General features: G+C 40.5%; 27 protein-coding genes, 1 long non-coding RNA gene and 2 pseudogenes across 65 annotated transcripts; 15 read left to right on the top strand and 15 right to left on the bottom strand.

The window, feature by feature from the left end:
• Positions 1-9378: 9378 nt before the first annotated feature.
• Positions 9379-20080, bottom strand: slc17a9b (solute carrier family 17 member 9b). Its single transcript, XM_026154489.2, has 13 exons — positions 19678-20080; positions 18942-19139; positions 18302-18441; positions 16837-16936; positions 16429-16559; positions 16213-16309; positions 15403-15499; positions 13884-13971; positions 13745-13779; positions 13459-13574; positions 11290-11345; positions 11182-11211; positions 9379-10807 (listed from the first exon to the last, which is right to left on the bottom strand). The coding sequence occupies exons 1-13, from the start codon at positions 19806-19808 to the stop codon at positions 10629-10631; spliced, it is 1398 nt and encodes a 465-aa protein (XP_026010274.1). The 5' UTR covers positions 19809-20080; the 3' UTR covers positions 9379-10628.
• Positions 20081-23982: 3902 nt separating this feature from the next.
• On the bottom strand, positions 23983-26783 carry LOC113013231 (glucose-induced degradation protein 8-B homolog). Its single transcript, XM_026153965.2, has 5 exons — positions 26645-26783; positions 26156-26285; positions 25812-26008; positions 25515-25712; positions 23983-25046 (listed from the first exon to the last, which is right to left on the bottom strand). Exons 2-5 carry the CDS (start codon positions 26271-26273, stop codon positions 24873-24875), a joined length of 687 nt encoding a protein of 228 aa, XP_026009750.1. The 5' UTR covers positions 26274-26285; positions 26645-26783; the 3' UTR covers positions 23983-24872.
• Positions 26784-27458: 675 nt separating this feature from the next.
• On the top strand, positions 27459-53502 carry dnah12 (dynein, axonemal, heavy chain 12). Its single transcript, XM_026154505.2, has 74 exons — positions 27459-27615; positions 27744-27968; positions 28105-28192; positions 28292-28318; positions 28418-28607; positions 29893-29962; positions 30068-30226; positions 30323-30518; positions 30705-30893; positions 30992-31145; positions 31233-31324; positions 31421-31599; positions 31697-31832; positions 31931-32056; positions 32150-32284; positions 33261-33454; positions 33534-33774; positions 33865-34050; positions 34144-34344; positions 34482-34676; positions 34763-34884; positions 34973-35108; positions 35194-35340; positions 35494-35613; positions 35758-35914; positions 36027-36199; positions 36312-36464; positions 36550-36789; positions 36936-37181; positions 37280-37399; positions 37498-37607; positions 37752-37935; positions 38034-38174; positions 38274-38357; positions 38562-38750; positions 38845-38964; positions 39113-39301; positions 39380-39531; positions 39677-39815; positions 40314-40480; positions 40607-40862; positions 40980-41276; positions 41417-41595; positions 41765-41957; positions 42091-42252; positions 42331-42525; positions 42766-42899; positions 42982-43144; positions 43243-43323; positions 43431-43607; positions 43697-43828; positions 44004-44093; positions 44176-44316; positions 44406-44647; positions 45375-45522; positions 45646-45791; positions 45885-46099; positions 46186-46378; positions 46470-46662; positions 46764-46936; positions 47082-47222; positions 47335-47493; positions 47603-47898; positions 48013-48266; positions 48357-48497; positions 48591-48728; positions 48811-49044; positions 49163-49351; positions 51612-51715; positions 51809-52013; positions 52126-52263; positions 52369-52460; positions 52817-52884; positions 53065-53502. The coding sequence occupies exons 2-74, from the start codon at positions 27760-27762 to the stop codon at positions 53256-53258; spliced, it is 11919 nt and encodes a 3972-aa protein (XP_026010290.2). The 5' UTR covers positions 27459-27615; positions 27744-27759; the 3' UTR covers positions 53259-53502.
• A 929-nt stretch (positions 53503-54431) lies between these two features.
• asb14b (ankyrin repeat and SOCS box containing 14b) lies at positions 54432-57738 on the top strand. The gene is made up of 10 exons (XM_026154163.2): positions 54432-54571; positions 55125-55249; positions 55349-55401; positions 55489-55620; positions 55708-55866; positions 55974-56219; positions 56307-56475; positions 56576-57110; positions 57227-57380; positions 57457-57738. The coding sequence occupies exons 2-10, from the start codon at positions 55125-55127 to the stop codon at positions 57630-57632; spliced, it is 1749 nt and encodes a 582-aa protein (XP_026009948.2). The 5' UTR covers positions 54432-54571; the 3' UTR covers positions 57633-57738.
• Positions 57739-59251: 1513 nt separating this feature from the next.
• Positions 59252-73635, top strand: tasorb (transcription activation suppressor b). 2 transcript variants are annotated; one of them, XM_026154098.2, is made up of 23 exons: positions 59252-59678; positions 61030-61175; positions 61298-61390; positions 61502-61574; positions 61869-61960; positions 62054-62188; positions 62415-62539; positions 62672-62703; positions 64039-64144; positions 64373-64476; positions 64714-64823; positions 65234-65306; positions 65427-65501; positions 65662-66525; positions 66888-67198; positions 67313-67415; positions 67514-68466; positions 69853-69975; positions 70672-70831; positions 70935-71043; positions 71158-71336; positions 71475-71609; positions 71875-73635. In XM_026154098.2, the coding sequence occupies exons 1-23, from the start codon at positions 59375-59377 to the stop codon at positions 73110-73112; spliced, it is 5643 nt and encodes a 1880-aa protein (XP_026009883.2). In that variant the 5' UTR covers positions 59252-59374; the 3' UTR covers positions 73113-73635. The 2 variants fall into 2 exon arrangements, with proteins under 2 accessions (XP_026009883.2, XP_026009882.2); XM_026154097.2 differs by having other exon boundaries at positions 71872-73635.
• Positions 73636-82582: 8947 nt separating this feature from the next.
• Positions 82583-86181, bottom strand: LOC113013954 (amphoterin-induced protein 3). 2 transcript variants are annotated; one of them, XM_026155212.2, is made up of 2 exons: positions 86042-86181; positions 82583-84121 (listed from the first exon to the last, which is right to left on the bottom strand). In XM_026155212.2, the coding sequence occupies exon 2, from the start codon at positions 84077-84079 to the stop codon at positions 82718-82720; it is 1362 nt and encodes a 453-aa protein (XP_026010997.2). In that variant the 5' UTR covers positions 84080-84121; positions 86042-86181; the 3' UTR covers positions 82583-82717. The 2 variants fall into 2 exon arrangements, with proteins under 2 accessions (XP_026010997.2, XP_026010996.2); XM_026155211.2 differs by lacking the exon at positions 86042-86181 and adding an exon at positions 85793-85932.
• A 34070-nt stretch (positions 86182-120251) lies between these two features.
• On the top strand, positions 120252-194203 carry LOC113013016 (metabotropic glutamate receptor 7-like). Its single transcript, XM_026153539.2, has 10 exons — positions 120252-121257; positions 148211-148427; positions 155403-155538; positions 156117-156271; positions 161021-161158; positions 162937-163137; positions 169599-169738; positions 174459-175394; positions 187400-187652; positions 193075-194203. Exons 1-10 carry the CDS (start codon positions 120754-120756, stop codon positions 193122-193124), a joined length of 2730 nt encoding a protein of 909 aa, XP_026009324.1. The 5' UTR covers positions 120252-120753; the 3' UTR covers positions 193125-194203.
• An 11083-nt stretch (positions 194204-205286) lies between these two features.
• On the bottom strand, positions 205287-217256 carry LOC113013494 (dystroglycan 1-like). Of its 3 annotated transcripts, none has more exons than XM_026154473.2 (3): positions 217116-217256; positions 210270-210836; positions 205287-209195 (listed from the first exon to the last, which is right to left on the bottom strand). In XM_026154473.2, the coding sequence occupies exons 2-3, from the start codon at positions 210690-210692 to the stop codon at positions 206889-206891; spliced, it is 2730 nt and encodes a 909-aa protein (XP_026010258.1). In that variant the 5' UTR covers positions 210693-210836; positions 217116-217256; the 3' UTR covers positions 205287-206888. The 3 variants fall into 3 exon arrangements, with proteins under 3 accessions (XP_026010258.1, XP_026010257.1, XP_026010259.1); XM_026154472.2 differs by having other exon boundaries at positions 216958-217240; XM_026154474.2 differs by lacking the exon at positions 217116-217256 and adding an exon at positions 216834-216957.
• An 80-nt stretch (positions 217257-217336) lies between these two features.
• LOC145422715 (uncharacterized) lies at positions 217337-218684 on the top strand. Its single transcript, XR_013904000.1, has 2 exons — positions 217337-218030; positions 218239-218684. It is a non-coding gene; the product is annotated as an uncharacterized LOC145422715 (long non-coding RNA).
• A 13745-nt stretch (positions 218685-232429) lies between these two features.
• LOC113013110 (poly(rC)-binding protein 4-like) lies at positions 232430-267051 on the top strand. Of its 2 annotated transcripts, none has more exons than XM_026153735.2 (14): positions 232430-232772; positions 246049-246238; positions 247080-247103; positions 248431-248463; positions 249985-250101; positions 253334-253465; positions 255668-255796; positions 256929-257003; positions 258815-258886; positions 261249-261290; positions 261384-261459; positions 261884-261933; positions 264592-264761; positions 266063-267051. In XM_026153735.2, exons 2-14 carry the CDS (start codon positions 246131-246133, stop codon positions 266406-266408), a joined length of 1374 nt encoding a protein of 457 aa, XP_026009520.1. In that variant the 5' UTR covers positions 232430-232772; positions 246049-246130; the 3' UTR covers positions 266409-267051. The 2 variants fall into 2 exon arrangements, with proteins under 2 accessions (XP_026009520.1, XP_026009521.1); XM_026153736.2 differs by having other exon boundaries at positions 232633-232772; positions 246054-246238.
• Positions 267052-269013: 1962 nt separating this feature from the next.
• On the bottom strand, positions 269014-320711 carry LOC113013052 (dedicator of cytokinesis protein 3-like). Of its 3 annotated transcripts, none has more exons than XM_026153637.2 (54): positions 319830-320711; positions 313189-313272; positions 311913-311953; positions 309962-310017; positions 305348-305444; positions 303783-303931; positions 302337-302421; positions 300964-301005; positions 299955-300109; positions 299693-299774; positions 299555-299615; positions 299318-299465; positions 298218-298306; positions 296665-296790; positions 293493-293617; positions 293252-293414; positions 293015-293121; positions 292211-292382; positions 292036-292133; positions 291573-291656; positions 291370-291470; positions 291177-291258; positions 290602-290772; positions 289772-289964; positions 289487-289614; positions 289230-289376; positions 289023-289121; positions 288836-288930; positions 288567-288642; positions 288341-288441; positions 288188-288246; positions 286359-286507; positions 286161-286246; positions 286024-286050; positions 285836-285931; positions 285686-285746; positions 285487-285580; positions 282264-282412; positions 279907-279993; positions 279544-279648; positions 278127-278268; positions 277540-277706; positions 275308-275394; positions 274997-275176; positions 274805-274888; positions 274580-274696; positions 274335-274477; positions 273910-274045; positions 273584-273665; positions 273260-273375; positions 273064-273148; positions 272855-272977; positions 272621-272703; positions 269014-271945 (listed from the first exon to the last, which is right to left on the bottom strand). In XM_026153637.2, exons 1-54 carry the CDS (start codon positions 319864-319866, stop codon positions 271337-271339), a joined length of 6261 nt encoding a protein of 2086 aa, XP_026009422.1. In that variant the 5' UTR covers positions 319867-320711; the 3' UTR covers positions 269014-271336. The 3 variants fall into 3 exon arrangements, with proteins under 3 accessions (XP_026009422.1, XP_026009423.1, XP_026009424.1); XM_026153638.2 differs by having other exon boundaries at positions 274335-274459; XM_026153639.2 differs by having other exon boundaries at positions 274335-274456.
• A 4311-nt stretch (positions 320712-325022) lies between these two features.
• Positions 325023-348689, bottom strand: dcaf1 (ddb1 and cul4 associated factor 1). The gene is made up of 25 exons (XM_026153987.2): positions 348549-348689; positions 342224-342344; positions 341233-341309; positions 341070-341143; positions 340858-340971; positions 339502-339639; positions 338737-339333; positions 338116-338217; positions 337867-338025; positions 337428-337607; positions 337064-337273; positions 336782-336951; positions 336541-336665; positions 335947-336182; positions 333606-334690; positions 333303-333501; positions 332116-332198; positions 331603-331687; positions 331287-331520; positions 330749-330842; positions 330155-330259; positions 329904-329977; positions 329717-329812; positions 329313-329610; positions 325023-326663 (listed from the first exon to the last, which is right to left on the bottom strand). The coding sequence occupies exons 2-25, from the start codon at positions 342334-342336 to the stop codon at positions 326608-326610; spliced, it is 4704 nt and encodes a 1567-aa protein (XP_026009772.1). The 5' UTR covers positions 342337-342344; positions 348549-348689; the 3' UTR covers positions 325023-326607.
• A 291-nt stretch (positions 348690-348980) lies between these two features.
• On the bottom strand, positions 348981-354558 carry ssuh2rs1 (ssu-2 homolog, related sequence 1). Of its 2 annotated transcripts, XM_026153294.2 has the most exons (13): positions 354197-354558; positions 354005-354069; positions 353367-353468; positions 352630-352705; positions 352322-352451; positions 352100-352160; positions 351772-351893; positions 351615-351677; positions 351443-351525; positions 351243-351335; positions 351013-351118; positions 349667-349774; positions 348981-349547 (listed from the first exon to the last, which is right to left on the bottom strand). In XM_026153294.2, exons 1-13 carry the CDS (start codon positions 354217-354219, stop codon positions 349407-349409), a joined length of 1173 nt encoding a protein of 390 aa, XP_026009079.1. In that variant the 5' UTR covers positions 354220-354558; the 3' UTR covers positions 348981-349406. The 2 variants fall into 2 exon arrangements, with proteins under 2 accessions (XP_026009079.1, XP_026009080.1); XM_026153295.2 differs by lacking the exons at positions 354005-354069; positions 354197-354558 and adding an exon at positions 353722-353907.
• A 216-nt stretch (positions 354559-354774) lies between these two features.
• Positions 354775-357915, top strand: rpl32 (ribosomal protein L32). The gene is made up of 4 exons (XM_026153296.2): positions 354775-354843; positions 355428-355528; positions 355637-355818; positions 357750-357915. Exons 2-4 carry the CDS (start codon positions 355433-355435, stop codon positions 357877-357879), a joined length of 408 nt encoding a protein of 135 aa, XP_026009081.1. The 5' UTR covers positions 354775-354843; positions 355428-355432; the 3' UTR covers positions 357880-357915.
• A 1637-nt stretch (positions 357916-359552) lies between these two features.
• On the top strand, positions 359553-392444 carry LOC113012877 (glutamate receptor-interacting protein 2-like). 7 transcript variants are annotated; one of them, XM_026153289.2, is made up of 24 exons: positions 359568-359982; positions 365160-365240; positions 365895-366033; positions 367765-367910; positions 368769-368852; positions 368961-369036; positions 369721-369866; positions 372411-372558; positions 372655-372824; positions 375879-376007; positions 376246-376371; positions 376914-377100; positions 382628-382773; positions 382862-382942; positions 383296-383359; positions 383776-383921; positions 384840-384984; positions 385298-385437; positions 385766-385948; positions 386036-386195; positions 387177-387291; positions 387606-387830; positions 389308-389454; positions 390505-392444. In XM_026153289.2, the coding sequence occupies exons 1-24, from the start codon at positions 359805-359807 to the stop codon at positions 390700-390702; spliced, it is 3360 nt and encodes a 1119-aa protein (XP_026009074.2). In that variant the 5' UTR covers positions 359568-359804; the 3' UTR covers positions 390703-392444. The 7 variants fall into 7 exon arrangements, with proteins under 7 accessions (XP_026009078.2, XP_026009074.2, XP_026009077.2 ...); XM_026153288.2 differs by having other exon boundaries at positions 359570-359982; positions 365898-366033; positions 376210-376371; XM_026153287.2 differs by having other exon boundaries at positions 359570-359982; positions 376210-376371.
• A 2458-nt stretch (positions 392445-394902) lies between these two features.
• Positions 394903-411426, bottom strand: LOC113013034 (sodium- and chloride-dependent taurine transporter-like). 2 transcript variants are annotated; one of them, XM_026153590.2, is made up of 14 exons: positions 411287-411426; positions 406245-406474; positions 406017-406151; positions 403716-403950; positions 403231-403363; positions 402413-402547; positions 401647-401750; positions 401393-401517; positions 399930-400042; positions 398745-398882; positions 398226-398328; positions 397295-397395; positions 396960-397130; positions 394903-396656 (listed from the first exon to the last, which is right to left on the bottom strand). In XM_026153590.2, exons 2-14 carry the CDS (start codon positions 406471-406473, stop codon positions 396501-396503), a joined length of 1878 nt encoding a protein of 625 aa, XP_026009375.1. In that variant the 5' UTR covers position 406474; positions 411287-411426; the 3' UTR covers positions 394903-396500. The 2 variants fall into 2 exon arrangements, with proteins under 2 accessions (XP_026009375.1, XP_026009374.1); XM_026153589.2 differs by lacking the exon at positions 411287-411426 and adding an exon at positions 408158-408315.
• Positions 411427-426757: 15331 nt separating this feature from the next.
• abtb1 (ankyrin repeat and BTB (POZ) domain containing 1) lies at positions 426758-435090 on the bottom strand. 2 transcript variants are annotated; one of them, XM_080294393.1, is made up of 12 exons: positions 434847-435090; positions 433478-433540; positions 433331-433386; positions 433048-433192; positions 432782-432941; positions 432639-432684; positions 431949-432065; positions 430153-430265; positions 429983-430081; positions 429701-429868; positions 428169-428369; positions 426758-427886 (listed from the first exon to the last, which is right to left on the bottom strand). In XM_080294393.1, exons 1-12 carry the CDS (start codon positions 434900-434902, stop codon positions 427578-427580), a joined length of 1533 nt encoding a protein of 510 aa, XP_080150519.1. In that variant the 5' UTR covers positions 434903-435090; the 3' UTR covers positions 426758-427577. The 2 variants fall into 2 exon arrangements, with proteins under 2 accessions (XP_080150519.1, XP_026010404.1); XM_026154619.2 differs by having other exon boundaries at positions 426758-427784.
• Positions 435091-438021: 2931 nt separating this feature from the next.
• Positions 438022-440386, bottom strand: LOC113013737 (deoxyribonuclease gamma-like; annotated as a pseudogene).
• A 1105-nt stretch (positions 440387-441491) lies between these two features.
• Positions 441492-445832, top strand: LOC113013913 (keratin, type II cytoskeletal 8-like). 2 transcript variants are annotated; one of them, XM_026155148.2, is made up of 10 exons: positions 441492-442050; positions 442262-442473; positions 442637-442697; positions 442795-442890; positions 443005-443169; positions 443363-443488; positions 444118-444338; positions 445178-445224; positions 445336-445404; positions 445502-445832. In XM_026155148.2, exons 1-10 carry the CDS (start codon positions 441805-441807, stop codon positions 445591-445593), a joined length of 1335 nt encoding a protein of 444 aa, XP_026010933.2. In that variant the 5' UTR covers positions 441492-441804; the 3' UTR covers positions 445594-445832. The 2 variants fall into 2 exon arrangements, with proteins under 2 accessions (XP_026010933.2, XP_026010932.2); XM_026155147.2 differs by having other exon boundaries at positions 445333-445404.
• Positions 445833-447282: 1450 nt separating this feature from the next.
• On the top strand, positions 447283-451106 carry LOC113013164 (NACHT, LRR and PYD domains-containing protein 12). 2 transcript variants are annotated; one of them, XM_026153847.2, is made up of 9 exons: positions 447283-447429; positions 447540-449133; positions 449225-449386; positions 449463-449636; positions 449736-449909; positions 450026-450199; positions 450305-450478; positions 450559-450726; positions 450826-451106. In XM_026153847.2, exons 2-9 carry the CDS (start codon positions 447551-447553, stop codon positions 450893-450895), a joined length of 2679 nt encoding a protein of 892 aa, XP_026009632.2. In that variant the 5' UTR covers positions 447283-447429; positions 447540-447550; the 3' UTR covers positions 450896-451106. The 2 variants fall into 2 exon arrangements, with proteins under 2 accessions (XP_026009632.2, XP_080150517.1); XM_080294391.1 differs by lacking the exons at positions 450026-450199; positions 450305-450478.
• Positions 451107-451228: 122 nt separating this feature from the next.
• Positions 451229-458782, bottom strand: LOC113013166 (ceramide synthase 5-like). Of its 2 annotated transcripts, XM_026153854.2 has the most exons (11): positions 458659-458782; positions 458239-458395; positions 456320-456422; positions 455986-456116; positions 455452-455509; positions 455272-455322; positions 455039-455131; positions 452913-453041; positions 452493-452599; positions 452207-452363; positions 451229-451847 (listed from the first exon to the last, which is right to left on the bottom strand). In XM_026153854.2, the coding sequence occupies exons 2-11, from the start codon at positions 458295-458297 to the stop codon at positions 451710-451712; spliced, it is 1026 nt and encodes a 341-aa protein (XP_026009639.2). In that variant the 5' UTR covers positions 458298-458395; positions 458659-458782; the 3' UTR covers positions 451229-451709. The 2 variants fall into 2 exon arrangements, with proteins under 2 accessions (XP_026009639.2, XP_026009638.2); XM_026153853.2 differs by lacking the exon at positions 458659-458782 and having other exon boundaries at positions 458239-458633.
• Positions 458783-460334: 1552 nt separating this feature from the next.
• slmapb (sarcolemma associated protein b) lies at positions 460335-468368 on the top strand. Of its 3 annotated transcripts, XM_026153850.2 has the most exons (10): positions 460335-460475; positions 460786-460845; positions 462683-462811; positions 462936-463010; positions 463108-463410; positions 463731-464001; positions 464168-464339; positions 466223-466357; positions 467184-467271; positions 467671-468368. In XM_026153850.2, exons 2-9 carry the CDS (start codon positions 460794-460796, stop codon positions 467265-467267), a joined length of 1221 nt encoding a protein of 406 aa, XP_026009635.1. In that variant the 5' UTR covers positions 460335-460475; positions 460786-460793; the 3' UTR covers positions 467268-467271; positions 467671-468368. The 3 variants fall into 3 exon arrangements, with proteins under 3 accessions (XP_026009635.1, XP_026009636.1, XP_026009637.1); XM_026153851.2 differs by lacking the exon at positions 467184-467271; XM_026153852.2 differs by lacking the exon at positions 460786-460845 and having other exon boundaries at positions 460350-460475.
• A 1748-nt stretch (positions 468369-470116) lies between these two features.
• Positions 470117-478586, top strand: abhd6b (abhydrolase domain containing 6, acylglycerol lipase b). Its single transcript, XM_026154855.2, has 9 exons — positions 470117-473002; positions 473217-473348; positions 474796-474952; positions 475284-475397; positions 475495-475627; positions 477090-477247; positions 477432-477486; positions 477566-477666; positions 478205-478586. The coding sequence occupies exons 2-9, from the start codon at positions 473224-473226 to the stop codon at positions 478382-478384; spliced, it is 1023 nt and encodes a 340-aa protein (XP_026010640.1). The 5' UTR covers positions 470117-473002; positions 473217-473223; the 3' UTR covers positions 478385-478586.
• A 61-nt stretch (positions 478587-478647) lies between these two features.
• kctd6b (potassium channel tetramerization domain containing 6b) lies at positions 478648-486785 on the top strand. Of its 3 annotated transcripts, none has more exons than XM_026154856.2 (3): positions 478648-478817; positions 482452-482553; positions 484717-486785. In XM_026154856.2, the coding sequence occupies exons 2-3, from the start codon at positions 482527-482529 to the stop codon at positions 485401-485403; spliced, it is 714 nt and encodes a 237-aa protein (XP_026010641.1). In that variant the 5' UTR covers positions 478648-478817; positions 482452-482526; the 3' UTR covers positions 485404-486785. The 3 variants fall into 3 exon arrangements, with proteins under 3 accessions (XP_026010641.1, XP_080150516.1, XP_080150515.1); XM_080294389.1 differs by lacking the exon at positions 478648-478817 and adding an exon at positions 479973-480127; XM_080294390.1 differs by lacking the exon at positions 482452-482553 and having other exon boundaries at positions 478673-478817.
• Positions 486786-491798: 5013 nt separating this feature from the next.
• On the bottom strand, positions 491799-494323 carry ognb (osteoglycin, paralog b). The gene is made up of 6 exons (XM_026155295.2): positions 494174-494323; positions 494003-494081; positions 493464-493628; positions 493177-493379; positions 493001-493093; positions 491799-492881 (listed from the first exon to the last, which is right to left on the bottom strand). The coding sequence occupies exons 1-6, from the start codon at positions 494270-494272 to the stop codon at positions 492711-492713; spliced, it is 810 nt and encodes a 269-aa protein (XP_026011080.1). The 5' UTR covers positions 494273-494323; the 3' UTR covers positions 491799-492710.
• A 2479-nt stretch (positions 494324-496802) lies between these two features.
• Positions 496803-501990, top strand: LOC113014007 (14-3-3 protein beta/alpha-like). Of its 6 annotated transcripts, none has more exons than XM_026155299.2 (7): positions 497433-497528; positions 498449-498508; positions 498600-498901; positions 498996-499119; positions 499603-499766; positions 499931-500026; positions 500115-501990. In XM_026155299.2, exons 3-7 carry the CDS (start codon positions 498608-498610, stop codon positions 500169-500171), a joined length of 735 nt encoding a protein of 244 aa, XP_026011084.1. In that variant the 5' UTR covers positions 497433-497528; positions 498449-498508; positions 498600-498607; the 3' UTR covers positions 500172-501990. The 6 variants fall into 6 exon arrangements, with proteins under 6 accessions (XP_026011082.1, XP_026011087.1, XP_026011084.1 ...); XM_026155301.2 differs by having other exon boundaries at positions 498444-498508; positions 498605-498901; XM_026155298.2 differs by having other exon boundaries at positions 498444-498508.
• Positions 501991-502141: 151 nt separating this feature from the next.
• pabpc1l (poly(A) binding protein, cytoplasmic 1-like) lies at positions 502142-517282 on the top strand. 5 transcript variants are annotated; one of them, XM_026155288.2, is made up of 17 exons: positions 502142-502361; positions 503140-503344; positions 504298-504491; positions 504799-504914; positions 506114-506200; positions 506443-506582; positions 506677-506771; positions 508195-508332; positions 509305-509400; positions 510980-511240; positions 511450-511537; positions 511935-512054; positions 512139-512275; positions 512691-512799; positions 512907-513037; positions 515467-515542; positions 517108-517282. In XM_026155288.2, the coding sequence occupies exons 2-16, from the start codon at positions 503152-503154 to the stop codon at positions 515527-515529; spliced, it is 1968 nt and encodes a 655-aa protein (XP_026011073.1). In that variant the 5' UTR covers positions 502142-502361; positions 503140-503151; the 3' UTR covers positions 515530-515542; positions 517108-517282. The 5 variants fall into 5 exon arrangements, with proteins under 5 accessions (XP_026011073.1, XP_026011070.1, XP_026011072.1 ...); XM_026155285.2 differs by having other exon boundaries at positions 506114-506212; XM_026155287.2 differs by having other exon boundaries at positions 503137-503344; positions 506114-506212.
• A 3155-nt stretch (positions 517283-520437) lies between these two features.
• On the bottom strand, positions 520438-528283 carry rbm39b (RNA binding motif protein 39b). 4 transcript variants are annotated; one of them, XM_026155291.2, is made up of 16 exons: positions 528178-528283; positions 527452-527509; positions 527110-527161; positions 525839-525888; positions 525544-525735; positions 525293-525346; positions 524547-524664; positions 524308-524460; positions 523831-523968; positions 523677-523742; positions 523392-523596; positions 522372-522458; positions 522187-522283; positions 521410-521515; positions 521223-521301; positions 520438-521060 (listed from the first exon to the last, which is right to left on the bottom strand). In XM_026155291.2, the coding sequence occupies exons 1-16, from the start codon at positions 528266-528268 to the stop codon at positions 520960-520962; spliced, it is 1647 nt and encodes a 548-aa protein (XP_026011076.1). In that variant the 5' UTR covers positions 528269-528283; the 3' UTR covers positions 520438-520959. The 4 variants fall into 4 exon arrangements, with proteins under 4 accessions (XP_026011076.1, XP_026011079.1, XP_026011075.1 ...); XM_026155294.2 differs by having other exon boundaries at positions 528038-528252; XM_026155290.2 differs by lacking the exon at positions 527110-527161 and having other exon boundaries at positions 528038-528257.
• A 405-nt stretch (positions 528284-528688) lies between these two features.
• Positions 528689-530717, bottom strand: LOC145422713 (ammonium transporter Rh type B pseudogene; annotated as a pseudogene). The gene has a single exon (XR_013903999.1). The product of XR_013903999.1 is annotated as an ammonium transporter Rh type B pseudogene (transcript).
• A 699-nt stretch (positions 530718-531416) lies between these two features.
• On the bottom strand, positions 531417-572950 carry slc12a5b (solute carrier family 12 member 5b). 2 transcript variants are annotated; one of them, XM_026153907.2, is made up of 26 exons: positions 572623-572948; positions 550321-550424; positions 550061-550201; positions 548360-548506; positions 546794-546848; positions 546577-546707; positions 544589-544836; positions 544287-544498; positions 544016-544183; positions 543295-543393; positions 543120-543177; positions 542452-542626; positions 541933-542051; positions 541736-541834; positions 540963-541082; positions 540724-540828; positions 540483-540651; positions 540186-540381; positions 539852-540021; positions 539585-539716; positions 539328-539435; positions 538965-539081; positions 538563-538765; positions 537002-537016; positions 536778-536911; positions 531417-535326 (listed from the first exon to the last, which is right to left on the bottom strand). In XM_026153907.2, the coding sequence occupies exons 1-26, from the start codon at positions 572675-572677 to the stop codon at positions 535235-535237; spliced, it is 3372 nt and encodes a 1123-aa protein (XP_026009692.2). In that variant the 5' UTR covers positions 572678-572948; the 3' UTR covers positions 531417-535234. The 2 variants fall into 2 exon arrangements, with proteins under 2 accessions (XP_026009692.2, XP_026009693.2); XM_026153908.2 differs by lacking the exon at positions 537002-537016 and having other exon boundaries at positions 572623-572950.
• Between the last annotated feature and the right edge of the window lie 269 nt (positions 572951-573219).

Raw genomic sequence — 573219 nt, 5'->3', positions numbered from 1 at the left:
ACATTAGACAATTCGTTTATTAATATCAGGTTAAATGTTAAATTGCATGTGTGGAAATCCGTTTTATCTTTAACTGAATATTCAGAGAACAACCATAGTGTGATATGATTACCAAAGCATACATTCCACATCTTAATTTCTGTATTCAGAAGAATTTTCCAGTAGACATCAGATTCACAAAATATTATATTTAGATTCTCCTCATTTTCCCGGATTCTGGCCGGCAATAGTGTTATTTACTGTGGCTCTGACTGAGGCACATTTGGGAGCAGTTCAAATTCAAAGCTGTGCCAATCTACTCATTCCTTTTTTTGTCTTTTTTTTCACCCCCTCAGTCTCCCTCTATTTCTCTCACTTACTCTCCACTCATTTCGGTGTACCTCTGTCCCAGTAGATGGAGATGTGAAATATTTAAACACACTTTGTTGTTTGGGGACAATGCACTTCAGCAGATGGGCCATCGCTGCACAGACCCCAATGTATGCAAATCTCCATACAAAGCAGCCCAGGATGTTTTCAATATAACACAAGTGCCTCAGGCCTTGTTTTAATCCCTCTTTACCCGCAGCCAATGCACTGTTTCATCCAGTCAAACGCCTTAAGCGCTGTGTCAACTTGGACATCTGGCCACATAACTGAACCCAACAAAAGTGTGCATGTGTGTTAGGAAGAGAACATGTTTATGCTGGTTTAGAAGTGGAGGAAAAGGTGATATAGTGCATGCTATTGAACTAAAATACCCAGAAATAAAATCATCAGTGGTGTTATTAGAGTCAGAGTACATCAAAGGACCAGTCATTGTAGTTTCTGTGGTGGATTCTTCGCCCTCAACACCAGGGGAAACAGGTGCCAGTGTTGCTTTCTTCATTGTCTCTTAACTTGTTTTGCTGTTTTTCTCACTTGTTTTTCTCACCCCCACCCTCTAGGAACAGGCAACCAGAAGTACACACATGCAAATGCGTGCGCAGATGCACCAACACACATGCACGCACGCTGGTGCTCATGTACACAAATGTGGCAAGGTAACACACGCATGCTGCCTGCAGACTTTCTGGTCAGAACACTGATTTCTGTCGTTGTGACATCTGAAGGGCGCTACAGCACAGCCAGACACCTGGATACACATGGCATCCTTCACTACTGTGTGTCAAAGTCCACGTGTGTGTGCGTGAGGGTTTGTGTGCTAGCTAGGTGTGCATTAGGTGTGGGGGGAAGGTTCCATAGAAGGCAGCATCTCCTGAGGGTAACTCATGAGCTTTTCCTGGATGGACCACAAGTTCAGACGCTTAGAGCAGTGCTGCATGTCCTCACTGACCTACATGATACACATGAACACGTATGTACTGCATATGTACAGTGTGCATACTGCAAGACTCGTGTAGGAGGAGGAAGCCATATTTACTCATACTGTCAATAACTAGGTTAGCACAATTCATTGAGCAAAATTTTTTAAAAAAAATTTAGCTAAACTTTCACTGAATGACAGTTTAGTGTTTGGCTTGGAAAGGTTGGAAAAATACACTTCAGTGTGAAATAATGAAGCATTGTGTGTTTAAAATGTTTTCTGATTTATTTGCATCAGATAGAAATTTTCACTTAAGGAACGCAATCGAAATATTCTCTGTTTTTTTAATTATAAAATGTGCGGGATAAAATGTTCCATTTAATGGAATGAAGCTAACATTGCTACTGACAGCATAAAATCCCTGCACAATGAAACTACATGGATCAAAGTATAGAGCCATGATTAGAAATACTGATTGAAAGTCAGAGTTTAATGGATACATCTCTTGGATTTTAACATCTCTGTTTGCAGATTTTTATCAAATTGTAAAAATGTGTTCAGTGAGCAGCCACTATAAATTGGAGCTCTGTAAGCATATTCCTTTTGCGCCGTGTTTGTAGCTGGCATGAGAGAGACTGCCTGCAGCTTGTGTGATGGTCTGTGGATATGTGTGGATGTGGGGGGGCTTATGTGTGCATGTGTACTTAAACCTCAGGCCATGAAAGTGTGTGCGTGTCTGTGCGTGTCTGTGCGTGTCTGTGTGTGTGTGTGCGCGCGTCTCATTATGTGTATGCGGTTGCATGTGTATGGATCAGTACGTGCGTGTTCAGGGGGAAGAAAGAGTGTAGGTGAGTGCAGGAGACAAACCTGTCAGTTTCACAGCTGGTTTCTCTGGCTGCAGGGCTCAGGCCGGAGCAGGGTGACACTCAGCATCACAGCACCACAGCACAGGGCCTGGGGTAAACACACCATCATATACTGTAGAGGCAAACACATACACACATACACATACCTTGGTTGGCTGCCCTCACCCATAAGACCAAGAGACCAGTGAAACACACCACCTGGGCAAGTCATCATATCTTGTCAAAGATTTTTTTTTTTTCCTTTTTGGCTCGTCGAAGGTGTGAACAACATCACAGACCAGATTGCCTGGCAATGGACTGACCATCATGTTGTAAGGAAGGGGCGGGGGAGGTTGAGAGGAACACAGAGTGAGAGAAATAACAAGAGAAAAGTATAACGTAAGATGAGAATGGATGTGTCTTTAGTAGCTTTACCGAAAGACGGAGTCGCTTGTCTCCCCGCATTATGAGCCCCAGTTGCTCGTTTGCAACTATCACACTCACTCTTGACGCCTTATTGATGATAGGAGTTGGCGTGGACTATTAGCTGGGTTGTCGCTTCCTACGTCAAAAAGAGATGGCGCTTCCATCCTTTGGTCTCATTTCAGGACTTGTTTTATAAGTGCGTTCCCGAGCGGAGTGGACTCTGCGGATGAAAGAGCCTAAGGCAGTCTCCCCCACACCCTCCCCACATCCTCCACCATCACACATTACCATCTCCGAGTAGATGGAAGTGATGGCAATTTCTTTAGGGTATTAGGAGGATGCTGGCCCTTTTTAAAAAAATTTTTAGTTCTCATACCAAGTACAGTTTTGAAGAAAAATGATCATCAAGGTAAGAAATGTGTTACATGAGTTAAGGTGATAATTATAATTCTGTGCAAAGCAGCTGAGCAACAGAACGCAGGTATGTTCAGGAAAATAAACAGCCCCACTGTGAATTCTGTTGACATTTTGCAGAGAAAGAACCCAAAGTGAGTCAATTATAAAAATAAAGTAAACATGTTGACAGGAGAAACGAAACTGTGTTTTGACTGCTCCTGTCGAGGGAGGTTCCCCTGTCTAAAGTTTACATAGTAAATGATTATGCTTCACTGATTTTGCCCTGGATATGTGTGTGTGCGCGTCTCTCTCTGTTTGAATGTGTGCACTCGGCGATCAACTTCTGCTAAATACTAATTACTGAATACTTAGTACGGATGCCCTTTCTATTGGGTCCCTTTAGTATAAACATTCATTATAGTGCTTTTTCTCCTTTGTAGCTCCATCATCATTATTCCACCACATCCCCTGAGGAGTGAGACAGAGCCGAGGCCGAGGCCGGGGCCGGACCAGGCTGGGAGAGAAAACACTAGAACCAGAGCGCCAGGACCTGGGAATGCACACAAGTGATATTTGTGCGAGGAGATCAAAAAGCGTTTACCTTTAGATGTTTCCCTGATATGAATATTCAACATCCTTATTGAAATCTAATTTGGGTCTCCTTGTCTCAGGGGTCTTTTCATCAGTGCCTGTTGCCTGAGGCCACTGCTGATTGACAGCCAAACTTTAGTAAAGAGCAAGCAGGAAAAAAAGGGGAGATCTGGTGGTGTTGGAGATGTGAGCGGTGTGAAGCTGGGGAGAGCTGGAACAGATGAGTGGAGGGGTACTGAGGGGGGGTGGGGGTGGGCGAGAGGGCGGCGGGGGTGATTTATTTAACCTCCTGGTGTGCATGCACAAACAGAATGCAGCAAATTATTGGGAACATAACAAGCAAAACAGAACTATTTCACAATATTTTATGATTTCAGGCTTTTTGTTCTCTAACCATGTTGTCCACATGGACACAGCGGTATGTGAAGAAGGAATCACTATACTGGCATTTCTTTTCTGAAAAATAAGCAATTGGATTAACCACTTAATTGATGGTTAATCAGCAACTAGTTTGAAAAGTGACAATTTTAAACAATTTCATGAAACAGCTTAAAAATGTCTCCTGAAGCCAGATTCTCCAGTCTGAGGAGTTGCTGCTTTTCTCTGATATGTATCAATGCAAATCAAATATCTTTAGGTTTTGGACTGTTGCTCAGACATAACAGTGAATCTGACGATGCTGACCTGGACTCTGTCACTGATGAAATGAAAGTATGTTTATTCAAGCCTCATACTTTACATAAAAAACGTGGAAATTCTTGCTCATTTTGAACCTACTACAGTGATATTGGAGCTTTTTTAAACCTTATACTTTAGGTTTATAATTTTTATACCATTCCTGTCCATCTAAAGCTGTGTATCTCTGAATATGATTATCTTAAATGTGACATTTTTTTCTGATTAGATTAAGTAAAAACTGGAAGTTTGTTCATTTTAAAGAAAAAAGCTAAGCAATGTCTCTAATCTGAATACATGGCTGCTTCTGCGGGCTCATGAAAACTTTAATTTTAAAAACACCAAGGCAATTACAGGAATGGAAAAGGCATATGCGACATTGTAGAATATCATACACTACTGTAGATTAAACAGTATTAAAATCAGCTCAGCCTTAAACATCTACTGCAACAACAAAAAAAATGCAACAAGAATATTAATCCAAAATGCCACACACTGTATCTGCGAGGGACTATTTTATTGTGGAATAATTACCTTTATTTGTCATACTTTAATTACATTCTGCTAAAAATTGTTAAATACTTTTGAATGAAGGTTTTTAACTTGTACTGGAGTAGTCTTAATGTGTGCTGTTATTCTTACTTCGGTAAAGGATCTAAAAGCCTCATTCACCCAATCACATACATCGCCTTGACCAACACTCCCACACACACCATCCAATCAACCCCACTCGGGCCAACTCTAGGTTCAGTAGCAACCGCTTCAGAATGCACAGTGGAGGAGCTGGGGATCAAATCCACCCCCCCAATAAGTGCACAACCCGCTATTCCCTTCTGGGCCACAGCCACCCCCAGAAAGCTAAATCCAAATCCACCTTCCCCTGGACTCCACTTCTGGACTCAATCGGGATAATAAATTTGAGATTAATTAATAACACAAATAAACCGCAACCCTAGATCTGCATACCTGCTACACATAGCAAAGGGGCTGTGTTTATTTGTAATTTACTGCTCCAGTCACCTAATTTATTCACCCCAGTATTCAAGTATTCATTTTTTTCAAGATCATATAGCAAGAGATGCACTGAATGTTGTAATTCAAATTTGCTTGTTTCAGGTGAGATGAGACGGTAAGATAATTCATCCTCAACTGTTTGATATTTCTGATTAATTGATGATTTTATGAGCAGTAGCAGAAAACATTTTGCGATAAGAGCCTCCCATTTTTGGTTAATGATTTTTCTATCTCTTGCATTAGTAAACAGATTTTCTTTGTGTTTTGAATTTTTTAACAAAATGTACAAAACAGATTTTACTGGCAAATGATTTATGAAAAAATAATGAGAACACTGGGAGCTAAAAGAAATACTTTTACTCGTCTTAATATTAAAAATATTAGGAGAAGTAAAGTCATTCTCATTAACAGCAACGCACAGACATTCATGTTTAATAAATATACTTTCATTTGTTATGGGTGAACTGAAAAGGCGTGCTATATTTACCCCATCAGTGTTTTATCTGTTCTGTTCTTGCCTTAAAACCAAGCATCTGACACTCTGTGCCAAAGGCGTAGCACCATATTGTTTTCTAAAATTATATTTCTAAACATTTGTTCAGATATTTGTCTCTGTTTCTGACTAAGGACCTGTGAACTCCATAACCATTCATTTGGCAAAAGAAGAAAAATCTGTACTCTCACTCTGACTGCAGGGGAGAGCTGGTTTGCAGTGATGGAGTGCATTTGTGTCTTTGCTTCTCAGGGTTATATAATAAATATTAGACTCTGAAAACAGCCTGAGCCTCTTTTCTGCTGTTGTGGCTCTGAAAACAGAAAACATATCGCTGCGAAGGATTCAAACCAAACATACCTGTGGGTTCTAGAAACAGACCAAACAATTGCAGGTGAGGCTGAAATGAGATACAGTAGAGCCATGTGCATGTATACACACACACACACACACACACACACACACACACACACACACACACACACACACACACACACACACACAAACCAACACTGTCCTCATCTGGCCAGTGGGCTGAGCATGGTTTAATGTTATTATCACGCAGGTGTGGGTCTTGTCCCTCAGGGTTCCATTAAAATGATGCCCCTCTCAATGGAGGCTCCATTTGCTCTTTAGATTTAACACGGGCCATATGTCTAGCAGGAGGCAAACAGCTGATGGGGTTTTAATTGACAGAAATCAACATATTTGGTTGTGCGCATGTGTGTGTGCGATGGTGCGCTAATGGTGGATGAGCTTGGGCATCAGGGGATCCCTTTAAAGGGTCAATTATCTATCAGAAGAAAGAAAGAAAGAAAGAAAGAAAGAAAGAAAGGGATGGAGAAACGCTGCGGGTCTCGTTTAGCATTGTAGGACATAATCATGCACATCAGTGAGTGATTACAATTTCCTTCATTTTGGAGCTGACATTCATTGTCCATCCCAGGAACACACTGGGTGTACAGAGCACTAACTTCATGTTTCATCCAGCTCCACAGAGATAATGCACCAGGCTGCAGTCAAATCATGTAAAATTACCTCTGTCACAGAGCTGCTTTAAGCTCAGGAGGGGACCCAAAACCAAAGACTGTGTCTGCTGTTGTGTTCAAACTCAATCGCTGCTATAACAAGAGACTGAAATAACAAGACGTAACATACGAAACCATTTTACACTCACTTAAATGGAAATATTTCTTGGATGATTGGTGAAAAATGGTTGAAAGTAGTTCGAAGTCCTGAAGGATAACAAAACGTTAGGCTAACAGGCGCAATGCAATTAGCACATAAAGCCTGTCAATGGCCTTCAGTATCACAGCCCTCTAAGGAGTGGGAGACTTGTAAAGCCTCCTGATCTATTGCCACAAAGTGATTAATCCTCCCTAACAATGACCAGTCTTAAACTGGGCCTCTATATTATTAGGTAGTCCTATATAGCATTTTAGCTTTTCACTAATTAGCATTCAGATCAGGGACCCGAGAGACAACCCCTCCACCACAGAGGAAGGACATAGGATGAGATGGCGACACAGTGAAATGTCATTAACTTGATGTTAATTACTAATTAATGGGGCTATTTCATTTACATGTATCTCTGGCTCTCTGATGGGCCCTGCATTTACTGGGTTACTCCTACCAGCCAACAAGTAGAGAGGAGGTGGGGAGGGTTTATCTCCCCCTCTCTCCTCTACTCTCCCCTCAGTGTTTCATCTCTGCTAATTAAATAGTGGGCCACTCATCATGATTATGTCTGCTTTTACAACACCATTTTGTGTCAGTGAGAGCACTCCAATAAGTGACTGGCCATCTCTTTAACACCGACGTGTTTTCTTTTTTTATATGAACTGTACATCAAAAAGCTAGATTCACTGCCAACCCGCTCCGCTCCTCTGACTTTTATCTGACTTGTTACTTTCACTCACTTGTGACCCCTCCTTTTTTTTTTCTTTTCATCGCCACGCGGCAGCCACAAGCCATCCGTCTCCATAGCAACCCGAGCCATTCGGTCCCATGAGGGGGAGTGACTAGCGTCTGGCCATTCGCACGTGGGTAGTGCCAGCTAGCCAACATGGCACACAGCATCCTGCCATATGGTGCCACCACATAAGTACTGCTGGCCTGGACTCGGGATCCGGGGCTGTAGTGTGGCCGGTAGTGTGAACACGACGAACCTGCGGTGGAACCTGCTTTGGACTGGTCTAAATAATGGAGTCCAAATAAAAGGTTCCCAGGACAAACCTTTATGGTTCCTGAAAAGCTTGAACGCTTTGTGTATGAAAAGGCTCTTTCGTGCAGAAGCTGGCGATATTTGCTGCAAATCGACATTCATGAAAACTTCATGGGTATGCTGTTAAACAGGAGGACCCCTTTATACATAACAGGAACTGTGGAGTATCTGGAGATTGGGAAGCACGCCGTGTGCTCGCCTCATTACTGATGCTGCACTGCCTCTCTGTGGAGATGCAGAGAAAATACACGCAGTATTTTCTCTGTGCAACATATTGAAGAAACTCAAAATAGTTGACAAAAATATATATTTTTTTATTCAAACTCAAGAGCTTTTAAATACAGTATATCTGAAACACATTAGAATACTGCATTTTATTTTATCTAACGTGTACATTACAGGTTATCAAAAACTATTTGACAGAAGGCTTTCAGCAACCTGTAGTAAGATATGTTGGCGAAAACTATTTATAATGTAAAAGGTTTACATTTTCAAGATGTGAACATAACAAAAAAAAGAGGCATGTGGGCATTTTTGAATAGTGCAGTGCAAGCAACTGTGAGATCCAGCATAAGAAAAAAAAAAACTGTTGAAGAGTGATTATTTTGTACAGTAGTCTTATGTAAGACACAAACACAAGCATGATCTGATGTCCCCGCATTTGTGTTGTTGTTGGATCATCAAAACCTATGTTGTGATGTCATCACAAGCTCATAACCATAACTATAGCCAGTAACACTAACCCTAGCCCAAAATCACACCCTAACGAACATTAATTATGATGATCCCGGAACAATACCAATACGTGGATATCGATACACCCAAGCAAAACACACTCTGTGTACGGCCACACTAAAAACATAGTGTTGGAACAGAATTTTAAGAGATTTGGGGAAAGATACTCGATTTTAGATAAGAGTTTTTAAAAAGGTAATCATAATTTATAGCTACTTAGGATTATGTTTTTCTACCAAACACAAAAATAAATAGGTAAAGAAATGTTCTTTTTTTTTTTTTACTCTGAAAGACGGAGAGCTGCGCTTTAAATAAATCCAATGACTTCATTCTTTTTTGTAACAAGTGACAATGCCAACATCAGAAATGCACTTCATGTTACACCTCCAAGTATACATGGAATAAAATCCTAGAAAATATAAGCCAATGTGGAGTTGTATGCCAATAACAGTAACAAAAGACAAAGAGGCAACAAAAATCCAACAAATAAGGCAACTATCAGCAATGTACAGCAATCAGCACTTGACACTTTGTTACCACGAAGGTGCATGTCTTGCAGTTTTCTTGTTGCTCAACTGAGGCACGAAACAATAAATGCATAGATTTAAGGTATCAAATAAGCATCTGGACCTAACATGAAAACAGAACTTGTAAAACTGTGAACGCCAAAGATAAACATTACATTTACCTAAACCTTCAGACGGAGTTATGCAGCTAGTTTTACGTTGCTACATAGGTTTCCAGTTCGATTGTACTGAATCCGATAATTTATCGTTATCTCGCCTGTCCCCTAACATTCATAACGTCACTGTGTAACTTGGAGACTATTTCAAACTGCCTTAGTGACAGCTAGCACTATCTATCATGAAAAGTTAATGGATGCCCTCTCAAATACTGATATCACTTCCTGTCTAGTGCCTAAGTAACAAAGGTATTAAGTGCGATGATAATAATGCAACCTAAAAAGGTTTCTTCTTGAAGAATCGTGTTGTCTGCATGTGTTGTTTTTACATTATTATGATATCACACTGGTGATTATTTAGATATATTTGTTGTCTATTTAACACAATTTAAAAAAAGAAAGTCTTTCAAACTCTATCCATATAAATATAAAATTACTCAAAGCAGTTAGGTGAGGTATTTCTATTCCATGCAATTACAAATAATGAAAATACAATTATTTAAATTAATTAATAACCTTTGGTCTTTCAACTTAAAACAAACCCTTGGAGACAACGATCAGCGAGAGCGCCTAGGCAAAGCCTTGCTGCCATAAAGCTCTTGGTGATTCGAACCACAGAAGGTAAATTGTATAGGACATTAAACCGCCTTTAAAGTAATTAGTGGCTGGGTAATGAGGTGTCACTCAGATCTCTCAGTGACGGCTGAGTGAGGCGTACTAATAAAAGACTTCAGGTATGAGAGGCTGGACTCTCCCTGTGTTATCCACGCCGCCTAACCCATCCCTGCAGGGCAAAAACAAACCACCTCGGTCTGTCACAGCTCTCACTCCGGAGAGTGACACATCCATCACTCTCACAGCTCCTTCGGCACAAACACAGCAGAGCAGTGGGCTATGGCTTTCAGTTAACAATCTGTTTGATTTTCTTGTTCCTAAGTAACACAGTTTGTACACATGTTAAGTGTAAACTATTTTCCATGGAGCCTGGAGGTAGTGTAGTCTTTCCTACTTCCACGTTCTTCTTTAACTAGCACAGCACCCTTTAACACAGTTGTCTTCTTTCCAGGATCCAAGGTTAAAGCCCGACAAGACTTTTCAGTAACATTGTGCAGGCTCTGCTGTGTGCTGCTGTTGCAGTCAAACAACCACAGAGCCAATCAAACTTTTCATAATTGTTGTGTGCAGTTCCATCTATGCGCTGGATAATATCGCAGCTGCTGGTTGCCCGAGGTCACATTCAGGTCCCTCCAATAACTGACGATTTAGATGTGTATGTTGTGGTGGCGGAACTTAGTAGAGTCAATGTCAACCCGGCGTGCCTCAGCGAATGCCAGGAAGGTACAGAGGCCAAGCAAGTTGACCGTGGTGATGAGGGCAAACACAGAAGCCCATGAGCCTGTCGCCTCAATGAGATACCCCGAGAAGTACACCATTAAGACCCCTGCACAGGAACACAGAGTAGCTATAAATAGCAAAGCAGCACAAAGAGGGTAACAACATGTGCAAGTGGCAAAACTATTCAATTTGTCCCACATCTAAATTTCTACAGAGAAAATGTCAATCTTTTCTGTGTCCCTCACAGGACCACTAACTGTCATCTCCTCATCCCTGTATTATTCATCTGACACAAACTTCATCATGGTCCCTTGATGAAATATGAATGGGACAAAGAGACAAGCGGGACTGACATTCAGCACATCACCTCAAAGTTTGAATTTAGAGAAGTGAATCAATGATTTCACTTAAAAGCATGGAAGCAACTACTGGTAAAAGATTAATGACATGTAGATATTTTTTTAATTAATACAAACTCACCTGAGAAAGCACCGCATGTATTCATAACGCCTGGAAAAGAAATGTACAGTAATTACTCGTAAGGTGTGACATTTTGCCATTGTTCTAAAACACATTTTTAGAACTTACCAAATAAAGCGCCAGCACAGGACGGAGCAAGATCTTGAACATTTACAGAAACACCACTGCAACAGAAAAACATGTCATTGTCAATTTGAACTTCAGAAATGACTCTAAATACATCCCAAACCGCAACAGAGTATAAGCCTAACTCTGAATGGCATTTTTTCCCATAAAAAAACAGATGGAGAGAAAATCTGTGTCTGTATGGGCTACTGCTGAATGCATATTTACTGGTTTATTGTAAACATATCTATATCAATTCCACTCTCTTTTAGTCATCAAGGCTGGAACCAGAGTGAAGAATAGATTTTCTTTAGTGAGTTCGAAATATCATTAATGGAGCCACATAAAAACAAAATGAAATACATTTATTGTCCACATCATAATCATTAAATTTACTGATTATTACTACGAGGTAATATATGTATATAACTTATACTTTTTATTTACACCATTCAAATATGTATAAAATGTAGTATTAGGGCCACAGTTAAAAAAAATCTATATTGATGATTGTTTTGAGAATAAAGTTAGAATTTCAAGAAAAAAATCAAAATGTGGAGATTACAGTTGATTCAAGACCAACTGCCACGGTTGCTGTACCTTCTGAGTTAGTGAAATCATACTTCAGAATCAGCTTTAGTAACAAGGAAGGAAAATTTTTTTTCTTTAAGCACATAAACACTATTTTATCAAACAGAAAAACCACATGGCTGGTAAAAGGCTGCTAATGAACAGATGCAAAGTCATTGATGGTTACCATGGTCATTGTTCCTCAAGCTTCCCCTTTCAATATGCAACTGAATACACTAAAAGAAGTGCACTCACAATTTCATTTAAAGGATATCTGATTATTTTTAGATATATTTTTGATAGGGTTAGCACTGTTGCCGCACAGCAAGAAGGTCCTGAGTTCAATTCCAACATCAGGCCGGGGTCTTTCTGTGTGGAGTTTGCATGTTCTCCCCGTGTTTGCGTGGGTTCTCTCCGGGTACTCTGGCTTCCTCCCACCGTCCAAAGACATGCAGCTTGTGAGGATAGGTTACCGGTAATTGGAAAATCCAAATTGCCACTAGGTGTGAATGTGCGAGTGAATGTGAGTGCGAATGGTTGTCTGTCCCTGTGTGTTGGCCCTGCGACAGACTGGCGACCTGTCCAGGGTGTACCCCGCCTCTCGCCCTATGACAGCTGGGATAGGCTCCAGCGCCCCCCCCCCCCCCCGCGACCCTGAAAAGGAGAAGCGAAAGCGAATGGATGGATGGATATTTTTGATATCTTATTGCTTTGAACAAATCCCTTAAAAGCCCCAAACCACCAAAGAACTGATCATTGTTTTCTTATTCTTTTTTATCCTTTTCTTTAGTCACTCTTTTTTAAAATGTTCCTCTGTGCCAAAGAGCTCCAGTGTTGTTCCCAAGTTATTAAATACACATCAATGAATCATACCATTGTAGCGGCTGTACCTTCATTACCATAAACCCAAGTTGGCTTGCATACTTATTAGCACACCAAACATGCATTGATGCATTCTTTAAAAAAAAAGCAGTATTTACTTTGGAAGTTATTTTAACTTATTATAATTAAAGCCGATGTTTATGCCCTGTTAGTAGCTGGGATGACGAATTCCAAGACAAACCAAATGTAATAAGGCACTACTAGGTAAAGTGGTTAAAACATAAATGCTTACAGACACTGATCCGATACAATGACAACTAGACAAACTGCATGCCTAATAAAAGCTGAGATCTGCCAAGTCTTCCTTGGTTATGCCTGAGCCAAGCAGCATGATTTAAGACTTTTTCAAATACAAAGTTGTACACTGGGGGGCGGAGTGGTGAAATATTTAACATTTAATTTCTAAGCAGCTATGCAAATAAGGGTAATATTCTGAAATTGTATCATCAAGTTTGAGTGAACAAAACACAAAACAATCTCTCAGGAAACACCACATTCACATGTAAAGCTAACCTCACATCTGCACAAATACCCACAATGGGGCAAAACATTTCTTACTAAGGAACAAGCAGGTTAAAGACCATTTAATATTTGATCCAGTCACGTGGGATCAATGTGTTCTCATAAGCACCTCTGTCGGGTAATGTTTAGAAAAGTTCAGGGCTGCAGCATAAGTGTGAATACAGCTACAGAGTGTGAGGAAACAATGGGTGGCAGTACCTGTGACTGAAGGTGGTGAGGCCCATGGTGGCAGACACAAATGCTACAGCCCAGGGGAAGGTAGTTGTGCCACACAGAAGAAGGGTAAACACACTGGACACACCCATGGAGAAAAACTAACACAGAGGGATGGACACATTAAAAAACCCCACATCAAACACAATTGTACATAATTCATTACATAAGCAGTGTAAACAGGACAGTCATGCACTTTGTACTGGGAAGAAGAATCACACTAAACATGCAACATACAACAGAATAACTGAACAACTGAGAAATATCGTACCTGCATCAACTTCCTCACTGATGCTGTATCGAAGCCTGAGGGATTCAGAAGAGAGATTAGGGAAGTCCAATGTAACGATATCAGTGCACTAAACATTTAAAATAATACTGATGTACAGTTTATTTCTCCTATTGTTTACCTTGACTGATGAGGTGGTCAGAGAGACAGCCACTAAAGAGGGATGACGGTATGGCCACTAACCAAGGAATGACATTGAACACCCAGCCCTGGAAAGATAAAATATTTTTGGGCTTTATTTGACCACATACAGCAGCCAGCTTCGTGTAGTGTATCAAGGACATGTGCTGTTTTAGTGACCTGTCTCAGTGATGATGATCCTAACAATTAATGACAAACAACTGTGACTTAATGTTGCTTTAAAAAGTCGACGAGTCTTAAAAATTATTTTTAGAAGATGGATGTAGAAACCCAGTGGTTTCTTGACTGCATTTTAAAGCCTAAGCAATAGCATTTTAGTCACTGTCATGCTTTTAAGGAACCAGAGGAACCCATGTTTAGGAAATATGGCAGGGTGCTAAATATACTTGTTCTATACCTGACAAACCAGCTGCCTACATCACCAAATCTGGCAATCAAAGCGGCCACAGCTAAAAATCTTAGAAAAACCACGAGTTAAAACAACAAGAAAACCCACCAACTGTAGAGCTGTTATGAATTTGGGCCATTTTTGTGCTAGGTTGTAAACATGCTTTGCAGTGGTGTTTGTTAATTTGGACATTTTAGCATGCAAATCTATGGAGATTGCCTCTGTTTTGCAGCCAGGCTCAAGTGGCCCCTCCAGGAACTATAGTTCTTGTAATTTTTCCAGCTGCTTGGTCAGACAGATTTTCAAGTTAAAATGCTCAACATTGTACCATAAGTAAACATGTTTGCAGCCTAGTACAAAAAAGGAGGTTTTGGCCAAAAAAACCCCCCACCTAATATCTACTTCCATAACAGTTCTGGGAGGTTGATTTTATTTTTCATCCTTTCTTGTAATCTCCTTCTTAAATTTCATTAAGTCTTAAAAGATGCAGAATAAGATGTCCAAAGCTAGTTCACCTCAGCTAATTTGAGTCACTGAACCAGATGACTCAATTGCACTTGTGTTACTTGTGCCTTTTGGAGCCTGTTTAATGCAACTACCTGACATATATAATATTGCTGGCACCATTTTTGCTGGTTATTTTTTCCTACAGCCTATATGTGAATTCTAAAGAGTCAAACTGTAGTATTTTATTCGTATGTTATTCAGCAGATATCTGTGTCTGTGCAATGCAGTCTATGAATCCTCCACAGTGTCATTTAAGTGGTCACTTCTGGTTCCATGAAACCAGGATGGTGATGGCCAAAATTCTAAAATCAAAGCTTCAAAACAGGAGTTTACAAAAGAGTGCATTTTTCCTTGACTTTTCCTCAAGCGCCACCATTTGGTCAAAATTTTAACCTATTCAGAGTTTTGATTTATATAACTGCAAAACTTAGAACATAGTTCAAAGCGCCTTTATATCTAATTCTACTTTCACAAAGTCACTCACATGGCTGTAGACTCTAAGTCTAGTAAATAAAGGTGCAGTATTTCATATTTTTATCCCTTAAGCCCTTTTTTTATTGATTGGTTTCTCTAATAATCAAAGGAGTCATGAGAAAATAGTTACCTTGGCATCGGGGAATGTGTCTTTAAAGAATGTTGGCAGCCATGACAAAAGAGTAAAGAAGGTGCTCGCCGTGCAGAGGTGCGTCACTATTACAGCACTGGTTATTGAATGAAGAAAAACAAGTCTCAGTGAGCCCATTATAATTACACAACTACTCGCTCTGGGTTTTTTAGCACACAATGACACATTGACTTAGATACTGTTTTTCCTATTAGACAAAGGTTTGTATCTGTGCTATTTGTTATTAACCGATACCTCTATGAAGGTATGATGCATTATGTTAAAGTGAGTCAACAGCATAGTAATACTTACAAGCCTAAACTACCATGTAATATGTGGAGGTGTCAACAGGGATCAGATCAATTAAGACCACACATGTACTCTGTGTCACTGAAAATGGAGCACATCAGGTGTATTACAGTGTATAAATATCTAGGTCATAGGGAGGGACTGGAAGGAAAAGACCTCAGAGACATGATTCAGACAGTTGAGGAACACCAACATAAATCCAATAATAAGATATTTTACATATTTCCACATTCCTCCACCTATTTTTCTTCTTCTAGCTCAACACACATGCAATGGTTACAATTAGTATTCTGAAATTTTGAGGTTGCAGTAAATCAGCCGAAGCATTACATCAGAACCTGAAGGCACACAGGCAAGATTATTGCTGCTTATCCATCTGAATATGAAAACAAGCATGCAGTACTGCACATGTGCACAGAGCATAAAATATGTGTGCAAAAATTATAGGTGCAATTGCACATAAAGTCACACCCTCATAAATAAACACAGGCTTTATCTCACCAGACAGCAGGTTGTTTTAAGAGCCGTAACCAATGTCTTTTGGTCAGTTTGGACTGGGCTCCACTGCTGCCCAGGGACTCCAGGGTGATTATAGGCCCTACAAAACACAGATAAAATACAGGAACATGAGCACAGAAGAAGATGCTGACTCCAGCTGAGCAGGTACAAGATAAGAGACAGCACAGAAACTACTGACACAGCTGAAGCATCACTTGCCTTCTCCTTTGAGTAGATATTTCCACATGCAGTAGGCCCACAGGACTGAAAGGAGTCCAGAAACATAAAAAACACTCTGCCAGCCGTAAAGGTCCAACATGAGGGAGCCTGCCCCCCCAATTACCAGAGTGCTGGGAAATAAAACCACAACAACATGACAAGTTAAAACACAACCCTGTAAAAAGACATTTCCGCATGTGATTAGTATGACAGAATTTTATTGTGAAATTTCCTTATACATTTTTACAGAAACAATAAAATCACCATATGTAATAGTAACTGCTATTAAAATCAATAAAAGCACAAAAAAACTTCTTGTTTTGCAATAAAAACACCCAATAATGAACTAAGAAGGAACACTCAGCCTTTTCTCACTACTACCCAGTTATTGCATAACACTTGACTCACCCCAGATAGGAGCCACTACCCACGGTGCTCATGAGGAAGCCTCTTTCACTTTCCACCACCTTTTGTGAGCACAGACTTGCAAGAGAGGGGTAATGAACTCCTGACATGAAAACACAAAGCATAACCAAATTTTAGAAGGGCTTAAGGTTCAGCGGAAGAACGTTACACATTATTGTCTAATAAGACAAACATAAAAATGTGACAGAAAATAGAAACAGAGTAGTACATATGATACTGTGCTGGGTTATTTGAAATAAAACAATGCAGTCAAATCAATTTAAGGACACTTTTAAATGACTAAACTTAATCGCTGTTCTAAAGCCAAACAAAGCAAAGTACAGATGTCTGTTTGACAAATCGAACATCCCACCAGCAGAGGTAAATATGTCTTGATTGCTCAACAAATATGAGAATTATTATTTGTTTTCTATATAAAAAGTAGCCATGATGAATGTAGGATACTCAAAGATCTTGGATTCCTGGGATCCCACATTTTTAACATTAAAAGACTAGCTAGTGCAAGGGTGTTTTTAGCATTTCTTTGTTGTCTCTGCAGTGGACACGTTCAAGTCACATTCCTTGTAAGTGTGACTGACAAATTGAATCATTAAACACAAGACAAACGTCCGCAAACATGAACCAACAAGGACTTTAACAAGTGTCTGCACGAGTTCATGTGGGTCAGATAGATTATTTCGACTTCCCTGATGCAGACAGTAAGCAGATGCATTGCAAACAGAATTTTGTAAGAAATGCCACAAAAAATAAATGAAAGACCATTTACTGGCAAATGTTCTTGAGGCATTAAAGGCAGCAGCAGTTGTGGTCAGATGAATAATGTCTGATTGCCCATCCCTACTGTTCTTGTGCACAATATCTTTAGAGCACACTGAGAAAATCTCACCAAATCTGGGGCAAACATTCACTTGGACTCAAAGAAAGTCACTCTGACCTCACATCGCTTTGTTGTCTCTTCAGTTGTTGTGAAGATGATATCTCAAGTAACCCTAAAGGAAATTTTGTGTCTTCAGGTTTGGCACGAACGTCTTCTTGGGCTTAAAAATGTTTCAAGGTCACATAAGGCCATAGATAGAATAGAAAATTACAAAAACGTTAAGGGGGGGGGGGGGGGGGGGAGTGGTGACATTTTATATTCAAAAGGTCAAAGATTTGCACATTTGCATGTTAAAGGTCTGAAAAATAATCAAAAAACTTCTGGCCCTCACTCAACACTGTATTTCAGAAGTCTTCACAATGTGAGTCCATTTAAACGGAAGCATGACTTTTTGGCAGGGACATACGACTGAAAAACAGCAATTACAGATGCAAATAAGTCTGGCAGTTATCGGGAACCCGAAACTGCGACCGATGGGAGTACTGTCCGAGACCTTTTTCATTACCTGGATCTTACACCTCACTAATGTAATCTCAAGTGGTGATTCATCTTGCACACCGCTAATCTCACCTTGCAGTAGGCCCATGAGGAAGCGAGCTAGTGTCATAGAGAGGATCGGCTGGGAGCAGAAGTGGGCCAGGATTGGGGTGAAAGCTGTCATTGAACCCCAGGCTGCTGCAGACAGCAGGAGGACCTTCTCACCTCCCACACTGTGAACAGAGCACAGATGGGTTGCATTAGCTTTAACTTTGGCCTACTAAGATATCAACTTTTGACTTCTAAGATATCAGCTTGGAAGAACACATTGAGAGGTTTTAATCTTTTGGATAACTTTGGCTGAAAATATAATCATAGAGAATATTTGTTCTAAATAAGGTGAGCATTTAGATCAAGTATTTTGGACTGTTAACAGTTTCTAGAGTGGGGAAAAAAAATACTGTGCAGACACCCATGCAGCTTATCTGTTAATGACACTGTGACTTAACATGACATTACAGGGCAAACATCTCGCTCTGTAGACTGAGCAAACACCACTGGGCTGCTTACGTCAGTAACAGCACGGTTCAACATAAAGCGACTTGATTTTAATTACAACTCTAAAACTAGAACAGATGCCAACTGAAGACCCGCTTCAGAGTTCTGTAGACTCAAGATGATTTTCAATCATAAACCCAGAGCCTACCAACTTATAGAGCATGCGGTTTCTTACCGGTCACTCACGTAGCCTCCGAACACCTGAGTGAAGCAGTAGCCCCAAAAGAAGCTGCCCAGTACCATGCCGGACTCCCTCTTGCTCCAGCCGAACTGCTCTGCCATGCTGACGGCACAGATGGGCATCGCCACACGGGCGCAGTACAGGAGGCACGTCCCCAGCAGCAGCACCACTGTCCATATCCTTGCCACAGGCCTGCACCGGAGGAGAGCAGAACAATTTGAATTTGGCTGCACATCCCCCAACAGCTGGGGACAAACTTTGGCCTTGTTAGACCAGTTCGTAGGGGCTGTCTTATCTACAGTATGTGGCGGAAGCAAGTCCAACCTGTAGGGCATTCAACAGGGGTTAGTGGTGATGGGTTCTAACATGGTTTGGTTAGATTTATACATAAGATACTAGTATTCAAAATGTACATCATAACTTTATAATAGTTCATGGCAGTCTTTTCATAAAGGCAGCACTGTTATTTCCTTCTTTTTAGCCAAAACAGCACTGCATAAAAACACTGAGCCATGAAAGGCCAGAAAAGATACGTGTCACCACCAGATACAGCACTTCAGAAACCCTGAGAGGACCGGCAAGCATTAAGCGTCATTAACGATTTAAAAGTTAAAAACTCTCCCCCCTCCATATGGCCTCTGTGAGCCTTTTAGGCGGTGGGTTTGATTTAGTAGAGTTGTTAAAACATGGTTAAAACGAGCCCCGATGAGTTGGTGTTACCAACGGTTACCTTGACCAGCTGGTGGTGTGTTCAGGCCACTTCTTATGACACCCGGGGACGATCTTGGCGGGCGGGTGGTTGTCCTTGTGACAGACCAAATCTTGACTATAGGTCTTGCCATGTTTTTGAATAACTGCCATTCAACGTGAGGTGACGGACGGCAGCCTCTTCTCACCGCTCCGGGTATACTGCACTTTCTTCCCTTTCCGGTCGATCAGTGAGAAAAGTAAGCGTTCGGGTGAAAAGGGGAAATCTTCTCCTAAAAGTATGCGCGAAATCACATCATAGGATCCTGACGGTGAATTCCATACCCTGTAAAACTGGACTAACAGAGAGAGAGGAGGTGATCGCCGTATTCGAAACAGAGCTAGAAGGGGGGGCAGTCTGTTTTTCCTGATGCCCTAGGAGGAGTAATCCACGTGTCAGTTTTTCTTCCCTGCCTCCTCCTCCAGCCAGCAGCCACGCAGCAGTTCTTCTTGTCGTCGCTAGGGTTAATCAGGAAGTGGTTTAGCCCGGCTGCTTCATCCGTTACCTTATCATCTGAAACGTCAGAGAGACGCCTGTGACTCCGGGCCCTCGGCGATGATGACGATGCAGTACTGCAAGTAGAAACAGAGCCTCCGCGGAGAACCAGGATGGGCTCTGTCGGTGAGCTGTCCTTGCCGGATGAAGATGTGATTCTCCCCGTGCTGAGATGCAGCTGTCGGGATGGGGCACCAAAATGCGCAGTACCTAGAAGGTTGCTGAAATGCTCCCCCGGCTATACTGAGTTAGCAGGAAATTGTTACATAACACGTCACAGCATGTATGCTGGTTGCCGGTGGGAATTAATGTACGGCAACAGTGTAAAGTAACAAACTTTTTGATAGTAAAATAAGAGGACAAATTAACAGCAGACTTCACCTACACACACACACACACACACACACACACACATACATACATACATACATACATATATATATGTATATATATATATATATATGTATGTATATATATATACATACATACATACATATATATATATATATATATATACATACATACATACATACATACATACATACATACATACATACATACATACATACATACATACATACATATATATATATATATATATATATATATATATATATATATATATATATATATATATATATATATATACATACATACATATACATATATATATATATATATATATATATATATATATATATATATATATATATATATATATATGGTAACATCAGGTAGAAGGAATTCTCAGAAGCTTGAGAAATACCAAGGGCTGAGAGCGGCGATTTGAAGGGTGAAGCCAACAGTGACCCCCAGACTGGTAGAGTGGATAGACTGGTAGATCTCTGTTCAGAACAGTGCAGTTCCAGGAACAGCAAAGACCCAAGCTTGAAGGATAAAGACTGCCCGCAGGGGCAAGTTAAGAATTTAAGATTTTTTTAGTTGCATATTTAGTCACCGTTTAGATATCACCGCAGTGTCTGTCTCTATCTCATCCAATCACAAAACAAATTTCCCACGTGTGGGACTAATAAAGGTTATCTTATCTTATCTTATCTTAGCTTACTCTTCTGTTACACCAATCCTTTGAATATCCTTTGAATTTGAATCCTTTGAATACATCAGTGAATTTTCTCTGTGTTCTTCCTCTTTTTTTCCTGTCTGGCATCTCCATATTCAACATCTTTGTCTGGCACATCCATTTTCCCTCCTCTGCACATGTCTAAACCATTACAACCTTGCCTCTTTATCTTTGTTTCCAAAGCACTTAACCTAAGCTGTCCCTTTGATATGCTCATTTCTAATCCTGTCCATTCTTGTCACTCCCAATACAAATCTTAATAGCTTCAGTCTGCCTCCTGTCTTTTTGTCTGTGCCACTGTCTCCAAACCATGGATCCATACAAACACGCAGAGGCCTCACTGTCATCTTATAAACCTTCCCTTTCACTCTTTCTGCTGTCCTTCTGTCACAAATTCCCCGACAACCATTTTCACCCAGTCTACCCTGCCTGCACTTTCTTCTTCATCTTTCTTGTGCACTGTTAGTTGCTATGGATGACAGACCCCAGGTTTTCAAACTCATGTCATCTCACTAGATCTCCTCCTTGCATGTTCACCTTTCCACTTATCTTTTTCCTATTCATTCACATCAAATCAAATCAAATCAAATCACTTTTATTGTCACATCACATGTGCAGGCACACTGGCACAGCACATGCGAGTGAAATTCTTGTGTGCGAGCCCCACAAGCAACAGAGATGTGCAAACACAACAACACAAACGAGCAAAATACAAGAATGGCCAACCTGAAACTAATAAATATATGTACAATATATAATAGTGTATGCATTTCTGGATGTGTATACTAAATATTTTCCTACGTGTGTGTGTGTGTGTGTGTGTGTGTGTGTGTGTGTGTATACACATTTTTACAAATTAAATAGTAAAAAAAAATAAATAAATAAAATAATAATAATAATAACAATAAAATATATAAAATATACAGAGTTGAATATGTGCAAAACAGTGGCATTACTGTACAGTATGGAGTGCATAATGTTAAAGTTCCAGTAGTGGAGGTGAGGTGTCTATGACGTGTTCAGCAGTCTGATGGCCTGGTGGAAAAAGCTGTCTCTCAGTCTGCTGGTACGGGACCGGATGCTGCAGAACCTCCTTCCTGATGGAAGCAGTCTGAACAGTTTATGGCTGGGGTGACTGGAGTCCTTGATGATCCTCCCCGCTTTCCTCAGGCAGCGCTTCCTGTAGATGTCTTGGAGGGAGGGAAGCTCACCTCCAATTATCCGTTCAGAGCACCGCACTACTCGCTGGAGAGCTTTGCAGTTGTAGGCGGTGCTGTTGCCATACCAGGTGGTGATGCATCCAGTGAGGATGCTCTCAATGGCACAGTGATAGAAGGTCCTGAGGATGCGGGGGCTCATGCCGAATCTTTTCAGTCTCCTGAGAAAGAAGAGGCGCTGCTGCGCCTTCTTCACTGTTTTGTTTGTGTGTACTGACCACGTAAGATCCTCAGCCAGATGTACTCCAAGGAACCGGAAGCTGCTCACTCTCTCCACAGCAGCGCCGTTGATGGTGATGGGGGTGTGTACTTCTCTGCACCTCCGTTAGTCCACTATCAACTCCTTTGTCTTTGCGACGTTGAGGGTGAGATGGTTGTCTTGACACCAGTGGGTCAGGGCGCTGACCTCCTCCCTGTAAGCCGTCTCATCACCGTTGGTGATAAGACCCACCACTGTAGTGTCGTCCGCAAACTTCACAATGATGTTGGAGTTGTTAGTGGCTGTGCAGTCGTAGGTGTAGAGTGAGTACAGGAGAGGGCTCAGTACACACCCCTGTGGAGCACCAGTGTTCAGTGTGATGGGGGATGAGGTGATGCTGCCCAGTCTGACCACCTGGCGTCTGTCAGACAGGAAGCTAAGGATCCAGCTGCAGAGGGAGCTGCTCAGTCCTAGATCCTGCAGTTTCCTGTCCAGCTTCGAGGGAACGATGGTATTGAATGCTGAGCTGTAATCTACAAACAGCATCCTCACATACGTGTCTCTCTTCTCCAGGTGTGACAGGGCAGTGTGTAGTGTCAGGGCTATGGCATCATCAGTGGACCTGTTGTGGCGGTATGCAAACTGTAGAGGGTCCAGTGAGTCGGGTAGTGCAGAGCAGATGAAGTCCCTGACCAGCTTCTCAAAGCATTTGCTTACGATGGGGGTCAGGGCTACAGGTCGCCAGTCGTTCAATGAGGAGATGGTGGAGGATTTGGGTACAGGGACGATGGTGGCCATTTTGAAGCAGGCTGGGACTACAGACAGAGAGAGGGAAAGGTTGAAGATGTGCGTGAACACTCCAGCCAGCTGAGCCGCGCATGACCTGAGGACGCGGCCGGGAATCACATGTACTCCATCTGGCTTCTTATACTCCAGAACATACCTCCACCACTCCAGGCTCTCTTCCATCTCTCCCTACTCTCATTAGAGATCACCTATACATGAATGCATCAGTAATAAGTATGATTCACAGGCAGGACACTTTCTAGAGTTAATAAAGTGAACACTTGTTTCACAGCATGTCATTCATCATTGTGTCTCTTTCAGTGAATTCCTATAAGTGAAAGTATGATATTGTTTGTTTGGTAACAGTCAGTATAACATGGTAATGTTTAATGTAATTGGTAAGCTGTCATATACCAGAATTTTAATGGAATTAAATATACTTGATTGCTCTTTACCTCTACAGTTTGAAGTCTCTAGAATTGAAACACACCAAGTCTTTCAACACTTGCCCAGTTTAAAAATCCCACTTTTATTGCAAAATAATATCCCAGCAAAAAAAGAAAAGCACATTAAATTTTGCAAAACAGCGACTGGTTTCATAAATGTAAATAAATCCATCTGTAAAAGTGCCTCCATGTCTGCGGACACATTATCCATTCACATCTTTAAACATTATCAACAGTATTCAAAACACTGAAACTGAGGCTGCCTTTACACTTGATGGCATTCCGGTAATCTCCTAGATTTTCCCTCTATTGCTAATATTATATTTAGTCTGAAAGTCTTTGTGGGCATCGTTTTTTTAATAATGCCTCAAGCAACAATACAGCATAAAATCTGAAGCAGATTTTAACTTTAAAAGGTAACAGTAGCTTCAAACACCCCAAGTATCAAGTTGTGGCTACTGTCATCACACAAGAGTAGTAGCTGAAAGACCAACAGCTTAGCTGAGCAGACTTTTTTTCTAGGGATGGAATATATGTTTATTTGAAGCAGTGCACACTAAGCCAACCATTTATCCTGATCAAACTTTTCCTCCTCTAAGTGGTTACACACAGAAAGTGATAGCCTAATTTAGGCTTTATTCACACATTCCAATGCCAACAACTTTCCCTGCCAAAAGACAGAAAAACTAGTGTAACTTAAGTATACTAATTTTATATAAACAAATATGTAAATTAGAATACCAAGTGAAATACTTGCACGTCACTTTAGTGTGAGAGGTCATTTTAAAATGCCATCCAGTTTCCTGCACATTCTGAGTTAATAAAGTATCAAAAAGCAACCCTTACAAAAAGAAAAGGTTGTACTCTATATGAGTCAGTTTGTTGCGGGGTATGAATAGATAAAGGAAATGTGTCCATCTTGTGATGCTGTGGTACTTTTTTCACTTTGATCCTTATTTTGGGTCTTCAATGGTTCCCTTGCTGAGGTCAGTCATTTTAGGATACTTCACTTTCTTTTGGTCAAGTTCATTTTGAGCCCACAGCAGCAGCTTCAGGAGCTTGGCCAGCTTCGGGGTTGACTCTCTGTTTTCATAGTCTAGTACACACTGATTTACTTCACTCCACACCTAAAAAAACAGAAAGCAACATATAGAATAATTTCTTGTGTATGAAAATGAGATCACTTCATTTGATGTTCTCAGATTATAAAAATCTGTCTTCAGAACTACAGCAGACGTCACAGGATGAAGGTCACTTCCTGTTGATGGGAGTTTTTATCTCACACCATCACTAGCTGCTGCTCATAAGGGACTGTCTGATTGTTGGAGTTATCTTTGTAATACTGTTGGGTTTAAACCTAATAATATAAAATTCCCTGAATTGACTGTTGTAAATTCGCACAACATAAAAAAAGCTGAATTGAACTGAACTTTACAAACGCTCACTGGGTGAGAGTAGTACTGATAATTTAAATTGGCTTCTTATGTAAAACTGCTAGAATGTTCCCTTCAATCAGTTAAAGGACACTTTGCCTATACAGTAAATCAGTTTAAAATTATAATGTGTGTATAATAATTATAATGTGCTGATTCTACCTTTTGCCTCTGCATCATGTTAAGGAGGTCTCCGAAAGGTGACTCTTCTGGGTTGTCAAATGCCAGCAAGGCCAGCGTCCTCTCCATCTCTGTCAGACATTCTCGGCTTTCTTCCCCCTGTTCTGCTAGCTGAGACTGAGCAAATTCAAGGGCAGCTTCAGTCTCCCTCAAACGAATCAGCTCAATAAGATGCTGCTGCTGCAAAAACCAGAAAGCCATGGATGCAATCAGGTGTTAAAATAGCAAGGCATACATAACAAGAAGCAGTTATTAAAGTACAAAGCTGAGATGTCTCACCTGGAGATGAAAGTAGAGGTAACGATTTGTGTCCAACAGCTCTGGGTGCAGACTGTTGATTAGGGCGATAGCATCCTGGATCTGTCCTTTCAAGATCATTTCTCTGATCTTAATTCTTTCATCTAAGGAGTCCAAGTCCACACTAGGCTCTATCCCAGACTCCATCCTGAACTTCTCTGCTGCCTCCTTAAAACCCTCTGTTGGACAGGAAAAAAATATATATACATAAGAAAAAATCCGCTCCCAAAATCCACACTCACATCTGTACTTGGCTTCAGATGTCTGTAAGAATAGACATCTGAAACCCAACTTTCTGTAACAAAAACCACAAAAAGATACCTCACCTGTCACCAGGTAGTTCATAATGAGTCTGTTCATATCAGCCCTCTGGATGTGGACATTGTTGAGTTTTTCCATCCACTCCTCCCTTGTTATATCCTCCGGCTTCTCTGCATAACTCATTATGATAAGATCCTGCAGGAGTGCATCGGGGTTATGTTTACAATTTAAAAAGATATAATTTTAGACACCGAGAATATTGGCTTATGTAGTATTAACGGTTTATGTAACTAACTGTAATTCCTTCAGTGTGACTGCAACATGACAACATGACATATGAAATTCTACGTAACAATAGTTTGGGCCTTCTCTGAAAAACACAACACTGAAGCCTGACTTTCGTCAACACGAATCAAAACAAAGATAACCCGCACCTTTAAAAGCATATACTTCGGATAAACGCATCAAGGACGAGCCTTAATATATTTAATTATATTCTATTAGTATTTATATACTACATAATGTCCACATAATGGGTAGTTTTATCACAATACCTGAATATTTTGTCGCTACTTTCAAGCAGTAGCTAGGTAGCTAACGGAGAGTAAGCCTCTTCTTCTTCTTCCTTCGTCTTCCTTATTTCCGGTAGCAGAATGTGCCGCAGAGAAAATGCTGCCCCCTAGAATAAACCCGAAGCACAGCAAATGCACACTCTGTGACAAAGTCCATTGTGCATAAAACATACCGTTTTCAGTGCGGTTTGAAGAGGACCACAGGTGTAGAATAGGAGTTAGAACAATCTAAAAATGTCTGTATTCATGTCTCTTCTTCAAAAAAGAGCTTTCTTCAGTAATTACCGCGAAATTAAGTTAGTGTGAATATCCTGATAAATCCTAAACCTGATACTTTACTCTGAAATCTGTTCAAATTATCAACTGACCAGACTTCCCTTTGTATTGTATTACAGCTATTTAAACGATCATTTCACTGGTGAAGAAAATATATTATAAATGCATGAGCCACCCGTATTTCTTTCAATGTTGCTTCCAGGGAACCAGATTTTCTTGTAATTTTGTTAAACTGTTCTTGTATGCTTTTTTTTTTTTTTTTGCAAAAAACCCAAAACATTCTTAGTCAAGTTCATAGCCATTTTCAGAGAAATATATATATTTTGTCTCTTAAGGCACTTAACAGTTACCAATTTATCATTCAAGCATAAAAAAGCACTTAGTTGATGAACCAGTGCTGTGTTTACACATACCAAATAAATTGGCAAAATAAATAAATAAATAAAGATGTAAGTATCTTTATGCACTTTGTTACTAGCGATCTGCCATTTGTTTCAAGGATGGGAACAATAAACTCCGCCTCTTCCTGTGGCCTGTTAACTGTTTCTATGGTAACGACGCCGTTAAAGCTTCACAAGTCGGTTCAGAGACTAAATTGTGATTATTTACGAGTAAACTAAGCAAAGCGTAAATGTATTGGAGGAACAAACAGGTGAATCGACAGATTTTCACTGCAGGTAAATACTGTAATAAATAATGCAACGTAACGTTTGCCTGTTCACGGTGAAATGTTAGCAGAACACTAAAGTTAGTTAACCAAATAGCTTGGAATCTTTCAGCTAGTTTTTCTTCTGGTTCTCTTCAGTTTCTTGCTGTCAGGAATGGCCACCTCTCCCGGAGTGTTCAAAAACACACAGAAAAGGATGTCCAACTTTCCAGTCCTGCCCCCTATTGAAGGGGCACAACAGCTTGGAGAAATTGAGCAAATCATAGCCAAGAAGGAGGAAATAGCGGAGAAGGTAGCGGTCTCCAAGAAGCTGCTGAGACACAAAAGGAGCAAAATGGAAGTAAAGCAACGCCTAAAGATACTGTATGTCCTTTCTTCAGCTATGATTTATTTAATTTTTTTTTTCTGTGTTAAAGTAGTCCATATGTCTGACATATGCAGGTATTTATATTGGTTTCTGTTTCCTGAAGTGTGGCAGTTTGTTGCTTGAATTTTTTAGGGTCTCTAAAGCAGCAGAGGATTTAAGACAGAACAGAGAGAGGGGAGTTGTCCGCAGCTTGTCCCCAGAGCCACAGCTCCCACCTTCTGTATGGCATCTACTTATTTATGCATACATACATACAAGTACTAGCTAAATAAGAAAATATTCCCCAAAATAATGGTATATTTCAATCCTTACTTTACAGATGTTTAGTCAGCAACGGAAACAAATGGTATGTGTACTTTTAAGTATTAAATTTGATATGTGAACAGACAACCTCATTAACATCTATGTTAATCCTTGACTATTTAATGTATTTCCACTTTTACAGATGAATTACAACTTCCTTAAGCAGTGTGTGGAGAGACGCGAATGTCCAGTTATTCAGCAGCAGTGGTTAGACTCGATTGTAGATCGAGTCCCAGCAAGACTAAGAGGCAGCCCCGAGTCAGAAAAACTGCTGCAGGAGCTCTGCAAGGAAGTCAGCGACAATTTCAATAGTGTAATTGTAAAGTACACAGGTATTTCCAGTTATTTATGTTGTATGAATGTACAGTGCAGTGCAAGAGTGTAGGTACTGAAATTAAAAACAGAAAGCTTTCAAAAATATGTTTTACTTTAATTTTTAAATGTAGTAAAAAAACAGTTTTCCAACAGTAAAGAAGAAAGTTGTATTCCTTTTTCAGCAGTAACTTGAAGTAATAGTTTTCTATATGATTTCATCAGTCTCCCACATTGCTGTGTAGGAATCTTGGCCCACTCTTTTTTACAACGTTGATTCGATTGTGGTTTGTGTGTGTTTGTTAATGCACAACTGGGAATCTGCAAAATTTTAATTGTTTTATTTTTGACCAAGTGTTAGCTGTTGGACAGATGGCCTCACATTTGGGTCTTGAATACTTTGGTATTCAATGGTGGACTCAGTAGCTCCAAAACAGTGTCAGATTATTCAGTGCTGTACTTCACAGCTGATATGAGGTGTTTCTGATATGCTGTGTTTGGGTTTCATCCAACAAGACACTGTGTGCCATGGCCAAACATCTCCACTTTGGTCTTGTTTGTCCAAAGGACATTACTCCAGAAGTCTTCGGGTTTGATCAGATGCAACTTTGCAAACCTAAGCTGTGCTGCCATGTTCTTTTTAAAGAGGAGATGCTTTTCTCCTGGAAATCCTTCATAACAAGCCACACTTGTTTAGTTTTCATGGTTCTGGCTTTAAATAGTTAACAGGTTATAGTCTGAGCTGCACCTCTTACTTTTTTTTTGGAGCGTCTCTGAGCATTGCACAGTCAGACCTTGGCGTGGATTTGCTGGGATGTCTACTCCCTGGGAACAGTGTGGCATTGCATTAAAACACACCTGAATCCTCCGGACTAGCAAACTAACAAGATGTTTTCCTTTGATAGAGGTGGTCACACAATCAGTTGATTTGACTGCAAATCAGATCAATCACTTATTAATTTCAATGGAAGCAGAAGGGGTGTGCAATTCAGTGAAAGTTTTCTTTTTCAAATCCATATAAATGTAAACATTTGCATGGTCTTCCAAGCAGCTTAGACACCATACCTTAGTTTTTCTGTGGCTTTATACTTCCCCAAAGTGATTTCTTGTTAAAACTGGGGCTCTGGGGTAGCAGGATTTTGCAGGACTTTTTGTTGCAGGTTTTTTCAACTCACTTTAAGTGTTTTATGGCTATTGTTATGTTGCACAATGACAATATCTGCTGATCATATAGATTAGAGTCTAAACATCTAGATTGTCTTAAACTAACCAGATATGTGTCACTGGTATGTTGATCTCCTATAGTGGGCACAGTGTTAAAGAATCCACAGGCAGATGGATTGAACTCAGAAAAACAGAGCGCTACACAACCAAAGTGAGTCCTTAGTGTGCGTTTAGATCTGTGATTTAGACATAATGACTAATATTCATCAGTCTTTTTATGTTCCCATTTTTAAACTGTATTTTTGATCATTTGCAGAATTCTCAGCTTCTCCCGTCCATGGCATGATAGTTTTATCAGAAGCCGCAAGATGATAAAGGCAAACTTGCATATTCTTAATCCTGTAATGCAGACTCTGTTGGATCTTGGAAACACAACATTCTCTTCACTGGTCCTAATTGAGCTTTCATCATACAGGTGAGGGATGTGGACATAAAGGCAAACAGGCAAATTTGACCTGTCTCAGCAAATATAGACATCTATTTGATTTTACTTTGGCTTCTGTTGATATAGAGCTTCAGGACCCGTGGATTCTAAGAGCCTACAGAACAAAATGGCTGTGGAGTGTAAGAGGACAGAAGATCGCATCATGAACACCTGGTTTCCCAAAGTCATCCACCTTTTAACAAATCAAGAAACTCTCAAGGGAGTTAAAGAGGAAAAAATTGATTCCTTTTACAATTGTGCTTCCACCCTAATTTCCAATCAGGTAAGATGATGCTCACTATATTTTAACCTGAAGAATGTCATAAAGACCATTTCATAATTGGCGGTTGACAGCTAGTAAAATCAGTATTTCACAGTGTTTCATTTAATGAAAAGCTTAAATATATGTAAAATGTGATTCTTAATTGTACAGTTAGTCTCATGCATATGTTTTTCTGTAAATTCGTAGCTGAAATCTCTTCTTCATGGAAGTGTGGAGGAGTTTGTCGGTGTATTTGATCCAAGCAATCACCACCGCTTGCCCATCTTTCGGATGGCTTTAACCTTTGACGATGAAAAGATGGAAATTTATCCCGCCTTACAAGATCTGGAAGCTGCTGTTCTTGACATTCTAAGTGCCATAACAAACACTTTTCAGGTGAAATTATCACTTTATGCCAAATGTGTCAAATTTATGCTAAATTTGCCAAAAATGCATTCAGAGCTGGTAATGATATCTATGACATTGTTCTACAGAAAGTACAAACTGTCCAGTCGTGGCTGGCACAAAACACATCTTTATTTATGGATGCCAAGGTGACTGATCAGATCCATGCTTGGGCTCAGGCCACCGTGAAGAGTGCTGTGCGCAGAAATCTAGAGGAGCCTGACAAATATTTCCAGAACTATGGTAATGTGCCATAATATGGTCATTTGTAATCTGCACTCCAGTAATATTACTTCAGTTTATTGGTGAAATTTGTGGTTTATTTCGTAGTTGACAGTTACGACTGGCTGGTTAATGGAACTGCACAGGCTAAAGTAGAGACGTTTATGGAAGAGGAACACTCTTTTGATGAATACACTAAGGTAGCAAATCATAAAGTTGAATTCAGATTCTTGCCTTATCTTGTTTTATCTTGTTTTCTGGTGACTGTCATTGTGTAATCTCACTGCTTATTAAAGCAAGTGGAGGAGTTTCGTGCTCTGTCAAAGGAGATTATGAGCCTCCCATCAAAAGCCCGCTTCACAATGGTCCATCTGGACTGTGAGGAGCTGAAACAAGGGCTTGCCAACAAAGCCAAAGCTTATGCCGAAATACTTCTGAAGAAATTAGTCTCCAGGCACCATGAACAAAATCTAGAGTAAGTCAGTTCTTATAATACTACCAAACAAATCTGTCCTTCTATGCTTAAATTGGTCACATTTTAATTCTTGTTTGTGTGTGTGTGTCTGTAAAAGGATTTGCTCTGAGTTTGAAAACATCAGAATGAGAGCTTTGAAAGTTCCAGAGAATACAGAGGAAATGGCTCAGATGCTTGACTTTATACATGAAGCTAAGAGTAAAGGTCTTGCAGAGCTTAATGAAAAAATTAAGGTAAATAAACCAGTAATTGCTTCCACCTGTTATAAAAGCATACTAATTTTTGATGTCTTGCATCAATTCTAACCTGGTTTGCTGTCTCGCTTTGACAGGAAGCATGCTGCAGACTAATCTACCTCTTGGAAGTCCACGTCATTGAAGCAGAGGATATGGAGCTTAATTCGACTGTTTTTCTCTGGCCACAAAACATCCTTCATACTTTTGAACTCAGCGATGAGGTAATGCGGTAGCGTGTGCTTAGTTCAATATAACATGAGTGTTTTGTTTTGTTATGAATAATCTTGATTCTGGGCGGCTCTATTGTTTTCCAGTTAATGGAGAAGGCCAAGAAGAAAGGAGAGGATGAGTTGGTTGCTAAAAGAGAAAAATTAATGGTGCAGCTTGAAAAGTTGGGACGCAGGACTGAGGAGTTTAAATTTCTCTCTGAGCTGGAAATGATGCAGCAGGTAGAGCATGGTTTATGTTTCAGAATACCTTTAATGAAAGAGTTTTTTCTTCCTTTCTTTTTTTAGTAAATTCTTTATTTGTATTCTTGCCTGTCCCATCTGTACAGTAAATATGTTTGTTACATTCTTTGAAAGTCCAGTGGATATGGGGAAGCAACAAAGGAGGGTCTAGGTCAGGGGTCTCAAACTCCAGGCCTCGAGAGCTGGTGTTATGCAGGTTTTAGATATCACCTTTTAGATATCATACACCTGAATCAAATGATTAGTTCATTACCAGGCCTCTGAAGAACTTCAAGACATGTTGAGGAGGTAATTTAGCCATTTAAACCAGCTGTCTTGGATCAAAGACACATTTAAAACCTGCAGGACACCGGCCATCGAGGCCTGGAGTTCAAGACCCCTGGTCTAGGTTGAAAAAAGAGACAAGAAAGCAAACTTGGCAATTAAAGTATTTTCATTGATTAAACTGAAGAAGACAGTCAAAACACTGTCACCATTACTATCACCTTAAGTACTCTGGCCTATTGCTGAGTAGAGTCAGCTGCACAGAAGGGTAGCGCCTAAAGCTTGACAGCGAGCAAGACACACCCACAGGATCAAAAATCACAGTAGGCCATGCTAGGGATGTAGCTTAGCTTAAGAGACAGTCTGTCCAATATATGCCATCGCCAAGCTTCAGGACCTATGCCTGGCCGGGTTTGGTTTTTGCATAATAGTGATTTACTTCTGAACAGAGTAGATTATCCGTTGCTCCAGCCTGATGCTAAAAACGTCAATTCTGAAAGAACTGTAAAATTTAGCAAAAAGTGATACAACTTTATACTCCTGGCCTAAATTGCATGTTATTTTGACATATTTATTACACAGCAACAATAAGACTGTATTATTTGTTTTGTTATTTCCAGCTTAGACGCTAATCAATAGCAAAACATGTCAGCAGCATTGCTATAACTGGTATCTCTTTTTTTAAAATCAGTATGTTGCGGATGTCCGAATAGTTCAGAAACTTCTCCACGAGGCTGAGGAGGCTATTACACTCATTAATAAGGAAGAGGCCTTCTACAAGTGGGACCTGACATGTTTCCCAGAAGTTGAGATCATCAACGAGAATATCGAACCATATCAGAAGCTGTTTGGATTTGTCCTGAACTGGCAGCGCACAGAGAGCAGGTCAGATTCCTATTTGATGCATGCTGTTCCTTTTTTAAATTTTTAAATCCTGCTAACCTTTTGTTTCTTTTGTGCCTAGGTGGATGGATGGCTCCTTCCAGGACCTTAATGGTGAGACGATGGAGGTAAAAGTGGATGAATTCTATAGGGAAATCTTCAAGATGCTCAAGTTTTTCCAACAGAAAAAGATTAAGGCTGCGCAAGAGATGGAGAGGATCTCTGAGAAGAGGCGACACCCTACTGAGGATGATGTGACAAAGGAAGAAAGCCCAACTATCAGTTTGTGTTCGGCTGTAATGGAGCAGATTAAAAACTTTAAGGTATTCTACACAACTGATATTTAAAAAGAGTTCATTAACAAAGTGTTGCTTTTTATGGAATGCCATTAAAAGGAATGTGTTTGTGTTTAGAAACATATCCCCCTGGTGTCCATCTTGTGCAACCCTGGCCTCAGATCTCGCCACTGGACCCAGATGTCACAGATAGTTAGCAATGAAATCACCCCCAATGGTGGTACAACACTACGGAAAGTTCTCAAGCAAAATCTGACTCCATACCTGGAAGACTTTGAGTCCATCAGTGCTGCTGCCAGCAAAGTGAGAAGATTTTGAAAGTCTGTGTGTGTTTATACAGGTTGTACTTTATTCTTTGTGTTAAATTATATATGTCCACTCTATTACTCACTACAGGAGTTTTCCCTTGAGAAGGCTATGAAAACCATGGTGGGCATTTGGGATAGTGTCTCCTTTCACCATCAACCTTACAGGGAGACTGGCGTTTCCATCCTGACCGCCTTAGATGACATTCAGACAATGTTAGATGACCAGATTGTGAAGACTCAGACTATGAGGGGCTCACCTTTCATAAAGCCCTTTGAAAATGAAATCAAGGTTAATATGAGTTTTATATTTGCATAACAAATAAATGCTGAATTTGCCTATTAAATTTGTATAATTTGGCACCTGGGAGTATTTTTTTAACCTCCTACATATAGAGAAAGCTTTAACCATTTGTTCTGTGATGTTAGCAATGGGAGGAGCGTCTGCTTCGTATCCAGGAATCCATAGATGAGTGGCTGAAAGTACAAGCCCAGTGGCTTTACCTGGAGCCCATCTTTTCATCCAAGGACATCATGCAGCAGATTCCAGAAGAGGGGCGACTTTTTCAAACTGTTGACAGGAACTATAAAGAGGTTATGAGGCATTGTGTTAAGAACCCTAAGGTAAGAAAAAATGCATTTACATTTACAGAAAGTAAATCTAAAACTATAATTTTTTGGTTGATTAACTGGATAATTTGTTAACATAGATTCTCCCAGCAACCTCGCTACCTGGTTTGCTAGAGAAACTGCAAGATTCCAACACCCTTCTTGATAGCATTATGAAGGGCTTGAATGCATATCTGGAGAAGAAACGTCTGTTTTTTCCTCGGTAAAAATATTGTTTTGCAGATTTTATTTCTGTCCAGATCTTTCATATTATCACAGATTTTAATATGTAATGCTAACCCTGGTGATAGGTTCTTCTTCTTGTCCAACGATGAAATGCTGGAGATTCTGTCTGAGACCAAGGATCCACAGCGAGTGCAGCCACATCTGAAGAAGTGCTTTGAGGGTATTTCCAAACTAGACTTTCTGCCCAATTTGGATATCCAGGCAAGGCAGTCACACATGTTGTTTTCATTACATAATGGTGTGGATGATTAAGCCTTTGACTAAACTGCACAATGTTCTTGTTCAGGCCATGTATAGCAGTGAAGGGGAGCGCGTTCAGCTCATCCAGCACATCTCCACGTCCGAAGCCAAAGGAGCTGTGGAGAAGTGGCTGATTCAGGTGGAAGACGTGATGCTTCGGAGTGTTAGAGATGTAATAGCCCGGTCCAGGGTGGTGAGATCACTGTTCTTCGTACCTAATTTGAAATAGTATTATGGTTTACTTACAATGCTGTCATACTGTGTATGATCCTGTGCATCAATATATATATATATATGCATGTGAGTCAGTGACAAATGAATGGATGTATATGGGTGTCTTTGGCAGGCATACGCTGAGACTCCACGGAGCCAGTGGGTCACGGAGTGGCCTGGGCAGGTGGTACTTTGCACCTCACAGATTTTCTGGACATTGGAGGTTCATGAGGCTATCAGAGCACACCCTAACGTGGGTCCTTTTACATGTTTCTAATAAAGAAGTGATGTTTCTCACTCTTGATCAAGTGACCTGAGTATCTTTTACAATGAACTAGACACCTTAAAAATATCACCTTGGGAAGAAACTAAAATAGTAGCCGGCTGTTCTCTGCAGGGTTTAAAGAAGTACTATCAGAAACTTCAGAGTCAGCTGAATGACATCGTAGAGCTGGTGAGAGGAAAACTGGCCAAGCAAACACGGATTACTTTGGGAGCTCTGGTCACAATTGATGTCCATGCCAGGGATGTAGTCATGGAGCTTATTGAGAAAGGTACTGCAAGAACAAAACAGGTTTATTAGTATTATGCATTATTATATAAAATACCTTTGAACGATAAAGAGAAAATGCACAGCGATTAAAATGTTTTCTGGATTTTTAATAGGTGTATCACAAGAAGCTGACTTTCAGTGGCTGGCCCAGCTTCGTTATTACTGGAGTAGTGATAATGTTCGCGTTCGCATAATCAACTGTGATGTTAAGTATGCCTATGAGTATCTGGGGAACTCGCCACGCCTGGTCATCACTCCTCTGACTGACCGATGCTATCGAACCCTGGTAAGAAAACATTTCTTAAAAATAGTTAATTAAATATGTTTCAGAACTTGCATACTTTTGCTTTTGCTGTAGGAGTGATAACTGACATCATATTTTAACTATTCTTTTTGAGATTGGAGCTTTCTACATGAATTTGGGTGGTGCACCAGAGGGTCCAGCTGGAACAGGAAAGACAGAGACGACTAAGGATCTGGCTAAAGCACTTGCTGTGCAGTGTGTCGTCTTTAACTGTTCAGATGGACTGGATTATCTGGCTATGGGAAAAGTAACATCCACAAGTTGAAAATTTTCCTTTCTAATGCTTTTTCAGACATTCAAAACATGGTTTACTAACTTGTAATTTCATATAGTTTTTTAAAGGTCTTGCTTCATCTGGTGCGTGGGCCTGCTTTGACGAATTCAACCGTATTGAGCTGGAAGTGCTGTCTGTAGTGGCCCAGCAGGTTCTCTGTATTCAAAGGGCCATCGAGCAGAAGCTGGAGTACTTTGACTTTGAAGGGACCATGCTCAAACTCAATCCCAACTGCTTTGTGTCCATAACAATGAACCCTGGCTACGCAGGACGATCAGAACTCCCAGACAACCTCAAGGTCTTTTACCAGTAAAATATTTTATCACACATAGCATACACATTGCTGTTCTGTTTCAAATCACACATGCTGGTGCTCTACACATCCTTAAATAATCTGAAAAATGTATGTTACTGTTCAACGTTTTTTATATTTTCTCTGTGCAGGTTTTGTTCCGAACAGTTGCCATGATGGTGCCCAACTATGCACTTATAGCAGAGATATCTCTGTATTCATATGGCTTCTTAAATGCCAAACCTCTCTCGGTGAAGATTGTGATGACCTACAGGCTTTGCTCAGAGCAGCTCTCCTCTCAGTTCCATTATGATTATGGCATGAGGGCTGTCAAAGCTGTCCTTGTGGCTGCAGGAAACCTCAAGCTCAAGTATCCCAAGGAGAATGAGGACATTCTGGTATTTACTAAACATCGATCTATACTTTGTGTCCTGATTGTGAACTTTATTGCCAGTTTTTGATCCTTTCAATTTCTTATTCATGTTGTAACATTCAGCTCCTGAGATCCATAAAGGATGTTAATGAGCCCAAGTTTCTCTCCCATGATATTCCGCTGTTCAATGGAATCACCAGTGATTTGTTCCCAGGCATTTGCCTTCCCGAGGCTGATTACCAGGTCAGTGTTGATTTGGGTCCATATTGTTTTGCCCAAAATCTAACAAAACCCTTTATTTGTGTGGTTATGTGTGTTAGAATCTGTTTTTTGTTTGTCAGCTGTTTCTAGAGGCTGCTAAAGAATGCTGCAAAAATCACAATGTACAGCCAACAGACGTTTTCATACAGAAGATGATCCAGACCTATGAGATGATGATTGTTAGGCACGGGTATGTTATGTGTTTCAGTTTCCATGCTGGTGTACTATATTATGATTTCCTGCTTGATATTCACATGATTGGAAAATGGCTTGGAGGAAATGATCTAAAATTCAATATGGATTTATAAATATTGTTATAAATACTGTTTTTAAGATTCATGCTGGTGGGAGAGCCTTTTGCTGGAAAGACCAAAGTGCTACATGTTTTAGCTGACACTCTGACTCTCATGAATGAGAGAGGACACGGCCAGGAGGAGAAAGTCATCTTCAGGACGTTAAACCCAAAGTCAATTACTATGGGACAGCTGTTTGGACAGTTTGATCTAGTTTCTCATGAGGTAAACCCGTGCCATCGATCTTTTGTTTTACAGATAAATAAAAGCGTGTTTACAGTATTGACATAGAGGTGGCTTTAATTTTTTATCCTCATTCTTAGTGGACAGATGGGATTGTGGCTAACACGTTTCGGGAGTTTGCATCGGCTGACACTCCTGACCGTAAATGGGTGGTGTTTGATGGTCCAATAGATACACTATGGATTGAGAGCATGAACACGGTGCTGGATGACAACAAAAAGGTACATGTTGCACAGTAAAATAATGTATATAATATATATAATGTAATTATATATATTTTTCTGTTTTTCATACCTTTTTATTTTTTGCTTCCTTGACAGTTGTGCCTGATGAGCGGTGAGATCATCCAGATGTCAAGTCAGATGAGTTTGATTTTTGAAGCTATGGATCTATCACAGGCCTCTGTGAGTTGGATGTTTGCAGTTAATAAAGTTATTTGCTAATCTTATTTTAAAATGTAAAATAATTTCTAGTTAATTTGCAAAATGATAACCTTTCTTTTATGAAGAAAACTGTCTTTCTAAAAGGTGCTTGATAAGACTGTTACTGTAGCATTACTGTAGCTTGAATTGATAGGATGCTTTTTTCTGCATTTTCTCCAAATGAAGCCAGCCACAGTCAGTCGATGTGGTATGATCTACATGGAACCATCTCAGCTGGGCTGGAAGCCCTTGGTGCTCTCCTGGATGAACACTCTTCTTGATGATCTTCAGACTCCAGACAACCGTTCCTTGTTACTGGAGCTTTTCCACTGGCTCCTGCCACCTGCTCTCACAATGCTTCGAAAACATTGCAGAGTAAGTGGCCTCAGAATCCAGGGAGTGTATGTGTTATTCACATTATATCAATACAATAATTATTTGACATGCTAAATTTTGGTTTGGTTTATAGGAAGTCGTTTCCAGGAGCAACAGCAACATTGCGGTGTCTTTGTGTCGACTGTTTGAGATGCTTCTCACTAAACCTGTGAAGACGGGTCAAAGTGATAAAAATATCCGCTGCTGGATAATGGTAAAAGGGCTTATATCTTTTAGAATTTGATATAATATTTGAACTTATTTATTCAAAATACTTGTTAGGATCTGCACCTTGCAAATGTTTTGCAAAAATGTTTTTTGTATATGCACTTTGCACTGCTACTTTTTCTTTTTGCCCGCAGGCAGCATTTGCGTTCTCACTCGTGTGGTCTGTGGGTGGGAGCTGTGATGCAGACAGTAGAGAGAAGTTTAGTAGCTTCTTCAGGTTGATTGTTGCAGGACAAAAAAAAGAACATCCTATCCCTGAAACAGTGGGAAAATGGGAGTGTCCATTTGAGGAGAAGGGGCTAGTGTATGACTATTTCTATGAGGTATTGTGTAATTATGTCACTCAGAAGACTTTAGCTTGTGTTATACCAGAAAATCATAATATATTCTTTCATTTCCAGTTTAAAGGGAAAGGCAAATGGTTTCACTGGAATGAGGCCATTAAAAACATCAACCTGGGCGACAAAACCACCAAAGTGCAAGAGATCATTGTACCCACCATAGACACAGTTCGCTACAACTACTTGATGGATCTTTGCATCAACTACGAAGTGTCAGTATTCTCTGAGGGATTGGTCAAAACTGTTTTTGTTGTTCTTTGCATCTTTAGTACTATGATAATAGTGCATAGCCTGAACTTATATACATTTAATCAAACATAATACACTTAAAAATATATGTTTTGTTTTGCCTTTAAGTCCTTCCCTGTTTGTGGGTCCTACTGGAACTGGAAAATCTGTGTATGTGAAGGAAAAACTCATGAATAATCTGGACAAAGATCAGTACCTACCCTTCTTCATCAACTTTTCAGCCCGCACAAGTTCAAACCAAACTCAGGTTAGTGTGAGAGACATGAGACATACAGTTCTTAACAAATGTATTAGACCACCTGTCATACAAACGAGAAAATAAATATTAACAAATATTTTTTTGAAAATCTGCCTAAAACTTACATAAAAGGAACAAGAAACATTTTATACCCAAATTTGACCTGATGCACTGGTCAAGAGCATAACTTTCAACCAATAATTTTTTTTCTGTTCAGGAATGCAAGTAAATAACTGTAATTTGCCATCTTAATTCAAAAATAATAATGTGCTTCAGTAATTATTAATGTTAGCCTTAAAAATCTGATTTTGATCAAAGAAGTTGCACATACTGCTAAATTAACCATTGGTGGTCTAATAAATTTGTTAAGCACTGTATGTGAAATAATGTCCCTGTAGAGAAACAGCTTTAGTGATCATATATTATGTGAGGTGTTTGTTTGTTTCTAAACAAATAAGAGGTTATAGTTATTTAAATTGTATTTATTCTGTTTATTTCATCATGTAGAATATCATCATGTCCAGGTTAGATAAGAGAAGGAAGGGCGTGTTTGGACCCCCCATGGGAAAAAAGTGTATCATCTTTGTAGATGACATGAACATGCCTGCACTGGAACAGTTTGGAGCACAGCCTCCTGTAGAGCTTCTTCGACAGTACATAGACCACGGAAACTGGTATGAACCACCTATTACAGGACAAATTCATATTCTAACGAGAGAAATATAAATATATGAACAGGACTGAATTCACTAGATTAGAGCACTGTTCTTCAAACAAACAGACCTCATCTACTCTTGCAGGTATGACCTGAAGGATACCTCCAAGATCACTCTTGTTGATCTCCAGATCATCTCAGCTATGGGCCCCCCTGGCGGGGGAAGGAATGCTGTGACTTCACGCTTCTTGCGGCATTTCAACATTTTTAGCATTAATCCCTTCAGCGATGACACCATGGTTCACATTTTCTCCAACATTGTGTCCTTCTATCTTAAAAACAATCAGTTCCCACCTGAATATTTCACTGTTGGCAACCAAATAGTGACAGCAACAATGGAAGTGAGTGCTGTAAAAACAGACATTGGGAACACAAAAACCAGAAAGCTGGATAAATTCATTTTGCAGTTGTATAAAAATCTAAATCATCTTTATGTTTACGTTTTTTATTTTCCATAGGTCTATAAGAAAGCCATGGAGAACCTGCTTCCAACTCCAGCCAAGTCTCACTATACCTTCAACCTGCGGGACTTTTCACGTGTTATCCAAGGTTGCCTGCTGATTAAGAAGGGATCTCTGGAGAGCAAACGCACTATGATACGGCTTTTTGTCCATGAGGTCTTCCGTGTCTATTATGACCGTTTGGTAGACGATGACGATCGAGTGTGGCTCTACACGCTGATGAGCAGCATTGTGAAAGATCACTTTAAGGAATCCTTTCACCAGGTCTTTGATCACCTGAAACAAGGCAGCAAAGTGAGCTGATAGTCCCTTATCCTTACTATTTCATGTGCTTTACTACTTTTAAAATGAAACAATACAGCAAAGAAGATGTGCTTGCAGAATTACATCTTGATGTGCCTGAATCTGTGGCATTTAAATTTGTGAATTTCTAGCTGGTTGAAGAAGACATGCGAAATCTTCTGTTTGGTGACTACATGAAACCTGACCTGGAGGATGATGAGCGTTTGTATGCTGAGGTGCCCTCAGTTGAAAAATTTGCCGTGGTGGTAAAGTCCTGTCTTGAAGAATACAACCAGATGCATAAGAATCGGATGAACCTTGTCATCTTCCGGTAAACAGCTTTCAAAGAGGATATAGTTTTTATAGATTTTCTTTCTTTCTTTAGCAATAACTTTACAAGTTGACTTGACTTTTGTGCAGTAAATGAATGAGATATGTTTTTATCTGTAACTTGTAATTTGTGTTTAAACTTAATTAACTGAAAATAAAATCTTATCTAGCTATGTCCTGGAGCACTTGTCCCGTGTCAGTCGTGTGTTAAAGCAGCCAGGAGGAAATGCCCTCCTTGTGGGAGTGGGAGGAAGTGGACGCCAATCCATCACCCGTCTGGCCACATTCATGGCCCATATGACCATGTTTCAGCCAGAGATCTCCAAGAGCTACGGTATGACTGAGTGGAGAGATGACCTCAAGGTAAGCTGTAAAGGCTTCTGTTACTTCTGTTTAATACAAGTGTGTTTTGGTCGTATTATTCTCATTAGATCCTGTGGCTTTTTAACAGTCCTCGCTGCTGTACTCTGTCTCACTGCTTTCCTTTCAAATAAAGATGTTGCTAAAAAATGCTGGGGTGAAAGGCCAGAAGACAGTGTTCTTGATAACTGATGCTCAGATCAAAGATGAAGCTTTTCTAGAAGACGTGGACAGTGTCTTGAATACAGGAGAGGTTCCCAATCTTTTTGCCATAGATGAGAAACAAGAAATCATAGAGGTAGGATATTATAATCTTATATACATACCTTATGAAATTGTATGCAATAAAATTCTCATTTCATCTGTTTTTCCCCAGGCAGTACGTCCCATTGCCCAAGCTGGTAATAAAAACTTGGAGCTGAGCCCTTTGACTCTGTTTGCCTTCTTTGTGGCACGCTGTAAAGAGAACCTGCACGTTGTTGTGGCATTCAGTCCTATTGGAGATGCCTTTCGAAATCGCCTGCGCCAGTTTCCAGCTCTTATTAACTGCTGTACCATTGACTGGTATCAGGTAGGGCACTATAACATGCGTGCATTGTAATATACTACATATAAAAATGTCTGAATCACTGAAAACTATATAGGTATCTGTTAAGCGTCAGCTGTGCTCTTGGATCTGGAAATAAAACCAAAGAAAGAAAATAGGACATGTAAATTCATTAGCAGACCCTGTTCTGTGTCTTCACTCTTGTCTTTGTATGCCATCTTTGATCCTGCCCTTAGTATCGCTTTCCTCTCTGTACTTTGACAGCCATGGCCTGAGGAAGCTCTTGAGCGAGTAGCCAACTCCTTCCTGGAGTCACTACAAATGAATGAAAATGAGAGGCAGGAGGTCATACCTATCTGCAAGACATTCCACACCTCTGCCAAAGAGCTTTCACAGAGGTATGACAGCTTTATTCATACTTTTCAGAATGAAATGTAAAGTACATTTCTAATCCTTTAATTATGCTGTTTTCACTTGCAGATTCCTTTCTGAGCTTGGTCGCCATAATTATGTGACACCCACATCCTACCTGGAACTAATTGCAGCTTTTCGTCAACTTCTCACTCAGAAAAGAGACACTGTCATGAAGGCAAAACAGAGGTACACCAATGGCCTGGATAAGCTAGCCTTTGCTGAATCTCAGGTATATGAAATACTATTTTCACTGGAGCTGTTTTGTCTATTCTCTATTTCTTGTATTATTCCTATGCAGTAGTTTATTTGAGCAATATATTTCCATAGGTGGGTGAGATGAAGAAGGAACTTGTAGACCTACAGCCTAAACTGGAACAGGCAAAGATAGAGAACACCAAAATGATGAAGGTGAATACATTTCACACAATCGATCAACATCAGTATCCTCCCCAGAGTACATATGTATCAGAACATACATAAATCCGTACTAAATGTACACATGTATTAATTTTCAGGTTATCGAGGTGGAGTCTGTGGAGGTGGAAGCCAAGAGCAAAGTTGTGCGGGTTGATGAGGAGGCAGCAACCATAAAAGCCAATGAGGCCCAGGCTTTGAAGGATGAGTGTGAGAGTGACTTAGCTGAAGCTATCCCTGCCCTGGAGGCTGCTCTATCTGCCTTGGACACTTTGAAGGTGAGCGCCCTTCAGCAAAATATCTTTTTTTCATTACATATCATTGCCGTTAGATAACTGAGCAAGTCAAGCTGTCCATTTCTTTTCAGCCCTCTGATGTCACAATTGTGAAGTCTATGAAAAATCCACCTTCAGGGGTGAAGCTGGTGATGGCAGCTGTGTGTGTGATGAAGGAGATAAAGCCAGATAAGATAGCTGATCCAGCTGGGACTGGAAAAAAGGTTAGACTGAGTACAAAAATTAAAAGAAAAATTAAATCATGTGAAATGATTAAAGTCTGGTACTTATTTTTAGTCTTTTAAAACACAGCTAAACCTCATTCGAATGATATAGTTTTTCATTCTGTTAGAAAAAGGGCATAAACACAGTGAGTGACATGTTTGCTTTATTATCTAGGTTTTTGACTTCTGGGGTCCGAGCAAGAAGTTGCTGGGTGATATGAATTTTTTACGAGATCTTAGAGTATATGACAAGGACAACATTCCTGTGAGTGTCAAAATTATGTCACAGTTAAAAAACATTCAACTTGCACTTACCCCTAACTTACTCGTCTGTCTTTGGGTTGCAGGTCCATGTGATGCAAAAAATCCGAAGTGAGTACATGACTAATCCCGACTTTAACCCCAGTATAGTGGCAAAGGCATCCTCTGCAGCGGAAGGCCTGTGCAAATGGATCCAAGCAATGGAAGTGTATGACAGGGTGGCAAAGGTGCAGTGTGTTTGGATATTCAAACCACTTGTAATTGTACCTGCACACTTACTTTTTCACACATTTCTTGATTTCGTCTTTGGTTTCAGGTTGTGGCTCCTAAGAAGGCCAATCTTGGAGTGGCACAGGAGTCCCTGGCAGCTACCATGGCCCTTCTGGACCAGAAGAGGGCTGAGTTGAAAGAAGTTGAAGATCGCTTAGCAGCTCTTCAGAAAACTTTTCAAGAAAAGACAGAGGAGAAAGCCCAGCTGGAATTTCAGGTGGATTTGTGCGCCAGGAAGTTGGAAAGGGCGGAAAAACTCATCGGTGGTCTGGGTGGAGAGAAGACCAGGTCATGAAGACACTTATAAATATTTCAGTGCCAAGCAGTGAAGCTGAGGAGACTTGTTTATGCGTTTACTTATAGGTCTTCTTCTTCCTCTTTGTTTTATTATTATTCATTGGACTGTAGAGTAAAACATTTGAAGATTTTGTTCACTGACTGGGAGCAGTTTGCCAATTTCTCTAATTAAGACTCACGTCTGAAGTATTATAGCACCACCAATGGGTGGAAGTTGGAAGTATGTCCATGCATGCAGATTTTTAACTGTTAGCCTGCTTCTTTTAAGGATTCCTTGAATCATTCAGAGTTCAAGCTATATTTCAAGAATTTAAGCTATACTTAACTTTCTGAAGCTTTTTCCAGCCTTCACCAAAATTGGCGCAGATGAAAGTTAAATACCAAGCTTGAAAGACCAAGTATCACAAAAGCAAGCAGTTGGCATTTACATTTTCAAAACTGTTAGAACCAATAAAAATTAGCAGTTAAACCACCAGACGGCAAGTAATTTCCTGTAATTATAACCTCTTAAAAGTTTACCTGCGTCACTCGGGTAGCTTCAAAATGAAAATGTGTTTTTACATCTTATAGCTATGCTTTTATCATAGTTACATGAAGTTGTTATGACAACTGTGCCCAGCTGACCTGCTTGGCCTCCTTATTGCCTTGTTCTGTTGCTTGTTTCCTGCAATTTGAAGAATAACTGCATACCAGTGACTGAATGTGACTATTTACTCAGATGGTCTAAAGCAGCAGACGACCTGCAGAACACGTATGACAATTTGACCGGAGATGTTCTTATCTCTGCCGGTGTCATCGCTTATCTGGGGGCTTTCACAGCTGGCTTCAGACAAGAATGCACCAAGTTGTGGACCAAACTTTGCAAAGTACAAAGTTCTTCCTTCTCTCCTCTCATTTTTATGAATCTTTGTCATACATATGTATTTCTATGTCTATATTACTTACCTTAGTAAATAAATATCTGTATTTCCACCTCCCTCTATCTCTAGTCTAAGAACATTCCATCATCAGATGACTTCTCACTCAGTAAAACTCTGGGGGATCCCATTAAGATCAGGGCATGGAACATTGCAGGGCTTCCCAGTGACACTTTCTCTATTGACAACGGCGTCATTGTCAGTAATTCACGCAGATGGTGAGTTTGTGTTTCTGAAATTTGTGAAACTTATGTTGAAATATTTGTGAAAAGATCCTTTTCATTTATTACCTAATGCTAATGTTCTTGTAGGCCCTTGATGATTGACCCTCAGGGTCAAGCCAACAAGTGGGTCAAGAATTCAGAGAAAGATAACAGCCTGAGTGTAATAAAGCTAACAGATGGGGACTATATGAGAACTTTAGAAAACTGTATTCAGTTTGGAACACCACTGCTGCTGGAAAATGTAGGAGAAGAACTGGACCCTTCTCTGGAACCATTGCTGCTCAAACAAACCTTCAAACAAGGTGCTAGAAGTGGATGCCAAAGAATAATTTTGAATTTAGAAAGAGTGACAGTTCTTAGCTCCCAATTTTTTTTTTGTTTCTCTTAGGCGGTGTTGATTGCATCAGGCTCGGGGAGAGTGTGATTGAGTACTCCAATGATTTCCGTTTCTACATCACAACAAAGCTCAGAAACCCCCATTACCTACCAGAGCTGGCCACCAAAGTGTCCCTGCTCAATTTCATGATAACCCCTGAGGGCTTGGAGGACCAGCTGCTCGGGATTGTTGTTGCCAAGGAGAGGTAATACCTGCAAAATGGTTACTTATTTTATTGACCGAAACGTTTTTTTTTATAGCTCTTTTACTCATGTCATCTACTTGTATTTCCACAGGCCAGAACTGGAGGAGGAGAGAAATGCATTAATCCTGCAGTCAGCTGAAAATAAGAGGCAGCTAAAGGAAACTGAAGACAAGATCCTAGAGACACTGCAGTCCTCTGAGGGAAATATCCTGGAAGATGAGAGTGCCATTCAGATTTTAGACTCAGCAAAGATCATGTCCAACACAATTACCAAGAAACAGCAGGTGTGAATTACACATAAAATCAAAGCTGAATTGTGAATTTGATGTCTTTTAAGTTAATTTGATTGTCTCGTAGTCTAACCTAATGTTTACATCTTTCCAAGATTGCAGAGAAGACAGAGATCAAGATAGCAGAGTCCAGAGAGGGTTACAGAGCTATTGCAAAACACTCGTCCATCCTGTTCTTCAGTATTACTGATCTGACCAACATTGACCCGATGTACCAGTACTCTCTCAGCTGGTTTGTTAATCTCTACATTAACTCCATACAAGACAGGTAAGTGATCCAGGCGGAGTAAACCTGGTTAGTGGTATGGTGAAGTAATGAACTATGACACATCTGCCAGAACTACCGTAATAGCTTTTAGTTTGTCTGTGTTATTTGGAAACTTATAAACTGTATTTTGCCTTTTGTTCATCAGTAACAAGTCCAAGATTCTGGAAAGAAGGCTTCAGTTTCTTATTGATCACTTCACCTATAACTTGTACTGCAACATATGTCGTTCTCTGTTTGAGAAAGATAAACTCCTCTTCTCCTTCCTTCTCTGCTGCAAATTACTACTGTAAGTTAAAGTTACAAGCAATTTTGACTCTTACTCTCATGCTTAGTGCAAATCTATGTGGATGTTTACTTTTATATTTGATGCTATTTTTTTATCAATGTTTTCTTCTAAGAGCAAAAGGGGAGATTAAACACACTGACTTTATGTTCCTGCTGACTGGGGGAGTGGGCCTCCAGAACACCACTGCTAATCCCGACCCCACCTGGCTACAGGACAAGAGCTGGGATGAAATCTGCAGAGCAAGTGAACTCCCTGGTTTACGAGGATTGAAGTAACAAGCTTTAATCACTAAAATAAAAATGGCCTCATCATCATCATCATCATCATCATCATCATCATCATCACTGTTTACCCAATGTGGATTGTTATTTATTTTGCAGAGAAGCTTTCATTAAAAATCCAGATGACTTCAAGTCCATTTATGACAGCAAAGATCCATGCACTATTGGTTTGCCTGCTCCGTGGTGTGAACAGCTCAATGATCTGCAAAAGATGATCATCGTTCGCTGTCTCAGGCCTGATAAGATACTGCCAGCTGTGGCTAAATATGTGAAACGCAACCTAGGGAAGAAATTTGTCCAACCACCTCCCTTTGACCTGAGTAAGAGCTACTTGGACTCCAACTCTGCCATCCCACTCGTGTTTGTGCTGTCTACAGGTGCTGATCCCATGGCTAGTAAGTTCTATAAATCTGTTTTACTGATTTTCAAAGGGCCACATAAAGTCAGTGTCAAATCCTGAAACTAGGAAAACTAACTCTTTTAGAAAAACTAAAACTATCCTTCCACAGGCTTGCTGAAGTTTGCCAGTGACAAGAACATGGGTGGTGCCAAGTTCCAGTCTATCTCTCTGGGTCAGGGACAGGGGCCCATTGCTTCTAAAATGATATCCACAGCCATGCAGGATGGGACATGGGTGTGTTTACAAAATTGCCACTTGGCCGTTTCCTGGATGCCCATGCTAGAGAAAATCTGTGAGGACTTTAGTCTTGCAACATGCCACCAAGACTTCCGCCTCTGGCTCACAAGCTACCCTTCAGCCAAGGTAAAACCCATAAATGAACAACTTTAAGGACTAAATAGATATAACTGTCATCTGAAAGAGCCTTCAGTATAGTAAAAAAAAATTAATCAGTTTCCAGTGACCATCCTGCAGAATGGAGTGAAAATGACAAATGAGCCCCCAACAGGACTCCGTCTCAACCTGCTCCAGTCTTATTTGTCAGATCCTATTTCTGATCCAAACTTCTTCAGCAACTGTCCCAATAAAGAGCTGGTGAGTCAGGAGGAAACCTATTTAGAATTTTTTATGCATAATTATGTATTAATTCTATAGGTGTGTGACACAATAAATGAATTTCCTAACTAGATCTGGGAGAAGCTCCTGTATGGACTGTGCTTCTTCCATGCTCTCGTTCAGGAGAGGAAAAAGTTTGGTCCTTTGGGCTGGAATATTCCGTATGGCTTCAATGAGTCTGACCTGCGCATAAGCATCAGACAGCTACAGGTATTTACTCAAAACACTCAGTTGTTGTGTTTCTACCCTGAAAAAAACATCAAAAACTCATTTAATTTCTCTTCCTCTTTAGCTGTTTGTAAATGAATATGACAAGGTGCCCTTGGAGGCCATAACATATCTGACTGGAGAGTGCAATTACGGTGGCCGTGTGACAGATGATTGGGACAGGCGGCTCCTGATGACTATCTTGGCTGACTTCTACAACAAGGACATCATTGAGACTTTTCGCTATCCTTTCTCACCTAGTGGCGATTACTGTGCCCCACCAAAATCTAGCTATCAGGATTACATTCTGTTTATCAAGGTGCAGACACTCCAGAAGCAGTAGTATATATAATTTATATAAAATAACTGCATATAATCCTTAATTTCTTTCAATTTTATGGTATATTACTGACAGCAGTGTCTTTGTTGTACTCTAGGAACTTCCATTCAGCCAGCATCCAGAAGTGTTTGGGATGCACGAAAATGTAGACATTTCCAAAGATTTGCAGCAGACAAAACTACTGTTTGATTCACTGATACTCACCCAGGGTGGAGGCTCCGAGGGCGGAACCCATTCTGAGAGCGACAACATGCTGTACGACATAGCGAATGACATCCTCACCAAGGTACAACTTAATCAAACTTCCTCTTCATTTAGGAGTTTTTAGCCATACCAATGGCATGGTTGGTCCAAACAAAAACATTTCAAATACCAACAGTTGGATTTCCCTAAGTTTTTATGCAGAATAATCCTATTAACATTTGGCAATTACTTAATGTTCCCTTAAGCACCATCACACATCGAGATTTCACTCATTCTGTGAAATACAGCATCTCAGCATTGGCTAAGTTAATTGACACATTTGGATTTTTTTTTTAAACAACATTTTTCAGTTCCCAGACACTACTTTCAATTTTACCGACTTTGGTCTTACTTTGTCTCCTCTGTTTTGACTGAAGCCAAATTTCTCAACATCTGTTCAGTGGATTTCAGTAACTGCAGTGCAGGTGGACATATTCCTGCTTCTCCTGGATGAATTAATTTAGGTTGATAACCTCCCTTTTGATAGAGAATTATTTTTATTCTCTGTCATTAGTCAAATAGTTTGGTTAATGACTAGTTTATATACTGTGTAAAAGTCTTGAAGCACCCCTAGTTTCTTTATAATTGCTCCCAAGGAGCCACAATGTTTTGAAAATTGGTCTTCAGCAATAGTTTTTCAGGTTTTTGGAAAGTAAGTCAGTTTTTCTTTGAATGTTGACTGCTTTTTTGTTTTCGGTTATCTTTCGTTCAGTTCTTAAGCCCGACCATTTTCAGAAGAATGTTTTTTGTTTTTTTAAGCCACACTGACCTATGACTCATTCAAGCATAAAAAGACACCTAACCCAGTGTTGTGTCTACACAAAGCAGACAACTTAGCAAAGAGTCCTTTGGCCCTTTCACAAAAACACAGATTTATTTCCCATCACTTTAGTGGAATTTATAAAAAGTGCCAAAGTCAACAGAGTTTGAGTGCCATAAAATTGCATTTTTGCACCAACAAGGTGATTCCAAGTGAGCTATCCCATATGGAAAAGAAATAGAAAAGACTTGCATCAGATGTGGCCTACTTCATATAGTGAATCATATAAGGCTTATATGATTTACTCATGAAAGTGGCCACTTTCATAGATTGTTTTAGTAAGTATCCAAAACATACAAGTTTCATTTATATAATTTTTCTAGGGATCTTATGTCTGTTTTCACTCTTGTATGCTTTTCATACAAGTTTCACACAAGACAGACACAAACTTTATAAGATTTATATGTATCTTTTCCATATGGGATTATCCAAATTGTTTCACAACTTGGCATAGTGTGCAGTGTGTCCTTAAAACATGTGAGGAAACTGGAGAAGTGGAAGTCAAAAAAGAAGTATCAGACCTAAAGAAAAGCCCTACCAGACACCTGAGAGATACATCTGGCTCCATACATATTGGTTCAAACCAATATTTATGGCCAGTATGTATGGAGGAAATGAGTAGACAGGAGTAAGCATCTGCAACCATCTGAGAAACACAGTGGAGCCTCTGTCATGGGTTGGGGTTGCATTTCAGTCAGTAGTGTTGGGGATCATGTCAAATTTCATGGCATTATGAATGCAGAAAAGTTCTGTCAGATTTTGATCAACCATGCAGTACAAATGGAAAATGTCTGATTGGCAACAGCCTCATTTTTCAGCATGACAATGATCCTACACACACCTTGCCAGTGCATTAAAAGCATACTTGGATAGAAAAACATACAGTAAAACACAATCAGTCATGGATTGTCTTTGCCTGAACTCAGAGGTCAACATTAGTAACAGAACACAAAGCAGCCAACATCCAAAGTGGAGCTCTGAAATGTTCTTTAAGAAGCCTGGAGAACCATTCCTAAAGACTGCGTGCTTATGTCATTTATTTCTATGTATGTTTTCATACTTCAGTATATTTCTGAACCTATATCACATTATCCAAGCAAAAAATAAAGAAATGAGTGATGGCTCAAAACATTTGCACAGCACTGTAAAAAAATAGCATCCCCATTAAACATACATGTGCTTTGTGTTTACTGCTTTGCGTTTCCTCTGGGTATTCCAACTCCCTCTCAGAGACAGTGTAAGGAAGTCCTACTCTCCAGCCATATGGTTTTGGGGGCCAAGTGGTAAAGAAAGTTGATAGATGGATGTATTGTGAGCATGTTAACATATTGTTACTAGCGTATTAGGTACATTTACTTTTTATTGTCCAGATAGCACCAGTATATCTATAACTCTCTACGTTGTACAAACGTTGAGAGTTGTCTGTGCTCTGTGTCCACTTCACCGTGTGTTTATAACTGCCACATTTGCTTATTTCCCTAAGCTCCCAGCTAACTTTGACACAGAAGCAGCTCTCTTGAAGTTTCCTGTGCTCTATGAAGAAAGCATGAACACAGTCCTTGTCCAAGAGATGGAACGCTACAACACGTATGAACAGACAGCTCTCCACCCTGTTTTAAGCTATATAACCATTGCAACCATTTTTCTTTCATGACTTAACTGCTGTCTTTGCTCTCTCAGGTTGTGTAGTTTGATTCGTATCAGCCTGCAGAATTTGCTGAAGGCTATTAAGGGATTGGTGGTGATGGATGCAGAGCTGGAGGCAGTTGCAGGCAGTTTGGTGGTTGGAAAAGTGCCAGAGAAATGGGCCAAGCGCTCTTACCCCAGCCTCAAACCCTTGGGCAGTTACATTAATGACTTTCTGTCAAGGCTCAAGTTTTTGCAGGTAAGACTAGTGAGCAAAAGTGATTTGAATGAGCAGTTTCAACTCGGCATATCAAAGCTTTGTGCACCTTTTCAGTCTCATTATATTTTCACTTTATTTTGTGTGCCTGTAGGTTTGGTTTAACACCAGCAAGCCCAATGTGTTCTGGCTGTCTGGCTTCTTCTTCACCCAGGCCTTTCTAACTGGGGCCATGCAGAACTATGCCAGGAAATACCACATCCCCATTGACCTGCTGAGCTTCGAATTTGAGGTCTGGAGACTCACACTTTTGGATCTCTCTTCACATGTAAAGATCTTATCATAGCCCTTAGACATTACTAATTAGTGGTTTGTCTTTTATGATTTTATCTTACAGGTCCTTCCTTTTGACGAGATACAAACAACGCCTGAAGATGGTGTTTACATTAATGGACTGTTTCTTGATGGAGCTCGGTGGGACAAAGAAAGGTACATGCTCACAGCAGCGTTAGGAATACAATATTGACTATATGCTTATAGCAGTATAGCTTATAAGCTATTACTCTGCAGGAAAAAAGTCATTCACTGTACTTAAGCACACATTTGAGGATTTAATGAAAATATTCTACTTCATGTTGCTTTATATTACATTTCAAAATTAAATATTTATAATACTTTTTATTGGGCTAAATTTATATTTTTTAATATTGGCCCTTTACTTGTAATGGGGATTTTTTTTAATATATATACAGGATTTATATAGGATTTTTTTTACTTTGTTCATCACTAGTGAAATATAGGGAGACCTGATAAGGATGGGTTTGTTTGTCTCTCTCTATTATCAGTGGAGTTCTGGCTGAGCAGTACCCCAAAGTCCTCTTTGACTCAATGCCAATCATCTGGGTAAAACCCAGTAAGTATTGCCTGACTTTGTGCACTTCTAGAGCTGGTGTTTCAGATCTGCAACAATCTGGATGCAATTAATGTTTTCAGATATCTCTTTCAAGTGCATAATTGCTTGTTTCCTTGTATTATTTTATCACCATCTAGCTACCATTTTCTGTGTTCCTTTGCTTTCATTTCTGCCCAACAGCTCAAAAGAACAGCGTCAGTCAGCCTCAGAAGATGTACATTTGTCCTCTATACAAGACCAGCGAAAGGAAAGGCACGCTGTCCACCACAGGCCACTCCACCAATTTTGTCATTTCCATGACGCTGCCCACCAACAAGCGCCCACAGCACTGGATCAAGCGTGGTGTTGCCATGCTCTGCCAGCTTGATGACTGAGATCAGTCAGCACATTGCTTTAAGAATCAAATGCTTTACTGCAGCTATTCTCAATCCTGCTTGGATTAGTTTAAACTCTGTGTTCCTTAATACAATAATAAACACAATGTCTATGGCTGATGTGGAGATCTTAATGTAATATAATGTTGGTATTTTCAATTCACAACTTTGTCCATTAACTACTTACAAAATAAAAAAGCTGCTGTGCTTTCACCAGAAATGTTACAGTGAAAGATTAAGCGCATCAGATGTGCTGTTTTCTTTTTTTGAACAGAAAGACATGGAAACAGGTACGCCTCGGTGCTCAGCTGGTGCTGTGTGAGTCCTGATGGAAAAACCTGTCAAAAATTAATTGCAAACACACTGGTTTCAAAATATTTGGCTCACATTTTAAAAATATATTTCATGTAGGTTCTTATTTTACTTAATACAACGTTTGACTGCAGTACACAAGAATAAGCCAAGAACATTGCAAACATTCTTTGAACGCTTAAAGGATAGTTACACCTATACGGTATATCATTGCAGTTATGCCTTTACAGTTTTTACATTTAGCCATGTGTCTCCTTGGAGTGACTTTTTTCATGTGCTGTAATACTAAGGTGGACACAAGCCCAATAAAATGATCACTCTAAAGATAAAAACATGGATTATACTTAGAAAACCTACTGACGGAGAGCCTCAGCTTCCAAACTAGTTTTGCTGTCTAGACTGATACCTTATTATAAACCTTTTGTCCTTTTTCTCGCTGTTCATTTGCCTTCTTAGTAACCTGTTTGCCTCCTTTTCCCTCAGTGTGAGCTGATACCATCTATAGACTATAAGCTATTAATGTGCAGCAGCAATAACAAGTAGAAAATAAAAGTCTTTTAGGGTGAATCATAAGAGATTAAATATAATTGAATTTAGCAGTGTGCTATGCACAAAGAAAACAATCTTGTTAAATCTGAAAAATTGTATTTTAAAATTGTATTTTATGGAGGGGGTGAACTTCCAAAGTGAACCAACTGTTGGTTTGTGTTTGAATATTAGATTTTGCATTATGAATACAATTGCTTATGAGTTGAATGATGGCAGTTGTTGCAGTTGCTTAGTGGGTCAAACTAGAAACTGGCTGTGAAGACCTTGTGATCTGATATTTATAGTGTGTGTGTGTGTGTGTGTGTGTGTGTGTGTGTGTGTGTGTGTGTGAGAGAGAGAGAGAGAGAGAGAGAGAGGGCAGGATATAAATAGCCCCAGTATGTGTGGCTGCTAAAGAGCCCCCTGGCTATACTGGTGTTAAAACTACACAGAGAGCAGCTTTTTGACTGAAGGTAAACACCACGCGATGAAAAACATTTTTATTTGGTTGAAAACTTGATTAGTGTGGAGCTTGAATGCCACGCTGTCATATTATACAAACTGTTGCAATACATGTGGCATTTGAATTTCCATGCTATAACTTTGTGTCGTGTTGCAGTCTCTGCTCTCGTAACAGCATTTCCTCTGCTGCTTTATATGTTCTTTTTAAGAAATGTCCACTGGAGTCATTTGTGAATCTCCATTTGTTTGTTTTGCCGATGCTGAAAGAAAAAAAAAACCCTGCAGCTTCTCAACTGGAGATTTGCTTTTGACATTGAGAGTTATTAGACTGAAAATTGGGACAATAAGTCCAATTAAAGTCATTAGATCCAATATCCTGCATGTATTATGGTGTCAGTAAAGTAAAAACAATGAGACTGACTGCCACATTTCCTGCTTAGCTGCACTGTGTTGCAGTTGTTATTCAGGACTGTGAGTGGTGTGTGATTTAATGCTCTTGTTTACCTTATAGCTGTGCCTCCTCAGAGTAACCCCTTCTGCACTGGCTCTTTTTACACTTGTCAGATGAGCATGGAAACAGAAGATGACTTTTATCAATCAGAGGAAGACTTGGATGAAGATGAGGCAACGCAATATATTATTGAACAAAGTCTAATTCAGTATAGAAAGCTAAAAGGATTAAATCCAAGGTTTCTATCTACTCACCCAGCATTCACATATAAGTATCTATATTATGAATGTCTTGTTTGTTTAAGTGAATCCTTATTCTGTGCAATAACTTTAAATAGTGATCTGAAACCTTGTGAAGACCCTGATGAGATTTTTAAAGCAATTAAGGAGGGTAAGCTGATGACCTTTAACCTCAGTGCTGATTCAGACAATTCTGAATCTTTCTCAAAGATCTGATACGTCCCGTCTTCATATTCAGGTGATGAGAATGCCCTGAACAGACTTGCAGCCCAACCGGAGACTCTGTCCAGAGTTGATACACGAGGATGGATCCCGCTGCACGAGGCTGCGGCACAGCAGAATAAGAAGGTGCTAGAGATTATCTTTTCAGGTAAATGTAGCTGTAACTTTTGACTGGCACAGGCTTGTTCATTTCAACCCTGAGGTGTTGATCGGTTCCTGGGTGTTTGGGTTCCAGCATCACCCCCGGGTGCAGCCCAGTGTCGCACTCTGAAGGGTGAGACGCCACTGTTTTTAGCTGTGGTCCACGGGCTCAGAGAGAATGCTACATTCCTGTTACAGAATGGTAGCAACCCAGATCTCCAGAATGACGAGCAGGATTCTCCATTAGTGGCAGGTATCTCGCGCTATGTTCGTCTAACTTCAAACACATTTTATTTTAGAGATACCTCAACATGTGTGACACTTTCTCATCCTTTTCTCTCCTGCTCCTTTTGCTCACAGCTCTTCTAAATGATCAGTATGATTTGGCCACGCTGTTGCTTCGTTACAATGCCAAAATAGACCAAACCGGACCACTGGACAGGACAGCTCTACATGAATCCGCGTTTTTAGGCTTGGAGAATTTTGTGTATCTGCTCTTAGAGTCTGGTGCTAATCCAAATGCATGTGACGTTAAAAAGAAAACTCCACTGGCTCTGGCTGCACAGAATGGACATCTAAATGTGGTGGAGGTTCTGTTACAGAAAGGTAAATGTAGTGATTCCATCTCCTTTTGCTTTTACATATGTATATAAGTAAATGCATGTTCTCATAGTGCTTTAATTCATTTTTTAGGTGCACAGGTGTGGTGTGAGTCGGAGTCAGGTACGATTTTGTTTGATGCAGCGGCATCAGGAAATCCTGACATAATCTCCTTGCTGCTGGAACACGGTGCAGATCCAAACGTACCCCTTTATAGTGGGCACCTGCCAATTCATCGAGTGGCATACCATGGACACAGACTGTGAGCATTATCTATACTTATTTTCCTGAATTTTTAAATAGGATTTCAACCAATATCATGTTCTCACATAAAGATTTTTTTTGGGTTGTTTTTTTTACAGAGCACTGGAACATCTCATCCCAGTGACGAAGCTGCATGCTGTAAAGGAAAGTGGGATGAGTCCTCTCCATTCTGCAGCTGCTGGGGGACACGCCCAGTGTGTGGAGATACTGCTCAAAGCTGGCTACGATCCAAACTTCATGCTGCACCCAAGGATCCGCCGCAACTATGATGATGACCGCAAGTCTGCCCTCTTTTTTGCTGTGTCCAACAATGACCTCCAGTGCACCCGCTTACTGTTAGAGGCCGGGGCTCTCGTGAACCAGGATCCCATCAACTGTCTACAGGTGGCTCTGAGACAGGGCAATTATGAACTGATCAACATCTTGCTGAAGTATGGGGCAAATGTCAACTACTACTCCCGTGTCAACACCACTCATTTCCCCTCAGCGCTGCAGTATGCCTTAAAAGATGAGGTTATGCTGAGAATGATCCTGAACCATGGTTATGACGTGAAGCGCTGCTTTGACTGTCCATATGGTGACAGTTCCCATGATTACACTGCTTGGACGACGTCAGTCATTAAAGACATGGTGGTGAGGCCAAGTTTATGCTAAAAAAATTGATAAAGACTGGAACATGTGAAGTGCAATGGAGTAATGCTATTCTACAAAGTTTCAGATTGACTGTCACATCTCTCTTTCCTTTCTAGTTCTGTGAGGTGATAACAGTATCCTGGCTGAAGCACTTATCTGCCCAGGTGGTGCGCATCATGCTTGACTACACTGACCACGTCTCCTTCTGCACCAAACTAAAGGACACACTGCAGGAGCAGAAACAGTGGCCAGAAATCTGCCACATTCAAAGTATGAACTGCTCACTACCTGTTGTCAGCAAAAATGTGCGCTTCATCTGTAGTTGCTGACTTTTTTTGTCTGACAGGAAATGTGCGGAGCCTGAAGCACCTGTGTCGCCTGCGGATAAGGGAGCACCTTAGACACCTGCGTTTGAGAGCACCAGCTTTTATCAACTTCCTTCCTCTTCCTCCCAGGCTGAAAGATTATCTGCGTTACAAGGAGTTTGACATTTACAGCAGGGGCAGTATGATTATCCCCTGATGAAAACATATTTATAGATATCAAAGATGTCACTCTTTTATAGAAAGCTTCCTGCTTTATTATTATTATGTGTGATTAAAATTACATTACTTATACAGTCAAAAAATGTGAACATAAATTGTACTCACCTTTTAAATATCTATCAGAGACATATATATGAGCGCAGCGGGACATTGGTGGGTAACAGTTTGTTTGCAGATGACGTGGCGATCTGCAGTGAGAGGAGGGAGCTGGTGGAAGAGAACCTGCAGAGGTGGACAGAGGATGAATGAAAGTCGGTAGAAGCAAGACGGAGTACATGCGTCTACATGAGAGGGAGATAGGTGAAATGATGAAGATGCCAGAAGTAGAGGTAGTGAAGGTTAGATGAGTTCAACCATCCAAAGCAACAGACAGAGCACAAAAGAGAAGTGTAGGTAGGGTGGAGATGAGTGTCAGGGCTGATTTGTGACAGAAGGATAGCAGCAAGAGTGCAAGATAAATGGTGGAGACAGTGACAAAAACACGGGCCAAATGGAGGTGGCAGTCTAAAATTTTTGATGGGAATGACCAGGATTCGTACAAGATTAGGAATTAGTATATCAGAGGGACAGCTCAGGTCGAGTGGTTTGGAGACAAATTTTCAAAGGCTGACATTGTTTGTACATGTGCAGAGGAAGGATAGTGGATACACTGGACAAAGAAATCTGAATATGTTAGCATCCAGCCAGAAGTCAAAGAGGAAGACTGCAGAGAAGGGTCATGGATGCAGTGAAGGAGGACAAGCAGAGGGTTGGTGTGATCCACTATGGCGACTCCAAAAAGGAGCAGCAAAATAATAATAATAATAATAATAATAATAATAATAATACCCTTTAAATATCGATTTTACTTACTGTAGAGGTTTACGTTTATTGAGTCATGTATGAAGGCAAGTGTATTACCGATACACATATGAAAATCACAGCCTCTCTGCTACCATCTAGTGGTAGAATGGGGTATTACAAGCGTGATTGCTCTGTATTTAGTTCTACACAAGATTTTAATACATTTTTAATACATAGAATAGAATAGAATTAGAATAGAATTCAACTTTATTGTCATTGCACATGCACAGGTACAGGGCAACGAAATGCAGTTTGCATCCATCCAGAAGTGCTTTAGTGATATAGATATATTACAATATATATTGGCAATAACATAGATATGTAAGTATATTACAGAAATGGGTCTATTATGGTATGTTATAATGCACACGGTATGAAGTATGTTGTGAATATTCTATAACTATAAGTATGTACAGGCTGTAGTCTTTAATACGTCTTTAATACGTGCACGGTGCCCGAAAATACATAGCAGAGCCAGTACTAAAAAAAGAAAAGAAAAAAGAAAAGAAAAGAATCGGTTTGCATAAGTCACACTGTCAGGGCTTTCACAGCTCCAAAGCGGTGTTTCACATCCTCTTTCTTTTTCTCTTTTATTTAATGTGAGAAATAGTTTCACTTTTGCCATCCTGTTCCCTCCACACACAGCCAATCAGACGGACGGTCACCGCGTCATGTGTTGCAGTACGCCTATCGGTCGCTGGGTGGCGCGGATTCCCTCGTATGTAAACAGTGACGGCAGCGTTTTGCAGTGGTGGAGAAGACCGTGTACGTCATTTTCACAATGGCGGAGGCTGGGTGAGGAGGAGAGTGTGTGTGTACAGCGGCGCCGTAATCGTCAGAGCTACATTGTCTTTAATACGTGCACGGTGCCCGAAAATGGCCCTGAACCCCAGCGCGGTGGGAAAAAGGGACTCAGACTATACCGAGACGACGGATCTCCACCCGAAAGGTGGCGAACCCCAGAAGAATTCAGCCGCCACCTCGGCCACAGCCAACCAAAATGGCGATCAGCCTGGATGTGGAGACAGTGTAATGCCCGAACAAGAAGCCCCTGAGCGGCGGAGGAGCATGCAGGCGGACGCTCGGAGCTTCAGCAGTTCTCCTCTGCCTGCCCAGAGATCGACCGATGAGCTGCCACGGAGAAATTTCCAAATCCCGAGGAAGATTCGCGAACGGAAAGGTGGTGCCATATCGCAGCTATTTTGAACAGAGCCTGTCCTGTCTTTCATGATTCTGCTGCTGCATGTTGCTAGCCTGCTAGCTAGCTACTTGCTTTCGCCAGTTATATTGGTTTAGCTAAAGGTTTGCGAACATTTCGGTTTCGGGCTAGATTACCATGCTGCAGTTTGAGCATGCGAATAATGTCGGTTGGCGTAGCGTCTGTTTGCAGGCATGCCGCTAGCTGTGATAGTCCAAGTTAACCAGCGGGCAGCAACGGTGCAGCGAAGGCGCCACTTTGAAAGACTGGCCATCTGAAAGCACACCTTGTTCCGTTTCCTCATCCCTACCCGGCACCGTAGTACTGTTTAGTAATACAGCAGGAGTCATGAGTGGTTTGCAGTCATCACCTGACAACATGTGGGTGTCTCTTTGACCTCAGTGAAGGGCACGGATTTATCCACCCCACACGTCCATCCCGGAGTGTTTTCATAGCACCATGGTTCATTTGGTGGGGCTGCCCACCCCTTAACCCAGCTTGATGTCGCTGGCATTTCAGAGCATCAGTTTTGCACTTCACCTGAGTACCCCTGAGAGCATTACTCTGTGCATCCACCTACCTACGTTACACCCGCCCTTCCCCTTCCTTCTTGCAGAAAGGTGGATGGGCACTGTTGGTTACATTTTCCACAACTATGCTGTGGAGCATCTGTTATTTGGATATATGCAAAGTCCTGTTGAAGTGGAATTATTCTAGCACTATAGGTTGCATAAGTAATTTATAAAGTGTGTTAGTTTCCTAACAGCAATGAGGTACACTGGGCTGCCCCAGTACCCCGTCTCCAGCCTTTTTGTCATTTTGACTTACAGTGGAGAGGTTTACTCTTATCACACAGGCTTGAGGATGTTGACATTTCATTCAGGTTGTCTGCTAGTCATGGTTTCACTTCTTTGCATGAGTTTGGATTACTTGATAAACCTTATGTAAATAAATGCAGGTACTAGACTTCATCCACTGTGTCAGTGTAGCTGCCAGGATTGTAAAAAAAAAAAAAGCACTGGTCACTGGTGTTACGTGCACCATCGAATGCCCATGGTTATTTTGTATATTTAATATTTCAAATGATAACACGTGACATTCATATTCAGCTAAAGCCTAAGAAGGAACCGTATGCTTTAGACTTAAAGTCTTACGGCGAGGTTGTCTTTTAATCGAGGGAAATGGTTGGTTATCAGTTTGATGTGGCTGCCTCCTGCAGGTTAAATTTGAGTTTAAAATGTGACTTTTCGAAGGGATCGTCCTCTGCTCATTCGCTCAGTCCTGCAAACTGCAGATGGGAAATGCTAATCCGCTGATTCGCTTCTGTGTGCAGGCTTGTACCAGTTTCTCCCCCCCGAGAGCCGGGAGTTTGAGGACCTCGTGAAGATCATCTCCTCGTTTTACCTGGACGCATCATCGCGAGGAACCTTCACCTACTGCAAGGCCAGGCTAATTCACAATGAGCTGCTGGAGAAGGAGGTCAGTCGTCAAGTTTCTGGATAAAATGGCAGGCAATTTAAATAGCTGTGCTGAAGAAATGTTAAATATTGCGAGGTTGCCCCCGTGTCTAATTTACGGTCTGCTCGCCTTTTCGTCGTCAGTTCATAGAAAAGCGGAGAGAGATGAAGCAAGAGGGGCGGACCGAACAAGAACTCGCTGAGTCGTACTGCTTCCTTTTCCCAGACAAATCCAAGGTTGGCCTGCTGGCAAAACCTCACTCATATATGCAGAAGGATATTGACAAATTGGGAAGGCGCGGAGGTTTTTGACTTGCTTCTGAGCTTTGCCTGTTCTGTGTTTTCCAGCTCCAGTGGATCTGTGAGAAGGGTTTATCAGTTGGACACTGTAAGATTAATACACTAGGAAATCCATCAGTGGGTAAGCCGGGTGCTCCCATGTTGCTGTTATATGAAAATGGGCTTTGCAGAATAATTAGTCGAATTCCTTTTTATTTTACTTATCTGCAAGTTTCACAAGCATTTTACAATTGCCTCTGAAGTCTAAGGTAATGGCTCTTACATATGCAATAATATATTAGTCCAATGTTTATTACATACTTTGTTTTCGGATACATCGTTTCTAAGTAATATTAACAAGCATCAGCAAGTAATTGACATAAACGTAGCCTATTAGAAATGTTTTCCCTTAATTTGTTTTTTGTAATCCTTGTAGGTGTTTACCTCTCCAAATATTCCGATTTGTTACAAATCAATCCTTTTGAAGTGGGCGCGTTTGGAGACATGATCATTTTTAAAGTTATGAGGGTATGAATACCTTATCTGTGTTTTGCATTAGAGCTTTGACAGTTCTCTGTTTCCATTTGGACTTTGAGTCAGTAGTTGCATTTTGTCTCTCAGGGACGAATAAAGCACATCCACGAGAACACGCCGAAGAATGCAATCGAATCTTCACCCAAGTTTGACTGTCACTTGTCCAAAAGTGCCAACAGGGTTACATCTCTGCTGTCTTACAGGGCTTTTGAGCTCACGCAGGTAAGTGCTGGTTCCTCTTTATTACCCTGTTTATTTAATCTGGTGTTCCGTCGCGCGTTAGCCAGGTTCTCTAAAAGGTCCCTTCCTGTTAAAAGAAAGTTCTTCCTCCCCACTCTCAGCAAATGCTTGCTCGTAGTGGGTAGCTGGGTTCTTCCTGTGTAATCTTGCGCAGTTGTTGTTGGGATCTAGTGCTGTGTTTTAATCCATCTTCATTTGTGTGTTGCAGCAATATTTTTTTGAGTTTGCATTTGATGAGATCAAAGCGCGGCCCAGGCACGTGTGCCCCTACGCTGTGGTTTCCTTTCAGTACAAAGGCAAGGAAGCTGCAGCAACTCCTATGGCTGCACACAGGTACGTAATCCCGCAGGAAATGGTAAAACCCAGAAAGCATTTCTAGGCCGTTGAAGTTTTTAAAAAAACAAAACAAAAGTATTACATCTCCGCTGAGTTTGTAAACAGCCTCTATGTTTTGCTCTTTAACAGGTTTAACACTATTTCCTCTGAAGGGAGTAAAGGTAATGGTATTTAAGCTTTTCTTAAATGTAATCAAAGAAATTGGCTTCTTTTGTGTTGTGTTAAAATAGTGCCACGTGTGTGTAAACGTAATAATATATGAAGTGGGTCTGTGCAATAAGAGAAAAATCTATGATGTGCTATTACATGACTTAGGCTAAATAAACAAATACTGAAGTGGGGCTATAAGATACATGGTTCATGTGTCTTGCTGCTAGCTTTTAAGACACCAAATGTGTCTTGAAATGAGGCAGCAGTTACAAAAAGTTATGAAGTATCATGCCTGATGTCTGTGTATGTCTGTGAAGGTTCTCAGTCATCCAGGTCATCGTAGTCAAAGGAGCTTGCAAAGAAAAGCGTCTGGACTTCTTTAAGTTGCTTGAAGACATTTCACCTCTCATCCGAGAAGCTTCTTCAGTTCTAAGGTCAAATGGTGGAGAGTCCCAGATATAAACCTAGTGGGAGTAACCCCCCACAGAGGGACAAAAGGACCCCCTGATGATCCTCTAATCGCCTGAGCCAAGGTGTGAAACTGGGTGTGGGGCCCAATCAGCCAGAGTTTTGGGTGTGCTCATTGAGAGAGTTCAGGAGAGTTTTCTCCAAGCATGACATCCCGGTGCATTTCAGACCCAGCAACACGCTCAGACAAAAACTGGTTCACCCGAAAGACAAAACGCCAAAACACAAACTTAACAATGTGGTGTATGCTGTACAGTGCAGCGAGGAATGCTCAGACCTCTACATTGGAGAGACCAAACAGCCACTTCACAAGCGCATGGCACAACACAGAAGAGCCACCTCCACAGGACAAGACTCAGCAGTCCATCTGCATCTTAAGGATAAAGGACACTCTTTCGAGGATGCCAATGTTCACATTTTGGACAGAGAGGACAGATGGTTTGGCCATCTATAATCCAGTTTTGAGATCCCTCCCCAGACGCCTTAACACCCACTCACATCCTGGGCCATCTGACCTCAGGAATTCGCATGATAAGGTGGGGCCAGGTTTCACAATGAACTCACCCGAAACTCTGGCTGATTGGGACCCACACCCAGTTTCACACCTTGGCTCAGGCGATTAGAGGATCATCAGGGGGTCCTTTTGTCCCTCTTTGGGGGGAAACTCCCACTAGGTTTATATCTGGGACTCTCCACCATTTGACCTTAGAACTGAAGAAGCTTCTCGGATGAGAGGTGAAATGTCTTCAAGCAACTTAAAGAAGTCCAGACGCTTTTCTTTGCAAGCTCCTTTGACTGATGTCTGTGTAGGTTCTCAGTTATCCCGCTCACGTTAGTCTCAGGAAGAATGACTGATGTTTGACCTCTGCCTGTTGCAGGGAAGAGCTGCTACACTGTGTGGAGTGGTCCACTAGTGAACAAGGGCCAGGAGTTGTTCCCCATCTGTTTACGATCCTCCCTGCGTCCTTACCTTCCTTTCAAACTGTGAGTAAACTTTTTCCCCTCTCATGCAAGTCTTAACAAAAGGTCCACAGAGCTACTGAACTTTTCTTTGTTAATCATTAAGGACACTCTTTGCTACACAAGGTTTTTTATGTGCTGAACTTTAACTCTTTGCATAATTTGTAGGAGAGGAGAAAAAGCTACAATGTCCTGTTTTGTTGTTCTTGTTGTTGTATGTTTTTTAATAATGTAACATGTGCCCCGGTGCAGGCCTGAGAAGTTGGAGGTGAATCGGGGCATGCAGCTAGAGCAGGTGAAGCGAAAGATTCCCTCAGTGCTCTTTTCCTGGGACACCTACAGCGTCTCACGGGAAGGTTAGTCCAGAACACACATTTGTTTCTCCCTTTTTTTCCTCTCATAATGATCATAATGGCCCCTGGCATGTGGGCGGTTGTGCATTACTTGAAATTCTGTAAAGCTTTTCTAAAAGCATTCATGCATCATGAAGCCCGGCTGTCTCAGTAAAGTAGCTTTTGTGTGTGTGTGTATCATAAATGATTACATGTTGAGTTCCGAGTAACGCATTCCCGCCTGCTTATTTCTGTCTGCAGTTATGAAGTGTGGGATGTCCTGCAGCCTGTTTGAGGTGGTGGACGGGAAAGGCAAACCAACCAGCGGCAGCTTGGCCGCTCTGGTCAACAAACTGGAGAGAGACCGGATGGTGAGTCACATACCTGCAGTTTATCCAGGTTCTCTCAGCAAAATAAACACAACATTCTCAGGTTGTACAATATTCAGGTAAATAAAATGCTCCTTTCTGTTTTGACAACTTTGCATTTCTGTGCATTTGTTTGATACAATTAAGGAGGATCTCGTTTCATAAACAGTTCCATTTTCTCATTGCTTAGAAAACAGTGTAGGGATGTCATCTGTCAAGCTGCCGTGCTAATCCTGTTCTATTTTGTTCAGTAATTTTAAACAAATGGCATAAACCTGTCAGTTTAGCACTCATTTACACACTGAGCAAATGAAATCCTGTCCAGAAACAGACTGCTAATATGATTGCTCCCATTGTGCGATAATGATCTATTCCCTGATGTTCTGACTGCAGCTTTTGCTTTTCTTCTTCAGGTGCTGGTGAAGTCCTTATTTGATAAAGGCTTTCTCTTCCTGTTGTCCTCGGCTCAGATGGTTGAATCCAAAGGTGCCAGAAAGCTTTATCTGCCACTCTCCTCTTGTAATTCTCTGTTGTGTGAGTTGAACACCTACTTGTTGCCTCCGGTGAGAGTTTGGGTTTTAAAAAGGTTCTCTGTTTGTTTTCTAGAGCGGCGGGGGCGGGTAGAGAAGAACCTGCAAGCATTATTCATCTTTCAGGAGCCAAGGATGATCGTCAAGTACTGTAAGTCGTATTCATTGTCTCTACATGCATTTTCTGACTGATCCCGAGTGCCAGCATCTCCGTGCAACGCTAAAGAATATTTCATTTTTGTTTATCGCTGTTATCTTTGTCATGCCGGTTTTTACACGATTCTGATGCATTTTTTCCCCCTCATTCTTAGCATCGAGGCTGTTCGAGCCAGAGCCGCTGACGGTGGAGCCTCATCCGGCTTTCTTGTCATCCATGGAGTCTTTCATCCCCGCAGTGCACTACGGCCTGTTCAAGTTGCGCCCAAACCCAGGCAAGGACCTGAGCTCTGGGGTGGAGCGTCAGGCCACCGATTACCTAACTCGTATGGATTCGGGCACAGTGCGTCCATTCATCCTACCCGACTACAAATATAATGTAAATGAAAGGACGAACCCCGTCACAGCACCCAGACCCAAATGTAACATGGATGCTGTGCTGCGATCGTACGTTCACAACCCCGCAAACTATATTTTACCTCTGAACAAGGCAAAGGACATCATTGAACGAATACGGAACCCTGCACCCGCACCCGCTCCAGCCCCAGTGGAATACAGCCCTGTTTCTGACTGGGGCGGCTCGGACAGGGGCTCGGACAGAGCAGAGAGACCCTCAGAAAGGCTGTCCCAGGAGAGGGCGCCTACAGAAAGGCCAGCCCAGGAAAAACCGCCGACTGACAGCAGCGGCGGCAGTAGTATTAGTAGCAGTAGTAGACGGAGGCCAGGGGTGGCCCATTCAAACGGAGCCCAGCTGCAACACAAGCCCCACGATGAGTCCCAGCCTCAGCCGCAGAGGTTGCGGCTGTCCCAGAACGAGTACGATAAAGACAAAATGAAACAGCTGCTTAAGCTAATTCAGCTTCATAAGAAGGCACTCGTGAAGGATCCTGGGAAGGATCGGGGGGAGGACGGCGCCTGGGATGCCAACAGTCTGAAAAGGAAATTTGAAGGGGACGAGAGAGGAGGCGCGAACAAACATCAACGCACAGATCAGCTGAGCAACGGAGAACCCAGCAGAGGTGAGGCGCGCTGCGATCACCTGTGGAGCCAGATTTCAGTCGTAGAATTTAAGTCACAGCCAATTGAATGAATGAATATTTTATTCGTTTCACAACAGTCTGATTAGTTCTCAGGAATTGAATAACTTCAATACATTTTTAAACAGGTTCATTTCAAGATGCATGTCTTTTTGTCGCTAACCCAGGGGGCTGTTTGAATATCTGTGCATACTGAGAAGAACATCCTAAAGCTGAAAAATAACCTATGTGATGAAATGATGAGAGGGTTTCCGAATAACCTCAAGTTTATTTTGGCACATCTGTATTGCAGTTTCAAAACGTGCACTACTGCTAACTTATCTGCCTTACTTGTGCCCCACTAGGTGCACAAGGGGACGACCTTGTGGATGAGGGTGGGCAGAACGAAAATCTGACAGCAGTGATGGAGAGCATGGGGATCTATGACACCGACCTAAGGGCCCGTGGCAACACCAATACCTCAGCCGTCAGCGAGACCCAACGCCTTCTCAAGATCCTCCTGGCCACACTCAATAAAGCTGTGGCTCAGGGTTCAGTGTCTGCAGACTCAAACCACGGTGAACCATCAACAGGTTCAGGAAGGGTGGAACCCGTTTACCACGACCCGGACCATAGGAAACAAAACGAGCCTCCGTCACAAACGAACTACGCCGAGGTGAGATGTAAACAGCTGATAGGGTTGTTATTTTGGAATATTTTTTCCTATCCAAAGATGAATAAGTATTTTATTGTACTTAAAAATATCTACTGGTGTGTTCTCTCTGTGCAGGAGGACATGGACTGTAGCCCAGGTAGTCCATTCAGCCCGGGCTCCCCACCAGAGCAAAAATGCACATCAGAAAACACAACCTGGGATATCCCCGCCAACGAAGGTACCTGAAAGCAATGAGTTCACACAGTCATCAATCTTTGAGGCATATTTGTGCTAACAAGGCATCACCGTGACTAATTTCATATCTGGCTTCCTCAGACAAAGCGCAGCCATTTAATGAGCAGAAGCCCGAGCCGAAGCCCGAGCCAAAACTAGAGCTGAAGTCCGAGACGAAGCCTGAGCTGAAGCCTGAATTGAAACCCGAACTGAAGTCCGAGCTGAAGCCTGAGCCAAAGCCTGTGCCAGTGGCTGCGCCAGCGGCAGACGTTGACCCAGAGCCGAAAACGCCTGCCGTTGTGGAAGTAAAAAAGATGCCTAAACCCACGCTACCTGCTGTAGAGGAAGTTCCATTCAGGCCCTCCATCAGCTTGGACACAATACTAAATCAGGAAATCCATAGCCTATCTTCTGACATTAAAAATATCATGCACACACAACACATCAACTATACCTCGCAGCTGCCTCCGCGGTTGCCTCCTCGCCACTGCTGGGTGTCTAGCAGCTGCTTCTCACACTTCGTTGTGCCCTACGTCTCCCCTGTCCCCATTCAGGGGCACGTCAAAGCGCTGTGCGAGAAGATGGACAAGTTGATCCCAGCCCCACCTGCTCCCTCCAAGGTCACTTCTCCACCTCCCCCATTGACACCATCTAATCTTACTACCCCACCCCCTGCCCCCATCCCGACCACCAAAACGAAAGCAGAGCCCTCTCTGTCAAAGAGCACCGTCTCCTCACAGAGCAGTAAAACAAGCGCCATCAAAGAGATGACATCCACTAAGATTAAATCGGAAGCCCCGTCAGCAGAGATGGGGGGAGAGGTCTACTCTCCTTCTCAAGTCACAGCGGAGTCTCCGGAGCAGAACTCACAAAACCCAGGCGCAGCTTCTGGCAGTGGGCCTGGGCTGCTAGCCGGCAGCCTGATTGGTCAATTGAAACCCGAAGTTTTCAGCAGCCTGGTGGAGATTTTTAAGGACGTTACCAAGAATACAGTTAAATTTTACATCTATTCTGGAGACGAGGGGGAGGAGAGCGCTGTCTGCAAGGAGATCAAGGTACAATGCATTATGTCATTATGTTTGTAAAGATTATTGATTAACCACAGGATTCTATAAATAATTCATTGCAGCTGAACCTATTGCAGCTACAATACAGTCAGTCAGTAAAAAGCCAGACAGTAATAAAAATGACGCTGAGGAAATTGAGTTGAAAGATAAAAGCAGAAATAATCTTTTTTTTTTTTTTTTTTTTTTTTTGTGTTTGCATCTGTTTTGGGGGCATCTCAAAATATAAATAAGAGGTGGAAAGAGTCTGTAAATCTGCAAAGGTTTAAAAAAACAAACAAAAAGAAAACAGTGGCATAGTTATTTTCTATACAAGTCTAGGATTTCCAATATTTCACTGCTTAAATGTCACAGTCATCATCATCAGTTATAGTATAAAAAGATGGATGTCATTTCCAGGTCAGCAAACATCAGTGCTTTAAACATGCATTTTCTCTAATAACCAGCAGAGGGCAATTCTTCTGACTGCTAAAAGATTACATGCTGTGTAGAAGTCAATGGGAAAATAGCTCTTGGCTACATTGCTCTGTGACCTCAGATGGGTTTATCTGTTCAGGCATGATTTCCAGGTCACGTCTAATAAACTGTGAAGTTCATTTTATAAATTATGGTCATTATTAGGGTCAGGAAGGAGGATATCCAGGGTTTGCTCATTGGCTAACGACTTGTGAGTAGTCATTAACTAATGAGTGCACACTGTCCTCAATCCTTAACACCCCTAGTTGACATCTAAAGTGCTGCCATTTTGGAAGAACTACTTAACAATGTTACACCGAGCTCCAGCGGTTACGTGATGATTTGATAATGAACAAAAAGTTTAGTTTTTTTACTCAAAAATGCCAAATGGTTTCAGAAAAAGGCATTTGCTGTTTTCATTGTCGTGTGTAATAGTCTTCAGATATCATTAGCTGCTGGAGTGTGAATCAGACATATAACAAGCAAACTGCACGCAGTGTGGGCTCATTAAAAAAGATGGAAAAGCACTTTTTCAGGTTTTTATGGCTAAAACTAATATTTTGGAGAAAATTGTAAGAATTCGGCAATGAAAATCGTAATTGGTTGCGGCAGTAATGGTGTTGTTACTGCCCATTTTACATGTTTTCTTTCACTTTCTTCATTACTTTTTTTTTTCTCCTTTTACTGGAACCAGAGAGCTCATGTTTATTCTTCAGAGGGGATGCATACCATGAGTGCAAATACAGGTCATTGTGGGAATGTGCAAGGCTGCAATAGCTTCTCTTTGTCACTGTGGGTTCATGTCTTAGTGCTCAGCTCTTTCTGTATCTGTCAGTCAGTCAGTACTCGTATGTGTAAAAGAAGAAGACACATTCATCTGTCTGTCTCTAACAATCTCATCCTCTCCTGTCTGTCACAAAGGAGTACTTGAAAAGTCTTGGCAACAGCGAGTGCAGCCCACAGACATTTTTGGAAAACAGCAGCAGTTTGGATAAGCTCCTCATCATCATTCGGAACGAGGACATCGCAGCACATGTGCATAAGGTACAATCGCCGCCCGTTATCCTCCCTCCAGTCGCTCACATCCAGATTGTAGTTCGGATGAATCGGCACCCGCTGAGGCAGGTAGCGATAAAACATAAATAATGGGAAGTTTTACATCTCCCGCAGAGTGCTGTTTTTCGTCTTGTTGCCTGTTATTTACACGTTCTATTTAGTTATAGTGCTGCGGAAAGGTTTTAGCGCCAATAGCAAAGCGAGGATGCTTTTAAAATATTATCATGAATTATTTCTCTTTAATTTACTTCACACATTGCAGTAAACAAAACTACCAAATAACTGAGGATCAGTATTCGCAGTGAGCACCCTTTTCCTTTAAAAGAGCACCAGGTCTCCTACATATACGTATCTATAAAAGTACTTTGCTTTTAAGTTTTGGGTGTTTTTTGTTTTTTTTTGTTTGTTTGTTTTAGCTTTGTTTATTTAGTAGTGTCCCTAAAATCTCAGGCCAGTTACTAACAGATCAACGTAAATAGTTCTTAATAACACTGGCTGTCTGTTGTTTTGGGTCTCAGTGATTCTGAAGAATCAGTTTGGGATTAGTCAGACACTTCCCTGATGCTAAACGATTTAAATGCTGGACCTTATATTTCGAATTAAAAGATGTTTAATCTGGAAACTATAAAAACAACTTAATGTTTGGGGAATTAAAAAAAACTCACTCTTTCCTTTATTATGCAGATCCCGGCTCTGGTGTCTTTGAAAAAGTTGCCTTCAGTGAGCTTTGCTGGAGTGGACAGTCTGGACGATGTCAAGAACCACACTTACAATGAGCTCTTTGTGTCTGGCGGCTTCATGGTGTCTGATGAGTTTGTCCTCAACCCTGATCTTATCACGCAGGGTAAGTCGTGTTTTTCTTTGTGTGGACTGTACAAGGTCCAAACGAATATTACTCGACTAATGCTTGTATTGCGTGTTGAACTTGTATTGTGTGTTTTGTCCAGATCGTTTGCAGGGACTGCTGAAGTTCCTGGAGGAACAGAGCACCCCTGAACACCCCTGGCAGTGGAAGGTTCACTGTAAGTCCCAGAAGAAACTTAAAGAGCTTGGGAGGTCAGTATCTCAGTAAGAGATTAGCCATAATAGCTGTATCCACATCAAAATGTTTGCCCATACTGGTTTTAACTGACCTCTCTATGGAACTGCTTTTGCTGTTGTTTCTTAAAGGTTAAACACTAATGCCATGGGGCTGCTGAATCTTCTGACAGCCTATCAGAAAAAGCATTTAGTGGAGTTCCTCCCGTATCACGAGTGTGACACGCAGTCGCGGCAGGCTCCAGATCTGGACTGCCTCATCAAACTCCAAGCTCAGCACACACAACAGCGACACCTCATCTTCCTCACAGGTAATCTCACTTCACCCCCCCCCCCCCCCCCCCCCAAAAAAAAAAAACAAAACCACCATTTCCACATGCCTCGTTAAGATTGTATTTCTGTTGTGTTAGCAAATGTCTTTTACTCACTGAAAACGCTCATTTTTACAGAGAGACCGTTTGAGATGTTCCTGCAGTACTCCAGAAACGGAATTGTGATAGCGAGCATCGACGATGTTATGAGCGGTTTCCACAGTCTCATCGGATCCATTAATCAGAACGAGCTTCCTACACCTCCTTCTACTGGTGGGTAGCATCAAAAAGGGCGCAGAGCACAGAAACAGCAGAGTTCATGTTTTCTGTATAATCTCATTGTTTTGCTAAATTGCCTTTTTCTCCAGCCATCTCACCAGTTAAAGATTTATGTTCTGCCAGACAGTTTTTTAAAGCACAGTTGTTAATTCAGCCATAACACATTTGTTGATTATATCTTTCTTTCCACTTTTCCATTACTCTCCCACTTTCTCTCTCTCTGTCTCTCTCTCTCTGCCCTCTCCTGGTCTCCCAGTAGTGAATGATGAGTGTGTGGAAGAGGAGGACATGTCATTAGACTCTGATGATGGCGAGCCACCAACCATATTAGATCCTCCAGAGCAAAAGCAGCAAGTTGCAAAGAAGCCTCCGCAGCCACCCCCGCCAGAGAACGAGTTTCGTCCTCCGCTCCCAGACCAGCAGACCACCCCTGAGACGACGCCTACACTGTCTAACTACAGTGCTTTCAAAACAGCCATCTCTCAGTTCAAAGCCACGAACCAGATAGGCATGGGCTCTTCAGACATTGGCAGCTTGTCACCGGGAGGTTTCCCTGTGAATCCCCACCAGAGCTTCCTGTGCCCTTCGGCCTCGTGGTCATCATATACGGGTTCCTCTAGCTACACGGCCTCCCCAGCCTATCCCGCCTCCCCCTGCAGCGGCACACAGGAACCTCCAACCACAGTTTCTTCCGGAGCCCCAACCCCGCCTGTCATGCCCCCAGCAGGACCTCTAGCTAACCTGGCCTCCCTCCCCTTGGAGGTCAAGCCTCCCCCTCCCCCTCACCTCATGATGCTGGGTCATGGATATAGCTCGGATGCTGGAGGAGCAGGAGCTGCTGGGACCTCTCCCCTCACCACCACAGTCCCCCCCTTCACAGACCGTAATGACGCAGCTCAGCCAGGTTTCATTGCTGGGACCCCTAAGAATGCTAGTGGGACCCCCAATCAACCGGACAGGACACTCAGTGGACCTGGGGACGGGGTATGGGGGACTGCAGGGACCACAGCTTGTGACAATGCAAGCAACCCGGGCGTGGTCCCACCTGCCCTGGTGGATCCCAGTGGGCTCGCTAAGACTGGAGAAGCACTTATAGGCAGCACCCCTTGTAGTCAAGGGGTCAGGACTCAGGTGAATTGCGCTGACGGCCTTGGTGCATCTGTGGGTATTCCCACAGTACCCACAAGGGGGGGCTCTGTACTCAGACCTAAGCTGCCTCCACATCCAATGTCTGGTGTGGGCTATGGCAGTATAGGTTGCATGCCTCCACATATGGATCACAGGCCAATGATGGGTGCTATGGGCCCGGGTTCTTTAGGAAGTTATCGAGGGAGAGGAGTCCCACCTGTAGGACTATGGCCTCGGCCTGGGCGAGGGCACGAACGAGGCGGTGGGACTGGAGGTGGACCCTGCTCTTGGGGTTACCCAGCAGGCAGGGGTGGGCCACCAAATTATTACACAGACTATTCATATTCTCACAATTATGCCCCTGAATAGACAATCAACATGATTCAAGAGGCAACACAAACACCATACACCAGAGACTATAAGTGCTGGCTGAATGTATATATTTCCTTGTCATAAATGCATTGATTTAAAGCAGAAAATAAGGATCCTGGTTTTCTACATTAATAAAAATTGATACAGGCAGGGTTGAGTGTCCTACTGTCGTGTAAACTGTCTGTACACTCTTTCCATGTGAGCTATTTGAGACCCTGTTCAAACCACTATATTTATATTTGCCAACAAATGTTAATGGCCTTCCAGCTTCTCCGAATTAATCATGTTCTGTTTGTCCCAGTTTGGAAACGGTTTGTGAACAAGGGGAAAGGCTGATATTTTTTTAAAGAAAAAAAAAGAGTGAATGAAATTTCACTTTTGCTGTTGGTTTTCTTTTCTTTTTTTCTTTTTATTTACACACTTGGTTGTCCAGAATTCTATGAAAAATAAAACATTTCAAATCTTGTGTGTGATGGGTTTGATGACAGTGTCAAACAAACCATTAAAAAGATAAATCCCAGCTGTCTTACTATTTTTTTTTTTCTTTGCCTTGGAACTTCCCACCAACCAAACAGTTCAATTTTCAGCATGGAGGTGGATGATGGAGTTAAAGTGTAATATTGACAGTGTAGAGTACTGTAATGGAATTAAAATACTGACATCAAATGTTATTGCTTGTGCTGGTAGATTTAGAGGCCTTTTTAAAAAAAAATGCAGTAAGGAAACATTTCCTGACATTGACATAACATCAAATAAATCTATATTCTCCAGCACTTACATCCTTTGAGGCTCCATACGGAGTGCGACCACCTCTTCAACTCTGTCACAACCGAAAGACTCATTAAGAGGGTCGATGAGTGAATTGTCTCATCAGCCATCTGATAGAGGGGAACGCCAGGGGGCGCTGTTTGCTTTTAATGTAAGAAATGGGTTAGCAGCACCTTTTTCTACAGAACCTCATTCCAGCTGTGCCATGGAAGCTTAGGGAAATGTGAAAATAAGTTCTTCCTGCTAAATCAATTATGGTTAAGACCCGTCACACAAATGCTGAGCAAGATGTATTTTTATTATTTATTTTAGCAACCTTCTCCACATGGTTATTTATACTTAAAATAACCACTATAAATGCAATATTGAGCGGAGTTCTGAGGCTTGTATGCCTCATACAGGTATGCTTGGTTCTGGAGCATGAAGCACAAACAACAGACTGACTTCTACTGATTTTTAAAGGGACATACACATTACGCAAAATATATAATTTACTATGCAAGTTATGGAAAAAATGCAATTGAATATGCTGCTGCTGCTAGCCTTTGTTAGTTGCTGCTAAGAGTTGTAACGAAAAAAAATCAAAGATGATAGCTGAGGTTTGTAAAAATGATCATTTCAAGCAACTCATAGAGGTTAAAAAATTAAAAGGTTTGAAGTTAGGTTTTTATTTTGAAAATAGGACATTTAAAGCACGGCCTAAAAAGTAGCTTGAGACTTTTATTTTGAAATCCCCACAGAAATAGTTTTTAAAAAATAAAAAAAACCATGACATTTTAAAGCATTAAATTGGATATTTTATTTTAAAACATTTTTCATAATTTTAAGCATCTACTTTTCTTAGAATTGGACACCGTAATAACAAATTTTAAACTGTGCTAAAGCTAACAGTAGCTGCTCGTTCCTGGCTAATCGATTCATGTAAGTCTTTACTCATGTTCCCTCGTTCCCCTTAGCTTGTTTGTTCGAGGAAAAAATATCTTGACTCTTAAGTTATCTGCACAGAGAGCAAGTAGAGTAGGTCTTGGTGCATTTTCTTTCAAAGAATGTGGGCAAAACAATGAATAAACCTGAACAGAAAAAAAAGCTTTTGGCAAAAACAAAAATAACAGGTTAGTTTTCGCTGAAACGTGTTAAAATGCTCTCATCCACTCTGTTTGTCGTATTTTTCATGAGTTTGTCACCAAGAGGCATTTTGGAGCGCAACTATGTGCATTTAGTCCCTAAAGTAGAGCCTGCATACTTGACTGAAGCACTTCCGTTTTATTCTCCTTTATACTTCCAGTCCCTCCACTACATTTGACAACTCTCATTGCTTTTCAGACGAAAACAAAGCCTGGTTTCTACAACCTGTCACATTCAGAAAATCTAGGAGTGAAGTCTCCACCACTCAGAAAAAAGATATTTCCACTCTCAAGCTGTCAGTTGGTTTCCATTTAGATAACTGTTTGAGAGGCAAAGATGTAAGAGGAGTCAAAAAAATGAACATAAACTTGGATAGCAGAACTTTGCTACCCCATTAATCATCTCTCAGCACTTCAGCTTTATCAGATAAAACTACCCAGCCTTGTATAATAAAGTAGCACACTGCAGCAGGTTCAAGAGTAAAATGTTTGGTAAAGCAGTGATGTATCAATATTAAAAGTCATAAATAATAATATTTCTGTCAGAGGAACCATTTTTTTCTGCAGAATCAGGACTTCTGCTTTTTCTACCTTTTGGTGCTTTCAGTATGTCGATTTAGGTACAATTCAGAATGGAAGAACTTTTACTTAGTATTTCTTAAACTGATATTTTATCACCCAGCGCAGGAAGAACATTTCAGATCTTTTATTTAAGCTAAAGTGCCTGTACTGTACTACACTTAATATTATTAATAAAATACTTTACAACTAAAAGTCCTGCATTGTCGTTGTTACAGAAATAAGAAAGTAAAAATAAAAATGGATGTTAAAGTGAGTTAATGATGCATTTTATAATATTGCTTAATATTTTAATTTGAATGTGAAGCCGTTCTGGTGTGTTTGATCATAAGAGAAACTTAACACCTACATCTGGATAAGCAATAGATGGACCTAAAAATAAAGGAACTGCACCAAATCTATGCTAAAATGTAATATTTCTCTCTGAAATGTAGTTAATTTGAAAAATAAGTCATCTTAAATTTGTACATTCTCGAGGAAATGTGCACCTCTGTTGGAATTTCAGCTGAAAATTCTGATCTGAATAGATCTTTTACCACTAAAATGTGATCATTTTGAACATAATACACTTGATTCTTTAAAAGAATTTTCATTGGATTATGGGACACTGTGGAAGAAAGAACCAGGTCAAAAGAAGTATGTATTTCCATTGCTTTAAAATTGGTCCTGTGGGTTCAGTGAGCAGCAGAGATCTCTGGGTTTAGGTGTTACCTTGTAGATGTGCCTTTGCAGGATGTAGGGATTTGGGCCAGAGTCAAACTTGCCTCTGTTCACGAGCAAGTGTAACACCAGTACCCCTTCTCTCATTACCTGACATTATGGAAGACCCATTCCTCCTTACACTGCAGTTTTTCTTGTCTTTAGTTTGCAGCCTAAAGGCAACATTGCAAACATTACATTAGAATGCAGCTTGAGCAGAGAGAAGTAATGTTGCTTAAAGACAGCTTTTTTTTATGAAGCCCTTTGAGGCGATGCACAAAACAATGTAAACAACACAGCAGAGGAAAAAAATGTAATCCAGTGCTCTTCTATGAGTCTCCGTCAATCACATATAGCTACATTAAGATTATAAATGTAGCCAACATGGCGATACCATAACGACAGCCTTGCAGGCAACACTATGAGGCTGCACTTGGACACAGCAGAAGTTCTAGCTACATTCATGTGAAAAAAAAAAAAAGTTTTCACACTATTTTGCGCAGTCCTCTGAAAATCTAAACACACTCTCACTGCATCCTTAGGATCTAAGTGGGTAAATAGCAGAGAGGGGCTGCCAATCAAATTGACTTGTTTAACTGATAGTCAACAAGTGTTGCCACCTGTGTAAAATCAGGTTTTGGTAGGAAAATATTTTGCGCTGCTTTCAAATTGGTCCCAAATAGAGCCCTTTTTCTCACATGACTGTGCATGCTTACAAAGATAATGCTAGCTCGCTGACGTTAATCATTTCAAATTCCAACATCACTCTATTATTTGCTAATTAACAAAATTGAGTGTGACTGTCATTGGTTCTTTAGAAAATTGGTAAGAAACCAAATGAAACATACAGTCGTGCCTGATGAAACATCAGGGGATCAGAAGAGTTATTCCTAAACAGACTTGGATGTGTGCAACATTGTTTTTATGGCCATCCATTCAGTACTTGTTTCTTTCACTCAAAAATCGAATATCTTCAGATTTACTTCTTCGAGGTCTGTACAAAAAGTAATGGGAATCCATTAAATAATAGCTGAGATGTTTCAGAGTTTTAGACTGACCAACACTGCAATCCTCAGAGCCATTGTGTAAGTATGGTAGCAAATAGTATCATAAAGTTATGAGTGTCTGCCACCAGTGACACTGTAATGTATTGCAGATTGGGTAGCGCTAGTGTCTCTGACAGTTAAGGTCTTTTTTTTTAATAGAAATAATAAAGCCAGATTTCATCAAAGTTTATTGTTGTCTTTTAGTGGACAAGTATGACACGTTATAACAAAAGAACCGGTACAGCATGATACAGGTACAATAAAGCCAGTGGGAAAAAAATACAACTGAATGCCAAGGAAGAATAAATAGACAAGACAGTGTTGTAAAAAGGTAGTCATGGGCTGCGGTATAAAACTTGAAACACACTGGGTCATTTTGATTGTCAGATCCTATAATGTCCATCTAAATTCTACTTGGTGAGACACAGTGAGCCAGGAGACTGCTCCAAAATATGCTGCTTAAGAGCATATACTCATTTGTTTGCAATGAAATGTGACGGGCCTGTAGGTCTGATTAAGGAAGTATTCATATGCTATGTACTCCACAGTGCTCTGATTGAGACCAGATCCCTGCTGGAAATCCCGCTGCTTTTCACTGCTTTGAAAACACAGAACGTGGCTTGCATTCGCATTCAGCTCAGAGGTATGATGAACAGCCTGTTGTCTGGTGTAGCAGTGTGCATTTATTTTAGGCTTTTTTTGGAAGCAACTGACCTACCTCCTAAAAAAAGATAATGTAGCCTAGTCAGTAGCTTTTCACAAGCGCATATTCCAAGTTAGGTGCCCAGTTAGAATAAAATAAGGATTGTAGGTGACACAGGGAGTGTGTGTTTGTGGGTGTCACAGCATTTGAAAAATGAGTATGTATCTGACACAGCTGGATGCCTCCACTCTTGCCTGATGACTGTTTTGACAGTTCAGTAATAGCCTGTGTTGACAGTCAAGGCTGCCTTCCACGAATGAAAGCAATTCAACCCGTGCTATTCAGACTAAAACTCCTCTTTCACAGTAATTAGATTCTTGACTAAGATGATTTCGAATCCCTGGGAGCCCAGTCGAACTTGGGAAAACAATTAATCTGGAAAGGGGAAGTACATGCTTTAATTTGGGCCTGATGGAGTGTTTCGCTTTGGAGAAGGACATCTTTTCGAGCATTAAGGAGTTGCTTCCTTTACATCTGGGTAATTTGTCAGAATGCCTCGGGATGATTTGCAGGGAGCAAAAAGACTGAGCTGTACAGAGTTGCATTTTTTTTTGTATGCTGGAAATTAGCTATTTATTTTACAGTGTTATTATCAGGACTTTCCATCAGCGGTTAAATGTTAGTATAAACAAAACATGAAATGCTGGAAGGGTCCTGATTTCGGCAAACCAAATCTGCCTCTTGACTACCTCCTCATGTCTGAAATGAACTGGAAAAAGCACAATAATCATTCATTCCATTTTTGCAACGCAGTGTTGAGGCCTCCCATTATCAGTTAAGTACTTGTTGTCACAAGGTTAAAATAAAATGCTGGATTCCAAATAGCTTTAGGATACCAGCTTCGCTCATCCTGACTCTGACATCCTGCCTACACTGAGGTTTATTTCCTAAAGCTGGAGTGAGCTTGCATAACCAGGATCACCTGTGGACCCTCGGCGAAATGGAAAGCCCTCCATGAAAAGCTCACAACATGTCCTCTTTGTTTTAACCTGTTAATCTAATCTAATCATATGAGAAAAACAATAAATCCCAACCCAGCTGTGTTTGCTGCGTCAGAGAGCGGATTAGAAGGATTTAAAAACAGTGCAATTCACCAAGAACCTGGTTTTTTATCCTTGTGGTAATCTCCTGAAATCTCACTCCAACTCATCGCACCATTTAATGTTTCTAGTGCACTGTGTCTGAAAAACAAGATACAAGACGTTACATCATACAGGCGCACAGCAGCGTCTTATGTAATCTTTGTTGAGAAAGGATGCTTACCACACTGAAAACGTTTGATACTCGATCAGTGATGGTGTCATGAATAGAGTAGTGCATTATAGCACGGTGATCTATCACGGCTCATCGTTTCTGACTAAGGTCCACACAGCATCATCAATAAAGGACCCTTAAAATTCAAACTTCAGGAAACGCTACTGATTTTATTTTATAATTAGAAAAAAACCCCTATAATTTTATAAAGTTCAGGTGCTACTTTGAGAATAAAGTGGTAATGTCAAAAATAAAGTCAGCTCTCATAGATCTAGTAGTTATTACCACACTTTATGTGCTAAAAGTGAAATAATATCCCCATTACTAAGTCTAAAGTATGATTTATCTTAATATATGCAAGGCATTTGGCAGGGGCAATCATGACAAAGTTAGTGAGGCAAGGCTGAGATGGTTTGGACATGCACAGAGGAAAGTTCATGGATATTTTGGGCACAGGATGGTTATTATGGAGCTGCCAGGCAGGATGAAAAGTGAAAGACCACAGATGAGGTCCATGGATGCAGTGAAGAGGGGCATGCAGAGGGTTGGTTGCTAAGGATAAGGTGAATTGGGGGCAGATGATCCACCATTGTGACCCCTAAGAGGAGCAGCTGAAAGAAGAAGACTATTTTGTAGATGTTGCCAATTACTAGCAGGTGTAGTTTGAATCGAAACAACTTTTTTCTAACTTGTTATACTTTATTCTTGAAATGTTACAAAATTTTGACTTCATCCTTATAATAAAAAACCACAAGATAAAAAAGTCCTTTAAATTTAATACTTGTATTATTTTGGCCCTAATTCTCCTAATCCCTCCTAATCCTTCGTAGGTATCTGGGCAGGCAGAAACTTTACGATTACTCTTATTGTAACCTTTTACTGCTTTGTCCATGAACACCATATGCTCGTGTATTACTTTCTACCTCATCATCTGTCAGTTAAAAAAACCTTTCCCTAACTTTTCCCCGCTGTTGTGCATCCTTTTCAGTATTCTTCTCCCAGCACCCAGTCCTCTCCTTCCTGTTTACGCTGATACACACACGCCCATGTTGTGAATGCACGATATTATGTCCATTTACAGCCGTGTTAGTATATTCAGAGATTATTTTGTAAGCTGTTCTAAAACCAAAGTTGTTTTCATTGTTCTAAAACATAACAAAAAAAGTGTTATTATGGATGCAGCCTTAGTCTCACGAATTTTTTTGGGTTAATCCCTGTGAGTTTAATACTGATGAAACTCATCGCTGTCAAAGAGCCAGTCTGTTCCACTTTCATGCACCGTTGGCCATTTGATATCAGATTTCCCACCTCCTTTTGAACTTGAATTTACATATAAGCTGCACAACAATATTAGTCGCCTCTATCTTAAAAGGAGTCATGTTTTAATTAAGGATTTCAAAATAATCAAAGGCCCTAACTCCAATGACAAGCTCTGCTTTGTAATACACGCAGTTACTGATGACTTGTCCCTGACATTATATGAAGGATTACATCTGATCCTTTTCAATCTTGATGCAATCCCTAGTCCCACCCAGTGTTTTTATTAAGATTAAGCTACAATCTTAAAACATTATGGATGCTTAGACTTGAAGAAAATTGATTTGTTTCTTTTGAGGCTGCTGTTTGTCTCGGCAGGGTTCCCTTCATCATCGACCGGCTATATGCTGTCTTAGCTCTTTTATGCAGTCAACCTCAGGGTTTTTTCTAGGCTCTGAAACGGCCTTTGTGGGGTGACTATACGCAGCAATAAAGCCTGATTGATCTACATACGGTAGAGGCCATAAGTCATAAGAAAAATGTGCATTTTCAGGCTTTTTTCCAACCATTTGATAAAATGCGGCCAATATGCTGATGCAGGGTTAAGTAAATGAAATCCAATGAACAAAACTGGTTTGAATGAGTTCTAAAAGATTGTAAAGCTGTGGACTAGAGGGGACCTGACCCCTGGAATTCAAAAGACACGTTGCTTGTTGAGTGGTTGTTTGATAAAGTGTTATTAAGCTCTTTTAGAGAGGATTTAAATTGCTACTTTTATTCTCAGTCCCTTAATCATTTGGTGCTGGTTGATTTTCCTTTGGGGGCTGGCTAAAAACCTCTGCGGGGGGTGTGCCAAAAATGTCTTTATGCAGGGAAAACCCTCTCACCCATGTACTTTGTTCCTTCAGTGCGGAGCATGGGAGTCTTTTCTTTAGCATCTTTCATCTCTGTTGTTGGAGTGTGTAATTCTGTCATTTGAAGCATGTTTTGCTGAATTAAAAAAAAGAACAAACAAACAATATTCAGTCACTTCAGTCGAAAAAAAAAAAAAAAGCACGCACAAAAACACAAAACACCAAACAGTAAGAACAAAGCTATACAAAGTAATGCCACCTTCAGGGTTTGAGTCACAGCTGCTTGAAGAATTTGTCACTTCAGTCAAAATTTAGTGGTTGTGTTTATTCTGCAGTGTTCAAAGTGCTCTGCTGTGTTTGATCAAAAAAAGATGCTGTCTTTGAAGAGCAGGCCAGTTGCTGCTTTTTGTCTGGGTTCTTGACACTCCTGATTTCTACACTTTGCTCTTTGCCAGATAAGCAGCATGCAGATCTTTTTTTTCCCCTGCCAGATTAATGCAACAGGTTTATATGAAACATGTATATTTATGATGGCTCACTGCAGGATGCACCTCTGTTTTGAGCTAGATAAGATTTTTAAATGTTTGCTGTAAGCTATGGCTTCTGAAAAAAAAAGATTACTAAAATAATACAAAATCAGACATAAGCAGTTTAGGAAAATGAGGATATGAAGTTTTCAGGAGCTGGTGCTACATGTTCAAGCTACACATTAGGGGATATAGGGTGTATATTGCATTTCATTTTTAAATTTATCTTTAGTTTATGCAGTGCTAGCACTTATCTGCTCTACACTATCTGTAAAACCTCAATCCAGGTAAGGTGTGCAAACTGATCTTAGTTCCAGCAGTCAGTACAGTCATTCACTTGCATTTTTTTTTTTTGGGAGTGGGGGGAACTAATCCATCTTCAAAACTTTGAAAGGGAAGCCATATTCATTCTCAGATCCCATGAGAAATATTCCCCCTAGTGCTGTAGCTGAGCACGGAGAAATTATTAGCTGATTTTAAGGACTGATAATGGCTCCGCTGTGATTTGGTGGTGCCAGTACGTTGCGGGTATAAAGCAAAGTTGAAACTTTCATTCCGACTACCTGGCCACATGGCAGAAAGAGGAGAATTGAAACAGGAGATATTACTTTTTTTCTCTTTCTTTTTTTTGTTCAGGATGCCTCTTAACTGCATCTGACAGTTGGAAAGGAGACGTGAAGTTCTTTTTTTCCCTTTATAGTATTATTACTCAAATAGCATGTCCTAGCTAGATACAGAGGAGTTTTCAGTTAAGACTTTCAGTTTCCGCCTGGGGGGGTGGAAAAAAAACTTCAGCTTTCCAGAGACCAATCTGTTCCTTCTTCATTCATCACCGGGTCAATGAAGGCTACGTGTTTATTAGTTTGGCTTTTGGTCTGGTCTCTTGTAGAGTGGAAGAGGGTAGAAGATAGACTGCTTGACTCATACTGCTTTGACCGTTTGCAGTAGATGCAGCGACATGGAGTCAGATAAAGGTAGATGAGGATAATCGTTGTAGTCACCATACAGCCGAGCAGCGTTGTGTAGCCAGTGTTGAATAACTCTGCCGTGGGCAGCAGCACCGTCACGTTCACCTCCCGAGTTGCATTCAGTGCCTGTTTAATATCCACAGCTGTGCACACATACAGTCCCGAGTCATTGACCTTGGTTGCTCGGATCTCCAAAGTACCATTAGGAAGCAGGTTAATTAGATTATCATCTATGTTGGCCTTGGTGATGTGCCCCTTGCTTGGGGAGAGCCACGTAAAGGAGAGATCTGTGCTCGTCAGGGATGTTTGGCAGTCTAGACGCATCCTTTCTCCCTCTGAAACCAACACGTTGGAAAGGAGAACTGTTACGGGCTGCAAAACGGGTTTTTCCACAGTGCAGTTGAGGAAGAATCGGTTCTGTTGTAGAAATTGGATGGACGATCGTAGGTCTCCGTTAATGAAGCAGATATGCTCCTCCTTAAAGTCCCTCACTGAGTCATAGCCCCTCAGGTCCCAGTGCCAAAACACGCTGTACATGGAGCAGTCACAGATCAGAGAGTTGTTGTAGAGATACAGGCCCCGCTGCACCAACCTGGGTAAAGCTTTCACATCCTCCCATTGCAGATGGGTCAGTCGGTTGGATGAGAGATCTAACATGCTCAGGAATGGATGAGTGTGATCTTGGATTGAGAAGAAAGGGAAGTCTGTGATTTGGTTGAGGCTGAAATAGACCTTTTTTAAGCTGCTCAGGCCACTCAGTGTGCCGGCCTCCACCCGTGCAATCTTATTATTGAAGAGAAAGAGCTCCTCCAGCCTCCAAAGCCCCTGAAAGTAGTGCTGCTCTACCGCACGAAACTTATTGGAGGACAGGTCAAGGTGCCTGAGACCAGAGACGTTTTGAAAAGTTCCAGGATTCAGGGCTTTGAGTTGATTGTGCGCCATCAGCAGGTTTTCCAGCCTGGACATCCCGTTGAAGCAGCCTGGACTCAGCCAGGAGACATGGTTGTGGCTGAGGTCGAGACTTATTGAGAAAGAGGGCAGGGAGTGAGGTAGCTTGGTAAGTCCGCTGGAGCTACAGCTTACTGCATCGGATATACAGAGGCACACGGAGGGGCAGGTCTCCTCAGTGCTGTGGAGAAAACAGAGCAGCACCAAGAGAAGGCTTGGATTTAGTCCGCAGGTCATGGTTTTTGAATCCTTCAAGGTTTCTAATCCCTCTGGTTCTCCCTGAAAAGATAAGAATCAAATGAGAAACAGGGTGATATATGAGAAGGGTATACTATTTTCAAGTGTTTCAGGCTTTGAGCTGTTCAGCCATACTGGAGCTCTCAGTATCTGTGGTACAGTAGAACATGAAATGGTTCACTTTAGTGACCATGAATCCTTTTAACTCTATATAAAATATTTGGAATGCTTTGGAATAAGAAATCCTCATGCTGGGATATTTTCAAATGTTTCAACAGTCAGATTCATGCAGACTACTTATTCCTCTATTTAGTGATTATGCCTCTGTAGATCAGCAAAAGGCGATTTTAAATGACAAGAACTTCATCTTTAATGCAAAGGCTCTAGCAAAGATATTGCAAATATGAAATCTTTTCCATAGTCATTCTATTTGCACAGACCCCAAAGTCTTTGAATAATTAGACATTTTTAAATACAAAGACTGTTTTTGACTGCCTTAACCTGAAGACATCACCATGCATGTTTGTTCGGTCTTTATTTTGGACAGAAATCATGTTTAGGTGAGTTGAGATCAGGGCTTCTTTCTCAGTATATTTTATTTTTCAGTTGTGAAGTTCCATTCTGCAGCATTTCACTGATCTTGCGCAAAAAGTCCAACCAAGGTCGTTTTAGAAGCAAGTCTCGCCAGCCGTTATCTTAAAACCCCTCTGGGTACCTATTTTGGAATATTTTTAAAATGTATTAAACTTTCAAAATAGAATCAGTCAGTCAGATCAGATAAAAAACATTTAAAATCAATGCTGAGTTTTACCTAAAAGTATATTTTCTTTAAAAAAATATTTTTTACTTGAACCACAGTTTGTATTACTACAGAAATCGACTATAGTTTTCAGCTATTTTATAAAGTCTCTGTTACACCTCTATACACTTACAGTTATATACTCTTATTGTCTTGATAATTTGTTTTGTTTCTGTTTTTCGAGTCTAATGATGACCTCTTATTTTCCATGTTCACATCTTTTCAATAAACGGCTACACAATAAAAATACTTAGCCCAAACCAAACACTTAAAATCAGTTTCTTAATTTGTCATGAATAACGTGTAAACTGACCAACCATGAACTGCTCAGTTGGCTCGCTTAAACCTAATTCTTTGAAAAAGGAGGACTGTGTATAAAATTGGCTGTAATTTCTAAATGGTTAAGGCAATGTTTTTGCTTACACCCTTGAATTAAAGCTGAAAGTGCAGTGCAATCACATCTTGATTGCTTCATTTAAAATCCATTGAGTGTGCACAGTCTAAATTGTGAAAACTGTGTTCTTGTCCAGCTACACGCGGACCTGTATACACAGTAATCACTGTCTCTAAATGACAATTATTTTTATTGTTTCTTGGCACGTCGATTGTTGTGTGTTATTAACTGAGCATTCAGCAGCTAACAAAGAGGCCAAAGCCAAAACTTTAAAAAAGGCAGACATAAACTGAGATTATCCGCAATCACAGCAGAAAAGTGTCTTTCAGCCTGCGACATAAAGCTTTTTTCAGTTCAATACCTCTGAACTCTAACAACTCATCTATACCAAACTTACAGAAAATAAATGCCAACTAATTTCCCTTTAATCACCAAATTCATAAACTGACTAATCACCACAGCTCTATATAATTAAAAACTTTTCAGCACATTGTGAAAGCATAGTGTGGACATACTTTACCTTCAAAAATGTTTTTAAGTCTTTATGAAATTAAAAGCTCAAAAGGAGAAAAGTTCACACTACTCCCAGACAAGTGAGCAATTTTGTTCACTTAGTTAATCTCATTCTCCCTTCCAAAAAAATAAAATGAAGAAAGGAACACACGGCCAAACCACAAATCCAAAATAAACTGCTTAGCGACAATACGAGACTCCAACTTTCTTTCGTTTTCCCGCTTTCAGAGTTGTATCCCCATCAATGAATACCCACAACATAGCTGTCTAATCCTTATCTCCTTTCGGATCCTCCTCCCGAGGCGCTCGAGGAATAATTCAAGGCTCCCGCCGTTCTCCTCAGCTAACTTTAAGGTCCCCCTAGCAGGCTTTTTCTCCTCTTCCCAAATGAGAGTGCCGCTCGAGAAACATCCTGCGGTGCTTTGCAGTGTATAACAAACAGCATAGAGCTCAGTTAATCTCCCACAATCCCCCCTCCTTCTCCGTGTCATTTAGAGACCAGTCTTGTGTCTCCCTCTCTCATCATTAAGTAATCATGCTGGTGGCTGCCCTCCTCGTTCTCTCTGTCTCTCTTTCTCCATTTTTAACCAATATCAGTTTTCCCACACTGATCTGTTAGTGTGCTAGTAGATTTGTATGATTTTGCTTGCTAACATATTAGCAGAGCCCAGGAGCTTTACACATGAATATTGCATGTGTTATCCGGTAACCTTTCACCAGTAATCCCAGGGGCATGAAACTTGGCTGTGCTCGATGTGTTTTTGTTTTTCTTTGAGTATGTGTGACTGTGTCTTAGTGCTGGTTTTCTTAATGCTGTAAATACACCTGTTTTTTCTGTGAGCTTGGAAACCCTCTTCATCTTTTGGTGTATTTGAAGGCTTTCAGGCTCTTCGGGTCTTTTCCTCACCTGTGTGCTCTGCGTCTATTTGAGTGGTTTTAAGTCGATTGACATTAGCTTCCTCCTGCCCCCGAATATGCACACATTCACTCTTCCTCTAAGTGCCTTATGCAGTACATCCTCTGCTTTCTTTCTGAACTCCAACATTGCTCCGTTCCCATCTCTTGGCTGTGGGTTTGACTGGATATATGCTGTCCATGGTGCTTGGTCATGGTGGTCCTGACAGCTCTGGTTTCTGTCACAGTGAATTAGCTTTGCCTCCCAGCAGCCACCTCCTCTCTGCTAGCCCCAACCCACCACCTCCCTCTGTGCAAGTGCTCGGGGCTTTGACTGACTCCCACTCACTCACTCACTCACTCACTCACTCACTTTGCAGAGGCACATAACCTGATTCCCCACGGATTCAAACTCGCTGGATGGGCTTCACTTCTCAGACGGTGGGGTAATGGAGAAAGATGTCGGTGTCCACAGAAATGTGGATGAGAACGACTAAGGAGGAATGTTAAGTTCAACAAGAGATCGATTTAAAAACCTGCTCCTTAGTTTGTTTGGGGTTTTTTTTGTTTTTAAAAATGGGTTGAGCATGAAGAAAACACATTTGGCTGTGTTTGTGCTGAAATGAAAAAGCAATGACACAATCTTGTCCCAGGGCTAGTCATAAGCTTGGCTGCAACATGTAAGAAATACATACACCCACACGTGTACATTTGAGATATGTTAGGAATGGATTCTAAACAGGCCCTTCTTGTAGGTGTTATGTTTATGTGGGCTTGTAATGTGGCTCAAATGGCTCTCTTAGTAATTTGTCTATTTGCCTGCAAATTGAACCTTGTCCTACTATAAAGAAAGCCTTAATCTCGATAGCTTTTTAAATATTCACCTTTCATTGATTGTTTTAAGGTGTTATGTAACACTAGCACCGTTTGCTGAATGGGCTGCTGAATGTACTGCTGTAGTGTTAGTCCCCAAGTCCCTGATTATAAGGGGATCACACATGACCTATAAACCAGAGTGTGCATAAGCTGATAATGATTCATGGTTTTGGCATATGAGGCTTTAAATTAGGTTCATGATTGTGCCAGTGTGATGTCACTGGCAGCATTTGGTTTTAGCTTCGGTGTAACTGTGTGGGGAACGTATTCTTTTGCTCAGGCAGGCCCTTGTTTTGCTGCTCTTGATGTGGTTGAACAATTGTGGTACTTTATTATTTTTGATTTTGACTCCCAAGATCAATTCAATCAAAGCACGAGGAGGTAAACAAAAGAAAAAGAGTTGAGCGTCTATGCAGCTTATTCTCCTAAATTGCAAAACAATTATTTTTGCCCTTTTCTGCTGATTGTCTCTCATCATACAGTAAAAGTCTGTGTACTTTTAACAGAATGAGGTCCCCTGGAATGTCACTTTTAGCACCTTCTTCATCTCTTCCACCTTTTTTCCACTTGAGATTGCCTGCAGATCTTTTTGGGAGTCTCTATTTGTCTCTGCATGTTCCGGTGTGCGTCTGTTGTCAGGCTGGTGTCTGTTGCTTCAGCCCGCTGTTCTGTAAAATCCCTAATCTAATCAGTATCTTTGTATCCAGCTGCTTCGCAAATCCTGCCTCCCTCCTTCTCATATATGTGATTGGACTCAGCCAATGCAAAATACGCTTGTCAAGTCAGCCAGGTTCAGAGTGGACCTCAAAGCTTAAACCCTGACCCTGATGCATCCTGCCCCCAGCAGAAAGTGATTTTTTCTCTTTACCATCTGCTGCAGGGAAGGGGGAAAGGGGGAAAAAAAGAAACGCAGTGGTGCACAGCGAAACGTCTGCTCTTATCTTGCCCTTGAGAAACTGCAAAGCTCGCTAAGAGTCGATAATATAAAGCTTTAAATTCTCAGATGTAAGAAGAATATTTTTGTTGAACATTAAAGACATGCGGGGATGTAGAAAAGACTATTTCAGACTTCTTTTGTTATTATACTTCCTCTTACTTAAAAATAATACCTTGGTTCAGAAAAACCTCGTTGAGATTAAACATCTCTTTCAAGAAAAACCTGACAAAGATAGGCAAAAAGAAAGATGAACACAGGTAAACAACATTACACAAACAACACAAAAATAAAACATCTCTCCGAAGGATATGTCACACTGCAGAGCGAAAAACACTCCAGCGTGAGTCCTAAATGAAAAATATGTTAATATCACAAAACATTTGGTGATGTGATTTGAAAAACAAGCTAAAGTGAAGGAAACTCAGGTGAAACAAGTCATGTCAAACTGAGAGTCAATCACTGAATAAATGACTGACATTGTGACATGTTAGGTTGAGACACAAAAGCAGGTTTGACTCTCACATTATTGCGCAGGAAAGTCCGACATGACCTCCCAAGTCCCGCAGATGAAGTGTTTCCACTACCTCTGTGTGCCAGTTGTGAACCTTTGAACCTGAATAGGTGCACCCTTGTTCAGTGTCTTTCAACAGCTTTTTGTTAGCATGGCTGGCAGCCAGGTTCTCAAATATAAATGAGTCAGTGCCTGGGTAAAGATTTGGAGCGTTGCATTTTATTTCTTTTCTTTCCCCGGGCGAATTTGCAGTCTGGATGAGTTCTTTGCTGAAAAGGAGTTGCAGGCAGTATGAGACTGTTTGCTTGTCACGAGGAGCTGCTCAGATGCTCCATATGTTCTGTGTTCACTGTGATTGCAGTGCATTATTCAAGAATATCTTACTCAAAGCTCCCACAACCTGGTGAGTTTTTTTTTGTTTCACGTTGCATAATCTGAATCACAAACAGCATACTTAGGCACAACATGACTATCTCCACTTTGAAATGTTCTTCATTCATCCAGTCTCTTGCATAAAGTGACTGTAACTGTGAAGAGACAAGCACCCCATCTAGTGGTTTAAGACTTTAACATTCCAGTTACAGTATTTTTGTTATGTTTTCTTATTAGAATTAACACTTCTACAAATTAAATAACATTGATTGAAAGCATTAATCTGTAGCATTTACATGATAACACTGAATAAAACTTGCTAGAAGACACACAGTACTTTAATAATGATGCAGTCAAAGCAGCCTTTATGTATTGGTTCAGTTCTGGATAGTGACTGTCTTGTGTATATTTCGTGCATGTTGCCTGAATCAGCAACAGTTAGCTCAGTTTAATGGTGAAAAATTACTAGCCTTGCCTTGTGGAAACTCACTCATTTAATTCATTTAGCATATTGTTTACTTCATATCCAAGCTGCACATATTAAACGCATGATGGATAACTTGATAAAACAAGGTGGTAATCTAGCCTTGCTGGCTCCCAGTGCTTCCAGCGCTTTTTTTATGCTAAGCTAAATTACTGTGTGCCTGCTTTGGCTCCGTATTTAACAGACAGTTATGAAATTAATATTGATCTTGTTTTAATAGTGCAATTTTGTTGATTGCATTAAAAAAAAAACACTGACAGTTCTGGACATCGTTCGATTTTTAAACCCGCTTGAATCTTGCAAAGCGTGAGGCGGGCGGAAGAGAGAACAAACTTAAATTTGAAAAATTATCCCTCACTGAGGTGAAATCTCACCTCACTGCTTTCATGCTCAGATGTTTGGTGTTTACACGACCGTCGAGTACAAGCGTAACTATCGATTATCATAATAACACGTCTTGATGCGTATCAGTATATGAAGAGCAGACAGAGGGCTCGGGGTGTGAACTGCCCATGTCTCCTCAGCCTCTATTATCTCTGTTGATTGTTAACGGATTTCAATTAGGATTCGCAGGAGTTAATATGATTGCTTGCTGTTTACCCTTTCTTGCTTCCTTCCATGAAAGCCAATTATGCATGAGTAGCAGCGGATGACTACTGGACACTGCTAATAGCTCTGCTTCTCCCTTTGTGTTCACATTACTGAAGGATATGGGTTGTGAAATGAGATCGCTACTGACTACTGTGCTATCAATGATTGTGCTATAAAACATTATGGGCCAGAACATAGTAAATTGTGTGACGTGACTGTGGGGTGGCTGGCTCTCTGCTCATCCTCTGCTCTTTTATCTGTTATCCTCTCATCCCCTTCTTTTTTCCTGTTTCTGTCATCTCTTGTTTCTCTCCTCAGTTTCCATATCTCCGCTTGCCCCCCCTCCGCCCCGCTCTCCTGGCAAACCTTCCTTCTGTTCCATTCCTTCACTTCTTGCCTCATCCCCTCTCATCGTTTATTTCTCGCCTTTCGTTTATCCTCTCAACTTTTATCTCCATACATCAGTTCTTTACACCTTTCCTCTCCGCCTTTCATCTCCAGCCCCTTGGTTATCAACCCAGACAGACAGGACATGAGTCAGGCCTCTAGCCTTTTACCCCTCAATATCACTTATGAGAGATTGACATATCTTAGAAAATCCATTATACCCAAATCAATGAGGATTAACCTACATAATATAGACCTCTCATATAAATCACAGCCATAGAATTAATCATTATCTCATTACTGAGGGAATCCGCTGCCCACTTATCTAAAATGTCTGATTGCATGTATGCGTGTGTTCTCATGCATGACCACTTCTGTTCTGTAATGAATGAGTGAAGTTGAGAAACGCCGGGGCTTCATCAGACCGCAGCTTGTGTTCGCTTATTAAGAAAAGAGATGGCAAGTGGAGAAGTAGAATGTTGCTTCACGTCAGTGAAAGATGGAAACAGCAATGTTTATTTGGAGCAGATTTATCTGACTGCACTCCACAGTTGAGCTAGTGTGATGGATCCTGCGGCCAGCTGTCCGTGCCACCTGAGCCACGCTGCTGATGTCGCCATGTCGCTGCTCTCTGCTCAGACAGACACTGGAGGACATGAAGGGTGATGAGCAGTTAGCAGTTCCATCAAGGCTCTCCGGGGCCATCCGTGGAAAATGAAACCATCTCCGAACAGGTAACTCAATTTAACTCGTGGCCGCCTTCTCTGGAGCTACAAGCACAAATACTTTCCCAGCTGATGAGATGAGGTAACAGAGCATGGCCAGAGTCACTGAGTGCAACAGGAGAGGCCCTCTCCGACCAAATTGCCTGGACATGGTCAAGGTTTTCCACCACTTTTACAGATGGAGAAGTGGAGACTGAAATGTTGAAAGGTTCTGGGGTTTTTTTTCTCCTTCCACTTCAATCGATAAAATGGACTGGCTTTAATCACAGAGCTATTGAGTGCTGAAGCTAGCAGAATAGATAGTTGGTCTTCTGCAACCATTTCCAACTTTGCCCTGGTTCAGAAGTATTTCCGTGCACAGGAGGGAAAATACTGAATTTGGACTTAATTTGTAGCAAAGCAGATGAGGTGTCAAAACTTTAGAAAGGTTCTTTTATTCAGAGTTACTTTGTGCATTTTGCATGGAAATCAATTACTTAAAAAAAAAAAAAAACAAGATGCGAAAAGACAATGAATATGTTATGTGAGTCTGTCTTGTTTTAGGGGTTTGTTTTCAAAAAATACTCACAGAAGGAGAATTAAAAGCACTTATCATGCAGAAAATGGCTCTTAAAACCCACATAATATATGCATGTTAGATGATTATTAGACTGTTTATACAGGGTTTCAGGCTTCTGTAAAGAAATCTACACACCAGTGACAAAAGCACCTGACGGCACTTATTTCTACGGTTTTACAAGCCAAATAGTTTTTTGAACCCACTGGTTAATTTCTAGAAGCATAAACAAGAATTTTTTAAGCACTCACATATTTTAAAATCCAAGGTGTTAATCTGTAAAGAAATAAGCAATATAAAATGGCATTCAATGGAATTAAAAATTCTCTATTTTGGCTTAGTATAAAGAAACAAAACTATAATTGAGTTGCTTTAGCAGTCTCAGTGTAGGTACCACAAACAGCTAAAGGGAGAGTAATCCTGAAATGGATGTTCACATTTTGACAATGAGATAGATTAGCTGCACCGACGAAGGGGTGTCACTCTCACATTGCTCACATCGCTCATTAGAAATCACTCTTATTAGACCATTTCATAATTGTTCTCCAGCTAAATTATATAACGATCACATTGACCTTTCCACAGTCCTGCTTAGTAGTCTGAGTTGGTACATTCAGGGAAGTCAATTTAATGAGTGCAATTTAATGTGTGGCTCAATAATGGTATCTTCTACTCTATTATTAATCACAATAAGAAAGTTAGCTCTGTTAATTATTGCAAATGTGTTACAGTGAAAATGCCAATGTGGCTTGAAAGCCTTCAGGTATTCCAGAGGAAGTGATGCAGGCTTCGTGCTTCTGGAGGAACTGTTAATAAAACGTCTGCTGCGAAAGTGAGCCGCGGCAGCAGATAGATATGACTCTGGATGTAGCCTGCTGTCTTTCGGTAAAGTATGTATGACTCCATTAGAACGCATTTGATGAAAGTTTAATGTTGCCGGTGGGCAAATGGGTCATTACGCCTTCATGTTGGGTGGTGTTGGGTGGAGGGGAGTATATAACCTGTACTGGCATCATACATTTTCTATATTTCTTTTTTCAAGCAGGTGCTACAACAACCAACCTTTCTGGCTGAAGTGACCTTGGGCTGGACAAAGAGCCCTTACCTGCTTCAGTTATGCTGTTCAGCAGCTGAATCAGAGGCACAGTGGAGCCACAGAATAGACATAACGAGAGGACAGACTGGCGTTGATCACCTGCAGTGATTCCCATTGATTATTCACTAAAGCAGACGCTAATTCAAGTTGAAAAACAAAATGTATGGGAAAAATGACGTGCTGCTGTGGGTTCTAAAACGGAGAGATGCAGCCATATATCATGCTTCTCTGTCAGCCGCACGCTGTGAAAGTGAGGCAGAAGATGAAAAAGAGAAGGGGGGATGGGGAGCGGTGGGTACGAAAACAGGATTGAGTGAGACTGATTGTCGCCTGCAGAGGGAAACCATTAAGCTCACCAAATATCATTATCAGATTTTCAATAAGGTTGCAGCCATCAGATAGTGAATACAGACAGTGCTGCTGCTTCTCTTTCCCATTCTTGCTGCACCAGGTGCAACATGTTTTTTGCAATTCAATCTGGCTACAAGGCCACGAGGAAGCTTTACTTATTGCTTAGATCCCAGAACAAATCACACGCCCAGCAAATATCAGGGGCTGGGCTGCCCAGGGAGTGGCTGGAGGCTCGGGGGTCTCAGTGTGTACTGTTGTTTGAGTGATTACACAATGATTACCACCTGCTGCGTACTGTTGTGCTGTGTATACTCTGCTGTACGGGGGCACTTGGGGGATTTACAGTGTTCTTCATTATAAACATTTAAATAGCTTTGCTGATAAAGTCTTTCCAAAATGAAACCATATTTCAATAGATAATCGCTCCCCTGTAAAGCCCCAAAATTCATCACAGGCTAAAGCTAATGAGAGATAAGAAACTGGAGATAAGGGAGTTTGGGCTTGCGGAGTGTTCTTTTGCTTTATTGTGGACTAAGCTCTAAAGTAGCTGAAAGGTTATAAAAGACAAAATATTCTGCAAAAGCCAGCAGATATCAAACACGCATTGGTTGGTTTGGATAAAATAAGAGAGGAGGGTAACCAAAGAATAAAAGTAGGAACCCATCTGTCAGTGCAGTCTGGCTGAAGTAGTCCCTCGCCTCTCTGTTTTGATTATTTCCTTATCTCTCTCTTTTACTGGCTGGCGGTGAGTAACAGTGACCCACTGGATTGCTTCCTAGACAATATTTCCTGGTCTGACTGTGGCATTGCAATTTATTCCTAATGTCAGTAGATTTTTTTTTTCCGAGGCATTTTCTGTAATTAATTCATGATAAAATAAACTTTATGTTGGGCATGTAGCTTACATGCTGCCATGAGGAGGCTGAATGTGACTTGGCGATTAATGGTCGGTGAAAGTGAAATGAAAACAAATAATAGACTATGGGTTAGCTCTAATGAAAAGTCAGACTTCAGATAAATGTCTGCGTGGATTTAAAAGTTTTCTTGTTCTTTACAGTCTTGAGAAAAGTTAGTTTACTCCAACTCTTAGACCAGTTAGGACAGTATTTTAAGCTAAAGAACATGGAAGACTTAGGAATCACATCATATTCCTTATCTCCAGACAATTGAATTTAAAAGTATAACAAAAAAAACTTGACCAGGAAAATTCATGAATAAGGTCAACAAACGTCCAATAACATAAAATTTCAGTGAATTGCAGAGATTCTGCCTATTTGTAATGTTCATGTGGCAAAAGAAACAACAGACAACATCCTTGTTGCTTTCTGAGGGGAGTTTTGCCATCTCTAATGATTTTATTGTTTCCAGGTCTCACTAATAGTTACCATAGAAACAGTCTTTCACAGGTGTGAGTGATTATTATTGTTGAAACACAGCTAGCGTTCCCCCGTGTCACAGAGAGCCTAAAAAACATGGAATTATGTCCATCTAGAAACAGATCTTATCACTCTGGAACCATTTAGGAAATACCTAAATGGCATTTATTTGGGCAATAATTAAAAAACCCAATTGGGGAGCAATCCATCCATCCATCCATCTTCTTCCGCTTTATCCGGGGCCGGGTTGCGGGGCAGCAGCCTAAGCAGAAAAGCCCAGACCTCCCTCTCCCCAGCCACCTCCTCTAGCTTATCCGGGGGAACACCAAGGCGTTCCCAGGCCAGCCGAGAGATATAATCTCTCCAGTGTGTCCTGGGTCTGCCCCGGGGCCTCCTCCCGGTGGGACCTGCCCGGAACACCTCGCCCAGGAGGCATCCTTGTCAGATGGCCGAACCACCTCAGCTGGCTCCTTTCGATGTGGAGGAGCAGCAGCTCTACTCTGAGCCCCTCCCGGATGCCTGGACTTCTCACCCTATCTCTAAGGGAGAGGCCAGCCACCCTTCGGAGGAAGCTAATTTCTGCCGCTTGTATCCGCGATCTCGTTCTTTCGGTCACTACCCACAGCTCGTGACCATAGGTGAGGGTAGGGACGTAGATCGACCGGTAAATTGAGAGCTTTGTTTTTACACTCAGCTCTCTCTTCACCACGACGGACAGGTGCAGCGTCCGCATCACTGCGGCTGCAGCACCAACCCGTCTGTCGATCTCCGGCTCCCTTCTCCCATCACTCGCGAACAAGACCCCGAGATACTTGAACTCCTCCACTTGGGGCAGGAACTCATCCCTGACCCGGAGTGGGGACTCCACCCTTTTCCTATATGGAGCAATCCATAAATTTTATTTCAGTAGTCAAAGACACATGAAAACTGCAGTTTTACAACATAGCAGCTTCATAAATGATGTGCCGACACAATAAACAACACTGAAAAAACCATGTGCATACAGGTAGTCCAGAAAAAAACAGTACACTTACCTATATATTTACCTATATGATTCTTGGTCCAGCTTTTGGTTGGCTTTGGTAGCAGTTTCATATTCAGGATTCACTGACTGCCATGTTTTGTCCTGTCTTTGGTTTCATTAGTGGATGGGAATGAAAGGAAGTGTTTATGAATGGCCTCACCACTGTGGCTTTTTGAGGTTTTGAATAGAGTAGAGATGTTTGAGTTTTGAGAACATTTAGTTTCATTTAATTTCGATAACACACAACTTGTTTCAGGTACGATTAAACAAAATCTGTACTGTGATAGTCATCTTTAAAGTAGACCATTACTATTGATGCGTGAATACATATTTGTCAAAAATTATCATCAGGGAGGCATTTTTTATAGATTTGCTTTGATGTGACATTTTTTTATTGCTTTGTTACAGTTATGTTGTTATTGCATTTTATTGTTAGCATTATTACTGTTATTTGTTTTAAAACTTGTTGGCTGTATTTTTTAAATCATTTTTATCTCTTCTTGTTGCTCTGCTTTGCCCTTAATTTCATGAATTTTGTCTTTATTTTTTTTTTGTTCGTTGTTAAAGGTGATAAATATGTAAATAAGTAATTCGTTATTATTATTATTATACCAATTTTTCTCTTCGAGGCAATTATTATAACCCAGGGTCATGAGAAATATCTTCAGGGACAAGGACAGCAATTAATCCTGCAACCAATGATATTGCTTCTGACCACATGGACAAATAAAAACTTTAAAAAAATATATATTTATGTTTTATATATGCATTGTTAAGTCTCACTAAACTGGTGTCTCCTACTCTGCTTATTATCCTTTTTTAATGTGTTGGGTGAGAAAAATAGGAATGCGGTCTACAAACTTCTAAATACTCTAAAAGTTGTTTTGTGTAATTATGCGCCAGCTGTTCCAACCCCAAGATTTGGAAATCATTAAGAAAATTCTCTAACATAAGAGACATTTTTCCCAGAAAAATCACAATTTATAATTAATATATATTAAAGTTTTTCTTCAACTACTCCATTCAGGAATACTGTCAGCTGTGATGTACTGCATATGAGTTATGTGTAAATAGGTATACTGCACAGCAATGCACGACACTTGCCATTTATCAAGCAATCCTTCTTTGCCTTGTTACTCTGCGGATGATATTTTCCTCACCTGGTTTGTGTCTTGTCCAAGTAAACAGCGTCTTTGAAGTATTCTCCCAATGTTAATAGCCATGGCACCTTTAATGATGAGGCAACAGACAAGGCCTGGGAGAAATATTAGCTCAGCAAGGTCATAGCAGACAAGGTCCCATCTGTCTCTTTGCAGCCTCGGTGGATCCCAGGCCCTTACATTACTGTGGCCCCGGGGCAGGAAAAATGGATCATCAATCTGATTTAGACAGACTCTGGCCAATGCTGTCATTTCCAAGCTGAATAACACTACTTTCTTTTCCCATCACCTTTTGCAGGTAAATTCATAATGGCTAGAGATGTTAAATTGTCTCATATATGGCATCGTTGAGCCCTGGACCTTCAAAGAGCATCACATCACATTACATCACACCAACAAACCTCACCACAGCACGCTGCAGCAGACACGAGTATCTAAGTTTAGTGCAACACCACAGCCAGAGCAGCAAAAAGAAAAATGAAGTAGAAAAAGCGGTGGCCTTAAAGCCTTTTCTTTTTAAATAACACTGAATATACTGCTGCAGTGGATTCACGGGTCATTCCCTACCATTGTCCTGAAATTAAAGTCTGGGTGGTAAACTCAGTGGCTAGTCACTTTGCTCCAACTTTAGAAGTGAGACATGGTGTTAAACTGGATCAGCCATGCCTTTAGTGTAGCCACTTTGTTTAGACTGTGTTCTGTACACACTCACATACACAAAAAAACCCAAAACGCACACCCTTTGATACTCCCCGGCCATGGAATTCAGTGTTGTAGCTGACACAGTGGAAATGTGATTTAAACAACAGGCCTGTGTGGCCACGCAGAGGCCTGTTGATAATGAGTCTGTAATCCATTTGACAGTCAATAAACAGGGTGAGAATCTTATGAACCTCAGCCAGGAAAAAAAAACCTCAGCCAAACAGCACCCTGGGGTGGATATTACCATAAAGAAATAAGCTTGAAGAGGAGCATCAGTCTGTGGACTGGCAGGTTATGACTCCTAAAACCTCAGATGGTTTATGGATCTTTACATAAAGGATGTTTTGAAATGAAAAGGCCTGGAGGAATCCAACCTCTCGGCATCTCTTTTTCATGCTGGTTTTCCAGGCTCTCCAATCCCAGCTGTCATCTTATCAGCTTTGCCCACCTATGATACCTCCTCCTAAGCGCTTCCTGCACCAGCAAAAAGTCACGTTTGTCTGCCAGTGTAAATTTGCTTATCTTATATAGAATGGAGCCCTTGAGAGGGAAGAGGTTGTCTCCTCAATACGAGGCCTTAGGGGATCTTTTGAAACCCAGTTCTTTTTTGCTCAGCAACCCTCTAATGTGACACAAATCCCTCTGATGGAGAAATGGCTCTCCTATCCGTAGGTTTGCTTCAGGTGTATTTACTTGCATATTTGTGCCCTGTGTGTGACGCGTTTCCTACAAGCACAGCTGAGAAGCAGCAGGGGAAGCCTGAATGTCACCCCTGGCTGTGCTCTGAAGAAAGGAGAAAAGAAAAAAAAAAAACCTTGGCCACATCCCAAGACGCAAGTGGGTGGCCTGGCTGTGCTAGCTGTAGTCCCACAGTCTTTGAACCTGATTCCTGCAAATCTAGACATTGTTATTCACCTGGAACTTACTGTTTGGTTGACTTCCAAACCCAAACAGCATTGTAGCGCGGCTGCACTACTCTCTCTAGCATTCATCTCAGCATACCCCAGGTCTTTATTCTCTGCATCACATCATGCTTTCATACTGAGTCCAAACATCCCTGTAGTATCCCCTCCCTCTGCACACTGTGTGAGTGTGCTTTGTTCTCTCTGGCAAGGTGAATATCGTCAAGGGATCATTTAATAAGAGAAGGATTGCTTGGAAAGGACAAGAAAGGGCCTCAGGTGGAGAACCTCACTTTGATGAGGATTAGTTTTTATTCTAAATATGCAAATGACATTGATTAAGCCAAAGAGAGTGCATCCCCTGTTTTAGTGTAGCATTCCTCTCCTGCAGGTAATCTCTTGAGAAAGTACTGCAGTTCAGCTTTGGGAGACAATAGTAATAGCCAAAGATGAACTGACATCATCGTCATCATCATTTGTGACTCACAGACAGAGAGGGGTAGTCGCAAATTACACAGACATGTAATTGAACAACTGGTGTTTGTTTTTCCTGATCTGCATGCTGATTAGCACAATAACATAGTTTTCTATTCGCTAAAATACACTGGATGACTCTCACAGTCCATGACTATACAGTCTTATCGTCTTTCCATGTTGGGACTTTTAACGTCTTAATCCCTCAGCATATTGCAGGAGATTATCTTTCTAAAATTAACTAGCCCCTTGAGACTGCAGAGATAGCAGCTGCTTTTTTGCCACTTGGCGAGTTTTCAACAAACAAAGTGGCTTATTGCATACGGGTGAGCATGCCCACATTAGCTTTTTAAAAGCTATAAGACTATTATGCTTGCTGCTTGAAGCATTCAAATAGAGGAAGTGTTTGAATCAAGGTTGGAGGATTCTTAAGATATTTCGTTGTTGTTGCAAAGGCTTCTTGGCAGCATATGTGCTCTGCATGTTGCTGCTGTGCAGGGAAATGAAAATGAAGGAATTCTAAAAGGCTGCCAATCCTACTTCAATCCCAGTGTGTCTGGCATTTATGAGAGGTAGTCAATCTAGGTTACTCAGAGGGAAACTTTAGCTGTATCCTGTGGATAAAAGCTCACTGGATATTCTCCGAAACAAAATATAGATTAATCATGTTTATGGCCCCAAGTAAACAAAGATTTAATTAACTCACATTGATCATAGCGCTACTTTATATTTTCCCAAAGAGCATCAGATAATCCTCTTTGAAGCCAAGAAAAATAAGCGGCCTCTCAGCACGTCTTTGGTAAATTTCCACTCGTAATTTTGTCATGAACCGTAGAAGACTTGATGGCTTCTCTGAAAAGCAGTGAGTCATTAATACTGTACATTTTCATGAGTTTCTCACTTTATAATTCATCAGGTGTCTGAAGCTAAATGTCCTCTAGTGTACGTCATCCTATCTGGAATTATAAGTGTTTTTTGGTCAGTCATAAATTCTTGGACTTTGCAGGTAATTTAAAACAGAAAATGTTTTTGCAGCCTGTTAACTCAGAGACTGTTTCTTTATTTCTGTTAGGGTTATAATGTGCCCCTCAAAAGTTTAGTCAATATAAAAAATCATTAATATTTCATATTCATATAAATGTAAGCCAAAGCTGTGCTGCTATGTTAAAGTGCCCAGATTAGTTGTGGGGTTTTTAATTTTATTTTTGCGTATATATTGTTTAGATTTCATGCATTTTCAAAGTGGAAAAAAAGGTAAAAACACCCACTTCTCTCCCCCAGAAACTGCCTTAAATGCCTTGATTGTAGTCCAGGCTTTCTCCTGTATTTTCTCTGTATCAACACATAACACATCTGTATCAAGCCTGATTAGCAGCTAGTTATTGGCACGCCTTCGAATGGAGAGCAGCTGCCTTACAATCCATCATTATTCCCTCGCTAGAGCTGCTTCTGCTCTTAAAATTTCTCAGCCATGAGCAAAGAGTGCCAAATATTCTGTTGTTGGTTGCCAATGCAAAGACAAGAGTCTACATGTACTCCAACCGTTTAAGTAACCAAAGTCCAAGTGGATTACTTTCTTTTTTTTATGTCAGTGCACCCCCAATAGTGTTTTAGTGTTAAGATTTTGCAACGCTAAATATAGAATAGAATAGAATTCAACTTTATTGTCATTGCACATGTCACAGGTACAGGGCAACGAAATGCAGTTTGCATCCATCCAGAAGTGCTTTAGCCATGATATAGATATATTACAATATATATTAGCAATAATATAGATATATTACAGAAATGGGTCTATTATGGTATGTTATAATGTACACGGTATGAAGTATGTTATGAATATTCTATAACTATAAGTATGTACAGGCTATAGTGAGTACAAGCTATGTACAGGCTATGAACAAAATATAAATATGAAATAAAAAAACTTTACAGAAATCTGAGATATACAGTTATACAGAAATGGGAACTATGCAGGTTATAAATAATTGTAGGATTTAAAATTATTGTGTATATATATATATATAAATATCATCTTTTGAATAAAATAAACAAAGGCTGGATGCACAGTCATAAAAATAGAGCTCTATTAAGTCATAAAAAATTATACTAATTATTCAGTAGCTTTTAGAACTACTTTTGGCAACAAAAGTGTAAAGTAGTTATTTTCTATATGACATTATCAACCTCTCACATCATTGTGGACTAGTTATAGCTCACTTTCCTTTACAGTGTTGCTTTAGTTTATTAAAGGGTTTGCAGGTTTATGCACAGCTGTCTTCAGGTCCTGCCAAAGTATTTCAGTCAGGTTAAGGTCTGGCCTTTGGACCATTGCTATACAATTAGATTTTTTTTCTTTTTCAGCCATCCTGATGTGCTGACGTGCTAGGGATCATGGTTCTGTTGCAGATGAATTGACTCTAAAATTCTCTCTATATATGGTTATATATAGTTCATGGTCAATTCCACCATGACTACAAGGTGCACACGTCCTGTGGCTTTAAAACCAGCCTAAATCATCACCACTCCGCTACTGTGCATGATAGGCTGTATGTATAAGTTTTTGTGCTGATATGCTGTGCTTGGTTTCTGCCAAATGTGGCGCTGTGCATCACGGGCACACATCTCCGCTTTGGTTTCAAATATCCAAAGGACTCTGGGTTTGTTCACATGCAACTTTGTAAACTAAGTAAACGAAGATTACAGAGAATCCCATTAACGCTTTCTTTTTCACGTGAATGTGTCTCAAAAGGAAACATTTTTATGTTGTTGGTTTTTTTTTGTTTGTTTATCTCTTTAGCATTATCTGATGATATACATGTGAAATATGAATGGCACTACTATGGCATGAAAGCATTGCACACTGTGTACTGTAGTCATTTCTGCAGGAGTCCCTCCTTGTTCTGGGTCTGTTTCAAACATGTATGCTTGCTTGAACTCAATGGTTTTGTGTAAAGCTGACAGCTGCAGGGTTATGCCTAGTCATAATTTTCACATGATGTCACATCTTTATGGAGAGCCCCACCTGCAGGGCAAAACAAGGCTTTCCTTTGCTGCCTCTCAGTTAATTTTATCAGATTCATTTAGCACAAATTCCAGATAGTTTAGGTCTGATGTTTCAACAAGAAGCCACAAAGCACTGGCTCTTATCTAATCTTCTACTAGTGCACAGCCCAAATGGCACCTATGACTCTCTGCTGCAACTTAATTTGTGGGTTCTGTGAACTGCAGGGATTGTTTATCTTGCACTGAAAATACGTTTTTGTTACATTTGTCATGTTGATGCACTTACCTATGGCCACAAACTCGTGTGTAGTCAGCAAACGAATAAGACTGCAGACAAAAGTGGATTGTGACCTAAAGAACATATTAGTGCCTTATCACCATTGCCTTAGAGCACTGACTGCAGTGACCCCTGAAGATTAACAACCCACGGATTGACATTAGGAAGCTAGCAAGAATTTCTTGTCCTTTGTGTCCCAAAAGACAGCATTATTGACTGATCTAGATTGAACAGAACTCATCCTGGCAGCAGTGAGAGAGGAAGAATTCATCACAAGATAGATGTAAGCATTGCCAAAGCGGAGCTCTGTAAGGGGCTTGGCTGTTTTTAGTGATTAAAATACTGTGGTTTAAGCTGCATATGAATTAAGTGTAAATATATCATAATATATGAACTGTGATGTGAAACTACACAAAATTAATTCAATTTCTCTAACTTGTCATCCTGTAGTCAGGGCCTGGGGAGTCTTTTACGCCATTCATTGGAGTAAAGGAAGAAAAACAACCTGGACAGATTTCAGAGTGATCACTGACTCATTTAATAAGCCACACTTAAATCTATGGGTAATTTAGAGTCATTAATCCCCCTGATTTCATTTGCATGTCTTTAGGCTGTGGGAGGAAAGGGACTGTCGGGTCATTTAGAAAAACACTTTTTTAAGATTATAAACTTGACATCCAGGCTTAATCTAACAAATGTTATCCTATCCTATAATTTGCCCACTAATTTTTCCAGTTATATTATTTTTCTTTTTGATTTACAAATGCAAATCTCCTTAACTAAACACCGTGATCACTTCGTTAGTTACACCTTCACCGGACGCCCTTTTGGCTTCGGAAATGCCTTAATTGGCATAGATAATCACAAACATTCGTCAGAGATTTTCGTCCATATTGCTATGATAGCATCACACAGTTGCTGCAGATTTGTTGGCTGCACATTCATAATGACAGTCTCCCATTCCACCACATGCCAAGGAGGCTCTAGTGGATTGAGATCTGGTGACCGTGGAGGCTATTTGAGTACAGGAAACTCATTGTCATGTTCAAGAAACCACTTTGAGCTGATTAGAGCTTGGGACATTATTCTGCTACAAGCAGTACACCGTGATTCTAAAGTAATGGACGTGGCCAGCAACAAACTCAGATAGGCTATGGTGTTTAGAAATGCTCAGTTGGTGCTTGTGACAGTGTGTCACAAAAATATCCCCACACCATTAAACCACCCACCAGCCTCTTGCTGGGGGGTGTAATGGATTCAAGCTTTCGTGTTGTTTAAGCCAAATTCTGGGACCATTCTCTGTAAATCCTAGTTGTTGGTTATTTGGGAAAATCCCAGTAGATCAGCAGTTAGTCAAATACTCAGGTCAACACTTTTGACATCATCAACCGTACCATGTTCAAATAATCTTAAGTCACCTTTCTTCCCCATTCTGATGCTCAGTTTGAACTTCAGCAGGTTATCTTGACCATATCTACATAAATAAAATCATGGAGTCCCTGAGATGTGATTAGCTGATTAGATATTTGTGTTAATGAAGATTTGCTCCAGAAAGTGTATAGATATAATGGCAGGCTGTGCAATGAATCTAATTTTCATTTCTAGTACAATTTTGCCTGTCCAACAATTATTACTCCAAGATAATAAAGTTAAAAATGATTATTATGCTGTTCTAGTTTGCAAGTAACGCTCTCTTAATGCTTCTCCTCCTGTTCTGTAAAAATGTGAAGTTCCTGTGGCAGGTTTAGGTCAGCTTATATTTGCAGGTTTATTTATTTTGCTCATTTCTAAACAAATTCAAGGAAAACCACTCAATTAAAAAACAAAGCCACTCTTTCCCACATCTGATGTCATGTCAAATAATCCCGATTAACAATAGAAATAATAATAATATGATATTATGATTCTGATCTCTCCTGTTCTGAAATTAGCCATATTATAAACAGACCCCATATTACACCTACAGTCTCGCTGTGGACTAGACTTGTATCCTCCATCCACTTCAGTGAACTCCAAAATGAACCTCACCCTAGCTGGTGCACGGGCAGAACTGTGGTGAACACAGGGGAAGGAGAAAGCAACTGAAATCCACACAAAACGACACATTCATAGGAAGAGTAATGAGGTCGTGTATGGCCTTTTACCTGTATCAATGTTTGTTTGTGATTTTGTAAAATTATGGTCATTATTCACTATTTGGTGCAGAACCGTGTTCCGCTTCAGCTCACTCTCTGGTAATATAAGCTATTTCATAGAGTGCATCTATTATCTGTAATCTGATAAAGATTTCACAGCAGTGTATGGTTGCTCTGCTCGTGCCTCCTTTGTGTGCAGTAAAGCTAAGAGTCAGACAAGTGAGTCATGTTGCAACTGACAGCAGATATTTATCACTGCCACTGTTTATGGTGCAGCCTTCATGAACACTTTTCTATTTTTTTTATAATGTCAATCTGGAGCCCTAAGCAGGAAAGTTAAGCACTAATAAGACAGCTTCAGTGTCCATCTCACACACTCCCCTCCCTCCCTCTGTCAGATGAAGAAGGAGATCAGAGCGCATCCTGGAGAGCCTCCCCGGTGATCACTGAATGGAAATAAAGCTCTTTTCTTAAATAAGTAAGAACAACCACATCCAACTGACTGGCTAGTGGTATAGTTTGGCCCCAGGCTGTATTTTAATGTATGAAAATCAAAACCAGTTACAGGTTTTGCATCATGTACACAGAGCATAGGGAATTGGGTTGCTGCTGAATGCTGGCAAGTACTGCTTTTCAAAATTAGGGCTCGCTCCCATATCAGCATGCCGTTTCCCCCCTCAAAACATGATGAATAATTAAATAATAAATAGTGGAAGCAAGGAAAATGGCATCAATGCCTCAACTTGATTTATACGGTATCCCTGAAGTAAGAAAGGGGAAAAAAATAAATTCCACTATTGAGTTTGTACAATTTGTTTGTTCTTTTCGAACTTGAAATATCCCTCTCTAACCTGTTTTTCTTTTATCTACGTCCCCCTCCCAGCCCCTTCCTATTGGTAATTGGGTTTTATAAGCAAAATTTAATAAGGAATGATGATGAATGATGTTTACCTGAATTCCTCTCGGAGCAGCCTTCATGCCAAGAATGTCCTTCCTGCATAATATGTGAGCAACTTGAAGAGGTTAATAAAAAAAACATTTACCGCAAAATGAACTGCACACAAATTCACTGACCCTGAAGGGAATGAATTTCTTGTTTGCTTTTAGTCTCAGTCTGTGATCGTGATATACACACATCCCTGCAGCGGCACTGTGCACTTGCTGAGGTTGTCTACTAATTATTGGCTGTTGGCTTTCTACGCACTTCCAAATCGCCTGTATCACTTTGTAAACTTCAACATGCTTTCTAAAAGCATCGAGGGAGAAGGCTGAAGATGTGGCTTCGCTCAACTCTGCCGGTCCCTTGTGCACTGCCATGTCTCTGAGGCCTTTATCAATTATGTCCTTAAGGCTCAATCTAACAGCATATTTCCGCTTGCAAATGAGTGGAATTCTCTATTTGTTAGCTGCTAATATGGCTCCTGATGGCCCCCGAAGTCTGACTGGATGGTTTTGTGTTTGATGCCTTCCTGCACTCTAGATCAGTGCTGACGTAAAAAGAGGCCTACTCTGGCCACACTGGTCATTTTATCTGTTCTCCTCGTTTCCTGCTAGTTGCATTAGCTTGTCCGTTGGGGTTTCTTTTGGCACATTAAAACAGATTTGGGTTAATAATTGATGCTGCGATTTATGGACTCCAGTGCCCGAGGTTCAATCGTAAGCCTCCACTTAAAAGGAAAGCGTGCCTTTCATTCCTGCCTTTACCTCCGAGTGCCATGATTTATAACGTTGGTTTGATGGTGTTCAATTTATTGTATGGGAGTCTATGAAAGAAAGAACTAGAGGTATCGTTTTTCATTTCAGCAGTCATTTTGATGTGATTATGTTTGAGTTTTGGATTTCTCATTCACACGTCAACTCAAGACAATGAAGAAAAAATATTGATCTATGCACCGCGAGCAGTAAATCTGTTTGTATTTGAGCAGAGCTGGACTGCTGGCCTTTCTTTGATTGAGAAAAGTTGCCTGAAATGAATGTTCGATAACACCGATTTTCTGAGAAGATTTTAAGGATGTTAATCAATAGTGTTACTTAGGTGATCACAGCGTGTGTGACGTGTGTGTAGGTATTAGGCTTAGCTTTAATTAAAATTCAGCAAAGAGGCTGTCAGGAATTACATGAGTCATCATGTTTGCTTGTGATTCGTCTCCACAAAAGCGGGAGTTAGAGTCATGTTGACTATGTCATTCTCAGTTTCTACTAAATGTCTGAGTGTATACCATCTAATATCCTTTCTGGAGGAAAAGCAGAATTATATTTCTCTTAATTGGGCTGTTAAGGCTTCCTTGGATACATTTTTAAACTGCACATTTTATTCATGGCCATATGGCTCTAGGGATCCTAGTATGCAGTATTCAGTATTATTCATTCCAGTAGGCCTGAAATACCGCAACATCTTTAATCTGAATTGTTAGGAACTTATGCCCAAATATTTACGTTCCCCAATGGTTGAACTTGAGTGAATATGACAATTTTCTTTTCCTGTAGCATCACTATGATGTCGACTTTTGTGCTAATAGTTGTCTCATAGTTATCTGATCATTAGAGTGCCTATAGAAGTGTCACCATCAGTTAGATGGACTCAAATATGATTCAGAAAAAACAATCTAGCCTAGCTTAATCTGTAATCGCTTTATTCCTCATGTTAAGTTTTTTTTTTAGTTGTTTTTATTTGTTATTTTATTTTTGTTTAGTGGATGTGGATGCCCAGTGGGGGATTAACCTACAGGCCAGGTGGACACTGGGCTTGTAAAATATTGGCAGAAACCTTTAATGTCAAGTGAAATTTCCAGTGGTTTTCCATCCATTTATTTTATTCTGCTGATCTATTTCAGGGTTAGGGTAGGTGCCAGAGTCTATTCCAACTGCCATAGGTCAGGAGGTGGGGTACAGCCTGGACAGATTGCCAGTCTGTCGCAGGTCTAACACAAAGAGACGGACAACTATTTGCACTCCCGGCCAATTTAGAATCACCCGCTAACCTAACACACTGCTTCTGTGGTCTGTGGTAAGAAGCTGGAGTGCCTGGAGAGAATTCACACAGTTGTTAGGAGAGCATGTCAAGTCCCTAGAGAAGAGCCTCAGCCAGCTAGTAGATTCAAACCCAGGACCTATTTGCTGACAGTGCTAACCACTGCACCACGGTGCTGCATTTTCTGTGCTTATGTTCAGAGATGGTGTAATCCGATTACTTTTTTCAAGTAACGAGTAAAGTAAGGGATTACTATTGCGAAAACGGTAATTAGATTACCGTTACTTTCCCGTAGGAACGCTGCGTTACTGCGTTACTAAAACCGTGATTTTTTTTGCGAGAATGTCTCATGGCAGTGACATAAGCAAGTGCGACGTTCGTGAAAACAGCTGTGTGCAGACCAACAATGGATAATATATCGAGTGCGGGAGAGAGTATGAGCATGCAGCGTTTAAAGCGTGGAAGTACTGACCTTACTTTAAGTTTGATTCCATAAAAAGTGACAAAAACATTCTTTTGAAGAAAACTTCTTTTTACAGCGAAAAAAACCCCTAAACTTCCAAGCAAGCACCGAGTGCGCTACGACGTAATGGGAAATTCACAGAGAAACTCGCGGATTCTTCCACTGACCGCTGCGGCACACCTGCACCAGGATAAACCTCCACCTACCCAACTCTTGCTTTACAGGTGAAAATAGAGCAACAGGACCGCTGAGTATTTGACTTTATTTATTTTCTGCTGTGTTTTACTTGCATCTATTTGAAAGAGTGAGTGTAAACACAAAAAATATTTTATGTGCTGGAATGTGCAGAAAATAGGTTTAAATATTAAACAGATTTCTTCCAGTCAGAGAATGTTGCATATAATAAAATTTTTGCTTGATGCATAAAGTTAAAAGATTAAAACTGATAAAACAAGTTTTAAAAAGGGACTTTTCCCATTTGATTACATTTTGTATGATGGATTATGTAGAAAAAGTAGAATTGGGCTGAAAGATCTATCGCTTTATCACCTATTCAGGTTGTAAATCGTGTTTTTAAAAAGTAACTAAGTAACTAAGTAATTAATTACTTTTGAAAATAAGTAATCAGTAAAGTAACGGGATTACTTTTGGGGGAAGTAATCAGTAATTAGTTACTGATTACTTTTTTCAAGTAACTTGACCAACACTGCTTATGTTTATGCCAAAATGTCAGGTCCATTCTTATCTCATTATTGATTGTGTGGTGTGTAGCAAATGCTCGCATGCTAACCCGCTAAGCTAACATAGTAAACATGTAATCCTTATCTACTCTAGCATTTAACTCAAAGCACTGCTGTTCATAGTGCCACAGATCTTGACAGGCTTGACTGTGGACACCTGTTGGCACAAGTTTGGCCAACGGGTGGTAAATTATGGTCACCTGCTCTTTCAGTCATGAACACAGCCAGTGCTTGTCAAGTGTGAACAAATTTGTTTTTGCAGTGGTGGCTGCACCTTGTCTAATCACAAGCTTTTATGCAAATGAAGTTTACTCTGAAGGTCAGCCAACAACTTTGTTCTGCAGCAATATTTCAATAAAACACACAGCCAGGTGAGCCGACATGGTTATAGGCTATGTTCAACCTGATAACTGACATGATGTAATTTAAGAGAACTTTGAAACTGGCAGCTTTTTTGCACATTAAGCGTGACAGCGTTTTTCGTGACCTCCTCAAATCTTTTTCAGCAAAAAGCATCAGTTATAATTTTTTGACGCGTCTGGCATTTCTCCGAGAATTTAATCATTTCTTTTTGTAATGAATTTAATAAGGGTTGGGAGGCTTCATTCCCAACAGTACTTAATATATACCAGAGAAATGCACCTGGTTTCAATCTCCTAAAAAGAGGGTTTTCTACCATTTCCAGCTTCATTTTAATTTCCTGTTTATTTCACTCTCTGAAGCTTTGGGAACTCTGAAAGGATTTAAATGCCCTTCAGTCCTGATGTCTTTCTCCCATTGCTTTTGATTTATAGATTTGATTTTCAGCTTGAAAGCAAGAAGGGAGAAATTCCAAAAGGAGAAAAAGCACCACCATGACATGTAGGAGCTTAAAACGAGCTGAAAGGTGGGGGAAATAGGAAGGATATAAAACGCCCTTTGCCAGCTGCACGGATGAAATATGAGGAATTGTCGGAAACCATGTAACAAAACGTGATATGCAGCAAATGAACTGGGCTTTATTCAATCCCCGAGCAACCATAAGAAGTCCCATTCTGCTCTGTCGGTATTGTGCTGTGCCCTGTGCCGACAGGACTCGCTTTCACTTGACACTGTCGGGCACCCATTAAATGCTACAATACACAATTATTCCTCCTTCCAAACTCTGTAAACACTGTGCTTGCTGATACTTTCTCTATGTTCGAGCACAGCAGTCACCTCCACATAGGGACCGTGACTTGACCGTGACTCCTCTTATCTCCATAATGTCACCAGTGCGTAGCTTTGTGTAAATATATGCATCTCTCCACCACTTTTCCTCTCATGTGAGACATCAGCTGTGATGGCTACAAAAAAAAGCACCCAGTGTGCCAACAGTAGAACTGCCCTTGGGATAACGCAGCTTTTGTGACCCAAAGTTCCAGCCACAGTGCTCCAATGGGACCACTGGGCCATGGGGGACAGAGCGAGCCTGAGAGACAGGAGGAATACTTGGGACCGTGAAGCACTGAGCTCACTGAACAGATAAACTCAGGGGATTACGGTCAGGCTGCACACTCCTCAGGCTTGCACATGGTCAAAATGGGGAATGGTTTAACTGGAACTTCTTTTAATTGTGTACAGTCTCCAACTAAAAGGAGGCGACAAAAAGTGTATGAGGCAGCAACCATTAGTGTCGACTGAAACACGTGGCTTTTATACATATAGGCAGTGATTTATAGTTCCACCTTATGTGATATCCACATGCAGTAATTTGTTACACTGTTAATTTCCACCTAATGAGTGAGCGAGATTAATTCATGTGCATGATGAATAGCACAATAGCGAGCACTCTTGCAAACTCTTGTTGAAAATGTGTGTGCGTGTGTGTACCTTTTGTGTATGCGCTTCCAATTGCGGTAAAGACTGCAGGGGCACTTATCTGAAATAAGTAGGCCTGCCCTCCACCGCAGTCCTTGCTAGCAGCTCCATATGGTAATGAGCTGTGTAAGATGAAGGAAATATGTTTTTTGCAACACAAACAGCACTGCAGTTAATTCAAGAAGCACGGGTATATAATCCACTCACACGGTTTTAATGACAACAACAGTTTTTAAAATATAAAGTTTGTCTGAAAAATGGAACATTGAGCTCATTTGGGGAATATTACAGTAAGCATTAAAAAATTACATAATTCAGCATCAGACTTGTGCATTGCAAATATGTCAAATGCTAACTCGCTACAGTGACCAGATGCCAAAACATAAATTTAAAAGAATAACAAATTTGCATGCGTGCCTGCCAAAGTGAAAGGGTTGATGAGGGTATGATATCCATCTGCAGTGCAATATGTGTAGTGTCTCAGTATTGTCATCTTTATTAACACGAAGATAGTTTTAATCTGGAATATTTGGCCCATTTAGAAGCACTGCTGTTTAACACTTGTGCACTTCTGAGCCGAAAGAGGAGAAGGGAGAGAGAGAGGGCTTGTAGGTGTCGAGATTGGAAGCAGAGGTCTCCTTTGTGTCACATCACAAGTGCAGTGCTACAATTTATATGGAGCCACAGTCTGCACTTTGCAAAATGCCTTGTACTGCTGGACATTTACCTTGGGGACAGAAATCAATTCAAAACAAGAACAAGCCATTTTTGAATAAAAATGGTAATCGTAGATCAAAACAGTTCAGCTTCACATTGTTTTGAGAAAATGTCCCGATTTTTATCACTGTATGTTTTATCTCTTCTTTTTTTTTCCAGCGCTCTTCACAGTTGTTATAAAGGAACAACTGTGAGTAATGGTAAGGTGATCAATATGTAAAGTGATCTGGTGTGAGTCACCGTTTAAGTGAGAGGGGCAAGAAAATATTGACATTTTTCTAATTAGAATTTATCAGCAGTTATTAGTTTTCAGTTACTCACCAGCCGACTCGGGGTTATTTGCTAAAAGGGCTGATAATATGTTCATTCACAGATATTAGGGAGGTAATCGTTATATAGACCCTCATTAAAGGAATAACTCAACATCTTACACTTAATTGCTTTCTTGCTGGGAGTGAGGGGAGAAGATCAATGTTAAACATTGATGCTTAATTCTGAAAACTAAATTAAAGCTTTTTCTCATACCCATCATTTTGTGTTCCTTTGAACAATCATACAGCAAAAAATCCTGATATTAATCGAGTGCAGTCTGAAACTGGAGATATTTTACCACAGACCTTAAGCCTTGGGGTTTTTTGTTTTTTTTATCTCTGGTACTTATATCGAGTAGATTAAGCAATCCGGTCGTTAAGTCTGACGTCACTAGCTGTGTCTGGACCTAAACTCCACTGCAGGTCCATATATCAAACGATCACTGTGGCATTACTGAGAGTTGAAAAACTGTCTAAAGTCTTTCATCTTTAATAAAATGATCAGCGTTCTGCTCTACCAGGTGTAACAATTGAGTTTAACATCCAGGCATCCATGAAAACGGAATTTATGACATTTAACGGAGTTAGAAGTTAGAAGGAAGTTAGCTCGCTAGCTTCTATCTAAATGCAATATAGCATATCCTGACTGCGGGGTTTTGGAAACAAATTAAAACGTACAGCTCTGTTATCACTTCCAACATAAATGAAGACAGAAAACTAAACAGCAGTGACGTTTGTAGGGTTACTGAAGTTTGGCTAGCTGGTATATAATGATGTGCTACGTGACCGGTAGCGACACAGCTATGTTAGCATAATATAAACAAGCTAAAAATGTTTCCACTCGATAAAAGTTAACGTGAGTGTTCTCGGTGGTCAGGAACAAATGCAATCGCATGGCAGGATGCTGTAAAAGGACCAAACTTCAGCCAGGAGAACAACTGAGATAATCCATCCACAATACGATGTTAGTCATTCATATACTGCTGCATGGGCTGGGCTGTAGTTACATCCTAAGGTTTTAAAACTGAGCTTAAATAAATGATTAGCGGTAATAAAAGCCGAGGGAGGTCAACAGTGATCTCTCCAATGTAGAGGTCTGGGCTGGGCCCAAACAGACCAAACAGCCACTTCACAAGCGCATGGCACAACACAGAAGAGCCACCTCCACAGGACAAGACTCAGCAGTCCATCTGCATCTTAAGGATAAAGGACACTCTTTCGAGGATGCCAATGTTCACATTTTGGACAGAGAGGACAGATGGTTTGAAAGAGGAGTGAAAGAAGCCATCTATGTCCACTGTGAGCGACCATCTTTGAACAGAGGCGGGGGTTTACGACACCAACTCTCTGCCATCTATAATCCAGTTTTGAGATCCCTTCCCAGACACCTTAACGCCCACTCACATCCTGGGCCATCTGATCTCAGGAATTCGCATGATAAGGTTTCACAATGAACTCACCTGAAACTCTGGCTGATTGGGACCCACACCCAGTTTCACACCTTGGCTCAGGCGATTAGAGGATCATCAGGGGGTCCTTTTGTCCCTCTGTGGGGGGATACTCCCACTAGGTTTATATCTGGGACTCTCCACCATTTGACCTTAGAACTGAAGAAGCTTCTCGGATGAGAGGTGAAACGTCTTCAAGTAACTTAAAGAAGTCCAGACGCTTTTCTTTGCAAGCTCCTTTGACAACATTAAACATGTTAACAACACAAAAGCCATATTAAATGCAGACTACTTTTGGCCCGGAAGTAGGATTTGTCACGTCATCACTTAACGACCAGATACGATAAAATCACACGGCTCGTAAACACTGTTTGTGAGCACACATACTCACAAACAGTGATTGTCGTATAATTGTGCTCAAAAGTGTTTTAGAGTGGACAGATGTGGCTGTGGTATTCTTGTGGGAGGCTGTTAGCTAAAGCCCCTTCTGTTTCTGGAAAATCCAAAAACTTTCAGAATATCTATCAGCTTGTGGCGTCTTTTCTTCAGCCATGTTCGCAAGTGTCTGTTTTCTCTCCAGGTAAGCGCTCTTTGTGAGATCCTCTGCCTTCTCATGCTGGGATATCACAAAAAGAACAAACTGAGTGTTTGTAGCTGGAGGGTTTTAAATGTTCAGATCACCATTCTGTGCATGAGCGTCCTTATTCCAGTCAGAGTTACAAAGTATTTGGAGAATTACACGATTTTCGCACAAATCATCGAATAAAGATGCAATTGAAGTGAGACTTTAAGCTTTAATTAATTAAATTAAACACTAATTAATTTAAAAACGACATTAACTGTTTAGCAATTACAGCCATCACTTTTTCTGAGGCTCAGAAGTAATTGGACATATTAACATAATTTTCAATTTAAGCATTGTTTTTCATACTTGGATGAAAATATTCTGCAGTGCTGTGCTAAGCCTTTACTGTAGCCACTGTCAGCTGCTGCTTGTTTGTGGGTCTCTCTGGATTCAGTTTTGTCTTCAGTTATTAAAAAGCATGTTCATTTGGGTTGTGTTCAGAGGAATGACTTGGCCATTGAGGAATATCCTATTTCTATGCCTTGAAAAACTCTTTGTTTGCTTTTGCAGTTTGCTTTGAGTCATTATCCATCTATCCATCCAGTTTTGCAGCATTTACCTGAATCTGAGCAGGGATTCTTGCCCTGCACACTTCAGAGTTCTGATTCTGCTGCTTCTCTGAGCAGTCACATCATCAATAAACACCTGCGAACTGCTTGCATTTGCAGTCATACACACCCATGCCATAACATTACCTCTACCGTGTTTGACAGATGATGTGGCATACTGTGCATCATCTGTTTCTCTCCTTCTCCATATTTTTCTCTTCCCATCATTCTGGTACAGGTAAATCTTGGTTTTCTCTATATATTCTTTTCAGAACTGTACAGACTCTTTTATATTTTTTTGAGCATAACCAGTTGTTTGCACCTTAGTGTAAACCCTTTTCATGAAAGAATCGCTTAATTGTAGACCTTGATAATGATCATCTGACCTCCTCATGTGTTTACTTAACATGGCTAAATGTGATGAGAGGTTTGTTTTCTTAAGTAAAGAAAGAATTCTGAAAGAATTTAGTTTGTTGATTTTGCCACGTAATGTTTTTCATAGGTCTGTTTTCGTTTTTCAGCCTAAAGATGCTAAAGACGGGCCGCTTCACTTGTATTGATGCCTGGAAAGCTTGGAGTGGACTGCAAAACCTTTATTCGCTTAATTTGTCATGAAATGACAAGGGAACCGACCTCACTTTGTAATGAAAATGCTGGATAATCAATTGTTCATTAACCTTTGAACCTCTGAAAATAAGGGACTGTGTATAAAATGTCTGTAATTCCTAAACGGTTAATGAAGTACTTGTGTTAAACTTCTTGAATTAAAGCTGAAAGTCAATCATATCTTGAGAGTTTGATGTGAAATCCACTGTGGTGGTATATAAAATGTGCCATTGCCCAAATACTGGACCTAAATGTTGTTTTACTGTGTTTCTTTTAGTCTTTGGATTAATAAAAACTCACAAGTGACAAACTAATTCTTCATCTGTAACCTTAGGCAAATGCATTAAAGAAATAGCTGCACTATGATAAATCTAAAATCCAGATGTTCTTACCATGATGTCTCTGTGATATTAAACCAAATTTAAAGAGTTTCATTTTCATCAATGTGGTTGCCCAGCAACTATACAGCAACAACAAGACTTTACTAAGCATCGTCCTGACTTTATTATCAACACTAGTCTTTAGAACGCACGCTGTCCGCATCATTTGTTTGCAGCAACAAAGCGAAAACCCAGTCTTAATTGTGCCAGATCTTAGCGATGCATTCATGTGAATACCCATGTGACTACCGTGGTTGCCTTGCAGTATTAGTTGCTAGGGTGCATAAATAACAGCCTGTTGTTCTCTTGCTGATTTTTCACTTCTGATTTGCAGTAACTGTTGATAATAGAAGTAGAAAAGGCATTTTCACTGACATTGAAAGAAGAAAACAGCTATAGTCAGCACAAGAACACACTGACAGTCTAGCAGTACTAGTTTGATAGCTTAACCAGAAAAAGCACTCAACTTGGAGTGTAGTGAGTCAGGCGCCCCGCTTTGAGAAGAAAGTGTAAGGTAAAAGTGGAAAGACCTCAGCAACACAAAGAAAAGCACAAAATTAATCAAACTTGATACAATTCTCCACTGAAAAGGTCAGTACATAGCGGTATAACCGTTGATGGTTTTTGGAAAGCTTCACCTGCTTTCACTGATTTGGTTGATGGGAAAACCGATCAGTGGTACAAACCAATCTTTGGATTGTGTCCAGCAAGAATTGCAACAGCTTCTCAGCAGGTTTAAATAAATCGCTTCTACGGAATCGAAACCTCTCTGTCAACTCCTCATCAAGTGCGCTGTATTTCCATCGCCAATAAGTATATCTAAAATCCTGCAAGCTGTACAGTCGATACCTGGAGCTTGCTATTGTCTTTAGTGTTACAAGCTGTGTAGTCTGAGTAGCAACTATAGGAAAACAAACTAGATTTTGACTTTAAGCCTGGCTATATCATGTTTACACTGACTTTATTTTAACCCGTTTGTGTCTTTGCCCTATAGGCTTTTTGTTTGTTGGGGGGTTTGGTTATTTTTGGACTAACCCAGCCTAAATTTTATCCTTTATCCTTTGGTAAGATGAGCTAAACAAATGCCGGCTGTAGCTTTTTATATTCTTTCACAGGCCTGTCGTATCATCCCCATAAAACAGAAACACAGATGAAGAGGGGCTGTAATGACTCACTGACCGAGACTGAGGATAAAATCTCCTCTTTCACAAGGCCACATAAAAACACTTGAGATGAAAAAAAAAGAAAAATGTCACAGAGTTGCTCAAAGCATTGGCTAATTAACGGATGTACGGCAATAGGCATTTGTTATCACAATCACATTTGTGGCTAAAGTCCTCCTGGCTAACTAACACAGCTGCACCCACTTACCATGTGAGTCCAGTGGAGCATGACGTTAGCCATCAAAACAAAGGCCCAGTTACCCACTAATAGGGTCTCTGGAAAATTCCTGGCCTCTGTGGGTGGAAGGTCAGCACCTTTGGATTCATTATTGTCACATATAACACCTATAGTCATTATCACAACCATGCTGGCTCACAATAAGGAGTAGACACTTGTCTTATATAAGAAAAACAGCTATAGTTTACATTAATATTATACTGGGTTTCCATTTTCTTACTTTATATTTTTGCCAATGTGCACTTATAATGTAAGCAAACTCAAACAGGAGAAAACCAGCTGTCACCAAGCTGCCCACTGCAGTTATGTATTCCAGTGGTCACTTGTGCATTATCTGTCTATCTTTCACATTTCAGAGTGTGAATGGGTACTGAGCTCACAGCAGCAGCTTTACAGAGACATAATTAGAAGGGAGAGGGTATGACAGATGGATTACAATCGTAATTGAGAGTGTGGAGAGTCTATCGTCCTAGCTGCACTGCACCTGCTTTGTCTTTGGCATAAACAGCAGAAGAGGTAAGAATTTGTCTTCTCGTGCAGCACGCCTGTAGAATTACAACATGCTTTTTTTTGTCTCCTTACAGGCACTATTTCTGGTTACAGTGGTACAGAAAAGCTTGGATAGCCCTGATTTTATTATTCCAAAGCAGATGGTACAAAATGAGACAAGGGGGCCCAGCAGCTCAGTGACCTTCATGTTGCTAATCTAACAATGTTCCTACATTGATCTAACATTAACACCTCACCCCTCGCAGAATATGCATGACTCCAAACAGGCTGGTGGCCTGTGTGCTTTCGAACAAATCACCTCGACGTGCAATTACCTCCTGCTCTGGAGTTATTTCTTTCCTGTGGATACCGTCGCCCTTTCATTCGAGTCTGGGAATTAAACAGGTTTCCAGGTTAATTAATTTGACAGACAGAGCCCATTGTGCCTAGTGTCTGCCCAAAAAGAAACCTTATTGCCTCTTGTCCTGGATGTTGACTTTTTATTGTTCTTGGATTCGTCGTTCTTTAGAGGAGCACACAGTGCCAGCCCCTGTAATTGACTTGAAAAAGACCATATCGAGCAGACAAGTTATTGAATGCTTGAAACAAAAGCTCTGGCTTTTTCAAAGGAGACCATAATTTATCTGGCAGGATGCCTGTTAAATATTGTGCGCCCCTGCCATGTGAAAACTATGACTCTATTTGGTTTTTTGGTCAGCTGTGTATTAAACATAAACCTCTCATTCCTCTTTCTTGTTGCTTCCTACTTCATCCCATGATGAAAGTGAAATGGAATTTGTTTGAGTGCGCAGACACGTGACTCTTTGTCTGTATAAAAGCGAGGAAGGGGAGAGAAAGAAAGGATCCAAACCAAAGTGTAATCTCAGTCTAAATCACACAGCCTCCCCGGGGAAAAGGCCCCTCTTCCTGGGGTTAGTCAGTGAATTAAATCACGGTGAGGGCCCCATTTTTCAAAAGTAACCTTTCCATTGACAGTGTAAGTGGGAGTCTCACCGCCGAGTCCGAGCTGGGGAATTAGTGTCGTGCGTTGCGACACCAGTCTCTCCGGGTGTCATTTGTAAAGGCTGTTGCTGCATTTTTCCAGTCCTGCCTTCCTGTCTGTCTCAGTGTGCTCACTGTGGAGGTGGCCATCTGCCTCCCTCCCCTCTCACATCCCTGGTTTCTCTCCTCAGCAGTCTGTTCCCTGCAGTTCCCACACAGTTTCCTTAAATGTATTTTTAGTGCATCTCATGAATTTTGGCCCCAGTGTACAGTATGTACACCCAAAACTACATTGGACATGCACGAGTTGCCTGTTGAAAGATATTCATGTACTCAGCGTGGCTAATGAAGATAAATACACTACATGGCCGGATTAGGCTCGAATTAATCTCAACTTAATTAATTAGAAATTTGTCCATCCAAGCCTGTAATGTCAATAGGACATGTTTCAATTAGAACTACATCGCCTTTTCTAATCTTTTAATTGAACAGAAACTAATGGAATGAACACGTTCATAAAATGGGATTCCATGCCTCATAATCATTTTCACGATAAAACAACTCTCTGAGGCTGCTTATTATTCAATGATAAACCAACTTAAGGGACTTATCCTGTAATCCACTTCCTGTTTCCTGTTTCCCAGAGTGCCACTGTACTTTACTTTTCCACCAACAATGTGGATGCTGTTGCTGCATGTGTGTTGGCTGGCGAGTGGTCAGTTTCTAAGGTTACTTGAAAATGAAGGCTTATGCATGAATTATGTATTAACAGAGTGCTCAGCGGGCACCTCTTCTCTCGCTCCCCTTCTCTCCACGTAACCCACTGAACATGTACTCATTAGCAGAGACTACAATGATTATTGTTGTTATTTTGAATGTGCGATTTACTTTGAATGCAAAGCAGAAACTACCTTTTTAATTAATGCCTCAAATTGCCAAGTGAGTCCCTGGCTAATGCATGCCCACAAAAGCAAATTATCATAATCTTCTTGTTTGTAAAAGTACCATCTGTGCAATTAAATAGTTTGGTGATGATAGTTTTGTTAGGAAGATGTGAGGCCTCCGTTCTCCTAAAGGTGTGGGCAATTTTCACCAGTCTGTGGACCAGTATGTTTATCCAGGATGATGTTGATGATGTGTGTGTGTGTGTGGTAAGGGGGGCGGGGGGGGGGGGGGGTGATGTGCGTGTATTTGTGGGGGCAGGAGGGTTGCACAGGATGAATCAGGAGTCTTCTGAAGAAGGGTTGCCTTGGAGACCAGCCTGGACCCCTCCAAACGTGTCTGCTATGCTCTCTCTCCCTCCCATACCTCCCTCTCTGCTCCGTTTTAAAGGTGCATCAGTAATGAATCCAAAACTATTTCAGGAAAGCCACTTTTTAGTCGGCGGGTGAAGCCCTTCATACCTGCAGCTCTTCTGTGTTTTCATAATGCCACAGATCTCTGTTCCATGCCTGCCACCGTCAACATCAAAAGAAAAGAGGGGGGGAAAAACACTTTTGTGTCTATGTGTGTGTGTGTGTGTGTGTGTTTCAGGGGGATAACGGAGGAAGAGGAAGTAGGGAGACAGAGATTATAATGCTGAGATGCAGCCACTGAAAGGCACTCAGAGGAACAATTGTCTTATTATTCAAGTCTGTAAGTGCATTTGTTTGCCTTGTTTACCTTCTCTTCTGTCTGAAGATAGCGAGCGCTAACTTCCTGGAAACCTTTCCACAAAGTGATGCTAATCTTTTTTCTCCTTTTCCTTTTTCTTTTTTGCTGCCAGCTGAATGACGTCTCGCGTCGAAAGGGGGCTGAAAACTCGGCGCACACAGTGAATCCCTCGCTGTGACTCATTCATTTTGTATAAAGGCGACCGGTTGCGGAGACTGAGAAAGAGTCGGGGATTTAATTAGCTGGTTTTTCTTAGTCCACTGCTTAATGAACGCACGTTTGCGTTCACACTAACCGTTTTTTTTCCTTTTTCTTTTAACCCACCCCCCCTCATTCCCTCCCTCCGTCATTCCCTCCCCTCCTTTGGAGACTGTGGAGATGATATGCACCCCTGGGAGACAAACACCACAGCCGAGCGAGCCATTCCTGCGCTCCCGTGGAGTTGTTCTGGGGAAGGAGAATGTCACCCACTTCTGCCGGTCCTAAGAAGTATTGATTTAAAGCGATAATTCCTACTACACGATACTTAAATTCCGGGCTTTGGGTTGTGAAGATATGCCAGTTCCTCGCAGCGGTTTCATTATGTTTCTATTCGCTCTTTGGATTTAGCATAAATGGACAAAATTAGGCCAGATAATTTGCTGCGGGTTTTCGTCTCCTTTCAGTGATATTCTCTCTAACTAATGGATGTAGCCTCCCTTCCTGAGAGCGCTAAATTTCCGTTAGGGGCTTCACTATTCAACAAGCTTAACCGCTCACTCCTGGCTGTAAAACGATGGGCGCAGTTCGCCTGAGTCTTCTGCTGCCCCTTGGTTCCTCAGCCCAGCTTGTTGAATCTCCTCCCTGGTGACAAGAATGGGTTCGTTTTAGCAAACTTCTTAGCCTCTTCTGGTCTCATCATCGTCGGATCGCAGGCTTCTTCCTTCCTAAAAGTTGATCATGGCTTGTCCCGGTGTACGCGTGAAGCTGAGCTTTATATGGAGGGTGTTTTGGCTTATGAGGACTGTGATAGATTTCGCGCTGCCTCAGGAGACTTATGCACCCCATTCGATACGGACTGAGGGACACCTGACCCTCGGCGGACTCTTCCCGGTGCATGCCAGAGGAATCGATGGTGCGCCGTGCGGGGACCTCAAAAAAGAGAACGGCATCCAGCGGCTTGAGGCCATGATGTACGCTTTGGACCAAATTAACCAGGACGAGCAACTCTTACCCAACATCACCTTAGGCGCACGGGTGCTGGACACTTGTTCGAGGGATACTTATGCGCTGGAGCAATCGTTAACTTTCGTGCAAGCGCTGATCACGAAGGACACCTCCGACGTGCGGTGCACTAACGGGGACCCACCGGTGTTTGTCAAGCCTGAAAAAGTGGTGGGAGTCATCGGAGCCTCGGCGAGTTCAGTATCGATTATGGTTGCCAACATCCTACGCCTCTTCCAGGCAAGTCTGAGCGTGTGCACTAGTTTTGTGGCTTTAAGATAATCGCATTTTTTCCCACTATTGCAGCAGAAGTTTGTTGAATTTGGAGGTAATAATGCGCTTTAGAGAGGGGTAAACACACTTTTTTTGTCGCTCAAAAGCAGCTTGAAAGGACAGCAAAAGTGAAACAGCTGAAAACTGTGTCTGAGAAAGGACACCAACAAAAAAAGAGAGAGAGAATCCATCATGAGCAAGAATCTATTTTCAGATGGTGGTATTGGATTCGATGTGTTCTCACTGATGCCTCTCTCCATCTTAAAACATGGGGCACAAAAGGAAGGTGAAGTGAGTTTGGGTGGTTTTTCAATCCACTAGACTGTGTGCATGAGACAGCTGAGAGTGCTGTTGCTTGTCCCCGGTGGTGCTGAAAGAACAGCTCCCGTCTGTTCCAGTCTCACTCCGGAGTCTGGATGAGTGGGCACTGACAGCCTGACACAATCACACCCAAACTCAACAACCCCCTCCTGAGAATAAAAGGCCTGTTTCATATGATTGCACATGATTATATGAACCTCTTGTACGTCAGACTGCAGGCGGTTTTATGAATTGTTTTGAACCTGAAAGCATTGAGTTATGCTTGAGTTTCCTTTAGCTTTTACCTACGGGGGAAGGGGGTGGCTTCCCTTCTGCAAAATAAGCTTGTTTCCATCGCTTTGCAGCCTGATTGAGCTTGATGGCTGCAAGTAAATGAAAGGAATTCACAAGACTAATTTCCTAATGGCATAGCTTGAGCATATAGGAAAACGTCTCTATTTCTGTTGGCTGAGAGTCAACTGATGATGTTGGCCTACTGCTGGTGCTGCAGTGAAATGGGAAATGCAGCAAGGCACCAGTACAGAAAGATTAATTATTTAAAACACATCTACATAGCAAAGTATTTAATTACTCGAAAAAACATGTGCATGCTTTTGCATAATTCTGTACAGTTTTTCCTGTGCAAGTTTAAAGTGGCGTTTAAACTGGGGAGGAGCTGCATGCAGTGTTGGTGCTAATGATTTGTGGTTGCAGATTGTAACTCAGAGTCTTGTCAGTCATTGTTTTTGTTCCAGCTCAGTTCGACAAATTGTGTAAGTAGCTGGTTAATTCCATCTGTAAGACCGTCAGAGTACTTAACAAGCTTTTAACCCCCACCCAGTCGTCTTCCCTTTCTACTCTACAGACACTTACACATGCCACACATTTGTGTACACACACATATATATATATATATATATATATATATATATATATATATATATATATATATATATATATATATATATATATATATATATATATATATATATATATATATATATATACTCATTTTTTTATATCCAGGGTTTGTGGTTCCTTTTGCCGGACTGATCGTCCCCACCACAACACCACAATCTTCAGCCTAGCTCTAGTTCCTGTTCTCTCTTTGTAGGCTCACTTAATAAATTAAATTTTTATTATTACAAGATTTCAAAACCCTGCAGTTACGCTTTGAAGCATAACTGCACTTGTTATTTTGTTGCACGGCGCGAGGGTTGCAAGAGTTCCTCAGTTTCGTGCAAGCTCTGTAACATGAAAACCTATGCATTTGTGAAACTGAGAGGGTTTAAAGGGAAGCCAGATTAGTCCCTAATTCTCTTTATTCTCTCCTCCTCACACCAGGTGTACCAACACGTCTGCAAGTGTCAAGCTGTCAGAGTGTAGGCATGGTGTTGCTGAAGCTCAGGTGTTGTAATCAAGCTTGTGGATTGACAGCAGTTGTCATGCAGACCCATCCATCACTTTGCATTTGTTCTCATTTCCTCAAAGTGCTGAAAAAAAAAGGCATATTTCTTCGGCGCACTTAAATCCAAATACCTTGAGAAGTTAGATTCAGTCCTCCTTTAAACTTTTTTGCCTCTGAGCACACTTATGTTTTCAGTGGAACCAGAAGCAATGGTATTATGGATAACAAATTAAATTTGAGGCCACACGATACAATATAATCAATACATACCCACTTACTTGCATTAGTCACACTGTGTTTGTTTGGTAGGTGGCAGTAACTTTAAGTTTCTGAGGCTGCTTTGAAATAAAATCTATATACTACTCAGTGAGTCTTGTGAAAAACATCAAATGCCTGAGAAACCCCCATTCAGATGTAATTAAACCAGCAAATGGCGGGGGGGGGGGGGGGGGGGGATTCATATCAAAAAGACCAGACCTCAGTCAGACGGACTCTCTACAAAGCGTTCAGTTTCTTCTCTTAGTCAATTTCAATTAGACCTCATTATTGGTTGAGCTCCATAATCAAGAAATCCTAGTGTAATCTTTATGCTTCAAGACTGTGAATAGTGACAACCGATTCCCCGCATTGTTCTCAGTGAAAATCATCAGGTCATTTTGTATCTCACTCCTGCGATAAATGAATCATCAGGGAAGCTAAATAATGATTGTAGGTTTTATTACTAGATTCTAAATATCATGCCTGTCTATTCAAGACGTGAGTAGCTGCTGAACTGTTAGTGCTGGGAAATTGACATGAGGGATAGATTTTTCTGAGGACCCAGGAGAGGTGATCAATACTGTTGCCATGGTGAGGCCGATTTGCTGCTAAGATGTTTTTATTTCAGTGCCTTTCATGCTGTGTTGGAAATGAGAAGCAACAATGCCACAGGAGGAAAAAAAATCAATCAGCCAAACTTTTGAATTGTTTGCATGTGTGCAGAAAATCGTCGAGTCCTTACTCCATGAACGCGAGCAGAGGCGGGAAGATGATGCTGTTGTTAATTTAAAAAAATTAATAACAGGTAACTTTGTACGTTTTAAAGTTCTGGCCTCTTGAATGAATCATGAAATTGATTTTGATCCTGATGACATTTACATCAGGGATTGCAGCCTGCTATGCTCCGTCGCATCTCTTCTCCCAAAGGCGGTGGCAAAACTTTATATTGAATGCAGGTGAACTCCGTCTTGTCCTCTTCGTCTGGGGAACCGGCCCCTTCAGACTGGCTGTCTAAGTGAGGCATTGACGTCCTCTGCTCTCATAGCCCTGACAGGCTCCGGTCGGCTTTTTATCTCCCCCCTTTTTTTCACAGAATCATCACTGTGACTGATTTGAAGGAGATTGAAGCCTTGCAGTGTGATCTATTTAGCTGACAATGGTAAAGACGGACACCAAAGGAATATGAAGGAGCTGTGTGTGTGTGTGTTTTGGAGTAAGCTCTAAAAGTGACATCGGATGGCACAGGTTTAATATATCTAGTTTTCTAAACATGGTAACGGTTGCCATTTGTACGTGGATGCTTGCAGCAGCTCAGGTCCATTAGTCACATCCCTAGTACTGCATTCAGCCATACGATAAAACACACCGTTGGTATGTTAAGTAGCCAGCATATGAGTAGATATGCACATATATGCCCACAAATTGGCCTATTACCAATGCTGAAGGGATGGAAACACAGCTGTCTTGTGGATATCTAATGATCCACACCAGTGGCTTCGGCTTTTGTATTTCCTCTCCATCACTTACTAATTGGCTTTTATTCAGAGTTTGACATAGAAAGCCAACTCAGTACATTTTAACTTTATAACAAGTGCTTGAAACGTGGATAAAAAAAGAAAATTAATTTCCTAACTTGACAGTTCTTTCTCAACTAAGGTTCAGCATTTAACTCATAAGTAAACGTTTTTAAGATCACAAACAACAGAGTTGGATTTGTTACTGAAGAGGACGGTGAATGAAGTTTTAGTAGTGCACATTTGACTACTGACTATAAAAAGAAAGTCAGCTGTGCCAAAAATAAAATGAAAAATGTTTTTAACAGCATAAAAAACAAGCAGAATTTGTACTGTATACGAGAGATGAGATAAATAGGTTAGATATTTCCAAATGTTCTCTTTTGAGAAATCAGTGGGATTTAGCATGCAGATGGAAATTGAAAACTCGACTGTATATGGATGACTTTAATAAGCCATCAAACCCATCCAATTATATCCACCCTTCTTTGCAGTCGTGACTTATCCACAAAAGAAAAAGGGAATTACTGAATATTAGATTATGAGATCACAAAATGTACCTGTGTGGTTTAGTGAACCTAAGCCACACAGGTACTCTCAAATAGAAAGAAAATCACCGTGCGATGTTAATTTAATGCAGGCAGCATGCAAACATCAATTTTTCCTGATTATCCACCATGGTAGACTCTGGACAGGTCACCAGTCTATCGTGTAGAGGCTGATAGCGATTCACTTAGATACACAGCCAATTTATACTCACCAATAAGTCTAAGAAGCGTGACCGTAGGAGGAAATTCCACACAGAAAACCCTCAGCCTGCTGGTGGATTCAAACTCAGAAAATTTGTGCCGGGGGTGATAGTGCTAACCGCTGCACCACTGTGTGTGCAAAAGTAAACAAACAAAAGAAGCATATTTTAGGACAGAAAAGACATCTTATTCATTCTATTTGGGTACACGACCTTTAGATTAAAATAAGGATGTGAACATGCTTCTATGTATAGATGAGATGTGATGACACATCATCTGTGGATTTAGTCACATTTAAAATAGGGTGATGATCCTAAATTGCAGGTGGCTGTGGCTCAAGATGTAGAGCAGGCTTTCTGCTGAGCGGACAGATGGGGGTTCGATCCCTGGCTGCTCCAGTCTGCATGCCGAATGATTACTTAGACACAGAATAAAGTGTGTGTGTGTGAAGTGGATTTGAGACGCGTTGTAGAAAAGCACTATCTGAGATCCAGGCCATTCTAAATATAAACATTGCTTTAACAAAGTGTAATACTTGAGAGAGAAACGTTGTAATAATGCTGCCATGCACGTGAAGACTGGGGCTAATAGCTTTACGTGATTAACTTAAAAACAAGTGACATGTTGCGGTGGTGGCTGATTTTACAAGTTCTATGGTTTTGTTGTTATGGCAACATTAGATAGTATACTTATTTTAGAGCTGTAAGAAGAAAAAATATAAAAACAAAACCAAAAAAACAAAATAAACATATGCAGAGAGATGCTGTTGAACTTGAAATGAATCTGTTGCACTTTAATTTATGATTCTGAATGCATTGTCTATAGTTCAGTGACATTCACTTCTAGTTGAGACTGCTGGTTTCCATTCCAGTCGTTTAATCAAGTGCTGACTTATGGGCAGTTTAAACCCGAATTGGCACGGTGAAATTTGCTCACACTCTGTGTTAAAACGCATGAAATCCAGGAAATAATGTGGGCAGGGATACAAGTACAGGCTGCAGGTATTAACATCATTAATAGGCTAGCAAGAGTTTCCAGAATTTGACAAATATACACCATTTTTTTATCAGTTTCTATATACCATAGTTTTTTGTACTTGCATCCCTGCCATCCAGGAAGAACCTTCCTAAGCATACAGTTATACAAACAAGGATTCAGACAATCAATACTTACTTAAGAAGAGGTCAATTCCACCGGCTCTTTTAAATTGGCTGGATATTGGCGGGACTTGCCATTTCCCAGGCCAGAGTTCAAACGTGTTGAACTCTGGACGAAGTGAGAAAGACAGGAAGATCAATATACGACGAGAAGCAAATGTATCTCACCTTTCTTGGTGCATCCTCAAACAATGTTATCTGTTCCGAGAGGATTTCAGCGGGACTGAGAACCGCTGATCTTGTTAAGCAATAAATGTGCATGGATTTGATGTGAAAATTGGATTTTTTTGCACACATATTGCAGTGTTTACAAAATGTTTTCAGATAATGAACTGTACTCAAGGAAAATGCATCAAAGAGTCCGCCAAATCCTGGGTTCAGATCTACACAGACAACCGCCGAGACAGACGATGCCTAATGACGATGTCTTTTGAAATTTCCTTCCTTCCTCTCTTTTTAGTTCAAGCAATGTTGTGAAGGAGTGCCGTTGAGCAGACCAGGTATATATTCACACACCCAAACACAACACATGGCGAGCAAGTAATGCAATATTAATAAAATGAATAAAATATCCCTGTTAGACTAGTTGTCATTTCTGTTGACATAAGGCCATTAGGTCAGTAGACTGCCACGGGGAGAATATGAAAATCAATCCAAGCCCTTATATCAAGGTCTTGGTCATTCCCTGCAGGCCTGGGGGGGATGCTGCACCCTATTATTAAGCTACATAATAGCTTGCTACATGAATAAATGTTTCTCAATGAAAACGCAGCCAGTACATTTTTATTCCGTTCTTTGTTTTCAATCATAATGCAGCTTGTTTATTGCATTGTGATTCCATTTATAGCTGGAAAATGTTGATATGGTGTCTTTAATGAGGCGCCATCCCTCATTTCTACATGGGTTTTTGGGTCTCTTCTTGACAATTGCTGCAGTTTGACTTCCCCAGAGGGGCTGTTTCCCCTATTTTATTCCACTGCCCTGGAGGGTGGGGACGAGGCCACCTGCTTAAAAGCTTAGCTCCGCTCACAATGAGGTCACAACCGTATTCCGTCAAAAGTTATTGTTGGAATGACTGTAAAATGTGACAAGAATAGCGCTAAGACTTTGTTGGAAGTTTGCTGCAGTTTATCTGGTGAGCAGAAGGAGCCATGGAAGAGGAAACCCCATTACGTCCAATCTCCTTACGGGGATGAGTGGAAAAGCATGAGGAGGTCTCCGCTGGCTGCAGGCCGGCCTCTCACTCATCCCTCCAAAAGGAAAAATTGTCCCCATTGCCTCAGCAGAAAATGATCCAGCACGGGCTGAAAAGACTTATCAGAGGCCTCATTGTAGTTTCGTTTGCACGCAGGAACAAACTACAGCAAACTACAACAGTACAGCTAAGAGGCTGGACCACTTAGCTACAGTGGACTTAAGTGCTGTAAGGCTAAGCACAGGATATCTGAATGAAATTTGCTTTTTAAATATGATCTGTATTTTATCCGGCACCTGTCTCAATCCTAGTAAATGAATTAAGTGGAACTGTTAAAAGGCTGCTTTTAGTGCTGTCTGTGAGAGCGTGTGCTTCTTCAAAAGGGTGTGCCGTGTGGTCCTCTCAGACCTGGATTGTGTTATTTGTTCTCTTATGTTCTTATCACTTGCTTTCAACACATAAAATATATCCTTTTTTCAAGAAAACGGTGAAACCAGGAGGAAAAAAGAGGAAGACATTACTTTTGTTGTCCTTATTAACATTTATGAGCAGTATAGAAACATTAGTAAATGGTCAGAACATGCTAAAATGTAAATATGCAGCTATGTGTAGTAATGCATTTATTAGCACGTTCCTGTGGACATCCAAAAGTGAAGTAATGTCTGTAAATAGATGAAAATAATAGTAAAAGCCTCTTAAATCTACTTACAAACACATTATGCTCATAAGTAGTGTACGAAATGTTAGCAAATATTTCAGTATGCTAATGTTAGCATGTTCGCTAACAAATACACGTTGCCATTTAGAACTTAAATCTAGCTGAGGTTGATGGAAATGAACCTGAGTTCTGTATGTGTGTGTTTTATGTAAGAAATCATTCAACAGTGAGAACGTTTTGCTTTTTCATTTTAATGGAGAGTAAAGTGAAGCGTTACAACAAATGGTTAAAAGGTCTGAAAACAAGGAGTGTTTGGCTAAGGGTGCAGCAGGAGGTAAACAAGTGTTGAGAACACCAGTCATCCTCTAGAGACCAAGATTTTCTGCACAAAATTTCCACCTGACAGATAAAAACAACAACAAAATTAAATAATTAGAGACCAAAATGGTGGCTCGGCCTGCTGACTGACAGATCTGATCGTCACTGTTGTTTTGAAGTCTCCATCACACACTTCATTTGGTTGAGGGTTAATAAAACAATACACTTAATACACTTCCTGCAGCGTGACTTAAACTTAAAAGTGACAGGAGATGCACTGTTCACATGTCTGTCTTGCCATCCCTGGAGGCTGGTGGCACGAGGCTCTGCATAGACTGCACACCCGTGTGAGGGCTCTGATGTTGGCATGCCGCTGAAGAGCGGCAAGAAGTAGAGGCACGCCACACGGCAGTTAGGACTGCGAGAGAGGAAAGAGAAAACACAATGGCCCTTCTGCTGCAGTGTTTATATTTTCTTAGTTTCCTCTTTAATTTAATGTGCCCCAGATTTGCATTTGCTTGTGAGAAGAGATGTTTGTTTTTGATGATTTTTAAAAGGTATAATTAGTATATTTCAATGTTTAATGCAGTCACTACCATAATTAATATGTCCTCCGCTTCTATGTGTTAATTAGTCAGAACCTTTATTTTAGTTGAACTAATACAAAAAAAGAAAACTGCTGCAGTGCAACAAATGATTGTATAGTCCAGATTTCTTATTGAAGTACAAGCATATAAGCATTATCAGCAAAATGTACTTGGACTGTGATTCGAAATACCCTCATAATTTACTAATCAGAATGAGTGCAGTTTGTATGATCCTTTTACTTATGACAAATATCGGATAATTATCCCGAGGCATTAATTTGTGATTAATTTAAGTAGAACAACTTTTAATTACTTTTTTAAAAATCTGGCATAATAACAAAAATGTACACAGTAAAGGGTTTAGTCTTTTTGTGTGTAAAGTGTAAATTTAAAGTGTAAACATTTAACAATAAAGTTGTATGAAAAAGTTGAGTAAATAAATTGTATACATGAGTACTGCATGTATACAATTTTATTTGAATATGCCTGTTTTAATGTTTACATTCACCGGTCATTGTTGTTAGATACATTTGTTCAACTGCTCATTAACGCAAAACTCAATTTATCAAATTTAGGCATGCAAGCGTAGTCAAGATGACATGCTGAAGTTTAAATTGAGCAACAAAATAGGAAAGAAAGGTGATTTAAATGACTTTGAACGTGGCATGATTGTTGGCGCCGGACAGGTCTATCTGATTATTTTTGGAAACTGCTGATCTGCTGGGATTTTCTCACACAGAGAATGGTCCAAAGCAGAGAAAATATCCAGTGAGTGGCAGTTCTCTGGACGAAAATGTCTTGCTGATGCCAGAGGGCAGTGGAGAATGGCTACACTTCTTTGAGCTGACAGAAAGGCAACAGTAACTCAACCACTTGTTACAACTGAGGCATCTCTAAACACACATCAAACCTTGAAGGCAACAGAAGACCACACCAAGTGCCACTCCTGTCACCTGAAAACAGGAAACTGGGGATATCATTTGAATGTGCTCACCAAACTTAGACGGTAGTAGATTGGAAAAATATTGTCCGGACTGATGGGTCTCGATTTCTGCTGCGATGATTGGATAGCGTGGTCAGAATATGGCATTAAAACGTGAAAGCACAGAGCTATCCTACCTTATATTTGGCAGATCAAGGTGTGGGTGGTGGTGTGCTGGTGTGTGGGATATTATCTTGGCACACTTTGGGCCCCTTAGTACCACTTAAGCATTGTTTAAACAGCACAGGTTACCTGGGTATTGTTGCCGACCACAGTGTATCCATCTTGTGATAACTACTTCCAGCAGGAAAACATGCTGTGTCGCAAAACTCAAATGGCTTCCACAGTCAACAAGTCTCCGTTGGGATATGGTAAATTTACATCGTGGATGTGCACCCGACAAATCTGCAGCAACTGTGTGATGCTATCAGGTCAGTATCTGAAAAAAATCTCTGAGGAATGTATCCAGCATCTTGTTGCATCTGTGCCATGAAGAATTAAAGCAGTTCTGAAGGCAAAACACAGGGTCCAACTCAGTGCTAACAAAGGTGTACCTAACAAAGTGTCCAGTGAGTGTATGAGCACGTTTGCTCTTTGTATCAGAGATGTCGAGGTCCAGTATTCTCTTCTTCACAGTGTACATAATAAACTGTCACTGGGATTCATTCCTTGTCCTTCAGTTGTGTTATTACAGCAGGGCCTCGGGGTGCATCAAAACATTCATTCAGACAACACGCTGTAATATACGGTATAGCCATTATATCAGCCAGCACGCTGTGGCCTTTATTGAGGGACTAAATTATTAGAGTGCAGCATGGGCCCCAGGTAGTTAAGCTAAAATACCTGTTGATTTTACATGTGAAAATATAAGAGCGGAACTCCAGAGTTTCATTAGCTTCAATTTCATTTTGTGTGTATTTCCCTCGAGATAATGTTTGGTGAATGTTTTTTTCCCTCTTCCCTCTCTTTCTCTTTCTTTCCCTCTCTCTGCTGGCTATGCAGTGGAGTGTGAGTGCTGTTTGAACGTGTTTGTGTCCTCTGTTCTTTTGAGCTTGAAAAGTATACTGTGCCTCAGCAGCCAGCATACATAAAAAATCAGTTGACTGGATTACTATTTTCACATGCAAATCCTGTGGGATTTCAAGGGCTCTCTGAAACGCCCGTTTTTGACAGGTACATTGATTTGGGGGAAGACCTCAATCACCATTGACATTTTACAAATTATGGAAGCTCTTTGCCTTCAAATAGAGGATGCTTAAACTGCAATTGTCTCCTGGACAGAAGCTATTGATGACCGAATATAGTGTTTTTTAACTGCCTTATCAGTGCTGAAGCACTTACATGTTACCCTTAATGAGGCTTGGTGGATCAATAGCAACAATGGATTATGCATAGAGGCGTCATGTGCTCACTACCTGGAAGTTTAAGTCCAATGAAATACGATACATGCCAGCATAAATTTGCTCCAGCTTTTGTGTACGATGCATCATCTTGTCAAAGACTATTCTCGCCACTCTTTAGTTTATGAGGCTAATTGTGAAAAATGTATTTAGTACCGAAGAAATCTAACCACACTGTATTTCAGAGTTAGTATTACAGCTTGTGCACTATATGCCTGGCAGCTTATGTTTTAGTATCTATGTCTGCTTGTATTAAGTGTGTTTTTTGCTACTGAAATGCCTATATTCATTCACATTAAAGGGACAGCTCACCTTAAAATCAATTTTTGACTTTTCTCTGGCCTGGAGTGCTATTCATCTATGTAAAATGTTTTGATATGAGATGCCCAGTTTTTGAGATATCCACTGTAAAAAGCTGTTTTTAAAAAAGCTGGATCTCCTTCCAGAAAACTTCCTAAACCTGATGTTAGCACTTTTATTTAGAAGCTGTACTTTTTGTGCTCTGCTTTCTAGACCTGCCATCTGAAGGAAGCATGCACCTAGCTACATGCTGTGCTGAGGGAGGGTGCCATTAATTTTTACATCCTTCCACACTGTCACTAACATGAGCTTCTCGTTAAAAGCTAGATGGGCGCTTTCTTTGGCAGATCGTTACAGTTTGTGGTTATCGGTAGCAGAGCTCATTTGAATTTTAATGACTTGCTGGCTGAGTCTTCACATAATTCTTGATGTGTGGTTTACCACGAGGTTAACCGCTGGTTGGGATGGGGGCTGAGTTTAGGCATGTTCTAGTTATGGCTAAGATTGAGGTACTGTATATCTGCAGGGAGTTCTTGTACTTTAATTTAATGAATTCCTAGATGACAAATACATGTGTGTGTGGGGTTTTTTGGGTGGCAGTAATCCTTCCCTCTCAATGCTCAATTTTCCAGCTCCTGTGCACAGTTGGAAACACATCACACCTTTTTTTATTTGGAGAAACCATGCAAAAAAAGGTTACGGAGCACCCAAGTTAACCACCGACGCTTTGAGGTGTCCTTCTACTATAATGTTAACACTTTACATTTAGGCCATGTGCAATTCACATAATCCTGTCTTTCTTCAATGCCGTATTCATGTGTTTAGCTTCACTAATACCGCTATAGAGGAATTTTCTGTCTCTGAACCCTGTCATCATTTTTATATAGGGATTTGGATTAATGTCTGAGTCTTTAAAAGTTACTGAAAACACAAAAATATATATATATATATAGAAAATCCGTCTTTATGAAACGCATATGAAATTTGTACAAAAATACATCAAGACTTCATACATACTGTATTTTGAATGATCAATGAGCCAAAAAGCTCAATATTCAGCTTTTTAGATCTTTTATACGTTCAAGTTTTTTTGTTTGTGATATTTCAGCTCGTTTGACAGATTGTGTTATTAGCAGGCTTGAGATCCACATGAGCTGTTCTGGGAGAGATGCATGTTCACGCTCGTGTTGAAAATAAAGATAACCTTTCAGTAGTGATGTGTGACAGTTTCATTGTATTTGGCAGGACTCGTTCCTGTTTCGGCTGGTTAACTTGTCTGGGGTTAATTGTCTGATCTGGCGTCTGTTGCGCATCTTTGATTCCGGCTCTGAACTACATGACAGCGTGTAGCCTTCTTACACTGCGAGTAGAAGTTATGTGAAATGTTCATGTCACAAAAACACATCGCACATAAATTTTCTTGGTCCATTAGTTGAGACACTCGCTTTGATGAATCGTGATCTCACTTCGAATGGAGTCTGTTTACACAGAATAGCTTTGCGTGAAAGACCGTGTCCAGTTCTTCCACTATTGGCAGGTTTTCAATAGATCACTGGAAAAAGCTTCTTGGGCTCACTGAATGAACTATTGTCCATTGTTCTGCTTGTGCAGGGATTCTAGTGTGTTGCTGACATGACTGGCAGGTCAGATGTCCTCAGTGATGCATGACACCCGGAGCACAAAGCAGAACAGAGAGCCTCAGGGCCGTCTGGCCATGATTGAACAAAGGGTTGTTCTCATCAGAGTATATTGCAGAATCTACAGTGCTGTGAAAAACTATTTCCCCCATTCTTGATTTCTTTTTTTTCTTTTTGCATAATTGTCAGACTTACATGTTTCTACCCCATGACTCTGACAAGGGTAAGCAGAAGAGAATGGTGGATGGGTGTACAAGTTTCAGATCATCAAAAAAAAATCATATTAGACAAAGATAACCAAAATTAAATACAAAATGGAATTCTGAAGTTATGATTTCATGTATTAAAGGAAAAAGCTATTCACAACTAACACTATGTGAAAAATGATCTGGTTAAGGCTGAGGTTGAGGTACGTTAAATCTGCAGGGATTTCTTGTACTTTGATTTTCTAGATGACAAACACATATGTGTGAGTGGGGCAGTAGTAGCAGTATGGTTCCAAGGCGAAACCCACTGCTGACAAAAAAGAACACAAGGATGATGATCCTTAAGACTTTTGGAGAACATTTTCTGTGGATTTGAAGGTTTTTGGAGTGGCCTAGTCAAATCCAGGCTTAAATCCAGTTTAGATGCTTTGGCATGACCTTCAGGAGGTTGTTGATTCACAAAAACCCTCCAATGTGGCTCAATTAAAACAGTCTTGCAGTGAAATGTGGGCCAGAGACACATTGCAAATTTTCTCAAATGCTTGATTACAGTTCTTGCTGGCAAAGGTAGCACAACCAGTTAATAGATTTAGGGGGCAATTAAATTTTTCACACAGGGCCAGGTAGGTTTGGATATCTTTTTTCTGTTAATAAATTAAATCAGCGTTTAAAAACTGTATTTTGTATTTCCTCTTGTTGTCTTTGTTGTTAAATGTGTTTGATGATCTGAAACATATAAGAGTGACAAATAAATGCAGTGTAAAAAAAAAAAGAAGAAGAAAGAAGTCAGAGCAAATGTTTTTCACACCATTGTTCAGCCAATATAAATTTCATGATCTTTCCTAATGATAAATATATACCAGTAATAGTGGCCTCGGTATTAGCAGTGGTGTAGTTATTTTAAAGACTCATTTATGTGGAATAGATGGATCAAAACATTTCTTTTTATTAACATTTGATATCATAATAATTTAATCCAAACAAGTGATTACAACATGTTCGTCATTGTTGTGGCAGCGATTAGCACTACAGAATGAAGGTTCCTGGTTTGAACCTTCTGGTTGACAGAGGGCCTTTCTGTATAGAGTTTTAATATTTGCATGTTTTCCCATGCCTGCATGACTTTCCTTGAATGATCTAGCTTCCTCCCTCAGTATTTCCTCCCTGCATAATTCTGATACTGTCAAATATCTGCATTTAAATTGGCCACAGGTCTAGATAGAGGGTTCACTCATCTTCTTCTCCAATACCAGCTAGCGCAACCCCAAACTGGATAAATGCTTCAGAAGATGGATGTGTTGATGTTGTTCACTGTGATGGATTACAAACAACTAGGGCAACTTTCAAGAGTATCCCAATGTCATGTTCAGAAAAGATTGTGTACCTGTAATGGTAGAAAAATACATTTTTGAATTTTAAAACAAAACATGATTTAAAGTGTTGGGTGAAGGAAAAGGGACTTTGTAAATGCTTACATTTAGTCAGGTGTAGTTAGCAAAATAAAATTTAAGATTAAGCAGAAAAACAGACAAATATACAACAAGACTTAGTGCCCAAAGCTGTGCTAGAGTCTCTGGAGCCTGTACTTACTATGTTAACCATCTCTTCAATTAGCATTAAACACAGAGTAAAGCTGTGGTTCATTCTGATGTAATTAGTAGTGGGTAAATTACAGTAAAATGTTAACTGGATGCCAGCGCTGGAGGAAAAAGTCATGGATCAACTAAGTGATTATAAATTGTCTTTAGCGGGCCATGAAGCATGTGTGCTGAATCTAATGACAATCCTGCCATTTGTTTTTGAGACATTTCATCAAAAATAGCAAAACTCAGTCTGCTGGTGGGCCTAGAAAAAAAAAGTAACGCAATCACCAGAGGTATTGGATTCAACCTTTGGACGTGATGTGTGCAAGATATCACTGCAACCTATCTAATGGAAATCGACATATTTCAGTCTTGACCAGAGTGGTGGATTACCCAATCTTTGGGTGGGCATAGATTTATAAAACCATGAGAGAAGCACCGCAAAAACCAGCCTGAAAGGAGAACATTTTAAAGCAAAAAACGCAGAAGGATATCAAAAGTAGTCCTCATTTTTTAGAATTTTGTATCAATTTGGTAACCTCTAATGGTATTGTGTATCATGTAGCATTTTTAGAATATGCATCCCTAACAATGGCATCAACTCACTTTCTTACAAGACTTAAAGATAGTAATTTATTGACAGCTCAGTCACATTGAAAGCATATTGCTGTTGTCTGCCTCCCAGCAGAGCTTTTATTTTCTCATGAGTCACGTAAGCTGAGATCTTGAGGCTATTCTGGCTGACCCCTGTCTAGACAGAAGAAGAAAGGTGAATGGGCTTTTGCCGTGAGGACCCAGAAACCGCTGGAGAGAAGAGACTTTATTGACCTGAACTGAACCTCCCGGGGCAGTGCACATCCACCAACAAGTTCTACCAATAAAATGCCTCGTGTGAAAGACAGTTAATGTGAGGGCCAGTTAGTCTGGAAATCCCTGTTAAGATTTTGTACATAAAGGCCCGGGTGGAAGGTCTTGGTGTGCAGCTAAACCCAAAGTAATAAGGGCAGTAAAAACCTCTACAGTGAAGACTTAAAAAAGTGGGGGGGGAAAAAAACCCCAGTTGCCTTTTAAATCACTTTTATTATGGGCTTTATACTCGACAGTTTCTAGTTTTTGTTCACTTTTGTTTTCATGCAGCTCTATTTTAATTGTTTATCCGTTTCGGTATTTGTTTGTTCGTCTATCCCCTCATTTGTTTTTCATTTCAATTTAACTACAATTCTCGTGTTTGTACATTTTTATTGCCTTTTTATAGATTTGAATTTTCATTGTTGTTATGCAAATTTTATAAAGCCGTGGTCGATGACTGTGAATATCTTACTGAGTGGCAGTTTAAGCAGCTAAGTCTGCCTATTTCTTGTAACACGAGGATCTCAGCGCCGTAGAAATTACACTACACACTGTGACTGCAGACAGTCTGTAACCGCTACAGTTACCACAATGCACAGCACGGTGTGTGGACATTACCTCTGTTTTAACTCACCTGTGTGAGGAAAGTGCATTCGTCTCCATGCTCTTTCAACTACTCTCAACATGCAGATCCACGAGGGCTGACAGGGAATTTGGTGTGTGTGTGTTGTGAATGCAGGTGTTGCAGATAATATACTACGATCTCAACTCTGGGAGAGGTTCAAGGCACCACTGCAGGCAATGCCAAGCAAGCAGATAACTGCTTATGAAAATGTTCTGTGCGCCTTCCAAACCAGTACATATGTCTCAAGTGCATGGCATCAAATAAGAGCTCAGAAGTACTAACACAAGGAATAGGATAGCTGTGATATTTTCCACGCCTGTGATCAGTCTGTAATTATATGGCCCTGCTAAAAAATTCTTTGTGAGCAGACAGGGACGATAAGATCGAGGAGGCTCACCCGCATTGTCTGCACTATTAGGGGAGAAATGGGCCTGGTGATGATGCTCTGTCGAGTCTGAAGAGAGCGCTACATAGGGAGAGAAGGTGGGGGGGAGTACAGAGGGATTCATTGGGATGCAGGTCAGAGTGTTGCAGGTGCACGACTGACAATGAATGTGTCAGACCCAGCATGCTCCAGGTGGAGGTGGGAAAAACATGAACCTATGCTCGCTCTTTGGTGAAAAATATGTCAGAGCGATATTAGGACTGGACGAAGCAATGAGGCCGAGCAGGGGTGTCGACGTGTGTCGCACACCCATGATTCCCAAAGCACAAATATGGACATTTGTATTCAGATGTGTCACATGAGGAATAACGACATGTAGATTTCAGCATTATTGAGATTTCCTATTTTTCCAGCCGAAGAAATGTAGTCAGCATGCAGGCTATAAAGAACACAGAGGAAAAAAACGAAACTGCGTCCAGTGCACTTTACAGCTGGGAAAAATCAATACAGCCAACTGTAATGTGAGATCCCGTGGATTTAGAGGAATACATTTGATAACACTTAGTCATAAACCTGCAGGCTGTGTTTTATTCTGTCACACCTGAAGAAAGCGCACAGCACAGCCTCGATGATCAAGGCTGTTCTGTTGAACCGCATTGTTCTCTGCAGGGCCTTGCTTTGTCTGAATCCTAAGTCAAAAGAAGCTTTACGGAATGACTTGAAGAGATACTGTATCTGTACAAAATAACTCTCATGAGTGACAGGATAAAAGCTCGACTGTCATGCTAGCATGAAAGGCAGGATCCTGAACTCACTAGGCTCTATTTGTGACATGTGTTTGTAGCAGCAACAAACACACTACACCTTTACGATGCACTGCATAGATGCTGAGCTTCTGCTCAATACACACTCTTCTCTGATGAGGCTTATAGGCAGCTATTTGGTGTTGGGAAATTATTATTTCTTTGAAATACCGATACAGTTGAAATAGCAGTCTGTTTACCAGATGGAAAGATGGAGGTCGGTCAGGTTCCCTTTGTGAGCTATCCACACTTTCCTCCCACGCCTCAGCTTTACTCTACTGTGTGGCTCTCCTGGTCAAATATCTGATTTGTGAGTCATACCTAGCCTCTATACCCATGGAGAAACATGCTGGTTGTCTTAAAATACACTCTGGCAGGGCAGCCATGCAAGAGCTCAGGCCCGGCACAGAGCACGGGAGCTGCCCAGGGGACTGGCATGGAGTGAGCGGGAGAGACAGAGGGTGAGGGAATCGACTGGGAGAAAGAAAAGTGGGCGGAAAGAAGGAGACGATGGAAGGTCGTGTTAGATAAAGGATTATAAAAGCCTAACTTTCTGTCATGTAACACCGGGGCTAGTTCAACGTGTGGGCAACTCTGAAAGGGTGTTGTGATTTCTCTACAAGAAGAACAAGGCAAAAAACCAGCTGCTGCAACAATAAACATCCCGACTGGTTAAATAGTGTTCAAGTAATATCCTTGTTGAAAAGCTGCCGGGAAAATGGCAAAACGAGCAATATGAGGCTGGCCTTGGAGAGGAGAGAAAAATGAGAGTAAAGACATTAGTGGTGGAGGGATTAAAATAAGTAACCTGTCTCCCAGCCGCTGTTAAAACCTAATTTTCTTTGCCAACTACAGTATCTTTTAATCCAAGACTTGAGACACACACCACACTTAGGAAGGATGTAAATGTGAATAGTTGGGTTTGTGACTGTAAACTGGAAATAACTGCAGGCTGCAAGATGGCTGGCTTCAGCCATGTAAGTCACAGGACCTGTGCTACTCATGCTTCATTTCACAGCTCCATCACCATGTTAGCGTGGTGCAACTTTAATTGTATTCACATTTAATTTCAATTCAGTCTATGTATTGTAATTGTACTTAATTATAATAACCTATAATTACACACTTCACTCTTTCTGTTCAAGGTCAGACGCAGGCAGCAACTAGTAGATAGCGGCACACTTAAGTGCTACGGTGCAGTCACACTAGCGTAAACAGTGATTAGACACGGTCGAAATGATTTCTATTGTGCAACGCACTTGTGATCTCGCTGCATTCGAAATAGTTGCTTTGGAGACAAGGATCAGGTCTGTGACCGCTCGCAGTCAGTTTCCGTCTTCTAAGTGGCTAAAAACAGATGGAGTCAGCAAATCTATTGACTCCATTCAACCCATTCATTTAAAACCCATTCAATTGCTATCAGTTTGCAATTGAATGGGTTCAAGTTTGAAATGACATCATGTTTGTGATAATACAGCAATTATCTACAAAAAACAGGCAAAAATTGCAAATCTGTTCCCGTCTGTTGCAAATCTTTTGACATCTATTTATCAAAATCAGAATCAGAATACTTCATTAATCCCCAGGGAAATTATGTTTAATTTTTTGTTTACACAAAAATTAACTACTTATACTTATAGTCCATCCATAAAATCATAAATATGAATCAGAAATTCATAAATACTTCCACAAATAGTGGCACAGTCGCAGCAGGACAGCAATTGAACTGCAAAATGACATAAATGCTCGGCAACCGTGCTTTTATATAAGAATAAAGTCAGAATGCAATCAGTTCCAAACCAGTTAAATCTCTGTTGCAAAGAGACACAAGTGACTGATCGCAACGTCTTAGCAGTCTGTCTCGTTTATAAATTAGACAGCGGTTTCCAGGCAGCGATTATCAGCAGTCAGTCAGAGTTGGACTGAGACTGTCTAGAGTCCGGTTCACTTTCATCAGATGACTTGACCAGTTGCTTTGTGAAAAGTGGTCACCCAGAGGTTGTGGTTGTTGCCCTCTCAGTCTGAGCAACTATGAGCTTTAAATGTCCTATTTTAACTTTAGTGTGACTGACTCATTAAAGAGGCTTTCTTTGGTACGTAGCAGCATATTTGGTAGAGACCAAAACCAGAGCTAATGGGAGAGTGAATATCAGACTTTGAAACACAATTTCAAATATACACAAATTCTATTTTAATTGTCGATATTTGCTAAATGTATAAACAAACAAATGTTTAATGTGTCAACTTTAATGTCGACACTTGACATTTTATAAACATTATCATTAAAATGTATGTAACTGTATGGAATGATTTTATGAAACGTTGGTGAATGTATATGTTTGAAATAAAAAAGAACTGAACTGAACTGAAAAGAATGATCTCTTTAAGTTGGCACAGCATTTGTTGTCCCAGTGAACCTTCTACATTCTGATTTTGCTTTGGTACTGACAAATTTGCAGATGCATTGTTGATAGAAATTGTAAAGATAAAATCCCAGTAGTTCTATTTGCTTTTGCAAATTAATTGTATGTGGGAGAATTTTGGAGCGAGGGTTAAAATGAAAAAATATGGAAAGAGGAGGACGAAGGACACCACGAAGGGCAAAGTTGGCTGGCATTCGACCAAATGACTGAAGGCAGATTGTCTCGGGTTGGGGGGAAACTGGCAGCCTAAGGACCTCTCTGGGCAGGAAGTGTCTGCTGATCATCTGTATGGGCGTGTCTGCATGCGGACAGCCGACAGGGAGGAAGAGACGCACAGGAAGATGAAACTCACTCGTCTCCCTTCAGCTGGTTTGAAATACACCGAGGGGCGGAGAACAAGGGAGCGAGACTGAGAGTTACAGGTTGTATGGGGGCACATTGATGAGACAGAGCCTTCACAAAAGGAGAGTTTGAGTGAGAATGAGAGACACAGATGGGCAGGAAGAAAGAGGGGGAGAGGGTGACAGATAGAGGGAGGGAAAGCTGTCAGTTCCCCCCACCCTTCCTTCCCTGCCTCTTCGGCTGTGCTGGCAGTGCCACGCTCTGGTAAAGAGAGATTACCAAAGCCCAGCCTGAGGTTGCATGTATGGACACAGTCATTACCTCTGCCCTGCTTACAAATGGCACTGCTGTCTGAATACAAACCCGTGTCTGTGTGTTCCCCTCCCGACCCCGCCCGCCATGCACCACAGCTTTCGAGACTTGATTTAGCGGGAAAGTTGTAAAACTTGATAACAGCTCAATATCTTTACAGGCCTGTTTATAGTGCTGCATTATTTTGTTTATAGAATATCGACCATCGTTGTTTTACAATGCCAGGCAGCGGAGCTACAAATAAATCTAGTGATGTGAGATTTATTTTTTTTTCTGGCAGCAATTATTTGCTCTATTACGGCCAGGGTGTGTAGCTTTTTGGTTGGCCAGTTTGGAGGATCACGCTCAGAGTTTGCATGTGATTGCGCTGGTGTCATGTGGACAATCTGTGTGTTGGCGCTCAGCCTCAGACAGCATGGGGTTAGAGTTCAGTCTGTCAGAACCCGCTGTCATTTCCGCCATCACTGTGGAGAATTGTTACCAACAGCCGAGTGGAGCTGACTGATGTCAAGATATACTTAGAAGCTAATCATGCAGCAAATAGAGGCACAGGGATTCCTGCAACAAGAATTGCCTGGATGCCCTTGCCCCAGTTAGAGCCATCCATGGGAAACATTTCAGCCGTGTCACTCACAGTTTATTTGGAGCTGTGTTTTTGAGAGTTGCTCATGGATTAATGGATAGAAAGCCCAGCCTGGACAATATTCCAGTGTTCTGTGCCTAATTTTTGAGTGATGGAGTCAGAGTCTCGTTTTTTTTTTTAAGAGAAATTCTGACTTTGAAAGATGGCCCTTGTTTTTAGTTTAGAATCCATGGACTGTTATAGCCCTCTGTTTTGTACAGAAGGATATGTGTCCATTCATATCTTCAGGGATAGATGTTTGCCATTACCCTGCCTGAGAGTCGTGCTGTGCCATATGCTGCATATTTCTCTTCAAATAATCACAAATTGTGGCACGAGAGAGAGACCATGCAGCCAGCAGCATCTGCAAGAATTGCTCTCAGCTCATTAGAATTATCACCTTCACATTAGCAGAGCAGGACAGTTTAAGCACAAACATTACAGTCTCTCACCTTTCTTTAGAGCTGCCCATGGTGCTTGTGGGCTGCCGTATGTGAAAATTCAAGCGAAAGGCCACGGTGCTCTAATTAACTTCACCTGGCATTCCCACTAACTGTGAATGCGCCTAACCTTTACACAACCTCGCTTAGTCACCTCTCCACTTAAACACCCAGGTTGAAATTCTCATTTAATGTCAGTAAGCAGATTACCACCCTCCTCCCACCTCCCACCTTCAGTCTCTGCCTTCCTTTTCTGCTTTTTTCCCCCTCTACTTTCGTTAAGCTCCACCAACAGATTTTTATTCAGGGCGGCTACGGCACTTTGTGGTGGTAAATCAATAAAACAGTGTCCCCTATAACAGACCTCTGTGTTTTCCCTCCATCGATCCTGTCAGCCCAGATACATTCAAGAGCAAGCCAACGATTACCCTCAGCAATCCTTCCCTTGATCTATACTGCAGATGACAGGTGCCAGACATCAGCTTTGGGTAATTGTGATACTGAAGGGGGGCATCATTAATCATTCTTTCTTGGCCTGACTTTAGTTGCTCATGATCGGTTCATGGTTATTGTAGTTGTCATCGACACAGACTGCTTTCAGGCATCGGTGTCATCTCTTCACCTTGTTGGCACTGTAGCGTAAAAGACGTCGTTATGAATGTTGTCATCTTTCACATGTAATAGCGTCAAATGTCTTATTGAAACATGCGACTCACAAAAAGTATCAAGTGCAATATAGATAAAAGCAAATTAGATGGAAGGACTGAGGGAAAACAAATCTTTTACTCCAGATTGTCATTTGCGGAAAAACAATTCAAAAGTGTTGATGAAATATCTGTTCTCCTTGCCTGATTATGTCTGCATTATCAGCGTCTCTAAAGACATTCAAATCTGCTGCAATTTGTTGCAACGAGAGCTTATTTGTTTGACGGATTTGAGAATCGGTCACGTAACTGTGACCAAAGTGGAAACGTGAAACTCGGTTTCTTCTAATCTACTGAGAAAGATAATCAAGTTAAGATTTTAATTTAATCCACTTATTTCATACAGGGAGCTAAATTAATAACCGCCAGATAGGAAAATTGAAAGGTGTTACAATCTTGTCAGCATCAGTTTATACTTTCAGCAGGTTTAATCTCGGCAACCGAGCTTTTCCTCAATCAGGGTTTTGCACTTTTGTTACCTGGAGGTCAAAGTGCTAATTAAAAAAGGACCGACTGAACGTGCGAATGTTTGCGCTGCAATTCCTGTGACATAGGGAGTGGAGAAATTATATCAACAGGGTGCAAGCCTGAGACAAAGTAAAAAGACATTGCCATCTTAAATGCTTCCCTGCAGCGAAAAGCTCCTGAGAGCCAAATGTTCAAGAAGCTTTTGGTCCCAGCTGGAGCGGAGATAGGACGTGATTCAACAAACCTATAACACCTTTTTACTCCACGGTATTACTACAGCAGCACTGATAGATAGAACCCTATCAAATGTTCCAAATAGGTGCTTCACTTTCAGGAAGAAGAGCCTTTTTAAATTCAAATCACTGTTGCTTTTGCTTTTCCATTACTTTGTTGTACTTCATCTTTAACCCAGTACACTCAATTTAGGCGGATTTGGTAGTATCTGACTTGTGATGCAACAGCATTCCCTGCTCATACATTGACTTAAATTTGGCATTGGCTGATTTCTTCTTTTTATGTGTTTATTTGTTTATTGCTTGAAACATATTGAGCTACCTTGAGTCTAACCCCCACCTCTGGTCCTCCATTTGTCAGTTTTGTGCAACTGACCCTCTGTGAGTTGTGAGCTATAGCTCACACTGTGTGAATTGAAGCATTCTCATCAGCGAGCTGCAGTGTCCTCATTCTTGTGTTTCCCCAGTGTCCGACTGCTTTTGATCACGCTAACAGAAATGAATGCCATTCACACACTGCTTTTAATGGACTGTGTAATGGGCTACTTCACTGGGTTCAAGAGGACATGCTGTATGTCCCTGCTTGTGCACCCACCTGTCTAATGGAAGCGGAGGGGGAGGGGGGCATTTTTGACCTAAAAGTGACAGCAGATGTGGTTATGGTGGCAAATCCCGAAACACACTGGGTAAACACTAGATCCCTTTGTTGTCTGAGGAGTTTGGATTTTTTAGTAGCTAATACAGCTCATGTGAATAGAAGAGAAGAGAAACACTGTGTTCAGACACAGAAAGCATAGCGTCGCCTCGTGTCATTTGTGCAAATTTAACAGCTGGATTATTTGTGTTTATTCACCCCAAACAGCCAGATGCACAGCTACAGCTAACACTGGGTGCACTGCGTGTGTCTGTGAAAGTTTTTTCTGCTCTCCCATTCTGCCATTCTTTCCCACTCCATTTAAATCCCTGGGTTATGCACAGACTTCCATTATTACACACTGATGTGTCTTGGCATCAATTTGCACCTTTCCAGACAAATTCGTGTACACTCTTGTCCTTGCAGTGACTTTAAAAGTGACTTAATTTTCTGTCTGAACACACATAAAGTAGGGGTGGGTGATATAAACGATATACGATAGAAACGATATAAATTTGGCCAACGATAGAGATTTTGACTATACCGCTCTATCGCTATAGCGCATGTTGATGATGTCATCAAGCTGCGCCTGTTTTGGTCGAAAGCATCGCAGCGGCTAAAACCATTATCATCTGCAAATTATGCCGACAGTCATAGCAAAGAAACTTTTGAAATATGGGGAAAGCCAAAAACTGCGCTTCCTCCACTTTCGTAACATTGATTCATTAATGTTGAATTCTCTCGCAGCTGCTCTATTCCCATGTTGTTGCAGTATATTAATAACTAATCTTGTATTGTGGATGAATGATCAGTTGTTCTCCTGACTGAAGTTTGGCCCTTGTATAGCATCCTGCTATACGATTGCATTTGTCCCTAACCACCAGAATCCCTCACGTTAACTTTTATCGAGTGGAAAAAAAGTTGGCATTCATCCTCCAGCTTCACTACAGCTCGCTAGCAATCACGTAGCACAACGTTATATACCAGCTAGTCCAACTTCAGTAACCCTGCAAACGCCACTGCTGTTTAGTTTTCTGTCTTCATTTATGTCGGAAGTGGTAGCAGAGCTGTACGTTTTAATTAGTTTCAAAAATCTCTCAGTCAGAACATGGTATGTCATGTTTAGGTGGAAACTAGCGAGCTAACGTCCTTCTAACTTCTAACTTTAATAACTTCTGTTTTCATGGATGCCTGGATGTTAAACTTAATTGTTACACCTGGTAAAACAGCAACGCTGATGATTTTATTAAAGATTAAAGAATTTAGACCGTTTTTAACTCTCAGTGATCGTTTGATTTTGGGACCGGAAGTAGACGGAGTTTTGGACCCAGATTACTCCGCAAAGCTCCTCACTAAGGCAGCCGTAATGCTCTGACAATCCATCAAGCAGTGCGGCTTACCAAAGTTGTACTAAAACATTTTTTAACAGATTTCTGCACGCCCAAATCGGTTCGAGGTCAGTAAGCACAACCAGAATTCATACAAAAGGTACACTCTCGATTTTTGAGAAAATTAAAGGATTTTAAGTGTGCCTTGTAGTGTGGAAAATACGTTATACAGAAGAAAAGAATATACCGCGATATATATCGTTACCGCGCATGCTTCGAATTATATCGCGATATGAATTTTAGGCCATATCGCCCAGCCCTAACATAAAGTCTATTCCAGGAATACCGTCAGAATGAAAGTATTTGGTTATAATCAAAGTACTGGACAGTTGAAATGTTTGATGTGTGAACCATGCAGCCTTGTGAAAAGTTTCATGGCATAAAATTGTTTAGTTTTAATAGGTAATTCTGGACCAAAGTGGTGGACTGACAGAATGAGTTTCCATCAAAATCTGAACCACTCAAAGGGTACTCAGAGAACACCTGCAGACTATTAACCTTTTTCTAAACATTAGGAAAAATGACTATCTTGCATCTTTGTAAAGAGCTTGACCTTACTGAATCAGTTTTATGTTCTTCTGAGACACTCTTATTTATCTGCTCATTCACTAAATTGCACAGTAGCTGCGTAGATTGGGGTGATAATTAAGTGTGATTATGTTGCTTTCTTTAACCCATTAAGACCGGATGTAGCACGAGTGCAGAAGGCACCTCGAGTCTTAATGAGGCAGAATGAAAGCACCGTTTGCAAGTTTTAAATAACATGTTTCTTGTCCATTCAGCATAAAAACCTTAATAATGTGAACATTAAAGTCCATTCTTGAATTTGTAAACAGGGCTTTCACAATGAAGGATCCCTTAGACAAGAAAGAAAAGCACCTGATGGATTTATTTTAAAATGTTAAACTCCAGGTGTTTGAGTCATCTTTTTTATTTGTATTTATTTATTTTTTGGTGCATGCTACCTTACTTCCTTCACTGAGAAAGGCCATAGGATGTGATTGAAAGTCTAGAAGGCTCTAGAAATGAAATAAAACTTGTCTTTCTATGTGCATAGATGAGGTCAGTAGCACAGTTATATTGAGTTCTTTAAGTTCTAAATTTGGCTATGCTAAAGGATGATGGAGACAGATTAAGGTCTTATTAAGGGGTAAGTGTTACAGAGTACAATCTGTGCTGCTGTTTTATAAAAAGTGCTGCAAAGGCATTTTCTGCAATAAGTCTTCATTGATATGCTATAAGAGTTGAAAGTGACAGCTCTGCATATGGCCTGTGTAATAGACCCAATATAGGCCTTGTAAAATATTGCAAAATGTGAATATGTACTTGATCAGTTGATGAGGTAATATGAAATATAAGGAAAGTAAAACGCTCATTTATTTTACACCCCAATTTGTCAAAAACATTGATCAACATCTGGCTATGACACAGTGAAAGGAGATGAACAGTGTTTACATTTTCTGCATTAGCCACTGTGTTAGCTAAAGGTTTGCTATTATGTTTTCCTTCATTTTCTATCATAGATATGCTGTTATAATGGTGGAACATATTATTTAACATGACCAAAGTTACAGACAATGAGTTGAGTGTATGCACAAGTAAATCAAACGACCCAAAAACTTCAGACTGCCCCAACCAATCAGTTTAAGGTTTTTCTACTCTTGTATGTAAGCCAGCAGTCCCACCCACCTACTCTTTAAACGTTCTGCTTGCACAGTTAAACCAATCAGAAAACTTAACTTAAGCTGACAACTCAGGTGCTGCCCCAAGGCTCAGTTTAAGATATTTAAAGACAAGTTTGAACCGTTGGAACCAGATATTTTCAGTCCCATTGCTGCAGGTGTACAAAATTTAAGCGGCAGACTCTGCCTTTGCAAACATTTGTGACAGAATGGGTAGTGTTAAAGAACACTAAGAATAAAGATCCCCTTTGGCTTAAAGTAATATTTAAACAAAGTATGCTTTAAACAGATGATGTGTAGTAAGCCTTAGAGATGCTTGTCTTCTTATAGAGCTGTTTCTCCTCCAGTTTTCTTAGTAAGTGTTGCTGCTGGAAGTTGCTTTGTATTTAGTTTTCAAAAACATAAAAGTCTTCTCACACCATCTCGAGGCAGTTTAGCTTCAAAATATGGCTGACCCGGGTAAACACTCTATCAGTCTCTGAGAATGGTAGAAAAACATACTCTTACTGCGTTCCACTGCGGGATTTTTTTTTTCAGAGCGCCGAGCCGAGGGTATATAGCGCATACATTTCACACTTTGAATACTAAATTGAGAGCACTTAAATAAAATGACAGAGAGCAAATGTAGTGCACCGTACAATAAATAGTGCGCAATTTCAAACACAGTCATTCAAAAAATGTGATTTGTCCAAGTAGTCACCACGGAAACTACCTTTTGCTGCTGCACCACAATAACAGCCGCACTTCTTCTCTTTAAGATCCCGCAGATCAGCTACGCGTCAACGGCCCCGGAGCTGAGTGATGACAGACGCTATGACTTTTTCTCTCGGGTGGTTCCGCCAGACTCGTTCCAGGCCCAGGCCATGGTGGACATTATCCTAGCGCTGAACTGGACTTACGTCTCCACCATCGCCTCGGAGGGCAGCTATGGAGAGAAGGGAGTGGAGGCTTTCACACAACTCTCCAAAGAAGCAGGTAAAGAAAGGTGACCCGTCCACAAAGTTAAGTTCTAATTATTTTCTGAAATGTGTATTTACAATTTTTAAAACGCACTTGCACTTGCACCCACCCAGAAGATGATTAGTTTTGCCTTTCCAATTCATTATAAAATCTGTTTTGGGTGGATGAATTATTGATCTGTTTGGCAACTTCTGCTTTCTCTCCCCAGCCAGTTGTGGAGTGTTACTAGAAATGTAGACAGAGAAACATCTTGTAGAGAAGATGCCGCGTCACAGTAATGAGGAAAGCCCGAACACATCTTACTCTTATTTAAATGCAATCATTGAGTATTTTGCTGAAGCAGAAAGGGTATTGTTTGAAAATACATGTCTAACATGTTCACTTTATCCAAAGAGGAGAAAAGAGAATAGTCCGGAAACTGGTCATTTGGGAGAGTTTTGTTTTATATTCTGCCATTGTGGGTTTTTTCTTTTTTTGTTGTTTGTTTTTTACCACTGGAAGTGAGATTGCACGAGTCTGAGCAAAGATGGTCTCTCTGAGTAGTCAGCTCGAATCGCTCTGGTCTGTATGTAGCAGAGAGGTTTAAGATATTTAGTCTGCTTAGTAAATGGAGTCGAGCTTCTTGAACGTTTTTAGGCTGTTCTCACAAAAGCCATATAATTACAAAGAAAATTAATGGTCGATAAAGTTCCCTATTAGAAACAGCTTTGTTTGTTTTGTTCTGATTGTTTAAAGCCACTGTGATCCTTTTGCTGGGTAAACAGGTGATTATGTTTAGACTTGTGTCCAGAGAGGTTAGGATCTTACAGCAGAGCTTTGCATTCACACAGGTGAGGTGGTTTCTGGCTGTAACTGGGCTGAAAATTGTGCACACGCGTGACTCACCAGCTTTTTCCACATTGCTGCTGTTGTTGGCACATAGCGGTCTGTGTGAAACAGCGGTCGTTACTGTCGCCAGGAGATGCTCAGTTGGTATACAGTACAACGGGTCAACTAGCTTTATCAAAAAATTGAGTTTATTGTGCTGCGCTTTACAGGGTCTGCAGAGATTTTCTGCAGTTGCTACTGCAGTTTGTGTGTGAAATTAGGACAAGGGTACATTACTCCACATTTTCAATGCCCTGTGTATTCAAACAAACATACTGAATGATTGCAGAAAGATCTTAATGCACAAGAGGTAACAACAGCTGGGCTTTTTGTAGCTTCTCTGCCTTTTTCTCCTTTGTGCAAAGAAGATGGATGTCACCCAGGTCTGGGAAAAATTACCCTTCATCCATGATAGGACACAGCCATGCCACAGAAGTACTTTGCTGCTTCTCACCTCTATAGATCCCAGTCCATTTCCTGTAATTTTGAAGGGAGTGATCTCTGTCTCTTCTTCTAATAGACTAATGCGCAGAAACCTCTAAAATGAGCGAAGCTAATGATGTCCCACAGGCACCGATCAGAAGTCCAGCATGCATGAATATTTTATCTGTGTGCATTCATGTCCAGTGTGATCACTCATTAAAACTTTAAGAAGCTGTTTGTGCCTGAGTAATATGCATCGACAGATAGACGGGGCAGAGGCAGAAGTAAGAGAGAGAAAGTAGCCTGAATAGGAACAAATAGGGAAAAGACCTGATTTATCCTAAACAGTATCCTGAGATAAACACAGCTTCTTCCCACTAGTTTTCTCATTTCCTACTGATGTCTCCTATATTCTTATGCAAAGAGCAGTAAACACTGTGATATTATTATGACTCTCTAACAGCTACATAAGGGCTATGGAATTATAAGCCATTGTTGTTCAGTCACACTGTTGCAACTGAGCTCCAGTCGCTTTGCACTATTTTGTATTCATACACAAATGGGAATTATTCCCTATGACGGAAAGCTTCCAGTACCCAAGGCATCTTATCTTTAATAAACACATTAATTATGTAATAGCGTGAATGTACAGTCACAGAATTCATTCAGGGGCACCGGTTCTGCACCAGAACTAACCGCAAAGGTATTGAATTAAATAAGAATTATTCTAAATGGCTGACTATATTTCCTAAATAATCACCGGGTTCTTTATTTACCTCAACTTCAGGACGTAACAGGCTTTTGTTAGAGGCAGGCCTTAGTTTGTAATATCCTCCATTTCATCTCTATAAGTAATCATGATTAGGTACTAAGCCTCGTTCCAATCTTCTCCCACTTGCCCTGTTAAAGTTACTGCATTACACTCTTAATACTGTGGCGAGCAGTGACTCAGTCTTAAATTAAATCAACAGGATTGCCTGAGTTTATCTGTTAAACTTTTTATTTTACTTTAACAACAAGTAGAGCATCACTCTGATGCACAGATCCATAAACAATGGGCTGCCATCTTTTTTTTTTTTTTAGAGCTAAAAGTGTTTGTTTTTGGATGGTTAGAAAGCTGTATTTAAGGATGCATTGAACAGATACCTAGCATATAAAAAAAACTACAATGCTTTAATTTTAACTTAACAATAAAATTAACAAAATACTACAGCACAGGCATCGTCAGTGGTCTTTTGGTACAATTAGCCACACAGCAAACAAGATTAGTCAGATAATTGTATTAAAAGTGCTCCAGACAACAGAGCTGAGCTGATGAGCAGCAGACAGCTAGCAGCTATAGCCGCCTGTTTCCCATCTGCCTGTCACTCAAAGCGGAAACGTCTCTAATAATGCATAACTTTGGGCTCTCATAAAATTTACTCTGGTGAGTTATTAAAAATGTACCCCCCGTACAGTTTTCATGAACAGGAAAATTAGCAGTGCCGACTAAAAGCATTTTTTGTAACAGGCTGTCGTGTGCACGTGGGAGTCTTTGGGGGCTGACTTGCATTTGGATCCAGCCTCAAGTGGCTATTTGAGGAACTATAGTCTCTGGCACTTCTGGGTTGGCTTCGCCTTTTAAGCCTGGAGGATCCCGCTTGCCCTCAACACATCAATGTGTGTCAAAACGAGGATGGTGATCAATCCAGCTACCAAATGCACTCGTGCTCTGCTAATTTCACACGGTGTTTAATGATGCACAGCATGAGCACATGAACTGTAAATATAATAGAAGAAAAAAAACTAACAATAGCAGAATATGCATAACATTGTAGCTTTACAGTAACCTTCATATTGCAAACCTGGATCCTCCCTGACACACTCCCTGAGGACACTGAAACGTAACACTTCCTGCAATTGTTTAATTTCTTAGCAGCCTTGTTGCAAAACATTTTCAGGCAGAGGGGATTGTTTCATTTCCTGGCCTGTATTAAGGGGCTATATTTATTTGTTTCTGTGATCCACCCCCCCCCCCCGGCCTTGATCGGAGATAACAAGTGGGTTTTATTTGAAGAAATACAGTTAGTTTTTTTTTTGTTTTTAAGAGCTGCACAACAACAACAACAACAACAGCATTGCTGGGTGGATATTGTTTCAGCATCCGTGCAAGTTGATCTGCGAGGCCTTGAGAAATTTCTTTGTGGCTGCCGTGTTTGGTTGCATTGAAATGTCAGATGCATTAGTAGGATTCTCGCTTCACCACTTCAAGGAGAACTATCTAGCGGACTAATGCAATATGGCTGCCCATTACCCCAAGCTGAGACTAGAGTGATGGCCAGCCTGTATTGATCTCTTCAATTTTTTCCTCTCCGTCTTTTTTTTTGTTTCTTTTTTTTTTTGTTCTACATTCTCTCTCCTCTGCAGGCACTATCTTATTGTGCACCTTCATCCTGGCTTCAGGTGAAGTTGGCAGAGATAACTGTAGTTTGTACTTTCCTGTCTGTCTGGAGTCAAGCCAGAGCGATGGGTTTTAGTTTTCCCATTTGATAAAACGACTTGGATTTCAGGAAAACCTCCCACAAAGTATCACTGTGGAATTGATCGCAGTAAGTTGCCAGCACAATGAGTTTTACATCTAGTCTGAGTTGCGAGGGAGGAGAAATTGGCCTGTTAAGGACAGGACTCATATTTAGCAATAGCAGGAGACCGGGGATGAAACCGGTCATAAAATAGACCACAGTACTTTCGCAGGACTCTCTGACTTTGCCAAGTCCCAGACCCGCAGTGAAAAGGCACGCTGGATTAAGAAGGACACAAAGATGTAGCACGTGAATGTCAGCTGTTTGTCAGTCCATAGTGATTTACTCCCAAGTGTTCAGCCAGAGAGACTGGGGGGAAGAGGGCCTTCCTTTTGACTATCGAGGTGATAAATATAATTGCAGCATTATAGATCCCCTGGAGGTTCAGGTTTGGAGGGTGTTGAGTAGTCACGCGGGGGGTCGAATCCATCAAGAGCCTCTAATTTAAAGGGATTTATATTTCACCAAGCAAAATGGCAATGCTGGATTCCTCACCCTGCCGTGCATTTCCAGAACCGAGGGCAGTGAGGATGAATAATTGAAGCAGTTAATGCAGTGCATGACCTATGGCACTCAAACAGATAAGCGCAGAACTTCCAAGGGCCTGATGAATTTAGCCATCATTATCATTAAGCTGACTTTAACATATTAATCATAGTTGGAGCAGAGGGTACAGGTTCATGGTGTATATAGTCTTATTATGCTGTCGTTGGATCATAGGTAAACGAATAAGTGAATAAGGTAAAGCTTTCAATGTCACAAACCAATTCACCTCGCTTTGACTTCAAGAAATTTCGAGTCTTTTGATATATTTTTGAAAAATCCACTTCCTGTCCTCACTCACCGACTGTAAACGACAGCTTAAAAGACCCCCCATCTCTATCTCTAGTCCTCTTTCTTGAATTGACTTCAATTAGTTGTAATAAGACACTTTCTTCTCTCAGAACTTGACATTTATCTGTCTCACATCACACAGACACACGCTCTCCTCTTGCTTAAATCTTCTCTTTGAGTCGAGGACTCTTTCAAGTCCACACGGCTTCCTGTGACAGGTGAAAACGGCCTGACCCAACGCACAGTACTGTGGAACCACCGATACAACACTTGCTGTTTCATCGCGCCTGCCTTCCAAACTAACTGACTGACCATCTCACTAACTGACAGATGAGGGTTTCTGCAGCCATTCAATAATTTAGCCACTGTTGCACAACTACCAGCCTGCAGCCTTTAGGGTGGTTTCAAGCCTGCAGCACATTCACTTCTGGTGCTCTTTATTTCTGAAAATGGGATCTGCTCCAAATGCTTCTTTATCTTAATCAGTGGCTCCTGTGGTATCTGTCTGTATAATTGACTGTTGTGACCTATAGTACATTGCTGTTGAAGACTGTTAAACCATCATGACTCTTTACACAAGCCCCCAGGTTTCTTTTTTCTTTATTTTTATAATGGAGATAATGGATTTTCAGCAGATGTATGTTCTGTTTTCTTTTGTTTTTTCCCCCTCCCTGCAGTCACTATATGTATCCATGTACCTGCAGCCACACTGCAACTGGGAACTAAGAGCTGCAGCTAATATGAATTTAACCAAATCAGTCACAGCACAGAGCTAGAGCTTCCTGAGGAGAAAAAAAGGAAAGAAAGATAACAAATACAGTGTCATACTGTAGATTCAGGCTGAAATGATCTGAAATCTCTCTGCTGAAACAAAGCTTTAAATGCCGTTCCTTTGAGACCAACAGCGCTGGCTAGTCTGCACAAATGACATCAAGCACGTTTCACTTTAACAGGATACAACAAACCCTTAAGCAACAACCAGTACATTGGCAGTGTCTCCATGTTTAAGTTTAGTCCATGCAGGGAGGATAACAGCAGCTATCCCAGAGGTCCTTTGGCAGATACTCGATTATTTCTTATATCAAGAAAAAAAATCCACAATTTTTTGCTTGCTGATACTAGAAAAATGGAGAGTAAAGAGGAGGTTTAGCTGTTGTCATTTTCTTATCTTCTGCCGTCAGAAATTGCCACAGTAAACCTTGACTGGAGACGTGTGATCTCCCAGCGAAAAGCTGTTTATATTAAAGTAATGAGGCTGAAGAGAGTGGCAATTAAGAGATTCCTTCCACCTCTCTAACTATGCAGAGAAACTCAAACTAAAAGGTTATTCGGACTATTAAAATGCTTGAGTGGGAATAATTTTAATTGTTTCGGTAGACGTTTGCTGTTCACCGGGGGACAAAAGCTGCTTCAGTCTAGGGCCACAGTGGTTAAGATGTTCTCTGGCACAGGCGATCATATTATCTGTTTATCCAAAGTGCTTAAGAGGTTATCTTATCCTCCACACCTGTAATTACCACACCAGAGTAGGCCAAAAATCTTATTTATTTATTTTTAAAGCTATAGTTTTGCTTCTCTACTCAATAACTGGCTGATGAATAACAGAAAGCAATATCTAGTCATGTGCTAAAAGGCAGTTCTGATGATATACTGTGCCAAATAAAGTATTTAGCAACTGCTGTATTTAGTTAGTCTCTAAAGCAATCAGCGCCCTCCATCCAGTACAAACTCATTAGTGATGACCCGTCGGAGAGTGATTTATTGTCTGTATTAATATGCTCTCTGTTTGTTATTGCCAGCTGTGCTATCTGATTGGTTCAGGTTCCAGTAAGAGTTGTTTGATAATGACTTTAAATGAAAATTCAATGACAAGCTGCTGGATTTTCCCAAATCCATAATATAAAATCTGTAGCTTTATGTCCCTGTTGGTGTGGATTATTGGATTTGTTATAGCTGATATGTTTATAATTCCCTCACTCTGAGACTGATGCTCGGTTAGAAGGCGCAGTGTGAGCTTCATATTGCATACTATTGTGGTTTGCAGATTATAGTGAAATGTTACTGTGGGCACAGTAAGAATATACATAATCTAGACTGTGTAGCACGCATGACAGCTTCATTAAAATCAGCAGAGTCTTCAGCTCTGTTTTCATAGATTTTCATAGAGGATAAGAAAACAAAGCAAATATTTTGACCTTGGGCTTTTTCTGTGTGTTTGTGCGCATACATCTCTGTGTAAGAGCGGGTGAATGGGTGAGATCATCCCAGAGGCCTTATCATTTCTTACTTCTCTCCCATTAAAAAGGTGGAATCTGCATCGCCCAGTCTGTAAAAATTCCACACAACCCCAAGCTGGAAGATTACGACAAAACCATCCAACAACTGCTGGAAACGCAGCACTCGCGGGCAGTCATCATCTTTGCCAGCGAAGAAGACATACGGTGAGCAGCGCCGCACATTCTGGCTTCACCCATGTCTGTTCAGGCATGCTGATGATTTGCCATGTCGAGGTCTTTAATCTCTAAGTAGCAGCTCCCGAAGAAAGGCTAGAGGCACAGATTTACCATGTGCACGGGCTGTGTCTGCAACACAAACATACCTGTAACAACACAAACACAAGCATGCCTCTGAGGAGAAGTGGGAATACAGATCACAACAAAGCAACAGAGATATTGTTTCATTTACAATGCCCCATGGGTAGTGTTTACGTAAAGAAACACAGAATCAAACATTTACTGTGGTAACTGCAAATTCAGCTCGAACGACTAAAAAGTGGATGTGAAAGTGAAGGAAAAAGGAAAACAGACAGGAAAAATGTCTGTTTTCTTTAAGTAACAGATAAACACGTACCCACAAAACAGCTGTCGTCTCAGGTTTAATGAGATAAACCGGAGAACTGTGCATGAGATGGCTGTAATGTCCAAACAGCTTCTTAAAGCTGGCTGACGCTCTGTGTAATAGATATTAGATTGCACATGCCTTTTTTGCTTTCTCCTAATAAACATGAATGTTCTTGCAGGGGAGTTCTCAATGCCACCAAGAGAGCCAATCAGGTGGGCCATTTCCTGTGGATTGGATCTGACAGCTGGGGGTCCAAAAGCAGCCCGATCAACCAGTTTGAGGAGGTAGCAGTGGGAGCAATCACTATACTGCCGAAACGCTCGTCCATTAAAGGTGGGCACACAGATATTCACATTACAGTCTTCACCGCATCTTTTGTTACGTTGCTTCGCTCATTAAGGGTGTCGTTCCCCCCCCCCCCCCCCCCCCCCGCTTGATTAATTTGTTCATCAGTTCAAAGTCAACAATGCTAAAAACAAGAAAGTACGATATCAATCTAAATACTGTGAATACAATGCTGTCATTGTTACCTGTTGAGTTTATGACGCATAAATTTGCCAACAGTTGCTCATTTACACAGCAAGCCAATATAAGAAAACAATGGTGTTCACAGGAAGCCTTTATTTTTGGTTATCAAGTAAATTTCAATTCATTCATAAGTTTAGGATTGGAATAAGTACTTTCAGCTTCACCCTTTTTAAAGTGCTCACCAGGAGACGGTGGATTCATGCATTTGATTTTAATTCAATTCTTTATTCAATTCAATTCAATTCTTTATTTATTTGTCACATGTAGTTATAGCTGGTACAACATACAGTGAAATGTTTTTTCCGGCTAAAAAATACTCCCCCCGACTGTGAGAAACATACTAGAAAAACTTTTACCTAAACTAAGAGAAAAAAAAAAACAGGAGTAAGAATCATATATAAAAATGTAAAAGTGTATAATATCCTGTATAATATATATAAAAAAGTGTAACAGGTGTAACAGCCATGTGTTTGTGCTTATAAGTATATCCATAATCGTGCAAAGTATTGCACTGTAATGATTTGAAAAACTATAAAAATATACATATTTAAACGCTTAATCCTCAAATTTTTCAGTTTTATAATAAAAGGATGGATCCATTCTGAAATCTATAAACAAAGACATTTATGTGAGTAAACCACAAACAGAACTCATCATCCTAGCTTCTCAAAAATGACAATAATCAGTCTTCATTTATCAGAACATTTAGAAAAGAAACTAGCAAACAAACTCTGCAGCCAGATGGTAGATACATTAGGTCTCGAGTAGTTCAAATAGGTTTTCCAAATTGGTCTGCTTTTGAATGTGATATGTTTGTGAGATATTCTAATGACACTCTATGCCAACCTTTAATACTTGGTTCTTTCTCACTAATCTACTTCAGTAAGAGGTTCTTCCTTTCAGAATAATACAGTACAATCCTCTCTTTCTCATTGGGATGAATCTACCAGGGAGACCTAAAATAATAGACTTTGGTCCATCTCCATTTTCAGCCCAGTATATATTCTGTCTGATAATACATTAGAATGGTGTTTTTGCAGCTTATGACATGACCAAAGGCCAATTTCTTTCTTGCATTTCAGGCACATTGGTGAAAAATTGGGGAGGAAATTATGTCTACAGTTGGGAGATATATGCATTCTGTATAACATATTGAACTGTACTGCTCTGGCACTATTACACACTGAAATTGATTTAGCATATCCATATATATATTCTCATTCACTATCATTGATTGTGACAGAAAGAGCCCCTTTCCCATTTATCCATAAGGTCTTGGAAAACTAAAGGTGGCGCAGCCTGCACATTTATCCTTGTAGCTGTTTGAAGCAATAGCTTCACAACAGGGCGTATTTCAGGATTTCCAGTTAAGGTTGTGCTGTGCAATATGTAATGTGTTATTTGTTGATGGTGAAAGAAATCCTTTCTGAGGTTCCCATTTTACAGGGGTTTACACTAGCTTGTCACCCTCCCCCCAGTTTGTGTCTGTTCTCAGTCTTGAATCTGGGATCTTTTACATGTGAGGCAAACATGTTGACTGCTATATTACGGAGTAAATGATTATGGTTTGGCAGATTAAAAATATGCATTAGTTACTGACTGAAACATTCTGAAACACATACAGCACTTAACACATTTATTGGACCCGATGTCATAAAAACAAGAAAACACAAATATTTTAGAACTCTGTCAAAAACACTAAAAATTCTATTATTATATATTTGGCAAAAAATAAAGCCAAATTTGAGCCGGCACACTGGACTTCTCTGAGACATCAGAAATTAATCAAGCATAACATTCAAAACTAATTTTTCTATTCAGGAATGGAAGTAAATAACTGTAATTTGGCAACCTAATCAAAACATAATGTGATTTACAAATTTTTTTTACAGAGTTTTTGTTAAACAGGAAATTTGAAAATGAATGGATAACAACAATAATTATATTTCAGCTTTAAAAATATAATTTTGATTAAAGAGCTTGCACATGCTGCAAGATTAACCATCACAGAAACATGAAAAAATGATTTTGGTAATTACCAGTACTGTTAATTTAGGACAACTGTGGTGTAAATCTTACATTTAATGGTGGTCCAAAAATTTTTTTTATTGTTTTAGCACAGTGTATTATACATATTCATATAACATATACATATTCTTTGTGCCATTTAACCAGGTCGTACATTTTTCCCCACTTTCCTGTCTCGTCTTTGCTGTTCTGTCACAAAAACGTGAAACCTTATTAAGTTCAGATGGTGCATATTGCCTTTTTCTAGGATCATGGCTCTAACCAAAGGTTGGTTCAGTGTTCAATCACTAGTTGCTAACGGCTGCACGAGTACTCCCGGGTGCCTCACGGGTAGTGTATTGTTGTTTTTAATGAAAATGAATTCATCTTCAAAGGCAAAAGTCAATATTGAAAATGATAAAACCCAAGTAATGAGCTGAAAAGATCTTAAAATGCTCCAGAATCATAGTTCTTTGTTGTTTCATCAAAGTGAACGATCGCTTTTACGTTTAACCGTCGTGTCATCCAGCAGATTGGACTGCAGTGAAAAAAGTATGCTGTAGAAATCCTGTAGCATCATTGAACATATACTGAGCAAAAATCTGCAATCTTCAAAGACTATTAAGAACAAGGACATATTTTTATTTACTTTCTTTCTACCCACTTCACCTCCCTCTGCATCATGTATTTCTGCTTCAGCAAACAATTTCCTACATCTCTCTGAATGACTTTTGACATCCTGCAGAGAACCAGCGTGTCCTTGTTCCCATCTTTGGCTGTGGATTGCACAAGACCAAACTAAAGTCAGTTAGAATAAAATGACTTATTTTTTCTTTTCTCAAACACAGAAATAAGTGACTGTAAACTTTTTCATCTCTGGAAGTCATCACAGGTATTAAAATTATTACAGAAGCACTGCCTCGTTATCAAAAGCGACGCTTAATGGTGGTTTTGAGAAAAACCTTAATAGTACACAAATTTTTTTTTTGGACTATTTTAACATTTTATATCATTAATGTCTAAATGAAATGTCATTAACGACTCTGTTATTCTTTAAAACTGCAGTTTGAAGAAGTCTGCCCTGAAGAAAATGGAAGCGAACAAGGGAATTATATAGCTTCATTTGCCAGGACATGCAAAATTTACCACAGAAATATTCACAGCATGTGCCATCTATTTTAAGTTCTGTTCAGTGTCACAGGCCTAATAACCACTCATCATTACAATTGAGGAAATTTGAAAGGCTGGGTTTTATGAAGCTTTCCTTAATTAGGGGAGGTCTAGCCAGGACAAATGTACACTCTGGAGGCAGTGAGAAAATTATTAATCCACCATGCATTATTGATGGTCTTTGAAAGGAAAATCAGCTGAGTCATTCAGCTCTGATTAGCCATTATTACCTTTACCCACAACTCAGCCAATGGGACTGGATAACAAAGAGTGGATACACAGTGACATTAAAATGGGGAATTCAGACTCTCCTCCAGTCATTTGGGATGCTATAAAATATATCAGACGACATCAGCCTGTCGGCCAAATATGCTGACATTTAACAGTGGCAATGACTGATATTTATCTGTGGCTTTGCATCAATTTGATTTTAAATGTTCGAATGTGGCATTATGAAGAATTAAAAGACTGAAACAGTGAAAAGCAATATTTTTGGAATGACAATTTCTGGATTTTTCTGGCACAAAAGGGGAAATAACATCCATCCATCTATTTTCTTCCACTTATCCAATGCAGGGTCACAGTGGGGCTGTAGGTTATCGCAGCTGCGACTGAGCGACAGGCGAGGTACAAGTCACCAGTCTATCGCAGGGGAAATGACAAGAAAAGCAAAACTAAGGACGTGACTATGGCCATTAGAGATTATCCAGATTGTTATTTTAAACATAGATATCAGCTCAGAATTCCAGAACTGGTTCAACCCCATTGTAGATAGAGCTGTTTGCTCAGAAACAACAGTAAAAAATGACTGCACCATGGTGCTTGCGGGGGAGTTTTGTCCCAGCTCGCTTCGCTGACCCACATTGGGTGGTAAAGTTTCACAGAAAAGAGAAAAAAATCACCACACAGGCTTTCTTTTTTTGTTTGCAGCAGGTTATTTCTCATAAAGATGATTCTTCATACAGGCACCAAAGCCCTGCTGAAATATGTGTTAAGTTAATATATCACGCCTTCAATCCATCTCCGTTGTAATGGATTTTATGAAGTGAAGAAAACCTGCTCAGCACCTACAGCTCCTCGTAGCCCGAGGAAGCGGGCTTTGGCATCACTTACTATCCCTGCGTTATTTATTCCGCATCCTGGTTTTTAATTAGTGTAATTTCCTAGATGAAAGAAGTGATTAAAGTTCCACGGGGCTTGAGAGGAAGAGGAACCACTAAAGTCAAATTTTGATGAAGTAGTGTTGTTCCTACACCTAGCAACCAGCACTACTGCACCACCACCACCGAGCTTAAAGTTTCAGTACATTTCCTCTAGCCCTGAATTGGTTGGTAATTGGTCCGGAACTGAGCCATTCTCCTCTTTCCTCTCTTCCAGGGTTTGATGAATACTTTACTGCACTCACCCTCGAGAACAATCGCAGGAATGTCTGGTTTGCCGAGTTTTGGGAGGAAAACTTCAACTGCAAGCTGCTGAGCGCCTCAAAGAAAGAGGATACCAGCCGAAAATGCACAGGTACGCGCACCAATTATGAGCATCTCTGCAGTACACTAAAAAGGTGATGCGTAGTTTCACTCTCCCACGTCAGCGCCCGGTTGATTCGAACTTGACCTTTTGCTTGCACTTGAAGCTGCAGGTAAACGATTAGGGTTTCGTTTTTTTTTTGTTTTTTGTCTGCTGTGTATCCAGAAAGTCTAACACCAGGTGTTTCTATCCAGCGGGTGCAGGACAGGCAGAGTTTATTATTAGAAAAATAATGCACCACGTGACTTTCTACAGTTGCAGACTGTCTCCTCTTGTGGCTAATGTCCTGTAACTCTTTAATCCCATATTCCCTCAATTCCCCCCTTAACACAGTCACCTTGGCAGCTCAGCACAGTAACTGAGCCAGAGACTAATTTATTTAGCTTGGAAAGTGACAGAAAACTATGTCTTCTGCTTTAGTACTAGTAGTATTAATGAAAGGCTTGTTTCTTACAGTGATTCATGCTCATTTTACCTAAACTTGCCTGCCAACGGCGTGACAGGCATTGCACTGCATCTATTATCCATGTGGATGATGCCTGTGATGTGGGATGCTCTATTAATCTTGCTTGCATACGTGATGATGGTAATAGCAGCGTGACACAAATTACTGTTTCCTGAAGGATTTTGTTCCCTTTATAATCGCCTGTTTGGTGTCTTTTATCATGTGTCAGAGACAATACTCTTCCACTTAGTGAGCCCCACAAAAGCTCTGTAAAATGACTGTAAATGCCTTTTATGTTTTCTTCAGTTCCCCTGAAAATGGCTGTACAAACGCCTATATATTGGCTCTTTTCAAACTGCAAGCTGAGTTGATATTTATGAATATTAAATACTAACAACAGGCTTTTTTTTCCCTGCAAAGACTGTCCATTGAGCAGCTTGTACCGAGCTCAGAAAATCAAAAAGGTCATGTGTGGGCAGAAATGTATGTTCTTAGAAATGGGCTAGAATGTCAGCGCAGATCGCTTTTGAACTTCGTTATTTTATTGAAATATTCTGCATTCTTTATATACTTATGCTGTATTGCCAATTATCATCACTCAGGTCTCCTGTGAGCAGCTATAACTGAGGAGGAAATCATCGTTCAGTCTCCTTTTTGATGGTGCAGGTTTTTTTTGTGTTGTTTTTTGTTAAGTAGGAGTGTGAATATTTCGATTATGATGATAATGATGATGATGATTATCATCATTAAAAGGAGATGTAGTATTTTTGTTGTTATAATTTCCATAATTTCACCCTTTGAAATACAATTGAGTTTGCAACAACAACAAAAATCCTGTCGAGCTTGTACGTTACATATTCAGTCGGTGTATCGGCAGCAGGACGAGGCAGAACCTTTACAGCAGCCTGCAGTGAAAGGGCAGTCCACCGGGGGAGGGGGGTATCAAAGGGCGGGGGGCCCCTGTAGAAGAGTCTAAAGTTCATGATCTTCATCACCTTTTCGATGGGACAAATGAGGTCAATTATTAGGCGTTTATTACTTTCTAATGCCCTGCAGTAATTAAATGTATTTGCTGTATTTGTCATAAACACTTTCTCATGATCCAGCTTCCACGTGGGAATTAAATGTGTTTTCTTATTTCCTGAGCCACATTGTCGCTTTAGGTGCAATTCCTTCAGAATCAAAACTGAAGTAAGAACAACAAACGGCAAATTGAGGAATGAAAAAAGGAACTGGAGATGACAGGGAGAGCTGCAGGAATGTAACGTCTAATGGTTCATAATGCATTTGGCTCTTAGTCTTCGTCTTCGTCTTCCTCCCTCAGGCCAGGAGCGCATCGGGATCGACTCCAAGTATGAGCAGGAAGGCAAAGTGCAGTTTGTGATTGACGCAGTGTACGCCATGGCCCACGCTCTCCACAAGATGCACCGGGACTTATGTCCTGATCATCCTGGCGTTTGTCCGCGGTTGGAGGCAGCAGAGGGAAAAACTCTGCTGAGCTACATACGCAACACCAGCTTCAACGGTGAGTGACACGCTGTAAAAGTTCGGATGTTTACAGGCTGCGCGGGTAAGAAAAACAAACTCAATTATGGTATCGCTTAAGTGTTTAGAATTTTGGACTGCATTTAAAGCTTGTACGCCTGAGAATAAACCATGTCAAAATTCAATTATCAGCTACTTATCAACATTGCAGCTGTTGTCTTACTTAACAGCACAAGCGGTTTCTGTCCAGCATCTTTCAAGCTCTCTTTTTGAGCGAGTGGATAATAGAATCAGCTGAAAGAGAAGCTGTGCAAACATTTATTCATTAATGGATTAATCATCTTTGAGCATATTGTGGTTTTAAAAAGCCAGGTTCCTCTCAGTGTGTCTTTTTTTTTTGTTACGGTTTTGTGGATTACTGCTGGGCCATGAGGAAAGACTATATAAAGTTTCTGGTAGATAACAAAGCAAAAGCAGGGTCAGCATTGTTGACTTTACAGGTGCTGGTAGGTTTTGGACAAAAACAAAGAAGCTTCCTCTTTTTTCACTCGATATTCCAACCAACTGTCCAGCTACATTCTCACTTTAAAAGTTGTGACACATGAATTTCAGGCAGTGTTGGGAGAATCAAGTCTGATTAGTTTTGGTTTGAGGGGACCTGTCTGGATAGAGAAGGCAGGAGACAAAACACATGGATTATTGCATATTTATCAGTACTGTTCGCACCAGAGTGCAATTAGATAGTTCACTGACTTTATCCAAGGAAACTCAAGACCATTTAGTATCCTATCTGACTCAGTTGGACATTTGCATTTCCAGCATACAGCCAGTATTGAGAAAGCAGTGCATGTGTTAAAGTGGTTATAAAGACAAAAAATAATGTCGGTATTTTATTAGAACTTGTAGCAATAAGAAGACTAATCATATTTAAAATATGAGTGTCAGACTGTTCCTTTAATTAACACTTAATTCCTGAGTATTTTAGTTGCTTTGTGTGCACATCATGTGAGTTAGAAAGAAAAAAACCAACTTAATGGCAATAAAAGCCATTTCAGGCTACCTCCTCTGTTTTTATGTGTCAGATATGTAACATTTTGCATTGATATGATACTTGATGGGCCTACCTGTGCTTGAATAACTACATTATTCATCCCTGTGCAGAAATCAGAGGATCCTTAACAATTAATGCCGAACGGCTTTTAATGACAGCTGTTCTAAAATGCAGAGAGCAAAGGAAGAAGAGAGACTGGGAGACGAATTTAAAACATAGAAACCTTTGTCATTACAAATCTGCTGGCATGCATGTCAGCCTGTGATCATTAAAGGCTCTTTTGAAGTACACGGTGTCTTCACAAAATGTTCTAGATAAGATTCGGCTAGCTTTTAGATCCTAGTGATTCAAGCACGGCTATAATCTTCTCTCAAAACTTTAGAAGTGGACCCAGATAAAAATGACACTTTCCTTAAGTAGTATGACAAAATCCTGCAGTGTAGTATATGTAGGAATAGTGTACCTCTGGCTACGTTACTCAGAAGGCACATTGTACTAAGGATTTACCTGAGATTTCCTTTCCTTTTGGAAGGGCATATCCTCTCCTGTGGATTGTAGGTTCAATTCCACAGGCCATCTAGCTTGTGAGGGGGTTCTCTCAGGGTACTCAGACTTCCTCCCACAGCCCAGAGGCATGGTAGCTTATTTAGTGAATCGAAATTGGCCGGGTGTTAATATGAGCTGGTAACCTGTTTAGGGTGTACCCCACCCTTCACCTCACGACAGGCCCCAGCACCCCAACGACCCTAAACCGATAAGCATACGAAAATGGATAGAGAGATGTATGGATGGATGGAGACCCAGTCTTTTAAACATGTATCTTATAACTGAAAATTAACAGGAACATTCGATTCATTTATTTAAAAGCATGACTCAAACAGTAATATGCGCATATTATTTTACTGCAACATTAAAGTAGATGAAAGTTTCACAAGTCTTTTTTCTTTCAGATGAATGCATTCATTACTCTAAAACAGAGATCAACCCTCTGATTTTCCTTGAACCTGCAGCGCATATTTACTGCTGTTATTAATTCACATGCAGCTCCAGGAATTTGAACAATTAAATTTCTAGCGTGGTAATCAGACTAAATTTCCATTTCATTTCATTATTCGCTCAGAGATCCTGTTGTTCGTGTTAGTTCTATCTATTCAAATAAGGTTGTTCAGTCACATCCCATCCCCCCAATGTCATTTTCAGTCAAAACAGAAGGCGTGTGTTAGGGAAGAGTTAACAGTTTTCACAACAATCCCATAATTATGCAGTGTTTTGTTATTTAAGTAGTAATACACCAAGCAACACAGTTCTTTCTTTTTTTTCTTTCCCACAGAGCTCTGATTTTCTTTGCTTTTTTATCCAGTGCATTTCAGTTCAATTCAGGTTTATTTATGTAGCCCCAAATCACATCAGCTGTCACGTCAGGGTGTGAGTTAAAGACTCTATCTTGTAGAAAACCATATCAATTAAGAAATATAAGAAAGCACTTATAGGTATATTGGGGATATTGGGAAGGAAAAACTACCTTTTAACAGGAAGAAGCCTCTGGCAGAACCAGGGTCAGGGAGGGGCAGCCATCTGCTGTGGCCAGTTGAGGGGGGAGGGAAAGACAAGAGGAAAGAAAAAGAGAGCATAGAGAGAGAGGACAAAACACTAACTAAGGTAGAGCGAAGACAAACATTTAATGACACACTGCAATCATCCAGGCAACAACAGACCAAACTAAATTGCTTTAAAAATTTGTTATTGCAAATATGCATTCATCAAAACTTTGAGAACCAGGTTTAATGAATGAGTGCCAATTTTGGGAGGCAGCATTTGACTGAGGGCTGCACAGGAAAAAGGGAATCGTCAAACAGTTTTTGTTAGCATTTGAAATGCGTCTATTCAGAGGATGGGTTTTTATTTTCTGCTTCTTTATAGTTTTTTAACCATCAGTGAAATGGCTGTTGCAGTTTTCAATACCGGTTGTATTTGACAGTGTTAGGACGATTGAGTGTGCTATAGCTGCTGTATCAGAAGAAATTAGTCCTGTCCTGCATTGCTGTATAAATGTATGACATAAACAGTGGGTGAATAAAGTAGTATGGTCACCAAAAGGACCAACTTTGACCTGTAGGCGTCACGTAAAGAATCTTTTCTGTAAATAATTTTTTGCAAAATGATGAAATGCAAAAATTCAACTCGTAGGATATCACCAAGCTCACTGTTGTCACTGAAAACATGCGATTTTTACAAACTTTTAATGTTTCTAAGAAAATATCTATCTATTACATATATTTCAGGTACTAAAGGACTAGTATTAATTGCAGATGGATGGATGTTTGGTGCTATAGTGAGTATTTACAGCAGCAGGCTGGTGTATATAAGATCAAGGCTCATCATAATGAAGCAACATATTCAGTGCATTAAAAATAGACTTTGGTAAACACTGAGGAACTGAAAAAAATGCAAGGCTCTGGCTGCAGAAGTTGATTTCAGTATGAAAGCTGTGATTTCAGATAATACTTTTTATTAAATCAGTGCTTTATTTTCTTCATATTTCTTGACATTGAAAATTAAATTATATCAGTAGAAATATTAAGGGTAATATGTGATATTATGCACTAAAATTATCCCGATGCATTAAAAGTATGTATATGTGAAACTTGGTTGACACTAAGCATTGCAGTGATGAAATTTAACAAGGTTAATTACACCATATAAATACTTCTATACTAAAAAAGTGTGAAAGCAAACTTGTGTTATTGAGCTAAAGGCTAAAGAGCCGCCTGCCTTTCTTTAACACTGTCGCTATGGCAGCAGTGCAGAGTTCCAGCAGGCAGGAAGCCCTCTGAGTTTAAGGTGGAACTAAAGCAGCAGACTATATGCAAACGACAGAGCAATATAAATATTTCAAGAAGGCCTTAACCAAGTGCAGATTCATGCACTGGATTGACAAGCTGTTGCCCAACCTCGATAACCATCTGGATTCATGCTGCTGACTTTTCTGTCATTTGGCCTTAGAAAACATTTCATTTTGGTAATGACAAATAAAGAAGTTCATGTGAACCAAAAATAAGATTTTCCATTTTCAGTCTCCACAGCCTCTTCCTGCCTTGTTGTATCTCACACCTTTTTATAACTGGTTGTTCTGTTGGTGCTCTGTCAGGCGTATCTCGCTGCCCCTTATTGCATTTAGACTGGAACCATGCACATTATCCTGTGTGTGTGTGCCGCTGCTAACGCGTGTTTGAGAGCCAAGGAGTGTAAACCTCCTTTGTTGATCTCCCCACCGTGCTGGAGTCACAGAGCTGAAGAATGAGAGGCAGAAGGAAAAAAAAAAAGAGGAGAGAATAATGATGCGAGAGAAACACAGCAGTGGATCCCTAGTCCACCCACACTGCTCTGCACCGCACAGCAGCAGTACACTTTTGTCATGTCTTAGTTCAGAGCCACATGCAAATGCATAAATCTTTCATCATAGACAGCATTCTCGCTTAGGATTCTACACAAAGCATTTTGTTCCCTTGAAAATATCAGGCAATAGAATATAAAAATGAATTTCTAATGTCCTTTTATCTGCGCACACAGAAACGCCACTTAATTATTTGCTCTGAAGCCGAAACTGAGCGCCAAGTGCCCAATCATGCGTGTGACTTTACTGAATGACTGTGTGTTTGCGCACGCTATATATTTTTGCTGGGGCGTGCAATAAGAATGTTAACCCTGTGACAGCTTTTGCTCACTGGTGTCAATACCTTGTCAACATCTTTATACACTGTGTCAACAAGTCTACTCTCTGTTTGGTGGAAGCCGAAGTGACAGGACGGTGACTGCCGCCCACCCGGTTTGGGTTTGGTTTTCATATCGACAGAGTTTTCAGTACGCCTTTGACAATACACTTGAATTAATTCTGAACACCCGTCCCACTTCATTTTCTGTGCTGACACACAGATGCCTATGAATTAGTGTTCTACTTTTAAATTGAAACATCAGTGGGTCAAATGGCTCCACTGCTGCTATTTCTGTAGTGGTAATGTGGAATATGGTGCTGTCACTTTGCATAACCGCAAAATGGGAGAGATTCGTGTCTCTGCATCGACACTGTAAGGGCCACAAACTTTCATTTGTAATACACAATCGTGTCACAAAGTCAAAAAGAAAATTTGGGTGCTTGTTCACAGTATTTTATTTAAAAAGCTGGTTATTTTGTTCTCTGAAATTGGATTTTCTCTCGCCTCGTCTGCCTTTCTTGTTTAACAAGAGACTTTTAGCCTGAAACTTTTGTAGAGTGTTCAATGACAAATGTCCTTGGAAAAAAAAAATAAACTGGAGGGAGATGAAATTCCCTTCTGGCTGAAAACTAAGGAGAAGGTGCGGTGGCCTTCCATCCAAAAGCCACAAGCTCTGTTCTAGTTACAAAAAACAACATGTTCCCAAAGTGTTGTGGACATATGCTCGTGGTCCACTTATTATAGCCAGAGCTATTAAAGTACTTAATTCCCATGCCAAGTGTCATCAGGCTCCCCCTGTCCCATTTCAAAAATGGTATCGCCATCCGTGCATGTGAACCACTGTATGCTTTGCCAAGGTGAACAGACTTGTGAAATACAGCAGTTTTTTTTTCATTCCCTCCTGCATTGTGAGGTGGTAGAAATGACCTCATCAACAATGCAGACCTCATGTATGAAATAAAGTACAACCTTTATTCTGCTAATGTCATTCAGCGCTCCCTGCTGTAAAGGAGAACTCACGTTGACTGGCATTTGCATTAAAATGTGCACACATTAACACGTGTACCAGTGTTAAAATAACTGACAGGCTCGAGAGCCTGCAGAAGTTCAAATAAGGAAAACCTTAGATATTTAAATGTTTCAGATGTCCACAGTCATCTGGAAGCTAATTAGTGAAATCTTCAGGGCACCGCTTAAGCCTGGATGCTGCACACTGAGAGCGGATGGGGACTGGAAGATGCTTTGGCTGACCTGTTTGTCCTCCTTACGTCCCCAGTTGTTGACCAGAGTGTGACTGAAATGCAGCACTACTTTTAATCTGCGGAGGTGTGCGCTGTTTTTAAGGAGCAGCAGCCAGTTCTTGATATTAGAGTTGAGAGTCCACATGACTAACCATGTTTTAAATGTGAGAATATATTCTGCCAGTGGGCATTGTGCAGGCGTGATGATGAATAGGAAGCAGGTAAGAAAGTGTTATAGTGGTCAGTAGGGAGCTTAGTAGCTTTCTAGACTTTTTTTGTCTGTTATTATCACAAAGGTTCAAGATATGCGTCTTTGTTTTTGGAGGTTTATATTTGGAGAAAGGCACACAGACTCCTTTGCTTTGTCCTTGTAGGCCACCAAGGAGTCGGGAGAAACGAGGTAAAGGGTTTTTTGTTTTTTGTTTTTCCACACCAACGTCTAACACTTTTTCTTTTTTTTTTTTTTGCATCTTCTCTCTTGCTCTGCTCTGCACAGGCAGTGCCGGCACCTCTGTTGTGTTTAACAAGAATGGCGATGCTCCAGGACGCTATGACCTGTTCCAGTTCCAGATGACCAACTCCTCTACCCCAGAGTATAAAGTGGTAGGGCAGTGGGTGGAGAACCTCCAGCTCAGGGTATGATGATTTACAGCCGCTGATGAAACAGACAAGAGGCATGCGTTTGCAAATGTTGGCATGCGTGATGATAAGGGATATGTGTGTGCCGATTCTACAGCACGAGGACTTTGTGTTTTCCAAAATTGAAATCTCTCAAGGTGTGCATTTTTTTGCATCTCAACTATGGAAACAAATCAGGTGCAGACATTTTTACTTCCACTCTGATTGATGTATTTCAGGTGGAGAAAATGAGCGTTTGCAATTTAACATGCAAAATAAAGTGTTTGCTTTACCCAGCAGACAATATTTCATCATTTTCAGGTCTTATATTTTCCTCCAGCAACAAATAGAGAAACGCACACACATTTCAACTGATGTGTTGCTCTCCAATGTAAGCCAAATGTTAAACATATTCCAAAGTCCTACTCAAAGTTACTTTAGACTTAATAAAAAAATGTTTATAACCATAATTGAAACTTGGTTCTGTTAAAAGTTATCAAATATCCTGAAAGCTGCTTTTTTAATAGGAAAGAAAAAATATGCAGGGAAACCAGACTATTTTAAATCTAGTGCATGAAAAGGGATAAAAGGATTTTAGTTGGTCACATTTAGTATGTTATTAAAAAGATCTGATATGTTTCCACCAGTGAAAGAATGTTTGGGCAAGACTAATACATCAGAAGCAACACGATTTGGGAGTTCAATATTAAAAAAGAAAGAAGGAAATAAAAAGAAAACCAGCTAGCTGAGCTCTCACTGATGTTGCATATCATTATTCTTTCACTGCATCTTCTGGAGGACTGAGGGTGTACAGTGGAAGCTAACTTATGTCAGTCCGTATACTCTGTGTTGTGGCAGCAGAGAGCTACCAAAGATGTCGCTGGAAGGTGACACCTGAAATACACACCTTCCGTGTTCCCACTGCAGCTCGCTAGCTTTCCTGCACTACACGATGAAAGTCTATGATCACATTTTATCAGATGAAATGAAAGTACAAGTTAAACCGTATGACGGCTCTGGGTGCGTTACAGGGAAAGGGAAGGATATTAATCTAAAAATATGTGGATGTGTGAGTTGTTTGACATTTTTGGCACATCCAAATGAAAGCTGAACCCATGGAATAGCAACATGGATTTTGCATTTGGAACTTAAATTCACCTACTGTCTAATATAGGGTTTAGGTGCAAAGCTGGAGGCTGCAGCTGCTTTTTTAAGTGCAGGGAGTTGGTTTCATGCCACTGTAATAGATCTCACTGTCACAACACGAGAAATGGGCTCAGGTGATTCATGTGGGCAATAAAGAAACTGATGAGTTCTTATTTTTTCAAGGCAAACATGGCTCGACATTTACCATATGATAGGATGAAACCTGAGCTGAAATTTCTTTGTAACTCAGATTAGGAAAAAAAAGAAAAGAAAAAAAAGCATGACATTTACATACCGATGAGTCAACATTTGCATAATGGTTCTCGGGGATGACAAGAATTAAACTAAACCAAATGCATTTGATAGAACAGGTGGAACAACGTCTGCTGCTGGAGAGTTCTTCTTCGTTCTGTTTTAGTGTGATTACAAACCAAATGCTGTTACAACACAATTATATCCTAATGCAGAAAAAAAAAGAAAAGAAGGTGTTACTGCGTTCTGTAAGCGCCGTCTAATTTAAAGGTTTCGTTGGAATGAGCACCCTGATACACTCTGCGATGATCAATAAAGAAATTCAATGCGATGCTGTTCCAGCTCGCAGAAACTCAAATTAACTGTAAAAATAACAAATAAAACAAAACCCAAATAGCAGCCTCCATAGCAAGTCCAAGGTGTCAAAAATCTTGTTTCTGGTCTCCATGGCAACAGAGCTGTTGGTCTCATTACTGTTTCCACACTGTGTGTAATCGGGAGGTTTTCCAGAGAGCACCATTCATTGTCCAAATAACAAGTGGCACCTTCATGCCCTCAGATAAATGGCAGATGATAATCTACCCAGACAGCACAGAAACAACACATTCGTCATACAGGTGCACACATCGCAAACACACTGCAGCTGTGTGAGAGTGCGCGTTTGTGTGCGAGTGGGGTGCATATCTGCATGTGCAATTAATGGCAGTTGCCACATGTGGAGGAGGTGATGCTATCACCTGAGGTGATGCCAGACTCATGTCATATGTGATGGTATTTGCACCTGGTGCAATTTTTTAAAACCAATCCATGTTAATCTTAAAGAGTCTGACTGTAAAGCCATAAGTGTTTGAAGTTTGTAACAAGTGTTTTTTGTTTTGTTGATATGTTAAAGCCCATTTGAGTCTACAGAAAGACTGCAACAAACAGTGTATTTTCAAAAATGTCAAAATATTTCCTTAGAAATGTTTGAGCTGCAGGAAGCAAGGACAAAAAAAAAAGATTTCACTAACTGTCTCATTATATCTTGTTTCTCTAAACCTTACAAAAAAAGAAAAGTAATGGTACATTTGATAAATTGATGTTTGCGGATGATGAAGGATTTCTTGTGTTTTCCTTAAGTCTGGCAGTCACATAAGTATTAGATGTGATGTCTCTGGTTTAAGTTAAGATAACAGGCTGCAGGCTCGATCTTCATATTTATTGAGCAGGTGAGCCAAAAATAAATAAGTAAATAAGAAAAAAACAGATAATCTTTTCCTAAATGTTGCTGGTCTTTGATGCTGCCTTGTAGAGATTTTCTGTAAAAACAAACATTCAGTCCGACGGACTAAAACGCACTGTGCGTATCACTGAAGTCTAATAAATGGCACGTCAGTGATAATCACCCTCATTGTAATGCAGATATTATTATCTTATTAAGTCAAGCATGAAACACATTCTTGTTGATCAAATGGTTTAAAAAAACAAACCACAAAAAAAGGAAAATACGTTGAGAGATTTAATTTGACAGCAAAGTGTCGCGAAATTATGGGAAATGACAAGGGCAGCATTTAACTATGACTGTCTCGATAGCGCTCACAAGTTGAACATTTAACCAAACATAGTACTAACTTCTTCTACAGTGAAGAAAACCATTTTAACACCATCAATACCACAACACCAGCAAAGTCAATGCCTAAAAAAAAGTAAAGCTAGTAAATCTTTCATTGTTAGCTCGCGCTGCACTGGCATCAGTACTCACGAGCTTTCTCGGTAAAAGCTGTTGGATGGCCAAGCTGACAGCCATTGAGTGTGAGATGTGTGCAGTTCTACACACTCAAATTTTGACAGTTATGATTGCACGAGCCAGGAAAATGTGATGCACTGCATTTAGCCTTACTTCTCAGTGCGAAAGCACCTAAGCAGTCAAAATTGTGACTCTGGAAGTAATCGCATGATTTCTGGCACAGTTATGGCCAACCCTGAAGCCCCGTAATGGGCCAGGAGAAAAAAGTCTGTAATGTATGTGCATCTCCCTTAAACAACCAATTGTCTTCTTTGCCATCATCTGCACCGGATAAGCGAAACAGTGGGAACACGTCGGCTAAACTACACATGCATATTGGTGTGCGTCTTTATGAGTACACTTGAGACAAACAAAATGAGGACACGCAACAACAAGGAAGTCAGAAACTCGACAGGGAGTCTTTAAGTCATGAATACACTTAACATCAAAGCACGCTACAAAAAATAATCACTAAATTCAATCCCTCTTCATTTTCATGTGATTGTTATGTTGCTCTATACACCTCGACACATTGATGTATTTCAGGCTTAAAACTTGCGCCCCAGAATACGAATGCCTTTTGTTTTTGTTGGACTCGGTTTAGTTCTGTGATACTGCTGATGACTGATATTGCCGCGAAAGCGTGTTGGTGTATCTTTTATCTTCTGCTTCTTTTAAAGTCACGGATCAGTATACTTTCATAATAAATAAAAAGATCAGCTCAGAGTACTTTGAAAGTTTTTCTTTTTTTAACTCCCTAGCAAAATATGTAAGAGTCTTAAAATTCTATTTCTTCTTGGATTTTTTTTTTTAAAGGGCTGGCTTGTACATCGAAGCTATAGTTTGAGCTTAAATCATGAAACACCTTTGGGCCTCTTTGGTTTAGACCTTCAGATAGTGTGTCTGTATACTGCACTTTTCAATCATAACTAGAAATGGCTGTGCAAAGTCTAACCGAAGCATTTTGCAATCCCAAATCCCATTCTCCTTCCTTCTCATCACGTATTTCATACCTCACTGGCTCCTGTATTAAAACATAATGTCTTTTGCATTTCACATCACTTTATTTTTATTTCACTGAACAAAGGTAGGCTCTGTTGCCATGGTGATTTCAATTACTTTCAAGTATTAGAAAAGGCAATCCCTCCAAGAAATTGGCAGGAAAGATGTTGTGCTGTATTAGGTTCATCATTTTTTTTTCTACACATTTTTCCCTCCCTACCGTTTAGACTGCATTGAACTTTGTTTTTGCAATGCAACTTCATAAGCTTGAGAATATAGCAACAAATGAGAAGTTAATATGATGCGATAAGACACCTTATTAACTGTTTCAATACATCAAGGGGGCTTTTAGTTCAGGGGATTACTTGAACAAAAGCTTTCAAACACTTTGGCCGTGTTTATTATGAGTATCCACCCTTGTAGCAGTGTATATGTATGGCAGAAAATAAGGAAAATCATAATTTAATGTTATGTTGCCTCAAAATACAGCTGCTTACCAATACCCACATGGTATCACTTGCTTATCTCACTGTTGCTAACCCCTTATCCTGTGGTGTCTCACATTTTTCCCAGCTGGAGGAGCTTCAGTGGCCAGATGGGGAGCAGGAGGTGCCTATCTCTGTGTGCAGTCTGCCCTGCAAAACTGGAGAGAGGAAGAAGAAAGTAAAGGGCATGCCGTGCTGTTGGCACTGTGAGCTCTGCGATGGCTACCAGTACCAGTACGATGAAACTTCCTGCAGACTGTGTGCCTATGACATGAGGCCGGACTCCAACAGAACAAGCTGCCAACCTATCCCCATTGTCAAGCTGGAGTGGCATTCCCCTTGGGCTATTATCCCCGTCTTCCTGGCCATGCTTGGCATCATCGCCACCATCTTTGTCATGGCAACTTTCATCCGCTACAATGACACGCCTATCGTGCGGGCATCGGGCAGAGAACTGAGCTACGTCTTGCTAACTGGCATCTTCCTGTGTTACATCATCACGTTCCTCATGATCGCCAAGCCTGACGTAGCCGTGTGTGCCTTCAGGAGGATCTTTCTGGGCCTGGGCATGTGCATCAGCTACGCCGCACTGCTTACTAAGACCAACCGTATTTATCGGATCTTCGAGCAGGGGAAGCAGACAGTGACAGCTCCTCGCTTCATCAGCCCCACCTCCCAGATTGCTATCACTTCCAGTCTAATCTGCGTGCAGCTGCTGGGGGTGCTGGTGTGGTTTGCTGTTGACCCTCCAAACACTATCATCGACTACGATGAACAGAAAACCATAAACCCCAGGCTGGCCCGCGGAGTGCTCAAGTGTGACATCACAGACCTACAGATAATCTGCTCCCTGGGTTACAGCATCCTGCTGATGGTGACCTGCACTATCTACGCTATCAAGACGAGGGATGTACCAGAAGACTTCAATGAAGCCAAACCCATTGGTTTTACTATGTACACAACTTGCATCGTCTGGCTGGCCTTCATCCCGATTTTCTTTGGCACAGCACAGTCAGCGGAGAAGGTGAGTCATTTCTCTCTCTCTCTCTTTGTCACCAGACTTCTCTTTTGTCTGTCTCTTTCTCCCTCCTCACACATTTCACTTTCATTTCTTTGGCCCCACTATCCCCAGTAGTGGAGTTAGGTTAATTGGTGAATCTGAATTGCCCATAGATGTGAATGCGAGTGAAAATGGTTATCTGTCTCTCTGTGTTAGCCCTGGCGACCTGTCCAGGATGTACCTTGCCTGTCGCCGTATGATAGCTGGGATAGGCTCCAGCCCCCTGCGTCCCTGATAATGATAAGCAGAAGAGGATGGATGGGTGGTTGGATTTCTTTGGCCCCGTTTTTATCTTGTTCAAACATATTCATGTATGTGCATATTCGTGCAAACACACACATACATTTAGTGACTACGTGATTTATGGATTTCTTTTCTTTTTGAGTTCATATTTACATAGCTTAGACATTCAGGGAATAGACATGTAAAGACAAAGGAAGGGCTGATGGTAAGCACCAGAATCCTTGAATGCCTGAGAGGGATACACAAGGGGATGCTGGCAGCTCCAGATGCTATTTTGGCTCTCATGCCTGGGGCCCAACATATACTATTACGCTTTATTCTGGAGAGGGAGACAAGCAGTTTGGGCAGGTGGAAAGGTGGAAGACGAGAACGATGAGGACCAAGAGGAGAAGGAATGCAGAGAGAAATGAGGGGGTAAATAGAAATTTGATTCAACACATTCCATCTCTTGACAGCTGCACTCTACTCAACAAAGCAGTTGACATTGTGTGCTACTGGAGTTGATTGAGAATATGACACTCCGACCTTCTCTGCTAGTCATTGCTTATCTGGCCAGCGCTGCGCAGAATACAAATACGTTCATCCGCTGGTCGCGCGTGCTTCTCAGCAGGCCCGTGAGTACGAGACGAAGCCAAGGAGAAGTTTTCCACTGACAGAATATCGATGCTGACAGGAAAGTGTTGCTCCTAACCTTTTGAGAGGCACGCCGTTCAATATCCTTCCTGCTAAGCTACCACATGAGATGGATCAGAAGCTGATTTTCCTCATCTCAATTTGCTGCTGATTTCATAGATGAATTACACCCTCAGCAGCGATTAGGAGTTCATTATGTTACTTGCGGCGACTAGCGAAGCAGTAATGTGTTTATCTTTCCCCCTTATGCAGTTAACTCTTTCCTCGCACTGGATCATTGCCTCGCACACACCTCCGGTTCACACTGCAGCAGCTTGGCGTAATGGCCTTTGAGGGTGCATTTCTGCTTACTCCCCAGCCACTGCTAGTGAGAAGTGCCCGAGCATGTCTTGATAAAATCCCTTGCAAAAGCTGCAGTGAAGTCAAGTTGAAGGGATGCTAACTTTTCTGTCTTTTCAGCCGACTTATGCTTAAGTTTTCAGCCCGCTTTCCTCACATCTGTTACTGCTTAAACTGTACTTACTGGCTCAAAGGATGCCTATATGATTACCTCCCTGTAAGTAATGTCAAAATACAGAAATAGTGTAATTAGGGGATTGGATTAGATCGGTGCCATGTGTGTAATTGCTTGTGTTTAGATATGCGTGGAAATATACAATTGGCGGCTAAATGAGTCTCAGCGTGACGCATTTGAGCGCATCCTCACTTTCTAATACCTTGCCCTGTTGTCTTTTCATGTGCAGATGTGGCCACGCAACCAGTCATATATGACTAATCTCTCTTTCAAATATCAAATGCTTTCTAATAATACCAGGCTGACATGACACCAGCTGATAGTGCCTTTGACTCTTTGACCTAATGTTGTTTTGCAGCAGGAGTGGAATTTCTTAAAGCCCACACCATTTAGATACCCTCATTTCCCACACCTGTGACACCCCCTCCCCGTGTTTGCCCATTCAGTCATCGTAGAGAAAAACCACGCAAAAACACTAAAGATCACTGAGCATCTACTGTGCACCTGCATGTGCTCAGACGGATACTCACCACTCTCAAGTTAATTACTATGAAAGTCACCTGCATCCAGATCAAATCAGCATGAAACCTCTCCAGTTTATTATTTCAAAAAAAGTGTATTGCAAATAAGGTTTTAAATATGTAAACGATGCATTATCTATTTACATATCTGTTAATCTGCGGATATTACCATTACAGCTACATGAATATTGGATAAATCCCACTTATTCTTGTGACATTTTGTTGACATATTAGAGTCAAAGGTTTTTACTGAGGGAAAATTAAGTTCACTTTTTATCACGGCATAAATTAGAAAATACTTTCACAGCCAGACTGATTTTTTTTTATCTACACGCAGATCGTATTGGGTTGGACTTCCTTTTGCCTTAAGAACTGCCATAATTCTTTGTGACATAAATTCAATAAGGTGCTGGAATCATTCCCCAGAGAATTTGGTCCATATTGACATGATAGTGTCAGCTGCACATCTATGATGTGTTTCCTCTTCCAAGGTGCTCTATTGGATTGAGATCTGGTAACACTGGAGGTTATTTGAGCACAGTTAACTCATTGTCATGTTCAGTAAACTTGTTTGAGGTTATTTGAGCTTTGGGACATGGGTCAGATGGGCACACTGTGGTCATAAAAACTTGGACGGGGTCAGCAACAATACTCAGGTAGGCTGTGGTGTTTAAACAATGCCCAGTCGGGACTAAGAACCCCAAAGTGTGCCAAGAAAACCTATCCAAACACAACTAGCAACCTGAACTGTTGATGGAAGGCAGGAAGCATCCATGCTTTCATGTTAAAGCAACATTTTTCCAATCTTCTCTTGTCCAGTTTTGGTGAGCTTGTGAAAATTGTAGCCTCCCTTTACCTGTATTTAACTGACAGGAGCAGCACTCATGTGGTCGTCTGCTGCTGTAGCCCATCTGCTTCAAGGTTTGATATGTTGAGCATTCAGAGATGCCCTTCTGCATACTCTGGTTGCAATGAATGGTTATTTGAGTTATAGTTCTCTTCCTATCCATTTAAAGCAGTCCGACTGGTCTCCTCTGAGCTCTGGCACCAACAAAGCATTTTCTCCCTGAGAACTAACGCTCACTGGATATTTTCTCTTTTTCAGACCATTCCCTGTACACCCTAGAGATGGTTGTGTGGGAAAATCACAGTAAATCAGCAGTTTCTGAAATACTCAGACCAGCCTCCCTGGGAACAACAACCTTCCCACATTCAAAGTCACTTAAATCGATTTCTTCCCCCATTCTGGTGTTCTTCAGCAGGTTGTCTTTACCGTGTCTAAATGTCTAAATGCATTTGGTTGTTGTTGTTGGGTTCACTAATTAGATGTTTGCATCATCAAGCTGTTGAACACGTCTAACTAATATAGTGGCTGGTGATTTTATATGTTGTGAAAAGCTATACATTTTTATTTGAAACTGTTATACAGGTATAAACAGTTCAGGTAATAGATATGATCGGACTGATTCTTAAATGGCGCTTTTCTACTCTGCCGCAGCGCCCAAAGCACTTTATACAATATGCCTCATTCACCCATTCACACAAGCTCTATTTTATATGCTTAAGTGCCTCTATCTACCATTCAAACGCATTCATACTCCAGTGAATGCATCGGAGAGCAACTTATGATCTTGGGGTTATGATCTTGCCCAAGGATATTTGGCATGCAGACTGGAGGAGCCAAGGATCGAACCACAAACCTTCAAATAAGTAGATGACCTGCTTTACTTCCTGAGCTACAGACACCAAAAAAAGAAAAAAAAACACTTTTTGCCTGAAGTGCCTCACCATAAATGTTTGCTCTGAGCAAAGGACTGATAAATAGATTTAATGTATTCTGCCAATAAACACGAGGGCTGGTGTTTAAACATAGAACATTTCTTGCAGTTCAGAAGAGTAGGACGATGATATAATGAAACATTTATCCCGAGGCACTGAAACACTCTAATAAAACACCTACAAGACTCAGTCACGCTTAAAAGTGAACTCCATGTACTGGAAGCTTATATGCCTCAGTACATGTGTGGAAACCTCTTAGGCTCTTGTAAGATGTCCCCTGTAATACATAAACTTCATGGGGACGGTTCGTCCTGACAAGCATCATTAACAATGACTAACTATGCTGCGGAAAACTTTTTCACTTCAGCTTTCAGCAGGTAAAATTGCATCTTCTAAAACTCCTGTCTCTCTGCAAACAGCAGCGTTTGACAGGAGTTGGATGTGACACTTAGTGCGGAGATGTGGAGTCTTTTGAAAATAATATGTGAAATTCCCCTGCCTATCACTTGTTTTATGCATGAAACCTTGAGTAGATTGCACCAGAGGCGGACTGCAGGCGAAAAGCTAAATGTGGTCAAGTATAATGGAAAGAAAGAAAGGTTGTAGTTGTGATTTTAACTTTAGTCCATTATTTTTTATCAGGGAGAAGGGAGTGTGACATCAGTTTCACACTCTGTGCGCAGTTAAGATGTGGAGTATTGCCATTACATATTGAAATGGGAAGACACAGAGGTGTGACCGAAGATGAAAGAATCTGCGAACATTACGAGCTAAATGAGACGGAGAGCGGAATTCACTTCATTTTATCTTGTCCTTCATATCATGATTTATGACAACCGTTGTATAAAAAATGTTAATCTTTCAGTTTTAGATGTGAGGCGGAATGAGAATGGAGCTTTAATTAAACGCTTTCTTCATAATGTTTTTGCATTTTCTTAATGCATTTCTAAAGCATGAGAACGCAGGGCAAAAGTGGCATATGGCTATATCAGAGAGTGCGTTATATGGGTTACAGACTGCTAGATATGAACTTGGTCACATTTAAAACATTTGGCACTAATGGATGCAGAAGTAGTGTTTGATTTGTCTGGATTTATTTATGACTTGGGTTTTAATGGGCTGTGCTCATGTGTTTTTATGTTTCCATAGTGAAATATCTCCTTGGGCGTTATATTCGAGGAGCCTTATGCGTATGTTTGTTTGAGCACTTACGTCTAAGTCTGGTTGATCCGGATGTTAGGTGACATTTGGCTTATTGTGTCTGATAATCCCATGAAAGATGGGTCATATAAATGTCCAAACACAGAAATTAAAAATTCATATATTTATTCATTCATGCAACACCGGGAGCTGCAAAGCAGAAGCTGCTCGTAGTTTTCCTGACTGTTGTGATACAAAGAAAAAATCACAAATGGAGAAAATAATGTAGGTTTTATGTATATTACCTTTTACACTTTTAAGGCTGGGCTACTGATTGATTGAAATCTTTGCAAGACTTTGCTTGAAAAAACATGCATGCAAATTCCAATTGAATATTATCTAGAAGAACAGTCTGCCACTACTGCCTTGACATCATCTATATTGTAGGTGGGGAATAATTTATTTTGGTAATGTCAACCAGTCTCAGAGAAGTATCCAAACAATATGAACACATCGTTCATTATTTGTAGTTCCGCTATCATTTGGAATAAATATATAAAACGCTATATTAGATTTTACCTGTTGTAATTCAGTTGAGATACTGTTCATGACAGATGCCATCCAGCCAGAGGCACTTGACTGCATTGCATTGTCACTGAGGAACTGTGTAATGCGCATTATCTCAGAGTATGTGATTAAAGTTTGATTGAATGTTGTCAAAACTGTTGTTGCTGACAGAATCATCGCTCTCAATGTCGAATTTTCTTCATTGTGAGGGAGCATCAGGCCGCGAGGAGCTGTGGAGGATCCTCAGCTTCTCCGCAGGCAGTGTGTGTTCTCCTCTAGTATCTTTTAATAGGCTTGTGATCATCAAACTTTACCAAAACCTGTCTCTCTCACAGATTATCTCTTTCTTTGGAACTCCTCTAAATGTTGGCCAAGGTTGAAATGATTTCCCAAATTCAAAAGTTTAAAAGAGACCTAATACTCTCATTTCCAGCACCATGTTTTTTATTCTTAGACTGCACTAAGGTAGCTTTGCATAATTCACACTAAAAAGTTTCTTATTGGTTTTATCCCGTGCCATTGTGCAGCCTCTTATTAAAGCCTCTTTTTGAAACAAGGCATTTTAGCTGTCCTCCATTCAGGGCCACCCTCCCCTTAAACCAGGGGTCCCCAATCTCAGTCCACGAGGGCTGGTGTCCCTGCAGGTTTTAGATGTGTCCTTGATCCATCACAGCTGATTTAAATGGATAAATTACCTTCTCAACATGTCTTGTAGTTCTCCAGTGGCCTGGTAATGAGCTAATCATGTGATTCAGGTGTGTTGACCCAGGGTGAGATCTAAAACCTGCAGGGACACCGGTCCTCGTGGACTGAGATTAGGGACCCCTGCCTTAAGCCATCTTTATTCCAATTGGCTGCCCCAGACAAACAGAAGGTTGGGTGGAATAGCTGTGGCTGAGGTGACCATATTAAGGATAGCTGCCGCTACTCAAAAAAAAGTAAATTATTACACATTACTAGTACATACCTATGCTAAAATATTGCTATGCCTTTGCTTGCAAAGAAATAGACTTACTTATACTTACTTACCCGCATGGAGAAAATTGAGGGAAATAAAGTGGGTCACTTTAGCCAGTTGCTCTGTGGTTGCTACACATGTATAATTCATCATTTGTGGATATAAATAAGATGTTATTGTCACGAAATTAAAATGATAGGATGCTTTCATAAGGTTTTGTAGGTGTACAAAGACTTTAACTTTATTGCTAGACGGTTGCCAGGCAACATGATGGCATTTTAATATATTGTACATATTTCAGCTTTTAGGGGTATAAATTCGATATCACTGTCATGAAAGAAAAATGATGCGATGTTTTCATAAGGTTTTATGGGTGCATAAATGCTATAAACTGGTGATGTTAGCCTATTGTGTGGTGTTTGCTAGGAAACGTGATGATCTTTAATCTCTGACATGGATAAGAACCTTCAAAACCTACCTGCGTGGCAAGTTTGGTCACTCAAACTCCTGATCATGTAGGAGGAGTTTGCAAACTAACAAACACCTAGAGAGACTTAAATTTTGGGTACTGCATTACATTAATTACTTAATTACTACCTGGAGAAAGTAAGGCACTACATTACTTGTTAGATTAATTTGTCGTTACTTTGTAACATGGCCTGACGTGAATTGTCACATAATAAATAGTAACAATATAAACTTTAGGCTACAGGTTCATACACTGACACAAATCCCTGTCCTAATCACAACACACAAGAGCAGTCCAAATGTAAATAACTACAGGTAGAAATGGAGGCTACAGTCCTTCAAGCCTGTCAGCTCATCACTTTTTGGTTCCATGCTGAAGATCGTCTCTTGCTGCTGGGCTGGGGTAGGCATTCACTCAGCTTTAGCATCACTTTCAGTTCTTCAATACAGGCTTTGTGTTAGCGTGATGTCTATGCAGATGCTTGCAAAGATCAAGTGCTATGTGAGCAGAAGCTGATTATTCCTACTGTCCTGGACACAGTTGTAGCTTTATCATATTTTTGTCCTTTCATGCAATAAAACGTTATAGACCGTCCCACCATTTTCCTCCTCCATTCATATGAAGAGTAGTCAGCTAATTGCAGCAAGTACCTTCTTAATATCCATCCATTGTGCAGAGCACTGAAGAACCTTTGTAATGAAAGTAACAACATGACAAAAACATGGTGGTAACACTTTGTAAAGTGTTAGACACAGTCTCACTGAGAACTGTCTGAAACAGAGCAATTACAGCAGTTTGAAGCATGAGCTTCTGGTTCACAGGGATCACTTGCACATAGATGTTATTGTTTGAAACTTTGCCCTTGTTAAAAACAGTATATATGTGACAGAAAATAGGCAAAACACAATAACTCTGTTTTTTTCAAAGAGTTTTATTCTTAGTCGTGTAGGACTTAAATTATGTCACTTTTTCACAATTTTCCTGCCGACACACGTGATGGATCCTGAACTGTATTTTGACAAATCATGTCAAAGAAACATCAAAAGGGATTTCCTTTTTTTTTTTTTTTTTTGCCTGTCCCGTTTGGCTCTTTTGCCATCAGAATTGTTGTCTAAAGGCAAAGAAAGATGCCCAACGGATTTACTTTACCAAATTGACCATCCCAGCCTTGCCGTAATGGTCCATTTGATTCACCTTTTATTGTTTATTTTATTTTCACTTACTGAATACGGGACAGACTTGACTGGGGGAAAGAAGGGGAGAAAGAAAGAGGGAAAGAGAAACAGCTGAGAAGAGGGACAGGGGAGAAGGGCAAAAGACAAAAACCAACAGAATGGGCAGAGAAAAAAAATGCATATATCGATCACCTGGATCACCTGCTGAGAAAGAAAAAAGAAAACAAGCAGAAGAGAACAAGAGTAATAGAATAAACAACATCACAATGATATATGGGAATATGACAGTAAATACTAAATGTTAAACATTATTGTGCAGCACATAAGATCAACAGAACACAGTGTGCTTTGAGGTAGGAGCCAAAAAGGGTGTAGTTTGTGTGTGTGATCACCCGTGTGTACACCTGTGAGCATGGACGCGCTTGTTTTTTTTAAAAGGTTCCTTCATGTAATGATCTGCTAGAGGGTGTGGGGGGGCCACAGCCCCGTCCTCCAGGGCATGAAGCAGGTATGGAGGAGATCAAAACTCCAGACATCCAGAGGCCCCCAGAACACAAGAGACCAAGGAAGACCAACAGAGGGGCAGCCGCGCCACTGTCCCAGAAAGAGCTGAGGAGAGTCCCAGACGAGGGCTCACTCAGCAGCCGCGGAGCAGAAGCCAGGGGGAGTTGCAGTGACGCACCCGTGAGCTCCGCCGGCAGCCAGCCGTGCCTGAGTGACCGAGCCCCAGGCCGAGAGGCCGGGGGCACCCCACCTCTGAAGTGGCCCGAGCGAGCCCCAGGCTCCAGGCCCCGATAAGCGGCCGCCAAGGAGTGAGCCGGTGTGTACCTGGACGCCCATCCCCGGACACAAAGAACCACCAACGCACCAATGTCTGAGGGAGTCCGCCACTGGCAGGGGAAGTGGTGGTAGGGGGAGATAGGCCTCCAAACCTTGGAGGGCCTGAGATCAAAAAGGATTTCCTCTAATTGTTGTGACAATTACTTACCATCTCTGCCACATGCAGAGTGCATTATCGGTCACAGCTTCTTAATCTGCCAATCATGAATACCAGAAATGGGGATCTCCTGTACAGAGTTGAAAAGAAGCAAAGGCCATCAACATACAGAGCTACAATACAGAATCAGGCTTTGGAGCACAAAGCCAGACAGAGTTATTCATGACACGAGCCAGGATAGAAAGTAGGCCACCCCAAACAACAAGAGACATCCAGGTAGTTGAGGGGAGACTGCAAATCCCCTGGATTCATTATTGAAGGCATTCTCTAACGGGGCAGAGAGCATCCTAATTGTCACTTACTGAATCAAGTTCTTATCACTGTGTGCATTTATAGTACTCATCCATACACAATTAAATTGCCTTTGCAGTAAGTATATCCCTGGTGGGTATAATTATGAGAATTACGCTCAACAGCTTTTTGTCTAAATAGTAGAAACATCGTCTGTTGTGACTGAATGTTGGCATTTGGCTTGTCAGTGAGATGTAAAATTCAAAAGCAACCGTTTGATTCCTGATGAGCGCGTTAATAAATCATTACGGTGGTTATAAATAGTAAGTTGCCAAGCAGTTGTGAAAATGCCTTCATGTATTTATTTATGTTAAAGCAACAGAAGCTAATTATGACTGTTCTGCGACAAGCAAAGCATTTGATTGGCGGGTACGAATTTGGGTCAAGCTCACAGAGATGCACAATGGAAAAACCCTGTCTCTGCGGTTAGAGATGGTTAGAAAAAGGATTTGTTTTGGTGTGCTTATGTGCCTGTGTGTGTGTGTGTGTGTGTGTGTGCGTGCATGTGTATTAGAAAGCATGAAAGCCCACATACCTACACATGCTTTGTGTGTGCGTATGAGCGCACAAAGTGCCTATTACAGCTTATTGTGAGCTTGTTCCCGAATCAGCTCTCCTGCATGGTCAATAAATCAGTTGTGATAGGGTCAGCATTGCAGACTCTTTGGTATCAGAATCTCATTAAAAGCTTATTCCAGGCATCTTTAGTTGCTTGCACCAAACTCTGTAGTGTTGCTATGGATACCAGACAGGTTACCATCTACCAAACATGGAAGCGCAGCAGCACAGGCTGAAGATTCTCTGGCGATTATGTTTGATGCCACGTGTGCTGCCCCACAACGCTTTAACTCGTGGCCCCAAAAAAATCTAGTCATGAGCCCTGCAAATTTGCAGCTGAAACGACATTCCCCCAGCCCAGAGTGACAGAGAACAGAGTGCGCTGAGAGTACTGTGATATTCATACAGTTATTAATGCATGGTGTACCAGCCAGATCGCTGCTTCTGATGCTGCTTCACAGAAAAACTGGAGGGTATGGAGGCAATTGAGTGCATTGGTGTGTTGATGATATCAGGCATCTGAATGATTTTTGGAGATTAGAAGACAAAGGCATGACTAGCATGGAAATGAGTGAAAGAAATTACCGTTTCCGAATATTTACCAAGAAAGATTGTATGCAAATGGTGACATTTCCTCCTCTCACTGATTCACTGAGCATTTTGCTTCTCCACAGACACGCTGTGGTGGATAATGTGTTTACAATGGTACCCTCTCCTAGTGCACATTACCAGTGACTGACTGAATGGCAGTATGTAAGTGACATCTGATACTTTCAAGTGCAGTAGATTAGAGAGGAGGCTATGGTGATCGGCTCTTCAAACAATAATGTCCCCTCTTGAAGTGATTATTTCTCCTCCAAGACCCTTAAATGAAACAAAGAGCTCTTAAATGTCCTCTGATTTACCGACTTCACCACCTCTTAGAAAAATCACTAGATTCTAATGAAGTCAGTGTTTAAAATTTGCAATCCCTACATGATCTGGGTTATGCAAGCTCACAATTACAGGCTGACAGTGTGAAAGGTGTTATGCAACGACTGAAAGGGAATGTCATGTTGGATGCATTTGAGAGAATGTACCTGTGTTCATGTCACGGGAGTCCAATGAATGATCCTAGCACTTACCGCACTGACAGCCTTTCTCGGGCTGCATTCTGCTGTGTGCAGAGCTGCAGAAAGATAAATGTAGACTTTCTGTATGCTGAAAATGTAGTGTTCTTAGTGCATACATGTTCTTTTATTGTACTCTCAGAGGAATATACATTAAAGTGGGCCTGGTAATAGAATTTGCTAGTGGGAGAAGTAGGGCTCGGATTGCTTGAGCGGTGAAATAAAACAGCTCGTATAAAAGGAAAAGAAAGGTGGCTTCAATATGTCATGGACAGCTTGTCATCTGACAGTGTGGTCCATCAATCTAGAGTGAAAAAAGTCAACAGGCTGGCAGGAAGGAGGGCAAGTAAGGATATTTGTTGGTGATTCTTCTGCTGTTGTCATTAATACACTTGAACCATCTTTGACTTGAGTGAGTAGCTGCAGGTCAAGCTTTAATAAATGCTTCTAGATCATGTACTAAACGCATGAGTGCTCTTTTGCTCATAGCAACACATAGCAAATGCCGGGATCACCTACTTATCTCTTAATAATAGTAGGTTATCAAACCAAGAATTGTATAATTGAATAATCCATTAAATTATGTGGGAATTCAGTATTAAAAATATGTTCCTATAAAACTATAAAAGTTTTTAATGACTAACATCATGGCTCCTTCTGCAGAAAGGTTAACCACATTGCAAGACTCAGAAAATGGCAACAAACAATGTAATGTATCTTCTGGATGCTGAGATTTTGTTATTGGGCAGTGGCTATTATTAGGTTTTGCCTCATCACTTCGCTCAGCAGTGTGACTGCTCTTTAATTGGCAACAGACGTTTAGCCATCATCGCTGTCTTGTTTCTAATTTTTCTTTATAAGTGTTTAAATGCTACTCCTAACATATTTATCTGCCTCATAGAGCAGCCAAATCAAAGCTGATACCACACACAAAGGAGCTACCCATTTTGATTATGTCTGCTGCTATTCTAGTCTTTATTAAAATCACTCTTCACCTGTCTCTGCTTACTTACAGCTGTACATTCAGACAACCACCCTGACCATCTCTATGAACCTCAGTGCCTCAGTAGCACTGGGCATGCTCTACATGCCCAAGGTGTACATCATTATCTTCCACCCTGAGATGAACGTCCAGAAGAGGAAGCGCAGCTTCAAGGCTGTAGTCACAGCTGCCACAATGTCATCACGTCTGTCCCAGAAGCCCAACGAGAGGCCCAATGGAGAGGCAAAGACTGAGCTGTGTGAGAACCCCGCTGCTGACCCCATGAGTAAGTAATCTGGTGTGGCGTTTTTAGCCAACATGCAATAAAACAGAGAAGCTTGCACAGTTTTTAACATTTGTAAGCAGGATGCAGACTATTAATAAACAGTTTACTGCACTCTATAATCATGAATACGTACACAAACCTTTTTTAAGTGTTAATGTCCAGGACTTACTCTGTGGACATCCTGCAAAACTCAGACTCTCTGAGATTAAAATTTTTAATTCATGACTAAAGTCATGTGATATTCTCTGAGGCTAAACTTGTAAAACTTTAAAACATTACATGAGAAAAAATATATATAAATAAAAAAACAGCCCTCACTTTCACTAGGTTGAACCAACTGCATCACACCTCAGAGGCCAGCACAGAGGGAATGCCCAAAGTGCAGAGTAGTAAGAGACACGCAGCAGTAACTCTTTCACAAAAACGTGTGTGGTGTTCTCCTGGCAGTGTCTCTTCAAAGCATAAATGCTTCCAATCATGTAGCAATTCTGTCCTGACCTAAGTATTTCCTGATTGCAGAGTATAATTTGATAAGGTCTACCACTGCAGGCACAATGCATGGCAACCAGTAATTGGAATTTCTTTTTTCTTGCTCATATATGACTTTAATCTGGAAAAAAATAAGATTTTACCTTTGAATATAAAACCCTTGCCTAAGCTCTGTTTTGTACTTTTGTAAGCTACAATAATGCTAATATTGTTTTTCTATACAGGCTGAATGTGGACGTAGAGTATTACCAAAGGACTGCTAGAAATACACATTTGAATTTTTATTTTCACAGTTTTAAAGACCAATACATTGTAAAAAGAAATGCTTGTACTTTAGTACAACACTTTAGTTAGACATAAGCTTAACCTATGAACGGTCCACAATCTACAAACACATTTGTGTCCACAGTGAGCCTTTAATATTAAAAAATAGTCCCTTTATAGCCATGAGAAATGATACAGACCATAAAGATGACCCAGGAGCTGAGATCTACATCTGTATAATAGATGTAAATTTTCCCAAGACACATAAATGAGATCTTTTTAGTCTTTTTTAGATCTTTTTTCCTTTCTTGTACTAGAAAGCCCATTCCACTGGTTTAATAGGATGGTGACTTGGTTAAAATGATGTATAATGTCCCTTAAAAAGGACCCAGTTATCTTGTATCCTGATTAATAGTTCGACCTTTAGGCCAGCTGCATGGCAGGGAACATGAGAGATGGGGGCACTTGCTCTCTGAAGAGATTTCAAGCAGCAGGGCTTTGTCGACGGGCATGGAAGGAGATTATCTGTCCCTGTTGCTGTGTGTTACTCATACCACCCTTCATCTAAAACAGTAAGCGTGATCCTGTTAGCAGAGAGAAAGCTGGGTATTAGTACGTGAGTGGGGAGGCCTACATATTTCCGTAGTTAGGTGATATGGTGTTTGTTGTGGGTGAGAAACATCAACATGAGAAAGAGTTTTTTAAGCCCTTTAAAGAAGAAAGACTGCAAAGGCAGAATTCTAGGCCAGCGTTGCCATGGAAGCTTTATGCTCATCTCTAGTTGTCAGGACAAAGACAGTGAAGATTGACAGCTCATGCAAATCACACATCACAGCTTCCAAAGACCTCTTCTCCCACAACACTTCTAATCACACAGAGTGATCATGGCACCCACAGGTGCACCAGCCCCACAACCCCTCTCTGGATTATGCCTCTGAGATCACAGATTTTCCTGGGAATTTCTCCAAACAGCCAACAGTTGTCACACTCATCTGTCATGAGCAGAATGAGTGTGTGGGTCTGTGACTGAGTGTGCTTCTCAATGTGTGTATCATTGTGTGAGTCGAAAGTGTGAGTTATGCGCATAAGTCAGAGTGCTGATGCAAGCGTATCAGGGGATGGGGAGCACATCTTTGCCTGTCACACATGTGGCTCTTTGAGTAAATAGGGGTGAAACCTTGGCATCTGTTGTAGCAGCACATCAAAAGTCCCCAAGCAGGGCATGCGGTCTCTGTAAGACCCTCCCAAAAGTGCCCCCTATCTTCTGCTCGGTGTGTCTCTCACCTTCTGTCTCTCCAACATGAATATCTTCTCGCCTTTTCTCCCCTCGCTGCATGCACTCTCCTCCTCTTGCCCTTCTTTTTTTAGCAACATTGGAACTGACATTTATTAATGGCGAATTTATGTGCATGACCGCCCTGAAACCTGAACTGCGCCTCGAACATCCCGGGAGAATGTCCGTCAATTCCTGTAACCATCGGAGTGCCAAATTCCTTCTTTTCAGGGGCCCCCTTATGGAATGACTCAAACTGATTTATAGGATTAAGAGCATTAGCAGTTCTGCAGATTTACATTGATATTGATACGGTGTAATATCATCATGATTACACCTCTCGGAGAAGAGGCTTCGCCCTGAGATGTCGCATTGATTCACTGTCCCGTTACATTTTTCCCAACAGGCATGTGCGCGACTGCCTTAATGCTTCTCTGACTGATTTCATTTAATTAACAATGAAATCTGTAGTCGGAAAACACAACTTAACAAATGGAAGAACCAAAAGGAAGAAGAGTTATGGGAGGCTTTAATATTAAAAATTAGGATGATAGAGAGGATTTGTCTGAGCCAATTTCTATTACAACTAACTAGAATCACAGACGTTAGAAGATTCATGCTCTGGATTTTTTTTTAAATACTTCTTTATATGGAAATAAAATGTATATTAGTTAATCAATTTAGCTCTCTTTTCCATTAAGCCAACTTTCTTCTGATTGGCTGCCGCTCACAAACAGAAAGTTTGAATAGCAGGCGAATGTGACTTTTATCATATCTCATAGAAGACGTTATTATTTGAAACTCTGGCTATATCTAATATGAGAATTCAGCATTTTAACTGTATATATGTGACAGCAATTAAGGAAAAGCATAATACTTTAGGTCCCCTTAAAGGAAAATGAGCTTTGAGGATATGGCAGCCACAGATGGATGACTTGCTCACATAACTAATGTTACTGTCACACTACAATGCAACCAAAATTACTGCAGTGAACTTGCGATCTTGTTTTCTTTAAACTGGTTGCTTCAAGGATGGGAACCAGGTCTGCAACCGTTTGGAGTCAGCTGTAGTCTTCAAAACAACTTTGGTGCATCAAGATAAAACACAATCAATCAGCTTTCAGTTTGCAAATGAATGTGGTCAGGTTGGTAATTACATGCAATCTGTTTTATGGAAAAAACTGTGATAAATCATTCAATTCTGTTGCCATCTGTATAGACAGAAATTCACATTAACTACTTACTTCAGGTCCAGACATAACTGCAAGATGATACAGGTGCTATGGGGATATAGCTAGAATACAACCAATTGCAGAGGGACACATCGCATGCAAGTTGTACAGACTAGCTCAGATTGTTTGTGCTAGCTAGATGTGATGGTCTAATAAGTCTACGTTTATAAATTAGACGGCAGTAGTTTGCAACACTTCATCAGTCCGTCTGAGAGTGACAGGAATCAGTCCGAGGCAGGTTGACAGGTTGCTTTCACCCCGAGGCGGCCTGTGCAGTCGAAAACGGTCACAAAGAGGCTGACGCCGTTGCACGCTTAATCTTTGGGGTACCAGCTGCACCGGGCAACCACCAGTTTTTCCTAGTCACATGGAGGTCGCTGTCCTATTTTTACTCTAGTGTGACTGAACCAAAAACAATGTCATCAAGAAGTGGAAAGGCAGCTTGGATTTGAAAGCTCCAGGGTCAGTTGCTTGTACACAGCAGAAACCAAAATACAAGCCTTTAAAAGAGTTACATAATTTTTCTTCATCTATAAATTTGCATACATTTGTACTGATCTGATTTTAATTCAGCTTTTTGGTTTAGTTTTTAGCTTACTGCAGTTGCTGTGTGTGTGTGTGTGGGGGGGGGGGGGGGGGGGGGGGATACGGGTTGGTGGAAGTAAAACTTTTTTTAATCAGATTTGAACAGTTATTCTACACATGCAGTTTTTTTTTCTGTCCCAGTGACCAGTGAAATTAAAGTTAATTTACATAATCCTTCAAATGGCCCACTTAAATGAGGCGTTTCAGGAGGACTGCAGAATGGCGAGACTTGCTTCTGGAAGGGCTTTGTTAGAGTTAGGTGCCTAAACCCTGAGCTGACCGCTCCCCATAAATATGATACATAGAAATTGGGAAGTGATTAGTTATTATCCCCGGCGGAACCTTCCCAGGGATGCTGGGGTCGCGGAGGGGTTAGGCAACAGGCGGTGATGGAGGGCAGCGGCGGTGGCACTGATGTGTAAGAGGCAGAGGGAGCGAGGGGGAATTTGCAGCTTAAATAGACTATCAAATTGGGAGGGTGTGACTGGTACTGTATGAGCTATGTGTTGGATGTTTAAAGATGTTACATGTGAATGATGCAGCGCAGCTTGAGCTGCCTCCATTTATGTTAACCCCTTAGATCAGGTCATGATTAATGCACACAATGTATGCGCTACTCTGGCGCAGATCATAAACAGAGAAGTCGGATTCTTAAAAAATGCATGCGGTTCAAAATGTTTTAGTATCAAACCTGAAAACGCACACAAAAACATCTTACTTAAAAAAAAAATTTAAAAAAAAAATCCTCCTGACTATGTTTACCAGCAAGATTCTGTTGTACATTTACTAATGTTTTATTCATCATACTTCCCGGCCAAGACTACAAAATGCAGCTGTAAAGAAATGGTGCGACTTTAATTGCATAGCCCATGGGAGATGGTCGCCATAGCAACATTAAAGTAGTAGAATAGCAATGACTGTGATTAAGAAATGCACAAACAGGACAACAAGCCTGCAGATACACATATCCTCCTACTTGTCATTGCTCTACGGACTACATCCACATTACCCTAGCCCATTCTTCATAGTATGACACCCTGCTTAAATGTCACTGCAAGCCAAAGACTAACCACAACTCCACATTTTATTCCTACCATAAAACAGACAAGCCAGGATGACCTCAGTTTGCAAAAAAACTTTCACTTTGAAGGTCTGAAGCTCAAAGTGGTTCTCGATATACAGCAGGACACACAAACAGAAACTGCACACAGGCACGCAGCCACATTCTGATACGTTTCCATGGCAATCCAGACTGGGATCGCGTTGCATGCCCCAGCATTTGTTCGGTGCCCACTTGTGTGGTGTTTGTGTTTTTTATCACTAGTTAACATCTGAAAATAGAATCTAAGGCTTTGCATGGGGGCATTGTGAGTTGAAATGATACACAAGGCCTGGAATTTGTTTCTACTGATTGCACACAGCTGGCGATAAGAATGCACAGCACAGCAGGAAGGAGGATGACGATGTGTATTTACCTTTGAAAACATGCTTTCTTTTCCATTCTTCTGTTTATGTTTTAGCTGTGCTTAAAGTAAATCTTTATCTTTTTTTCTCTCTTCATATTTCACTGTGATTTCAGGTCAAGCAACAAAGAAAACATATGTGAGTTACAACAACCTCAGGATCTGATCTGCTTGGAAACGAATACTGTATGTCCTTTATCTGTGATTGAAAAGAGAGCTGTAGAGAAGCAGAGAAAGACAGACAGAGGCATCCCAGCACCACCTGCAGTACCTATGCACTCCAGGACTATGGATTGCATCCAACTTTCATCCAGACATGATGCATGAGTCCTGACAGAGACTAGCACGGCTTTAGGCCTGTGTGGCTGGGTCAAGCCTCCAGAACCAAACTGTAGGTTTTTGGGGTTTTTTAAACTTGTGTCATGGCCCCACCCCCACCCCTTCTCTTGCTGACGGAGATCAACATGCCTGCTAAACAGGGGGCCACCGTGAATAAGGACAAATGCAGAAAAAGACACTGGATCTGCTTTCAAGATATTTTCTTTTAAAATGTCATTAAAGCCATATTCTCTTGGGGTTCCCATTATTGGATTTCTGTTTGTATTGTTTCTAAGTGATTTCTTTTTCTCCTGTGCCTCTTATTTCTTGAAATTGATTTAATAACCTTAAACAGCAAGCTCTGCCACATACAGTAATTTATTTTAATTAATTCAAATCAGTTCCAGATGATTCTTATGTTAGAGTGATGGGCATTGTAAGTATATATTTTTTTTTTTTGTAAATATCTGAGAGTATTTTCATGTTTGGAGTAAAACAATAGATATCCAGTCTTTGTTCTGTTGGATTTGAATGGTTATGAAAAGCACCACAAAGTGTTCACTTTGCATGTGCCAATGTATGTTTGTTCTATTTGATGTAAACTTGAAGAAAAAAAAGGGGAAAAAAAATAAAAAATAAACATAAATTCTGAAAATGATAATAAGCTTCAGCATCCTTCTGCTGCTCGTTTTCTTTACCAGAAGTGAACTTCACTGAGGGACAGAATATGGCTTTAATCTGTTGTTGAACTGACCTTCCCTGTATCTGCAAAAGCATGTTTGTTTTATTTAGTTTCACACTGGGTATATTATGCCTAATTATGGTGTGGGAAACATTAATATCAGAGCAATCTTGCAAGTATGTTGTGATGTCTGTCAAATTATGGACGTGTAATAAAATCATTTTGTTATCTTTTATACAACGAAACCAGACGGCATATCATAGTTATTTCTGTGCGTGCGGAAATGTGTGAGTTTGCACGAGAGACTCGGAGAGACTAAAGTCCAAAAGTGGCGTACAAGTGCAATCAGGCGTCGTGTTGTTTATACTGTAGGCTTGCGTAGCTGATGGAAATGTTTGGTGCTCGTACACCGAGGAGCTGTGACCTCTGCGAGAGAAAACGATGCCCACTTGCTGACTTCCTTACTCGCCCGTTTGCTCCTCTTCCCGCACCAACACCCCTCCCGAGTCTCACCGCCAATCCCCTACATGAATAATGTAACATGTCAGATCAATTTGTCCTGCTGATGACCAAGTCTTTACAAGCTAACCGCTCTTTATTCCCGTGCCTGCCTACAAGCATAATGTTACTATTTTCAATATTGATTATTGCATCAAAACATGAATAGGCCACGCATGAGAGACTTCTGCTTCTTCACCCTCTAGGCTGTTACTTGGCAAATGATATATGACCAAGAAATGCCGATTCCTCTTGTCTGTGCGTGTGTGTGTGTTTGTGCGAGAGGGGGAATGATACACACAGGTTTTCAGTTGTTTCTCTTTCCATTTGTCTGGCTTCTCGCTCCACTCCTGTGGGACCAGATGGTCTTTACTTCTCATACGCACAGTCTGTCATTTTCTGTTGCACACAGCCAAGAAAAATCCCACTTATACCCAATTAAGACTAGCCTCTCCCCCACCAAATTAATTGCCTGCGTCAGTGCCTATGTGCAAGCAATCAGTAGGGGCTGTACAGAGTTTAGATTTGCAGCTCAGCAAAAAAAAAAGAACCGAAACAATAAATAACTTAAGCAAAATCTTTTTGGATCGTGATGCAAAGAAAAGAAAAACTTTAAAATGCAGAAAATGTGTAAAAAAAAAAACAAAGCAGGTCCTGGAATCTCTTTTATAAACCTGCCTGAAATAGTATGGGATATGAACTACTCCATCACGAGGCTCTCGGGGCTCCTACGTAAGGACCCACCTGCTTAGTATGCACCTGTTCTGTAGGCAGCACATTCCAGGGAGACTCAAATGGGAGAAAGAATCATCAAAGGAAGGAAACTAATCATGGTGGACTAAGAGTAAGGCACATTCCACCAGGAGGGCTTAAATGTTTGAAACTTTTAAGGGATGCCAGTCACAGATTATAAGACATGGAGTATTTGATGCAGAACAATAGGTTTTATGGGCTTTTTAAAAATGTACACCAGCTTGAAAAGAGTTCTGGCTCTTAAGAGCTGTCTAGTTACAAAAATTGTCAAAACTGTCTTCTCTGTCTACGAATTACAAGCCTGCGCGACCCAATTTGGATGACAAGGTGATGGCGCTGCGCTGTGAAATGTGCGTTTTAGCGCGCACATCATGTGACTTGTAAAAGTCCTGGCACCGAAGGCTCAGGCTTTCTTCTATCTGAGTTTTCATGTCAGTTTGGTCCAGCTCCGCCTTTGAGGAAAGCCTTCTTTATCTTGTCAGAACTCCTGATGCGCTCTTTCACAGACAATTTACTGATGCTGGGTCTAGATTAGCTCTGTTTCATGGCTCCTGGGCTCTGGGCTCTCCTATCTCTCCATAAATGTCCAATTATCCAACTCCAGCCAGACTGAAACCTTATCTGCTTCCCATCAGTGACCAACTGAAGCCTGATATAACAGGGGGTGGATAAAGACACTCTTCACTCCACTTATTTCTTCCCCGCTGCATCTTGTACTGGAAACCTCCTTCTGATGCTTTTTGTTTACCAGCATCTTTTCCTTCCACTGCATTCCTTCTGTTCTCCAGAAACCAGGCCAGTTACCATTACCAGTACACAGTGACGTCAAGATTTCATAAGTACAGTAAGCTAGCCACTGGCTAGGCATGAGTCATAACATCCACCATCTTCTCATTGACTCTAATTATCATATGAAGAAAGATCACTTGTAAATTTTGTTGCTCCACCAGTGAAATGCTGTTCATTCATTCGCTCCTTTGTTTGTTTTTCTTGAAGTGATACATGAAAATATACAATGCCTTTCACTCCAAGTGAATAATTAGTCCGGGGTGCCATTCCTTATCTGTCGGTCCACAGAGCAACACCTTGGCCATGCTTTGGCTGCACATCGTGTGTATGCATGTGTGTGTTTGTCACAGTGTTATTGCATTTTTAATCAGCGGAAGAGACTAGGCCTCATTCTCATCACATTAGTGTCTCCTGGTATTTATTTCTCTCTCTCTCTCTCTCTCTCTCTCTCTCTCAGTGCCTGGGGGGGGGGGGGGGGGGTGTCGGTGGGTGGAGAGAATAGATTTGAAATTTGCTTGTTTGACAGTCGTTAGAGATATGGATTCTGACAGTACACAATTAGCTCAGTCACCTCCTTTATCTTCACTCATCTTCGGCTGAGGGATTTAGTATATGTCGCTTCTAATGTAATGATGGTTATACGTCTCTCACCGCCTCTCTCTACGTCTTCCTTTCCCATCTCTTCAATAGCCAAACTTCTAATTCTAGTTAATGATTATTCGAAAATTACATATCTGACTTCATGGATTTAATTGACTGCTGTGTTATTAGCATGGCTGAGTGAGACGAATGCTCTTCAGAATTTGCAGCTGAGTAGGTGCGCTAATCTGCCACTTTCCCCCAATTTCCCCTGTCACAAAAATGCATTCATGGAGAAAAGACGTACGCGAGCTGGCATAGATCTTATGAATATGTTGCATATTTGTTTCCCGCCTTGGCTGCGTGGAAGATGTAGCACACTCTCAGGAGCGTGTACTTGTATAGAATAAAGTAGTACATTTCTACCACTGAATCACAGCTCAGGTTCAGGACACAAACAAAAGCCAACAGCATTTAAAACAAGGCAGATCATCTGTGGCTCAAACAGGAGCTGACAGAGATAAGTGCTGGCTGAGTGTGAAATTTAACTAGAGAGCTAAGCCCTTGATTTCAGGGAGCATGGCATAAACAATGCATTTCCACATCCCACACAGATCACTGTTATTTCAAAGAAAAGTAAATGCCTAAAGAGAATCAAAATACCAAGATGGAAATGAATAGTTGGGGAAGAGTGATAGAAAATCCACATCAAACAAAAATGAAATGAAAGTGAAAACCAAAACGGTGCTCCTTTTTGTTTGGGAGTAGATTAGTAAAATCAGCTGTCTGGCTGTTATACTTTCATTTTTATACACTTTCTGCTGATCCTGTCTCGGGCACATAAATACACACGAATCCAACTTTAAAAGCTTATACCCACATGTTTTGCTTTGGGCATTGTGCAGGACGTGTACAGTGCAATGATTATAAATCAATTCAAAGTGTGACTTATACTCTTACCTCACGCACTACATCACTGAGGATCGTGTGTCTCATTTTTCAGTTGGCGGTGGAGTGCGGAGAACTCTCCATTTGATTAAACTCTACCCAAAGGCTGCATCAATTATGTATCTTCACAATGGAGTTAATGGACTGCAATAGCAGTTGAAGATGACTTGACTAAATTTCCACATGACATGACCAGAAAAATATCACTTTGGCAATCTAACCCTCCTGAACAGCTTGCCTTGAATGATAAAAGATCAGGTCTGCTTCTGGCTTATTAAATAAAATCACATTTTCTTTAGTTAATTTTTCTGTTTCTCTGGGTAAAACATTCTGTCCTCTGACAGATCTGTCTCATCGTGGGAGATCCTTATACACGCCATACACGTGTAAGCATATGTTCACGTAGCCGCTCTGCTACTCAGGAGACAGTGCATATTCCTTATTGTAACTGTGTGGGGTTATGTGTGTGCACTGCATGTCTCAGCTCAGCTTGCAATCCATTTACCTTGTGATCCAGTTTCTAGAATTCTGGTCTCGGGGGTTTTGATCCCATGAGTGGACCCTCACAGCGAACAGAAGGGGCCCGCCAAGCTCCGACCACACTGTCACTGACCCATCTGGCCATCAAGCCAGCAGGGAGTAAGACCAAAGCTGTGCACAAACATCCTGTGCTTACATGAGCCTTGCAGACTGCACAATGCCTGTAAAAGGTAGAAATGGTGTACAGCAGCAACCACACACTGAGAAACCCTCATGTTTTATTTTGATGTGCTGTGTGTTGTCCGGACCATGTATAATGACACAGGGCAGAGAGTTTCCAGCTAAATGCATACCACAAAGAGCAAGATGCGGCACGGTGCATAAACTGACAGTGATCCTGCTGCTGTGTTGTGTATAATTTAGAGCCGAAACAACATGTTGCTTCAGCTGTGATCTTTTCAAGTGAAGCGGAGGTTGGCTCGACATGACATTACAGAGCAAAGGGTTATTTAACCTGACCTCAATGCTGTTGTTTCTCCTTTACTTTGGAATGCAACGCCGCATAAATGGTTCAAGTGACCTCTCACACGACAAGTGTCTGCCGCGCGCCCTCAGCTGCCGCAGTAAGCCTCAGCTTAAAAGGTTGCGCTCACCATTAACGCCGGTGCAAGGCGAATTCTGTCATGTTTCATCCCCGAGTCGATTGTGAAAGTCTCCCAACTTCTTAGCTTTGTCATGCCTCTGAAAATCCACAGCCTCGACGCAAATGGGCTCCTTCCATGACTGAAGACGAGGATTTCCATCCCCAGCTCTGGAATGGATCCAATTTATGAGATAAGGAGCAAAATGCAATTACTCTACACTTTCTAAATCTGTGACTGAATGATGGAGTCTCACAGTTGTCTCAACTTATCTCATTTTCTAATTATAAGTGTGACTCAAGAGAGAGCCGGCACGTTTTATTATCACCGGGAACTGACCGAGGATCACTTCTTTGCTGATGCACTGTTTAATACATAGCATCACATGCATCGATGATACCTTCATTGTTGAGCATGTGATGCCATGGTAACCCTTCTGGAAGGTAATGAATTGAAATAAACACAAATATCTTGTAATAGGATCTTGCTGTCTATACATGCAGAAACTGATTAATGATAATTGCACTTTTGTGTTTAGTTGGCCACAGCTTGAGGCTACCTTTTATTACTCTACAAAAGATGTGATGATCTCATGCAAAGGGCATTAATCAGTATCTTTGCCATGATGTGATGCTACTGCCATCTATTGATACTGCAGCATCTAGCTTTGCTTTCCCCCCGTGCCTTAAAAGCCTTCAGATATCTCACATCACATCTCTAAATGTAAGACCTGTGCAACCAGTACTGACAAATGACAAAATGCAGTAGTTCTGAAGAGACTTCCTGTTCAGTGCTAAGGGCAAAGAAGCTCATTGTGTCTCTGTTAAAAAGCATTTAAATTGACTTACCTAATTCTTTCACAAGATGGTGCTGGAGTCATTGCTGATGGGAGAGCAAGCTGTGGCCTGAGATGAAGAATTCATCACGATCATTTTCAGTGCCATACTTAGGTGCATATTTAGTTTTCAATTTTATTACGAATATACAATCTGTCTAACCCCAATCTTCCTCCTCATTACTTTAATGTGCCGCTAAAAGAGAAAAATTTCTAGAAAATGTGATGCAAAATACCAAAAACAATATACAAAAACCTAAAAATACCACAGTGGTATACAGCAATGCTCATTTGTGAGAGCAAAAATGAAAAACAGTCCTTTTATGTGCAGTTAACCAATTCATAGGCCTATGTGCAATTTAGTTATGGCTTAAAAACAAAAGAAAGTAAAAATATGCTTCTCTGGGTGATTGGGTCCTGGCAATATACTATGATATATGCATACAATAATACATTCTGTGTATAAAGTTGAAAATGGTGTTGAACTACCCAAATGCATGCTCTGTTAGACTTATTTGTAGCACAGATTCAACAAGGTGCTGGAAACATTGCTCAGAGGTTTGGGGGCATATTGGCACGATAGCATCGCACAGTTTCTGCAGATTTGTTGGTTGCACATCAATGAAGAAAATTTCTTGTTCTGCCACATTCCAAAGGTGCTCTATTGGATTGAGATCTGGTTGCTGTGGACGCCATTTGAGTACAGGGAACTCCTTCAAGTTCAAGAAACTGCTTTTCTGATGACTGCTTCCAGCAAGATACTGCACCATATCAGCTCAGATCATTACAGATGGGTACACTGTGGTCACTGTGGTCGTAAAGGGATGAACATGGTTAGCAACGATGCTCAGTAAAGATGCTCAGTCGGTACTAAGGGGCCCATAGTGTGCCAAGAAAAAATATGGGATTAACCTTGTTAAATAAAGGTTAACGAAAAGGAAGATGTTTGGTTTGAACTTCAGAAGGTCATCTTGTCCATGTCTGCGACATGAGTTCCTACCATGTAAATAACTGATTAGAGATCTCCATTAAGAAGAAGTATGTTTTATTCATATTTACCATAAAAGCTCCCATCTATGATGAAAAAGAAAAAGGAAAAAAAATGCTCATATGAGGAGATAATAACCAAAGTGACCTACTAGCAGTAAAAAAAGCCAGTGTTGACATGAGTTAGCAAATTAGCACTCAGGCTAGCAGGATGCCCGTGTATTTACACCACAAAACCAAAGGTAAAAAGAAGTCTCTTCTTCTGTTGTACAAAGTTTATAGTGAATTATTTTATCAAATAAACTTCCTAGTTACTCGTGTACTTACAAGTTTCTGTAAAAAATGTGTTTATTTTGCTAATGATGCTACACAATTTAAGCTAGCAGTATCATTTAAAATTTAAATGCATTTAATGTTTTATTTTTATTTCTAGCATTGATTTTGTTTTTATGTCCTTTGAATGATAAACACATTCTGGCTTTAGCAGATCTGGCTTTGGTTCAGTTTAGTTTTGCTTGGCAGCATTTTTAATATTTTAGTACCTTGAATGCTGAGGTTAAAGTCTACCTCTCCTTATAGATACTCTCCAACCGCAGCACATTCTGCATGATTTAATATGGCCATATGCAAGACATTTTTATGGATTGCTAATAATAACATTTGAAATATATAACTTGTGTTTCGCTGACAATTATCCTTCATCGTTATTATGTTTTTTATTATGGTGCTTTCTTCCTAATGGGAAACAGAGTGCCACATTTCTTGGGCTTTGGGCATCTAATGAGGCCTATTACTAAGCCGTCCATATCACATGGTGCTGCCCACCATCATACCCTCTCTGCTACTTCCAGTGCTTAGTAGCAGATCGCCTTACCGCCCCCTCAACACTAAGGTACATACAATGACTGATTAGTTTTTCCTTTTTAATCAAGAGAAAAGTTTGTGTCAATAATACAGGGCAATGGAAATAATTACCCTCCTGAGCATAATAACAGCCTGGCTTGGCATGGCTACCGGTGTAATTAGAAATTGTTATGACGGTAGGAATTATAAACACACTTACAAAACAGTATTTCTGATTAGCGGATACAGCTTGAGTTGCATAAACATCTAATGTGGGTACGTCGATACCCGTGAAAGAATTTCAATAACTAAACGCATAAAGTCAAGTATTTGTATTGATCTCTATCTACAGCTGCAGGCTCTCTCATTTTAGAAATGAAAAGTTCAGAAATAAATGAGATTAGTGGCTTTGTGTGAAGAGCTGCAAAGCAACCGCAACAGCAGGTTTTCGAGTAAAGTGCATCAGACACATCAACAACTGAAAGGTCAGTTCAGTTTTCACGAGCTTATACATTTTTCATCACATACATTAACTTTCATTCCAGGTACATTATTAATGAGTGCAGTGGGGGAGGCTGATGAAGTGAGAGATTGGCAGGGTATAAAATAGCCTCAACTCAAATTCTGATGTACCCTACTATTACATCTATTTATTGATCAGCTCAGCTCCATTTCTAGAATCAAATCACTCAGCTGTAGCAATTAGGTAAGTCTTCACCTGGAGTATAAATAGAAAGCAAACGTGCTATCCCTTTGTTTCAAGTCCTTCACCATGTTTAGCAAATTTGTTCATTTTACCAAACAAGGTCCAGCTTGAGTTCTTTCTTTTTAAGAAAAAGAAAAGATACAAACAGTTCTTGTCCTCTGTGCCTTTCCTCGACTCCAGAGCTGCTGATATTAGAAACTGTGACTCTTACTGCTCAGCAACACAGTGGTGTGTTATCATAACGGCATATCTAGACGCGACATATCTTTGGTCGTGTTGAACAAAGCAAGCCAGAGGCGATCCTGCAGGTGTTAATGGTTTGGTAAACAGTTTTTAAAATTCCCATCATTAGAAAGTCATTAAAAATATCCGAGCAATCTTTAAGACATAATGCCAAAATGAATAATAGGGGAAAATTCACCCAAGTGAATTGATTTTCTTAATACATTCAGATAAAACTAAATACTACAAAGTGAAGAAGATTAGTGTCACTGAATATATATATATATTTCGGGGTCATGACTTTCTTCTCAAAACTATTAGAAAAAAAAGTCAGATAAATTAAAGTGTACTGAAGACCTTCTGGTGACACTTAACGGCCTAAAACCTCTTTTTTTTGGTCAATCTAATGATCCATACGGTGTACAAATGCTCTTAAGTTAATAAAAATCTGGCTAATATTACTGCAAGAGGAGGTGCCATGTCTTCATATTTAAACAAGACACCCCCGACATTAAAAATCACCTGCCTAATACTGTGTAGGTCTCCCCTCATCCACGAAAACGTCGGGCTTGCTGAGGTGCATGCTGTAGGAGCTTGTTTCGATTAGAATCTGGGGATTTTGGACTTCTTGGGCTCTCTGTCATGATCCTTCAGCAGTTTTCGATTTAGCGCTGTGAGGTGCAGTGTCTGGCCATCAGGCAGTGGTTTTGCCTTGTAGGAGAGCTCTTGGCAAGCAACAGTATTTAGGTGGGTGGTAGGTAAGTAGCGTCCACTGTGCTAGTGCCAGAAGCCAAGTTTCTAACAAAACATTTCATTGAAATAAGTTAATCAGTGTTACACACTTCACCTGTCAGGGCTGTGGTTAATCTGTGCAGTGTTCAATCACACAGTTAGTGCTTGGAGGAAACAGAGCTTTTAAGTGCTGGCCACTAATATCTCCTGTAAATGAATCAGTCGCCCACAGTTAGATGGTTGTTGGCTAACTGATAAATGATTATTACCTTCAATTTGTAACATAATTCACCTCATAATGATCAATTATGTGTAATAGAGACTGGTGAGACTGAGCAAATGAGAGCATAATTACAGAACTGCCAAAGAAATTTATAATGTAATTTTTGAAATTCATGGACATTTTCTGCATAAACCTTCACCTGCTACAGTATAACAAGTTATGGGAATAAGTCCTTTCTAAAAAAAATAAAAGCGGTCTTTCTTTCTATGTAATGCTATCTAAAGAAATAGCAGAATATAAAGTACATCAAATAGGTCCTGAAGTGTACACCACTGCCATGATGTTTCACAGCAATTCACAGTTTAATGATTTTTCTCGGACTACGCAAAAACCAATCAAAATGTCATGTATTGTAATTTGAAAATATACGTTTTCCAAAGCAGCATGGGTCGGCAGCATGTCAACTGTTTTTGACCTTTTTTGAATAAGCCATTGTAACAAAGAATTTGAAAGCAGATATTAGTCATTGTTATTGATATTTCTCCAAGAGACGTAGGAGCATGGAGCCTAAAAAAAGGAAAACTGCCCACCGAAATGCCACAGAAAGGGAGCCCTTTTCTTAAAATATCACACCGTCTCGCAGGGGCTGCTTGCTGTGTGCTTGGTTTATTACAACAAAGAGCATAGCTCATGCTGCAAACCCAGCCAACTACAGGAGCCAAATGTAGCATGCTTGTGTAAACGCTGTCAAGAATGTGGCAACATTTTAAGACTGTACCATTATCTACTCCGCTGACTCAAATTCAAGCTCGACTTTGCACAGATGCCCGATTTGCAGAAAAGTTGTCACTGATTACGTGCAAATCAATGACAGTTTGAACAGTTTGAATATACCTGTTCAACTGCTCATTAGCATAACTGATCAACTGATCATGACAACAACTCAATGCATTCAGTCATGTAGACATATTCAGAACAACCTGAACACTTTTTCAGCTGTTGTTGAAAGACAGAATAATACCCTAATACACACACATACAGAAATTGCTGATCTACTATGATTTTCCTGCACAAACACCTCTGGGGTTTACAGAAAATGCCTTGTTGATGCCAGAGGTCAGGGGAGAATGCCCAGACTGTGTTGAGCTGACAGGAAGGCAAACCATTTGTTGCAAGGTACGCAGAAGAGTATCTCTGAACACAGGAGATGGGCTAAACACTGGGCGCCACTCCTGTCAGCTAAGAACAGGAAACTGAAGGAACATTTTAAAGTAAGCTGGACAATAAAAGATTGGAAAAATGTCGCCTGGTCTAATGAGTCCCAATTTATGCCGAGACATTTGGATGGTGGGTCAGAATTTGGCATAAACAACATAAACGCATGGAACCATCACACCTTGTATGAACGATTCAGGCTGCAGTTGGTGTAATGATGTGAGGGTTTTCGTCGCATACTGTGGGCCCCTTAGCACCAATTGAGCATCGTTTAAATGCCTACCTGAGTATTGTTGCTGAGCATCTCCATCCCTTTATGGCCACAGTGTACCCATCTTTTGATTGCTGCTTCTAGCAGCATAACACACTATGTCACAAAGCTCAATCATCATCAGACAGTGAGTTCTCTGTACTCAAAAGGTCTCCAGAGCCACCAGATCGCAATCCAATAGTGTAGCTTTGGAATGCGGTGGAAAGGGAAATTTAACATCATGGATGTGCAGCTGACAAAACTGCAGTAACTGTTTTATGCCATTATGTCAATAATAAAATAATGCTGAATACCTAGTAGAGAGGTGTAATAATAAAGTACATATAAACAATTGATCTACTAATCGGAAGGTTGGTGCATTCTAAATATCCTTGGTCAAGATCCTAATCCAGAGTTGCTCTCTGATGAATCCATCGGAGTATGAATATTCGACAGAAAGCACTTAAGCATGGAAAGAAAAAAAGTGCTTGTATGAATAGGGGTGAATGAGGCATATTGTATCATGCTCTCAGAGTACTCAGATATAGAAAGCACTATATAAGAACTAGTCTTTAGTTTCTGTCACGAGTTGTGTTTATCTCCCCTGTAATACACACAGACACATCATCATTGAAAACATGTTTAATGCTGCACCATGTTCTCAAATAAATGGGACTTTACACCATCTTTGAGGCTTTACAAATAGTATTACATTTTATTAATATATTTTCATAAAACAAGTTTAAGACTGTATCAAAAACTCAGTAAAAACATTAGATTTTTAACCATTTTTTCTTATGGTGATATCAGATATGAAATGTACATAATTCACATATTATAGTGGTTTCTTTGATCCCCCATCATATTGAGAATTTCTTTTGTGATGGGCAGGTAAACATTTTATACCCTCACAAACTATAAAGTCTTTTTTTTATGATTGTGATCATAAATCTAGACATACAATTAAAAAATAAAATAATTTCCCAATCTGCCCCCTCCCCCCGACTAGGTTTACTGATAAAACACTGACATTATGGAGTGGTTTAATTTCACAGGCACACAATTATGTACATCCCCTTGTCCCCATGCCTCATCTGAACTGACAACAGGCAGTGCACTAAGCATAACAGTGCAACACCTAGAGGCAGAGCAGTGATAATACAGTACTCTTACACCCACCCGCCCCCACACCAACAAAACCAACTGAATATAAGACAGTGGATCCAACTCATCGGGTACGTCTCCATTTCTCATACTGTTCGAAAGCACAGCATTCCTATGGCCCCTTTGTTATCTTTCCAGCATCCCTACAAGGTTTGCCTCGTGACCGCAGACATCTCACAGGCAGATTCAGTGGCACAGATGAACAAAAATAAAATCATTTGTTTTGTAACTTAATTAGGCTACAGCTACAACAGGCGTGATCAGTGTAATGTTCTTTTGTGATCTAGTACCAGAGGAATTTCAGTCATGTAATGAGTTCAAGGATACATTTTTTTTTCCCCTCTCCTCCTCATTCGACCACCACGTAATGCTTTCGGTTCTGCGCAAGACACATAGTGCAAGGTTTAACAAGAATTTGCATAAGTGCAACATTTGCATGTTATTGTCGAGAGGGAGGCAAAAAGCATAGAAGAGAACAGGGAAAGACTCATGTCTAAGAAACAAACTAATTTTTTGTGTAAATAAAATATTTCATGCTTTCAGTTTGGCATTATGAATTTCATTCCCCTCTAGAAATAACAGGTGCAAAATCTTAGTAAACCTAGCCGAAAAGACAGATAAGAGTGATATAGAACTCATAAAGATTAACATTGTGAGGAAGAGCCTCAAGTCTGTTGTCATGGTGACATCTGCTCAATGGCCCTGTGGGCTTCATTTTTTCCTGCTTCTTTATTATTTTCTATACAATAGAAATAGTACATCATTGAAGATAAAATTGACTCCTCTTGGCAAGAACAGACAAAAAAAAAAAAAATATGCAAGAAGTCAAAAGCAGATCTGAAGGACAAAGAAAAATTAAACAGTTTTTCATCCATTCGCCCTGTGCCTGTAGTTGAATTGTATGATGTATTGTCTTATCCATGTTGGTGAGATATATGATTATGGTTGCCTGCTTCTCTATAAAGTCAAAGCCATTTCATTAAACATGTAAAATTACTCCTGTAGTAATTCGACAAGCATCCCTAGATTGCACCTGCTTTCAAAACTCAAAGCCCCTGGTGTGCGTTAGGGAGGCACATAGGGAGGAGGTGACCTGTACGCGGTCATGTTCTTAGGGCGGGAGCCTTTGCCCTCTATGGGCACAGTAAATGGTGGGGGAGGCTGGTAAGGTGGGGCATTAGGATCATCATCTTGATAAACTGAATATTCCTCCAACAGATCCTGGTTTAGCAGGGTGCTGTGAGGGCCAGACATGTTTGGGTATTCTGGAGGAGGAAGTGGGGGCTTTTCCTCCTGGAGGATAAGAGGAATGCTGGAGGACGGTGGTGACTTTGAATCATCCAACTCATCTGCAAATATTATTGGAACGCCCTTCTTGATGAAAGTTGCTTGCTCCTCTATGGTCATCTTCCCCTTACGCTTCTTGCGGTAACAAACCATAGCAATGATTCCAGCGATGAGCAGCAGGGCAGCTACTACTACAGCAGGAATGACAGTGTGCAGGTAAACGTCATCGGGGCCCTTAATTGGATCAGGTGAAGGCGTAGCTGTAGGAAGCTCAGGCATTGGCACCTCTCCTGGTGGAATGAATGTGTAATGTTGGCATTTATTGGTGCCACGAACTGAGATGTTAATGGGTTTGAATTCAGGCTCCATGGCTTTGATAAAGACCACTTTAGGGGTTCCTTGGGGATCAGCAATCCTGTTGCTGAGAATTGTGATCTGGTCCTTTGGACAAGGACTCTGCTGGAGACTGTTATTGGTCCATTCCACAACAATTGAGCCCCTAGTGATGCTTCTTAAGGTCACTGTGCTGCTGTTCCGATCTCCCAGGGCATAAGCCAACTTCTTAGTCAAAAGAATCTTTTTATGCACATCATTGCTTAAAGTGTTGGGGTCACCATGAAAACGAGCAGCAAACATTACTGAAGGTTTGTTATTATTAGACCAGCGATGGACTCTAACCTCAAACGCATCCATGATACTCTTCCCCCCTTTGTCAGTGGCTAACATGAAATACTCATGATTCCCCTCATGTTGCTCCTCTGGAAGGCCATACAAAAGCTGGATAGTGCTGTTGAACTGGATCCAAGATGTTTCAGTTACTGGTTCTTTGGGTGTCTTCTTTAAAGTCAAACGCAGCTTATCAGTAGTACCATCCTCTCGGTCATAAAATGCATCAGCAGCAATCTTAACCTCGAAGTATGTTCCCACCCATGCAGTCACCTGATCAATGGGGTTGCGGATCTCTGGAGTTGTATTAGAGTCCGGAGCAAGAGAGAGAGCTGTTGTGCGCCTAGGTGGTTTAGGAGTTGTGGACTTCGGTTCTCGGGGAGGTGGAGTCGAGGTTTTGGGTTTCTTAGGTTTTTTTGTGGAAGAGGGCTTGGGTTTTTTAGTGGTGCTTGGTGGTGTTGGCACTGCAGTAGCTTCCACAAAAGTAGGCCGGGTCATGGTAGGTTGAATGGGGATAGTGCTTGTAGTTCCTAGTATTCTGGTGGGTTGGGGAGGTCCAAAGACAGGTGTGTGAGCTATCTGATCCCTGACCCTCATGGTAGGCTTGACTGGAAGGGGCAAAGGGCCTCTGACAGGTGGAGCAGAATTATCAGTTGCTGGGGCAATAGAGGGTGATGTTGGAGTGGGAATAACACGTGAATATGGCTCTTGGTTAATAGTTGGAGGAAGCAGGGAGGGCACTGGAGTAGGAGTATTGTACAACTGCCGCCTGACCCGTCTGACTCCCTGGGGCTTTTTATTAACAATGTGCCAGCCAACCACTGGATAGCCCAGCCTAGCTGACATAGTCCCATCCTTTGCTGAGGATTGGACACTGCTAATGTCAGGAACGCTGCCCTGGTCAAGAGCACATCCAACTTTCCATGACAGTAGGGCGCCGTTTTCCACCACTTTCTTTGCATTTCCTGGTCCAGCCATGAAAGCAGACATGTCAAATAAGCGGTTGTTGACAACAGGGACCACCCTCATGTGTTCCAGTGGCACATGAGAGAATTTCCTCATATTGCCCAGTAAGCTGGCCCTCTGTTCAGCAACCATCTTTGTCAAGTCAGCATCCAAGATGACAGTAAGGACAGTGACAGGCTCCTCAGAACCACAGGTGAAAGGCTGCAGGCCACCAATATCAGACTGAAGTGTGATTAGGGGTGGCTCAGTATCAGCTCGTTCTTCTGGGTATACTTCAATAGAGAAGACTGTACTGGGGAATACTTGGCTACTAGTCTTCTGACTTTGCTCCTCACCTGACACCATGATATGATATACACCTTTATCTTGCTCCAGAGCCAAACCTCTGAGAATGCAGCTCTCTCTGTCCCAGTATAGCCAGGAGGGTAAAGTCTCCCTTCCCATCTCGGTGAGCTTCAAGAGGGAAACAGGAAAAAACAAAACACGTCATTACCATTTTTTTTTTTTACAACAAAGATAATTTTGAGATAAAAATTGAGCACATTCATTGACTGCTCCATATCAGAAGTAGCTGCAAATGACTTTGAAAATGTACAAGGATTCAAGTAATATCAAAATTACCTGGTCTGACTAGCAGATTAAATTCTATGACACAGAACAAAGACAGACAAGTATATTTGAAGTAGTAATTCGAAGATTCATAGTCTTGTCTGGAAACATGTGAATCTTTTTTTTTTTATATTTCACATTGAACGAGCTGCCAGTAAACGGGACCGTCATTCAGTTCAGTTTATCAAATCCTTCCAAACATGAACAGGAAGCCGAGTGAGCGTCTATTCATAATAAGAACTGTGAGTCATCACTCATCATTTTGAGTTATTACTGTATGACAGGATATCATTCTGCATCACCACTTGGGCCAATAATAATCTCATCTCATTCGTAAGTCTGACTTGAACAAATTGCAACAAAGTCAGCTTCAATCAGCAGTGATACAGTGATCAAATCTGAAGGGTAAATGGGATAAGACAAATCTCCACACCAACTGAAATTCAAGGCGAAAAAAAGAGAGACAAGACTCAGAACAACAAAAAATAGGTAATGTGTTAAATTTTGTTTCCTCAACCACACTTAAGTTCAGTTATACTTTCATTAGAGGCCCAGAAAAAAACAAAAATTTAACACACTTTTCTATATAGCTTTCATTTAGTTTAGTATAAGAATGAATTTTAACCTTGGGGGGGGGGGGGGGGGGGGGGGGGACCCTTAACATTCAGTTGTCTTTTTTTCTCCTACACTACATCCACACTGAAGAGGAATATGGTTGTATTTTCCAACAAATAAAAGGAGCTCAAATCTACTATGCAAACTTTATTAGTATAGACCATTTTTGTTACCATTTGTACAGCAACATTGTTCTTTTCTTCACAGAGAAAGATTTTTTTTTAAATGTTAATTTATAATTAATAAATTGCCACATATATCACCATTAGATTCATCTCAATGATTTTGCTGGGTTTTTTTTACCTGCACACTGCAGCCTGCATGGGCACGTCCTGGTGGTACCTTCAACTGGAACACCTGGCCCACAGTTGCTGAGGAGTCAGGGATACTGGTGTGCACTCCCTCATTCTTTGCAGAGGAATCTGGGACAGCTGTGGGCGGCCCTTCACCAACTAAGGATGCTGCAGCGTTGAGCTCAGAGAGCACAGAGGACTGCATGGATGCCTCTAGTTCCACAGATATCATCTCCACAAGTGTCTCTTGCTGTTCTGGTACTGTGCCCTGAGTCAGGGTCGCCAGAAGCCCCATTATCAGAGGGATAGTCCTGCACGAAATAAGCCTGCTCCCCCCAGCATCCCCACAGCTCACGTCTCTCCGTTTATAGTGCATAGCAATAGGCCTTTGGGCTGCCCAACAGATGTCTATGAACAACTGAAGAGGCCACATGCACTGAAGTCAAACTGATGATATGCTTGACAGTCAGATTCCTTAGTGATTGGCTATGCTTGAAAATGCAACGGTTTCTCTTTGTTGTCCTCTGTGATCCATGAAGAGATCTTTGGCAGCCTGCTAGACAGCCATGACATCTGGCTATATAGAAAAGAAAAAAAAAATGAGGGCAACAAAGTGGAAACATACATAAAAACATCAGTGTAAACATACATCTATTATTACAGGTTGCGTGGTAGTTTCTGCAGACATCTATTATGGTGGGGGTTTTTTGGCACTTGTTTACCAATTAATATTAATGTCCATAATTCTTGGTGTAAATATATGTACTACACAGTAGAGGGTCCTGAAAAATTGCTCAGTGGAAAATAAAAAGGATCTGCTATGACACTTCATTTTTCCATTTATTTAGAATGCTAAATCAGCAACAGAAAAAAAACCTCAATGTCTCACTCTGTCACTGGTCCATAGCCCAGCTTCTAAGAAGGAACCCAGAATTAATACATAATGACAAACCACCACAAATGCCCATTACATTACACATCTGCCAATCCAAAAAAAATTCACTTTCTGCCAAGAACCCTCAAAACACTATTTGTCTTATTTTATTGATATGCAAATTGCAGCTATGCAACTTTAAATCTGTGGTTTATGGTGTAAAATGGCAACAATTTTTAAGTTATTAAATTGTTTTTTGATATATTAAATGACTGACATCTTAATTTACAGCTCACCATGGAGTCAAGTACTGTCAAGTATTATGCATGGCCTAGTGAATGAAAAGGATTTGAAACGGTATTAAGCTTTCTCACTGTAATCTAAAGCCACAACATTATTCAGGTAAGTTCCCAAATGCATTCTTCTTTAAAAAAAAAAAAAAAAAAAGTTCAATAACAATGTAACATAATGTTAATACATTTTAAATACATTATTAGAAAAAGAAAAAAAAAAGTTGATCACCTAATGATCTTTACTTCTATGCCACGCCATTTTGAGTTATAATGAGTCTCATGAGATGATGGAGTGTCAAAGGTTGTTTGTCTTTGTTGTAAATTTTAATTAGATGCCCTGGGGTTGGAATTAGAGTCTCCATTGCGCTGACCTAGCCAACCCCAATCCTGTAACACTCAAATGGGCACAGGAGGGTCAGCCGTTTGCCCAGAATCCTAATGCTTAACTCGCACAACGTATGACGTCAACAGACACACTCCAATATATTGTCAAATAGTGGCTACACTTGTCCCTCACTAGAATCCCTTTATGTATAATCTAAGCCATAGAAAAACAAAACAGTTAATACACAAATTGCTCATTTATCAATGCTTTATGCTGTCTGGAAAAAAAACTAACAATAAAAACAATATTACCGGGATGATTCATACAAGAAAGCGCATAAAAACTAAAAAGGGCAGCCGTGCAATGAAAGGAAATGAATGAAAGGAAACTCACAGGAAGCAAGACATCACAAAATATATACACAAGTATTTACTTTACATTGGTGGGAGCACAGGCTGTGCATTATTGTTTTGCAATAAGCCATTAAATTTAATGAACATAATGAAAAGTAATCATTACTGAAATCATCCATGCATGAAACTCTGGTGTACCTGTAAACTGAAATGCAGCAGCAATAACTCTAATGTTCAGATTTGATTGTGTCCCTTACTCGCTCTCCTTTAAAAAGCATTAAGACAATCTATAACATATTTAAACTTGAATCTCTTTGGAAAAGAAAAAAAGAAAAGAAAAAGAAATTATAGTTGCACGGTGGTTAGCACTGTTGCCTCACAGCAAGAAGGTCCTGAGTTCAATTCCACCATCAGGCTGGCGTCTTTCAGTGTGGAGTTTGCATGTTCTCCCTGTGTTTGCGTGGGATCTCTCCGGCTACCTCCCACAGTTCAAAGGCATGCAGTTAGTGGGGTTAGTTTAATCGGTAATTCTAAATTGCCCATAGGTGTGAATGAGTGCGAATTGTTGTCTGTGGCTGTGTGTTAGACAGATTGGCGACCTGCCCAGGTGTACCCTGCCTCTTGCCCTAAGAAAGCAAGGATAGGCTCACCCCCCACCCCGAAAAGGATAAGTGGAAGAGAATGGATGGATGGATAGTTCCTAAGAATAACTGTTACTTGCTACTACATCACTGACACTCAAACACCTGGTTGATCAATTTTATGCAAATAAGACAACCTTTAAAATTTGTACCCATTCTTAGTTCCTACTGTTATCCCCCCCCTGCCCCCCAAACTCCTTACACCCATTTAGTAAGCCTTATTTGCAATTTGTGTATTCTAACTCAGCTGATTAAACAGCTGAATGGATGCATTTTCTCTACTGGAAGGTTTTCAATAGAAAGCAATGTTGCAGGTGGGAGTGATCAGAATCTCAGAGGGAATCTGAAACGGCAAATCCTGCACATTATTTGCAGACCTCTATCAATTTGCTCATTTCACTGCTTTAAAAAAAAAAAAAAAAAAAAAAAAAAAGGAAAAAGAGGAGAAAATTGGAACATCCCTAAGCCAACACCTCTTTTTAAGGTGTTAATAACGTTTATAATATATATACACATATATAATAACCTTTATAATATCACACTGCAACTAAGAAGGCATTTGGATGGGATATTTACTTGACTAAAGATACCATGTTGCCTTTGTGATCTAAATTATTCTAAACACATTAAATGTTTTAATTTTAGTGATTTGCTTTAAGTAACTAAAACATGTTCTTCAGAAAAGCCAATTACGAAAATAACAGTTTACATTACTGTAAAATTTGTAGCTCGAAATATTGTCATTACTTTTGTGGCAAATTAATACCCTTTTCCTGTTAACCCGTCAAAATGGTACAACCAACAACTACTGTTCCACGTTTTAAATATAGATCGTTCAAGTTCTTTTTACAACAAGTGCACATTACAGTAGTTTTCAAGTCAACCAATGCCCCAATGAGACTAAGAGAGGACAACCCTCAATTTATACAGATATATAGATACATATAAGACTATTTTTGTTTGCTTGTTTTGAGCTAATACCATGTGACAACTAATCAGGACACTAAACAGCCACACATGAACAACTCCAAGTACATATACTACAATTACCAGAAAGCTTTAGGTTTATATATGGAACAAAAAACAACACAACAAAACTCCAAACCTAAATGTAATAAATTTACTGACATGTAAATTTGGTCACATTTGAGGTTGCTGAACTTGCATGTTACAAGCATCACTGCCCTGTCTCCCAAATGCGGTTGGATGAATGTCTAAGATAAGATGACCCAAAAAAAAAAAAAAAAGAAAAAAAAAAAAACACAACCCCAAAACAAAACAAAATCACAGATCAAAATCCACTGCAGGTATGTTGTATCTCACTCTGATTTGGACTGTTACGACTACACTGCCAGATGGGCAAATGATGATATACAAGAAAAATTCACATTCTGTATCCCCCACCAGCTTGCTGAAGAGACATATCAGAGGAGGAGCATTTTATATACAAAATATATTTACACAAAGGCACTTTAAAACACTAGTTTAAAAAAAAGAAAAAAAAAAAAAAAGAACACAATGGATTTGTTCTTCAAATATGAAGTTTGACGCCTACTCCGCAAAAGAGTACTGAGTCACACCACACCTAACACATAAACCAGGTTGAAACATGTTGCTTATCTGGGATTTTTATCTGAGTCACTTCAGTGGGATTTCAATCCCCTGTCCCTCTCCCCCAGTTCTCTTCTGACTCCAAACCCAGGCAGTCTCTTTAACACACATACATCTTGAATTGACTGCAACATGCAGGCTGAGTGTAAAGACAAAAGGTACTGCTTGAGCCGTGTATCCATCTGTGTTCAAAATGTAAAACACAAACATTACCATGAAAACAGTTTACACCCATAAGCCTTATTTAGACTGAGCACCACACCTCAGGCTGCTGCCACACACAAATGGGGGGGGGGGGGGGGGGGGGGGGGGTAGGCAACATCTGAGCATCAAAGTAAGCTCTCCACAGTGTGACCTAGATTTTAATCACGTTCAGTATGTAGGAAGTTTTAAACAAAAGTCAAACGACATCTCATTAAGAAACATTAAACGTTTCAAATCAATGTGCATTTGTAGTGTTCCAACACGCTGTTCAAATGAACAACTAAACGGCTTTAAAATTCAAACGTCTGCATAACAGGGTGTGTTTAAGATGAATAATCCTCAGGACTAATTAGGATGTGTCATTTCAGGAAAAGCCCAGCAATCTAAACATTGTTTTATAAAGAGATTACTCATGAAGTCTGGGTCTCTGGTGTTCAAATCATTAAATATATCAAAAATAAACTAAAGTGTTCTTCATCAAAGCACTCATTCAAAAAGAAAATAAAACCTATTCTGGCTTAATTACCTTTCCCATTGCACATAAAAGAGTATAATTATGCACCATTGTTACTGTCATATTTTCTTTGTAGCAGCACTGAGGCCGAGTTACATAGCACTCCTTAAAATATTTAAAGGATACTTTCAAAACCCCAGCATTAACCCAAACCTCATTAAATTGTTCTGTTTTATACACATAGTGGAGCCAAATACATATGCTACAACAAATCATGTTCCTATGACAACTGTATAAATGCTTGAAAACATCAAAACCTCCCCATTTCTATGATAAAGCCTTTTTTTAAAAAAAATCTATGGTAAACAAAGCAATGACACAGACTTGAGCGTGGGTGATTTCTGCCCATTTCACATTGAGGCCCACACTAGTGGGGCGACGACACCGTTTAACAGCCGTGGTATCCATGCAGTCTGCAGTTCAACAGTAGTTAAAACTTGAAAACCATCAAAAATAATTAGGGCTCCGATGCACAGTGGCACTCTGGGCCAATTGAATTGACGTACCACATCCAGCAGCCTCTAGATAGTGCATGAGCTGAATAACAAACATATCCACAAGACAAGCTTGCTTTGCAGTTGGATGTTTCCCTTGTGTTGCCCTCCACTCTGTTCAACAAAGTAATGAAATAATGTGGAAAGAAAACACAAAATCGGCCTTGACTGAGTCAAAGTGTAACCTGCCGTGGTGACCTGCGAGCAGCTCGTTTAACGCTACAGGAAAAACTACTGTATGCTGTCAAACGCAGGAAGTCAAATCACACTTCTTTTTTTTCTGTAAATGAATTCACAGCTCTGTAATGCACAAAGACGCAGTGGAGTTTCAGGAGAAAAACAGCAACTAGCCAAATATATTTTAATCTGGAAATTGGTCCTTGTTCAGATCTAGGTTACTGATTAATTTTCCTTCAGTCGTGAGAATTCATTTATGGCCGAGACTACTGATGTTTGTGAGGTTACAACCCGCAAAGCAAGGTTAAAGCGAAGCTAACGAGCTGGTATAACGTCAAAATTCGATATTCACCCAGCTTTAATAGAAAGAAAAAGAAGAGGAAAAAAACCACTCAGGCTAAAAGGAAATTAGCGATGTAACAGATGCATATACTGCGGTCGTTTATTTTTTATTTGTGTGTGTGTGTTTAGTTAAAAACACCTAATTTACATGTTTATAGGATTGTTAGTAATTTTGGGTAGCCAGTTATTGCCCTGGAGGTAGTGTCAGCTAAGTAACTAAACGTTGGCTACCGGGCCCCGTTTCCTTTGCCCCGTTTCCGTCGGGCTCGGTAGACGAGGCCTTTGTAAATGACAACGCCGCCTACGACGTTCAACCTTGATAAACCATTTGGCAACCCGCAGTAAATAAACTCCACCTTGACTGCAATACAAGCCTCTAAAACTGCAGTAAACGTATAATCGAGGAGCCGCGATGCGTGCCATCCCGAGCCCGTCCATCGCTAGCTCAGGGATGCACCTGTTCTATTCTAGGCGGACCAGAGCAGCGAGCTGCTGCTGGGGCATTCACCACAGATGCCCGACTCTCGCTCTCGGAAAATATAAAATAAAATAAACGCCGCTAATCTCAAACTCATACACGACAAAAACTAGGCTGCATGGCAGCACGCTCCATAAGCCACCGTCCGAATACATCAACTCACAAACACTAAAATCGAAGAACCGGACCGAGGTTTGGTAGCCACCGAACGGGCTAACTAACAAGCTAACAGCAGTAGAGTATAGTGGTGACAAATATAGCTCTTTACCTGCCTCGTCGGCCGAGAGGAGTTCGTGCCACAAAATGCGCCCATTTAAGTAAAGACGAAGAGGCAGACGTTTTTCTTAGTGCCACTCGTGAAAAAGCAACGGAACCCCAAAATTCAAACTGACCTTGTTAGCGAGCTAACGTTAGCTAACTCGCGCCGTAATGTCTCCTCTTCTACCCTGAGAGCGCAGCGAAGACTTCTCAAATGCCATAAAACATGCGCTTCCCTTTGAGCGCCACGGGAGGAAAAAATAAAAAGTCTAGTATCGTGTGAATAGGGTACCTGGGCACAGTCAAGGTAACATATGTCTCCCCTCTGGGTTGGTAAGTCTACAGACACTTCACAGCTCTGTGTTGTAATTATGTCGGTTACTACCCCTCCCCGGCTGCCTCGCTCTATCCTTCTCTTACACAGGTCTACAGGTTGAGGCCGATCGTGTGTACCAGCGTGACTCCACCTCCCTTTTATTTGGAGACGTGCAGGTGAACGCAGAATAAAGTGATGCAGGACAGTATGCAGCAAAACACAAGTTCCCCAGTAACCTAACCTCACAGTGTTGCTTGCGATGCAAACTTCAGTGAGGGCAAGTATTTCCCTGCAGAGCTTTGTTTTATTTTTATGACAATGTGCCTCTCTGATGATGATTAAAAAGGCAAGTGCAGGTATTCCCACTTGTACTTTTGTTCTGCCGTGAATGTACCCTTTTAACTAACACTCTTGAAGTGATATATTTGACTTTCTTTCTGTGCTTTATAGCAAATATGATGGGGTCATTGCAACGAGTTGGCAAAGATATCTAAGCTGTTGCGGCAACAGTTTAGATTGTGCTTGTTTTTCGCTGGAAACTGGTCAGATATTTTAAGGGTCACTCGTGGTCTGGAGGTTATATTTGTTCAAAGAAGGGTTTTGAAATGATTAACAGCTGAACTGATTTTCTGTTTGTGCTGGTAGAAATACAGTCCGTGTTTGCACATTCTTATCGTCAAAACAAACTAAAAGCTGGAAGTGGGGTATTGTGTGTGCGTGCACGGTTTTCACCAATGTGCATTTGCAAGAGTGATTTTTTTGTTCTCAGACTCCTGAGTGAGGGCAGCTGTAATATTAGTCACAGGGTGCACGCATGTGGTTGTTTATGAGTCCAAGGTTTAAAGGAATTAGGTGTTTCTAGGTTAACATTTCATTGCTAAAGCATCCTTGGTAAGTTTCTGATACATTATGTAACGTGTGACGTTTTCAAATGTCAAATATATAAAATCCTGTACCAGTTAGAGCTATGAGGAAAAAGGTCAGTATTGGTTCGTGGATTTGTTTAGCAATGGTTTGAGCTGCTGCCTGATTGCATTGCATAAAATTCCTTAAAATCCCCTTTCTTCACCTTGACAACTTCTTACCTTTCCTCTTATAGGTGGAACACAAAGATGGTGGCAATCCTTTGTGAAGATCTTTGAGCCTGTACGAATGACTGGTTGCATTAAGCCTGCATTATTATGGTTTTAAATAGGGCATGAGCTCTTTTGGGAAAAATACTTAAAAGACGAAAGGAAAGTTTAAAGAAAATGGAACATTTTCCAGACTGACAGTCGGTGTTGAAAAAGAGGCAAGCAGCACAGTGAAAACCTTCAAATGAAACAACAATTATAGATGTCATTATACTGCCAAATAAAGCTGCCAAATAAAACTGCCAGATAAAATGGTAAAAATGGGCATTCTTACTCACTTTGCCAACAAATGATTAGATGTCTTTTACCCTGCAGAAAATATTTGCCTGAAATATGTGGTTCCATTTACATGATGTCATCATCATAAATAATCATAAACAATAAATTGCACAAATATCTTGGAGCAAAAAAATTGACTCTGTGTTTATGGCAACAAAGAAAGGACTTTCATATACTAATAAAACCCTTGGCAGCCATGAGGAGAATTTTAAGATGGAAAAACAGTAGCTGTCTGTAATAGTTCACAGACATGTCAGTCATCCGAATCGCTTTGACTCTTTGTTCACCCCTGAAAGGCAACATGTATATACAGCTGCAAGAACATGTTAAAAAAAACCATTTAGCATTAACATGATTTATTAGATATATTCACAAATACAGGCGAAAAACAAAATGCGATGAAGCACTTTTCACATCTTTAGTAAACCTGCTACCAGCTGTGCAGGCTGCAGAAAAAAATGTACTTTTCAGTTAAGTAACTTAACTTTACCAGGTTTTTCCTTTACCAGGAAAAACCTCACATGTTTACTGATTCCTCCTTTACCTCATCAGATGAGACTTTTGGATCATTGCTCAATATAGACATATTTCAGTTCCTCAGCATTTTTGTGATTTTGTTTTTTAATTGTGCAACTATCTTTTGATGAAACTGCATCACCAGTGGGTTGTATTTCCTGTTTTTTCCAACCACTTTTGTTTAATTTTTCTTTCTGTGGTTTCGGATATTGCAATGTCACTTCTCCTGAGCGTCATGGACTGCTTGCCCCGTGATTCTATGTTAAACTTAGTTTAAACAAGTTTTGAATACATACGTTTTTTCACTGATCTCATGGCGTTTTGGCCCTGAGGTAGCAAAGCAGCTCCCAACTACGACGCTTCCTCCTCCGTGCTTTACCTTTGAGATTTCTGTAGTCCTTTCCGCCTGAGCTGTTTTGTTTTTACCACTGGTTTCTTTTTTTTACCTCTTTAATGCAATCGTTGCAAGGTGTCAACTCCTAGGTAAATTTTCTCAGTTTGCGGACAGATTTATTATTATACCATTTTATATATAGACCTTTTCCAGCTTCATGGATCTCTACAGTGCTAAGTCTTAGGTTGCGGTGACTGAGACTTGCTCTGCACTAACCAATCTTTCTTGAGAATAGCATACTTTGTCAGAAGAATATGCTAAATGAATGCCTAACTCTGAGTAGCCTTTGGAAAAGTTGTTGAAGCTCAGATGACATTTTATGAGTAATCGATACAATAAAACATTATCATACTATATAAAGTGCTCTGACGTGGCCATTGTATATTAGCAGAATAGATAACACTGCAAGAAACTGAACTGAATTGAAACGAATTGAAAATGTGATGGATTTAATTAAAGGCTTTCTCTTGCAGCTGCCTAACTGCATATCTAATTGAGAGTACATGTAGCATATTGAGTATTTTAAAACAATATTTTATCTAATGCACATTGTAATGAATGTGCATCTGTGCTTTAATTCTTTCGGAGTTAGCACTGAAATATGTGCATAAAGAATTCATCATCACGTAGCAAATTTGTGGGACAATTTGCTTAAATCACAGATTACAATTTGCACATCACACCACATACTACAGTCATTGTAATCAGAATCTATTTTTTATAGGCATGTTGCACCTAATTGTCTCAAAATTGAATTAATACGCCATCTGCACAGACAATAATTAATAAATTATATCATTTTCAGGTGAGAGGAATGCAAGCGTTTACTAATAGTTGCTGTTCTCTCATCTTATTGTTTACACTCAAGACAGAAGAGGGATTTTCACTGCAAATGCATCGCCCGGCTCTCATTTTGTCTCAACTCACATACACAACAATACTTGCAAGTCTACTAGACCATGATAGGCCCACCGCAGAGGGGCTTTCATGTGATTTCACATATCAGTCTGACTCTTGATGTGTGAGCACAGAGAAAGAGAGAGGATTAAGAATCAGCTGACTCCCCACATTTTCTTCCAAGTGACTTATTAGAAGGGTTATTCTGAGCGGTCTGCTGGACCGCTGAGGGGGTTGGCTGAGTAGTGAGACCCTCAATGAAGCCAATTTCTCTCACAATGGTAGATTACTTTAGACAACCTTCTCGGCTTTACCCAAAAACAAACGGAAGGAGCCTTTTGTACTTTTTCTCTGTTGTGCTCACAGATCTCTCTCGTTCGCCCACAATTTTTTCTCACACATCATAATTTAGTGTATCTGCAAAAGTGTTTTGGACTCACATGATGAGGCACAGGGCTACAGTAATTTGCTGGGCCATTTCATCAGGGTCAGCAGTGAAACACTTTTAAAAATGTTCTGGGAACATGTCATTTACCTGTAACAAGCTTTTGTTTCTGGTCTACTGTGGACACTTGTTTACTCTGTCACTTGTCATGTCGTTCCAGCAATAAAACAGGAAGAAAGATGATTTCCTTTCACTGCAGCATCTAGACCAGACTACCATTTCCTTTTCCATCCACGTGCCCCTGGCTATCTGTTCTTGCTGCTCAGCACAAATAAGATTTCCAAAGAGGTACCATTATCACTTGTGCATGTTTACGCTGAAACACGCTGCTAACAAGCTAACACACTGTGAAAACCTCCTATTGATGTAAAAGAAAAACTAATTATTTGCCAAATACTTTGTCTTGTTGAAAAGTAATTTGGGACTTGTGATTTCAGCTTGTCATATTTACATGCATCTCAGAGCAAATTAATCCCTTTTTGGTCTTGCTGCGGTGAGTTAGCTGATAATTTGCAAATTAGATGCATAATTAATCCACAATCAGACGCCCTAAAGGCAATTAGAGGCGATGGGACGCTTCTGTACTTCGACCAGTGGCAGGTCAGGCTGCTCCATTACAGGGTAAACACAAAGCTCTTAAGGAGACTTCATGCTAAATGGAAGTGTGAGGAAAGGCCCCTAATGACCGTTGTGACTGGGGCAATATTTTGGTTATCAGAGACACACACGCCTAATGACTTTGAAACACATCAAGAAGACATCAGCAAATACAGAAATCATCAAAGGGAATGGCCACAGGATGACCCCAATGAAAAGCTGTAATCAAATCCCAACCTGGCGACTGAACAGGCCCTCAATGGCCCCTTAATGTGTTGTGTAACTTTAGCAGTTACCTGAAATACCCTAAACACAATCCAACACTGCACGATTACACAGCCATAAACAAGAGTCCAAATGAACCTGAACCTAATTATGATAGTAGCCTTCCACAAGTTCTCATCAATACCTTATTTTCCATTATAAAGAAGTCTCTGACCGAGCGATGACCTTAGAAATGTCTTATTTTAGCTCCCCCCCCCCCCCCCCCCCTTTTTTTTTTAATGGTAGCATTATTTTTTCAGTGGAATTGTTTGCCAAGGTATTGGCTGTGTGGTTTTCCCATCTCTTTTGGACTAGATTAAAAAAAAATCACAGCAGCTTCTTGAAAATTCCCATAAAATTTATTGATTCACAATAAAGCAGACATTTGTCACTCTGCTTGGTAACATTTGGATGAATCACATTGATTTTACTTGAAAATCAGTTGTTTTTTGGATAAATTCTCCCCAAACTAATGACTTTCTTCAGCCTCAACAGTACTTAGTGTTTTGGAGCAAATAGCAAACATTCACATGTAAACATCCAGTGTGTATAACTAAAGTGGTGAGGATGGTAAAAGCTTGTACAGTACTTTGTATAAACAGTCTGTATTGCTCATAGCACAACTGTGCCAAGCAGAGTTTCACAGAGCTATCAGCGTGGCCATAGACCCTTAGTCTTGTTATTTCATGTAGACCTTCCAGGTAACCTTAGATGTCAAACCTACCTGCAGAGTATGACTTATATATCTGGGAGAGTCCAATCCCTGTGAGAGTGACAAGCCTGTTCAGTGTAACCTGACTCCGTGTCCTCTGCTGTTACCTCTCTGGTCTAGATAATCATCACCTCCCTATGTTTTCTGTCCTAGGCAGGATTAGAGATTTATTAACTAGCAAGACTGTGTCTCAGGAATGTGCTCCAGTTTTGTCCATTGGACCTGACGGTGACTGGCATTCACGCCTAACGTGGCAGGCAGCTCAGTCTCAGTAAGTCTATGCGGGCTGCCAAGTGTGTGGCGCACCACTCCTGCTTAATATCTGTCTGAGGCCCTGGGCATAGGGAGGATGAAAATGGGGAGAAAGCGAAAAGACCCAACTCTGGGTCCCAGGTGTGCACTTAACGCTACCTATCAATTCCGGCCTGGGGTGAGGCAGACTGCAAGCCAGATCAAATCATGAGTCAGAGTTGGGGGATGCATTTCAGCCTGCCTTATTGCCTGGTCAGTCACATGGTAACGGTTCAGACTGAGATGGAATGAGTCAACTGCCACAAGAATCCATCCAGGTGATACGGTATGTACAAGAGTGTGAACTGAATATAGACTCAGTCATGAAGTATTACTCTAAATCTTACACTGAATGTATGCATACAGTTGTTGCACCTCGGAGCAAGTGACACATTTTGATGTTATTTAAAGTGAAAAGAAGTCAAAACAAGCCCTGCAGCTGCAGCGAACGCTCATTAAAAGCACTTTTTCTACAAACATCTTTGAATTTTTACTTCTTGTTTCATAAACTTAAACAAAAATGAAAGCTAATACAGACATTTGGAGAAGTTTTCGTATTCTAAGTCAGAACTTAGTAAGTCCCCCTTAGCAAATATCACAGCTTCACAGGCTTTCTGTTCTGGCTTTATTTAATTTTCACCTACTCTTCTATGCACAGCGCTTCAGCAGATATATTAAGGCTGTCTCACTGGATGTTTAAGATCCACCCACAGCTTTTCAGTGATTTTAAAGTCAGGTGACTATTCCAAAAGCTTCGGATTTTGTTTCTCCAGTTAATTACCTTGTGAGAAAAGCTAGCTTTTTTCTCAGTAGCAAATTCTTCACCGACTGCATGATATTTGAACACATCTGCTGATTTTTAAATGAATCTATTTTTTTCTCTCTCCTTGTGCAATTCTTTCCTGTGTCACTGGCTGTAAAATAAATAAAAAGCCAAATATTACCATCACGTTATGATTTAAACGCAGTAGTAGTGGTGGAGGCTGCTAGCTTGACATGTCTATAGCATGTCCTAAATCACTCCATCCTAGCTACATGTTGCTTTGCGTGCATCGTGTGTTGACCTTTGTACTGAGAATGCGGGTGTGGTTAACCTGTGACGATGGAGTGCATGCAAACCGAGCTGTATGTACTGTATAGTGTTGCACCACCGCTCTTATAATGTAGGTGTATTGCAGTGTTTCTGAAGCAGATGTTTAGTTTTTTCTCTCCAGCAGACATTTGGTTCCATTTAGTTTTTTGATCATGTTAAAAAGTGGATATTACAGCCTAAAGAGAGCATTGATGTCCTTTTCATAGCATCCCCCTACACCGAGGCTTTCATTTTTAGAACCTCACGAGTTATTCAGTCGACCCCATGGATTTTCTTTTTCTTTTTTGGTCTTGAACCATCACCGGCTCAGAATCAGCTCCCAGTTTTTAATGACTAGTTTTAATGAGTCAATTAAAAGCCCAACAAGTTAATAGTGAAGGGTGTATTTGCACCTGCCCCAGTTATAGTTTTATTATCTTTAATTCATTTTTAATATCCATGAAATAAGAATAAATCATGAAGTTACATATGAAGATTTTATGAATTTTTTTTTATTAATTTGTTGCACTGCTTTTATTATCTTCTTTTCACATATAAATCAGCAAAGTATGTAATTTGCCCAGGGGTGGCCAAAAATTTGCTGCATCTATGATAAGAGCCGACAGGACAAAAAAAAAAAAAAGAAAGCACCAGCAGTGTTCAAGGAGCAGGAATGCCAGCATCTGAAGCTGCCTATTATATGTCTCCCCATATCCACCCACTGCTTGGTCCAAGGCTGTCTCTGCTGCTTAACTCTTGCACAGGGACTCTCTGTGATCCAGCAGAGCTCTCAGTGCAGGGAGCATGGTGCTGATGCCAAATTCCTGTTATCCAAATCCGTCGGCACTGTCTCATTTAAGAGATAAGAGGCTAATCTACAGGGTGGGCAGGAGATAGACCTAGAAATACAAGGCCCCTCTTGTCACTTGCTCGCCATTCACCACATAACTGGAATGTGTATAGGCACGTGCAGACAAACAAAACCTTGAGGATCTTTTCTCTTTATCCCCTTAGGCTTAGATGTGATTTTAAAGGATATAAATCTCAGTGTGTTTGTTCTATTTATCCACCTGAATTGCTCTTATTTTCTTTTTCAGATGTGAATCATAGCCAGCAATGTACTTCTTTTTTTGTTTCCAATATATTACTGAATAAAGAATCATAGCTCCGAGCAGTCAAACAAATCTGCTGCAAAGATTAAATTTAATATGACCCACATATGAGTAAAGACTTCAGAACTCAGTTGCTGATGAAAAAATAATCTGTGTTTCAGTGGACTAGTCAACCGGTCTTTCACAGTCAGTGTGCTTTTGAGCAAGGTTTTTAAATCCTAACTAGTACTGATTTTTAGAACTGTTTTGTGCTTTTGATGAGAAAGATGATTTAATCAATAAACAACAAAACATTTTACCAACTTTAAGTTAATAAAAAAGATATATCTTCTTGATAGATTCTTGTTAGAGCTGGAAAAAAGTTGCCAAAGTTTTCAAGCTTTAAAACATAAACCATTGCACAAGAAAACTGTCTAGAATGGTGCCTGGTAGACAAGTAAGTAATTACCTTGGCCTTACTTGAGGTTGAGATTTAATATTTAGCCCTAACATCAGTTAAGCCTTTCAGTTGCCAAACCCCGAACACTGCTTGCATTGCTAGAAAGTAATGCAAGCAATTGGAAGTGTGCCTGGAAAAATAGTGAATGGAAGAGCAAAGGGTTAAAGCTGGTGAATAAACAATTGTTTCAATAATTAAATCCCAAGGGGACAAAAACAGGCACAAAGTGCCACACAAACCCACTCTCTATAATAGTGTTTCTTGTGGATTGTATTTTCCCCCTTGTTAGGTACCTATTACAAACATTTTGGCCTTTATCCTTTTTGTCACTGCTGTAAGCCCAGCGTGGGACAAAGTTTGTCCCTATTTGACGGTAAGTGTTACACAAACAGGCAGGAGATTGCTATTAACTGAGCCACATTTGCTTCTATGCGTATTTCTTGTGTCAGCAAACACAGGCTATTTAACAGTTCAACTGCCAACTTTGAGTACCTGTCAAAGTTACAAAAAACAACCAAACTTCACAATAACTGATGTTGCCACACTGTTGCGGTGTTGTGTACAGTAAGGTATTGTGTCCTAGCACTGATCTCATTACCTGTTTCCCTAACGCAGTCTCTCACTATCAAGATCAAAAGCTGTTTGAAGGTTCACTTCATACCTGACGCAACACAGTCAGCATATAGCTCTCTCTCTCTGAAGTTATAATCAAGCGCCTGGAGGTGTCCTGAGATAGGAAAAATGCAAAGTAAAGTTTCAAGATTTAATAAATGTAATCTGCTTCATCTTTTGTTTACAGTAATTAGAGAGTTTCAGAATTCATAACATTTGTTATTTCTTTTCTACTTATGCAGTTTTGAGTGTTGCTCCCTCTTTTACACATCTTTGAAATGAATGCTAGAACTCCCTCCCCCTTCGACATACTTATAAGATTGAGTTCCTGCCTACAGGCTGTTTCCAGCCACAACACTTGAAACTATCCCGTCATAATAATGCCTACATTGCACATTTGTGCACCTGCGGATGATACATTATCTTTTGCCCTGTTCGAGACATAGCCTGAAGGAGCACTTCCTCTCACAGCTGCCATGATGTCATCTCCATTTGGGGGTTTTTTTTTCACCTCCTTGAGACCTACAACCCACAGCCTTGACTGTGGTCTTGTTTTTGAGACATTAAAAGCAGAAAAGACGACCTGCATGAAACCTTCCTTTTAAAAAATGGTTTTATTAAAATCAGAACACAGCTTTGGATAAAGCTTCATTTATCTTGGTGCAAGAGGAGACTCATTATTATTAAATGAAAGGAAATATGGTAATGACCTGATTCTTTTGTAAAACTGCGGAGGGATAGTCTTGCATCCACAAAGCTCCAAAACAGTGCTTTTAAAGTTCTGCTTTTGGGTTCAGATAAAAGACGTTTTAGCGCTAAGTGGTGTCGTAGTGTGTCACACTGTTTTACATCTAAGGATAAACATTTTTTCTGCCATTACATCTAAAACAATGCCAACTCAGAACTTTAAGCTGTAATTAAGCAGGAAACACTTTGAGATATGTCCATTGTAATACTGATAAGGAGAAATGTCCCTTTGAGATACTCTTGTATCTTGAAAACGTCACTTTTCCCCTGGTAAATATGTACACGTAACTTTCTGAACGCTTACCATGGAAAATGTGGTATTTGAGGCGTTCCCTCTGTCAAGCCGCACCGCTTTGGTTTCCTGTTACCTTGTGATTTGAGCCGATAATATGTTTGCAATGATTTCACAATGCTGAGAGTTGTATATACACCTTTAAGCTGTGTTTATGCAGTTTTGTGCAGTGATGGGAAAGCAAGCTTTGTAAGCTTTGCTCAAGGACAGCTTCGACTGCGCTGTCTGTGAAACCACCGAGCCATCAGTGTTGCTTAGAAATGAGATGATTCAAAGACTTACGTAAAATAAATTATGCTGATTTAGTTAATTTTTTTTACATTTATCACATTATTGAATCTTTTTTTTTTTTTTAAATTGCATGACTGTTATCAGATGGACATAAAGGGAATGCATCAGGGAACTAAACATATTGGTGTGATCACTTAGTAGTGATCAAGTGCTTTAGGAATGCGTCATCAATTCAATATTGCACCAATCAGAAGACCATTGCACCGATAAACAACAGCTTAAATCATGGCACTTGCAGTATGCTTGACTAACTCTCATGATGGAGAATTTAAACCTGCAATGACTGATTTCTTTGGCAGCCGTGACAGCTTTTAAACAGAACATTGACGTATTCTCACCTTTTTAAATAGCACAGTTGCTTATTTAACCTCCTCCACAGTTACAGTGCATTGGGTATTATCATTCATTTGGAGATATGTTTCTTTCCACCTGACAATGTACTGTAAGCTCAAAATCAATTCTCTTTCACCCTATTCTTTCCTTTAAAAAACAAAAAACTAGCATCTCATGAGGAAAATAATTAGCTCTTTATCTCTGCGGTGCCAGGCAGATAGTCTACTATGGATTTCTAGAGGACAATGAAGTTGTTGGCCTGACAACGAAACAATGAGCTGAAACTTGGAGCTACAAAGCTCTTATTTAAAAAAAGGAGCTACAGATTTGAGTGATAATTCTCCGTAGGTTCATCTTTATCAGCAACCCCTTTCACTATGTTGTTGTTTAATATAAATATTTATTAGAGCCGTAACTGGCCAAGCGGAGAACTTCATTACAAATGACAGATCGAAAACACTGAGAGCTGTGAGGCATGTGTGATGCTCCCCTTCAATCTTAGCTTTGATAGAAATGTTTTAAAAAAGGGCTGAAAAGTCTCTTTAATAAGTTGGAACAGCTTTCTGTGGATCTGAGGAAAACTCATCCAGTGGATTTCTTTAAATGCTGCTCAGAAATGTTCCTGGTTTGACCTTTTTTTGTTTTTTTACTTCGCCTGGAAAAAAAAAGGTGCTTTTTTAAAACACATTTTCCCTCTTTGAAGTATGCATGTATATTTTTGTGCACTTGTGTTTATACTTGTTATATATTTATATTTATGCTAGACTTGTCTTCATGAGACTTCAAGGTAATTGATGAAATGGATTATCTCACGCCTCGTGACATGAATATAAAGTGAATCACAATATGTAAATGATCCCTGTTCTCTTACAGGGATGAGATTTTTTTTTATTGTGTATTGACAAGCAAAACAGAAAGCACTTATGGATCAAAGACAGTTATAACTATTGTGATATGTTTTTGTAAATAAGCATTAAACATTTAAATACAAACAGGATTTAATTGTGCATGTCGAAGTTGTGTTTTCTCATTTGCCCGTGTTTACTGGAAATTTAAAACCTGTTGTTTCTGTAGTCTTAGAACATAAATTAAAAAGGAAGTTGGTTTTTCAAGCTTCTACAAAAAAAAAAAATTCCTCATGTTTTATAAGTAAACATTAAAAAAAAAAAGATATGTCAAAGCATTGCTCCTTGCTTGAGAGAGAATCAAAGATGAATTTGGCTTTCAAGAAGATCAAACTACTGCAGAAGTAACTTTAATGAAAGGAAAACCTACTGTGAGCTCTGGCATGTGGAAGCACACAAAAGCAGACTATGTTCAGTCCTCCCTCCCGTACATTTTCACTCACCATTAGTCAGGACAAAGTAAGAAATGGCCCAAAGATTCAATGGCAAGAATGTTAAACCATGTTTGTTTGTGCATGAGAGGAGCAAAGAAAAAGAAGAAAGATGTTCCACAGCTGAGTAATTATAGTTGTTGTGCTGGTGTCATCTCTTGATGTTTCAATGCCATTAAGTATGAGGGGCGTTTGTTGAGCTTGAATGGTCCCAGACAAGCAGGGATGATATACATTTTGTTTGGCAAAGCAAATGGGGGTCCATATAGCACGGCTGATTAAAGCAGGAGCAGAGCTTTTGTGAATTTTGATATCATTTCTAACTCTATTTGATCAAAGCAATTATTATGTAACAAAGAAATCAAATGGAAGCATCACAGGCTTAACTAAAGCAAATTTCGAAGTTGAAGTTGAATCACTAAAAATAAATCCAAATTCATGTTATACTGCAGCAGCAATGCAGCATCCAAACACATATAACAGGGAGGGAATGTGATTAATTTCTAGGAAAACTCAAATCTAGATAAATGAATTTGTTCATCATCATCATCATTATTCATCACCCAGGTTGGCTCCATCATGTCAAAAGACTGGCACTTGTAGGACCCACGCACCCTAGTGGTGGAGGTATCAATTTTGTCTGCAAGATAGATTTAAAATCACACAGCTCCTCCTGCTGTTTGAAACACAGCATTTCACACTGCCACCGGGCTGCATGGATCACGGTAAGTTATTCAGTAAAGCTTTATGGTTGAGTGCCTGGTTCATGCGGTGACAGACCCAACAACAGTAGGAAAGCAATAGTAATGCTTGCTTTAAAGCCCAAACTTAAAGAAACACTATAATGTGTCTCTCCTCTCCTTTCTACTGTAATGTGTCAGGTATAAAATGACTTTGTTCACCAATCAAACCTGATAATTCTCACAATTTTCCTCTTAGTCCTGTTCATTTTTAAATTTGTATCTCTGTTTTCACACAACTCATCCTGATTCCTTCGTTTAATTCCCTCACTTTGTTGCATAAAGGTGCTGGAAACATTCCTCAGAGATTTTGGATGATGAGGACAATACACTGTGAAGACCATTTGAGTACAGTGAACTCATTATCATGTTCCAGAAACATGTTTGAGTTGATTTGAGCTTTGGGACATGGTGCGTTGTCCTGCTGGAAGCAGTCATCATAAGATGGGCACACTGTGGTCATAAAGGGATGAATGCGGTCAGCAACAACACTCGGGTAAGTTGTGGAGTTTACACAATGAGGTGGTACTACAAGCCCCAAAGTGTGCCGGTAAAATGTCTCTCACTCTATTACACCGCCAGCAGCCTGAACCTTTGATAAAAGGCAGACTGTATCCTTGCTTTTATGTTGTTTATGCCAAATTGTGATCCTAACATCCGAATGTCACAGCAGAACTCGAGACTCATCAGACCAGGCGATGTTTTTCCAGTGCTCTGCTGCCCAATTTCGGTGACCCTGCGTGAACTGCAGCCTGTTCTTCGCTGACAGGAGAGGCACCTGGTGTGTTTTTGTTGTTTGTTTGTTTTTACTGCTGTAGCCCATCTAGCTCAGTGTGTTTTGTGTTGAGAGATACTTTACTGCATATCTTGGTCGTAACAAGAGGTTACTGTAGTTACTATTGTCTATTGTTCCTGTCGGCTTAAAGCAGTCTGGCCATTCTCCTTTGACCTCTGGCATTAAAAACACGCATTTTCAGCTAGAGAATTGCTGCTTACTGGATATTTTTTCTTTTTCGTACCATTGTCTGTAAACCCTAGAGATGGTTGTGTGGGAAAATCCCAGTAGTTTTGCAGTTTCAGAAATAATCGGACGAGTCTGTCTGGCACCAACAAATATATTATGTTCAAAGCTCCTTTCTTTCCCATTTTAATGCTCAGTTTGAATTTCAGCAGGTCGCCTTGCCATGTTTGCGGCCACTGATTTGCTGCCATGTGATTGGCTGATTAAATATTTGCGTTCATGATCAGTTAAACAGATGTATCCAAATAAGTGGCAAGATCATGAATGGCATACACAAATAACAGCTGTCTTTCCAAAGGTTTCTCCCTGAATGACATTCTTGTTTCTCGTTGTCATTCAGTCTGATTGTGAAAGCCATACCATACTTTATTTTTACCACAGTTTTGATAAAAACATTGGGCAGTTCCTGTCTGCCTAGCTTGTGCATGCATTTGGATCCTTGTTAACATTTTCAGAGCACGCAGTAAATCATGTGACACTGTAAGGGTTTAAAATGTGCTCAAGCCCAGCAGTTCCCTAGGACATAATTGCCATCATACCTTAGGGAAATAAATTCTTAATAACCTTAAAAGCTGTTTGAATGTATCTGCTGGAAATATCTTTTCCCACAAGTCTTATTTACTTTCTGAACCATAGCTGCTCTGTTCCTTTTTGACTCCCAGCCAGGACGAAATGTCACCATCAAACGATGAAACAAAATGCAACAGCGTGCAGAGACATTGGTTTTAAAAAAAAAAAAAAGCCAAGCAGTAATGAATAACAGTCTGTTATTTAGAAATAAAAATACAAGTTCACATCCATCCTGTTCTCATTCTTTGGCATGAATGAGAGCCACCTGAGATAATTTGTGAAATAGATGGAGATGTCATGCTCAAATTACCCAGACGGTTCCTCCTTCATTCAGGAGCGGTGGGAGCTGTCTGGATGTCTTGCTCTAGTGTTTTTAAATTAATGAGCTGTTTCTCGTGAAGTGAAATTCGCTGTAGGTGTCTTTTGCTTGGTGTGAAACAGACAAATTTTCTTCCTTCTGCCACTTTAACGTTGTTAATTTCACATTTCTTAGAAGGGAATGCCAAGACTTATGAAAAATCAGGGTAATTTAAAGTCATCACAGTCCCAGCCCTTCACAGGATAAGTGACTTCAGAAAGAGTATATACTGCGAATTATTTAAAATGATACACAGTTTATTACTGTGCCCCTCACCTTTGCAGAAACGCTTAAAACAACAGCAATATCAAGACATAGACACTAGATGGCGCCATGTGAGAGAAAGTTGCTGGTTTAAAACTTCAAAAGAAAGCTTAAATTTAAGCCCTGCGCCACCAACTTTGCTGGAGCCAGTGAATTTTGATCTGCACATTTTATAAATTGACTAAATATTTGCATTATTAAGATTACCGTTATCATTGATATGTAAAGCCTAAAGCCTGAAACTGTACTCAAAGATGGGTAATCTGCCTTGCACTCAGCGGGATAATGTTTAAGGTGGTTAATTAAAATCAGTTGTAATGTAATATTTTGTGATTTATTTATTTTTTTTAAACTAGGTTAAGTTGGCATACCCTTCAGGTATGAAACTTCTCCCGATCATTGTGCATTTCTCCATCTGATTCCGTTTTATGACTGAGACAAGTTGGTGTACAGTGAGACCGAGCAAGCACTCGTGATCTTGAGTGTGTCAATCTGCGGTGCGACGCACAGGGCGAAGAGGCGCGGCACGCTCTCAGCAGAGGTCCTGTGAGGACTGGAAGGATCACAAAAGCAGCACACCGACCGAGGCAGGGATGAAGAGATATCAGACACTTGGAAGCAGCTGAACCGGAGGATTTTTACCCAAAGAACACTCGGCTCTGTCCCACGGGCTGCCTCGGTTACTGGCTATCAGGGTGAGCGGGGTGGTCGCTGCCTGCATCTCTCTCTCTCTGTGTGTGTGTGCGTCTCTCCTCAGCGCACAGGCGCTCTGCACTCCAGTCTGCTGACACTCCGGGAGGACAGTCCGCACTACACCTCCGTGTCATTGGACTCTATGTGGATACAAAGCCCGGCCAACACAGATCCATGGGGATAGTTTAGAGGGAACTGCTGACTGCGACCTTTGCATGAAATCAGGTAAGTGTCGGTTTATTTGGAAAGGCACATTTTTGGACAGCTAGTTCCCTATTCTCCAACTTAAAACACCTCTTATCCAATACGTGACATTCTTGCTCGCTGTCGGCTTCAAATATAGTGTCTTATTTCTCGAATTAGGCCTACATCAAGCCATATATTTACAATTTAGCTTACACATTCGTCTCAACAACCACAATCAGGCCCTTTAACTGCCTAATTCCTGCCGTCGTTCTAAATTACTACAGTCCCTAATGTTTTTACTCGTGCGCACTCATGTGAGAACAGTGTAGGATGAAATCATTTGTGTGTGGAGCTGAATTAATGAAGCCGTAAAATGACTGGGTTGTTAAATCCAGCATATGGCAGAAAGTCCCCAGATGAGCAGGGGACAGCAGTAAGAGCGGGGAGACAATTGGGCTCTTGTGTGTGTGCACGGTTTTATGATAATGAAAGTGGACCCCGTTGGCCAGGCCCGTCCTGAAACACAAAGATCATTCTCAACAAGTCCCGTACTGTGGGCGCCCGCTTGGTGCTGAGGCAGCGAGTGTATGTGACAGCACCATTATTCACCAAGATGCCTAAGTGCACTTGTATTGCACCGCATGGAAGAACTATCATAACAAGCTGACCCCTACGTAGGGGTATATATTGTGCAAACGCATTTTGTCTGGAAATGTTTATAATTTACCCTAAATGTATGAATCCGTCCACATTTGCTCAACTGTAAGTTTCTAAACAATAACACAAATGACACTCTTTGACTTTCCTCTCAATTGTGCACACACTGTTCCTAAACAGTACTCCTTACAGGATTATTCTCATTTAGCTGTTGCTTCCAAATATATTGGCTCTGGTATTTCAGTTTTCACTTGCAGTTTCATTTACATTTTGCAGTAATCTGAGCATATTGTTTAGGCTCCTTAGTACAATAGAATCAATTAAAAAACATCTGAGAGTGGACCTTCTCATCGATTTAGGAAATCATCATCCTTGCTGCCTGGAGATGCTCATGAATCTTGCATGTTCACATCCGGAGAGAAATGGGGGCACAATTAGAGGATTGCACATTACTTAGAGTATAGATGTTTGGCTCGGATGCAGTGCGTTGTATGGCGGTTCTACTGAAGGAGCAGAACATGATTTAGATATGTGTTCTGAAAGGACAAAGGCGAGATCAATAAGAAACTGATTTTTCATCTGTGTGTAGTGAACGGGGCATCTGCTTGAGTGCAAACACTATTTATTTCTGGGAAGGGAGTAGGACATACAATTTGTCTGATATAAGAGGCACACGTATCTTTTAAAAACACTCTGGGGGGCAAAGAGGTGGGCCATCATGTATTGCTGATTCTCTGTCCAGCTGCAATTCCTTAATGCACTCTGAGAGTCAGAGATCTAATAAGAAGTGGAAGAACATCTTCAATAATGAAACCCCACCTGCATCTCTGCTGCAGAGTGAGGGCTGGGGCTGCGAGGCCTCATAAATAACAGAAGCCAGACCTGACACGTGCTGCTCCAACGTCTGGGAACTGCCAATAATCCCTCAGCAGGAGGGAGTAAAAAAAGGCACAATGCTTAGTTTTGCTTTGCAGTCATCAAGTAAATGTAGCTCAGCACAGCAGCTTTACTCTAATAAAGAGTTCTGCAGAGTGATATGAGGGGATATTCAATCACTTTTTACTCATAAGGAGAATACGGGAAAAGCATTCCTGTAGTGAAAGCAGTGCATGGGACAGCAAACAGCTTAAATTGCATGCAGATTTCAATATTATTCTATTGATTTTATCGCATCACAGACTTATCTTTGTCTTATTTTTTTCTGCTTTTCAGCAGTAATTTAATTGTAATACCTTGCAGTGTTTGAAGCTTAGAAGTATCATCGCCTTCTTTCAGGCTTTAATTTAGATGTTGTATCACAGGAGCATTTTTTCAATACATATCAATTTCCTCTCTAATACTTGAGATAAATCCCCTGTAGCAATTAACCTGCTTTTGAGTGATTAACCTGTGCTTGTCACTATCTAATAACTACAGACACTTGAGGCTGTACTCCTATTGTGATCATTATTATTCTCATGCTTTACCATGAGACACAAGAAAGCTATGGAACAACATTACATGAGTACTTGTTGATTTGTGATCTGGCGCCCTCCCTGCATATAAACAGCACAGAGAGCCTTTTTTGGATCTTCTTGTATTGCTATGAAGAGACCCTTTCTTCTCTAACACAATGTGACCCTCACTGCTGTTCTTTAAACAGACCCAGTGGCTGACAGAGCTTCGGGCTGTCCCTGCTATGAAAAGATAGCTCTGTGCTGAGCTCCAAAGATTGACCAAGCAAGCCTCATGACTCTCCTGTTGTGTCTCACAAAGAGTCTCATGAGCATGATTTATTTAGTCCAGAAGTTACCGTCAAAGAGGACCTTTTATGCTGTCTTTACAGAGCGCCTTAAGAAGTAATGATAGGTGTATTCTAAACACTCAAATCCAGTAAGTCCTGTATGTCGTGCGAATAAGCTAAAAGACTGCCTTCATGAAAGTAATCCGCTCTGCCCTACAGAACACTAAATGGAGGTTTTTCTTTCAATTGGCCATCTGCATCTATGTGTGTGTGTGTTTGTATGCGACAGAGAAGGAGAGAAGCTTTTTATCCCCCCTTCAGCTGCCTAGCGCGTGAAATATTTAACAGGGACCGCACTATTTTTGGGTTTGTGCTCAGTTTGTTTTGAAGCTTATGTAATCCGTAGTTTCAGCTCAACGCGCGGTAATGTTTTATGTCAAATAATACACCATTGAGTCAGCCAACTTAAGTGTAGTGATGCTGCAAGCAGTATAATCCTGCAGACGAACTGTGCGAAACTATAAAGGACATTGCACAGCTGAGAATTATGATGAGGATTCCTGCACCATCTGTGCACTGATGGATTTGCCATGTTTAATGCAGCGTCTTGTACCTCAAGGAAGCGGGGGCCACTCCAGATCGTCTCAGGTTCCTTGTTTCTGCGAGATATTGATCAACTTGTCTCTCTTCCCTCCAACTGTCTCCATCTCTGCTTGTTTTCTTCCTCAGTTTGTCTCCCATCTCGCTCACTTTCTCCTCCCTCTACTCTCCTCTCCTGTGAGGTGTCAGATTCTCTGACTCATGCCCTGGTGTGGAGGATGGGAGGAAAGCAGGGATGAAAGAGAAGAGAGAAAAGTCATTTTGCAGATAGAGGGAGTGACCTTCATCCAGTAAGAAGGATGGGATAAAAGCTGGAGTTAATACCCTGCCAAAGTGTATTCTCCACCATGCCAAAAAGCCATTCAAAATGATATATGGTCCTAGTAGGAGCTCTCTGATAATAAGAGACACGCCATTGTAAGGAGAGGCAAGGCAAATGATTAGAAAATTTCAATGTTGTATCCAGAAGGATAAACACTCGGGGACAGCATATGAAATATGCTGAAGATTTTTGTTTGAAACCAGATTTTTATTTATTTGTTTATTTTTTGTTGGGGGATTTGACAGTTAAATGACAGTTGTACAATATGTATGCCTGGGCCCCACTGTCCCTATGCTAACTAAAGCCAGTGTAAATACAGGCTCAGACAGTGGCACGCTGTGCCTGGGTCCAACAGCCACATGGCATATATGCATATATATATATGCATATATATAACAATTGACAGCCCACAAACATCTCCTTATAAGGTCATTATCTGCATGTTTGTGTTGTTGTTGTTTTTTTCCCCCCACTGGCAATAATGAGAAGAAGGGAGGGATTGGGGTTTACCTAATGAGGGGATGTGTTTCTTTGTAAAAAAAACAACTGCATCTAGAACTGATCAGTCGCAGAGTGGCCACATTCCTTCAAGGGTATATGCTTATTAATCCCCATTGAGCCAGAACTAAATAAATACTGCTCCACCCTGACAGTGAGAGAAACTGGTGGCATTTTATAGACTCCCGTGCTAGTATGTCAATTACACTGCTGTTCATTAGCTGCCGGGTTCCCTTGTAAGTATGCAGATTCTGCCACAGAAAGCTGTCTGTGTCTAAGCTGTATAGACAAACTGACATGACTGTAAGTTGTAATGACAAGAAGAAGCCTTGACAGTAACGATTCCTGCCACTTTTAAAATGCAGCCGTTTCCAATATCAGTGATGTAAATAAACAGTGGCTCTACAGCTTGTGTGAATAAGATTATTGTGTGTATAAATGGCTACAAATGTATTACCCCGCACCACCACCCAGCTGACAAACCCACAAAGTTTCAGAAGGCGTGTTATCGCAGGATTTTCAATTAGGCGCGTTCATTGTGAAGACAGCTTTTCAGCGGCTTTGTTTATAAAATCAGAAATCAGAAATCTTGTAGTTTTACTGAATGTTTTAAAAACACACTGCCCTGGGGTAATCTTATCAGCGTCAGCCCACATTTAGGCGCGGTGGCCGTAGTGAATGTGACCGCTGGCCGTTCTCTCTGCTGCAGGAGCAGCCGACAGCTCGGGGGCCTGATAACCCTCTCTGGAGCCCTGCGGTTGACAGGCGACTTGAACTGCAGGCTTACACGGTTATGCTTTAACGCTAGATGAAGCGGTGGGCTGATAGCAGAGGACAGTCCCCTCTGTGCCAAGGGCTGACCCCTCCCATTATATGTGACAGAGCTGAGACAGACATGCCGAGAGATGAAACACTACTCTTTAATTTCAAGCCTCTCCTATTTCACAACTAAAGCCCTCTTCTCCTCTCTCTTTTTTTGCCTCTCGACCCTGGAGAGGTTATGGAAGTGCAGCTGTATTGGTGTAACCGTTTAATTCTTCAATCGAGTGCTCATTATTCTTGCAATATATGTTGCTGAACTATACTGAAAGGGATTTACTGTCAATTTATTGTCGTTTTTCTTCTTTTTTTTTCTTCATAATCTAACGTGGGTGATGCAAAATGTTTCTTTGGTCTGATCAGGATTTAGCAGCTCCTCACTGAAGACTAGAAGAAAGTTTTTCTTGAGTCACCACACAACGCTGTAGCGCTAAAGCAGAGGTTTAAACTTTAATGATGTTTTTACTATTAGCTGCAGCTTAAAGAGAATTTGAAAGCATTCATGAGATAGTACGCTTTATTTGTACAAAGGCAAAAATTTCACTTAAAAATTCCACAGTCACATAGATGTGTTGACATCACTGTGGCGCTGCTCAAAAAGCGGTACAAGTGCTGCATCTTGGAATGACCATTTGCTGTGATGTGGTTAAAGCTAATCCAAGCAAGCACTTCCACTTTGAAAATTTCAATTACAAGGAATAGAGTTTATTTGATCAAGAGGCCTTTGCATCATTTCTATTCAGTATGCAGTCATTAGCTATGTTAGTGCTTTCACACACCCTCTCCTCTGCTGTAAGTAATCAGATTTACAGACAGACGCTTAAAATGGCCGAACGTTTGTTTAGACGTAAGTCGAGCAGACGTGTGCATTTCATGTAAGTTTGGAGACCGACTAACCAGTAGCAAAGAGGAGCCTGGAGATTTATTGCTTTTGTCTGTTGTATTTTTTCATCATTGTCTGAGGAGATGACGCTTTCATTGTGTCACCCCGTGTACTCAAACATCGCAGCAGTTTGAGTTTGTCGTGACAGATGGGTGTATAAAGTCTTCCTGTGGAAGTTCTGAGTAGATCAAAGCCTGTCCGCTGTTGTGCTTCCACTGGACACTGTCTGTATGTGTGTGTCTTGTGTGGATTGTTGACTCCTTTCATCCCAGCAGCTGTGTGTGTGTCTTGTTTTGAGTTTTGTTTTGGGGCATATAGGCATATGAATGTTGGGGTGGGGGGGGTATACATATGTGTAAATGGTCTTTCACCTCTTGGTACTCTCACTGTGCGTGTGTACACACATTGACACCCTCCCACTTACTGCTCCATATGTGCCCACCCGAGGGACACCCTGTCCTCTTCGCCTATGCGTGTTGATGGAGCAGACACACAATACCCCCGGTCCCACATATGGAGAGGCGGGGGCATACCCTGTTTCTGTTGTTCACCATGGAGACCAGGCACGTCCTTCTTCATTTCCTCTAAGCCAGCCCAGAATCGCCTATTTGCCAGGATTGTGTGAGGGATACGGTTGTCTCAGAACAGGTGCCCAGTCCTCCAAACAAGCCCGCTGTAAAACATTCTTTTCATCTTGACAGACTCTCTGTAGTGGAAGCACCTGAAAATCTGGCAAGGAAAAGAAAAAAAACTGTGGTTGCTGTCAGGGGATGTATGCCGATTGCTTTTATCCATGATATCTTTGAGGTTATGGACGGTTGACAAAAAAACACCAACTCTGGATTCTTGCTCGATTTAACTTTAAGGATAATTTTACATTGTTACATCTTTTTAATAACAAGCGTGGTGTTGGGATTTTCTGTCGATTTTTTATTCGTTGTCATGTTGTCTGTGCTATATGTTCTCAGTTAATGACTGTGGGAAAGATTTACAAGTATTTTGAAGACACCAACTTTCATAAAGACAACAAGGCTAAAATTGTTCCTTTGAGCAAAAAACTTCAACTTAATCTTACATATTGATAGTGAAAATACTGAAAGGACGCAGATTGTCCTACTGCAATGATCTACTTTAGCCATAGACTGTATATAAATGGTGGAATAGGCCACAAAACATCAACGATTAGTAAATTCTATTTAAGTGGTTTTGAGCTGAGCATTAGTAATTTGTCAGTCACAAGAAGCGACCACTCTAAAACATAATCTGCTTTGCCACTGCTGTTTTTTTACACTAATGGAAACAGTTATTTGACCATTTTGTTGTATTCACTAATTTGAACCTAGCTAATAACATGAATAACTTAGCAAAATTAGCAACTGACAGTCATAAATTCATCAGGAATACCGAGGTGAAATATAAAGGGTCATTTTCCATTGACTTCCATTCAAACGTAACTAATTTTTTAAAACCAGAGGAGGTTTAATACGCTTCCACATTGGCCTCCATTTTGGGGCTCGTCAGCTCTGTTCTTCTCGTGTGAATTTAGCATGCTGACATGATCATTTGCATTAATCCAAAAGGACAGCTAAGGCTAATGAGAATGTGATTAGTTTAAGTATTTTTCACACAAATGTCCATAGAATCACAAATGTTAATGCAAAAGCTCCATCCAACAGTTCAGCAGTATAGCGATACTAGTAAGCAAAAAGTGACAGAGACACAAGCGAGAAGGAAAGTCTGTATCTGTGCAAAAATGATTTCAGTAAAATCCATAAAAGTCAGCTTAGTGATGTCGTAAAAACAAGTCAGAATAACCAAAATTAGGAGAATACATGACCACTAGAATTATTTGTTGAGATATTTTGGTGTAGGCATTGCCTTCCCAAAGCCAAGCTGCTAGCAAGGCTAAAATTATCTCTTCTTATGCCCCCAACATCTTTTCTTTCCCCTCTCCCCTCAACCGATACGGCAGATGGCTGCCCCTTCCTGAGCCCAGTTCTGCTGGAGGTTTCTTCCTGGCAAATAGGAGTTTTCCCTTCCCACTGTTGCCAAGTGCTTGCTGATAAGGGTTTGGGGTTCTTACCTTTAATATTGGAAAGTCTTTATCTTACAGTGTAAAGTGCCCTGAGGTGACTGTTGCTGTGAATTGGTGCTGTATAGATACAATTGAATTGAATCAGTTATTACCCAAACTGCTTTTTGTAAACATCCAGATGAACTAATAAAGTGGTGACCTTTGCTATTACATACTCGGTCAGTTTAGCATAGCAGCCCCCAAATCACAACCCCCCCCCCCCCCCCCCCCCCCCCCAAAAAAAATTTATTTGAACCTGGCTACTTTTACTTAGTCAACAGTAACCAAGGACTCTTATGGTCATTTGTTTTCAGTCTTTGTGTTACAAAGTCATGCCTAATCCGGTGTATATAAGGCTGGATAAAAGCAGTGACTCATAACTGAAGCTCTTTCATGCTTTATGCAGTCAAGCAGAGCAAGACCCAGGTCACAATATAAGTGACATAGGAGCAGAACAGTAGGTGGACTCTTCACCTTTCTTTCCTAGTCTGACTGCAGTTTGGCAGCCTAGTGCTGCAGTCTGCACTTTGCTAATTCCGTGTTCTCTGTTACCAGGTCTAATTTAGAACAGAGGGGCTCTGTTCATCCTGCAACAGTGCTGCTTGGGATTCTGGAAATGAAGAGTTCAGAGACTCACCGCCCTCACACAGACACAGAGCACATGCCTTGTTATCAACCCACAGAGATGCACATAATGATCCCTCTAACCATTAACTCCTAATGCAATAAGTGCTAACATTTTAGCCATGCCTCTCAGTGCCTAAAGATAATGAAGTTAGCCTACGGGTTGCATAAATGTGCTCTGTGATAACACATGTGTTCAGGATGCATCGATCAACTTTAAAGTCATGATTACTTAGCCTTAAATTTGTAGCTGATGGCAAGTAAAATGCTCCAGTTTTTGTTTATCTCCAGCCCCTTTGGCTCTGTTTGATATTTATGGAAATTGTATGTAGATGAGCTCCTAACTGATAGCTTTGTAAGTCAATCCAATGAGCATCACTTTCAAAAAAAAGCAGATGAAGGCTGATTGATTTGATGCAACTGAATCCAGCACAAAGGCACTCCGCTCCACTTCCTGCCACATTTTGATGGGCTAGCATGTTAGACGTGCCATGGCCACGGTGGGAATATAAAGCTCACAGAGACAGTCAACCTCTGCGACATCTTAAGAAGGTTGTGTGCAAGTATTTGAACATGTCTTTGCAGGCATCCAGTGCATTAATAAATCAAACAAACAGCGATGTCCTTGCACGTTAAGTAAAAGTAATAAATCTGCCTACAACAAGTCACTGCGGAATAGGATCTACTCTAAAATAACAGCCATTTATTAAACATGATCTCCTCTTATAGCTCACCAAATGTATAGACAGAATGTAGATTTATAAACGCACACACATAAGTCAGGCATTGTCAGAAGGACTGCAGCAGTAGGCTGGTATGCATTAGCACTGTAGGCTGGTTGGAATGTGTTTGGCAGACAAGTGGCCTTGATGAGTCAAAGGGGAGACGTTAATTACTAGCTGCAAAAACGTAGCTGTTGTTGTTTTCGCCCTCTGAGTGCATGTGTGTCATGGTTCAAAAATGTAGTCCCCAAGACACTGAAGAACCACCATAAAGCTGCTGGACAGGCGTTTGTCTGCCTGTTTGTGGACAAATGTTGTCACAGCTTCAGAACTACTTAAGATACAGTAGCAAAAGTTTAATTTCAACTTTTTTAACCCTTTGGAGTCAATGAACATGCTTGACTCCAAAGATGCAGCAGTCTCAGAGAGTCTCCATTTCAACTTGTATTGAAAGTGCAGAGTTTAAACTATATTCCAGTTTAATCCCAACAGTTCAGTTATGTGGATTTTATTGACGGTTTGATACGTTTAAGAAAATAGGTTGAAGCCAACAAATTAATCATGCTTATATTTTTCTATGCTGTGTGGATACATTTTACTGTAAATGTCACAGAAGGGTTTTAGATTGTATATGATGTCATACTGGTACCTTTAAACTATGTAAAATAATACCTAAAAAAGCTCAAATGTTCTGAATTACATTTAGTGTTACACTTTAGATCACCTCAGTAGATATTTTAGGATTCAGGTGTTTGTTTTTCTTTGATATTGCAAAGCACCATTTTGCTAGCAATGGTTGATACTGACATGCCAAAGTGCAGGGTTAGGGTTATGATGGCGTAGACCTTAGATGGTTAGCTATCAGTCATATGAAAGTGCATACTGCTAAATTACTATTAAATTATATAAAACTCTCAAACATCATTATTTATAAATTTATGCATTGCTTTTTTCTTCATTTGTTTTTCAAAACTTAGTTGAGCTAATGGGTCCATGTAGCCTCCCCTGGGCTGTTTTAGAGGCAATGCTCACTCAGTTAAACTTAGTTATTTAAACACTTAACAATTGTTTGCCTCCTTGCAATAAAGAAAGATAACAAAAGCAAAATAGAAAACAACAGATTTACAGTGCATGGAAATTAAGGTGTCTATATAAAGTACAAGTTGTTTACACCTAAGCAATAATCAGTGAAGAAAAGAAAACACTCTGTAATATATATATTCTTAAGTGAAACATAAACAGAGTATCTCACCTTCTTCATTTCAGAGCAGGTCATGACTTCATTGATCCACTGAATGGGGACAGGCAGCCTTCCATCTCATTCGAGTTAAGCACTGGGCTAAAAGTGCATTACATCCCAAATCATTTGATCTGCGTGACACAGCAGTTGTTGCCATACAAGTGTTAGGATCACTGTTGTTGTGTAGCTCAAAGACTGAAGTCTAAATATTTATTTTAATGAAATTAGATTACCTTAACTTATGGCCCATTGTTGCTTGTGATTGGTGTCATCTTGGATGACTTGAATTACAGATTCAGAACTTTTTTTGGCAGTTAATACTCAGAGAAACTAGTGAAGTTGGCATGTAAATGTAGCTAATAATGAGATCCCAAGCGGCATTGTTTTCAGGCATCTTTTATCTTAGTTAGTATTGCATGATTAATGTGTTGGATTTTGTCTTACAGGTTTAAAAAAGGAACTTTAAGGTTTTTGGTTTGATCTTTAGCAACTGTCTACAGGACTGCTTTAAAGGGACATTTGAATTTTTCATAGCAAATTTTATACTTTTCAAATAAAGAGTCAAAGGAGATAATTTTGTTATTCTTAATGACATTCTTAAAGAAAATGATAACAATTTCTGAACCACAGAATAAATGCTCACTCTGCCGCTGAAAAGGTTTTCTACTGTAGGGTCAAAGGTATCTAATTTTTTTAGTCCACTGGACCAAAGAAGTAGTTATATAATTTCTAAGGAAGATAGGAGCACAGATATATTGATATGGGTGAAATTGGTAAGCACAAATGTAGCTCTATAGTAGATCACAGAATAGAGAAAATAATATTTACACTTTGGAAATATCATGTAGGAATAGTGTTTTTAAAAAACTCTTTATTATAAATTTGAGCTTTAATTGTTATGTGCTATGAAGCCCCACAAAGAATCATTTGATGCAGCTGGTTGTGGTTTAAGCCTACTTTATTATCCAAGGGGTCGATTGTTGCTATTACCGTCTGTTGGTTATTGCTTCCATTTGCCACCATCACCAAGCTTGTTTTTGGGAGTTTCTGCTCAGCAATACTCGCTGTTTTGCAGGATGCTTGGGAAGCATTGTTTTTATGTATTTTTTCTGTAGAGATTAGGGGAAGATGGTGATATGTTAATTAAGCTAACTCTACTCCTTCACAGAGGAGGCAGAGACATTGTAAAACAGAGAGTAAAGCAGAGCAGTAAAACCCTAGTGAAGACTCTCAAGACTCTCTGAGCTGAGATAAAACAAGTGCACTTAAGTTGGGTGATATATAAATACATTAATTAAAATTTTCTCTGTTATCAGTTTTTATGGGGTCTGAGTTGACTGAATGCTTTGAACTGTGCTCCACCTTTCCGCCTTTATTACCACTTTTCTCTTAAAACAAAACAAAACAAAACACAGGGATGGTTTAACAGCAGGGCTCCTGGTTTCAAATGGCGCTCACTGCAGAGCCAAATGGGTCTGTGTGGTTAGAGTTAGGGTGGGGATGGGGCTTGAGCCAGTGTCATGTGCAGTGAGCAGCCTCTCGCTGAAGTAGCCTCTTTATAAATGTGACTTCACTATTTCCTAAGAGATCATTATTTTACTAATTCATATCTACATAGCAAAGAGCCATGTGCTGTTGTATCAATATTCATAATCTCATTTATTGAACCTTTAAGAATACTGCAGTAACAATAATGACATCAGCCTCAGCTGTAGCTTGGGATTAGTGCTAATTAGTATATAGCCTGCTAACACATCAATCTAAGATGATTAACTTGGAAACATTAAAGCCTGCCATTTTGCTCTTGACGATGCTCACTAGTTGACATTAGCTTTTAGCCAAAGCGTTATTATTCTAATCAACAAGGATAAAATAAAATAAAATGATCCAATTTCTTCTTGCTGTGATATTGTGATCAACATTTTTCACAAATGTTCAACATTTATACACCAATTATTAATTTATTGATTGGTACGTGATGCCAACCTTAGCTAGTTAGTTTAGACTAAAAAAATATTGTTGCTCACTTTGTTAAAAAATTGGAAACTGGAAAGTTCTAAAACTAATAAGAAACAGTTTTATTTAGATGCAGCAATCCACATCTTTCACCCTTGTACATGCACTTCTGCTCTCCATGCTGACAAATGTAAGGCAATATAAAAAAAAAAATAACAAGAGGAAGCAAAAATGACTCAGTGAACTAATTATGCACGTCATGCTAAGACTGTAAGCATCCAGGTGACTCAGGCATTAATCATCATTCGGTTTGTCAAATAACTGGCATGCACAAAGCTGCTGCCACAATGTCATCCTGGGATGACTACAGATGCATCTAATTTGCTGTCTGTGTATAAATTCTGCTCCGCTTCGCCATAACACTTTTTTTTCCCTCCATCCGAGTGTGATGGAGCAGATAAAATCAGATCCCCAAAGAAGCCCCAAACATTTTCCATTTTATGAATTTGATTAACTTTGCATGAATCTCCTGCTACACTCTTTTTTCTTTTTTTTTTCTTTGTTACATCCAATTTTAAAAGTCACTCAGCTTGCTGTGAGAGAAACTGCTTGTCAGGTAATGAAGACACAGTTAGTCATCGATGGCCACCCACAGTCTCTTCCAATCCCAAAGCTATGATGAGATGCAGCATCGCTGACACTGCTGGTGCTCCTGGTCAATACCCTGCATGCACAGTGGTGTTCATTAGGACTTTGTTATGAATTTCGCCATCGATATTACATCGACTTGAACTAATGAACAACTTTCTCACCGAGATGCTCACAATTACATTCTGCCTGCCTGAAAGCTCTTCCGTGTCACAAATGTGTTTGATTTCCGCTTTGATTTGTCCTCATTTATCTGAATTTTTTTGATCTTCCAGAATTATCGTTTAGTAAACAATAGAGTTAGATACAGCACAAGCATCCAATTTCCCAGAAATGAATGAGAACACCATTAGTTATAATAGTGCCACATAGTGCTCAGTGAATGATGTTGCTGAATTAATTTTTCTCTTCAAGTATTTATAATGTTTGTTCAGAAATCCATGAGCTAGAAACAATAGTGTATGCATGAGCATATGTGTGGTAGGGAGGAAATGTTACAGACACAAAAATAATTAAGAATCATATTTTCTGAATTCTGTTCTCTCCCAGAGCAGCACTGAACGATCTCGGACAACCACAGAACGAGTGCTGGCCTTCGCTTGACTGTGTGACCAGCGAATGAGCCTTGTTCATGCGTCTCCCTGAGTGCCACTCCCACATCACCATGAACTGTGAGCAGGACTTTGGCGACGGGGGCTTGGGAGTGACCCTCACACTACGACTGCTCATGCATGGAAAGGTTGTTTATGAATGAATGCACGCATGCTTCAGCACTCAAGGCATTTTCAAGCACAAGATTTGTCACAGCCTCACACATCACAGTCATGTGAAAAATAAAAAGCTTTCACGGGATTATGTGATAGGCAGGCCTGCGAAAAACTAAGCACACCCTCACTGTTTCCACCGGAATTAAGAGGGCAAACAGCAGCCAGGCACTGATAATCAAATGCATTTGATTAATTGATTATGACAAAGAGTGAGCACCTCTGTAAAAGCACAAGTTCTGGCAGCTTGCTGGCCTCCAGGATTCAGCTGCGTGTTAACACAATACCACAGTCTTTACAGGAGTGGGCATCCCAGCAAATTCACCCTAAAGTCAGACCGTGCGATGCTTAGAGAAACTCCAAGCCACATGTGTCAAGAACCAAACAAAGCCTATGAGCACAAACATGATGAACGGGTCCTGCAGTCACAGGAACTGGCCATCTCGGAGTCACTGACAGTCAAGATGGTTTCAAAGAGTGAAACAGAGGCCGTCAAAGCTTGGCCAAAAAAGGGTCACAACCAAATGGCTGTAAAAAAAATCAAGGTGTTTCAATGAAAATAATGGCAAAAATCCTAAACAAATAAAGTCACACAGAAAACGATTACTTTAAGTTATTGCTGCTAAAGGTGATTCTACAAGGTACTGAATGATGGGGTGTACTTAGTTTTTCACAGGTGCACAGAGTCCTGTGAAAATGTTTTTTTTTTTCATAATCATACATGCTAAAAATAAACAGTTACTATGAGGGTGATCAGTTTTTGCCTTTTCCCTGGTTTCTATTTATGCTCTATCATCTTCATCCCTTTGCATTCAGGAGGTTGGCAGCATCATAGGAAAGGTGAGAATTCCTATTTTTAATTCTACTCGTAAACATATCTGCATATATAAAGGGAATAATCATTAAAAAAACAGTGATTTAAAATATATGGGTGATGTTTTGCTCTTATATAACTCAGTAGCCATTTTCCATCATTCAAAGCATCTGCAGAATAATTTCCCTCTGCCTTGATTTTGTTTTGAATCACCAGAACACAAAGCTCTGTAACAAAGACTTGCTGTTCTGAATATTCCCATCCTAAATGTAATTGTCTTCAACCAACCCTCTTAAGACCTCCCCCACCTTTCACAAAGCGCCATAGTAATCCATCAAACAAAAACATTAGAGCACCGACTGCAAGCCTCCTGTTGAAACTGAGCTCCAAAGACATACTGCATTACAGTTGGCCCCTTGTGGGCACTTTTAGTGTCTGCTAGGAAATGCCTATTGAGACTGTGTTGCTTCAGTAGCCCCTACTATCGAGCCTTCTGCACCTACAAAAGGCATCACAATGGATGAAAGAAGAAAAATAGAGGAATATAGAAAACTGTGAAGTGCTGGAAAGAATGATTTTGCAATGGATGTGGACAACAGAAAATGTAAAAAAGGAAGCGGGTGAAAGCATTTGAATATGGGGCATACTGTGCAGCTCGACAGAGTGGGAGGCACTTTGTCTGAAGTACTCGAGCTAATAAGTTGTCTAAATAATAACTGCTCCACCCTCCAGCCTTTTTTCCCCTTCCTATCTCTTTGGGAAAACCTCTCATCCTTTCCCCATCAATAGAACACCAGCAGCACAGTCACAATAGACTCCAAGTAATACGTTTCCCGAGATCATAAACAACAGTGTTTGCCGAGGTGTGAGATGACATTGCTTTTGGTACTGGTGAAAGAAAGTGGTCGTCAGTTGCTGCACGAAAGTGTGAACAGAGGTATGACAGGTTGGATGAAGTTGAGCCAAAATAAAATAGCAGAGGGGAGACGAAGCAATCAAAAAATCAGCGGAGGATGTGCTGCAGTGTGACACAAGTCTGACAAAATGTTATTGTCGCTGGCAGGAGCTCTTCACACGCGCTGCGAGCACAGCCGTTACAGCAGGTGTACATTTCCTTCATATGCTCAGATGCTGTATATTTGATATGTTTTTGCAAAGTTAGTGCAAATGACAACATCGCTGCATACACTGCAGACTGAAGCCTTATCGATGCTTTTTTTTTTTTTTCTGAGCAATTTCCATCTAACGTGGTTAGAAATGGCAGATTTTGCCTAACAATGTGTTGTAACTGTTTGGTGAACTGAAGCACATTTGCATCTGTTTAAAGCTGTCCTTCGTTTTATCTTTTTTCAGAAAGGAGAGACTGTGAAACGAATACGGGAAGAGGTACAGTGTCCATGATTTCGATCACCATTCCGACACCATTCAATAGAATTGTTTAGCATTCTGCTGTGTTAATTATTATGTTTTTGTGTCATTTGAGACTAGTGAATGCAGCTTCTCTGATGTGACTAGCTGTTACCGTGCACCACTTTGTCCCTATCTTTTACATCAAGACATGAAGTCACTAGATCTCTGTTATTTTAGGCCCTCAGTATGTTCATCTCCAGAGAAAACATAATTTAATCTCAAGAGGCCGTCTAATACTGGTCAGGCTTTCTGGCAGTTGCATGTAATAATAATAATACAGCTCAGTTCTCTCTTCTTGTTTTGGAGGTTTGAGTCTGAAAAGCATACAGAACAGGTGCATTGTCCGAATTGCCTTTTGGGCAATAACAGCACCTTTTTCAATTTAAGTCCTCCCTCTCTTCTCTTCACTGCACCTCATCTAGCTGCTCTCTCTCTCAATTTTCTTTTCTATTTCTTTTTCCTGCTTAAAACAACTTCCTCTTTTCTATGTCTGCTCCTCGATTCCCTCTTTATAAATCTCAAGGGTGCAGCCAAACTAATGCGGCTTGGATAACTCTTTGTATTAGAAAGTAATTAGGCTGACACTTTACAGCACATTTGATTCTTTCTCTTGCTGCTAAGGTTTTATGTCGTATTTTATGAGGTATACGGATAAACAGAAGAATAGTTAGGTCATGGGACAAGGGACAAACCTCTCACTAGTGGTAGTCATCCATTCATCCATCCATCTAGCTTGGCAGTTCTGGCCTTTTGTTACTTCCCAATTATATGAGCCTCATCCTGTCAGTCCTCACTGGGCCTTACAGTCACAGTGGGGGGAATGAGTCAGTGGGCTGCCTGGAGAAAATGTCCCAGAGGTCAGAACACAGTCCTGTGTCTGCTCACTTTACCCAGAAATGCCAGCATACAAAATGGAAGAAGACGAGGGCAGAAACAGCGTCACCTTCTCATGTCAATGTTATGTCATTATCACTCTACTTTCTCTAAAATTATGAGCTGTACTGCCACTTTAGAACAGACCAAGAAGAACGAGCTGAAATTTGGGGAAATGTGTATCATATTTTTAGTTGTCAAGAGTAAGAAAACAGGACGGATATGTTATTTGTGTTTGTATGTTAACTATGGGGCTACAGCAACCAAAGGTAAAAAGTTCAGCATTTTTCACACTTTATGTTATGTATTGCATAAATGGGACACAGTGTGTTAAAGGCATCCACTAGGCCAGCTCTATCTTCCCTGTTTCCAATAAATTTGTGAGAAGATTAGCTAAAAAAGTGGAAATGGGGCAATCACTGAAGTGTCTCCAGGCTGTCCAAAAAGCTGGAACAGGCCTGTTCCTCTTCACAAGTTACACTACGCTAAGTTCGTACGCTAAGTATATAACCTTAAATATAGCATCACACCTCCAACTGTTATACAGAACAAATGCTAAAGGACTTATTTTCCAACTATTCCTTTACTGAAATTTAAATAACCTGCTGACTTCTGGTTCAACAGAGCAGCGCACGAGTCAACATTTCAGAGGGATCCTGTCCTGAAAGGATCATCACCATCACGGGCTCCACAGACAGCGTCTTCAGAGCTTTTACCATGATCACATACAAACTGGAGGAGGTATTTTTACTTCACTTTTATTTATATACTGCTGAGTTATAGCAATCATTTTCTTAAGGAGTTTTAGTATATAATATATTACAAGTGAGCAAGCTGTTGGCAAAACAGGAAGAAACCTCTGGGAGAACCACTCAAAGGGACAGCCATAACTGGTTGGAGTGAGGGCAAAGAAACGATCTGAAGAAGCGCAAAGAGAAAAAACAAAAAACTGGACAAAACATAAACTATGGGAGAGAGAAGACAAAGTTATGATATGCAGTTGCAGCCTATAGACACAGGGGGTGAGACGAAGGGAGAGGAGGAGAATCTTCAGTGCATCATGGGAAGTCTCCCAGCAGTCTTAGCAGCAGGGAGTTTTACAGACAATGAGCCTGCTCTCTGACAGCCAAGTGCTCTGTTGGGGTAATACAGCACTATGTATATATTAAGAGGTTTGTAAGCTAAAATGAGGCCTGTTATTCATTGCTGTGACACTCAGATGAAATGAGTTCATGTATTTATTTTACAATAGTTGCATGCATATGAAGGTTTGTCATGTAGGAGACCAACCTGAAATCAGAAAATGTGTGCAGTTTGCCTTTTGAAGTTGTCTAATTCTTAGTGAAGCCATAACATCTTGTTTGCTGAACCTGGAAAAAGTGAAAGAAGCCATTTCGTCACATTAGTACAAGAAATCATTTCCTGTGCTTCATCTCTGCTTTACCACTAATGTGCTTTTATCGCTATCGATTATACTCTAAACTGCAGTGATGGAAGGGGAAAAAAAACTGACTATATTGCATAGCTCTTGATGTGCTTTCATATTAGATTACTCTGCAGATGAAAATCTTGAATAGGTGGATGTAACTGCTGTTGCGAAACCATTCAGACCTTTGCAAGAATGTCGTTATAAATGACGTGCAGCAAGCTGTTGGATTACATCTATCATTTATATTTCCTTCCTGTTATTTTCTTTATGCTTTTCTGGAGTGCTATGAACCGTCCGGGTACTAAAAGAGGAAAATGTTGCTAATTTGTACTCATTAATGAGAATGTGTCGTACACTTCTCGTCATCTATAGGTGAAGTACGGCAGTTTCTTCATGCTATTAATCCCCAAGGTGGCTGTCTATCACAGTGCTAATTAATATGGTGGAATGAGAGCCGCCTTCGCTGTGATTTAGCGTCGCAGCAGATACGAGCAACGGAACAGGTGCTCTCTGCTCAGGTCGGCAGCCTTCAGTAAACATACTCTGGCTGGGAGCACAGTGCAGTATTCATTAAAGATCTTTCACACTCACCCTGAAACGCCTGAGTTTCCATGGCAACATGTTGGCTGACCCACTGTGCACTGCTTCCACCATAGCTGAGTTATTGTATGTCTGACACTTTTAATTAAAACCAAAAGGGAAATAGTATAAATTTGGGCCACTGACTATTAGTATACGCTTTTGTTTCTGTCTCAACAGTTTGTGATTACAGAGCGGCTCGACCTCACTCATTTCCAGTTTGGCTGTTGATCAGTTGTGTGAGTTTTATGCTCACGTGATTTATAGCTCATGTTTTCCCCAGCTGCTGCCACATTTGTGCAAATGCAGTGATCTAATGATCAGGAAATTCGCTACACTTTCATACATGTAATTTGTTTTCAGGTGTTGAAGCACAGCATGCATAAAAGCCACATAATCTCTCTGTATTAGAGCCCTTACCCCACCAGCAGCACAATATGCTTTGGGGATTTAAGCTGAGGAACCCTTTGTGTGAGCAGCGCTTGTATAACCAGCCATCTTAATTCCACCAATTTTGCTTTAAGAGCCTCTCTTCTCTATGGAAAGTATCAAAACGTTCACACTTGTTAAGATGTGGCTCGTATTTTTAGATCAAATCAAGAGAATGACGCCGAGAGTCTTGTGATTGTACAGATGAGCCGTGTGTGCATCTTCTAATGAGACGAGACGTCAGAGAGCCCGATCTGCCTTGATAAATATAGACGCGGAGCAGAGATTCACAAGAGGCACACCAGAATATGCTTTTCAAATTTTAAAGTTGAGCGATATTAGACATATTATACAGTTTTCTTCATGAGTAAAATCCCATAAGGCTACACACACATGCTGTCCCCTTTTATGGCAAACTGCTGATTTTACAGACTGGCCCGAGTGCAAACCATTCAAGTCAAGCTGCATGTTTTGCATTCTGTCAGATTTGCTGTTGGTTGAACTCTGATGGGAAGCATATTTACATTTCAAAGCTTCACAGAGAGACACTGTTCATTAATTAAAACCTCGATCTCCACCCACAGCAGATCAGATGGATGTTTTGCTACCTGCACTATAAAAACACTCATCAACTCAGTCTCAAAATCCAGTTTCTGCTCACTTTCAAAGCAGCGTATGTTGATAAGAAAGGCATATGAACGCATTTACTCTAAAAGTTTGAATGTTTAACTTTGGCTAAGGCTTGTTATTCAGGTGATATTGTTTCCTTAAGGAAACAACTGAGCTGTCATCTACAGCAAGGAAAGGAAATTGGGATGAATGGAAGGAAAGAAATTTTTTTGCAAGACCAGATTTTGGGTTATTGCCTCAAAATTTCAAGTTATTAACTCAAAATGTTAAAATAATAACCTGAACTATGTTGAGTGAAGTCCTGAGGTAAATAAGGATATTTCTCAAGGAATCATAGATTTATTTTAAAAAATGTATTTTAAAACACGAGTTTCAAGAATGCTAACTGAACAAAAAAAAGAAAAACATATCCTCACATTACATTTCCCTTAAACATGGAGCCTTTTATTAAATCTACAAAAGAAAAACCTTTTTCATGCCTAATCTAACGATTTAACTCCAGGACTTTGCTCCACCCCAATACAGGAACATAGAGATGCAGAGACGGAGGTTAATAAGGTGCAGATGATGGATTGCTCTTTACTCTATCTGCCTCACACCTGACACTTCCTGTGTGGATCCCACTGGCTTTTTCTGTTGTTGGATTCCTGTTGATGCAGCAGTAATTACGTTTGGCTGCACTATATCTGGTCCAGCCCAAACCATGATTATATTGTCTTCACTGGTGTCATAGTTTTAGACTGGGATGTAATGCTAATGATGCTATGAATCCAAAACTGACTGGTAAAATGAGCTGCGTTCAGTCTCTGTCTTCCTTGACCCATACTCCTAGATCCTCTCTTCCTTCTTGTGCTTTATTGTTGACTCTCAAAACCATTTTTGCTTTTTTTCTAAATCTCCCTCCAGGACTTAACTGCACTGGTGGCCAACGGCACCATCAGCTCCAAGCCACCGGTTACCCTCCGGCTGGTCATCCCTGCCAGCCAGTGTGGCTCCCTCATCGGGAAGGGAGGGGCCAAGATAAAGGAGATCAGGGAGGTGAGCACCCAGAACACAAATCCAGTCCATGCTCCATGCCCACACTTCACAGAAAGGTTCATATTTGAAATATTGACAGAATGAATCTCCTAGAAAAGAAGCTGTACCTAGAAGGGAGTGATATTTTCTTCTACATTTTTTTTCTGGTTTTTAGCAGGCTGCATAATTGCCCACATGCATTTTATATAGTAGAAACTCTAATTTAGAATTGCTGCATTTACAGTTCAAGTATGCTACTTCAATAAGAACAGTGTAATTAGCTGCAACTAGTGATAACAGGTTGGCATATTTAATGAAAAAAACATTATAGTTGGAATTTCTATTTTATCTATTTTCTGCTAATTAGCAATAAACACAGAGCAACTGAGGCTGATAAGAATCTGAGGACCTGTCAGGCAAAGGCAAACAGCCAAAAGCTATAAATTATTGGCAATTTCTTTAAATAATTAAACATTTTTTTAATAATTGTTTCTGCTACTTTATCATTTTCTTAAATAAGGTGTAAAAATTTGTGGCGTTTACACAAATAATAAATTAGAATGGTTGTTACACTTACCAGCTGTTGCAGTTCACACAATAAACTTATTTTCTGTATTTTTGTATGCAGATCAATTTTAAATAACACAGTGTGGCTATCATCTTGGAAAAGTAATGTATTTCTCAATCTGACATATAATTGAGTAAAACATATCAAAATGTTTCTCTTTCATGCATATTAATGTGTTGTGTATAAGCCACATGATGTAAAAATTCAGGCATACCATGCATATGATATTATGCCTGCAGTAATATCATATGCATGGTATATGTTGAAGTTATAAATAATTCAGTGTGGTAAAGAAATTGTTATTTGCTGGACACTAGTTTTTATGAAAAGTCTACAACTTCAGACAAATTATTGTAGTTGATTATTTTCAGTTACAGTTTTCATACATGTATTCATAAAAGGTATGTTCAGGTATTACAAACCTTAAAAAAAATCTGAATCCTCAAAAAAAAACTGTTTTGTTTTGTTTTTTACATAAAATCTAAAAAAAAGCATTAAATATGTAGCATTTCTAAACTGTTATCAGAGGAATTGCAAATGTTTTTCATCTTGATTTGGAGGGTAAATGCATTCATATGTCAAATAAACAGCAATTTATATTCAGTTATTACAACTAACACCTGTGTTAACTTCACTGTGAGGATCAATTTGATATCATAAACACCAACTCAGAGAAAATGATATTAGTTACTGAAAACATGAACCCCGTTTTGCCATTTGAATGTAGCCGAGCCAATTAGTTTTATTTGTATTCGATCATAAAACATAATATTAGAGATATGAAATGTTCACCTTAAAATGTTCTGTGAAAACGAAGGAAGTCACCGAAGTGACATTTTTTCTGTAGTTTAATAGCAATGTATCTGATAGCTCTTGGTGCGTTTCACCTAAAAACACAAGTGAACACTGTTAATATGAACTATTTACTTTTCGGGTTGTGAAGTTTGTCCATAAGTGCAGAAAATTGATGAAACAGTCAAGCCCAGATATATTTACTTAACACGACATAGGCCGTGACTCAGCAGTGACAACAGGAAAAACTCCTGACTGCATTCAGGCCCAGTTGAAACGTTAGGATTAAACGTATCAGATCCATTGCCAGAGACATCTGACTCCTTAACTGTAGCTCTGTACCAATCTACAAATAGAATGTCGCTCATTTTAGCTTAACCTTCCCCAGTAATGGCATCCAGGTGATTTTCTGCGGTTAGATGGATTCCGCTGTCTTGTTCATCTCCTAAACTTGTTTCTGTTGTTTTGTTTGGTTGCCACAGGACCCATCAGTTACAAAGACAATGGTGATTTGTGTGTTTCAACGATCGCCTCCAGAAATAGGTCGATATCAGCAAGTGTAGATAAAGCTTAAAAAGTTTTAACTCAACCGGCACTCTTTGCCGTCAGGCATGCTGTATTAGTGATACATCAGCTACAATTAGGAGTGTGGCATCTTGTAATTGTAGAAGTGGATGTTTTTTTGTCGCAATTTGACGTTTAGCACGTCACAGTGCAGCTGGTTTTCAGTAGGGGTGGAGAAATATAATGTCAGCAAATCCAGCTCAGAGGGGGACAAAAAGAAGCTGTGGCAGTGTAATCGCAACTCACCTTATCTTTAGGATCAAGCTATGTTTTTTTTCTAAAAACCCTATCATTTGCAGAGCACCGGAGCTCAGATACAGGTAGCAGGGGATTTGCTACCCAACTCAACTGAGCGAGGTGTGACGATATCTGGGAATCAGGACTCGGTAATCCAGTGTGTCAAGCTCATCTGCACAGTAATCCTGGAGGTAGGAAGTATACCATTCCTCTCCTTCCTCCATGCACCAACACATTGCTGATATTTTGTCATTGCGCTGCTCCTGCAGCACACATGCATGCTTTTATTTCATCAGCATGCTGTCTGTTATTGTCTGTTTCACTGGAGCAGAAATGAATGCCTTTTTAAGCAGGGTAAATCCTTAAATGCAGCACAGAAAATGCTCAGTTTCTCTATTGTTTGAACCTTCTGTAATTCGCCTCGCAAGACATTGGATAAAGTCGAAAGGTGCCTGTCTCAGGTCAGAGGACAGCGTTCTCGCAGAGGGCACTAGTCAGCTAACAGAAAACTAACAGGCCTGCAGCAAAATCTGTCCACCTTTAGACAACAGCTCTCTTGAGAAAACCGAGGAGGAGATGAGAGGAAAACAACCCCAAGCACAGTTTCACCCTGTGTGTTCATGGGAGTGCACAAGTCCTTTTTGTTTTAGCATCGCAGCTGGACCTGACTGACTAATTGCTAGTTTGATCCAGTTTTCCAGGGCTTTCTTCAAAGGCTTGCGAGTTTCATTAGGATTCTGTACCAGTGGCGCCTTGCTTTTGGCTCAAAGATTTAAATTATGCAAAGTTATACAAAAAAAAAAATTGCTGTGACTGCTCTACATTTTCAACCCCAAAACAGTATTGCCAACACTGCAGTTACTTGATAAGATATACAGTGTCATGTTCAGTGCATAATCTCCTTTTCTTTTTAGTGTTTGAAGAATTTTATCTTCAAATGTCAGTGGATGGTTGATTTATCCAGAGGGCGAACCTTAGCAAAGCCTTGAGCTCTGACACACACTAAAGCTCAAAGCTATTATCCACAAAAAGTGCTCACTAGACTACTTCATTTATTCAATGAATGACTAATATTATCAAAAGAAAAATAAGGCTGGGAATAATGTCACTGTCATTAGCAGTTTAGCTCATCATTAACTGTTATTGTGTTTTAATGTTGCAGGGAGTTTAACACCATTTGCACTTCATTTTTCAGGCTTCGGCGCCATCGCTGATTTTATTTCAGACTAGCTGTGTAAAGCTTATCCACGTCTAAAAGATTTATTCATGGTAAAAAGCTTATCTTGCTTTCTCTGACCTCATGGCCTATTTTTGACTCCTTAGTCTCCCCCAAAGGGTGCAACCATCCCCTATCGACCAAGCCCCTCACCAGCTGCTCTCCTCATTGCAGGAAACCAGGTGAGAAAATAAGATTTTACCTCACGCACTGATTAACTTATCTGTGATAGAGTAGCACAGTGATTCTCAAAAGATGGGGTGAATCCACCTTTACAGATATAGTGGGTTTACTGGGGGTTACACCAGGAGTTGAATTAGCAAAAAGTTAATCAATTTGTTTCTATGGGAACAGAAAACACATTTTCATGACTAGCAAGGTTGTCACAATGCAGGGTAGCAAGATTCAGTGCGACAGATCCTTTTATCCTCTCAGTTTAACATGCTAAAATGTCCAATTTAGTCTAAAACACTCGTGATATTTGAGGGGGAGGAACTGAGGGTCTAGAAGTACTGGACCAGAATAAAATGTGACCTGATGGTGAGAAACCAGGCACAGTCTTCCATGATTCCTCGTAAATGAAAGAATTGTTGTCAAGATATTTTGCTATGAGGGGGAAAATGTCATCACTGTGGTGCAAGAGGAAAATTCAAGTTACTAGGATGTGTGGAAAATGAACCAAAGTGGTGAACATCTGCTTTTATGACTGCTAATAAATACAATTTTTAAATAAAGAATAGATAATTGGGGAAACACCCTTCAACCATATTATGAGTGTTGACGTTACATAGTTTATCCACCAGAGGCGACTCTAGAAGTTTGAAGCACCGCAAACAACCAGCAGCCCAGGCGAGTAAATAAATACTCACAACACAAACCGATTTCCCTAACAAATGTTAGGGAAATCGGTTTGTGTTGGATAAAAATATCATATTTATAAATCACCAGGTATCGCTATCGGTCTTGAAATTCCTATATCGGTAACCCTCATTAACCCTACCACAAAGGGAAACGCTCTTTTTTTGGCACCTAGATGCTGGCTTTGTTTGTTAATCTTAAAGGCTGCCACTCTCTCTGTGCCATTATAGTCTAAGAACAGCTGAATTAGCATTCGAGTCTGCGTTGCATGGAAATATATGATTGTTTAAAGCATAATGGTTATTGGAAAGTGTGTGGAGGAGGTGTTTCCATTCACTGCATTGTTCTTCACTTGGACGTCTTGGATCTCAGACAACCTTGGACGCTAACCCGGGTGTTGAAACAAGACCCATGCAGAGGGTCCTCAGTGGGGGATCAGTTCTTTTATGTGTGTGCATGAGGGTGGGATTGAGAAGTACTGTATATATGCTGCTGTTTGAGAAGGGACAGATATCTACCCTCCCATGGAGCGAGTCACAAGATTAGCAAGTGAGACTGGAGACCTGCCGTCTCCTCTGGCTACAGCAGCCAGATATTCTGCATAGCTGTCAGCAGTTCCTACACAGTTTGTGCAGCCACAGACTACGGTCAATTTATGGAATGGCTTTGTGTTTTTGATATTCTTCATAATAGGCTATCAAATTAAACCCGGGGCGTGATCCTGGTCGCTCGGAGATATCTTTAATGAAGGCAGTACGGTGATAAGGGATGTTTGTATAATTTGTCAGAGGAGAAAATGAAGTGGAATGGGAAAGGGTCTGTGGATGAGTCATAGCCTATAAGCCTGTTAGGTGTGGCAAGGTGTCAGAAATGGAGCCTTGAGAGCCCATCTCAGGCCTAATTCTATAGCTAAAGCCAAAGGCAAAAAAAGAAATGTGTTTTTTTTTTTCCTACTCATTATTTTTGCATCATATTTACCAGTAAAGGTTTCAGCTGGTGAGCACAGACACCCACGAGTCATCACTGTCAATTCAAAAACAATGGCAGAACTTGCAAAACATGAAATATTTGGGTAATAAGCTCCAGGACATATTTTTATTTTTTGCTCGTCTCCTTTTCTCTTGTGTTTTTGTAGGTGTTTGAGGCATCAGAATTTGCACCCCACCCTCTGTACTCAGTCGCACAGGGTGGCCTGGACCTCCAGCAGGTAACTGGGCAATAATACAAACAGAAAAAAAAATCTCTCCAGGATTCAAACGCTGGTCTTGGATTCCAATGTGGAGCGCACAAATTAGTGTCAGGGCTGCGATGGTTTGCGTGGTGAGTGAGCAGAGGGGTTGTGTGGTATGCCCAGAGTTACACACTCCATCATATGGCATGAGGTATTAAAAACAACAGCTGAGTGTAAGCTGCAGCTATTGTTCTGGCCTGTCATAAGAGCTATAACCCCTCCTGAAACACGATACCATCACACTCAGCACCACCACCACCTCCACCACAGCTCTGCCATCTCTCTGCTCCAGAAACATTGCGGCTTTAGGAATATTCTTCCCATGACAGCAGTAGCAGATACTGTCATGCCAGAAAGGAAACAATAACCTTTGACAAAAAAGCCCTAGACTTAAACAAAATCTAACTGTGGCTCATGAAATATAAAGAGTTCCCAATTGAAATGACTTGTGCTCTAGCTGGTAGGATTATTGCAGTGAATTTGTGGTTTGTGTATGCTTTCCTATATAAATAGAGCCTCCAATGTATTGATGCATTGTAAAGATGAGCTCGCCTCTCCAGTTTATGACCTTATAGGATGAACTGGTAATAGCAGCCAGACCGCTGGCGTCAGGCAGAATCGAGTTAGCTAAGTGCTGTCTGGTCGAGCTGTAACTATACTGAGGGAGGGCTGCACAACACCCCATAGATAGATGGATGGATAGATGGATGAAAATGGGAAGAAGAAAGCTTTACACTAATATTAATGATCATATGCTATTATTTCAGTTTGTTAGGGTTAGAATGAGACAGCAAGTACAATGACTTTTACATTTAGTATTGTTAGGATTTCACAAAAAATATTTCTATAAGAAATACTTGGGTTTAGCTAATTGTCTAAAGGATCACTTCACACAAATCAAGTAAAAAAATAATTTTAATTTTGACTTTCAGTGGTTATCTTCCATATATGTTTTCTTGCCCTGGTTTTAAGACATTTCAGGTTTCGGGTGCCTGTTATCAGACTGCTGCAATGTAGAGAAAAGGAATCTTTGTGCAGTTTAAAGCAGTTAAACCGTTGCCTTTAACCCTAATCTTCTATTTGAGGTCCCAGAGCTCGAAAACACACTTAATTTTAAAAGCTTTTCTGACATGTCTCAGTAGTGTTGCTAAAAAAAAAAAAAAAAAATGCCGTACTTCTGTTTCTCAGAGAGCCCCGCTGTAAAATCTAGTTATAATGCAGATTTCGTTTAAAACTTTATTGGAGTTGACATGAGTGTTTACGACGTAATCTTTCCTCAAAATTAAACTACTCTGTTTAAATTTCCTGTTATATGCAATCGCTAGTTCATGAGACTTTGCTGGAGGTTTGCCAGCACGTCGGGATACTGTCGTTTTTTGTCTGTAAATGGCTTTTTGGCAACCAAAGTAGATTACATTTTAGATTGCATTTGTTTAGAAATGTCCTCTCATAATGAGTAAAACATTCATTCGTATTCCTTTTTTGTTTATAATAATGCCCACTGGTCATTTTGTCCCTTTCACAAAATGTGCAAGCCAAGTTTGTGGCAATGAGAAGGTTCCACTTCAGTATTTTTGCTTCATATACATTCAAAAGAGAGGGTGGAAAACTAGTTTTATTAGGAGAGCAGTGGAGGCCAAACAATGAAGAGGTAAAGGCAATCTCAGCTAGGTCCAAGGCTTTAGAAGTCTTGTATTTTTTAACTCTGTGTCAGTTTCTCACAATAGTCAACCACAATTTTTAATATAAATGTTTAAAACTGATGAAGTAGTCCTTGTGTAATCCTGTGGACTACCAAGAGTAAAGGTACACTGCCCATATAGATATGTCCTGATGAATGTTTTATAAGTCATCTTAATGCACTGAGCACCACAAGTCAAATTCTGACGTCTCAGGAGTAGATATTTCTAAACGTGGGCAAACAAAACAAAAATCAGAAAGTCCCCAAAGGAAAGCACTGCACTGTCATCCACCAAGGTCAGTGGCTGGTATCCTACATTTAATGGCTTCTTTGTGTGTTCATTCTTCACCATCTTTCAGGATCTTTGGCCGAGCATTTTTATGTGATTTCCTTGACAAACAGACAAATTATATTGCTCATGATGGATGCAGAGTGTTTGCATTGCTTGAATCAATACAAGTGAATTTAGTTTTTATTTATTTATTTATTTTTGGTAAAAGTGCGATCAGTTGGTTCTCTTATTATCATTTAATTTTACTTATCAGAAAAAGGCACGCATTGACAGCGAAGCACTTCCATTAAGCGGCTGCAGATTTATTGCTTGTGTGCGACGTTTTTATTGCTGTAATTTACCTAATGTACGATGCTCTTTTTCAGGCCTACACTTTGCAAAACCAATATGGCATTCCACACTCAGAGGTATGACCATTTGATGGATGTGTTAAAATTTTAATATTACATGAATGGTTTGTGGTTTTGTGTACAATCAAGTTCTTCCTCTTTGTTTTAAAGCTGGCCAAGCTACATCAGCTCTCAGTGCAGCAAGGCCTGAGTCCTATTGCCCAGCCTGCTTCAGCTGTCATACCCGGTGTGTATTGCAGGCATTTTAATCATTGCTTTCTTAATTTCAGATTGCTAACCTGTGTTTAGACATCAGAAATAAATGCCAGCTGTTTTTATCTGCGTTGATTGTGAGCTTTTGTCAGTCAGAAGCGAGGAGAGGGGGGGCTTTGTAGCTTTCTTATATCTCCTAGTGTGAGAGAGAAACTATTAAGTGAAACGATACGTTGTGCGCAGTCAGAGAACTAGGGGAAAGAAAAGAATGAGTGCTGTGTTAAACATCAGCCCATTAAAATGGAAATTAAATGCTTTACTATATCTGGCAGTTTGCAGCTGAAAGGGTTTCTTCTCTATCTCAATGGTGTTTTTGTATGGCTCTGCTAACTAAAAGAGCCGAATGATATTTCAATTCAGTTGTATTCAGTTGATGCGTGTATTTTCTCTCTTATCAGGCATGGACTCAAACTCTCAGACGTCTCAGGAGCTGCTTATTCCCAATGATGTAAGGAAAAGCAAGTCGATCTTTGTGTTTTTGTTCTTTATGCTGTTTATATTGTCCCATTTGAGCGACAGCAAAAACAACAGGAAGCCGACGCTCAGCTCACATGTACGCAGCACCGAAGCAGGTGACTGGCTGCGACTGCAAAGACATCTGGCGTGACTTCAAAAGAGACGAGAGACATGCTTACGACTTACTAATTATCCGCGTTATTTTAACCTCGGACTAACCCAAGGTTAAAGGGATTTTGAGCTGATATGGATCCTTTCGCATTATTGTCTGGGCTGCAGTTGCAATGTCTTAGAGGGACTCCCGTGAGTGTTCAGTAAATCCTCTCATGTTCCCTGACCTACTTAGAAGCTGTCTGCTGTCAAAACAGCCAATAAGGAAACAGACAAAGATCCTTTCCCTCTCCACTTAGCCTCCACCAGGGTTTGATGAAATGCCTCTCCAATCTGAGAGATGAAAATGCAAGACACACATTTATCTTTAAATTCACTATTAGTTTGGTCATTTTGGTCAGATGGCCTGCTCTGGGATATTTGTGTGTGTGTGTGTGTGTGTGTGTGTGTGTGTGTGTGTGGGTAGGTGGGTGGGTGGGGTGGGGTTGAAAGTTGAAATTGTAATGAGGTCATTTATAATTGAACATTTAATTATCCTGAAGCATGATTATTCACAATAATGAAATGTTGCTCTGAAAATTCAACCATAAGGCTGGAGTTTAAATTTCTTTTTAAAAAAAAGGTGCTGATGAAGTGACTGAAGCAGGAATAAAACAGTCTTTGGACCATAGAGTAATAAAAGCTACTGAGTATCTAACCACATGGCGGTGTCGAAATACTCCTCTAGGTGTGTGTTTTGGCAATAAAAAAGGGAATAAAAATAACTTTAACTCTGCTGTCTTTGTTGAAAACAAGAAAAAAGGAAGAACTGGACTGGTTACTCAAGGGTTCGCTTAACTGTATAGGATAAAGCCACATCCCTGAAACAACATTTCTAAAATGCCTGAAGGCATTTCTTCCCCCATGTAAACCCCCCGCATGGCGAGCAGCACAACGCATCAGAGGTATGAGGGAGTCCAGTGCTATACGTGACAGGGACAGCTGTAAGCTCCAACCATTGTTCCAGAAGAGAGGACTTACAGCTATGACTGAGCCTCTTCAGCCCAGGCCGGCCACACTCCGGCCTCACAATCCTGCTCTGTGCTCGCACACTGAAAGCCGAAGGAGAGTTGCACGCACACACAGATGTATTCAGAAACTGCTTACACCCAGTCAGCAGTATACAGTAGTTCTGCGGTGGAAGGAAGATTTAGCCAGAAGAAAAATGGCTGCACCTTTGCCATCCCATCCCTCTTCTTGTGTCCTTTCAAACGACTGCCTCAGCAGTAAACCAACAAAATATAGGCCACTTACAAGTGAGGACGACGAGCATTGTGTAACATTACTGTTTATTAAAATAACAGCTTTTTAAAAAGCCCAAAAGTTTAATTATCCGATTTTTTTTTTTTTGTTCTTTTTTCCCAGTTTGTTCACACAAAGATGTGTGTGGGCAAGCTGGTGTAAAAGGCCCATGATTTTTAGTCTCAGTGGGGTAGAGATGTAATCTGTGATTTGAGCTCTGTAGGGAGCATTGTTTCTAGAGTTGCTCTCTAGGCTGGCCACTCTCTGTGTATTTCTCCCCTTCTAAATAAACTGCGGAGCCAATAATAGCCAGGCAGAGCAACCAGGTCGCTGTGTGACAGATCAGACATTGTGGAACAGGCTGCTTACTTCTCAGGAAAGGAATGTAAAATGGAGGGAGGACATTGTGTTAGTGTGTGTGTGTGCGCGCGTGTGTGTTGTGTACTTCTGCCTATACGTCAGCCACTGTTAAACTTCCTGCACACTCACTTACTACAAGTACTTCATCACTGTCTGGCCCACTCGCAATATATTTGGCAGCATAACCCTGTCGCCTGAGCCTTGACACCCTGCACTTGAGCTGTTGCCCCGAGCTTTGGCTCTGCTGAATATTGTCACTAATGGCCAAGGGTGCAGGTAATGAAAGCAAAACAAAAGTGATAATGTATTTTGGAATGCAATAAAACTCGTGTCATTGTCTAATCTGCTCTCAGCAGAGAGAACACTCAAGCCAATGGGACTGTATATTATATATTTGAGTTATTTTCCCATTATGTTTTCCATTAGTGCAGAGATGCATCTAGCTGGCGTGTGTTTGGGAAGTGATTTGTTTGGGAAGTCATCACCACTCTGAGGAATCAATAACCTTTTAGCCACTCAGATTAATGAGAGGCAAATGTGCCTTCTCTCGTCTCTTTTACCGGTGCGCACACAGTAGCAATTAAGGGAGACCCGCCAGAGGGGGGGAGGAGGTTTGACATGCATGATGAATGACCAATCCAGTGAAGACAAACAATGTAATTGCAATATTTGAAGTGGGCTGCATTAAGTCAGCTCAACAGCAGTGCAGTTTTCATAGTGTTCCCTCTCCTTTGCCCCCTTTGTCAGAATCACTTTGATCAGCACAACAGAGCCGACAGTGGGAAAACGCTGCGTTCAGTCAAATGATTTATTAAACCCCCCAGATTCTGTATATCTACGTAGTAATTAATTTTTCCATCAAACTGACCTGATCTGTCTCAACTCTGTCCTCCCGCAGCTGATTGGCTCGATCATTGGTCGTCAGGGCACTAAGATCAACGAGATCAGGCAGGTGTCAGGAGCTCAGATTAAAATCGGGAGCCAGCTGGACGGGACAAGCGATCGCCATGTCACTATCACAGGAACACCAGTGAGCATCAACCTGGCCCAGTACCTCATTACCTCCTGGTAAGGCCCAGTGACACACACAGCCATCTAATGAATCATTGCAAGCACAGGCCTGACAGAAAAGCACCGACTTAAAAGGGTCAAAGGCTGTGCTATAAGTGGTAATGAGGTGCTGCTGGTATGAAGAATGAGTAAGAGCAGGTCTGTGTTGTGTGCTGGATAGTAATGTCTTGTTGGAATTCAGGCATTGCTATGCTCTGACATGTTTTTTTTAAATTAGCTTTTCTTCTATATAAGACCATAAGGAAGGAAATTAATCTGCATTAAATGTAGTTATCAGTTCTTGCTTTTAACAATTCAAAAAAAAAAAAGAGGAAAAAATACAAAAACATTCCCACTTTAATTCTTGTAACTGATTCAGATCAGCTTTGCCTCATTATTTTTTGGTGTTCCTCAAACCGCATTTCTTTCTGTGTAAAACATATGCTAGCAGTGACAAAAAGGTGTCAACAATGATAAAAAAAAAAGTTTATATACAGTATGTACTCGATTGCACCTGATAACCAACTACAATACATAGAGGGAGTCAAATGACAGGTAGCCAGGAGATTTTTCTGGATACCAGTAACGGGGGCAAAAGATATTCCAGCAAAGTTGAACAAGTGTTGAAGAAAATTTGGGCCATATACTGGTGATCGTACTCACTTATGTTTGTCACGTCATAAACAAATACTATATTGAGGGTGAGATATTAAAGAATACTGCTAACAGCTACTGCAGCAATAAAGTGGATCACAGTGAAGTCGCTCAAACCTGTAAAACAACTAGTTCAAAAAGTTATGGGAGACAAATCAAATGGAACAAATGATACACTCCCTGACAAAGATTTTTTTTATCAAATGGTGGAGGCCGCCTTATAGACTTGCAATATTAACATCTTCATTCATCCATTTCCTTCCACTTCATGGTCACAGGAGCTTGGAGCCTTCCCCAGCTGACATAGGGCAAGAGGCAGGGTTTTAAGAGGGCAGTGGGTATTTCCAACACTTGGTTTTCATGCCCTCTGATTCTTCTTATTTTCACATTTGCGTTCTTTAACCTCTAACGGACGCTGACTTAAAAGGCATCACTTCCAGTAAATCTGTTATAATGTAACGTAGTTCCCTCTGGAGCCACAAAAAGCTTTTCTTTTTTTCCACACATGCATTAATGCTCTCCAAGACCTGCAAACAAACTACAATAAGTAACTTTGGTGGAGTTCCCCTTTAATGATTTTCCAGAAACTTCCCCCAGTGTTGCAGCAACAGAATAATCCTCTAATCTTCACGACTCTCTTTTCTTTTCTTTTTTTCCTATCATAGTTTAGAGACAGCCAAATCTACAGCCCAGGCAGCCAGCATGGGAAGTCCAGTTGACCTCAACATGGCCTTCACCCAGCCAGCCTCCCCAGCTGCTTCTCCTGCACCCACCCTGGCTGCCGTGAGCACCCTGACCCCAGCTCATGTTCTGGGAGCTCCGTACGGTGCCATGCCCCTCTCCGGGCTGCTGGGGGTGAAGTCCGTCCCCTTTCTGACTTTGTCCAGCCCGGCCCCAGCCGTAGCCGTCACTGCAGCACCCTCCCACACCACTCTGGCTGCCTACACAGCCAAAATCTCTTCAGCCAACTGCATCAAAAAGCCAGAGAGACAGAAGTTCGCTCCCTACTGATGAAGCCTCTGAGCTCCGTGCGCAGAGTCAGATGAAGGACAGCTGCAGTGTTCTTTCACAAACCCCTGATGTAGCCATATCCGCTGGCAGAGATGCTCTTGCCTTTTATTCTATGACACACCAACAGAGACGAGACCAATGGAGATGTGGATAAAGCTATTAAAAGTTATTTACGACTATAGATAATTTGTGAGTTACCCATGAATTGATGGACAGCTTTCATTGTCACCTCATCACTGTTATTGATCACAAAAAAACAATAAAAAAAAAAAAGGGCTGAGGTCTCACCTGAGACACACATGTTTACCAGTGTTTACATGTGTGTCTCAAGTTAGAGATCAGCTAAGTATTTATCCTCAATAAATTTGTAAATTATACTCAGATGACAGATGCTCTACTGTATGATGCTTTTATACAATGTCTACGTTTGCCTCTTGAAGTTTTTAAGAAAATTTGTAAATGTCTGGGGGGTGTTTTGTTTTTGTTTTTTTGTTTTTTTTTTTAATAATCTGTGCTATATTACTGTACTTTACGTTGTTCAGTGTTATGTCTTTTTTGTTGGAATTTATTTTGAATGTGCAACTTGGTTAATCTTTATTTATTAGTATTGTTTCACTTATTAAAAGTCTTTGGTTCCTGTTAATGGTGGCTTTATCTATTTCCTTCACAGGCATTCAAAGAGCAATGATGCAGCTTTGCAGAAACTCATTTTCAGGAGGAAACAGTACACACACACACACACACACACACACACACACACACACACACACACACACACACACACAAAAACAAGACAACGCCACATTTAGGTTTTCTCTCAAATAACAACAAGATGGGAGGTTCTCATTTTAGCTGCAAGAACTGATGAGAGATTCGTTTCACACTATTGTGCTCATGTGCCCCAAAACAATAACTGCAGAATGAGACGGTGCAACCTCAGAGGAGAAAAGAGCTCTGCTGGCATGATGGGCAATGTGCTCACATGTAAGTGTGCATGTATAAAAGCGCACAATCGCATGGCGTTCTGTGCAGAGAAAATGCGCTCTGTAAGTCCCTTGAGACAAAGTGTAGAGAGACTGTAAGGCAGAGGGGTTTGTGTGGGGGGAAAAAGGGGCACTAACATGGCTAGGAGCTAGAAAAGATCTGAGGATTCACAGCAATGCTGTGGAAAAAAAAATCTGTATCTGCATCAGCATGCACCACAGCATCATCATCCTCAGGAGAGGCAGCTACAATCCTTTCATCCTAACTATTTCTGTTTTGGGTTTTTTTCTGTCACTGCATCATGGATATGCGAGACACTATGAATGCGCAGTTCTCACTGTTACCAAACGCATTCACTTTTCAGAGGCAAACAAAAAAAGAGCCAGTGCCTCAGTTTCATAGACTTTCTGCTGAAGTCCAGCAAACAGTGAAGCTAAATTATGACACAAAGAAAACTTGATCTTTGAGGTCCTTGAATTTCTCTTCTGTCTCTATGGTAACATCATTTGTGAGTTTATATATTATTCTTTCTAGGACCTCCTAAAATCCAAGTACATGCCAAGATATAATGCTTGTAAAATCACCTTCAAATGACAAATCAGAGCACCTTTTTCAGCAGTAACTCAAAAAAACAATTTTCTGTATGATCAGTCTCTGACATGATTGTAGAGGAATTTTGGGCCACTCTTCTTTGCTTCAGTTCAATGGGGTTTGCAGGCATTCGTGTAGGCACAGCTCTCTTAAGGGCCCACCACCTCATTTCAGGCAGGTTGACTTTGACCATTACAACACTTTCTTTTCTTTTCCAGCTGTTCTGTTTGTTCTTGTACTTGAAATCTTTGTCCTCTTACATGACCCAGTATTGGGTTTTAGCTGCCTGACAGATGACCCACCATTTGACTCCAAAATACTTTAAGTACGGAGGAGTTTGTGGTCAGCGCAACAACAGCAAGGTGTCCAGCTCCTGTTCTAAGCCCAGAAGATCATCACTTCACCACCATGCTGGACAGCTTGTATGAGGTGTTTGTGTTGATGTGCAGTATTTGTTTTTCACCAAATATGGTGCTGTCCCTTGTGGTCAAACACGTCAACTTTAGCCTCTGACTGCAGTCTATTTCTAACTAACCCATTCCCTTTGACCCTTAGTATACTATAAAAACCTATCATGTGATTATGTTACAGTTTTATAGCATTTATAGTCTGAAACAGATCAAAGTCCATAGTATTTAAAGGTTTGCCAATAGCTTACTGTGAAATATGCTTTCTTTACACGAACAGATAAACTCCACTGATATTCCAGCTCCATTACCACACACCAGATACGTTGCATTAGAATATCAAAGCATGAAGTTTGAGCTGGTGACAGCTGGGACCCTAGCTGTCACTTAGCTGTCACATTTTCTTTTTTCTTCTTCTTCTTTCAGTTGTGGTGGACTCGGGGGATGTGTGGCATGCCGTTATCTATGCACAGACACTCGCAAAACTGAAAATAGCACAAATATCTGCATTCTTACCACTGTAGCGCTCAGCCTCAGTAATTCAGTGACAAACAGCACCCTCCACTGTCGACTCAATATTCTGCGTGACCCTTCACGGTACAGAAAAAGGTAGCGAGGAAGAGTTAGAGCTGATAAAAGATTGTCTTTAATGTTTGGCATTGTTAATGAATTCCATACCACAGCAGTTATGGGAGTAGGAAAACCACTTTTACAACCAAACACTGTTTGATCATGCTAACACCATATGTACAGGAAAGCACATTGAAAAGTGTATAAAGTATTTATATGAGAGGACTCAAGTCAAGAACGGTGGAGACGGCCACAGTCTAATGGATTCGTCCTTTTCCAAACACTGATTATAGATATTTATCAATTACATTGATCTCTGGAGTACATGTATATACACAAAACAACAATAAACCTTTTGGGGGTTTCTGCAATAATTCTCAAAAATATTTCACAATACTGCTGTATGTACAATAACAGAATTTACATTGAAAAATTCTATTGTACCTATATTTTGAGTATCACTTCAGTCACCAGTTATCCTCAACGCCATCAAGCTCACAAGAGATACTCACGTGCCGTTACAGATCTAATGACCTCATGTTCAACTCCATACAAAGTACAGCAGCCTATTCAGTGCCTTCTGTCTCGGTACGGTTTCTGAAATATGTTCACACAACTGATGATCTCACATACAAAAATAGATGTTGTCTAGTCAGCTGACAACTTGATGTACAGTAACACAAAGCATCCACCTGCAAAAAACAACCAGGAAAACAAGTAATTGTTAAAATATTAGCTATATCCTTCCAACCCCCACGGGACGATAAAGAGCGCTGTTCCTTCTGCCCCACAGTAAAAGTAAACCTTTCTGCCAGTCCGGGCTTCAGCATTCTTGTGTAACATGTCATCAGTTTTGAAACAACAGAAGGTAATTGAGAAAGAGCCGCAGGCAGAATAAGAAATATTAGCGCTACAAACCAAACAACAATCTGAAACCAAAGCGGGACAAAACCATACAAAAACATCACTAGGTAGATATCTTCTTTTTTTCTATTTTTTTTTCCTTCAGGGAGTTTACAGTGAAGAAAGTGAAAAGGAGAATGGCTGTTACTACATGAGCTCCCCACAGTCCGGATGAGAGGTCAAACTGCATTTGAGTGCACTTAAGGCAGGTAGGCGATTCCAATGCTGTCTGTGTGGGCTCCTCGACCGGTCACTGAGCAGTTGGGGCGGATGGGTGGGGGGCGTGTGGGCTCGACAGTGTCGTCAGGCGCAACAAAAATTGCCACTGCAGCTGTCCAGGTTCAGCCCTCACTGCTCAACATGGTCTGACAACCATACACAGAGAAGGAAAATGACGGCGAGAGAGTGGTGTTGGTGTTAGTTTGGAGTCCAGCAGGTGTGAAGTGGACAGTTCTTCATTCTCCGTGAACATGAAAGCTGACAGGTGTGGGGCCTGTCTGTCAACTGTCCTCAGTTTGCCTTCAGACTCCCAAACACCTTCATTCCTCTCGAGATATCTTTGTCACACAGAAGAGACAAATAGAGACGTCTTCAACAAAGACTCAACTTAAAGCACTTAAACATTAGCCAGGATTGCAGCTGGTGCAATACAAGTAGGAACATCTCATCTGAATACATTCACGTGGGTTTCCATACGCATGGTACGGATGGGAAATCATCAGTGACTTAAGTTCGTGTCCCTTGAGATGCTGGTCCAAGAGGAGAGCTGCAAGTACACCAGCGATTTGCGACAGCCCAGCAGCAACACGTATTACAGTGCGCATTTGATATGATTCACTATTAAGGAGCACTTAACAGTGTTTTGAAAAAACATAATGGACGTAAGCCTTTGAAAACACTATAATGTAGCAAATTTATCAAAATAAGAATTCATATATATGAAGCATTTAAAGCAGAGAAGTCACCTCGCTGTGACTAATAACCTTCTGTAGTTTCCTCGTGTTGTGAAATGACATGAAAAGCAAAATTAAGGGAGTTCACAGCTTATACTGCACCTGGGATCATGTTGGTTATGATCGTGGTCGTCATGTTTCACAAAACCGTTTTCATATTATTCTCAAGTGGAAAAAAAAACATGCTCACAGACGAGTTGTACAATTGTGTACAATCAATATCAATTTTTGAACAGAAGTTAATTGATCCCATTGTTCAAGAGATATTTTTCTTTTAATTCTAAGAGGCCACACGAAGCAGCGGCAGCGGTTGTGCCTCAAACCGTAGCTTCAACCGTCTTCGCTCCTTCGTTCCTTTCCTTCATGTGCACTGAAGTTAAACCGCAGAACATGACAATCGAGCATGCTCCATTGCGTCACATTAGACTTGTTCTACTACCGCTTCCTTTTACTCAGTGCAAATGAAGGGAAGAAGAAAAGGAGAAGAAAGCTCTAACGTAAACTGAGCTGGAGTTTCAGATCACTGTGTCTCCTCGTGCTCCTCGCTGATGCACTGCTCCCAGGCATGTTTGCCCTGGTCCTCTCTGTGGCCATGAGGGGAATGGAAGATCCTGCGGGGGAGCGGGATGGGTTGAGGTGGCAGGTCCTCCTCAGGAATGCAGCCCTCTCTCAAGTAGGGTTTGGGGGGAACAGCTGGAGGCTGAGGTCTGCGGTAAGGGATGTGATGAGGGCCATGAGTAGGGGCGTGGTGGTGAGTTGGTGGCCCATGTGAGTGGCTGTCCAGCCCTGGGTGGGCATGAGCGTGAGGGTGCGGGTGGTTGTGCGGGTGTGACGCAGGGCTGCGGTAGTGGAAAGGGCGAACCGGGTCCATGGAGTCGATTTCTCCTCCGCCGTAGTGGATGTGCATGTAGGGAGACGCCATGTACTCGTCAGGTGGGGACCACAGGTGACTTGGAAGAGGCTCCAAGGCATCGTTCCTGATGGGTCCAGGATCAGGATACTGACCCCCAAAGTTACTCTCACTCAGGGAGGAGACACCGCTGCTGGCGCTGCCTGATAGAGTGGAGTTACTGCCTCCCAAAGCAGACTGAGGACTGGTAGGAGAGCCAGGGATTGGGTGGAGAGGAGACTAGAGAAAGAGAAAGAGAAAGAGAGAGGATGTCATGGGTGTCTTTTTTTAAAGTAATGTTGTTTACATTTAACGTTTACATTTCGGCTTGATATCTCTTTTAACTTTTTCCCTCTTGGGTGCTTTTTAGAGCTGTTGTCAAATTTCATCTTAATGGGGAAAAGAGTAAAGATGATATCTAAAAGTGGATCGAGGATAGGAGAAACCTCAAATAATCAAAAGATCAAAATAAACAAAGTAAACATTTGCCAGTGTTGAAAGTCATGCGTCCTGAACAAAGCAGGTGTGGTAGCAGGGTGTGGTCTTTGGCTCAGATGCAGGGGAGGGGTGGAGTAGAAGGTTTAGAAGACCGTGCCAAGAGAGGCTGGCTGGAAACTGTCAGTCCTTATCTAATCATGTCTCTTCTACTTATGCAGTAGCGCACTGAGACTGAGGTGACTGCACAGAACTTGGTTTGGCAGCCAGAAATCTACAGCGGCTGGCGCCCTGAAAAAGCTCCGGCTCTGTCTGAAAAGACGGTGATAAAAGTGTGTAAATAATAAAGAAACCAAGCACACTAGTCACCATATCTGACAGTGTGTGCGTTAATGTCCCTAATGTGGCAGGGTTTTTGCTACAACAGGCAAATACAAAATTATAAATTCAAAGTGGATGATGTTTTTCTTAAGCTTGTACCTTTCGGAGGGAACGGACAGGCAGGGCAGGAGGAGGGTCGCTGTTCTGTTGGTGAAATGCATCACAGTGCATCAGGAAATGTCCTGTGAAGAGAAGTTCAAGTCAGGAAAAGGAATAAAAAAATAAAAGCCCACAAAGTCCAGATCATTATAGACAATGAGGAGTAGTACCCTAACCAAACAGATTCCCTGAAATCCTCGATAAGCATAACTGTGAAGTAAAATGAAATAGTACCTGGTGGGAAGGACCTGGGTGGGACAGGGGGCATTATTACCCCTCCGGTAGAAGCTGGCATGTAGGTCATCTGCTCCCTGTTCTCCCCATCCAGACTCCAGCTACTGGGAGTGTTGGGAAAGACTGAAAGGGAATACAAAAACTTTTTTTTAAGACAGCACAAACATCTTATGCACCAAAATAGCTAGTTTGCTGCTCATATATGTTACCTTTCTCTGGTAGCGTCATATGAACATCAGTACAAGGCTTACAGGGGCTAACTTGCTGAAGTAAGGCACGCTGCATGTGGTTGTTCTGGAAAAAATAAAATGAAGCAAAAGAACAAAATGAATCAGAAACACAGAAACAGAACACATTTTTGTTTGTATATTCATTCAGCATTACGGGACTGCAGATTTCCCCCACCTGCCCATTCTCTGCCATGTTGTAGTACATGGAGTTGTTGGCTCTCTCGCGATGAGACGGCAACAGAATCATCACTTCTCGGTTGTGTTTGGCCTTATCGGGTAAGGATGGAGAGCCTGGACAAAAGAAAAGACGCGCAAGTAAACGATTTCTATTTGCAAATAAGTAAGAGACAAAGATGTTTGTTGTCATAAAAGTGCAGAATTTTGCAGCCTTGTTACTTTCTAGTGTTGCTTATTTATGTGAGCATCTTATTACAGGATGGTTAGTATGGGTAATATACAGTAGTAACTATCAGATGTGACTTTCTGCTTTGTTCCTCACCTCTGGCACTTGAGGGGGCAGAGTTAATAATCTGGGAAGAGTTGGAGCGGATTGAGCTCAGGCTGGAGGACGAAGGGCTTGGCTGCAAAACAAAACTTTTATTTGTCTTTTGTGCTTTTGTACTCTGTAGAATAAACCAATGATTAATGCTGTGAAAAGAAAAGTTCATCAAAACAATAACAATTAAGTGAAAGAGTTAGATTATAGTTTACATCCTCAAAAGATCGGATCTCATGTGAGTTGCACTCTGTAAAGAACGCAAATTATTACAAGCTGAAGCACATTCCCACCAGTATTTGTTCGTTTTTACGTCATCCAACTCCTACCTGCATGTGTAATGCCTCCTCAGGGTGCTCCCCCATCAGGCCGTCGGTCATGATGACGAGGTTTCCTGCCTCACTCGACGTGTGAGAGGACAGGGAGGAGGACGAGTGTCGGATCGAGCCCTGCAGGTTTAGAGGACTGCAGGACAGACATAACGGTTGAGATCACTGAAAGATTTATCTCTGTGTTTGTTTAATCATTTTGCATTTTTATGCCTCTTTTACAGCCTGTACAGATTTATTTCAGAGGGCATTTGGTGTTAATTTCAAGAGTTTGGCTCATACTGCATTGTAGATTCACATCACGGTCATAACATAGCGCATAAATTCATACAGCTGCCCTGGGTATTGTTTTGAAGGTTTGGAAATTATGAGGCTAAAACACCAAATGAATCTCTAAGCTAGCTTAGAAGAGCACCACGACTGACCTGTGTCTGTGCATGAGCCGCACGCTCTCAGGGCTCATGTGGCTGTGGGAGGAGAGGATGCCTCTGGGAGAATTAACCCCTGGGCACCCCGCAGGTCCAAATCGATCCACGCCAGGCAGACCCTGCTGGGACCCAACCATATACTGCTCTGAATATTTACACTGCTCACGCATACACTTACTTATAAACTTAATGCACTGAAACACACTTGGCGTATAGTTTGAGTCACGTGTCACTCTACTCACGTGGTGTAAGCCTGTTCTCATCATGTGGAACTGGTCCACAAGCTTTTTGTGCAGAGGACGCATCTCTGGATGCACCAGTTTCTCGTGAACAGCCAGCCCTACTCCGAGAATGTGCACCTGATGATGAAATCAGAGGAATCAATAGTGACCTGAAGGTTTCATAACCATATGTTATGGTTAACATACAGTTAACGTATATTTTGAACTTTTTAAACCCAGCCTGACTTGTTCCTGCATTAGATCCTTCAGATGTGAGATCCTCTCTGTATCCTCTGGGTGACTGCTGATGTAGTCTTTATCAAAGAACGCCTGTGGTAGAGGGTGAGGCAAAAAATAAAGATCTCTCTCACAACGCCAATTCATCATTCATCATTTCTGCCATCCTCTCTCCCCTCTCCCTCAGCCCTACAGCAGTACCTCCTGATATCTGGCAATGCCTCCATTCACAGCAGCATCTATGACCCCATTGAGGCACATGCTGAGCGGGTTGATGTTCCCATGATGCTGCCTGTGCTGGTACTGGCTAATCAAAGTCCGCAGCTCCTGGGTCTTATTCTCCACCACGTAAATAGCGTTCTCCAGAGGGCTGACCTCCACCTTGAAATAAATACAGATATTTACTCTGAGCTTTGATGAAAGAGGAGATGGCCTTTAAATGTTAACAGAAAACTGGCCTTTAGGTAATGTGTACGATACAAGGTGAGTGAGAGAACGTTTGAGCTCCTTACCACTTCTCTCCTTTCGACCTCTGCCCAACGGGAGATACCAGGGAGAGGACGCAAGAGGATCAAGGTTGTTCTCTCAATCCACAGACTCTGTTAAACATGTGGACAAAGAAGCCATCTCATATTAGCCACATCTGCTAGACTAATATAAAAGAAAACCGAGTGGAGACCCGACAGTGTATAAGAGATACTGGGCTGGCAAACTATTCAGCACCGTGTTGTAGAGTACGATATAGGTCATTTCAGACTAGTGAGAATTCCTGTGTGGTGTGGTTCTGAATTTGGGTTACTGTGTCAGGACAAACAGCATCATACCTACAAGTCTCTTAAGCCCTGAAGGTTGTAGGGATTTGAGCATTGTTAGCATCGAGATAGAAATGGCAGGTAAAATAACAACAATAAAAACAACAGCAGCAAAAGTTAAACAACTGTATTAATTTACTGACTGTTAAAGTTATAATTTAAGGGAAATTGATTTCTTCTTTTCTTTTTATCTTACCTTATGTACATGTAGTATCCAGTATTACAGTACTCACAGTCAGAGTATTCTGGTTGTGTTATGCACATGTAAACATCTTATTTTGAGAAAACAGAATTTTGCAGTATAGAAAATACCTTCTTTAAATTCCTTTTTTGGTACAGATAGCCTCTTATAATCTGATACTGTTATGATCCTGTTTGGTGATAATAAGATCCCGAATGTTGTGTTTCAAACTTAGTTGAAATAAATCTGAAAGATTAAGTGAAATAAGATTAAGTGGTTAGGACTTTAAATATATCATGAAATTATTAACTTGATACAATGAATGCTTTTCACCACCTGTCAAGATGACTTTCTTCTTTTATTATTGTTGTATTAAGCCAATACATAGGCTGAACGGCCACTTTGTTAGGCACACATGCTAAAGTGTTCATTTAAGCAAAATGAGCTACTGAAGTTTAAACCGAGCATCAGGATGGGGGAGAAAGATGATTTAAGTGACTTTGTAATAGTCTTTGGTGCCAAATGGGTTGGCCTGACTATTTCAGAAACTGCCGATCTAAATATCAGACCATTATTCATCACTGACTTTTTTTTACCACGGCCTCTGTGCGCTGTTACATTTCACTTCATCGTTTGATGGTGACATTTCGCCCTGGCTGGGAGTCAAAAAGGAACAGAGCAGCTATGGTTCAGAAAGTAAATAAGACTGGCGTGGGAAAAGACATTTCCAGCAGATACATTCAAACAGATTTTGAGGTTATTAAGAATTTATTTCCCAAATGTATGAAGAGAATTATATCCAAAGGAGCTGCTGGGTTTCAGCACATTTTAAACCGTTACTGTGTCACATGCTGCACTGAGTGATCTGAAAATGTTAAGAAGGAACCAAATTCATACATAAGATAGGCAGGCAGTTTCATCGTTGTATCATTTGCTGTATATCATTCAGGAAAGGCTATCATGTCAAGGTGGGTCAAAATCTCTGAGGTATGTTATTGAATTTATGCCACAAAGAATTAAAGCAGCTCTGAAGGCCTGGTACTAACGAGATGTACTTAATAAAGTGGCTGATGAGTGTATATTTATTTGTATCTATATATGTTATGTGCCTATAATTATTTCATGCTAGTGCAGTTTTGCTTTTCCTCTTCACGCATTATTCAATTTTGCAGTGATTACGACTGATGTGGTCACATTTTATTCAGTGACTGTTGCTACACAAGCGAGTCATATTTGAATGAAAACCTGATATTACAAACTCAATTTACTCCACACAGAAGAACTATTAAACCAGAATGTGTCTCAAATAATAATGCGGCAAATGTGACAATATTGACTTTAGCTGACCAGATTTAATACTAAAAATCTTATTAACACTTGGTTTAACTTTGTTGCAATTTTTTCTCATAGCTCATAATAAAGTAAATCTAATTATATTTATCTTCAATTACGTAGCAGAGAAATTTAAAGGCATTAAAGGTCTTTAAAGGCGTTATTGTCTAAGAGCTGTAGGCACTCCCCTGTGGCCACCTTAAGTGTTGCACTTGCTTACGTCACCGATACCTGCTTATGTCTCTTAAATGAAAAAATGTCTGCATAATTACACTGCAATTTCCACAGAGTTGGATCCGTTTCATTGTTTTATAATAGCGTTTTATAATAGCGTTACAGCCATATTCAGTATTTTCATGTAAAAAAAACTAAACAGTGAGTCAGAAATGGGCTGAGCTGGCACTGCGGGCTCAACGTACCCTGAACTCATTCTCGCGGTCCTTGGGCCCCTTGTGGAAAGGTCTGTCATAGTGGAAGCGGCTGACATTGTTTATGCGGTAGAAACTCTTGATCCTCTCAGGCACACGTTCCAGCTGAGGCACATCAGAAATGTCTGACACTGGAGTCACCGCATAGATCTGCAAGTCTAGAAGCCAAGTGTCAAGGAAGTGACAGACAAAGTCCGACATACATGCATATTCACTGAGGAGGAAGAGCAGAGGGGATGTTCAAAAGAAATACTTAGACAGAGCTTTAGTTTTTCCTGTGTGACCCTGGAAATCAACTTCAGTGTTTAGTTCAGTATTTAATCTGTAATAATCTCTAATAACAACACTCAAATGCTTAGCAGAGTAATCAAAAGCCAATAAAATGCACAACACGTGGAGCAATCGCTCTGCTTTTCAAGTCATTAAATCTAACAGGCAAAAATGCAAAATAAATCTGGTTACTGCTTTTCGAATGACTCAATGCAATATGAACATCTGCGGACTGATGTTGTAATGGTCTCTCACTCTAAAGAAAAAATAATGAAGTCGTTTTAGCCATAGTGAAACTGCCAGGATACACTGAGCGTCACTTTGCAGGATGGTGTCGTCTGGAATGTTTGGATGCTGCATGGCAATGGCTTGCGGAAATTCCCCCAGCATCCTTTGCTGAAAGTCCTCCAGCCGTTCATAGTCATACCCACGACAGACAAACTCCTTGTTCTGGAGAAAGAGAAAAGACATAAGACCGAAATGTTGCTGAGAATCTGCTGCAAATGATTCTCAGAGTTTAAGTGAGGCATTCCTCTGGACATTGCTTAATTCTTTCAAGTACTGTCTGATTTACTATTAAATTTAGGTGGTATTGCACAAATAAATTACATTTCAAGAAAGGGCGTATGGTTGGATTTCCAGTGCATTCGTCAGACTATAAATATATAATCTGAAGTTTGTAGAGTCAAACTGAATGGATAGATGCTTCATTTTATACATCAGTGACAAGTGGACTGAGAACGTCTTAATTTAAAGATTAAGAGGCTGAATACTTGTGTCCGTATAGTTTATGTGCAGCAGTAGATAGGTGACTAACTGAAAAGCATACAGTGGTTTTTCAGTTAGTGGACTATCTACTAACTAAAACCAAGCGCAGACCTAACTCTTTATAGCTACTGAACATTGAAGTAAGCAAATTACAAAATTAACCACATTTGTGGAAGAATGGGTTGTTCTAATGAACTCACTGAATTTGAGTGAGTGTGGTACAATAATAGGACGTCGCTGGTAAGACAAGTGAGTTTGTGAAATGCCTTCCTTCGTAGATATTCCCCAATAAACTGTAAGTGGAAGCATTTAGGAACCACAGCAACTCAGCAAAGTTGCAGGCAACATAGTGGGGTCACCAAGTGTGTAAAATTCACCAGTGCTCTGCTGAGCTCCACACCTCGTCTGGCATTGATATTAACACAAAAACTGTGCATGGGAGTTTCATGCATGGATTTCAAGCTCCTGTAGGTGTAATGAATGAGTAGCCCAATACTTATGGTCTTTGTAGTGTATGAAAGAAGTGACAGGGAGCAAAGTAATAGGACAGACAACTAAACAAGCCTCTGTAAAGCCCTCAGGAATGAGAGATTTAGGTGATAATTCTAGGATAATTTTCACAGTGTTCTTTAATACATTCACAAAAAAACAAACAAAACAAAACAAAAAGATTATAGCTACTTTAACTAAGGGTAATAGGCAAGGCAATGAGTGCAAATAAATCTGTTGTCAGAGGACCGCACTGGGCAGACTTACTTAGATTAGAAGAAATTAATGCATCACCCTAAAATCTGTCAGGATGGCCATGACATATTTGGTAGTAATGGTTGGTAAACAATCTTACTTTTTAACTTCTCATCTTGCACAGCCTACTGCAGTTAAAGCAATGGTGGAAGTGCACATCTGAACACATGGGCAGGATTATATCTGTGTCAGACTGGATTTGGAAAGTCCTACCCTGAGGAAGAAAGGAAACTTCCTGCCATAGAAGCCCATTCGAAAGAACTCCGGTTCAATCCTCTGCTGTTCAATGATGTTGTCATAGTATGCTGCCTCCATTTTCTGTCACCGAATGAAAAAAATGCAAAAGAGTCAAGATGAATAATCGAGCAATCACACACATTACTGAGCTGACTCCATTTTCTTGGGAGTGTGGGCGTGCACAGGTAATTAGGACATTGTGTTTGCCGCTGTGCACGCGTCACACCAAATAACAGAGCATGATGATAACGGAGGAAGCTGTCAACACTACCACCTTCTTCATCACAAAGGATGCTTGTTTGCTAATAAAAGCAGAAATGAGGAACATGCGGGACTTACCCGTATCCAGCTGAGGCTCTGATAATCATATAGAGTCTCATACTGGAAAGCTAGCTCCCGGCAAAGAGAGATTCCATATTCCCAGCACTGCAAAGTCATAAAATGAAGCTGAATGAGAATAAATCTTGATTTATCCTTAATAATCAAGAGAAATGTCATAACATTAAAAGTGTGTTTTGGGAAGGTTGTAGGTTATTAAGATTTTAAATGGAACAATTTCAACATCTAAATTGTCAGATTAGTGCAAAGAGACCATTATGATTTCAGGTTTTCTTTTTCTTTTATTAATATTGTTTTTTCCATTTCTCCATATAAGAGAGTTAATTGGTATGTGTGATAGAACGTGTTGCTGAGTCTGCTATCTGCTGGCAGTTTTACCTTACATTCATCATTTTTCATTACCAGCAGCAGGAGCAGCTTTACTGAGATCTACACTGAAAAAAATTATCTGGTGGATTAAAAGAAATATGAAAAAAAAAGTATGAGTATTAGTTTTATGCAGTAAAGTTAGGATTAGTCAACTCTTATTTTCTATGTTATTATTGCAAAACTGTATTCGGTTAATTGAACTTTTTTATGTTTTTCATTCATGTGAAGACTTTTGAGTCATCTCATGTTAGACAATTCAAATTGCAATGATGTAAAAGCTGAAACTCTTACCGGGAGAACTGAACTGCAGCAAACTGCATATAATTTTAAACCACTTCGCCAAACTCTATTAAATCTGCTTTTTTCCTCATCTATCATTTTTTTTATTTCTTCATTTAACCTGTCATATTATTCCCACTGTTTCTTCAATTTCCTAATCCTTGTTTTATTTGTGTTTTTTAAGCTATTTATTTAATTATAATCTATTTGCTTTGCAAAGCCCTTTCTATTATTGTGTTATTGTAATTATGCTATGAATGTTTAATAGATACAATTTGTTGCTGCTAAATAAACTAGCATTATTAGTCACATTTCTTTTCAGAGCGGTGTATGAAAGTGAAGGTGGTTAGCATAGTTTATTTTAAATGTGTTACAAAATACATTTAAAATGTGTTAAAATTGTGCTTAAACGAGAGGAAAAGACGAGCATAGTATTAAAGATCTAAAAACGTAACCTCGCTTAGCTGTTTTCTCTCTGATTCATACACAGTAGAAACATTTTTCTAAGTCTCATCATTTATTTCACAAGCTTTCCTTTAAACAGATACAGATTTCTGTTCGCCGTGTATGAACTGTAACAAATGCAGCAGCAGGTAAAGAACAGCTTCCCTTTTTAAACGAGAGCAGCAATAACACTGATTTAATGAAGGAGGCCACTTTTATTTCTTTCTCAGCTGCTCCCAGAGTCCAGAGGGCATTGTCCTCTCCAAAGCAGCAACACCAGTCAACTAATTCAATTTGGTGGATGAATACCAGCCAGGGAGGAATGATTCTGGGAAGCAAATCACATTTGAACAGAAATCTGACCCTCGCTGCTGCGTGCAAAGGCAGCATGTTTGTATTTGTATTATGATAGTCTGTGTTTACTTTAGCACAGAGAACTCTTAACTTAATTTAACTGGTTTTAGTTGCAATGATTTTCCACATATGATGATTGGGTTGCACAGTAAACAGTAAAAAGATGTAACAACTGAAGATTGCATAGAATAGTAGAACAGTAGCTCCACTACCCACCTAACACAGCATTAATGCTCTACAGAAATATTCATAAAGAGCCTATACTGGTAATAATAACACAATTACAGTTTAAAATGCTAATAAGTAATGAAATTACATTTTAAAGATTTTATACAGCATGGTTTTACACTGCAGGGTTGGGTGAAGGGTTAGTGCTTCTTTCGCCCCTCTGAATTCTAGTTTAACAGAAGCATGCAGGACTAACTTATGAAAAATAAGAGGAGATATGCAATTACTGGGGCTGGCAAAAGATGTAAAACACACTAAAAACTTGGGAAAAACATTGAATAGAAGCACTACAAGACTCTGACTCACTCCCAGATTTAATGAGGGAGAAATCTGATTATACTTGGGAGCAGCTGCACTGCAGATGAGAACAAACAGCCCTTTGAACAAAAAGCAAAAAAAAAAAGCTATAAAATTGAATGTCGCTTTCATTTATCTAAGTTGATTTAGCTTCAAATGTGACTTGTCCAGCACGACCTAGTAATATCAATCCATCACTATAAAGTTAACTCAGCCTTTACTTCATTTCCTCATTTGACTCGCTGCTGGAGGCTCCGCTGCAGTGCAGTCAGAGGTTAGCACAGGTCAGAAATTACAGGCCTTTAACATTTGCATGAAACACTGGATTTAAGTCAGCGGAAACAGGAGCAGGAGACAAAGGAAAGGTATAAAAAATATTCACTTGCCTTGCCCTTGTTGAAGTAGTGGAGGATTTTACGACTCAGGTTCTCTTTACGTTGCCATTCGCTCTGACAGGGATAGTGAAGAAAATCCCTTAGGGGCCGGTCCTCCCACTGTAACAGCTCCCAGTACAGCAGGAGGGTGAAGGCTGCCTCTGTTGTCAAGAGGGTATGAAAAAAAATTGAGATTACCTTCTATAAAAGTAAAAACCCAAAGGCTTTAGGCATAGTTACATTTTTTTGTCCAGTTTTTGTGAACAGATGATGTATGACATAAAACAGTCGGATGAACCTAAGCTCCCCTGATAATCATGGTTTTGTTTAAAAGCAGTCAGACTACAGGGAGCATCTGCACAGTTAACACCATATCAGACCTATAATATAGTTTTGACTGAAGCTGACTAATCATGGGCATGGATGTCATGGCAACTTTGGGATTTAATGGTTTCTTTGAATCATTCTTTTTTCCAGGGTTTACTAATTGCGCAGCATACAACATGTTTAATGAGTTTAAAAAAAACAAAACAAGAATTGTGTGCACAAGTTTGAATTCATTTTGGATTTTCTCTCATTCAAGCAAGACCAAAAGTATATTCATAGGCTGAAATACACCTCTGCTAATATTTGGTAAATGTAATTCTAGTTGGACCCTTCTTCTTGGCAGAATGGCAGAGACCATTTAAATTGGTTGGCTTCCTGGCACAGATCTGGCTTTTAAGGGTAATCAATTAATTTTTTAGGAAGTTTAATGTTAGCCTGCTTTATCCATTCCAAAACCAATACTCATGTGTGTTTGGGATCATTGTCCTGTTGGAATAACCAATTATGTCCAAGTTGATTTGAGGTGAGGTTGCTATTTCATTCATTTTGTCTAATGTAACAGTACCACTGGCAGTAAAACAGCCTCAGAGCATGATGCCACCACAACCATGCTTGGCGTTGTAGTGTTCTTAGGTCTGAAGCCTCACCTTTACTTGTCCAAACATGTCTCTTGTCATTGTAGCCAAATGTAGCTTGTAGATTGGAGATCAATCTTTGTCTCAACTGACCATAAACCTTTTCTCTAGAAGGCGTTTGGCCTCTCCGTGTGGGCAGTTTCAGATTTCGGCTGCATATTGAATTGTTTAGTCGTGTCCAATAAGTCAATTGTGATCACTGAGGAGAAGTTAATAGGCCTCGGTCTTGTTGAGTTAAAAGACATCGTAGAATCTTCTGCATCACTTATTAAATAACTAAGTCTGTACATATATATATATATATCTATATCTATCTCTCTCTCTCTATATATATATATATATATATACATATACATATATATATATATATATATGTAGGCGAGTGGCTCCAGCAGGTCCCGGGAATAACATCGGAGATCTCTGTCCAGAAGAGCGCAGTCCTGGGAACAGCTAAGATACTGCGTAGGACCCGCAAGCTCCCAGGCCTCTGGTAGAGGACCCGAGCTTGAAGGATAAACCGCCCACAGGGGCGTGCTGGGTGTTTTTATTTATATATATATGTATATATATATATATATATTAGCCAGTATTTATACTTTTTTAAGTATGAAATGAACAACTCTCTGTTTATTTTTCTGACCGTGAGGAGTATAAAAAAATTATTAAACTAAACAAATAGATAGTGAGTTGTCTCCACTATGGACTCTTTGTTAATTGTGAAAAAGTCAACACACTTTGGTAGGTGTAATGTCACATAAAGTACAACTGAAATTATTAGTTCAAAAAGATTTTCAGTTGTTACAATTTGCTGATTTTTGTCTTATGAAATGATAAACTAAGTTTCCTTGAGTTTCTGAGTGTTGGTTGGACTATTTGAATTTTCAACCAACACTAGACTTCCACTAAAATCCATTTTATGCTGATTATCCTTTGTGTCCAAAGAAGACTTTTTACATAATGAATGATTAATCTGGTAAACACATAAATTGGCAGATTAACTGATAATAAAAAAAAAAAAGTAAGTGTTCCAGCACTACGAACCCACTGTACCCGCTGATCCCACCTTCTGAATTGAATCATATTTTGGAAAAAAAAAAGCAAAGTTTTTTAATGTTGGTTCTGATTCACACAATAACCACATGTGCAATCACACCCAACTCTGCTGGACACTTAAATGTGTTTTGGTCATTTTCCCAGCTGCCTGTTGTTTGTTTTACGTAAGCGGCAATGAATAAGATTGAATTCAATTAGTCACATTTGGCTACATTTATGCTCACACAATAACACCACTGCTGATAATGTGAGATAATGTGAGTAAAGCTTTAGTCACACAAGCCATTTACACAGTAAGATTACGCGACAACTTCCCCTGATTTCTGCTTTATGTGACTAAAGTGACATTACCGCATCGTAAATGTACTGTAAAGCCCCTTCTTCTCCAAATAAAATGGATAAATGTGATATAAATCTCACATTTAAAACTTACATAAAAAAGCTGGCTGTACAACCGCCATGCAATAGTTTGACTTCTTAATGTTAAGCTAACAACACATAATTATCTCTACCTGATATTAAGCTATCTATTTAACCATGGGTGTCGTTACACTTGTGTGATGTCTCTGTTTTTAGCACACCATTAGTTTCTCTATTATCTTCTTCATCTGCAGCCCAACAAAGAATCCAGTCAGCTGTAGTGAAGTTTCCCCCAGTTTGAATAGGACGATCCCCGAGTGTCAGATGCTGAAAGCTGACTTACTGCAGCTACCTGCTCAATAGCTCATTCTTCTTAGGCAACAAAAAACCCCAACTATGTGAAGCAAAGCTAGTAAGTATGTAAAGTCTCATGTGCAGGAGTAATAAATCAACTGGAGCATGAAGGAGACGTCCATCAAAGGGTATGCACGTGTACACGCTCTCCTGAACATGAAGTCAAACTGAATTTCACCAGGAACAATTCACTTGTGTGTGTGGCTAAAAACTGTGGGGGTAGTGCTAGCAGGCTAATAACAACAGTCCACAAAGTTGCAAATTATGACTACACAGCAATAGCATCCTCCCTTCTGCTGCTTGCATCATTGTCCTGTGCAGTCATAAAACAGCAATATGAAAGGTCAGTATCTCAGACTGGCATAAAAGAGACTTTTTTGCACTCCAGTTGAATTAAAATCTGCACAGAGGCAAAGAGAGAAGGTCAAATCTTGCATTTTTTTGTTGCATTTATTTAATTCTCATGTGCAAACTCTAAAGGATATTCCATTAAATATCTCAGGTACCTGTGAAGTCCTCTGCTTGGAGATGCAGGTCACACAGCTTGTGGATATAACGGATGTACATGTCTTCTTTGTTGACCTCTGATTTGTAGAAGTTCTGATTTTCAAAATAAACACGAATGGTGAATTTGTCTCCCCAATTTTGAAAATATTAATATATGCTTTTATAAAATCCAGAATAAAAACTCATGAAACTTCTCACCATAAGATTGACAGAGCCACCAATTTTCTTGTTCTCCATCTCATCTCCTTTCATGCAGTCCCTATAAATATGACGTGTTTACTTCTTATTGCTCTGCGATTTATTATTAGAAAGCAACATAGTTAAGATGACAACTACATTTTAGCCTACCTGTAATCTAGTATTCGCTCAACAAGTCTTGTGACTGATGTGACAAATGAGATTCCTGTTTCTCTCCAGGTCTCCTGCTCAATCTTCTCCAGCAGGCTGCACAGAAAATACATTAAAGCATTTTTACCAAAGGCGATGAGCACAGAAATGCAACACATATGAATAAATATGTCTGCCAGTCCATTCACCTTGGATACGGACCAAACAGTTGGGTCCTCGGGTGACGACAAAACAAAAAAGAAGCGTGTTAGAAGGAAATACTAATAGAGTGGCATTATCCTGAATATCACTACACAGGCTCGCTAAACACGGGTTTGATGCTTACAACAGGCTGAAGAGCTCTCTGTGATTGTCATCGCCTTTCCCATCCGACACCATGCTGTCCAGCTTATCCATCAGCTCTGCCTCCACCTACACAAGCACAAACACATTCAGCCAAAAGATGTTATGTGACAAAGAGCCTGTCCATCGCTGCAAGCTAACAATGGGTTCATTTCATAGTGCAATGTCATAATTATGCTACCTGTTTGAAGTTTCCATTTTTCCTCTGCTCCCAATCCATCATGTCATGAAAAATTGGGATCATAATATTTCGAACCTCGGTCTGTGGAACCAGCGTAACACCAAGGAAGGGACCCATCATTCCTGGGATGAAGTGTGGCTTATTGTCTCCTGGATTAAGAAGATTCATACAGACAGACCAGTTTGTTTGCACTAATTTCATGGATATACGTAGTACTGTGAAAAGTCTTGAGCCACCTTTTATTTCTTTATACTTTGCTATGAAGTAGCCGAACTTATTTTACTTTTTTAAAGTGGTCTTGAGCAATAGTTCTCCAGGTTTTCTGAGGGTGTTTAATAGTTCTTCTTTGGGCATCAGCTGCTCTGTCATTCATGTTTTTTCCAGTCACTGTACTTGTACATTTTCAAAAAACATTCTGAGAAATCCCTTTTTTTTCTGGGTGGCATGGTGGTTAGCCTGGTTGCTTCCTAGCAAGGAGGTCCTGGGTTTAAATCTACCAGTCACCTGCTGGATTTTGTGGAATTTGAATATTTCCCCTGTATCTGTGTGGGATCTCTCATGGTACTTCGGCTTCCGCCCACAGTCCAAAGACATGTGGTTAGTGGGGTTACATTAATTGGTCATTGAATGGTTGTCTGTGTCTGTGTTATCCCTGCCACAGCCTGGTGACCTCTTCAAGGTGTACACAGCCTCTTACCCTATGTTAGCTAGCATAGGCTCCAGCAACCCCCCAACTCTAAATTGGATGCAGGGTTGCAGGGATGTAAACAGATGTTAAGTAACTTAACACTTGGTTTTTCAAGCATAAAAAAACATGCCTGATTCAAAGAATGAACCTCTGTTGTTTCTACACAACAACAACTTAGCATACAATCAGTTCTAAACTGTATTTTTATGCATGTTGTTGCTAGAAGCATGTCACAAAAACACACTTGTTCTAATTTCTTTTGTTAGCTACAAAAAATACCACAGTTTGATGGGCCTAAACTATATTGTTTTGCTAGCAAGGTGAATCCCAAAGAGCTATTAGCTGCAAACTTGGTATATGAGAAAATGGTGAGTTTTTTAGTGGAATTTGAGGAAATTGGTCAAGTGGAGGACACCTGACATCAATGCATCAGTGGCCACAAGTTTCATGGAGTGCTTAATCCAAATGAAACTTCTGGTTCAAATTGCTTTCAATATGTACAGAGGAGGTCAGGAGAAAGGTAGAACAGCAAGTGTCTACAGGCAATTCTAAAACACATGGAGAATCTGTCATGATTTGGGACCGCATTTCAGTTGGTGGTGCAGCCAGAAAAGTGCAGTCAAGTTTTATTCCACCACACAATACCATCTAAAATGCTTCTGATTGCCTTAGGCTTCATTTTTCAACTTGAAAATGATCCCAAACACACTGTCAATGAAGTAAAAGTGTACATTATCAGTCATGGACTGGCCTCCCCAGAGCCCTGACCTCAATATTACTGAAGCAGTGTGGGATCATCGTGACAAAGAATGGAACAAAAACCAGCCAACATCCAAAGAAGAGCTTTGAACGTCCTTCAAAAAGCCTGGAGAACTATTCTCAGGAGCTCAGGCTGTGCTGAAGAGTAAAGGTGGTCATACCAAATACTGCCTTTCAAGCACATTGTAACTATAAAACTCTGTTTTTGCCTTATAGTCACTATTTTTCATGGATTTTTGCACGTTTCAATAAGTCGTTCCACCCAATTCCCAGTTTTCCTATCAAAATAAACAGAAATGAGGAATGGCTTGAGAATTTTGTACAGTAGTGTAATTGTTAGTGATACATGTATGTGTCTGTGCTAAAAGTGGGCATCACAAACCTAATTTTTGCCACATGCTGAAGAGCTCATATGCCATCATAACTCTCATGTCACCATACCTACAAATAGAACAGCAAAAAGAGATCAAATGTCGAAAATGACATAATTAACACGATGCTTGGAAGAAAGCACACACAATTAAAAAACTCTTACTTATCTAGGACTTTCTTTCTCTTTGCAGGACCTAATGACTCCAGCTGCAGGCTGGGCTGGTTGATGTACAGCACAGTGAGGCTGAAAAAGGAGTTCCACACCTGACAGACAAAGAATTATAAACAAAAGTAAAGAAACGCAACACTGAATGACATTTAAATTGCGCTAGTTAGCTGCTGTGTGGCTTCATGGTGTAGTGAGCACTAGCTGCTCTCCTAACACGCACCTTGAAATCAAAATCTGCATCTGAGAAGTTCTTGTGCAGTGCCGGAGACAGAAACTGTGTTGTCACTACGATGATACTGCAGAAAGCAAACATTACCCTGTCAGCTTACAAAATGAGCTAGGTGCCAAAAATAGATGAAACATTTTGCAACACAAGCGTCACCTTCAGAGTAGGATTATCTGAAGAAAGCCTGATCTAATGGTTGGCTGTATTCCCTTACCATCTCTGGGACAAAGACTGCATGATAGAAATGGAAAAAGCAGACTCACTGACTGGTTAGGAGCCGCATGACACTCCAGTCACGGGGGAAGATAGTCAGTTTCATCAGATTGCGAAACACGCAGAAGATCTTCAACAGGAACTCCTGCAGAGGAATATATTAAGAAAGAGTATGCAGTTCTGAAATGTAGTAAATAGGCCACTGCACAAAGCTTTGAGACTCAGAGAGTTTCCCACCTTTAGTTCCTCCTTGCTGTGGAAGTTGTTGAGTAGATGGTGAAAATGGATCTCCGTCATCTGCCGGAGCAGGGACAGAAGACAGGAAACATACTCCCCCTGCATGCAAGAACATCGCAGGCACAGAAAGGTTAATGAAGAAAAAGATGAACTAAATGGAATTTATTTTTACTGTCCATCAAAGATGCCGCTTGCGCGACAGTTTACCGTTATCTCAGCAGTGCACTGGGGGCATCTTTGTCCTCTGGATGTCTCCACAGAGTGAGATTTGCTCATGATGGACAGAAGAGTTTGCAGCAGCACATCCAGTAAGCTCTCCACCATCATCTCCACCTCCTCCTGAACAGAAGACTCCTGAAAACAAAAACCAAAGGAGTAAACTGACGGATGCAGCGCAACTAAAAAACATTAGCATACAATACGTCAGTATGTGTTAAGTATGCACAGAGAACAGGGATCTGTACCATTGAGCTTGTCTTGATTATTGAAAAAATGCTGCCCAGGATCCCAGAACAAATGAGCAGCTCCCTCTGCTGGCGTAGATGCAGGTGGATGTGATGTAAAACCACTGGCAACAATATACTACGAGATTCTGGCAAAAGGGGAAAGAAAAGAAGGAAGCAAACTGAATATAAAACGAAAAACACACTTTACGCACATTAGATTTGCATGGGCTGAAACTGTCAGACCATGCTGTTCTGTCATCTTCAGAGAAAAACATTTTCTTAAAACCTTCACAATTGTCTCACCGGGGAAGAAAAAGAGGCGGCTCTCGACTGTGCGAGCAATAGACTGCAGCTTGACCACATCCATAGACTGGCCAATGTCCACTGTGCTGGGCATGCTCCCTAGGGTGCCCCTGACATATTCAGCTACCTCCTGAACAGTGAACATCTGCAGCAGCTCATCAAAGATATCAGGGAAGCTGTTCAACAGCGCTGCCTTGAGAGGGAAACAAAACACAGAGCTGCAATTAGTAGAATACATAGGGAACAAAAATTCAGTTTCAAAGATGCTACAAATAAACTGAAAGTCATAATACAAATGAATGAAAAGGCCTTTCTCCATGACATACACACATAAAATGAAAAAACAAATTAAGCCGAAACTCAAAGGAATCCAGCAAATGTGTTGATGCACAAAACGGTTTAGTTAATTTTATATTTACTCTCAAATTAAAACATCTAATCTTTCAGATCCAGGGTCAGGTTGTGCAGCATCTGCTGCATTGTGGAACAAACACAAGGGGGCGCTGTCACTTACTGAGGAGGACGAGAGCCCAGGAGCATGAACACAGAGAGGCATGCAGCTGATGAAAGCCCTAGACTGTCCAAAAATCAAGCCAAGGAGGGCTCAACAGTGGCAGTGAAGGATGGAAGCATCAATCAAAAAAACACAACAAATAAAAGTCACAGGAATAAAAGAAGTTAACAAACTCAAGCAATGAAATATGAATGCAAACTGAGAGTGAATAAAACTGAAAATTACAAAAAAATTTTTTAACAAAAGATAAAAATGGCTGGTGAGCAGGTGACATAAGGGGGATTTTGAGAGTAGTTTGAAGCGTGAAGCGTCTGACCTGTGTGAACACCAGATTCTCTGAGCTGCGGCTATCCAGACTCAGGACAAAGCGGATCGACTGGAAAAGCTCTTGGATGCTGGCTCGGAACTGCTCCTCCTCCATCCCACAGGTGGCTCTTGAGTACAGGATACGAGACTGGACGATGAACTTGAACAGATACTCTAACGCCTGAGTTGATTGTTGGGGAGATGTAGATAGGGAGTCAGTTGGTGCTCACTTCATCAGTTTCCAAACAAAGAATGAAACTTGCATGCTGGATGAGTTGAATATTGAAAATCAATACATAAAACAAATGCTTTTTAATCAGGCCCTGTGACAAAGTATCTGTTTAAGAGATTCAATCACAAAGGAAATTCAAAGAGCACATGGAAATGCTGCACTCTGTATGTCATTTTTAATAACTTCCTTTCATTAGCTTTTCTTTCAGAAGGACATCCGCTTCCTGAGGCCTCATACGATGTCACATTATTCCTTATCAGCACATCTGTTTGACCATTTCCTCATGCCATGCTAATTAATCGCTGCAGAATGAGCCAAGGAAGAACCAGAAGCGAATGAGTGCGAGACTTTACCCTCATGGCTTCCTGTATGTGGTCCTGTCGGACGACCTCGGCTGAACGGTCCATGTACCACTTTAGACATCGAACCAGCTCTCTGCAGACAAATTGTCTCAAAGTAAGACACTTTGCGCAAAACCAGAACCTGAGCTTCTTCTTTATTTGTGCTACAGACTAACTTCAAAGAATTTGGTAAATGTTTTTATACTTGTATGCCAAAGCTCCTGCAAAGTGGTTTTGTATGTAGGAGTCCATGACGGGTCTGAAGTGGTAGAAACGGCTGTCCCTGAGCAGGTTAATGATGAAGACCTGAGCACACAAATACATATAAACACTTGTAAAACACTTCCTCTACCTAAAAGTCACAATACATATTTTAATTTGTGAGTACAGCTCCTTTCATTTTCTTACCAAAGACTGGAAAACCAGCGGCCCGTATTTATCAGTGTTGTCATCTAAAAGACAGAAGAGCGTATCCAGGACATCTCGCAAGAACTGCAAAGAGAGGGGAACAAAAAGAGCACGTCTCAAAACAAGCATCGCATTAAAGGCTTTACTGCTAACTAAAATAGAAACAAGGACAAAAGAAAAAAGGATAGCCCCGTCATCACAAACATTTTAAAAACATTTCTGTTTTTTTCCTGACACGCTAATGTGACCGCTCGACAGACCAGCTCAACGCAATTTCTCTAAATACTACAAAAACTTTACGTGTATTTTGGATGCACACAAAGAAATCCTACTCCTTAATCACAACAACACAATATTTAGCAAATAAACAAAATAAAATCATAACAGGATAATAAAACAAATGATCTTCAGATATTGTCAAAAAAACTGAACTCAGTAAAGCTACAGTTACAGAAATAATAACCTTGACAATCTCCTCCCCGCTGATTTGGCGTAGTCGACCGAGGATGTCCAACACCCTGTCTGGGTGGGCCTTCCAGTTAAGAAGAGCCAGAAGGTCCACTGAAAGAAAGAAAGCCAAATAAGCTGACCAGGAAGACACAGCATGGAAGAGCAGCATGTATAAGGTGGTAGATTACCATTTTGTGTTAGTTTGGTGGAGCAGAGTATCGTAGAGACCCAGAAGGTTTCTTTGGGGCTTCTCTGGAAGGGCAGGTTAGCAGGTAGGTTGGGGCAGCTGTTAAAGTCCTCCTTACAGCAGGGCAGGCTCAGATAAAGGCCCTGGTTGCTGAAGGTGGCGTTTTCATCACACTAGAGGATTGAAATGGAACAGTAAGAGCTGGACACACACATGTGGACAATTAATATTTAATGAAAGAATACTGCAGCAAAAAGAGCTGCAGTTCTAGTCAATAACAGGGTGGCTGTAGCTGTGGCTTTTGGCAGCTGTTGCTCAGAAGGTCGAGCGGGTTTTACACTAAACATAAGGTACCCAGCTCCTCCAACTTCCATGTCCTTGTGTCCTTGGGCAAGGTACCAAACCCCCCAAACTGCCCCAGATTTATCCATCAGAATACGTGCATGTTAGGAGAAGCCCTGCGTGTATAGTATAAAAGCTCTATGTGAATGTGCCTTGTATATGTAGCGTATTTAGCAAAATATCAGTCAAAAATGGTAAATGGGAAAATGAATTTGGCTCTTCTCTCTGGGAGCAGTAAAAAAAAAACCCAGCCAAGTGCCACACTAGACCTCGGTGTTTCGCTCAGTTATTTATATAATTATGTTTTAATGTGCTAAGTACACATGCATGATCACATATCAAAAACTGACGACATGTCAGGCAGCTAACAAGGATGAGATATTGCATAAAGGCAGGACTTTCACTCGTGTATGAGTCACCTTCTACAGCTGCTGCAGAGCACCACATGTCTGCAGCATCTTACCTTGTACACATACAGCTCATGACTCTCATCTGAGAGTGTGGTCCCATCCTCTCTCATCAGAGGAGTGAAGGCAAAACCAAACAGTTTTTTCTCCCCTTTGTCTTTAGCTGAAAGGAAACACATCACAGTATCCTGAATCATATACTTAACTATGCTGCATAAACCTTGCATACTGTGAGCAATCATCCGAATAAACGTGTGTACTGGGGGTGCCACTGGGTTGCATTACTGACTCACTGGAGCAGTGTCTGAATTCAAATCGTAGGTGGGAGCCTCTGAAACGGTCTATAGGAATGGGCAGCTTGACCATCTCACTCCAGCGAGGACTGTTGTTGTGATACAGGACAAACGAGCGATATTCAGAGGTGTTAGGCTCCCCACTGCCTAAACTGATGCAATCCTGCAAAAAAAGCAGACTTGCTGTAGTTCATATACTGACGATATGGCACGTATTAACTCATGTGCACATGCGTCATACTTTGAGTGTGTCGCCGTCGGCGTAGAGCACATAGAGCGTGACTTCGATGTTCTTCTGGACACTTTTGCCGCCCCTCTCAAACTCCCCCCGCTCCAGGGTCAGATACAGGTCGTTGCGTGTGTCACCTAGGAAAATTAAACAGCCCGAATTTTACTTAGAGGGGAAATGATTTCACAGATTTGTCAGAGAGAACGCTGCTGTTCGTGAGAGAGAGAAAAATGATGAAGCCTTTTGTGGCTCCAGAGGGACTTTTGAAAATGTGACTGCCTCAAGTAAGATCACTTTGAGGTCAGCTGAGTATGAAAAAATAATCTGGAAGTTTGGAGTTGGAAAACAATTAATCTGCATTAGGAAGGCAAAGACATCTCTGAAATTCCCCAACTACGACAACAACCCTGTCTCCAGCCATGTTCATGCGAGCCTCTGCTCCACAGAGGAAGTGTGAGCGGTCAACATAAATTAAGCCTTCATGTGGACTTGAATGTGCACTGTATGTCGCATTCTCCTCAATGCAAAGTGACCCCACTGAGTTGCAATAAACCAGCTCATGACTGCCTCAGCACCTTTTGTTCGGTCAGAGTTTAATGAAAGAAATATCAGTAGCAACAGTGCATGCAGATATTGCAGTTATTTATAAAATCAGATTATAGTTATTTATATCAAGTCATTTCCTTGGGGACAGATGACTCACAAGGAGTGATATTGGGAGGTATTTCAGGCTAACTGGAAATAAGCTGGAGAGGGGAGGAGAGGACAGGATTATGCATTCTCAGTAGACACAAAGCACTGCAATGTCAGCTGATGAAATATTCCGAAATAAACACACTTCTCCCTTTTCTCTTTCTTTGAGTTATCTTTAAAGACCTCTGCTCTTTAAAATCTGCTCTGCACCTGACCTACATGCTGATCTCGCGCAGAGAGAGCGAAGAACGTAGAGTCTACAAAACACCAGGAGTGGAAAAAGTACTTTGCAGTGGCAACAACATAGCATAACGCCATTTCAATTAAAAGTTTTACTTACTTATTATGTAAGTTCAAGTACACAGAGAACACAAGCTGAATGTACTTGGTATAAAAGGGAAAGTCTTTTTCCTGCAAAAAATTGTTTTTGTGTGTCACGCGTATAGACTCACTGGCCACTTCATTAGGTATACCTTACTAGTACTGTACATTACCAATTTTTACCTTTAAAAGAGTCTGAATTCTCAATGGCCAGGTTTTCCACAATCCAGCGTTGTGGAAAACGTTCTTCAGAGAAAACGTTCTTCAGAGATTTTGGTCCATATTGACATGACAGCATCACACAGTTGCTGCAGATTTGTCAGCTGCACAATGATGTAAATCTTGCATTTAAGCACACTTCAAGGGGGCTTTATTAGACTGAGATCTGGTGACTTTGGATGCCATTGAAGTACAGTCAACTCATTGTCATGCTTGGAAAAACAGTTTATGATGATTGATGTTTTGTAAAATGGTGCTTCATCCTGCTGGAAGCAGTCAACAGAAGATAGTATACACAGTGGTGATAAATGGATGGACATGGTCAGCAACAATACACAGGCAGGTGGCGTTTAAATGATGTTCAGCTGGTGCTAATGGCCCAGAGTGTGCCAGGAAAATATCCCCTACGCCATTATGTCACCACCACCACCACCATCAGCTTCAACTGTTGATACAGAACAGCACGGATCCGTGCCTTCATGTTGTTTTGGCCAAATTATAAGAAATTGACTCTCATTAAAACAAACAACATTTTTTGTGATCTTCAATTGCTTGTTTTTGGTGTGCTTGTGTGAATTGTTGCCTCAGTTTACTGTTCTCAGCTGACAGGAGTGGCATGTGTGGTCTTCTGCTCCTGTAGCCCATCTGCTTCAAGTTTCATTATGTTGTGGGTTCAAAGATGATCTTCTGGATACCTTGGTTGTAGCATGTGCTAATTTGAGTTACAGGTGCTCTCCTGTAAGTTCAAACCAGCCTGGCATCAACAAGTCTGAAGAAGAATAAGGTTATCCTCGTTCTCTGTAAAAAGTGGGCATGGCTTTGTGGGAAAACCTCCGTAGACTGGCAGTTTCTGAAATACTCAAAAACAACCATGCCATCTTCACCTAAATCACATTTCTCACCCATTCTGATACGGAGTTTTTCAGCAGATCATTATGACCATGTCTGTACACTGGGTTGTCGTTACATGATTGGCTGATTAGATATTTCCGTTAACATGAAGCAGAACAGGTGTACCCAACAAAGTGGCCGTGGAGTATATAACATTAGATTTGTAATCCGCTGGTTTTAACTATTTTATACAGAGAGCTTCAAACTCTCTAAGCAGGGAGGGCTACAGTAGAATCATCTCTAAACAAAGATTACTTAAAGACTCCTGAAATGTGATGCAAGCTCACTGATTTCATACACTTTGTACAAGCGCTATGCTTTATAAATTGTACCATATTCTAAAGTAAAGTCCTGATAAATAGTACAGTCATTCTTCTGTCAGCTAAACCACCTACAGACATCAGCAGGAAAAAGTACAATGATATGTGGGGGTACCAAGCAGTATCAAATGAAAATGTTCTACCGTAGTGCAAGTACCTTAGTGGAGTACTGGAGTAAATGTACTTACTGTGTTATTTTCCACTAGTGCAATATGCTACTCACACCTACATGTTTTCCAGTCTCTATCCAGATTGGAATAGCTATAATAACATGCCTGTAAACCGAGCAACATGACCATTCACGTATATTGGCATTCATTTGCCGGTGTACACACAAAGCAAAGGGTTGGTTTTTGGTCTAATAGTAAGACTGGAGAGTTCTTTGCTTGGACCAGTAATGAGGTGGAACTGTTCCTGTATATTTGGAAAACAAAGATAATCAATTGCCAGAGAAGGACAAGACAAGAATTACCCATAAAGGATTAAACAACTGAAGGTGTGTGAGCCAAGCTAAAACCTTTTGGATTAATTTATGTGACTTATAACATCCAATCAGGAGGCGAAGGTCAAGTTTTCTTTGCTACCTGCTCAGATGATTTTCGCTTTTTGATGCTCTAGTGGATGCCAGGCATTAAAACAGTAAAGGTTGCATGTAGTTAGATGTTTTAACAGTTTAAAGCTGAGGCTGTACACTGAACTTCTCTTTGTCCATTATAGCCCTCTACTTTTTGCCTCCTTACCTGGCAAGATGACATCTGGGAAACCCAGTTTGCGTGTAAGTGCCAAAGCCCTGTTGAACACAGCCTGGTTCTCCCGTCTGATTTGCTCCAGCTCACCTCGCAGCAGCTGCAGGGAAATGATGAGGCCTGGAGGCAGGGGCAAAGGGATGGTGGGCATAAATGATCGTGTGTAAATTGGGAAAAGGGCAAATGAAGAGGTGTGAGGTCGTGGGTGGAAATCAGAATCGAATAAAAGACAGCACAGGGACAAAGAAGAAGAGAGATGTAAGAAGGGAGGGACAGAGGGGTATTTAAAGGACATTAGTCAGAATGTGCGGGAGGAGAAGACAGACAGAAGAGTGAATGGAGAGACGTGATCAGAGCCAGAACATAAGGAGGGAGGGAAAAATTGGGTTCTGGAATTACACAAAGAATCGAGGGAAAATATGGGTTTTGCACAAATCCGGGGACGTATTATTGTGAGGCTTGAGTCTTAAATAACCTATGAGATACTCATAGGGAGAGATGTAACAGTGAATTATGAAAGATCAACCCTTACAGTCTCTCCACTTTTCAATATTTCACAAAGCAAGACGGTTTAACGAGACTCGAGGCGATCTTTTGAAAGCAGAAAACAAATTGGCTGAGTTGCATGTGCTGCATGTGTTGCATACAGTTGAATATAAAGGTCTTTTGTTTTCATTAAGAAGTTTATAGTTAAACAGACCCATTTTTAAGTACAGTTGTAAAAAAGTTACAGATAAAATTGTCCAAAAAACCCCCATAAAACTAAGTTTAAATAAAACTGGGACACCAGAGCCCATTTAGAACAGACCGAGGAGTCCTGTGAGCCGAATCACAGGACAGTTTTCCACTGCCCACTAAATTGTGGACAACTCTGGGTGTCTGTTTTAAGAGGAATGGGTATTAGCAAGCTTGTTATCAGTGCACAATTAGATAGCCAGAATATGTGGAGGTATATTTGTGCACACTGGAAGGCTATAGACAGCATGCCATTCAGTTGTTATCGTTAAGGAAAAGCCTTCTTGATTCAGCAATACAATGCCAACATAGATTCTTCTCCACAATGAAAGATTCCCAGCGCTAAACTGGCCTCCTTGTAGCAGTTGACCTGTCAACTACTGAAAATATTTAAAATATCACAAATCAGAAATACAACAAATGAAGTCCCTCAAAAGCTGAAATATAATATCAACAGTCTGCTTTCAAAACACCAGCAATTTGTCTTGTCAGTTCCCAAACACTTACAGAGTTTTGTTGAAAAAAAGAAGTGATGCAACGTGGTGGTAAACATGCCCCTGTCCCAGCTTCAGAAATGTGTTGTTGGCTTCGAGATGAGCTTAATGTTCTTTTTTTTTCTCTTTTTTAAAAAAATGTGTGCTGTTTGTTTACAATTTTGAATTAAATATGGGAAGTTTTGTTATTGTTTACATCTAACTAGCTTTTTTTGGAAACAAGGCTATATTTGTATTTTTAATTTAAAGAAGAAAAGAAAAGAAAAGAAAAACAGAGGTGGAAATTTAATGGGAGATCAGCAGAAACAGCATATTTACCATAGTTGGTGCTGGGGGCTGAATACTTGGTGTTAGACTTGCGGATGATGTTCTCATGTACCTGGTACCATTCGTTCTCATTGTTACATCTGGAGAGAAAGACAGTTGGGGAAGGCTGTTAACAACACACCCATCAGAGGGTCCAGATGGATGGTTCAGGACTGTGTGTATGGGGACTGCACGAGCAGCATGAGTCCCAGAGCCGATTTCCTCCTGAAGAAAAGGTAGCAGCAGGGGGAGGTGCTATCAAGCAGCACATTAGCCGAAATGCACAGCGCACTAAGCAAACCTGACAGTCAGCTCTCTACCAGCCTTTTTCATTACTGTGGGCCCAAAGGCCCCTGGGAAAGGCATGGGGAAATGCACATACTAGAGCGATATAAGAGCCGACAGTTTGGAGGCAGCTCAGCACTGAATCACTGCTTCCTTTTTAAAGGGAAGGGATCTTTGTGTCCACCGAGAAAGCCAATAAAAACGGCGGTTTTCTATTCGAGAAATCTTTATTTCACACTGAGCTGCTGTATGGTACTCCACAAGAAAAACAGAACGTAACTGGATGGCAAAGTGTAAAGACGATCACTGACCGGGAGCGAGCTCAGAGAAGGACAGTGCAGATACGAGGAGACACTCTAACTGTTGACTGACAAGAAAATATGCTGAGCGTGGCGTTATTTTTGCTTTGTCCTCTATCTTTGCTCAATTATCTATGTGTCATCTCTCTCGGCCTCTTCCCCTCTCCTTCTCTGTGTCTCCTTCCTTCGCTGGGCTGGCTGGTGTACAGGAGTGTCTTTCTGTGGCAAAGCCTAACAGAAGCAGCCAGATTCACAACATGCCAAGTGCCCTATCTCAGGCCCAGGGTGAGAAGCTATTGATTTTCCAGAGGACGCTTCATTATCATTCTGGTCAAAAACACACCAAGCATCAGCAGTGTAACACTAGGTTGTCATGCTCAACATTTCGAGAACATTTACAGATTCCTGCTGCTCCTCACAGACTCGTTAACCCTATATTCACAAAAGCAAGAAGTCTTACAGCAATGAAAAGGCTAAGCAGAAGGAGAAGAAAAAGAAAAAGAAGAATAGCTTCAGTGGTATATTTACGTATAAACTTTGAGCACAAAGTCCTTCTCCTCTTTGAGGTCGGTGATGGTGTGGAAAACATCACTCATGGCAAGTACAGCGCAGCCATAAGGTCGCCTATACTGCACATGCGGTGGGCCTTTCTTTGAGTCATTCAGCAGCATTCGGCCTGTAAAACAAACAGAGAAATAATTTGCTAAGAAGAACCACTAAAAAGTTATAACATGAGTAAGACGTCATCATACACTTGTTATTTACCCGTTCTTATGACATGTGCAACAATGTACAGGTCTCTCTTCAAGTCTTTGCTGCTTAGGTCCTACAGAGAGGCAGGAAAACAAATGTTAACAGATTCAAGAAGGAACAAAAAAGTTAAAAAAAGTACAAATATCTTACCGTGAAGAGAGCACACAGGCGATCAACCTTCTCTGGATTCTTTGGTCCTCCATTTTTGTTCAGTTTCACCATGAACTTTTCGCTGCAAACGAAGCCAAATCACAGTTTCAGAGTGTCTGACAACCACAGAATGCCTCGATCTGCTGGGCAGAGACTGTGTGTAGATGTGTATGTATGTTTGTGCTCTTGAACAGATACAGTTTGTACTTTACTGTAAGCCCATTCAAGGCTGTTATGTGCGCGCTGAGGCTCCTCGGTGTACCTGATCTGTTTGGCCTCGCGACTGTCGTACAGAGAAAAGAAGACGTCTGCATCCTCGCTGATGCTGTTGTAAGTGAAGCTCTTCAGGTTGATGAAGAGGTGGTGCGACACAGGGACACGGCAACCGTCACCATGGCGCTGTCTTATGCTATCACCCTGAGAACGAAAAAGAAAGTGACCGCTCACAAGACCACACTGCAAGCGAGGCCAAATACCTGCCACTCTGTATATAGATATGTTTATTAAACAGATCAATGGAAGTATTGAAACTGTTGAAAAATTCATAAATAAGCTTTACAGTGTTGTAACTAGAGTCTATTTATAGTGGAGTCAGTAGAGATGAACGATTTCATCCCAATTAGGATGTGAAAAGATGAACAGAGTGATGGAAAATTGGTGGCTTTGCTATAAGGGAGGGTGCAATATCCTGTGTTTATATAATGTATAAGTTTAACAATGAAAAGATGCATATGTGAATGCACAAAATCCACAAAGTTTATAAGACCTCTGAAACTCACATATTTACTTGTTAAGCTAAAGTGCGCTTACAAGAAGACACTGTGCTTTTACTGTGCTAACAGCAGTTTATGCTTATGTAAATCTTTATAGCTATCGCACTAGTTTCGCTCTTCTTGGGCCCAAAGCCAGACAGACTTTACAGCGCATCCCCAAACAAAATGCAACGTGTCTTTAAAATAGTGTTCCCACACGAGAGAAAGCTATGATATGGCCTACAGCACCATTTGTGCATGCACTGGGACATATGTGATTCCAGTGGGAACCAGTCCTCACACCCTGGCAGTGTTGGTGTCAGTTGGTGTCAGGTTCTCACCAGTATTATAGGCACCGAACACCAAAGAGTCTAAATGTGATAGCCTTAGTGCCAGAGCAGTGGCCTGACTTCAGGACGCTCATTTGCGACAGAGTGTTTGGAAAAGAAATGAAAAATGAGATGTGCTGATGAAAAATGAGCTGTGACGTGTTCGTGATCACCACTGAAATGGCCGTACCTGGTTTGTGCTTTGCTGACCACAATGTCTGCTGGATACATGCTAAAAAAGTTCAGAGGAAAAGATGTCAGATCAGTGAGTCCATTGTTGTTTTTTCATCCCACACAGCTTTGAACTTATTTACCTTACAGGAGCTTCAGACAAACACCACCTGAGCGATGCCCTGGTTGATGCTTCAAATCTGACAAAATTTCACCTACGTACATTGCCGAGTGGCTACGCTAGTGTTCCTGTAGCGCTAAAAGAAGCCCACATGAGGCAAAACGTGAGCATGTGGGAGAGAAGAGGACAAAGCCAGTATCGCCCACACACCCCCCTTCTCTGCTCAGCAGCCTAAAAGAACTCCTCTACTCCCATCCTTCAGGAGGTGCCAAGGTCTTGTGCCCTGCCAAAGACAAGCTCACTTTCATCGACAGAGTCAGGAGGCTTTCTGGCAAGGAAGACCTGCGCTGTTGTTTCTGGACAGAGCATTTAGTGCACAAACATTCAGCGTGCAAAGCTGAGAAACATGGCAAGGGGATAATGGGAGGCTGCAGGGCAGTTGGAGAGTGTTTTCATCAGCATATGGTGCTTCAGCCACTGAAAAGAAAGGATCTCCCTCCCAGATAGCAGTCTCCAGCAGCATTACATTAGATTTCGTAACATCTGTGCTGTAATCACACATTTCTAAAATTGGATCTGCTTCAGCAAGTCTCCTCTGTGTGTATAGATTTGGAAGTCCCACATCACTACAACTAAAGCACATTTGAGACATGACTTATTCATGGAAATGTGTCTCTGGTCTGGTTCTTGGCTTAAAGCAAGCAAGACTTAAATCTGCAATTTATTTTTCAAAAATAACAATTAAATATTCATTTGCATGTACTGTACTTTTCCCACAGCCTCACCTGGGCCTGTCACTTTGCATTATGTATGCATTACTAGTTAGATTACAGCATTACAGTCACGTGCATGTAAGAAAAGGGACACATTCAATATGGCTGTAAAATAAGCATAAAGAAGAAGTCACATGACGCAGCTCCAACAACTGAATCGTGCAGTCTCTGGTGAGTCACCTTGCTATGGATGATTTGATAATCGGTACATTCACACATCACTACAATAACACAATCCTATCCTATATGGAAAAACAGCGTGTGCAATGGCAAAAAAAAAAAAAAAAAAAAAAAAGCGCTCGGTAGGTAAAAAAGGATAGAGTGCAAAACAGTGAGTCATGCCTACATATATAGTTTATCCATGCTGCAGGGACACATTTAATTGCATTTTATCATCCAAAGAATACAAATGCACTGCACTGACTTATTCTGTTTAATAATTAAAGGGATGTGTTTGTACAGCGTGAATTGGTTCAACAATATTTCCAGCCAACATACCAGTTTGTATAGCTCTGATACGCTGATTTGATCCGGATCCACCATTTCAAACTCTTTTCTGGGAACAAGGTCTAAGCCAAGGTGTCTGATGGGAGAGGGATTTGGTGTGAGTAAAGAAAAACAGAGGGGGAAAAGACATTAGAGGTTTTAGCTCAAATGAAACAAAGGTGTCATATCACCATAATAAAATCTGCAAACATTCCTTAATAACAGTGGTTCTGAGTGCACACCACTTACTCCACAATTTTCATCAAGTTGAAATTTACCTGAAACTTAGCATAATAATAGTCACTATAAATCCATATAAAGCTCACGAATAAATCCAAACAAAACATACTCGGGAACATTAAATAGCAATTGCTAAGATTGCTAAGCGATTGCCTGATTTGTTACAGATTTAGCAGCTAATTTTCCTCACGTGAATCTTGGTTAGCTGACATAAATATATACAGTACGGAGCAGAAATACACAAGAGAAACACCTGCCCTTAACCATTTTAACCCAAATAAACCATATACTGTGTACAGGTTGGTGTATCACCCACACAGAATAAAAAAAAGTTAATTTTTTTAAGGCTACAGCACCACATCCAGCAGACAATATTAGATCATTTTATTCCAGCAGTTCAGTAAGACATTTCTGTCATCCCTGGAAACCCGTAGTAGAACGAGGATTTATGGGTTTGAATGGTACTTAACCACTCAACATGAGTTTGCATTATAGTAACCCACTAAAGGGGTTAAGAACAGTACTGGAATAATTGTGCTCTGTTGCCAGGTACAGTTGTCTCATGTGGTTGCATCTCATACTGTAACTCTTGACTTAAGCAAAACTGTGCAGCCTTAACTCGTGAAGCACTCTGCGCGGACCATGAAATTAGATCACTGCAGCTCTCAGATCAGCATGCACCACACACTGACCTCAACTCGCATGATAAACGACTCCATACTTTAAGAGTTTGTATATTTGATTCCAAGCACGATATGCACAAATATTGACCAAGTAAAGTTGTTTAAAGTGAATTTTATGACCAAAAATCTCTAAATCTGTTTTTAAACTGACAGATTTTCCCTCCACCTAGAGCTCTTCCTTGGCTGAACTGAAACCCTCGCATCATTATTTCTGTTATGGATGCCTGTCACAGCTCAGTTGGAAGGGGTTTGAAACTGGCAACAGTAAGAATATGGCTTTACAGTTCCTCCGGGGGGATTTGCATTGACTTTAAGCTGCTTCAGATTCACTCATCTGCTAAATGACCATAAAATTACATCACAGCAATGCTCTTACACACCCACTCATCCACTGTGGCAGATCTCTCCAGTGTCATTTGTATTTATTTTTTTATTCTTTGGTGGCCAGTAGTTTGAAACAAATGTTTGCTTTATAGCATGACTTCGCTTAACCCACTCTCTTAATCTCAGTGCACTCAGTGCGAGTGTTACTCACTCATTGCCCCAGTCAAGCCGTACGGTGATGTGGCGCTTGATCTCGCGAGTCTGGTCTTGGGCGAGGTGACCCTGGATCAGCTGCCGACGAAGGTCAATGAGCTCATTCATCACATGGCGCAGTTTATGGAATAGATCTACCTTGTGTTTCTGTATTTAAAGAAGGCAAAAAAGTTAGGTTTGGGATATACAAATTCACCAAAAAAAACAAGAGATTAAAAACTCTCTCTCCATGGGTCTGAAATAAGAATTCAGTGATTTCATTTTACATTCAGGCCAAACAGGAGATCAAGACAAAATCATGCTTTGAATCCAGGCCTCTGCCAGCCCGTGCAGGCTGCAGAACAATATGTGTTGCAACTGAGTTTCAAGCCCACTGGTTTTGTTAATGAAACGGGAAAAAAAATACAGTTCCCTCACAAATCTGCTTTGACCTCATCACAGTAATGAATTTCATCACCATCTCTCACGGACCAAGAACAACAGTTTTAATTCAGGCATTCTCTGTTCTCCCTAATGGTATGACAAGCCCACATAACCACCCAGGTTTGTTTACATAAACGCAAAGATTAAACACCACTACGATGCCAATATAAATTTAATGAGGATAAACACTACATGCTTTCAAAGGCTGGTAGCTGCTGAAAACAAAGATTTTTGTCAGGGTTGATGAGCCCTTTCAGACTGCTATTTACGTGCATTATAATGGATACACAGCTATGCTTAGGCCATTGCTCCCGGAAGTAATACCATGAATTCTAATTGGCAACAATAAGGTGAAATGTATCAACATCTAGCCAATGCCGCATCCTACAGGGGGGTGAGCACCAAAACCAGCACTGTTAAATCAGGGCTTCATATTAGTCGAGCTTCAGAGGAAGTTACATCACCACTCCAATGCCGGAGGCTGCTTAGTTGCTCAGAGCATGAGCAGTCCTCAGTGAGAGGTTATGTAAAAACTCGTTGCCTGTTCTGCAACATAGCCGCTCAGCTCCCGAACTCAAAACCCTACCAACCACTTCTGCCTGCCCCCTCGACACTTAGCAGGATTAAGGATGCTTTAGGTTTCCAGTAATCACTTTTTGCCCGGCAAAGTAAAGGCTGAGTGAAGGTGGTGGATCTTAAGAAAGGCAGGCCAAGATCAATAAATGGCAGAATGACACAGCATGAAATTGCATACGACAGGTCTGTAGGCCATTATCTGTGTCCAACCACCATGTCTGTTCTACATAGATAGTACATGAAAATACAGGGTGACAGTCAGAACGACATGGAGTGGAGAAATATCTTAAGGAGATGTCGCAGGACTATATTTCTAGCGAATCACTACTTCTGTCGGCAAAACCTTATTTTACCAGGTGTTGAATTGTGAGCAGGAAAGAAAACATGATTCCATCAAACCACTTAGGGGAATGCAAATGAAGCAACGGTGGATGCATTTTCTTTGCGAAAGCTGTTTTGTCAAATCCCTTGGAAATCTTAGTAATCTCAGGTCCACACGCACATTTATTGCTTGGTGGTTTGTTTTGATATAAGCAAGATGTACTGTAATATACCGCTACTGACCACATAGAGCTGCTTCCACAAAACGCCCCATTCCTGCAGTGTGGAGGTGGTCTCTGTGATAATAGGGTCCTCGAGGGGTACCACCGTCTCGCACAGCCTACAGCGAAAAAACATGAATTTCAAATCAATCCCTGAAGCATCAATACAACTGGTACAAAAAAATATTCATACTACACAATATGAAGACTCGTCTTAAAATTGCAGCATTTGCCTCTTTATTTTAGAAAAGCTGCATAATGAAAATGTTGTATTTAGCATGAAACTGTGTTTTCAACATATAGTTTTCTTTTTCAGCTGTTCTTTTGTAGGTTTGCTGCTGTGCTTGGGATCATTGTCCTGCTGCATGAGCCCTAGACTCTAAAATACTTTGGTATACAGAGGAGTTCGTGGTCAACTCAACGACTGCAACATACTCAGATTTTGTGGCAAATCCGGTGCGTAATGGCCAAACATCTCCACTTTGGTCTCGTCTGTCCAAATGACATTCTTCCAGAAGTCTTGTGGTTTGCTAAGATGCAGCTTTGCAAACATAAGCCGTGCTGCCATGTCCTTTTTAGAGAGAAGAGACTTTCTCCTGGAAACCCTTCTAAGCAAGCCATACTTAAATATGGTCTGACACTAGGGTGAATTTGCTTGGACTTTCACTCCTGAGACAATGAGCAGCTTTCATGAATGCTTTCTTATTCCTCACTGTACCATGATGGACTCTGTATTGCTTGGAAATGGCCTTATAACCCTGCCCACACTGATGAGTAGCAACGGTTACTTCTTTAAGATCATTGCTGATACCTTTCCTCCTTGGCACTGTGTTAATACACACCTGAATGCCCCAAACCATAAAACTGCAAAAACTTCTGCTTTTACACATTTGCTGATGATTAGTGAATAAAATGCATTTGAGTAGCTGCACCTAGCTGCTACTTAACCTACCAGTAAGGGAGTACTTAGTTTTGACATGCTCTTTATGGATTTTGACTCAATTTTTTGTTGGAATAAATAATAACACAATATAAGATGTCATGTTTTTCTAGCTCATCTCAGATTATATTTATTGTAAGACCCGCCAAGGACCACGTGATTTTTATTATGTTCTGATATGTAAAATCTTAGAGTTGAAAGAGGGTTCACTTTGTTTTACCATGACTGTACATATGATAAATGATTAATAGAGAACAATAAAAAGAAATGCCTCTCTTTTAATAAATTCTTTGGTGTTATCTAAAACATATTCTGAAGTAGGTCACATCAAAGAACATACACTATTTCTATTGTACACTATCAGATTTAAATTATAATATCAGTATGAATACTGGAGATCCTGGTGTTGGTATCACACTGAAACTTAATTTAATGGTATTTCCCACTCCCAGCTGTCTCCAGATTAGCTTAGAAATGGGTGAAGTCACAATTACACATCAATATAACTGTTTCAATGAGGAATTATGTAATTATTCTCTGAATGCAGTTAGGAAACAGGGTGGAGCTAGCCAATAAAAACCATAACACTCATCCTTCTTGTGTGACCACATTCATGGGGAAATATTAAAGCAAAGGTTAGATGCTTGTGAAGCTCTGGCTTCCAACTTTTATACTGTATAACATTTTAGAACAACGCAGGCATCTCCATTCGTTGCACAGTGAGTGGGGGTGATTGTCTGTGGTGGGGATGCTTTGGGAGAACTACACAGATGCAGTAGGTGTGTCAGCTCATTAACTCCATGAGACAGCAAAGCAGATTTCCCAAACTGCAGCTCCTGGAGCGAGGAAGTATAATAATGTCAATTTTGAAGCCTGTACTTTTAATTGTTTCGGTGAAAATGAGAGTTTTCCTGCTATGTGGTAACTCAAATGGAGGATGGTGATATAAGAGCAAACTCCTGATTCACACTGAGCTACAGACACAGAGCTCTTCTGCCTGTTTTTCTCTGTTCCGTTCTGGCCCCGCACACCCATGGCCGGCTATTGTTACCAGATGCATGTAGAGGATTGCAGTGTACAGTGTGTGTGTGTGTGTGTGTGTGTGTGTGTGTGTGTGTGTGTGTGTGTGTGTGTGTGTGTGTGTGTGTGTGTGTGTGTGTGTGTGCGTGCATGTCAGCAGCTGTCAGGTGGTAATTCTCCAGACGATGGCATTGTCACTAATCAGTGGTGAAGCAAAATTAGATGGCAAAGGAGGGAGGGATCTGCATCCACTGACATTGATCAGTTGATTAATCAGTATCACACTGGCTGTGTAATGAGAGAAAGAAAGCTCCATCAACTCTATCAGCGCCAATAGATCTGACCAGTAAAAACAAACATATCACCCTCTTGTCATCCAGCAGTATGTCTCAATAAAGGCCTGATTTTGATGGTGATGGATCACTGCTGCTGAAGTTGTACATAACATCATTGGCAGTGTATTTCGAGCAGCACACGCCCTTCTAAATGAAATTCTCAGTACTGCAAAGGATTTTACTTTAACTGTGTCAACTTAAACATAAAAAAGTCATTTACACATGATGACATGTTTCTTTTATGCAAAAGGTGTTCCTTCACCCTAATTTTAGTGAAGCTATTGGGATTGACGCTGGCAGAAGGGCTTGCCAATATAAATCTGTCAGTCTCTGACACGCTATGCATACCTTTTGAAATGCTCCAAATTAGGCTGAATGAGAGTAAAAAGCACCATAATTATCATAGTGATTGTTTCCAAAACAATACACTTTATCTCTTACTGATGGAGAAAACTCTATAAATCCAATTATGCCACAAAGCAGTCCAAAAAACATAATTAGTTTTATTTACTAGCAGATCAACCCCTTAAAGCCACCCGCTGTTAATAAAAAGACTAAATTGGACTCTCAATTGGACTCTTACAGTGAAAATTGTGCAGGGATTCAAGATCACGTGCAAAGACAAGCAAACAGCAAAGGGAAAAAATAGTTATGCTGTTATAGTTTGATATGTATGCATCCTAATTACAAAGTAGGGAACTTTTTTGCAACTGCAGCTGTTGCTAACAATATTGCTGTGGTCTGGGTATCTTAAAATGGTTTACAGCATTCGTGTCTTGAGGGGCTCGAGGGCCTCGAGGGCCTGTGCTATTACAAGATGTATAATTTAGCTCCGCTAATCTTGCTTAACAGGACTGTTTGGGTGTGATTTGATCACATTTATTTAACAGCTCAGGGAAAATGTGCAAAACACTGCACTACTATTGATGTACACTCAGTGAAATGTTGCTAAACTTTGATTTGGGAAATATGTGGCATTGCTTTATTTCTAACCTCTGCTGGCTGTGAAAAAAATGCATAAAAAGTACTTAAGACAACCACATCAGTTCTACTTTTGTCACAAACATCTGCTTTTCTAAAGAGTTGATCAGGAAAATACGCTCACTTGTGTTATGCCTGTATTAACTCCTTGTTAAGCCAATGGTATCAACATAATGCATTTAGACATATAGACATGGTCAAGATGAAGAATGGGGAAAAGGGGATTTAAGTGGCTTTCCACGTGACATGGCTGTTGGTGCTAGACAGGCCGCTCTGAGTATTCCAGAAAGTGCTGATCTACTGCAACTTTCCCAAACACCCATCTCTGAGGTTTACAGAGAATGATCTGAAAAAGATAAAATATGGCAGTTTTCTGGGAGAAAATGCCTGGTGGATGCCAGAGGTCAGAGGCGAATGACCAGACTGCTTGGAGCTGATAGGAAGGCAACAGTAACTCACATAATCACTTGTGTTACAACCAAAGCAGAAGAGCATCTCTCGAATGCACAACACATCACACGTTGAAGCAAATAGGTTACAGCAGAAGAAGAACACCACATCGGGTGCCACTCCTGTCAGCTAGGAACAGGAAACTGAAGCTGCAATTCGCACAGGCGCACCAAAATTGGACATCATTGGAAAACTGTTGCCTGGTCTGTTGAATTATTTCTGCTGTGATGTTCAGATCACCTAAATATGTGAAAGCATGTTGTACCTTGTATCAACAACTCAGGTTGTTGTTGGGGGCGTTATGGTCATGGGTATGGTATATTCTCTTGGTACACCTCAGTACCAAGCTGAGTAACGTTTAAATGTCACATAACACCTGAGATACTTTGTTACCTTTTTGCCTTCCACACCCATAGTGCAGCCATCTTCTGATGGCTGATCCAGCAGGATAACGTGTCATGTCAAGTTCAGATAATCTACAACCATTTTCTTAAACTGACATTGAGTTCACTGTACTCAAATGACCTCCACAGTCACCAAACCTCAATCAAGCAGAGAGGTGGTGAAACAGGAGATGCACATCATGGGTGTGCAGCTGAAAAATCTCCATTAAGTGCGTGACGCTATCATGTCAACATGGATCAAAATCTCAGAGAAATGTCTCCAGCTGAGATATTTACGGCCTTTACATAAAGTAAAGTTATGTTTCTGATATCAGTTATAATGCTTCATTCTGTTTCATTTGCAAGGGAAAGTCGTCCTGATGAGTTCCTATTTTGGGACAAGAATGCTATCAGCTAGAGTGGACACCCTGTGGTGCAGTTTGAAAATCAGATTTGAGACTGACATTCTGTGCTCTACTTAGGATGCTGCACATGCTTGAATAAAAACACTCAATCATACAGCTTACCCTCTGTTTGTCACTGTAGATTTCTTCAAGTGGACATAGCTGACTGGGAAAATACCCTGTGGATGGAGGACAGAGCAACGATGTTATTGGGTGTGACAGGATTACATGTCTAATTCTCCAGCACCATGTGACCAAACCTATTGTGTTATGTTTGTGTTATTAGGTAGTCTATCCTAAACCGTGTTAGCTGCAGCAACTGGACATTTTTTAATTCATTTTGTTGCTGGCAAAACATTATATGCTGAGAGAAGTGTAATAATTGCTTTACATGTATTTTTACATTTTCTGCTGTGTGTTTAGAATTCCTGTAAAAAGGTGCAGAGACAGGAGGCAGAGCAAAGTGCAGGATACCTATTGTGTGTTGGCTTAGCGGCAGAAGGGCACGAGAGACTGAGTGGTGCTGGCTGCCACCCTTGCAGTTCATATTTCTTATTCTAATCTACCAGATGTGAAGAATTGGCCAGAGTGAGCACAAGTAATTCTCTCAGCTCGGAGAGAGTATGGGGGCGAATAAACGTGGGCAGCGGAGTACATAACAAAATGGAGGGGTGTTAGTAAGAACTGTAAATAGCTGATGAGAGTAGAGAAGGACAGCATGTAGCCACTAACACCTACATTTACCAGGACTGGACAGCATTTGTGTTTTCTTTAAAACACTCCAGCAACACTGCATATTACTTAAGCTTCTGACACTTCATTTTTAAGCAAACTGAGACACAATGAATTGCAAAAATTACCCTCAGCTTTTATCTTTCTAACAGCAGATTTGGTATTTTGCTTCTGATGGCATTGCTTTTATTATGAACATGCAACATTTAGGCAACATTTAGATATCTGCTGTTAGCACAATGAGTTTCCACACTGCTGTGCTGTGGTGAGCAATGATGCTTGCTGAACACTTCCATACTCTATGGGAGGCAGATATATGTTAACCATGTAGTATTGAATTAGTGCAGCTATTGATCTCTCTTAGCTGTGATGGCGCTAACTGTGGTGCATCTACAGCCTCTTCCCACTGAGCAGATAGCAGAGGATTTATCTTAATAATGACGCCGCATGAACAGACTCTCAACAGAGAACTAAGACTTTTAGATTTGGCCTCTCCGTCTCGCCTTTCAGCTGAACTTTCTTTCTATTTGCACTTCTCCCGTGTAAACTATCTGTGATATGGATTAGAATTAAACTGAAGTTATTAGGATTTTTTAAATAGCTTGTTTTGGTAAAATGAAGTTAATAACTGCACCATCTGCTGGTTGAAAGGAAAAAACAATTTGAATCGTCCACAGAATTCTGCTCATGGAAGCCAGAAGCGGTACATATTTTACTACAGCACAGCATATGCATAGAACATATCTCTATTGCACTTTTTCTTTTCTCATCATCATATATTCTTTATTTGTGAATAAAACATTAAAGCTGTCATATATCTGCACCATAAAGTCAGAACATCTTGGTTAAAATGTGTCTTTTTAAAAGCACCTCTGGAAAATACAGGTCAGGAATCTTCTATTTTTGTCAAATCAAAGCCATATTCGATAAGTTCATCAGCCATTAAGGTCTTTGTTGTCTAGACACGGTTATTTCTGGTGGTGCACATCTCTCATATCGCATTATCATTCACAAAAAAACGATTAAGGCTTTGATAAAAGCTTCGTGTGGAGCTCACATTCTATTGCAGGGCAGCCATTTTTATAAACGTGTTCATGACACTTGATTTGTCTGCTATAATCTTAACTTTACTAGTCTGCAGTCTTTGAAAAGTGCTGAATTATTAAAGGAGCCCACACTTGCAGAGATATAACACATCGACTGCTAACAGTGTCTTTTTGCCTTTGCATGCAAATAAAAATATGAGTCTTACAATGCCTTATGCTGACCTAATTTCAATGCAGAATAGTGAAGGTATGGAAATTATCACACTATTAAAAGTGATTAAAGATGCTCTAATTACCTTGATAGAAGGCTTCTTGGTAGAGAACCCTCTGTACCAGCCTAAAGAAAGAGGGGAATTCACATGAGAAAGGTTCACCCTCACAAAAAATAACAATAATATAATAAAATGTTAATCTTTCAAGTCTCCATTCTGCTGTGTCTCCATTGGTTTGAAGAGTTTCAAAGTGAAATGTTTTAACTCATGGTCTGGATACTAAATAGTCAATGTAATTACATGAAATAAACAAATCTATGACAATAATATCTAAACTATCAGGCTAGTTCAGCATTATATGCTTTGTAGACTCAAACAATATCAGTTATACAACCGTCTTTCAAAAAATGGTAATAAGGTGTTTAATGTAAATAAGAACAAAATGCAGAGATTTGTGAATCATTTAAAAGCTAACATGCCAGTTTACAAACTGAGACAGTTTATTGGTTTTCACAGTGTATTGAATGTTTTCCAATGACAGATTTGGAGTCACTGAATATTGGTTTTCAGCCTTTTTCATTTTAATGTAAAGAGATTTCTTCAGAGTCACAGAATCTGTTACTAGTAATAGAAATAATCTGGCTATGATACAGTTTTTACATTTGATGTTATCGTAGTTAATGGTTTGCAAGTCAGTCTGTTCAAATGTACTAGTGTTTTTAAGATTTACACAGGGTGCTAACTCTTTTTTATCATTTAAGCCTTTATAGGGCACTAACTGAAATAGCTGTAAATTCAAACTGTCAGCACCAGAGTTTTTGGAAGGTATTATAAGAAGCTTTTTGTACTGTTTTGCAAATTTTTTTCACTGTTTTGTGGAAAATCAAGCTACCATATCTGGTTAATCACCCAATTAACCAGACTAAGGGTTAAAACCGCATCAATGGTATGAGTCAAATTCCTGTTATCTATGTCACTACAGTCTCTAAAAGATAAGCCTCAGAGTTATTATTTTTACTGTTTTTAATTTGAAAAGAACAATTGTTCAGGGAGACAGGAAATCCGTCTGGAACCAAACAACTCTTTATAAAAAGACAAAGTAAAGTGTGCTTCACAACCTTTAGACAGTTAGCATCTTCTTTTAAATTTATTTTGGCAGTATAATGTTGTTTTCTTTCTTACCATCAGATAGTGCTTTGTTTTTTGTTTATTTGGCCCAAAAAGTAGTGACATTACTCATTCTAAAAAGTAAACAGCAAACCCAATAAAAGCACGTAATAATAAACTAGTTTAGATAACTGAAAAGGAATAAGCTCCATTATACATTCAGTGTTGACATAAGAGACCGGGCTGATTTTACCTTCACTCTTTTCCAGGATCTGTACAGTTTCCCCAATCTCCAGGACTAACGCCTGGCATATTGGTGACCGGAAGTTGCAGATTACTGTGCAGAAGGAAAAAAAAACGAATCAAATGATTAGATATCAAGTCATGAAAAAGCATTTAGCCATACAGCACTTTTTAATGTAACTGCTGTTAACAAAAGTCACATCACAGATTTAAGATCTATGCTTGCTTTCATCTTTGTGGCCTCTGATTGAGCAGGGAACATCCCTCTTCACTGTCATGTCTTCACACGGCATGTGTTTTGGGTTTGTATCGGGGCAGTCAATGCATCGCTTTAATAAGCTGTTTAATGCAAACATCTAAACACAGTGTCACACAGGAAGCACAGCTTAGCGAACTGTAAACAAGCTCCCACCCTGAAGTGGGTAGTCATTTTAATAAGCAATTAATTCTTAAGCGACCTGATTTTTTCTTATGTTAAGTTAATTGAACTATCCCAAAAATAGAGCCCACACAAACTGCTAAGTAATACTGCTAAACGGTGATTTATCACAAGTTCTTATTAGCAGAAATCTTTCATGCCACCTGCTTTTTTTTTTGCTGTACCAGCTTCAGTAACAGCCACTGACTCAAACGCTGATGACATGATTATTCTTTGGGGAGAAGAAGCCACAGTGAAGGCCTTAAAAATTACATCAGCTCTGGAGCTGGATTTTGTCTCTGCAGCACTGCAGCTCGGCAACATGAGCCACGGAACAAACAGTATACAAGCCCCAGTAAAGACAAACTTGTTTAATAATGACGGCACTCCGCTGATGATTTTAAAAACCTACAAATGGTGGCCCTTCAAGGAGAGTTTGGCGTGAATCATTATGCTAATGAACTAGCCAGGGGAACCAGTGAGGGGGAGGAAGGGAAGGAGGAGCCTGAGCTCAGCTCCGTTGCCTGTTTGAGGATAGCGAGCGCTCAGTTCCTGTGCTGGGGTAACTATGGCAACAGATCATCACAAACTGGAGGGCTTTCTTCACTGTAACTGCTGCAGGATCAGGGCATTTTAAAATGGCAAGCTTATGGATGCTGCATTGCACTAGAGTTCAGATGTATTAGGAAGAGAGATGGGCAGACTCAAAGAGCATCCTTGTCACCTTTTCCGTTCTGCCTCCAGTCAGGGCTAAGTATTTCCTATTTCAGAGTCCTATTCTTTAATGGACTCGATTTCATTTGAATTGCAAAACCTGCACTCACAGCATCTGAAAACTCTTCAGCGGAGGCCACGTCAGAACAAGATGAGATTGTCATGTTAGACAGAGTTGGGCACAGAACGCAGGCTCATATTTTCAAAGTCCTCCCTCACAAAACCTCCAAGCTGTGTAAACACACAGACACACACTTGTTTCATTGTGCCTAAGAGCTGCGGAGCATTAGCATATCTTCAAAACATAACCAACAAAATTCAGCTTCAGACTTCGACATGTTGAACGTAGGATGTTGGAAGGAATGACGGGACAGGGAGTAGAAAATGTTGGCAAAAAGCAAACATTTTCCACTCCGCAACAGTATACCAGCCCAGAATGTCCCTCTATTTAGTTGAATTCATGATCCACATGGCATCTGAGGGCTGCTATTGTGTAACCAGTAAATCATTGGAAGGAATTATGGGGATTGAGCACAGCAGGAGACTCCTGCTGTCCTCTCACCTACATTGTTCCATGTATGACATAAATACATGTCGATTCTTCCATAAGAGCCACCTGGTTTCATTTATTTGTCAGCTATTAAACACATCTTTCTGAAAGTTTAGCTTTGGGAGTCTAGCTTCTAGGTTGTGACTTTCAGAGCTGAGTGAAAGCACAAAAAGGATTTTCATAAATAATTTATAATCAGCAGCAAATGAGTGAAAATGAGCTCATGGCTTTATCATTCTTTCAGAAAGTGTAAGCGCAGCAATTTTCCAGAATAATGAATTCAATCTAAGTTAGAAAGAGAACCGCACAGACAAACGTACATGCTTACTGTATTGCATCAACAGGCGAAAATACAAACTCAAAGCTTTTAAGAGTTCAGTATTCTGTGTTGGCACAGAGAATGCAGACAAGCTGCAGTTGGGTTTCTATGACAGCACTCAGCCTTCATCATAAACACCTCACATGTGACAAAAGAGGCACAATCCTTGGATTATCTTATGCGAAACGTTCCAGCGTTATAGCCGTCAAGCATCACACTGGTCACCTACTACAGAGAATCACCGAGGGGGAGTAGACTCAAATTGGAGAATGTGAATCACGCCATCGTGAGAATCGTGAGACTCGCTCACACTTTTCCTCTGTCGGGCCATTACTTTCTAACTCACTTCTTTTCACCAGCAGTGCTGTCACCAATGGTGTGTAGGAAAAAGGCTAATATAATCAGAAAATGTGGGAACAGACTCAGCGTGGTTTTTGAAATAGTAAGCTGACTGCATGAGTGAACACCAAAGTCCCCCTTGACTCAATCCTGTAGTGATGAAGTGTAAAAGGGTCTTTCAAGCAATGATTGCAGATAAATGTGGCAATTGAGAACCCCAAACTTCCAACCCATCCACATCTCCACAGTGTTAAAAGAGAGAATTGTAGCACCACAAACACTTTGCCGAAGTCAAAGCGTTTCTCACGTATCAGATTTGGATCAGCTAAGCAAACACCAATACTAATGAAGAGGTGTAAATCCAGATTAAAAGAAAGGATAGACTCTTTTAAAGCAAACGTATTTAACTCTTGCTGTTTTAAATTCATTGTAATACACTGAATTAAATGAACAATTTTCCACTGAGTCTGAAACTTCAGGGAGGTTAAAATACCCAAATCCATTTCTACTAGTTGTGTAGAAAACCGAGAATTATGATAAAAATGACTAAACATTAACAGACCATTAAACATGAAAGAAAAACGTGCTGTGAAACAATGCAATAGAAACAGCAGAAACAATGATTAAAAGTTAAATATCAACAGATATTTTTATGTGAAATTGGCACATTCCAGAAATATGGATGCTGTGTTTAGAATTTATTCGTTTCTCGGTGATGCTGTTTGCTTGTCCATTTGCGTTAAAAAACAGTAAGTCACATTTAGAGTTTATCTGCTATCAGTGACATTACTAGCTGAGATGACAGGATATGCACTCCGTCCATAAAAATATTTTACTCTACACGCTTGTTTAGCATCAGTCTATTGTGTGTTTGTTTAAGTCTCATCTTTGACCTGTTTTCCTTGTCTACCCTTCTCTTTCCTGTTACTCCTGAGACATGTCTATCTCTGAAATAAAATCAATTCTCCCTTTGTACAACAGACGAAGGAGATGTTTGTATTGCTTCCAGTGTAAACACTGACTGTTGCTGTCATGTGCTGAAAAATGTTTCACTGCTATATGTAATAGAGTGACATTTTAAACAGAGCCATATGGCCTTGCTTGAGAAGTAGTGATAGACACATACAGTGCCTAACTGCATGATGGCCCGCAGGGGAGAAATATTCTGCAGAGAAGGTGGTAATGCCATCAAAAACCTGCCAGTACAACAGTAAACACTGTTATGGATTATAAATTGTCTGCTGTATTTTCAAACAACTGAGTGCTAATGGCACCACTGTAGTGAGAAATGCTTTATCAAAGAGGACACTGTGCACATCTATGCTGCAGTGATGGCGTGAACTTATTTACATGTGTTTCCTTTTGCCTTTTAGTTCCAGTGAGCCATAACAGGTAGAACGTATGCACACTATGGAAGTCCTGCTTTCCTGGATTGAATAGTCCTGTCCCAGATCTCTGGTAAGTTAAAAATTACACAATGGTCTTTGGGCTTCGCCCACTGAGTCATGGAGTTCAGCACGACTTGAATGCACACTCACTTGCTGAGACACATTACTGCACCGAAGTCTTGCCAACCAAGCGATTTCTGCCACAGAGGCAGAGGAGCATTTCACTATATCTGCTTCCAAATTAGTGTCCCAGAAATCTAGCCATGCCACCCAACTGCAGGAGTGTGTGTAACTTTTAAATTCCTGTGTACACAACTGTCACACCATTAACACTACCTATTTTTATTGTTTTATTGCTAGTGACAAGTTAGCAAAGCGACAAGACAGGAAACGTAATAATGATAAGCTGATCCTGTGGCCGTGATGAAACGAGCTTGCTAAACTTTCCACTGCAGATATAGGAAGGATGGATGAAACTGGAGAAATGCTACTTTGGGCGGATGTCTGTAATCCCACTGTCAGCTGAACATTATCTCTGTCTTTTATTCTGTCATGAAAACATTTTATCCTAAACTTGTCTGTTTCAGACGACGGCCTTGACTGCTTGATTATTTGGTGCTTTGCATCTGAGCCACATCCATGTAGCCACAGATGAAGACATCTGATTCATTTCTCATGTGGGCAGGTACTGACTTGCAGTCTGAGCTCTTTCCAATTAAAATGTAAAGGAATATTGCTGCCTATATGAGAAAAATCCATCAGTGACTCATTTGTGCACAAGAAAAAGGAACATTTTCAGCTTGTAGGAAGAAAAGATTTCAAGAAAACTAATTTTAGGCTTGTGATTTAACAGTAATCATTTCAATATTATGTTATTGTGTTATTTTTAACTCCTGGCATCCTCAGAGTTATGTTATATCACAATGTTTTAGCATAATGGCTTGTATTTTTAGCTACTTTTGACAAACTGAGAACTAATTCCTATCTGAAAAACAAGGCAAATTATTATAAACGTAACTGTGCATTAGGATAAACTACACTGGCCATTTTAAAGTTAGGGTAAACAGCACTAGCAGATATAGAAACAAAAATTTCCGACATAAACACAAACAAAAACCAAACAATGCGGAGGCCAGGATTGTAAGAAAGCCATTAACGTTTCATGAGGGGTCTTCAGCTGCCTCCTTTTAAATGGAGCCTGTGAAGATAACAGAAAAAAGAAAGGCCCGGTTGGCTGCTGACGGACCACATCTCTGTTTCATATCTGCGCATGGTAATTTGGGTAATATAAGAAAATATTACACGCAGTGACATAATAAGGCAAGAAGATAGGGGGAAAATGCAAAATGGTGCCACTAACACCACAGATGAGGCAGGAGAGGGACTGATAGCAGGCTTTTGGGGCTGTATTACCATTTATCGCAACAGTTCAGCAGCGTGGGCTTCATCTGCAGTGATGCCGGAGAAATACTGAACCTCGCGAGCCAGCATGTTGTCTGAGGCAGAGGGGGGATATTCACCGGAGCGATGTGTTCAGCTTTCACAAGGTACAGTGTGTACCGAGTAGGTACACGGTGGCTCTGCTTCCCCGCATTTCAGCACCGTGGACAGCGTCATCTCCAGATTCCAGCACCACGGACAGCGCCAGGTCACTCCGCACTGACTGGCGCGTTGGCTGCGCCGAACTGTTGCTTCCACCCCCCCCCCCCACCAACACAAAACTACCTTCTCCTCCCCTGTTAAAACACCCCCCACCCCTAGATGTTTGCGCTTGGAAAAGTACTGCAGTGATTTCTGCGATGGACGGAAGGATGGAAGAACACGGGGACGATTAGATGCAGCAGCTGGAAGTGGTGATGTTATGGTAGGGCTGCCGCTTGGGGTTCTCCGCCTGCGGTCTTTCTGAAACCATCATGACCAACGCAATGCCTCCAAAAAAAGTGTATATGTGTGGGCGTGTGTATGAAGGGGGGGGGGGGGGGGGGTATCATGTGCGACTCAGTACGAGTAGCCCTACAAGTATAAGAAGCAGCAGAGCATCTGGACATGACTCATTCCCCTAATGAAAACCCTCTGTAGTGTATTCTCGCCATAGTCACTTCGGGACTCAACAGTCAATTTATAAACACCTTCCGGGATCTTGTGACGGCATTTTTTGCATCCACTGGTTATTAAATCGTGTACAGCTCGCTTTTGTTCTCCATAAAATGTTGTCATGAGCCCAGGATGCTGCTCAAAGTACACGCGCACACACACACACACACACAGAAAATGTAAAGAGTGGTACTTTGCAGTCCCTGCTGCTGCGGCACCAAGCACGTCAGTTTTATTGTTTTTGGGGGGGTTGTGGGTTTTTTTGTTTGTTTGTTTGTTTTTTTGTCTACAGGTAGACTTCAGCTTCACTCCAGCCTACACCTGTTGGAGGGACGCAGTCACGATGCCCCCTCGTGGTTTCAAAACAAATTGCGCCCTCCCCCCATTACACGCGCTCGGAAGAAGAAAAGGCTAAACCGCTACATTGACGCATTTTTATATATGTGTGAATAAAACCACCAAACTAAAGACTGGGAGCGCATTTAACGGGCCGCCTGCGGTTGTGTAAAGACCGTGATGGCATCTTTAAGGTGGCTGGTTGTAGGCTGTATCATCCCACGCAATTTCCCCTCTCTATGCAGGCACTGTGCGTGTATATCAGCCATTATAAGTCTGTGTTTTTCATTTGATGTAATGGGCTTAATAGTATGGGGGGGAAATCAGGCTGCATAGCCAATGCGGGATTTCGAAGAACAAAATTTGGGTGTTTTCTCTTGTAAAAACTGTCATCGAGAGGCTGAATGAATAAAGTCAAGTTTTAAAAAAAACAGACAACAAAACTAGAAACCAAGCATCGTTAATTAGCATTAAAAAGGTGTTGTCGACTCACCAACTCCGATTTTCTCCTCTTCAGTAGGTATCCACATATTTGGTTATTTTCCCTTCGGTAGAGCAAGCCACATTATGTCGATATCGTGAGATGATGCTGCTAAAAATGAGAGCTCAAGGCTACAAATTATCCTGGTTGCTGATACATGGGACTACATGTCTCGACTGGAATCAGTATCCTGACGTTCGTGTGTAGAAGGGGGGAGGAAGGACCATCAAAGCCTCGATGTCTCAGCTCTATTATGTCCCGGCGTGTGTCTCTAGCCTGATGCAGTCTCTGTGTCCACCTAATGTAACGCACACACGCATATACGCACGCGCACGCGGTGAGCGGTTTTTTGTTCTCCACAAAAGAAATTTTTTTCTCTTTTTTTTTTTATTGCAGACGCATTTCAGCTGGAACTGAGAGATTCGTTTTCCTCGAAGCTTATTTATTTATTTTCTTTGTGCTTCTCTTCTTTCCTCGGATTTCATCCGCTCAAGTCTGTCTCGTCCACAGAGAGCTACCCAGCGTGAACGCGCGGGATCGCTCGATAATTAGTAGGTAATAGGTCGCGATATTTGATCACCGGTCCAAACTGCCGAGTTGGTGCAAGAAAATACTGAGAAAACTGCAATATACCCAAAGCTGCGCCATCTTCGCGGTCGTCACATGACTTGTTTTGTCAACACTGATGTGTCAAGCATTTGCAAATATATGCACGATCTCTCTTTCTCTCTCTCTCTGTATGGTACTTTCATCCATCAAAAACACAAACTGCATTTTCTCCTGCTAGGACGCTCATGCTGACTGGCTGGCAGTCTGCCTCTCTTTGTGTGTGTATGTGTGTGTGTGAATGTTTTATTTTAGTGGAGCTGTTGGGCATAAAGAAAAGCTCCCAGTGATGCACATCAGGCCTGACCGTGTGGGGAAGTACCTCCTGGTTGAGTCATTTCAAAGAAACGGACCCACTACCCGCGATGCTTTGTCATAGTGCAGTCATGCTCCCACAAAGGAGAGATGGAACTTTGATCCTTTGAATTTGACTGATGGGTTTGGCAAGCTGGGTTTCCCAAATGACCTGCATCCCAACACCTCTGTCTGGTTTATGGATGGCTTTCACGGTCTGATATTTGACTTTCCATTATTTATTCACAAGCGTGGATTATAAAATCAAAGATTACTGGACATTAGTAGAGACTTAATTTTGGACATAGACTTAAGACTGCTGCACTCGAGAGCAGTTTGTGTTTTTCTTCTTTTTCCAGTCCACACATTGTTGAAATAAATTCCCAGGACTGAATATTAGCAGTTTAAGTGTTCAGTTACATTTTCATTTTCACACCTGGATGTTCAAATTATGTTTCAAAGCTTCCAGGCTGCTGGGAAAAAACTAGTGATCCAGTTCAATTCAGTTCAGTTTTATTTATATAGCACCAAATCACAACAATGGTCGCCTCAAAGTAAAGACCCTACAATAATACAGAGAAAAAGACAACAATCAAATGTTCCAAGTGCAAGCATGTGCTTTGGTGACAGTGGGAATGAAAAACTCCCTTTTAACAGGAAGAAGCCTCTGGCAGAACAAGACTTACAGAGGACCAGCCATCTGTAGTCATTAACGATATATTTGCCCATTAATATCCTCAAGGCTTAAAAAACCCTCACATTTAAATAAGTCAAAGCATGTACGTGTGCAAATAATATAAAATACCCAGGCCACACAGTAATTTTCCTTCAGGTTGCCAAAACCATAGCTCTTTAACAAATGAATGTGATCAACACTCAGCCGTGTAGATTTAAACAGCTTTTAGAGCAAACAGCTCGACTGTAAGCCCATTAATTTGGATTTTAGGGACATGTATATGATGCAGTGAATTTAGCTGAAACACTGGGTGTCACAGTATGACTCACTGCTTTTAAAATGCTGTGTGGGGTAATGAGTAACTCTATGAACATCAGTTTTCTGTGAAACTTCAAGGCCGTGGAGTCTGTTCATGAGGTATAAAAATCCCTGCAACCTAATGCCAGTAAATGCATTCATCCTAGAACTCCATCAATGCTTTTTCTCAAAATATTTGCTTTTCATCCACCGAGCAGACCGACATTGATTGAAATGTTCTCATATATGCAGGAAAATAATACACAACCAGAGAACTGATGTTTGAAATCAGATGAATGTGCAGCGGCGACTCATAAAATTTGTCATACAGTATCTCAGCCACTGCTCAAATCACATGTGGTCATTTCAGTGCATTAAGCTGTCTTGTCCTATAGACAAGGCAGTCATGACTAGAAAAATAGAGTGATTTGGTGAATATTGAGCGTCCAGTGAGTTTGATGTAGTGTGGGAGGGAGGGCAGCATTCAGCAGGGTAATTTCTCTCCATCATAGCGATGCTGTGACTGACTCCCATCTGTCTATTACTTCAAGTGGAACACTGTGGGCGGTGTTCCAATCACATACATAAAGCTGCAGGAGTGTGGGGCATTTTGTAAGCCAAATATGCATCCCAGCTAATAAACATTTAAGGAAATAAACTCAGCAAAAAACATGTTCAACGGACACTAATGCATGCAAATGGTTAAAAAAAAAAAGGACGTTTTATGTAATGCTAGATCTGAGAAATGGCTTAAACACCGTGTTTTACTCTTTCATTTAGGCATTAATATGTAGCTCCTTCAGATGCAGCAGCACTGCGAGGACGAGCCACGGGTCCACTGCAAACGTGGACTGACTGATACGGTGAGAGCTGCTATCTGTTTCAGCACTCCCAAAACCAGCAGACAATAAGAGGCAGCAGAGGAGGTAATAAGAAGCATGTGCTACCATCTCATCCATCATCTGCTTTCACAGCAACACACACATGCACGCACATTTGTATGTCTTTACACTCCTCACAATCATGCACTTTATGCTCCCCGGTACAACTAATCTGCCTTGGAAGCACATGGAAACGCATGTGCCTGTGCAGGCGCACACACATTTTAGGATACTTATTTGATCCATTGTAATGTGTTTCTGGTGACTATTTTAATGTGTTCTATTATTAGCTGTGGGGGAGGCCACAGGAAAACGTTTAGTGGCAAATTTCTGAATGCACACCAGTGAAGAGCTCTGAGGAAAGTCACCTAATCGAGAAACACTACGAGGGATATCACATAAATAAAGATGTGATTATTCATATGGATCTAATGTACAGCATAGCCATAAATGGATCTGGTGTAGTTTTTTTCCCATCCCACATTAAAACCCAAATCACAATAACTTTGAAGTGGATCTGCAATGGCTTTCCTTATTTCGTGTCATGTACAGTATATACTGCATCACAGCCGGTGTGAGAAGGAATGAGAGGGATAAAGACAAGTCAGGAAAAACAAATGTACTAAGAAAAAAGATCAGTAAATTAAATAAGCAAGTTAGTGTAACATATGTATAAATGAGAGGCAGTGAAAAGAAAAAAGAGCCCTAAGATCGTGGTGCAGCTGAGCTGGTCAGAGTCAGAGTGTGACTGCGGGGAGGAGGGAACTTCTACAGCCAAACTCACTGGGCCCAGGTGTAGCTCATAAGGCTAATTACCCTCCCATTGGCTCATGCAAGACAAAGCACAGCACAATACAGAACAGACAGACTCAGTACTGTGATCACCTAGGGGTCGTCCAACTGTTCTAAAAGTTGATGCTCATATTAAACTTGGCCAAAGTTTTTAATATTGAGGTCAGCATATGTGAAAATAAACTCACGCTTCAGACTGCCTTAAACGCTGAGTTTTTCGGTTTCTTTTCTACTCTTGGTCTATATGAAGTCAGAGTGGCTGTTCCTAACATGGTAACCTGAGGCGCAAATATTTGGTGGTGAGCACAGTAGGCTGAACCGCTTATTCTTCAAACCTTTTGTTTGTGAAGAGCAACCAATTAGAAAGGAGCTGGCTTTAAAGAAGTGGAGATAAACTTCTCTAGTAAAGTATAGAGCTGGAAATGGAAATCGGTATAATAGATATGTCCAGTTTAACTTTAATGTGGAAGTATTTAATCATTAAATTGTTCTTGTAATCTTTATATGATCTTCTCATTGAGAGCAAGACCTATTCTGCAAAAGAACAGAGTTCAACAGAGGAACCTGAAATAAAATGGCAACATTAGGTCAGTCATAGATGTAAACAAGCCCAAAAACAATTCAGGTGGTCATATTCTTCATGTACTTCTTTCATTTGCTAACCTTAGGGGTCTCCACTAGTGATGTGCGATACCACTGATTTCCTTTCCGATCCAGTAATACTCAGGATATTCATGTATCGCAAACCACGTCTCGGCTGTTTGTGGATGTAAAACACGTCCGCACATAACTCCATTTACGATCAGCCATTGTTGTGAGTGTGCACGCCAAGGGGCTGCGACACATTTATACAGCCATATTTCGCACATGACTATGAAAGGTGGAAGAGGAAGTAGTTCCTTCCAATTGTAGACAATCTGAAGGATATAGGTTATTTCCACTGTGTTCCTGTTAATGATAAACTACAAATTTACCCTAAATTACTAAAATATCGATATTTTAATGCGAGAATCGATTCTAGAACATAAATGACTGGTATCGGAGAAATCGATATTTCAGTATCGATCCGCACATCACTAGTCTCCACGGCAATCTCACTCCATCTTTAGCATCCCCTTCCATCACACCAACCCTATAGAAAGAATTACACTGATCTAATGTCTAAATTCATTCTGTTTACACAATGCAAAGTAATTGTCAGAGTATTTACTCATGTGGTATTAAGAAGTAACAATTCTACAATAGTAGTAGCATGTAGTGCCTTTGTTGCTATTAGGCACAGCACAGGATATATCCATAATATAGTACACATGATTAATGGCACAGTGGTTTTCTCATCTTGAAACACCTTTTTTAAATCTTGAAATTGCAAGCCAGTTGCTTCACAGTAAAAGTATAAAAAGTAAAAACTCTCTTCTTAAAAGATTTGCTCAAAGTTTTCCTTTGTTGGCTCCTTGTTTGAAGAACAATTAAATTTCTACCTTACTGTAAAAGTTCACAGTGTTTAAGATGCCTTTGCTATGCCGGACAGCCATTATCCAAGACGGGGATGTCAAAGTCATTTTACATCGTGGGCCACATACAGCCCACTTCAATCTTATGTGGCCCAGATCAGTGAAACTCCCATTTTTCTCAGTGTGCAGAAATGTAACTACACACTTAATCAATGAGATACTTTAATATAAAAAAAAAAAAGCACAATTTCAATAACAAATCTGTTTTTCTACATAAAGAAATGCTGTAAATTAGAGAAATCTATTAGCACGACTCATTGGGCTTAAACTGTAAGAAGTCAATTTGTAAAATGACAGGACTATCATTTAATTACATTGGTTTAGTATGAATGGCCATTGGGCAGCAAAAGCTATAACACTGAAAATACAATTAAAAGTCCGGAATTTATGTCCTCCTTTCCAAAGTCGTCCAACGAGCCAATTGGGGTCTTCGGCGGGCCAATTCTGTCCCCAGGCTTTATGTTTGATGCCTCTGATCTAAGAAAAATCTTTATTTTATTAAAGATATAATTTTTTTCCCCCTCATTTCTTTCTTTATTTCTAGTAAAATACTTTAGATACATACAAGTTGTACATAAACTGTCAAGAAACTCAACGTACAAGTTTCCTTTTGGAAACGAAAACAGGTAAAAATTAATAATTACAAGGCAAAAAACAAAAATCATGAAATGTCTGCACTGCACTGAAAGTGTGCATGTGCTTGGCATCAGTTTTCACAAGGCTGACAGTCATAGATCCTGTCTTTCTCTCAGAGAAAACACAAATTTGAAATATTTTTTGCTGAATGTTCCAGGAATTAGCCAGATGTCCATCCTTTAATGAGCCAAAGTCACTGCAATAAATGCAATTTACTGATAATGAATGATTGGACCTGTGATGTTACCACCAGCATGAAACAAAACAAAACCCTGTAATCTTAAGAAGCACCCACTGAATCCAAATCCTTGTGTTGACCCGGTGAAGGGGTGTAATGGTGGAAAGCTGTAGAGGCCTCTTTAATGTCTGTCATGCTGACAGCAAGCAGGTGTACAGTGTCCACACTAGTTAGAGCACCAAGCTGATTTAATTTTCTCTATTTACATATTGAAATCAAGAGGCAACAATCACTAATAGCACTGCTGTGTGTAGTTTGTATGGTGAAAGTAAATCCTGAAGCGGTACTTGAATGCTTTCTGAACCAGTGGCAACATGTTTGTGCATCAGAATAGCTGCCAAATTCAATACTCCAGTACTTTTGGTGATTACTCTAGGCAGCGTGGCTAAGTACAAGCTTGAGAGAGCGTTGTATCCTTAGCTACACAAATGCAGACCCAGAGCCTTGCAAAGTAAGCTGCATCTCCTACAAAGACTAATCTGTGACCAAACAGAGGCTTAGAAAATCAGTCAATATCAAATGAAGAGGCTCATTTAAAGAACCATTGTGATAAAATATAAAACTTTTCTTTTAACCTATTTTCACACCAGCCATTTTTTTTAAATTTTACAAGCCTTTTTTAAATAAAACTATATCATATACAATCATTTATGCCCAACGTTAAGCCAAGTTGTGCGCATGGATTTTCCCGCTCGATCTCTGTGAGCTCGTTCCTCCTCAGTCTCATCAAAGTGTGCAGACACCTGCCATTTCAAACAGGCCGGGCTCCAAGTTTGACCCACGTTATGCACCAATCGTCCACGGGGCAGAAGTGGACGGGTCATCGGCTTCCTTTATTCCCGATGCAGATGGCTCCTCATTCGTTCAGGGACAAGATGATGTCATCCTCAAGGTCAGAGTTGTCAGAGCTGTCTGTTTGTGTGATAGACAAATACAGATTTAGAAATGGGGAAAGTGAGATTTTGTGCTGAATAGGTCATTGGGTGAAGGATGAAACTGCTAAAACGGCAAAAACAAAGCAGCTTTGGAATAATGTTAAGGAGCTTTAAGTCCACTCTGATTTTTCTTCTGTGCGTCTCAATGTCTGGAATAAACCAAGACAGCATTTTAAAAAAAAAAAAAAAAAAAAAAAAAAAAAAAAAAAAGGATGACCAGACAGGCATGAAAACAGAAATTTGACCAAACAGTTGTGCTGCATCATTTACATGACATCAGAGCTGTATTTATTAAAAGATGCTTCTAGGTTACATTCCAATAATTCTCATCTATCTAATAGAGGTGGGAATCACCATACATCCCACGATACGATATTATCACAATACTTAACGCACGATACGATATTATTGCAATTTTTAAAAATATTTTGCGATATTCAGATTCTGTACATAAAGGTAAACTTTATCAATATTTATTTTATCTAATATCAAAGTCTCACTCAGTCTCTCATTTCAGTCAGTTTTATTGCTGACAAACTGAACGGTTTGTATTACAGTCTAGTCCAGCTTAACTGAATGCAACCATCTGGTACAATTATAGCTATTCTGAACTATGAAATTTATGAAAACTATGCAGCCCATTCAGCAACTGAAGAATTTGAAAGTAAATTAAAACAAAATATAATTTTACATTAAATAAAAAAGTTTTAAACTTAATTAAAATAAAACATGTCTTAAATTAAAATAAGTAAACTGTCATGTTTATTGCTGCCAAAAAAAAAAAAAAAAAAAAAAAAAAAAAGTTAAACCCATTTGGACAGTGAAGGAATGTCAGGATTCTTGCTCAGAAAAAGGATCAACATGCTCTCAAGTCAGAGCATGTTCCAGTCCACAAAAACTTTTTTTGTAACAAAATATCGATTTCTGCTGTCCCTGTATCGATACATTATTAGCAAACAAAATATCACGATACTACACAGTATCGATTTTTTCCCCCACCCCTACTATCTAACCCAGTTGTTTATACAAAGGCACACATTTAGTTTGTTAATGTTATAATTACAAAAATGTGCATGTGAAACTAATCAATATAATGCTGATCATGTGATTGTACTCACAGGCAGGTGTGCTGATTAATGGACAAGCATAATTTATGTGCTTTCTCATATTACACTTTCTAGTGTTTAATACACTTAAAGGCCAATTTGTTACATACACCTACTCAACTGCAAATTAAATGTTCATTTAGACACATTGTCAAGATAACTTGACAATGTGCCAAAGTTGCCAAATTTGAAACGGAGCATCAGAATGAGGCAAAAAGGTGATTTTAATGGACTTTGAATGTAGCATAGTTGTGGCATGAGTGACTTATTGTAAATATATTTCAGAAATTGTATTTTACTGGTATTTTCCTCACAAAGAGGAAAAATATTCAGCTGCAGTTAACCCTAAAAATCTGGGTGAAAATGCCATGTTGGTGCCAAAGGTCAGAGGACTACTGTGTGCTCAGATAGTAGAGTCAGAATGTGAGCTAAACAACATGAAGACATGGATAATATCCATCCTGACTTCAGTGGTGTAACTGTATGGAGGATATTTTCTTGGGCCCTTTAGTACAGAGTCTTAAACTTCACAGCCTACCTCAGTATTTTTCCTCACGAGCACCAAATGACAAAACAGTTGACTCAAGGTGCTTTATAGTGTTAAGTAAAGGCCCAACAATAACACAGAAATCGTCAACAATCAGACAACACCATATGAGCAAGCACTTGGGGACCATGGGAAGGTAAAATTCCTTTTTAAAATCAGGAAGAAACCTCCAGCTCAAGGAAGGGCAGCCATCTGCTGCCTCTATCTTGGTCCTCTATCTTGGGGACAGTGTACCCATCTTATGATGCCTGCTTCCAGCATGATAACACGCCATGTCTCAAAACTAAAATCATCTTAACTCGATTCTTGAACATGACAATGAATGCATTGTACTCAAATAGCCTCTGCATCCACAAGGTCTCATGCCAAATTAGTGCCTCCCTGATACAGTTTGCAGTCGACAAATGCAACTGCATGATGATGTGTCCACACGGACCAGAATGTTTCCAGTCCATTCCTGAAATTATGTCATGAAGAACTAAGGCAGTACGAGCAAAGTGTACCTAATAAAGTGTCCATGTTCTGTCTATAACTGTCACCTTCACTCTTCAGGAGGAAAAAACAAACAACACCCCTGCTGACCAACAGCTCAGAAAATAGGCTGTACAAACTACCACTCCCCCAATATAACCCAGTCTTTGATAGGTGGCCAAGTTTCAGAACATAGTGGCAGCAGGTAGTTTGGCACACCAACAGATGTCCCTCCTGTTTATAGACTTAATCAATTTAAAATACACTGTAGTTAAAAGAAAAAAGAAAAATGTACTGGCATCACAAATATTTTCTCCATTCATGTTGACTGGAGCAACTGAAATGTTACTATTCAAATGAAAAAACAAAACAAAAAAACTTCATGCTGCTATAGCTGGACGTGTTTTTTTCTGTTTCTATAAGCAGACAGGTTTGGAGTCAATGAAATGAAGAAAATTGCTATAGCCTGAAGAACAAGGTAAACTGTAGACCCTCTGCTCACCATTATCGCCATCCAGATCGACATCATCATTATCAGAGTCATCCTCGTCATTATCGTCGTCATCCTCATCATCATCGTCATCATCGTCGTCATCATCTGCAGCATCAACATCCTCTTCGAGGAGACGCGCTACTTCTTCATCGGAAGGAGAGAATTCATCGTTACCGTCATCTTCCTCTTCGTCATCTTCATCCTCTCCGCCGTTTTCATTCTCCAGCTCGGCGATGAGGGGATCCGTGTCAACATCGTCGTCCGAATCCTCATCGTCGTCATCATCTTCCTCTTGATCGTCATCCTCCTGCAACACAAACAGAGAAGGTCAGTTGTTAGAAATTTTAGTGTTGCGTAAAGGAACCAAAGAGGTTGCATCCAAAGCAAAACAAACAACAAAAAATAAATAGTACCTGATCCTCCTCGTCTTCCTCCTCTTCCTCTGCCAGTCTCTGCCGACCAACTTCATACAGTCTGCACACTGTGTCAGTGTTGACTGAGTCTTGGTTCTATGGGAGGGGGGGGACAAAACAGCATTTTCATGTATTTTTGGAAAAATGGTCGCAATCATTATTAAAAATGTAATGAAAAGGAATTTACCTCAATCACGGCTAGGTAGCAGTCTTTTGTATCTGTGCAAAGGTCAAATATATTCCTCTTTACATCAATAGTGGCTGAGAAGAGGGGGGGGAAAAAAAAACAAAACATGTTTAACAAAAGTATTACAGTGGGTTTAAAAATATATACGTTCATCAATATAGAATATAAAAAGTGACAGTGATTATTATTAAATGAATAAAACTATAAGGATCAATTTGAAATTTGAGCTAGTTAAATGTAGGAACCCTCACCAATGGGTTTATAGTCTGTGGCATTGAAAGTCCTGAATGATGAACCAAATGGACTTTTCATCTGCATTTCCATCATGTCGTCTTCATCATCAGCTTGCAGCATTGCTACAAAAAACAAAAGCCACAGGGAGAGATGGAGAGTAAATAAAAGGAACCCAGCAAGCTGGTTAGCTTTGGTTCTGGCTCCTCAGTGGTTGAAACGCTCGCTGTACAGACAAAGCCAGTACTGCACGCCCATGGCTCTTCCTGTGAGGTGGCATGAACCAGCTGGTTCTTTCTGTTGCCAGTCCAACACTGAGCTTTCAGTCCATATGGCTCTGACTGACTCTATGGTATCAAGTAGTTTGCGCGTGAGCATGCACACACACACACACACACACACACACACACACACACACACACACACACACACACTCTACCGCTGCAGGCTCTATTCACACCTTTCACCAAATACACACGTGCTCACTTTACCTCACACTTACCAACCTTCTACCTAAACACACCTTTCACACACTTGTACTGACTGTGAAGTGAGTTGCAGGCTTGATGCCAAATGTGCTACATTACCCATCACGCAGTGAATTCTGTATTTACCTCCATAGATGACAGTGCCGCTGTTGTTGAAGACTATTCTGCACTGGTCCAGAGCAGGAACCGTGTGGAGGAGGTGGAAAGTGCGCAGATCCCACTAAAAGTCTCAGTTAAAGACCACGATACACTCAATTGTATAGAAACAAGAACAATAAATAACCATTCCCAAGACAACCCTAACCCTAATGGAATAAATATTTTATGCTCAGCAGTGAAACGATTCCCAATAGCAGTCACAGTAATTATATTTACAGTGAAAGTCCACTGCTGACAACTATTCCTTGACCTGTAATTATGCATTCACTTTATCTCTCCATTGAAATAGTTCATTAAGAAAGGGTAGCATTTTTGGTTTTCCATCAAACTCATCAAAACAAGAATTTTACCAAATAAATATTTAAATATCCTCATCCTTAAAAACATTCCCCTCACTGTTGGAGAACAATAGTGAGAGGTATAAAATGGTCTAAAGATCAAAATGACAAATTTACTGTAAAAGTTTTAAAACTGCAGTTGTACCAACCCAACAATGAAAGGATACAATTTCTGTGTTGATGATGACTTCAAGGCCGTTTGGATGAAACACTCCACTGATGTTCATGTTGAACTTGTCAAACTTGTGGATGGCCTGAGCCGTGCGCACATCCCACAGCACACCGTCATTCAGCACCAGGTCGTCCGTTGGGTTGAAGGTGGCGCAGTTTCTCTTGTAGTTGTTAGCCAGGTCTGGGTTGTTTAGAGTTAGAGTAACCTGACCAGTCTGGATATCATATATCTGGTGAAGAGAAGTAATGAGAATGAACATTTACCCTCTTGCTGGATGCTTTGTTTTTATGCATTATGGAAAACATACGTACACGTGCTACGTGCTCTTTTGTCCCGATGACATGATCTTGTGAAAGCTTGCTGAACTCCACATAATGGTCGCCCAGAAACGAATGCCTAAAGAAATAGAGAGCATGATTAACATTTAAGCAAAAAACAAAGTCAGCAGAGCACTTTAGTCTCATACTGTTGAGAATCTCGGGGTTAATATTGCATTGGTTAAACTATTCGGATGAATAAAGCCACATGCTTGTTTTCCAGAAAGACTACAGCCCAGAGGCCATTATTGTGCATAGTTAAATCACACTCCCTTTGGCGGCTCCTTTGACAGATTAAAGCTGCTATACCACTGGGCAAAGATCACCACATACATAGAAGCAGTAAGATCTCGACAGACTTAATCAGAAGTCACGTGGCAGCAGTTTCTAATAATTTCATACTCCAAATATTTCAATTATGCATTTTACTTAATGGAATGTGTTTTATGTGCACTTCAAAGTAGCTGGGTAAATATGACTTCAGAGTTTTGTGAATGCATTGCTTACTTCATGATGAACACCGATTTCATGCCCCACAGTGCAGACAGCGGGTAACTCCAAGAGGCCGACGTTAAGAGCAGAGAACCATCCTAAAAAGACACGACGAGATCCTCTTTCAGACACGTTTTCAAACAATACAGTTCTAGAAAAAGCAATTTTCAACAGCCTTGATGTAAAAAAATTATAACTGCATCCCATTCTCCTTTCTAAAAATTTTATTTTATTTTTTTAAATACATAATACTTGAAAATGCAAATGCGTTTACTTTCAACACTTAAACACTTGACAGGATGTCTTCTTTAAACATTTAGTCTCACTGTATGAGTGGTAGAGGTTTTGAAGATTTGTCATCACTCTTGTTTAAGGCATCTACACGCTGAGATTTTGTAAGTTTACTGCAAGGCACACTGTCTGACACAGATCTAATCAACCTTGGGTACAACACGAGTATGATGCATGTGGATTGTAAGATGCTGACGCATGGCTGCAATCCCTCAGCAGTTTCTTTCTTTGCTCTGTCCTCCGTGTTGCAGTCACAATAACAGCTGGAGGACACATCATACAAACAAGCCTCCTGCTGACTTTTTTTTAAAGAAACCTAAACATTGTGTTTTGCACGAACATCTTTATTTTTTTTTTAACCTAATTTTGATTCTGAGAAAAATACGATCCACATATGAGGACATTCCCTTTAAATTTTGATAGAACAGTGGCAGTATAACGCAAGTCAGGGGTGGGCAACTCCAGGCCTCGAGGGCCGGTGTCCTGCAGGTTTTAGATCTCACCCTGGGTCAACACACCTGAATTAAATTATTAGTTCATTACCAGGCTTCTGGAAAACTACAAGACATGTTGAGGAGGTAATTTAGCCATTTGAATCAGCTGTGTTGGATCAAGGACACATCTAAAACCTGCAGGACACCGGCCCTCGAGGCCTAGAGTTGCCCACCCCTGTCGTAAGTGGATATCAGGCGCTTGTAGAGCAAAATTTACTATTTTAGTCTAGAAAACCCAAAATGTGATGTCCACATATGTGGACGCCAGGTCCTAGTAGGTTAAACATAATAACATGACACATGTTTCAAGCCCATAATAAATAGCACGCAATTTAATCATAATATGATGATCAGTGTGGATTTTAAATTGTATATATATATTTTTTAATTTATTTACTTGTGGTTCTCTCTACTAACCCGTGATGGCTCCAGGTGAGTGATAGCTGAACTGTGACAGCTGTAGCTGGCTTCCTCCTGGCCTGTAAACACATTGTAGAGTTTGAGCTGCCCCGTACACGTTCCGAGCATCAGGAAACGCTCACGGGCTGAAAAGGCACAACACATGAATCCACTTTCATCCTCGTCTGCCTCCCTGAACACAGAGATGGGACGGAACCTGGACAAAGAAAATATGAGGAATTACATCAGTGGTTGTGAGGGGGCTGACCGATTAACTCGCACTTGAGCCTCAGAAACAGAAAATGAAACAAAGATATTTACCTGCTAAAAATAAGATGCCTGTCAAAGCATCCTCCATCTACACCTCCATATTTTGGATATACGACTCTCCTCGTGTGTCGGGATGTGAAGTTGGTGGGTGCTTGGCGTCTCTGTTTGGGCTCAGGGCACTGATGGGGGGTGAAGAGGGAAAACGGTGGACAGGTTGCGACAGGGTTTTTACAGCGTGCATGCTGTTCCCTCAGGTACTCTGTAATAATGCTGTCTAATGCAGGAGGAGACGGCAGATGCCTGTCAAACTGTTTCTTCATAGCTGGGCTCTGGCTGAAGGCCCCATGGTCAGACTTCTGCCGCAGCACCCGAGGTCTTTTACAACTTACTGTACTGCACCCTGTTTGCCGCTCACGTGAGAAAACAATTCGCCCAATCAGTGGTGAGCCACTGTTACAGTGAGGGACAGATGTTGATGGGAAAGCAGAAGCAGCAGCAGCAGGCATTCCACTGGGCTGTGAAGTTGATGGACGTGTCTGAGGGTGGCTGGATCCTGGAGTGGATGAATGAGAGGGGTTGCTTCCAAGTCTTGATCCAACACCGTTGGCCAGCCGAGGTGTGCGAGGCAGAGTAGCAACAGGAGAGGCAGGAGGGGGAGGGGCAACAGGTGGGTAGGTAGAAGAAGAATGCGAAGAGTGAGACAAACATGCCATCGGGAGATCTGCCTCCTTGGTGAGTGTGGTGGCAGTATCATGCAGGCCTTTGGCCACAAGATGGTTCCTAATAAGCAGCAACAGCTCTTTTTCAGGGAAGGTGATCCTGGACTGAGCAACCACACTGGCCCTTTGCAACCATGCCAGAGACACATCTGTACCAATCAGCAACGGTTTCCCAGAGATTCTTTCGATCAGCTCTGCAGCAAACTTGCAGAACTTGACATGTTCGCTGCGTTTGTCCTGGAGCACAGGCTCCTTCATGAGCTGCTGGATGTGTCCGCTGCTGAACAACGGCAGCTTGCTGATGATTTGTCTGACAGAGCTGGAGCGAGACAGACCCACCAGAGCTTTACAGGCCAGAGCTCGGATCTGATCTGCATCTGTAATGGGCATCTTCACTGTCAGCAGGGATAGCAGAACCTAGAGGACAAACACAAAGTGTAAGTTATAAACAAGGGCTGAGGGCATAAGCGAAAGTGTCTTGATCAGGAAAGCTCCGAACTGAGGAGAATAAAACAATGGTGTCTAAGCAGAGGGCATAAGCAGCAGCAGACTAAAACTGTAAATGTTAATGTAGGTTATTCAGTGCTTTAGCTGATCTCGTTATCATAGTGCTTTAGTAAAAGTGCTTTTATTGTCATATTTTATGCTTCCTTACATCCTTCCCCAAACTGGAAATCATTCCTCATTTTCTTTTAAGGATTGTTCAATACCTTAAATGCACAAAGAGAGAAGAAGCTTCTGAAGAGGTTTAAAGGGAATCACATTTACAACTTTATATCTCTTCCTTACATTATACCCTCACTGTAGCGCAGCCATAGACCAGGAGAAGAAACATAATGGAAATCCTACTAAAAAGAGAAAACTACCGTCCCACTATTCTTTGCTGAGGAACACCTCATCCAGCTGGCTTTGCTGAACTTGAATTCTGTCTGTGAAGTCAAGGTGACTTTGACAAAATATGTTTGTACAAAAAAGATGTGCTGCTAGCCGCTAGTGCTTCCCCTCAGCCTCCTAACAGATGCATTTATGGTTTAAATGTGAAAATTGAACATCGCCTCATTTTTGGGTTATCGTGCTGGCAGCCTATCCATGGGTGTAACCCGGATTGATCTATGCTATCTTGCCCTATGGTAGCTGGGATAGGCTCCAGCTCCCCCGCGACACTGAATTGGATAAGTGGAAGAAAACAGATGCAGGTTGTGATTTTATACACCATCATTTACATGAGACGATGCCAAATCCTGGACAACCTCAATAGATTTAGCTGCAAACTTAAGCTAAGTTTACAAGAAAACACCACATCTTTCTTGCAGTCTTTGAATTCAAATGTTACAATATTTAGGTAGTTCTGTCTGTAATGTTTCAGCTGCACTGGTACAGGTTTCAGAAGATCCTTAGTGTGTAAGTCAGTGGAGTACATCAGTATATAAATGTGGGTGGTTGTGGGTTTAAGAAGTTCACCCTTTAAGTGTTACCCATTATAAAAGCTATCAAATAAATCGGTTTCATTTACCACTCCAGCTCCTGTCAGTATATAAGATATACTTTGATCTGCCAGAAGGCCATTTTTGTTAGTGCTTTAAAAAAAAAAAAAAAAAAAAAAAAAAAAGCCAATATTATCTTTCTAACATTAAAACCACCCATTTTTTTTGTGTGCTGTGTGTTAATTCTACCTTGATGCCATTGTTCGACTGCACTACATTCCACATCTTAGTGAGCACACTTTCGTTTGCTTTGGTCTGCTGTGGAAGGCGACGACGGGGAGTTCCTGCAATGAACTTGCCAATGCTGGACATGCGTTTATCTGGAGCGCAAACGCAGTTGATGACAACCTGCAGTGCTGACTTCTGAATTTCTGCATCATTCACAAATACCTCTCCTTCCGCGACTGCCAGAACTATACTCATCCCTGAGAGAACAAAACAAAACAAAAAGATGAAATTAAAAACCTTGTAAAGGAATACCTGGAGTTACGCCATATCTCAAAAGGACTGGGCAAAGGTTCCACAAAATAAACAAATAAAAACAGAGCTGCTCCATGTTATTGCATTCAGTGGGTAGTGATAATAAATTTTGATTTTATTGTACAAGAAATTCTCTAATGGCTCTGTGAACAGATGGCCATATAAAAAGCTGTTTGAATGTGTCACCATTTAGTGAATACCACTGATATACAAGTAAAATGAGACTTTTTAATATTAAAAGATAATAATGTAATTGTATTTGATCTTTGATAGATGAATGTCAACTAAAATGGAACAACTTACCAACAGTGGAAACTGTGGATCCTCCCTCATCAAGCACAGCAACAGCCTCGGATAACAGCAGCTGAGTCTTGGGAACAACTGTGAGGATACTCAGGATGTCAAGGGCATAGCGCACAGTGTCACTCCTACAAAGAAAGAACAATAACCATCACTTTGAGTGCACTGATAAAACCTACTGTCTAGAATATGTATGAAAAAATATGTATGAAAGGCATTTTAACAATGACTGCTATGTCAATACCTGCCATAGTAGGTCCTCCAGTCACAGGCAATGGATATAAGCTGCAGGAGGAGCTGAACACATGACAGCTTGTGAAAGACCTCTGCTGGTTCCCAATAGAGTCGCGGTGGACCGTGCTCGATCAGAAACTCCATCATTTCCACAACCTGCTCACGGCTATAGCTGACAGCCTGAAGAATGAGACACCATCACTACAGATTACTTCATCAAAACACATATGCATTACTAAATACAACATAAAATACTTCAAAATGTTTAACAGATAAAAAGTCTTCTGCTTACCTTGTAGTACGGTTGTGAGTGAATGGGGGCACCGCCCTCTGTGCGCTGAAGGGATTGCTTCACCTGCTCCACCTTGATTGCCAAATGGGCCTCAAAGTACCTGCGCAGCGCCATGCAGGTGTGCTTGGCTGTCTGCCTGCTGGAGAAAATCTCATCATCACTCAGCAGCGCCCCCTGATCTTCGGGATTCAGGATCTCCAGTGTGCTAATCTGAAAGCAGTCAGTTCATAGCATAGGAAAGTACACAATTAGGATCTTCTACATTTGAAGAAAGGCAGTCAATGCTGTACCCACATTATGTTATTTTCTATAAATAACACATTTACTTTTACACATTAAAGCGAGGACTGCTGGTTTGTCTCACCAGATTGACGAGACGTCGGAGGCCGTCCTGCCTGTCGAAAAGCTCCAAGACTGCACGGAAGGAAAAGGAGATGGAGAAGAACATGGTGGCGTGGCAACAGCCAGATGCATGTGAACATTCCAGCAGCCACAGCGTGTAGCCAACTACATCTGACAGGATGGAGTGAGGCAACATGCACACCTTGAGAAGAGATAAAGACATGAACATAAACATGAACTGCTACTAGTATTAAACCTAAGTGTAGCTTCTAATCAAAAAATTATATTTGACTGACGGCACAGAATTATGTCATCTTCTACAGATCACTAACATAGTATCATTATGTTAGTCATCTCATTTCAAATTTTTAACAAGTGACTTCATCTTAGTCCACAAAATAAACCTAAAGCAAAATAAGGATACAATAGCCATTGCTGTATATTACTGTGACTCTCCGTACCCTTTCCATGGCATCCTGGTTATAGGCAAGGTAGTAGAGGCACAGTGACACTCCAGTAGCTGCCATTGAAGGCCTGGGGATTTCCAGCAACTTCTGAACTCCTCCATGAGCAACAAACTCCGCAGCAAACTTCTTGTGCAACAGCAGCGAAGCCAGATACTGTGAGGATGAGAAGAAAACAGGAGACTTTTGAGCACCTTGTTGCGCTTCAGGCACCGTGAAAGGTCGACTACATGAAACTTTGCTTACCTTGAGAGCCTCGAAGGTGAGCTGCACATCATTGGTCTGTTTTAAATCCATGTAATGCATCAGCAACTCCCGAGCTCCCTTCTGCATGAACACTGCCAGCAGCTGCAGGTAGGAGAGAGTGGGACAGAATGTACTTTAAAGATTTGTCAATGCCTGGTCTGCCTGCTAGGTTTTTTTTTTTTTTTAATTCTTAGATGAACCTGAAATGTATAAGGTCACACCTAAAAAAAACAACTAAAAAACAACAACACATTTTTAACATAATCAGAAGAGAAGTTTAAAAAAAAAAAAATTATGAAAGACTGACATCTGCTGGTAAACATGTGCCAACACACAAACGCAGTCAAACACATGAACTACAAATGATTAAAACTCATATTACAAGGGCTGCATTAAAACAATATTATTTAAAACTTGTATAATCCTCAACAGTCTACAAAGAACACTAGTCTAAAATGCCCGATGTTCACTATCATATTACTCCTTAAATTAAAAAAATTAATTGAATTTGGACATTGAAGTCGTTTAAACTAACAGATTATAAAAATATCAATCCATATCAATTATTCAGCTGATCTTTGCAAGTTTAAGCACTCTATAGGCTGATAAAAGTGGACCAACCTCCTGATATTCCCCCAGAGGTGTGAGATACTGCAGGATTAACCTCTGCTCAATCTCTGGGGTCAAAGGGTACAGATGATAGTTGTTACCAATCACCCAGGGGCTCATCTCAGTCCAGCTGCTGTTGGAAAGCTCACTGAAGTTCCTCTCTGGCTCTGGCAAAGAGAAATTTAGCTTCTGTTTTGAGGTCCTGCCACTTTCCCTCTCAGCTCTTCTTTTTAGGTAACTGCTGCCATCAGACATTCCTTGATTTGCCAAAGATCCCGGAGCAGACATGGGTTTCATCATGGTTTTCACAGCCGAGTTGGCACGGCTGCTGGTCTTGTGAGGGGAGTTAAGACGGAACGAAAGCTCATTTTCAGGCTCCATAGTTGAGAAGGAAATTTCACCATCTTCCGGCTGTCCCGTCCCCTCCTTTTCGGCTCCATTTTTCCCAGGTGTGAATGGCTTCTCTTCAAAGCCTCCGTCAACCGTCTCCTCATCCAGAGGTAACAAAGGCTCGCTCAGTGTCTTCCTGGGGCTGGGCCGCTTGATATCCCTTTTGTTCTCAGCATCTTTATTCTGAAGCTCACGCAACCGATGCAGCATCAAAGGCACCTGTCAAAAGTAAAGAAGAAAAAGCAAGCTGCTTTACACCACCTACTGGTTCTGATCAAACTGCTGGAAAACATTTTTAAATCACCTGTTGTATTTACTTGTCTCATCATTGCATGCCATTACCCTGTTAATGCAACCTGATACATAAGAGTAGAAACCTCCACTGACCAAAACAGAGTTCTCCTCTCTGTAGTTTGCTGCAATGTCTTGATTCTCCATGGCACCTGCCAGCAAGCCTGTGGCATAGATTCTGAGGGGCTGCTCGGCCTCCTGAGCCCACTTAAAGAGTCTTTCAACTATGCCCTCCTAAGAAGAGCAAACACAGGAGTGATGAAGCACATGCAGACACAGAGTACCAAATTTCATCAAAAGGTGGCTCTTATTTTTCTTTGCTCAAATAAGAATGCATGACTTTCAAAAAAAAAAAAATTCACATGATTTGTACAGATGTAATTTAACTTTTTAACCTGACCAAGGATCCGCACACCAAGGACGTCACTAGTTTTGTACTTTTTTCCCCCCCCCATAGTGAATGTGGATTCCCTTTTTAAAATAAAGCTTTAAGGTCTTGTGTTTTGAGAAGCAGTATGACATTTATCTTCATGGGTCAAATAATACAGCGCTGCAGTTAAATTTTAACTTGTAGACTGGACTGTGACACAACAAACAAAACTGACTTCTTTAGACAGTGTTTTTAAAAGTGGTGGAGTGCTCTGTCAGTCAGTATCACCGCCTCAAAGAAATGAATCTTACTTTGTGACCAAACAGACCAGAAGTAAAAACTACCTGATGTTTGAAACTCAAAAACATCAAAGCATAGTGAAAGAGACATCGCCATTTGGGCCTTCTTTGATTTTTCAGGTTCTGGTTGCAAATTTGCATTGTGAAATGTTTACAGGGAAGTGGAAGGGCAGCAGTCCGTTATCTGATGCTTACAAGATGATCTATGATGCAACAAGTCATAGATCGAAAGCAGCCAAGCAAATAAACAGAGCAGTTCAAAAGAAGAAAGAGCTTTTGGTTTGTTTTGGAATGGCTTAAATAAGCACGCTGAGAGGAAGTGATATTGCCTGATGAGCGCTGTTCAGTCAACGACAGTTGTTTGTGTGTGTGGTGGTGCAAGTCCCACAAGCAGCTACAGGAAACATCTGAGGGTGGCTGTTACTGCTGAAGGAGGTTTAAAGAGATCTTAATTTCAGTTGCAGCCTGTACTGTTATTTATTGCTCAATTTGTTTAATATACTACAGTCACGGTGTTTCTTAAATTGGGACTTGATGAATTTAATCAAATAAAATCAAATAAACACAATAAAATCAAAAGGAAACCACATCTTTTTGTTGGAGTCAATTTACATACCTTTGAACGCTGAAAACACCTGATTAAGACACACATCTTCAAAACTCCAAAAATGTGTTACAGGCTATAACAATAGTTGAAATATTGTGTCTTCCATTTTCTTCCAACCAGAAAACTTGAAGACTAAATCTCACAGTTATCTCATAATGAAGTCAGGAGTAACATACTTTTTCTTGAAACACCACAGCTGTCTCCAATCCAGGCATGATGTTTTGAAGCAGGCGACAAGCTGCGGCATTAAGGGAAAATTCTCTGCTGGTCATCACGTAGCTGTTCACAAGCTACAAAGGGAAATAAAGATTAATTATCTTCTGAGTGAGCTGCTAAAAATGCCCATTATTTTAAAGGTAACGTTCTCAAATCCATCCAATAATCTTACTGCGTTCATAAAGTCATCATTCTTGAACAGGATCTTGAGGAGGTGCCCTAACATGCATTCTGGATCAGCTCTCCCTAATGGCAAAAAGGAAAATGTGAAAACATAAATTACACTTAAAATCAGCAGTAGACTTGCAATTCTATGGTCGCCGTGTTTGTCATACCAGGATGTCGATCATCAAAAGGGTCAGGATCTGCTTTGTGGTACTCCTCTGTCTCCTTCTCAACAAGCTCTGAGATTCTGAAAATTACAGCGCATGAGCACGTTTAACTCTTTTTAACTAACCCTCAAATCATCCTAATTACACTGCATAAAACAGTCCTTTGTGAGGCCAGCTGCTCTTTCTTTGCCATTTCTATCCGTTACAATGGTTGAGATTTCTATTAAACATGGCCAAAGTTTTAAATAAGAGGTCACCATGTAAGTATTCCCTGTGAGTTCTTTCTGCTCTGGGATTTGTATGATGTCAGTGCAATTGACAATATGATGACCTCATGCACACTGCTCTGGGTGTGTGCAATCCTTACTTCTGAAGAAATAAGCTGGCCTAAAGGGAGGATGCTCTTAAACAGTGAGGGTGGCGCAAAGTACCAGTATACAATAAATAAGTATTATTTTGTGTCAATCATTCAAAACTAATTCAGTACAACTACACTTGAACTTTGTTGTTTTTTTTAAGAAAATTACAACTTCATGTGAAAAAAAGGAGCTTGAATCAAAAATCTAGATACCAAAAACCAAAAAAGTCTAACCATTTAGCCAAAAGCAACAAATAAACAGTTAAAAAGGATAACATTAAGAATAAAGTGAAAGTATAAGGTTTGTTGAACTAGTAAAAAGCTAGCTCAAAGTAAAAATAAATGACTGCAGCTACATGTGGGATAAACAACAGAAGTCTAAGAATGAAGACTAAATTGAGTAAGTATCAGGAGGTAATGGGAAATTACACACAGTCAGTTCTGCCTCTGCATGCTAGTACAAATGTACACAATTTGCCACACTGACTCTTCAATACCACAATGAGGACTTAAAACCTTATCTGAAGTATTTTGAATTAGAATTTAATTTGAGACATCACAGGTGGTTTCAACAAAGGCCTCTGGGATCATTACAAAGGCTGGGTGCCACCAACATAAACAATATGCAAAGCTTACTTGGTGAGGATGTTGACCAGGTCCTGCGTGTTGCCCTGTTGCTCTCTCTCCCATTGTTCAAGTAGAGAAGTCAGCTCTGCCTTGGAGTCCACACTGGCAGATGCCGATGCCATAGCACAGCCTGTTAGCACAGCACAAAAATGCACTTAACATCATGTCTGGATTAGCCTCTTAAGAAGCCACGTGTCATGCTACTTATGTCAGTTTTAACATTTTTCCGACAGCCCAGAAAAAACACAATTTTAGACTTAAAAAGATACGGAAAGAACCTTCTTTTAATCACCTTGTTATTTTTAAAATTCAAAGCTTCCTCAAATTTTGTGGTACCAGCTTCTCAAATCTGAATATTTGATAGTTTTAACAATTTTCTGTCACAAGAAATAGAAAATGTCTTGTTTTGTTTCACCAGCAGTCAAAAGCAAACAAGTGATAAATACACTTCATTTTACTCACCAGAAGAAAGAAAAAATAAAGGGCATATATTTCTCCATTTCACAAACTTCATATACACAAAAAACTATTGAATGTACCTAGAATGACAATTGTTGGTGAGAGCCTTGCAGTTTTTCTGAAAACATAATATGACATTGGCTGGAGGTTTTACAAGTCAGTTTTTGCACCAACCAGTTATGACAACTTTTCAACAAAATATAAGTTCAAGGCATAAATTTAAAGCTGGACGTCTCTCTCTCGCTCTCTCTCTTTTTTTTTTAAAACAATTCTAATAAGATTGAAAATCAATATTTTTATGACTCTTTATTCTTCTGCACAGTCTGAACTCTCTTATGCAAGCTTTCCTGTAATTTCTTTAATTGCAAGTCTTCAGGAATATTCTCCAGGCTTCTTTAAAGACATTCAAAGCTCATCTTTGGACGCTGGATGTCTTTTGTTTGCTTCTCTATCAAAACTGATCAGGAAGGCTACATACTGCTTCAGTGATATTGAGGTCCAGGCTCTGTGTAAGCCAACCGATGACTGATAGGGAGAAAGAACAAAACAAAACAACAACAGAAAAACCAACACACACAGGAACACTATCCAGGGGCCCGTTCTTCGTACGTCGCTTACTACATCCAAGATCAAATGACACATCCAAGATCAAATCATCGCGCTAACCGTGAGCTCGCTAATCCGGTTCCCCGAACACACCTGCTGTTGACGATTACTACAGCTGGACGCAGGAATGTGACATCACTGGGTGTCGTAAAAGGGGCTACGCATCGATAGTAGAAACATTGATCGGCAACCCGCTGATTGGTCGGCGAAAATGTCGAAGGGGCGTGCTCGGTATTTTCCGGCAGCAGAGCAAGAACTCTTGATTGAGGGATTTCAGGAGTTTCAGAGTTTAATTAAAACGCAAGAGAACACTGCAAAGGCTGCAAAAGCAAGGAGAGAGGGCTGGCAGAAAGTTGCTGACAAATCAAACTCGTAGGTAATTTAATAATAATAATAATAATAATAATAATGGATTGGATTTATATAGCGCTTTCCAAGGCACCCAAAGCGCTTTACGATACCACTATTCATTCACTCCCACATTCACACACTGGTGGAGGCAGCTACGGTTGTAGCCAGGCTGCCATATCGCGCCATCGGCCCCTCTGGCCAACACCAGTAGGCGGTAGGGTAGATCTATCATATGACACTATATTGTCCAATATCATATGGCATTATATTATATTATATTATAATATGTTATATTATATCCCCTTTCACATTAGAGCCACAACAGGACCCACAAGAACATGGGAACAAGTAAAAGTGGAATACAGGAGTATTCTACAGAATGGTAATATTTATCTCTTAGATTGCTTTGCGTCTCTTGGCAAGGTAATACTGGCCTGTAATACTCTGTTAGTTTGTTCATAACAGCAACCAAGAAAAGGGCAGAGGAAAAAAAGACAGGTGGTGGTCCTGCACCCCCTCGTCAACAAGTTGGTTAATAAGTAAATAATACCCTCACGGGAATATCGATATCTCTCTATGAGCACACTGTCGCGCTGAGCTAAAGGATCCTGTCTGTCCCGCAATATACGCTGAATTCTGAGGACTCTCCTTATCAATCTTGCAACTTCCGCAATGGGTTGGTCGCGTATACGGACAGGACATGGCTGCGACAGGCTTCCCAAATCCACCTTCGCTTTTATAGCCGTGGTCTCTCATCTTGATTACACGAAGTAATTTACAATTACTACTCTGAAATATGAATTACATCTGTAATAATCACATACATGTAATAGAATGTTAATAGTACATTTCCCTTTTTTAGGAAATGACCTGTATGTATCTGTGTGAAATCAATAAAAGGATCAAGTGCTGCATTATCTTTAGTTACATTGATAATATTTATTTATGGTGAAACAGTGGAAAAATATCGCTGTTGCTTTCGTATAAATGAAGCGGACATACCTGCGTGGCCGCGATCTAATCCTGTTTACATAAAGTAAACCTGCTCCCGAGCAGGTTTATGCTTACGGCTCTGTTGCTATGACAGCAAGTCCCGGATGAGCTTCAGGGAACCGACTGATCCAGGATCACGCGAAATCGTCAACAATCTAATCCGGCTAACCTACTTAGCGAGGTACGAAGAACAGGCCCCAGGTATGCTTTTACTGCATTGTTATGCTGAAAAATGAAGCCACTGCCTCACAGGTGCTTTCCAGATTGCATTGCATAGTGGATCATAATCCGAGTAGTTTTTCTGATTTCATAATACAATTAATTTTGATCTCCAACACCACTGACTGAAATGCAGTCTCAAACCATGACAGAGCCTCCACCGTGTTTTACAGATGACTGTAGACACTCACTGTTGTACCCCTCTCCTGACCTCCTCTATAAATACTGATGATGATTTGAACCTTAAATTTCAAATTTAGGGTGCTTCCCACCTGCAGTGTTTAGTCAATTTAGATCTCACACTGGTTTGTTTGTGCAGTAATTGCACATGGGTGCAGGCCGAAACAAAACCACCTACTCCAAAAGGTCTCAGTGCGGTTCCAGATGAACTCTAGAGTGGTTTGTTTAAAGTGTGAACCTGATCCGATCCTAACTACCAGGTGTATGTTGTAAGTAGAGCTGGGCGATAGAACGATAACGATATGTATCGCGATATAACTTTTTCTCGATAGAAAAATTAAACTAGACCTCGCCGCTCTTGTCCTCTTAAAAAAAAAAAAAAGACAAAGAAAAAAAGAACAGCCAATCCAAATTACGTAGCGCAGAGCTAAACCAATCACCGCCGCAGCGTTACGTCACGTGACTTGTTACGTACAGCACAAGTGCCAAGCCGCACATGTGTATTTGTTTGGGAAGCAGCCAGCCACCCTACCGCCCGGGTAATTAAGGAAAAGAGTGAGCCGACTAGAGAAATCAACCGAGCGTGACCGAAGGTTACCGAAGAGAAAACAGATGATGGTTCCAATGCCGGAGAGATTGTCGAACGGAAGAGCCATAGAAGTTCCGTAGTGTGAAGGTATTTCGGCTATTTCAAGTCTGACAAAAAACAGAGTAGCGTGCGCTGTAAATTGTGCCGAAAGCAAGTCTGGAAATACAATAAACTGGTGCATGCGCTATGTCCACACGTACCGGTATTTTTGAAAACGCAGATTTTTCTATGCGTTTGTACCTTTCGTCTACACGTAAACGGCATTTTTGGTCACTGAAAACGAAGATTTTTAAAAACTCCGTTTTTGCATTTATGTGTGGACTAGAAAAACGGAGAAAACGCAGCGTCAAAGGTGTGTGCATTTTTTGACGTCACACTGTGCGCCACGTTATTGTTTCGGTGAAATGAATTTCTACAATACTGTTACTGTTAATTCTACTCTCTGCAGTGTTTAAATGCTTACATATACACACAGTTACTGTCCCTCCACACATACGACTCGGTTCTGTGCCCCAGCTTTGTTTACTTTTTCCCACCGAGGCTTCTAGACTTCTGATTGGCCAACATTTCTGCACGGTTAGGAATCTAGCTCCACCTGCTGCTTTGGCATGTTCATAGCAGCGTTTTCCTTCATTTCCCCCTTTATGTGTGGACGGGATTATTTTTTAAAACGAAAACAGAAAATCTCAGTTTTCAAAAATACCCGTGTACGTGTGGACGTAGCCTCAGTCTCTGACTGGAAGCGCTAATTCGTCATTCGGCTTTTGTCAGACTAAAGTAACTGTTAAAACTGTTTGAAAAGCTAAGCTATACAAGGAGAGATTGAGAATTTCCTTTTAGTTCTCACTTTATTTGATATTGACAAAAGTTAGTCAGTTTTGTCTGTTCTTCTGTAAAACAAACTAAGATTTATTTTTAGAATTAATATTTTGTTTCTAAGTGGAATTGACAATTTAGTCTGTTTTGTTTGTTCTATTTTGAAACTTAAACGCTTTAGCGGCTGCCTTTTCTGTAGTTTGCAATATTTGCCTTTATTTATCTAAAAAAAGTCTCATGTTCCTTAAGTACATCTACCCTGTTGAACTTATTATGGGAAATAAATATTTAAATAAAAACAAGCTGCTGATTATTTCACATTTTACTTGTGAGCAACGGCACATTTAAATCTTACAAATATAGTTATTTGGCTTATATCGTGATAGATATCGTTATCGCCTGAAATGAAAAAAACATATCGTGATATGAAAAAATCTTATATCGCCCAGCTCTAGTTGTAAGTCTGCGTTACAGAACTTCTCGTAGTTATGTATACTTTGTTTTCTGAATGCAGCAAGATACTACAGCTGTGCAATGCTCTGTGGGGGTTAGCAACTAGCCATGAAATGAACGCAAATTCTCCATGTTCTCCAATAGCCCAGAATACAACACCTTCTTCCTGCTTTACTTTTGTTGCCCCTCCCCAGACACATCTGGCCAATGAGCAGCCTGAAAATTCGCATGTGGATTGTTGTGATGCATTTTGGTTTGCTTGCTGTGTGAACCCCCCCCAAAAAAATAAAAATAAAAATATCAGATAACCAAATCACAGGGAAAGCTACAACTTATCAAGACCAGAAAAAACAACCTATGGTTGTGAAAATGCCCTTCGATTCATAAGACCTGTTGCCACTGATTTTCAGTCCAGTTCTTGTGTATTTTCGCATATCTCAGCCATGTCTTCCCATTTTCCTTAAAGCAGAGCTTCTTGAGAGCCACCTTTCTACTCAGACCATTTCTGAAGTATCAGCGAACAGCAGATGCATCGAGCCATCCAGTTTATCCAAGTCTTTGCTTAATCCCCCCCACATTTCTTCAAGGAATGACTTTCAGATATTGTTCGTTTGATGCAAATACTTTTAAACCTCCCACTTCTTTTCTCCTCCAATTGTACTTTTTTGTTGTTGTAATTTTTCTCTCTTAAGGATACGAGATACAAGTTTTCCACTAACAGTCATTTCCTTTTTGGTACAAAAATACTATTTTATGCCTGCCACACTTATCTTTGGTGATCAAAAATTTGACCAAAGACAATGCAACAAATGACAACAGGTTTCCAGTAATAAAGTGGCTAAAGACACAAATTAAAATTGGTTCTTTGTTTAGTAGGGTTTTTTGTTTTGCTTAAATGACTTATAGGTCAGAAGTAGTACAACAAAATTGCAATTTAAGGGATTACGTAGGCAAAATAACATGGTACAAACTTGCGTTGGGGGACCTTAGAGTTTTGGTGCAATTAGGCATTTACCTCATCTGCCCAGTTAATAATTTAGGATCACTGAAAGAATTTATTTATTTGTGCACTTTTTACAGCTTAGCCCACACTCGTGTGCTGCCACTATCCGTAGCTAATAATAGTTTAAAAATAAAAACAACACCACGGCATTATTAAAGGGGAGCATACGAGAACTTCGGTTGGCTTAGTCTGAAGGTTGTTTGGCTCCAGTCGGGAGAACAAAGCACGCTGACTCGCTCCGTTGCTTTTTCACAGCTGAGCGTGCAGCTGCAGCAGTCCTCCAGGGACTGCCGCAACTGTCAAATTTCTGTTTAAGTCAGTGTTTGCTAAAAATATTTTCTGTTCTTTTTGAAACACATTTAAACTCAAATGCTTTCCTTGTTTTCCTACACGCACTTCACCTTAACTGAAACAGACAGCAGCAAACTCACATCTACTGCCTGTTGCGATGTTTGGCTAGCTGTTAAACAAGGAAGCTAATGTACTTAGCACACTAAAGTAGCCACTCTTCTCTTCCAGTACTACAGCTTGCAGTAAGGACGAACTGTCCAGAAATGCAAAACCTGTCATTTTAGATTACGACAACACCTTCCTGCACATGTAACACAGCACTAAGGAAGAAGCTAGACGTGAACCTGGATAGTTAGCTAGCATGCTAACTTTACCTTGTTGTTCCGCTCAGTTCTTGCTCGTTTTTCTCAATTTCACAACGACTCGCATCCACTTGTATTAGTCCAGACTTAAATAGCCGATAACTGCTTATCAATGCATCGATCACTGACTCACAGCCTCAGCTTAATTTGCTTGATTGCAGCTTTGTGTTGGCGGTTTATTATCATTATGGCGAACACGTTCTGCGCGTCATTTTACCAGCGACCGGCGACTAGTAATGACGAAATCAACCACGCAGCAAAACATTACGAAATATTTTTAATCAGAGCTTCATTTTTCAAAACAAATATTACACAATCATACATATTTAAAAAAAAAAAAAAAAAAAAAAAAAAAACATACTTCGGCAACCTGAAATTGATTGTGTTAAAAATATATATTTCTAAATTAACAATGACCCTGCTTTAAGAAATACAAATACACGGTATCATAAATTTGATTTTATTGATAATGGGGGGGAAAAAAATCACTACTATCATGTTGCAAAGAAAATGCAAAAGGATTCAGTTAATATAAACAGTCATATAACATATCATTAGAGTTTACACTGTGAATACATTAAAATTGCATGTAAAACAAAAACATAACAATCGCTATCCCTTACCTTTGACATTACATGCAACACGAAAAATAGACAAGCCTTTTCAGTTCCACTAATATGTGAGATGATACATTCAATGCCTCCTTTAACTCCCTCATTACATCAAACTTTGATAATGTCATCTTTGCCCATATGTCACACAGCTCCCTTTTAAATCACCAAAATAGAACCATAAGTATGTAAATATGATCTCCTTTTTAGTGGTTTAATTAGTAAGAGTAAAAGGCTCTGATATGCCCAGCTATTGTGTTTACATTACAGTGCAGCAACAGGTGGCAGGGTAGTCATCTGCGTCAACTTTGAATTCGTTTCCATAAACAAAGTAGATGTTTGATTTTCCTTTCCAGGTGTATGTGACCTTGGTGATGGGGATCAGCTCTATGATTTGACGCTGCAGACAGAGAAAGAAAATATGAGTAGGGTGCATGCTGCTAAATTATTCTTTAACTAACCAAGTCATTAGATAATAGATAAACAAATGTTTTTTAATATAATATTGACAAAAAATACCTGCTGTAGAATGCGTGATGTCTGCATGTACTTTCCCTGGTGCTCACTGACAAGGCGCTGAGAAGCACTCACCACCGAAGTGTCAGGGAATCCTGAAAGTGGGTATACCTACAAAGGGTGTTCACAGTGAATTTAAGTTAAGCACCGAGTTAATGTGACTATTTAAACTGCACTGACCTATTGTTAAATAGCTCCAGCAGATTTAAAAAAAAAAAAAAAAAACCCAAACAAACAGAGTTTAATTTTTACATTACGAGAAATGCAAAGGTATACAGTTATAAGCTCTGATAAGTTGATATGAAAACTGCATAGTTAAAGCAGCAGATAAGCAACTAGTCCTACACAATGGTCTCACAGGATGCGTTTGATGTCATTGTGGTCTCCAATGTTTTCCTAGTTGTAACAACCTAATGTACAGTAAATGGTGTTAGATACAACATGGGCTAAAATAATGATATTGTTTTAACATATCATCTCTTCTTGCAACATTAGTGAGAATAATAATGTGATTAAAGATGCTCCAAATATTCAGTCATGTAAAATGTCAGGACAGGACTGCATAGAGACATGTGAATGTTTTCACATGGCTCTATGCAGTCCTGGGAAAAACTAAGTACAGCCCATGATTCAGTATGTTGCAGAGCAACTCTTAGCAGCAATAACTTGAAGTAGTCGTTTTCTGCTATCAGTCTCTCACTTTGTTGCTTTATAATGTTGCTTCAGTTTATTGAATTTTTTTGGTCATTTGTTTATGCACAGCTCTTTTAAAGTCCTGCCACAGCATATTAGTCAGGTTGAGGTCTGGATATTGACTTTAGCTGTCAGATTGCCTCACATGTGACTGTACTATACAGACGCATCAATGACTGCAAGGTGCCCGGGTCCTATTCCTGTAGAAGAAGCCTAAATTATCAACACTCCACCACAGTGCTTAACAGTTGGTATGAAGTGTTTAAGCTGATATGTTGTGTTTGGTTTTCTCAAAAACTGTGTTGTGCATTACAGTCAAACATCTCTCTTTAGTGTCATCTGCCCAAAGCACATTGTTTCAAAAGTTTTGTGGTTTGCTCATATGCAACTCTGCAAACCTAAGCCGTGCTGCTGCTCTTTTTAGAGAAAAGAGGCTTCCTCCTGGCATCTCTTCCAAACAAGCCATACTTATTCGGTCTTATTCAAATTGTTCTGTCACAAACTTTAAAATAAAATTATAATCAACAGAAAATTTTCTGGGTATTTTTTTTCCTTCTTTAGTTACAAATATATAATGATCTATTTTCAATTATTTTCTTGCGGCGTACCAGGTATCACACCAAATATGGATAGTAATATCATCATAGACAGAATACCATGTATTGGGTGTCTCTGAAGAGCTCCTTGCCAGACACCTTGCTAAGGTTTTCCACCCGAAGTCCACTCAACTGTTCCACAACATAGGCATCAGAGTTGTTAGTCCTGGAAGCAAGAGGAAATTCAGTCTTCTATTATAGCAGCTTTACACCGTATATGACTGAGATTCATCTTATTAAGAGACTATTGCGCTGGCTAAGCTAGTTAAGTAATTTTTATCAATGTGCACCATTTCACAGTGAGCTTGATGTAAACCAGGAGCTGTTGTTTTCCATTGCATATGTCACACTGCCTCGATCCTTGCCCATGACAGGAACTGCAACTGTAAAAGAACAACTATCATTTTGCTTCACAAAAAAGCAAAAATTTGATTCATAATACATGACCCTGTTTGACCCTAAAAATAAGAAATCTGTGGTTTATGCTTACTTTTCTCTTCCTCTGCCACTGCAGTGGGTGCACCTATCATTTCCGTGACGATAACAAGATCCATTACACACCCAGCAAACTTTCTGTCAGGAGAAAAAAAGAAAAAGAAAAGGCTTTTAGGAATTTTATCATTTATCCTTTTTTCTCCTGAGGGCCGTGCAAAAATACTTACGTTACCAGCTCCCGCACAGTCTTTGCATGGTTTTCGGCCAATTCCCAAACAATTATGGCAGGGCTGTGAATGCAATGTTTATCGTGAGATAAAAATAAACAAAACATTTTTTTAAAAAGTAAAAGTAGTTATTTTTAACGTGTTTTCCACAGCTTACCTTCACAGATGATGTGTAGGGAACTTTAATAAATTGTTTGTCATCCAAAAAAAATTGGGGGGTTTTAGCAGGAATATCCCAAGGCCCTGGAGGTTGTTGGGCATAGGCATCCACCGTCTGACCTGGTACAAATAAAATGCATCCTAAATAGCTAGCTGACAGCTGAAAGCTAATGGAATTTTGCTCATTGTAACATGCTGATAAGCAGATCTACATCTTTGACTATTGGACTGTTTGTCTGACATGAAATTCATAATGTTACTTCAGACTTAAGAGTAATTCTATTTTTTAACATTAAAAAAGGACACTTATTTAAACAGCATTGTACCTGTGTATGGTTCGTGACTCCACTCTGTAGATCTGGATTCAGTGAAAGTGTCCAGGCGGTACTAAAAAACATAAATGTTTGTATTGGTTATTGTTAATGATTATTCATGCTCTGTAATGTAAAAAAAAAAAAAAAAAAAAAAAAAAAAAAAAAAAAAAAAAAAGAGTTATTTTTGATTGTCATTGTGGCAGGTTTTTCCAAATACAGCCTACTTCATCTTACCCTATATGTATTGAATGCCTCCATGTTAGTGATCACTCCATCCTTTGCTGGTGCAGAACTGTAGCAGCATTTACTCTTTACAAACAGGAGTAAGGCGTCCCGGGCTGTGTTTTCAGATATAGAGGGAATGCTGCCAGTAATAAGGGAAGGTGATATGATATGTCACATTGTCTACCCTTTTAATATGAAGTTTCAGTTGTCTGGGTGCTGAGGCACTGAGATTTTTTTTGCTTCCTAAAATCCGATCATCGAAAATGTTTTGCAATATCATGAGCTAGTATGGTGAAAGAAAGTGGTTTGAGTCTTACTTCCACTGGGGTTGATCCAGTGCAGGCTCAGGCTGCGCTGCTGGGAATGTGGGCATGGGAGGCGGCAGAAATCCACCTTAAAATCAAAACGTTTTTAGATTCATACAATAAAAAAAGACAACAAAAAGACAAGCCTAACGCTAGACCTCAAAGTCTGGCCAGTTGAGTTTTTCTCTGAGTCTGGAACTACGATTAATCATATCTGAAAAACCTGCTGACAACGTCCAGTTTTATTTATAAATATTGATCTGGTATCTTTTATACTGACATTTTCTTGTACTTGCTGAGGGCAACTTTTCAACACCGCAGAAAAATCCGACACCCCCAAGAAGTTACAATCTCAAAATATGCATTTGATTGTATTAACACCTCATATTTTCAGTATACCCAAAGTAGAGCATATAGTGTGTATTTGGGAACCTTGCAAAACTAGGTAAATAATGTAAATATTTGTAAAATCTGTAATTATTGATGCATGTTACCTCATCATCATAATTCTTTTGTTATATGATTGTACGCTGTAACATGATGTAAAGTAAATATTAATTTGAGTACTGCATTCATTGTCTTCTTCCCTTTCAGCCATGGAAAATTGTGTTTTAAGTATAAATATAGCATAGCATACAAGGTGTAACATTTTCAGATTTTTTTTTTGTAATGTGTTTTTATTGAACCATTTGAGCCTCCGCATAGGACATTCATAGTGGCGCAAACAAACTATGTCCGGCATACGATACCTCCCCCAGCGACTGTTCCTTCATATCCAGGCATGTTGTCAAACATGCTGGCTGGAGGAGCGGTGGGGCCAATGGACTCAGCAACGGGTGGGGCAAACATTGCTGAAACAAACCAGAAGAACCAGTTCACTCATAGCCACAGACAGACTTTGAAATTGTATAAAATTTCAATCCTGTATTGACATTTTCACGAATCACAGTCAGACCAAAAAGAAAACCGGGAAAAGAAAGCTGGAAAATAAATACATAAACTCCATCACTCAGTCTACTCTGAAATCTCCGGGCATTGTCCAAATTACACGTCACTGCTTCACAACATCCTATAAAGCTGTTAGGGTGCAATTATGTGACTTACGTTTGTGCAACTCCATGTTCGTATCCATACTGAGTTGTTTTTCCCGCACCAACTACTTCAGACAGGGGTTGATCTCACTTCCTTAAAACTTCCTTAAATCTCGCTAAACATTACACCCCCAGCAGTCTTATGTTACACTACATACGACTTCTCCAGCGACAGACACCTAACCTGTACGCCGCGATGACGTCACTCCCACAGCCGGAAGATGATAACTATTACTTTTATCACAACAATCTGTATCAATGAGTAAGAAAATAACAAGGAGGGTAAAAGATCTTACCAGGCGTCCCCGCAGCTGCTGGTATATAACCGGGATTATTTATTCCATAATCTCTGCCTGGCTGACTGCAAGTAAGGGGAAACGAAAGTTAAGATAATCAGAGTGGGGGGGGCAAAAAAATTAATAAATACAATAAAATGCGAGCTGGGTTAAAGTTTAAAGCAAAGAAATACAGAATAACGCGATCATTACCTCAGAAAAGGCTGTCGCTCCATTCCAAAGCGTTTCACAGCAGCTACGAGAGAAAAGTCACACCGTGCAAAGTCTTCAGATGTGATCTAGAACCATGCACTGTCACTTCATCACAAGACATCAATCATGTGACATAAGACTGATCATTCGCCTTTTATTGCCCCACTCCTGCGTTACGTTCCCAGTTTTTCACAGCTGCCAGCTCTGGTTGCAGCAGTCAAACAGGATTTTTAAAAAAAAAAGATTTCTGGTTTTCTCAAAATAGGAACTGCCGTGTTTTATTGATAGTTTAGAGAAGTACAGAAAAACCCACCCCAGCACATACACACTCCCCCCAAAAGAGAAAGTATCCGCTCAGGAAGTACGCACCAAGTTTTGGGAGCGTGTTACAAATAATGGTGTATTTACAGCTAAAAGCCTCAGAGCACCATCGGAAGGTATCAAAACACTTTACGAATAATAACAACGACCAGAGTCCAAATATGTAGCTAAAACAGTTTTGACAAAGACAATCCGGTTGAGTCAAAAAGCATGTTGCAGTTTTTTTTAGATAGACTACAGCACCCATAATCCTTTGCAATGCTCACGGAAGTCCTTTTTCTTTCCTTCCGCCATCCCCGAAGTCCCTTTTGGATTTACATCGGCGGGTGAGTTGGTACAATCTGAAACAATCCGCTAGATTTTGGGCATTATTCGCCCATCCTGACATGGTTCACGAATCATTGACATTTATTATATATGTACAGGCTACGAGTTATAGTTTTGTCTTGCGAAATGTGCTTAAATTGAGCAAAGTGCTGGTGCTAAAGAGACTTACCGGCTGGCAGCGCCATCGACGTGAAATGGAGTTGTAGTCTTCAGCAAAGGCCTGCTGTACTAAATTTCTCATAGAAATATATTCTGCTCATAAATCTAATACGTGACAGAAAACAAAAGTAGTTGTACGTAATTGTATTTATGTTTAACCTCAAACTCATGTGAAATCCTTACAGTAGAGTAGCATGGCTTGGCTAGCTAGCTAAACATTGAGCCTACCGGAGACGCTAGCTAACGATGGTCTGCACGTTTGCTTTGAGACTCACTTCTCGGAGTAGATGTAGATGTTTTGAGACATAAAGGCTATGCTTGTCTTTTGTTTCAGCTTGTAATTGACAGAATATAGTGCAGCAACGGTGAGGCTTGGCATGTTGAGTTTGTGCTAAACTTGTCTTTTCATGTGGTTTGTCCTCAGTCACCATGGCAGCCCTCAGGCCCCTCACTAAACCCAAGATTGTCAAAAAGAGAACCAAGAAGTTCATCCGCCATCAGTCTGACCGATATGTCAAGATCGCGGTAAGTGTCATGTCATAGATGCCCATCAGTTTTGGACTGTTTACCTGCGGGGACTAACTCATGTCAGTGAGTTATATTACCTACACGTTTATTCACATATCCCTACAGAAAAACTGGCGCAAGCCCAGAGGTATTGACAACAGGGTCCGCAGGAGGTTCAAGGGCCAGATGCTGATGCCCAACATCGGTTATGGTAGCAACAAGAAGACCAAGTTCATGCTGCCAACTGGTTTCAAGAAGTTCCTGGTGCACAATGTCAAGGAGCTTGAAGTCCTTTTGATGAGCAACAAGTAAGTTATGAATGCATATGCATGTAGATTACTGCTGCCGTAGATGTAGAGGACATGGTGCACCAAATGGCTTGTATTGGAATAATGTCATACATAGGTTTTTTCCCCAATGTCTGTGCAAAAGTTTATTATAATTAAAAGTATGCAAACACTATATTAAATTAGACGGCTACAGGGAGACATTAGAGTAATTGTTTTTGTGTAGTTAAAGTATGTTGAAGGATTTTACGGAGTCTTCCTTGTTCAGGTAAAGCCTCTAAGACTGTGACTGTGCATATATGCATGTTGAGATCATGTACCGGTACAGTAAAGAAATAGGTTTAATATAGCAGAAGCCTGTGCATTTTGGTGGTATTTGTCCATAAACACAAGGTGCTGCTTGAGTCAGCGAAACCCCAATAAGTAAAACTTATCATGTTATAGTGCTGATGACTTTTCTGAGATATGTGTGCAAAAGACGATGAGCATTTCATATATTTAAAGTTTGCAGTTGCACTGACTGGTTCAACAGTGAGTGATGTTTCCATTCTCAGTCATCTTGGCATTTTTCTGGTGAAAGTTGCTGCTGGTTTAGTATTACCTCCTAAAGATGTTTTGCTTTTGACAATTTTTGGCCTTCTACCTAAGAAAAATAACAGGGGACTGTAATTTTTAAGCCCCATCTTTACCCTTAGCCTATCTGATCAGTCGCCACTCAAAGACTTTTAAAATGACATTTTTGCCTCCAGTATGTTGAAGTAGCTGCATACTTTTGTCCCATGTCTCAAACCTCAACAAGTGAGACCAAACGCTGGAAGGATTGAGCCACTATATGAGCCCCAAATTTGTTTTTTGTTGTTGTTGTTTTTTGTTTGTTTGTTTGCAGAAGCGAATGGATGTTTGTTTGTTTTGTTTTTTTAGGATATTTAATTTTGTAACTAGGCCATGGCCAGAAAAGACACCACTCATCCCCTGATAATATTTTTTAAAGGTGGTTTTAGTTCATGAGACTAATATAATAACCTAACAGTCTGATAACCAGAAATACAGATGTGATTTAAAAAAAAAAAAGAAAGATCTTGTATGAGGAAGTTGACTGTCAATGTACCTCCACAATAACTGAATTCCCAACATCCTATTAATATATGTTTTGTTGTCAAAGTTTATTTGGTCACTGTTTCAAAGTAGAGTGGAGGGTTCAGTGTTTAGAGGAAAGAAGTTTGTAACACTTAAACACCTACATTGAAATGCTAGGAGTTCTCCCATGGTCAGACACAGCGGGAATTTCACTTCTTATTGTACGTGTACACAGTTTCTGGTTATCAAAAAGATTTTAAACCTATAATAAAGCCACTTAGCTTGTTTTCAGAGACTTGATCTTTTTTGAGATTACTCAGTGTTTCGGCAGTTAGTTTGATTCAGAAGGCATATAATTGATCCCATAGGACAGGTCGTGTTGAGAACCCTAATAGTGCTCAGACTGTTTGCTACGGGAGGATGTGGACCCCAGTTTCTCAGCTGTATTGGACAGACAAACTTTAGGCATATGGTTTGTGGTTCAAGGGAGCAGTTTGATTCTTCTCATTCACGTCTTCTTTTTAAAAATAACTTATTTTTTGAAGCAGGTGTAAGCATAAGTCCACAGAGATGATAGTCTGGTCAGTAAAGATGAGGGTCAGATCAACTGCATAGTTTTCACGTAATTTGTGGCACAACTTTCAGAGGATTGTCTTTGCCAGAACATGGACTGAATCCTGATGCTTGACATTTTGACATCTTGCTAATGTCCATAAAGTTGTGATTGAATTTGTGCTTATTGAAATTGTGACAGACTAAATAAACTCTTTATAATTATTTTATTTGGGATAAATACAAAAATGTCACATGTCAGTTGCTTATATTTCCTTGAAGACACCTTTTCACTAACCGAATGTGATTCTGTGCCTCTGTAGGACTCACTGTGCCGAGATTGCCCACAATGTCTCCTCCAAGAACAGGAAGCTGATTGTGGAGAGGGCAGCTCAGCTGGCAATTAAGGTCACGAACCCCAACGCCAGGCTCAGGAGTGAGGAGAACGAATAAACTGGTTATTCACAATAAAGACTTAAAAATGGAAAATGGCTTCTGGATCTTTTTTTTTTTCCACTTTTGAACTTAATTGGCTGTTTTTAAAAAGACTCGTGTGAATATATGAAACCGATTTAAACCTGGAGTAATACTATAAAGATCAAAATTAGTACCAAGATTTTGGTCATACATTTGGTCAAATGTGCATTTATAAAATAAAAATTGGTTTATTTCTTACATTCAAAGGAGTATCACTCGTGGAAGGAAGAGCTATTTTATTTTTCCCTGGAAATGATAAGAAATGCTTACCCAAGAGAGCTGGTTTCATTTTCCCTGGGCAACATTATTATTATTATTATTTTTTTTTTTTTTTTTTTTTACCAAACCCTGTCGGTGAATGGAATAGAACAAAAGGGGCAAGATACCTGAAGAGAAGCACTGACCTGCACTTTAAACAGAGGAGGGCAGAACTTATGGACAGTTATTACTCTTATTACATTGTGAAATAACCCAAACTGCAGTTACCTGTGGTACCATGTTTGTTTTAAGACCACCTCCTCTTAAAGACATCCTGAATTTATAAACTCGTAAACCATTAAAAATCATAAATATTATGTTTTTGACACAGGGAGATTAGACAGGTGATTCTTGTGTTAAGGTGTCCAAAGATTTAGATGATCTGAATATATGTACAAGTAATCTTATGACCGCAAAGAGCAGACTTTTTCAGACTAATTCAGGCATTTTTTTTTATGCTGAGCATAATGTAAATGAGAACGGATGCCCTTTACATGGTCAACTCTTGCTGTTCAACCTTCTGTTTGTGAGGGATAACCAATCAAATGAGATTCCAGCTGAAGGGAAAGAAGCCAATATGGATTTTTCAGACAGTGGATGAACTCAAGTCCAGTGTAACACAAATAAGGAGTACTTAAAAACCTTCTCTAATACAGATGTAAAAGTGAACCTAATGGTTTGTTTAATAAGGTTTGTTTTTTTACAATTTGATATTATTTAGAACTTGAACAAAAGTCATGTCAGTGTAGTTTAAATGGTACCCTAAACATTTTGTATTGCTATTTAGTTTTATCGTGAGGTGTACTCATAGGCTTTTTGGGATTTCTGTTGCTATATATAAGTAAAAGAAGCACACATAATTTGTTAAACCTGCTACAGCAAGTTCATAACAAGCCTTTCTGTAAAGATTCATATGTGTTGCCTAATCCAAAATTAAGCTTGATGACATTATCTCTGACTAAAAGCTCTCTCAGCCATAAAGGACATTTTTCAAGCCTTCTGTATAGAAAGGAAGCCAACAGTTACCACCTGACTTGTATTGGCTGACTGGTTTTGGACCAGTTAACTTGGAGCTTAGAGTCAGTTTGGCAACGTGGATGAATATGTTCTGATAAAGCCTCGGCTGACACACTCATGTAATTACTTAAGTTGTGTCAATAGAGCAACGACAATGTAATCAAAAGGCATTGCTTGAATTGGCCTGCTCAGATTGTGTACTGCTTGATGATGTTGAGAGCCGGATCCCTGCAGAGAAAGTTTCCATTGCGTTCTGGCAGACAAGCTGTGCCCCACAGCCCTGAGCCCTCTGCCATCTGTTCCCGTAAAACTGACATTGCCAGAGAAGCAAAAACACAACATTTATTTGGCCAGTCAGCTTGTGGCTGTTAGGATGTGAAAGTAAGTTACCAATTATGGTTGGAAAAAACAAGCAGAATCTTGGATCTGAAGCTTTCCTTGTTCCGAAACCAGCACCTGTTTGTGGAGTGTCCTGGAAGACTCACCTTAGAGGACTGGATGTTCTCCAGAGAGAAAGAGAGGAGAACATGAGAACAGCAGGGCAGGCAGACACTGCAACGTCTGAGAGATGGTGAGAGTGTCAGGAAGAGGACAGAATCTATTTTTTCCCTTTCACTGCTCAGAAAATGAACATGTCAGCAAGGGTCACGTTTGGAAAAGGGCGCCTCACTTCCAAACAGCTCTTCTTCGCCTTCCCTCAGACAGATTCCCTGAGGAAAGGCAGCCAGTCTGCAGGAGGAAAGAGAAGGATGTTCTCCTTTTCTCTCAGATGTCGACTGGGTGTCATCAGAGGAAGGACAAAAGGTAAAATCTGACATTTAATATTTAACAAGATACCCAAGACTTCTATGGAGTATCCAGAATTTATCTTGTAATCCCAACAAAATACTTACGCAAGTTTAACTCTGTATATAACCTTCAACACTCTTTAATTCATGTACATTATGCTGCAGGCCTGTCAAACATAAATGTGTGAGCATGCTTGAGACCTGTGAAACTGAACATTCGCTTGAAGAAAATCTTGGATGATGATTCTTAGAGGTGAACAGGAACGCAGGCGTGTGATGTGTGGGACACGCGTTTCCTCTGGCTCCTTTTCTTCACACTGATATGTGCTGGCTGACAAGTGATTTAGTCATTTCGCTCCTCACACTTTCACTTGCAGCTGAAGCTGATAACCATAAGATGGCAGTGTGGTCAGTTTGATCGATGTTGAGGTTAAGCTCCACGGCCTCCTGTCTGGAATATGGTCATGTGAAGTAAATGTAGGCACTTTCGTGAGGGTTTCTCTACGTAAATGGAGATGGATCAGCATCGAACAGCGAAACCAGTCACACACCAATGTCTGTTGAGATCACGAAATATTTTGCACCAGTTTCTTTTCTTTTTTTCAAATATTGAATATCACGCATCTTTGTTTTTATGCCAAGGTCACAACAATACTAATCAATACCTTGTCAGTAATGCTACAGCAATTATGTTGATTTATCGTCTAGAGCAAATGTAAAAGAGTCCATTTTTATAACATTGCCAGTCGGTTCCCAGAGGTTTTTATCAGTCCAACAGACTGCTCCATCTCCCAATTCTCTTTATTCTGGTGGAAATTAATTAGTCTCGCTCTGAAAGACTACACTCGGTCACACTGTAAATGGGGTATTAAGGACAAAAGTCTCAGAGGAAATCATCTACACCAAAGAGTATTGTGTCCACTGGAACAGCTGACTAATTAGGCTCCACGCAACAGCGGATAGAAACATGGAAATGTTTGTTTGTAATCACTTTACACATGTGGGCAAAAGGCCGCTTTGGAACAAAGGGTCTAATGTTTTTTATGAGCTTCTGAATTTTATGTATTTTGGTTTTATCCCTTTTTTTTAATCTGCCTCTAAAGTGATGACAAAAACGATCTGCACTGGACCAAAAACAGAGGCTGATGAGGTTTCGAGGAGCTGCCAGTGATGCTGAAGGAGGGGTTTGTTTTGATAGTGGTTGCAGCGCAGGTCAGGAAGTGGCAGGCGCCGAGGTTTTTGTGCGTGACAAATGCCCAGACAGGTGCAGTGATGGGCCCTTCGTGTTTGGGTGGAGGGCCCCTGAAGGATTAGCAAAGGGTCCTTTAACCCCTCAGAGGGTGAAACATGAGATGTCAGGCCTCAGAGGAAACAGATTTCACAGTTTCATTAAGCTGCTCAGATTTAACGTGTTCCTATTTTACTGCCGTTTGAATATATTTCACTTATTATCACGATTGCAGTTTGAATGTCGACTGTGCTTGACGACTGCATAATATTTAGAAGCAGCAACAACTGCAAGATGTACAGGCAGCTGTTCTTCACAGGAATTTAACATATGCTTCCTCCAATATGCTGCGTGTGCACGTGTGCGTGCATGAGAGAAAAAGAGAGAAGATAAGAGCACTGTGTAGACACAAGCTCTGTAAAACGGTTTTGTCTCCATGTGAGAAAAACGTGACACTGTCTGACAATGAATGTGCAGGTGGTGTTAATTGTTCCGAGAGTTGAGTGTGTGGGGTGTGCGCAGTTTTGTCGTGTCTAATCTGAACGTGTGTACTCTATGTGTGTGCTGAGAATGTGTTTGACTTGGTGGAAAGTGGATAAAGAGTCTGTCTATGTGTGTGTGGGGGTTGGCAAAGGGGAGGGAGTGACTATCGTGTGTGCCTGCTTCACTGAACCCCTCTGGCAGAGAGGGAGACAGAGAGAGGGGAGAGCAAACGCTGTAGCTCTGTATGAGAGGGCTGTGTGTGAGCTCATGTGAGTGTATGAAGAGGGCATGATAAATCCTCTGGAAAAAAGACGAGCGATTAGTAAGAATAGCGCAAAAAAACGGGACAACAGCGAAATGGCAAGAAAAGGACACGAACCATTTCTCTCCCTGCTTTGGATTTTATAGAAGGAGCACAGCTTGGCAGATAGTAGTTTTAGATGTATGTGAGCATTTAGAATAATCATTTAGGAAGGTAGTGAGGATCAAAATTTGCCCTTTGGAGCTCCAGACCTTCCTGGATAGTGTCAAAATTTAAGGACATGCTGGAGTTGATGCACAGGAATGAAGGAAGAAAGATGTTTTTTCTAAGCAGCTGAGATCTGGTCTCTTGGGTCGCCTACTTTCACCACAGCTCTCTGCCCACTACTAAAGATCAGCAAGGTTACTTCCAGAGGGTGGCTCCGCTGATTTAACTCCAGCCATGCTCTGTGGTCTGAGGAGAGACACCAAGAACAGCATTGGTAAGAGGAACATATTCTGACATTCATAGTCAAAGGGTACAGATTTTGTGTGGCCATAGAAGATTTAAGACAGTCACTTCTGAGAGGTGCCTACGTCCCTGCGGTCTTAAATCTGTTCAGCTTTAATGCAAATGAATTTGATGGTGGAATCATTACAGTGCGTGCAATGCAGCAGTAATAGATTGCGAGAGATTTAAATGTCAGTGGACTCAGCCACCAGCTCTGCATATCATCCTGTCATGTGTAATTAGGGCAGATATAGCAGCATAAACTGGGTCTGGAAGGGCCCAGTTTATAAATAAAGTTTCACCTCTGAAAATAGCAATATGATTTCATTGTCAGTCAGTACCGCCCACATATTTAACCTACATTCTAGGATAGTAAAAAGTGCCCTTAATTGATTCGGAAGTTAATCAACTCCCTAAATATTTATGCAGGAAGAATCTTATTTGTAGTCACCAGGTCTTTCAGATGGAGGAGTAGTCATACCCTTAAAAAAAGAGTTTCCTCTAAAGAAACAGAACTGAGAGGATTCATAGTTGTAATCAACACCATCCCAATCTTAATTTTGGCTCTTGATTTGGGTGCTGGTTTTTCAAAGCTGAAGCAGGATGCCTGGAGGATGGCTTGATGGTACAGTAGCATTCAGTCACGTGCGGTGTGTTGGGTCTGTGTAACCCAGAGCCAGTGTTGCCTTTTGACAGCAATGACAGCTGTTGGACCGTCAGGGCCCCCAGGAGTCCGTGTGGTTACGAGGCTTTTGCCTTGCCTAACATGTTTGCGATGTGTCACTCACTTTGTGTGCTTTGTGCCTCAAAGCTACTGGACACAGGACTTGTGCAGGGACGTGAGGTAAATTAATGACAATGTTATGCTTGTGCATATTCTCCAAATCGCCATAACGTGCAAGACGGAGATTTGTCTAGTTAAGCTTTGACTCATGCGGATGTGTCCACGCGAAGGCTGGATTTTCTTCTCGTATCCCGCGGCTGCCTGAAGGTTTCAGGTCAGTAAAGGTATGACAAAGGATCTATGCCTCTCAGCTGTCCGAAGGCTTCAGCTTCAGTTGGACAGATGTGGTGACTCGGTGTGGACAGAGATAAAGCGGTGGGTTTGATGCCCTTCAAGCACTTCAGTCTTTGCAAATCAGTGCAGATAACAAAAAAGACATGTCAGACTAAATGAAATGACATTCTTCATGTCAAACCAATATATTGTCAGTAGATCATTGTCAAACTGATATAATCTGAAGCCTGAAAGCTTACTTACTTCTTTCATTTCTGACCTAGAGCAAATGAGAGGAGATCATACATGAATATTTGATTCTCATAGGCATTCTCATATATGGACATACAGTACATATATGTAGTTCAACTTGATTTCTTTTTTGTCTATTATTATCCTCTGTCTCACTTGCATTTTGTACATTGTCACGTTTCAGTGAGCCCTGAAGTTGGCTACAACTTGAAATCTGCTTTTCTTGTGACTGTTTACATCTGGCACCATTAAAAAGCATGCATAATGAGCTTTTAGCAGCAGGTGTCGTTTGCAGTGTGTTTATGGATTTCGCGAAAACCACGGCTTCATTACATTTAATACTGAGGAAAATGTACATTTATGATGATTCCCCAGCAGAGTACCACGGTTTGCCTTCTCAATGATGTGTAGACAGATTTATGGATGTTTGTTCAGATGAATATTGTAATTATTGTGACACTCTCACACAGTGTAAATCACCCTAAATCTAAAAACATGTATGGCACCTCAGTTCCCTTCAAGAGTTCTGGGGCTGCGCGTTGCCAAAACTATGTACCAATCAAAAATACTTAACTTCACCGTCCAGCGGTTTGAAAAGCTTGTGCAGTTAATGTGTTAGGACTGATTCTTACCAGTGTCTCCACTCTGCAGTACTAACGCAGTCATCATTCCAGACTCTTGCTTGTGAGTACTTCAGTTTGATGCACGTCATATGAAAAGCAGCAACATGCTCTCCTCCACTCATCTCATCCAAGTGTGGACCTGGCACAGCTATTTTTCAAGTTTGTAATGTGATGTTCAATCGCTGTGCTGGACAGCTGAAAAAGCTAATCCGCAATGAACAGGATTAGCGAAATGCCAAGTCAGTTTCCTCATCACTACGACTGCTGACATGGATGCATGGCTGCTTTCAGGTTCAGATGGCTGGGCAGTTGCTCCACTAATCTGAGGACGGTCCAGTGCTGAGTCCCACTGTGGGTTAAGAATAAAAACTACCTTGCTCTGCAGAGCACATTCCCTAGCTTTATCTGACAGCTGCTATAAATGACATGAAATGATGATTTCCTCTCTATGCATGAACAGACCATTAACTGCATGCTGTTCTTTCAGGAAGGCTCCCATGCTGTAGTAGCTGCTTGTTGCAAATGTATCCTTGTGTTAAATTAAAGGTCTTTAAAGGTCCTTGCTGGAGACAGGGGCTAGCTATTTTAATTCCTTGACCCTTTAATATGATTGTTAGGGAAACAAAGTGGTGTGACCTTTCAAGGTCCTGAGTTTGAGGTGACCATTCTAGCTCAGATAGTCCTGACAGAAGTATTTTTGGCTGTAGTGTTTCCCTGCAAAAGCTCCTCAATGACAGAGGGTGAAGTTCAAACCCCTTACTGTGGGCTGCTGTCACGATGTGCATTGGGGCAGTCGTTTTCATTTAGTCTTCTGCTGCAGCATTTCCCTACATATCCTATCACCACACTGTCTCTTCAGATGAAGGACCATACTCAAAGGGAAGCAAAGAGTCCGGGGCAACTGACCAATCACATTCGTCTCGGAGGCGCAGCCTTTCAGGTACAATACACTCAAACCTGATGTTACATCATTTACTTTGTTTGTTGTCTGATTCATGCTACTATGCTCAATTCACCTGAGTCCCCAAGAAGAGGAAGCATCACTCCATGTTTGATTGAGACGCTTGTCTGTAGAGCCGTTTACGTCCTGCGGTTTGCTTGAAGTTGCACTGTTTTGAATGCTTGGATAAGGTAAAATATTTGCTTGTGTTGCAAACCTGTCATTGGTAGTAAAACCACACATTGCAGACTGATTTAAAAGCACAGCACAATGTGGAGCGCAAGACAGAATGAGTTCTCCGTTGACACATAAGCACATATCCATCAATTGTTGACAGGCCAGATAATTTCCAGCTTGTTCTTTATTATGAATTCGATGCATTTCTTTTCTCAATCCTTATGTAGAGTCGTTTGAATAAAACCAGTTTTATTCTCCACATCCTCCTTCTGAACTCTTCACAAAGATTAACTGAGAGATCTGAAGGAACAAGGAGAAGACAGGAGGCTGAGAAAATAAAGTAGGAGGTCTTATGTCAGAGAGCATTTCTGTGAAAGATTCAGGGAAAGAGTCTTTCGTTGCCCCTCAGACAGGGTGATTCTGTCAAGCAGAAGCTAATGCTGACTGCAGATCTGTGCCTGCGTCTGTATCTGTCAGCAGAAGAGTATCGAGGAGTGACCACCGTGGATCTGATGAAAAGGGAAGGCAGCAGCCTTGGCCTCACCATCTCCGGAGGGTCTGATAAGGATGGCAAGCCCAGAGTGTCAAACCTACGGCCAGGTGGGCTAGCTGCCAGGTGAGATCTCTGCTCCGTGATGCATTTAAAACCTGGCAACCACACCAAGCTGCCCGGACTTATTATTCTGCCCCCTGACAACGTGCGCATGTTGCAAAGCTGCACCGTCTCACTAACTGCAGGGCTGTAGGCAATGTGTTAGATCAGCTTGACCCAGAGTGACACCCCAACAGGATCAATGGAGCTATGTCCAAGAGCAGATTTAAATTTTATCTCTATTTCTGATCAGTTCATGCTTGATTTGCTGTACTGTGGTGATAACTCAATATAAATGTTTTGTGAGCGTGCTTTTTGTGCTCAAAGATTGTTTAATTAAGATAAAGCTAATTTTCCCCAACATCAGCCATGTGATAAGAAAATTCATTGGAAAACTCACATTTCATGATGATTAAGCAGCATGTGACCACAGTGAAACACACACACACACAGATTTGTGAGAATGACACAGCCCCTCTGAAAATGTCTTGGCCAAATATGCCATCACTCGTCAAATCCAAGGAGGTTTTAAACGCAGACACAGTGCTAATTCTTCCGAGCAGCTTGTTTTCCATCAGCCGAGTTCATGCTTGTGTGGAAGTGCTAGTTAATTTACTTGGTGGAGAGACACACAGGCAGACAGGAGAGCGACAGGCAAAGACATAGTGTGACGAGACTGGACCAGGCGACAGGCCGTTCAGCTCTGCCGGTTGAGACATCTCTCTTACTGCTGTCAGTGCTGATTGTCAGTAGCCTAAAGGTGAGAAGGGCAAGCAGGGCAGAACATCTATTTAATTAATTAGCTCTCTGATGAGCCTCGTGTTGACTCAGAATGTCACATGTCAGACACCATGTACAATCATCTCTGTCAGTGTGTGAAGACGTGAGGCTTTCAGCCAACCTGCTCCAGCATCCACTCTCCTTTTTGCACAGGTGGCTCACTATGTTAGTCGGCTTACTGCTGATGCACGTCGGATCCAATTATCATAACCGTTTCAACAAAAACAGAAAACCAACTATGATTTTTTCTGTGAAGTTTATTTCTCACTTTTATTTGTTTGTTTTTCACAAAGGGATGATGCACTGAAAGCCACTCAGAATGGTAAATGGCCTGTATTTATATAGCGCTTTACTAGTCCCTAAGGACCCCAAAGCGCTTTACATATCCAGTCATCCACCCATTCACACACACATTCACACACTGGTGATGGCAAGCTACATTGTAGCCACAGCCGCCCTGGGGCGCACTGACAGAGGCGAGGCTGCCGGACACTGGCGCCACCGGGCCCTCTGACCACCACCAGTAGGCAACGGGTGAAGTGTCTTGCCCAAGGACACAACGACCGGGACTGTCCAAGCCGGGGCTCGAACCGGCAACCTTCCAATTACAAAGCGAACTCCCAACTCTTGAGCCACAATCGCCCCAAGAACCTTATTTCACCTCGCTGATTACAAATCGCTCAGGGTGAGGGCTGTAGTGAGTTATAAATCCAAAGCAATGAGCTCCCCCCAATATTCTGATAATTCTCATTTTGAAGCTTTCACAGCTTTCTCTTACATTAAACATATTTGTACCTTTCACCTCACGTATTAAGTAACACAGTAATGCAGCCAAAAGCTGATATTGCACATTAGTGGTGCAAATTTTTAAACTTTGGTAACAAACATGGATTGACTCAGAACAGCTGCCTGCTTTGTCCACTTAGTAACTGAATGCCGATCCTAATCGTATGTCTTGTCTATGACTTTCCACAGGAGTGACCAGCTGAATGTAGGAGACTACATCAAGTCAGTGAATGGCATCAATCTGTCAAAGCTTCGTCACGATGAGATTATCAGCCTGCTGAAGAACATTGGGGAGCGAGTTGTGCTGGAAGTGGAGTATGAACTGCCTCCATTTGGTAGGTGGTGTGTCTGATTCACAGTTTTAGCAGATGGAAAGAGTTGTGTGAGATGACAGTATGAAAATGCTTATCATTAATGCAAATTATTTTTATTTTCAAATATTTGGTCTGCAGCCAAAAATCTAAAATGCAAGAACAGGAGAAAAATGTAGTTGCCTTTCAAAAGCATTCTTTATCCTGCTTATTATGAGTAAAACAGAGTATTTAGGTCAACACACAAAAACATGAAGAAGGTTTAAATTCAAAGGCTAGTTTGACAAGTTTTTAAATTCCTGAAAGGAAGGAAATGAATGATAATTGGCAAAAGTAAAGGAGAAAGATCTCTGGACATCCAAATGATGCAGGTCATGATGAGGACACTGCACTGCCAGAGGGCTCAGCCCTCACTTCCACACTCATCTGCACTGTGGCCTTTCTACATGTTTGGATCCAGACATCCTGACATCTTTTTAAAAGCAACCCACCAAATCAGCGCTTACTGAGAAAAAGTATTTCTGAACAGATGTTTAATGCTGATGCACGCGTGAAGCACAGCTGCTCTTAATGAATATTTCTGCTATATTAAAAGAACAGCCGTAACCTAAAACCTATCTGCCAAATCAGGCTCGGTTTGAACTTTCAGGATGAAAATCATCAAATCAATGCTTACTATGTTTCTACGGGAAGCTGACCTGGTCCTCAGGCAGTGCTCTGTTTGCAAACCAGAAGGTCAAACACATAAAGTTATTCACCTATTACCAAGTAATCAACTTTCTAAATTCAACATTTCAGGTTATACTGGAATCAAACTTTTGACAAACCTTTTGTACTGCTAGTATTTATTTAATCATTTTGTCAATTCTGCTTTACTCTTAGTCCAGAACCCCTCAGGAGTCATAACCAAAAGCATCGAGGTGTGTTTACACAAGGAGGGCAACAGTTTTGGTTTTGTCATGAGAGGTGGGTGCCTAGAATGTTTTTCTCTGTTTTTCCAGTCCTTTAATACATATAGTTTTCCATTGATCTGTGTGCTCTGATTTTCTTTTCTTCCTTTCTGATTTGGGTCAGGAGGCTTCCATGAAGACTGGCGCAGATCTCGTCCTCTGGTGGTGACCAGCGTCAGGCCTGGAGGTCCGGCTGATAGGTAAGGATAAGGACACAGATATGGACAAAGATAGATGTCTACTGGAAACAGTGTTTATATCTTTAGGCTATATGCATTACAAGTGTAGCCATTCATGTTTCTTGCCTGCATTTTATGTCTTGAGAATGCATGAGTGAGCTTTTCACATTACTCTACGAATGCATGAATGCATATATCTGTACTGTGTATGTGTCTTTCCTAATAGATGTGTTTTAATAATTTACTATTAAAACATTTGCTGTTCAGGTGGAATTTGATTTTTAGGCCTTAGAATAATGCACCTAAAATAATGTTGAAACGATTTTGTATGTGTGTGGCAGACTTTTTTGTTTCTTCCTCATTACCATATATTCAAGCCACTCTGTGAAACTGTGGCTTTGACACATACAGAGTATGTTATCTTCAAAGCAGAAAGGCCAGCGCTCATCCTGAGGCTAATGTAACATTGCACTTTTTTCCCACATGAAAACTGCGAGCACTAAACACTGGAGTGAACATAATTCACCGTCAAAGACTTAACGGTTGTTTATCTCATTTATCCTTCATCTCACCTGGGAGGAAACATTCATGTGGAACTGCTTAATCATCTACTGTGACTGGTGCACGATTGCTTGTAAAAGCATCTTATGCTGGTTGTTTATGTTTTGTTTTTTGTTCTTTGTTTATCCATCTGTGCTTCTCCAGAGAGGGCACTATTAAGGCTGGAGACCGTGTATTGAGCATAGATGGGATGCCTCTGAGCCGGGAGAGGCACGCTGACGCTTTGACCATGTTAATGCAGAGCGGCCAGGAAGCTCTGTTCCTGATTGAGTATGACGTCTCTGTCATGGGTGAGCACACACAAACACACACACAAACAGACACACACACACACACACACACAGGGAATATGTGGAGGCATATAGGGCAGCATTGCTCTGAGGGTAAATCATGTGGCCGTTTGGCTGTGTGGATCTGAGTGACTGTGTTGGAGACGGCCCGAGAGCACACTGGGAAAGGGGACACGATTGTTTCATGAAAATGTGTTTGTCTGTTCCCGAACAATGACTGCTAAAAAAAAAAAAAATTTAAACATGTTGCTTTTTTGTACCATTTTCTTTCTAAATAAAAGTTGGAGCAAAAGGGAGATATTATATTGCATGTCCCCTAATCCTTGGTGATGCTATTTAAGGAGAAAAGATGGGAAGTTTTCAAAGCAGTGTATTGATTATATTGATTGTACTGATAGTATCAGTCTGTCCCAGTTATGTCCCTCTGCTATCCAACAACCCCAGTACCCTTAATAATCTGTTCACCTGCCCAAATGATATCAAATGCTGATATCAAAGCACACACTAAAAGCTGTTATAGCACAATGTTTCCCCCATAAAATAATCATTATTAGTTATTACTTTTTGTCTTTTGTGTGTTTTAAACAAGGTTAATAAGCACTTCTGTGATTTAGTGTTTCTATTGAGTTGGAGTGTTCATAATGACAGCTTACATAAATAAGTTGAAGCAGCAGATATCAGGATATCCTGACAAAAAATCCTGGATTCTACATTTCCCACAATGCACGTCTTTCACTCTTGGTCACATGCCACAGTTAGTAATGGGTTTTAGTTGAGTCACCTTTATTACACCAGGATTATTTTTCTCAGACTTGCAAAAATGGAGCTTGTTCAAAGCCTGCGTACAGCCTGTGGTCGTGTTCATACGCTGACTTAAGTGTGTTCCCTCATGATATTGTGTCTTTAAGTGAGTTATGGTTGGACTATAATGCAATAAATGGTACATACCACCATTATTTTTAGAAGTTTGGAATTGCAGTTTTATTTTGTTAAGCTCAGTTTAAAACAATAATGGAGTTAAAAAGGAAAACAAACAACAAAAAAACACCAAACATAAGTCAGCCTGAGGACACAAAAAGAATCCAGCACAACTGATATTCTACCAAACATCCTCTTTGTTGGGTAAAAAGTAGAAAGCTATATCTCTAAGTTCAGTAACACACTGCATGACTACAAACCTAATTATAACCTCAATGTGATCATAGTGACTAATTCTCAAGATTGCACACTCTGAACTGCTCTATGCAAAACAGGGCAGGTCACCAAGGACAGCTGACACATATTCACACATATCCTGTGTGTGGAATCTAAGGATTCAGACCTGCTGGCTCCAGATTCGACCAGCCACAGGATTCACAATTACAAGAAAAATACATTTAGGAAACGAATAAAACACTAAGATCTAGAATACACTGGTTGTGCTTTTTAAAATTCATTAAAGTTCCTTATTTGAAACATTGCTTAACTTTAATTATGAGCAATAAGTGTCACAACATTTGTCCTGCAAAGAAGATGTCACTCAAGATATTTAACTTCTCTGTGTGGTTATCATCAAGACATGTGGAATAGAACTTGCCAAACAATATTAATGTCTAAATGCTTTGTTAACTAACAATAATGTCAATGTAAATTTTATTAATATTATTACAAGTGACCTCAGTGTGCTTCCCATATAAGGTAAAAACATTAAAAAATATATGGATCTCTACAATGTCTTAAGGTAAAAAGAACACAATTAAACTTTACAAGGAAAAACAGAACAAAACGCACAAACAGACACATGGTTATTAACTGTAAGCCTGTGACAACACAAAGATTTTGAGTCTGTTTTTGGATGTAGACACAGTTGTAATTGACCTCAGGTCAGTGGGCAACATGTTCCAGGAACTGGACCACAGCGACTGAAAGCACCCTCAGCACACTTAGATCTAATTCTGGGAACAGTTAAGAGATCTGCACCTGATGACCTGAGAGCTCTAGTTGGGTTATTTACACTGAGCAAGTCAGAGATGTAGTAAAAGGCCAAAGCATTGGGAGCTTTTATGAACTAACAGAAGGACTTTAAAGGGAAGACTGTGTTAAACTGGCATCCGAGGAAGTGACTTCAATACTGGAGTTATATGTTCAAATGCTGCATTTTGGACAAGCAGAAGTTGCCACACTGATGATTTGGATAATCCGGCAAATACAGCACTGCGGTAGTCTAACCTGCTTGATATGGATGCATCCACCAATTTCTCAGAGTCCTGGTGACCTTATTAATATGATTATAAAAACTGAGGGAAAAAATATATTATTTCCAGCTTTTATCCCGTTTATAAACCTCTGCTTTTTAGAGGACAGCCAAAATCCTAGTGACTGAATGACAACAACAAAGAAAATAATGTGTGTATTTATAAAATGAACAAGTATGCCACAGCGACTAACATCTGTAAGACTAAAAAACTAAGCACAGTGAGTTCATCCATTACTGAGTCAGGTTCTTTAGATGCATTCATTAACTTGGTTGATATTTCTCATATCTGTCTATATGAATGGTTTCAGAGGCAGTGCAGCAAGCCTCAGGCCCTCTGCTGGTGGAGATAGTGAAAGGCCCCTCTGCGAGCCTGGGGATCAGCCTCGCCACGGCAGTCTACAGGAACAAACAAGTTATTATTATCGACAAGATAAAAGCAGCCAGTGTGGTGGAAAGGTGAAACTCACTTTTTAAACAAATAATAGTACTGAACAGACAGCTTCCTGATAGAAAACTTCCTCACACCATCCGCCTCTGTCTCACTTCTTTCAGGTGTGGAGCGCTGCATGTAAGTGACATCCTCCTGTCCATAGACGGGACCAGCACAGAGCACTGCTCTCTGATGGAAGCAGCACAGCTACTCGCCAGCACTTCTGACATTGTCAAACTGGAGATTCTTCCAGCAAGCCAGAGCAGACTTCCCATCAGGCCGTATGACACAGGTACATCCTGCAGGTGGCACGAAAAAAGCAGAGGAAGGCTCTTAAAGGTTATGGAGGAAAAGAGGACAGTAGTGACAGAGGAAGCTGTCTCAGATTAAAACAGGAGACAGGTTTTCTATGTCAGGACTGCAACAGGTGATGGACAGTGTTTCTTTTTAACGTATAAGTGCATTAGTTGCTTAGATCTATATCAAACAAGGCCAAAAACTTAGAAGATATTGAATTTTACAAAGAGGAAAATATTGAATCTCGACATCTAAAACAATAAAATCAGAATAAGCTTTTAAAGAAATTTCCAGCTGGCACACTTTAAGTTTCTGTGATCAAAAGAATTTATCACATGATTACTGTGGCTAAAGTCAGGCATGGTTTGCTCTTAGACTTCTAATGACTTTGATTAGAGCCCAGTCAATGAAACCCAGACAGGGAGATAAAGGTCAGCTTTAAGGTAATGTATGAAAATGAAACTTTCTAGGCCGGCAGACACAACTATTAAGTACCAGGAAGACAGGCAACTGATAAAGAAGAGGCAAGAACTTGTTTGGCAAAAGATCGAAAATAATCTTAGCGGCTGGTAAAAAAATCTGTGGTAAAAAGTGGACATGTAGCAACTGTGATGTTTCTAAATACAGTTTGAAGCCTTGAGTTTGGCATTTTGGCCATTGATAAAGTTGTTTTTTAATTTTTTGTTTTTACCTTGACTCTTTGGAAGTGAGCTAAAGATAAAACTAGATAAATGTGTTATATACCAGGTTGTAAATTTTTGCTGTATTTCTGCTGTAAAGCTGGGCTTTTTAAACATAAGAGTCTAAGGTAAGCAACAACAAAAAAGGAGCCAGACCAATGCCAAAACTACTCAAACAGCCACCGAGGCCTGGCTTAAAAAGCAGGCCATTCTCCGTAAGACTTAGTGGATGTGGATGAGTAGTGCATCAGTGCAATGCAATAAAAATGTTCAGTGCACATCAGTGCAAATGATTCACACAGAGAAATCTCAAATAAGCGACCTGTCCCTTAATCACCACAGCACTGTGTGGAAATCCAGTGGATCCAGGATGCAGTCCTCACCATTTGTATTCTGCGTATTCCCGACAGCTCTAAAGAGCCTCACTGCTTCCCTGCTTACTTCCTCCATCCACTCTGAATTAGTCCGTGTGTTTGTGTGTGCATACGGCCACAATCCCTCTGGCTTTGGGTACACACTCTGCCTCTTTGCATACCAACAAGCCTCACACAAATATACACACACACACACACCCTTTCTCTGTCAGAGATCATGTTGTTGCCACGTTCTGCAGGCTTATTTCTGGGTCAGCAGCTGCAGGGACTCCTTAACATGTAGCCATTGGAAGAATCACAAAGCAACAAAAGGGAAATGAGCCACAGTTATTTCACTTCTTTCTCTTCTTTTGCTTGGTCTGGTCTGCAGTGCTTTTCTTATATATATATTTTTTGGTTTCTTCTAATATGTTTTGAAAATATTTAATCGTCTAAACAGAGGAAAGAATTTGGATATTTTACTTTAAAGATACCTATGTCACACTGAAATGATTGAATTGATGAAAATGATTATATATTCTGCTTTATTCTACATATGAGATTATGTATGTATTCCATATCGTAATAAAGTGCAGAGTAAATGTAGCTTATCTTGCCACCACTAATGTTTATCACTACGGCGCAAATACATGTGACATGGATGAATACTGTCAAGGCTGAAATCCTTGAACTGTAATCAATACAGCATCTCAACTCAAATCACAGCAGGCTATCGCTTCCCTATAAATTTACGGGCACATCTTATTAAATTTCAGTTCACTCATTTATCTGGTTTTGAAGGAGGCGTTGTGGTGTTACGATAGCACGCAGCTTTTTCACAGCTTCTTCCCCCTCCAGGATAAGACGCGATTATAAGATGCAATTTGTCTAATCTGCTCTGGGGATTTAAGAAGACTGATACGGCCACTAAGAAATTAGGCGTTAATGTTTCTTTCCACCAGTGTGGAATGAAAGCACCATCTCTTGGAGAGATTCCCCTAGGTGAGCTTAATATAAGACAGCCGAGCCAGAGCTTTTCAGCTCTTTTGATTGAGTCAGATAGAAAGTAGTTTCCTGAAAAGGGCCAGAGGTTTTCCTTCATGTATTGTTCAACCAAATTCTCAGAGTATGGCAACATCTGAAGCGCAACTGTACTCATCCATGTTTCTAGCAAATCCTCATCTATGAGAGCAAGTCGTCAGAGATTAGACGCCTCCAGACGAAGCAGCAAAGATTACTGTCACGTGTAGCATTTTTTTGACACATTTAGCTGAGTTAATCTGTTTAAATAAAGTTAATTATTGAGGTGTGTGTCACACAGCAGGTCATCTGCTTCCCTTTGAATGCCTCATGAACACAGCTTGATTGACTACTCGGTGTTACATAGGCTCTGGCATCAGGGATAAGATGACTTTCAGCGTAAACAACAAGCTTAATTTCTTAACAGAAACACCCAAAAAAAGAGAAAAGAATTACAGCAGACCATATAGACTGACAATCAGATGCAGAGACAGACACTCTACATTTACACCAATCAAGCTTTCAGCTGCACTCAATCAAGGTCAAGCCACATGCTTCCACAGCTAGCGTCACTTCCTTGCCATGTCCAGCAGTAGTCCGATTTCTCTTTTTGCACCTTTGGACTTTTTTGAAAATGAATGTAGAAGAATGATCTTCAACTTGAAATCATCCCTTTGGAAGCTTGCTACTAAGAGTAAGGATTTCATTTTAGATTGTAGATTGCTTCTCATAGAGCGGTGTGTTTCGAACTGATTTTCAGATGCTCAACAAAATACATTAAACCACAGGATTTAATCTAGCGTGCCATGACGAACACATTAAATATCAATTACTCTGCTCTGAATGATCCTTCCAGGCTCTGTGTGGTATGGTATAAATTTAGACATGGGAATGAAAGTGTGATTTCATGGGCAGAATTTTTAAAAATGTGGAAAACGGAGACGCGCCGCTGCTTCATTCATTCTGTCGGTGTGTTTCCCTCCTTGCTGCTTGCAGTAAAAGTGCAGAAAAGCAACCATCATCACTGGGACCAAAGCGGCAACTACTGCCATCCCCCACATGCCAGCCACAGCAAGACATGGAGCAGCCCAAGCCACCCACACAACCAGCAGGACCACTGCAAATGTAAGTTATCACTTGTGACAGCACTGCTGCTGGCAAGACACCACAGCAGGAGCCCTTTCTTCAGCATGATTGTTAAATCTTTTTTCCAAGAGGTTTACCCCAACACTGGTTTCTTTCTTTTGTTGCATGTTCCAATGGTGCTGCTGTGGATGATGAATTTAGAGCTTACTGTACCAGCCTTTTGATACGTGTTTCCTTTCAGCTCTGGTGAGTGGTGGCTTCTCCCCTTCCTCCACAGCCACCTCAGGCTTCAGCAGCCAGGGTAGCAACACGCTACCCTGCCCCATCCTTCCCATCACTCCCACCAGCCCTCGGAGCTCCACCGGCAAGAGGAGGAACAGAAAGAAGGACCACAAGAGCTCATGTATAGCAAACCACCTTCTTTTTCCTCTTTCCCCTCCAAATTAAAGGCTTGGTTCAATTCAAGTATTTTCTTATTTAAAACTGTTTTAATCAGGTTGTGCAGCTTTTTTTGGTTCCAGAAGCGCAAGATATACACCTTACCAATGAATTGGGTACAACTAAGCTAGTAATTTGTTGCAGGACTCTTAGATTACAGGGAGGGGGTTGTTGATTCAGCTCTATGGTCATTTGGGGGCAGCTGCTTGCTGTAAAGTGTCAAAATTAGTGTTTTGTTATTTGAGTGAACTGAGCTTTTAATATGCAAGCCACCTTTTTACTGTTTCACCCTGTTTGTGTGTGTGTGAACAGATTTGACTGATTGCTGACGTAAGCATGACTGACATAAACTCTGATTAAGTGACTCATTCCCTTCCCATTCCCATGTCATCTCTGTGGGCGCACGTCTTTTCCCCTTAACCTCCTCCCTGTCTCCCACAATCCCTTTCTTGCACTATTTGTCTGCCTCTGATGTGTCCCCTCCTTCCCTCCCTCTTCCTCCCGCAGTATCTTTGGCATCGAGCTCTGTCGGCCCGGGGGGACAGGTTTTTCATGTGGAAACGAGCGAGGTCATCCTGAGGGGGGATCCACTCACAGGTTTTGGGATCCAGCTGCAGGGAGGTGTCTTTGCCACAGAAACCCTATCCGCTCCCCCGGTCATCCGCTTTATTGAGCCCGACAGCCCAGCTGAGAGGTAACGCAATGAGACGCCTAACAAGTAAACACACATCATGTAGGCAGTCACCTTGAACTGGAGTGCCTTATTGTTAATTATTCACAATGACCTGCCATTTGTGGGGGGAAGAAAGCCTGATATCTAAATGACAAAGAAATCACCCCTAAATTCTCCTATTCAATTTCTATACAGGATGCGTTGAGATTTTATATACTTGCCATCACTGACAGGATCAACAACAACTATGTGAATAGTTGGCAAACACCAAAAGCTGAGGCACAGGTTTCCATGGTCAATCGGCTCCTGTACTTTTGCCCATATAGTGTAATTTACAAGACAGATATTTGAGTTTTGAGCATCTTCTTGGCAAGGTTTGAAGTTACCAACAAGGTCATGTTGGAAGTATTACATGTCAGATTAAGTTTGCACATTTTTGGTTGGTTTGTTGGTTTTTGTGTGAGATGTTTTGGAGATATTGCTGCATGCATTTCGCCCTTCCCTTGAATATAAAGGTAGTAACTGATCATTCCTGTGGTACTCTATCAGCAGCAATGTCTATTTCCAGAAGTCAAACCCACTCAGTGAAAAATCCCATAAATCTCCATTTAAAAAAAGAGGCGTGTGGCCGGCCAAGATTACAGCGCTGCTGAGGGTTCAACCATTAATATTTACATTACATTACAGCTGTGTTCTGTATTGACCAAGACTCTGTGTTGCAGTCTAATTAACACGCAGCTCAGATGTGGCCAACTTGTAGTAGGCCTATCTATTGTTGTTGTGGTGCAAGATTAATGATGGTGTCTGCTGGCGGTGCAGGGCTGCCTCCCCTGGGTGTTGTAACATGATTAGTCCAGCAGCAGTTGGACAGGAGTGACTCAAGTACAGCATCTGACTGTGATGCTGTTGTCTCAACCTCCCCACAAGGTTAATGAGCAGCGGTGGTTAGTGAATTAATATTAGCTGACAGGGCCTCTGCGTTTGAACTCACAATTTAAATGTGTTATATTTTTTTACATTTTTTTTTTCTCCTTCATACATTTTTGCGTGCGGAGGTAGTTTTAAAGTTCACAAAAGGGCAGTTTTGTGAATGTGTTCATGTCGAGCCTCGGGCCTGCATTTCATGTTATGGATGGCATTTTAAACATTCACACTATTTGACATGTGGTGTTAAAGTACATGACACAGTGTGGCTCATCAGTTTCAAACGTGCCTTGCTTATGTTAAATGGATGCTTCCGATTGCTTTAGATTTTGGTGTGTGTGGTGACGTGTTTGGGATTCATTGTTACCTCCACTCAGTGGAGACAACATGGTAAAAATTAGGGGTGCAACAATACTCGTATCGATATTGAACCGTTCGATACAGTGCTTTCGGTTCGGTACGCATATGTATCGAACAATACAAAATTTGTAATTTTATCAATTTTCCTTCTGACGATGCTGTCTGTGTTGAGCGCTCAGTGAATCTGCGTTCGACTACTCCGCCTAGGCTGCACTGTCGAGCGCAGATCCACTGAGAGCTCAACACAGACAGCATCTCAGAAGGAAGAGTGCAGGGCAAGCTAGCAAGACAGAAGTTAAGCTCTCCTTGCAACATGGCAAATTGAACCTCCCCCACCCTCATTCAGATCTGGCGTTTGGAATTATTTTGGTTTTCATGTGACGTATGACCCTGAAGGTAAGCGCGTCATGGACTAAAGTAAAACAGTATGTTGGATGTGCCATGCAATGCTCAATTACATGGGTGGGAACTAGTGTGTTAGCGCAATTAGCTCGTTAACGTGTTGGCCGTCTAGCCCCACGCACAGGGCGATCAGGGGTAGCTCGTTAACGGAGATTTGCAGTGTTGTGGCGTTAACGTCATTTCAACGAGATTAACGCTGACAGCACTAGTGGGAACACAACGAATATGACTGCACATTTACCGCGACATCATCCTAGTGCAAAGACAAGTGGAAGCAGACAAAAACAAGCATGTATGCTACAAACTTTACCCGAGTCATTTAGACAGCCGTTAGCACATGATTCTCCTTATGGGGACCTGATATGTTTAATATTGTGGCGAGCTCAGACAAGGTGGAGACGGAGGTGTCGTTTGGTCTTGCTTCCCGTGAGCTAGCCAGGGAGCACAGCCGTTTATTGACATCTGCAGAAGAACACTGCCGCTAGCTAACTACTCAGCACAGCAACCGCATAGCAACAACAACAACACACAGGGCGCCCTCTGACCCCGGAAGGACACACCGTCGCAGCGAGAGGGCGTCACCCGTCACTATGGCAACATAAACAAAAGATAACTGTACAAACAGAACCCCGAACAACCCTGACCCGCTGAGGGGTCAGTCGTCCCCGACGACCCCATTACCCCACACAAAGTCCTGCAAATATCCAGGTGCCTTCTTTTGGCGCACCGGCCGGTCACGACCGGCGGGGGAAAAGTCACTCGGGTCAGAACATGGGGTGCCACCATCATCCCACTTCTGACACCAATGTGGCGAGCTCAGACAAGGAGGAGACGGAGGTGTCGTTTGGTCTTGCTTCCCGTGAGCTAGCCAGGGAGCACAGCCGTTTATTGACATCTGCAGAAGAACACTGCCGCTAGCTAACTGCTCAGCACAGCAACCGCATAGCAACAACAACAACACACAGGGCGCCCTCTGACCCCGGAAGGACACACCGTCGCAGCGAGAGGGCGTCACCCGTCACTATGGCAACATAAACAAAACATAACTGTACAAACAGAACCCTGAACAGCCCTGACCCGCTACAATATGCTGCTGGGAATATAGCCCAGAAGAAGCGTATAGTATAGCTTTTATTTGGGAAAGAGCCATTTCTCTGTAATAAACTCTCTTTTTCAAAGATGAGTGATTCCTCAATCAGATACAGGGCTTGCAAAATCGCTAGCCCGACGTCCTGGGGCTAGCGATTTTTTTCAGTCGGGCTACCAAAATCTATCTCTGCCCTGCCCGTCGGACTTTTGTAGGAAGGAAAAATATATGTCAATGCTTTTGCATTCTTTCGGAAATGTAGCTGGGTAATTATGTCATTGGCATCGGTGAGCCACTGTCAATATGTGACATATTGAAATCGCGTTTGAATTTGCGCTTGTTTTTTTGCTTTCACTTTGCAATCGCACGAACTGTGTGTAGAGAGCGACAGCACTGATCTGTAAGTGATGATAATTTGTGCACCAATTTCTCTGACATCGTCTTATTAATTGTTAGCTTACTATGCAAACATGACAAGTGAAATCTCCAGCAGCAAGCTTAAACATGTGAGAGGTTGATCGCGCAGAGAATCGCTGACAGTTATGTGTGGGTGTGTGTGTAAAAGCAGCAGGATATATATTTTAGTTCTGCTGAGCCAAATAAGACAGGTCAGGGTGAAGAAGTGACAGCCGAAGAAAAGCTTACCACAAAACGGAGAAGTTATGACAAATCAGACTATAAGGCAAAAAGAAAGTGCAGCTTTATGGTTTCATGGACAAAAGAATTTCTGTGGCTGCAATATGACGAGCTATATGACTGCGGCTGCACATAAGTGGTCCGCAGGTGCGCATTCGCTGTCAAAAAAAAAACAATAAAAAAACGCGCACAAGATATGAAGTTGCAACGCGTGTTTGCATACATAAGATTTTCTGGAGGAGGACAGACATTTGTTTAGAACTCTTAAAGATGTCGAAGAAGCTCCTTTAAGCAATTACTCTGGTGTTCTGCCAGGTGTATTGTTGGTTTTCTCTCGATTTCTGAGTCGACAAGCGCCTTTGTTACTGGGACCAGTCATTTTAAGAAAGGCCCCATTAGAACCCATGAGAAATGCAAGAAATACATTATTGCTCAGTCTGCAATATCTTTCCCAGAACAAACACAGATTGCAAATAACATACTAAAAATAAACCTGAAAAATCTGTTTAGAACAGCGTACTATGTTGCAAAGAGTGAACTACCACTGGCAACATTTAGCAGTCTTTGCAAACTTCAAAAAGCAAATGGCCTAGATTTTGGTTCCACTTGTCTCTTACCCGTGACTTCAGTGGAAATTTCAAATTCAGGATCTGATACAGACTGATTCATGTCCTACACAGTTCTTACAAGTTCATAGAAATTTCTGTTCAATTAGAACCAAGTATTTGAGTTGATGATTGTAATTTTTATACAATGTTGTAATTTGTTTTTCAACAATTTTTGATTAATGTTTTATTTCCTTTACAATATTATACTTTAATGTATAATATTGTAAAGGAAACAAAACATCAATCAAAAAATTGCTCTTTTTTTTATTCTGGCTGCTTAAATTTATTTTGGGCTACCAAAAACTGAAGAGTCCCTGCCCGAAGGGCTACCAGGGATTTTGAAATTTTGAGAGCCCTGAGATATATTTATTTTTTTAATTACTTTTGTTTCAGCAACATTAAATTTAAAAACTGTACTTTTGCCTTAAAATATATATTTATAATTTTAATAAATGACAAATTAAAAAGGCATGAACATTTTTTTTGTATCGAAAAAATATCGAACCGTGACACCAAAGTATCGAACCGAACCGTGAATTTTGTGTATCGTTGCACCCCTAGTAAAAATGATACCCGATGAATATAAACTTGAATCAATATCTGTAATAATTTTATAAGACAATAAAACAAAGATTTTAACTTTTATTTATATTTTTTAAGCTGCTTTTTGAAAGAGACCACCAAGTCTACTGATTTCACTCTCAGAGATCCTGCGTCTGGAGGCAAAAACTCTTCTTTACATCTCAACCATATATGCTGCACAGCCAGCATGCTGTGATCACATGACCTCAGGCACCTCCTGGGGATGTATGATTGGTGCTTCTCCATGCAGAGCTCTAAAAGTAAAAACCAGAATATTAAAGTGAACACTGACGTTAAGGGGGATCCGCTGGACCTGAATTAGGAGACTTGGTTATAAACCTGCTGAAATGACACATTTTAAGACAAACAATGATTTGATGAGTGTGACACGATGAAGCTCAACATGGCAACAGATTTGAAGTTATTTAAAAGCAGGAGCAAACCTGAAACTGAATGTGAGCATCCAGAGTGAAGGCTAAGTCAAAGGTTACCCAAAGGTTAGGTTTCACATAGGTTTGGCAGATATGGCAACAGGACCTAGATTGCCCGTGACCTTTGGGACAAATCTGACAGGGCCAGAAACAGACTTGTTTTTCCCTTCACTGAGGTGAAGAAAATTGTCAGCCATGTCTAAGCAACATCTGTAGATTTGTCCTGTTTAAAATAACGTTAGCTCCTGTTTCCCCCTGGAAATAAAAAAGAACATTTAAGATTGTCATAAAGGGAGGATTTATTTCAGGACGGTTGTATTAGTTTGAACTAAAAAGCTGATATATTGTCATTTGTTCTCAGGTTTCTCTGGTTTTAAAAACAAAACTATCACACTCTTGAGAACACGACAACCTTTTCTTTTTCTTCATTTAAAAAAAAACACATTTTCAAACAGTTATGGGCAGAAAGTGAAATTAAAATCTGTTCTTTTCATATTTGTGTGTTTTGCTGCGTGAAGGTGTGGGCTGCTGCAGGTTGGCGACAGATTGTTGTTCATTAATGGGATCCCAACTGAAGATGGCACTTTGGAGGAAGCTCATCAGCTGCTCAGAGACTCTGCTCTGACTAACAAGGTCACACTGGAGATTGAGTTCGATGTTGCAGGTATTGCACAGGAACAGTAACTTCATATTGTGAAATCGTATAAGCTTTTCCATTTTCCCTTTTTAACATTGTTCTAAATCTCAATCAGAGTCGGTGGTTCCCAGCAGCGGCACTTTCCATGTTAAACTCCCCAAACGGCGAGGGATGGAGCTGGGCATCACCATCAGTGGTGGGTTTGTTGAATGCGAGACACCCAGAAGGGGGCAGTGTTGCTCAAAATGTTTGCATATTGAAACTCTCCCGTGAATCAATGTTCTGTGATCCATAAAAAGGAGAGAGGGAAAAAAAGGCATGAAGCTCATACCTCATTACCTCTGAATAATACTGGCCTGTACCAACAGTCATCATTACCCTGTCTACTCTAACCATCTTTAAACAAAAAAAGACACAAGCAGGAAGCCGACATTGACAGGGCAACAAAACGAAAAGGAAACTAAGAGACTAAAGTGCTTAGTTAGTTAAACTGGTTTAATCGTCATATCTTGCTGCCTGAAATGTCAAAATGTATTCTGTTTTTAACAGCGAGTAAAAAACCTGGCAAGCCCCTCATCATCTCTGACATCAGAAAAGGAAGCATTGCGCACAGGTATGTGCTGTCATCATGTTGAGCTCATAATGTTGAATGATTTATTAGTCCAGCTTTTTCAGGGCTGGGTCATACTGATATTTTTTTTTTAATAGAAGTCAAACTTCTAAGACTTCTCAACACTTCAGGGTGATCTAGGTTTTCTGGGGCTAGGTGGGATTATTAATTACAAAATTACATTTTGTCTATCCACTATATAACAAAAGCCTAATTGGATTGAGGTATAAAAACTGGATCAGTAGGCCACAGCAACTTCATTTCAGAAGGGCTCAGTGTTGAGTAGGCTGAGGGTGAGGTTACGGTCACCCCCAAGGATCCCACTGAGACATGAAGCTAATAGGATTCTGACAGTGAGTCGGGAGGAGTGGCCGGTCCCAGTTTAACAGTTGTGATCTTCTTGCTCTTGGGTCCTGCAGAACAGGCACTCTGGAGCCCGGAGACCGGCTGCTGGCCATCGACTCGGTGCGTCTGGAAAACTGCACAATGGAAGATGCGATGCATGTCTTGGAACAAGCAGAAGATATGGTCAAACTCCGAATCCAGAAAGATGAGGACAACATTGGTACACGAACCATTTAAAATACATTGCACTGTCGGAGATTAAACCAGATTATCCCATTAGTTGTTTGGTTTGATAGGGGTCCTGGTTTGATGTCAGATATTTGTCAGTTGGTCGCCCTCTAAACCTCTCGGGTGGTTTAATTTAATAATAATAAAAATAAAAAAAAATTACAAGTGCTCCAGTTTATAAGAAAGTGAACCTGAAGAATAAAGGTCTCGACCCACTGTGTGAACCAGCGCATGACCACAGAGACTAACTGTTACCCTTATCTAGATCAGGAAACTCTTTGGTGCATGCAGGCAACCTCTCAAAGATTTGTGGTCACTTTGAAATGTCATTGCTTTGAAATGAAAAGCAGTTTGTTTCTGTTATCTGTGACAATAATATTGACCACACAGGAAATGACAATGAGTCTTGTCAGCAGTGAAGAGGTGACTCGGTGACGATTATGGCCTTCAAGGCAAGCAAAAAGGATAAAAAGGCAATTTGTCATTCTCCGCCAGTTATCTTAATCTTTTTACTTTATTGGCCAGTGTCAACATTTCTCTCAAACTCATGTTCCACATTTTCATGGATCATTAGTTGTTGCTCATGAAATACTTGATCGGTTTTATGCTAGATTTACAAAAGCAAACAAACATAAAAATGTGGTTTCATTTCATAAACAACAGTTGAGTGACCTCAAACTCTTCTGTGGTGCATTTCTGGAAAAAAGAAGCTCGTGTCTCACATACCCAGAGCCCGTGCTGGCTGACTGGTTCTTACACTGGAAAAGTTCCAGTTCTAATATTGTACGGTTTAATTTTTAATGTGAATACTTCCTATTATCAGTCGTTCTTTTGATAATTTGTTTTAAACAATTTATTGTAAGTCTTCATATCTTGAGTGTACATTATCCTCTGTCCTTGCATGCTGTAGATGAGTTGGAAATGTCAGGCTCCATAATCTACACAGTGGAGTTGAAGAGATATAACGGACCACTGGGCATCACTATTTCTGGCACAGAGGAGCCCTTTGATCCCATCGTCATTTCTGGCCTCACTAAGAAAGGCCTGGCTGAGAGGTGAGTGAAGGGCAGGGCGTGACATGTGGAGCTGCAGGGGGGGTTCAAGGTAGTAGTACAAGAAAATGGTGCTGCATTGACCTTAAGCCAGGTCATCTCTTGAGTTGCCTCTTTCTTCTTTTTTTTTTCTTTCCTAATAAATGAGACAGTAAACAATGGCTGGCTAGTTTTTTTTGTTTTTTTTTTCTCCTGTAACAAGACACCTCTTTGTTTCTGTCTGGGTCAGCATGCTGGCAGCCTGACAGCTCTCCTGGCCATCTCTGTTGGTACTGTCTGGTAGATCTCTGCTTCATCTGCTCTTCTAAATCTGCAGGACTGGAGCCATCCATATAGGGGACCGAGTCCTAGCCATCAATGGTGTCAGCCTGAAAGGAAAGCCACTGAGTGAGGCCATTCATCTCCTGCAGATGGCCGGGGAGTCAGTCACCCTCAAGATCAAGAAACAAGCTGATCGTATATATTTTTTCGTTTGTTTTTCATTGTTAGGGGAAGAGAATGAACCAAATTTTACTTTAATTGTTTTATGGATCTGAGACATTATTCCTAAGTAGATCCTTTTATTTTAAAAAAAAAATATTCTGGGGCTTTTAAAGTCCCTCTTTGCGTGAAGCAAATTCTTTTCAAATCTTTACAAAACACCTTGTTGTCAAAGGAATTAAGAGATGAGGGACACAAAAGGCAGAAAATAAATGCTTCTGCTGTGGAAGTGTTGCAGTGTTTTACTCAGGTGGTGTGAAAAAGTGCACATCTTGTTTCATGCCAGCTCACTGTCCATTCCCAGAGTCTGACGGCCGACGGCCTTTAGAAAGAGAAGCTGCGTTTTTGAGCGACACAGAGGATGATCTGACAGACTCCCAGAAGACCAGTAAACACTCAGAGCTCTACTCTGCCACTATACCCAGTATAGACTCTGCCATGAGCTCCTGGGATAGCTCGGGGTTTGATGCAGGCTACAGTAGCCAAGGTGAAATCTAATGTTCACGAGCAGTCTTCAGATAAACCACATTCTCCTGCACATCTAATGAGATTTTTCTTTCTTCTCTTCATTTAGGGACATATCTTCACAAAGGATCCGATATACTGCTCAACCCAAATGAGTGGAGGCGCACAAAGCACAGGAGCCAAACCACTTCCAGTTCTGCAGGCCTAGTCCACCACACCTCATTGTATGATGGGAGATTCACAGAGGATGAGTGGGACAAGATACCTGGGTAAGTACAGAGGCCCTGAGGTCCATCCCAGACATTTAGTTTGGTGAATGTCTGAGGGTGGGTGATGCTGGTGCAGTTGAACAGGGACAGCATTAAACACAGTATTAGCAAATAAAATTTAAAAATCAGTATTTTTAACTGGATGAATCTGTCAGGACTGGCTTTGTGTGTGTGCAATGTGTCAGGTTGCAGCTCAAATATCCTTATTCAGTAACATGACAACACCCAAACCCACCTCATCTGTCAAACATGTGCAGTTGTTTTTGCTCTTGTGCTGCGTGGTCACACACCTTGGTGGCTTCTTGTTTCCGACATCTTTGTCAGTTTAGCTTTAAGTGGTTTTCTTAATTCAATAATATGTTGTATAAGCAAACTCTCCTGTGATGTTTCCTTTCCCTGATCGTTAAGGTCACTCACAAAAGTGCATTCTGGATTATTTTGTCATTTTGTGTTGTATGCCTTCATGTTTTTGTGCTTTTTCCAAACTGTCCTTTTCTCTTCTTTCTCAGGTATTCTCTCTCTCATCTGCTTTACTAACTGCCCACAAGCTCTTTGGTGTTTCACATGTGTACATCTTTTTCTGTCACCCCTGTCCGTATACAAAAAAAACAGTTTCCTCAGAAAAACATCCAAAGAGCCCAAGGATCAGCCTTATCTGTCTCGTCACACTTCTTCTTTTTTTTTCTTTTTTCCCCCTGAACTTTTATGTCATGTGCTTTAGATTTCCTGCTTTTTTGGGGGGTGACGTCACTTTGTGAATTTGAAGTCTTTATCTTATTCTAATGGACTCCTGCGGCTTTTGAGCTGTTACAAGAGAAAGATTTTACATTAAACCCTCACTGTGGTCCTGAGAGATTCTCAGAAGGACTCTTCAGCTTTGCAGCCCCAAAAAAAACTGCATTTCCCATGCTGCCTTTGTATGCAGCACCAACATCCAGACTGCAGGACTGCTCTCATGCTTTGGTTCCTGCATTGTCATAGATTTGTCAGCCCCCCTCGTTGCCATGGCACCCTGAACCAGGAAGACAGCTTCTGGTCCCAGGCTCTGCAGGACCTCGAGACCTGCGGCCAGTCAGAGATTCTCAGGGAGCTGGAGGTAGGCCCGCCTGTTATCTCCATCCCCCTTCTGTTTCAGTTTCCTCTCTAGCTTTGTCCTACTTGTGTACTCTCAGACTTGCATTGGCCTAAATGAACATGCCAGATGAAGCATTACGATAACCATCATCGCTATAATCTGTTATTAAATCTGACAAGGCAAGCTGGGCACCTGCTGCCATGCTGACTGCAGAAGGCTTTTGCACAATGCCTTGGCCTCTAATCTATGTGTGTGAATCTAAATAAGTCTTTGTTCCTTTTAAATCATTTATTTTTTAAAACAAATGTTCTAATAATCCCTCTCTTGTCTTTCAGGCATCCATGACGGGTAGCGCTCTTAGTCTGTACCTAGATGAGACAAAAACAAATGAAGACTCAGTGTTTCCCTCTGAAATAAGTCCAATCAAGAGGGAAGGAAGCCATGGAGAAACTATAAACAAAAGCAAACTGAACATGTCAACTGGAGCCGGAGATGTTTCATCCAGGGTCAAAGGCGACAACTCTGAAAATTTGCTCCCTACAGCTCTGGCACTGCACAAGGTGACAAAAAGGGTCATGAAATAATTATTTAATTTGAAGAAAAAAAGTTATTCTTAACGCTGTACAGTAATTACAGGCTGCGCGTGTGTGTGTGCGCCTCGTGTCGTTGTCGTCGTTGTTTTCGTCCCAGCCTTTCTTGCCCCATAGAAAGTTTTGACACTTGTTGTTGCCATCATATTAAAAATTTGCTATTTTTTGTGAAATTGTAAAATGTTTAAACATTAGAAATGTTTTGTATCCTCTACTGTGAATAAAATACAGGCTTGTGAGATTTGCAAATCATTGCATTCTGCTTTTATTTGCATTTCACACAGCATCCCAAAATTTGTGGAGTTTGGGTTGTATGTGAGAGATCAGCTACTCTAACTTTGGATATCTCCTCACACGTTCTGGTACATGAGACAATTTTTCACGAAAACCAAAGTTTAAATACAGTATCTCAAAGACTTTGCATTTACAAAATTAATACCTACATTGGTATCTTGCGTGTTATCCGATTTGCAGGTTTTAAACTTGAGCTGTAGTAATAGGCCTGCCAGTGCACGCACACTTGATGAACATGGAACAGCATGTTCTGTAAAAATCGGTGTGTAATGCGTGTTTATCTCTTCTACGTGACTTACCTCGTCGGGACTGGCACATGAGACAAATTCATGTGATGCTTTACCTGAGCATCTGTGAAACTTGTGACTACACGCCCACTGAGAAGTCTGTTTGGCGTCATATGTGCATCGCACCATGACTGGGAGTAATAGAGGGCATCAGTCCTGCAGTGTGGAAATTAACAATATTTTTAGTTGACACAACCTATATGCTATCATGGAAAAATCACCAAGTACAAGCTTAAACCTGCTTTATTTGGTTATGGTTAAAGCTGCCGACCTTGTTTTAGGGAACATGGAAATTGAGAAACAAAGAGCCATGTGGCTGTGGGCATTGTAATTGTTTAGTCTTTACACAGGGAGTGGACACAATAAAAGACACAATGTACAGTCCAGAGCCAGGTCAGCTGTTTAAACTAGTTTCCATTCTTAAGTTATTGTCGGGTGTCCGGTTGCTTAGTTTAGCATTATGTACAAACAGAAAATGATCTCATCTAACTCTTTGAAAGGCAGTGCTTAATGCCAAGAACCAAAATATCTTGCAAAACGTTTTCCAGAGAAGTGATCACCAAGAAACAATAGCTTTTCCGTGTCTCATTCAGACACTCTACTTTGATGTTTCCCTTTTCAAGAAAATGTTTAATGTCAAAGTCGCCTTATGACTCAACCGTCAATGTCAGACCTGAGTTGTTTGGTTGGGGGTGGGGGGGTTGTTACCTCTGCTTCACCTAAAGGCATACAAATATTTCTGTAGTGTTTTATTTTTCTTCACAAAAATCTATAGCTGGAGTACATCTTTCAAAGCCAATGAGGAAAAAGGTTCCAAATGCTGAAGAATGTTTTATCTATGACTGCAATTTGCCCTCTGTTTATAGGTGACTATAAGAAAGGATCGCGAAAGCCGTGACTTTGGTTTCAGTGTGTCAGACGGGCTGCTGGAAAAGGGTGTCTACGTGAATATGATCCGGCCTGATGGCCCAGCTGACCAAGCAGGGTTGAAACCTTTTGACCGCATTCTTCAGGTACTGTTTGCCTTTACAAAAAGGAAAGGGGGGAAAAAAAGTTTCACATGCTGGAAAATGCATTTGTTTTTTTGGGTTTTTTGCAGCAAGTTGGGTGAGAACACTGAGACGTTTCATTTACACTCACCAGCTGCGTTGTTAGATACACCTTGATTATTCAGTCCTGCACCCCACTCTGCAACTTCTCTCTTCCAGTGATGCCCCCAAAACCCTCCATAGTGACCATGTCTGCTTCCAGACCATCAAAAAATAAACCAAAAATCTGCAAATAATGTTTTAAGCATAAAAATTCACAAACGACAAATTCGCAGCAAGGTGAATATGCTTAAGTGAATCACTATCGAATCAAAGCACAGCCCACAGAGGAGTGGCAGCAATTTTTCATTCCAGCTTATTGACTAGCCAAAGACACACAGTCATAATTCATCGGAAAGCAACACTCTTGGGATTAGAAACATGACGTGGCATTACCTTGACCTCCAGTAAGACTGTGAGGAATCCTGAAGTTGTTTTTGATGAGGATATGCTGTTCAAGGCTAATATTTTAAAAAAAAAAAAAAAAAAAAAACAGGAAAAAAAAGCTTGTCTTCATATTAAATTCAGAATTAAACTTATAATCTTTCTCCACGTGCAAGGTCACAAATACTCCCATTTTATCCTAAAGATCTCCTAGTGTTATGTCACAGCAAAACAGTGCTTATAGTTGCTGGGGTATTTAAAAGTAGAATGGGAGGCAGAGCCTTCAGCTTTCAGGCCTCTCTTCTGTGGAACCAGCTTCCAGTTTGGAGTTTGGGAGACAGGGAAACCACTTTAAGCATTAGGGGTGGATGAGGTCACCCTGAAACCTCCCTCAGTTACACTGCAAAAGACTTAGGCTCCTAAGGGATCCCACTGAGTGTTTCCTCTTTACTCTGTTGCTACTGTTTATACACCACTTTGCATTTCATCATTAGTTGTTTTTATGAAATAATAGCTCTCGTCCACCAAATGACTCTTTCAGGGAAAAGAAGTGTGTACTGAATAGTAAAAGAACTGGTTGTCATTTCCCAGGTGAACCGTGTAAGGACCAGGGACTTGGACTGTTGTCTAACTGTGCCCTTAATTATGGAGGCCGGAGACAGCCTGGAATTGGTCATTAGCAGGAATCCACTGGCAGCAGCAGACGCAGAGCTGCCAAACGACTGTGACGACCCCTCAAACTCACTGTTCTGCTTCCCCAACCACGGGAACAACATAGTTGCCCTCTGACCACAAAGAGAGATTCTAACTCTGCAGTATAGGGGACCTCTCTTGAACACACACACATCACGTGGTTAAGCCCGTCACATTGTACCTCTCAGACACACCTTCACACTCATTTTCAGCACTCAGCGCACATCCACAGACTCAACCACTTTCTTCCCCTGAAAGCATCGCTCTCTGTCTCACAAAGTCACAAGTGCATGTGTTCACAATTGCCAGTTTTAGTCACTGTGTTCACATGATGCAGTTCAGGGGAGGCTCTGGCTTAAGGGCAGACTCCCCCACCCATTCCACCTCCACAGGCAAAGCCACATGCAGGCTTATATAACAGGGGAGTCATAGTGTCTGACGGAGCCAGGATGTCAAATACACAAGCCTCGGTTCTAGAGAGGCTCGAATGCTCATTGCATTCACTGCACAAGTTACCGTTTTCTTTAATAGGTTTTCTCATTCAAGGACCAAAAACCTAGCTCTGTTTTTCATTTACACATTTGCAAATAGAAGCCCCAAATGCAGTATTTCATGTGCATGTAAAACGGTCATACAGAGACACAAAGGTGCGAGTAGGCTCGAGATTCAAGGAATGTTGCACCTATTTGAGTTATTTCACCCATGACTTGGCTCACTGCCCTCGTTTCCAGTCTCTACTCCACACTGCCTGCCCTAGAGATGGGACAGTGCCTCCAAATAGACAAATGCTGTCTGATACTTGTGAGTATCATTAGCCACATTTTAAATTCCCTTATGTTAATGTCACAAATTCATAGAAAGGCACTTAATTCTTAGTTTTTAGTAATTTCATTGCTTCCGAATCACCCTAGATATCATGCTTTATTTATTTATTTTTCTGTTGACAGATTTTCAGTTTCACAACATTTGCATTTTTCTTTTTTATTTGTGGCACCACATTTGCACCATTCCACTTTTAAGAGTTCCTATGTTCACATTTTTCACATTACTGTATGACTTTGCATGTGGCATTGCACCAGAATGACTTGGGCACTGATGCTTCCTCAAGTGAATTACACCTTTTCCAAAAAGGAGGATGAAAAGTGTTTCATTCATCTCACTCAGCTGGCTATCAGGTTATTTTTCTCTGAAGTTCCTACCAATATGTGTAAGCATGTTAAGCATGCATATGACTTGTTCGGTGAGTAAGTCACTCCATAATACGTATTGGAGTGTTATCAGTTTCCTTCAGCAGGATCATGAGCGCTTATCAACATGACACTGTTTTTATAAAAGCCTCTGAAGGAAATGTGACCTGCTGATTAAGCAGACTGCCTGGAAACAAGCATTTGTTTCACTGGGTGTGTTTGGCTCATGTGAACGTGTTTTGAGTTGGTCTGTAGGTTTCTCATAACGGGAAATTGCATCAGAGTCATCTGTGAGGCTGTAACCTCTTAATTTAAATTAAATGTCATATTTTTACAGTGGCCTGTTTTTAAGGTTTTACAGTAATTTATGCGTTGCCCCTTTTATTATAGCGTAAAATGTCATGTATGCAGTGCTTTATTTTTATTGACATGCACATCGCATGGTGTCTTGATGTAAGCTGTGATGCTGAATGTGATTTTTTTTATTATTATTATTATTATTTTTTATAAAACATCTACATCCTCCCCAAATATGTCAGGTATCATTTCACAAGAACTTGAAAAATGTATTGGATATTTTATTTTTGTTTAATTTATTAAGTAAGAAATGTATTTCTTTTTATGACAATAAAGTTATGAGATTACAGTTGACTGATTTCTGGTTTGTGGTCGTTAATTTGATTGTCCCCGTGTGTTTGCATTAAAGCAATGAGTTACCATGACCTGGTTAACACTTGTACTTCAAGATGATTCAGGTTAATTCCTTGACACAGTGGGGACAACAATAAAATGACTGAGAAAATCCAAGTCTCTCCTGATGTTGCTCTTACTGCTAAATTACAAATATTGGAATGCTAACCATGAGTTCAGATGTTGAACATGGAAAACTTATGTTAGTATTTAATTTATGTAGACGATGCAGTTTCTCAATCCAGAAGCTAACATAGTGTCTGAAACTTGCATTCTTTTTAATGGCTACTAGGGGCTAATAGCAAAAAGAGGGTTTGCATACATGTGACCACTATGTAATGTTAACTTACTGATGTGTATTACTGAGTATTGTTATGGTTGTAGGTTGAATGAAATTGAAGGACTACGTTACAATTTTCAGTTTTTCTGTGAAAACTGAAAATTGTAAAGCAAACCACAAATGGAGCCGGTTTGCCTGAAAAGTTTGCACTGTGCCTCCGTGATTCAGCCAACATATTTCAAAAGGCGAAGTTCCATTTGCAGTTACGACCCCTAGGCTAGTTAGCAAGTATTTGCAGGTAAACATTAAAACCTTTGCCACAGTTGTCAATTGGTTAGCAACTGGAGGATTTTTGGTGAAGTACCTTCTTTTCAACCAATTTCATCCAACAAGAGCCACCAACTTCCAGGAACCACTACCAGCCAGTCAGGGAATACACGTTTCCCGAGCATCCAGTGGTTGCATCACTTCCAAGATGGTGGACAATTCTTGAGCAATACGAAAGACGTCAAATCAGAGACCCCAAGAGAAGTCCTATAGAAATCCAATGTTTGATTATATCACTTTTTTTTTTTTCTTTTTTAAATCTCAAACGTACTCTGTTTAAGAAGAGAGGATTATCTGGAGTATACAAACCACCTGTGATTGACAAGTATCACATGTCGGTTGCACATTCATCTATTTTCTCCTGCTTATCCAATCAAGGTCACAGTAGGACTGGAGTCTATCCCATTTCCCAAGGCAAATGTCCAGGATACACCCTGGACAGTTCGCCAGCCCATTGCAGGGCTATCCTGTGACGGTCACGGCTACACCAATTGTTGAATTGCCAATTAATCTAACAAGCATATCTTAGGACTGTGGGAGGAAGCCGTGGAACACGAAGGGAACCGTGCAGGCTTCACACTGCTAGCCGGGTTCAAACCCAGGACCCCCCTTGCTGTGAGGCAATAGTGTTAAGCACTGGGCCAAACCTGAAAATGTAAAATGAATTCTAGTCATTTCCATTTATGGAGAATTTGACTATGAGCCAATAAACGTGCAAATACTCAGCAACCGCTGGAGTAAGAATCTTTTTGACTTTTTGCAATTAAGTGAGCAAAATTAATACTTTTATTAAGGATATTTTTTACAGTTCATATAAATATGTTACTAAGATTAAGTGCTAAAAAAAAAATATGCAGCAAATAAAAAAGATTTGTTTTTACTGTTCTGTTGAAATTTAAAAGAAGAGTGAACAGAAAAAGAGGGAAAGAAAAGAAGAAGATGAAATCAATATACAGGGAGGCCTGGGCCTGGGCCCCTACAGTAGTCTTTTGGCATATGGGTTGCCTCTTCAACTCAGTGATTTATACTGGCGCCCTCATGCTATGCCTTTTTCTAAGCGAGTAAACATCCTATTGCTTAAGGTGATTAAATTCAATGTGAAAAATGAGCCTTGCACTTCACTCTTGACTTAAATCGATCTGCAAACATGATTTCACAAAGGGCTCTCCCAGTTCCCTGGAATCCTTTTACACCCCTGCTTCCTCCTGCACTCAGACACTTCTTTAGAGAATCAGTGCTCCAAGGGTTTGAATGATGACACACCAGAGACCTGCCCAAATAAGTCTGCATTTGTGTGTGCGATGTCAGAGCTGTTCCCACCTGCTACTACCAGTGAACAGTAGATTAATGGAGGGACAGACATCCTGAAAAAACTTTAGAACAGAGGTCAATGAGCCATCGCAGGGAGAGGGGAGTCAGGGTGACATTGGTGGCCTTCACCAGAGGGCGTCTAAATAAATATAGATGGCTATTTTAGGAATGGAATCACTATGTATTATGATTTGGGCAAGGAGCAAACCTCGGAACAGAAAATGGTTAAAGTGGGAGGCAGTCCCATGAGCTTATTTTCTGCACACAGGTCAAAAACATTGGTGCAACAACCCAAATTGTCCCCGTTCTGAAAGTTAAGAGCTACAAATGATACCTAGCTCAGTGTCACTCCTGGATTGGATAAGTGGAAGAAAATGAATGGTTGGGCGAACACCTAATAAAGTGTATATAAAGCATAAACTGTGAGATCTAATGATAGAAGTAAGTAGGCATAAACACAAAGAAACTCTCATAGCTTCAGAAATATCAAATACACACAAATCCAAAGAAAAATATGTTTATTTAATCTATATAGAAATGATGCAATGTGCATCTCAAAGGGAAAAACTGTGAGACAAAAATACTTTGGTACATTTAAATTTCCACATTGCAATTTTTTAAAAGGAGAAAGCAGCAGGGTACGGTGGTGTGGCGGCTCCTACACATGCTTCAGGAAAACAATCCTCAAGAAGTTGTACTGAACTATTGCAAGTTGTTTCTTTGTTATGCATTACGTATGATTAGACTACGCCACCGCTTCACTGAATATTGCACCCTGAATGTGCAAATCCGGGCTCACGATAACTGACATGTAGCGAAACACATTGGTGAGCTTTGATTAAAATAATGAATCAGTGATGGTGTTCAGATGATGTGCAGTATAAAATTGATACAAAAAGGCATATGTGATTTACAAACAATTAAAATTCTACAAATAGTCTCTCAAATACAATTGAATTAAAAGCCAGACTCCAGTGGTCGTTCTGCAGAGCGCACCTGCTACTGAAAGCACAACGGAGAGAGCTGTCAGGCGGTTTAGTAAAAACTAACGCTTCTGAGTGATGTTCCCACAGATCCCACTAACAATGAGAAATCTGAATATCTGATGGCAAGTTTCTACTTTCTATTCTGTCATCTGTCAAGAGACAACTACATACCTCATATCAAAGTTTACAATTTCAAAAAGTTAGAAGCTAAAAATATTTCTCCTGAAACATGTTGCAAATGTAGCTGCGATACTCTGCAACAATAAAAACACACTACAATAAAGGTGAAACAACATATAAAGTGCAAAGAGAGGTTTCAATAAATGCACTGGTACTGACTATAGTAGTCACACAGGCAGTGTACAAATACTCTAAAAATGCCACTTCCCTTGTTTCCCCCCCTTTTTTTTTTAATTTCCTACCTGTCGTTTTCTCTTATTTTATCTCAACTGCTTTCAGGATGGATCGTCTTAAAAAGGCATTTCTCACAGTATTTGGCCAAGACCAACTTGTAACTTAAAAGTTGTCAAGCAAGAGATTACTCTATACACTGCATATTGCTGCTTAAAATGTCATGGATATGTTCTCTGAGAGATGTAGGTGACTGGCTTCCGCCGCAAGCGGAGGTACATTCATTTCATTGTGGCATAAAATGACATAAAAATTAGAAGTCAGTACAACAAGACCGTCACAATCACGTGAAACCTTCCACCTTTTTTTGCAGTTAATTACTCATTTAGTTTATTTAACAACATGAAAAGTGAGAATTTACTCTTTTCTTCTATAGCACTGGCAAAAAAAAAAGCAAATTCCTCATCTTTCCGGAATCAACAGAAAGGTAGTAAACATTTAAAATGTTTTATCTCGAAATACTGCCCAAACTGAGATCAGTGCCATCTACAGCAACAACAACTGTAACAACAACAATATCAATATTGTAAAAAATGAAAAAAAAAATCACAAGAAAAATAAAATACAATAATAAAACCCTCTTCATAGAAATCAAACCAGACTATCTCTAACGTGAATATACCGGACAACGTAAACCTACTAAAGTTAGCAAATATGATACCACAGAAAGCACATCAATCGTATTCCTCTCACAGAGAGCGCTCACATCATTGTTTCTACAATGGTGTGGGTGGGCTTGATTAAGCCATTGTTCCCATTTGGGTCCAGGGGCTGTGTCAGCTCACTGCCCTTCAAGTTGTATTCTTTCGGGCGGGAGCTCACGCCTGACTTCGCTGGGGCTGCCACTGCTTTGATCCTCTAAAGGGAAGAAGATGAGACATTAAAATAATGATCGTCAGAAACTGGGGTGGTTTAGGGCTTGAAATGACAGTTATCAAGAAAATAAACAAGGGCGGTTGATTAAGGGCAGTTTATGTGATTATTAATTATTGTGTACTTTCTTTTTAAGTAAAATGCTGAAACAAATGAACCAAAAATACATGCAAATTGCTGACTGGACTTTTCTGCTTTTGCAAAGAGCCGGGAAGTCTGTTTCCTCTTGACTTTGGATTGATTTCCCTCATTTAAATCTCTGCAGGAAAGCTCCCGTTAAAAGCTCACCTCAATCAGAGGTCCCTCAGACTGCAAGATCTTGATGACCATCACCATTGGGATGCAGATCATGGAGGACAGAGCCAAAATCCAGCCCAGACCGATGGCCCAGTCAGGGTACTCATACACCTTGTTATAGGTCAATGGCTTGTACTTCACCAGTGAGAAGACAAAACAGCCCTACAGGGAGCAAACACACACACACACACACACACACACACACACACACACACACACACGCACACTGCATTTAGCACAAGCTGCGCCCCTTACATGTGACCTTCAGCAATCAACATTTGTCACGCCAGTTCCTCCAACACAGTGAAGTGCCACTGATCTCTCACCATGCAGAGGACAGGAGTGATTATGGACCAGCTCCATTTCATCCACGGGTTTGGTCTGTAGCCAATCATATCTTCAACTGCATCATAGAAGTTATCGACTCCTGTTCAACACAAAACAGAATAAACAATAAGCCGAGTCTATTTGTTTCTGCAAAGTTTGCTAAAATGGTGAATAGTGCACATTAGATACCAGCGACTCTATAATCTACACGTGTTGTTGTTTCCAATGATAGAATGACCTTGGACTGCATTGGAGTTTCACTGGGTCATGGCTATCTAGTATCAATAATCTTAGCTCTGTCTTTTACATCTTAAAAGACCATTAATGGTCTTTACTGGCTGGCTATAGATTGCTGTGTGTTTAGTGCAACTGTGCTGTAGTCCACTGGTTTGTGCAAGACATTAGCTGTTGATGTGAATATTAATTCTGTTTATTCTGTTTTTACTCTTTTCCTCTTTTTTGCTGATGAATAGACAAATAACTACTATAACAGCATCAGTTCAGCACAAAAGCCCCCAGCTTCACAAATTAAATGTTGTCCGGGAACTACTTTTCTGGACCACAGAGCCTCCACCAATAAAAGGGGTGCCATTAAAGCACATGGGCATTAGCAGGGAAGGTGCAGCTTTACTTCCATTCCATTTAAGGTTTTTCTCTTCTGGCTAAATGTCGCTTTGTTAATATTGGTAGGGTACAATCTGGTGGGAGGCAACTCTCAGTGGCCAATGACAATCTAGCAGGGGACTAACTCCATCCTCACCTCCCCTCAACCTCAAAGCAAGCCCACAGTTAAAGTTATTTACTCCTGACGTCTGAAAACCTCACAAGGCCACCTTTGTTTTACACCCCAGAGATCATTAAGACCTCTTTTACGAAACTTTTTGATGGACACAACAGAAACCTATCACATCTAGAGTCACTTCCACTTACCATAAACCCAGGCTACAGCAATGCATTCAAAGAACGCAACCCACAAAAGGCACACACCACTGGCTGCATAGTAGTCAAAGAGCTGGAACACATACATGCCACCCTGGAAAAAGAGGAGACGGAAAGCTGCATTAATTATCTGTGTGTACATGTGTGTGTGTGGTGAAAAAACGGACCCCACAGAGATAGAAGGGGGTATTAAATAAGGGTGGGCGAGGGTGCTGAAAGCAGGACACAAGAATCCTGGCACCCTACCCGTAGAGTTCAACAGGTGCTAAGACGTCATTGAAGCACGGTTAAATGCTGAATGGAAAACAGCATTCCAAATTGTTCCATTCTGACATACCGGATGTGTGTGTGGTACTGTGCTAGGAAGCCATATTTGGCTATGACAATACAGCAGCAGAGAGGCATGTAGAAAATGTGCGGGGTTATCGCTGTTGTTCATCTGTTCCTTTTCCTTATCTTAACAGGACAGCCATCAGAAGTATGTGCGCTAGTGACTGCTGATGGACTTACTTTTGTCACCATGGCGAGTCCCAGGAGATAGCTCATGAAACACATCACAGCTATGAAGATCTCTCGCCGATAACCTTTCCTCAGGACGGCTGGATACAGATCCACAATAGAGGTGATCTGACCTTCCACTTCAACAAACTGTGGGGACAAAAGCAAAAAAAGTTCTCAGAGAATTTAAAAAAGAAAAAAACATTTTAAAATGTGCATATCTTTCTGCGTGTGCGCAGCTCTTGTTTTGCCTCCACAAACGAGTGATTAGAGAATGAGGGCCGTCTTTGTTGGGCAGTAATGAGAATTTAAACAAGGCTCCTCTCTGCAACACTGGTTTGTTGCTACCAAGACACAAGAGCAACAAAACAGTGAATCACTGTCTCTGTCTGCTTGTCTGTGTAACACTCTCGCTCCCCTGTGTCTCCTCATTGCCTCATAAGCAACAATATGTTTCAAGAAAACTATGAATTTCCTCACAGAGAACACGCTCCTTTGTTGCACAATAACAAAGAAAAAAACCCTTACACAACTGTGGCATGTATGTGTGAGCGAGGTTAACAATATATAGCATTCAGGAGTACAAATGTGCATATAATTTACGGCCAAATAAATGCACCCACACACACTGGCATTAGTTCTCTCATGGAAATAGCAGCACTTGCATGAGCTTTTACATGTACTCAAATTTAGAGTGCTGGCCTGATCTTGCAGCTGACTGAGATGAGGAGCTTGCCATGTGCAGGACTCAGTTAGCACAAGAGTAGAATTACACTTGAAGGCAGGAAATGTGATATAGCTGGAGAATCCCTTGGGAGTACACTTGTGTTTTGTCTACTTAGATTATCTTGTCTTAATCAGAGCTCTGCCTCGTATGAAAGCTAGGCTGCTTGCGTACAAACTATTATCCTTACTTTTATTAACTAAATGTTTGGACATCCACCAACTTCCACAAAGGAACTGTGATCCTTAAGGAATCAAATGTGGTAGTAAAATGCCTTTGTTTAAACCGGTTTCTTGTCTGTCAGTCATCTGATAACTTAGAGAGGTTAGAAACAGAAAGGAGAGACACTAAATGTGTTTTACGTATTCGGTCAATGAACTCACAGACTCTTGGAGGTGTCCGTCTCAAATTAACGGGCACAAGACCAAACAACTGTTCTGAGGATAGCTTTACACTACAGCAAAAACACTGACCTGGCTGTCAAGGCCCAGAAGCAGCAGCATGATGAAGAAGAGAATGGCCCACAGGGTTGGCAGTGGCATCATGGATACAGCTTTAGGGTAGGCAATGAAGGCCAAGCCGGGACCTGGAAGGAGAACAGAGAGGGGATGGGGAGAAGGGAGAGAGGACAGAATTAACATTTCTATCTAATTTTGGCTTGGCCGATACAGTGTGAGGGAATGGTAAAATAAAGTAGCAAAGAGCAAAGGAAATACTGCGTTATGGCCAACAAGACATGGAATAGCTCTAACTGTGTGAAATGGTTCCTTTTTTTTTGCTGGCCATATATTAAAACCATCTTTAGATTGGTTTTTAATCTAATTTATCCTCTGTAGCACAAGCAACAAAAATCAACAAAAATACATACTTATGTATACAATGTAAGTATACATACTTCACACGTAACATATTACATAACTGCCGACTGTTACTCAGTGTATATTGCCTTTCTTACTGTACAAATCACAGCTGCCTGACAGAATATTTACAGCTCATTCATTCTGAACATGAGTTTATCAGGATGCATTTCGATAAGCACTCAATATCTGTGACATGCTGGTTTATTATCACTGCATCAAGGTGTGCAGTGATAATAAACTTAATTTAAACAAAGCAGACATGGATTTTAGCAAAGCAATGAACCAGTTCAGTGAGATATTATAAGAGCATCAGAAAGAGACTCCATCAATTGAACAGCTGAGAAAAATGTAGGTCAAAATATTTGAAAAAACATATACATATAGATATATAGATATATTTTGGTTTCCATATATGATGGAAGCAGCATAGAATTAGTGTTCATTTGATTACTTTATTATATTCCAGATAGCAAAACTTCTAACTTAAACTGAGCAGAGAAAGCATGCTTAAAGAAGACACCTCCCCTTCAAAGTCAACATAAGAAATAGAGGAAGACAGATCCAGAACCAGTGGCGTCCATCTCAGGAGATCCACAGCTTGTTAGCAGAACTGGGCTTACAACATACAGTTACATACATACAGTAAAGGGCCAGTCTTCTTAGCAATGGTCCAAAAGATAAAGTTACTGAATGGCATGAGGAGGATGACTGTGGGACAGACTGGTGCCACTGAACAGCTGTAGTAATGATGACGGCACAGTGCAGGAGCTCTTTAACGCCGCAGTTCATTGTGTAGCTAAAACACACAGCATCTCACCAATGCCATGAAATCTGTCCTTAGAAAACGTGGATCACACTTTGTAGAAATAAACCTGTTTCTTTGAGGCTTTTGTTCAAGGAGTGCGCAGTTGCCGATACCTCTACGTTGCTAGATTTCGAGACTTACATAAGCTACTTCTTTTAAATTGAATTCAATTTTCAATTTTTCCAATTGTCTTTTTTTTTTCTTTTCTTTTCTTTTTTTTCCGGGCAGCAGCACCCACCATCACTGCTGCCATCACCTTGGACCCTCGTACCTGACTCTGCCACATCGGCAATGTCCACCCCTTGTTCTTGTGCCATGAAGCCCAGGACGGAAAATATTGCGAAGCCAGACACAAAACTGGTACCGCTGTTGAGGCCTCCCAGCAGCAAACAGTCCCTATGTCACACATATGTCATGGAGGTTGTTAATGAACACAGGTGGAACCGAAGTTCCCATTTTCTTTTCACGCAACCGAGTTGCTGTCACTACTAGACTCCCACTCGCCCTAGTGGAAACACAGCTCACCTGTAGCAGTTGTATTTGTACTTGTTGTAGCTCCCCAGTGACGTCATGGCGCCCAGGCAAATGGCATAGGAGAAGAAAATCTGGGTTCCTGCATCAATCCACACCTGAGAAGTAGGATGTGATTGCTGATTTTTCAAGATTTCAAAAGATTGCCTTAACTCTACAATCACTGATACATGCTTAGGGGTAGTAAAAATAAGGTTAAGTACTCCATCATCATCATCCTATCATCTTGTTCTATTATATCCAAAACACAGAAAGCTGTGACCAGTAAAATTCAAACAATGAACTGAAAATTGCTCGAAAGCTAAAAATCGTGACCATGTTGTTTGACTTGGAGAAGGAGCATGTGCATGATGTGAAGGTGCAGTAAAGCCATAAACAGCAGCAGTGGAATATCTTAGTTTAGCAAAAAGTCTGGGAACAAAAGGAAACAGACGGCCTCTGACTCTTTCCAAAGGTAATAAAATCCACCAGCAAAATCCAGAGATCACTTCGTCTTTTTAAAAATATATGGTCAGAGTCATGCCTGTAATGTAAGCATATTCACTTGCTATTGCAACTGTATCCTATTAAACTGCTTCATTGCTGCCTTGTTTAATCTTTTGGTTTAATGGACTAAAGTTATATTCTCTTGATTTGTGAGCTATGCAGGTGCTGTTTGGGATCTTTATGTGTGAACGGCTTCCTTTATATAATTTTATATGGCCCAGAGACTATTGTAGGAAGCTTTAACAGATCAAATAAAAAAGGTTTTCATTCTTACCTCTGGATCTTGTAGGCGGGTTACGTTAGGGTAAAGGTAAAATTTGATCCCTTCTCTGGCTCCAGGAAGCGTCACCCCACGCACCAGCAGTACAATCAGCATGACAAATGGGAAAGTTGCTGTTATATACACCACCTAGACCGGACAAAGGATTTATTAGCTAAAAACAATGAACAACATTTACATGGTTATGACTCATCACTGTTGAGATATAGTGCGATAAACGCTTCTTCATTTTTTAAGTTTCATTTCCACTCATATTTGTCCAGCTCCAGCTCAAAGGAAACATTGTTCTTATTGGGTGATAACAATTTCCCCCAACGAATAGCTGAGTGGAGGGCCTAGATACACTTCTTCTATAAGAAAAGTCATGCATGACACAGTATAACGTGGCATTCGTGCAATCTGCATACAATAAATCCTGAATTGTTAGCTGATTAAAGGTTAAATCATTTTAAGACAAATTTGTCACAAAAATAGGGAAATACGCACACCTCCAGTTCCTAATAGAGTTATCCATTTTCAAAGACTTTCAAAGCCTTTTGCCTCTAACCCATTTTCGGGTCTGCTAACAGAAACAAAGACAGGACTAAGGAGCGCCAGTCAAGTGTTTACAGCAGACAGTGTGTCTAGCCAAGGACTGACTTCCAGGACAACGTGGAGGCCTGTGTCTCTTAATCATCTTTATTAACCTTGTTTCCAAGCATGTGGGCTTTCTCTGAGCAGCAGTGTTTTGTCACTGACTTGTTAGGGAAAAACTAAAAAACTGCATCCAAGCAACCCAAAAAGTACAGGGTGTGTTGATGAGTCACACTCACTTTCCCTGTGGACTTGACTCCCTTCCAGATGCAGAAAAAGCAGATGACCCACACTGCCAGGAGACACAGTGCTAAGTCCCACTTCAGGGGCCCTATGTCTTCAATTCCAGTGGAGATGCTTAGGACGTTGCGTCTGCAGAGAAAACGTATGTAAGTGCCTAACTAACAATTCACAAATTGCCATTAGATCCAAACATATTACAAAGCAAATGTGCATGAAAAAAAAAAACTTTTCTTCAATTTAATTTCACAGTTACGGTGCAAACCAAGTTTATATTAAACTAGTGGAGAACTAGTGCTTTCTAAAAGTAAACACTCCCCTTGCAAGAATGTTGCTGTTCAAACACATTTACACAAGCAAGATAAAGAAGCACTGTTACTTTGGTATACTGAAGAGTGGATATGTGTGTGTGTGTGTGTGTGTGTGTGTGTGTGTGTGTGTGTGTGTGTGTGTGTGTGTGTGTGTGTGTGTGTGTGCCACTCACTCCCAGAACTCGGTGACGGGGGAGGTAAAGTTGGTAGCATTGGCTGCCAGCCAAAGGGTCTTGTTCTTGCGCACTGTGTCCTCTACACAGTGCTCTGTGTTCCAAGGCTGCTTGCATTTTGCCCAGGGGAGCTCGGGCTGAAAGCACTGAAACAGGTAGTAGAGTCCCCAGGCCAAGATCACAATGTAGTAGATGTTTAGTAGAGACACGATCACGATAGAGGCATAGCCAATACCTGGAGACACAATAAGAGGGCGGGCAGATTTGAATTTTAAGGTAAAACTTTCTTTTAACATTCGAATCAGGCTTTGTGTCGGCTTCGTTTAAAGCTGCAGTAACAGATTTGTGACCACTTGTGGGCAGAAAAATTGCTGTGAACACAACATTGACAAAACACGTGATTCAGTTCTCCTTTTTTGTTCAGCTGCTCACCTACCCTATCGGTTTTTTGTTTTTATTACTGCCTATTGTGAGAGCTCAGTCAGAGTGAACCAAAACAGGAAATTAAAACAATGCAAAGTATACAAAACGGCACACATAATTTACTGCAGAGATGGGTTAAAATTCCATGCGTGTTCATCAAAACAAGCTGATGGGAAATTAGTCATGTGAGCCTCTGTTTATTTCAAAATATCGATAATTGCCACTTTAAAAGAACATGAAAATATTGTGAAGTTACAGCAGCGACACGGAGTGTGGTCAAAGGTGAACAAGAAGACTTTATTCGAACTCGAACACAGAGGAACACAGCCCAGGCTTCACTTGACTATCTACTGTTATAATGTCCTTAGTGTTTTTAAGTTATTTTTAGATGACTTTGCTGGGAACCTGGACACAAACACCCCGGTACTCTTCCATTGCTTTGGAGTATTTTTAAACTTATCATCTCTTTCACTCCCACCTCCCCCTTCCTACATTCCAAATGCAAACTGATAGACGACGCACGCGGTCCACATGAGTAAAGTCGCATATTCCCTGTGCGATAAAAACACATTAAGGTATGCTGAACAGCACAGAGAGCTGTGATTGGTCAATTCCACAGCAAACTGGGGACTTTCTCTATAACAGCAGGTGGGCAGACATCAGCTTCGGCATTCTTTGGATAACAGGGACCGTTGACAGCTGCTGGAGATCCGGGAGCCATGCAGTTTCCTCTTGCGTGATGTCCCACGTGTGAACATGAGTAAGAGTGTCAAAGCAGCTGCCACGGGTGTGGTGCGTCAGTGCTTGTCTACAGCTGTCATTCAAATGTAAAGGGATGCATATAAGCGGTCCGGCAAGAGCTCAAGTAAAGAAATCAGGTGACAAAAGAGCAACTGAGGCAGTGCTGTCCCGCAGTACTCACAGTTTTGATTATATCTCATAATCCAAAACAAAACAAGCTGGCACGCTGCAGCTCCATGGCAACAAAATGATCAGAGTCTCATGCAGCAGGTTTGCACGAGACTCTGATCATTGCTAGGCAACTTTTCCCCCCTCACAGTCTGTTTCTATGGCAACCAAGAACTCATCAGTCGATTTCAGCAGGCGCATTTTGGGGGAGAGACGCGACACTTATTAAGAACAGACATCTATGAGAGAAAACTTGCTGTCCTCTCCCACCCAGCAAAGAACCATTTATGTGCTAGATACTAAACAAATAAGCTATTCGTGTTGTTGTGCTGAAGCACGCACAAAGCGGAAGTTCACAGCAGTTCCAGCTGTTTGGTGGCTGGCACATGTGCTCCTGCTTGTAGGAAAAATTTAGGTAAGTGTGTGTGTTGTTCTTTTTTTCTTTGCTTTCTGTATGAATAATATAAGCTTGCATTATGTTCAAGAGTTAGAATAAGCTGGGGACATGTGATCTTGTCTGCATGAGGACTGAGCATTGTGCATGTGTAGTAGAGCTATAACTGGGTTTTTAATGTTTTCTTTTTTAAAAAGAGGGGGAAATAAACCTAATATATAAACATGGGTATCCTCCAGCCGAAGCTCCAAACCTCGATATTCAGGAATTTTAATTCTTAGCTTCTGCATTTCTGCATTCTTTGTGATGTAACCTTCACAACACAAAGCAGACTAATGGGGTAAGACTGGTCTAATTGTACTGGCAGAGAGAAGAGGACAACTCGGCAGAACACGCTGTCCAAAAGATGAATACTGGACTGACACAGGAGGAAAATGAGGGCAGAAACCTCGCTCAGACAAATGAGGCTTTTACTCAGTGTTAAATATTAAACGAACAAGGTGGGGAACATTTGTGCAGAGGTTTTATCCTTCTTTCTGTGGGTGAGAAGTTTGTGTTTGTGTGTTTGAACTGACCAGTGAAGATGGGGCAGAGCTTAGCCCAGCAGGTGATCCCTCCCTCAGAGGTGTACTGGCCCAGTGCGACTTCCAGGAAAAACACCGGCAGACCACCCCCGAAAAGGAAGATGAAGTAAGGGATAAGAAATGCACCTGAGGGAATTCAAGCACGATTGAGTTCAGATATTTTGTGACCTTAATCTTGATCTTTTTTTTTATTCTATCTGTTGTGCATCTATTACGTACCGCCACCATTTTTATAACAAAGGTAAGGGAAGCGCCAGACGTTTCCTAATCCGACAAAGCCTCCAGCCACGGACAGGACAAAGTCGAGCTTACTGGCCCACTTCTCCCTCTGAGGAGCTTTGCCTTCTGCCTCATCCTCAGGTCTCGTACCTGGGCTCTTTCCTGGTGAAGGTTTCAGAGTGTCCTTGTGAAAGTCCTTCAGACATTGAAGCTTCTCTTTTTGTGCCATGCTGCAGGCAAAGAAAAAAAAGACACAGTGATACAAACAAAAGGAGAGAGGTGAGCGGGAGACGCATTAGGGAGATAATGCTATCTCCTGACTGTGTTTCGGGTTGCTTTGCGAGCGCATAATATACACGACAATGCTGCTAATCTTGCTAATCTGAGCAACTCATGCCTGGAGGTCATTCAGACTATAGAAATGGTTGGTGAGCAGATTTGCCTTTGACAAGAGAGCAGATCCAGTATGGAATAAGTTTTAGGCAAGAAGAGTCAAAATGCAAATTCTACAATTTTACCAAGAGACATCAAAACATCAGCGCTACAGATTGCAACAGAATACACTGGTGCAATCACACAGTGAAGAAACCCACTGTCCTTCTTACTCTGTCGCAATAACCCACAGATGAAGAAAATCATTTGGTTTTAAACACATGCTGTAAACCACAGTTAAATTACACTGTTGTAATTCAGATGAGTGTTTTTTTACAATGCAATGAAAGACTTTATGAACCCGAGTTAACCTGAAGGATCTCTGTTTTTTTTTTTTTACCACATCAGTAGCGACTCAGTTCAACAGGATCCAAATTTAGAGAGGACGATATCCTTGTACATTCCCCGTAGTGCTGGCTACTCTCAAGAAGCTACAACAGCCTAAGTTAACTCGAGTGTTTACAGTGTAAACCATCTTTCCACGAAAGAAAGGATTTGTTAATACGGGTCGAGGTATCCTATTGCGCTGCATGAGCCAAAAAGAAAAAAGCAACCCTAATAGGGTAGGAATAACTGTGTAACGCATGGCAAAGCTGAATATAATTTAAGTTCCCGGCCAGCGGGTGTTTTAGAAAGAACAAAGGAGCCATAATGACAAAGCCATAATTAATTAATAAGATATGAGATTGAATCTGATGCTACTGAGAATGAGTTGGCACAGAAAAATCAGATACTTCCTCTTAACAAAGATCAGGTGATGAAAAGCATGTGCAGAAACTAACTAATCTAAGTTCAGTTCCTCTTGACACCTAGTCAAGAGAACTTTTTTATAGAGACAGTTAAAAAAAAAGAGGCAATTGAATTTACAATCACACTTTCATCTCTCAGGAAATGGACTTTAACCAACAACAACATTGGGGAAAAGATTCTCTGAGAGCTCTCACATGTCTCCTCACTAAATTGGTGCACACTGTGAGCCATCTTATTCTGAGTTTTCTCTCTTCCTGTTATGCATGACAAGTTCACTTGAATTGCTTGCCATTCTCAGGCTTGCTTACATAACTGGATCAGTTCTGTTTCTCATCCTGTTTCTCTCTCGCTCTCTCTTTATCCCTTTTACTCCCCTCCTTTTACTCTCGTCCACTCAGCGTAAGCTTTCACTTGCCTGCCTCGTGTTAGGAAGCTATAGATTTAAGCGAACAGTCCTTTGGGCTGGCCCCAGATATAGCTCACAAAAAAATCCCTAAGCCTTTAAGAACGAAAATAGTGGACTTGTTGAGAATCCTCAGTGATGAATGTAAAATTACTGCCTTTCTTCTTCATGTCAATTTGCATCACAAAAACAACAACAACAACAACAACAAAGCCTATTCGCAGTTCTTTCACACTGTATTTAATCTGACAAAGCTGTGACTTCACACACACAAGCTGTACCCGGTAAAATCAAATCTCCCCTCAGAAAAACAATACAAAAAACTTACATTTCCTTCATGGCTGCGACTATGTATAGTGTTCCTCTCTCTCAGCTGTCACCATTCCTCTGTACTGAATGTCTTTATGCTGCCAGGGTCAGAAGAAGTGAAGCTGACAGCAGAGCCCGCCCCTTGGCTAAAGACAATTAAACCCAAAGTAGAGATTGGACACAGCTTTCCTCTGACAGACAACTCAGGTACCAACGTGGGAGACTGTAAATTTCCACTTACAAGTCTCTGCCCACAAACATACAAACTGCCAAGTGGTGGGGGGTGAGTGTGTGTCACACAAGCAATGCATACACATACTATTTATTCATGTTGTAGACACAGAGGACATTTCAGAGGAAGCGACTGAGAGTCCTTGACTGGTTTATGATCTGCTACAAAGTGACCAACTGAATGAAGCATTGAGAGGTTGTTTGTTTATTTGTTTGTTTGTTTGTTTTAGACACTTAAACAGAACTGAAAAATGAATTTCACTTCCACAACCGCACTTCCTTTTAAGAGAGATCTTCATGTGAAAACTAATTTAATTTAAGACCATGTCGAGATCTCCTCTGTCCTTTCATGACACGTGGCGTTTTATCTGGGAAATGTAAACAAGTACAGTATCAACTAATAACAATGCCAAATAAGGTAATGTGTCTCCTCTGCTTGTTAATGGTCTATTGGGATGCAGTTCATTGCTTCAGTGGCTCACAATGGCTGGCATGGAAAAGTCTGTTTAAACTCCACTGGAGGATTTACACAGTTAAATGAGGGACATGAACCGGCTGGTGACAAGCTGCTGGTTAAATACATCTTTGGCACCTCTTGGATTCATTATCCATACAGTATGTTCCTCAGTGTCATGCTCTATATACTATTTGGGTTATGCCAAGTTAGGTCACACAATTTGGCTAATAATTACGCATCCTGCCATTCCCACCAGCAGTTACATCATCAATAATCACTTTGACCTGATTTTAATGACAACCATACACGCCCATGTCATAACACTACCTCCACCATGTTTGACAGATGATGTGGCATACTTCTTATCATGAGCTCTTTCTCTCCGTCTCCATACTTTTCTCTTCCCATCATTCTGGTTAATACTTCAAGTTAATACTTGTAAATTCAACACTCTGAATCAGCTTCAGATATGTCTGCTTCATCTGAAATAAAAAGGAAACACGCCTCACCTGGAAATTTAACTGCTTGTCAGTCAACTGTCCAATTAGCTTTAGCCTCTGAAAATGGGACTAAGCAATGAAAAATGGGTGTAATTCCTAAAATGTTAATGCATTTTAACTCCTAAATTAAACATCCAAGCCTGTATTTCAATCACATATTGACTGCTCGTCTTAAAATCCTCTGAGGCCATACTCTAAAAATGGTGTCTCTGTCTAACAAATTATGAACTTAACTATAACAATGTCAAACTGGATGGGTAATGCAAATCGTGAATATACTTTGTTCTTTCACCTACTACTTCTTTTTTCCCTTTAAGAATTGCGTTTTTGTTTTTCTTACAGGCTTTCACATCTTGTCTTCTGCAATTTGGCTAAAGTGTCGGGTTTAAAACTGATGCTCACTTTGAGATGATCAGGTCTGTGTGCAGTCTGAACAACACATGTAAATTCACTTATATAGTACATGTTATTAAGCTTTAATTCAATGTTCTTTGCATAAATAAACAACCGAATATGCATGCTGTTGGACTGTGGGAAGGAATATGGAGGAACTGGAGGGAAGCTATGCAGGTGCAGGGACAAAATGCAAATGCTACACATAAAGGATCCAACTGGTGAGAAGCTTCAAAGCCAGACCTTTTTGAAACGGGAGTTCTAACAACCACACCACTGCACCATCAGCAATAAAGGAATAAAAATGTAAAACATATCACATATATGACACAAGTGGACTTGATGTTCATTAGATTGACCACACAGCAGCCTTTTATTAAAAAAAAAAAAAAAAAAAGTAAAGAAACAGAAGCTGTTGTGATGGGTATCTAATCAGAAGGCAGTTTAGAAAGGAGGATCACAGTAACTGAAGGTCCCCTTGCCAAAGTTGGATGGGGTACAGTTTAAAGACCTTTCATTTTGAAGGGGATTCTGTGTTGTATCAGCAGTCAGCTAATATATTAAAATGTTTGTGTTTTGTGTTGTTGTATTTGAAATGAAGAATTGCAGTAATCCAGGAAAACACTAACCATCAAAGAAAATCAAACAGCATCGCCTCCTAATTTAGCGAAGAATCCCAATTTATTTTCAGGTTTACAAGGAGTTTCACAGTAATATATGAAACTACTACACATGTCACAAGTTCACAAACAAAAACACTTTTTTAAGTCAGCCTTCAAGAAACCTTGTGAGCACCTCACACCCTCCGAAGGGCCAATTCGGGGACTTTATTTTCAGCACCAATGCCAAAAGAGGTACAGCGACCCCTGAGGTTTCATCTGCTGAGAGGGCGGACTGGTGTTACAAAAGGACACACGCCAATCAATCATACACTGGCTGAGGCGGAGACAGAAGAAGTAGGTTAAGTATGTGTCACTAATATATAAGCTAGTAAACGTCTTAGTTCATCACACCTACTTCAGCATTCACTCAGCTAATGATTTGTGGCTGAGGAAAGCGAAGGTGCACCTTCACATTTTCCTCATCCTCATCACATATCACTGTGAACGCACCGCCCCTGAACGCACCACAGCAGCTCAGCAAATACGACCAAACTGAAACTGGAAACGCTGTCTTATCAGACACGATGAACAGGCAAAAGAGGGTTCAAAGACCAGAACTTCGCTCCTTTCCCTCCCTTTTTTTCAGTATATGACCAAAACATGCCCTAATTTAGTCACGTCGTTTGTATGGCAGGGCTGAAACAGTGTTGCTTCTCTGTAACGGATAAGCGCACAGCATCATGTGAAAGAAAAAGAGGAAATGTTTTCAGCTTTTTATGAGCGAATAAAAAGGATCAGCAAGCTTACTTTCCGCATCAGAACACTAAATATTAAACAAACAACAACTTACATTTGGATTAATTAGGGTTTCTCCTATCACACATTTTCTCCTATTAAAACATAGTCTATTAACCTCATGCACTCAATGATATATTAAGAATATATAGGATTACCCGTCCTCTTACTTTTACTAAGCAGCCTGTTGTTCCTTGTTTGGTAGCCTGTGTTTAACGACGAGTCATACAATGTAATCTACTTTTTTTCTCCCCCCAAGATCGCTGATTCAATGAGCGTGTGTGCGTTTAATATCAGTTTGAGTGGAAAATCACTAGCTTCTCCATGCAACTCTTAAAGTGGCAGTCTCCCTGCATCCGCCCTTTTACCTGATTCTCTTGACAGCTTCTGACTGACAGACCGATAACGACCGGCAAACGTTATAAACCATCATGCGGCATTGATCAGGGATTTGCAAAAGTGCAGACGATGAACATTTATAGGGCTAAATTTAATTTAACGTGACAGTGAAAAGCACCATAGGAAATAAGCCAGAATTACGCAAGTGAATTCGGTATGACTTAATGGCTTTATTGGTGGTTTATAAATGATTGACTATGTGCAGTATCGATCAATTATTACCCAATACTGACATACAAGTGGAAAATTACAGCGGGAAGCTATCATTTCTAGTAATGTTGATGTTATGGCAATCAATTAATAAACTGTTGCTTTCTGATAAGGTGGTTCACCTCTCATTAAAACCTAGAGTGGTTCCCAGGGGATGAATATCCTACTATCTCGTTGTCTAGCACCACCATAAGGCTCATATTTTCTAGTCAAATGGTGTAAAATTAGATTTGATTTTTCACAGGATGAAGACATTTTGAACAGGTGATATAAGCAAAAGCACAGGAGTAGCCTAATGTCATTAACAATGACTGTGCTCCTTGTAGGTATATAAGTAAACCGTGGCATTGTGCCATGAGACCAATCGAAGGACCCTTAACCAACCACACCTGTTGGAAAGAAGCCATTTTTACCCATTTTGAATGTCTGGCCTATGGGTGTGATTGCAACTGCTAAAATCCATTCAGTGGGTTATTCAGTCATTAAAATTGGGTGAGCTGTTAATTATTTACTGATATACTTTTACTATACTATACTTTGATATACTGTAAAAACATGTTTACATTAAGTAATTTGATGTTTCTGTCACGTTTTTATCTTGTAGAACTACATTAAAGATTAGAAAATGTTCAGTGTCCTACTTTAGTTAATTTGTCTGAATTACAATATTACCAGCAACTAATTAAATGTTAATATTGTAGCGGGTCAGGACTGTTCGGGGTTCTGTTTGTACAGTTATGTTTTGTGTATGTTGCCATGGTGACGAGTGACGCTCTCTCGCTGCAACAGTGTGTCCTTCCTGGGTCAGAGGGCGCCCTGTGTATTGTTGTTGTTGTTGCCGCGCTGAGCAGTTAGCTAGCGGCAGTGTATTCTTCTGAAAATGTTAATAAACGGCTGTGCTCCCTGGCTAGCTCACGGGAAGCAAGACCAAACGATACCTCCGTCTCCTCCTTGTCTGAGCTCGCCACATTGGTGTCAGAAGTGGGATAGCTCACCCTCGCCGTAATGGAGAGAGACATTCAGAGGCTGGAGCAAGCTGTCGAGGAGAACATTCCCCGCTTGGGAAACTGGCGATTGAAGAGAGAGGATGTGAGCGGCCATGTAAGTCCGACGGGTCCCGATGGCGCGAGCGCACCGCGGCGGCGGCCCATCGCGACAGATGCTAGGGCAATGCTTCATGGGCTACCTCTGTCGACCCACACGCCGAGCCCCCAGCTGCGAGCAGTTATGCCTACCACGCCAGTTAAGGTACCAAAATACAACGGGCTAACCCCGCTAGAGTCCTACCTCTCACAAGTGCGGCTGGCCGCCAGACATAGTGGCTGGAGCGAAGAGGAGACTGCTACACACCTAGCACTAGCATTAGAGGGAGATGCACTGCAGATACTCCTTGACCTAGCCCCGGCAGAGCAGCATGAGCTCCAGGCCCTCACTGCGGCACTCGAGAGGCAATTCGGGCAGCGGCACTCCACTGATCAGAGCAGAGAGCAGCTAACCAACCGGAGCCATCGACCGGGGGAGAGCCTGGGCACCTTTGCAGCAGACGTGTTGCTGTATGCTCGTCGTGGCTACCCGGAGTTTCCAGCAGCAGCCCGTAAGGAGCTTAGCCTGCGTGCTTTTCTGCAAGGACTTTTCCCAGAGCGACTACGCTAACACGTCCGCCTGGCCATGCCTCAGACCCTCCGTGAGGCGCTCCTTGAGGCTGAAAGGGCCGAGCCGGTGCTCACCTCGCGACCTAACCAGCAGGTGCCCCCCCCAAACTACCCCCAAATCAGAGCCGCAGACTGCGACGGGGAGGGGGAGGTCGCCGAGATGTCCCAGCTGCGTCCTCGCCGACCGACCAACCGCTGCTACCGGTGCGATGAGCCTGGCCACGTGGCGCGTGACTGCCCAGCACCAGCCCCGAAGACCAGAACTACGCAGCCTCAGGGAAACGAGGAGGAAGCGGTGTAGCAAGGGGACCACCGCTCCAGCTTCCTGCCCCCCTCCAAGGACGATGCACAGTGGTGGGCCGAGTTGGGCACCTCAAGGGACTCTACCTGAGCTGCTGTGTTGAGGACCAGCCATGCCAGGCCCTGGTGGACACAGGGTCTACCATTTCCCTGATACGACCTGGCGTGCTCCCTGGAACATCCGGGCCACTGGTGAAGGGTTGGTTGCCCACAGACACCCAGCTGATGACAGTGACGGGGGAGAAAACTGTTATGCGGGGGAAGAAACCGTTGCGGATCCAAGTGAAGGATCTAGAGCTGGCTCGCCGACATTCAAGACCAGTGCATCATTGGCCTGGATCTGCTGAGCCGCTGGGGGGCCTGCGTCGACACCGCGAAGCTGGCTATCACTCTTGGCGCAGAGACTTTTGCTCTCCAGCGCAGCTAAAAGCAGGGAACGGGGACCAGACGAGACAGGTGTCGGGCAGCTGCCACTCAGCAGATTTCGGATGCCGGTGGCTCCGGGTCATCTCCACTCGCCTCAGCCTCAGCCTCTCAGCCTGACAAACCCTCCTTCGACTGAGACCATCGAGGCTGTTGATGACCTTTGGCAGCGCAGCAGCGTAGGCCTCAACGTCGACCAGCGCCAGCGGTTGAGGTGCCTCCTGGACGAGAATGTGGACATTGACATTGAGAATGCCGCCAGTGACAAAGACTGTAGGCAGACGAGTCTGGTCCAGCACACCATCGACACCGGCTCTGCTCGGCCCATCCGTCTGCGCCCACACCGGCTGCCCCTCTCGAAACGGCAGGTAGCGGAAGAGAAGATCCGTGAGATGGCTGCGGCTGGGGTGATCGAGCCGTCCAATAGCCCATGGGCGGCACCCGTGGTTCTGGTGGGGAAGAAGGATGGCAGCCCGAGGTTCTGCGTGGTCTTTCGCCGTCTCAATGCAGTCACCAAGAAGGACTTGTACCCGCTGCCGCGGATTGACGAGGCCCTAGATTACGTTACCGGCTCCAGTTGGTTCAGCTCCCTCGACCTACGCAGCGGTTACTGGCAGGTGGAGTTAGCCCCCGACGCAAGGTCTAAGACTGCATTCACCATTGGACAGGGGCTGTGGCAGTTCAGGGTCATGCCATTTGGGCTCTGCAATGCGCCAGCGATGTTTGAGAGGCTGATGGAGAGGGTGCTTGTGGATATCCCTCGTAGCCGCTGCGTTGTGTACCTGGATGACCTGTTGGTGCACGGTGGCGACTTCGACAGTGCACTATCTCACCCGCGAAATGCCGGCTGTTGGCGAGAGAGACCACGTTCTTGGGCCATGTGATCAGCGCTCGAGGTGTCGCCACTGACCCTGCAAAAGTGGCTGCGGTCCGGGACTGGCTGACTCCCTCGAATGTCCAAGAACTGCGGAGCTTCCTGGGCCTAGCATCCTACTACCGTCGGTTCATCAAAGGGTTCGCGACAATGGCCAGCCCCCTCCAACGCCTGACTGACAAGGGACAGCTGTTTGGCTGGGGGGGTGCCTGTGCAGCGGCTTTTGCACAGCTGAAGGAGGCCCTCACCAGAGCCCCAGTCCTGGCCTTCCCCGACACCCGTCAACCTTTCATTGTGGACACTGATGCTAGCAGGCTCCTCCTGTCGCAGGCCTGCGACAGGAGAAGCGGGCCCAGGAGGTGCTGGGGGTGGCTACTGCTCAGGCCACAGCCGGCGGAGGGGGGTGGCTCCCATTGACAATGCAGCAGCTGAAGCGGGAGCAGGAGGCCGACGTGACGTGAGCTGGTCCACGGCTCGGTGGGGGCAGGACACTATGGGAACGCCAAAACTCTCCGCCGCCTCAGGGGACGGTTCTACTGGCCTGGCTGTCGACAGGATGTGGAACTTCATGTGCACTGCTGTGACACCTGTACGGTACAGAAGGGCCCAACTCAACGCTCCACTGCCCCCCTTCAGCAGCACCTGGTGGGGGCCCCAATGGAAAGAGTGGGAGTGGACGTCCTAGGGCCTTTCCCCGTCACAGAGTCAGGGAACCAGTATGTGTTGGTGGCTATGGACTATTTCACGAAGTGGCCAGAGGCCTACGCGGTGCCGGACCAGAGCGCAACGACGACGGCCGAGAACCTGGTGGAGGAGATGTTCACCCGTTTTGGGGTCCCGGCTGAGCTCCACAGTGACCAGGGGCGTAACTTCAAATCGAAGGTCTTTGGGGAGATCTGCCGGCGACTGGGGGCGGGAAAGACGAGAACCACACCGCACCACCCACAAAGCGATGGCTTGGTTGAGCGCTTCAACCGCACGCTGGCCACCCAGCTCGCCATTCTCACCAGCCGCCACCAGCGGGATTGGGACCGACATCTGCCCCTGGTCCTTTGGTCGTATCGGACTGCGGTGCAGGAGTCCAGCCAGTGCACACCTGCCGCTCTGATGTTTGGACGGGAGCTCCGGACGCCTGTGGATCTGGTGTTTGGGTCCCCCCCTGAGCTGGAGATTGATGGTGGGCCAGAGATGGACTACTACAGGAGGCTGAGGAAGCGGCTGCAGGTGGTTCATGACTACACCCGCCAGGCCCAGGCCAGCGCCGGAGTACGACAGAAAAGAGCCTACGACACCAAGTGCCGAGGGGGGGTTTTCATGCCTGGCGACAAGGTTTGGGTGTACTTCCCAGTTCGCAAGAGAGGAGTGTCCCCCAAACTCTGCAGTCATTGGCAAGGGCTGGCGGAGGTCATGGAGCGGCTAACAGACGTGGTGTACCGTATCCGCATGCCGGGCCCGGAGCGCATGGTGGTGTTGCACCGGGACAGGCTCTCACCGTATCGACCGCTTGCTCCGGCAGATGCAGGGGACATCGGGGTTCTGTTTGTACAGTTATGTTTTGTGTATGTTGCCATGGTGATGGGTGACGCCCTCTCGCTGCGACGGTGTGTCCTTCCGGGGTCAGAGGGCGCCCTGTGTGTTGTTGTTGTTGTTGTTGTTGCCGCGCTGAGCAGTTAGCTAGCGGCAGTGTGTTCTTCTGCAAATGTTAATAAACGACTGTGCTCCCTGGCTAGCTCACGGGAAGCAAGACCAAACGATACCTCTGTCTCCTCCTTGTCTGAGCTCGCCAAAGTATGCTAACAAGCTAAGCTAATATGAGTAACACTGTAAGTACACCTGACTAGGGATGGGTACCGGTGTCCGGTGCCATGATGGCACCGGTTCTGACATAAACGGTAGTAACCAGACCGAAAAGCAGCGCACATTTCGGTGCTTTTTTTTTCCTGACCTGTGATACACTTCTAGCCAATCATTTTACGTTTCCAAGGATAGTAGGCGGGTCCAGGTACGTACGTTCTTTTAGAGCAGAGCTACAGATCAAAAATGCCCAAGGCGAAGCAGTCAAAAGTCTGGCTGTACTTCACAGCAAAATATGCAAACTCAGCAGCCTGCAACAAGTGCTTTAAGCTGATACTGTGATACTGTCAAAGGAGGTAACACCTCGAATCCGATGAAACACCTGGCGACGCATAGCGGTCTTTTTTTAAAAGCCGAGAAACGCGCCGTATTTGATAGCTTGCTGCGAGACCTCACACCGAGCTCATCCACTGTGGGTGTGGTGGCTGTTATCGGACCCAGATTTAGCAACATCCCCCAAAAACCCGAAGAGGAGAGTCCTGGCCCCTAGCCCTGCCAGTGTAGCAGAAATGATGACGGATGATGATGGCAGCAGCAGCCGTTCTTCTCTGCGTGAGTAGCTTAATGTCGTTCGTGTGTAATTTACGTTGAGTAGGCTAACCACGTTATTACTGTCATGGTCCTGGGCCATGTGGGCCCAGTATTCTTAGTTTTCATGTATTTTTGTATTTTGTTCTTTATTTAGGCCATGCTTCCTGGGTTGATCTGTTACGTTGTTCCTTATGTGTTTTCCCTTCGTGACTCTCACCCCCTGTGTGCCCCTCTGTGTATTTATGAGCCCTCGTCTCTCTTTGTGTTTTATTCTATGTTTTCCCCAGCCCGTTATGTCTGCGTTCTCCCCGTGCTCTCTCCCCTCCTGTTTGAACCTCTGTGTACTTCCTGTTTTACTTTGCCCATCTCCCATCAGTGTTACGTTCACTCCTGCCGTGTCTTGTTATGATTATCAGTGTCACCTGTGTTCCCCGTGTGCATCCACTTCCCCTGATCATCCCTCATGTTGTGTGTGTTCCTCCCTGTGTTTCTAGGCGAGCTTTGTATTTAGTTTTCCCAGTTTAGTTTCGTATTTCCTACGTTCTGCCTCTCCAGCATTAAAGCTGTAATTTTTGAGTTCATCCCCGTGTCTGTGAGTTTTGCATTTTGGGTCCTCCTCCTGCCTGCCACACAGCGATCCATGACAATTACATTAATGCATGTAAGGTGAACTAGCAAACATCATCATAGCTACATGCAGCTGTCTTCTTGTTTGATGGCAGATACTCCCTTCACCCTGGACAAAAAGGCTAAAATGACCAAAGAAAAAGAGGGAAGCAGCTAAACATGAGAGGTTTTTGGACAAAGTTTGTGTTCTTTCCATTGTTTAAGCACTGCTTCCAGCCAAGAGTGATACCATATATGCCCCATAGCTGCAGAAAAGGCTAACATTGTTGTCTTTTTACAAAAAACCAGCTGAACATGAGAGGTTTTTGGACCAATTTTGTGTTCTCCATTCTTTAAGCACCGGTTTGAGCACCGTTTGAGCACCGGCACCGTTTCAAAAGTACCGATTTGGCACCGGTATTGGATAAAACCTAAACGATACCCATCCCTACACCTGACACTTTATCAGTATTTTCAGCTAGCATCAAAGTCTCAAAGATCGCTGCTAGGATGGCTGTCTGAAGTTGTCCCAGATGTCACGGCCACAAACTACAGACCAATCCATTGAGCCAGCCATTTTCCTCCATCTATTGACCGATAACTTCTTCTTCTTTCAGCAGCTCCCTTTAGAGGTCGCCATAATCATCTCCTTACTGCGGTCAGGGGCCTGGTCTGTGACCCAGCATTTTAAGTTAATATTGTATTTTTGTTTTTCTTATGTTAGATTGCATTCATCTTAAGTTGTGTTATTTAGTTAGGGTTTAGCTGAGTGATTTATTCTAGTATATGTTTCATCCATGTCTCCATGTTTATGAGTCTTTTCCTGTCTTCTGTGTAAGTCTGTCTTCTCCTCTATGTTTAGCATTTAGTTATGCCTGTGCTTTCGCTCCCTTATCTGTTCCCATGCGTCTCTGCTTGTGTTCTGTCTCCCCAGTCTGCTGTGTGTGCATGACTGCATGTTCTATTGTCAAGCTTATGTTGTAATGTCTGCGTTCCATTATGTTTCCTGTTTTATTTTGAAAGTCTTGTTTCCATGTTAGGTGTGTTTAGTTTGGCTTCCCCTGTGGCATCCCGTTCATTTGTGTCAGCTGTGTTTCCCCAGGTTTTTCCACTTCCCTCATTACCCTTCTGTGTATTTAAGTCCACCGTCTTCCTCTGTTCAGCATCAAGTTATAGCTGGTCATAGTGTTTTTCCTCACTACTGCTCAGGTTCATGTTCAGTTTTCATGTTGTCTTGCATAATTGTTTGCATAGTTAGTTTAGTTCTATCCTAGTTTAGGTTTTGCCCTTGTTTTTCTGTTTTTGCTATTCAGCCAAATAAGCGGCTCACTTTTTGTTAAACTTCAGTTTTTCTCTCCCGTGTCTGCATTTGGGTTCGCTCCACTAACACACCAGCCATCCCGGCCGTAACAGGTGCATCCCTATCTGTCACGCTAACTCTCTGCACATCCTCCTTCACTACATCCATGAATCTTCACTGAGATTTCCTCTTTTCTTCTTGTCTGATGCCTCAATCTTCAACATCCTTTGTCTAATTTAGCCACTATCCAGTGCATACCTCCACTTCTCTGGGCTTTGAAACATGATTGATGCAATATTTCAGGCCTGATCCCTGAAGTGAAGCAGCTAAGGTTAGGTCAATTCTTTGGCATGTAGCTCACTGCACTGTAGTTTTGTCTTAATCTGGAGCATCAAACAGATGGCACGGCCACGTGTTTGTATGTCATGCATTGACGGTAGGGACACATGCACTGTCTCTCTGAGACTGTGCCCACTGAACAGAACCACAGTGTGTATGCTGGAAGGTTATCTGTGAATCTATGGCATCAGTGTCAAAACACATTTTTAACGGAGCACATGGATTAGATGAAGTTTATATACAGGGTTTGAAAAACAGGAAGTGAAAGTTGACTCATGGTTTCATTTACCAAAATATGATTAGTTTTTAACCTGGAATGAACCCAAGAAATTCATTGTGCAATTTAATAATAATAATAAAAATGCTCTCAAATCAAATCAGATGAAAAACAGATTATTCGGTTCCCTATTTTTACTCTGTGCATGCATTTCCTTGCATGTTTCATTATTTGCCTTGGAAGCAACATCTCGTGACTCTCTTGTGGCCTAAAGCAAAGCGTCCTTTAAAGCCTTCCTGTGCCTCTGGGTTTCAGTGAAGGTTTCACTCTGCAGAGAACAAAAGCTCTGTCAGTGGGACAGACTGACTTCTGATGCCTGAGGATAGAATAGCAAGGAAACCGGAAAGGGACCGGGGTGAAAAACACACAAGTTTGGCTGCTCACTGTTTGTAACAAAAACCAACCCTGAATCTAAATTAGCCAAACACACACAGAGGAGGGGGGAGCTTTATCTAACTTAAGAATGGGAGGCATGCCTACAGAGTAAACATCCCAGACATGGAATGACAAAAAAATATATTTTAAAGTTGAAATAAGTTATAAGAAAAAAAACTTGCAACCCTAGTGAATCAGTGAGATTTATTCTTTTAATGTTTGTATTTTAATGTCAGTGTTTCTCTTTGAGCTGAAAGGAGCTAAATTTCTGCTTAGTCTTCCATTTTGAAACCTAAAAGCTGATCATTTATACGGATTATTATAAATGATTATATATTTGATTTGAATGTCTTTCAACTTTTAGCTACCATGCTAGTTTAAAAACTTAGTGTTTATAGCTCATTTGCTTTTACTTGTCTGTGCATTGCCTTAAACTTGGAGGTCCTTAGAAATCATTTAGCCATTATGTGCTTTTTATACTTGTGTCTCAGAGCCAAGAGCTGAACAGACCTAAAAACAATTAAACTATAAAGACTGGTTGCAGGCAGTTCCTCCTCTTGATAGCAGTCATAATGTGGAATGATGTCCCTGGGCTTGTTGTCACTCTTAGCAGTCACGAGGAAAATGCTTGAAAACTAAAAATAAATGTTGGGATCCAGGCTCACACCAGTGTATGCAGCACAGACAGATGAGTGACTTTAACTCTGAATAAATTAATAGATGTGAAAATTCTGGTTTATCAATAATAATCTGATGCTGAATAAGTAACAAAGGCACACAAACCTGAAACCTAAATTTAAGAGATTGGGGTTTGATGGTTGTTCTTTTTTTAATATTAGAAGCAAAAAAAGAGGAAATGCAAACTATAAGAGAAAAAAGGATGTTGCACATTCTCTGTTTTACTGTTTTCATCTGCATGAAAAAAAGGTTTTTGAGTTGCATCAGCGCTTCATATACATCTGTGGAAACTCTTTGTTTTAACCAAACAAAGCAGAACTAGCATGAACCTCTCCTCTTCGCAGGTTACACTTCATAACTCGACGCGTTTGTCAGGTTCGAAGCGTATATTCGCAGATATTCCACCTGTGTGTTTACATTTGAAGAGTTCAGGGCCAAAGGTTGTTGTCCTCGACGGATTTAGCCCGTCTTTCGTTAGAGGTCTGTCTAAGGGCAAAACAGTCACATGGTGACAGTGTAATCCCGTCTCACATGCAGAGACTGTATCACTCTGCAGAGATGGCTGTGTTAGCTGCTGGCAACCTTGTGACTCACCTCAGGATGAACATGATGTTGTACTGTACACAAACAAGTAAATGTAGAAATAATGGAGCATAAAGTGAACACATATCTGACCAATAGCACATCGGACAGATCCGACCGCGAAGAACGACCTTTACTGCAGTTTAGATTTGTTTCTGTGATTAGCAGATTGCCGGATATATTTACTCAGCGTTCTCAGAGAGCTCCCTGTCTTCGACAAAGCTGACTAATACGACCACTGCTCGCTGTCTGTCCCCAAACTGCTAATGCTTAAAGGGAGCATGTAAGGCTTAATCCCATATTACCGTGGCTATGTTAAGTGTAAGCATCTGACTGTAACACTTCTAAGCAGAGCCTCCACGCAGGGCACGGAGATAAACAGAATTCCTATTTGATAAGCTCAAGCTGCAATCGGTCTTTATGAAAGTTTATAAGAGTTCTTATTGCCTGGTGTTTGAATTTGACACAACAGTGGAAATGTGGGGGAAATGAGTGTCTGCTGAAACCCTCTCATATCAAGGCAATCCAATAAAGAGATCTTCCAGGCGGGAACCTGTCGTTCAGTTAAGTGTGTTTAGGCCTGATGATGCCATTTCTTACACAATGGCTGGCTGGGACTACACTACGCCGGCGAAAGTCCCAAGTCTTTCTAACAATATGTAAGCACAGGCTTTTTCTGTTGCCAAACAAGGACTGTAACTACAGTGCAAGGAAGAAAATTGTGCAAATTTTATATTGTGTGCGTCAGAAGCACCTGCATCTTTTTAAATGCTTATTTCTCCAGAAAATTATAAAAGTGGGATGTAAGCTACAGCAAAGACATGAAAGAGACAAAGCCTTTCAGGTCAGTCACTGGATAAGTATGGGCTTACCACTCTCCCCCTCTCTGTCTCTCACTAAGGTGGTAATCTCCAACTAATAGCAAATTAGGATATTGGCAGTGACAGCAGCTGTGAGTTATGTCTGACACCTGCAAGGACATGTCAATACTCAGAGACAAGGTCACAAATGTGCAGGTCTGTCAGTCACAGAACATGGTTACAGATGATACCTTTAACATCATGGTTAAACTTGATGTTATAATGATGGAATCATGTAAAATATCACAGAAATACAAGACGTGGTAAAGATAGAGGTATAAAAGATCCTTTACTGGAACAAAAAACAAACAAACAGCTTTTCTCTTGTATTCTCCCTTACTGTTATTCTTTTATTATTTCATTGTGCCTTTCTTTTTTCTTGTTTAAATGACTGACAAAACCATACAAAATGATCTCTGCAAACGCTACATCTATTTTGAGGCAAATATATTTAATTTAATTTAATTTAATACTTTATGATTGTTCTCCACCACAGCTGAACGATGTGACAGCTGCTGTCGATATTCAGCAGCTTGTGATTTTATTTGTTGTCCATCCCTTCATGACAATCATGTACACATTTTCCGGTGGCTACTTTCAACAGCATAGTGCATGATGTCAGAAAGCTCAAATCATCCCAATCTGGTTTCTTGAACATCACAGTGAGGAACAGGTGATAAAGTATATATCATGGATGTGCAACCAACAAATCTGCACCAACTGTGTGGTGCTGTCATGTAAATATGGACGAGAATCTCTGAGGAACGTTTCCAGCACCTTGCAGAATCTAAGCCTTAAAAGACAATTCTGAAAACAAAAGGCAGTCCAACATCAAAACTAGAAAGCCATATCTAATAAAGTAGCTGGTGGGTATAAATCCCCACTATATTGTATATATTTGTTCAGATCAATTATGCTTTTGCAAACTTTGAATAAAGGACTTATTATAGCTGTTTTTTTGTTAAACTTAAGTGAAATATATTTCTGCAAAGTAACTACATATCAAATACATATGACAGAGTAATACATATTATATTTACCACTGAAAAGTAATAAAATAGAGAATAATAAAGTAATAAAGTAAAGAAGGAGTGGCCTACTTTACACACACACATCTTATTTGCTCATCTTATCGGCCACCTGCAACCTCTTCCATCTGCTCCACTATATAAATTAATCCAAACATGTTAGCTACATGTGCAGCAGGAGAACACCGAGAGGAGCTTGTTGGAAAGGCGGGCAGACAGATGGTGTGAATGACACAACTCTGCATGTTCTGTACACGTCATCCATGTAGCACCTGAAGTGGCATTTGATAATGAAACAGCAAAACCAAGTTGGGAGATAATGCCAAAATAAAATGTGGCGGTCTCTTGAGATTTTTGGTGCATGGTTAAGCTGATGTGCTTTAAACCATAACTATACTCTGCCTGGTTCTCACCAACTTGTTATTGATTGATTAACACCCGCCTCTAGCCAATACCTTGTACTGATGTTGTGCAAAGGCCAGAAAGTGCAGCCATTTCTCCCTTTGCCTCGTTGATTTCTGCCTTTCCAGATGGCTCCAGTTGTCACACTGAAGTCTCGATGAGTCACAAGGTGGCATGACTACAGAGCTGAGAGATTTCATCCCCTCATCCTCCCTTCAAGGTTTTTTTTAAAGGTTTGTACTGACACATGACAGATATATGAGTCATAACTTGGATATGGAAAAAAAAACAATAAAAACAATAACTGTTTTGGTACAGGTCAGTGTGCTCCGTAAAGGAGGAGTAGCCATTTGATGTGCTAGCATTCCAGTGCGGTGAAGTGGATTTGAAATGGAAATTATTATTAAAATTGCAGTTAGAAGTGTTTGATGCATGCCATATCAAAACATGTTACAGAGAAACTTCCTAATGTCACATTGACATTTGATTTTTTATTTATTTTTTTTTACCTCTGGTGCTGCTAATGAGCTGCATAGAGGTGCATATTGTGCACCACCATTAGACTCCTGAATCAGAAAACCCGATTCATGCTAGGTGTGAATGAGATCCACTGATAGTAAAGTCCATTTGCAAACTACTCCAAATGATACTGTGACAAAGGGCAAAGGGAGAATCTGATAAATTGCTCAACAGGCTACAAAGAATGTTTTTGCTGCTGCGCTTACCACAACATTTGGGTGCGGCTCAAGTTAGCTGAAAAAAGCTAAGGGTTGTGTAATCCCTGAGAAACCCTAATCAGCACCAAGTCAGATAGCTGTGAGTTATCCATCTGTTACTGGCCGTAAAGGTGACTTCCTCAACCAAAGTAATGCCCGATTTCAAAACTTCAAAGGTAACCTCCATGGTTAAACTACAGTAACAATCAGGGGATTGCCAAAGTCATTAGGATTCATTCTCCATACATAGGGCTCTGCGGGCTTGTCCGCTGGCTAATTTTTTTAATGAAATGAGTGAAAAGTAAGTGAAAACTTTCCACTACTGGTTTCTCTGAAAGAAAAGTTCTTCAATCTCACCGCATCAAAGAACAATTGACTGAATAGCCGTTTAATTATTTTGATAAAAACCAAAATGTTGAAGATTTTTATTTACACCTGGGTCAGCAGATACCCAGCACCTTAACCCACTTATCCCTCCAGTCAAAAGTCAGATTTAGCTAGTACCAGGAAGTCTCAATCAGAGTTCACGGTTTTCAGGCACTGGCTTGTTGAGGTTTGCTGACTGTGGAGATAAATGAACATGTGAACGTGTGAAGTTCCAGTGCTGAACAGTCTTCAGGGAAAGTGAGGATAGTTCTTTGAACATATATATATTCTTGTTGGGCCCTGAGTACACATCCATTGTTTGACATTGTAGGATTGTACTGAATGTATTTTTCCATTCAAGACTAAGAACAAGTTGCTTAGGAACAACACGTAAACCTTTACAAAGGGAGCTGCTGGCTTAATATCTGCTTGTATTGTGTATTCTAGTCTTTTTCAGCAAACTAAGCCTTTAAGATACTGGCTGGAAGCCAAGGGCTTTGTTTTCTAAAGGATGCCCCTTAGCCTTTGGTGTGAACGGCACTTTAATGTGTCCTAACACGTCTTCAGTAAGTTGACGCAGAGTTTTGTCTTCAGTTCTTGGAAAAGAAGCTTAATGCCCCCACCGGGATGTGAATTGTAAACTATAGAACAAGTACAGTAACTGACATACACACATATCTAAATCACAGCTAGCACAGTCATGTCTAAGTTGTTTACAGCCCTTCTTGGCACTGTTGAGAACTCGTGATAATGAAGCCATTTGGAAAAACAGTAAAACAGTGCCATTAAGAAAAGGTTCCCATGAGTTTGAAGACCCCGATGAAGGAATTATTTGTTTCCCACAAATAAAAGGGTCGGTGAAACATCAATTCTGTGGTGAAACTCACAGCAACGGACCCAGTTTAGTGGTAATCTTGAGAAATGGCGCCATCACCAGGTGCCTTAGGTGTCTTAAATTGCTCCTCTAATCAAACAAATGTACAATGACATTTTTTGTTAATGAACGAATGAAACAAGTGGAAAGGAAAGAGTGTGTTTCCCTCTTTTATTTAAGGCTGGATCTAAAACCCAGCAAACCTCTTCTTAGCAGTAATACTATCTATCCCATGTTATTATAGAGTAAAAAAATGTTTTGTCTTATTTTTTTTCTAAGGAAAAGAAGAATACATCAGGTCACATTCACCCCAACAGCTCTGTGAGGCTGTCCTGCAAAGCAATGCTGAAATAGACTCGAATGTAACTTGCTTGGCCAAATAAGTCACCACCCAGATTTAACTAAGCAAATCTAAATCATGACAGCAGCACAGTGGTGTTGTGGTTGCCTCATAGCAAGAAGATCCTAGGTTCAAATTTCTGTCTGTAGTTTGCATGTCCTCGCCCTGTCCGCATTGGTTCTCTCAGTGAGCTGCAGCATCCTCCCAGAGTCCAAAGGCATCCATGGTGATAGGTTAACTGGTCATTCTAAACTGAATGTGAGTGTGAATGGTTAGCCCTGCTGTAAGCTGGTGGCCTGCTATAGCTGTGCCCCGCCTTCCATCCTTTCACAGCTGGGATAGGCTCCAGCTCTCCACCACGACCCCGTACTGGATAAATGGAAGAAAACGGATGGGTGGGAATATTATCGAATGTTCTCTGTATTAGCTTAAAACTGTGTGATTTATTCGGTGCTGAGTGGAGCTGGCAGGAATGGCACTGGATAAAATTTAGAAGCAGATGAAAGGTCAGAGAACTCAAATTTAGTGGTTGCTGCTCACCTACTAAACAACAAATTTAATTTGAAATCCATCCTGTTGGTTATTGATAATCTCCAGACCACAAAAAAGGGAAAAAAATCACAATGTGTTGAAGAAACTGAAGAAAACACTACTCTTGCGTGCAATATTGTTTTATTGGTAAAATTCAGAGCAGTTATTTTCTGGTACACACACTAGGCGACAGATTTCTCATTTTAGGTTAAAATAAAGTGCATTACTGTGTTAGAAGGGGTAAGTATTCATGCTGGAGAAATGTCACTGTTCAAACAGCGAGGCAAACTACAGCAGCGTAATACAACTAAATATGTTAATATTTAGGTGCGTCTGCACATTAAATATGGCATAAAGCAATATTTTACGTAACACCAAACAAAGGGATCAGAAGAAGATTCAATTATCTTCTGGATAAAGCGAACATAAACTTTTTTTTGCCAATATTTCTCGAGTGTGAAAGTATCAATTTAACCAGCTGCCTTTTTTAAAACGTAAAAATTATATTTAATGAAGTTCAGTAAACTTGTTTATCATTTTTTTTAAACATTCAAATTCTTGCACACGACTTCCATCTAAATTAAACACACATGTTCGCAGTGCAAAGACATTTTGTAGTCTGTTGTAAATATATTACACATGATCTCTTCAGAACCCATTTTGCAAAATATGTTTTGTCACAGTTGGTATGTCTCTCAAAGAAACGTTAAACAGCCACAACGAACAGCTCTCTGTACATCTGCACCAAACATAACCAGCTCTTTTCAAATATATATTCTATGCAATATGCTGAAAATAAAATAAAAACTGCAAACATACAAATGCATGTGTTTTTTTTCACTTTTGTTTTACTAGACGTGCTTGTTACCTCCTTGCAAAGTATCCACCATTAAAAAAAAAGCCCTCAACTTTCACTGAAGCTGCATCACAAACCTGCAGACCTCTCAGCAGTCAATATTAATCCTCGCCAGCAGCTCCTCCAAGGCTTCCAGTTTCTGGTTAGCCTCCTCGATTGCACTGTACGTCTGCACGTTGCTGGCGATGTGGTAGCGGATGTCGTCCACCAAGGGGACCGAGTCCGTCTCTTGGCGCTTCTCTAAAGACGCGGCGTCCTCCTTGACCATCTCGGCAAACTCTGCTTGCTCCACCAGCTGTGATGGGACGAATGCAAGAGGTAGACAGTTGTGAATTCTTCCTAATGGAGAACTCGGGGGATGCTGACACACTTTTAAGGAAAAATAAGCTCTGTAGTTCTGAAACAGCAACAAAAATATTATAAAATGGTCTCAGAGATCAAAACATCATTAATGATTGGCATTTGGGCATTTTCGACTAGTTGTTAACACAAACATCTAATTAGCCAATCAAACTCCAACAACTCAATGCATTTAGGTACCTATAATCTGGGAAATAATTATTTGATCCCCAGCTGAATTTGTAAGTTTGACTAGAATATAATATGAGCATGAACAATAGCACAGATACAATGAAGAACTACGACCCACTGACAATGGGACACCATCACTGCCACGCACCCGCTCGATGATCTTGGCCATGAACTCTGTGCACTGATCTTCTAGCCGAGAGAGACGGAAGAGCTTGGCCGTCTTCCACATGTGCAGAACGTTTTCCTCGCATATCGTCTTAGCCAGCGTCTTTCCACACAGGCGCTTAAGCCCCGGCAGCAGATACATGTCAGCCACACACAGCACATCAAACACGTTTTCCGTCATTAGCTGGACATGCAGAGAAACCAGCAGGGAGAATATTATTATCACGAGAATTCAAAACAGCAATCCTCCCTCTGGATGCCTTGTACATATAAATCAATATCTTTAGTGACACTTATTTAAGTGTCAAAACTTACGATTAAGGTACAGGGGAGGTTGTCAAACGAGTTAAGAAATTTCAAGATGACAGTGTGAGATCACTGGTGAGCATTTTTTCAGAATTTGTCTGCTTCTGAGACAAAATGTGCCGTCACTTGTGGATTTTAATGCTCTAATTCCAAATATGACAATTAAAATAGCTAATTAGTGCCCAGTTCCGTGTCTCCTATTTTAATCATAAATTCTAAGCTTATAGCAGCTTTATGTAATAATAAAAAAACTGGCCCAGATGTGTGGAAATGAGCTGTTGTGACACAGAGAAAGTCTAACTAATCAACCCAGATCTCTTTTGCCTAGGATATTACAACATGTAAATATATCTGCTTTATTACTTGGCTGCATGTCTGTTTATGGATGCCTCCACAAAAAAACCACAGTGAATTATTTAACAACGGAGGGCACCAGCAGAGGAAATGCAAATGCTGTATGCATTTCACTGATACAAGTTCTGTGAATTACGTGTCTTTCAACAGCATACTGGAAGAAAATGTGAAAAATGCTACTAATAGGACTTTTTTACATTAGAGATCTTCTTTTAGCTGCTCCCTCTAGGGGTCACCACAGCAGATGATCTGCCTCTATTTCACACCAACCTTCATCTACCTCCTCCACGGTCTTCATCTTTGTCTCCTGATTGGCAGCTCTATTGTCAACATCCTTTTTTGCCCACGAGGCAATTATGATTTTATGAATTGTAGTTCACATCAGGCCAAATTAATCAAAAATTTAATTTAAGAAGATGAAAGTAAAAATTAGGACCTACCCCTATTTTAACCAAAATTGTACTCATTTCTGGTTTCAATAAAGATTTTTTTTAGTTTTGGAGTCAAAAACTAGAGCCAACCAACAGTTTTACGCATCACATTCAGTTTCACCGACCCAAAAATCTGTCTAGTTTGACAATATTTATTTCATAAGCACTTTCGCCGTAAGCCTCTGTATCCACTATGGCTCTGATGTTGCCATATCAATACAGGAAAGCTTCTCTTACAATATGATGAGAAATCCTCACCAGGATCACAATTGTTCAGGTATTTAACAATTAAGCTTTGCTACACAGGTTTGTCTGTGTTTATAATCGATGTTTGTTTTCAAAGATCCTTTTTTTCCTAAATAAAAAAGTGCGGAATGATTTATTAGGGATGCAAACATCACAGAAAGAAAAAATGTGCACAAACCTCAGTGTCATCTGTGTAGATGTAATACATGATGTGGATAAAGATTTCATGTGAGATGTTGTGTAAAGTAATCACTGGGGTGCTGGGCTGAGACTGGAGCTGCTCTCCCTCACTGAAGTGGTCCTCCAGGAGGGCTTTAAAATAATCACTACGTCCACAGAAAAATGCCTGGAGAGAGACGCACAACTGCACTTCAGTCATTCACATTCATGTTTATGCTGCGGTGGTGTGGGAGTCTGCACTGTAACTGAGAAGACACTGTGAGGATTTTCTCATCCGTACCTTATGGCACAAGAAATCGTAACCATCGACTCTGAAGCAGATGTCAGGATAAGTAGGGAAGCGGTCGACTCTGTTAAAGGGAAGCTCACCAAATCCAACCTAAAGAGAATCAACAGGAATGAATGCGGTGTTCAGCTAAAATACTTATTTTACTGCCATGATGTCCTCACCCTTAATTCAGTGGGCAGCGCACAGTCTGCTAACTGAGCCATCTCATCCTGAAGTTGACAGCTGTGAGGCTCGAGGGTGAGAACTTTGACACAGATTCCCGGTTTATTGGACACTTTGATATGAGGACAGAAAGAAAACAAGACAAGATGGAAAACTCATCATTAGTGGGCGAAAAAAACAACAGCTCTAGGCTACGTCCACACTAGCCCGGATAGATTTGAAAATGGCGCTTTCGTCTGAAAACGCTCCGCATCCACACTATCATTATCAGTCGTTTTCACAGAGTTGCGCGTCCACATTGAAACGGCTGGAAACGCTTGCGTTCCAGTCCTGCGCATGCGTGAAACGCAAGAAGATTCGACCCTGCCTCATTTCTGTCTGCCGTTTATTTACTTTCCAGCTCTTTGAAACGTCCCAGCTAAATGTTGAGGAAAAGCACAGAGTTTTTTAAATGGACTAACGATGAGGTGGAGTTGTTGCTGCGAATAACACAAAGGTACAAATTTGCAAAAGCGAGTGAAGTAAAGAATCTGAAGAAAAGCTATCTGGAGCATGTACAAACTGATGTTAATGGTAAATGGCCTGTATTTGTATAGCACTTTCAGTCATCACATTCAGTCATCCACCCATTCACACACACATTCACACACTGGTGATGGCAAGCTACATTGTAGCCACAGCCGGACACTGGCGCCACCGGGCCCTCTGACCACCACCAGTAGGCAACGGGTGAAGTGTCTTGCCCAAGGACACAACGACCGAGACTGTCCGAGCCGGGGCTCGAACCGGCAACCTTCCGATTACAAGACGAACTGCCAACTCTTGAGCCACGATCGCCCATAATCTTTAATAGGGCTGTCAAAATTGAGAGCAAACAAAACAACTGCTGTATAATACAATCTGCTATCTTAGTTTAATAGGTCACATGATTGCATCACATGACTAAAATGTGTCATCGTTTTCGAAAAGGTTTCGGGTTCGCTGTCCACAGTGCGATGCAAAAACGGCGTTTTCAAATGTATCCGCTTTGGAGAGCGTTTTCAAAATGCTGCGTTTTCCTTGACCGAAAACGCCGTCTCAATGTGGACAAAAGGCCCGAATGGAGAGAAAAAGATGCGTTTTCAAATGAAAACGTATTAGTGTGGACATGGTCCTAGATAAAAACATATGGGATTAAAAGGTGGTCTGGTATTTTGAGGCTAAGTGGAAAAACTGCATTACATCAGGAATATGCAATCTTGAGCCACTCCTTTTTTATATATTTTTCTAACGAAAGCAGAAATAGGTCCAGAGATTTATTGAAGCATGTGCAAACATGCAATGGAAATACAGTATTTAAGGCGAACAGAGCTGGAACGAGCTTAAAAGTCAACATTTAGTATGACTACCTTCAACAGCATGAAGTCTCTTAGGCAGCTTTCTTGTAATCGCTTTGTCTTCAGGAATAGTTCTCCAGGCTTCTTGAAAGACAAAGCTGTTCTTTGGATGCTTCTGCCTTTTGTTCAGTTCTCTGTCAAGATGATCCCACACTGCTTTAATAATGTTCTGGTCCGGGCTCTGGGAGAGCTCCACTGTGTTTTATCATCCAGGTATGCTTTTACTACGCTGGCAGAGTTTTTTGGGCTCATTGTCATGATCCCAAAAAAACTGAGAAAGACTTTAAGAAAGCCTGAAGAACTATTGCTTAAAACCTCTTTAAAAATTACAATAAAAGAGAAATGAGAGGTGTCTTAAGACTGGCTTAAAGTTGTACGTGCATTACTCAAGTAAATATAAATCAAGAGTTCTGCCTTACCAAATTCATACACTTGTTTGCATTTATTCTCCAGCTCTTCTATGAGATCTGCCATTTTGCACTGTTTAGCCAGTCGTCTACTGTCCTCCACAAGACTTATATCAATATCCATCCGTCCTGAAACAGAGATAAAGAAACAACATTTTCTTACTAAGATTTTTGCATGTTATAAAAATATTACATTAAATACAATCCAACTATCATCCAAGCATGCTTTCTACAACATTTCATTAAAGAGTAGCGTGTGCAATTTCTTCTTAAAGATCAAATTATTTTACCATTATTTATTTATATCCCAAAAGCAGATTCGATAACTCACCACTTCATGCATAATGCACCTTCTATGTGTATGGACGTGTGCAGGTATATCTATACAGATGTATGTACATGTGTGTGTGCGTGTACATACTTATAGTATGTAATCTATAATCTATAATTATAGATATCTGTTACTTACATAGGAATAGTAGTGGTAGAATAGTTAAATTTATGTCCTGCATATTTCCACAACCATAGCCATAATCACATACTGTGTATGCTACCGTTGTATATAGTGTATTATCGTACTTATTTTATATTCGTTTGTATTTTATTTGTATCTTTTGCATTTTCCTTCTTTCCTTCCTGCCCAACAACACCGGTTTCTCCTGTACGATACATGGAAGATCAGCTGGTATATTTTTCACCCACCTGTGTAGAAATATTGTAGAATTGCTCCAAAGGCAGCAGGATTGATCTGAAATCAAAACAGCCTTTATCCATACAGTATAACTAAAAATTGTGAATTACACATGGTGATATAACAGGACACTAATGAAAACATATAGACTTACCAAAGGGTGCTTGAGGTTGATCAAGTTCTTCCCTTTCCATTTGGTCTCAAACATTTCCGTGAAGTACTCTGAGCGAGCACTGAGAACACATCGGTGTGCTAGAAACGTTTGTCCGTGAACCAGGAATTTGACGTCACTATACTGACCCTGCTCTAGCAACCTAAAGAAAAAACCCAGAAATGTCTGGATTAGACAAACGTACTATAACATCCTGTTATTGCTCTTATTTTCTTGTTTCTTTTCAACATAAAAATCATGACCCTTACATGTGCAGAAAGTAGTTGAAATCATCCCGCTGCATGGCGCGGATGCTTACACACTTGTAGTCTTTGAGCAGGCGTCGAACAGAGTCGCTCAGGGAGCCATACATGCATCTCTCGCCATCAAACGTGTTGGCTTCACACTTGGCACCTAAAAAAAAACAAATGAATAAATGAAATCAAAAATTTCAAAGCCTAGAATGATACAACAGAATATGTCAGAGCAGTTCTAAAGCACAGCACATCAGTTTAATACTGTGTTATTTGATTATAACTGATTGTAACTTACCACTAGCCAACAGGTACTGGACCAGCTCCTCGTGACCACAGAGACAAGCATAATACCTGAAGCACACAAGTGTTTATATTAAAAGCAGTTATGATTATGATGCGGCGTTGATGGGAGAATTACATCAGCTGCCTATACTGTACTTACAATGGAGTGCTGTCCCATTTATCTTTTACATTGAGGTCAACATCTCTTTGTTCAACAAGGTATCTAGGCAAAGAGCAGAGAGGTTACAGTGATGCGCTTCGATAAACACAGACACGACTCACCATACAAAACGCCAAGATTTAAATAAAAATAAACAGATACATACGTCACACAGGATGAGGAGGGTATATACAAATGATTTTATTTTATAGAATTATTGAATTCTGTTTGATTAATTAATCCCCTTATTCATTCTAATCAATTTGAAAAAGCAGCTTCTCAGCATGAGATTGAACCGCTTTCATGACTATGACATCATTCTTTTACAAAATCATTTGCATTCATTTATTACAGTACTAATAAGTAAAACTTGGAGGCATGCAGTTCTGATGGCTTGGATAATTAGGCTGGCTCATATTTGACTCTGGCATACTTTGGTATACAGAGTATTTTATGTTCGACTTGATGATTGCATTGTTGCAAGAAGCCCAGGTCCTGTGGCTGCAAAACAAATCCAAATCATCACCCCTTTATCCCAGTGCTTGACAACTAGTATGAGGTGTTTGTTGTTTTTGATTTTCTGCTGTACATTATGGTCTAAATATGGTCATCTGTCTAAAGTACATGGCTCTAGAAGTCTTATTGATTGTGCAATGTTTGTTTCTGTAAGCACTACACAGTCTGAACCTATGATAAATTTGCTGGACATTCTGTTAACACACGTGAATGCTCCAGACCAGCAAACTGCTAAAACCTCTAAAATCTTCATAGAGCTCCTCACACTTGCTGGTGATCAAATTATCAAGTGCACTCAATTACTAGTGCCAGCCTGGTTGCTATTTGGCCTCTTAATTCCTATGGAAACACAGGACTGCAATGAATCCCATGAAAACTTTCTAGTACACATGACTGTACAGACACGCCCCCTTTATTGGACTCTGCAACAATTGGTTTATGTATACATTGTAACCACTGATGATTCCTTCGATCAGCTAAGCATAGTTTTGCTGTCCTGTCAAGCTCTTTCCTCGTAATTCTCGGGGTAACTCTGTCCTATAGCAGGAGACTAGATATCCGGTTGAGCATCCGACACTGATACCTAGTGCGATCATTACGTCTGGACACCGAGGAGCTGACCTACACAATTAGCTACAGTTACAAACTGGCTCATCTTGGCTCCTGTTAGCAACACTGCCTTCTGTGGTTAACTCGCGTTTATTTGCATAAAACCGAAGTTAAACTGCAAGACTGCATTGTAGAAAAAGCTAGCCCAATCTATGCTAGAACTCTCACCGGCAAACACAGTAAAGTAAAATAAGTTATCATCGAGCACACAAGCCATAATAAGCTCAGCAGAGCTGATGGTTACCTGACTCTACAAATGTCGCCCTTTCTGCAACTACTAAACAAATCGTACACATCCATAATCGCCGCGGTGTTTTCGGTCCTCTGTAATGCATTGAGACGGCCTGTCTACCGGACAGGTGAGTGATGGTTTGCTGTAGCTTCAGAGTTTTGCTCGGTGAACGCTGAGAAAGTTGTCACCGTTGTTTTTTGTTGACAAGCTGTGCGGGGTCCTCGGTGTTTTGGTCGAAGAGGTCCAGCAGTCACGTGACATCAGCGTACACTTCACAAACGTAAGGGAATAACTGCAAAAACGGCAGCTATATGCTATTCTTTATCCGCACTACTAAATCCTTTTTTTTTTACTTGTGAGCCACATGAATAGAAATCTTTTAAAAGTTTTACAATGAGCTGATAATTCTAACCGCAGAGGCATAACTTGAACAAGTAGCAACCCGTGCTCAATATATAAAAGCTGAATTTCCGAGCTTACGCCGTTAACTTGAACGGTACACGTCATGCCGTCACGTCGTTCGTTTATGTGTGATTTGAACAAGTGGTAAAAATGCAATTAAATAGCGCCTTTCGCTCTTGTTAAAGTACATTCTTTTCATCGGATTAAGCAGCTGTCAGAAGATGTTTCATTCCGCTATTTGACCAAAGAACTACGAGACAAACCTTGCCCTATTTTCTTGCTCTTAACTAGGCCAAGCCAAGGCATACAAGGCCAGAGTGCTGTGTCATGCAGTTCAGTAACAGACAGAGGCAATACGTGCATTACACCCATATTTACTTATTTTGTATTGTACTGTATGTCACAATATTTATTCAGAATCCTAAAAAGAAAAAAAAAGCTTAACTTGGTTAAGCTTGGTTATTTGGGAGGAGAAAAAACACAATAAACACACTTTAACAGAAAAGTGTGTGTGTGTGTGTGTGTGTGTGTGTGTGTGTGTGTGTGTGTGTGTGTGTGTGTGTGTGTGGTAGATTGATGGTTCTGAGTTACTTTCTCACTAGAGAATGCAAATTACTGTAAAGTTGTTTACTTTTAACAACATTGGACAAATGCGCTTTGCAAAGCCTGATAAGAAAGCTGGCTAACTGTGCAAGTGAACAGACTCAACCCTATCTTTAAGACAGGAGAATCTGAAGGATTATAATCAAATATCCTGAAGATAAATATGAAAACTGCATTCAAAATTACTCTCTATGCAAATTGAATGGAAAGTCAGCAAATACAATCAGGTTATCTGTTTTAAGATTGTGTGCTGAGGCTTATCAAACAATAAAACTGTAAAATTGTTCATAGTCAGAAAAAAAATATCTAAGAATAAAGTTGCCTCTTTTCTTTCTAATCATCAGGGAAACACGAAGACATTACACGCTACTGCAAAACTTTAACGCTCCTACTGTTCACACACAGATTTCTGAGGGATTTTCCAGGAATGGCAATGCTTTTTCAGAGAATCAATTTCGGATCAGAAATCGCTGATTTCCTACTCGCTGATCTCTAATCTGGAACATAATCTGCTCTGGAGCAGGTTATGTTACTATGGCAATTTACAGAGATAACAAGTGAACCGCCTTCACACTAACCCACACAAACCCAGGGTTAACCCTGAGGTTACCTGGAAAAGACTAAATCCAGTTCTGTAATACAGTGTGTGGTCCGTGTAACCAGTTTGTTTTTGATCACAGATCAAAAGGTTGTTGAGATATTAACTCAACTCCAATTTTAATTTGCTGTGACAAAACTTAGAAACACTAAGACCCAGTTTATAGATCATGTGCACCAGTTTTGGTAAAGATTGTTGCTCAGACAGTTCAAATTAATTTCAAACATCACAGTTGGTCCAGCTATAGACCAGTCTGTAAATACAAGTTAAGCTTTATTAGGTAAAATAAACAAAAAACAAAAGCTCTATGACTCAAAGCTGAACTCGGGCTTTGGACCAAAAGATTCTAAGTGTTAGTAAAATCAGTTCATTATTGCTGTTATTTATATACAATAAGAAAAGTGAAAATGTCCCAAAGCCCCATCCTTTTAAACTTGGATGTAAGATTTCATGACCTTTTATCACCCCAAATGTATAGAGTAGTTACAAAATCTTTAAAGCAGATGTATGTGAGAAACCACTGAATTCATGACACATTCGGTTCAAAAATGAAAACTGAATTCAAAAATGACACTCCCAAATTCCTTCATAGAGGCTACACTGCACTAAAACATCAAAAGAAGAATAACATCTAATCACAACAAATGAGAGGCGTAATTTTAAATTCCAACTGCAATTTGCAAATTACCTTTGGCCTGTATTGCACTGAGAATGTTTCGTCACACAGATATGACTGATTCTGATACATGCAACAATGCAAATATTGGGTCAGGCGAGTATATGTCACTATTCTTTATTATATCCACTCTTTTTCACAATGCTAAATGACATTTAAGGGTCAAAAACACCAAGAGAGCCAGTGATTCAGTTGTTTTCATTCTTCCTGCAAACATACCTTCTCTATTGAATAGAAGTGTTGACGGGAGGCAGGCAGGTGCACACGCCATGCCTTTTACGCAGCCATGCCTTTGTGATTCATGCAAAACGCAGTTTGCATGAAGGGAGTACGTTGGTAGTTTGCTCCAAAATCCCGGATTGCTTTTCAGTGTACTGGTAAAACTTTGAATTATTTTACACACCCTAAGTAGCGAACAGTCCAAAACACTTCCTGTTCTTTCATTAAGGAGCACTGTTTTAAGAGACTTCACAGTTTTCCTCATGTTTTATCAGCGTGCTGACCTCAGCAGTTTGGTGTATCAGCTTGTCAGCTTGCTTGTCACGTGCTTCATGATGTTGTGATGTGGACATTTCTGTGCTCTTTGTGCAGAGGAGGTTTTTTTTGTTTTCTGTTCTCATGCTGTCCCCCCATAGGAGCCCAGCATGAGTAGAGGTCTCTTTTTTCCCCCTCCTCGTCTTGCCCATTGTAGTGTACATTTCAGTGTTTTTCCATAATACTACCGGTCTCTGACCTGTCTCCCCATGTGATGTCTGTGTTGTGTATGTAAGGTCAGGGAGGGTCCCATTTTGCTGCAGGGGAACTTGCATGTGACAAATAAAGGCTTTCTTGACTCGACTTGACTCTTGAAATACAAGTTAAAATGCATTTGGAAATCACTGCTTTCTTCCTTTATGTGAATTTTCCATCTAGTTTTCTGAGCTGGGTTGTATTCCACATCTATCAGGAACAAGATAAAGTATATTAGTGTTTTGGTCTTTACCTGTCACAGCTCTCCTGAATCCTTGCTGGGTGTCAACAACTGCACATCTGTTGTTGCTCTTTTTCACCCAAAAGGGAATAGCAATTCCACCTCAACGGGGTAGTGATCGCTCACCCTAAGGGCACAAGGATTTGTGTATAAAATGAAAAATAGAAAAGAAAAATAGCCATTCAAGTGCATATCAAGAAGAGGGATAGATCAGATAGCTCACCATTTCTTCTGTCATTTGAAACTCTTTGTGAAAGTTAAATGGTTTAGCTGAGTTTGGCACAATGGCTGCCAGCATATCTTCTCCATACACAACTATCCTGTGGAAGATGTGCATTCATTCAATTCATGAATTCACATAACAACATATGCAGTTGTGGTTAGACATTTACATACAGTCATCATGGGTATAAATGTTATGATAATTCTGGGCTTTCAATAATTTCTTTGAACTGTTCATTTTCCAGGGTGCAATGATTGTGCAGCTTAAATCTTGGAGAAACTACCAGTTGTAGTTGATTGTGACCACTAAAGAAATAAATTCAAACGTATGCATCCAATTCTTCTTTCTTTTTTTTTAATCATTAAAGATGTATGCTGTATAATTATTCCATCCTGGAAAAAAACACTTCAAATAAATCAATAAAAGCCAAACATTACATTGACATTCATGCCCTCAACGAGGGCAAATAAACTTCTGACCACAATTGTATATCTTGCCACAAATCTTTCTAACAAACCTGTCATAAGCGTGATGATCACTTGTTTTTGCCCTGGTGTCCACGTTATCACCAATCAGCCAGTAAGAGTTCTTGTCACTGCGAATGTGGATCTCCTCCCTTTCCTTGGATGAGAGATACCAGCCATCTGCCCTGAAGTCTCCCAGGATCATTACATTCTAAAGGAAATTAAGAAAACAAAAAACAAAAACGCAGCTTTTCAGGCTAATACAACTTTAAATATCCCTAAAGAAAATATGAGGACACTGAGTGATAATTTACAGGTTGTGCAATAGATGAGATTCCTCTGACCTGATATCTCTGTCTCTATATATCTTTATCTATGTGTATCACAACTCAAAAAATGCATCGGGATCGGAACTATATCCCTCAGCACTGCAACAGAAACAGTTGACTTGACTCCAATAACATCCTCTGTAGTTACATACTGTAAGTTAAACATATTTGCCTGCTCACACAAGACACTAAACTTGATAAACCTGCTGCAGTCTGCTGTAATTAGCATGTCACGCTGCATCAGACTCATTCAACAAACAGATCCACGGTTAAAAATGACTCGTACATACTGCTGATGTCCCAGCAACTGACTAACATGTACACATACAGAACTAACTCCTTGTTCTGACTGAACCAGGTACCATAAGCTTCAGTAGGGGCAAAGATTGACCTGTGTTATGAGTTTTAAAGTAGAGAATATAGGGCTCTCTTTTAAATGCATCCACATCATCGACCTGGTCATCCTTATACTGATAGCAATCGATAAGGTCGACCACATCGTCCCTTCCAGCAGGACAAAAAAATTATTCTATAGAGCTGTTCAGCTTTACAGTATGTGGGATTATTTGAGCTTGCCTGTACAGAAACAGGAACTGTTCCTTGTATCTGCTCCTTCCCAGACGGGTACTGAGCTGCTGAGCATAGTGATGGGTGATGCTGACCCTGAGATGTGGACAACAGTAAAAGTAAGCATACTTATAGGAAGAGACAGTTTTACTTTAGTCAGAAAATCTTTTTTTTTTTTTTTAAGTAAATTCACCCGTTCAGCTCTTCCACTAACACTCTAACAGAATCTCCAGTCACATTCACCACCTCCAGAATAACTATGATGTCATATCAAGACACAATCTACAACAAATAAGCTTTGTTAATAAAAGAAGTGCAAACAGTGTTATTGTTTTGTTTTTGTTTGTTTGTTGTTGTTTTGGGGTTGTTTTGAATCAATGATAATGAAAGCAGAAGAAATGAGAAGCGATTTTCTTTTTTACTAACCCTGATAATGCACCTGGCTACTTCCCAGTTTTCATTTTCACACTTGATAATGACTGTTTCCCAACACTCATGAGTGAGTGACATTGACAACAAATTTCCAAAGAAGAAATGCATTACACATGTTTTGTGATGTGTTGACTCTGTACACGGCGTCCTCATTTAAAGAGTTCATATCAGCCATTTCATTCTTTGGTTTGCCTCGCTAACGCCAAGCTTAACCAGGCTTGTCAGGACCGCTGGATCTGAGACCTTAGTCAGTCCAAACCTCTGTGCATTGAATGAAGCAATCTTCATTTCTGTCAAAGGAAGACCCGAAGGAAATATTCAGTGTCATGCAAAAAGCATTTTAAGTATACGCATGACGCTCACTCTGTTCTCTTGACTTTATTCAGCTCTGATGAAATGTTGAGCGGGTGGCACAGATTCAGTGTCATACAAACAAACCCTTATAAATCTGGTTATGTGAGAACATTTTTCCTTTGTACAGTAGTTGTTTGCTTAAAGGAAAGCGATGATTGGATAATTGGACGCGCAGGGAGAGAGGGAGGATTTGAAAAACAAACAAGAGAACAGACAGGTTTCCTTTTTTTTAGTACAACTGGTTTCTATTAACATTAGTGAAAACACATTTAATTTAAGTGTGGTAAATTTTTAAATCAAACTATTTTCCTCTTTTGTTCCATAGGATAATAATGTGTACTTTATTGATCCCAGTGGGGAAATTACATTTGACCCATTCACTCAGTGAAGCAGCGGGCAGCCACACCGGGGAGCAGTGTGTAGGGACGGTACCTTGCTCAGGGGTACCTCAGGGTAGCCATTCGGTGAATTCGAACCCCCGACCCTGCCCCATGGTTGATAATTTGTAATCATAACTGTCATAACTGTGTCAAATTTATCACAGCACAGAGGCAGCAGCAGTGGAGATCAATCAAAGATAGAAATAAAGAAATACTTTAGTCCATAATAACCAAGTAAGGAGCTTCCTGTTAATGAGTGGAGTGTGTGAGGTTATGAGGGCGTAGTTAGTTGGTAAGGTTTTCCTTGTACTTTTTTGACTTTACTCTCTTACAATCATATTTACTAGTTTAGTACCTCAAGAAGAAAAATAACAGTTTTCCAGAAAATTTGTGACTTTTTTTTATTAAACGTACTACTAGAGTTTCAGGACTTCAGAGTTTCTCTTTCAGTTAAGGGAGGTTTTACGAGGTCCACTGATGTGCATGTAGTTTCCAGTGTGTAATGCATATTATAATATTTGGGAACATTTCCAAAAGTAACATTGCCTACTGAAAGAATTTTCTGCATATACTGACTTAAATTTACATTAAAAACTTGTGGCTCTGCAGTTCATTATGTTAAATAAAATCTTTCTTTATTCATAACAGGGAATGTTTTATTTTTCTTGATGACTTCTTGATTTACTGAGTTTTCAGACTGTGTGAGTGCAGACTTTTAGTTTGTTACGGAACTCACCTGAAGCTGTGGAGCAGGAATAGTTTCCTGTTGCATCTTTAAAGTGAGGGGTAGGTGGGAGAGCACGAGGTATGTGTCAAACTGGTTTACCCACATTCAATCACTTCACTATCACAACACGCCCAGTTCTGCCTTATAAAGCAGCCAAAAAGATAAAACGTGCACAACAGAGCTATACCACCACTTCTACCAGCTGAGCTCCCCATCCTTTCCAGCAGTGCAAACTCAACAGCACCATGAGTCTGAGGAGCAAGCGGAAGAGCCTGCTGAACTCACCTTCAGGGCGATTCAGCAGTAGTTCCATGGGATCCAACTCCATCCGCCAAATCAGCACCGCTACCGATATCAAACCAGTAACAATCGACAGGAGCCTGCTTGCCCCACTAAACTTAGAAGTTGATCCCACCGTCCAAACTATACGCACCATGGAGAAAAATCAGCTGAAGACTCTTAACAACAAGTTTGCATCCTACATCGAAAAGGTAAGAGGAAATTTTACTGTCACATTTAAAATCTTTTTATTATAAACCATTAAAGTGTCCTTGGGTGACTTGAAAGGCACTCATAAATAAAATGTATTATTATTATTATTATTATTATTATTCCAAGTTAACTCGGTGGCATTTGAAGCTTCTTTTAAAACCTAAAGTGGGACTGTGTTGGAATTTGTTTGTATCCCTTCTCGTGTGTCAGGTCAGACAGCTGGAGCAGCAGAACAAAGTGCTGGAAACCAAGTGGAAGCTCCTGAATCAGCAAAGCGCCCCCTCCTCTGATGATGCGGAGTCCATTATTAAGACGTTCATTTCCAACCTGGAAAAACAGCTGGAGCTTTGCAGACACGATAAAGTGAGGCTTGAAAATGAGTTCACAGCCATGGTCGAGACTGTGGAAGACTACAAGACTAAGTAAGGTATCCTGGTGGAAGAAATCAAACCACTGCTTAACAGGAGGTCAGCTTTGATATATGATAATAAAGTGGACAGTGATAAGAACTCTGTGTGTGTGTGTGTGGGGGGGGGGGGGGGGGTGTCTGTCTGTGTGTAATTTGATATTTTGTGGGTGTTTCAGGTATGAGGAAGAGATCAACTGCAGGGCCACTTCAGAGAATGATTTTGTACTGCTCAAAAAGGTGCAGTATGCAATGACACTAATACTTTTATTTGTGAGTAATAAAAAAAAAAATAGCAGTGAAAAGAAAAGTTGTTTATTTATTCTGTTGCTTCCAGGATGTGGATGAAGAAATTATGAGAAAGGTGGATTTGGAAAGCCAGTTGACAGCTATTCAGGATGAAATCTTGTTCCTCAAAGAAGTGTATCAGATGGTAAACAAGCTTACATTAAAAACCTTTTCAGAATTTAAATCAGTGAATTAAATTAGGTGTCATATTCTGGATTTTTTCCTCTTAACTTTCGCTGTATGTGTTGTTTTAAATAAGGAGCTGTATGACATGCAGCAGCGTGTGAAGGACACCTCTGTGGTGGTGCAGATGGACAACTCCCGCAACCTGAACATGGACCACATTATAGCTGATGTTAAGGCTCAGTATGAAGAAATTGCTGCTTACAGCCGTGAAGAAGTTGAAAAGTGGTACAAGAGCAAGGTGAAGGTCTAAGATGAATTCTTGCTCATTACTGTTGATGTAATAAACCAACTAGGAAAATGGGCATAGAGACATGAAAAGGGCTCAGAAGTTACCGCTCATAAATCTACTACAACGTCAAAACGGCATTTGTTAACCCAATAATTACTGTGTTTATATCCTTGTCTCGCTGTTTGATATTTTTCCACACCAGTTTGATCAGATGAAAGTGCAGGTCCAGCAACATAACAGCGAGCTGCAAAACACTAAGGCCGAAATAGCTGAGCTTAAGCGAATGATTCTTCGTCGGCAGACTGAGATTGATGTTATGAAGGAACAGGTGAGTGAAGGGCTTTAAGACTACCTCATAGTCTGTTTGATCTTAAACTGGATTTTAACAAGTATCAAGAGGAACAACAGGTTTAGCTCCTGTTCTCATAAAAAGAAAGGAAACTGAAAACAAATCAAAGGAAACATTTTTTCATCTTGAACTGACAGCTAATTGCATACATTTAGTTATTGTTAGCTGCTCTGAAAAAGCAGTTTGGTTTTCCTGTTACCATAACCCACACAAAAACCCCCAATTTTTACAAAATCGGGGCGACCGTGGCTCAGGGGGTTGGGAAGCGCATCTGTAACCAGAAGGTTACCGGTTCGATCCCCGGGCTCTCTGTCCTGGTCGTTGTGTCCTTGGGCAAGACACTTTACCCTCCCACCTACTGGTGTTGGCCAGAGGGGCCGATGGCGCGATATGGCAGCCTCGCTTCTGTCAGTCTGCCCCAGGGCAGCTGTAGCTACAACTGTACCTGCCTCCACCAGTGTGTGAATGTGAGAGTGATTGAATAGTGGCATTGTAAAGTGCTTTGGGTGCCTTGAAAAGCGCTATATAAATCCAATCCATTATTATTATTAAAATCATCAGGAATCACTGTGAAGCTCAGATTTAAATAAAGCTTTTCTCTTTGTCAGTATTCCCACAATGAGGTAAGCATATCTGATATGGAAGAGCGAGGGGAAGAGGCTGTAATAGATGCAAAAAGCCGCATTAAGGACCTTGAGGCGGCTCTGAGGCAGGACAAGCATAACATGGCCAAGCAGCTCAGAGACTACCAAGACCTCATGAATGTCAAGCTGACCCTGGATATCGAGATCTCCACCTACAGGAAACTCCTGGAGGGAGAGGAAGAAAGGTAAGCCAGCAGAACTTAGGAGGTTGCTGGCAACAATGTGTTAAGGAAGAAAATGGATGGATGGATGGATGGATGGATGGATGAATGGATGGATGGATGGATGGATGACCATTGATGTAAGGTTTCAGCTTGGAAACTGTCTACAGTGATTCAGAAAATGATTAAAACATATTAATCATTACTGATATTTTTGGTTGTATGAGCTACTGTACGTGCATACCATCTGTCATCCGACAGTTTAGATGGAAATTGGGTGTGGTATAGAAAAACAAAAAAACACCACCTTGAGCAAAAGCCTCAGTCAGAAACAAGAAGTTATTTGTTTGGTTTGGTTGTTTTTAATAGTTTCACAACCACATATTTGTCTCACTATTCAAATAGTTCACCTCGGTGTGTTGCATTAAACAATAAAGAACTGAGCCCAGGGATGGAATGCAAACACCCACAGGTATTTGACAACTGGTGGTAACTGCAGTCGTAGAGCAGAGCGGCCTTTCAGGTGCAAGTTTGAAAGACAAATCTACATCCAATCTGCAAAGCCCAATCCACATCCAGAACCAGAACCAGACTTTGACAAGTAACACATAGATGAGATTTATGGTTTATTGGAAGTCTGTCTTCCAGTTTTATGGCAGGAAAAAAACAAAATGGTAAAACAATTACTTTGGGTAATTTGGTTTATCACTTGTCTTTCTTTGCTGGATCTTAAACATGAGACAGGTTTATTGCACAGCTCCCTCTAGAGCCACAAAGGGCTTTGCAACCTTCACTTGAACAACCGTGTGAATAACTTTACCAGTACATGCCCTATAATGTATTTCCTGCTTTCACCCTGACAGACTTGGTAAAGACTCTGTTATCAGCATCCAAACAGTGCCCAACAAAAGTAAGTACAGTACTGTATTTTACAAATAAAGATGAGATCATCTTAATGGCCTTCATCTCGGGGATCAGAGTGACACCCTCTTCTCTCTTTTTTCTGTCTTCTTTTCAGCAGCTGTTGCCAGTAACGACTGTGTTGATGGCACTGAAAGAGTGTTCAGTGTCCAAACAGTGCCCAACCGAAGTAAGTACAGCACTGTATTTTACAAATAAAGATGAGATCATAACAATAGCCTTCATCTCAGAGATCTAAGCGACGCCCTTTTCCGACTTCTCCACAGCTGTGCCCGTTACCATGCAGAGACAAAGGTCAGGTCCTGTTCTCATCAAGACAGTGGAGACCATGGACACGACATACACCGAAGGCAAATAAAACGCAGCAGTGCTCTGAACTGACCGATTGCTACTTAAAACTACCCTTAAATTAATCTGTTTTCAAACTGCTGTAACCTCACTGTATCAAAAGGCCATGTGTATCTGTGTCTCTGTTTTTCGTTTCCTTGTGATTCTGTCACATTAAATTACAAATTGTACTCAGCAACTGTAAGACGTTTGTTAGTTTGCTCTATAGATGTTCCTAATAACTATTAAAAACTATTCTTTTTATTGTTAGATCTTGCTGCACAGCTGTTGTTCTGATGTGTCTCTTATAAATCATAAGGAGAAAATAGCTTCAAAGCTTTTACATTTTTTTTAATATGCACTAGATGGACCCAAAGATATTGGGTCACAACTTTAAATCTCTAAACTGAGGTGTTTTCAGTGTCATTGCCACAGGTATAGTCCAAGTCGTTTTAAGGAGCTCACTTCAGCTGTGTTACTGTAACAGGATGACACTGTTGCAACAGGTCGGTTTGTTAAAGTTTGTACCTATTACGCAATCAAGTGAAAGAGCTTATTGCAAAGGGGAAGTCTAATTTCAACACAGTTTTTTTTTAACTACAGCTCAGTGCAGCTGGTGCATTTCACATAAGTCTCAGACCGCTTTGAGTGGACTCGAGTGCCACAAGCTGGATGGACTGTGTTTGAGTAGCCAGCTAAAAATACAGTGCAGGGAAAAAAGAATTTGGGCCCTTTAGTTTTGTTTGGGGTTTTTTGTTTTTTGTTGCACTTTTATGCTTCACATCATGTATTAAGAGAGAAAGCTATCCAAACCTACCTGCCTCTAAAAATGAAGCAAACTTGAACTTCAGGACCTTGATGGCTAATTGGAAATTTGAATTCTGCTCTCTATCAGAAAATCCTGGAGTTGACTGTCCACCCATCAGTTAATGCACTGAAGCTCAAGCACACACACCCATACACACCAGTGTAATTCTAACACCCATAATACTATATTGTATATTTATATATTTTTTTCCAAACATATGTAGGTTTTGTTTTGATATGTGAATTTGAAAAGCATGCTAACAAAAATAAAGAGGGGAAAACCTTTGTTTTTTAAAAGTAAACATACATTAGCTATTAAGCAGCACAAAATACATACGGTAAACTAAAAAACACAAGTAGGTAAATGTTTTGAAGAGTTGGCGAAGCTCTGCCATCTGTAAGACACAGATGCATTTTGAAATCCCACAGCGCTCTTCCTACTTTCAGCTAACCGCTATTTAACTGCGATCATGGCAGCCCTCCTGTTATTTTGCGTTATTTTTTATACTGGGTATTACGGTAAGAGAACCCGAGATATGATTTCAAAATAAAAGCAATCTTCCGGTGAATGTGATTCCAAAGAAAGTAATAAAAGTTCTTAACTTGACACTGATTTACACCGTGAGGGTGTACGGTTCATAAAGAGAAATTAGTATTTGGAAACATCGAGTTTACTTGTTACGGCTTTACAAGTCTTTAGAAATCTTCATTTTTAAATGTTTGTATAATTAAGAATTAATATAGTAGTAAATTTGTTATATTTAAAAATGTATTTATTTAAAATTATTGTTAAAATGTATTTATTTTGAAATCGCGTCTCAGTTTCTCTTACCGTAATGTCTCGTATATACAACCCAAAACAACGTAAGAGGACTGGCTTGAGGGATTAGTTAGGGTGTGACTTCTTCTTTCCTTTTTTTTTTCTACCAGTATACCACAGAAGAGCCACTGCGCTCGTGTGTTTTGGTTTGTTTTCCAAAAGCACCGTATCCAAGGCAACTATTTCTAGTTGTGTTTATTGTACTTTTCTGTAAACACGTGAGCTGAGTTGTCACAGCTGGTAAGTAGTTTAACACACTGGAAATTATTAGTGGACACGGATGATATGTTGCCTGTTCTTGCACGCTTTAACCAAATTGTTTAATTCTGTCTTCTGGTTTATACATACAGAGATTAACGCAATGGACAAAGACTCCGTGCTAATTCATATCCTGAAGTCAAAGGGCACTCCTACGCTCCTTGGTGGAGACCTGCCTTTCAGAGTCATAAACGACAATAAGTACATATCCCCACTCTCTGCAGAAGGCGAAGTGAGAGAGGAAAACTTGCCCACCGTGGATCAAGCCATCCACACAGCCCTGAGTGGTGAGAACAAAACTGTTATCCTGATAGGCTCAGAAGGATCAGGTAAAACCACTACTGTGGAGAAGCTCGTTGTGGACTGGGCAAAGGGTGTACATCTACAGAACTTTGAATATGTCTTCCATTTCCGTTTCAAGGACTTAAATGCTTGTGAAGATGCACTCTCTTTAGAAACCTTAATCCAACGCTGTCACCACTATTTCCCTCCTCAGTCCATGCATCTGGTTCTGCAGAAGCCCGAGGATGTGCTGGTTGTTTTTGATGGTCTGAATGAGTGTAAGTACAGCCTGGACCCCTCTGTGCTCACCCTCTGCTCTCACCCGACCCAGGCAGTTTCAGTGGACTGTTTAGTGGCCAGTCTGCTTCACAGATCTCTGCTGAAAGGAGCTGCAGTTGTGTTGGCCACCAGGCCAACGGCGAATCTGAAGTTTCTTAGCGGTTCTCAGGTGAAAGTGTTAGGGTTTCTGAAGCCCCAAAGAAAAGCTTTCGGAAACTGCTTCTTTACAGATGCTGCTGCTGCCAACAAAGCACTTATGCACATGGAGAGGTCTCTGGGCTTTTATGATTTCTGTACATCTCCAAGATTTTGTTGGACAGTTTGCTCTGTTTACAAGCCTCTTATTGATTCTGGAGGAAAACTTCCCGAGACTTTATCTCAGCTGTTTGTAGATATCCTGGTTGGCTTGATCCAGACGCTCTCGCTGAGTCAAGCAGAGGGCACAGAGCTGGTGTTGGCCCTCGGCAGGATGGCTTCTCATTGCTCTGTTGAGCAGCATTTGAGCTGCACCAAAGCGCAAATGTATTCCTTTGGCTTTCAACAGTTTCTCACCTCAGTTGATACTTTCCTGCGAATAGATGGTGAAATGGAGTCTGATACATGTGTGCTCTCGTTCCACTCGCAGCTGATCCAGGAGTTCATCCTGGCATTGTCTTTCTTTTTGGGCAAGATGACGTATACGAGTGCTGAGAAGATGCTGAAGAAGCACGAAGATGGTACAAAGTTTCTAGATGTTTTCCTTTCAGGGCTTTCTGAACCAACTCAGCGCAGACCACTGGAGAACTTCCTGGGAGAGTTCAACCCTGATCGGGTCAAAGATTTCAAGCAGTGGTTTAAAAGCAGCTCAGAGGAATCACTGCAGGGATATAATGCAGACGAGCACTATAGATGCTTCCGCCTGCTTCATCAAGCTCAAAATGAGAGCTTGGTTAAGGAGATCATCAACTCCTCAGCACGAATAGGCCTCAGCTATGGCAGCCTGACCCTTCAAGACTGTGTACCTTGGAGTTATGTGGTTACATGCCTTGGTGGGACGAAGTCGTTGAATCTGTACAATACAAAGAATCTAACAGAAGAGATGGCAGAAGTCCTGACTCCAGCTATGAGTCTATCACTCAAGATAGTGTAAGACAGGTTTAGATAAAATTGACATCATTTGATTCATATGTTCAAAGTGCATTAATTGTTGCTTTAAACTGTGCTGTCCACCCGCCAGCTTGCAAAGAAGCTTTTTGAGTACTGGGGCTGTTCCTCATCTCGCTTCAGCTCTCAACAGAGGAATTACCACGGAGCTGGATCTCTCTTACTCCCGCCTTGGTGACGAAAAGTTCAAAATCCTCTGCACTGGACTCAGAGACTGCAAGATACAAGAATTATGGTAAGAATTGCCCTTTTTTTTTAAGCAATCTTTGTTTTTAAAATTGGAAGAATGATTTACCTGCTTTGGGTTTTAGTCTTCAAAGTTGCAATCTGACAGAGGAAAGCTGTGAAGACCTGGTTTCTGTGCTGACCTCAGGCACCTCTCAGCTATGCTTGTTAGTAATGTCATTCAATAAGATTGAGGACCAGGGATTTGCAAAACTGTGCGACGCACTGCATAGCCCTCACTGCAAACTTCAAGAACTCAAGTATGTACTTCAATAGTGTAGTTTTCATTAAAACTTTTGTATCCTGTCTGCTTTTATTTAAATCACTGACATACACACATAATTATTGTTTATTGAAAGGCTTGACAGATGTGATCTGACTGAAGCGTCCATGAAGGTTTTTTCTGCAGCTTTGCGTTCTGGACAATCAGAGCTGAAAAAAGTGATACTGGCACGAAACACGATGGATGACAGCGGAGTGGAGGCTTTGTGCGTATCCCTGCAACATCCACTCTGTAAACTACAGAGCCTCAAGTAAGACTGTTTAAATAAAACTGCATCTGTAGATTTAAAAAAAAAAAAAAAGTAAAATATAAGAACACAAAAATCACACCACTACATATTTTTCTGCCTTTTAACTTTTCTTTTAGTCTCTATACGTGCCAGCTGACAGGCGCATGCTGCTCTCATCTGAAGGAGGCCTTAATGTCGGAGTACTGTACTCTATCAGAGCTGGAGCTGTCAGTGAATGAGTTAGGCCAGGAGGGGGCGCTGTTGCTCTGCCAAGCCCTGAGACGGCCTGGTTGCCCTTTAGAAAAACTTGGGTAGACTCATTTGTATTAACTTTTTAGTGACAGAGCAACACCTTTCTCAAATATTTAGTGAATTTCAGATAACAGCATTATTGTGTGCTTTGCCCCACCCTACAGTTTGACACGATGTGAGTTAACTCGACCAGTCTTTGAGGAACTGGGCTCAGTGCTGAAAAGTGGGACTTCTCAACTGAAGTCCCTGAGCGTGGGTTTAAATAAAGTAGGAGACCAAGGGGTTAAACATCTCTGGGATGCTGTTGCACACCCAAGCTGCCTGTTGGAAGAGCTGGAGTGAGTTGAAAAAAATGATGTGATCATAATCACCACATTATAGTCCACTACATTTAAATGTTGGTCTGTTTGTTTTGTAGTGTTGAAATGACCCAGCTGACCAATGCCTGCGTTGAAGACTTGTGCACTGCAATAAGAGCCAGTAAGACACTGAAGAAGCTGGAAATGAGAAACAACTCACTGACCGATGCTTCCATCCCAGCACTTGTCCAAGTCATGCAGGACAGCCACGGGATGCAGGAGATGAAGTAAGCGCGATTCACTTTAGTTAATAACGCTTAAGCCAGAGTGTGCACACGAAAGAAAATTAAGTGTCTAACCACTGCTGTTGTTTCTAACTCTTTCAGCCTGAAGTACAATGATTTCAGCGAAGACCTTTTTGAGATGTTGGAGAAGTGCACGAAAATAATATACTGAAGAAGCTTGACTCAGATTGCTTAAAAATTACTTTAAGTTTTGTTTTCTAAGTATTATTGTTGATTATTATAAATGTTACTCATGGAGATTTTTGCTTGCTACAGCAGTGAGGACAGGAAGGTTGTAACGCGTACGCATGTTTATACGATGAATCCCAACAGTTCCAAAATGTTCCTACCATTTACTCTTCCAATAAAATATATTTAAATTATTATGGTTATGCTTTCATCATATGAAATAAGGCAATGTGTGAAGACAGTTTTCACAGTCAAGACAGTAGTTTTCGTTCTACACTCATTACAGTATAAAGAATGAAAGAAAATCACCACTGGATTTGATGCAAATGTTTTATTACGAAATCTTTGGTTTTTTTGAATCAGGACATCTTTGGCATTTGGAATTGTATTCTAAAGCCTAACTCAGTAAGGCAAATGACGTGATTTCTTCTTTCATTAGTCAAACATTTTACCAAGTTTCAAAATAGAAATTATTGACATGTACATATGCAGCAGTAGCCGTGTGAGCAGTCATCCATTTGGTGCTGTTTAGTGTAACTTTAAGAACACACACACACACACACACAAACACACGTTGCTGTCCACTCCTGTAAGCAACAGCAGATGTAAACTTCACACTATAAAAGTCTGTATGCCAAAACTGGAGTTCCTCTGTTCAGGTCCTCCCTCTGTTTGAAAAACACATTTTTCTGAGTGGGCAACAGTTCTTCTCAGAAGGTCACAGTGACACGGTGGGTTTCACAGGCACGCTGGTGAATGAAGGCCACACTTGAAATAAAATATCCCCTCTTTGGTACTCAGTGGTCATGAGCTTCTCCATTAAGGTTACTGGTGCGACTGTTTCCCTTGAGGGTTTGGTTCCGGCTTGGGTCTGTACTGCTACAAATCTCCTCTTCTGAGCTGCTCTCTACGTCACTGCGATCGTCTTTCGCCACCTGTAAAAGCAGTATTAGTTTAACTACTAGTTATGAATCATGGCTTAAAAACTGAACCTTATGCTAGCTCCAATGTGAGACTATAAGTACCCTAATGAATTTGAGCTGATGTTAAGCGAGTAATGTTTACCATGGTCACATCATTGCTAATGTTATCTGATTAGCATGATAGAAAAACTGAGATACTGAGGGATCTTGGTGCTAGATTAAATGTGGCTGTATTACAAACAATAGCACAGTTTAGCCTTAGTATCATATACTGAAATTGACAAAATGTGACAGGATACAAGAGGGGAGGGAAACCCAGCTGCCTTGGTTAAATGTGAAAATCAATTTCCACAACCGATCCCAAAACTAACCTTTCCCCTGAAAATGGCTTTGATGGCAATGCCCATGATGAGGTAGAACCAGATAATGTGAAGGCACTGCAGGACCAGCAGCAACCCATTCAACAGCCACCAGGCCCGATAAGGCCCGGCAATCTCCCAGCTCTCAACCAGAACACTGTGAATAATCCTACAACAAAAACATGCAGATTTTTAGCAGATGTATCTGTATATAACAGTTAAGAAAATAGTAATAAACAGGTGAGAAGATAAGAGTTTTACAATAAATATAAGGAAGAAAGCTCTTGTTTTTCCTCACCAGAAGGGAAAGATGACAAGTCGACAGATGAAAAAGCTTATGCTGAAGAAGACAAAGAGGCCATCACATAGCCTCTGGTACTTGGCATAGTTTGCCATCTTGGCTGCCTTAGGAATAAATAATACATTAGGGATTAATAATAATAACAATAACAATAATAATAATAATAACAACAATAAGAATGATAAGAATAAAACCCACTGTTGTAATATACACCAGTGTCACACTGTTACTGTAATGTCAATGCGTTGTTTCTCTGTAAAACTGGTAGTACAAGTATCTCACATCACAGCTTCTGTGTTCCTAGCTGTGTTTACATACATGTTGGATACCTACACGGGCAGCCTTGCTGAGTTAAGCCAAGAGCCCTCTTTACCAGGATCATGTCTAACATCTAAAAATCTAAAAGATTTACTTTACCTCGAGGAAGATGTCAGATGCATCATGCACACACATGACCATACTGCCAGCTCTTATCATGTTGTTACCATAGGAGAAAGTGATGAGAAGTATGGTAGCCAGATGGTGGACAAGCATAATCACGAAATCCTGCCATCAGAAAAACAAATGTAGGTAACAAAAGAAAGGTAATGAGGTAGAGAAGACGTTCATGTTACTGGCACATTAAATAATAGCATATTAACTTGATATTATGGACGCAAGAATGCAGTTTATCATACAAAGTGAAAATACTGGAATGGCAGCGTAGGGCGTAGAGTTACATGTATTTGAACAGTCATGTGTATTTGAACCTGAAGTTTTGATGAAACTGATGGTTCAAAAAGCCAACATTTGGCCCACTTTTAAACAGTGCAGAGAATCAGAAGTGAAACATGAGTTCACACGATGGTGTAAAAGCAAATCACTATGTGAATCTGAGGATGAATTAGCTTGTAATTCAAGTTGTTTAGCTTTTCTGTTGAGTTCTCACTCTGCTCATGTAGGCATTACTATTGTCCATTTTTAGTGTTATGTGCACACATCTGTAGCTAATGAGAATATATGCAGAGTCTATAAAGTTCAGTTTGTCATTTTTAGTTTGTTTTTACATAACGATAGATGTTAAACTTCCACCTACTCCCTATCAGGCTTAAAACATTTGTTTAGACTGTCACAAATTTGTGTTTGTCTGATACCAACCTCACTGATGTAGCTCATTTTTGTACTTTATTTTGAACAAAAACAAATTAAATAAACCATTCATCTATTTAACACACTCCAGCTATTCATACAACCAAGCATGTCTTTGGACAGTGGAAGGAAATCGTGTACGTACAGTATTGTAAATCCATGCATGTGTTCTCTGTGCCTGCAAACTCCACACATAAAGGCCCTAACTGGCTAGCAAGGTCCAAGCCCAGAACCATATTGCTTTGAGGCACCATGCCTAATCCAATTATTTCTTCTTCTTCTGTCAGTCACTACAGTGGATCATCTCTCATCCTTTCCCATCTTGCCCTTTCCTTTGTACCGCCTGTCACACCAACCCTCTCCTTCTCTACATTCATAAGCCTTCTCTGTGATCGCTCCCTATTTCTATTCCCTGGCAGCTCCATTTTTAATATCCTTTGTCTAATATAACTGTTATCCCTAACCTGCAACTGCAACCAATTTCAAAATTTAGCAATGCCACACAACTACATTTACCACTTTAAATCCATAAAGTGGGAACACATGTTCCAGATTTGTTGATTAGAACCTGCTTAGGTGGTAACAGGAGGAATCTCTTATTTAAACCTCTTATTTAAACCTTTGACATCTAGAATCTTGTGTTCTTTAATTATTCACTTTTAGTGTGCGGTCTTACCATGCCATGATCTAAAAAGCGTTCTTAAAAAGTTTTCACTACAAAGGCTGGATTCCTTCAAGTCTGACAAAGGAAGAGCTCCAAATCATTTGGCATAAAGCAATCACCTGTAAGGAAAATCCTTTACAAGTGGCACAGAATAAAAACAGCTTTTAGCATATGAAGCTCATCCCAAATCTAAAGCGTGGCACTGGAAGTATTATAGTACTACAGCTTTGCAGTTATTAATTGCTCTTTAAATTCTGCATCCTATTGTGCTTAAAGAAAATGGAAATGCCCACGAGCTGAGGTGGACCTGGAAGGTGCCCTTTTAAAGGGCAAAAGGATCCTCAGCACACAAATGCATCAAATGGGTAGTTTACAAAGAAGAAATAGAGGGTTATGGAACGGCCCACAGTCAGGAAGAAAAATGAAGCTCCCTGAAATGTTGCAGGCAGATTTGAAATAGGCTGTAATTTTCTTTGTGGTTGTGTTCAAGCGTTTACATCTGTAGACACAGTTTAAAACAAGATCAAATGGTGGCCTGCCCAAACACATGAAAAACAAGCCAATTTCCATGTGATCTACTTATTTTTGAATGTATACTTTATTTCCCTTTTAGCCAGAGCACATAATCAAGATACAATCCTACACGCTTCCTTTAAGAAAAAAAAAAAAAGGATTTGGCTTTGATACAAAAGGCAATGTGCATTTATTGAGGCAATTAATAGTTAGTTAGGCCGGTTGTTGTTGGACTCACCTTTCTTTTAATGTCTATGAACTGGGAAAACATCAGAGACCAATAAAAAGCCAGCTCTACAAGATAGTAGCTGTGCTGTTCAGGACTCAGTGGCTTTGGGAGAGAGTGAAAGAAACACACCTTTGATAAATATGTAGCAATACCAACTGACCTGTTAACATTATGGTGGTAAACAGAGTCTCCTTATAATAAAAGTAATCAAATATAATGCGTAAGCAGAAAAAAATATTAACCTGAAAAGGGTAGTTCTGCCAACACTCTCTGGTATCCCACATCCACGATGTCTGAAGGAAACAGATTACAAAAACATGCATTATACTGTTGCAGGTTCACCTATTACGAGCCAACGATAAGAACCGCTTCCGTGAACCGTAATAGTATTGCAGAGGGAAAAAAGTACATTTTAAACTTACCGACCACAGATGGTTGATGCCATAAATAAAAATCGCCAGGTAAAAAGTGAAACGCCACCTGAAAGGAAAGAGAAGAATAGAAAGACGAATTTAGCATACACTGGAGGCACTTACATACATAAGCACACTCCCAGTGATCATTTTAACATTTACTAAGTAGCACTTAGACTGGCATCTGTAAGGTTTCAAAACCAAAATACTTGGCCTATTTACATTTTTACTTGATGAGTGTATCAAAAGTGATCACCAAGATGGTTAAAATACATTTTTAAGAGATATTTTCACTAAATATTATGGCAACCCATCTAGAAAATTCTTGTGAACAACTACTGTCTGCAAAGTATTAAGCTAAGTCCTCAAGCAGATGCTGACAGGCACATTGGATTAATTCTCTGGGGACCGTGGATGCCTGCGCAGCATTTCAAAACAATTTATATGACAGGAGCTTATATGCACGTGCATGGGCTAGCGCTGTTAAATCCCCTCAATTGTTTGTACATTACAAAGCAGAAACCCCTGTAGAAACCTACGTACATGCTCTCACAGAACTTTTTCTGTGTGCTGGGCCTGTCCTGGTTCCGACGGACGCGAAACCATCTCTGTATTTTCCGTACATCCCAGTCCAGCTGCTTGGAGAGTCCCTCCAGTTGCCTTTCATCTGGACTCTAAAGAGGACAAACATAAAATAACTCTCCACTCCTTGTAAAACCACAAAACCAATAGGTATGCCTGTCACATGACAATAGGTATTGACTGAACATATCATTATGACTGTGGCGGTGTGTTCCAGTGCAATAACATCATGTTGCTGCTGCAGTGTGTACAGGGACGTGTAATAGACTACAGAACAAACACGGGCTTTATGTACCGCTTTGGACTGATACAGCCTCTCCAGGATAGCATTGGGCTGAGCTTGCCGAGGCACTCCCGCTTGAATCTGAAGTATGTGGGCACAGGGCTTGGCCACTAGCCTGTATACACACAGACAGAGGGGCAAAAAGAAGAGGGTGGGGAAGCAGAAGTGTATGGTATTAGAAGAGAAATTCACACAGGGAGAGACTTAGAGAGAGTTGTTTAGTGTCTCCAAGAAAAGCAAAACAAAACAGAGGGTTATCCAACATTTGCTAGGAGATTCCACCATTTACATGAGCTGTGGAGCTTTCACAGTTTGCCCACAGAGTTACGCCTTGCATACATTTGTTTAAGACGAAGGAAGCATAACAGAAGCTATAGGGGGAGACACAAGGAAATGCTGAAATGAAGGGATCCTGAGGAATGTTGCACCTAGCTTAAACAAAGTTCGTCATGTGAGAGTATGGGACGCAGAGTATGGGAATGATACTCTGCCTACCAAAATGCTAATTTGTGTCACGGGATCATCTGGTTGACTCGACCGGTGTTTATTAAATTCATCACACATCAGCCTAAAAACACCCAACATATCTAGAACAGTTTTCACAACACGGAAAAAAGAAGAAAAAAAAACTCTGAATGAATAGCAGCACAGAGTAGACAGGGCTGTCCCTGAATGCTCAATTTCAGACAGTTTCCATGAACCAAAACTAAGCTGAAAAACATGACTTTTAGTGCAGTCGTGAGGTTTGGACAGAGGAAAACCTTGTTTAAAAATCACATAACGTGCAATGCCATTCCCTTAAATGTAATTCTCTCATTCCAGAGTATGCCAGAGGAGTCATTTTAATATACCTCCTACGTAAAGACGTCCTTACCTGCACAGATTCTTTAATTAACCAGATTCTCTCATCGGAAATGTTACTTGAAAGATTGTAGTTAGCCAGCAAATCAGGTTTTTTTTGCTCAGTTTGAAAATCCCGTTTGTCAAGGAGGGTGACTCATGTAAGGCTTCTCTAACTGGCTCAAATGTAATTGGGGCCATAAACTGCAGCTTCCAGGACTGAACAGTGACGCCAGTGCATGAGTGCTTTGAAAAACGGGCAAAGTTCATCGGAGTGCACCGCACAAAAACTCTAAAACTAAAGTGTCAAAACAATGCTTCACGAAGCAACGAGTAGCATCAGTTTGTGTACCTTCATCTTTTATATACAGTCTATGAATGAGATTGAAGGTATAATTAATATTAAGGTACCATACCAGCTCCAGCTCTTCAGCTTTGTTATGCAAAAGCAATAAACCAGATCTAGATTAGGAACCAGTACGAGGAGTGATTTGGTTGGAAAGGCGTATCTGTTTTGACTGCCTGGATCAGGACTGGAAGTAGTGACTCAGAATCACAGAGCTACTGAAGAGAACCACTGTTTATTGGCATAATATTGGTACAGAATAGTGTCCATCGCTAGACATTTTATTCAAACAGGAAAACAGGAAGTGAAAGAGCTAGTGAGCAAATCAGAAAGAATGTATGATCTGCATCCCCCTCCCTCCAAAAAAACAAAACAAAAAAAAAACTTGTTTCTGTTTCTCATCAGCAGTGTCATCACCTCACAACAATGCAAACACAGTAAAATATAAAACTGCCACAGAAGCCAATAAAAATTCTTGCATTCTTACGTATTCTTGTTAAAAAAAAAGAGATCTATAATTATCTGTCACAAGAAAAGCCACGTGACAGGATTTTTGTTAACATAGTAGGTCCACAGAGAGTTGCTAGTCTCCAGAGAGAGTGACTCATATATTAAAGTTCATGTAGCAACATTTGTATGGTGCCGTTTGGTGTAATCTTTTCTTTGTAAGTAAAAGTTCTCGAAGCCCAATCATACCGGTGCAGAACAAACTATCGCTACACAGACACACAAAAATCTATTTTACCTTTCAAACAGCAGTCTCAGAAAGTAAACTACGGCAGCCAGAGGGAAGGCATACAGCATGTTCCAGAGTCTGGGGTACTCCACGCCAGGTGGTGGATGCTCCAAGTCCGCCCAAGTGACATTTTCAGGAAGCCAAAACCTTTCACTCCAAATCCAGGCTGAGATAAAGGAAGTCATCGGGGAGAAGCAAAACACAGCAGATCAGCAGCAGCAAATGAGGTAACTGAGAGAAAAAACTACCGTACATGTAGTAGTAGCTCAGGCTAGCTAAAGAAAAACTTAGCAGTCATTCCTCCCTCCTTCTTCCTCTCCCTGCTGTTGTAATAGCAGAACTAAGTTATCTAAGCATCTCTTCTGGTTCACTCCTATGACTAAACTCCACAGACACGTAACAACTATGACTCTCCGAGGTAACACCCACCTCAATTATTATTCACAAAAGTGCTTCCACTGGTTCCGTGCTGCTCGCCGTAACGTCGTGCCTATTGTAGGAGGAGTCAAAGGCAGCTGACGATAACACGGAGTCGGTTACGCCTCCAATTAGCGGCAAACGTTATTCATTAGCTAATGCTAGGTTAACCATTAAAACTAACTTACTTAGTAGGTTAAAACTAACTTACTAACAGTGGTTAAACGTTCTTACATGGTGGAGTGATTATGTTGGTAAGTTGTAGCAGTTAAAAGGGTTTTTAGCCACATTTAATGCCTCAATTTTAAGTAAACGGGGATAAATGATAGCCGTTTGTAATGCTATCTAAATAACCTAGCTAGAGAGAGAGATGTGCATGCATACACACACATACATATATATATATATATATATATATATATATATATATATATATATATATATATATATATAATTATATATATATATATATATATAATTATATATATATATATATATATAATTATATATATATATATATATAAAATTATATATATATATATATATATATATATATATATATATATACATACACATATAAAGGTAAGGTAAGGTAAGGTAACTTACACCGCAAGTCTGAACTTAATGTTTGACATGCTGGTTGAAGTTGAGACATTGATCTAAGATGATGACAACATTTCTAGCAAATTCTTTTGGGTCATTTGTTAGTTTCTCAAGATGGGAAGTGACGCTGTTAGAAAGATGATGAGGACCAAAATGAGACCTACAACTGTTAGTTATCAGCATGGCCAAGGGATAACAAATCTACCCTAGTCAAAAACATATTTCGCCTTTTCCTGCATAAATGGATTAAGTTGGTGTTGCATTTGCTAACTAATTCTCAGTAAAACATTAAGCTTGCATTGATCTTGGAAACCTGTTGCATTATGTTGTTACTGGAACAAGGCTTGTACAGCCTCAAAGAAGAAGATGAGCTGATGTGTGAAAGATTAGTCAAATAAGGTCTTCGTACCCTGTCTGTGTTACTTTATGTTTAAATGGAAACAAACACCCTTCACCCTTTTATACCTCCCACTGTAACCCCTCCTATTTCTGTCTTGGGATTGTTTTGATTGTTTTTACCTCTCTCACCATAATTTTAAAGCCTACTGAAGAGGCTAACACACAGTCCAATAAAGTAAGAAATCACTATAAGATACATAAATTATCCCTAAAGATTATACATGTAAAATTACACCTTTAGAGTCCGGTGTATATCTAACCCTAAAAGCCAGTAATTGGTATAAAGTGAAAACCCAGTGAAATACAGGACAAAACAAGAGAGGAAGTGAATGCAAGAAACACACTCCTACGCTGGCAGTCCCTATTCACTGCCATCCTGTAGGTTTTTACATCAGTACCAACCAGCCAGAGAGCAGCTCAGCCCCCTGAACAAAACCTCTCTGTGTCAGTATGCAGCTGCAGCTTCCGAGATGCCCTACTTGGATACATGACCCAGTGTGGAGGGGCTGAGGACCTGAGCCACAAAAGAGGGGGGGATCAAATTTTTAAGGACGCCCATCTGACGCGTCTCTAGTGTAGCATTAGGATCATATTTAAGCTACTTTACTGTTTACTTTACCCTGTTTAATTTTTCCCCCTCACTGGCTTCAGCCCACCAATAGCAGGAAGGTCTGGTACAAAGTGTCTGTCATCACTGTCCACCCCCCTCAAGTTTGGACTGGTCCGTTTCGCATCTGAACAAACCTCATAGTTGGAGAAGAGTTCTTCATGTCAGGGACTGCTGTAGCCTCAGCACACTGATTACCGCAGCTCCTGGATAATCTAAGGTAATATTTTCCTGTTAAGTTTTATTCTTAACCCCTTCATTAATTATTTTACTGTAACATACTCCTAAAATCCTTCTTCCCTAGCAGCTCTCTGCACCTGTCTCTTCCAGTAGTATTTGTGTGTTCAAACATTTTTGTGTTTACAATTAAAAACATCTCAAATCTAACAGTGAGAAAAAGAACAAAAGATTTTGTCAGGTCTGTTTGGGGTCTTTTTAAGCAATATTAATTTCATTTAAAGCTTTCTTTCTTTATCTGTGCATGTGATATGTCTTGTTTTTTTTTTTGTTTTTTTGTTATGTTGTTATAGATAAGAAAATGGATGAGAAAGAGCTGAGTGATCCCTTGAATAACGTATCTGTGATTAAAGGTAAATATAGACACCACTGATTTGAAGTGAATGACTTTGCATTGTTTTGCTCCTCTAATGGCTCCTACCTGACACAGCACATCTCGCTAACTGAGTGTGGAAAGGGGGGTGGAAAACCCTGAGTCACACTTAAAATGAGTGTCTGGCCCTGTAAGGACAGCTGGATGGCTTTTAGAGCTTACAGTGCTGTAGATGGCCTTGTTTTAGAGGCTAGTGTCTCCTGTGTCAACAGCTTATTAGAAGATGGAGTCTCTTTGCACAGAGGGCATGTCAGCTGACTGATGTGTGTTAGCTATGACATTTAGGGTGACTAATAAGAATAGAATGCAAAGGACAGCGCAATGATGGCGCAATATAGCGAATATGAAAATCGACGGGGACATTCATAGGAAAAAGTGCAAGTACGTTGGTGACTGAATAAATTTTGCATGATGAATGAATTTGTAATGCTTCACTGCACAATATATAGGGAGCACAAAGCAAACAGTGTCCTCACAACAATAGTGTACCTCAGTAATTCAGAGAGATGAAGATATTTGAGATTCAGCTGCATAAAGAATATTTGTTAGCTGTAAAATGATCTCCCTTTATGATCAGCAGTTTAAAAGGAATACTGTAGACTTTCCGTGCGAGTGGTGCTAACCCCCTGATTCAGTTAAAGAATGCTGTCACATTCAATGAGAAGGAAACAGACAGCAGGCGAAGATGGGCCACGATGGGTCTAGCCTTCAGCACCGGAGCTAAAAAAAGACTTTCTCCTCAATTTTTTTCTTTCCTGTCGTCACTTGAGGCAGTGTGATGCTCAATATTCCCAACTAGTCTGCAAGGTATTTTTACACACAGACTAATTCCATTACTATGCTGTCAGGTGTCATTCTGTGACACTAAGACATTTTTGCCGTAATAACTAATCTCGCTAAAGATAACATGTTGCACCCTCATTTGAAATACCCTTTATTCCCTGTGCTGTCTTTGTAGAGCATTCATCTTTCACAGAAAGTGAATACAGATTGCATACTCACAGGGTGCCCACTCACTCGCATATGAAGGAACACACAATCACACTGTCCCCCCATGCTTTGTCTGGCACACAGCGGGGTGGTCATGTGCTCGAGTCAGAGGGTGTCACCAGCTCTCAGCCTTTGTTTCACACCGCTTCATTTTAGGGACACTTATCAATACCGCCTGCTAACATTTTTACAATCATGTGGATTTTCGTGTGATTATGTAGCCATGTTTGATGGATGTAGACACAGTTTTCACAATAAATATTGGATTTCAGGGCAGTTCAGGTTCTGGTGCGTCTCCATTTATGGTGCACATGCTTGACCTGTCCCCTGCCAAATGTTCGTTCTGGGATGAGGTCATCTCTTTTCCTAGCTGTGGTAGATTAGGGGCTCGAGATATTCACTAGGCATTTGCAAAGCACAAGTATTTGTGGAGCCTGTTTCCACCTCCAGGAAACACAACAGACCCTTGACAACGCTGGCAAGCCTATTACCTTTGTGAATTGTTTAGGTACTATTAATGAGTAATGTAGAATCGCTACAGACTCATATGTGACTGGGGTAATGGATAATTTGGAATGAAAAAAGTGTAGATAAGACACTTGTTTCTATTTCTGGGTTAGCAATTATTTTATGTAATAGGCCCATTTTGAATATCTTGGGAAATCATCTAGTATGTCAGTCCTGGTTAAATATTTGGGACTGCAGTAAAAGTAAAACTGTCAAACATTTCATTATTTTTGTAGTTTTATGGCAAATGTATGGAGCCTGTCCATGTTAAGATCATGATTCTTCTAACTGGGATCCCCATTTTTTTTCTTCTTCATTAGATGATCTGACCAAGGCAAAGATGGGCTCCTCTGGTGACTCTGAAAAAATCATTCAGCGCTTGACTGATGAACTTCGAGAGGCCAAGGACCTAGCTAACACAGAGAAACATAAATGCATGGAGCTACAAGGTGACACGCCACATCTCCAATGTTAAATAGGACCATCCACTCCATTTTCTATTGCATTCACACATGTGTGCATGCACCCAACACCAAATAAATGACATGACTTGTACAATTAAATGCTGTGTAGGTATCCTGGAGGAAGAGACAAAGGAGAAGAAAAAACAAGCTGATGATTCTGCCAAACAGATAAAACTTCTTGAAGGTACATCTATTTGTGGATTAGAAGCATATGCATAATATTAATCTTTTTTTAAAATTGACACTGTCTCTAATTCAAACACTGACTCCGGTTTGGACAGGTCAGCTGCGGCAGCTCCATGATGAGATGGCTGTTCTCAGAGAGCAGATAGACGTCTCCTCCAGCTCACACGATGAGCTACAAAGCGCACGTGATGAAGTGAAGTCGCTGAAACGTGCCCTGGAGGCAGCAGCTGCCGAGCGGGACCGTGACGTTGCTGCCGTCCAGTCTAACCTGGCGACTGTCTCCAATGATCTGGACAAATGGCGTCAAACGGCCAACAAGTACGAGCGTGAGATTGACAACCTGCAGCGTGACCTTCAGCAGCAGAGCAAGCAGTGGCAGAAAACTGCAGAAATACAAGGTACTACACGGTGCCCCTGGTAGTTATAAACGCATGAAATGGAGCATTTGCACTGAAAATAATTCTTACATGGAAATGAACTGTGTATTAATAAATCAAATAATATTACCATTCCTTGTCCAAGACATGAGGCCTACTCGCTCTCTATGTATTTTGTTTCTAACAAGCAGACTTCTCTTCATACTTGTACACTGGTGAATCAAAGTATAATTAAAAACATGTTTTTTGGTAGTTTTTGCTTTATCTGTAGGCAAATCAAGGACATACAATCTGTTAAAAAACAGCATTGTTACATAAACCTTGCTCGTTTCTTTTTACAGCCAGTGAACTTCAGTCCATGCAGGTGGAGTGTAATGGCCTTCACAAAGAATGTTCTGTTCTTCGATCTGAGAAACAGGATATCGTAAATAAGCACCAGAAGGAAAAAAGCAGTCTGCAGAGTGAATGTGCTTCCCTCAGGGCTGAGAATGAGGAACTCCTGAAGACTCACCAGAAAGACAAAAGCAACCTGCAGAGTGAATGTGCAGCACTGCGCACTGAGAAGGAGGCAGCCCTGCAGAAACAGCAGCAGCTGGAGAAGGACCTTGCCAGGTCGGTGCACTGATCTACATTACTGGGAGCTCTTACCCCCACCTTCGTGCTCCCTCTGTCTCATCTGTTTTAATCAGCACCCACGTGTTTTGATTTACACGATACTACATAATTTTTTTCTCTCATCTTTTACATATTGAACTCAGTTTTGTTTTGCTTCTGGTAGTTTGCGTGCCCAGAACACTGAGCTGAAAAATAGCCTTGGATCCCTTGAACAGACCTGGCAGGAGATGGAAAAGAGCCAGGTAGCCCTGCAGCTCCAGCACCAGCAGGATAGCACCACACTGCAAACCCAACTGGATGAGGCAGACAGCCGCAGCAAGGCTCTGCAAAGAGAGGTACGCCCCTCAAAAGTTGAGACATCAACCTTAGGTGTCCAGTATCTTAGTGGGTGTCATGCAGATGAATACTTCTATCTCAAATGTGAAAAGTGAACCCTCTCTGACCTGGATGGCTTTTAATACAGTCCTGCAACTGACAGGCCTTATAAGCACACACATGTTTTACTCATTAATGCTGTCCAAATTTGATTTGGACTTCAGTCCTGTTAGTTTTCACTTGAATTTTTGCATTTTAGTTTTTCTAGCTAAATGGTAGTGGTTCTGAATGTATATCTGTGGCAGAACTGATCCAGTTTAGAGGCTATTGGAAGACTGTAGCTGCTGCCAGTGTGCTGCTGACCGTGCTGCTTTAGAGGGCCAATGCTGACAAGCTGTTGCAGTATTTATGAAATTACTTTGGGACACTGTGGGAAAGGGGAGGTTTTGAAAGAAAGTCAAATTACACTCTTATTACAATAAATGGCAAGTTACCACAAAGCCTAGGAGAATTAGAAATACAAGGACAACGTATTATCAGGATAGTGGAATATAACTTTAGCAATATTACTTATTACATTTTAGATTTACATTTAACTTTTTTAGGCAATGTAAAGTCATAATTTCTGGAAAATTCCCAGTTCTCCCATTTTTTCAGTGATTTAAGTTTAAATATGAACACATCCTGGCTATGATAACACATTAGTCAAAACTTTTTATGTTGTTGCTTCGGTTTCATGGTCAAACTGCCATTTGACTAAAAATCAAGACTCAAGAACATGTACTTGTAATTGGTGCTCTGATATGACGCGCTTCTCAGTTTTGTGTGATTTAAAGTGAGCAAATTAAAATCACTTGATTTGTTTTTGGCATTATTAGCAGTTGCAATATCCAACAGAGTTACAAGAATCTGGTTTTTACTCAAATTATTAATGCAGGACAGTAAAATCAATGTGGAACTCAAATAACTTTGAGCAAACTAAGACTGAAGTGTCTTGAAGAAACCTTTTAATGCTTTCATTTTATTTAATCTCATGTAACATAATTTAAAGAAATTTGCTGTTAACAACCAATTTACAAAAGAAGTACTGCAAATTGTTGCCATTCAGGACATTTATAGCTGTATGAGACGGGCAGCTGTTCTCAAAGTCGTCTACTCAAGGTACTTTATTGTATTTCTTCTCATCATCTAAGATTGCGCAGAAATACCTCATGATGGGATGATGAGGACAACTGCACTATTTTAGAAAACTCACATTCTCCCATGACTAAAAGTGTCTCTGAGTGATCATTGCTGAGAATTTAGAGCTTTCTATTTTGAGACGATGTTGGCGTCATCTAGGTCAGAACAAAGTCACATCCACCACAGTTGAATGGTGAAGCCATCACGGAGCCTTAATGACTTTCTCTGAAGCCTTTAAGACACTTGTGTCAATAAATCTATGACTCTTACTGACATTATAAAGAAAGTCCATGCTTCTTCCCAAAAAAACAACAACAACGAAAAAAGATCCCACCCAGATAGTTCACAGGTTGCTGCGTGCTGTCCAGGGGCAATACCTACTCTAGGTTTGTATGGGGATCACTGGCTGCTGTCAGTTAATGAGGAGTGGCAGTGCTAAGTAGTAGAAAGCATAGTTGGGTCATCTTTGACACAATGAATGAATGAGGGGGGGAAGGAGGGAATAATGTTGTCCCTTATATAAGGACTGCACCTCACCCTAATTAGCTCATGTATAGAAAATTCAGCAGTTAAGCACTGCAGGAAAGACTGGTTTATCTTGTAAATGGCAACAGAAACTGTTCCTCAAAAGCATTACACAATACCATCAAACTAAAAACTTTAAATTAATCTAAACTGATGAGTGTATATTTGAATTAAATGTTTAATTTGCTTCGTGCAGTACGAGGAGGCTAGGACGGAGCTGTCAGACCTCAAGGAAAAATACGAGAAGATTGAGCAGGAAAAACAATTGGTTACAGATGAACTCGAGGCATGCAGAGCCAACATGGAGGAACTGCAAGGAAAAGGGACAAAGGTGAGTACTCATCTATCAAACGCACAGCAAAAACAGGAAGGCATTTTACCCTAATATATGAATGGCATCGTGTATAATGATATATAACAGGTTTAAAAAATAATATATTGAGTGTGGAAACAATCATCTGCACTTTTATTTTCAGGGGCAATAACTTCTTTAGCAGTTTCTGTTTTGGGGGGGGCATGGGCTTCATTTCCAATGTTCCCCTTTTGTTCAGCATCTGTTTGCGCAGCATCTCCAGATATAAAAGATGAATCTTATTGTAAGATTCACAAATATTATCTCTTTTTTTATTTTAGCACATATGCTCCCCTCTAGTCATCCAGTGTCTATTAGTGTTGCTTTTATGGGCCATTCACACATATGGATTCAAAAAGCTGTGCCAGACGGCTGCTATTTGGTAGCTAAGCTGAGGTGAGAGCACCATGCAACTGTATCACTTCCATTTCAGATAATGGACTTAAATGCCAGGCATACCTGACAGCTTAAATCTTCAGCAAATACAAAAAGGTGGGAAAAAAACTCAGCAAACAACAGGAGATAAACATGACCGTGTATAGTAACACTGATATGTAGGATGTCAACTCTGTACTAAACACAACACACACCGGACACACAACTACGGATTTATGAGGCCATAAAGGTCCAGCTCCTTTGTATCTGTATGTGTGAACTAACAATGACACACTGACAGCCGTGTGTGACTGAGATTTGTATAAATACTAGTTACAGGCGTAGAGAACTGACTGAGGGATCTAATAATAAACCAACCAAAGTATGTCCCATTGCAGTTGATTACTATAATATCCCTTCCCTTCTGTAGACATCCCTATTGCTGCCTGTTCAAGCCATAGTCATCGGCCTTATCCTGGCTTTGCTGTATTGGTGCTTCGGCGCATTGTGGTAGCAAGGTACACATTACTCCTGTCAAGTTGGCCTACATCTTTTCATCCTCATCAGTGTCTCTTAGACCATTGCATGATTTAATCAGGTTTTCCTCATTCCCGAGAATGCCTTCCTCAGGGGAAAATCCCCCAGGAAAAAAAAAAAATTCTTCAGAAATCTAACCTCTCTAATCATACAGCTTCAACATCTGACATCTGTTTGTCCTGCCTGGATGGCTAATGCTTAACAACTGTTTCTCACAGTTGGTGTTTGATAATGCTTATCTTTATCTGCAAGCGCTGTTTGTATTTGTGCACTGCCTTGATCTCAGTGGCTCCCTCTGTCAAAGCTTTGGTGATCCAAAATGGGTGCATGTTTATTCGCTGTTGCTCAACTTTCTATTTCTGTGTTGCCACTTATTCCAGAAACTGTGGATGATCTGGGGGCCTGTGGTTGCTGTGGCTCTGACAGCTGTGACTGCTGCCGTGCTCTTCAGGACCTGAGGGCGACTCATTCATGCATACACACGCACCCACCCACCCACCCACCCACCCACACACACACACAAGGGAATCCATATTTGTCTTCAGGTGTCAGAACTTGCCCTCCTTATCATATCTGCACTATTAACTCGGAGGGCTCATATTTAACTGTTTAATTTTTAAGATGCTCTATTTTAGATGGCAGAGAAGTTAATAAAAGAATGTGATTTTTGTGTGCAAAGTAAGTTTGTACGTCCGTTATTTACAGGAAGTCTAGTCAAGTTTACAGTTTTGATTGGGAATATGGATGAATGTAAAAAATAAATAAATATGCCACAAACTCAACTAATTATTAGTATTTATGATAATGTTTTAGGTGGATCACTTGAGCTCTAAATGTAGCACTTCTATGTAATTGTCATAATAATGGAGATTGTCACAATAACACCCCCTAATGGAGTGTGTAATGAAAGCCATAGATGGGTAACTGCATTAGTGATGGGAACTGCAAAGAGATCTGTTGGTGTAACTGTTATCTATGTGAAAATAGATAGCGTTTCAGACAGAATTGAGCTGAGCAGGAGTTTATCTTGTTTGTTTTTTCTCAACAGAGAACCATTAAAGAAAATTGCAGAAACATACATTTAGATCCATTTTCTTCATTTATGTGGCCGTTGTCTAGACTGCAGTTGTACTTATCTGTACTTATCTGTATTTAGTTTCTGCTTTGCTTTTTTCTGTTTTTGTTTGTTTGTTTTGTTTAACTTTTCATTTCAGTTTTATGATCATGAATGCTAAATTAACTTAAGGGGCAGGGTTGCTGAAATTATTGCATGCATGGGGAAACCTAAAATGTATAATTAAACACATAGAGTCATTTCATTAGGCACACCTGTTCACCTGCTCGCTAACACAGTTATATCATTAGCCAATCATGTGGCAGCAGCTCAGTGTGTTTAGGCAAGTAGGCATAGTTAAGATTACACGCTCAATTTCAAACCAAGCATATGAATGGCACAAAATGAGCTGCAGAGAAAATGCCTTGTTGAAGTCAGAGGGTAAGAGGGCAACCAGCTGTTACATCTAAGGTATGCAGAAGAACATCTTTGAATACACAACATGGTTAAAAAAAAAAAAAAAAAAAAAAAAAAAAAGGTAAATGGCCTGTATTTGTACAGCGCTTTACACATCCAGTCATCCACCCATTCACACACTGGTGATGGCAAGCTACATTGTAGCCACCCTGGGGCGCACTGACAGAGGCGAAGCTGCTGGACACTGGTGCCACTGGGCCCTCTGACCACCACAAGTAGGCAACAGGTGAAGTGTCTTGCCCAAGGACACAACGACCGACACTGTCCAAGCCAGGGCTCGAACCAGCAACCTTCCGATTACAAGGCGAACTCCCAACTCTTGAGCCACAATTGCCCATATCAAACTTTGAAAAAGAGGAAATGCTACTGTTAAGAAACAGTAAATTTGAGGTCATCCTGATCATTCCTGCAGTTGCACTAATGGGTGTGTGTTTGTTATTACAAATTGGAGTCTGTTGTATATTTATGATTTAAACCGCTCCAGCACCGTTAACATCTAAAGCATCCTCTAATCTCTCAATTCACATGGGTCCATCAAAACTGAACAGAAGAAAATTGGAAGAAGTCTATTCAGACATGAGGTCAGAATTGACATAACTAACGTGAATGGATGGATGGACAGAGATGAAAGCATCAATCCACCGTGTCTTGTACAAGTAGTTGAGATTGGTGGTAGTGGTGTAATAGCTCATTATTTAAACTACAAACTACCTGAATATTGTTGTTGGCCACCACTTGATTACCACACTGTACCCATCTTCTGATGGTTGCCTGTAGCAAGGTAACATGCCATGTCACAAAGCTCAGATCATGTCAAACTTGTTTCTTGAACATTGCGATGAGTTCACTGTACTCAATTTTGTACTCAAATATGGACCATAATCTCTGACTAATATTTACAGAACCTTGTTGAATCTATGCAACAGGGAATTCATTCTGAAGACAGTAGAGGGTGGCTTCTGTTTCTCCTAAATAACCATTATCTTCATCCATCCGTTCATTCATCCATTGTCTTCATGTAGACAAATTGCCGGAGGTCATATCTTTTCTGTAGCATTTTAGAATATTGATATCGCTCCTGTCATCCAGGAAGGGTTAAGTTTGGTCTCATATCTGCTGTTTTTCCCTCCCTTTTCTATCACACTATGTGTTGCAGTTGACATTTAAAGAAAATGGTTAATGCTGAGAGTAATGTTTTGTTAGGTAAAAGGTGTGTATCACCTGAAAAGCATGTGCTGTTGTAAAGTCAACATGTAGACAGGCCTTGTTGACCTTGTATAGAAGGTAAACCTGCAATTTACCTTCTATTTGCATAGAGGCGTAGAGTGGCAGACGAGACTGATCAGCTTGAACGTCATCCTGTTTTTCAACAAGCAAAGCAAAAGCTGGTATCAATGTGGGAATTAAGACAAAAATCCTTGTACATAGGTCATCTCATTTATAACTAGTCCTGCATTGTATAGGCTGTCATGATCATAGGATTAAATGGATTAGACAATCCTGGAAAACAGGACAAACTATGCCTGATTCTCCCAGAGCTAATAGATTTCACTTTTTTCACTTCTTTTTTTGAAAAACATTTATGTTTTTGTTTGTTTTTTTCTTTTAAATTAGAGTTTCAGCTTATTCGCCACTTTTTGGCAAAATATACCTGGTGATGTCAACAGGATTATCTCTGCTTCAACTGAACACTACATAGCTGCAACACAGGTTGTGTCATAAACTGTATTTAAAGGGTTAATCCTTTACGGCTAAGGGCATTTCCAAACATATAGTCAGTTTGCTCTGATATGAATCAGATGCAGAGTGGGGGAACTTGTTGTATTTCTCATCAGTTTCATTTCCTTTGAAAGAGGGAGGGGGAAATGTAAGCCAAAGTACATGTAAGAAAACCGCGGGAGAACCTTCACTCTGCTCTTTAGTTAGATGTGTCTATCGTAGAAATGATAAACACAGAAGGCTCAAATGAAGGTGTGATGCTAGTCCAGGTGAGACCATTGATTCTGTTGAGTTTAATTCCTCCACATCCTAGAATGCAAAGTTGGAGCACATCAGGGTTAAACAAGGTTGCCACCACAAACAAACTGTTCCAGAAATTGTGACCAGATGGACCTTCAGCATCAGAGTACAGACCTTGCAGTCTCTGCTGCTTTGATTTTGACTTTTTCTTTTTTTTTTCCTTCCAACTTTATTGAATTGTATCATGGAAGCGTGACACAAAACCATACAAGCAGAAAATGTACGCAAAAGATACTCTTCTAAAATAGTCAGACAACCCCATTAGTTATTTTCTTCCAATGAATAATTTTACGATTTCTAGTAGTTGTTTATTTTCCATGAAGAAATGTTACTGATCACTTCTGAACTGAGGCTCAAATGAAGGGATTCTTGGTCTTTTAAGCTCCTTCACTAATCGATCCATGCCTGTGTGGTTGTCTTTCTGCTGGGAGACAAACACTCACTGCAGCAACTCCCTTAAAGCAACCCAAACACTCACAGTTACTCTTTAAGGATGAGGCCGAGTGTTTCTCAACACGATCCTATTGGCAAATTTAAAATTTCACAATGAGGTCGTTGTTCCCAGCAAAACAGCTGACCTGTGTGAATGTGTCATCGTGACACGTTTTTGTGTCGCTACATTGCTTTTCTTTTTTTTTGTTCTGCCAGCTTTGCTCCACCAAGTATTCCTCTCAGGACATAATACGACGGCTAACGTGATGTAGTCAAAGCGAGCAGACTGGGAGCATCCCCTCCATCCTATATACACTCAAATATGAGAATCATTCCCATGCAAGGCGAGCCCCTCTGCAGCATTGCCGTGTCCATTTGTTCTGCTCTACTTTGCATGTAGGTCATCTGTAGTGGACCAGAGATGCAGCAGAGTGGCATCTGTGAACTTCAGCCTTTTTACTCTGTAATCCTTGTTTTGTATTGGGTTCAGTTTAAATTTTGACATCGTTTGTGAATAACCACAATGATTAAACCAGTTTACTAAAATCACAGTATAATGAACAGCTCGGGCGTTTTTAGCAGATCTCAGAAGCTGAACGTCACTTTCCCAACAGCAGTTATCAGCTGTTTATTTAACAGTTGTCAGTACTGTGTGCTTTACAGACCTTTAGACTCTGATTGGACTGATGCACACAAGGTGATAAACAGAAAAACACTGCTGATTAATTCTAAATCAGAATCACACCCAGTGTTACTTTGCAAAGTTTAGTTGAGCAGATTTAATCTAGTTGAAAATAACTGGAAAATGTAGTTTTAATTTTTAGGGTTATGATTTATTTTTCTGCTTCATGTTTTTATCTGTATATATTTTTGACACATCTCTATGCATTGGATAAATATAGAAAAATAAATATAGAAATGTACACAGCACTGGGGGAAGTCTGATGAGTCAGCATCAATGCAGTAGGGCAGCATGTCTGCAAAGATGTGATATTCTGTCGCTCACATCTGCAAATGAAATCTGTATCCAATTCCCTAAAAGCCTCAATCCCCACTGAACTGGAAGTGACGACATCTTAAAGTTAGGTCCTCACGACACCCTGTGCAAAGGACCCTTGAAACTTTACCACACACTGCAGGAAACAGTCTGCCTCTATAATGACACCCAGTGGTTAGTTTTAGCCTTAAGCTTCAGCTTGTAATTTGATGTGGCTGTTTGGACTGGCCTTCCTCAGCCTCCACTCTCAGACTAACCGTGTCAGTAAAAAATAGTGAGTGCCACTGCATCTGACCAAACGAGGCACCTTTTATGAAAGTGCACATTTATTTCTGGGATTCGTCCCAGATGGAAGTAAGACAGGTCTGTCATACACACTAAAAAAATTTTTTTTCAGTATTTAAAGTCTGATTCAGAACCCCAATTTATCTTGTCTGCACAAAGCTTGGCCTGTGTTCACTTTAAATGATCGACCCAATGATGGAGTGGCCTATTTTACCCCGACGATGAGAATCAATGAGTTTATTCAGAGCAGGCATAATCTGAAACGAATAACTGCCCTCTGCAACAGGCGCTTTTCATTTTAGAAATATTAGTTAACCACTGATACTTTCTGCACATAAAAATAGCAGAAATAAATGTTGTAGAGTGTGCATGCTGTGCACCTATTTAACAAAATCACTTTTGATGCTCCCGCCTGAGATAGAAGAAAGGAGGGGAAATCATCTCAAAGGTAAGTTTTTACAGTTTTTTTTAGCATGTGTGTTTTGTTATAGAAGCGCGCTTTAGTTATTTTACAGCTTGTATCATGTTATTTTGTGCACATGCACATCCTAAAGACATCCCTTTATTTATAGTCTTAACTAAATATGGAAATTATGTGGAATTTATTTAACAGATTTCTCCCCAGAAGGACAATGCGTGAGTTTGTGTTCATTTATTTTCAGTTGAGCCATGGCAGCTGATCTGGATGTGGTGAACCTGTGTATTATTGCTGGAGGAACACTGGCTATTCCCATCCTGGCCTTTCTGGCTTCCTTTCTTCTCTGGCCCTCTGCATTAATTAAAGTGTATTACTGGTAATGTAGATGACTTTCTTGTGCTGTGCTTCAATTTATATTTTATACTATTCTATGATATATTTTTATGTGTCAGTCAGAATGTTTGGTTTGGAATGCTAACTTAATCCAGGATGAGGTTTAATCACATTATTGATGTTTCTATCTGATTGAATCTATGATTTACACTCAACAGCCACTTTGTTAGGTACACCTTGCTAGTACTGGGCTGGACCCCCTTTTTGCCTTTAGAACTGCCTTGATTCTTTGTGGCATAGATTTAACATGATGCTGGAAACATCCTTGAAAGATTTTGGTCCATATTGACATGATGGCATCACATAGTTACAGCAGATTTGCTGGCTTCCATTACCCCACTCACTGGGGCTCTATTGGACTGGGATGTGGGGACTGAGTCATTTGAGTATAGTGAACTCATTGTAATTGGAGCCTGATTCTAGCTTAGTGACATGGTGCATTATATTGAAGCTATAAGAAGATGAGTACACTGTGGCCATAAAGGGATAGTCATGGCAACAATACTCAAATAGGTAGCAATATTTAGAACAATGCTCAACTGGTACCAAGTGTGCCAAGAAAATATTCCCCACACCACTGCACAACTAGCAGCCTGAACTATTAGTACAAGGCAGGATGGATCCATGCTTTCATCTTGTTTATGCCAAATTCTGACCATACACTCTGAATGTCACATCAGAAATGGAGACTCATCAAAGTGGGCAATTTTCTATTGTCCAGTTTTGGTGAGCTTGTGTGATTTTTCTGTCCTTAGCTGACAGAAATGGCACTCAATGGGATCTTCTGCTGTTGTAGCCCATTTGCTTCAAGGTTTGGCCTGCTGAATGTTCAAAGATACTCTGGTTGAAACAAGTGGTTATTTTAGGGTTGTTGGTTTTTTTTTTTGCCTTCCTATTAGTTCAAAGCTGTCTGGCCATTCTCCTCTGACATCAACAGGAAATTTCCACCCAGACAAATGCTGCTCATTGGATAGTTTCTCTTTCTGACCATTCTCTCAAAGTCACTTAATCACCGTTCTGCTCCATTCTGATGTACGGTTTGAGCTTTCGCATCTCACCCTGTGATGGCTGATTAGATATTTGTGTTAATAAGCAGTTATACAAGTGTGCCTAACAAAGTGGTGTATGTACATATTGTATAGTGTACCTGGATTTTCTTTGCCCTTTCTTGTCATGCGCTTTGTGGTTTCTAATTTGGAAAGGTGCTCTAAAGATAATATTCATTTATCAATGACATTGTTGAAAACTGTGGCATTGGTTACCTAGCATACTTTGTTTAATGATATTTCTTGTGTCTTAGTTGCTGTGACTATCCAAGAAAAAGAATCTGCCTCATCATTAATCCTTTAAAGCATTTCAGCGAAGAAAGCCCAGATTTGAATTTGCATGTAAGTCTTTGTAGCTCAGATATGGTACCTGCTTGTTTTCAGGTACTGGAGGAGGACTCTGGGCCTGCAGGTGGGCTATGCGGATTGTGGTGGTTATCGCTTTTGTTACTCCTACAGAGGAAAGCCTGGAATGAGACCTTCGATCTTAATGCTGCATGGCTTCTCTGCTCACAAAGACACATGGCTCACTGTTGTCAAGGTTTGGCTGACACTAGACATCACATTTTACTTCCCAATAGCTCATGGGGCTAACACTCAGCTTAAAACTAGCTAACACTCAAACTTTTTGTCAAAGAAAGGCTGAATGTATGCTTTTAGTCAGACATTTATCCAGTAGAGTTATGCTCCATCAGTCACACGATCCAAGAGAAAGACTGGAATTTATTTCAATTTAAACATTAATTAGAAATGATTTCATAAATACATATTGTGCTGTTTATGAAATTCTTCTTAAAACACCCTTTCTTGGCTTGAATGCATTTCTCATATTAATGACATTAAGCGTTCTTTTTTGTCTTCTGCTGCTCCAGTATCTGCCAAAACATCTGCACATTATGTGTGTGGACATGCCTGGCCATGAGGGCACAACACGCACCAACATAGATGATTATTCCATTCAGGGGCAGGTCAAAAGAATCCATCAGGTACACCCAATAGATAGTTTTTAAAATATGTTGGTGTGTTTGTCAGGTGCCTAAATCATTCCAGTAAAACTCTGTTTTTGTCTTTTGTTCTTCTCAGTTTGTGGAAACCATCCGCTTAAACAGGAAACAGTTCCATCTGGTTGGAACCGGCATGGGGGGAAATGTAGCCGGGGTTTACGCAGCCTGCTATCCCTCAGAAATCTGTAGCATGACTCTCATCTGTCCAGATGGTCAGTCAGTGTGTTTGTGTGTCTGTGTATGCGTGAGCCCAATCGTACTATGCTGTGATGAAATCTGTCTGCTGTCAAGGTCACTTTGTGGGGTTCAGTTCTAATATGGTGAGAAAAAGGGAGTACGTTTTAGAGGGAAGACTTGTTTCGGCAATCAGTGCTTAGAGTTGTGGTAATTCTTTAGGAAATGAAAGTCAGTACACTGTCCTCTGAAGTCATGGAAACACACTTTTGTGTGTTCCTGTGTAAACCATCATCAATGAGCCCTTTGTGCTTTGTCCAAAGAGAGGCTGGATGCAGGAAAGAGTGAATATTTTAACTTTAAACAGGCACTCACATTTCTTAATAGACAGATAGAAAGAAATGAAGGAACTTACCAAAAAAACAGAAAAAGAAGTTAGATGTAGGAAGAGCTCCAACTAAGGACTTCACCTCTGTGATCAAATGGAAATAGAGTAGGGTCCTAAGATGTATAAGATGTAGAAACAGAAAATCCAAAGTTTTTAGAATCAGTGGGTTAACAAAATACAGTTAGTTTTATTCATTTTCTTGTTCAAAATAGAGGTAGTGTAATACCATACTATATTTTAAAAGTTTGACAAAATGGCTAATAAAATTAACATAATTCAACATCATAAAGACACATCCTGACATGCCAGATATATGTGGATTTAACTTAATGCTGTTTTCACAATTACTCAACACAAGTGAGTATGAACTTTAATGTAAGTTTATTTATTAAACACATTTCACTGTTAGCCGAATATGAACAATGCAATGTATGAAAAACCAAGATATTGACAACGTCAGTGTATTTACATGAGGGAGACTATTTAAAATGTACAAAGTGTTTCTTTTATGGTGGTTTTCCGTTTATCCTAAGGAGGAACGTGTGTGTGTGTGTGTGTGTGTGTGTGTGTGTGTGTGTGTGTGTGTGTGTGTGTGTGTGGGAAGGTGGGGGTGGGGGTGGGGGTGGATATGGGTCAGGCTAACCAGTAGTGCCACTGAGAAATGCTGTTCAACTGGTTGGCCAAGTGAGCACTCATTCTGCAGCATATGGGCTCTGAAAGTGTGAAGGTTGCTTAGTTTGTTACTTTTTTTTTCATGACAAAAAAATATGTTCAGCTAGACATAATATTTAATTACTAATATAAACCCTACATTCCACCTAAGACTGGATCTGTAATTGGACCCATTATGCAATTAATTTTCCCAGGGCGCAACATTAAATGATTGGGACTGGGTTTATTTTATGCCAAGACACGATAAAGACACTGTTTAGCAAAATATAAATCACATTATTGAACAGAGTAAAGGATAAGGTGCAGGAAAGCCACAATTTATTGTCCCCATATGAGGACGGGGGCTCTCTGGAGATTAAATAGTGCCTTTTTAATAGCAAACCGATTAATACAGAGCATGAAATTAACTTTGTGTCCAAAATCATCATTTTATTCTGCAGGAATAAGACATCCATGTGAGACCAAGTTTGACAATCATGTGCAGGACCTGGAACACAGCAATTACACCCTGAACATCCCGCTGATCCCCACTACACCCGAGGAGATGGAGGATATGTTCAAACTGTGCTCCCATGTTCGCTTTAAAATTCCTCAGCAGGTCAGGCCTTAATTTCAAGTATACATTTTTTTTGTTTTGTTTTATGCGCTAATAATTTGCAATCATGATGTAGACTATAAAAATAACAAATACAGAGTAGTAATCGTCTTACTGAATTGCTTTGTTATTCGAAGCTTGGCTTATTTTGTGAACTTTTTGTTAAAGCTACTTTTTCGCTGATTAGATCCTTCAAGGCCTGGTAGATGTCCGAGAGCCTCACAACACATTTTACCAAGAGGGTCAGTTCACTTTGTATTGAAATATTTCAGTATTTTCCAGTTTAGTGGAAAAATTCCAGTAAATTCTCTTTTTCTTTAGTTTTTATGGAGATTGTAGGTGAGAAATCAAGATACGCCTTACAGGACCACTTGCATCTAATAACCACACCTTTACAAGTGATATGGGGCAAACAAGACCAGGTAAACTAACACAATGACTCCAAGTACATAAATGATTACACAGCAGGTTTTGCGTCTAAACTAATCTGAAGATTCATATTCCAGGTGCACACGTGCTGTACACTGAAAGTGGTGGCTCAGGCTTTCTATTAAAGAGAAACTTTATAGAGCAGGGGTGTCAAACATAAAGCTCGGGTACCAGATTTGGGCTGAGAAAGACTTCAGTCTGGCCCACTGGACGGCTTTGGGAAATATGAAGGTCGTAAATTGAATTGCATTTTTATACGTTTTACAGCTTTGGCTACTGATAAAGACTTCCCCCATGGCCATTTATACTTCACCAAAGTAAATAGGTAACAAATTAAAAAAAAATGAAATAACAGAGAAGTTCCTTTTTCCCACTATTTTTCCTCTTCGATTAAATTCATAGATAAACTTCTTTACACTGACAAAAAGAAGAGTTTCACTGGTCCACACCACTTAAGATCAAAGTGAGCAGTGCAAAGTTAGTTTGGCATCCCTGTCATAGACATACTGGTAATCATCTGCATTTGCTCAGGTGGTGGATGTCTCTGGAGCGGCAGTGATTGCAGAGACCTTGTCTGAATGCAGAGTGGATCTGCTGGAGAACTGCGGACACTCTGTGGTGATGGAGAGGCCTTCTCGGACAGCCAGACTCATTCTGGAGTTCATCATCTTGCAGCAAAATGCCAGAAGTGGCACAAAGAAAGCCACCTGACCTAAAGACTTTTCATCGTTTCATGTTATTCTAATGCTCCAAGTGCTCCTGCTTTTGTATAGAAGATGCAGACACCTCACAAAAATGTACAATTAAGATAGTAAGAAATTATTGAAGGCTTCCTGCATTTCTTCAGTGTGAATGAATCACATTTCTGTTATAACACAAGCTGCATGACGATAATAAAACGACCATGCGTTTATGTGTGAGCGTGATTCACTGAGAGGCGCCTGCAGCTGCACCAGGACCTCCCTCCTTCTCTTCCTTGATCCTCCTTGTGTGCGCAGTCTTGGTTTAGCCCGGAGCCGAGCACAGTTACCCAGTGCGACCAGCGGTAAACATCAGTGACTCTCAAGCTGCACCGTTAGACACCAACCACAGGCTTCTGTCGCTGAATAAAAACAAACATACAAGTACGCACGAAAGAGAGCAGGTAAGACATGGTTTTAGCTCATGTGTCACTCACTGCTCGGTCCTACTAAGACCCTGGCGTTAACCTTAGCAGTAGGAGCAGCTAATGGGATGCTAGCTGCGTTAGCTTGCTAACCAGAAGCTAGCAATTAGCTAGATTAGCGGGTTGTATGTTAACTTGTATGCTTTCATTGTGTTTCACGCCACACAGCTCTGTGTATCCGAGCTGGGTTTGTGATGTAGTAACGGTACTGAACTTAAAAATGCACTTCGGGGCTTGCTGTAGCAGCTTGTTAGCCAGTTGGCAGCAAATACTGCAAAGGCACTGTCGACTGGATATTTTAAAGAAACATTGGTTAGCTGGCTTCACTAGCATGCAGTGAACCAATACACCTTAGTTAAATGTTGTAAGTAAAACAGGTCTGTGTGGGCAGTTTTATATAGGGTGCTTATCTGCGCCAGGTTTAAGTTTCAAGTTGAGTGCTTTTGTGGTTTCTGCTATTTAGTCCCGACTTTCATGCTTTGAAAGTGAAATGTTAAGTTTATATTTAAACAGGGAAGCAGCAATTGATAGAACCAAGCCTTGTATTTGCTGCTCTGCAACCAGCCACATTATAGTAGCATAACAAATGAGATGGGGAGTACTAAGGGTTGCTTAAAGGAAATTAAGAATGAGGACTGTACCGCGTACGTTATTTGCCTATAGATGAAAGCTCAGATCATAAAACCAAATTCTGCGAGTATAATTTACATCAGTTACTCTCTTACTTAGAACATTGGCTTACTTATACTTGCTTTATTACTTTAAGTATACAGAAATATGCAGATACTCTAAGTGTCTCCTTGTGGTACACAAGTTGGGAAAGTGGATAGTAGTGCTTTATTATTTAAATTGGCAATTTCCTTTAAATTAACACGCACACATACATACATACATACATACATACATACTAGGGGTGCAACGATATTCGTATCGATATCGAACCGTTCGATACAGTGCTTTCGGTTCGGTACGCATATGTATCGAACAATACAAAATTTGTAATTTATTTTATCAACTTTCCTTCTGACGATGCTGTCTGTGTTGAGTGCTCAGTGAATCTGCGTTCGACTACTCCGCCTAGGGTCGACAGTGCAGCCTAGGCGGAGTAGTCGAACGCAGATTCACTGAGCGCTCAACACAGACAGCATCGTCAGAAGGAAGAGCGCAGGGCAAGCTAGCGAGACAGAAGTTAAGCTCCCCTTACAACATGGACCTCCCCCATGGACCACCCTCATTCAGATCTGGCCTTTGGAATTATTTTGGTTTTCATGTGACGTATGACCCTGAAGGTAAGCGAGTCATGGACTAAAGTAAAACAGTATGTTGGATGTGCCATGCAATGCTCAATTACATGGGTGGGAACTAGTGTGTTAGCGCAGTTAACGTGTTGGCCGTCTAGCCCCATGCACGGGGCGATCGGCGGTAGCTCGTTAACGGAGATTTGCCGTGCTGTGGCGTTAAGGTCATTTCAACGAGATTAACCTGAAAGCACTAGTGGGAACACAACGAATATGACTGCACATTTACGCCGACATCATCCTAGTGCAAAGACAAGTGGAAGCAGAAAAAAAAACAAGTAAGCATGCTACTAACTTTAGCCGAGTCATTTAGACAGCTGTTTAATATGCTGCTGAGAATATAGCCCAGAAGAAGCGGATAGTATAGCTTTTATTTTGGAAAGAGACATTTCTCTGTAATAAACTCTCTTTTCCAAAGATGAGTGATTCCTCAATCAGATACAGGGCTTGCAATATCGCTAGCCTGACGTCCTGGGGCTAGCGATTTTTTTCAGTCGGGGTACCAAAATCTATCTCTGCCCTGCCTGTCGGGCTTTTGTAGGAAGGAAAAATATATGTCAATGCTTTTGCATTCTTTCAGAAATGTAGCTGGGTAATTATGTCATTGGCATCGATGAGCCACTGTCAATATGTGACATATTGAAATTGCGTTTGAATTTGCGCTTGTTTTTTTGCTTTCACTTTGCAATCATGCGAACTATGTATAGAGAGCGACAGCACTGATCTGTGAGTGATGATAATTTGTGCACCAATTCCTCTGACATCGTCTTATTAATTGTTAGCTTACTATGCAAACATGACAAGTGAAATCTCCCGCAGCTTAAACATGTGAGAGGTTGATCGCGCAGAGAATTGCTGAGCTTATGTGAGTGCGTGTGTAAAAGCAGCAGGATATATATTTGACTACGATGACCTGGATGACCGAGAACCTTCACAGACAGATATATATTTTAGTTCTGCTGAGCCAAATAAGACAGGTCAGGGTGAAGAAGTGACAGCCAAAGAAAAGCTTACCACAAAACGGAGAAGTTATGACAAATCAGACTATAAGGCAAAAAGAAAGTGCAGCTTTATGGTTTCATGGACAAAAGAATTTCTGTGGCTGCAATATGATGAGCTAAATAACCAGGGCTGCACATAAGTGGTCCGCAGGTGCGTATTCGCTGTCAAAATAAAAAACACGCACAAGGGTTAGGGTTAAATTTAAAAACTGTACTTTTGAGTCAAAATATATATTTATAATTTTAATAAATGACAAATTAAAAAGGCATGAACATTTTTTTTGTATCGAAAAAATATCGAACCGTGACACCAAAGTATCGAACCGAACCGTGAATTTTGTGTATCGTTGCACCCCTAATACATACATACATATACACACACATATACACACACATACATATATATGTGTGTGTGTGTGTGTGTGTGTGTGTGTGTGTGTGCGTGTTTGTGTGTGTTTATAAGCACTTCCTTTTTTGGCTCCTCCCTTGGAGGTTGCCACAGCAGGTCATCTTCCTCCATATCACCCTGCTGCACCCTAACATCCTCCTCTGTCGCAGCAGTGCAAATTGTTTTACTACACTCAGTGAATATCAATGAAATACTGTATAGTGACATCTGGTAACATTGTTATTGTCATTTGTATTTCTTTAATCCCCAGTTGATCTTGTTACTTTAATGATGGTTTAAGGACATTACTGTTTTTATAGCGTATTCTTATATTCCCTTTTCTGTTATTCTTGACCCTGATTGGGTACAGCTGGAGAACTATGTAAAAAAGAATAATGTCAGAATTTCCAGAAGAACAGCCAGATTAGTAAGGTTTATGACAACTATCATGAGTAACTGTGGAGGCTAAAACAAAAGCCTGTCATCTCGTGTTTATGCAGAGTGGCTTTTGAGATTATTTTCTTTAAATTAAATAAAATCCATACTTAGAAATTCAGACTTGTGCTGAGCACACAAAGCACTTCAATGCCATGTTGGCTTTGGGATTAAGGTTCAGAGCTTCAGCTCCACCTGTTCCTGAATGCAAATTTAATAAAATCTTATCACAAGAGTCCCAGCATCTACTAACATCCCAGGCTGCTGACTTCACAGTAAGAGGGTAAAGTCACATTGAAAATAACACCACTCAAATCTTTTGCACAGTCTGTTTATTTACGCTTACCCTTACTCAAATAACTCAAGGCATGCACACAGATGCTTAAGTCTGTACTGAAAAACCTCATTTAACCTAGAACAAGACTGTGTCCGTCTTGTTCTGCATATGAAGTCTTGTTACAGCTGATGTTAATATCACTGTTTTCTCACAGGTGAAATCAAAGTGAGCTGATCCTCATTCGTTCCCTCTCTATTTTGGTTCTGGCCAAGCTGCTACTCTTCTACAAATGGATAATGGAGACTGGGGCCATAGGGTAAGAGACACCTAAGAAACCTGACATGTGTCTGACAATGGATCACATAATCACATAAACTTGCTCTGTTGCCACTTTAGCTGAAACTAGTTTAGTCTAATAAAGCAAATCCTGCATTAACCCTTTAAAGCCAGTCGGAGCAGGCACGCTCTGTTTTGCGTAACTATTTTTAAATCCCGGTAGCACTGCAACCACGTAAGCTAGCGCAATAATTTTTTTTGCATATGAAACCGGAGGCGTTGTACTTACATCTTATGCCATCAGCTTGTCCTAAGTCAAAGTTTCCTTCCACATATAGTGTAACAGGTATTACAATTAAACAACATGAGATATGCATTAAATTATTGTCTTGACGACTTTGGACCAGTATCAGAAAGTTCTAGGTAAGACTATGGAGCCTTGAAAGGATCAGCAGAGAAGGAACCACACAATGATAGATAAGATGTGATTTGAATAGAAACTGTATTGAAAGTTGTAAAGTTTACAAACCCTGCCTGTCTAAAGCCGGCTTCCTACAGTGCACAAACGCACATTAAAGGGTCCAAAAATAAAATCAAAACAACATCCTCTTTAAGGAAATTCTCCAAAGAGTTTCAATTAAAGAGCTTCCGCTCCCGTTGCTCAGTCCACTTCTCTTTAGAAAGAGAAATTAGAGTTCCTTGTGTGTGTGTGTGTGTGTGTGTGTGTGTGTTTCTGTCCATTGGTTCTAACACTACCCGGGTAGATTTTTAAAGTGTTAGTCTTATCTGTATCAAGGAAGGTAGTAATAGTCCTGAGGTTCGCTGAAGATGGATCCCACGGCTGGCCACACCGCACTCGGGTCCGTCGACAGTCACTCTCTTGGGATTGGCTCGCCACTGAACCCACAGGGTTCAGATCTCAAATGATCCAGTCCTGGTCAAAAACCAATCTATGCACACAGTGCAGAGTGCATACATTACTATTTTATCTATGCCTTTTCCATCACTCATCTTTCAGTCAAGTATTGCTCAAGTATAACAAATTATTTTAGTTATACAATGTCTCAACCATCATAAAATAACTTTAGTTACATCACACAAGGTCTTAGTGCAACAGAAAATATACCTTATATTTACCCTTTTGGGAATAAATAAACTTATAAGATTCACTCTCCCATATTTATCCTTTTAACAGCTTGCTTTTAACTGTTCTTCTTTTTAAGATATTTCAACTTGAATTATTTCTCAGAAAAATATATCAACTTCTTTAAACATTAACACATTCAACAGAGTAATGAGATCCCTTCCCACGGCCGTATTTCACAGATCTCAGATCCAGGATCTTTCAGCTAATTTGGCGGTTGCCTCGTGAGTAACGGTTGCCTCGTGAGTAACGGTTGCCTCGTGAGTAACGGTTGCCTCGTGAGTAACGGTTGCCTCGTGAGTAACGGCTTCCACAACAGGAAATGTTGACTAACAGAAAGTCATCTCAAGGCATACTCGCCTCCTAGCGGCGGGGAGGGAAAATTACACCTCCAACCTTATGCAGCAGCACAACCCACAAATCTGATGTGGGTTACAATAGCTTTGCAAAAACTGCATTAAAAAGCACTTGCAGCAACAAAAACATAATATTCCAGAAACACGCTTTGCCAATCCGATCAGCTATTTGTAACACTTCCTATGTCCATCAGCGTGAACTATCCATGTCCTCCATGTCCTGCCCGAAACCGGAAGTGATGTCATTTTGCGGAAATGTAGTTTTTTACCATCAGGGCCTTATGAGCCTATACTGGTGTTTTTAAAAGTTATGTTTGACTTTATGACTTTGTGTCGTTTCTGGGATGCTTAGGACTCATATTGCACTGCTGGAAATAGTTTATTTTGATGCATATGCTGTTTTTTTTTGCAAATTTGCATTATAATATTTATTTTCATTTTTCCTGCAGTATATAAAAATTGGTGTATTTCAAAAATAAAACTATGAAGATACTTAAAATAAATTTCGTGTGGTGGGAAACTATTTTGTGCAACTTTGATGTTTAAAAGGTTTTTGATTTTTTTTTTTTTGGGGGGGGGGGGGGCTCTAGATTCAGTGACTTGTATTGTGTCCACTCATGTTTTACCATATTTTTTTCATTGTAATTTTTTTTTTTATATAGTTCCAATAGCATGAGCTTGACAGGTTTTTCTTTTCTTTTAGATGACTACTCCTGTTACCTTGAACGTGGGAGGCCACCTATACACCACCAGTTTATCCACGCTGCAGCGCTATCCGGACTCCATGCTGGGAGCCATGTTCCGAGGAGATTTCCCTACAACCCGCGATTCCCAAGGGAATTACTTCATCGACCGGGATGGAACACTTTTCCGGTACATCCTGAACTTCCTGCGGACATCTGAGCTTACCCTTCCTTTGGACTTCACAGAGACGGACCTCCTGAGGAAAGAGGCGGACTTCTACCAGATCGAACCTTTGATCCAGTGCCTCAACGATCCAAAGCCGCTGTACCCTCCTGACATCTTTGAGCAGGTCGTGGAGCTTTCCAGCACTCGGAAACTGTCAAAGTACTCAAACCCTGTTGCTGTTATCATCACGCAGCTAACCATAACTACTAAGGTTCATGCCCTGCTAGAAGGTATTTCTAACAACTTCACCAAGTGGAACAAACACATGATGGACACCAGAGACTGCCAAGTGTCATTCACCTTTGGACCATGTGACTATCACCAAGAGGTGTCCCTAAGGGTTCACCTGATGGACTACATAATGAAACAGGGCTTCACCATTCGGAACACACGCGTGCATCACATGAGTGAGCGTGCCAATGAGAACACGGTGGAGCATCACTGGACTTTCTGCAGACCCGCTCATAAAGTTGAAGACTGAGTTTACGTAGCACAATTGTTATAGGTGACACTACTGCTGGATTTGTCTTTTATATTACGCAAATCATGATTTTAAAAAAGGAAAATCCAGAAAGCAAAAATCAAAGAAGATGTGAATTTGGATTTATTCACCTGTTCGGGGCTACAACTTTTCCTGTGCTATCCTTACACATGTTTATTAGAGTGCAAGGCCTACCATAGAAACATGGGATTTTATACATATAGGGACATTGAATCGTCCCTGTACTAAAATAGTGTGGGTAAATTATTATTATAGGAATAACGGTGGCTTTAAAAAGAAAAAAGTCTTTAGAAATGAGGTCATAAAGAAGGTATGATTTGAGTCTGCCTATGCCGAGTACCTTAATAGTAAAAAAAAATAAAATGCATTCATACGAAGTTAAGCCACAATTTGTAGAAAAAAATAGAACTGTAGAAGTTAATTTAAAATTATTATTGACTCCAGACACATCACTAAATGTTTTTGTAAGATGTCAGGAGTATACTTTTTATAATACTAATAATATGAATAATAACTTATTTAGCTCAGTAGCTTCTTGGTCAGTTTCTAGTAGATTTTGAAATTAGTCTCTTAGGTCTAGCCCCTTGTATGGTACTATTTCTGAAGCCCCCAGTAGTTGTTGCATGTGTCTGACTGTTTTGTGTATGTATATTGTACATATGTCCTGTGCGCGGTTTAAAATACACCATACTATTACTGTTCATATCACCAGTAATGTTTCCAGCCATCGCAGCCAAAATAAACCCATCTGTGTATTTCATTTCATTAAATTTGCATAGTTTCTCATTTTAACTCTGATGTTTAGATCTGATGTAATTTGTCAGTTCTAACATCAAGGCTCCGTGCAGTCGTGTACAAAGTCACTATAGCTGTTATTTGGAGGAAATACAGTAGAACATCTATGAAACACAATGATTCATCTGAATAATAAAGCGTGTATATGTTTAACATTAGGTGCAATAGTTTTGCAAAAATATTTTTTAAAACTGATTTTCTTCACAAAACAAGCCATCTTGATTTAATTGTATATTCTTTTTATGTACATTGTAAAACCAAATACTCAAAGTACTTAAATTAAGTAATGTAACTCTTTCACAAGAACCTGCTACTTAGTAAAATTAAATTATATTATTTTAATTTATTTTAATTTAATTGGCAGACCTCTTTGGAAGGGTTTGATTTCTGGGGTTGATTTGACCCCAAACATAAATGACATTAGTCTTTAGTGTGATATAACAGCTGGATTGGTTTAGATTCTGAGAAAGACAATGGAGTAAAAGTAAAATGTCTGTCTTTCATCAGTTGCTCTTCCTGCACTAACATTATGCAAGGTTTAACAAATAAATTTTTATTTTTGGTTATATGTATTTTTTTTTTTAAATGCACTCAGTGATCCACCTTCAAAGGGGTTCAAACAGAGCATGCCCAACACATTCTACGCCAGACTTGACAGCAGTCTTATTGGACCGATGATTTTTTTTCCCAAATACTATACAGGTAAGTTTTGGCAGAAATTTTTAAAATTCACAAATGAAAGAGCTTTATCATGAACATCAAACTGAGATTTTGAATTCTAGCATTAGCCCACGTTGTCTTAAGTTTTTGCTTTCCACTTTCTTTTCTCCTGCCTTAGAACTCAATCTTCAAGATCCACTATCCCACCTCTGCACATATCCAAACCATCCCTCTCTATTTGTCACTTGGGTTGATTTGCTAAGTATTTTTTAATTTAATTATTAAACATTTTACTTTTATTTTAGTTAAATGTAATCAAAATATTGGAGGTGTGATAAGCTTCAACTTTTAAGTTCTACTAACTTCTTTTGGTTTGCAGTGTACAATTTCCTTAAAAACATGAAAAACTAGGTCTTTCTCACCAGTCTGATGTACATTTTCAGGTCCAAAATATAAGGAGATATAATCATAAAATTAAGTTTTGTGTTTATTTTATTTTTTGCCTACACCAGGTGGCATTTTGTTGTTGCTGTTGTTGTTGTTTTTACTTCTCTCCACTGGCTCCCTGTGGTTTTGACCAAAAACTAGATTACTATGAATATACAATGAGAACTTCATTAACCTGGAGGGAAGTTCTTGTGCCTTTTGCATCCTCAATGCAATAGGGATAGAAACAGGAAGACAAACAGAAACAATGTGTGCAGACTTGCAGTAAAAAAACAAGATACAGTTGAGAACTATCAGTATGTGCATTAGTGCAAACAGGCAGAAAAGGACAGAGTGTTAATGAGTGATAAGAGAATAAATAACAAGTGATACTTTCATAGTAGTAATAATAATCATCATCCCATCTGGTAAAGCACAGATGGGATGATGTAAGTGTATGGTATGATAGAGTGTCAATGAACATTTGTAGAAAAGAACAGTTTTTTAAATAATATTTTTAATTTATCATTGCGTGAATTGTAAAAATGTGTAGCCTATACACAGATTTTTTAAAAAGGTTTTAATATTTTATTAACTAAACGTGTGTCATAGCCTGCACCTCTTAAATTATATTTTGCCTACACCGTCCTCAGTCCCCTTAGCTATAGATTTCAAATCCAAAAAAGTGAAAGACGTGAATGAAAATAGAGACTGTAGCAGTGCCTGGATAGTGATGGATATGTTTTGGGGGCTTTTTGCCATTAACAGACAGCTGAATATTTGAATTTAGGCATTAATTCTCAATGTTTGTGAGACCAAAAGCTTTAGTACAAAAAGGCGATGTAATTTTGTACAGGTGTAACTGCATCTTTTCTTTGTTACAAATACAAGACTGATTCATTTCCTGCCTTGTATTTATTCAGATTCAACATCAAACTTAAAAAAATAGTCCATTTTCATTCTCAGGTATGAATCGGAGGTCGTTTTCAAATGTTTCAGAGAATGCGTAAAAAGCAATGGAAACAATAATATATAGTTAGATATTACACCCATTGTGTATTTTTCTGTCATGTTATGCATAAAGGAGCAGAATATCACCACTTGACATACACCGATACCACCCGGATGTTACGACTCTTCTTGGGTGCGTTGGTTTTCCTTCAAATCCTCGAGCTGCTCTCAGTTAGTCTGTAGATCCTTGAGTGTTCCGCCCGTTTTGTATAAGCCAGTGTACAAAATTAACGCACCCAACTTAGCACGTCCGTTGCTCTCATAACATTTGCTAAGGACGTGCTGCTCGTATTTACCCACGCTGTTTCTTAACAGTTCACCTTCAGAGTTTCTCTGTGGCGCCGTGGAAGTGTTTGTTAGGACACAGTTTGTGTGTCAGGATGTTTCACAGGAGTAAAACCATTAAAGACTTACTGAACATTGTCCCGGGGAAACGTCGCCTCGGTGCGTACAGGTTCCTTCCAATCTTTTTCTGTATCGGGGGAATCATGGAGTGGATCATGATCAACGTGAGGATAGGACAAGAGACTTTCTGTAAGTGTAAGCCATGGGTTCACTCAGCTAGTCTAACCGACACGTTGAGTATCTATTTAATAGATAAGTTAGCTAGTTTTAATAAGTTAGGCTAGCTGTGTTAGCTGACCTAGCAAATGTTAAAGGACAAATAAAAGGCGCCAGTGTGCTCTTCTTTTGGTTATATGCTAGCTACCGGTTTGGGAAATTACTCCAATGCTTGTGGTCAGTGCTTTCGTACACGTGTTTAGCTCGAGTTTACAGTGATCTTGACACACTTGAGAGTGCCTACAGTCAGTAGTTACTAGATAGTTGTAGGTACCTACGGTGTGTACCAACACTTTTGTCGACCCTTCCAAACGGGTCTAAAAGCAGTCTAATCAGAGAAGAGTTCCCATGTGATCCCATCAGAATCAGATGATTTTTTATCAATGTTATTATATGTTAACAGTATGAAAACTGTGAGTTACAGGTCCTTCCAATGGGAGGCATTTTTGAGCTTTCATGAATTCAGAAGGAGGAGAAGAGGCCAACATTACATTTTCAGAGCTGAAAAACAAACACACGTTTTATTATGGAATAATTATCCCAAATTACTGGAGATAACTATGTCGTAGAACAAATGGCACCAATTTAATGCGTGTGACACAGAATACGCTAAAGATCAAGTGTTTTTAAGCAAACTTTAAAAGGGTTTGGTCACCCTGTTGGATAGATGGCTATTCAAACCAAATTAGGCCATTTGCGGGGCCTATCTTCTACTGGGATTCCTACTGGGCCAAATCCATCCAGGTTGCCAGTCTTTTGCAGGGCTTACACACACAGAGACAGAGCGGCTCACATTAACACCACCACCAGTTAACCTAATGTGAATGTCTTTGGACTGTGGGAGGAGGTCAGAGTTGCCAGAGGAAACACACAGGCACCACACTACAGACTCCACACTGAAAGGCCCCAGTTGGCCGGTTGATTGGAACCTTTATGTTTACAGTCATATAATCAAGAAATCCTCATGTTTTGGAGGCTTGAGCTGACCTCCTAAAGAAATTAAGCAATTGTGAAAATATTCATTTTCTTTTAAGGGCAATGTGGTTAGCTCTGTTGTCGCAGCAAGGAGGTACTGTGCTTGAATCTAACCTGGGGCCTTGTTCTGTGCAGTTTCTGTGTCTGCATTGTTTTCCCTGTGTGTACCTCAGTTTCCTCCCGCAGTCCAAAGACATGTGTGTTAGGTTAAATGGTGATTCTACATTAGCTGTAGGTGTTAACAATTGTCTGTCTGTATGTGTTAGATCTGCAACAGATTGGCGACCTGTCCAGGGTGTACTCCGCCTCGTGCCTTATGACAACTGGGACAGGCTCCAATAATTATTGTAACCATAAGATATTAATGTAGAAACAGTGTTGTAATGTTATATCTGGGAGCTTTTTTAAACCACTATCTGCTATAAAGCAGTAGTATATAAACAACTTATTTTTAAAAAAATAAATAACTTTGTTTGTGAAATATTAATCTTTAAATAACTAGTAACCATCCATTAAATGCATGTAATACTCTGTGTGTCCCTTTGAAATGTGGTAATGTTGTAGGTGGTCCAGTTAAGTACTTGAGTACAGTGGTTAACTAACAAATGCACTTGAAAGAACTATGGTGTCAGAATCACTGGAAAAACAAGTTTCCACCTAATTATACGAACACCCACTCAAGTTGGAAAAACAGGTTAAAGACTAAAAAAATGCTGATGCACATGTTGCTGTGTTATTGATATATACACAAAACATGGAAGTTGTCAGTAAATGTCCGGGTGAGTGCAAAAATGTTATAATCTAATGGTGCAAACTGTTTTTTTTTTCTTTTCCTGCTAACATTTAATTTATAATATGTCCAGGTAGAGTTACGTAGGTTAGTTAGTTATGGGGGGAACTATTTTCTAGCTGAAGAAAATGGACCATCCAGTGAATGCATGAAAGCAGGGAACATTTGTCACAATGCTAGAGATAGAGTGAGCGGGGTCCACTCAAAGACTGAAAAGAAAAAGGACTCCAGTGTGTTTTTACTCTCACTAAACCCATTTCTCATTATTCCAGATGTGCTGTCAGAACTAAAAAGGGCTCAAATCCTCTTGTGTTTAAAAAAAAAAATAAAAAAAATCCACCCTGCACATATTATCCTGTGATATTGAGAGGCCATTTGGGGACAAAAGAAGTGTTTTTCTCTACTGAGGAGAAAAAACTATTCCCTGTGCTGTTTGTCAGCTTGGCAGTCATTTTGTTATAGATATTAGATATTGCCCAGATTGCTTAGAAATTCTGCTGGATAATAAAAACAGACATTTTCACTTGCAGTAGCAGAGGGAAAAAGGAAACACCAACTTTTTCCACCTGCCTCTGCAAGTGAAAATGTCTGTTTTTATTATCCAGCAGTGGAAAAAAAAAGGTGTTTTTTTCCTTTTTTTTTGAGGGGGGGGGATTTTTTTTAATATCCGGAACCCTGGAACTGCCCCACCTGAGTGGTATGCACTCATTACTAATGTTATGCGGTTACATGTGTCTTTCTTTCCTTCTTCAGCAAGCCAAAATATCTGCTGTGCATGCTCACTTTGACACTGACAGTTTAGTAGCATAAACCAGTGTGTTTCTTACCGTGACACATAAACTGATAGTTGGCACATTTTCAGTTAGACATCAGTGTCAAGTATCCAGAATGCTTTCTCTGTGCAGTTTTTACTGGAGACACATTTCAGTCTTTTGAATCTGTTTTCTTTCCAGATGATGTCTACAGAAGAAAACAGTCAGAACGAGAGTACCAGCAAAAGATAGCAGATGGATTGATAGTTCTCAATCAGTCTCCAGCCAAGTGAAAGATGATGATTGGATTAAATAAGGACTTGACACGTCATCTAAAGACAGTGTGGGACACCCATGCAATTATGAATGCTGCTAAAGAAACGAGTGAAAAGCTGATGGTGCAATGACTTCCAACATGCAGGTTTTATTATTTGTATAGTGTTCATTTGCAGCACTGCAGTATAAAGCAACAGGGTAGAAGAATCCGTTTCAGAAAGATGAAAATAATAACGACAAAGGCATTATGTGTTTGTGGAAACCATATTGAGATCTCATCGTTGTAATGCCTCATATTTTAAAAAAAAACAAACATTGCATAGCACCAGCTAGAGAAACCATCTTCGCCATGTACCAACTAAAAAAATGACTAAAGGTGTTTTTATTTTGGATATTGCTTTTAAACAAAAAACACACTGTTTCATTTGTTGATCAAATCTTTTTGTTATAAAAGATTTCTAATTGTGTAAGTTTTCAACTGTGCGATATATGTATCACTATAAAAATGTCGCTTAAGAACTTTATTTTTCATTATTTATATTTTTTTCTGTGCACTAACTGTGCATCTTAATCCCACTCTCCTTCACTTTACCAAGAACTCACTAGAGCCCGACCGATATATCGGCCAGCTGATATTATCAGCCGATATTGGCTATCTGCCAATACGTGCATAGCGACACATTTCATTAACAAGTAAAGAAGAGGCATTATGTTGTTGCATAGCTTGGCCATCAGAGGACACACCCCAACTTTCCTGTTGGCAGCATATGTTCGAAATGTGATGAACACAACAGCCAGCTGATTTGAGCAGAGTCGGGCAGAATGTAAATCCACAACTTTGTCACATTAGTAAGGACTCATGAATAACTAGAAATAAGAAATGCCAGGGAAATTTTTGTTTTGTCTGCCCAAAAGGAAAAAAAATATCGGCAGATATATCAGATTTTTAAATATCCAATTATTGGTATCAGTTTTAAAAATCCTATATTGGTCGGGCTCTAGAACTGACTCACAAAGTCTGCCTCAGTTTCTTTTGTGTTTCACTTGTACCAGCCAATAGGGAGAGACTGCAGACAGATGAAGCTGTTAGGGTGCTCCGACAGCTTCAGGGGGTTCCCATCCAGTCTCACCTCGTACATGTTGGTCCGAATGTAGTGGCTTGTGTTTCCTTTGCAGAACGTCTCATCTGTTATTGTTGAGATGTTGTTGTTCTGCAGGAGATCAATTCAAGAACACAACCTTGGCTACAACTTCCAGACAGAAAACAAATTTCATTTCTTCTGCAGTTTTTTTTGTTTGTTTTTTCAAAATAAATAACAGATGAACTTACATGCAGATGAACAACGTAAAGAGACTCTGGAAGATGGGGGACGGCTGTCAGTTCATTGTCTCCGAGATAAAGGTATGCCAGTCTCGTGAGTTTCTGCAACAACACAAGGCCACTATTTAACATGCGATGATGATTTCTGCAGGGGTTTAACATTAGGCATTTACTTGGCAACTTACTTTAAAAGCATTTGCCTTTACACCCTGGTTTTTAAGCCTGTTGAAATTGGCATTAAAAGTTACTAGCTTGGATGGCAGCATGGGAAGTTTGGTCAGTCTGTTTTCTGCGAGTTTGAGCTCCTCAAGATTGGGAAGTTTTGAGAAAGATCCGTCTTCTATCTCAGAGATGAGATTCCCAGACAAGTCAATTCTTCTTAAAGTAGCTGAAAAATGCAAATAATGGAAGTAAAAACTTAAGAGGAGAAGAATACTTCAAAGGATTTTTAAAATTATTAGTATTGTTTTACCTGTGTCTGCAAAGTCTTCCCTGTGTATTTTTGTGATTTTGTTGAAGCGAGCATAGAGATACGCCGTTTCTTTTGGCAGGGTTGGCACGGCTGACATGTCAGGGGACACGTCCTCGCAGTAAACTGATCCACTCAGACAAACGCACAGTAGACATGTTGGCAAAACTGAAATGATCACACATCTTTTCATCATATGGCATCATTTATATACACTTCTCAAAACAACCCCCCCCCCCCCCCCCCAAAAAAAAAAAAACAACAACCCCAAAACAAAAGAAAACAAAGATCCAGCAAAACAAAAATAAATGTGGTGTACACACAGGTCCTTTAATTAGCTGCAACTAAACTAGAAACAGTTGTGTATGCACTTGAAAATGCACTGCACCTAGTTTAGCCGAGGACACTTGATCAGTCCCATTATTACGTAACATGAGCTTTAGCTCCATTCACAAAAATGTGGAAGAATGCCTTTGCAAGTGTTGCATAATCAGCTTTGAAAGAGTTGTGGAAAACTTTTTTTTTTTTTTAATAAACCTTACCTTCTGCTTTTGGAAGTACTCCACCATCAGTATCTGTGTCTTGCAGGACGCCATAGTCCGACGCACGTACCGTAGCTTTCTGCAAAAAGAAGAAATCATCTCAGTTAGCTCTCACTTTTGTGCATATCGTCCTTGAAGATAGTTTTGAACCTCCCCCCAAAGCTTTCTTACTGCAGGTGTTCTTGCTTCCATGTATTCACCCTTTGCTGCAGAAGACACTATCCATGGGAGCATTACATATGTGAAAATTAAAATCCTTAATGGTATCATTGTGCCTCAGTGGCTGGAGAGAGGAGGACAGAGCTGTCTGCTAGGCTGAGATCTGGGGTACATCTGAGAAGGAAAATTTTCCATCCACTTTTATTAAGCTGCCAGCATACTGCTGAGTAAGAAAAGGAAACTAGTTTTAACTCAATACACGCTGTATTTGTGTCACATCGACTGGTCCGGGTCACTCTTTAAGATTGTGTCGCCTTATTTCTGTCCAACAGATGAGCATTTAAAGCTCGATGGGGATGTAAGTGATGAAAACTTTGGATCATAAGAAAACCATTGAGTAAACCCAATGCATGAAACAGTTAAATTCTGTGGGTGTCACTGCTGTTACTGGGGGAACAGCTTGGTACTGGATGAAGGTATTACATTTGAAAAACTGATTGATTTACCAGCAGTGAAGCAGAGAGAGCAAACTGTTGAGTATCTTTTTACTTGGATTGTTTTCCATCCATTTGGACTGCTTCTTTATCAGAAGTGACTCTCTTTCTGAATAACTGCTGTGGTTGAGGTTATTGTCCTGTGCCTGTCCACTAAAACGTGTCCCGATCAGTTCTATTGATTGTTTGATCACAACAGCTTGCCTTAACTACAGCCTCGACCTTTCACATAGTTTGATAGTTACTGTTCCATCATTTACTAACTTAACTTCCAATAGATCAGACTCTCCAAATTATTCTAAGCATACATCAGATCAGTCCGTTGCAGAAGCTGCTCCTAAAACCATGAACAGCCAGGTTCTTCAAATCAGAACCTAATCTCCCCCCCCAAAAAAACATTACTTCTTTGTTTTTTAAATAAATCTAAGTTTAAATCTAAGTTCATAATGATTAGAAAAAATGGGATTAATTAATTCCTTTTTTTTCATTGAGCAAAGATTTGTAAATTTTAATTTGACACGTAAAATGAGATTGCTGTAGACACACACACACATGCACACAAGTACGCAATAGAGTCAAAGGAGCTTGCAAAGAAAAGCGTCTGGACTTCTTTAAGTTACTTGAAGACGTTTCACCTCTCATCCGAGAAGCTTCTTCAGTTCTAAGGTCAAATGGTGCAGAGTGCCAGATATAAACCTAGTGGGAGTATCCCCCCACAGAGGGACAAAAGAACCCCCTGATGATCCTCTAATCGCCTGAGCCAAGGTGTGAAACTGGGTGTGGGTCCCAATCAGCCAGAGTTTCGGGTGAGTTCATTGTGAAACCTGGCCCCACCTTATCATGCGAATTCCTGAGATCAGATGGCCCAGGATGTGAGTGGGCGTTAAGGCGTCTGGGAAGGGATCTCAAAACTGGATTATAGATGGCAGGAGAGTTGGTGTCGTAAACCCCGCCTCTGTTCAAAGATGGTCGCTCACAGTGGACATAGATGGCTTCTTTCACTCCTCTTTCAAACCATCTGTCCTCTCTGTCCAAAATGTGGACATTGGCATCCTCGAAAGAGTGTCCTTTATCCTTAAGATGCAGATGGACTACTGAGTCTTGTCCTGTGGAGGTGGCTCTTCTGTGTTGTGCCATGCGCTTGTGAAGTGGCTGTTTGGTCTCTCCAATGTAGAGGTCTGGGCATCTGGAGAGACCAAACAGCCACTTCACAAGCGCATGGCACAACACAGAAGAGCCACCTCCACAGGACAAGACTCAGCAGTCCATCTGCATCTTAAGGATAAAGGACACTCTTTCGAGGATGCCAATGTTCACATTTTGGACAGAGAGGACAGATGGTTTGAAAGAGGAGTGAAAGAAGCCATCTATGTCCACTGTGAGCGACCATCTTTGAACAGAGGCGGTGGTTTACGACACCAACCCTCTGCCATCTATAATCCAGTTTTGAGATCCCTTCCCAGACGCCTTAACGCCCACTCACATCCTGGGCCATCTGATCTCAGGAATTCGCATGATAAGGTGGGGCCAGGTTTCACAATGAACTCACCCGAAACTCTGGCTGATTGGGACCCACACCCAGTTTCACACCTTGGCTCAGGCGATTAGAGGATCATCAGGGGGTCGTTTTGTCCCTTTGTGGGGGGATACTCCCACTAGGTTTATATCTGGGACTCTGCACCATTTGACCTTAGAACTGAAGAAGCTTCTCGGATGAGAGGTGAAACGTCTTCAAGTAACTTAAAGAAGTCCAGACGCTTTTCTTTGCAAGCTCCTTTGACTACGATGACCTGGATGACTGAGAACCTTCACAGACATACGCAATGGAGTGACAGGCCTTAGTACAGTAGTTGTAGAACATCAGTTATTAGGAAAAAAATAGGTTACAGATGTAATTATCTGCATAATGATTTAATAGAAAAAGTATTATTAAACTTGCAATTTTAAGTGCACTTATGCAACACAGCCTGACCTCAGTTTCTACTGGAGTTGGGACAAAAATGATCTTATATGACTTAAGAAGGGTGGAGATGTGCACACAGAGCCATTGAAGGTGGAGTGTGAGCAAATAGAGGAAACAGGAGTGCAACTAAGAATAATAAATACTATTTTGCTGTGAAAATAACAAGACTGGTTATACTGTTGTGTTGACATTTACTTTATTAACACAAACAATTGCTTTAAAAATATGTAGAAGATGAATAATTTTTTACATATATATAAAATTTACATTTATATTTATATCTGCTGCTATTAACCTCAGTCGTCAGTTTGGTTATCAGGTTCAAGCAAGCGCCTGCACTCATTAAAATCTTGACTTGCTCAAGTGCCCTTGAGAAAAACGCTGACCTTGACCTTTGATCATCAATATGGAAAGTATTATTTTGTTTCTTTGTTTTAATTTAAACCCACATGACCCTCCAATTATCTGATCATACATGTCTATAGTCTTGTAACCCATTTAAATGGTAAAGAGGGCTCCTCTCGTGCGGATAATGTTTATTTTGGCTGAGTACTAAATCACAAAATCATCCAGTTGGCGACTTTCACATATACATTTAGCTTGTATACATATATAAGCTGAATGCATATATATGTCAATACTGTAGCAATGTAATGCAAGAGTATCAAACAGTTGAATTAATTCTGAATAAAGAAATACGCTTGGATCCATTGATTGCCTTTACCGTGTGAGCAGAGGCTGCATTACGTAAGGCAGATGTGCGGTGAGAAAAGAGGAAACAGAAGTGCCCGTGTAGCGGAAGTGGTACTGCCCTGAACGATACGCTAAGTGAGACGGAGGACGGAGGCTGAATCGTCCACAGAGCGAGCGAGAAGAAGAAAAAACAGTAGGATTAAAAGTCACCGCAATCGTAAGTGCAATAACCTCGAATGTATGAATATCGCATGCTAACACTAGGTTTTCATTGGTAGCTCGTTGTTCGAAAGCCTGTTCTATCGTGTTCGTTCGAATCCCACTGAGAAGCGAAACATAACGGCTAGCTCGGTTGGTGAAAGGCTAAGCTAGCGTTAGCTGCTAGCTTGCTAGCGGACGGTGAGATTCCGTGACACTTTGTTCTGACAGGCTCGGCAGCCAGGGCGGGCCCTGCTACAGCTACTTAAAACGAAATCAAAGCGAAAGTAATACGGTGCAGTTCAGTATTCCCCTTCGTAATAACTACTTAAAATAACAAATATTAACTGCCATCACCCAAACCGCGTATTTTTACATAAAAATTCGCGGTTGCTTTCGCTGGCCTAGCCGTGACTGTTAGCGGCGATGCTAGCGAACTGTTAGCTACTACATTCGTTTTTTCCTACTTTGGTTATCGCGCATACGATAGTTTAGCGGCTATAAATATGAACGAAAAATATGAAGTCTTCTAATATGCACTGTCGTATTTGTTAAGCCAGTTTAGCCGCGATTTAGAAAATCTACTATCCTCGCTAGCCTTGCTAGCAACATTGTGGGAGGGCATTAAACATGACCCGGGAAGGCTTCCGCTGGTACAGCAAGTGTCGGTCGAAAGAACGTCAAGCGAGCCAAAAAGGCAGCAGAGCAAATAATTATACACGGTTTGACATATTTAGATATGCGAAGAGTTCTGATTCAACTCGTGAATATGAAATTGGGTTGGGACGGTAAGGGCGAAGCAGGGTTAGCTAATAACTTGGCTAGCGGCTAACCATAGCAAGAGATGAGTGTGGTTGACCCACTTGCCAAAGAGCCCAGTTCACAAAGCATACCCTGTGAATTGTCATTGAATTAAGTGTTTTCATCTGTTAAGACCAGGTGTGCCACGGCAAGGTGAAGCAAGTTCGTGTGAACTAAGATAACGCACACACCACACAGGTGTGAATGGCTAATGTGCCTGAAACATTCTTTCTTGTGTTTTGGTGAATTGCAACTGTAGCTGTTTCTAATATTGTCTTGTTTTCCCCAGTCTAGAAAATGGATAAGAGCGACCTGGTACAGAAGGCCAAGCTTGCTGAGCAGGCTGAGCGCTATGATGACATGGCTTCAGCCATGAAGGCAGTGACAGAGCAAGACTCTGAGCTGTCAAATGAGGAGCGCAACCTTCTCTCTGTTGCCTACAAGAATGTTGTAGGAGCGCGCCGCTCATCCTGGCGCGTTATCTCCAGCATTGAGCAGAAGACTGAGGGCAATGACAAAAAACAGGAGATGGCACGTGAATACCGGGAGAAGATAGAAGCTGAGCTGCAAGAAATCTGCAACGATGTGCTTGTAAGGATTTCTCATTATTCAGTCCCAATTTAGATTCTAGTGAAAGTGGTACGTGTTATTGTGAATCTGAACAAACCTTTACTGCTGTTTTCAGGAGCTACTGGACAAATTTCTCATTGCCAAAGCATCTAATCCTGAAAGCAAGGTGTTCTATCTGAAAATGAAAGGCGACTATTATAGATACCTGTCTGAGGTTGCGTCTGGGGATAATAAGAAGAGTAAGTGAAAACACAGTTTACATCATAACTTTGTTTTACTGCAGTGTCCTTTTGAAGAGTGGTGAAAGAAACTTTAAGTTAATCAATAATGTGTAATCTGAAATCCCTAAATGTGTTGATTTAAAAGAGCAGAATCATGATGCTTTTTATCTGATTTTTTTTTTTTTTTAAATTATTGTTCTGTCAACAGCTTTGTTTTCAGCAACAGCTGATTGCACTTTTTAGCAATAAAAAAACCCTCCAAATAAGAAACCTATGTAGTTGAACCTGACATACTTGAAGACAAGCTGAAAAGGCCAGAAAATTTTGTGGCCGGTCTACAGTAAATGCAGAGATGGCACCATGTGGAATAAGAAAATTTTGCCATATTAATGAATGTTACAATACAGTTTGAGATTATTCATAGTCTAATTTTTCTGCTTTTAAGTTGCTGAAAATTGGTTCATTATAGTTTTATTTATTTTTTTCCTTATGCTTTCACAGCTACAGTGGATAATTCCCAGAAGGCGTACCAGGAAGCTTTTGACATTAGCAAGAGTGAGATGCAGCCAACACACCCCATTAGGCTTGGCCTGGCCCTCAACTTCTCAGTCTTCTATTATGAAATCCTAAACAACCCGGACAAGGCCTGTACCCTGGCTAAAACAGTATGTACTCTGGCTTACATGCATAGCTTTAAAATGTCTTGGAGCTTTTTAACAAATGAATTGGGGGGGGGGGATGGGGAGAAAAAAAACCTAAAATATATATTTTTTGGTGCATATTTAATTTATTACTTATGGTGTAAATCACAACAAATGACTCTTTTCAGGCATTTGATGAAGCCATTGCTGAACTTGACACTTTGAACGAGGATTCCTACAAAGACAGTACCCTGATAATGCAACTACTAAGGGACAACCTGACTGTGAGTTTTAAGTTACACTGTTTGGTTTCAGATTGATGCGGGCATATCTGTCACAAGGCACTCTAACATTTGTCCTCTGTGTTTCCAGCTGTGGACATCAGAAAACACGGCAGATGAGGGAGAGACCGAAGGAGGGGAAAACTAATGGAATTGCACTGTTAATCCACCTACACTCTTTATCTTAAACACAGACAGCTTATATACATCCCCCTCCACTCCATCAGCCCCTCCCACTTCTGTATGACAAGCAGCCTGAATTGCTTCCGACCAACTAGTTTACCCCTCTCAGTTCACTGTGAGGTGACAGGGTAATTTTTTCAGTTGTTAGCAGATTCAGTCACTCTGTGGAAAATGTGTTGATTAGCAAGTTCACATTGCTGGTTTTTTTTTATTTTTTATTTTTTTTATTTTTATTTTTTTTTGGTTCTTTGTCAGCTTTGTGCAAGTCTGCGTGTGGCAAGCGTGAGTGGATGTGAGAGGTTGTGCGTATGGTCTGTGGTGGGGAGGGGGGGTATTGTGAAATCTAATCGTCCTTCCAAAGTCCTTGGTCCCCTGCTAGTTGTGCATTTTTCATCCCCCCACCCATTATTTTTTTTTCTTTTTGTTACGTTTATTATTTGTGATTCCTTGTGATATTTACAGGTTTTATTGTATGGTAATTAAACTGGCAGTTGATTTCCACCAAACACTGTGATGGTAGGCATTCCATTTGCTTCACAAGCCCCCCTCCCAAAAAACGTTTTTTGTTCAAATTCTCAGACATACAATCCTGTATTCAACTAACTGCAATTCTGCTGTGGGCTCATACAGAAAGGAGGCAGGCTGTATTGTGACACTGACATTTTGGTGTAATGCTCCTTGATCATGTTCACAAAATTCAGTTTAAGCTCTGAGGGACCCCTTAAATTTGTCATGTTCAATTTAAGACATTCCACATTATTAGGCTTTTTGGAAAGGCAGTGCTTTTTTTTTCATTTTGAACTAGGTATGGGTTGTCATTGTAGTTTTACTCACTGTTCAGGTGCTGCTTGACCTCAGTACAATGGAAATTGTATGTGCGTAAATGTGGTTCCATGTATTTTGCAAGATTGACTATCATCTGTATGTAAAACCTACAGTAACCTTTTATTGATGTTAATTGAAAATGTCTTACCACACTGTATCAACCCTGCTTGCAAAATATTCCTCTTAAAGCGGTTGTTTTCTCCAAAAAATGTTTTTGTGCCTGGCTTTCTCTTGCAGCTTTTTTTTTTCTTTTTCTTTTTTCTCCCCCATTTAGACAGCAGCATCTGCTTGTTGATGAAATCTCACAGAGAAAGAGTTAAACCATTTATTAAAAGGAAATAGTTAAATATTTATTAGTCTTCGCCCAGGTTCATCAATCTGCTGTTTAAAGGTAGCTGATGTTAACGGATTATCTAAAATCAGGTCTCCTTAAAAGTGTTTAGAAGGCCATTTCATGACTTTTGAAAAGAAACTCAGTGTCACAATACCATGTTATCACCACTACATTCCACACTCTTGTAGTTGAAGACACCATTCCACATTATAGCTGACAGTCTGTTTACTCTGGCAGTGCTCCAATGAATTGATATAATTTGTTGGGGGAAAAAAAAATTCATGTCAGTTTATTATTATGCTTGATGAAAATGCAGTTAGTGAATGTGGAACGAAGCCTGTCTGTATATCAGGTATCTACTTGCTTTGTTTTTACTGACAAGTCTTAATGGCTAAAATTTGCTTCTGTAACAGTCTTATTACCCAGTGCACACACGTGGTTGTGAAAATTTAGATTAGCTATTAAAAAAAAACGAGAAAAGCAGTGACGAAATGGAGATAAACAATGGTTGGTGTAATTCTAGCTTTGTGTTTATGTATCTTAAAACCATTCTAGTTTCACTCTACATGTAAGAAATAGGAACGTGTCAAAACCATCCAGTGAAATAAAGTTTCGTTTAAGATAACAGGCAAATTACGTCTTCATTTTTGTTCACCAGGTATATTTAAAAATTAAAACGTAAAACAAAAGCCTAAAAAAAACTCAGAAATTGAGCAAAAAGGTACGTGAGGGTTATAATTGCCCTCTTGTCTACAAGCAAAGGGCAAGCTAAATTAGATTAGCGCTTGATATGCTAATGAGAACTACTTTGCATCGCGGAGAGTGACGTGTATTTAATGTTTGTACCCCTCACAGCTTAATTGAAACTATTGCGCGGAGAGGAGGTGCAGGTGTTCAACGGCGCTAATTAAATCAAAACAAGCTCCCGCCCATGTGGAAAGTGTACCGACGAGCTGCTTAACGGGAAATCTCCAGTACGACGCAGTAGCTTGAAATGTAAGTTTATTTAGTCGAAGTCACACGGTTCCTCATATTAGCTAACTTTGATGAATAGTTCAGAAACAAAGGACACAGGCGTCAGCTAATTTTACCGCTTAGCTTTGAATCATGTGCTACGTGTTAAAGTTTCATCACTTAAATGTTTACCATGTTAGGAATTTTTAGATTCCAAATTGTCCACATTCCACAGCTTTCTGTCTTGAAGTTGTCTTTGTATTAACTTTCGGATACACTTCAATATTTTTATGTTGGAGTACTTTATCCACTCAGACACGGAGTTAACAATTTACGTGCTTAATGCAAACCTAATTCAGTCAGGCCTGGAGCAGGGCCTGCAGATTCTTTCGTGTTTTGATTCACGTGTTGACATTTTGGAAGCTGTGTAGTTTGTGACACTGTTAAACTGCATCATGCAGATCTGTTTTTGTTATTCCTCCCACCCCTGTTTGAAATAAATGGTTTGAACACACGTAGATGACATTGAAAACACATTAAAATTAATTTCTTTGACACTAAATCTCATGGAAATTAGATAAAACACAGTTAAAGGTATTGATTTAATAACATAACACATTTAACATAATTTCTTCTACTTTTGAGTACTAAATAAAAACTTCTCAAACGTGATGTATTAACAAAGAAAACATTTCTGCCAATGCAGATCAGTACAATGAAGTGCATCTAATTTTAGCAGCACATTAGAAATGACTATAACAAGAAAAGAAACAAAACAAAAACAAGTCTAAATCACTCATAACTGTTTTTCTCCAAGCAGCTATTACCCAAAATGAACAGCAGTGGACCAGCATATCCTCTTGCTTCTCTGTATGTTGGAGACCTGCACCCTGATGTCACAGAGGCAATGCTTTACCAGAAGTTTTCTCCCGCTGGGCCAATCATGTCGATCCGTGTGTGCCGGGACATCATCACCCGCAGATCTCTGGGATATGCCTATGTAAACTTCCAGCAACCTGCTGATGGTACAGTACCAGTGTGGTTGATTTGTGACCTTTTGCTGCTCAGTGAATGCTATAAAATGTTAAGACTTGTTTCAGTCTAATGAGAGCAAACTTTTGAGGTGATTCTAAAGATCACTGTCTTCAGAGCTGAATTTAAAAGTAGGAAGGACACTACACCTTAAAAACGATCAGCAAATTCATGATAGTTGGGGTATTTGTGATGAGAGGTTAGTCTATAAAATGGCAGGAAAATCAAAGAAATGTCAAAAATTTCATAACTTTTCCTGAAAGAAGTCAGGAAAAATATCATGATTGAATAAACTAAATAAAGTAAACTAAATTATTAACCACATTTTAAACCTAAAGTACTGCAGAGTGGAATGAATTTACCACTTAAATTAGAGCATAAGCTTAATTCTCCATAGTGACACATGCAATGGAAACATAGTGAATATATGCTCCACTTTATTAGGTACATACTCCACTCCTTGTGGCAGGATGGATTTTAATGTTGTTTATTCCGAATTCTGACATTACAATCTGTCGTAGCGGAAGTCAAGGCTCATCAGAGCACGCAGTCTTCTGTTGTCCAGTGTTGGTGAGCCTGTGTGATTTGTAGCCTCAGTTTTCTGCTCTTAGTTGACAGGAGAGGCCCCTAGTTAACATGGTGTTTTCGCCCAGCTGTTGCTAACTGGATGGTTAGAGATGACTGTGTGGGGAAATTCCAGCAGATCACCAGTTACTTAAATCACATTTGTTTCACATTCTGATGCTCAGTTTGAACTTCGGCAGGACATCTTGCCCAAGTCTACATGCCTCCCTGCACTGAGTTTCTGCCATGTGATTGGCTAATTGAATGTTTACCTCAAGGAGCAGTTGAACAGGTGTACCTAACAAGACAGGGGACTGTATACAATATATATTATTATACATTTTTGTAAGTAATTTCTTTTCATTTTTCTGCTTTGTTTTAGCGGAGTGTGCCCTGGATACGATGAACTACGATGTCATCAAAGGTCGGCCAATCAGAATAATGTGGTCTCAACGCGACCCAGGACTCAGGAAATCTGGTGTGGGTAACATCTTTATCAAGAACATGGATGAGTCTATTGACAACAAAGCACTGTATGACACCTTCTCAGCCTTTGGAAATATTTTGTCCTGTAAGGTAAGTGACCTGGGCCGTCTCTCAGAGCTGAAGCAGCTGAAGTTGATGGTTACTGTGACTGACTAGAGTCTTCCTCCAAACACTGAGAGGGTAGAAATGGTAGATTTCAGAATCATGGACTTGTGTAATTTCAAAGTGCAGCACATATCACTTAAGTTATTAAAACCCATTTCCAAATTTTACTCCTCACATTCAGTTTGGTTAAAAGCAATTGTTTACATTGTGTTTGTAACATAGTATAGATGAATTTAGCGGGCACTTTTCAAAAGCTTTGTAATTTGCACCGATTATAATGTTTGTCTTGTAGGTTGTTTGTGATGAAAAAGGATCCAAAGGCTATGGATTTGTTCATTTTGAGACTCAAGAAGCTGCAAACCGGGCCATTGAAACAATGAATGGGATGCTACTGAATGATAGGAAAGTGTGAGTGAACTAAATACTCAATTGTTTACCACTGTTGTTTCCAGTCAGTGGTTAAATGTAGCCTACAAAAATAAGCTCAGGCAAAGATTAGAGCAGAATATGTACAAGGATCAGCCACAACATTAAACCACTGATACATCAAATTGTCTGCGGTTATGTGCTCCCTTTTTTATTTTCCTTTTTTTTTTCTTCATTTTGAGCTCATTTCAGTTTAAGGCTGAAATGAGCTGTTTTACATTATACATGATATAATGTGATCTGACATTTACACGCGCCAATGGATTTAATCAGAACTGTGTGACATCTGTAAAAACAATGACTAATTCACACATTTACAATCCTCTGTGGCTATCCTTTGTGGCTTTTCCGTGACTTTCGGTTCAGCAAAAAAGATTAACATGTACAAAACCAGTGCCTGATGGCCAAACGGCTCTCTGGAGACGAGTTTTACAATTCCAGAGTACATTGAATTTCCTTCATAAAACAGGCCCCAGTAGTTGCTGTAATTATGTGTTGCTCCTAACGTTTTTAAATGTGGGTGTTCACATTACTTGGTGGGGAAAAAGCAAGTCATTTTCAGTAGACGAAGCGATGTGACATTTCACATTGACACCAGACACTTGTTTCTGTGTGCTATGCTACAGATCAAACTTTAACTGTCATCAACTCTTTGTGTTTTTGTGTAGCCTGCAATGGTTGGTGAATTTATTTATTTATTTATTTTTGGAGGAGGTGTTCTTACCTTTAAACCACTACTGCAATATATAAAAACATTTTTCAGATGATTTAAGCCTGTTTATTTGGATCGAGGTCTTTTTATATGGAGCATTCCTATTCATTCTGATCTAAGGCTCCATGTAAACTGCCAAAAACCTGAAGTGGCACTCAGTGGCCCGGAGGACACACCGGCGTTCCTCAAACTTCCTATGTCTCAGTTCAATTGAGCACTCACAATCTGTGGCAAACATGGCTCCTTCCATGGAAGACACACTCAGGGATAGGTCTCATGATTATGTCCCAATGGGCCAGTTGTTTTGGCAGCATAAAGGTGACATACACAATATTAATCAGATGGTTTTAATGTTGTGGGTGATTTTTAAATATATTTTAACTATTTAAATTGTTAAATACTACTGAAGACTCCACATGTTTTGCAGATGATTTTTCCATGTGTTGTTGTTTTGTTTTTGTTTGCTCAGTCAAAAGGCGGGTAAACGGTTGGGATATGGCATTGTCAGCTCAAAGGCCCGTTTCCTGGGAGAAAAGTGTCAGTTGTATCTCCTTAGGTCAGTGAATAGGTAGGATATCTGTCTAGGTTTGTCTTTATCTGTATTATAAAATTATTTTAGGGCTAAGCAGGTAACAGTATTCATCACAAACGAACAAAGCTGTTTGTTTGCGATGTTCTTGATCTGTCCTAATCATTTGTCTTGTAGCCAAAGATAATTTAACACACTGTAATTAATTTCCTTTTATTTGTTCCTCGAAATGCTGTCTCTCTGGTTAACATTTTAAATGACATCTACAGATTTGTTGGCCACTTTAAGTCACGCAAGGAAAGAGAGGTGGAGTTTGGCAGTAAGGCTATGAAGTTCACCAATGTCTACATCAAGAATTTTGGTGAAGACTTCACTGATGAGAAACTAAAGGAAGTTTTCTCTGCATTTGGTAAGATAAAAATATTGTGAGCTTTTATTTTATTTTTTGTTCCTTTAGTTTATTTTTGATCACTTTGCATCTCGTGGTCTGGTTTTGGTCTCAGGGAGAACTCTCAGTGTACGGGTCATGAAGGATGAGAAGGGTCGTTCAAGAGGATTTGGATTTGTAAACTATGCTCATCATGAAGATGCCCAGAAGGTAGTGTAGACCAAGTTTCTGTGTGCACACAGATCTTACTTCTCCCAACAAAAGATCACATGGATCATAATGCAGTCACTGTACACCTTGAATGAATCCTGTTCAGGAGTGTTTGAGTTAAGTAGGTAGAAAAGGATGGCCTTTTTTTGAATTGGAAAATATAATGTTGGTAAAAAAAAGAAAGAAAAGTGTAACCTTAAATTCTTTGAGTATCATAGTTTTTGAATTTCTCTTGAAAAGGTACATTGCTTCTGAAATGTATTCACAGCATTTCACTTGATCCACATTTTTGTCATTTTATAGCCTTATTCCCTGTTTTGCAAAAAGTTTAGTTCTTTCAAATTTATTAAAAACAAGAAAAAAATATAAAAAGTACATAAATATTAAAAGCCTTTGCTCATTACTTTGTTGAAGCACCTTAGGTAGAAATTGCAGCCTCAGGTTTTTCTGAGTATGCTGCAGTCTTGGCACACCTATTTTTGGACAATAAGAACTTTTCAGTGGACGACTGTGGTAACCGGAAGGTTGCCGGTTCGATCCCCCAGCTCTGTCTGTCCTGGTCGTTGTGTCCTTGGGCAAGACACTTTACCCTACCGCCTACTGGTGTTGGCCAGAGGGGCCGATGACGCGATATGGCAGCCTCGCTTCTGTCAGTCTGCCCCAGGGCAGCTGTGACTACAACTGTGGTTTGCCTGCACCAGTGTGTGAATGTGAGCGTGAATGAATAGTGTAATTGTAAAGCGCTTTGGGTGCCTAGAAAAGTGCTATATAAATGCAATCCATTTTGGGGTAGTTTCTCCCATTTTTCTTTGCAGAACCATTCAAGCTCCATCATGTTCAATGGAGAGCATCAGTGCACAGTCATTTTCAGAACTCTTCAGAGATGTCAAGTCAAGGACAGTCGCTAAGTAATACTGAAGCCACAGTTACGTTGACTGTAGGCTTAGGGTTGTGGTGCTATTAGAGGATGAACCTTTACCCCAGTCCAAGGTCCAGAGTGCTGTGAAGCAGGTGGTCATCAGAGATCTGGCATCTAGTCTTCTTGTTCCTGTTGTTGAAAACCATCCCCATAGCAGGTGAAGGGCGGTACTTGGTTTTCTCCAGACATGATGCTCGGCATTCAGGCCTGTCTTGGAGGTCTACAGAAAATTCCTTGGACTTCACGGCTTGGCTTGTGGTCTGACACGTGCCTTTCCAAATCATGTCCAGTCAACTGAATTTACTAGGGGTGGACTTAAGTCAAGGTGTAGAAAGATCTGACGGGCGATCATGCCAGGAATTTCACGAAATTTCATGAAAAATGAATCAGTTTTGAAATAGCAAAATATTGAACAAGTGAAGCACTTTGAATACTTTCCAGTTGCGCTTATACTGTACGTAACACTGTATGTTTATGATCCCTATGCTATTTATTTTTTCCCAGGCTGTTAATGAAATGAATGGAAAGGAGATCAATGGGAAAATCCTCTATGTAGGGCGGGCTCAGAAGCGTCTTGAGCGCCAGGGAGAGCTCAAACGCAAGTTTGACCAAATAAAACAGGACCGCATCCAGCGCTATCAGGTGCTGCTGTTGTGCATGAAACTATAATATGAATACTACTTAATGGTTCTTACTGTTGATCATTTTGAATTAATTATTAGGTGATTATAGTGCAATGTTTTTTGAATATTTTAAAGTCTTAGTGGTGCTTGTAATCCATTCATTCATTTTCTCTTGCTTACCTGGGTCTGGGTCATCAGGAGTCAGCTGTGGGGCAGACTCGGTCTCCTCCTTGCATTCCTAAATAGTACATTATCTGATATTAATTTACAGTCTTGATGTTGTCATAGTAAAGTCAAACATTTTCTTGAAAATCATTCCAAATGAAAGTGGAAAAGTTGTCATTTATCCAAACAGTATATGTGGGTGTTCAGCATGAGGCTCAAGTTATGTTGTTTTTTCCACCATTGTTTTTCAGTATTGAGTATTGGGTGTTTTATTATTTTGCTGACATTGCCAAATGGTTAGAATCAGAAATGCTCTTTTGTTAGATTGATTTATGTGTGTCATGAACCGGATAGGAGGCAGACCTGTCCATTGGGCCATCCCAACTAGAAAACACAGGCATTGTTTTATAAATAATCAAGTTTGTAATAGCAACAAAATGGAATCTAAAGCAATCTAACCATTTTGGTAGTGCTTTCTCTTAAAGTCAGATGGGAATGTTTAATCTAGATATGAAGGAGTGCTTAACTACATAACTGAATAACTGCAAGCATGATGAAATAGCTTAGCAGCATTTAGCCCACAAAGAAAGAATTTCAGAGCTGATTGGATTTCATGGGTGAGAAGGAAATTCCTTTGAAATGTTTTTAGCCAGATAGGCTTTAACTTGTGACATTGATCCATTGAGTGTATGGGCATTTTACTGTTGATGGAAAGGCTGAACAAAACATTACTCAAAACTAAAATGGTATTTTGATCATCTTTTAGGTTTGTGTTTTTACATTGTTGAGCTTGAGAAGACAGGAACGTAACTCTTTGTAATTCCAGGGGGTGAATCTGTATGTGAAGAACTTGGACGACAGCATCGACGATGAGAGACTTCGGAAGGAGTTTGCTCCTTATGGCACCATCACCAGTGCAAAGGTGAGGTAACAGGATAATGTCCCACTAAAGTAATGAAGTTCTTTGTACACAAATCCATGAATGCCCAAACCTTTTTTCCTTCTGGAAGGTTCCTGTTAAAATCTAATAGCTTTTATGGCGAGGGAATGATTTTTGAACTGGGTGGTGTGTTCACAGTAGCTGCGATGCTCTTCTGTGTTAGCAACACAGGTGGGCGTGTTACTGTAAATAGATTACTTTTTCAGGTAACGAGTAAAGTAAGGGATTACTATTGCAAAAAAGGTAATTAGATTACTGGTACTTTCCCATAAGCACGCTGCGTTACTAAAACTGATTTTTTTGTGAGAGTGTCTCATGACAATGACGTAAGCGAGTGCGACATTCATGGCAACAGCTGTGTGCAGATCAACAATGGATCATATATGGAGTGCGGGAGAGAGTATGAGCGTGCAGCGTTTAAAGCGCGGAAGTACTGACCTTACTTTGAGTTTGATTCCGTAAAAAGTGACAAAAACATTAGTGTTCGCTGTTCACTGCGTGGGAAGAAAACTTCTTTTTACAGCGAAAAAACCGTTAACTTCCAAACAAGCACAGAGTGTGCTACCAGTGAATGGGAAATTCACACAGAAACTCGCGGATTCTTCCACTGGCCACCGCGGCACAACTGCACCAGGGCAAACATCCGCCTGCTATACAGGTGAAAATAGAGCAGCAGGATTGATTTTATTTATTTTCTGCTGTGTTTCACTTGCATTTATTTGAAATAGTGAGTGTAAACACAAAAAATATTTTATTTTATGTGCTGGAATGTGCAGAAAATAGGTTTAAATCTTAAACAAATTTCTTCCAGTCAGAGAATGTGGCATATAATTTAATGTTTGCTTGATGCATAAAGTTAAAAGATTAAAACTAATAAAACAAGTTTTAAAAAGACTTTTCCATTTGATTACATTTTATGATGGATTTTGCAGAAAAAGTAGAATTGGGCTGAAAGATCTATCGCTTTATTGCCTATTCAGGTTGTAAATCGTGTTTTTAAAAAGTAACTAAGTAATTTTGAAAATAAGTAATCAGTAAAGTAACAGGATTACTTTTTTGGGGAAGTAATTAGTTACTAATTACTTTTTTCAAGTAACTTGACCAACACTGGTTAGCAGTAAGAAAATTTTGTGCCAAAATAATGTTTGTAAAATTATTATTTTCCACAAAGGTGCTTTATAACATTTCAATAATGGATTTATGCAGATTGCTGACATGAATTCATTTCTGATCATCTCGTGAAAGCACTGTGGCTCAGGAGGTAAAGCGGGTTATTCATTAACTTGAGAATTGGTGGTTCGATCCCTAAGTTTTTATAGTGATATCAAGTTGTTGACATGTAGATATTCCTAAAGACATATGTGAAAAGGGTGTTCCTGAATGTGAACTGTAAATTGTCTTGTTGAGGAGGGGGGGTTGTTGTCCCCTCCCCATACAGGATGTATTGAGTGCCATTAAAGATTCTTTATATAATGTCTCTGGTTTTACCTTTTGTTTTCTTTTGTGCTTTAGTGTTAGGAACCTTAAAGATTTCTGACTGTGAACGTTTTGTTTCCTGTAGGTGATGACAGATGGCTCCCAAAGCAAAGGCTTTGGTTTTGTCTGTTTCTCTTCCCCTGAGGAGGCAACAAAAGCAGTGACTGAAATGAATGGGAGAATTGTTGCAACCAAGCCACTGTATGTGGCTCTGGCTCAGCGGAGAGAGGAGCGTAAAGCAATTCTAACAAATAAGTACATGCAAAGACTTGCTACCTTGAGAACCATGGCCAGCCCGCTAATCGACTCATACCATCAGTCTGGATATTATGTCACATTACCACAGGTAGGGCTCTTTAAACGGTGACATTGGGAACAAAATAGGCCATTTTATTAATGCAGCAAAATGTGTCATCAAAATGTTAGGGGAAAAAAAAAAGAACTGATAAAGTCTGGGCTTTATCAGTTGTTTAAGTCTGGGCAAATTTGCATCAGCTCCCAACGTTCTGACATTTTGAAGTTGCACCAGTGCTAATATTTGCATTATATCTGCAGCCTCCCACGCGCTCCTTTTACAACCACACTGCTGTCAGCAATGTGAGACCAGTCCCTCGCTGGACAGGACAGCCACCAAGACCACAGGGTGAGGGAATATCTGTTACACTTGTGTAGCGGTTTTAAAAAAAAAAAAATATATATATATATACACACACACACACACACACACACACACACACACACACACACACACACATTGATCTGTAAAAGTTGTAGCGAAGAGTAATTCCTCTAGGATTAATTTTTCAGCTTGACAATGATCCCAGAACACACTGGCAGTGCAGTAAAAGCATACCTGGATAGAAAAACACATGGTGGAACAATACCAGTCAGATTGGCATCCGCAGAGCCCGGACCTCAACATTATTGAAGCAGTGTGGGATCATCTTGACAGGAAACAGAACAAAGACCAAAAGGCAGCTAATGGTGACTCAAGAGTTTTGCACAGTACTGTATGATATAATTGTTCTCTACATGCTTAGGCCCCTACACCACTCAGCTGGTTTCTGGCTCTGTCCCCCGACGTGGATCGAGCCCCATCGCTACAGTCAGACAGGCTTCCACCCAGGCGCCACGCATCGTAACCTCAACACAAAAGACAAGTGAGCTCCTGATCTATGGCAGCAGACAAGCAGTCTCCTTTTGAAATGTCCCATTCACGTGGATGGTGCTGACTGTGTCTTTAGATGACATTGGAACCCAGACTGTAGGAGGGCGCACTGACATTGCCAATGTGGCCAGAAGCAGCCAGTACAAGTATGCGTCAGCAGTGAGGAACCCTCAGCAGGTTGTTACTGTGCCTGCACCCATGCCTAGACTACAGGTAGTGTTTGCACTGTGATCATTTCTATTTTTAATACTTAGCAAAGAAAAATGTGTGAAACCCAGACAGTAAGTTGGCGCACTGAGGGTGCACAATGACTTGCAGTGTAGTTAGTTACTTAGGTTGAGGTTAAATGACAACCTTATTTTAGATTGTTGCTGAATATAGGCTTAGCTTCACTTAACAAATGGGCATTAATAGTCATTGGAAAATGTAAAACGCAGCTAAGGAAAACAACCCTTCTTCTACTTCATTTTGACATGAATTAACCAGTGATATACAAGCTGAAAATGAGAGAAATCTGTGGGATTGTTTTGTTCTGTGAGTGGGTGTGGGTATCTGCGTGGGTGGTGTTTACAGCTATAATATGTTTAAGACAAAAAAATTTAGGCGATTAGCATCTGGATGTCTTCAGGTTGTTGCTGCGCCGGTGATGGAGCCACCAGTACACATTCAAGGCCCAGAGCTGCTTACCGCCTCAGTGCTGGCTGCAGCCCCACCAATGGATCAGAAACAGCTCCTTGGTCTGTCATCAGTCAGTTCTGCCTGTTTTGTTTTTTTTCCTGCTATGCAGATTGAAACAGCTTGTGTATATTTGTCTTCATTCCATTGTCTCTGCTGTGACACACAGGGGAGCGACTGTACCCACTGATTCACACTCTGCATCCAAACCTGGCTGGTAAAATCACTGGGATGTTGCTGGAGATCGACAACTCTGAGCTGCTGCATATGCTGGAGTCGCCCGAGTCCCTGCACGCTAAGGTACATTAATGTTCATGTTTTTCTGTGAGCTGGTCTGCACTCTAGACTGTATATAAAGATGGATGATAAGCCACAACTTCCTTCCCCTGTACAACAGTGAAACCAAAATAGCTCGAAAATAGGTGGTGCTGGTTTGTTCTAGTGACAGCATTTGCACATTGGTGGCGGCAGGATGTCGGAGTCATATCTGTAAACCTTCGGTTTAACGTCTAAACCTCAAGTGGGAGAAGCATTTCTTCCTTTTCTTCTTTTTGACACCCCATGCTGAAATTTTTTTTTAAATACTTTTGAATTCTGTTTGCCCATCGCTGTCATTATTCCCTTTGAAGTAGTTTGAGCAAAAGGGAAGTCTAGGTCCACCTGTTTACCTCCACATCTTCATCCTTCCTCATGTTATAGGAAAAAGATTTATTTTAGTTAATGTGCCACACGTGGTCCAGTTTGATCTCAGAATATTCTCTGGCCACTTTATTAGGTACAATTTAGTTGTTAAACAAATATCTAATCAGTCGATTGCAGTCAGTCAGCCTGATGCATATAGGTATCAGAATTTGGTATCAACAATTTGACCATTGTGCCTTATATCAGCAGTTCAGGCTCCTGGTGCTGGTGTAATGGTGTGTGGGACATATCCTTGACAAACCAACTGAGTATTGGTTAAAAAAATGCCTACCTAAGTGACCATAGTGTACATATCTTCTGATGGCTGGTTCCAGCAGATTAATGTGTCATGTCACAAAGCTCAGATTATCTCATATTGGTTTCTTGAACCTGTCAATGAGGCTACTGCTGTCCAGCAATTATTTTACTAGGGGTGGGGGGGGATGACCCAATCTGGTCTTTAAGTGATGACATGATGAATCCTGCTTCCGGACCCAAACTACCCTGCATTTAACATGTTTTAATGCTTTGTATCTTGTTCTATTTAATCTCAAAACCCCCCAAAAACAGTAAGTGATCACTGTCTGTCTCTCTGTTTTTAATACCGCTATTCATTTTAAAGCTCAGTTTTTAAAAGCTTACAATGTAACTACAGCTCAGCCCATGCAGCAGTATATTAATGACTAACGTCGTATTGTGGATGGATTATCTCAGTTGTTCTCCTGGCTGAAGTTTGGTCCATTTACAGCATCCTGCCATGTGATTGCATTTGTCCCAAACCATCGGGAACCCTCACGTTAACTTTTACAGAGTAGAAAAAAGTTAGCGTTCATCCTCCAGCTTCAGTGTTTATAATATGCTAACATAGCTGTGTCGCTAGCGATCATGTAGCACATCATTATATACCAGCTAGCCAATTTTCAGTAACCCTACAAATGTCACTGCTGTTTACTTTCCTGTCTTCATTTATGTCGGAAATGATAGCAGAGCTGTACGTTTTAATTAGTCTCAGAAGTCTCTCAGTCAGAACATGGTATATTATATATATATATATTAAATATATATTAAATATATATAAAATTGTAGGTTGTGTATCCTTCAGGTGTTAATAGGGTTATTGAAAATGTGTATATGTGCGTATGTGTGTATATACGTAGGTATGGATAGATAGAAACATATATGTGTATATATTAAAAAAAAAAAAAAAAAAAAAAATTACACATAACATATAATGTAATTACAAGGAGGTATTTCTGTAGTCTATTGATACTAGATAGTGGAAAAGGGGTGGGATTAAATAAGCTTATGCTTCTTCCTGCTCCTTTTTGAACATGGACGTTATTTGGAGTTGTGGTTGCTTGTTTTCCTTTTGTTTGCTTTGTTCATTTGTCTCTTTTAATTCTATTTTTTTTTTATACTTTTTCAACATGTTCAAAATAAAGATTCAATCAATCAATATTCAGACGGAAACTAGCAAGCTAACTCCCTGCTAACTTCTAACTCTGTTAAATTTAATAAATTCTGTTTTCATGGATGCCTGGATGTTAAACGTAATTGTTACATCTGGTAGAGCAGCAACACTGATCATTTTATTACATACGAAAGAATTTAGACAGTTTTTTAACTCTTAGTGATGCCACAGTGATCATTTGACTTTGGGACCTGCAGCGGAGTTTGGGCCCAGACACGACTCATGACGTCATACTTAAAGACTGGATAGCTTTCTCAGTCATCTGGAATGTCACTACATTCCCAGTTGGGTAAATTAGATAGGTCTGAGTCTGATTTGTAATTTTCTCCACTTTTTGGATTTTTATGTATTTATTGGAGAGAAGGTCGATGCTTGGTAAGCCTTAGAGTTACGGTAAATTGATTTTTATCGCATAAAGAAGACTGCCAAGCAAGATATTTTTGCATTTCCAGTCTTTGTCCTAGTATAACACTTCTCTGGCTGTTGCCTGCCATTTATGAAAGAGGTCTGTTGTTTCAGTTTGTTTTTTTGTTTTTTTTCTCCCCTTTTTTAAAAATCTTTCCACTGTTTGGGTCAGGTGGATGAGGCGATTGCAGTCTTGCAGGCTCACCAGGCGAAGGAACATTCTCCTAAGCAGTGAAGAGGCCTTAAAGGTCAGCAACAACGTCTTTTGTTTCTCTGCACCATTATATTTATAATAGGGCTGCCACAAACGATTATTTTGATAGTCGAATAGTCACAGATTATTTTTACGATTAGCCGACTAATCAGATCATGCATCCATTGGATGTAAAACGTACAGCTTATTGCACCAGCATGCATCTGCTCTTATATAACTATCATTAGCTTACAGCCTTAAGTGTTTAAGGTATGTGCTAACTAAAAATAAAGACAAGATGAAAGTTTATTAAATTTTAATGAAATTTGCAGATTGTTTCGGTGAAGTTTAATAATCTCAGCCGTCTGCTCCTTGCTATCTAAAATATAACAGGACACTGGAGTATATTCTTGAGCATCTCACACTTCTGATAATCAGTTGTCTGTTTGAGGTTTATTCAGCTGTGTAAAAACTGTAACTTTAATCTCAGCCAAACCGATTTACTCAGGAACAAATAAAATACTGAAAAAATCCAAACAATAACATTTTTAAGTTATCCAAGTGACTTGTATATCATTGTTAACCTGAGTAGCGAAAGACGGCGGTGGGTTTGAAAACGATTTGCTGGGAGACCGGTGTTCTCACCGGCTCTAGTGAGCCTTGAACCCCGGCTAGCTATCGAACTGGTGGGTAACAGACGTCTCCAAAAACGTCGGAGCGCTTTTGAAAATATGTGGTGTCTTGATAAACTGAGCAGATATTTGAAGTTTACACAGCTACATTCTCGCCTGAAAATATGTTAAACGTTTATTTTGTGACCCAGAAAGAATAATAAGAGTAACATTAAAACTAACTAGCTGCCGCCATTGTTGGAAACTGCGCTGGGCCGCGCTATGAATTCTGGGATAGGTTGGGTCACGAAGTATATACCCGACCCATCCTTCAAATCTGGGGAAATGAATGGCGCTTTTGTCGGAGTCTTCAAATTTGGACAGTCTTCATCGTGTCGCTGTAACGTAATCGGTTTACAAATGTGGGTGCAGAAGGATGCAGTTCCTGAATTTGGACACAGCTACTATACCAGACACTGCTTCTTCACTGGACACTGCTTCTTCTTCTGGGTTTAACGGCAGCTGGCATCCTTGTACATGCAGTGCTGCCATCTTCTGTTTCAGTCCGTTATTACACTCTTAAATCCTACTACTTCTGCATCTTTTGGGATCTTACAAAGCTTTAAACGACACGTCGACTATTAAATTAGTCGTCGATGATTTTGATAGTCGACGTAATCGTGACTAGTTGACTAATCATGGCAGCCGTAATTTACAACATACAGCGTTCAGGTTTACACTAGCAAGTATTTCTCTTCAGTGACAGTATAAATCTATCAGTTGATGCTGCTTTTCAGAAATGAACCTGCCATAAATTGTAGGTGTTGTTTGATGATACAAACCTATGCTAAATTCCTTGATCCCAAGTGATACGAACGCCTTCTTCAGTTTACGGAATTTCTCAAGTAAAGTTTGTGAAAGAAATGTCAGAGGCTGTGTTTTAGTGAGAATGAACTGGAGGATAAATTGTCTTGCTCACATTTTTTTTTTTTTTTTTTTTTTTTTTCAGATATCAACAATTCTCTGGAGGAGGAGAAATTATAAAATGAGCACACTTTGGGGGGAAAAGGGAAAGAAAAAGTTCTATGAAGATTAAACCAATGATGTAAAGAGACAGAAGATGAAGCTGTTTTGTTGTTGCAATACTTTTGTTAGATGATAAAGTTTCCAATATATGCATTAAATCTGTGTTGTGTCATTTGTCCTTTTAAAAAAGAGTGTATTATTATTATTATTATTACAATGGGATTTAAGTGTACTGAGCACCTTTGCCCTGCCTTTAACACAGTCCTGCACACTCCACAAGCGGCCTGCTCTGTAGAAGTAGCAGAGCAGCTTACAAGATAACATTTCTTAAGAATTAAGCTGCATCCACAGAAGAAGTGACGACCAGAGAACCCAGGAAGTCAATAACATTCCGCGACTTGATGGACTTATGGATGGAAAAAAAAAAGCTCTTGTGATGTGAAGTGGACAGGTCCTGAGACTACTGGGGAGAGTGCAGAATACCACCAAATGACATATAACCTGTTGGTAAATAATCAGAATCAGAATACTTTATTGATCCCTGGGGGAAATTATTTTTTGTTACAGTGCTCCATTTTAAACCAACATTAAGACAAGACAGACAATACGCTAACTAAGAATAGTACAATATATACATATATATACATACATACATACATAAGTCACTTATAAATAAATATTTGGAAAAGAAACATGTGTAGTTGTAGCAGCAAACAGTGTGTTAAGTGGATGCGTTGTACAGGGAGATGGCCACAGGCAGGAATGATTTCCTGTGTCGTTCAGTGGTGCTTTTCGGTAATCTCAGTCTCTCACTGAACGAGCTCCTGTGACTGACCAACATATACAGTGGTGTGCGAAATTCTTGACTCACTACTCATTTCTACATATTTTGATAGGAAAATGGGAAGTATGACTTCCTGTGTGGGTGCTGCATCATAAATCTCATCTGTTGCTAGAAAGAGGAAGCTTTCCTGTTGTAGCATACCCAAAGAAGCATTGGATTCTTTAAAGTATCATTGAAAGCAAAAGGTGTGGTATGTGTCACAAGGTTGGCAAACATACACAGCAATAGTGAAATAAGCAAATGGCAAAACTACGGTGAGGCTAAATAAAAATAAGTATTTATGTATCATTAAATATGATCTTGATCTTGGGCAAGGTGTGCCAAATATATGGCTGGGGAATACATAAATTTCAGTCCTAAATGTTTGCATCACATTTTGTCTTTTTTAGTAGTAAATTGGTGGTGTAAGTAAGTTTATTTATTTATTTTTTTACTTCTGGGACCAGGTCTGAGTAACGGGCTTTTTCTGTAATTTTGTGTAAATTGAACTTATTTACACTACAATAAAAAGTGCCTTGAAGGCAATATTTTGTGGTCCATCCCACTTACGGTTTGACTGGCCATGTATGGCCCAGAGTAATGTTGCGGCTCATCATCATCATCGTTTATTTGTATAGCACTTTACGAACACACCAGGCAGACCAAAGTGCTGAACAACACAGATCAAAACAACAACCAAATTAAAAATACCATAAAATCATTACATACAATAAAATAAATAAGGTGTCAGTTTCCTACAGAGTTAAAAGCCAGGGAATAAAAATAGGTTTTGAATCTGGACTTAAAGTTGGTTGTTGAGCCAACGGCTCAACCAGCCAACGGCTCGACCAACCAACGGCTCGACCAACCAGCGGCCGCGGCAGGCTAAACATGAGGACACAGATGACGAACATGGACAAAATATGTCAAAGTCCAACGTGTTTACGTGTTTTGCTAGGTGCAAAGTTTTCATTTTGGGATTCTACTCGCGTTGCTTTACATAATTTAGAGTTCAGAATTACTATTGTATATTTCACTGGAGGCCTTCTACTAAGCCGCATTTTGTCCTATCCAGGTAACGTTGACGTTAACCCGGAGTTTAACGTACTGGGATGTTTTCTTACCGGGTTACAGCGCCATGGTAACGGTAACAACAGAGTCATGGATATAACTCGAGGGCTCTTAGTAACAGGTATGAAATCACCGCCTACTGACCAATCAAGGCTCCGGAAAATAGCGTCACCATTTCTGGAAGATTCTGGAAGGGCCTCTACAGGGAGAGTAGGAGGGACTAAAGGTTTACAGTTACGCCAAGTGTTTTTGCGTTTCCTTGATAATCAGTAGTAAGTACTGATTCGTAGACGCAACTGTGTTGTTTTATTCGTTTTTCTTTTATCGGCAAACAAGTACTGTGTAGTTGCTGACAAATTTGTACATAGACTAACCTTTACTCTTGAACACCTGAACAGCACAGACTCTCCGGTGTTAAAAAAAAAAAAAAACTGGAACTGTCGGGAGTAGGTTGTGTTCAGAGGTTCGGTTTAAAATCAGCTGTTTCCGCATTTTCACAGATTATTATATGTGCCTAACTAAAACCACTGAATGAAGCTCAAACTATACAGGAACTGTCACGGGAATGCGCGTGTATTCATTTGTTAATTTTGAAAATGTATAAAAATTTTCTATGGTTGATTCTCTTTACATTATTGGAATTGTAGGTTAGCTGTTAAATCAATTTTACTTTAATCTTCAGAGAATTGATCTGAAGGTCGTCTACTTTATTAGGTTGTGGGACAGTAAGATTTCATGTTTAAATAGATCCAGTTTAAAGTTAGAGAGCTCAAACTTGAAACTGCTGTGTGATGAATCACTGGATCAATAAGTTTCTGCAATTCAGTTTTATTTATTTAGTGCCAATTCATGACACTAATCACCTCAAGGCACTTTATAATTGAAAAAATACCCTGCACTTATGTGGAGAAAACCCGAACAATCAAACAACCCCCTATGAGAAGGAACTTGGCCACAGTGGGAAGAAAAAAAACCTCCCTCTTAACAGGAAGAAACCCCAGGGCAGCTACCTGTCATTGGAGGGGGTGAAGGAAGACGGGACAATTTGTCTTATTTGCAACAGTGTTGCATTTTTCTGTTCTTTATAGATTTTCAGTCATCATTTTACCATTATCTGATAAGGTCTCTCAGAGTAGGTGGCAGTCATATGGATCATTTTCTGTGGAAGATTCATCATATGACCTGTGAAACACTCCATTTAGATTTGATAGTGCTAATATCACACACTGGTTATCAACTTGCTAAATTAACCCAAATTTACATGACCAGTTTTCTGATTGCCCATCCAAGAGGGAATTCCCTAGGTATGTTTAATTTTGTTTAGGTGGTAGAGTGCCTTGTCTAAAGACGTATCCCTCATCCATGTGTGGGTTTTTGGGACATGTATATAGCAGGGAATGAGTAAAAACATTGGTCCAATACTGTAATTAGGACTTTAATCACAGAGGCATTAACCTGGCATTGAAAACTCCCCAAAATGGTAACAAAAAGAAAATGAACCATCAAATTTGCCAAGTTTATTGGGAGTCTTCATACAAAAATGAAATTATGGCTGTATAAAGTTACAAAGGATTATTGTCGATGTACTTTTGGCATTTAAGGCCTATCATCCCAACACTTTTTTTTTCTAACTCTGCACTTTTATTTGAAATCTAAAAGTTCTGAATTTAAACAAGCAGATATGACAGTAATATTTAAAAACATGTAGACCAATAGATATCTGCAGATTACTTCTCAGTGGTAGTTTACAACACAAGCCCACAAAAAATTTGAAAAGCAACTAAACAAAAAGAAAAAGAAAAAAAATTCCCCCAAAATGGTGAACGTGAACTTGAGGCCACTTTTATTACACACAGCCAACTAATTTCAATGCAAATGTTTCAATGACATTTTCATGAATGCAAACAAATGTATTTACAGACTTCAGAAGCTTGTCTCTGACTATCGGCGTGACGGCATTAGAAGCTGCTTTGCTGTTACTGAATCAGGGAAAAGGTTGTGGTAGGTTGGTAAAGGAACATAGGCAGCTGTTATCATTTTACCTGTGAAAGAAAGACAAATGTAAACATTAGAACCTACAGTTTGATCGAGAATATTTAAAAAGAAAAAAAGAAAAAAGAAAATAAATTTTACTTGAATTAGAACTAAGATATTTGCAGCTTAAAAACTAGTTAATAGCTGCCATCTTCAGCAGTGCTGCATACCTGCAAACCAGCGTCCATGAAGTGCATTTACAGTTGCCATGGCTGCTGGTATCGAGGGACACTTCACATACACATTACCCTATGTGAGCAAGAGAGATATCAACTTTACTGCTTGTGCATTTCAAAAAAAATGTTGCAAAACAAGCTCAGTGATGTTAAAACTATCTCGTTTTAATCTTCGACTTACTTGAGGAGAGTTCTTGTCGACATAAATGTGAACGATTCCACCGTGTTTGTTGCATTCCTCAATCACATCATCTTGGATTTCAGCTGCCCAGCTGGGATCATTTTCCCTGCAAAAATAATCAGCAATATTAGAAATCCAGTAAAATGTTCCGCTTGACTCAAAAAGCTTGATTTTTAACTTAATGAGTTTCACAAATTTAAAACCAGCTGAATGCACATCTTTTGTTTTCAGATTGAAACAAAATTCAGAATTAGCCTGAAAAATAACGCACAGTTGGATTTTTCCCCATTACTTTTCTGTTAAGTCATTTCAAAAGAGATTTCTTCACTGACAGGAGGAACTGAGACCACACAGACTTGTCAAGCTCGCACACTGCAGAGCTCAAGCATGTGACCAGTTTATTATTTCGTTGTTGGCTTGTTTTCGGTTCAGCACTTGCCTTGTGTATATTTTCTGTCTCAAACTTTTGAACAGAAATCGATCTACGGATAAGAGAGAGGTATTTTGAATACACGAAAGTGTTTAGAGTAGAGAAAAATTATAAATTAAAGGATTGATGACTTAAGAATCACTGGACACTGATGTTAAAAACTCAGACCTCTACTAAATTGGTTCCAACACAAATGAATTACATTAAATGCCTCATTTAAAACAGTCAGATTCTTCTTTGATAGTGAAAACTTGAACAAGCCATCTGACAATATGCTTTGCTCTCAGTCCAGGGATGCAAAGGCTTAAGACAAACTTAAAGTGAACTTATTTGAAGGATGTCCTTACGCTTGTGGGTTGAACAGGTTGGACAGCTGAAGGCAGTGTGTGGCCAGTGGCTGAGATGGGAGGTTCAAAGCTTGGCTTGGAGCTGGGGTTGGAACAGCTGGAAGAAAGAAAAAAAAAAGTTGTCACTAAACCTGTGGCAAGAAAACATATCAAATACTAAAATATCTTCCATCATCTAGGCTCACCTGCTGGAGCGCCAATGCCCCCAAAGGGTATGGAGCCAGTCATCTGTAGAGCCTGCTGAGCAGCAGGTGGGATCTTCAGACCAGTCCCTGTTGAGAGAAAGAAATTGTTTTGCATAGGGTTAATTTTAGACACTTAAAGGCAGCAGAAGCATGACATGTAGTGTGGCCTGATGAGGACAGAGAAACAATCACTTTCATTCACATGGTCATTTCCCTCTACCAAAGACATGTAGTTGGTGGGGGAAAAACAAACAAAAACAGGTTTCACAGCCATGTGGTGACTCAAGTTGTGTCCTTCTTTCCAGGCTTAAAGCTTGAGTTACACATCTGTAGGAAATCTACATCCTAACTGATATTGTAACTGGAAACTCCTTTCATCCCTGCACCATGCCATTCAAATCATCGTGGTATGGGCAGACCTAACAGGTAGTTACATTTCTTGGAGGTGCATGTCAGGTTACATAGAACGTTGCAGTGAAAATTGGTTCCAGTTATGGTGCGAGTTATGGCACACCATAATTCACGTGTTAAAATAAATAAATAAATCGGACTTCTCAGTGTTAACGTTTCTGGAAAGCAAACAATGTGGAATCATGGCAGGACATTAAAATATATTTAATAATGTTTAAATAATTGTAGTTATACAGTACTTTAACATTGGGGTAGTAGAGAAAAAAGGCAAAGAAGATGAGGAGGCTAAAGCTCCCGCCTAAAATGGTCTACTAGTGCCCCCTGCTTTCTGTCCATATGCTAATACAGTAAGTAGGATTAATGTTATTTTGGAGATTTACATTTATAAAAATTGTGTTTGAAAAGCCAAATTTAGGTCAGTGTAAAGTAAAAATACTTAACCACTCATTCTGGCTTATTCCAGTATAATAAATGACCCTGACACTGTTGCATATTACATGTATGCCTGTGGTCTGACTCATTACTTTGCTAATAAGCTGTTTCTTCCTCTTTTATTACGACCAGAAATTTTTCCAGGTATGGATATGCCTGCCAAGTGCCATTACAAACCTTCTGCTAGTCGAGCCATCAGCTGTAGACGCCCCGTAGTCCCTAGGTCAATACCAGTCCTCTCTAGTTCGTCATTATCCAGGAACGAGCTGGCTGTTGAAGAGTCTGAGCGCTCTGTAACATGCCCCACCTTCATTGGCCGTCCGGCTAGCTCAAAGCCGTTCAGCTGCTCCAATGCCTTTTTTGCACATTCCGCATCTGCAAACTTCAGAAAGTTAAAAGGTTACAAAGTGAACCCAGCAGCAAACAAAAAGCTACCAAAGACATACAAAAGGCTTTGTTTACCGATATGAAGCCATATCCTTTGGATCGGCCAGTCTCGCTGTCCATCATAAGCTGGATTCCTTCAATCTATGAAGAAGAAACACACGTACAGATGATTATACTACATTCACTTAAATAGATTAAAACAAATTAATATTTGCAGAGTTCTCCTGACCTTTCCAAAGGGCTCAAAAATCCCTCGAAGCATTTCTTCAGTAATGTTGAAGTGCAGTGAGCCCACATACAGGCGCATCGGACCTGAACTGCCCTTCTGCAGATTATTGGCAGCAGCTGCTGCTCTATTTTTCTCTGCCTGTAATTAGAAATAGAGATGACATGATTGAAGAATTTTAGTGTAATTACATTAAGTAATGTCAAAATGATAATGGACCTTAGTGCAGAATCAGCATTTGCTTTAATGCAATCTGAATTACTTAAGTTCTGTTAATATTTTAAGTTATTTTCCACTTTCTGGTCTGTTTTTTTTTTTTTAAAATCGATAGAAATGGGGTTTTTTTTCTTCTTTTTCCCCCTCAAAGTTCTTGGTATGGAGTTCGCAACACGGCAGCTGACTATTAATATGTCTGGTCAAAGTGAGTAGAACTAATCGACTTGTTCTATATTCAAGTCCACAAAAAGAAACGACACTAACCTGAGATGCCTGGACGATGATGGGCACTCCTAAAAGCCTCTGGCCAGTCAATCCAATTGCCAGAGGTACAGAGGAGGACTCCACAAACTCTATGTATGCAATCCCCTTCGATCTCCTGGAGTTTCTGTCAGAGATTATTCTCACATCTCTAACCTATAGCGAGAGAACAGTCACATTTTCAGAGCCAAATTCCTGGATGGCATTCATTTGGAATTTACACAAACTGAAAGTCAACTGACTTTTCCAACGGCTGAGAAGAAATCCTCCAGGTCCCGAGCTCTGATTCTTGCAGCAAGCTGCATACAGAAAACAGTGCGGGCATCTCTCTCCTCTGGTGTTAGATTGTCAATTGGTGCCCTTAGGAGGAAAAGGACAAAAACCAAATGTGCATGTTAATCACAAACCAATAACAAATGCTTAAAAATATTTTAAAACTTTAAAGCTGTGATAGTATAGAAACCTAAAACTAAAACCATAACTTGAAGATTTGGAGAATACATGTTTTTTTTGTTCTGGTACCCCTCGAGATGACAGACTGTAAAGATGACCACTTCTGGCCACTAATATTGCTGCTGCTGCTGATGTGGGAAACTGATGCTGAACTGGGAGGACTTTTAACTCAAACACTCAGGGACAGGTAAGGTTTAACTTGAGCGGTATGGCAGCTTTGCTTGCTAGGCCTGTCAAGGTAGGCAACTGAAGAGCCGACAGACAATACTTATACCAATGTAAGTCACTGAAGGACCTCATAAGAGTGTTCTTTTTGGTGTTTTTAACAGTCCGTCTTTGACTATTCAAAGCCTGTCGTTAAGGAAGATGCATTTGCAGCACTGTGCTACCTGCTCCTTTGCTTGTATGCTATGCATGTCTTTCTAGCTGAGTGTAACAGTATTTTGAATTTTCAAATGTTTGGTGAGTCAAGGCCTACGAAAAATCAGGACATGTGTGCATACATAAAACCACTCACGTGACTGTTTTATCTTACCTAATGGGGCTCTTTTCTTTTTTGAAGGGGCTCCGACTTCTGGAACGTTTGCGACTAAAAAACAAATAAGAATTATTTTACATTTGGGGGGGGGGGGATCATGTTCTTTTCACATAAACAAGCAACCAACTTAAAATTACAAAAATAAATTAAGTACAACAACATTAAAAAGACCTAAAATCATACAATTTCAGTACCCAATAAAGTTAATGTAATATTTTTCTGACTAGCAAGCGTAAAAGGTCACATACATCGGACTCCTGCGTGCTCTGTACCGCCCAGCTCGATCTTTGCTTCGGGAGCGGCTGCGATGGCGCTCTCTGCTGCGGCTTCTTTTTCTTTCCCGGCTCTTGCTCCTCTTCTTAGTCTTCTTTCTGTCTTTGCTTTTGCTTCTGCTCCTCTTCTTTTTGGAGCCCGGGCTTCGGCTCCGACTCCTCCTTTTCCTGTAAAGTGTTACAACAGTTCTGTTGTTGTACACACACTTTAAAGCAGAACTTTGTCTGATTAAGCACTATTTAGGTAACATGATGGATAACCAAAACTTACTTCTTGCTCTGGTCATCGTGTCCATTTGCATGAGAGGACTTGTTCTCATCCTAAGCAAGGTCGATAGAAGAACATCATGAGGACGTAGATGAAACATTTCATGTCGTCAAGGTAAAGGGGATGGGGTGGGACAAGAGAAAATGCAGAATATATTCAATTAATAAAAATACAAACTTCCTACAGTCATGTCTGGACAGTGTCCTTCCACCACCCCAATAGCTTCCCATCCCACTCCATCCTTTGTTCCCCCCCCCCCCCCCTCTTTTACTAAGCTGCTCAATAGTTAATGCAACAAAGCAAAGATAAGGGAGAGTTTCCAACATATTAGCTCAGTTCAGGAAGCTGACAATAGTCAGGTCATCTCCACCAATACCCTTCTAATAGGTCGTACCAATGCCACTATTTGTGCCTAAACATGTGACCACGCATGGCCCATGGCCACTAAAAGAGATCCTGTGTGGTTGGTGTCAGTCCAGAGATCTTCACCCATTTTCGTTCTTGGACTGTAAGAGCTCGATGCCACCTCTGTCACACATCTTGCCCTGAAGCAAACAGGGATTCACACTTCTTAGTAATATTGACGCCCAAGCAAATAAATAAATAAAGATTAATTCATCCACGTGTTACACTACCATCATCTTCAGTTTACAGTAATACTTACAACCTTTTGACTTAAGGAATTATTAACTACTGAAAGTAAATCATCTTATACAATAAAAGGCAGATGTAGCTATTTTACAGTTATTCTAGAAATATATCAATATCTGTGGTGTTCTGTAGCATGCAAAAATCAAGATGCTGATTCACATTACAGTTGGCTAAGGCAAAGAGGCAGTATTCATATTTACCAGCGAGAGAAAAATAACTTGTCACCGATAATTCTGCTGTAGAACTATGACAAAAATGCAATCGCTGGATTTTCAAGAATTTTGCTGCATTATAACTTCAGGAATTACGCCACTCACAGATTGACACAGACACAACTACATACAAATACAACTGCCTGAGGAAATTATACTTTAGCACAACTTTATATACTGATTCTTGCTAAAGACTAGACTTGTTAATGCTATATAACAGAAAAATAATGTTGAAATCACACACACACACACGGAGATTTTTAACAATACAAAACAGTTTTCCATTTAAAAAGGCTCTTATTGAAAAAACCCTGCACATTCATAAACAGCGACAACATACAGATTGTAAATCTGAATACTGCCTCCTTTGCTGGACAAGTAAAGATGGGCTTATCAACCATTGGCATTCACCTTGTAGCAACCGAATAGGGATTGGATGTTCTGGGTTGAATCTCTTTTAGTCCTAAAGTGAACCACAGTACATCAGTATATGCGCAATAACTACCTTCCTTTTTTTCACAGTTCACAGTGGAATCAAAGATGAATTCATGGGAGTAGAGGTGAGATATCATTAGGGAAGTCTATAAAGAGAGATAGATGTGGATTTATTTATAATTCTGTATTGCGTCTTAAATACTCATTCACACCACACAACATTCAAGTTAACTTTGTCACAGTAGCAAATATAAAAGGTCTAAAAATAAAAAGGCCGAACAGCAACACAGGCCTCACTTCTCCGACTTTTAAACCCACCTTTCTGTATGGAGCCTCCAGCATGGCCTCAACGTCAAAGTCATCAGCCATATTGATCCTGCAATAAGAAAGAAAAAGGAAGAAAAACATTTCAGTGATCCGTTTGCGCACGAGAAACTGTAATACCCAGAGTAAACGCTACAAATACACACAGCGTGGTAACGATGAGTCCTAGATTTTCTTATTAGTATCACATGCTCAACATACAATCCGTTACATGATCGATTGATACGGACAACATAAGAAAAACATATTTAATTGTACCCGAAGAACAACAAAGCTTTCTAAAATCTCAACGTTGCGCACGCGTCTACCCGAAACGTAGCTAATGCTAACTAGCCACCACGGCCGTGCTTTCAAAGGCCCGCACTGAATCTATGCTGACCATTTTGATAATATGAATAATAGCAGGCTTGTAGATATGCAAACCTATAATCAACCAACCACCATTTTGACGTATTTTACACGATTCCAGATAATATTTATGGTGGAAACCAAAAAGAAACGCTTAGGTTCGAATACGGCTAAAAAGCTAACCGCGCTTCCGCGGTAGCGAGCGAGCTTCATTAGCAAACATTGACGTTACCGTGTGAAACTGAAGGAAATGTTGTGCCAAAGTGAAAATATCGCGGAAAACGTTCTGGTGTAGAGAATCCTCTTCGACGCCTTTCTCTTTGTAGATTACACAAAGCCAAGATGAAGTCACAATTTCGGAAGTTATATAACCTCGTTTAAGGAAGTCCCAGTTGCAGGTCGTGGCCTGGTACCTCGCCGATCTCCTTCCTTCTTCTTCGTGTTCTTCCTCTGCTATGGGCATTTACTGCAGCGGTAACGTTTGGTGCTGCGTTGCTGCCACCTACTGGAACCGAGAGGCCCTGTTTGAATAGTACTGTATATATAATATTTTCTACCAATTCTGTTGCTTATGTTCAGTTCTCTAAACTGAACATGTCAAAAGTCCGTCCCGGTGACCAATCACGGCCCTTGGTCAGCTCTTATACAGCCTCTCGCTCCTTTGTTAAAATGTATTCTTTATGGCCTGTCATCACAAACAGAATTAATAAAGTGTTATTTTAATTTGTACCTAATAGTGGCAGCACCATGCAGTGCAGCCAATGAATGTATAAAGTTTTATACGCTCAGACAATACACAGAATAGTGAGTCTCTTTTAAATTTAGCCTGAGATACTGAAATTAAGCAGCTTCACTGAAGTTTTAGTTATTCCAGACAGCTTGATCTTCTTATTTTCTCTCCATATGTGAATGAAAAGTAGATTTATTTTGTCAAGGCTTAAACACACATGATCACAGTAATGAGAACTCTTCTGTTATTGAAAAAAGCACAATATTTATGTTTCAAAAAGGCAAGAAGAAATGTTGGCCCCCAGGTGAGTTTCTGTTAATAAATATAGACACTGCTGCTCTAAGCTGTTTATCTTGTTCCCCCGTAGACCATTAATTAGTAATATTACAAAGGTTACAAAGGTTTGTAGAAAAAACAACAATGTCTAATTTGCTCTTTAACACACAGTTTCTCAAATGTTTACATACATGGAAACGAATAACATAATGACCATCAATATAAGGCTGTGCTGGACCGTATCATCACTGTGATCACTAGTGAAATATCATTTACAATGAAATTAATATAAAAAAAGAATAAAAAATTACTATAACACATATTTCCATCATTGCAATAATTTTCTTTACTCTCAAACAATAACATAGCCTCATTTATATATATTTCCTGTATCATGCCAGTTAAATGCACTGACAGTCCTTGGCTGCTGAGCATCACACAGTAGAGTCTTCTACACTATTTGTGTTGCTGTGTTTAAGTCTGACTGGTGAATCATAGTCAGGAGGAACTTCAAAAAATGGCTTGTCATCAAAACAGAAATCGTCAGATGGAGATGCAAAATATGGCAGCCTCAAGAGAAAGCCTGTGAGTATGCCTCCCAGCGCTGACAGTCCTATGGTGGAGAATATAGCTGCAACCTGGAAGAGAGCCTGTTTTTGGGCAGTCCTCCCCAAACCTGCCTTTAAACCGGGAATCACCATCCGTAGCTCTTGTAGCTTGGGGTCCCCTTCCACTGGTGCTCTGTGGGCAAAGATCTCATAGAAACTAGGGCCGTAAACCTCCTCACTAGCTGTCAGTATGGCACATATCCCTGCAGTGCAGGATATAAGTCCGGTTAGTCCATGCAAGTTGTGAATGCCACACTGATCTTGGATCCTCAAACGTCGCGCCAAGATGGGGCTCAAATACTTGTAGCCCAACATGCATGCAATACACCCTATTACACCCAGAGCGTATGCAGCTACAGGTGATATCATCATATCCACAGATGCCCCGACTGTCACACCTCCAGCCAGGGTCACGTTCTGAATATCAGCCATGGTAAGCTTGCCATTTTTATTCAGCATAGCAGAGAGTGCAAAGGCTGTAAGTGTAGAGGCACTTAGTCCAATGAAAGTGTGGAGGATAGCCCTGTGCTGATCATCTCCTTTCAGGACTAAAGCTGAGTTAAAGGAGGGCCAGAACACCCAGAGGAACAAGGTCCCCATTAGACACAGGATGTCAGAATGGTAACTTGTGTTCTCCTTTGCGTGGCCTTCATTTAGACTAGGCCTGTACAGCACAAAAGTGACACCCAAGCCAAAATAGCAGGCAAAGAGATGGATGAGAATGGAGCCTCCTGCATCATTGATCTTCAGATACTTAAGCACAACCCATTCTGTGACGGCAAACACAGGAACCTCCAGCAGAGCCATTACCAGTATCTGCAAAGGACTGGTCTTCCCCAGCACTGCCCCATACGATATCAGCACCACAGCACAGGCAAACTCTGCATTTATGAGATTGATCACTCCGAGGTGGATCTTACCATCATGGCTAAACTGGAAGTAGCCCTGCACCAGAATGGCCCACTGGATGGCAAAAGTAGCTGTGAGGAAGTTGAAAACCATCCCCCCAAAACCATAGAATCGGAAAAATGCCAGCAGGCACCCGAAACCCACGAATATCATGAAATGTATGTCTATAAAGAAAGGGTAGTTCCTGTACACTGCATTGTGCATAGGGTTGGTCTGATTAGTCTGAAATTTGGCATCAGCCTCTTCATCATATGTAACAAATGCTGAATACAAGGCAACAATAATCACCTCTGCGATGAACACAAACACAGGTAACCGCACTCGAAGACTAGTCGATTGTTTCTTCATGCTGACAGCTCTTTAGAGCGAGTGACAGTCATTTGTTTTGCACCCTGGTTTAACTCTGTTTAGATAAGGAAGGTCAAAGGCACTGGTAAACCCACTGAAACACATCAATATTCTCCTCCCCGGGAAATGCCACTATGTGGACTTTGCTCATGTTATTAAGACATGCAAAGTCAGCATTCTCTTTTCTTCTGTGTGTTGAAAACCCTCTGTTTTCCCACAGCTTTCATGTACCCTGTAACAGATGAAAAAAAAAATCTATTTGAAAGTCCCATTTCTGAAAAAAAGTGAGTCTCGGTGTTACGGGTGTAACACACAGAATGTTTAACTTCTAGTCACACTCTGTAAATTAAATATTCTTTTAAGTAATTAAATTTTCATGCCCTCCAGGATTAAAGGATAATTCTGCTTGCATGATCCAGCTGATGGACAACAGCTGGTGCACGGCCAAAATGTTCCAGATGTGACTCATGTTCTGCAATTTTTTGTTCCAGGAGTCTGAGTGCATCCACATAAATTTATAGATATACATTAAATCTTGCCTTTGATATGTGCCCTCCTCATTATTAATTAAAAAGACCGAAAATAAACATTTTCAAACAATGAAAACTAAACTGAAAATGAACCGAAACTGAACTGAATTAAAAACAAAAAAGTCAAAATGCAATTGGATTAAAAACTATGTAGAAAATCCCAAATTATAAGAACTCTGGCCAAAAGGAGATGCACTAGAAAAGATGACAAATATTTCAACTGTTTTATTAAAATTACTTTAATCTTGTGCCAACATTTGATTTTGTTTTTACATACAAAATTTTTTCTTTAAACCACGATATGATTGTGCACATGGTAGATAAAACGAAGTGTCTTAAACCTATAAATCTATAAAACCTGTACTGAGACACATGACAGTTGTTATCCCTACAACTAAAATCACAGATGTGTATTACAAATGTCCCGTCATGTCACTGTGTCACACTTCAACATGCTCTACACACAAACACAGGTGTCAAACACACACACAGCTACACACTCTCTCTATCCATGAAACTTCTAAAAATGTAACTCTAAATTCCTGCATACTGTAGTCACCCACAATGCCCTGCAACCGTAATATGTCTCAAAAATAATTTCCGTTTTTGTTGTTTTTGCTAGTTATTATATAGTTTTGCACTCACGCTTTTCAGTTTTGGAAACATTGAGGGCTGTACTACAGAGCCCCTGAAGCTGAAACCTTTCTTTTTTTAAATCTTGTGTACACTAGACTAAGATGCACACAGCCACCATATAATGGAGAGAAACTAATCAAGTTTAAGTTTCACCTCAAAATATCTTCAATGAATATACTGCTGCTTTTGCACAGAGAGAGGACAGAGAGAATCAAGTTAAGTTTCAAAGATTCTCAGAAATGTAATTATTAAATGCTAAGTTATTTAGGGAGTTAAACATTATAGGTGTCAGGAAAGTTAAGCATTAATCATCCCTTGAAATTTGGATAGTTAGATATTTACTCCAAAATATCTGATGTTCAGTCTTAGTCAGCAGGAATAGAGTGCAATTTTATCCATGGTGGAAATGGAAATATGCACCCTTAGATTTTTAGCACTGCATCTTGACACAGTCAACAACAACAACAACCAATAATCAAATCACAAGCTGATTTTCATCTTAAAGGCTGATAAAAGGGCGGACTGTCTGGATCCTGTTCACTTCCAAGTTTTCGTTGAGCCAAAAAGCACTGCTATAACACAGTGAAAACAACCACTAGCTAAATCAAAGATAAATGAAAAAGTTATCATGGAGAAAATGCAGCTATTGAAGTTTAGGCTTAACCTCAGACTGGCTACAATGTATTGCTGCTCTTACACACAGAGAGGATTGTCATCAGCAAGAATCACTGGCTGTGCAGCATGCAGTCCTCAGCAAGAATTTCCTATTATGGTATTCCTCAGGGAAACTAAACTGAATTAGATGAGTGGTCTTCATTATGTGCTGGCTCTGGGCATGTTAAGTTGTAACTGATCAGTTGCACTAAAGTAAAACTAGGACATCACCCATTTGGTTGCTTGATGCCCAGTGATTGCATTGAATTTTTACTTTCGGTGACTGATTGCAAATAGTTGCAGTGACCAAGTGGCTGCGTATAGGTTGAACTTGCAAAACCCTCAACTTCTGGGTGGTCACTGTCACTTTTGATTACAAGATTGCACAGGCCTGTCTCTAAGCAATCACTTTCAAACTTTAATTGACTTTATTAGTGTCATACTGCATCAATATTAACCAAACAGAAAGTAATTACGAGGTTTTATGGATGTGCTACAGAATCAATAACATATTTACAATAAATCAGAGGAGAACTAAAACAACTTTTTAAAACCCTTAGGCTAATTTTCTTTATGTCTTTGTGTATAAATTTCTGTACAAAACCATTAGGTCAAGAGGAAAAACTCAACTAATATCAAATTCTCTGTGTACTGTATAGCCTACATACATACTTGGAGAAAAGAACTATCATTGCTGAAAACACTGTTTCAATACTGACATTATAAACTATGCACATTCTGGGGAAATGGCCCTATCTTACTAAAGTTTTACAAAATTGTTTGAGTTTAACAAGTCAAAAGCTCTACCAAAAACTTCATGTCTATGCCATTAAATAATTAAAATGACTAAAGCATACTCAAAGAGATTTAAATATATTTTATATACATGGCCACACACAAAATGCCCATCTTCTGATAGTCAGGATATTTAATGCCTAAGTCATACTAAAAGTTTAACATGTACCTTCTCCAATTCTTCAATATATCTTCTATTTGTCACTCTAGATTTTCTGCCTTTTTAATATAACAGCTATTTCCTTCACATTTTCATTTGGCCTGCATAAGCACAATAGCAAATTTAATTGATAAACATATGTTTAACATTTTGGGAGCTGCTCTTATTTTTTGTCTCTTGCTGAGATCTATACAAGAAGATCAATGCTGTTCTCCTGTCTGTCAGGTAATTATTAAAGCCAACAGAGAGTTAGTCTGCTGGCTTGGTTGTCTGGTAAATACTAGCAAACAGCCTTCTGTGAATGTAACAATTCTTTGTGGCATAAATGTAGCATGGCACCGGGAACGTTCCTCAAAGATTTTGAATGTTCTGCTCCAGCAAATCCCAAATGTGTTCTGAGATTTGGTGATGGTGAGGAGATTCTGAATGCAGTGAGCTCACTGTCATATTCAAGAATCCAGTTTAAGATGATCTAAACTTCCCGTTGGAAGCAGCCATCAGAGGATGGGTACCCTGTGATCATAATGGGATGGACATGGTCAGCAACAATACTCAGGTAGGCTGTGGGGTTCAATGATATTAAGGGCCCTAAATGTATAACAGCACCACCAGCTGCCTGAACCATTAAGACAAGGCAGGATGAAACCATTCCTTCTTGTTGTTTATCAGAATCAGAATCAGAATCAGAATACTTTATTGATCCCTGGGGGAAATTATTTTTTGTTACAGTGCTCCATTTTAAACCAACATTAAGACAAGACAGACAATACACTAACTAAGAATAGTACAATATATACATATATATACATACATACATACATAAGTCACTCATAAATAAATAGTTGGAAAAGAAATATGCCAAATTTTGACTCTACCACTTGAACGTTGAAACAGAAATTGAGATTCATCAGAACATGATTTTTTTTCCAGTATTGTCCAATTTTTGTGACCCTGTATAAATTGTTGCCTCAGTGTCCTATTCTTAGCTGCCAGGAGTGGTCTGCTACTGCCTTCAAGGTTTGATGTGGTGTGCATTTAGAGATGCTCTTTTTAAATATATGTCTTCTCTAAAATCTTTACATTTTCTTTAAAAATCTTTTTTCCCTCAAACACACAATGAAAAAAAAACTGAAATAAAAATGTATAAAATGTTGATTTATTTAATAATCTATTTTAGTGCTTCTAATGTCACAAAACAAAGGATAACACAGATAACACACTATTTTAGGAGTCCATACCTGTCACAAATCAGTTTGATCCCACTGTTTTTTTTAAATATTTATAACCACACTAGGAACAAAAACAGAAAAAAAACAGAAAAAACACAACTTGTCATGTGAATAAATATATAAATAACATCAATACTACATGACAGAAAATAAATAGAAGTGGTAAAGCAATGACATAAAGCCAAATGGAAAGCACTTAGACTACAAAGCTGATTTTAATATTTGGCAAACTTCTACTTTATCAGGAAAACTTACAGTTGTCTCTTGTGTTTGTAATTAAAATCTCTAAAACTGTTGAACTGTTCTTGACCTGATGAGTCGAGAACAATGACCTGGGTGATAACAACTATATACTAAAGTTAATCACTGGAGTGCACGATTCTGTGTACTATGTACTCTACAGGTTACCTGGAACCTCATTCAGCTGAGTCTACATAGTATTTCACCTGAAAACTCTGAGTACAACGTGTGGTGGCAGGTGACAGAATGGATGTGTGAGAAGGGAGGAGAGGGCAGAGTCCATGTATGTGCTGTTGTGAGCTCACGAAGGCAGTTCAAGAGTAGATGGTGATGACTTCGCGTCCACCTCCACGCACCAGGAGGACCCGATTGAGACCTTCAGTGAGCACCTCAAGAAACTCCATGTCTGGGAAACAATCGCAGTCAAGGAGTTTTTTTCTTTCCATATTCTTCTGGTCATTCGCTAACTTTATGTGACGCAAAGGTCCATTTTCATCTTAGTGAAGTGAAAGGACTACCGTACATATTTAAGGAACGTGCAGCAGCTTACATCATGCTCAGACTACATGGACTCAGACTACAATTTTCACCAATGCTGTGCAAAAACAAAATTCTTCAAGTTAACTTGATGTTTTACCCCACTTACCCTTTTACTACCCTTTTACTTCATGCTAACAGAAAAATGCTTTCTTTCCATTTTATAATTATGACAGCCTGTACAATAACTACCAGAACTTTTTCTGTAATTTTTACAGTAATATATTTATTTCTACTAGTTTGAGTCCAAAGATTCATGCTTTCGTTCGTTCTTTCGTTCATTTATTACAACATAATTTGTTTATCATGCAGATGCCTTGTCAAAGGGTCACATAGATGGGAGAAAGATGATGATTCGATGATGCGAGCAGCATGACTCCTATTTCAAGTGAGAAATAATTAAAATAAGCAGTATGTCCTCATTCCCAGGGTACCATATACTGAATTTTTGTTGCTTGAGTGTCAGAGATGCCTAAGTGTCCTTTGATACTGGGACCTCAACAGACACACAGTATAGACCCTTTATCAGTACCAATCAGCATCACTGACTGGACAGACTGAGCTCCTAAGCGTCAATTCTTATAGTGCAGGGCAAAATCTTTCCTTTAATCCAAACCACGATCTTTAAAAAAATCTTGACAAGTAGTTTTAATACCAAACATTAACCAAACGCTGACTGAAAGCAAACCTAAACAAAGAGCAAAACACTAAGACAAAAGCTGTGGTCTCCTGAGGGGTGCACTATGAAATGAGATTAATGGATTAGCGAGGTAATCCTAGAGCTTTCAGTGTAACAAATACGGTTCTCTTTGTACGCAGATCACAGGAAACAGAGGGCTGAAATAGGCAGAAAAGACTTTATTCAGAATACTGGAAGGGGACCTAGTTTTCCTGGGATAAACTGCCATGCAGCAAATCCCTTACTTCCAGATTTGTAGCTTACCCGTTACTTCTTTTCCATAATGGACTTCAGACATTGTCATTTTGCCCTTACCTAGGATCATTGAAAGCTGGTATGTCCTGCTCTGAGCTTTGGCCTTCCTGATCTATAGTCTGCACCTCCTCCACCTTATCTCCTGACAGCACCAAATATTACTCTCCTTCTACAGTTCTAAGTAACGATGTTTGTGCCTCTTTCAACCCTCTGCTTAAAGAAAAGTCAACGAGTGAGCCTGAAGCAGAAAGCCCGGCCCATTATAATTTCCTTTTACTATAAAGCACTTTCTTTGAAACTGCAAGATGAATAATTTATCCTTAAGTAAAATGATGATGTGAACTGAACTAAGACATATGACGAACAGTATGTGAGATGTAGGATACAGTTTTCTTCGCCCACACGGTTCTTTGGTGGTCCCGGCATGTTGAGCAGGACAAGTTTTGCCTCCTTGGACTTCTTCGTGATGACCTCATTGAGCCTCATTGCTGTATGCATACGCCTCACGTCCGTCTGGTTCCTGAGGCAGGAAACATTGGGTCACAGCAGGTTTCATTTTTAAATCGATCGCTCAGCTCAACTCACGGTGTCTAAAAATGAAAATACTTACAAGTTCTCCCATTCCCTGGAGCATGTGTAGAAGGAAACAATATATGGTCACACAGAAGGCTACATTTATTGGTGGTTAAATCTTTCATATTGACTGAGCATCTTTAGAAGTGAACAGAAGACTGTAGTAGTTTTTAATGTCCTAATATGGATATACACTGTGATTTTGAGCATGTAACACCTATAAACACCTGTTGCAACTTTTAATATCAAGGTGACTGGATGGGATATCACATCATTTATAAATACAGACAGATTGTCAGTCTGAGTCTGTGAGATGAGCAGATGAGTGCCACTCATCTACAATATGTCCCTTTGCAATAAGGGACTCGACACAACTAGTTGCATTATGGTTATACTCTTATATGGTAAATAAATGGTAAATGGCCTGTATTTATATAGCGCTTTACTAGTCCCTAAGGACCCCAAAGCGCTTTACATATCCAGTCATCCACCCATTCACACACTGGTGATGGCAAGCTACATTGTAGCCACAGCCACCCTGGGGCGCATAAATGCAAAGTTTCTGCGTGCATGTCACTGCAGATTATAGCCACTATTTGTGGATACATTTATGTAGGCTTCCAACACAACATGCTTTCTGGACTCTGATGTAAGTAATGTGAATTTCTGTGTATGTAGCCAACATCACAGTTCATTGTTGTATTACCATAAAACATATTGCATGTATTTCCAAATTTGAACCCTGTCAACTGCAAACTGATAGCAGGCTGACTCATTCTTATTGCCGTTTTATCAGTGAGGCCCTGAAGTTACGAGTGATTGCCACATCTGGTGCTCTTCTTCAAAGCAACTGTTTCAAAGGCAACAAGATAGCAATTTCATTGTACCCTCTCACAGTAAGATTACCCCTATTTTCCCTAGTGTGACTGAGCATTGCTGAAGGAATATGCCTCACAATATAAAGCACCTTAGGCTAACGGTGATGTTGTCAACTGACACTGTATAAATTAAATTTAACTGAACTACAAATACACAAAACATGACAGTAATTTGGTGTGCAATTATGAATTAGATGAAATGAAAGAAATGCTCTCACACCACGATTGACGATCATGTGACAGAAGACGAATAAACTGCAGAACTAATTCTTTTTCATGTCACTGTTAAGTTCAAAGTTTTGTTTGCCACAGTGTTGCTTTAAGTCCTGTGACATGGGTCGATACGCACAAATATTTACAAATGACTGTGTGGGTCATTTGGATTAGCTACAACATTACAGTCACTGGTAACGTGACTCATACTGGCGTTAACTCTTCCAAACTCGATCCTATTAAACATTCAGAGGATGTGCCAGAACAAGCCTGTTGCACAGAAACACCACACCACAACCAACAAGACCCAGAGGGCCCAACATCCTGCTGCCAGACATCCCAGAGGCCACACATCCATGCCCTGATGGATCACAGCTGTTTTTCTCAGCATGTTTGCACAAGTTTAGACGGTCACTTTTAAAACTCTGGCTGATCTTACTATCCTGGGTGCGATGCCCGTTTCCTGTGCAGGATTGCTGAGCTAAATTAAGCTGACAGATCACTCACGGCTTCATGTTGAAGAAGTCTTTGCCCGCTTCCGAGGTCGCTGTTAGGAGGCTCTTCTCCTTTTCCGCACCCTTGTTGTCGGGCCAGACGACAGCACCACCTGCAGGTGCAGCAGGGGACGTGGGGCTTGTGGGGCTGGTTGGTGTGGAGACATTCCTGCTGTGGCTCAGTTGTACCTGTTTTGGGTTGGAGACGGCCCCAGGCTGACAGACAAACACCATCACATGAGCGGGTGATACAGAGAAAAGAGACGCTTGTCAGAAAAGGTGGATTTTTGATCAGTGAACTGTAAGGAATAATTGAGCAGCAACTAGAAAAACTAAAACCTGGCATAAAATGCAACAGGTGTTTGAAGGAAGTGAGGACAGAAGTACTGTACATTACACACTGGATCAGCTTTACCTCCTCTTCTAGTTTTTCTGCTGCACCAGCTCCCTCCTCAGCGCTTCGCTGTGACCGCAAGGCAGATGGATTTTTACGCCGTATGGACCCACGGGATGAATCTGTAATGCTCTGGATCTGTGAGAAAAACAAACAAACAAAAAACATCATCTGATTCCTATATTCCCACTGGAGTTCATTTTTTTCTATCTGCAAATCAGTGTAAACATGTACAGACACAGATACCTCATCATGAAGCAGTTCCTTTCCCCAGAGCGGATATTTAATGCCCATAGTGATAATGAAACAGTGCTTTGGCTGTCAACGTAGCTAAAATTAAATTTGTTTTTCCGGTTACAGATAGTATGAAGGTTCCTGGCTTACCTCTCTCTCCATTTCATTCTTGGTCAGATGCATTTGTTTGAGGATCTGTGATCGCTGCTCCATTATCAGTGTTTTCTCATAGGTATAGGCTGAGATGTCACCGTCATGCTGTAAAGGAAAAACACACGTCACATGAAATCCATGTGTTACTTTGGAATAACGGCAAAAAAAGGGATCCTTCGAGAAACTGTTCTTTTAGGCCGCTCCTGGCAGGATTTGTTTGTGAGCACAGAATATGTGCCAGACAAATCTCTCACCATCTCAACCACTTCCACTACGGCGTCAATGCGCAGGTGATAGAGGAAGGTGATGAGGTCTTTCTTCATCTGGATGCTGTTGTCATCCATCTGAGCTACAGTGAAAATACGCATCTTGCACTTCCTCCACACCTATAGCAAGAAAAAAACCGATAACGACGTAACCAATGTGCCTCGAAGACAGTGTTTTTTTTTCCAAACACACTACTATCACACTTAACTTGTGCTCATTTAAGTGAAAAGAATCCACAGTTTCTTGTTCCTCACCTTATGCTGGCGCAAGAGGAAAGGCAGAAGCATTAGCATGCCTCCATCGTGGACAACCCACCACACGTCAATGTGGCCTTCAGTGAAACGCTCTCCATTGGATGGATAGCTGGAAATATTCTTAGGAACCAACAAGGCTATACTGGCTATAGTTGTCTCTCTAACCACCTCTACAGAGGAACAGGAGAAAAGTAACCCGATGGGGGGCAGAGCAAAGGATTACCTATCTTTTTTACCAAACTTTTTCAATGCCCCTGATTTGGTATTTGGTATAATATTTGATGCTGATGTTTATTAACAACTAAGAGAGCTTCTATTTCACTTGATAACTTACCAATGAAGTTCCTAAATTCCTGGTGGCACTCAGGCTGTTTCCAGTTACGGGGCCAGCTGACCATCACCGTGTTGTGCTTCAGACCTCCAAGTCCTCCAACCTGAATCAAGTGGGATGTTCCATCTCTGAGGTTGGAGGAGATGACGACCTGAGTGAAGCCCTTTACTTTCTCTGTCTCCATCAACTTACGCAACGACTGCAGGGACACAGATAGAGGGCAGGCGCAGCTGTTAGAGAAAGTGGCGATTCTTCTGTGCATGTGTCAGAAGTTTAAGTGTGTGTTAAAGAGTAACAGACCTCATCTGCCTTATGAGCTTCAGTGTAATTGTCAAGGAAGGTTCCTTGAACACAGGTGCCAACAATAGTCAGACCCTTCCCAGCTTTTAGCTGATTGGTCAGAGATAGAAGACGAGGCTGCTCGATGTTTTGCTCAACGTCCATGCTCACTAGGACCAGGATCTGAGGCCTAATAACAAACAAAATCAGTCAGTGATAATCACAGGCAAAAGCCAACCAGCTCTATTAAAGATGAGCTGACCTCCAGTTCTTTGTGTGTGGTGGTCCCTCCTCCAGCCTCATCAGAGCAAAGCGAGCAGCGCTGAGCGAGATCCCACGTATCCCATCACCCCACTCCTTCTCAGCTCTGTCTCAAAGCACATTAAATTATTAGCTCTGGTCATACCTACAGCATCCAGATACATAAAAAATAGACTACTCTGTGACTTTTATCAAAGAATCCTTTCTCAAATGATCATTGAACAAATTATTATTTCTTACCCACAGAACTCAATGTATTTGTAGATGCAGGTGGCGATGCCCATAGCCACAATTGCATAATACCAGGAACACATGAACATGAGTGATAAGCACAAGCTCATACCCAGGAAAGACAGAGCCCTGCAGGGGACAGGACGTCATGTTTAGTCAAACCCAGAGTTCTGCCAGCTTCACACAACTGGCTGATTAATGGAAACAAGAAATTTTTAAGCTCATCGTGGAAGACAAACACACAAACTTCAGGTCTTTTTATGGAGATTCTCACAGGGGTGGTTTCTTTACATCAAATCCAGAATCTGTCTTTAAGCAGAGCTTAAATCCTCGCACCATATGTGATGAATATCTATGATATCTTTGGGATAGTTAAAGAATTTTATGCATGTTTGAATCACATCTACTGCAAGTATAAACACATTATGTGATACACATCTCTGCCAGTGTTTTCAGTGTTAAAATGATCAACAGGCAATATCAATATGCAAAGAAAAGCAGCAATGTGTCAGCAACAGCACCGAGGAAAAAGACTGCAAACTTAAATATGACTGCAAATGATCCAGTATTTAAAATACATTTTAAAAAAGGATGTGCAAAGCTTTAAATAATAATATATTTTGATATAAATACATAAATTTATATTTGCTACACACAATGAACACCAACATGCATTTTGGTGTGGAAACTCAAAGTACATGTCAAAGTAAATGTAAATTTCAGATTATAAAACACATGCAAGAGTTTTTAGAAAGCTTTCATACTCTGACCCACAAACTCACCAGTGGTAGAACTTAAATCTGGGTCTCCAGTTTGGGGTCCTCAGCAACGTCTGCAGGGCGCAGGCGAGATTGACGAACATGTAGCACATCAAGAAGAACCTAAAGAAACAGATGAAGGGAAAGAGAGAAAACAGTAAGAACAGAAACCACAAAAAAGAATCTTTGCTTTAGTTGTTGTGTTTATCGGTGAGCAATACATGGAGAGGATTGGTGCGACTGAATCCAGAGAGGCTATGATGATGCCAATCTCACAGATGCTAGCTGTCAGTAGAAGTGCCCACGTGGGTTCCCCGTTGGCTTTACCGTGCCCAAAGATCTGCAACAACACAAGTGACATACAAATAAATAATGTCATATTTACCAATTATTAATAATTGTGTCTTCAGTTTTAGTTTGAGTTTAGTTTCTTTTAGATTAAGTCTTAGTTTTAGTTGTTATAAATTATTGTTTTATGGAGGATATGTTTCGGTTTCAATAAATATGTCTAGTTGTCAGTTTTCACAAGTTCACAAAATAGTGTCAGTTAGTTTTCATTTTTTTTATTTTAGTTAACTAAAATGTTTTTCACATCTAGTTTCAGTTTTTTGTTTAGTTTTAGTCAACTATAACAGCCTAGAGTGGGGACAAGAATATCTTCAAGTCCCCACAACATTTCTGGCTCAGTTGGAAGCTCTGAGAGGTCTGTATTTAAGACAGAGATAGATTTCTGTACTCACTCTAAGGAAGGGGATGATGCCATCCCTTGAGATGGCCTGGAGGAGACGGGGAGCTCCTGTCAGACTCTGAAGTCCCGCTCCGCAGGTGGAGAAGAAGGAGCCAAATACAATAACCCACGGGGACGGCCATGCCAGCGTACCTATTACAAGGTTGCCACTGACCCCTTCGCCAAACCTGCAGGAACATGAAGACAGAGCTCCTGCGTTAACACAGTGAATGCAAATGTTCGACCAACCTGTGCTCAGTCAGGTACAAACAGTGAACAGCTGAGTTCTGCTAACAGATGACTGAGAGCATCGTTTTAGACTCAGCTGTGATTCAGTGTTTCTGATTTTTACTGAAAATAACTCCTCAGATAAACACAACTGCAAGCAGTCTGAAGCTGTGCTAAATGTTTAATTTTGTAAAGTGTAATGTACTCACTTATTGCTGCACATAGTGAAATGCACTATTATTAAACTGAAGCTACACATTTGTTAAAATTGTTAGCAACCTGTGCAGGTCTGTATTCCCTACATTCTTCCTTTCTGACTTTTTATTGGGCCTGTCAAACATTTTGCTGTCACACATGTGCCCAGTTTACAATAATATTAAGGCACAAACCTCAAACTACAAACATTTTCGGAGTATAACGGTCCAAAATTTAATTTAATAGAAGTAGAATTACTTGTCTCTTAGGACGACTCCTTCTATACAAGCACCAAACAGCACCACACAGGACATGTCTGGGTAAAAAAAGCTGATAAGGACCACACGACCGAAAAGGTAGAAAAGGTAACAATAACTTGTGAAAAGTTATATTAATGTTTATTTTTAACCGGCCTTGGTTCACTGAAGGATACACACAGTTGACGTGGTGCTAATGGCTGCGATGGTGCCGATAGGGATTGACTTCTGAGCGTCACGCAGATCTCCGGAGCGGTTGGAGCCAGCCATGATACCTTTGAGCAGAAGGTTAAATAATCGGGAGAGTTGTGACTTGATAATATTATAATAATCAGACTCAGGTTTTCAGAGGATATAAATGATATATGTACATAAAACAGAGTATGAGAAGGGTAATTACTAACTTCCACCTTTATGGAATACTAAGCACTTTACTGACTTCAGTCATGTTAAAGGTGCTGTTTTCTTTGGCCACTGGAGGGCAGCAAAAACAAACTGTGAACTCGAGACTGACAGGTCACCAAAAAACAACAACAAACTGGCACGGAGAACTTGTAAGCAAATATTTTCCCATTTATACATCCGGCGAGCATAAAAAAACAAAACATTAACATTTATTTGCAACCACCATCTCTCACACCTGAAAACAAAGTAAACTGTCTAAGTAGAAACTGCTGTCTGCTAAGCAGGAAAGTGGTTAAAGTGGTTAGACAAAGCCAAAACAATTTCTAACATTTCCGAGCAGGCATTAAGAGAACTGCAGGGTCTGGTGCATATTACATGCAGTTATTTGACCCGAGTTAGAGGAGTTTTCCAGACACCTATGATAAAAAAAACACACACAAACAAAAAAACAAAGCATAATGGACCTCTTTAGTGTGCCTTCCTGGGACTAACCTGTGACAGATGGGAAATAAATTCCCACCAGCAGAGTGAAGAAGCTGGTGATATCTGCAAGAACGTAGCGGTTTGAGCTCGTTGTGGGACTGTCTGGATCCACGTCGGATACAAGTCCACGCTTTTCCAGAATCATCCCTTTCTCCAGATAGTTACCAAACAGGTTCTCTGAGAGAAAGAGAGACCAAGTTTAGGAATTTAATCTTTAATACATACTGAACTGTGGTTGGCCAAGAACCCAACAGAAGGTGGTTTACACTGAAAAATGTACCTGCCAGGATGCCACTAGTGACCCCTGGAATACCTTGTATCTCTGTAACATTGTTATTGTTGAAGTATTCGTCACAAGTGGCATTGAGGTACTCCGAATCACAAAAGCTCCTCCACAGTTTGGTGGTGACAGTCTCGTTGTCTATCTCAATGACCTTTGCGCAGACATCATATCCTTTAGAAAGAAGAGTTCGATTTCCCAGCAGACAGACGCTGCAAAGACAACCAGCCCAGGGCATACCTGTCACGTAGGATAATTCGACATCATTATGGATTTGTACCAGTGAATAAAGAGTCACTTACGGAAACACAGGGGGGTCAATGGCAGTCTTGATGACTCCAGCATAGACAGACAGAATAGAAAGTATGACACAGGCCAGGAAGACCAGTGCCAACTTATTGACATATTTGACCCCCACAAACACCACCAGTGCCATCAAGCTCAGCACAATAGTGCCGTACACTCGCATGTTGTTGAGCAATGCTGCTTCTGCCTCGGGGCCCTCCAGGCCCTCAATCTTAAAGATGGCTGCCTGGGGAACAATATAAATCTGAAAGAGACAAATTAGTGGAGGAAGACAGGGTTAGAGTGGGTGAGAAGAATAAGACAAAGTTTGCAGAAGTATTGTAGAGAATCTACATATAAATATGTTTATGCAAATTATTTTTTTGTTAATAAAAAAACAACGTCATGCGATATATAAAAACACATTTTATTATTTATCCTTTTAGTTCTAAAAAAGCAAAACATTATCATTATAATGTTATAAATACTTGATTACGTACACCTGGTGACTGTGTATTAACACGAATATGTTATCAGCCAATCACATGACAGTAGCTCAGTGCATTGAGACATGTAGGTATGGCCAAGATGGGCTGCTGAAGCTCAAACTAAGCATTGGAATGGGGACATATGGTGATTTAAGTGACTTTTGAACTGCTTCACAACAGGTGTCTCTTCTCCTCCTGTCGGCTACGAACAGGAAACTGAAAACTTGGACAATACTGGAAAAACACTACTTGGTCTGATGAGTCTTGATTTATTCTGCAACATTGAGATCTTAGGGTCAGAATTGGGCAACATGAAAGCAACATGCAAACATCAATCCAACCTGCCCTGTATTAAAGTTCAGGCTGCTGCTGCCGCTGCTGGCGGTACTGTAATAGTGCAAGTATTTTTTGACACACTTTAGTAAATGAATGGACCGTGTCACATCATAAATGATGATAGTGTTTCCATTTTCTGATTGCTGTGTCCAGCAGGATCTCAGAAGACTTAAATCTCAAACTGTTTGGACTCTTTGCGATGTGGTGGAACGGATTTGGATCCTGGATGTGCAGCTAAGAAATCAGCAGCAACTGTGCGATGCTGTGATATCAATATGGACCAAAATCTCAAAGAAATGTTCACAGCATCTTGTTAAATCCTTGCCATGAGGCTAGTCGGTGTTTATAGGTTTATGTTTTTTTTCCTGAGAAACCACATCATCTGTCAGTTTGGCAAAACGTCAGTCAGCTACTATGCAGAAACAGGAAAATGTCACCAAATCTCCTCAATTGCATTATTTTTTCAATAATGCAATTTACCTCGCCAAAGCACATTTGTATCATTTTCATAATAATGGAAATAAAGAAAAGAAAACACACTAAAGCAATGAGAATAAAATAAATTAACACATTAAAAAAAAGTTCACTGGGTTAAAAATTACTGTACTATGTGAATGTGAGTTATTTAGTTTAAAGTGGGAGAGTAACCTTGCTTTTCCCCCCCTGTCCCCTTCTTGCCTGCTATCCTTTCATTATCATTTATTGGAACATGCTGTACGCTAATGATTCCTGTTTTACAGCCAATGTTTGAAGACAATTTAGCCGGAAGATCACAGGTGTAAACAACCAAATAACAACATGTGGGGTACAGATAGAGTTCAGTGGGTTGAGCGGGCAGCTCATATGCTGAAACGCTTCTGCAGGGGCCCAGATTTCCCACTGAACAATTTCCTGGATGTCATTTCCTCTGTTCTCTTTCCTGCTTTACCTGTCTGCTCTCATGTCCTGTCATAAAAATAATAAAGGCCAAAATACATCTATAAAAAATAATAATGGATCTCTTTCACTTAACTAACACATTAACTACAAGACCGAACCAGTAACAGGACCCCAAAACTAACATAACTGGAATTCAGCCTTTATTATCTCCAGATGTGCTTTTCCTGTTATTATATTGAAGGCATATAAGAAAAACATGAAAAGCAATATAAACCTGTCATTTAAAAATTCAATCGACTTACCAGCAGAATTTCAATACAGCCGAGAATGTACATAGCACCCGCAAAAGTGGTGCCCAAGTAGAAGCAGATTCCGACAGCACCGCCAAACTCGGGCCCCAGAGAGCGAGAGATCATGTAATACGAACCTCCAGCTGTGAGTCGCAAACACACACAGGGCTCAGCGCACCGCTCTGTTGCACACAAACATACTAATGCATGCCCTCTGATATCCACTCACCTGGTACGACTCCATTTGTCGCAATGGCACTCATGGAGATGGCTGTGAGCATGGTCTGAAAACAGCAGCAGACAACAGGGGGGGATTACAGGATTCTGAAAGGCAGCAGGTGGGCAAGTCAAATTAAGGAAGGCTGACAGGGAGGCACTGATGAAATGAGGGGATGGTAGAGAAAACATCCAGCAGCACAAAAGTCTGACTCATCTGGTCATGTCGAACCATTCCTCACAGGAATGACTGGTTAGGCACATGCTGTCACTTCAGCTACAGTCTGTTACAGCAGAGCACGGTAGTTAGATACACTTTTACGGTACTTGTCTGTAGTTTAACTCTTTAATATTTGAGTTTAACAGCATACTACTACAGCAACTAGTAGTCCGAGGTTATACTTATAAAGCCCAGACATGATCTATTAGTGATGTCAGTGTGGGTGAAATCCAATGAAATCCAGACATGTCCTTTTAACGCCCCTGAAACTTCCAACAAAGTGCTGGCAAAAATCAGACAAGCTATCTATTTAGGTTTGTTAAACCTTATTTTTAGACACAAACTAATTATAGTAAGATTCCAACGGTCAGTGTCTTCCCTTACTTAAAAGACTTGTTTCCCTTTTTCTTTCTCTAATTTTTTGAAAAACATTTCATGTAATACATTTTAAGCCCCTTTGTTGATTAAGCCCACATACAGGGAGAAATATGGTGCTGAAAGCCTGTTAGTGGGTTTACTGGCAGAATGCCGTTTATCAGGATTTACTATGTCACCTTCAGCAGCTGCACAATGGAAATCACATTCACACAGCCTGTTGTACACTGATCAGAAACAATATTAAAGCCACCTGCCTAATATTTTGCTAGCTCCCCCCTGGACATAGACATGGCATCTGCTTGGTCTGCACAAGTAGCAGAATCTCCGCCTGAAAGACCAGAATCTGCAGTTCCAGTATTGGCCACTTGAGGCTGGGTCCCAGTCAGTTCTCACAGACTTACATATTAAAAAATGTTTAAAACTTTGTTTTAAACATTTAAACATTGTTTTGGGCCTCCAAACATTGTTTCCCTCCTTATAATGACTGAATTATTATATAAAATATCTGACTAGTGTGATTTTTCAGTTGTAGCCATCAACTTTTGTGGGGTTAGTGCCTTCTAGAGCTTTTTGAGTGGAACTATTTTACGGCTAATATTGCTTTCTCTTTGGTACAGACACTGCACTAAACTTTTGGTGAGTTGAATTCTGCTATTTGTAGTTTGTTACTGTTACTAATTAGCTTGGCTCCAAACAAACAGTATGATAACAACCGGCGGTGGCTGCATTCATCTTTTCTATACCATCTATAGGTCTGCCACAATGTTTAGGTAGGTTGACAAATATCCACATGAATAGTTCCCAACAGTTGGATTCACAGTAAGGAGGTATTCGGTATTTTCCTGTCATTGATGTTAGAGTTGTGATATCTCAGTGATCAGTTGTAAATGTTTGCAAAACCACTCTTTTTCCAGATTGATAGGCTGAGTGCCTTTAGTTGACTGATTAATCTTGAACGCTGAACAGCCTCACTGTACTCACTGTAGAACAACACATGAAGACGATTATAAACGAGCCAAAGACGCCTCCAATCCCAACCATCCATGTCATCCGCAGGAAGAGGATTACCCCAAAAATATTCTGGATACACGGCAAGTACACTCCCATTAGAGTGCCCAGCTGAGGTGCCTGGAAAATACACAAAACAAAATAACAAATTAAAAACTTTATGATACAAAGTGCACTAACTCCTTTTTTTCTGGCTAATAAGTCAGTTATTACTTTGTTGTTCAGTCATTCTGTTATTGCATTTATTGTAAGAAAAACAGCTTTTGAAAAAAGTAACACTCCATAATTCATCCCACACCTGTAATTATATCTACCTACAAATATTTGAACTTACACCACAATAGAGGGCAACAAGTCAGGTTTAAACAGGAAACAAATAATTATAATGTAAGTAAATTTAAGTATTGCATAAGTGATTTTAAGAAAAACAAACAATGTTTCCCTGACTTATATTGTAAGTGTACGTTTTGGCCCATATGATCTTAGGAAGAGAAGACACTCCTTTCCTGTATACTTCTTTTGAAAGTTAGGTTTAAACGGTGATTGTGAAATAAATAAATATGAACGTAGACTTCGCTACATCATTGTAATGTCACATAGACCTGCAAAGTTTAATGGCATTTATTTTTCCTTGTAAGGAGAACAGTCCTTATCAAATGTATGCAAGTACAATAAAAGGACAATCGACTAACAACTGCAGCATAATGAATATTAGATAAAGATGTAAAAAGGCAAGGTTAATCGACTCCGTAATATGGTTCTAAAAAGTGCAGCATTTTTAAAAGATGAGGAAATACTGTTTGTGTCTTTGCAAAATTGCTATGAAATTACACACTAACTAAAATGATTTATGCAGTCCGTAAATTTACTTACACCATAATTGTCAGAGTAAATCATATAGGTTTTTACTATTTCTTTTCCATATGGGTACCTTTAAACATTTGTAGGTAAACATAAATTTACTACATTATAATTTAATGTAGTAAATTTCATCTCTGGTGTTAAAAACTGTCTTTGATGCTTTCTTTTCCAATCTTCCATAAAATGATGATAAAGGTTTGGATGCAATTTAAAGCTTATTTCCTGTGTACAAACTGCAACAAAACAATACCGTTCTTTTATGAGGTGTTGAGTGACGCAACACTTGAAGCAGATTTGGAATAAATTTAAGAAAGTAGAAAAATATTGACTCTATTATGAACTTTTACTGATAATTTAAATTAATAAATTATAGTCACTTATATTTAAACATTGCTAAACATTAATAAAAATGGTTAAACTATGAGAACTCCCAATTTCATTTACCATGTGATTTCACCAGCCTGTATTTAATTCTCTAAACATTTTTATTTTTAAATTTTTTATGTTTTTACATTTTTAAATTTGGACAACCTGAAAAAACAGGTGTGGTCATAATAAAAATATCCTTTATTATGTCCTATATTATAGGATTTGGATTTTTTAATATAAAATTATTAGATACATTTGATTTGACATATATTAATTATTTTCAAATTACATGTAGGGAGTTTGACATTATAGGTATAAATAGTAAAGAATTCCCTGTTTTATGATATTTTCTAATCATATTATATGATAGTATTTTGACACTTTTACACCTGTTTTTGTTGTTTTGAGTGAGGTTAAATGGGTCACATATATAACATACTGTACCTTGACAGGTTTTTTAGATGGACGTGACCCCTCCTCATTATTCTCAGCCTCTTCGTGCTCTTTGCTGCCCGTTGGCAGGTTGGAGTAGTTAGCCAGAGTGCTGAGCAGAGAGGAAACCATGGGACTGGTATCCATCTCTTCCTGCAGTGCAGTACAAATATAGGCAAAGTTCAACTTAAAAGCATATACAGTCACATTTCCTTAATAATAACAATTAAGGACAGCAACCTATATTACAGGGCAGTGAAGAGTGCGCCCACCTCAAACAGAGCCATGTTATTGCCATCATACTGCTGGCTCTTATCCATGTTAGTGGCTGCACTGCTGTTGATGAAAGGACTGCTCTCTTTAGGGTTCCCATCTCCTGAAACACAGAAAAACCAACTGGCACAGTCAAAGTCGAATCTTAAGTCATGTTAATAGCACCACTGTGGGTTTTGACGTGGTGATGTTTTGAACTGAGGCCTCGGGTTAAAGCGTCAGATCCTCATTTATAAAAAAGCTTAGTTACTCTCAAGAGCATTTCCTGATGGTGTGCTTTGCTTAATTCATAAAAGATGCTACACGTAAAAATCCTTGATTAGTCAAACTGTATGTTGTAACTTATACACTTGTGACCAATAAATGTCAGATTAGTTTAAGCTGACACCACCTGCTTTGTGTTTTCTCCTTATTAATGGCAGCACAAACGTGACCACCTGCATTGATGCTAATTAGCTAAGACAGAAGGGCACAGGAAAGATAAAGAGAAAGGCTGACAACTTCATGAGAGATGGGAGTGATTTTTTTAAACAGGACCAAAGAGGCTTGAGACAGTGAAGAGAAAAAGAAAGCTAAACGACTGATAGGAAATGTGCAATCACAGCAAAATATCCAAATCTCAGCCAAATCTCCAAAAAATACAGATGCGATGCCAAGATTCACAGCAGCAGATTAAATCCCAGTTTGGCAAGGACTTATTTATTCATTTGTTTTCAATGTTTTAATGTGCAGCCAATGTTCTGCCAAACCACTAGGCAGAGTTGTACATGCAAGCCACATCGCCAAAACAAGTTTTGGTCTTAAATGTTTTATTTGGATTTCCCACACTGCCTTTGAGTTGTCACTTTCAGGGCTGTAAAACAAACACTGTGAGGCTCAGAAATATATTCAAGAATAAATTAAAAGATTCATTATTTAGGTTTTATATCTGGATTTATTTAGTTTAATCAACTGAATCACATTACTATAATTTTTGTTTTTACTTCGGTGCAGAATGTGAGCTTTATGTGGACCAACCTAAGTGTTGTAGAACATGCATTTTATATTTAATAATAATAATAATAATAATAAAATTTGTGATTCTTATCTAGAGTGGATCTCAGGAAAACTGAGTGTTACCAATGAAGTAGACTTTAGCTAGGAATAGTAATGGATCAAAAGAGCAAAAGCAAACAAAGTCCATCTCTGAAATCTCACTTTGTATCAAACCAGTTTTCCATGTCTTCCCATAATATAAGAACAGACATGGTTACTTTTTTAATAATTTTAAATAATTCCTTCAATCCTTTCTTTAATTCAGAACACATTGAATCTGGGAAGTACTTTAATTGAATCATCAAATTATAATAATGATCATGCAAAGTTCCCTTCAGGCTTGGGTGCATATGTACCCCAAACAGCAATATAATTTATAAATAGAAGGAAAATGACTTACAACATGTATAGGTTTTTCTTAATGTTATAAAAATAATTTTAAAACTCAATTTTAAATTCCCAAGCTTGAAAATTTGCAAGCAAACTGTACCAACATACCACTTCCTGAAAAGAAATTACTAAATTCTTTAAATGCGAATAAAAGAAGAAGAGATAATAAAAAAGGATGACAATGCGGTACACCTGCTCAACTGCTTGTTAATGCAAATATTTAATCAACACATCTGATGGCAGCAACTCGGTTCACTTAGGCATGCAGATGCAGCCAAGATGACCTACTGAAGTTTAAACTGGGCATCAGAAGGGTGAAGAGTGATTTTAGTGGGCTTGAGCTGTTTTCAGCTGATAGGAAGGCAACGAATAACTTTAATAACACTAACAACATCTAAGCATGAAACAGATCAAAACTTAGGCTACATTGTGTATTGTTTCACAAATTTGGAAAACAGAAGAACGGAAAAACATTATCTGGCCAAGTGAGTCTTGATATCTGCTCCAATACTTGAAATGACAGGACCAGGAAAGAATGCTGGTAGCACAGTTACAACAACCTACCTGAGTATTGTTGCTGACCGTGCCCATTTCTTTATGACCACAGTCTTCTGATGACTCTTTTCAACAGGATACATCATGTCACAAAGCTCAAATCATCTCAAACACGACAGTGACTTCACTGGACTCAAACAGCCCCAGTCACCAAATCTTAATCTAACAGAGCACCTTTTGGATGTGGTGAAGGAGGAGATTTGCATGATGGATGTGCAGCTGAGAAATCTGCACATCACTGATGCTAGTTAGCTAAGAGATTTTAGTCTATGTTTTAATATGGATCAAAATCTTAGAGGCATGTTTCCAGCTTCCAGAATTAAATCAGTTCTTGAGGCAAAAGGAGTTCCAACCGGTGTGTTTACAGCGTTTACATAATGAAGTGGCTGGCACACACACACACACACACACACACACACACACACACACACACACACACACACACACACACACACACACACACACACACACACACACACACACACACACCTCTAATATCTGCTTTTGTCCACTGAGCTCTTTGTTGGAGTCCTTGGCCTGTTTGTTTTCCACTGAGTCACAGATTTTGATGATTTGTGTCTGATCCTTGGAGTTGTTATGCTGCCGGTCATGCAGCTTCAAGGCCAGTTAATATTGTGTCATTTTGTAGCAGCGGAGATTGGCTGAGCCTGCTTTTGCCCCACAAGTCCCAGGAGAGACATTCTTCGAGTGATAGCAGAGGAACACTGACAAGTCACTTCATTACACAAGTAACACGCTAAAAAGTCATATCATTATGGGTCTTTTTTGTTATTTCTAACTCCAGCGGTTATGTTAGCATTCTGAAACAATATTAATAATGAGATGAAAAACACATCTTCCATTCAACATGTGCACGTTGTATTTTCCACAGAAGGTTAGAAGAACACATCAACTAAAATGCCAGCAGCATGAGTGCCCTGTTAATCCCACGAGACCTCTCTACAGATGGACAGGGTTAGAGTGTACAGTGATATCACAAGTCAGTACGATGCATGTTTGTGCAAGTAGAAATGTAATGCATGAATGCATTCCAGCTGATATTATTAATTTTTTATTCACAGCAGGTTAGATTTAGAAATGAATCACAATTTGGGGCAACTGTTTCCCATGACAGAAAATCCTTATTGGAACTTGCATTTAGTCATTTTTATAAAGTTGGATATAATTAGAAAAAAACCTTCCAATGCAGTGGAGACTTCATCTTATGGAGTATGATGAATGGGCAGGAAAACATTTGCATATTTGGCTTCAAAAATTGCTTTGTCTATGAATGGTGCTGAGTAAGTGGTGTGCAGTATTTTTGTCTGTTGCTGTTTTTAACAGCCTTTTCATTGGAAAGAGCTTCCTGTGCCTGGAAGTAACCAGCGCTGAGCTCTGAGAATGAACCACAGAATTAAAATTGGAGGCTGTAAAAACCAAATCAAAGAGGCTATAAATTTTGGTAACACTAAGAGGAACTTCAGTGTTGGCTGTTAATTCCTTTGTGTCTGCCTATATTTGTGATTAATTTAACAATGAGTAATAGTCATCAAAAACACTATGAAAAAACCAAACTAAAAGCCCTTAAGCACGGGACTTTTAATAGTTGTTATTTCATTACCGTATAATCATGGCTATAAGCCTCTGAAGGTAGTCAGATCTTTTACAAAACCTCCCCTTGATAGTCACAAAGAAGGACATAAGTGACCTTTGGAACAAACTTAAATTTACGCTTAAATTTTGGTTTTTTGCACACGCTTTTCGCTACTCCAGAATCCCACACCTCCTGCATAACAAGTCATATGTTTCACATAATGCCTGTTGATGGCATTTTAAGGCCTGCTTCAGTCATGGAGAACCACTTGATGTGAAAGCATGCAACTGCACAGTTAAATAAGCAATACAATCAAGTCGACTCTTCCGATTCCCCAAGCTGCAACAGTATGATACACCAATCGTTAAAGCAAAGTGAAGAGTCAAATGCCAGCACATAATGCACATAATCCCTTGCACAGTGGGCCACTGTCCTAAAGACGTGTTACCTGTCACACTGGATTAGAAAACATTTTGGTTGTAAGTTGTTACATTTTTATATGTCTTTTTCTGTGCCTAAACACAACATGTTCAAGTCCATTCTTCCTTCTGGACGTCTTTAATGTGGACTACTCCAGTAAAAAAACCCCACTGTGGTTAAACACGGAGAACTATCCCAGACTGTGCAGATGTCTAATTAAGATGACTTTGTTACCAGGTGTTGTGACGTTAAGCTTCATGCTGCAATTCTGTTTATTTCCACTTATGGTTGTGGTTTATGTTTATGTTTATGTTAAATCCAACGACCTGAGTATTCTGTAATCCACCAGGATTTTTAAATCTGCATTTAAAGCTTGTTTCTGCTCTTGGCTTAGAAAAAAAAAATCTATTTAATAATGTTTTACTTAAGGCCTTTGTGTGTGTTAGAATGTGTGGGTGACGTGTTTTGCATAAATCTTTTTATACTTTTCTATTTCCTGCTGCTTTGTGTGCCATTCTGCTCTTTGCCTCATCTGGTAAACCTTAAAGAACTAAAAGTGTGTCACGTTTGAGTCACGGTCTTTGGTCTTTGTTCTGTATCATGTCCTTAAATGAACAGCTCTAAAATATTTCCAAGCTACATGTCAGAAACAGCAAGGGCACAAGGGATGGATGCCCTGACCATGGGATGAATATCCTTTACTGCATTTTTGGGCTATTAAATTTGCTTGTTTTCTTTTCATTTTGATACTCTGCTTTTTGTCTTTGCTTTTCTTTTCCAAAACTATTTTCATATATATACAGCTTAACTTCTTCCACCGTTGTAGTGCGTGACAAATCCGAAAGTCAACTAAAATACATTTGCAAGCCGCAGAAATTAAACTTTTGATATTACTGTCCTCAGATTAGTCACATTTCCCTCCAAATCCTTCCCCTGTCGTCGACCAACTGTGTCATGCATGGCTGCTAAAAAACTGATCTATAGCATGTTTTTCTGTCACAAAGTTTCTTTATTTTTGCACATGCTGCAGCTTTTTCTTTTAAGTTCTGCAAGCACTGTTATTTTACGAGAGCTGTTGAAATGCTCACAGAATAGAACATATCACAAAGGTTAAGCAGAGGACAGGTTTCTGTAGCTTTTCAAACATCTTGATTGCTTTTCTTATGGAGCACTATTGGCTGTTTTGATGATCCCTTAATTTTCTTTCTGATACCATTCTGATGAAATTTTTAGCTACTTTGGTTAATTTAAATATTTGGAAACTAAGTCCAGGTGTGCTTGCCTTTTGTGCAATTTAGAAAATGTCAGCATGCTATCATGCTACACTAAGATGCTAACTTCAGCTCTTTAGCAAGCTAACTAGCTGCAATGGTGATTTAGCGCTGAACAGCTCTGAGTACTCACTCAGAGCTGTTCAGATGGTTCAGATTTGTTAAGCAACAGAAAGTTGTTTAATACTTCAAGGTATGCCTCTTATGCCCGAGGGTGCACATACTAGGGGATTACTATCTGTCTGCTCAGTAATCCTGCAAAGGTAGGACACTGTTCTTTACCTCTTTTGAAAAATCCTCCTACCCAAAGGACAAAGCTCCACTTTCCATATGAGGACTCAGTTGTGTAAAACGCAGAAGCAGAACTCAGACGTAATTTCACTAAATGTTTCAGACATACATTCACTGTCATTTGGTCAATGACATGTAATGCTAATACTTCAGTAATTGCAAACACTCCCTAATGGGTGATAGATACAATCAGTTGCAATGTTTATTCTGATGATAGACCAGTACTTGGTGTCTCAGTGATGGTGTGGGCTCTGTAGAAAAGCAGCTAACCCTAGCTTTTAACAAATGGTGGTAACTGACACAAATTTCTGACTCGGTAGTAGAGTTGTTGAAATTAATTTTCTTTTGATGGATTAGCTGCTTCCTAATCCATTAACAGCCATGTTTAACACCTGAGATGTTCTTGGAATTGCCGAAATAGGAGGAGAGCTCAGGGCCTCTTATGTTATGACTGGCTTAGGAACTTCCAAATGGATAGAAAGATTAAGCTTCTACTACATTGGATGTTGACCTATAGTGTAACAGGCGTTCTTCACTGAGAGATGATCACATTATTTCATTTTCATCACAGGGCCCCTTTCATCAAATATCCCTTGGAATATATCATTCATTTTCAGATTTTACTCGTGGTTCACAAAGCCTTTAATGGTACTGCAACTGCTTGCACAAAGTGTGAGCCTCACTAATCCTAAATGTCAGTGCACATCAGTTTTATTGGTGGACAATTGAGTGGCTGTAGCTCAGGAGGAGAGCAGGTCCTCTGCTAAGTGGAAGGTTGATGGTTCCATCCTTGGTTGTTCCAGTCTGCATGCCAATTGTCATTGAGCAAGGTACTAATACCAAGTATTGCTCTTCAGTTCATCCACTGGAATGTGAATGTTGGCTAGAAATCCCATAAGCATAAAAAAAGCATATTGTATAGGGTGCTCAGGTAGAGCAGGAGCAGGCTGTTAGGTACCCGGAGGCGCGTGGACAGCGGTTAGGTCAAAACCGCCAGTCCGTTTACAATCATTCAGTCTGGTAGAAATTAGTTTCAGTTCTTTAATGTTTCATTGCACGTTGTATTTCAGTGATACACGGCACAGGACAAATTTGCAGATTGCAGTTCACGTAGTCGTGATTCAGAAGAATCAGTTGTTTTCAGAAGCGACCTCAGTCAGTCAGTCTGACAACTGAATAATCCTTTTGGTCTCGCTCTGTCTGAAGATTTTTGTTTGAGCTTGAAAATGGTTACAAGTTAAAGCTTGACACTAGGGCAGGGCAATATGGCCAAAAATATTTATCACGATATATATTTGAAAATTTGCGATAACGATATAACTGCCGATATAATTAATGCGAGACAAAATACTTTACAACTCCACAAGTTTATTAGTGCAAAAAAAACCCCATCAATGTATTTTCAGTTAAACAAGCAGCTGTTTTTTATGTGCATTAATATATAAAAATTTAACAGTGCAAATGCAAATTCCTGGCTGACAGTTCAACCAAAAGGCATTTCCAGTTGAAATTGGCCGACATATCCTCAGCATAACCATGTAAAATATCCACAAAACTTAAAAAGAGGTTATACACACACAATATGGTAATATTATATTGAACCACAGTACGTATTACGGTTGCCGTAATGCTCCGACAATTCATCAAGTGTTGTGGCTTGGTAGCTTACCGAAGTTGTACTAAAACTTATTTGACAGATTTTTGAGCACCGTGTATCATGTAAAATCAGTTCGGTAATAACGACGGCCCGCTTGCACGCTCTTGTTGTGCCTTGGTGTGTATCTGACGGGCGAAAGCCAAACCAGTTCCACACCACTTTAGTTGCGCCATTTTGTACAAACCAATTCTGGTTCATCTGTTTCATTCAACGATCCGCTTTCGTCCTTGTCACTACCGGAAACCCAATCGGTACCCCGCATGCGCGAAAGGTGTCTACTTCCGGTCGAAGCATTTTACGATAGTTACAGGTCAGAGTATCTGTTAAGATGTTAAGAATAACAAGTATCTCTTAAAATGTTTCCGACATTTTAACATTTAATATAATGTAGACAAAAACAAAAAAATAAAAAGATAGTGACAAATCGGAACTCCCGATCCTTACTGCGCATGTGCAAAGTCGGGCTGTACAAATCGGGTCTACCCGATCCGTACCGCGCATGTGCAGGGTACGGACTGCGCTGGACTGCGCTGTGCACATTGAAGAGAACGGCAAACTCAACATCGAAGTTTACCGGAAGCCCACACACACGGACCAGTATCTCCTCTTTGACTCCCATCACCCTTTGGAACACAAACTTGGAGTAATCAGGACCCTAAACCACCGGGCAGAACATGTTCCCTCTAAGCCTGAAGGGAAAAAGAAGGAACACACACATGTAAAGGAAGCACTCAAAACGTGCGGCTATCCTAAATGGGCGTTCTTAAAGTCAGCAAAGAGGCGCAGAAAAGAAGATCAGACACCAGCGAGGGAGGACAGACGCAACAACATTGTCATCCCCTATGTAGCCGGCGTATCAGAGAAACTCAGGAGAGTTTTCTCCAAGCATGACATCCCAGTGCATTTCAGACCCAGCAACACGCTCAGACACAAACTGGTTCACCCGAAAGACAAAACACCAAAACACAAACTTAACAATGTGGTGTATGCTGTACAGTGCAGCGAGGAATGCTCAGACCTCTACATTGGAGAGACCAAACAGCCACTTCACAAGCGCATGGCACAACACAGAAGAGCCACCTCCACAGGACAAGACTCAGCAGTCCATCTGCATCTTAAGGATAAAGGACACTCTTTCGAGGATGCCAATGTTCACATTTTGGACAGAGAGGACAGATGGTTTGAAAGAGGAGTGAAAGAAGCCATCTATGTCCACTGTGAGCGACCATCTTTGAACAGAGGCGGGGGTTTACGACACCAACTCTCTGCCATCTATAATCCAGTTTTGAGATCCCTTCCCAGACGCCTTAACGCCCACTCACATCCTGGGCCATCTGACCTCAGGAATTCGCATGATAAGGTGGGGCCAGGTTTCACAATGAACACACCCAAAACTCTGGCTGATTGGGACCCACACCCAGTTTCCCACCTTGGCTCAGGCGATTAGAGGATCGTCAGGGGGTCCTTTTGTCCCTCTGTGGGGGGTCGCTCCCACTAGGTTTATGTCTGGGACTCTCCACCATTTGACCTTGGAACTGAGGAAGCTTCTCGGATGAGAGGTGAAACGTCTTCAAGCAACTTAAAGAAGTCCAGACGCTTTTCTTTGCAAGCTCCTTTGACTGCAGGGGTTTTCTTCTTCTTCTGTTCGTTTAATGGCAGTTTACTCCCCAGTGTAAGAGGATACTGCCACCTGGTGACTGAGCGAATGAACCCTATTGTAAACTGAATTAGCGTCATTACAAACGTGTATTGAATTTGATTTAGTGATAGTCGAGTGTGTTTATGCTTGTCTGTGTGGAGAGGATTGTTGGAATAGTTATGATGATGTCCGCTATCACTGTCAATTGCCAGTAAACACTTCATCTGGCTGCTGAATCTTCACGTGACATATTACAAAGTCTGTATTATTAACTCTGTCATTAGGCACCATTCTTCTTATTTTATGGCGCTGTTGATCAATCGGGGGACGCTCTCTGTTGAGGAGAACAGCAAAAATTTGTTGCGGATACGGATTATCCATTGTTTAAATGTCCCGGTAGTCGAAAAGGAGGCAGAGCTGTTGAGAAATGCTAAGAGCTAACTGGGCGCTAACCGTGTCAATATATAATATATAATATATATAATATATATATAATATATTGAATGTCGCAATGTTGGCAAAGAGAGGAAGTGACGTAAGATTTGCGCATGCGGGGTACCGATCGGGTTTCTGGTACGGATCGGGTAGCGACAGTCCTTCTAATTCTCCGTCGTCGCCATGCTTTTTCTGCCATGTGCGTATGAAAACAAAGGCACTGCGCATGCACGTTTTACCCATATTCTATCACGATATTTCAGTCTCATGCAGAGATGACAGTCAAGACAACTCTTTATGGAAGTATGGGAATGTTCACAATAATCTTGATATTAAACAGTGATTTAGGAGTCGTGCACTCTGAGATCTCAGATGTTGACTATTCTAAAACTTTAAATTATGCAAAAGAAATGGGTGCAGCTGGCAAATGTCTATAGTTTATGAATGCAAATTAACAAGTAGAATGAGCTTGTGCTTTGCCACACTGAGGGAAAGTATCCTTTCAGAGCACAGAGGGTCACAGAGAGTCGTTATTACGTTAACTGGAGAGGTATGGTATCGGTGCGTTGGTGGTTCTTTGTGTCTGGGGGTGGGCGTCCGGGTACACACCGGCTCACTCCTTGGCGGCCGCTTATCGGGGCCTGGAGCCTGGGGCTCGCTCGGGCCACTTCGGAGGTGGGGTGCCCCCGGCCTCTCGGCCTGGGGCTCGGTCACTCAGGCACGGCTGGCTGCCGGCGGAGCTCACGGGCGCGTCAATGCAACTCCCCTTGGCTTCTGCTCAGTGGCTGCTGAGTGAGCCCTCATCTGGGACTCTCCTCAGCTCTTACTGGGACAGTGGCGCGGCTGCCCCTCTGTTGGTCTTCCTTGGTCTCTTGTGTTCTGGGGGCCTCTGGATGTCTGGAGTTTTGATCTCCTCCATACCTGCTTCATGCCCTGGGGACGGGGCTGTGGCTCCCCACACTCCCTAGCAGATCGTTACATGGAGAAACCTTTGGAATGCGAGCATGCTGATCCACACAGGTATGCACACAGGTGTACACACGGGTATTCACAGACGCGGACTACAGCTTTCTTGGCTGCTGCCTCAAAGCACATTGTGCGCTGTCTATCTTGCGTGCTGCACAATATCGTTTATTATTTAGTATCTACTGATATCTACTGCTAGCTAGTTTATTGTGATGGTGCTGTTTTTTTTATTATGTTGCTCTTTGTTGTTTGCTTTCTCTTCTGTTTTTTTTCTCCATACAGGTGACCCAGGTGTTTTGTTTGTTTGTTTGTTTGTTTTTCTTTCTTCCCCCCCCTTCTCACCGTCTCTTCTCCCCTTTGGTTTTCTTTCTCTCCCTCTCTTTCTTTCATTCTTTCTCCCTGTCCTATCCCCCAGTCATGTCTGTCCCGTTTGTAGCAACTGAAAATAAAATAAATTCATAATTATAATAAAGGTCAATCAAATGGACCAATATGGCAAGGCCATGATGATCCACTTGGTAAAATAAATCCGCTTGGCATCTTTCTTGGCCTTAAGACAACAATTCTGATGGCTAAAGATCCAAATGGGACACAAAAAACAAAACAAAAAAACAAAAAACAAAACTGGAGAGGTATGAAAGATTTCCTCTGTCCTTATTACAGGGTTGAAGAATCCCGCTAATGACATTCTGGTTGACTAGAAGGTTGTGAAAGAGGTAAGAGCTGTTGTCCAGGATGTCAAGTGATTTGTTCAACATCTTTTGCTCAGTAACTAACTGTAGGGGCTTCAGGTTAGTCCCTAGCAGCGAGCCAGCCTTCAAAATCAGTGTGTTAAGCTTCCATAGCTACAAAGAAACTTGCACCAGCAGTCTAACAACAGGTGTGAACATTTTACTGTATACATTAAATGATCTAAGCTTCATCGGGAAGTAAAATATGCTCTGTCTTTTCCTGTAGAGAGGCTCAGTGTTACACTTGTGGTGAACAGCCAGGTATCTGGTGCTCTGCCCACTGGTTCCCTGTACTTTATCTTCTTCTCACCACTGAAAAAACCAAAAAACTGTAGCATCACCTGAGAATTTAAATCAAAGTTATACTGGATGTCGCCACTGTACAGGGTAAAGAGAAAGAAATAATTACACAGCCTCCTGAGGGGCCCTGATCACTGCAGACACGCTTCCATTCTGTCCTCCATTCAGATGTTAATGCAACCAATCTATAATCATTGAGGGCAAATGGAGTCAGAATGTTTTCTATAATCCTTCTGCCTACACTTGACACACATATGATTAACCGATGAGAAATAATCTGATCAGAAAGATGACGTTGTTGGAGACGAAGATGCTTATATTTACAGAGCAGCAAGCAGAGCTGTGATGAAATTTGACCACAGTGTGCAGATGAAAGGCAGTGGGTGGTGCAGATTTGTACCCTTGATGTGACATGGTTATTAAAAAATGAACAGTTTATACCGGCTTTTAAAAGCTTAATAGGACACAGGCTCAAGGGGATTATCCAGCAGCTGCTGAAGGCCAAAGAGAAAAGCAGAAATTAACTTCTGCATGTGAGAGAACTGCACCAATCAGCTGCACAGCAGCCTCACAATTACATGAGACACACACACATTCCTCCATCGTTTTCACCTCGCATGCTATAACCAAGGACTTAAAGCTAATTCCATGAAGTTATTTGTGTCATTTAACTCTGTTTCCTCACCGAGAGCCTCTGTCACTGTGTTGCACATAGAATTAAATTAAATAATTTCTATTAAAAATTGATAATAGTTAAAGGTTAACCTTCCACTGTACTTTTATTTTAAACATCAGTGAACTTTTCCCTTCTTCTCCTGTCTTCTCTTGGGTGGGCACCGAATGCCATTTCATATGTACTAAGTGAGACAAGATCATTCGCCGTCTTGCCTCAGTGCTTTTAATTTGTAGTACATTGTCTGGCACACACACATATAATATAACATTCCGCTTTATTTATTTTATTATTTCTTTATTAAAGACTGCTGCCAATTTACTCCAATGGAAGTCAGTGAAATAAGATATTACAGGGACTATCAGGAGGATCTTCAGAGTGTGATTTAAACATGTGAAATGATAAGGTACATGAATTTGGCTTCTCAAAAGCAGCCAGGCATCAAAATGAATGCTTAATTTCCAATACAAGGCAAGTATGGCTCCAGTGTAGTCTGTGGGGCAGACAGCATTGGTTTCATTTCACCTCTTGACTTATATTTTGCCTGGTACAGGTTCTCATGCTTCACTGCATGTAATAACTGTGCATTTACACTTCGTTTGATAAAATATTGGCAAAACTGATAACTTTGCCTCACATCTAGAAGGTTTGAGTGCACTGGCTGGCTGGAGCCTTTCTGTGCAGCGATTGAATGCTCTCCCCATGGCTGTGTGGGATCCCTCATGGTACACTGGCTTCCTCCCACAGTTCAAAGACATGCATGTTAGGTTAACTGGCAATTCTAAAATTCCTGTAGGCGTGAATGTGACGCCTCGGTGAAAGCGAAAGTGTCGGCTCTGCAGATTGGAGACCTATCCAGGGTTTACACCACCTCTCACCACATGATCGTTGGGATAGGTTCCAGCAAATGGATGAGGCAAAACGATGGATGGATAAATGGATGGATGAATCACAAAAAGCTTGTTAAGCAGCATAGACACCAAAATAATCATCTGAGCCTATTGTAAGCTTGTATATGCAGTGAGTACTTGAACTCATAAAACCCCTCATGTGTTTACATTAAGCTCAATTGTTTGCTTGGCTTTAAATTCAGAAGCAAGAGTCCCAAGATACATATATGTAAATACACAAACTTCTATCAACTTGTCAACAGATCTTAACACTTTGACAGAAATAAGGGAGGTATAAACAGAACACTCACACCAGCTTGAGAATTTCCAGATGTAAAACTTTTTTGTGTTGAACAAACCAATCTCGTTGCATTTGAAATCCATTTACACATCTCCTCCTCCAACACATACAAGTATAACTCTGCAGCTAATGAGACCACCATGTTCATGTGGTTGTTGACACTTATGTAAGCCACCAGAGATTCGAATATGGTGAGAACGTGCACAGGAATACAGACACTACATGCTAAAGTGTTGTATTATATATGTTGTATAAATCTATCTAGCCAGCCATATACTCGTTGGATCACGATTACTGTGTTTATTAAAGCAAGTTTGCCATTTGGGGAAATGCAATTATTTGCTTTCTTGGTGATATTTTAACTTAACGTAGCACAAAGAGGGAAAAGAGGGAAACGGCATCAATGCTCTGTACAACAGGGAACAAATTCAGACACCAGCACTGTTAACCTGACTTGCCATCTTTGCAAACAATTTAAGTGTAATATCACAACCGTGTGCAGGGAGCTTGTTATCTTGTTGCCTTGTAAACAATTACTTTGAAGATGGGGCCCAGATCTGTGACTTTGTTGCATCAAGACAGCAATCGAACTGGAGTAGGACGGAGTCAGTCTGCTATCAGTCTGCTATCAGTTTGCAGTTAAATGGGGTCAAGCTGGCAATTACATACAATCTGTTTGTGATAATATGGCCATTATCTGTGATAAATCAGCAAAAACTGCAAATCTGTCGCTCTCTGCTGCAAATCTTTTGCCATCTGTAAACAAAGAGATTCAAATTTGAGACAGAATTTCAGAACCAAATAGTAACATTGTCCCTGCAAGACAGCAATTTAACTGCAAAAAGTTATAGGTGCTCTGCAGTTTGGCTTTTATATAAGGATATAGCAAATCAGCTGGAAAGCAGAAGGGTTGGAGATGCCACGCAGACAAGTTGCATTAATCGCTCTATACTGATGCAGAGTGATCTTGTTGGGAATCTGTCTGCATTTCTTTGGCAGTCTGTCTGAAAGTGATTGCAGTCAGGCTCCCATTATTTTTAAACAGGTTACATCCCACCAGACGACCTGCGCAATTGCCTTGTCATCAAAAGTGGTAACCACTGATTTTTTTTCCCAGTCACAAGGAGGTTGGTGTCCCAGTTTTACTTTCTGTCACTGTGCCATTAGTCAACTACCTCCTATAGCTGTCTATTAACTGGTTGTTTATTTACACTTAGATGTGATAGTGGTATTAATCGCCCCTCGTATTTCTTGAGAGAAACTGTAAAAAAAAGTGCATTTTGCAAAAGACGGAACTTTTAAGTTTGAGTAAAATTTTCCGATAGTTCTCAAGAAAACAGTTTGGTTTGGTTTTAGGAAGCTAGAACTGCTTCATTAATTCTGGCCATTAAGTCTGGTCATTTTATCCTTTGTGGTAAGTGACTGTGTCCCACCAGTGTGGTATTATTGGGCTGAGCCATGTTGCTGAACAGTCTTAAACCAGTTGAGACATTTAAATAAACAGTTACAGCTTTCATTCTTATAAGAACTGGTTTCTATTTCTTTATCCCAGTTCAGGTCTTTCTACCCTTAGGTTGCTTTGTCAGGGCAGGCAGTAATGACAACTGTAGCAGAAATAAAATTAACTTTGCTATTGTTTCACATTAATTTTTTGTCTATTAGAAAGGTAGAACGATGCATGTTTATATAAAGTACTGTCAAAATGTACCCTCTGATTCTCGCTCTGTCTGAGGTTTCCACCTAAGCTGGGTGCCTCATTTGTTACATATCACTCCTCTTCGCAGATCAACACACAGAAGCTGAAAGCGTGACAATGAGAACGCTGAGAAACAAAGGGTGAAAAAAATGATGTAAAGGTAGGTGGGAAAACACACATATGACCTCAGTGGAACAGGCTCTAAAGAAAAGTTTTGCTTAACCTCAGCTTACTAGTTTCAGAAAAAGAAAATCAAAAGCTGAACCAGAAAAGGATGACTCATCTGAACACTCAGCTAGTTTATTCGTCTCGGCAAGGGAACATCAAATGATTCATCCACAACACTTCAGTTTGTATGAAGGTCAATGAGGATGATTTTATCATATTACATGGAGGATGTCTTATTTGTTTCCCTCCCGTTTCTTTATGTCTGTTCACAGACATAAAACAGGTGTTGATAAATGAGGAAATCTAATGTGTGAGTCAGAGTGCACTTCTGCATAATTTTTTTTTATAACAAATGGAGTTGATAAGTGACAAGAACGAATAATAAAGATGAATAATTCAATCAGATTAAAGAAGAACAGGAAAGTGTTAATGAGGATAATAATCTTACAGCTGCAAGTAGCATCTCAGCCATTAGACTTTGTTCTGGACAAAGTCAAACAAAAAAGAATAGAGTTTAATTTTTATCACACTTGCACTAATATGCAAGTTGTCCAGGTGATGTACAAACGACACTCACTGTGACCTGTAGGCTGACAGAGAAATGCCACAGTGATGCACGAACACCAGTGTTACCCCCATATTCAAAATACACAGAAGGTGCAGTTGGTTTCTTTCAGAGATGCAAGGACAACAAACTCTTTTTTTTATGCATACAAGATAGTGAAAGCTCTTTGCCACTGGAAAGAAATACAGGTAATAAACGTAAAATGAGCTGCTGTCCACCCAGCTTTACTTGACATATTGTACCTTACCAAACAAAAGCAGGTGCAACAGGTATATATAACAAAACAAAGTTATAAGTTCATCAGATAACAGAACAATGATCGCTTCTCTCTTTTACTCATCTCCAAAATTTTCCTAGTAACCACTTCGACTGCTCACTTGTATCAGGGACAAAAGCTCTTGATAGCTTTAGCTTCGTCCACTTTTCCTGTGTTAGCTTCTTTAAAATGTCCATGTTCAGCTCAACGACGGGTTTTAAGTGTTTGATTAGTCTTGCTGGACCACCTGCGGTTTACTTGACAAACTTTGTGTCTTCACTCACAGTGAAAAACGCTGATCATCCGCTGATTCAGATCCCGTGATGGTCAACCGGTGCACCTCTAGTTTGTAGCAATTCTAAGACACATTTTTCACTGGTATCTCATCACATATGCCATACTTTGTTAAGGCCCCCTTGTTGTTACATTTTAAAGTATCGTGTAAGTATCTTATTTGTAAGGCACCCCACCCAACAGCAGATTATTGAATATATAAAATGTAATTAACTTCTAGCAGTTTTTTTTTTGTCTCAAAACCATTACAATAATATATTGTGATAGAGAGTTTGTGTAAAGGATGTTCTCAGATTCCTCCACAGACAGGGTGATGTGACTGGACTGCTGAGAGCGAGCTGTGAGAAGGAACATGATGGAGAAGAAAGGATTAGACCACTCTGTATTTCATAATCTCCAATCTAAGATGACTTGGTGGGAAAATTGTTGTAGCTCAGTGGGAGGATTAGAAAAGAGATGTGTCACTATTGCCTCTTCGCTTTCTCCATTTCGGGCACTCTGTTTCTGGATCTCCTACTGTTGACCTCTGAGGTCGTTGTCTCAGTAAGCTTCAGTGAGTCAGTGGTTGTTGAAAGTAGGTGTCACTGAGCAGAAGGGCCTAACAATAGTGAAAATATTCTTACGACAACAGAGAACTTTGTCTTTCCAAATGCTTAAAACTAAATGAATCTATCCAGCCACGGGACACTTAAGTGGGGATGTTTCTAGGAAATCAAAATACATAATAAAAAAATTATATTATTGGAAAATCTTAAATAATAATAATAATAATATGTCTGTGAAGGTTCTCTAATAGTAATAATAACAATGTAGAAGACATTGAGAGAGATTTTCAGGCTTAATTGCAGCCTTATATCTTATTGCTGATTTATTCTGCAAAAAAACACAATTTTGTTGCATAATAGTTTTGCATAGTTGAAAAAAATTACTTATGCATGTTTTATAGTCAAAATGTAAAGTACCTAGGGCAAACATTTTCATTATGTGTCACTTTTCATAATCATGCATGTTGTATCATTGCCATAATAATATAATTCATAATAATAATGTAACTTATCTGCGAAATTATCACTAATTGTTTAGTTCCTTTTGTGTTCCCCTCTTGTCCTTCGGTCCTTCCGTTGTGTTAGTTACTACCTCACCAGATCTTGTTGTCATGTCCTGACTGTGTCTTGCCCTGTGGTCGGGTAGACCTCTAGAACTGATTTTTGGACTTTTCTGTGCTCCTTTGTTTCTTCTTCTCAGTCACAGAACAGAGCAGGACAGCATGTCAGAAAATCCCCGAGATAGCCTTTCTACCTGTTGCTCACTGTTCAGTTGTTTCATTTGTAACCACCTTGTTATTACAGCCGCTTTAATCTGCAAAGTTTGACAAGGCAAACCAAATGGCGAGATTATTTTCTGTTTATTAAAATGTAAATCAGCTGAGGATGCAGCTGTGAAATTTCAGGGAAGCAGCGACATTAAAATCCTTCATATGGCATTAAGAGGTCAGGTTTATATAATGCAGCACTATGAGATAATACCATGTATACGATTTCATAGCTGCTTGTGTCCACTATAAAGGAGGGGAGAAACAGTGCAAATGTGCCAGGTGACCAGATTGAGTCCATCAGTGCACTGTAGTGCAGATATGTAGCTAAGATTCACTCTAATGGAGCAGATCAAAATTACTTATGCCCATCTAAACATAAAAAATCGCTAGTTAACAAAGACTACCACTTACAGACATGACTGATTTGCATTAATCTTAGTGCAGGAGAACAAATATAACACATATCAAAGGAACACAATAACAATTTGGTGCTTGTCTGCCTTCTGAAAGATGCCCACTTACATGCTGATACACAGTTTCAAACAATAAGTCAGAGATGGCTTGGCAGCCCTGTGCCCCTGCTGAGCTCGCCAGACTCCTAGACCACTGAGAGTACAGGGGAAATTCAAAAAAGGCTCAGCCGAATGAAAATATAATCTGATGCAATGTAAGCTGCAGCGAACACAGAGCCGATAGTGCCCGGGGTTAACTGTCAGTGGATGAAATCAGACTGATGTTTCACTCTGGTATAAAACTGTTTCAGCAAGTGCTCAAACTATGCTGCTGTGAACTCTCTCAAACAAACCCACTCATGCAGAGCCAGTTTATAATATCTTGCTCTGACTGTAAATTGGCATATTTAGCAAAAATGCGAGCGCACACCTTTAAGTACAATCAACCGATTTGTGTCTTGTGTGGTTTGTTGTGTCAGCTGGTAATCAGTCACCTGAGAGAGTGACAGTGGGAGCAGCTCAGAGAAGCAATTTAGTCAGAACGACCGCGTTGGAAGTGATAAATGCCAGTAACATGCAGTGATTGATATAAGGGCCACCAGCTGGCTGCGAGACCCTTGTTTCAACCCTGGGGGTGTTGGCACTTCATCTAAGTGTTGCAGAAAAGAAGAAGATTTCTAAGATAAGTAAAGTGGGGAAAAAAAATCAACAATTTCAACAACATTTAGATGCATTTTTGGCATTCTTACACATAACAAGTCCGACTGACTTTGATGCTGCCCTGATTATTTATTTCAGATGGTTTTTTTTGTTTGTTTTTTACAGATACAGCAGTTAGGGCCTTCAAATAATGAATTTTGATGTCATTCTGATGTCATAGAAGTCACCATGAGCTGATATGAACCAACAGTTCTGGTGACAGAGGCAGAGATGATTAGCAGTCTTGCTTTTATGGAAAACTTTAAAATCAATTAAACGGCTTTCAGTTAGCTAAAAACAAAAAGACAGACAAAAAGCATTCAGCTGCAATAACACACACTAAAAAGTGCCAAATAAACACTCACATCTAGTCCTCAGAAGCTGAACTAAACAGTATGTCTGTGGTTGCTGGTTTTGGTGTGTTCCATCCAAAGATACAATATGGTGGCTTTACGTAGCTTTGCTTTATTTTTTAAAAGGTTTACAATCTATATTAGTTTTCGTCTATGAGTTTCATGGTAAGATGCTAACCTCTGACCTTCATTTATCTCCTGTGCCATCTGCTACAGATGATGCAAACAGCACTTTGGTGGCTGTAGCTATAAACCCTGCTGGTGCAGTAAGATTTGACTGGTTTGATAACAATTGCAGTACACACAGAATTTAACGATATGTAAGCGACACGATGATAATATAGTCGTTCTGTCATGTTACGGTTAATGTTGAGAGACAGTTGATGTCTGTTTATATTTGCTTAGACCTTCTGTGAGTTTTGCCTCGTTACGTAAGTGAATATTTTCAGTCTACTTTTATTTATTATCAGCTATAATTTAAGGAGTACATACATGTTAAAGCATCAGTGACAATTGATTGATTGATTGATTGATTGATTGATTGGTAATTTATTTCAACATGTGAACAATATACAAGTACATTTAGAAAAGAAATGAGAGAAAAAAAATATACTATACAAATTACATACAAAAAAACATTCTGATTAATTTACATGTTGACAATAAACCTGTCATAACTATAATTCTGAATGGAGCCATATTGAGTTCCTTTAATTGAGATAATTTCATTACATTTACTTTGGAACACATTTACAGGCATTTATTTACATGAAAATTTGAGTTATGAATGTAATTTACATTTGTTACAGACAGAGCTAAAAGAGGGTTCATCAGTAATGAGCTCAAAATCTACAAATATTTCTGCACAATATAAGAAAATTAAGTATTTTTAAACCTGCAGCAGGAGCGATTCATCTAAAAATAGCTTCCTCATCTCACCTCAGCCCCCCTGGTGAGCTTATTGATTAGAACGCATTAATTCTGATTGCCAGTGGTCAGTATGAGGGCTCCAGGGAGCTCATCAATCCATCCACTTGTTCTCACTTTAAACTCGCCACAACTATAATGAGATGGTATTTATTTACTTCCAGGTGATGTCCTGGCTTGGACAGTCGTTATTGTATATAGTGTGGCTCCATAAAAGTCCAGTGTGCACCCTGAATGCCACCTCATTATTTACCCCTGTGGTGCGATGGTGTCGCTCACATCATGACCTTTAAAAAGCAAAAGGTCACCGTCCCTCTAGTGCACAGGGAGTTAAAATTCTAGCAAAGGCAGGATCTGCTTATTTGTATATATATATATATATATATATATATATATATATATATATATATATATATATATATATATATATATATATATATATATATGTATGTATGTGTATGTGTATATGTATATATATATATATATATATATATATATATATATATATATATATATATATATATACATATATATATATATGGATTCATGAGTCTTACAATAAGTTGAGAAAAACAAGCAATTCACAGCTCTGGGGAATATACCTTCACCTTCTACTGTCAAACTGCATTTTTATATAAGTGGAAAGAGAAGGCCTGGATTTGGCATGAATGGGTGGAATGCTGATATAAGCCTTTGCTTTTAAACAGTGAATGATGAATGAATACAGATTAAAACAGATGAAAGTAACTTTGGACAGTGTACACAGATCTTTGAAGACTAAAGCCATTTTTTGTGTGAAGCAGTTTTCGATGTAAAGGGTTTTTTTTTAGTTATTTTTCCAATGAAGAATATGACAGCTATGATATATATTTTTTAATTTGAAAACAAAAAATCATTTCCCCCCACTTGTTGTTGTGTTCACCTCTAATTATGTGGAAAAAATTAAGATTAATCTCAAATCTCATCATAAATATCTTCCCAGGTATCGAAAAACACACATAATAGTATTTGTATAAAACATGTAGCCAGTGAATATGGCTTAGAGATTATCTTGATGCTCAGCTCTTAGAAAATGGAGAAACAAACTGAGTTTACACTCAGTCATAGTGTATAGAGAATAGAAATAAACTGTTCTTGTAATCCAATTTTCTCCCCTAATCTTTTGAAGCAACAGGCCTTGAGTGGAGTGCCAAATCAGCCCAGATGTATAAATCAGAATGAAATCCTCATGTGGGTTATTTTCTTCCTATTACACATCAGGGTTGTTGTCTATAATCGTTTAACAAAACCCATTATGTGACTTTTAAAAGAACAAGTATATTTAAGACAAAGACTCTGAATAGGGCCATACCAAATTAAATTAACAGAATTCATCAAAATAAGGAGCCACAGTGATATTGCTCTGTATAAATGACAGGTGTCATATTTAAAGGAAATAATCAAAACACACTAAGATAATTTAGGTCTAAATGACTGAAACTCAAATGGCGCAGATACAGTCTTAACATATTGTCAAATATTTAAAAAACCCTCACATAATTAAAAAGATAATTTAATACATAATTGGTGGATGGCTCCCTGATGACGGTGCACACGTGAACACAAACACAGTGGGAAAAAATTGTTACAACCAAGGCTGCAACTTAAAATTATTGCCATGAATAATTAATGTCCAAAAATGGGGAAAAATACCAACTGTGACCAGTGGTCAGCATTCTTGTAGTGTTTGTACCGGTAACATATTTAAAAAAAAAAGGAAATGAATCATTTCAGCAAATAGAAAATGTTAAAATAAAAACCCAGTCTGCATTTAAACACTCAGAGACATACACTTGCAAGCTTATGAAAGGCTGACATTGCCCCCTGGGTAAGATGTTCCTGATGGGAAAAGAAAGGCTGTTTTTTCTGGCTGCACTCAAGGCTTCTGGGACCATTTATTTTTTGTAGAACCTTTTGTATATATCTACAGTTGCAGGATGAATTGGACCACATTTGAGTCACATATATCACTGAGCTTCTGACTAAACCAGCCTTTTTATTTTTTTCGAAAAGCAGCAGCCAATCAGCTAAAAAGAAGCAAATTTCTGAACTATTTAAGCAGATGAAGGTTTACATATGAAATTCAGGAGGTGAAACGCATCAGAGCAAAGTGAAGGTGTAGCAGACTGATCTCAGACACCTCCACTTGGACTTAATTTAGTCCTATTCAGATTACAGTTACTATCTGAAAGGTCTCATGCAAATACAACAAATGACTCCGATTTATGCGTTTCTGCATTGACATCATTTTGTTTCTCTAACTTTCATTAACTGACATGTGCGCGTTCCCTTCCAGCACCCACGCTGAGACTGATGCATCGAGGTCCACGCACTCACACACACATACACACTCCCTTCTCATCACTCGGCAGCAGGTTTCGTCACTCACCCTGGCTGTTGGGTCCCCCCTCTCCCTCCTCGCAGTCCGTCATATTGTTTAGCATCCTCTGTCCTCTTCAGGCTGAGCGCACTGAGCGGCACCGCTCTTGAGCTTGTTGCTGAGTAAAAAGCTCTGGGTGGGCAGCAGCCAAAGACAAGTTGCGCTTTACTCGTGCGTCTCGCAGCTCCTGTCCTCCTGCCTCTGGCTGCACGAGAGAAAGGAAAGCTGTGTATGTGTATTCTTTTAACTTGCGTGACTTCCTCTGTCTCTCTTTGGGAAGAGGATAGAGAGACTGAGAGCGGCCGCAGGGTAGAGCTGATGATAGTGCTCGGTGTCACTCACATGCATGCTCTCTCTGTCTCTGCACACCACTCACCCCCCCCCCCCCCCCCCAAGTCAGTTTAAGCCTGATGAATACATTCATCATGTATTCAGAAGGTATTATCCTTCTCTCCCTCCCTCCCTTTTCTCTCCCTCACCCACAGTCATCATCATCCATCTCATCACGAGAGAGACGGACGGAGAGGGATTGAGAGACAGAGAGGATGCACATCAGATGACAAAGTATTGCCTCCTGAGATTAAGCATTGCTTTTGATGTTCTTTT

The sequence above is a fragment of the Astatotilapia calliptera genome, chromosome 20 (genome assembly GCF_964374335.1).
Source record: "Astatotilapia calliptera chromosome 20, fAstCal68.1, whole genome shotgun sequence".
Classification (NCBI taxonomy): domain Eukaryota; kingdom Metazoa; phylum Chordata; class Actinopteri; order Cichliformes; family Cichlidae; genus Astatotilapia; species Astatotilapia calliptera.
The sequence above is the reverse complement of the archived record's forward strand: the minus strand, read 5'-3'. Positions and strand labels throughout refer to the sequence as shown.

Bases quoted from the DNA above. Each gene is read 5' to 3' on its own strand.
- tasorb (XM_026154097.2), top strand. From the start codon at position 59,375: ATGGCCCTGAACCCCAGCGCGGTGGGAAAAAGGGACTCAGACTATACC. The intron at 61,961-62,053 runs GTATGAATACCT...TTTGTCTCTCAG, and splicing joins TCATTTTTAAAGTTATGAGG to GGACGAATAAAGCACATCCA. The intron at 65,502-65,661 runs GTAAGTCGTATT...CCTCATTCTTAG, and splicing joins AAGGATGATCGTCAAGTACT to CATCGAGGCTGTTCGAGCCA.
- rbm39b (XM_026155291.2), bottom strand. From the start codon at position 528,268: ATGCCCATAGCAGAGGAAGAACACGAAGAAGAAGGAAGGAGATCGGCG. The intron at 527,510-528,177 runs GTTATATAACTT...TTCTTATTGCAG, and splicing joins CTGGGACTTCCTTAAACGAG to GATCAATATGGCTGATGACT. The intron at 524,461-524,546 runs GTCAGTTGACTT...CTCTCGCTATAG, and splicing joins TCTTCTCAGCCGTTGGAAAA to GTTAGAGATGTGAGAATAAT.
- dnah12 (XM_026154505.2), top strand. From the start codon at position 27,760: ATGGCCACCTCTCCCGGAGTGTTCAAAAACACACAGAAAAGGATGTCC. The intron at 38,175-38,273 runs GTACATGTTGCA...CTTCCTTGACAG, and splicing joins TGCTGGATGACAACAAAAAG to TTGTGCCTGATGAGCGGTGA. The intron at 47,223-47,334 runs GTAAGTTAAAGT...TTTTCTTCTAAG, and splicing joins CTCTGCTGCAAATTACTACT to AGCAAAAGGGGAGATTAAAC.
- asb14b (XM_026154163.2), top strand. From the start codon at position 55,125: ATGAGCATGGAAACAGAAGATGACTTTTATCAATCAGAGGAAGACTTG. The intron at 55,402-55,488 runs GTAAGCTGATGA...CTTCATATTCAG, and splicing joins TTTTAAAGCAATTAAGGAGG to GTGATGAGAATGCCCTGAAC. The intron at 57,381-57,456 runs GTATGAACTGCT...TTTGTCTGACAG, and splicing joins AGAAATCTGCCACATTCAAA to GAAATGTGCGGAGCCTGAAG.
- slc17a9b (XM_026154489.2), bottom strand. From the start codon at position 19,808: ATGGCAGTTATTCAAAAACATGGCAAGACCTATAGTCAAGATTTGGTC. The intron at 16,310-16,428 runs GCAAGTGATGCT...TGTGTTTTGTAG, and splicing joins ATATCTACTCAAAGGAGAAG to GGCCTATAATCACCCTGGAG. The intron at 11,346-13,458 runs GTACTGCCACCC...TTTCTGTTGCAG, and splicing joins CTCACCACCTTCAGTCACAG to TGGTGTTTCTGTAAATGTTC.
- LOC113013016 (XM_026153539.2), top strand. From the start codon at position 120,754: ATGGCTTGTCCCGGTGTACGCGTGAAGCTGAGCTTTATATGGAGGGTG. The intron at 148,428-155,402 runs GTAAAGAAAGGT...CCCATTAAAAAG, and splicing joins ACAACTCTCCAAAGAAGCAG to GTGGAATCTGCATCGCCCAG. The intron at 163,138-169,598 runs GTGAGTGACACG...TGCTCTGCACAG, and splicing joins ACGCAACACCAGCTTCAACG to GCAGTGCCGGCACCTCTGTT.
- LOC113013110 (XM_026153735.2), top strand. From the start codon at position 246,131: ATGCGTCTCCCTGAGTGCCACTCCCACATCACCATGAACTGTGAGCAG. The intron at 247,104-248,430 runs GTGAGAATTCCT...ATCTTTTTTCAG, and splicing joins TTGGCAGCATCATAGGAAAG to AAAGGAGAGACTGTGAAACG. The intron at 261,934-264,591 runs GTAAGGAAAAGC...GTCCTCCCGCAG, and splicing joins AGCTGCTTATTCCCAATGAT to CTGATTGGCTCGATCATTGG.
- LOC113014007 (XM_026155297.2), top strand. From the start codon at position 498,608: ATGGATAAGAGCGACCTGGTACAGAAGGCCAAGCTTGCTGAGCAGGCT. The intron at 498,902-498,995 runs GTAAGGATTTCT...TGCTGTTTTCAG, and splicing joins AAATCTGCAACGATGTGCTT to GAGCTACTGGACAAATTTCT. The intron at 499,120-499,602 runs GTAAGTGAAAAC...ATGCTTTCACAG, and splicing joins GTCTGGGGATAATAAGAAGA to CTACAGTGGATAATTCCCAG.
- LOC113013913 (XM_026155147.2), top strand. From the start codon at position 441,805: ATGAGTCTGAGGAGCAAGCGGAAGAGCCTGCTGAACTCACCTTCAGGG. The intron at 442,051-442,261 runs GTAAGAGGAAAT...CTCGTGTGTCAG, and splicing joins TTGCATCCTACATCGAAAAG to GTCAGACAGCTGGAGCAGCA. The intron at 443,170-443,362 runs GTGAAGGTCTAA...TTTCCACACCAG, and splicing joins AAAAGTGGTACAAGAGCAAG to TTTGATCAGATGAAAGTGCA.
- pabpc1l (XM_026155285.2), top strand. From the start codon at position 503,152: ATGAACAGCAGTGGACCAGCATATCCTCTTGCTTCTCTGTATGTTGGA. The intron at 504,915-506,113 runs GTGAGTGAACTA...TTGTTTGCTCAG, and splicing joins CTACTGAATGATAGGAAAGT to TCAAAAGGCGGGTAAACGGT. The intron at 506,772-508,194 runs GTAGTGTAGACC...ATTTTTTCCCAG, and splicing joins ATCATGAAGATGCCCAGAAG to GCTGTTAATGAAATGAATGG.
- LOC113013166 (XM_026153853.2), bottom strand. From the start codon at position 458,414: ATGACTTCCTTTATCTCAGCCTGGATTTGGAGTGAAAGGTTTTGGCTT. The intron at 455,323-455,451 runs GTAAGTTTAAAA...TGTTTCCTTCAG, and splicing joins GCATCAACCATCTGTGGTCG to ACATCGTGGATGTGGGATAC. The intron at 453,042-455,038 runs GTGAGTCCAACA...TTCTGATGGCAG, and splicing joins TCATAGACATTAAAAGAAAG to GATTTCGTGATTATGCTTGT.
- LOC113012877 (XM_026153287.2), top strand. From the start codon at position 359,805: ATGAACATGTCAGCAAGGGTCACGTTTGGAAAAGGGCGCCTCACTTCC. The intron at 384,985-385,297 runs GTGAGTGAAGGG...CTAAATCTGCAG, and splicing joins AAGAAAGGCCTGGCTGAGAG to GACTGGAGCCATCCATATAG. The intron at 387,831-389,307 runs GTGACAAAAAGG...CTCTGTTTATAG, and splicing joins CAGCTCTGGCACTGCACAAG to GTGACTATAAGAAAGGATCG.
- LOC113013494 (XM_026154473.2), bottom strand. From the start codon at position 210,692: ATGTGGCCTCTTCAGTTGTTCATAGACATCTGTTGGGCAGCCCAAAGG. The intron at 209,196-210,269 runs GTAAAAAAAACC...TCCCTCTTGAAG, and splicing joins ATGCAGGCTGCAGTGTGCAG to CTCACCGAGATGGGAAGGGA.
- LOC113013052 (XM_026153637.2), bottom strand. From the start codon at position 319,866: ATGTGGATACCTACTGAAGAGGAGAAAATCGGAGTTG. The intron at 286,508-288,187 runs GTTTGTGATGCC...TTCTTAATCCAG, and splicing joins CAGCATGTGGCAAAAATTAG to GAGACAATAAGCCACACTTC. The intron at 286,051-286,160 runs GTAAGCATCAAA...TCGTCACCCGAG, and splicing joins AGAGAGCTCTTCAGCCTGTT to GACCCAACTGTTTGGTCCGT.
- ognb (XM_026155295.2), bottom strand. From the start codon at position 494,272: ATGATACCATTAAGGATTTTAATTTTCACATATGTAATGCTCCCATGG. The intron at 494,082-494,173 runs GTAAGAAAGCTT...TTCTTTTTGCAG, and splicing joins TGGAAGCAAGAACACCTGCA to AAAGCTACGGTACGTGCGTC. The intron at 493,380-493,463 runs GTAAAACAATAC...TGCATTTTTCAG, and splicing joins GGAAGACTTTGCAGACACAG to CTACTTTAAGAAGAATTGAC.
- slmapb (XM_026153850.2), top strand. From the start codon at position 460,794: ATGGATGAGAAAGAGCTGAGTGATCCCTTGAATAACGTATCTGTGATT. The intron at 460,846-462,682 runs GTAAATATAGAC...CTTCTTCATTAG, and splicing joins TAACGTATCTGTGATTAAAG to ATGATCTGACCAAGGCAAAG. The intron at 466,358-467,183 runs GTGAGTACTCAT...TCCCTTCTGTAG, and splicing joins TGCAAGGAAAAGGGACAAAG to ACATCCCTATTGCTGCCTGT.
- LOC113013034 (XM_026153589.2), bottom strand. The intron at 402,548-403,230 runs GTGAGTGTGACT...TGTCCGGTCTAG, and splicing joins GAGTCAAGTCCACAGGGAAA to GTGGTGTATATAACAGCAAC. The intron at 397,396-398,225 runs GTAAGTGGAAGT...TGTGTTGAACAG, and splicing joins TGCTGTAGCCTGGGTTTATG to GAGTCGATAACTTCTATGAT.
- kctd6b (XM_026154856.2), top strand. From the start codon at position 482,527: ATGGATAATGGAGACTGGGGCCATAGG. The intron at 482,554-484,716 runs GTAAGAGACACC...CTTTTCTTTTAG, and splicing joins ATGGAGACTGGGGCCATAGG to ATGACTACTCCTGTTACCTT.
- abtb1 (XM_080294393.1), bottom strand. From the start codon at position 434,902: ATGGATGTGTACGATTTGTTTAGTAGTTGCAGAAAGGGCGACATTTGT. The intron at 432,066-432,638 runs GTGGGTGAAAAA...TCTCTGTTTCAG, and splicing joins TCTACAATATTTCTACACAG to GACGGATGGATATTGATATA. The intron at 430,266-431,948 runs GTAAGGCAGAAC...CTCATATCAAAG, and splicing joins CAAACAAGTGTATGAATTTG to TGTCCAATAAACCGGGAATC.
- dcaf1 (XM_026153987.2), bottom strand. From the start codon at position 342,336: ATGGCATCGGCATCTGCCAGTGTGGACTCCAAGGCAGAGCTGACTTCT. The intron at 341,144-341,232 runs GTATGACAAACA...TTTTGCCATTAG, and splicing joins TTTTGATGATCGACATCCTG to GGAGAGCTGATCCAGAATGC. The intron at 331,688-332,115 runs GTAAGCAATGCA...CTATTTCTTTAG, and splicing joins AAATCGGTGTTCATCATGAA to GCATTCGTTTCTGGGCGACC.
- slc12a5b (XM_026153907.2), bottom strand. From the start codon at position 572,677: ATGCTAAACAATATGACGGACTGCGAGGAGGGAGAGGGGGGACCCAAC. The intron at 542,627-543,119 runs GTAATTCTACTT...ATGTTCCTGCAG, and splicing joins GGAGTCGTCCTAAGAGACAA to GTTTGGCGAAGGGGTCAGTG. The intron at 540,022-540,185 runs GTAAGTTATCAA...GTTCCTCTGTAG, and splicing joins GGAATTTAGGAACTTCATTG to AGGTGGTTAGAGAGACAACT.
- LOC113013164 (XM_026153847.2), top strand. From the start codon at position 447,551: ATGGACAAAGACTCCGTGCTAATTCATATCCTGAAGTCAAAGGGCACT. The intron at 449,387-449,462 runs GTAAGAATTGCC...TTTGGGTTTTAG, and splicing joins TGCAAGATACAAGAATTATG to TCTTCAAAGTTGCAATCTGA. The intron at 450,479-450,558 runs GTGAGTTGAAAA...TTTGTTTTGTAG, and splicing joins TGCCTGTTGGAAGAGCTGGA to TGTTGAAATGACCCAGCTGA.
- LOC113013231 (XM_026153965.2), bottom strand. From the start codon at position 26,273: ATGAGTTATGCAGAGAAGCCGGAGGATATAACAAGGGAGGAGTGGATG. The intron at 25,713-25,811 runs GTGAGACATCTC...TGGTTTTTGCAG, and splicing joins ACCTCTACTTTCATCTCCAG to CAGCAGCATCTTATTGAGCT. The intron at 25,047-25,514 runs GTAGAATCAGCA...CTGTTTTTTTAG, and splicing joins ACATGATGCAGAGGCAAAAG to GTGTGGAGTGAAGTAAATCA.
- LOC113013954 (XM_026155212.2), bottom strand. From the start codon at position 84,079: ATGACCTGCGGACTAAATCCAAGCCTTCTCTTGGTGCTGCTCTGTTTT.
- ssuh2rs1 (XM_026153294.2), bottom strand. From the start codon at position 354,219: ATGGAGCGACAGCCTTTTCTGAG. The intron at 353,469-354,004 runs GTAAGATCTTTT...GGTTTGTTTCAG, and splicing joins AGCAGCTGCGGGGACGCCTG to CAATGTTTGCCCCACCCGTT. The intron at 349,775-351,012 runs GTATTCTGTCTA...CACCCTTTGTAG, and splicing joins TCAGAGACACCCAATACATG to GTATACCCACTTTCAGGATT.
- rpl32 (XM_026153296.2), top strand. From the start codon at position 355,433: ATGGCAGCCCTCAGGCCCCTCACTAAACCCAAGATTGTCAAAAAGAGA. The intron at 355,529-355,636 runs GTAAGTGTCATG...ATATCCCTACAG, and splicing joins ACCGATATGTCAAGATCGCG to AAAAACTGGCGCAAGCCCAG. The intron at 355,819-357,749 runs GTAAGTTATGAA...GTGCCTCTGTAG, and splicing joins GTCCTTTTGATGAGCAACAA to GACTCACTGTGCCGAGATTG.
- abhd6b (XM_026154855.2), top strand. From the start codon at position 473,224: ATGGCAGCTGATCTGGATGTGGTGAACCTGTGTATTATTGCTGGAGGA. The intron at 473,349-474,795 runs GTAATGTAGATG...GCTTGTTTTCAG, and splicing joins TTAATTAAAGTGTATTACTG to GTACTGGAGGAGGACTCTGG. The intron at 477,667-478,204 runs GTAAACTAACAC...GCATTTGCTCAG, and splicing joins TATGGGGCAAACAAGACCAG to GTGGTGGATGTCTCTGGAGC.